Source organism: Schistocerca serialis, chromosome 4 (assembly GCF_023864345.2).
Source record: "Schistocerca serialis cubense isolate TAMUIC-IGC-003099 chromosome 4, iqSchSeri2.2, whole genome shotgun sequence".
In the NCBI taxonomy this organism is placed as follows: Eukaryota; Metazoa; Arthropoda; class Insecta; order Orthoptera; family Acrididae; genus Schistocerca; species Schistocerca serialis.
The window spans coordinates 524,813,220-525,389,935 of NC_064641.1; the positions used below are offsets into that span (position 1 = coordinate 524,813,220).

The window sequence follows — 576,716 nt, forward strand, 5'->3', positions numbered from 1 at the left end:
TCCACAAATAGCCTAGTTTCAAACTTTGAAAAACCACAGTTTAGTCAGTTTTACTGTGTCAAAATTACCCCACATCCAAGTAACCTGTCTGCAGCTAGTGGTCTGACGGGCACATTCTCGCTTCCCGAGCATGGGGTCCCAGGTTCAATTCCCAGTGGAGTCAGGGATTTTCACCTGCCTCAAGATGACTGGGTGTTTGTGTTGTCCTCATCACTTCATGATCAATAATGCATATGGTGAGATTGGACTGAGAAAAGGTTGGGAATTTGTATGGGCACTGATAACCATGCAGTTGAGTGTCCCACAAACCAAACATCATCATCATCATCATCCAATTAACCTAATATATCAACAACAAATAGCAAACATGGTATAAAATTGGAAGTTCCTAGATGTGCATAATGCTAAAAACTTAAAACTGAAAAACCATGTTGTAGACTTGCTTACATATTTAGGTTTGGCTACATTTGGAGCAAGAATAATTGTCAACTTTGGGGATATAGTAGTCACTAACCTAATATATTTTTCATTTTTAATTCTATGATGTGTTGTTGTTGTTGTTGTTGTTGTGGTCTTCAGTCCAGAGACTGGTTTGATGCAGCTCTCCATGCTACTCTATCCTGTACAAGGTTCTTCATCTCCCAGTACCTAATGGTACCTACATCCTTTTGGATCTGTTTAATGTATTCATCTCTTGGTCTCCCTCTACGATTTTTACCCTTCATGCTGCCCTCCAATACTAAATTGGTGATCCCTTGATGCCTCAGAATATGCCCTACCAACTGATTCCTTCTTCTAGTCAAGTTGTGCCACAAATTTCTCCTCTCTCCAATTCTGTTCAATACCTCCTCATTAGTCATGTGATCTACCCATCTAATCTTCAGCATTCTACTGTAGCACCACATTTCGAAAGCTTCTATTCTCTTCTTGTCTAAACTATTTAACATCCACATTTCACTTCCATACATGGCTACACTCCATACAAATACTTTCAGAAAAGACTTCCTGACACTTAAAACTATACTCAATATTAACAAATTTCTCTTCTTCAGAAACGCTTTCCTTGCCATTGCTGGTTTACATTTTATATCCTCTCTACTTCAACCATCATCAGTTATTTTGCTCCCCAAATAGCAAAACTAATTTACTACTTTAAGCATCTCATTTCCTAAACTAATTCCCACAGCATAACCCGATTCAACTCAACTACATTCCATTATCCTCATTTTGATTTTGTTGATGTTTATCTTATATCCTCCTTTCAAGACACTGTCCATTCCATTCAGCTGCACTTCCAGGTCCCTTGCTGTCTTTGACAGAATTACAATGTCATCAGCAAACCTCAAAGTTTTTATTTCTTCTCCTTGTATTTTAATTCCTATTCCAAGTTTTTCTTTTGTTTCCTTTACTGCTTGCTCAATATACAGATTGAATAACATCGGGGTAGGCTATAAACCTGTCTTGCTCCCTTCCCAACCACTGCTTCCTTTTCATGCCCCTTGATTCTTATAACTGTCATCTGGTTTCTGTATAAATTGTAAATAGCCTTTCACTCCCTGTATTTTACCCCTGCCACCCTCAGAATTTGAAAGAGAGTGTTCCAGTCAACATTGTCAAAAGCTTTCTCTAAGTCTACAAATGCTAGAAACATAGGTTTGCCTTCCCTTAATCTATTTTCTATGATAAGTCATAGGGTCATTATTGCCGCATGTGTTCTAACATTTCTATGGAATCCAAACTGATCTTCCCTGAGGTTGGCTTCCACCAGTTTTTCCATTTGTCTGTAAAGAATTCCTGTTAGTATTTTGCAGCCGTGGCTTATTAAACTGATAGTTCGTTAATTTTCACATATGTCAACACCTGATTTCTTTGGGATTGGAATTATTATATTCTTCTTGAAATCTTAGGGTATTTCGCCTGTCTCATACATCTTGCTCACTAGATGGTAGAGTTTTGTTAGGCCTGACTCTCCCAAGGCTGTCTGTAGCTCTAATGGAATGTTGTCTACTCCCGGGGCCTTGTTTTGACTTAGGTCTTTCAGTACTCTGTCAAACTCTTCATGCAGTATCATATCTCCTACTTCATCTTCATCTACATTCTCTTCCATTTCTATAATATTGTCCACAAGAACATCGCCCTTGTATAGACCCTCTATATACTCCTTCCACATTTCTGCTTTCAATACTTTGCTTAGAACTGGGTTTCCATCTGAGCTCTTGATATTCATGCAAGTGCTTCTCTTTTCTCCTAAGGTCTCTTTAATTTTCCTGTAGGCAGTATCTATCTTACCCCTAGTGATATGTGCCTCTACATCCTTACACTTGTCCTGCAGCCATCCCTGCTTAGCCATTTTGCACTTCCTGTTGATCTCATTTTTGAGATGTTTGTATGCCTTTTTGCCTGCTTCATTTACTGCATTTTTATATTTTCTGCTTTCATCAATTAAATTCAGTATCTCTTCTGGTATCCAAGGATTTCTACAGCTATCTGTATCACTGAGGCACACAAGCCTCCACACCAACGGCAATGTCCATGGTTCAAGTGGTTCAAGGAGGGGGGGGGGGGATGTGTTATGGGATAATATTCTAGGCTAAGTCATCACTTAGGAAAAAGTATTTATTGAATAAAGAAAGTGTTGATACATATGTGTGGAGTTCAAACACATACGTCTTTTGGGCGTCTCTTTAAGCTGATGAGAATATTAGTAAGCACATTTATACAGTTATGAAATTTGTTATCAATAACCCATCTGAGTCTGAGAGTAACAGAGATATTCACAATTTCTACATCAGAAGGAAACATTATCTGTTTTACCTCACAGCCACATAGTTCATTTATTCAGTTATGAAATTTGTTATCAACAATCCATCTCAGTTTGACTGTAACAGAGATACTCACAAGAACACCACTAGAAGGAGAAATGTACTGCATTACCCTTTAGTGAGTCTAACTTTGATATGGAAATGAGTAAAATATGCGGCTGTAAAACTCCTTAACACTCTACCCATGGAAGTAAAATGTGTGACAAATAGCAGAAATATTTTAAAATGTAGATTAAACATGTTCCTCCTCAACAACTCCTTTTATATCATAGAGGAATTCAGAACACATATAGTTTGCAGGAAAAATTCTGTAAATAACCAGTATGTAGTCATATATATATTTTTCTTAAAATTTTGTGTAGATATTTGTGTGATTCTTTTTCTGTTTACATGTTCCACATCTTAACATTGGAACAGTTAACCAACTAACTCAACAACAAATTCTGGTGAAGAATTTTTACTACATATCACATGAAGCAATATTTTCCTCTGTGGAGTTAACTGTATACCTATAATGACCCATTTACTTTTTAATTTATTATTTTTCAAAAAAGTACAGAGATGAAGTTTTGATATTTCTCATTTATGTTTCCAGATGCTTAGATATCATCCAAACCACATTTCAGTATTGTTGATTTCCTAATATGAGACTGAAATGATGAGATTTTTGGACCACTAAAGCAATGGTCAAGACTTCTGATATTGATCTCTTGGCTGTATTTGTAAAAATCTTATCACTGGGAGTACTGTAAATTTTCTGATGGATGTTTCAGTCTAAAATGTTATTTTTAGGTTAAATGTTTACAAGAGATACTCCCTATGCTGTTTAGAGCCATTTCCAAAATTATGCTGAATCATCGCATACAACAAAGTGGATGGGAGGGAAGGTGTTGAGGTTGTGAAGGAATTATGATATGGTATCTTCGCCCTGAGTCCAGATTATGAAGACATCACCAATGAACCTGTAACAGACAAGGGGTTGTTAGTTTTGGAAGGCCAGATAGGTTTTGTCTAGATGGGCCATAGACAGGTGCCATCATAGTGGCCATGACTGTGCTGCAGATTTGTTTTCACTCATTCCCTTCAAATGAAAAGTAGCTGTGTGTCAGGGTATAATTAGTAAGGTGCATGAGGTAGTGGGTTTTGGAGTCTGAAGGACAATGGATGAGATAGTGTGATAGCTGCAAGCCCATGGGCATGAGGAATGTTGGAATGTAGGGAGGTGTCATCAACAGTGATGAGTAGGGATCCAGAAAATAAATGGATGGGGATGTGGAGACTTGGTGAAAGAAATGGGTAGTGTCTTCAATGCAGGAGACTAGGTTTTGGGCAATTTGATAGAGGTGTTGCTCAATGAGAGCGGAAATTTTTTTAGTGGAAGCTCAATAGCAAGATACAGTGGGGCATCAAGAATTGTCGGGTTTGAGGATTTTGGGGAGCATTTTGGAGCTGGGGGTGCAGAGTGTTGGGATGAGGTGGGAGATATGTTTAGCAGGGTGATTATGGGAAGGGCCTAGGAACTGGAGGTTATGTTGAGCTTCTGGGGTGGGATCAGTGTGGCAGAGCTTGTAGATGGAGGAGTCACACAGTGGTGGATGCCTTTTGCTAGATAGTCACTGCAGTTTGTCACGATTATGGTGGGGTCTTTGTTGTCACCTCCCAGTCTATGTCCCCACATCACATTGTGAAAGATGGATAGTGTAAATCATTTCCCCTTCTAGGATTGTGTCTATGAATGTTACTTTTGATTTCAAACTGTGATTGATTGTTGACAGCAAACTACCTTGCTTATCATGAGAGTTTTTCTTGATCGCAGGTTTGTTGGGCAACTCTTTTAGTTTGGGCTCTTGTTTTTATTTCTTTGAGGAGTAGTTGATGGTGATGTTCTTGCCGGCTGCTTCTGTGGCACTATTGCTTCTGATTCTACTGATGGAAGAGGAACTGGATTGAGCATTTCACTTATTGACATTTACTCTGCTGATGTTATAGGAACTAGATCAAAGATTTTGCTTTTTCTGTGTATATTTTTCAGAACAGTGTGGATCCACTAGCTCATTGGTGATTGCTTACTTCATTGAAATGCATTCCCTGCTTTGTGTAGTGCCATCTCTCCATCCCCTCTGTGATGAGAAACAAAGTGTTTGTGTTGGACTGACAGAGCTTTTTGATGATTGTGTTCACTTACTATACAGGAGACTGAGTCTTCATTAAAAACTGATACTGATCACTCTGTGATCTGTTATTTTGGCTGCATCATGCTTCACAGTGATTTAATTTCTGGAGAGATCACTTAAAGACTTCACATAGTATTACTTGACCCCTAGCTGCACAGATGGCGTGGTAGCAGAAGAGAGAAGGGTAGTGGTGAGGGCTCCTTTGTCAACAGGACAGTGCAGTACAGGAGGTGTAGTTCGACAGCTTAAGCCTTCACATAAACGCCTGTTTCATAGACCTTCTAAGGTACAGCTAGCGAGCCTTCGAATAAGCATATTAGAAGGTTATGCCATGATGAACAATAATTTGACAAGTCAACCATTTATTGTCAAAAATAAAATGAGTTATAGGATTACGCTGAAATTGTAATAGAAGGGGCAATTTATTTTTGCTTCATTTGTAAATCATTTTTTCTTTGTCTTGTTGATGCAGCCACCATATTCACACCACTTTCCACAGTAGCAGTTGTAAGTGAAATACTGATACTGGTGAGTGCACTCTTTGATTTTGTATTGTGTAAATTATAATGTCAACAAAACTGTGAACATTTGATAATGCTATTGTTCATAAATAAATTGCATGATAAATGTTTTTCCCAAATTTTTGGACAAATGCTTTTCAAATGGTACAATAACTGCAATAATGACAGTAATTTCTTTGATGTTATGCCAAAGTGGTGTACTAAGTAATGATTTAACAAATTATTATTGCTATTCCATTCTAGACTTCCCATTCTTGTTTTCTATTATTATTACTATATTAACAAATTTTATATACAGTATTTTATTGTCATTATTACTGAAATAATAGACATATGAGACACACTACTGAGCTGAGATGGGGTGTGTCTGACTGAGATAAACTAACGCTGCAGTGTTCTTCTTTGGTACATAAGTGTAGAAGCTGCTACAGAAACAGCTAAGGGAAAAATCTGTGCAATTCACACATTTATTGATATATAGCAACCAACTTTGGAATTTTCATTTGTGTGACACCACATGTGCAAGATTTGTGTGTTGATTTGCATATTATACCATTTGTGTTGCTTATGCATAATCTTTCATTGAATGTGTCATATCTGTCTGTATGGGGATATAATCTGCAAACTTATTTGCACTCCTTTAAAAGTTTTGAGAAAAGTAGGCCTGTCCTCATTCAAAACAGTCATTCTCTAGTTTCATTAAATAATTATATGAGAAATAGGTTATTTATGAGAATTTCTGGTCACTTATAAAACTATATTTTAATAAGTTACTGGGGCGAGTGTTTTGGATATCTAATTCATTTTGTAGCAAATCAGTGTTTGTGGTTCACAGTTACTGCCAAAGAATAGATCAACCCTGAATTTCATAGCATATAAATGCAAAAAAACATGTGTTTTTGAGAATTTTCAGAAGTTATTGTTGTTTTGTGTGCGGCATTTGTGATTTAGTTACTGTAGCAGATATTCTAACTAACATATTGTGTTGCATCTAGTTTTCCTTAAGGAGAAGTAGTCCTATATATTATCTACATTTATCATAAATTAACTCTATTTTTGAGATTGCTAATAACTATAATCAACCTCAGAAAGTTTTAGGGAACTAGTAATTTTTACCACAGGTTTTCCTGTTTCCTCAATAGAAATTTTGTTTTGCATATTTGCTTCAATTCTGAAAGGGAATTAGCAACTTTTTAGCTATACATATTATCAGCAGGCTTCATTCAAAGTTATTTGTTCACTGCCCGGTAGTACATTACACTACCCAAAATGCAACCCCACTGTGAATGGTGCTCTCAAACACAGAATGAGTTGGTTGACATTCATAAGCAGCTGGAAATTGCTGTCACTACTGTCGAACAATTGGCAGCTGCTGCAAATCATTGTGTTGGAAGGGATACCAGGAGTCATCAATTGGCAGCTGCTGCAAATCATTGTGTTGGAAGGGATACCAGGAGTCATGTACCTGTGGTACTAGTACCAATGGTACCTACAGTGCTGTCCACTTCTGTGGATCCTAGCTCCTCTGTAGAAAGTTTGGGATCTATCATTACTCATCCACTTCACTGGTAGAGCTGAGAGTACTGTATATGGTGGATGGGGACCAGGGGGACTCAGGGTATCATCCCCATAATCAACAAGTTTGAGGTTCTTTCTTTCACTGAAAGTGAAGCTGAGCCAGTGGCACTCAGTTCACCTGTTTTGGGAAACCTATTTTGTCCGGTGTCAGGAGGAGGACAACACAAAAGAGTAGGGATCTATTAATCATTGGCAGTTCAAATGTAAGGCAAATGATGGTACTCCTTAGAGAAATGGCAGCAAGGGACAGGAAAGGACACCATATTGCCCATTTAGGATCAGATGGATGTAACTACATTTTTGCTGCTTTTGAGTTGTTACTACCATAAGGAACATGGAATCAAGACCTACCTTACAATCAAACAAGTGTAACTCTGTCTTATGTGGTTTCCTTTTTAGTTGTCAACATATCTACATTTTACAAAAAATAGTAAGGATCAGACAGACGGAAGAGCTGATCCATTTTTAGACCACATGACACAGTGTTAATTTTTGAAACAGAACAGCTCTTACATTTCTCTGATCCTAACAGAACTGTTAGAAGTTGCTTTTCCCGCTACTTCTCTTTAGACGTATGGTCACCGTTGCTCTGTGACAGCAATGAAATGCGACTTCCTGGCAAGGAACATAAACATTGTTTTAGTTGTTTACAAGTGAGTCAGATGGCTGTGGAGTCCAGACGAAGAAGGATGGTGAAAATGTGCCTGGAGAAGAATCTTGTAAGTATTGGAACCTGTTCCTTAGTGTATATATTTCATTAGTAAGCACTATAATAATAATTATTATTATTATTGCTATTACTGCTGTTGTCATTGTTATTATTATTATTAGTATTATTGTTTATATTCACAGATGAGGAAGACTGTGATGTGGAGATGCTCAGGACATTCATTGATTCAGATACAGATGATGATTCTTCCTATGAACCGGACAACACTACATATTCTGGTGAGAATCCAGACAGTTACTAGACACTATAGTAGTTCCAGTTAATTTTCTTTTCCCTTACTCTGAGTACCTGTCATGTTATTGATACAGACAGCAGTGTTGAACATGGGAAGTCCCTTGTAAAGAATGTCACAAAAACTACTGAGGATGCAACTAGCGCACAAGTAAATCACACAATCAGAACAAGGAAATTGCAGATGACAATGCTGGTATTGAGAATAGTAACAAACAAGAAAATGATAAAGGGTAGCAGTTAAAGAGGAATGGAAAAGAAATCAAAGAAAAATCAATCAACAGCATGGTAGGGCATATATTTCTACAAAGAATTCCAACGTCCCCACAAGAGATGTGGAGCCAAAAGATTGCTCTAAATGTCCACGAGAGTGCAGCAGTAAGTTTACTGAGCAAGACAGACAAAATACCCAAAGAGCTTACTGGGATCTTGGATCAGTTGAGCTGCAAACACACTACCTAAAAAGTTAGTGGAAGAAAAAGAGAAACAATGTGTGAGGACAAAATCAAATAACTCATAAATGAAGAGGACCAAGAAATTCTATCTAATAAAGGAATCTGATAAGATTCAAGTGTGTAAGCAGTTTTTTCTCAAAACATTTGACTTTTCTGAAATCTTTATAAGAAACACTTGTACAAAAAGAAATTAACATGATGTACTTGAGAAAGAGTGAAGAGGATGCCATGAGACAGGTAGAAAGACCAGAAGAAAGTAAAGAGGCTGTAAGGAAACACATTAAGAGTTTCCCTACCCTTCCTTCTCATTACAAGAGGAAAGAATGTACAGCAGATTATTTACCTGCTGAAATGAGTATTACGATAATGTATGTGTTATATTGGGAACAATTCTATGAGGAACAAAAGACAGTCAAGAAATTATGGCTGTATAGGGAGATATTCACTAAGGAATTTAATATGAAATTCCACAGGCCACGAAAAGATAAGTATGATAAATGTTAAAAATTTTCACATCTTTTGGCTGAAGAGAAGGAAGCCAAAGATTTTAAAAGGGAACAGGAAGAGCATTTGAAAAAGAAAGAAATGGCAAGTGAATTTAAGAACATTAAGCAAGAAAGAGCAAGAAAAGGTGAATCTTTGCTAGCTGAGTTTGACTTAGAAGCTGTGCTCTACTGCCATAAAGTGAACGCAAAGGCAGTATTCTATAAAAGAATGCTCTCTGTGTATGCTCTCACAATTCTTAATGTAGGAGAAAACAAACCCAATTGCTACATGTGGGATGAGACAGCAGCAAAAACAGGAGTCCATAGATGTAGCTCAATGCTTGTGGGGTTTTTTGAAATACCTTGCACAAGGAAAACCGATAACCTTGTTTTCTGATACATGTGGGGGCCAGAACAGGAATGCCAATATGAGCACTATGTATTTACATGCAGTGAATACACTGGGCATTCCAACTATCGACCAATGCTTTTTTGAGCCTGGGCATTCAAAAATGGAAGTAGACTCAGTGCATGCAACCATCGAAAGAAAAAGTAAACATCTGGATGTTTTTTATATCATTGGCTGCTATACAATTGTAATAATGACCTCCAACAAGTACAGAGTGACAGAAATGGATAACATTCAAATGTTAGATTTCAACCAGCTTCAGAAGAAAATAATTCAGAATAGGAAAACTGCTGGAGAAACTGTGAAATGGCTTAAGATTGTTAGGACGCAATACAGGAAAGATCAGCTTGACATGATTTTCTTAAAGTATTCCTATAACGATCATGACTTTAAAGTTTTCACACCAAGAAAAGACCCGGCCTAAAAAATTATTTGAATTCAGGAGCTGAAGACAATGCTCTGTGCCCAGCATATGACAGTCCTCTCTGCATAAGTAAAAAAAAGAAAAAAGATCTTACAGATTTATGTCATGGGGGTATTATATCTTCTAGGTGTCACACATTATATCAAGGAATCAATGCTGCTAACAATTTATAAAATGAGGAAAGCATGGAAGAATCACAGGACTAGACTTCTTGTTTATTTTCTGTTTTTTGTCTCCTTTATTATTGTTGCTAGTTCATTACCTTAGCTATTTCAGGTAAACCACTAATTTTGGCTCATTTAAATGTCTATGTTGTATTATTTTTGAAACAGTAACCCACAAACAGAAAAACAGGTGTGAGGGACCACTACGTTTTGTTAAATTTACTTTTCCTGAGTTCCTTATGTGAAGATTAAAAAACAAGAATATTAATTCTGTTACCTGTAAATTATTTATTGTAAATTCAATGTCACTACAGACAAATAATGCAAAGTGAAAATAATAATAGCTTTTAATCCATTAATCCACGCGCTACATAAAAAGGGAGACAAACAAACTGTCAGTAATTACAGAGGAGTGTCACTTCTGCCAGTGGCATACAAAATATTATCAAAAATTCTCCTCAACAGTGTGGTAGATACTTTAGGCAAACAACTAGGAGAATATCAGGTTGGTTTTCAAAAGGGAAGATCCTGTGCAGAACAAATTTTTAACTTAAAGTCAATAATTTGCCATAAAATGTTAACCAGCAAACCAATACTAGTGTCATTTATAAATTTCAAGAAACCATTTGATTGTATGGACAGAGAAACAATAGATAAGGTCATTAGAGAATTTTGTGTTAAATCAAAACTAACAAACATAATTTGTGAAACACTAACAGGTACAGTATATGAAGTCAAATTTATGGGAGAAGTATCTCAGCCTTTTGAAATAAAAACTGGTGTTAGGCAAGGTGATGGTTTATCACCTTTACTGTTTAACTGTGTTCTAGAAAAAATTGTAAGGATCTGGAATTCGGAGCTAAAAAATCACAAAATTGAACCAATAACTCTGGGAAGGAAAACAAATGAATTAAGGTAAACTGCTTGGCTTTTGCGGATGATTTCGCAATACTTTCAGAAAACCTGACAGAAGCAGTTACTCAAATAAACATTCTGGAAAAATTAGCAAACAGAACTGGTGTCAAAATTTCAGCTGAAAAAACAAAATTCATGACAAATATAAAAAATGCACCAAAATACATAGAAACACAAATAGGTAAAATAGAGTGAGTAAATAAATTTAAATATCTTGGAGAAACTATACAACAGAATGGACTAGAAAAATCTGCAATAGATGTAAGAATTAACAAAATGGAAAGAGCATATGGTTTGACCATAAATATTTACAACAAGAAACGTATATCTAGAAAAACAAAACTAAAACACTACACCACAGTGGTACGACCAGAATGTTTATATGGATCTGAATGCCTAATGATGAACTATAAGATGGACAAACTAGAGGTACTGGAAAGAAGGATTATTAGAAAAATAATGGGTACAATGAAAACTGCAGACGGTAGGAAAATAAGAAGTAATGAGGAGAACCTTTTTTGGACATCTCTACCGAGTGGATGGAAATAAACTAACAAAACAAATACTCCTATTTTTCTTGAAGAAGAAATCGACAATAGCATGGCTTACAGAAGTAAGAAAAGATCTTGAAAGAAACAACATCAGAGAATCATAAATAGCAGAAAGAAACCGTTTTAAAAACAAAATACTAAATTTGGAAGGCTTTCAAGGCAGAAGAAATAAAAAATCAGGAACAACATGGACAGAAGAAAGGAAGAGACTTCATGGGGAGTAAATGAGGGAATACTGGAAAAATAGGAAACAACAACAAAGGAAGAAGAGGAACTGAAGTTGTTAACGTGATCCTAGCTGGTCAATACAATTGGATAAAAAAAACCTTTTATGTATTCTCCATCATACATTGATAGTGAACTTCCTGAGAAACAGTTCTCTTGCTTATAGTACTCTCTGAATAGCACTTACATGCATTCCCATAGCTTTTTTCATGTAATATATATTTATAAAAACATTATTAACACAACTGCAGTAATCTTTAGTGTGATAATATTGCTTAAAGCTGCATATTATTTGTTTGGCACTCATATGTTATACAGCAGCAGCACGTAACTACGTGCATAATTTCATAAAATATTTCATTAGTGTCCACCGACTGACTAGAATATGTAACACCTAGTAGAAAACAACAATCAATGAAGTATACTTTTTATTTACCATATAAAGGTTTGTGAAAAACTATTAGGAAGTACTCAGTCTTTTGGACAAAACCTTTAAATCGAATTATCTCAAAACACTGTTTTCGGAGTTACATTTCTTTAATTCTAAATGGTTCATATGCACTCAGTGTGTATGTCTGGGAGCCTTATTCAACATGTTGAAGAGTCTATTCTCTCAGCCATTGAGGAAACAGGGTGCAACCACCTGCAGATTGTGGTGCATATTGGAACAAATGATGCCTGTCATCCGGGCTCTGAGGTCATACATGAGTCATTCCAGTGATTGGGAGAGAAGGTTGAGAAGACCTGCCTTGTGCTTGGAGTTTCAACAAAGCTCACAATTTGCAGTATTGTTCCCAGAACTGATTGTGGACATTCAGTTCTGAGTTGATTGGAAGGTCTGAACCAGAGACTTCAAAAGTTTCTGTGACAAGCTAGGCTACCACTTCCTGGACTTGCGCCATAGGGTTGAGATCTTTAGGATTTCCTTAAATGGGTCAGGTGCACACTACATATTAGAGGCTGGTACTCAGGCATCTGACTCTGTGTGGGGTGCACACAAGGTTTTTTTTTTTAGATTATGCAACCCTCCATCTAATCCAGATAGTGATAGTTGTAGGAAACCCAGAAGTATCAGTGTAAGATCAAACAAAAGGCCTCCCATAGGTGAGAGTATTAAAATCCTAACGGTTAACTCCAAAGCTTTGCAACAAAGTGCCAGAGTTAGAAGCACTCTTAAAAAAGCAGTGAAGTTCACAGAGTACTAGGTATAGAAAGCTTCTTGAAACCTTAAATTGATAACAGTGGTGTTTGGGGGGAAATATAAGTGTAAATCAAAAAGATAGGCAAGTGGGAAATGGAGGTTATGTATTTGTCGCAGCAGACAAGTAACTCAAATCCACCAAGATAGAAATCAAAGCTGCACGTGAGATGGTTTGGGCAAGATGTCCAGTATCAGAGCTGGCCATAAAATGATGAGTGGATCCTTCTATTGCTCACAAAATGCGTCTCCTGATGTAATTGAAAACTTAGAGAAAATGTCAGTTCAAATGTACGTAAGTTCCCCAGTCATACTGTTATCGTTGGTGGAGATGTTAATCATTCAACAATCAACTGGGAAAACTAGTTTTATTAGTAGTGATTGTAATAAAAGGTCCTGTGAAATATTAATAAATCCTTTGCTGAAAAGTACCTAGAACAGTTAGTTCTGAACCCCACTCATGATGGAAATGTGGTGGATCTAATGGCAACAAACAGATCTGACCTCTTTGAGTATGTCCACATCGAAACTGGTGTCAGTGATCATGATGCAATTGTGACAACAATGATTACTAAAGTACAAAGGACAACTAAAACAAGTAGAAAGATATATATGTTATGCAAACTAGATAGAAAATCAGTAGTGTCTTATCTCAACGAGGAACTTGCAACTTTCGGCACAGGGCATGAGCACATAGAGGAGCTGTGGCTTAAGTTTAAAAGAATAATTTGACATGCACTTGATAGATATGTACTTTATAGAATGGGTCATAATGGGAGGGATCATTCATGGTATGCAGTCACTGTAAAGAAACTTCTAAAGAAACAGAGACTACCAGTACTGAGTAATAGGTGTAAGACAAAACATAGGGCCATAGATAGAGAGATGCTGAATGTAAAATGTCTGTCAAGGGAGCAATGTGGCATTCATGAGTAAGTGGATTGAAACAGCATATCCAGACACTCTGGGATGAAAATGGCATTGAAACAGAGGATGACATGCGTGAAGCTGAAATACTAAACACCTTTTTACAAAGCTGTTTCACAGAGGAAGACCGAACTGCAGTTCCTTCTCTAAACCCTCGCATGAACAAAAAATGGCTGACATCGAAATAAGTGTCCATGGAACAGAAAAGTAACTGAAATCACTCAACAGAGGAAAGTCCACTGGACCTGATGGCATGCCAGTTCGATTCTACACAGAATACGCGAAAGAACTTCCCCCCCTTCTAACAGCCACGTACCGCAAGTCTCTAGAGGAATGGAAAGTTCCAAATGATTGGAAAAGAGCACGAGTAGTTCCAGTTTTCAAGAAGGGTCGTCGAGCAGATGCGCAAAACTATAGGCCTATATTTCTGACATCAATCTGTTGTAGAATTTTAGAACATGTTTTTTGCTCGCATATCATGTCATTTCTGGAAACCCAGAATCTACTCTGTAGGAATCAACATGGATTCCAGAAACAGCGATAGTGTGAGACTAAAACTCACTTTATTTGTTAATGGGACCCAGAAAATATTAGATACAGGCTCCCAGGTAGATGCCATTTTCCTTGACTTCCGGAAGGCATTCGATACAGTTCCATGCTGTCACCTGATAAACAAAGTAAGAGCCTACAGAATATCAGACCAGCTGTGTGGCTGGATTGAAGATTTTTTAGCAAACAGAACACAGCATGTTGTTCTCAATGGAGAGACATCTACAGATGTTAAAGTAACCTCTGGTGTGCCACAGGGGAGTGTTATGGGACCATTGCTTTTCACAATATATATAAATGACCTAGCAGATAGTGTCAGTGGTTCCATGTGGCTTTTCGCGGATGATGCTGTAGTATACAGAGAAGTTGCAGGATTAGAAAATTGCAGCAAAATGCAGGAAGATCTGCAGTGGATAGGCGCTTGGCGCAGGAAGTGGCAACTGACCCTTAACATAGACAAATGTAATGTGTTGCAAATACACAGAAAGAAGGATCCTTTATTGTATGATTATATGATAGCAGAACAAACACTGGTAGCAGTTACTTTCGTAAAATATCTGGCAGTATGCATATGGAACGATTTGCATCTACATCTACATCTATATTTATACTCCGCAAGCCACACAATGGTGTGTGGTGGAGGGCACTTTACGTGCCACTGCATTACCTCCCTTTCCTGTTCCAGTTGCATATGGTTCATAGGAAGAACGACTGCTGGAAGGCCTCTGTGGACACTCAAATCTCTCTAATTTTACATTCGTCATCTCCTCGGGAGGTATAAGTAGGGGGAAGCAATATATACGATATTTGATCCAGAAATGCACCTTCTCAAAACCTGGACAGCAAGCTACACTGCAATGCAGAGTGCCTCTCTTGCAGAGTCTGCCACTTGAGTTTGCTACACATCTCTGTAATGCCATGACACTTACCAAATAACCCTGTGACCAAACATGCCACTCTTCTTTGGATCTTCTCTATCTCCTCTGACAACCCGACCTGGTACGGATCCCACACTGATGAGCAATACTCAAGTATAGATTGAACAAGTGTTTTGTAAGCCACCTCTTTGTTTGTGGACTACATTTTCTATGGACGCTCCAAGTGAATCTCAACCTGGCACCCGCCTTACCAACAATTAATTTTCTATGATCATTCCACTTCAATCTGAAATTTGCCTTCTATTACTCGTGCTAAACAGATAAACCTTCCTCCCTTTTTTATGTTCCTATGGAATGATCATATAAAATTAATTGTTGGTAAGGCGGGTGTCAGATTGAGATTCAATGGGAGAGTCCTTAGAAAATGTAGTCCATCAGCAAAGGTAGTGGCTTACAAAACACTCGTTCGACCTATACTTGAGTTTTGCTCGTGAGTGTGGGATCCGTACCAGGTTGGGTTGACAGGGGAGATAGAGAAGATCCAAAGAAGAGCAGCACGTTTCATGACAGGGTTATTTGGCAAGTGTGACAGTGATATGGAGATGTTTAGCAAACTCAAGTGGCAGACTTTGCAAGAGAGGCAGTCTGCGTCGTGCTATAGCTTGCTGTCCAGGTTTCGAGAGGATGCGTTTCTGGATGAAGTATCGAATATATTGCTTCCCCCTACTTATACCCCCCGAGGAGATCACAAATGTAAAATTAGAGTGATTTGAGCACTAACAGAGGCTTTCCTGCAGTCGTTCTTCCCGCAAACAATATGCGACTGGAACAGGAAACGGAGATAATGACAGTGGCACGTAAAGTGCCCTCTGCCACACACCGTTGGGTGGCTTGCAGAGTATAAATGTAGATGTAGATCTAGATGATACATATATAGAAAAAAAGGGTGGTATCAGATATTTCATATGAATTTTGGGGAAGGCTGCATTGCTATACGGTCTGAATAATGGTCTTTAGGCCCACACCACACCATCCGAACAGCAAATGGCATGGCTCAGCGTTTTCCTTTCATCCACTCGGTTAAGGTTGTAGGACAGCTTATGCAGGCAATATGAGGTGCAAAATTTTTATCTTGATCACCAACAGGACAACCAAAATACAATTTATATGCCTTCTTAACCAAATCAATCATTGGTTTTCTTTGGGCTTTTGGAGTGAATTTCCCACACACATAACAAAAATTCTTGGGCTGGTTTAGACAGAAATGAGATTTACTAGTTGCCATTTTTCTTAGTGTAAGTTTTCAAAATCGAAAGTTTGCACTATCTTTCACAGAAAACTCTCATGGAGCATCTCATTCACACCACTGGTGTAGCACATGAACCATTTACTGACGATTTGTAGATCTTCTAGCCCTCCTCTTCAAATAAAAAACAAACAATTAAATATCAAAACAGAAGAACAGCAAAAAGTGAAATACTGAAAACAAAAATAAAGAACTTTTAAAAACTCAAAAATGGTACATGCTAGAAAATTTTGAAAGGTATATTTGGGTTCTACACACCAAAATACATACTAGTTGATGTATCAGTCACATCCCAAATGCAAAATGGCTGTTGACTAGTATCATGAGACACTAAACCAATAAGCTGAGTTATCTCTAGTCCTACTTTTTTATGAATGGTAATATAGTATCTTCATTATCTCCTGCATCCAAATTATGAAGTCTGAGAAAATCTAAAAATTCTTCTTTCATTGTACAGGTGACATCAGTGTCTACCTTAATATCTCTTATTCCAAGGAACATTTGCTCCTTTTCATTGATGTCACCAGCCTCATCAAACAACAATTTTCTTTTTCATTGAGTATTTTACAATAATTTCTAATGATGGAAAATTCAAGACAGAATGTAACAATATTATGAAAAGGAAAGCTGCTACTCTCCATATAGCGGAGATGCTGAATTGCACACAGGCACAACAAAAAACTGTCACAAATAAAGCTGTCAGTCAGTGAGGCCTTTGTCAGAAATAACCCCCCCCCCCCCCCCCACCACCACACACACACAGACATGCAAATGCAACTCAAACACACATCACTGTAGTCTCAGGCAACTGAGGCCAAACTGCCTCAGTGGGGCCTCAGTTGCCTGAAACTGCAGTCGTGGGTCTGTGTGAGTGTGTGTGTGTGTGTGTGTGTGTGTGTGTGTGTGTGTGTGTGTGTGTCTACTTTTGAAGAAGTCCTTACTGGCTGAAAGCTATATTTGTCACAGTCTTTTTGTTGTGCCAATCTGCAACTCAGCTTCACTGCTATATGGTGAGTAGCAACTTTCCTTTTCATAATATTGTTACAGTCATTTCTAGCGTTGAAGGTTCACAAATGTTGATTAAATCAGTCTGGACTCTGTGATAGGTATACAAGAATTTAGATGTTCATGAGTATGGTATTAGGCACCAATCAAAAGTTTTATTGATGAGTAGTGCAGTGCAACCACTTTGCTGGGGATAATAATTGTCAAACAAAAGTAAATCAAAGTAAAAGTCTTTACGATTGTTGATCTTGAAGTTGGAAGGATGTAACTGAGACTGTTCAAAAAGAATATTGGTGTGAATTTAATTCCTTTTAATTGCTCTGCTGCAGTTGAGTCTTGCTTTAAGGATATAGAGTACTTATAAATGGTGGAAAAATCAAATTTGTTTATGACTTCAGTAAATTCTATAGTCTTTCCTGATTACATTGATACAAGGGCTATCCACAAAGTACATTATATTTTGGAATTAAAAATAAATAAAGTATTGGAAATTTTTTTATTATATACAGATGAAAGCCACACTTAAATACTACTTTTCTACATAGTTGCCATTTAAATTAAGGCACTTATCGTAGCGAAGTACGAGCTTGGAAATCCCTTCGTTGTAAAATTCATCCGCCTGCGCCTTCAACCACGTAATGACTGTCTTTTGGGACAGAAAAGGTGTGATTTTTGTGTATTTCCTGGAGAGAGGCACTACAATAAACTCTCAAAGGTCTTGCCAAACTCTGCACAACCTCAGAAGAGCAATACAAAACAAGCGCAGGGGAAAGTTGGGCTCAAAGATCTTGCTGATTCACGACAATGCCTGGGCCCACACGGCAAATGCCACTCGTGAAGTTGTCAAATCTTTTAAGTGGGAGTTGTTTCCATATCCGCTGTACAGTCCCGACCTGGCACCAAGTGACTTTCACTTATTCCCAGCAATGAAGAAGTGCTTGGCTATGCAGCGTTTTGATGACAATGCACAGCTTCAGGAAGAGATAACCACGTGGTTGAAGGCGCAGGCGGCTGAATTTTACGACGAAGGAATTTCCAAGCTCGTCCATCACTACGATAAGTGCCTTATAAATGGCAACTATGTAGAAAAGTATTATTTAAGTGTGCCTTTCATCTGTCACCATCACCATCTTGGACAGTTTCCAGCCACTGGCTGGGTCTGTCGGGAACACAAGCCTCTCCATCGTGTTCTGTCTTTCCACCATTCCCCCTCTTCCACCTTCGTCCAGTTCTCTCCTCTTCTCGTCACACATTCCTTCACTCCCTTCACCCATCTATCTCTTGGTCTTCCCCTGGGCCTCTTCCCCTCCAGTTGCAGATCAAACATCCTCTTTGGAATTCTTCCCTCATCCATTCTCTTCATGTGTCCATACCACTGCAGTCTTGATTTTTCTATCCTGTCCTGTACTGGTTCCTCCTTTAGTCTTTCCCTCACATACACATTTCGCAATCTGTCTCGTCTTGTTACACTCAACCTGCTCCTCTGGAACTTCATTTCACTAGCTTGTATTCTACTTTTGTCGCTTTTGTGCATTACCCATGTCTCACTTCCGTATGCCAATATGGGGACAAAGTAGGTTCGGTATATAATTCCCTTGGATTTCTGTGGCACCTCCTTGCTCCAAATAAGCCCCCTAATGCATTTGAAGAACTGCCCTGCTTTTCTGCACCTTTCATTTATTTCCATTGCGTTTCCCCCCTTACTTTCAATCATGCTTCCCAGGTACTTTCATCTGTATATAATAAAAAAAATTTCCAATACTTTATTTATTTTTAATTCCAAAACGTAATGTACTTTGTGGATAGCCCTCGTATATACATTATAGGGTTTCAAATTAAAAATGACCTACGTATGCCAAATTTTAAAGTTATGATCATGTATGCCACCACACCCCCTTTATTACTGTTACAGAAACCAGTATTGTTTCGAAAGAACTATGAACTTTCTGTTTCCAGCGATTATACATATGATACGAGGGTGAGTAAAATGAAAACCTTGAATATTTTTTTAATATTATTTGTTGTGCAGAAGTTGTACAAAGGTGTATTACTTTTCAAAATAATCTCCCCCCACATTCAATACAAGTCCTCTAGAACTTACAAAGTGTATAAATTCCATTAGAAAAAAATTCTTTTTGTTGTTCTCACAACCACTCATGCACCGCGTGGCGCACCTCTTCATCAGATGGAACTTTTTTCCTCCCATTGCATCTTTGATTGGTCCAAACATCTCTTGGGGCAAGGTCTGGTGAGTATGGTGGAAGAGGAAGACACTAAAACTGCAGGTCTGTGTTTGTTGCAACTATTGTACGGGCAGTGTGCGGCCTTGCATTGTCATGTTGCAAAGGACACCTGCTGACAGCAATCCACGTTGCTTTGATTTCATTGAGGGCCACAGATGATTTTTTAGGAGATCTGTGTATGATGCACTGGTGTCAGTGGTCCCTCTAGGCATCTAATGCTCCAGAATGATGCCTTTTTCATCCCAAAGGAGAGTCAGCATAACCTGCTGTTGGTTCTGTTCAAAACTTCTTTGGTTTTTGTGATGAGGAATGGCACCATTCCTTGCATGCTCTCTTCATTTCCGGTTGGTGGAAGTGAACCCAGGTTTCATCCCCAGTAGTGATTCTTGCAAGGAAGCCATCACCTTCTCGTTCAAAGTGCCGAAGAAGTTCTTCACAAGCATCAACACGTTGTTCTCTGATTTCAGGAGTCAGCTGCCATGGCACCCATCTTGCAGACAGTTTGTGAAACTGGAGCACATCTTGCAGAATGTGGCATGCTGACCCATGACTAATCTGCAAACATGTTGCAATGTCATTCAGTGTCACTTGGCAGTTTTCCTTCACTATGGCTTCAACTGCTGCAATGTTCTGTGGAGTCACAACTTGTTGTGCCTGACCTGGACAAGGAGCATCTTCCACTGAAGTCACACCATTTGTGAACTTCCTACTCCATTCGTAGACTTGCTGCTGTGACAAACATGCGTCACTATACTGAACCTTCGTTCATCAGTTAATTTCAATAGGTTTCATACCTTCACTACACAAAAACCGAATAACAGAATGCTGTTCTTCCCTGGTGCAAGTGGCAAGTGGGGCAGCCATCTTAATACTGATACTGCGATGGTATGTGTGCATCTACACTATGCTGCCACCTACAGGCCATTCTGTGTGCTGTTTGTATCACGCTTACCAACTTACAATTTAACGGCACGAAATTTCAATTTGTTATTACAAATTTAAGGTTTTCATTTGACTCACCCTCATACATTGTATATGTTGGTAACAGCGCAGGTTTCTAGTGTCTGTAAATGATTATCTTTGCTAGTATTTACTTTTGCTTTACTGAAGGAGTTTGTTCGTGTGTTACTAAATGTTTGTTGCCCAAGAACTACGCTCTGCATCAAGAAATTCAATAAAAGGAAATTCCGTGGTAAACAGTTCACAAACAAAACAAGCCACACTGTTGAAAGTAACCTATGTATCAGTTCTTCAGGGAAGAAACTCCAACATGGCACGCCTCCTGGTGATTCTAGTTTTTGTGTTAACAATGACACTGTTTGTAGTGGATTTGTTGTTGTTGATGTGGACATCTTATCTTCTTTGATAAAGGAAGTGGCAAAATATAAACAATGTGATGGTGTATGCTGTCTGGAAATTACTGAACAACAAAGTAGCAGGAAGAGTTTAACATCAAAATTAGTAGTTGTGCATGGATCCTGCATAAATCCACCTAAAAAATGACTTCGAACATTTTGCATAATTCATATGATGTGAATTTGAAGTCAGTGTATGAAATGTGTGCAATAGGAAAAGAAAGAAAGACTGCTCAAACGTTTTGTGGTTTGATGGACCTTCCTCCTTCTCTCAGTAAGTTCAGCAAGTATATAAAAATACTATTAAGTGCCTTGACAGCTATGTCTAAAGCATCTATGAAACATGCAGCAGAAGAAACTGTAAATATTAGTGGCTCCAGTGACATTGCTGTTGCACTTGATGGGACAGGGCAATGTCAATGACATTGTTCCTTGAATGGTGTTGTAAGTGCTACTTCTCTGAAGAATGGAAAAGTTGTTATGTTGAGTGCTTATGTAAGTACTGCCACACCTGCCATGGTAACACTGAAGGACAAATTGAATATCAGTGTTCTAAGAATTTTGATTGTTACAGTGGAGGTATGGAGTGTGATGGAGCTCTAAAAATATTTTAGACGTCAGTGCCTATTTATAACATTACATAGACAAAGTACCTAGGTGATGGGGACTTAAAGGTTTCAACAAAATTAATGAGTTCAATGCTTATGGTGATAACTTGTCTGGTTGAGGCAGACTGACAGAAACTGAAACACACCTTCTTCGGATTAAATTGGACTGACCATTAGATGAACTGCTCCTCTGAATGATGTTACAGCAATGAAAAAAGCTGTATGGGCCACCTACTTTCATAAGTTGTCCACAGATGACCTCCCTGTTCATGGACTTTGTCTTAAAGGAGCAGACTTTTGGTGTGGTTACTTTAAGGAACCATTTGCACTCAAGCACAGACAATATTTAATTTACTGGACTTAGATTATATGTATCGATTTTTTTTAAGACAAGAGAAAGCAAAACAAAGGAATTAACACCGCTCTCTTGTCGCAGCCAGTAGGCATCAGCACTCTTATGTCATTCGTTGTCCTAGAAGAACGTAATATTTTGCGTGGCTCCACAGTTAGCCATATTGATACTTATTTGCAGAAAAGAGGTGCAGAATTAATAAGTTGCTCTCATTTGTGAATTATCTGCAATTATTTACCTATAATTTTACGTGTCATTCACATCATAATGTATATGTTGAAATGAATACATGTTTTATTTAATCATATGCTTTTCTCTGTTTTAGTAGTTTTAGTCACCCAATTGTTATGATTGAAGCTGAGGTCAGATATCAGACTTTGTCTACAAAAAATATATAATGAGCCCTGGCTACATTCCATACATCTTCAAACGTGCGAAGCTTGATAAATTCACGGCGTAAATTGCATTTACTTTATTGTGTGACCTCAATGCACAATGCTATGTAAGATTTTATGAAACATTAAGAAATTTAAATGCAAAACAAACTTTAATCTGTCAATTATTTATCCAAACAACAACAATTATTATTATTATTATTATTATTACTCTTTATTATTATTTCATTATTTTATTTTTTATTTGTTAAAATACCAAAAAGCAAATAAAAGTGGTCAAATATATCATCATAAGCATTCTCTTCCTGAGCCTGTTATGAATGAAATAAAACCAAATTTTAGAGACCTGAGTGACTCTGTTTTGCTTATAAATGCCTTCACATGGCCACTCTGACTACAAATGAAAGTTTCAACCAGTGCATATGGGAAACATTACACAAGAATGGTTTTGTAGGACTAAATACATTAAAAGTTGGTGTACTAGATGTAGTGATATGTTTCAATGATGGAGTAATAGAAGGTTGGAAGTCCTGAGAAATTTAGGCATAAAATGTGGCTATAATATGGAAGATCAATTGCTTGCATGTGATGGACAGTGGGTGCATGAAGCTGAAAGATTTGCTCTTCAAGTTACTAAAAGAAATGCCAAGAGGAAGCTTGAAGATGAAGAAATGCTGCAGGATGAAGACTATGCTTCAGGAACGGTCTGAGGCACAGTGTAACTGGACTCATAACTTCATTCACTATTTCCTCCAAGTTGTACTTTTCAGAATTTAGGTACGGATATTTCCTAAAGTTTATAAAGCATTGCTCTAATTTTTTTCTGTAACTTGCAATAGTCAATACATATGTAGTAGACCTAAGCTTTATTGCAGAAGCAACTAAATTGTAAAAACATACCTTTTTTAATAGGAAAAAGTAATAAAAATTAAAATGTAAGATGTGATAATTTTTTATCTTTGTAACATACATACTAGGTGAAATTAAAGAGGTCTAGTACCTCAGCCATCATTTCATGCATATCTGATAAAAATTTGGTCTCCCTCAAATGTATAACATTGGATTAAATCATATCTCAGTTTGAGGAAGCATTTTGGAAAAAAGTTGCATCAATTTCTTTATAATTTTTTTAATAATCCTAAGCAGGTTCAAAAATATACAAAATACTTCTAATTTGTTTAGAAAGTGTGCTGCATTACCTGTTACCAACAAAAAATCTGTAAAACATATACATTATAAACAGTGCCTGAAAGTAATAGGTGTTGATTTTTACACAATATTGAGCTGGAAAAGTACTCTGTATCCTTAAGTTTTTAAAGTGATAAAATGCCAGGTAACACCATGGTCCTCTAATACAATGATACATTGAAGAAAGATTCAGGTGCACATAAATTTATTTGATGTTATATTACACAGCACAGCTTAAATTCTCACACTATGCTGGTTTCATTGTACGATTTTTCTTGGATCTTATATACTCCCACTAACAATTTGAACATTTTTGCATACAGTAATGTCATTAATTACAGTCACAGAAGTTGTTCAAACTTACAGAAAATGTTATTATTCAGAGATTACAAATAGAATACATGAAACACTGGTACCCACCTGTTTTTATTTTTTTATTTTTTATAGAAACGTAAGTGAAATGGTTCAGATAAACAATGCAGGTAGCAAGAGGAGAACCACACTGGAAATGGCCACAAAGAAGCCCTCGGATGTTGGCACACCAGGTACATATAGTCTGCAGCCGCGATCTCAGCTCCAGTTCACCACCGGTAATGGAGGGTGAAGCTTTGACAGTGCCAGCCACTCAGGCTGGTGAAATGTCAGTAAAATCATTAGATGAACATCGGCAGAAGAACCTCAGACAGAAGCCAATGGGTAGTTTGTCAACAAGTGGCCACGAAAACATTAACAATTTTGTAATGCTGATTGTATTTTTGTTAATTAAACTCAAATTACATTATCCCAAATATTCACGCCACATTTTCTGCTGGCAATATGAGTACACTATTTTTTTAGTGTAGATGGAATACAGCAAGCAATAAAGAAATTAAAGAATAACAAGGCTTGCGGCAAAGATCAGATACACACTGAGTTATTAAGGAATGGTGGCCCACAACCAGAATTAGAAATACAGGTATTAATAGAAACAAATTGGAAAACGGAAACCATTCCTGTAGATTGGAAAACTGCCATTGTGTGCCCCACATTTAAGATGAATGATCCTTTTGTTTGTGATAGCTACAGAGGAATTGCCTTACTGGATGTCACCTATGAATTCTTATCAAGCTGCCTGTTATGCAGGCTGATTCCAATAACAGAAGAACTGATTGGGGACTACCAATGTGGTTTCCGCAGAAACAGATCCACATTAGATCACTTATTCACCCTTATACAAGTAACTGACAAGGCGTTGGAATTCAATGTAGATGTCCACAAAGTATTTGTGGATTTTAAAAAAGCCTATGATAGCATACCCTGACAGACATTCCTAAATATAATGAAGGAATTTATAATACCATCAAAATTAATCAGATTAGTTAAAATTTTTATTGATGAAACTTTATGTCACATAAAGACACTGGCAGGAGAAACTGAAGATTTGAAGGTGTACACTGGACTGAGACAAGGGGATGCCATTTCACCTATTTTATTTAACCTTGTCCTAGAGAAGACTGACAGAGAATTTTCTAAAACCGGTCCACCAGGGATCCAGCTACAGGATGTGAACATTTCTAGACTTGCCTATCTAGATGATGTAGCACATTGTAGTGTATTCTAGCACATTGGACAGACAGAAGTGGAAGAGGCCCATAGAGTAGGCGTATGATTAATAAGGCCCTTGCCACATTAAACAAAACTAAAAAAGATGGAATTTCAACATACAATCCAGTAACCTAAATAAATTCTTTGTTTACATTGTCAATAGGTTTTGTATTGTGAATTATCATAATTATGAAGTAATTAGGTGCCATTATGTTAAACAATAGTATAGCAAGTTGACAATATGACAAACAGAGTTGTTACAGGTTTCTAACATTATAAAATACAGAATATTTGGTGCCTCTTTTGTTATCCAATTGTTTGTAAATGAAAAGTCCTAATTTGTACTAAGCAAATTAACAATACACATTAGATTATATTAGATTAGATTAGAATAATATTACTTCCATGGATCACGAATACGATATCTCGTACTGATGTGGAATGAGTCAAATTTTCCAATACGTGACATAATTAAGTTAATTTAAAAACATAATTAAGTTAATATAACAACTTTTTTATTTTTATTTTTTCAAAATTTTTTTTTATAATTTTTGTTTGGTTTCTTTCTTTTTTTTTTAATTTATATCTAAAAATTCCTCTATGCAGTAGAAGGAGTTGTCATTCAGAAATTCTTTTAATTTCTTCTTAAATATTTGTTGGTTATCAGTCAGACGTTTGATACTATTTTGTAAGTGACCAAAGACTTTAGTGACAGTATAATTCACCCTTTTCTGTGCCAAAGTTAGATTTAATCTTGAATAGTGAAGATCATCCTTTCTCCTAGTATTGTAGTTACGCACACTGTTATTACTTTTGAATTGGGTTTGGTTGTTAATAACAAATTTCATAAGAGAGTATACATACTGAGAAGCTACTGTGAATATCCCTAGATCCTAAAATAAATGTCTGCAGGATGATCTTGGATGGACTCTAGCTATTATTCTGATTACATGCTTTTGTGCCATAAATACTTCATTCCTCAGTGATGAATTACCCCAAAATATGATGCCATATGCAAGCAATGAGTGAAAATAGGCATAGTAGGCTAATTTACTTAGATGTTTATCACCAAAACTTACAATGACCCTTATTGCATAAGTAGCTGAACTCAAACTTTTCAGCAGATCATCAATGTGTTTCTTCCAATTTAATCTCTCATCAATGGACACACCTAAAAATTTTGAATATTCTACCATAGCTATATGCTTCTGATTAAGGTCTATATTTATTAATGGCATCATACCATTTACTGTATGGAACTGTATGTACTGTGTCTTATCAATTCAGTGAGAGTCCGTTTACAAGGAACCACTTAGTAATTTTGTGAAAGACATTATTGACAATTTCATCACTTAATTCTTGTTTGTCAGGTGTGATTACTATACTTGTATCATCAGCAAAGAGAACTAACTTTGCCATTCCTACCAATGAATGGGAGTAATAGCCTATACTTTGCAATGAAATTGAAAATCACATTGCAGAGTTCAGCAGGCAAAATTACATATACAGGTCCTACCCAATGCCTCAACAATTAATCAAGATATTCAAATTCACTTCAAATTCTAATGAAAAATGACCTGTTACATTTCAGTAAACCCCCCTACCCCCTCAATAAAAGCATTATACATCACAGGTCAAACAAAACTTTTGCATACAATCTAAGAAACAGCTAACAAAGTACAATAATGTATGCATTCACACACATGACAGTAATTGCAGTACAAACAATACTCCCTCTAGAAGTGATCAGTCATGTGAAACAGTAGAACTACATATACAACTAAACTTTTTCAACTTTTCCATACATAATGCATAACCAGTCTGTAAGAATCTGGGTACAGATGAGTTCTATGAGATATGACATGATCCATACATTAGAGTTCACTATTTTACTTACACAATCGATGTACACTGTCATGGATTGTGCTTCCTAATATAACGCATGCCAAATCCAGACTAAATTGGCAGGAAGTCTCTACTAACTGCTGCTTCATAGTTTTGGGAAGTCCCACTCATCAAGCCCACACAGAGCACCCCCCACCCTCTCCCCTCCCTTTTAGTGTGGATGATGGGATGAGGAGAAAGGAGAGGTGAAATGTTAGTGTGGTCATCTTCACACATCTACCACCCATGTCATGGCTGGCTCTGACACAGGGCACAGGTGGACTGTTTCTTGCAGGGTGGAGATGCAAATGCACATGCATGGTCATGCAATAGCTATTATTGGTGTGAAGTGTAATGGGACCAGTTCTTGCAGGGATCATAGGGTATGTGTCACCAGCTCAAGAAATCACAACTGCAACAAGGATGGCACATCACATGCCCTGCACTACAGTTATCACCTGTTGTGGGAGGGATTTGTTTGATACTGGTGAATTGTATGCCACAACTTGGTCATGCAGTTGTTGCAGTCATTCAGGAGGGAACAGATGTTGTAGAGATGGCTTCTTGTGAGTAACAAAGTTGGCCACTAGATGCTGGTAGAATCATGGTATGCTATTGGAGTGTCTTGTTCAGTGCAGTAACATTGTTCTCCAGGCAGCTCAAATGCTGCAGTATGATGCCGTTGAGGGTGTTGTTGTATGTGACAGGTGGGCATCTCAGGTAGGATCAGCAATTCAGCATGCATGAAGTGGGTCACACAACACTGGTGAAGAAGTGTGCACAGCCATTAGCATTTGCATGTGGGACAACTGAAATGACAGAGAACCAGCATATACATGTAGTGAGTGGCTGAAGATTTACTTCTACCACACAAGACGTTGTGGTGTTTTCAATTGGGGGTATGGCATCATGGCTAACTCATGGTGGGGAGTGGCAGTGGCCTCATTGTCGATGGTCCAGTGAGGTTGTGATACCTCAGGCAGCTGGTATGGCATTGTAATGAGGGTGTCATGACTGGTGATGGTCAGTTGGATTTATGTGAGTTTGGATTCATGCCATCGTGAGGCAAGTGGAAGATTGAGTGAGGCAAGATGGCTGCCACTATCGACTGTACAAAATAGTAGGGTGAGAAACAATGTCCAAGACTGTTCAGCTGGTTGAAAGCTGCAATTAATAATTGTGAAAATGTTTACTGTGCAAACACAGCACAGTCAAAACAGTAGCACTGATAAGGGCATACTATCTATCTGGATAGTGTGTGTCTGTTCAGAACTGTAACGATACTTCATACTTGAATTTAAGTCCCAGGGATTGTGTTCAATGCACTATTGTGGAGTACAAAGTATGTCAGTTATATATTTCATGTCTAAATGAGCCACTTAATGCACGCTGATGGAGGGCAAAATACTGTAGATGCACTGGGTGGTTGGTGCACTATACAGTTGTGGTGCTGTTTTGGGTTTTAACACTGTTTGATGTACCACACATAAATGTTCTATGCACAGCATGGCACATAAAATGTGGATGCATGAAAATCACTGTAAGTTCATCCAAAATGCATAGTGGTGGAATGTGATAATGTTGTTGTGGGGTAACCAGCTCAGTAGTAAAGTGGGACATTTTGATGCGAAGCAGTAGTCGGAGTCACCAGTGTAGGAACATGATAAGATATGATATGATAAGATATGATATGATAAGATATGACACAGATTCTTACGTTAGAGTTCACTGCCTTATCTCCATAATTTATATACACAGTTGTAGATTATATGTCCTAATATAATACTGGTTGAGCGCAGACTAACCTGGCAGAGAGTATCTAAGAAGTGCCACTCGATAGACAGAGAGGTTGTGTCGGGGAGTCTCGCTGGTCAGGTCCCCACAATTATTTTTCTTTAACATAGCTCAATTTCAGTGGTAATGGAATGAGTCTGACAGATATCTCCTAGCATTCATATTGAGGCAGGCAATCACAACTCAATCTTAACCTCTCACTTCAAACATAGCACATAGTGATACAGGAAGCACTACAGATCTTTCATAGTAAGTTATCAATACATTATTTCTCTTCATTTACTGTAATCTCAGACAGTCAAACATAAGTATTTTCCCATTTGCTAAAAACACATACAATAAGCTATCAACATTTGACCAACACAGAACATTTATACTCAAATACATCTTTTCTTTCCACACAGAGCACATAACTATAAATTTGCTTCCTTCCTATGACAAGGAACTTCCAGTAAATTATCAGTTCTCTCTTTCGAATATGTACCAAATCATCCATAGTGCATATTCCTTCTAGAATCATTTCAGTATATCATGTCTTAGTCATACAGTGTGTGTAAGTAAACTTGTGTAATAGAAAGGTTTCCACAGTTTATATCACCACATAAGAACTCAAATATCAATTTTATATACACCATAAGTAATGTGAATTAGTAGGTCAACTGAATTAAATTTTATTTGATCCTGTAGAGTCACATGGTGTACAGTGCATGAACATATAATATAGGAAACGTCAAAAATAGGAAACATTGTCACATACTTCTTAACATTTTTTTCTTATATTCTAACATCATTGTTTATAAACAACAATCTAAACTAATATAATATAATAAGTACTCTTCAACACTATAAAGTTCCTTTTCTACCAGACAGTCTTTGAGGTTCTTTGAAAATTTAGTGTGATGTACAAAGTCACACAGCTTATTAGGCAAACGTCTCAGTAATTTGATACCTGAGTACTGGGATCCTTTTCCAAGCATTGTGAGTGAGTGGGACATGCTTCATATGACATTCTTTCTTTGTGTGTTTTGGCTGTGTGCACTAACATTTGTAGTCCTCTCTGCATTATCTTTTGCAGGTTTGTTCTGAAGACTCCATAGTTTACTGAGTACATATGATGCTTGTCTGCATACTGTGACAGCTGACTCATTAAGAATATGATGGAGCTAATTTTCTTACAGACAGAATTAATATGTTGCTTCCATTTCAGCTCACTATCCACAGCAATACCTAATAATCTAATGGGTTCTATTTCTTCTAGTCTTGTTTCAAACACCTCTAAAACCATGAGCATAGTCTTCTCTTTATTTCTGAACTCTGCATACATATTCTATTTTAGGTTTATAATTCAATTTTCCAGAAGCCACTAAATGGTGATATTTGCAGATTTGTAAGCTTTTCTGTCAAGTTTTTCAACCATTCTCATGTCACCTGTGTACAATATTTTCTTTCACTTCTCTTCAACACCAGTGTCATCAACAAACAGCTTAAACAGCAATGGCCACATTACAAATCACTATGGGTTTGGTTTCTGACTCAAGCAAGCAATAACACCCCAACTGTCGCTCAAAGGAAGTTTGCAAATGAGTTCAAGCTGAAGACAACTGGTCCAAATGTGCCAGCAATCAAGAATTTGATTTGCAAGTTTGAGAGAATGGGTAATGTTCGGGATGACAGTGATGGCAATCTCAGTCATCCAGAAAGGGTGAAAATGTCTGAAACCACAGATAAGGCACGCACTGTGTTTCAAACCAGCCACTGGAAATCAATCAGACTAGCTGCACAACAGGTCAGAATCAACTAGGAGATACTGCAACAAATTGTTGTTGAAGAAATACATCTCTACCCATAAAAAGCTCAAAACCATCAGCAATTAACCCCCAGGGCCATGGAACAGTAGTTATGTTTTGCTAACGCTATTGTCCACCGAATTGAAGGGCAGGACTTTGATGCAAATATGGTTTGGTTTAGTGATGAAGCCCACTTCCATTTAGATGGATGCATCAGTAAGCAAAACTGGTACATTTGGGAGACTGAGAATCTACATTTCATGATCAAGAAGTCTCTTCACCCTCAGCTCGTGTCTGTGTGGTGTGCAATGTCCAGTCACAGAATAATCGATGTGATATTCATTGATGGTGCAGTGACTAGCAAATGGTACATGAAGGTTTTAGAAAGATAATTTCATCCCCATTTTCTAAAGTGACCCTGATTTCAACAAGATGTGCTTCATGCAAGATGGAGCTGGACCCTACCAAAGGAAGAGAGTCTTTGATGTTCTGGAGGAGCAGTGTGGGGACCGCATTCTGGCTCTGTGGTACCCAGAGACCACTGGAATGGGCCTCAACTGGCAGCCATATTCTCCGAATCTGAACAATGGGACTCCCTTTTGTAGGGCTATATGAAAGGCAAGGTGTACAACAATAACCTCAAAACCATTTCTGGCCTGGAAACAGCAATTCAGGAAGTCATCGGCAGCATCAATGTTCTGACACTTCAGTGGGTCATCCAGAATTTTGCTATTTGTCTGTGTTACATCACTGCCAATGACGGCCTGTCATAACCTAAATCCAGATATCTGTAGTGACATTTACATGTTGAATAAAATGTGTGCATGCAGTAGTCTGTAACTAACTTATGTTTCTTTTTTTCATATAGCTCAATAATTGTCACCTTGTATGTGAATGCTTGAATTTGAGATTTATGAAATGTTTTTTTGTTGCTGGACACATGAAGTATGCATCAACATTACTGTGTGCATACACTTGGATTTAGGTATGTGATTTGTTGAATTCAGAGTTTCCAATTATAATTGAAATGTGCACTAGTACAACTGGTACAAACACTAATTGAGCAGAACTATGTTCTTGAAACCAATCACAGAAGATGAACTGAGGAGAACTATACAAAAACTGAAGTCCAAGAAATCAGTGGTGATCATGAAATACCCAATCATACCATAAAGCAAGTAAGTGATCAAATAATCTCACCATTGCTGGACATACCAAATAGCTCTTTCAGGGATAGAATTTTTCCAGAAAAACTGAAGACAAGCAGGGAGGTATCAGTGTACAAGAAAGGGGATAGGGATGATCCCCAACAACTACAGGTCAGTTTAATTGATGCTTATGTACAATTGATTAGTTGAGTATCTGGAGAAATGCAACATTCTTATGCCATCACAGCATGGTTTCAGAAAGAATAAATCTATGGAATCAGTGATGCTAGTCAGACAGAATATGTTATACAGTCCTTTGATGTGAAACAAGTTGTATCTACAGTGCTCCTGGATCCATCCAAAGCATTCATCACCACAGACCATGACATTCTGATAAGGAAATTGGAGAACTATGATATTCCAGGGCAAACAGGCAAGTGGATGTAATCATAATCATGCAACAGGAAACATATGTATCAATTGGAAATGCTTTTGAGTCAGAAACCAAAGCCACAGTGATTTGTAATGTGGTCATTACTGTTTAAGCTGTTTGTTGATGATACTGGCATTTAAGAGAAGGGGAAGAAAATATTGTACACAGTTGACATGAGAATGGTTGAACAACTTGAGAGAAAAGCGTACATATCTGCAAACATCACCAGTTAGTGGCTCCTGGAAAATGGAATTATAAACCTAAAAAAGAATATGTATACAGAGTTCAGAAATAAAGAGAAGACTGTGCTCATGGTTTTAGAGGTGTTTGAAAAAAGACGAGAAGTAATAGAACCCATTAGATTCTTAGGTATTGCTGTGGATAGTGAGCTGACATGGAAGCAACATATTAATTCTGTCTGTAAGAAAATCAGCTCCATCATATTCTTAATGAGTCAGCTGTCACAGTATGCAGACAAGCATCATATGTACTCAGTACACTATGGAGTCTTCTAAACAAACCTGCAAAAGATAATGCAGAGTGGACTACACACCCACAACACACAAAGAAAGAATGTCATATGAAGCACATCCCACTCACTCACAATGCTTGGAAAAGGATCCCAGTACTCAGATATAAAATTACTTAGAATTTTGCCTAAAATACTGTGTGACATTTTACATGACACTAAATTTTCAAAGAACCTCAAAGACTGTACTTATGTTTGACTGTTTGAGATTACAGTAAATGAAGAGAAAAAATGTATTGATAACTTACTATGAAAGTTCTGTAGTGCTTCCTGTATCACTATGTGCTATGTTTGAAGTGAGAGATTAAGATTGAGTTGTGCTTGCCTGCCTCAATGTGATTGTCACCCTCATTCAATTACCACTGAAAATGAGCTATGTTAAAGAAAAAGAGTTGTGGGGACTTGACCAGCGAGACTCCCGGACACAACCTCTCAGTCTATCGAGTGGCACTTCGTAGATACTCTCTGCCAGTTTAGTCTGTGCTCAACCTATATTATGTTAGGACATATAGTCCACAACTGCTTATATACATTATGGAAATAAAGCAGTGAACTCTAATGTAAGAATCTGTGTCATATCTTATCATGTATCCAAGTTCCTACGCTGGTGACTCTGACTAATGCTTCGCATCATAATGTCTCACTTTACTACTGAGCTGGTTACCCCACAACAACAACATTATCACACTCTAACATTATGCATTTTGGATGAACTGACAGTGATTGTCATCCATTCACGTTTTATGTGCCATGCTGTGCGTAGAACATTTATGTGTGGTACATCAAACAGTGTTAAAACCCAAAACAACACCACAACTATGTAGTGCACCAACCACCCACTGCATCTACAGTATTTTGCCCTCCATCAGCGTGCAATAAGTGGCTCATTTAGACATGAAATATATAACTGACATATTCTGTACTCCACAATAGTGCATTGAACACTATCCATGGGACTTAAATTCAAGTATGAAGTATCATTACAGTTCTGGACACACACACACTATCCAGATAGTTAGATAGCATGCCCTTATCAGTGCTACTGTTTTGACTGTGCTGTGTTTGCACAGTAAACATTTTCACAATTGCTAATTGCAGCTTTCAACCAGCTGAACAGTCTTGGACATTGTTTCTCACCCTATTATTTTGTACAGTCGATAGTGGCAGCCATCTTGCCTCACTCAATCTTCCACTTGCCTCATGATGGCATGAATCCAAACTCACATAAATTCAGCTGATCATCACCAGTCATGACACCCTCATTACAATGCCATCCCAGCTGGCTGAGGTATCACGACCTCACTGGACCATCGCCAATGAAGCCACTGCCCCTCCCCACCATGACAGTTAGTCATGATGTCATACCCCCAATTGAAAACACAACATCTTCTTGTGTGGCAGAAGTAAATCTTTGGCCACTCACTACATGTCTATGCTGGTTCTCTGTCATTTCAGTTGTCCCACATGCAAATGCTGATGGCTGTGCACACTTCTTCACCAGTGTTGTGTGACCCACTTCATGCATGCTGAATTGCTGATCCTACCTGAGATGCCCACCTATCAGATACAACAACACCCTCAACAGCATTATACTGCAGCATTTGTGCTGCCTGGAGAACAATGTTACTGCACTGAACAAGACGTTCCAACAGCATACCATGATTCTACCAACATCTAGTGGCCAACTTTGTTACTCACAAGAAGCCATCTCCACAACATCTGTTCCCTCCTGAATGACTGCAACAACTGCATGACCAAGTTGTGGCATACAATTCACCAGTATCAAACAAATCCCTCCCACAACAGGTGATAACTGTAGTGCAGGGCATATGATGTGCCATGCCTGTTGCAGTTGTGATTTCTTGGGCTGGTGACACATACACTATGATCCCTGCAAGAACTGGTCCCATTACACTTCACACCAACAATAGCTATTGCCTGACCATGCATGTGCATTTGCATCTCCACCCTGCAAGAAATGGTCCACCTGTGCCCTGCGTCACAGCCAGCCATGACATGGGTGGTAGATGGGTGAAGACGACCACACTAACATTTCACCTCTCCTTTCTCCTCATCCCTTCATCTACACTAAGGTGGAGGGGAGGGGGGGGGGGGATGCTCTGTGTGAACTTGATGAGTGGGACTTCCCAAAACAACATCTGTCACTATGAAGCAGCAGTTAGTAGAGACTCCCTGCCAATATAGTCTGGACTTGACATGTGTTATATTAGGAAGTACAGTCCATGACAGTGTACATCGATTGTGTAAGTAGTGAACTCTAATGTATGGATCGTGTCGTATCTTATAGAGCTCATCTGTACCCACGTTCTTACAGACTGGTTATGCATTATGTATGGAAAAGTTGAAAAAGTTTTGTTGTATATGAGTTCTATTGTTTCACATGACTGATCACTTCTAGAGGGAGTATTGTTTGTACTGCAATTACTGTCGTATGTGTGAGTGCATACATTATTGTACTTTGTTGGCTGTTTCTTGGATTGTATGCAAAAGTTTTGTCTGACATGTGGTTGTATAATGCTTTTTTTGAGGGGGCGCGGGGTTTACTGAAACGTAACAGGTCATTTTCCATAAGATTCTGAAGTTAATTTGAATCTCTTGATTAATTTTTGAGGCATAATGTAGGACGTGTATATGTAATTTTGCCTGCTGAACTCTGCAATGTGATTTTCAATTTCATTGCAAAGTATAGTGTATTACTCCCATTCATTGGTAAGAATGTGTATTGTTAATTTGTTTAGTAGAAATTAGGACTTTTCATTTACAAACAATTGGATGACAAAAGAGGCACCAAATATTCAGTAATTTATAAGGTTAGAGACCTGTAACAACTCTGTTTGTCATATTGTTAACTTGCTATTCTAATGTTTAACACAATGGCACCTAATTACTTCATAATTATGATAATTCACAATACAAAACCTATTGACAATGTAAACAAAGAGATTATTTGGGTTACTGGATTGTATGTTGCAATTCCATATTTTTTAGTTTTGTTTAATGTGGCAAGGGCCTTATTGAATATATGCCAACTCTATGAGCCTCTTCAACTTCTGTCTGTCCAATGTGCTACAATGCACTACAATGTGCTGCATCATCTAGATAGGCAAGTCTAGAAAAGTTCACATCCTGTAGCTGGATCCCTTGTGGACCGGTTTTAGAAAATTCTTTGTCAATCTTCTCTAGGACAAGGTTAAATAAAATAGGTGAAATGGCATCCCCTTGTCTCAGTCCAGTGTACACCTTCAAATCTTCAGTTTCTCCTGCCAGTAACTTTATGCGACATAAAGTTTCATCTATACACATTTTAACTAATCTGATTAATTTTGATGGTGTTTTAAATTCCTTCATTATATTTAGGAGTGTCTGTCAGGGTATGCTATCATAGGCCTTTTTAAAATCCACAAATACTTTGTGGACATCTACATTGAATTCCAACGCCTTGTCAGTTACTTGTATAAGGGTGAATAAGTGATCTAATGTGGATCTGTCTCTGCGGAAACCACATTGGTAGTCCCCAATCAGTTCTTCTGTTATTGGAATCAGCCTGCATAACAGGCAGCTTGATAAAAATTCATAGGTGACATCCAGTAAGGCAATTCCTCTGTAGTTATCACAAACAAGTGGATCATTTTTCTTAAATATGGGGCACACAATGGCAGTTTTCCAATCTACAGGAATGGTTTCCGTTTTCCAATTTGTTTTTATTAATACCTGCATTTCTAATTCTGGTTGTGGTCCACCATTCTTTAATAACTCAGTGTGTATCTGGTCTTTGCCACAAACCTTGTTATTCTTTAATTTCTTTATTGCTTGCTGTATTCCATCTACACTAAAAAAATAGTGTACTCATATTGCCAGCAGAAAATGTGGCGTGAATATTTGGGATAATGTAGTTTGAGTTTAATTAACAAAAATATAATCAGCATTACAAAATTGTTAATGTTTTCGTGGCCACTTGTTGACAAACTACCCATTGGCTTCTGTCTGAGGTTCTTCTGCCGATGTTCATCTAATGATTTTACTGACATTTCGCCTTCCTGAGTGGCTGGCATTGTCAAAGCTTCATCCTCCATTACCGGTGGTGAACTGGAACTGAGACCGCGGCTGCAGACTATATGTACCTGGCGTGCCAACATCCAAGGGCTTCTTTGCGGTCATTTCCAGTGTGGTTCTCCTCTTGCTACCTGCATTGTTTATCTGAACCATTTCACTTACGTTTCCATAAAACATTAAAAAAAAAAAAAACAGGTAGGTACCAGTGTTTCATGTATTCTATTTGTAATCTCTGAATAATAACATTTTCTGTAAGCTTGAACAACTTCTGTGACTGTAATTAATGACATTACTGTATGCAAAAATGTTCAAATTGTTAGTGGGAGTATATAAGAGCCAAGAAAAATCATACAATAAAGCCAGCAGAGTGTGAGAATTTAAGCTGTGCTGTGTAATATAACATCAAATAAATTTATGTGCACCTGAATCTTTCTTCGATGTATAATTGTATTAGAGGACAATGGTGCTACCTGGCATTTTATCACTTTAAAAACTTAAGGATACAGAGTACTTTTCCAGCTCAATATTATGTAAAAATCAACACCTATTACTTTCAGGCACTGTTTATGATGTATATGTTTTACAGATTTTTTGTTGGTATCAGGTAATGCAGCACACTTTCTAAACAAATTAGAAGTATTTCGTATATTTTTGAACCTGCTTAGGGTTATTAAAAAATTATAAAGAAATTGATGCAACATTTTCCAAAATGCTTCCTCAAACTGAGATACGATTTAATCCAATGTTATACATTTGAGGGAGACCAAATTTTTATCAGATATGCATGACATGATGGCTGAGGTACTAGACCTATTTAATTCCACCTAGTATGTATGTGACAAAGATAAAAAATTATCACATCTTACATTTTAATTTTTATTACTTTTTCATATAAAAAAAGGTATGTTTTTACAATTTAGTTGCTTCTGCAATAAAGCTTAGGTCTAAGACATATGTATTGACTATTGCAAGTTACAGAAAAAAATTAGAGCAATGCTTTATAAACTTTAGGAAATATCCGTACCTAATTTCTGAAAAATACAACTTGGAGGAAATGGTTAATGAAGATATGAGTCCAGTTAAACTGTGCCTCAGACCATTCCTGAAGCATAGTCTTCATCCTGCAGCATTTCTTCATCTTCAAGCTTCCTCTTGACATTTCTTTTAGTAACTTGAAGAGCAAATCTTTCAGCTTCATGCACCCACTGTCCGTCACACGCAAGCAATTGATCTTCCATATTATAGCCACATTTTATGCCTAAATTTCTCAGGACTTCCAACTTCCTACCACTCCATCATTGGAACATATCACTGCATCTAGTACACCAACTTTTAATCTATTTAGTCCTACAAAACCATTCTTGGGTAATGATTCCCATATGCAATGGTTGAAACTTTCATTTGTATTCAGAGTGGCCATGTGAAGACATTTATAAGCAAAACAGAGTCACTCAGTTCTCTAAAAATTGGTTTCATTTCATTCATAACAGGCTCAGGAAGAGAATGCTTATGATGATATATTTGACCACTTTATTTTGCTTTTTGGTAACCACACCAAGAATCTGCTCCTTTAGGACAAAGTCCGTGAACAGGGTGGTCATCTATGGACAACTTATGAAAGTAGTTGACCAATACAGCTTGTCTCATTGCTATAACATCAATCAGAGGTGCAGTTCATCTAATGGCCAGTCCATAATAACTCTGAAGAAGGTCTGTTTCACTTTCTGTCAATCTGACTCATCCAGATAGCGATTTACCAACAGATAGGAACTTTTCTTTCATTTCTTTTCATAGTTTCCTCAATCTAGCACCCATCCTCTTTTGCACATGTCCACAACACTCACATTTTGTTACCAATGTATCACCATAAGCATTGAACTCATTAATTTTATTTATACCTTTAGAGTCCCCATCACCTATGTACTTTTTGTATGTGATGTTGTAAATGGACACTGACCTCTAAAATATTTTTAGACCTCCATCATACTCCAAACCTCCACTGTAACCATCAAAATTCTTAGAACACTGATGTTCAATATGTCCTTCAGTGTTACCATGGAAGGTGTGGCAGGACTTACATAAGCACTCAACAAACAACTTTTCCATTCTCCAGGGAAGTAGCACTTACAACACCATTCAAGGAACAATGTCCTTGACGTTGCCCTGTCCCGTCAAATGCAACAGCAATGTCACTGGCTCCACTAATATTTACAGTTTCTCCTGCTGCATGTTTCCTAGATGCTTTAGACACAACCGTCAAGGCACCAGTATTTTTATGTACTTGCTGAACTTACTGGCAGAGGAGGAAGGTCCATCAAACCACAAAACGTTTGAGCAGTCTTTCTTTCTTTTCCTATTGGACACATTGCATACACTGACTTCAAATTCACATCATACGAATTATGCACAATGTTCGAAGTCATTTTTTAGGTGGATTTATGCAGGATCCATGCAGAACTACTAATTTTGATGTTAAACTCTTCCTGCTACTTTGTTGTTCAGTAATTTCCAGACAGCATATACCATAACATTGTTTACATTTTGACACTTCCTTTATCAAAGAAGATAAGATGTCCACATCAATGACAACAAATCCACTACAAACAGCATCATTGTTAACACAAAAATTTGAATCACCAGGAGCTGTGCCATGTTGGAGTTTCTTCCCTGAAGAACTGATAGGTTACTTTCAACACTGTGGCTTGTTTTGTTTGTGCTTTGGTTACCATGGAATTTCTTTTTATTGAATTTCTTGATTCATGGCATAGTTCTTGGGCAACAAACATTTAGTAACATGTGAACAAACTGCTTCAGTGAAGCAAAAGTAAATACTAGCAAAGATAACCGTTTACAGACACTAGAAACCTGCACTGTTATCAACATATACAATATATGAGGGTGAGTCAAAAGGAAACCATAAATTTGTAATAACAAATTAAAGTTTCACGCCATTATCCTGTAAGTTGGTAAGTGTGCTAAAAACTGGGTGCAGAATGGCCTGTGGGTGGCAGCACAGTGCAGATGCACACATACCATCGCAGTATCAGTATTAAGATGGCTGCCCCACTTGCGAGTTGTACCAGGGCAGAACAGTGTTCTTTTTTTCAGTTTTTGTGTAGTGAAGGTATGAAATCTATTGAAATTAATCAACGAATGAAGGTTCAGTACAGTAATGCATGTTTCTTACAGCAGCAAGTCTATGAATGGAGTAGGAAGTTCACAAATGGTGTGACTTCAGTGGAAGATGCTCCTTGTCCAGGTCAGGCACAACAAGTTGTGACTCCACAGAACATTGCAGCAGTTGAAGCCATAGTGAAAGAAAACTGCCAAGTTACACTGAATGACATTACAACATGTTTGCAGATTAGTCATGGGTCAGCACGCCACATTCTGCATTTGTGCTCCAGTTTCACAAACTGTCTACAAGATGGGTGGCATGGCAGCTGATTCCTGAAATGAGAGAATAACGTGTTGATGCTTGTGAAGAACTTCTTCGGCACTTTGGCTTCCTTGCAAGTATCATTACTGGGGTTCACTTCCACCAACCAGAAATGAAGAGAGCGAGCAAGGAATGGCACCGTTCCACATCACCAAAACCAAAGAAGTTTTGAACAGAACAATCAGCAGGTTATGCTGACTCTCTTTTGGGACAAAAAAAAGCATCATGAAGATGCAACATGACAATGCAAGGCCCCACACTGCCCGTACAAGATTTGCAACAATCACAGACCTGCAGTTTTAATGTCTTCCTCATCCACCATACTCACCAGACCTTGCCCCAAGTGATTTCCATATGTTTGGACCACTCAAAGATACAATGGGAGGAAAGAAGTTCCATCTGATGAAGAGGTATGCCACACAGTGTATGAGTGGTTGCACGAACTATGAAAAGAATTTTTTCTAATGGAATTTAAACACTTTGTAAGTGCTGGAGGACTTGCATTGAACGTGGGGGAGATTATGTTTAAAAGTGATACAGCTTTGTACCACTGCTGCACAATAAATAATATTTTTAAAAATATTTAAGGTTTTCATTTGACTCACCCTCGTATCGTATGTATAATTGCTGAAAACAGAAAGTTCACATTTCGTTCGAAATAATACTGGTTTCTGTAACAGAAATAAAGGGGATGTGCTGACATACATGACCGTAACTTTAAAATTTGGTATATATAGGTCATTTTTCATTTGAAACCCTATAATGTTTATATCAATATGATCAGGAAAGACTATAGCATTTACTAAAGTCATAAAAAAATTCGATTTTTCCACCATTTATAAGTACCCTATATCCTTAAAGCAAGATTCAACTGCAGCAGAGCAATTAAAAGGAATTAAATTCACACCAATATTTCTTTTGGACAGTCTCAGTTACATCCTTCCAACTTCAGGATCAACATTTTTAAAGACTTTTATTTTGATTTACTTTTGTTTGACAATTATTATCCCCAGCAAAGTGGTTACACTGCACTACACATCAATAAAACTGTTGATTGGTGCCTAAGACCATACTCATTAACATCTAAATTCTTGTATACCTATCACAGAGTCCAGATTGATTTAATCAACATTTGTGAATCTTCAATGCAAGAAATGACTGCAACAATATTATGAAAGGGAAAGTTGCTACTCACCATATAGCAGTGATGCTGAGTTGCAGATTGGCACAACAAAAAGACTGTCACAAATATAGCTTTCAGCCAGTAAGGACTTCATCAAAAATACACACACACACACACACACACACACACTCACACACACACACACACACACATGACTGCAGTCTCAGGCAACTGAGGCCACACTGAAGCAGTTTGGCCTCAGTTGCCTGAGACTGCAGTGATGTGTGTGGCCTCAGTTGCCTGAGACTGCAGTGATGTGTGTTTGAGTTGCATTTGCATGTGTGTGTGTGTGTGTGTGTGTGTGTGTGTGTGTGTGGGGCGCGTATTTCTGACGAAGGCCTTACTGACTGAAAGCTTTATTTGTGACAAATTTTTGTTGTGCCTGTCTGCAATTCAGCCTCTCCGCTATATGGAGAGTAGCAACTTTCCTTTTCATAATATTGTTACATTCCATCTTGGATTTTCCATTGTTAGAAATTATTGTACAATACTCAATGAAAATGAAAATGGTTGTTTGCAAGCTGAAGAGGCTGGTGACATCAATGAAAAGGAGCAAATGTTTCTTGGAATAAGAGATATTAAGGTAGCCACTGATGTCACCTGTAGAATGATAGAAGAATTTTTAAATTTTATCAGACTTCATAAATTGGATGCAGGAGATAATGAAGATACTATACTGCCGTTCATAGAAAAGTAGTACTAGAGATGACTCGGCTTATTGGTTTAGTGACTGATGATACTAGCCAACAGCAATTTTGCATTTGGGATGTGACTGATACATCTACTAGTATGTATTTTGGTGTGTAGAACCCAAATATACCTTTCAAAATTTTCTAGCATGTACCATTTTTGGGTTTTTAAAGGCTCTTTATTTTTGGTATTCAGTGTTTCACTTTTTGCTGTTCTTCTGTTTTGATATTTAATTGTTTGTTTTTTATTTGCAGAGGACAGCTAGAAGATCTACAAATCGTCAGTAAATGGTTCATGCGGTACACCAGTGGTGTGAATGAGATGCTCAATGAGAGTTTCCTGTGAAAGATAGTGCAAAATTTTGATGTTTAAAACTTACACTAAGAAAAATGGCAATTAGTAAATCTCACTGCTGTCTAAACCAGCCCGACAATTTTTGTTATGTGTGTGGGGAATTCACTCCAAAAGCCCAAAGAAAACCAATGACTCATTTGGTTAAAAAGGCATATGAATTGTATTTTGATTGTCCTGTTGGTGGTCAAGATAAAAATTTTGCACCTCATATTGCCTGCATAAGCTGTACTACAACCTTAACCGAGTGGATTAAAGGAAATCGCTGAGCCCTTCCATTTGCTGTTCTGATGGTGTGGTGTGGGCCTAAAGACTATTATTCAGACTGTATAATGATACAGCCTTCCCCAAAATTCATATGAAATGTCTGATACCATCCTTTTTTTTCTATGTATGCATCATCTAGATCTACATCTACATTTATACTCTGCAAGCCACCATACGGTGTGTGGCAGAGGGCGCTTTATGTGCCACTGTCATTACCTCCCTTTCTTGTTCCGGTCGCGTATGGTTCGCAGGAAGAGCGACTGCCAGAAAGCCTCAGTGCACACTCAAATCTCTCTAATTTTACATTTGTGTTCTCCTCCAGAGGTACTAGTGGGGGAACCAATATATTCGATACCTCATCCAGAAACGCATCCTCTCGAAACCTGGACAGCAAGCTACACTGCAATGCAGAGCACCTCTCTTACAGGGTCTGCCATTTGAGTTTGCTAAAAACCTCCGTAACGCTGTCACGCTTACCAAATGACCCTGTGATGAAACGTATTGCTCTCCTTTGGATCTTCTCTATCTCCTCTGGCAACCCGACCTGGTATGGATCCCACACTGATAAGCAAAGCTCGAGTATAGGTTGAACGAGTGTTTTGTAAGCCACTGATGGACTACATTTTCTAAGGACTCTCCCAATGAATCTCAACCTGGCACCCGCCTTACCAACAATTAATTTTATATGTTAAAAAGTACTACTGACATATATATGCATTTGTGCAGTTTAAGTATGAAGAGGCTCACCTGTTTTATAAAAACAAAGTCCAACTGTACTACAGCCATAGTGGCATGGTCAAATGTTAAATGCAAAATCAGTACAAACATCATTAACTATATGTAAATAGCATCATATGCAGGAGTCTTGTTGTCAGTAGCACTACTGTTCAAAACATGCTGCCATACAGTAGCCACAAGATGTTTGTGTTGTAAGTTCACCAGATGTCACTAATGTAGATATACACTAGTTTTCAATGATTAATTGAACAGCATAAAATAAAGGGGGATACAATAGTTGAAGTCTGTAATGTGCTTATAATGTATAAAAGACATTACAGTAAGAAAAAGTAATGAAAAAGAACACTACAAAAGTCAGATTGTTAAAAAGTGGAAGAGTTAAGAGACAGTAGTTGTCATATGCTCAAGTGCCAATATTCTAGATAATGACATGAGTAATAAACACCTTTGATACTGCACAGAATAAGCACAACATGCACACCCACACCCACACACAAAATAGTACTGGTAAAGATAGAATGAAAACCATTCCTAGGAAATGTGATGGCAAAATGTCCCTTCAGATAGAAAAATGTTTTAAAAAGTCTGATGTCAGTTGTGGCTTTCAGGTTGACAACATCCTAAAACTGCAAATAAAACATAAACTGAAAGGGAAGTACGACAAATTTGATGGCTGTGGAGTATACAGGATTGACTGCAGTAACTGTGACAAATATTATATCAGTCAAACAGGCCGCTCTTTTAAATTAAAGTTTAATGTTTTATGCATGACTTAGTATTTTCTTGTTCATTCTCTGTTCATTTCATATACTGCATTAACTAGACAATGTTGGTCATGCACTGTTACGGAATTTTATCATTCTTTTCTTGAAACAGAGTGCTGCAGGGTATGAGTGGCCCTCTGGCGGTCACGTTCCTCCAACCACTTCTCGCCTATGTGTAATTCTGGTGTTAGCACTAACAGAGGGCACTGTTTACGTGCAGCATAATGTTTTCTTTTATTGTGGCTTCTTTAGCGATTTGTTTTATAGTTTTTTAATATCATTCTGTGCACTATGAAAGGTGTTTTTTACTTATGTCATTATCTAGAATATTGGTGATTGAGCATATGTCAACTACTGTCTCTTAACTCTTCCTCTTTTTAACAATTGGACTTTTGTCATGTTCTGTTTCATCGCTTTTTATTACTGTAATGCGTTTTATATGTTATAAGCTCATTACAGACTTCAACTATTGTATCCCCCCTTTATTGAAAACTAGTGTATGCCTACATCTACATCTACATCTACATCCATACTCTGCAATCCACCTGACGGTGTGTGGTGGAGGGTACCTTGAGTACTTCTATTGGTTCTCCCTTCTATTCCAGTCTTGTGTTGTTCGTGGAAATAAAGATTGTCAGTATGCCTCTGCGTGGGCTCTAATCTCTCTGATTTTATCCTCATGGTCTCTTCACAAGATATATGTAGGAGGGAGCAATATACTGCTTGACTCCTCGGTGAAGGTATGTTCTCAAAACTTCAACAAAAGCCCGTACCGAGCTACTGAGCGTCTCTCTTGCAGAGTCTTCCACTGGAGTTTATCTATCATCTCCATAACACTTTCATTATTACTAAATGATCCTGTAACAAAGTGTGCTGCTCTCCGTTGGATCTTCTCTATCTCTTCTATCAACCCTATCTGGTATGGATCCCACACCGGTGAGCAGTATTCAAGCAGTGGGGAAACAAGTGCACTGCAACCTACTTTCTTTGTTTTCGGACTGCATTTCCTTAGGATTCTTCTGATGAATCTCAGTCTGGCATCTGCTTTACCCGCGATTAATTTTATATGGTCATTCCATTTTAAATCACTCCTAATGCCTGCTCCCAGATAATTTATGGAATTAACTGCTTTCATTTGCTGACCTGCTATATTGTAGCTAAATGATAAAGGATCTTTCTTTCTATGTATTCACAGCACATTACATTTTTCTACATTGAGATTCAGTTGCCATTCCCTGCACCATGTGTCAAATCATTGCAGATCCTCCTGCATTTCAGTTCAATTTTCCATTGTTACAACCTCTCGATATACTACAACATCATCCGCAAAAAGCTTCAGTGAACTTCCAGTGTTATCCACAAGGTCATTAATATATATTGTGAACAGCAATGGTCCTACAACATTCCACTGTGGCACACCTGAAATCACTCTTACTTTGGAAGACTTCTCTCCATTTAGAGTGACATGCTGCGTTATGTTACTTAGGAACTCTTCAATCCAATCACACAATTGGTCTGATAGTCAATACGCTCTTACTTTGTTCATTAAACAACTGTGGAAAACTGTATTAAACACCTCACGGAAGTCAAGAAACGTGGCATCTACCTGGGAACCCGTGTCTATGGCTCTCTGAGTCTCGAGGATGAATAGTATGAGCTGGGTTTCACACGATCATCTTTTTCAAAACCCATGCTGATTCCTACAGAGTAGATTTGTAGTCTCCAGGAAATTCATTAGCGGCATCTGGTGATTTTACAACACAAACATCTTGTGGCTACTGTACAGCAGCTTGTTTTGAATAGTAGTGCTACTGACAACATGACTCGTGCATATGATGTTATTTATATATATTTGATGATGCTGGAGCTGATTTTGCATTTAACATTTGACGATGCCACTATGGCTGCAGTACATTAAGATTTTGTTTTTATAAAACAGGTGTGCCTTTTCATACTTGAAGCACACAAATTCATATATATGTCAGTAGTACTTTTCATTATGGTCTATTTATTGTTTTTAAGCTGTAGACAATCTGCGAGTGTATTTGTATTTTTTTCCCCATTTTTTGCTGCAGATCTGATAATGGTCATTAAAGACCAAAACTGATAATCTGTTAACAAAAAGTTTGTGACCATAGATGTAAATTAGAGGAATCTTGTTGTATATAAGGGTCACTGTTTATTCGCGACAATGTCGCAGTTTGTGATTAATTTCATTTGTCTGATCGCACAGGTGGCACAGATAAAGGAAATAATAAATCAGTAGTTGCATCCTTGTTTTCTTGTACTTTATGACTTCATCCACTGGTCATTAGAAGCTAAGAAATGATGTATCACTGCAAATGAAAAGTGTATATCTCAACAAAGTGAGGCAAGTGGAATCTCACAACTAATGATTCATGTGTCTGACTGTAATTTTATTGCAATATTGTGAAAAGGAAAATTGCTACTCACCATATAGTGGAGATGCTGAGTCACAGATAGGCAAAACAAAAAGACTGTCACTAATATAGCCTTCGGCCAGTAAGGCCTTCATCAGAATTAGACAGCACACACACATGCACACTCACGCAAATGCAACTCACACACACTTTACTGCAGTCTCAGGCTGATGAAGGCCATACTGGTCGAAGGCTATATTTGTGACTATCTTTTTGTTGTACCTGTCTCTGACTCAGCATCTCCACTACATGGGGAGCAGCAACTTTCCTTTTCACAATATGTTACATTCCATCCTAGATTTTCCATTGTAATTTTATTGTAGTTTTTGGAGATGGACAATGCAACAGAACCACAGCAAATAGTGTTTAAAAATGGATGATAAAAGTGATGAGACTGTTGGGAGTGAAGGAAATACCAATGTGCCAGACAATCTAGCTGCAAATATTAATTCTGAAAGTGAACTGGGATTTTGTTAAGTAACAGTAACTTAAACTGTGAGAATAATGAACTTGGGGAATCAGTATCTAGCTCAACAATTGAGATTAGAATGCCAGCAGTTAGCCACAGATAGAAATGGTTGGACTACAACAATTGTTTGTTCAGATTGAGACAATGAGTAATGATCTTGAGCAGCAAAATGATCAGAAAACTGCTGAAATTACTAATTTACATCTACATAAATACTCTGCAAACCACCGTGTAGTGTGTGGAGGAGGATACCTTGTAACACTGCTAGTCATTTCCTCTCCTGTTCCACTCACAAACAGAGAGAGAGAGAGAGAGAGAGAGAGAGAGAGAGAAGAGAGAGAGAGAGAGAGAGAGAGAGAGAGAGAGAGAGAGAAATGACTATCTAATGGCTCCCTAATTTCTTGCAGCTTAACTTCATGGTTCTTATGCTAAATGTACATTGGCGGAAGCAGAATCATTCAGCAGTCAGCCTCAAATGCTGGTTCTCTAAAGTTGTGTGATAGAGCTTTGTGGAAAGAGCATTGTCTTCCCTCCAGAGATTCCCATTAGAGTTCATGAAATATCTCTGTAATATCTGTGCACTAGTCAAAGCCATCATTAAAATACCTAGAAGTCTGGCTCTAAATTGCTTCAGTGTCATCCTTTAACTCAGCTTGGTGGGGACCCAAAACACTCAAACACATTCACATTAACTTACACTTTTTTACATGTAGAGCAAGCTGCCATTCATAATACCAACTAGAATTTTGTCTAACACATCTTGTATATTCCTACAGTCACTCAATGATGACACATTCCCATACACTGCAGTGTCATTAGCAAACAGCTGTAAATTTCTGCTCACCTTGTCTGTCCAGTCATTTGTGTGCATAGAGAAAGAAAGCAGTCCTATCACAAATGTGTGGGGCACTCCTGATGATACTCTTGTCTTTCATAAACTCTCACCACCAAGGACCATGTACTGGGTTCTGTTACTTCAAAAGTCTTTGAGCCACTCACAAATCTGGGAACCTAAACTGTATGCTCAGATCTTCATCAACAATCTGCAGTTCGGCACTGTGTCAATTCCTTTATGGAAATCTAGGAATATGCATTCTGCCGATTGCCCTCCATCCATTGTCTGTAGAATACCATATGAGAAAAGGACAAGCTGAATTTTGCATGAGCGATGCTTCCTAAATCTGTTCTGATTTGTGGACAGCAGTTTTTCTACGTCAAGGACATTCATTATATTTTATCCCAGAAAATATTGAAGAATTCTGCAGTAAACTGGTGTTAAGGATACTGGTCTGTACTTGTGCTGATCAATTCTTTTGCCTTTCTTGAAAACAGGAGTCATTTGCTCTTTTTCCATTTGTTTGTGACTTTTTGCTGGACAAAAGATTTGTGATAAATGCAGGCTAGGTAAGGGGGCAATGCCACACATTAAACTCTGTAAAACTGAATTGGGATTCCATCTAAGAAGGTGACTTACTTGTTTTTAACTCTTTTTGGTTGCTTCTCTATGCTGTGACTGCCAATTTCTATGTCCTCCATGTGATATTCTGAATGACAGTCAAACAATGGTATGTTTATACAGTCCTCTTGCAAGAATGATTTCTTAAACATGGTATTTAAAACTTCAGCTTTCCTTTTGCTGCCTTCTGTTGCAACCCCAGACTGATCAACTGGTGACTGGATAGAAACATTTAACCCACTTAGTGATTTTACATACGACTAGAATTTCCTCTAGTTCTGCTGTATGCTTCACACATTTCTCTTCTTATGGATGGTTGAAGTTCTACTAACTTTCGCCTGTCAACATTCGTGTGCTCTTTTAAGAACCAATAGTGCAACAGACTCTGTTTCTTCACCATTTTTTTAATTATATTAGTAAACCACAGAGGTTCCTTTCCATTCATAATCCACCTACTTGGCACTTGTGTCTCCAGAACAAATTTACATAGTTACTGAAGATTAGATGGGTAGATCATATAACTGATGAGGTGTACTGAATAGGATTGGGGAGAAGAGAAGTTTGTGGCACAACTTGACTAGAAGAAGGGATTGGTTGGTAGGACATGTTCTGAGCCATCAAGGGATCACCAATTTGGTATTGGAGGGCAGCGTGGAGAGTAAAAGTCGTAGAGGGAGACCAAGAGATGAATACACTAAACAGATACAGAAGGATATAGGTTGCAGTAGGTACTGGGAGATGAAGAAGCTTGTACAGGATAGAGTAGCATGGAGAGCTGCATCAAACCAGTCTCAGGACTGAAGACCACAACAACAACAACAACAACAATTATTCTACATCTACCATACTGCAGTTAAATGATGTCCATTCATTATCTAAGTGGGATGTTAATGAGTGCTTTTCTGCTTTTTATAGCATAAACACTCTCTTGACTTTCTTGATGGGTTTATCAACTTTATTTACCATCTCCACTATGATGACATTGTGATCACTAATCCCAGTTTCTACACTGTCTGTGTCAATAATGTCAGGCCTGCTTGTAACTACAAGGTCTAAAATATTTCCATTGCATGTGGCTTACCTAACTAATTGTTCAAGGCAGTTTTTGGAGAACGTATCCCCAAGTATGAGATGAAGTGAATCCATAGACATTCCAGTCTACACTCAGTAGGTTAAAGTTATCATCAACTAACACTGCATGATATAGATATTTCTGTTACACTGATCATAGACTTTGCTTGAATGACTCTATAACTGTCCGAGCAGAATTGTGTGGCTGGTAAAAAAAATAATACAATTAATTTGATTTCTCATAGACCTGTTATATATGCATCCAGGTAACATCACCGTCACTGTCAAATTTGACCTAAGTAGAGACAATATTTTTGTCAACAGCAATGAACATCTGCACCCCCCTTTTCCTACAGTGGCATCTAAACTGTCTTCCCAATACACATTTCATGAATTGAAAAATATCTCAGAGCTTTCTGCTTTGTGTTTCTACCATCTCTCACTGCTGAGAATTATTTGAGCATGTGTAATATCCTGGAGGGCAGTAAATTTAGGAACCTTGTTATGAATACTTCAATAATTTACTGTTAAAATTTTGACAGTCAAAGTGTCTCTACTTTGAATGCAAACTGATTTTGCTCTTTGTGTATCGACTGGTGATTGCCCACCATAGGACCTCAAAGTACCTCCTAGCCTGAGAACCCCATGTGCAATCCACAAGAACTCCACTGCCCAAACATTTGCTTACTTTCTGTAGAGCACACTGGACATATCAAGGGGAGTTGTACAACTCTGCCCCCTATAAATTAGGTCCAGAAATCTTCAGCCCCAACCATCACAGAATTGATGGAGCCTTTGTATGAAACCCTTCACTCTGCTCCAAACCAAAAGACCCCAAACAACTCTTGGTATGTTGGTGCAAATTTTGATCTCTGTTTGAACGCCATGAGTGAGGCCAGCACTCTCACCAATTCTGCCAGCTGCCTTCACAAACTGAGGATGTCCTCAGAACCCAAGTGACATGTGCCACTAGTGCCAACATGAGCAAGAACTTGCAGACTATTGCATCTTGCACTCTTGATAACCAGAGGTAGGGCCTCCTCCACATCTTGGATAAGACTCCCCATCAGACACAATGAGTGCACGTTGTAATTATTTCTGGCCCTGGAAATTATTTCTCCAAGGAGTTCCATAACATGCTTAATATTGGAGCTCTGATGACTAGTAAACCCCTTCCCACATATACCTGCTCAGACCCTGCTTAAGTAGTGGCTACTTGTCCACCCACTGGGTGAATGGGTGAGCCCAGATGGCTACCCTCCACACTGACTCTCTGCCTTGAGTGACATGAACACATGACAAGCCACTAATCACCCTGCACTGATTGCGGATCCAACATACTGGGTATGATAGAAGGTGCCTCAACTGCAGAGCTTGTGGGTGAAACAAGTGATACATAAGGTGTTCCATGCAATGCACCAGGAATCATTCCTTGAAGGATCAGGTCAAAAGGAGTGTATAAGAATTTCAGGAAACATTAGAAAAGTTGCAGAAAGAACTCATCGATATGTTCACAGAAAAGCAAAATGAGTTGTGTAGCAAAGTTATTGCTGAACAGTGAAGGCTCATATTAGAGGCTCAAGAATTAAAACTTAAGCATGAAAAAGATTGTGTCTACTAAATTTGCACTTGATTAGGTGCAAAATAAAATCAATATGGAAATCACAAGAGTAAAGGAGGATTGTTCACAACACAAACAGGCAATGTTTAAAATGGTCATTGGCGAATAGGAACAATGTGCGAGCCTGCCAATCAAGTGGAACACATGCAGCAACCCGCTTCAAATGAGTGTATACTAGAAGAAAAAAGTCAATAACATGATACAAGAGAGATGCAGCATAACCCAGGGTTACAACTCATTAGTTTAACATGAAAGTTTAAACACACTTTCTGAACATCACATTTTGGGAAATAAAAAATAGGTACTTATATGTGCAATTTGAAAGACAGAGCATATATGTTTGGTGTGAAAGTTGCTATAACTACAGTCATTGCTGTGAATTTCAGTTGGCCTTCTTGGATAAACCATCATCTGTCGAACAACAGTGTGCCGGCTAATCAAAATTATTGATGCTGCTACCATATGAAAGCAGTGTTGGTACCATTTGTGAATTTTTGCAGAAGTATTGAGACCATAATATAGTTTTATATGAGTGTGTATATGACATGGAACTCAGAGTTCTTTATACAGTTATTACCAGTGAATGTTCTTGAGAGAATAGTTCTTACAAGATACAAAGACTTTGATAACTCATATTCGATATAGACTGAATTGAAAGTCTGGACACTGAAAAAAGGTGTCATGAGAACAGTTCATATTCTTATGAATGGAACTTTGCAACACTAAATCAGTGTAATGGTCATATCTAATGATGAAGATATGACAGCCACAAACAACCATGTGATAGATGGTAGCGTATCAGAAATAATTGCAGAAGTATGATTATCACAAGACTTAGAAATGATTCCCACAACAGTAAAGAAATTATGGTGCTGTTTCACATCGAAATTTGCAGGGAAACTGAATTTAGTTTCAGATGTGACCCACTCCAAAAATCAATATGCTGACATGTGGTGATCTATCATAAAAGAAACAATGCCAGCAGACAACATACATATCATTATGGAAGTCTTATTCACGAAAGATGAGCTACTTACTGAGGATGCCATCAAATCGATTTTAACAGCCACAGATGAGCAGTTTGATGTTGAGATCTTATTAGATTTTGGCTTAGAGATAAGCACCATAACAGAGAAGTTATTTCATGAACTCATTGATCATGTAGAGATGACTATTCTGCTGGTAAATAGATTCAGAATTGTAATCACAGTTGTAGATTGAAGCAAGCCAATCAGAGAATAAGCTCTGTTGAAATATAGAATTTTGCAAAAAGATTTTGAGCAGACCTGTTTTGTTGATCAATTTTTGAATGATGTAATCATTTTCAGTACAGATTAGGTGACAGAAAGATGCTGCCAACTAGATTTTGTTGAAAGATATATTTACATAAAGAATCAGGTGGTAGAGGCAATGTGCTTTAAAGGAATTGTAGATGAATACTATGAAGTCACTGCAGATGTGAACCTTCATTTTGTTAATGGGAAAGGAGATGTGGGAGTTCTGACTATACAAAATAATTATATGAAGTCTTGGAATGAAGTAAATAATGCTGCTGAAAATATTCAAACAAAATTAAATAGCTTAACAGAACTTACTGAGTGTCAAATGAAAGAGCTGAAAGAGGTTTTGCAGTTACATTGAAGTGTAGTTTTTGGAATAATTAGAAGAGGTGCTGGCAAATTAAAAAAAAGCCTAATGAGTCATATATATATGACGGTAGTATCTGCTCCCGAAAGAACAGTTACCGTGGATGACCATGCAGCTTTGCTAGAAATGAAATGATAATTAAATGGACACCCTAGCTGCAAACAGGCATTGATGTACTTCATTGGGGACATGTTGAAAATGTGTGCCCCGACCGGGACTCAAACCCGGGATCTCCTGCTTACATTTCGAGTCCCGGTCGGGGCACACACTTTCAACATGTCCCCAATGATGTACATCAACGCCTGTTTGCAGCTAGGGTGTTCATTTAATTATCATTTCATTTCTAGCAAAGCTGCATGGTCATCCACGGTAACTGTTCTTTCGGGAACCGATACTACCATCATATATAGTTAAAATATGACTTCCCGGCCATTGACCTTCTTGTGCGAATGCACACGCTATGCCCGAACTCATACGGGACTTGGTAGATTAATCTGCCATGAGTAATGAGTATGATGGGCAAATATCTATTAGGCGCACTACGAATGTAGTGGTGTGGACATGTTGGGAATGTGGATCTCACGGGAAGCGTGCAAGGAATAAGTCCCTGCAGACGCGCAATCCTCTGTGCCCGCGGTGGCTCAGATGGATAGAGCGTCTGCCATGTAAGCAGGAGATCCCAGGTTCGAGTCCCGGTCGGGGCACACATTTTCAACATGTCCCCAATGAAGTACATCAACACCTGTTTGCAGCTAGGGTGTCCATTTAATTATCATTTCATTCCTAATGAGTCATTTCATATAAAATTGTACTCTGTTCATTTAGCCAAGAAAGATGGCATTCACAAAGAGAGTCACAGCATGTTGGATATGGGAATCATCTGGCAGTCAGATAGTGAGCACTGTAGTCTCATACATGCAGTAATGAAGGAAGATGGTACTGTCAATGTGTATTGGGTACCAGAGCAATAACAGGATAATTCTCCCACAAATGGATCAACCTGCGAATATAGAAGAGCTATTACCATGACTTATTGGTAGGCTTAGCATATGTTTGGGATTAGCTCGGACAGTAATTCTATTCTGGTGATGTCCACGGTAGCGTCCAGGGCTGCAAAAATGTCTAGGGTTTGAGAGTTTGATGACTGGTGACGATTTTTTTAAAAAAATTGTAGCCATTTGTTTGACATGGTGTTTTAAAAATTCTCTAATGGCTGTTCATCTCTCAGCTGACCTTGGGGCAAGTGCTGACATTGACGGGAAGCTGTGGCTAGCAGTTCTCCCACAGTCAGTCATTTGGCAACACGAGAGGGGAAATTTGATTATGTTGTTTTCGTGTGTGAAATAACTCATCTACATGGTCTTGATCATTTATGTTTATTAATTTTCTGTCTCATCATTTAGCAGTGGGCAAAAGATAGCACATTTAATGTTAACATGCAAAAAGAAACAAATTTCTTGAAGTGTCTGATGAGATTAACAACGAATTTGTTTATTGCACACTATATACTGAAGAATTTCTGTTATACATAAAAGGAATGGTGATAATAAAGACCACATGGAAAACAGGTGTGGAAAGAGTGATATTAAAGACCACATGAAAATACCTGAACAAAGCATTGCTATTAATGCTACTGCTTCACCATACATAAGACATAGTTTTCCACCAAATGTGGGAATAACATTGCTCTTGAGTGTGTTGCTAAAGAGGCTACATTTTCAGGACACACTGTTAGTCATGAACCCAGTTTCAAAACATCAAACTGCCCATCTAAACTGGTTAAAAGGTTATATGAACCAAAATTTTCATCTGCTAGAACCAAAAGTGAAGCAAATATTATTAACTTTGGCTCACAGCTTACATTTGATAATGTATCCTTTCAAAAACATTAATGATGTAACAGGCTAATGATGGATAGCTCGAATGGATATGAAGTAGAACTTTTTCTGGTTGTTGTAAGATATTTCAGTCTGGAGGTGCAAATTCAAGTTGAAGTTTCAAATTTTGGCTAAGTATCAGGAGGAATGACTCAAATTTTAGCTCACTGTCAGTATAATGTCCAGCCTGTAAAAAAAATACAAACTTGAAGAAAAGTTTGTTTGTTACACTGGTGACAGAAATTATGGGAAACATTTGGATCTGCCAGAAGGGGCAGAAGTTCAGTTCCTTTTTTTTTAAACATTTCCTAAATGCTACTGTTCATTCAGAACTTCCTTGTTGTTTATTTTATTATGTAATGAAAACAAACAAACCATTCCTTAAATATGTCATGTTTACTGAAAACTGGAAATGAATAATTACAGCTTAATGATTCAATGAAAGACTAGTAATTTCAAACAAATATTCTAGGTTGAAACAAAAAAATATGGTAATATGTCCTGCATTGGACTTTAAAAAATATGGCAAGCCAATTTGGTGGTATCAAGTATTTGGTGGAAATTATTCCTCATATGCTCAGGAGCTTCCTATGTGAGTGCAATGTTTATCTCCAAGTAAACAGACTGGTTACTGTAGCTCCTGTGAATGTATAGAATGCTTCAAGCAGGTCCAGTAAGTTCACTATAGAAAGTGTTGTGTTCTTTGTTGCATGCAATTCCTATCCATTTCACATGTGATATGCACCTTGCATGTTCAACATTGTTATAATTCAGCTTTTTGGGATTATTAGCAGAAGCATCAGCTAAAAACACATTATAAACACACACACTTTCTGTGCCTTCCATCTTAAGTTCACAAACTTCTGAACAGAAAGTGATCTTCACAAGTTTTTTTTGTTTATGGACAATCATAGCTTAGTCTTTTGCCAGTTTTGAAAACATGATAAATCAACATAATTTTCCACTATAATTTCAAGCCTACTGGTACTCCCATTACTACCATGGGATTTCTCACACTTTTCAGTCCCTGAGGATTCACTGTCTTTCTCTTTGTTAGCACAAACATTATTGTTTTGTCTTTTAGATTGTCTGTTTTAGCTCATTTGCCTCCACTGTTAGTTTCTTGACTGTTAATGTTTGCACATGTCTCCATTAACACAGTGATATTAAGAACTAAAGAAATTTAACTTTGTTTGAAAGAAATCCCGAAATTACTTCAGGCCAGCACACAGTCAGCTCACTACTAATGCTAGTTGTCTTGCAACACCACAGTTAATGAATGTCAGAGCCTAGATTAAAGCAAAAATAACAGTATAAGAATGATGATTCACTTAGAAATGTTGAAGTTCATAATACTTTTGCAATAATTAATGAGTGAACATGTTAATGTTAAAATAGTAATTGTGTATTAATACTTTTGGTATGACTCCATAAATTTTATTTAAATTTTAATTTTTATGTATCCTGTGAGCAGGAAATAAACGTCCCTAGTTGGAATGTGTAATATAAATCATAGGTTGAGATGGTTTGATACAAGGGGGGAGGGGGGAATCCCTGAAATCTCCACACCCCCATTGCAAATCACACACTGACACACTGAACAAAGTTCCACAAAATGTGCAGTGATTGTGTGTGGATTGCAATAACAGATGAGAAAGCAGTTGTGAATTAATATTTCAAAACTGACTGTCATTAATCACAAAATATAGACCTAAAATATTTTTGCACAACAAAATTGTGTTTATAGATAATGTGACTTGTTAATTAATTATCGAAACTCACAGTAATGTCATTGAATTGCAGATGACATGCTGCCAGTATACAGTAATGTTAAGAGGGTCCTTTCAGTTCCAGATTGAGAACATTTTATGACACAAATGACTTTCCATTTGGTGCCCCCACCCCACCCCAACCCCACCCCATCCCACCTCTCACACACTTTGAATTGAACTGAATTTTATTTGATCCTGTAAGATTACATTGTGTACAGTAAATGTACGTGTAATATAGGACATGTCAAAGTATTAACATTCTTTATCACTTATTTTTCTACACCTTTAGCTTAAATTTCTACATCACTGGTAATGAGTAACAATATATACAAATTTAATGGCATAGGTATTCTGCAACACTGTAAAACTCTTTTTCAATGAGATAGTCTTTAAGTTTCTTTGTAAAGTCATTGTGAAGTACACTATCTTGCAGGGTTTTTGGCAGATTTCTTAGCAGTCTGATACCAGAGTACTGGGGTCCTTTTTCTAGCATTGCCAGTCGATGGGGTATGCTCCGTACTTCATTCTTCCTTCTTGTATTGTGGGTATGTAGACTAGCATTTGTAATCCAGTCCTCACTACCTTTTGTTTTGTATATATACAATGATGAAAAAGTTAAGATACCTAAATTCTTGAAACAGTTTCTGCATGTTTCAGAGGTCTTTCTTCTTTAAATGGTCCTAATTGCTTTTTTTTGTGATGTGAACACTCGTTTTGTCTCTTGTTTGTTTGAGTTTCCCCACACAGTCACTCCACACTGTCAGTATGGTTCAAAAAGTCCATGATACACTGTGCATAGAAGGTTCTTGTCCGAATACTGTGATAGCTGCATCATTAAGAATATGACAGAGCTCAGTTTCTTACAGACATTATTAATATGTTTTCTCCATTTCAGTTCTTTATCCACAAGAATACCTAAGAATCTAGCAGATTCTACTTCTTCCAGCGTTGTTCCATCAACCTCTAAATCCATGTCTACAGCCTTTTCCTTGTTTTTAAACACTGCATATGTAGTCTTTTTTACATTTATAACCAGTTCATTTTCCAACAGCCATTGACCTGTGACATTTGCAGATATGTATGCTCTTCTCTCAAGCTGTTCCATATTTTGGTCACTATTTAGTATTGTCATGTCATCAGCATACAATATTTTCTTTTCTTCCTCCTCAACACTTATATCATTAACAAACACATTAAATAACAATGGCTCCATTACTGAACCCTGTGGCACTCCATATTTGATGGATTTGGTTTCTGATTGATACGAGTTTCCTAATGATACATATTGCTTGCGGTTGCACAAGTATGATTTTATCCACTCACTTAGTTGTCCCCGAATGCCATAGTTGCTTAATTTTTGTATCAGCATTTCATGGTCAATGGTGTCAAATGCCTTTGAAAGATCCAGAAACATTGCAGAGACAACCTTTTTCTCATCTAAGGACTGTAAAATGTATTATGTTAGACTGGCAATTGCTGATTCTGTAGATTTATCCTTTCTGAAACCATGTTGTGAGGGTATGAGAATGTTATGTTTGTCCAAATAGTTAACTAATCTGGTATACATAAGCATTTCTAGGATTTTTGAGAAACCTGATATCACTGAAACTGGTCTGTAGTTGTTGGGATCATTCTTACACCCTTTCTTGTACACTGGCACTACCTTCGTTATCTTCAGTTTTTCTGGAAAAATTGCATCTCTGAAAGAACAGTTTGCTATGTTCAGCAGTGGTGTTATTATCTCCTCACATACCAGCTTTATTACATGATTTGATATTTTATCATCACCAGCTGATTTCTTGGACTTCAGTTTCTGTATAGTTTTCCGCAATTCATCTTCCGTGACTGGTCTTAAGAACATAGTACTGCATGATCTTTTTGGTACCTTAATACCCTTCTGTTTTTGACTATTTCTTTCCAATTTTAAGTTTTCTACTACACTGATATAGTTATTATTCAGTATGTTTGCTATTTCCATACCATCTGTGACCACTGTGTCAATTTTTGTTACTAATTTTGATATAGATTGCTTGAATGCCCTCTCTCTTTTGGGGCCCTAAGCAGCTGCTAATAATTGTCATACATCATCTATGCAAATCCTACAGCAAATTTTATTAGAATGATTTGAGTATTAGTGTTTATGTTTTACAGAACTGAATAATGAATACCTACTGACAATGGCACAAAGATGATGAAACATCTGACCTTAGTGTGTCCGGAGATGAGGACGATAACTATTGTTGTGTTATAAGTTATCTGAAGTGAATTGTGTGCATATCAAAGAAAGGACATTTTCCAGTACTGACTAAGCAGATGAGCCAGTACAGCTGTTAAGACCCTAACCTCGTAATCAAATGTAATGTTCCTCTGCTGCCACTTGGTGAGTAGATTTTTTTATCAATCCATTTACATTATATTATCAGTAATTGATTATTTTTGTTCTTAACCTCATAATGAAGAGGATGGAATTTGCTCTGTTCTGCCATCCTGCTTTCAATTTTCCTAATTTCATTTTAGACAAATGCCAGGATCATTTCTTCATTAAGGCCCTGACTCACCACCTGTTCTATCCTAATGAAAGCATACTTATATATTTAGTGTGTATGTATCTTTTTGAGCTGTTAATTTTCATCATATTATGATGATAAATTCAAAATAACTGCAAGATGATCCCCAAATGTATAAAGGAAGAAATATGTTAGGATTTATAAAAAAAAGACAATTGTTGCATAACAGGTGGACCTGAAATCTAGTAATTTCATCTGTGAACTTGGTCACTGCCACTGCTTCAAAACCAAATGATGAAACATATAGTGTCTAATTTAGTAATTAGAAAGACATTAGTGAAATTAATTTGCTCTCTGTATGATTAAATACTATTGATATGTTGTCTAACTTCAACAAGTATTTAAAATGACTGACGAAGTGGTAACCATGACCAGCTATTTTTAGATCAATGAAATTCACTTTGAAGCATGATTTAAGTTCAGAGCAGTTTCTGTTCACTTGTTATGACTAATGGATGGACTTTTACCATGAATGAACTACTTCCTCAATTCTGCCAGGGAAAGTGACGGAGATGACACAAAGTGTGTTATACCCTCCAACACAACATATTATTACTCCTCTCATGTAGATATTAGTGAGAACAACTTCTGCCATCATCTATACCAGATACCATATGCAACATATTGATCTTCAATTTGTAGTGAATCAATAAGGACTGCATTAGTGCTACCAGACTAGCTTTGGAGTCAGTTCATTAGGAGCTTCTGTAGTTTGTGCACACATTTTCTGTATCACTGCAAAGCAGCAAACTTTACTATTACACACTTGCAGTGTCAGTCATTTTATCCGTATCATCCTTACCTGGGTCCTCTCTACAAATGGTGACCATGTGAAGAATGGAAGCACCTACTATGGATCTCTGTCTATTCTCTGTGACATCTTCTATGTGACAACAATGGAACCATCTTGCAATTTTAGTGCCAAACAGGTATGAATACAAGGTATTGACTTATATTCAATTTAGTGCTTTGTACCAAAAATAACAACTTTTACCTCCTATGAAATGTGAGAGTGCAGTGATGGTGATGCTGACAATGCCCCCCCCCCCCCCCCCTCAATGTATCAGAATAATGTGCACCAACCACTGATATTTGGTTGACTTTGGTAATGAATGCAATACCAAAAAGATGCTGTTTGACAAACAGTCACAGGTGGACACAGTGTAATTTGCTCGATTCTGTTGTGCTTACCACATCACATACAATTTCACCGAGTGGGGCATATCTGGTGAGCCACCCAAAAACACTTTCATGGGATTTCCTTCTGTGTCACAGCCATATCGACAGCTCATCTTTCATTTCTCCCTGACCAGCTGTGATAACATGTGCATACCAGAATTTTTACCGCAGTACTGTTCACCTCAGTCCACAATGCTAACTGCCATCCTCTCATCCTGAGCAACCAGCAAGATGGTTTGCTATCACCAAGTATATTCTGTACAAACAGGACATTTGTGATGATAGCTCCAAGTTTGTCACATTACTGAGCCATCTAGGTAAGCACACCAGCATCATTAGTGACACTGCTTTGTCACCTCTGGCTACCAGCAAATATGACATAGCAAAGACAGCAATCATCCAATGCCTTGCCATAATGCTGGAACAGAAGTTATACCAAGTTCTTTATGTTGAATGTTTAGTCATCAAAATTTCTTCCCAACTCTGGAGAAGCCTTTGAATGTTAAGTGACATCACACTCATGCCAGATCACATCCTGTGGACACTGTAGATAGTGAAATTACACCCTCAGTTAAAATTACCAATGACACTGTATGAACACAAGTCATTAGAAAGGAAACTAATTTTGACAGACACACTTCTAGCTGTGTTTCATCAGTAGAGCATTAATTCAGTGGAAAAGAATGAGCAGCTCTGCCTCAGTCAGGCATCATGCCATGATGGGTAGCAACACACAACTGAGTGGAATTGAGTGTGCACAGACAAAGCTGGGGATGACATCACTAACAGCCACCCTTGCAGTGATGTCCACCCATCAAACAGGTGACATGATGACAACAACAATCTGGGCACCAAAAAGGAAGACATGGTTTTACCTTTGTTAGTTCCATCCACATTTCAATGATAAAGCATAGAAATGTATTACACCTTGTGATTACCCAAATAGAAAAATCTGTATCCACATTACAATTCCATGGAGTGAATGAATCACATCTTGCAGTGTATGGAACCACATCTCAAGCCTTAGACATGGACTTAGACAAGTTTTCATAACAGTTTTTAATGGCTGACATCAAGGACTCACACTGGGGGGCTGTGTTTCTAAGATATTTTCATCTATCTCCTGATTTGGCACATGGAACTCTTCCCCATAACATTAGCAGATGCTCTGTAACTGGGATCATTCACTGATACTCCACACCCATCCACGCAGCCAGGTTCTACAAACTCCAGCACATAAACCCTTCTTTCTGCCAACACACACAAACAGAATCAACAAATACTTCAAGCCTGTCTGGTGTGAATGTTGAAACTGCAACAGCTCACTTATCACCACTTCAACATCAAATAAGCAACAGTTGGCCTGCATGAAGAGCATAACTCTATACATGATGAAATTCGCATATCTACAGATGAGCTCACAGCTCCACCAGCATACTTAGAGTGGTTCATTAGAGAATAACCTCTTCATTCTGACATTATCACCATGAACATGTCAGTGAACTGCCTGCCTGAACCACCTACACCAACATTAACTCTGACAGAGGTCAGTCTAATCTATTTTTCTTCAGGTGCCATTGTACTTACTGTGCTCCCCTCCCCTTTCCCAAGCCTGATAGATTCACATATGTGGTTCAGGCAAGATGTTATCAACACCACACTGAACCATCTAGTCTTGCATAAAGCACATAGATTAGTCCCAGACAAACTTCACACAGACAAGTTGGCTACAGAGAAGTTATTACAGACTGGTATCATCAGACAGTCATCTTGTACCTAAGAAGGATGGTATATATAGACTGTTTGGTGACCATCGAGCTGTCAGTGTCAGCACCATCCAAACCAGTTATCCAGAACTTTACTTACAGTTAGCAGGCACCTCTGTATTCAGTGTGTTGGACTGTAAAAACACTTATTTGCAGGTCCCCATGAACCAATAGGCCATATCAAAGATAGCTATTATAATCCCTTTTGGAGTTTATGAATTCCTTTAAATGAGACATGGATAAAAATGCAGCACAAACTTGGCAAAGGTTCACAGACAATGTTCTTTTGAAGTTTTCCTTTTTCTAGGTGATGTTTTAGTCTTCCCTACTTCTCAGCACAAACACGAAGAGAATCTCAGACTAGTATCTGAAGCCTTGCATAAATTTATGGAAGGCATATGGCCCACATTACAGTGGACTGACATCATTAGTCAATTACCATGGCCATAGCATTTTCAAGAATCATGCAGATTCCTTTGTGTGATAAATTTTTATTGCAAACACCTACCTCATGCAGCAGCCATCAAGGAACCAGTAAGGAATGCATTTGCTGGGAAACACACAGTGATCAAAAGTGACATTCAATGGACTCTGTAGATGAAATGGGAATTCAAGCAAATTAAAGAGTGCCTTTCTCAATCTATGATGCTTGAATGCCCACTACCCACTGCAAGCTAATCCATCACCTAAGGCATGAGTGATTCCATGATTGGAGTAGTTCTCTGAATGTTGTTACTAGGAATACAACAATCACTAAGCTACTTTTCCAAAAAGTTGACTTACTCCCAGCATAAGGGTCAGGTTATAACAGGAAATTTTTGGTGGTGTATGAAGCATTACAGCACTTTATAGACAATATGGAGGGTAGGCATTTCACCATCTACACTGATCATTGGTATTTTGCAGATTCCATTCACAACCTTGTAAAAGATTGCTGCCCATGGTGTTTGTGTCATTTAGATTATACTGCACATTTCACAACAGATGTGTTTCCATGACACAGATTATCTCTCCAGGATCAATGCACTCTAAGTTGATACTGACTGACAAACTAGCAGAAACACAACTACAGGAGAGACAAATATGTGATCTCTTAAACAACACCACAACTGAGTCACACATAGAATACCAAATACTGCACTGTCCTGGCTCCTCAAAATGAGTACTGTGTGTTGTTTCACAAATTGTCCTTGATCACTAGTGCTTCTCAATATGTGGAGACTCATCTTTGATAAACTACACTGGCTGCCCCAGTCAGAGATCTGCCCAAAAATGACATTTTCTCAAACCACTTCATGTGGCCAAATGTCATAAAGGATTCAGAGTGAAATTTTCACTCTGCAGTGAAGTTTGCTCTGATATGAAACTTCCTGGCAGATTAAAACTGTGTGCCAGACCAAGACTTTTACATCTGCATCTACATCCATACTCCACAAGCCACCTGACGGTGTGTGGTGGAGGGTACCTTGAGTACCTCTATCGGTTCTCCCTTCTATTCCAGTCTCGTATTGTTCGTGGAAAGAAGGATTGTTGGTATGCTTCTGTGTGGGGTCTAATCTCCCTGATTTTATCCTCATGGTCTCTTCATGAGATATACGTAGGAGGGAGCAATATACTGCTTGACTCTTCGGTGAAGGTATGTTCTCAAAACTTCAACAAAAGCCCGTACCGAGCTACTGAGCGTCTCTCCTGCAGACTTGAACTCAGGACCTTTGCCCTTCCCAGGCAAGTGCTCTACCATGTGAGCTACCCAAGCATGACTCATGCCCTGTCCCCACAGCTTTACTTCTGCCAGTACCTCATCTCCTATCTACCAAACTTCACAGTAGCTCATAGGAAGTTTCATAAAGGATTGTAAGACATGGATGCAAGCATGTGGCGCCTGCCAGTGATGTAAAATATGATGATGTGTGCAAACACACTATGACCATTATTAAATCCCTAAAGGCTGCTTTCAGCACATTCACCTATACCTCATCAGGCTCCTCCTTGCTTCAGTTAATTTTCATAATATCTTTTCAACAATTGAAGAAGTAACCAGCAAGGTTGACATCATGCCAATATCTGGCATCACCGGAGAAAGTATGGTAAAAGCTTTTGTCAGTTTATGGATTTCCCATTTCTGTTGTCCCATCTTGATTGTGACTGATCAAGGTAGATAATTTGCATGAGCACCTTTTACTGAACTCTGTCACTTGTGCAATGTTCAGCACTTCCAAGCCACAGTGGCACTGGCACTGTATACTAAAAACAGATTTCATGTTGTTGGAAGGGAATAGTCCTGCACGGGTGCTTTTAGGTGTGCATTTGGCCTATAAGCAAGACCTCCATGCATCAGTTGCAGAAATCCTTTATGCAGAAACACCAACTCCATCAGTGAACTTCACAGAGCCATCCCTACTGCCAAGTGGGAAGGAACCTCTTCTGCTCATCCGTAAGGTGAAGTGGCACATAGCTCATTTCAAGCTGCCTTCTACCAAAATCACACAAAATCTTCATCCATTGAGCCATAAAGGGTTCCGACTACATAAGGCTGAAAGATGATACTGTCCACCTTGCATTGCAATCACTGTATTCACCCACAAAGAGTGATTAGGTGGGACAATAACACATTTGACATGTTACTGAAAGGGAAACTGATGACTGTTACTGTCAATAGGATCAAGTCTGCATGGATCCTACAGGATACTTCCGGTGCAATGAAAACTAGCACCAAACTCAAGGACAACAGTATTCACACCAATCCTAATGATGTTATAGTTGTAGCGTGAGTAGACATGCGACAATTTCAACCTGAAGACAGAGTGGTTAGACTCAATGATGACGTTTTCATAGTGGAAGGACAGCATGGCGAAAGGGGGAGCAATGAAGGGACACATCGAGGATTATACCCTTCCCATTACAGCATTCGCAGGATGTCAACCCAGACACTGTCTCCTATTGGCTGTCAGCTGACACATGGAATCCTGATGGTCACAGCTGCTAAGGAATAACCTCAGGCTCAGTATTCATAACCATGGTTTTGGTGCCTCCTTCAGTGAATGCTCCACCCTTCTCCAATGTTGATCAGCAATCCCATTATGAATGACCACACTGAATTCCCCTTGCTTTGCACACTAACATCTCTGCTGACCATAGCAATCACATCAAGCTCCATCCACTTGATGTGCCGAGAAATGGTCTAGATGTGCCTTTCTTAGGCAGCCAGCCATGGCATGGCTGGTAACGCATGCCTGTGTGAAGAGAATGTAAATGGCAGAGCTGTCCATACCCTCCCTCTCCCCCGACAGTGCTCTGCACTAATAGGTGGGGGCTCTGTAGTGGCTCAGCAATGATGGCGTCAACTAACTTGGGAATAAATATGTGGTGAGCAGTGAAGCGATGCTGCAAAAGTGTCTTTGGAGTTAGTTCATTCTGAGCTCCCACAATACGAACACTCATTTGGTGCACTGCTGCCAAGCAATGAGGCTACAATTACATACATGCAGACTCAGTCATTTTATATGGAGCATGTTCATCTGGGTCTTCTCTACAACCTAATTCCACGCCTGAAACAGTTTGAGAAAACAATACGCTGACTACCCACCAATGACACATTCAGTATTGTACCTGTTTAAATAATACCATGTAGCACAGAAAGAGCAAACAATTATTTCACAAAAATGTAACAACTCTTAAAAACTTTCTGATTCTGCATATGAGAGAAAAATGACAGCCAACAAAATGGAGACGAGGGAGCTAGTAACATAAAAATGGTGATATAAGTAAACATCTATGAAATTGTAGCCAGGTACATTATTCTGTGGCTTGATAGCTTAAAGATTTTAGTTTGAGCAAGACTACAAGTTTTAACTAAAGCAATGGAACCACATGATGTTTGTCACTGTGAAGACATAGTAATCACATTTTAAGGTTGTAAAAGTTTGTAGTTATCTCTGATATTAAAAAAACATGTGATTTTTAAACAAATCATAATTTATTTCATACAACAACAGATTTTTCAATACAAACACTGTTTATAGTTTTCCCCTGGAACTGCAGTTTCTGATACTACAAGGCAAGAGACTACAAAAAAACAACTGGACATCAAAATATCAACATTTTTGATAATTAATGGAAAATTGCTCAATTTTATAAACTATATTTTGAGGGAAGGAACAAATGGAGGTGTTACAATATGAAACTGAGATTAAATCAAATTTGCATGGCAAATCTGATCAACTTATATTGTAACATAGCCGTTAAATTGCCTCAGTTAATGAATTCCAATGTGAAAAAGTGCTAAATTCAATTATGTTAACTCTTGGATCCTTTGAAAAATTAAGTAGCATTTGCTGTATCAAAATGAAGGTAATGCATTAGTTTAGCTTGAATAACATTACTAATAGTCCACTAACAAAAATGCAGCGTTTAAAATGGCCATGTCACAGTATTTCTACAAAGCAGTTTGTAAAAGTAAATGGAGGACTTATGCATTTATTCAATGCATTTTCTATCGGGTAAAACAAATCATTACAACTGAAAACATTTATCCATATTTTTGGAAATCATGTACTATTAAATTACATCGTGATTTTTTTAGCTTTACTTAAAAAACCAACAAAATGCATTTTAAATTATACATATGTTAGCGACACTGGTGAAGCCAAAAATCTATCTTTGATGATTGGCAAGGAAGCTCTTCGTACTGGCCCATATTCTCTTATATTTCCTGCAGTGTTGAAATTCAGCCTGGAAATTGAAATAAAAATCACCTTACTTTGTATAGATTCTTTGTAATATATAAATAATTTTTTAGAACATTTCTCATGGACAACAGCAGCTTTTTCTTAGTATTTAAAATGGTGGTGAATGGAGCAGGTGAAACTATGCCTATTAATGAGTTTTTTCCATAAGCCTATTAGTGATATCTGCATTCACATGGTTACTTGTTTCTCATGGGCACCTCCTTCCAATGTCTGTTAACGTTTTCAGAGAGTAGAAAATACATGACATCTACAGTGTTTTGGAGAAAAACAGGAATACTCAGCCACAGATGAAATTAAAATAATTAATGAGGTGAACTGCTAGAATTACTTCTCAATGCCTAAGTTCACTGAAATTTACCTTTTATTAGCTGCTGAGCTTAGAACACCTGTATGCGATGGTTCTCTCGATCGCACACCAGGATGTTGCCGTTGGATGTAACTGCTATACCCTCCAGTCCTTTGAACTCCCCGTCCCCTGATCCCCAACAGCCGAATGCTCTCAGGAATGTGCCGTCTGGGTTGAATATTTGGATGCGGTTGTTGCCTGAGTCCGCCACGAAGATGTAACCCTGGTCGTCCACTGCGACGCCCCTGTTACGAAAAATACAGAATTTGAAAAAACTTTCCTACCATGAATTTACTATAAAGTATTAGGATTTAAAAAGTAATAACCACAGTTATATCCATAATTTACAGACTGATGCACAAACTGAAGTGAAGTACATACAGGGGCAGACAAAAATATGGTAACATAGCAAACACAATTTGTTACCATGGCTAGTTGATTTATGAAACCCATTGGTATTCAAAACAGCTTCCAGTCATCTCATAAGTGATAAATAAAGGTCCTTTTTGGTACCAAGGGAACCTTATACCATTCTTCCTGCAATGTAGTTAGAAGTTCAGGTAACAATGGTGGATGTGGATAGCGATCATGCGACCTTCTCTCCAAAACTGACCACAAAGAATCACTGGAATTGAGATCTGGTGATAGTGGTGGGCAGTAAACATGCAACAATGCACCCTCATCCTCAAACATTCAGTCCTAGATGATGCAAGCTGTGTGAACAGGACCACTGTCATTTTGGAACACATCATCTCCATTGGGAAACAAACACTGTACTATGGGACTAACCTGATCAGCCAAAATGGTAATGTGATCCTTGACACTAATGTGACCTTGCAAAGCAACCATGGAGCCTAAGGAATTTTATGACATGGCTGCCCAAAATATCATTGAATCTCAGCCATGTTTCACTTGGGATGTAAACATGGTCATAAGTTCAAAATGTTGGAAAACAAGGTTCATCTGATCAAGTGGCTTTTTTCCGGTGCTCCACAGTTCACATTTTATGGCATCAGCACCATTTTTTTCACACTACATTCCCAGCTTATGGAGCTCCCCTTTTTTTGTTTTGTTTTGGTGTTGACAGGGTTCATGAGTGCAGCATCCAGTTGTACAGTGACTTTTGCAGCCATAGTCCTCTTTTTTCTTGTCACAATCTTACTCAATGATCATCAACCATGATCACTTAACATACACCTTCATCTGCATTGTGACATAGCTGATGATGATCTTCTGCTTTCCCTGTTTGTGGTATACATCTCCAATATGTTGCCTCTTGATTCATTAAACACTCCAGCTCCCTTGGTTATGAAAGCACCAACCATATGAGCATCAAAAATTTGCCCTTGTTCCAATGCACTTAACTCTAACATAATGCACTCATATGTACAAAAGACAATGTTCTGACCAAACTAACACTTGCAATATGTTGAGGACATGGGACAGGTTGTGTTCACTGTGAAGTATTAAAGTGCACCCTGCAGGCTTAGCTACTAACTGTGCTTAATGTTCAATCATGTATTTCTCCTGATGTTTCCATATTTTTGTTGAAACCCTGTACATAAAGTGGTCTGTCTTATTTTGTAGGGCAGAACTTTTGTCTAATACCAACATGCTGCCTCCATGGTCTACTCGTTGGAATTATTATCTATAGATGTGGAAGCCTCGTTTTCCATTCCCAGTGGCCACTCTGATTGTTCTGTAGTGGATAGGACTGGAATGGTGAAACTGAGTCACAAATGAAATTGGCATCAAATGAAAAAAGATTTCACCAAGCTATGAGCCAGCTGCTTCTAAACTGTTCCATGTTAATAATTGCACACAAATATCAATTCTGCAGTGAAGCATGTTTTGTTTAGATACATGTGGACACTTTTGAAAAACAGTTATTTTTGTAACAACATATTTATTACACTTCATTCTGTGATAAAACAGATTAAAATGATTTCTGGATCCTATCCATTTCATAGATCAGAGTGCTTTCATTCCATAACTTAAGTTGCACACTTACTATGGTGTAGTGTTATCTTCTACTACAGAAAAATGTCATCAAAGGGACTCATGTTTCTACATTCCTTTTTTATTTTCATCCATCATTTTTTTTAGTGAAAGAGCATTTGAGACTTTCAGGAAGGAAGATTAGTGTTTTACATCCTGGCAACAACAAAATCATTAGAGAGGGAAATACAAGCCCAGATTACGAAAGGATGGGGAAGAAAATTGGCCATGCCCTTTAAAAGGAGCCATCCTGCTGTTTACCTAGAGCAATTTAGGAATATCATGGAAATCCAAAATTTAGATGGCTGGATGGGAAACTGAACTGTCCTCTTCCTGAATGTGAGTCTAGTGTGCTGACCACTGTGCCACATCACTTGGTTTTCCAGAGTTTAAGATTGTTGCTTTCTTTGCATTGATATGGAGCTTTGTTTGAGCTATAGCTTTGTCAAGTAAGTTATGGTATTTCATGTATTTATAAGCTATATAAAATATACAAGGCTCTTAACTAAACTGATCAATGAAAAGCTTACACAGTTTAAGGAAATATTTTTCATCTGGAGAAAACACTATTTTTTGGTAAATGCTAGACTATGATTGACTATGTATTAATGACACATTGTTCACAAAAGAGAAAACTTGTTATTTCACACAATAAGTATGAATCCAAGCCATGCAACTTATAAAACACATGAATGTCACATAAAAAGATTCTTTTGATTGTTTTATTAATGTAGGACCTACATTTGAAAAGCTTTTTACAACAAATACAACATTGATGAAATATTTTAAACAAATAATTTCTATTTATTTGAACATAGTCATAAGTTTTAAGTGTGCTGATGGTTTTAGAAATGCCACAGACAACATCAGTTGTAGAATGTAGAAAATGAGCTGTAAGTCATCATAAACCAGTGGAAAAAATCCTTACAAGATCTAGTTGACAATATGAACAGTTGGTAATTAAATACAAGATTTTGGCAACAGATCATTGAAGAAAAAGAAAAAAAAAATAAGAATGTACAATTGGCCAGATTTTTACTATTTGGTAGTAGATTAGGTATGGTGCATAACCTGAACTGTCTAAGAGATTTCATTTGTTCCACAGCTGTATTATTGGGTTACTGTTCAAACTGCTTTGTGACATCAGCTGCTGTTGATTTTATTAGCTTGAGGTTCATCTGATACTGTTCTGCATTCCTGTCACTTGCCAGATATCTTAAACATCTCAGCGTAAGTGTTGCATCCCATGTCACTGAACTTCTTTCCTTCCACCATCTCTTTAACTACAGCTTTCAGCAGTTAATCATGCTGTAATATACATCCAAGTTGTCTTTCTCTTCAATTAATTATGTATTTTATTAGGCACTGTTGGATCAATTCACCTGATCCTTTAAGAGTCTCCTGTAACACATTCGAAAGGTTTCTAACAATTTCATTTCTGTCTTTGCCACTGTCCATCTGCATTTATTTCCATAATGATTTATGCTCCTAAATGGCTTCAACTAATCTTTCTGGTCATATGATTTATATTTTTAGATACTCTTTACAGGTAGCCGTAGTGCAATGTGTAAGCCTTGTTGCTGTGATTTTCATGCATCTACCTTCTTTATTTGTTCTGTGGCTGAGACAGCAAAATCTGTTAACCTCTACTAGAGACTTTTGTCCAAATTTAACTTTCAGTCATCCAGAGCACACCTGATCAGCATGCTTCAACATTAATATCTTTTTTGTGTATGTGTTACAGCCATCAGCTAGAAATGATGAAAGTCGTTAATCATCTGTCTCAATTCCTGTTCATTTGCAGGCACTACAGATTTATCATCATCAGTGAACTATAAGATGCTGGTTTTGTAACCATTATCATCAGGATAGTCCATTACTGTCCTCATTGCCTCTATACAATTTAAATACCCGTGACTGATATTAGCAGCTGTTTCAAATTGTTTTGGCATGCTGGAGTTACCATCAGTGGTTGAACGCTGGCACTGATTCAAAAATAAATGACTTTCCCATCTCTCTGTCAAGTGAAATATTTATCCAGTCTTTTAATATGTAACTGCAAAAATTTATATGCCAGGTGGTACCTGAAATTAATATTTTTTACAATTTGTCAACATACTGATAATTATGTGAATACTCCTACTACCAGTTGACATATACATTGTTCACACTTTCTTCTGAAGTATGGGCTATGGTATTTTGGTTAAACATCTGAATTTACTGCAGCTATGACCAAATCAATGGATTCAGTTTACATGTTAACAAAATTTCAGTACTATTAAAACATACAAAAAAGGACAAAACAAAAGAACAAGAAATAACCAAAAAAAAAAGTGTTTTATAAGACACTTCTTTATGGACACAGAAATATATACACTTCACTAAATGTCTAATTATACATTTTATTTTATTTGACTTTATGTGACAACTGTACTAAATCAACAAAAATTTATTCACTATAAAACTGACCTAGGTGTCCTTCTTCATCGTAAGTTTCTATTTCAGCAAAACTTGGAAATATTTAGGAAGTGGTGTACGTGACTGTTTTGTATACTTATCTTCTGACATTCATTTTTATTTGATGTATTCAAAAATCAGAATCAGAATGCCAATCAGTACCTCAGAATTAGAATGCCATTTAGTACTTGTGGAGGGAAGGAAGAAAGGAAGAATAGGTTTAATGCCCATTGGACAAGGAGATCATTAGATGCAGAATTTTGTTGGCTGGCTGAATCACCTGTGGTACAATAAAGATTCACTAGTGTCAATCATTCTATCTGAGGTCTGTGTATTTCTAGTTTCAGCTCTAATGACTTTGCTATTCATAGGAAATTAAATCCTTCCTTTCTCAGTTTTCCTTTTTGAGGAAATTACTTTAAAAGCCCACTTTTACGGTAAACATTAAGCGCATGTAACTCTTTATTACTGCTGCAACTGTTTAAAATGTCACAGGCTTCATATATATTTCATGAAAGTAAGCTTTTATCTAATATATATGAAACGTAAACATCCAGTAACAAAATGAAACTTACATCAAATAAAGCATTTGGAGGAACTGAGTTACAGTGAGAACTCTATCAATCTAATGGTGAAATAGGACAGGAAAAATTCAGATAAGCAGTGAATTTGAACAGCAGCAACAACAGCCTCCCTTCAAAATTAAATTATTGAATAGTTTCTTTTTTTCAAGCTATGGTGCTTTGGATAATACTGAAACAGTAACTGAGGACAGATATTAAATTTTCAAACTGTGCTCCAGTTTGCAGTTCCTCAGAGTCATTACCTTCAATGTATAATGAGTGACAAATTTTCTTGTTAGATCTGCTATTACTTACTACCAAACAGTTACAATTTAAGAGCACTGGCATTATTATTTGTTATTTCAAATACCACAGTTGAAAATACATGTTAGAGAACAGCCTGCTGATTCTAGAGCCCAAACATAAGAGACTGGCTTTTGGAAGTGTAGTTACACCAATAGGAAAATTGTTAAACACAGGATTGTCAACAAAACTGACACAGGTATTTTATTTTTCTAGTGCATCAAAAATTTCATTGATTCACAAGGAAACTGAAATGTTATCACAACACGTCACATGTAAATCTCAGTACCCATCTAAGATTTATTTCCACAGAAATAGTGTAGTTCCAAAATTAATCAGTAGATAGTTTGGGCATAGTTGTTATGACAAAAATTCTAATCCTGTTCATGGCCCAATAAAATGGTCTTATTAACCAATCACAGTAAAATATGCTGCCCAGTCTTGTTATATGGAAATTAATTTTACCATTATGAACAACAGACAGGGGTATGATGCCAGGAAGAAATTAAAGAATACTACAGCTTACTTTGTTCATCTATATGGTCTTAGTGTCAGAGTCAAATTGTGTTTAAATATCAGCAATTCCAATGAGCTTTGTCCAGAAATGCTACAGTACATATTTTGCATTTTGTATCACATTTATTTCTCTAGAAAATCAGTGTTTACTCTATTACAGCAGGCCTACCTTCTCTCTTTTTATAATTTACTGGCTTCTTCTTTAACTGCATTTATTTATTAAACCTAGGATTTCTGTTTTATTGTAAATGTGACTGGTTCTGGGAAAATTATATTTTCAGTTTTAGGCATAAACATTTGGCACTCAGCTGCTAGGTGCCCTTGCAGACTAGAATATAATTTTTATACAAGATTCTCAGACTTCTTGCTGTGCCAGTTCAGGGTAAAACATCGACTTTCAATCATTGTCTCCAACATCTTCATCAGGAGCAACTTTCTGTCAAAACTACTGCTGTGGTGGCCTTATACAGCCAAAGATGATTTCTGATGGGTAATCATCATGCTGTTGCAGATGACGTCAATATCTTCACTTAAGGCACCACTACTTCCACTCTAGCCTTTCTCTTAATTGAGAGCTCACATCCATGCACTGCTATGATTATATCCACTGGAACAGTTGAAGATTTTCTCACACATTCTTATTTGTACAGCCTCTTTAATTATGGAATCCCAGTAGGTAGCTGAGAAAATCTTAAACTATGACAGCAGATATAATCTTACTAGTGCATGGAAGTGAGCTCTCAATGCAGAGAAGAGCCAGAGATATTCATTGGAATGTTTATGGTATGGCAGGAGTTGTGACACCACATGCACAGATGCTGACACCATTTGTGATGGGATGATGTAATTGCTGACCAATCAGAAGCAGTCTTTGGGCCATATAAGGCCACCGCACCAGCAGTTTTGCCAGTCAGTTGCTCCTGACGAAGATGATGGAAGTAAACTTGGAAAGCTTGAGGTTTTATCCAGAACTGACTCAACAGGAAGAGGACGTCTGAGAATATTTTATACAACAGTGCCATCATGGAAAACATCATTCTCAGGAATACAGTTTTCCTGAAAATGGTAATTACTTGTCAAACATTTGAGTTATGTGGGATATGTAAGAGACATTTATCAAACACATTAATTATGAGTAAAGTAATTTTTTAAGCTGCTGCATGTAAGAGTTTCACAAAATTGCAGTTCCTTGAACGGCTATAGAAATATTGTTACTGATGAACTGAAAGAGAAACTAACCTGTTTCATTTATTGCTCTTAATATTTGTGTTGCATTACAGCTTAGTTTCTTCAGTTTCATATATGCATTAGATTGCTTATCGTAATTTATTGACTTAGCTTTTCTGCTGTTCTCCATGTCTCAAAACAAACTTTCTTTGAGTTTTGTTGTAGAGATGGCTTAACTGTTTAGAGGTTTTTACCTTTGAATTAAGCAATTCTTTACTATTCTCAGATAAATTGTGATGGAAACTTTTATGCAGATTCCAATTATGCTAGAAAAATTTATGTCAAGTAACTTGCAAATGTGTTTTCAATTGCTGAGGAATCATTCCATTAATTTTATCCAGTGGCATTTAATGTACATTCATTTTTTTTATATTGTCGGCTGTTTCTTTGATATTGTCCAGTGCACAGAAGAAATTCAAAAGTGAATCAATAGTTTCCCAAATTTTTAAGTTACAGTTTTTAATTATGCCAATCAGTTAAGGGAAGATTAAACTGTTCAAAATTGTATGAACTCATTGTTCAAAATTCTATTTAAACATTATATCTGCATATCAGATTCATTACCAATAACAATATAGCTTCTGCTTTTACAGAGATATTGCCTGTTGCTCAATGCCTTTGAACACACATAAGGATATGCTGCATATAACACAATAAACATAAAATAATGCATAGAAAAGGCTAAAGTCCTACTGAAGTGTTCAGTGATAGTGTACTTATCAGATGTTACAGAATTATGTGGGGGAACTGCATGGCTAAAACCACAGAAAACATGCATTCACGCCATGCCTGCCTACCTCAGTAGTAGGGTGTACCTGTTTAATGGCAATTGTGGAGGGGGCAGATGTAGAAATTACAGAAGTATTGGAGGTTACAGGTTTAGTGGACTTAGTTGTAATTGCACGGTGACTGTGATGACTGCCTCTTGGCCGAGATGACTTGGCCCTTTTTGCATTCCTGCAATGCATGAAGCACTCATGAAGACTTGTAAATACTGGTATATAGTTGCAGTGCATTTTCTGTGTGATCTATTGATTCATATAATTTCTGATATTGTGTTTAATTGTGTATTGTGGAAAGACTGTTAGACTGCTTTCATAAACTAAGTGCCTTGGCTGGTCTGAGGAGAAGCTTGACTTGTACTTTTGATTTTTTCTGGTAGCAGATGAGAAATACAAATAGGTCATAGTTTCCCGACATTAACATGAGAGAGAGAGAGAGAGAGATACATTTGAATTCTAATCTCAGTTAGTGGTCTCTCTAGTGTAAAAGTTTAGTACATAAGTTAGCCTTGACTCTCTATTTTGTTTGAAATTATTCTCATACAATTCTCATCACGAAGTACAAAAGCAAGCATGTATCACTGCTAGGGGAAATAATAGCTTGGGCATATATACAGTATTTACAACAATATATCAGTAGGCAGGCTATATTAACAGCATGGAATATTTTTTGTTACTATTTGATGATTTAATTCATATATTGCTGTACAAAGCCCTTGCACATTATTAAAGACATACTTTTTCTACAGAATTCAGAGTAATAGCTCATATTGCAATGACCATGCAGTTGTATATACAGTTTTCTACTGCGGTGCTAAATTACATTTTTTTTTCTATTTCTTCTTCCTGTCTGTAAGCAGACACAGCAGTTTTCTTGATGGCACCACATCTTCAGTTAGTCTCTGATGATGTGGTTGCAGTCAAGTAATAATATTGTAATATTTGTAGTTTTCAATAAAGACAAAATGTAAGGCATAAGCAGTTGATAACTCTCTCTGTGGCATGTTCTTTTTCTGTGCATTTATGTGCTTTTATTATGGACCTACTAAGTGAGTTATGGTGTGTGCTCAGAAAGTTTCATGCTTCTCATTAACTATTCCATATTTCTCGGCAGTTGCTATTTTTCCAGAAGTAAATCTGTGTATACTAAATGAATGTGACTATGAAAATATGAGAGAGTACAATTGACATGGGCAGCCAACTGCTCATGTCTTAGATTTAAACAGTCTGTAAAGAACAACTGATTTTTTCTTAATATGAATTTGGTCATTTATGACTACTTAATGTATCTTCATTACCTTGGGAACTTGAACTGTCCATCTTCAGAACCTTCATTTCCAAATGAAGTCACCACTTTTCCATTGACATCAAATATTTGTACACGATGATTGTTTGAATCACTGACAATAACACGATTAGTGTTGGATACAGCAATATAATGTGGATGCTCCAGTTGTCCAGGTTTATTGCCAATAGATCCAAACTTTCCTACAAATGTACCATCTGACTGGAACACCTGCAACAGAGTTCAAAATTTACTGTTTCTAATTGTACATTAGATTAACAATATTAGTATAGCACACAAAATTAACATTATTTCAAAAAATTTGGTTATACTTTTTTGTGTTTCATAAATAAATAGTGGGCAGAGTAAAATCAACCAATTGCTGTATAGTTGAAGTGTTGAGTGGATGACAGGCACCTAAATAACATTCAGAATAATTGCTGAACTTTCGGATGGTGCCTTTGACACACACACACACACACACACACACACACACACACACACACACAAGAGAGAGAGAGCGAGAGCTACAAAGTACTGGCACTGCAGCTGGTTTGTGGATAGTGGATTTGTCAGATGGAGTGGAGTGGGGAATGACCAAGGAAGTGGAGAGGGGTGGACAGAAGAGACGCTGACCCCTCAGAGGCACAGGGAGCAAGGGAATGGACTAGAAGTGTGGTTCCTGTGAACCTGGCTGGTGCTGGCAGTAACAGTTGCATATGGTGCACAGTGAGTTGGAGGAATGAAGTTCTTAGTTTTTGTTTATTTGTTTTGAAGGAGGGAAGGGGTAGACATGGACCTGAGGATTAGGGAGGCTGCAGTGAGGAAAGTGTGAGTTTATATTAACAGAGTGGGAGGGATGGGAAAAGAGGGTGAAGGTGGATGTGAACCATAGGTTGTATTGTCATCACAGTCATCATCCATGTAATTTGATGCAGCTTCCGTGAAATATGCAGATGAGAATATTATGTTCTGCTACATTTATTCAGTTGATCAAAAGAGAACTTATTAAACACACTAATGGCTAATTAAAGAGCAGATGATAATAAATACAGTTTTGTTAACTTCTTTGCTTAGTTAGTGCATTATTTTTGACTTGACGGATAGAGCTACACAGCAATCTATTTTCTTCATAAATGTATAATGGTCTGTCACTTTGAGAAAGAACATTAATGGCTACACTAGTTTCAGTTCCAATAGCCTATTGCAGACATAAATCTGAGCTATTTCAGATTAATGGTTTGGAGTCAGAGTTTAGACCACAGTTTTATCTGACAGAAAGATTTATTACACTTACATTCCACAACAAATTGGAAGACCCATTTGGAGCAACACTGGAAAGCAACACAAACCTGCACACGATGGTTCTCCTTATCACAGACATAGATGAAACCCAGGGCGTCAGTGGTAACTCCCCAAGGATAATTGAAACGGCCATCTGAAGATCCTTGGCTTCCAAAGGCACGAAGGAAACGTCCTGCTGGATCCATCACCTGCAAGAAAATGTAACTTGAAGTGTTAAATTTGTAGCCATAATAGCCACAACTGGATTATTGTACATAAATGTTATTTCACCTAGAAAGAATAAGTATTGTGCTTAGCATGTGAGAAAAAGTTTACTGAAAGATATATTAATTAGGAAAACTTACTGTTACTCTGATGGGATTATTGCTAACATAAATTTCTTATTCATGTTGAATTATTTTAGTTCACTGGATACTAAGAGACATGTACTTAACAGATGGAGAATCTGCTCAGTAATTTTGAAGAATTTCAACTGTCATTCATAGTTAGACTGTTAGTAGACCGACAACTTTTCGATGCTTTATATAACTCAAACCATATACATCTGCACAGAAGAAATGATCATTTTGCCTTCCCACAAAACACCCTAATCATTAGCAACATTTTCTTCTACGCAGTCTTAATAGTTGGAGCAATATGGCATGCACATACCATTAAAAAGGAGTGTCAGCTTTTCTCCAGTAGCTTTACTTGATCAGTTCTTGACTGAGTGTTTCAGAATTAATATCTGGTTTTTAAGGCTTTGTAGCACTTATTACCCCATGTGGAGTTGCTAGTCTCCCATCAGGCACCTCCCCACATGGCGGATTGGGGAACGTTCACTATATATGGTGTACACCGGGGAAATAAAATACCTGGGGTGGACCAAAACTAGCAAAACAACAACTGCAATCTTGCAGTAGGGAGTTGGGTCTCCAAAGGCTAAGGGAAGAAAACCCTGATTTAAAAAATCATCCATTGCCCAATAGGGGTTGGATGCAGGGTTGACAGCCTACTCTGTGAAAAACAACTGTTGCTAAACTGATACAGAGTAAAGCTGGACAGATGAAGGAAGATGGACCTGGCATGGAAAAGGACAATGAGGGTGGAATACAAATAAATGAAAGAGGGAAAATAAGAAAAAAGATAAATATAAGGCATAGATCGGATCTATATGTTGGTACTTGGATTGTGAGATCCCTATATTGCCCGGGAGCACTGAAAGTAATGCTGGATCAAATAATGAATCTGAAGCAAAGTATAATGGCACTGCAAGAAATTAGATGGACTGGGCGTGGAGTTTTAGAAAAGAAAGAAGCGAATATATTCTATAGCTACAGCAAAAGAAATCATGAACTAGAGACAGGATCTCTTGTACATCATCAATTAAAGTATTTTGTAATAGGGTTTACACCCATTAGTGCAAGATTATAAACAGGCAGGATAAAGGGGAAATTCTTTAACTATTCCATAATTAATGCCCATGCACCAACAGAAGAATCTGAAGAAGAAGAGAAGAAGTATTCTACGAATCTTTGGAAAGAGCATATGAGAGTGCCCAGAGCATGATATTAAAATAATAGCCGGAGACCTAAATGCTCAGGTGGGGAAAGAACAGATTTATAGATCAATGATTGGCCCCCACAGCAAACATGTAACAAGTAATGAGAATGGAACAAGGCTTATACTGTTCGCAGCATCTAGAAATATGGTAATAGGATCAACACTGTTCCCACACAAATAAATACGTTGGGGAACATGGACCTCACCGAATGGAAACACGGTAAACCAGATCGACCATTTGTGATAGATGTGAGACAAAAATCGGTCCTACTGGATGTGAGGAGTATCAGAGACCCAAACGTAGATACAGATCACTTTCTGGTATGGGCATGGGTGAGGGCGAGGATATCTAATGCAGCAAAAGGAGTCTGACCCAGGGCACAGAAATATAACAACTTTAGAGTCAGTGAAAGTTAGAGAACAGTATCAGGAGAAAATAACTTGGATTCCGGAAAATGTTGGAGAATATAACAACATCTAAGATCAGTGGGGAGCAATAAAAAAGATGGTGGAGACATCAGCAAAACAGATACTTGGAATTGGGACAAGACAAGTAAGACCATCATGGTTTGATACCGAATGCGAAATAGCAACTAAAGAAAGGAACGAAGCATATAGAAGGTCAATGCGATCACACTGTACGAGAAGGATAGCAGAAGAATACAAAGAAAACTGGAGGATTGAAAAGAGGACTCACCTAAGAAAAAAGAGAGAATGGATGAAAGCAAGTGTCAAAGAAATGGAGCTCATGAGAAGCAAAAACGAAATAAGAAAATTCTATAGAGAGGTGAATGCGACATGGAAGCCTTTTGGTACTAAAACAAGCTTAATAAAAGGTGATACAGGGAATATAATAAGTGAAGAGAAGGGAATATGTGAAAGATGGTGCAGGTATTCTTATAGCCTCCTCAACCATAGAATAACTGTACCAGGGAATCCAATAGAAACGAATGGGGAAGAGGACCTAGACAACAACACTGCCCCACCAAATGTAGAAGAAGTGAAAACTGCCATGAAGAAATTGAAAAACAACAAGTTGGCAGGGGCAGATGGTATTCCAGCAGAACTGTTTAAGCAAGGAGGTAGAGAGCTCGAATGAAGCCTTCTGAAAATGTTCACCAGAATATGGGAAGAGGAAAAAATGCCCCAACAATGGAAAGAGGGTATCATATTTCCCATAGATAAGAAAGGAGATCAGAGGGAGTATGTCAATTACAGAGGGATCACACTACTTAATCTGGGATATAAAATAGTCTCTAATATACTATTTGACAGAATCCTCCCAATCATACAGAGTGAGACAGGGCTGTACCAACACGGATTTCTCCCCAGGAAGTCAACTATAGATCAAATATTCACCTTCAGACAAATCCTGGAAAAAAACAAATGAATACGGTGTTGGCACGCATCACCTCTTTATAGATTTCAGAGCAGCTTATGATAACATAAATAGAGAGCAGTTATATCAAGCCCCAGTTGAACTGGGAATCTTGAGAAAGTTGGTAAGGCTGGTAAGAATTACAATGAGCGAAATACAAGGTAATATAAGAATAGGAGGAATGATGTCCAATACATTAAGTATTAAAAATGAAGTGCGACAAGGGGATGCATTGGCATGTCTTCTCTTTAATGCCACTCTAGATTGGGTGATGAGAAATGCAAATCTTCTGAATAGAGGAATGATCTTCTATAAATCAGTCCAGATACTGACCCATGCAGATGACATAGATATAATAGCAAGAAAACAAAAAGCAATGGAAGAGACATTTGCGGCTCTCGAACAGGCTAGTAGGAACATGGGGTTAATTATTAATTAACAAAAAGCAAAATATATGGCAGCTGGAAAAGCACATAGAGAAAATATGCCAAATGCAATAACAATGGGCAATTATATGTTTGGGAGGGTTGAACATTTCAAGTACCTGGACTCGACAGTTACCCATCTAAATGATACCTCCTATAAAATTAAGCAGAGATTAATACTAGCCAATAGAGCCTATTTTGCCCTAACAAGACTTCTGTCCTCAAGGCTCCTGACTCATACCACTAAATTAACTTTCTACAAATCACTTATATGACCGGTGTTCACATATGATTCTGAAACCTGGACATTAACAACTAAAGATATTGAAATATTGGATGCATTTGAAAGAAAGGTACTTAGACGAATCATCAGCCCAATCTGTGAAAGAGGAGGATGGAGGAGGGGATACAGACATAAGTTGTGTATCATATATAAAGACCAACCCATCAGGAGGATAGTGAAATCATCCAGACTGAGGTGGGCGGGACATGTGGCGCGCATGAATGATACAGAGGTATCAAAAAGAATATTACAAGGAAAGCCAGGAGAGCAGAGAGGACGTGGTCGACCAAGAGCCAGATGGGAAGATGGAGTAATCGAAGATCTTAGGAAGATGGGCTATAGAAACTGGAGAGTACTGGCAAAGGACTGAGAGAAATGGAAGGAAACTGTAGAAGATACCAAGGGTCATCATGAGCTGTAGAGCCAAGAAAGAAGAAGAAGAACATTTATTACGCTCAACTTACAATTATAAATAATACATCAAATGAAAGAGTAACTCAGCTATTGTTTACTTATAAGTGTTTAATCACATGACACACATTGAGTCAATACGAGAGTTCCTCCCAGACCTTGATCAGTACGTCTGTAGTAATTGTTGTAACAACTGCGTAAATTCTGTTTCTTCAGTCAGCTATACTAGCTGGTAGTGGATGTATATACATATGATCCTTTTTGAATATCCAAAAGTAAAAGTACAATAGCGTCAGATCAATTGAATGTGAAGGTCATGCAAAATGAGCTTTCAAACAACCCCTTGCGTCCTATCCAGCAGTTGAGTACAGTGTCATTTAACCAGTGACATACTGAATTATGCTAGTGAGATGGTGCACCATAATGCTGGTAAATAAAGTTTTGTGGCTCAGCTTCTTCCAGTCTAGGAAAAATCCATAGTTCTAGCACACCAAAATAAGAAACATCAATTTCAGTCGTTTCACAGAAAAAGTAATGCCCACTAACTGCGTGCCAGGGTATGGCAACAAAAATATTCAATTTAGGGGAGTCTCGTTGCAATTGTGCCATCTTGCAGGGATTTTTTTGACCGTCAGATGCACACATTATGTATGTTCACATTTCCACTTAGGTGAAAAGTAGACTCTTCACTGTAGATGACAAGCTCTAGAATATCTTCATCATCATGCAACAACAATTTTTTTACAAAGTTGTCACTGAAATGGTAGTCTGCAGGCTTTAGAGCTTTTAACAACTGCAAATGATGACATATTTGCAAGTGTTTCTTTAAAAGTCTCCATACAGACATCACTGGAATTGCTAATTCACGACTAACTTTCCAAACTGATTTCGTGGGGCTACATGTGAGAGACTCCCTCACTCGTTCAACATTTTCTTTGGTCACTCTTAGTCATCGAGTACTCTTTCCTATGTAGAGACAGCCGATGTCTTTAAACTGATGACATCATTGATGGATATTATCACTTGAAGGGTTACAATGGAACTTAATACAAAATGTATTTTGTGTTGTAACAAGAGAGTCAGTCCTTGCAAAGCGTAAAATAAACCAGTCATCATCTTTGCTACTAGCATTTTCTAATGGCAGATACAGGAAACAGTACACATGTATGCACAAGGTGCACAAACAGAACCGAGTTGTTCTTTTATTTAAAGTTTACTCTTATGGTAATTGGAAGCTGAAAGTAAAAAATGCTATAAAGCTTTAAAACTCCCACATTCATTTTGAAACATTCAGTATTGACGGGTATATTCTCGTCATGTAGAACTACCAGTACTTAATAAATATTCGAACACGCACTGAGAATATACTTGAATGGTTTATTGCTTGGAATTACAGAAAAAGAAGCATAGTTGCTATATGGGTAACTTGTAAACAACAAAAACAGTAACCAAGGAACAGAATGAGCATAAAAACAAAAATGATAACTCGAAGGAGTAGGAAACAACATTCTTCAGCCCTCCAAGCGGCGGATTCAAACTTGGCGGTTTTCGCCATTCATTTATTGCCGAGCAGTCACTGAATTTGCGACACAACTGTATCTATGGATGGCGCGAACGGAGGATGCTAAGTTCACCCAACCTGGATATGATGTGACGTCATTATGACGTATATACGCTTTAGTCGATTAACACACCTATCGACTTTTACGAACGTTCGAGATTCTAAACTGTCGTCAGCTAGTGGTTTGTTTTGGCACGTGCGATTCTGATAACAGCTCAGTGTGGCAGCGTATATGTATTTCGCCAAAATAAAAGAGCTGGATATTAATAGAAATATTCCTGACTGTGGCCTTGAAAACACCACAGACAATATGTTTCGTAAAAAAGTGAAGTCTTCTTATGTCCCGACCAGATTTGATTGTGTGATTGTTGTGTTGAACGCTTACGCCGAAAATAATATTTATTTATTATCAATATTTTAGTATGGTTTCATACAATTGGTCTTGTCAGTACATATTACATTGTAGCAGCATACTCTTGCTGACTTTTCTTTCTTAATTTATATAGCTGAAAGAGAACTTGTGCAAGTTTGTTAGCTAAGTAATTTATATGTCCATCTCAAGATACTCTTTTATCAACCATAATTCCAAGTAATTTTACACTCGGACCGCAGAGACAGGTACCTTAGTGTCCAGTAATGACTGGTGTGTAGAATGATTGAATTTCGAACTTAAAAAGAAAAATATGAGGCATTGTTGAAGAAAAATCGTCGACCGAAGATGAAATATGAGGGGAAGTAGATTTCTCAATGTAATCTTAACCAAAGGTTAGTGTCTTGATGCATCTAAAGATTTTGGCTGCTGAGTGCTTCTTCTCACCGAGTACGAATAACCGACGCACTTCAGTTGGGTCAGAAGTACATCAATTTCTGCTTGAGACTCACAATAACCACGCAATTGCCCGTCGTCATCGATGCTGAACTCTTTCAGATTTTCTCTCATTAGTCTCTCGAATGCTGAACACATAATTAGAGACGAGCAAACGAAAAACAACGCACAGGACACAAACACAGTACAATACACGATTTAAACGCAAGGAACGCAAAGCACATTTAAACGAGTGGCGCAGAGCACAGCGCTACCCTGTCACTACCTCTCGAAAGTTCACAAAAGTCGAATAGTCGATATACGGTTTCTATCGTTTTCGATGTAGCGTGTATACGTCATAATGACGTCACATCGTATCCAAGTCCGGTGAACTTAGCATCCTCCGGCGCGAACGGGACTAACGTGGGCGGACACGGTAGTCGACGTGAGTAGCGGTCGCTACAGTATAATGAAATATGACCAGGAACTGCAGTTAGCGTCCCATAAGGACAATTTGCACTGAGTGCAAAATAATAACATTTTCAGTATAGGGCCGATTCACACTAGATGTTGGAACGGAATGGAATGACATGCAATTCCACTGTCAAATGGTGGTGTGTTCACACTAGATTGCTCTTGAACACAACGTAACTTTGCTTAACCCGCTACTTAACGCTCAAAGTGAGGTTATGAAATATCGTTTGCGTTACAAGAAGTCGGAACATAATATCAAAATTAACGAACAAGCATAACAACATTTATTAATAGCCAAAGAAAACTTGGTAATGGATATTATTGAAAAAGTTTGTACGGTAAATTGAATAAAGTTGAAAACAACTATTTTTCTTGATGCATAGACCTTCCTTTTTTCCTAATAAAAAAAGAATATTTAGTGAAATCTATTTCGTCAATTTATGTTCTTATTTAAATATTGTGCAGGCTTTGTATTTGTCCAGTTACTGTAAAACAATATAATTTTTCGTTTTCAGATAGCTGGCTTCTCTGGTGGATGAATCCTCAACGGAAAAAAATCCATGTCATCGTGGAACCATTTACAATGTGTTAGGAAAACAAAGCAAACAATAAAGAGGAATATTCGAAACTAGTCGTCGGTTGTGACCAGTGATATAGGAAACATGCGACCATGGAGATATAATACGTAGAGATGCCGCTATAGACTTACGCTGTTTGTTGTTTTGAAGCCAGCATTGCCATGTTAGACGACCCAAAACTTTAACTGACTACTGTTTATGAATGCTTCTTGATCTTCATTTCTGCCATGTGCAGAAGACAGTTTCTTTTAAACAGAAACTATTACTTTGCTTGAGTGAATGACACAGCGTCGGGAATATATTCTGAGAGGTATTTTTGGTTTGATATGTATACCGAGTTTTATTTTGTTATATGTTTCGAATGACCAATCATTCTTAGAATGATTAGAACACCCATAAATGAAGCGAGCTGATATTTTTGATCTAACTGCTTCCATAAGAAGATAATGTTCGGGACAACTAACGCGACCGATGTCGGCTTCAAGCTTGTGACAGCTCCCCTTATTATACAGTACCTCCTTGCATGTGACAAACATCGTAAGCAACATGGTGATTATATCGTGATATCAGTGATTTTCAAGCTGGCTAAGCTGCAGATCAGTCCGTCAACACCACCACGTGTTTTGCTTTCACCTTCGTTGACTTCGCCATTTCACAACCAGTCTGTCACCTTCCAACCTAACCTAGACTTTGGGCTATGCTACATGGCAGTCTGTCACTACAATAAGGTTTTTTGCTTTCACGTTCGTTTACTTGGTCAGCTAAAAACCAAACTGTGAAAGTACACACCACATTGTGACGCCACAGCAGCCGATGACTTGTATCGAGTATTCCTCTTGTCCTAAACCAAAATAATAAAGATTAAGAAGATTCAAAAACACAACATCCATTCCTGTAATGAGCGTAAGTGCGGCCGAACTAGGTTAACTTCTGATGTTAACAGACGACACCGTTCCGTACACCAACATCTGCGTGAAAACTTTCTTTCTGACAAGGGAACCTCCCCATCGCACCCCCCTCAGATTTAGTTATAAGTTGGCACAGTGGATAGGCCTTGAAAAACTGAACACAGATCAATCGAGAAAACAGGAAGAAGTTGTGTGGAACTATGAAAAAAATAAGCAAAATATACAAACTGAGTAGTCTATGTTCAAGATATGCAACATCAAGGACACTGTGAGCTCAGGAGCGCAGCGGTCCCGTGGTTAGCGTGAGCAGCTGCGGAACGAGAGGTCCTTGGTTAAAGTCTTCCCTCGAGTGAAAAGTTTACTTTCTTTATTTTCGCAAAGTTATGATCTGTCCGTTCGTTCATTGACGTCTCTGTTCACTGTAGTAAGTTTTATGTCTGTGTTTTGCGACCGCACCTCAAAACCGTGCGCGTAGTAGACGAAAGGACGTGCCTCTCCAATGGGAACCGAAAACATTTGATCGGAAGGTCATAGGTCAACCGATTCCTCCACAGGAAAACACGTCTAATATATTCTATACGACACTGGTGACGGCATGTGCGTCACGTGACTGGAATATGTTGTCGACCCACCTAACTTGTACATTTGGCGAATGGGAAAAAAGATTCTTCTACCTTGCCCGATTTAGGTTTTCTTTTGGATGTGATAATCACTCCCAAAAAGTGATGGAAACATAAGAGTTGGTCACATAAACTGCAACAAATGAATGCAACAGTTTCACAGTTGCAGTTTTCCCTGTGCTCTGTCAAAACATATGTTTTAAACGTTTTCAAATTTTTCCGTGTGTAGACCGTCAAATCCTGCATATGTCCAAGCAAGTCTGAACATGTCCTGGAATTTTGGAGAGCAAAGTTGATTATGTGCGAATGCCTGAAGTTTGATAGTTGTCTGAAAATAAAAAAAAATTAAACTTTTCACTCGAGGGAAGACTTGAAACAAGGACCTCTCGTTCCGCAGCTGCTCACGCTAACCACTGGACCATGGTACTCCTAGGCTCAAAGTGTCCTTGATGCTGCCTATCTTGCGCATGGACTACTCAGTTTGTATATTTTGCTTATTTTTTTCATAGTTCGACACAACTTCTTCCTGTTTTCTCGATTGATCTGTGTTTCGTTTTTCAAGGCCTATCCACTGTGCCAACTTATAACTAAATCTGAGGGTGGTGCGATGGGGAGGTTCCCTTGTGAGTAACCTTGATCTGACCTCTCGTTCTGTTCCTTTGACGGCCTGTGTGAATATCGGCATATGAGATGCATTTTGTAATGTTTCGACATTCTGTTCAATTCCGTTCTGTCAAGTGCGAATGGACCTTTAGTCGCGCGAGAATTAGTTTGAAACATCTGCAGAGCTAGAGGCATATTTAACGTTACCTACCTGGATGCGGTGGTTGTATCTGTCAGCGATGATGAACTGGCCGATACGGTTGACAGCGACTCCGGCGAGGCAATCGAATTCGCCCTCACCGCTGCCGTAGCTGCCAAACTCCTTGACGAAGGTGCCATTGGCGTCGAAGACCTGTACGCGGTGGTTGCTCGAGTCTGCTACGACGATACTGTTGTCCGGGCCGACGGCAATGCCGCGAGGCCACGTGAAGTTTCCGGGCTCGCTCCCCCGACTTCCGATCTTAAACAGCTGGCGGCGTTTCTGCAGGTACTGGCTCCTAGGGGAGGTACCTGCCGCCGCTGCGAAACCTGTCGCAACATGCCAACACTGTGCTTAGGGGACTGACTCATAACTGTTAATCTGTTGCTACTATAAAAGTTTCTCGGGATTCATGTCGAAAAAAATAAAGTTACATAATTTGTTTGCATGGACATGTCTGCAGTCCTGGAAGCCTACGCACTGAAATCACCTCGCCGTAGTACTGCATCACGCCACTAGAGGAGCCAAAAGAAAATGGAGCAGTCCATTGTTAGAGTTCTACCACGAGGAACGACGGCAGCCCAGTTATGGGTGCTAACACTCAATGTTCGTAAACGCGACGATTAGTTGTTTGTGGACCTTAGCTAAAAAGGAGACCAGTACGCAGCACACGATCACAGTAAAGGAACTGCCACACAGTATTTGGCAGAACAAAGCTGGGGGATGTAAGGCAGATACAACAAGTTCATCGATAAAATTTAAAATATGGCAAAATCGAGATATTCTTTAGGGGGTCAGATGGAAAGTTCTCGGCCTGGTGGGGAAAATTTGATATTTTTTATATAAAAATACACTAAATTTTAAACATTGTTACATTTAGGTCAACACATTTTACGCAAATTTTTTCTCTTACTGTGAGTTGTTCTCACCTCTGAAACGCGATTCTGGAAGTTATGAAAAAGTACGACTCTGCTGATGTAATAATCATTACATTGGACTCTAATGATTTTCATGACACAAAGTTCTTATGATCGAGAACGTGTGCAAGTCAAAGGTGTCGAGTTTGGTAAATAGCATAGCTGTTCCCACAATATATACTTCAGATGCCACAGCTTTTCCCTTTTTAAAGTACTTTTTTATGTTCTGATATACAGTATTGTGCTATTATTATTTTGCAGTTCTTAATTAGTGCACAGAGTTGCCTCAGAATTTGATACTGGAGATAACAGAGTGAAAGTATGAAAAGTATACAAAACTTCACGTTTCAGTGTCACAGACAGTGGAGATTACTCTTCTATTGAATTTAGCAGCATTCAGTTCCCGTACAAGATCTTGAGTGTGGTACTACCAAGAAAGGTTTGCATTTACCCTCAGTCCTAAGAATTTCAAATGGTCCACTTCATTGACTGGCGGCTTTTGGAAGTTTCGTATTAGCAACTGAATGTCTTGCTTTTAGTTGGAGTTAAGCGTTAAACTATTCTCATTCAGTGGAAGATTTAATACGAATCAAGAAAAGCAACGGACCCAGAACAAAACCCTGTCCCTCCCCATACTTTACATGACTGTTGTCAGATTCAATTGTTGTTGACTCTATTCTACAACCTTCTGCGTCCTACTTTTCAGATAAGATGCGGTCATTGTTAAGCTTTCTGTCAAATCCTACTTCGTTATTGTGCAACATAAAAAAACGCCTCCCGAACAGGCCATGAAGGCCCAACGGTACCGACCGGCCGCCGTGTCATCCTCAGACCATAGGCGTCATTGGATGCGGATATGGAGGGGTATGTTGTCAGCATACAGCTCTCGAGGCCGTATGCCAGTTTCCGAAGTCAGAGCCGCTGCTTCTCAAGCAAGTGGCTCCTCAGTTAGCCTCACAAGGGCTGAGTGCACCCCGCTTGCCAACAGCGCTCGGCGGACCGGATGGTCACCCATCCAAATGCTAGCCCAGCCCGACAGCGCTTAACTTCGGTGATCTGACGGGAATCGGTGTTACCACTGCGGTAAGGTCGTTGGCATTGTGCAACATAATGAAAAGAAATTTCACAGGTATCAACGCCAGGCCAGGAACTTATCGCCCTCGTAAATATTCGGGTATTCCTGGAACGCAGACGTAACTGTAAATTGAATGTCAGAAAGAAAAAAAAAGATAGCAGAAGAGAGGATTTGTTATAGATTTATAACAAACGAAGAGGAATTCTTTAAACTCCGTTTTTAAGCTAAGAAGTTATAAAAATTAAGAGTTCAAGAACTACATGGTTGGAAGTTCATCACTGAGAAAAAGCAACATTAATAAATAGGAGAAAAGAAAACGAGAAGAGAAATATAAGTTTTACGGAATACTAGAGAACGAATATGAAGATAAAGACATGCGGCATGTGGCTTTATAGTATCATTGAACAGTTCGTGATGACCGCTGGAACATTTGTACATAATGTAGTCCGTTGGTGGCCATTTCACTTACCTGCTGCTGTAGGGGAAGTGGGGGAGCCTGCCGGGTTTTTTTGATCGTCGTCAGAGCTTTCAATGCTGGCCGAATTGTGTCGGAGTGGCAGGCCGAGGGAGAGGCGTCGGGACGCCGACGTGGAGGATCCGGCGCCAGAGGCCAGAGAGGATCCGCTGCCGGAGGCGCCATCCTTGCCGTCCTTGCCGCGGTTGCCATACTTGTTCTTCAGGTAGCGCGCCCACGAGCTGAGTGCCGCGCCATCCTTCTCACCGGACCTGTGGCGGGCACAAGTGTCGACACTTATCAGTGGACTACCTCACTACAGAATTAGCACAGTAAGTCCCTCTATCGAGTGGGTACATTCACCAGTATACTGGGTGTGAAATGCTCATTGTGACTAGTAATATCAGTTTCGGTTAGTTTCTTGACTTGCAAATTTTATTAACCCAAAAATCAGCACTCCGAATTAAAAAAAAAAAAAAAAGAAACTGGTCACTCCCAGAAGACATCACACTAACATCATGTACCACCGTCCTTAGACTTTATGATGCCTTCAGTTCGGCAAACAAGATATACTATAACTTAATCCTGATAAGCAATACCCAGTTGAAGTCATTCAATGAATGGATCCCATCGAGGTATCAGATAGTATTGATGTTGATTGCTACGTTACACCAGCCGTTCCAAATAGTCCCAGGCACATCCTCTGTGATTCACTGCGACAGTCCAGATGAGATAGTGTGCCTTTGTGTTCATCAAACCAGGAACGTATGTGTGCTGCACTGTAAATGCAGCTATTTTCATCTTGGAAGAAGGGAATATACACAGCTTACTCGTCGCGAAGATTGAAAAGAAAGGGCAGCACACGGTCACCGGCAATGTTGAGATGAGTTTCCAGGTTTATGTAAACTGTAAACGTAATGGGCCCAAATCACGGTATGAAAAATACCCCCAAAACATTACAGAACCACCTTCGGTGTGAACTACAGATCCACACCCCTCCTCATTGGGCCACTAGCGCACTTGATACGTTACATTACTTGTAAAAAAAACAACACCGCCCCTCTTTGGACCTCGCTACACACCTCTAGTTAGCTAATGTCCAGTTTCTGTGTTGTTTGGCCCACTGAAGTGCAGATTCGTGTGCCGCAGTGATCAATGGGCTTTGTGAGATATCCGATTCCAGATATCCATTGCAAGCTGTTCCCTTCGCAGTTTTCCCTCGGACAGTGGTTGAGACTGAACTACTTCACTGGCAGCAGCATTTCTTGTCATGTTTGCCGAATTGTCATTGACGATATATGAGATCCATCTCTGGTTCCTGTTAAATAGGATCATATTCCCAACACTGTTCTTACGCTATGTCCATGGCTATGAGTAGTACACCATTTCTTATACACACATCGGACAGTCCGCGTTGATACGCCGACAAATCGGGTAATTTCAACCGTCATCAGCACTACCAAACACGATAGACCCTTCTACCAGTCTGTGATGTCTCTACGTCGACCCCGATCTGATTCAGTTCAACAGTGACGCACACAAACTCCACATCGCTGGTATGACTTACATCATCGGTAAAGAATCACACGATCTCATGGTGTCAGTTCTACACAATCTACAGCGATTCAAAGCGACCAGTCGGCTGTTTTGAGAGGGTGACTAATATTTTGTCGTGTAAGCTTACGATTTGCATAATGCTTCAGGATATAATTTTTGACTATTTTTGTAGAAGTATTACTAGTTCCCTTGTTGAGCTACGCCATTAAAACAGAAGACGTAAAATAATTCCGAACAGTATTATGCAAAAGATAGTTGCTACTCACCATACGAGATGCTGAGTCGCACATAGGCACAACAAAAAAGACTGTCAGAAAAAGAGCTTTCGGCCAACAAGGCGTTCATCGGAGAAAGAACGTAAACCCAGCTCACAGACACATGACCACAGTCTCTGGCTGTTGAGACCACAGCAGCCAGAGATTGCGGTCATGTGTGCGTAAGTTGCGTTTGCGTGCGCTTGTGTGTGTGTGTGTGTGTGTGTGTGTGTGTGTGTGTGTGTGTGTGTGTTGTGTGTGTGCGCGTGTGAGTGTGTATCTTATATCTCCGACGAAGGTCTTGTTGGACGAAAGCTCATTTTCTAACAGTCTTTCTGTTGTGCCTATCTGCGACTCACCATCTCCGCTGTATGTTGACCAGCAACTATCTTCTTCACAATATTGTTACATTCCATCCTGGATTTTCCATTGTTAAGATAATTTCTAATTATATATGTAACTATGTACAAGACAAGGGCACATCGCTTTGAACTTGAATGTAACAGTTTAAATGTTCAAATGTGTGTGAAATCTTATGGGACTGCTAAGGTCATCAGTCCCTACGCTTACACACAGCTTACGCACTACTTAATCTAAATTATCGTAAGTACAAATACACACACCCATGCCCGAAGGAGGACTCGAACCTCCGCCGGGATCAAGCGCACAGTCCATTACTGCAGTGCTCTAGACTGCTCGGCTAAGGAATGTAACAGCAACTAACACAATGACATCATGCGTCCATAGTTACTCAGACGCCTGGTGTCACTCGACAAATTCTTGCTCTTTTCTTTCAAAGCGCACCTCCGTAGTCAAGACGGCAAACACGCGGAGCAACAGTAGTCAGTTCGTATCCGGGGGGTGGAATAATTTTCGTCACGAGTATTTGGAAGCCACTTAACAACTCATACTTCGAATCATCGAGCAACAGACTGTGACAACATTTAGACTGTTGTCTACGAGGACCTGTTCTTCGACAAATTTTGTAACATGGGTGCTTCGTCACCTTATGCTTAATTGTATATGGACACTGAATAAAATTTGTCAACAGCATATATATATATATATATATATATATATATATATATATATATATATATAAAGGTTCAAATGGCTCTGAACACTATGGGACTTAACTGCCGTGGTCATCAGTCTCTTAGAACTTAGAACTACTTAAACCTAACTAACCTAAGGACATCACACACATCCATGTCCGAGGCAGGATTCGAACCTGCGACCGTAGTGGTCGCGCGGTTCCAGACTGTAGCGCCTAGAACCGCTCGGCCACCCTGGCCGTCTCAACAGCCTCACAAACAATTTCCTGCACAAGGGGAGGCGCTCTTTCATTAAATTCTCTCTTACAGTGAAACATGGGAGTAACATTTCAACCCTGAGATCAAACACAGCAGTGTAGGGCCACAAATGTCGACTGTTAATTCGACAAAACCGCAGACGTCTGCCGGAGAGGTGCTTATAACAGACATCTGGGACTTAAAACGTGGATTAAAAAAAAGGGTTAAAATGGCTCTGAGCACTATGGGACTTAACTTCTGAGGTCATCAGTCCCCTAGAACTTAGAACTACTTCAACCTAACTAACCTAAGGACATCACACACATCCATGTCCGAGGCAGGATTCGAACCTGCGACCATAGCGGTCGCGCGGTTCCAGACTGTAGCTCCTAGAACCGCTCGGCCACCCCGGCCGGCAAAACGTGGATTACTTTGCGTAATTACAGCCAAATATTATCCCAAATTTCTGTTAAGGTGCTGTGCAAAATGCCCAAAGACAAGTTGGGGAACGGAATTGTTCTCCACAATTTTGCACGTCCTTATTTTGTTTGGCCTTGAGCTGATGGTCGTAGTCATTCCCTCTTAGCGCGGGGCCAATGAGAAATACGGGCCCTGCAACGAACTTGTGACGTCACACTAGTCGGCTTGTCTGTCACACTTCATGAACCTTCGGCTCCGTCCAGGGCACACGGAAAATCAAAATTCAATTGAAAAGTTATGTAGCTGAAAAGTTTTATCGTGAGCTATCGAGAACTTCGAAACACTTAAACACGCAGTCAAGAATTACTAAATTCGTCTGAAATAGTTACTCGCTCCCCGCGTGGTTTCTGCATGAATGGAATCCTTAAATTCCAGTAGTGATACCATCAATGCGAAGACAGTGAATTAGTGATGGAATATTAAAATAATCTTTGCTTATGAATGTATCGACTTCTTTTAGTGAGGTACAAACACGAGTTTAGATCAAGTTAAATATCCTTGTGCATTTAGAAATAGTCTGTGTTCATGTCAGCTACAGTAAGAATAAATAAAAGCAGTTAACATATGATTTTGGTGTGTGACGTCTAAGGTCCAAAGCTGCGACGTTGTCGCGTCAAGCAACGTCTGCAGGCACGCCACTGTGCTCTCTCTTTCTGCGGCGGCAAAAAAAAAAAATGCTTTAAAGCCTATATTTCTTACGTAAGACGTCTGAAATTCACATATAGTATGGATCTCTGTACTATCGCTAATGATATCAGGTATCTATTCTTCATTCTAATTGGGTCCAGTGTTGTAGTATTTTTTTATTTTGCATTTTTTTTTTTACTGTGTGAAATTTTCACGTCCACAAACAGCTTCAGACTTACATCTCGAAAATTACTGAACTGATTGAAATAATTTTTTCTTCGTTGTCTACCAAAGCATCTCGCTCAATAACGGATTTTTTCCAGTTATACTTACCACATTGCATTTGTTACGTGCAAGTTTCTGAAAACAGCGCTATTTCCCTCTTGTGTCAATATCTAATTTATAACAAGTATGAAGTTTAAAAGTACTGTGGCGTTACACATGTAACAGACAAACCTTTATAAATTAGTAACAGTTTAATAAAAAAAAAAAACGGTACAGCAGTGATCGAAGTCTCAGTATAAGGAGCTCGTGGCGACACATTTAGATATATACACATTTTTTTCTGCAATTAAATAATGTATCGACACTAATTCAGTGTAGGACCAAAGTAATTCAAAGCAGATAAACCAATATATATTTTTGTTATTTTTAAATTTAATTCTAACTGCGCAAGATTCCAATTGTATTGAATCTATGATGGCACCACGAGAAACAACTAATTTTAAGTGAAGAAGCTTTTTAGGAACTGTTAATCAAAACGAAAATGTGAAACCATAGAGATTAACTGTTTTGTTATTTGTTAGCGAACTATTTATCTCAACGGCTGGTTTTGATCAACTCGAAACGTTCAGCTTCACATGTTATTTGTTTTGCCCTTGCTGTGATATAAAATGCGACAAACTCTACCTGTTTATAGTTTGAGCATAATAACTGGTCCCTGGGCAACGTCCACCTCGGGCTACGTAAGGCCATCCAGAGGCTGGAGTAGGATCCTTGACTTTGGGGCAACGTATGGGGCAGGTCCTTGTCGGTTTGAGCAAGTGTTTGGCCCCACGTTTCGGGTTGAACACAGAATGCTTTCACCAGCTGTAAGTTTTTGGTGACGAGAGGCGGTTCGGACTCTGAGAATATTTCGTGGGTTTCTCGTGCGCAGTTACGATAACTTATCCAGTGAATGCTGGACAACAATTCATAATTTTTCGAGAGTTAACCACGTTTGCAACCTACATGTATTTTGTGATTTAACGAACTTTTATTTATTTTGAGATTCAGATCTGAGATTGGTAATACTAAAGTGTGACTACTTTCTATGGAGACTCTCAAGTCTGTCTACGGATTTTATCTTTTATTAAGGTCGCTAGGTGCTCGACTTAATGTGGGAAAACTAGAGTTTCGACTCTTTTTACACAAAAGTGTTCCCTATTTCAATGTGGATAAAAATAAGAAAAATGTCTATTAAACATGGGTTCTCGAATGCATACCTTAAGAGCTATGAACACTAGTTCATCTTCGCTTCTGTGAAAGATATCTCTTCTACTGCAAGTTCTTTTCCATTACGAACGACTTACAGAAGGTAGTAAACAACTTATGGCACATTTCTCTGTGATTGTTCATCAATGTAGCATGCAGTACACATATGTTAATGTTGTTACTGTAAACCATATTCAAAGTTGTAGGTAAGAGCAATGTACACATTTGTTCTAATTGAATCAGTCCGTGTTTTGATTTATTGGTTTAATTCTAGAATGAACGTTATCGTTATTCCGTTTGAAATATATGAACATTATTCAAAAATGGTTCAAATGGCTCTAAGCTCTATGGGATTTAACATCTGAGGACATCAGTCCGCTAGACTTAGAACTACCTAAACCTAACTAACCTAAGGACATCAGACACATTCATGCCCGAGACAGGATTCAAACCTGCGACCGTAGCAGCAGCGCGGTTCCGGACTGAAGCGCCTAGGACCGCTCGGCTATAGTGGCCGGCTATGAACATTATTAATTTTGATAGAAATATCATTTGTGGAGGCAGCCAACTGCATATATAATGTCGTAGTTTCTCCCTCGTACAAAACTGAAGTGGAAATTCTGAAATTCGTATATCTGTGGTGCCTCTAAGCACGTAAAAAAGTCAGTTCTTAATTTTACTTATGGCTGGTGTTACGTCTTTTTTTTTCTTGAAACACGAAATTGTATCAGGATAAGTTCGCCATTTGAGAACTCGCCTGCAGAATGCTTGCGCAGTGGAAGTGACATCACAGTGGGAGTCAACAATATCAGGCTCCCAATGGTGTATTGCTGGTGACAAAAAAGTCCAGGCTAATAGCTGTCATGTGCCCGATACTTTTTACACTGAGGTGACAGAAGCCGTGGGATGACGATATGCACACGTACAGGTGGCGGTAGTATGGCGTATACAAGGTATAAAAGGGCTGCGCTTTGGCAGAGCTGACTTCCGCACTCGTGTGATTCATGTGAAAAGGTTTCCGATTTGGTTATAGTCGGACGATAGGAATTAACAGACTCCGAACGCGGAATGAGAGTTGGAGCTACATGCAATGCATGGGACATTCCATTTCGGAAAGGAATTCAATATTCCGAGATCACAATGTCAAGAGCGTGCCGTGAACGCCAAATTTCAGTACCTCTAACTATAGAAACGCAGTGGCTAACTGCCTTCACTTAACGACCGAGAACAGTGGCGTTTGAGAAGAGTTCTCAGTGCTAACAGACTAATAACATTGCATGGAATAACTGCAGAAATCAACGTGAAATGTAAGGCGAACGCATCCGTTAGGATAATGCGGCGAAATTTGGCTTGATCAGAGGACCGACACGAGTGCCTTTGCTAACAGTACGATATCGCCTGCAGCTCCTCTCCTGTGTTCGTGACCATATCGGTTAGTCCTTAGCAAACTGGAAAATCATGGCCTGGTCAGCTGAGTCCTAATTCCGGTTGGCAAGAGCTGATGGTAGGGTTCAAGTGTGGCGCAGACCCCACGAAACCATGGCCCCCGGTTGTCAACAGGGCACTGTGCAAGCTGGAGGTGGCTCCATAATTATATGGCCTGTGTGTACATGGAATGGACTGGATCTCTCGTTCCAAGTGAACCAATCATTGACTAGAAATGGTTATGTTCGGCAGCTTGGAGGCCATTTGGAGCCATCCATGGACTTCATGTTCCAAAACAAAGGTGGAATTTTTGTGGATGACAATGCGACAGCTTTCAAAAATATTCTGGACTGTTCGAGCATGCGACATGAATCCCATAAAACATCTATGGGACATAGTCGAGAGGTGGTTTGTCCTGCAGCGACAACACTTTCGCTGTTACGGGTGACTTAGAGGCAGCACGGCTCAATATTTCTGCAGGGGAACTTCCAAAGACTTGTCCAGTCCATGCCACGTCAAGTTGCTGCACTACACCGCTTCAAAATGGTTCAAATGGCTCTGAGCACTATGGGACTCAACATCTGCCGGCCGGAGTGGCCGAGCGGTTCTAGGCGCTACAGTCTGGAACCACGTGACCGCTACGGTCGCAGGTTCGAAACCTGCCTCGGGCATGGAAGTGTGTGATGTCCTTAGGTTAGTTAGGTTTAAGTAGTTCTAAGTTCTAAGGGACTGATGACCTCAGAAGGTAAGTCCCATAGTGCTCAGAGTCATTTGAACCATTTTTGAACTCAACATCTGAGGTCATCAGTCCCTTAGAACTTAGAGAACTACTTAAACCTAACTAACCTAAGGACATCACACACGTCCATGCCCGAGACAGGATTCGAACCTGCAACCGTAGCGGTCGCGCGGTTCAAGACTGAAACGCCTAGAACCGCTCGGCCACCCTGACCGACCCGTAGAACTTAGAACTACTTAAACCTAACTAACCTAAGAACATCACACACATACATGCCCGAGGCAGGATTCGAACCTGCGACAGTAGCGGTCACGCGGTTCGAGACTGAAGCGCCTAGAACAGCTCGGCCACTTCGGCCGGCTTGGTTCTATGAGATTACAATCAAACGCTTACCCTGAGGCTCCAGAGGCGGAGGCGCTCGGCCGTTCGGGCGAGTTCTCGCGTGACTTGAGCGCGTGGGTGGAACGGCTGCGCGCCAGGTCAGCTGTGGACGAGCCGGCTGCGTAGCGCGATGGCAGGTAGGAGGCGGGCATGCCGGACGACGTCGGCGACGAGGGGCTGTCGTCCTGCTCGTCCTGGTCGTCGCCGCCGAAGTTGTGCGAGCTGCGGCTACGCGCGAGCCGCGACCGCCGGTCCTTGAGCGCGGCGTAGCGCGACCGCCCACTCGGGTACCTGCTGGAGGAATCGTCGGCGCCAGCTGCCGCGGAGGCGGTGCTACTGCTGCTGCCGGCGCCGTACTTGCGCGAGTCGGAGTCCTCCTCGGGCGAGAGCGCCGCCGAGCTCTTGCTCTTGTTGAGGAATCGGCTGGTGTAGCCGCTGCTGCCGTACCGGGAGGACGGCGTGTCGTCTTCTTGCTGCGCGGCCCTGCCGCGGCTCAGATACTTGCTGCCCGTCTCCTCTTTATCCTTGTCCTTGTTGGCGCCGTAACGGTAGCTGGGAGTCGACGACGCGTCGGTACTGTAGCGCCGGTAGCCGGCGGTGGACGAGCCGCCTTCGTCGCGGCTGTCCCTCCTCCTCGACGAAGTAGCGGGGGCGTCCGACGTGTCCCGCGCGTTCGCACTGCGGGCCAGCAGCGGTCCGATGTCTGTGCGGTCGACGGCGCGCGTCGACGACGATGACGTCGACGCCGGTTCCGCTGTTTTCTTCTTCGCCGTCTCGTCCTCCGACTCTTCTTCGGATTCGGTCTCTTCCGAGTCGGAGCTGGTCTCCGTCTCCTCTTCGTCCTCGTCCTCCTCCTTCGTGGAGGAGGCTGCTGCAGCCGCGGCCGCAGCCGCTTGCTGGCGGTTGGCGAGGAAACGGCTCTGGAAACCGCCAGAGGCGCCGCGGCCTCGCGCCGTCGAAGTGCCGCTAGTGTCTGCTGCGGCAGAGGCGGCGGTGCTCGCCGGTGCCGTGGTGCGCACGGGGGAGGCAGCGGCGCTGGAAGACGACTCGGAAGACGTGCTGGATTCCGAACTCGCCGACCGCACCGCCGGCTTCTTAGTACCGGCGTCGGACGTCTTGCGGCCAGCCCCGGTCGCCGTTCCCGTGGAAGTCTTGCGCTGAGCCGACGTGGTCGTTGTGTTGACGCCTGCGGCCGAAGACGTGTCGTCCGATTCTCCGTCGCTGGTCGCAACCTGGTATTCCAGCAAGAGTCACTATCTTCGCTCTTTCTCTCAGTTCTCCTCCTGGGGCCGTCTTTTAATGCATGTCCGACCTACAGCTCCCCGATATGAAAAATCTCGCATACACCACAGAGAGTAATGCGGCTAGTAAAGCCTGTCGTATTTCGGAAAGCTTCAGTAAATTCCTAATCAGGAAATGATTGTCGATCAAGAGCTTCAGGCATGAATTTCCATGCTCTGATGAGTATTCCAGGGAATTTTCAATAATACTGGATATTTTTTCAACAGGAAAAAAACAGATAACTGTTTCCGAGCACGTAACTTCAACAAAGAATCCACGGGAAGTATTCTTTGTCAGGAAATATTAACAAGGGAAACTACACTGTTCGGAGAGAGGTCGCTGTCAGCAATGCCACCGAAGGTCATAATGTGGTATCGTTAGTTATTAGCTGGTCATCTACTACAGGAATGGACTGTAGGGGAAGACAGGATTCACAGGCAAGTAAACACTTCGCTTAGTCATATCATAGCATTTGACACAATGATCGTCAGCCATACAAGCACAGTGTGGAGAAGAATAAGGAAACTACGCACCATAACGAACAGATCTCTGCGATCATTAACGTTATATTGACAAAACGGTATTAGTCTGAAGAACTGTTACTGTACAACAACCTGTAAGTTAACATGGAATTAAAAACAGCCCCAGGAGAAAAAAAACTTTTGAAAAATATTGGACACAGACAAAAATTTAAAAATCAGCTATCAAAAAAATCTAAATATAAAATTGTTACAAAGCTATTAATAATTAATTAGTTTGCTAAGAATTGTAAAGAGTTTTATACACAACAATATATATACAAACTTAAACACTTAAGGGACATGTAGCTCATTTTAGTCATGACAACACACTCCTTTCTGTCAAGCGACGGACTCAGTAATATACTCTAACTGTCCCGCGTTATTACATCATGCGGAAGCATTACGACAGAATGTACGACATATTCTTGTGAGGTGAAATAGTTTGTTAAGGAATGGTAGCTAAGCAATAAAAGTACACGTTTGCATTGCTTCAGCTGTTGTTCTTATCATGTTTCTTACAGGTCCGAAATAGACGCCTAGAAGAAGAGAAATTGAAATTGGGAAGTTCGAAAATTCAATTTAAACTGCATGTTCACGTTTGTTACGTCATCTACTTTCAGCATATTTTCCTATTAGGACTACAGGCTATATAAGGGAATAAAAGAATACTTAGCAGTTTTATAGAGCACAAGCAGTTTTATAGAGCACACTGGCTTTTTCATGAGATGAGAATGTCTGATGTGCCTAGTGTGCAAATTTTTCAAATTAACTGTATCTTCTGGAAATGTAAAAAGGTGTTTGAGGATTTTAAACTTGTTTGTGCTAAACTGGCGTCATTTATGCTCTAGGGTGACGTATTCTTAATTTCTTCCCACTTAGACAAGGTTTAACGCCAGGTTAGAAGAATCACCATTTAGTTCAGTTTGAGTGGATGTGCTAGCATGCTATCATCACACACAACAAAAGTAACTGGTGATACTGTCATTCCGTCTCCTAAGGCTAGAGATCACAGTTCTCTCACTAATTATCGCTTTCTCTTTATCACAGCCAATAGGGGAAAAGTCACACGAATGCGACGTAAGTTAGTAATCCAACAGAAGAATAAATACGCATTTGACAGGCGCAACTTAGTAAATGTACAGTATGTGAACGCTCACAAGCCTAGAAGTTTGGTATCGAAATACGTCCTGTTGTTTGTCTGGTATACTAGTGACGTAGGGAGATCAGTCCTCAGTTCCAAATAAAGTCTTAATGAGGTTGCCCTCGGTCGTGAGGGAAATGTGGAAACCGGCAATTGCTTCCAAACTTTCCGATTGGGATTCCCCTTACGTAGCTGCCTGAAAAGGAGGCAGAATTTTACAGTGCCTCGCACTATCCACTCGATTAGGGATTTAAATGAGGGAAAAGAAAATTTTTCCAATATTTGTAGCACCATAGAGAAATACTTGTCGATTGGAGATCGCAGTTTAGACCTCGTGAGAAAAGTAACCGTTCCTCGAGAGAGGTACGGCTGGTGTGAGACCGGCCACACAGCGAAGCACGCTGAGGCCGGTGTTTGGGGCCTCCCGGCCGCCGAGGCCGAACTATAGCCACCAGTCGGGCTGGCCGTCCTCTGGCAGCTCGGGGCTGCTCACCTCTTGCACGGTGGCGGGCGGCGTCCTGCGCGCCTGCTCGGCCGAGGAGGAATCCTCGCTGCCGGCGTCGGTGCTGCGCTGCTGCTTGAGCGCCGCGACGCGCTCCGACTGCGGCCTCGGCGACGCCGTCGTGGTGGTGGTGGTGGTGGTGTCGGCGGCGGCGGCCGTGGTGGCCGCCGCCTCGCCGCCGCTGCCGGACGCCTTGTTCTGCTTCTTGATCTTGGATATCTCGTCGTCCTCGCTGACCTGCCGCGCGGCGGGCGCCCTCCTGGCAGGCGCGCTGGCCGCCTTTGGCGCCGCCTGCGGCGCGGGCGCCGGCGCCGGCTCCTTGTCGCGCTTCTTGCCGCGCTGCTCGGACTCCTGCAGCCGCTTCATGACGCGCGGCGAGTCGAGCAGGCGCGTGATGCCGCTGAGCGGGCCGCGGGACGCGTCCTCCGTGTCGAGCACGCGCTCCCGCTCCTTCCCGTGGTGCGACGACCCTCCGCCGCCGCCGCCACCGCCGCCCCCGCAGTCGCCGGAGAAGCGCACGGAGCGGCCGCCCACGCCGACGGCATCGTTGTCGGAGTCGCCGTCGCCGCCGCCGAGGTGCCGCGACGCCAGCCGGGAGCGGTAGCGCCGACTGGCGCGCCCCCCGCTGCCGCCGCCCTCGTCGTACTCGTAGTCGCCACCGCCGCCGCCACGGCTGTAGTCGTCGCCGCCACGGCCGTACCTGCAAATAGTTTTATTTTATTTACAATGAATCTGGGTGATGCTCCATACAACGAAGCACAAGATTCAGAAACGTGAGCAAAAACGTGGCTACATTATACACTACTGGCCATTAAAATTGCTACACCACGAAGATAACGTGCTACAGAAGCGAAATTTAACCGACTGCAAGAAGATGCTGTGATATGCAAATGATTAGCTTTTCAGAGCATTCACACAAGGTTAGCGCAAGTGGCGACACCTACAACGTGCTGACATGAGGAAAGCTTCCAACCGATTTCTCATTCACAAACAGCAGTTGACCTGCGTTGCCTGGTGAAATGTTGTTGTGATGCCTCGTGTAAGGAGGAGAAATGCGTACCATCACGTTTCCGACTTTGATAAAGGTCGGATTGTAGCCTATCGCGACTGCGGTTTATCATATCGCGACATTGCTGCTCGCGTTGGACGAGATCCGATGACAGTTTACAGAATATGGAATCGGTGGGTTCAGGACGGTATTACGGAACGCCGTGCTGGATCCCAACGGCCTCGTATCACTAGCAGTCGAGATGACAGGCATCTTATCCGCATAGATGTAACGGATCGTGCAGCCATATCTCGATCCCTGAGTCAACTGATGGGGCCGTTTGCAAGACAACAACCATCTGCACGAACAGTTCGACGACGTTTGCAGCAGCGTGGACTATCAGCTCGGTTACCCTGGAAGCTGCGTCACAGATAGGTACTCAACGACGAACATGGCTGCACAAATGTCAAAACGTCATTTTTGCGGGTGATTCCAGGTTCTGTTTACAGCATCATGATGGTCGCATCCGTGTGTAGCGACATCGCGGTGAGCGCACATTGGAAGCGTGTATTCGTCATCGCCGTACTGGCGTATCACCTGGCATGATGGTATGGGGTGCCATTGGTTACACGTCCCGGTCACCTCTTGTTCGCATTGACGGCACTTTGATCAGTGGACGTTACATTTCAGATGTGTTACGACCCGTGGCTCTACCCTTCATTCGATACCTGCGAAATCCTACATTTCAGCAGGATAATGCACGACCGCATGTTGCAGGTCCTGTACGGGCCTTTCTGTATACAGAAAATGTTCGACTGCTGCCCTGGCCAGCACATGCTACAGATCTCTCACCAATTGAAAACGACTGGCCAATGGTGACCGAACAACTGGCTCGTCACAATGCGCCAGTCACTACTCTTGATGAACTGTGGTATCGTGTTGAAGCTTCATGGGCAGCTGTACCTGTGCACGCCATCCAAGCTCTGACTCAATGCCCAGGCGTATCAAGGCCGTTATTACGGACAGAGGTGGGTGTTCTGGGTACTGATTTCTCAGGATCTATGCACCCAAATTGCGTGAAAATGTAATCACATGTCAGTTGTAGTATAATATATTTGCCCAATGAATACCCGTTTATCATCTGAACTTCTTCTTGGTGAAGCAATTTTAATGGCCAGTAGTGTAGATAAAAAGTTTTAAGGTTACTGTTCTTACACCTCTTCATCTACATACATACTCAGCGAGCGACCGTATGGTGTGTGTCGGAGGATATCCTATACTACTACTAGCCATTTCCTTCTCTGTTTCACTTGCCAACAGAGCGGGGGAGAAACCTTTATCCATGTTCCTCCGTTCGTGCCCTAATCTTTATAATCTTACCATCGTGGTCACTACGCTAAATGTACGTTGGTGGTAATAGAATAGTTCTGCAGTCAGCCTCAAGTTTCCGTTCTCTAAATTTCCTCAGTAATTCTACTCGAAAAGAACGTCGCTTTCCCTCCAGTGATTCCCATTTGAGTCCCCGAAGCATATCCGTAATACATGCTTCTTTTTCGAATCTACCGGTAACGAACCTAGCAGCCATCCTCTGAATTGCTTCGATGTCTTCGTAATACGACTTAGAGCGAATCTCAAACATTCGAGTGGTTCTCGACAAGGGGACACACTAGTGTCCTCTATGCTCACTCCTTTTACCTCATCCGTCTGTCACTAAGTACTCATGAGTCTAGCGAGTGGTAACGTCTGCGAGTTGTGGGTATACGTAAAACTGCCTTTCCAGCTACAACAACGGCTGAGTTTTGTCCTGAGCTTAGAGCCTTGGGCAGTGTTAGTCTCTCGGCAGAATCGTTGGCCAGCTGTCAGAATGAATGTTTGTACGGGTCGATTACGGGACTTACAGATGATTCGCCTGCGGATGATAAGAAAGCTGGCAGCCGAAGTGCTTCAACGTTTAATTAAAGTGCTGATCAGATAGCTCACTTAAAAGCAGTGGTATGTAGTATTGTGTGAAGTGTGATTATAGTGGAGAAAGCTAACAGTAACAATTAGTGACTATTATCGATAGAAAACCTTGCGAGAGACAGGTAAATACAGTTTCTTGATTCATACCATTTCCCGCTTTAGGATACAAGGGAAGGAAGAAATCTACGAGCTGACAACAACGAGAGTGTAATGGATGGGACGTATAAGATGAACAAGGTGAAATTTTTAAAATTAAATTTTATAACATTTTGTCATGAGTATGAAGAAAAAAATCATTGTGTCAATCAAGTTCAGCTTTCTTTAAAATAACTAATGAAGAAACTAACAGGATATTAAGTACAATCTAATGTAAACTGAAGGGGAAGGGGGAGACATGAAAGGAATTAATGATACCAGCTGCATCGTGAATCGCGACTTTGTGCGGAATCAGCGCCGACGAGAAGAAATGGGGGCCGGAGCGGCACTTGAACCTGGGATCTCCTGCTTGCTAGGCAGATGCATTAACCACTGCGCCACCTGCAGTGTCCAGTGCAAATGCGCCAACTATCTCGGCAGGCTCCCCCTCCAACTCACTTTCCCACCTAGCGCCATCTATCTGTTGCACCCGTCCAGTTCCTCCAAGCTTTCTAATTTTCAGAATACCTCTGGACGAAGGACGCAAATGTGCGTCCGCACAGATGATTGTGGATTCATTTCCCGTTGAGGCGAATCAATTATGTGAATATATAGTCTCTGTTTTTTCGGACAAACTGCTTGTCGGAAAGAACAGACAAGCAGTCTGTCCGAAAGAACGGACACCTCACAAGATCTGCAGCTGTTGCATATGTCAGGTAAATTGAAGGGGGACGGGGAAGAAAGGAAAGGAAGAAGTTATATCAACTGCATCGGGACTTTGTGCGGAATTAGTTTGCTGGACTGGGACTTGAACCCAGGATCTCTTGCATTCATGTTAACTTAAAGTGGAATTAAGGAACCATCTTTCGAAGTCTAAGGAATTTACAGACACTTGGAACATTTAATACTTCGAAGAATTTTGACCTGATCAGTGTCAGAAATAATCAATAAGTTTCATCCCTTCACGCAGTGTTTTCTTCCTCTATTTTCTTATATATTACTCATTTCCATAAGAATGTAGTATGTCAGCTCTACAGCAATTGCAGTTTGGAGAGATTATTAATTTTAACAAGTGTTTCGTTCTGTTGGTAGGCAAGTTCAGATGCTTCAAATGGCTCTGAGCACTATGGAACTTAACATCTGAGATCATCTGTCCCCTAGAACGTACAACTACTTCAACCAAACTAACTAAGGACATTACACACATCCATGCCCGAAGCAGGATTCGAACCTGCGGCTGTAGCGGTCGCGCGGTTCCAGACTGAAGTGCCTAGAACCACTCGGCCACACGGCCGGTAGCCAAGTGTCCTGCTCTCAATCTATTAGTGATGGCGGCTTCCTTCCCCTTTAAGAACGGAATTTAGGAACCTTCACTTACCAGGTATGCACTCTGTTTGCGTAGCCCAGTATCAAGTTCCTTTAAATAGTGTCCTCACTACATAACGACGACCATTCTTCTTTTGTATCAACTATAAGCCGTCGATAGTAATCACAGCGGGGAGAGATCTTATAATTGGTGCAAGGCTTTGCATCTTCTTGGAAAGACAGTTACTGAGTCCATTACTTTTGGCATCAATGTAGTTCGGGATCCCACGCCAACCGATTTATGGAGATCTTTCGATCTCATTAGATGTCTTAGGATAGTTGGCAGCTTTTACCGAAGCTGCACTTTCAAGGACAAAAGAGCTCAAAAAATGGCTCAAATGGCTCTGAGCACTACATGACTTAACTGCTGTGGTCATCAGTCACCTAGAACTTAGAACTACTTAAACCTAACTAACCTAAGGACATCACACACATCCACGCCCAAGGCAGGATTCGAACCTGCGACCGAAGCGGTCACGTGTTTCCAGACTGTAGGGCCTAGAACCGCACGGCCACTCCGGCCGGCGACAAAAGAGCGCCGACGGTATCTGTACATACCATTATTCTGTCTACTTTAGCTCTCTTACATATAATATCGTTTGCAAGCATTTGCAAATCTAGGGTTCAGCCGTCGGGAGGTTCACAATTTGTTGCTGCCCTGCTCCCTCCAAATGTAGCTTTCCGTCACCCTCGCTTTCAACAAGCCACGGATTCCTAATATTTTAAAAATATTAACAATATATTATTATTATTTTACAGGGTGATTTCTTTCCACTGTGTACGAACTCTAGGGATTGATCGATGAGAGGATACGGAACAAAAAGGGTCTAATGCACTTACGTCCAGAAATGCATTGTTCCCATCCTAGACACAATTTATTCAGTCAGTGTTGGAACCCGTGAGGCAATGCTGACCCTACGACTTTATCTTAGAAGAAAGATTAAGGAAAGGCAAACCTACGTTTCTAACATTTGTAGACTTAGAGCAAGCTTTTGACAATGTTGACTGGAATACTCTCTTTCAAATTCTAAAGGTGGCAGGGATAAAATACAGGGAGCAATTTACAATTTGTACAGAAACCAGATGGCAGTTATAAGAGTCGAGGGGCATGAAAGGGAAGCAGTGGTTGGGAAGGGAGTAAGACAGGGTTGTAGCCTCTCCCCGATGTTATTCAATCTGTATATTGAGCAAGCAGTGTAGGAAACAAAAGAAAAATTCGGAGTAGGTATTAAAATCCATGGAGAAGAAATAAAAACTTTGAGGTTCACCGATGACATTGTAATTCTGTCAGAGACAGCAAAGGACTTGAAAGAGCAGTTGAACGGAATGGACAGTGTCTTGAAAGGAGGATATAAGATGAACATCAACAAAAGCAAAACGAGGATAATGGAATGTAGTCGAATTAAGTCGGGTGATGCTGAGGAAATTCAATTAGGAAATGAGACACTTAAAGTAGTAAAGGAGTTTTGCTATTTGGGGAGCAAAATAACTGATGACGGTCGAAGTAGAGAGGATATAAAATGTAGACTGGCAATGGGAAGGAAAGCATTTCTGAAGAAGAGAAATTTGTTAACATAGAGTATAGATTTAAGTGTCAGGAAGTCGTTTCTGAAAGTATTTGTATGGAGTGTAGCCATGAATGGAAGTGAAACATGGGCGATAAATAGTTTGGACAAGAAGAGAATAGAAGCTTTCGAAATGTGGTGCTACAGAAGAGTGCTGAAGATTAGATGGGTAGATCACATAACTAATGAGGAGGTATTGAATAGAATTGGGGATAAGAGGAGTTTGAGGCACAACTTGACAAGAAGTAGGGACCGGTTGGTAGGACGTGTTCTGAGGCATCAGGGGATCACAAATTTAGTATTGGAGGGCCGGGTGGAGGGTAAAAATCGTAGAGGGAGACCAAGAGATGAACACACTAAGCATATTCAGAAGGATGTAGGTTGCAGTAAGTATTGGGAGATGAAGAAGCTTGCACAGGATAGGGTAGCATGGAGAGCTGCGTCAGACCAGTCTCAGGACTGAAGACCGCAACAACAACTACATTGTTTGAGAGACTGCACCGTCCAGCCGCAGTTACAGTATGTGTTGAAAATGGTTCTCATGTTCCTCAACGGAAGCGCGTACGTGCCATAGTATGTTCTGCCTCACATGTTCACACTGGCCAGGCTGCATCCAAATACCGTCAAAGACAGTATCAATACGCTGCTCATGTATCTCCAGATCTGGAACGCACTCTGCTTACACGATAGTTTTGATACCACCATAACCAGAAACCGCCCGTGCTGAGGTCCGATGAACGAGCAGGCCACCAACGGGACCCCGGTACATCGGCCAAGGAAGGCACTATTGAGATGCTTCGCGACGTTAACAGCGAAGCGGCCACCTAACCCTTCGAATCATCAATCGCACTTCTTCCAGCGGGAGAGGCAAGGTCACCTGCAAGAAACGCCGAAAATTCCGGCCTGTTACACGACGTGGAAGTAAGAGTGGTCCTAAAATACGGTCGCCAATTATCCCAGCCCATACATTTCCGACTGCACCGACGCTTATGATTCTCTGTTACCATACCATGAGGGTTCTGCACACTATCCCACAGATGACTGTTATGAAAGCTGAACTCCGCGTAAAGGTGGCCTCATGTGTTAATACGATGGATGACACAAATCCAGAAATGGTGGTTGCCTGGTGAAGAAACCAGTGACAAAATTGCTCCCGATGTGGAAAGTCTGTCGCTAGTAAGCTCTGCACACGCTGTAAGTGATAAGAGTAGCAACAACTGTCATGGAGATGTTCCACACGGTCGTCTGGCCTACCCTGTACTGGTAGACCAGCTGACTGGTACTGACGCGGCGGTCACCTTCCAGAGAGTTAATCCCATTTTCCTCCAAGTCTGGTGTCCGAACATTTCGAATATGTCCTTCATGATTCTGGAACGACCCTGTGTCAGACAAACGGCGAAACATTATTGCAGACACTGAGTGTTGTGATTGTTGTCGGCGGGGATAGGTCTCCTGATACAGCCTTACTGTCCGCCGCCCGTTGCCTTTTGCCTTTTCGTAAGTAAACACCATGTCGGCAAGCTCTCGATTCGAATACGGAACAATTGTGTACAACTCTATATGGTATCCACTATAAGGTGAGTCAGCAAGAGAAGCGCATCGGACACAACATCACCAATTACTATGACAGGAGAGGGAGCTATGGCATGACGTAAAAGGAACGGTACCACCTTGTAGAAGGAAGCCACGCATATTGTAGTTGTGGCTGCATGGTAAAGCGCATATTAGATCGCAGTCTCCGTAACAAAGTATGATTGAATAAATAATCTCTAGCATAAAAACCATGCATTTCCGGGCAAAAGTTCATTAGACCTCTTTTGTTCCGTATCCTCTCATCGATCAATCTCTAGAGTTTCTACAAGGTGGAAAAATTCACCCTGTATGCTATATTTTATATAGTTTGATCAACAAATACATTGCTGAAAAATATTTGTCCAAAAATGTGAGAAATTCCTGAGCCATGAAAATGTTTTAAGAACTATAATTGCAGCAAACTTACACAGCTTCGACAACTTGATAATTTATAATTTATACGATATAAAGTCGGACTATGCACTGGCCATTTCAGTATTTCACTTAGCTCTAAGATTGTGAACACAAATCTGCAGGCTACAGCTTCGCAGGCATATAAATGGTTGGAATTCTGTATCTTTCTGTCTCTTCCACCTACGTTTGGGAAATTTAGTCTTTCTGTTAGTTTTCTTTAGTGTAGCATCTTTCCCCCCTCTGTTTTGCGGTTCTTCGGTTTCCGGTAGTTTTCCGGTTCCGGTTGTGGACTCACAGTGTCAGATTTATTGTTGGTAGTCGGACTGATCAGGCTGCGAAAAGGCGCCTTTCTGCGTTTTAATGTTTTCTAAAGCCATTAAGGTTGCAGATAAATGCACATAGCGTAATCTCAAAAACGCTACTGAAAAATATTCGGAGTTAAAAGAAGTTTGTAATTTTTTAAATTAATTTCTATTTTGGAGACTATTAGTTCACACGATACAGTATTCTCCGAGAGAGACCTGAAATTTTTGGAAATTAATATAAATGAAAATATAAATGGTTCTAGTAAAATACTGTTTAGGGGAAGGGGGGGGGGTCATGAGCCTAATGACACCCCTCCCCCCTGCTTTGGATCTGTGCCTGCCTGTAAGGCAGCTAATAACACGGCACGGAGTTTTCTGTGGGTAGCAATAGGATCGGCCCTACATGTATACCTCATCTAGAAAGCTGTTCTCGAGGAGACGCCTAGTGTTTCCGATCCATCTGTAAACACTTTGAGCCAGCCGTTCCAGAAGCAATACACGTGGCGCATTCAAGTCATAACACCTCCGATTTTTTTCTCACAGACATCACACGAAAACTGTGAGCCTTTGCGAAGTAATGTTCATGCAGTTGTATGCATTTTTCGCAACGTTGACGGCATGATTCCATGGCCGCTGCGAACGCTTCGTTAGGAGTCTGGTACGCTAATTGGGTAAAAGCAACCATGTCTCATACATTCTCACAATCGATGGAAAGAAACCCGATCCATACCGCATCACGCGTCAACATTGCCTGGAAACAAGCCACGCACGCAACCATGTGGTCATCCGACAGCCATCATTCGTGGCACCCACCTGGAGGACAATTTTCGCCATATTACGTATCAGAGTCAGTCCTCACGCACGCCTCTGTGTGCTGTACAGTGCTGCCATCTCTGTCACGCGTCCACAACGAGTGCAAGCTTGTTTCAAAACCAGTTGCATCTTTCTGTTTCAAGTCGTGAGAAAATAAATTGGAGGTGATACAACTTGAACGTAATTCGTAGTTAAGACTAGATTGCGACTTTTACCTCGAAGATTCGCCGCCGCCGTAGCCGCGGCTGCTGTAGCGCTCGCCGAACTTGCGACCGCCGAGAGGCGACGCTCGGCCACCTGCCGACGGCCCGCCTCCCTCCCCATCGAAGTAGCCACCGCGCTCCTCCTGGCGGAACTGCGACGCCAGCCGGTGGTCGCTCTTGGACCGCATCAGACCCGGGCCTGCGGCCGGCGGCTGCAACAGCCCGCCTCCGCCGCCGCCACTGCCCCCCACGCCCGGGACGGCCATACTCGGGTAGGGCGACGCGATGGTCAGGTCTCCGTAGTTCGCCACGTGCAGCACCAGCTGGTTCGGGTCCGTCGCCATCGAGAAGCGAACCCTGCGCGTGTAGTCGACGTTCTCGTACTCGAAGTTACGGATGAACTCGACCGTCTTGAGAAAGATCTCCTTGGCGTCCATGAGCTCGCAGTCGTCCCAGTCGACGTTGTCGTTCATGTGCTTGTCGGCGAGCTCGCAGTTGCTCTGGATGTTGGAGAGCTCCTGCTCCAGGTTGTCCTTGAGGGTGCGCAGGTTGCGCTGCTCCGTGCTCTGGTAGCGCTCGATTTCTGACCGCAGCGACTCGGTTCGGTCCTTCAGCGCCTTCATCAGCCGGCGGTAGATCTCATCTATTTCTTCTGTTACCGACGTGCAGTTATTCAGCAATGTGATCTGATTCTTCTCCACGAGGGATAGGGCGTCTTGTAATCGGTGAATCCCTCTCCGCACCTGCACAAAAATGTGTTGGTTATGTAGTCAAAAGTTTACACAGGAGTTGTTCAAAAGTGGTTCAAATGTCTCTGAGCACTATGGGACTCAACTGCTGAGGTCATCAGTCCCCTAAAACTTAGAACTACTTAAACCGAACTAACCTAAGGACATCACACACATCCATGCCCGAGGCAGGATTCGAACCTGCAACCGTAGCGGTCGCGCGGTTCCAGACTGTAGCGCCTAGAACCGCTCGGCCACCCCGGCCGGCCAGGAGTTGTCATAAACTTATAATTGTCAGCTCTAAAACTGAAGTTAGACAATTAATGTTTGTTTCTTTTCAGGTACTAGTGTCCAATGCTGGCACCCTTTGAATTTCACGTGCCACAGTACAGCAACTCGCCACTAGAGCAAAAAAAAAAAAAAAAAATATGGCGTAAAGGCACAGTCCATCTCCACTTTATCACTGGCCACTGCTGAATGAAAATTTTTTTCTGGAGATAGGACAGTAGTTCAAACATGTCTAACACTAAGTGACTAAAAAATCAAAACTAGTTTGCCACATTAGGGGCGGAACATTTGAGAACTCAGGCTATGTAGAGGTACGTCGTTTGGACAGGTAAAGTCAGTTTATATGAAACTGAGCGATATCAGTATGTACCAATATGTACGTATATGTCCAGTAGTTATCTGTACAATATTGTAAGATTCATTATTAATCGTTATTTGAGCATGCTATTCTGTATTCTAACCAATTACTCACATAGCTCATTCCGATATTACTCCATTATAATACGCAACAAGATGTTTACAAACTTTTCGAGGGTAATGTAGGAATATTTCGATATTTTGTACAACTGATGCCTGTCACTATCTGGTTTACTTGTTGCCTGAGTTCTGAAGTGCCATAACCAGTGTTTTAGATTCATTGTGCCTTCATAAACGTATAGCAGCCTATTCTGGAAATTAATACATATTAGGGCAGTGAAGAAGAAATTAAATTGTTGTAGTTCAATTTTTTTGTTTTTAATTTTCATTCTTTACTCCAACCGGCAGAGCCGGCTGTGTGAGTTCCGATCGTTTAAAGAGTTGCGGTTTTTGAGCCTAATGTACACTGGGGGTAGGGCAGGCGGAATACCAGTTGGGAATATTTGGGAAGGGAGTTCCAGCATTCGCATATTAATCGAAGGAAATCTCCCGAAAACTTTGGTCGAGGGTGGTGTGTGTGTGTGTGTGTGTGTGTGTGTGTGTGTGTGTGTGTGTGTGTGTGAGTGTATGTGTGTAAGAGGGAGGGGGGGGCTGTTTAGTCGGATTTCCACGATCATTTGGGCAAATGATGGGCTTGTCCCTAAATTCAACCTCACAGAAAATACGATACACGAATAGAGAGCAACTGTACCCTGCTTGGACTGAACTAGCAACTGCCGGATAATTGTTAAGCATGAGGTACACAATAATATTTGAATGGGAGGAATTGTGTCTGATCCATTAGACACAGTCGTACAAGACGGTGTAAGGCACGGTGATGGGCTGCGTGTTTCTTTTTTAATATTGCCTATGAGAACGTTAAGAAGGATGATGATGTATGGTTTGCAGGGCGCTCAACTGCGCGGTCATCAGCTTCCGTACAAAGTCTCAATTTTTTCACAGTCCAATTTTTTACACTGTCCACTGTAGCCACAGTCATGATTTATGATGATGAGATGATGAGGACAACACAAACACCCAGTCCTCGGGCAGAGAAAATCCCCAACCCTAGTGGGAATCGAACCCAGGACGCCGTGTTCCAGAGGCAGCAACGCTAGCCACTAGACCACGAGCTGCGCACTTCTAAGAAGGATGCAAACTTGCTAATCAGGGGAATGATCTTCTGAAAATCCGTACAGATACTTGCTTGTGCAGATTAAATATATAGATAATTGCAAGAATCTGGAAGGCAATGGAAGCTACATTCATCACACTTCAGCAGGTCAGCAGGAATATGGAATTGAATATGAACTCGCAGAAAACAAAATGTATGGCTAGTGGGAGAGCAAGCAAGGAGAACCTGCCATCCTCAATACCTTTGTGCAATTATACTTTCGAAAGAGTTGATTAACTAAAATATCCAGAATCGACAGTTACCTACACAAATGCTGTATCTTATGAAATAAAACAAAGATTAATAGAAGACAGCAGATCTTATTTTGCACTAAAGAATATGTTGCTGACAATTTTTAACTCACATTCATAAGATAAGTGCTTACATATGCCTAGAAAACTTAGTCATTAATATGAAAAGGTGTTGGAATGCTAGATGCCTTTGGGAAACAGGCACATCAATGAATCGTTGGCCCAGCCTGTGAAAAAGGAAAATGGGGGACGAAATACTATCTTGATTCGTATACTATATAGGAAGAGCCAGCCACCTAATAGAATAATAGCGAAATCAGCTGGATTGAGATGGGTGGGGCACATGGCTCGGGTGAATGATTCGGAAGTAGAGAGAAGAATATTAGATGGAAAGTCTAAGAGGACGGGGTCGACCAAGAACCAAGTGATCGATGGAATCATGGAGAAACTGCGGAAATGGGCTGTAGTGGATGAGAAATTGGACTGTTGGAAATGTTTTGTAGAGACAATGAAGTGTAGGGTCAGAGAAGAGTAAGCGCTTTATTACCGGCACACGGTTCTGTGCGACAGTATTGCTTCTGTCGGGGAGAGTAAGAGTTGGCGTTACCTGGTTGTTGATGCGTGTGATCTCGCGGCGTAGGATATCCATGTGGGCGCCCTTGCAGTCGGCACAGACCTTCTTGTCGCAGTGGACGCAGAGCGAACAGTAGGATTTCTCCGAGCAGACGGAGCAGCGCTCCATGATCTGGCCGCTGGTGGGGTCCGGCAGCTCTCCCGTGATCTCGATGTGCAGCTCCAGGAAGCGCTGCAGGGTGACGTTGGTGGGGTAGCCCTGCACGCCCTGGTACGGGATGCGGTGTTCCGCCCGGCATTCCGGACATTTCACCTGCAATCGTACGAGAATGTTCAGTCAGTTTCAAGAAGGGTGCCATCGGATTATGTCGAAAGAAATTACAACATACGATACTAGCTTCTCACCATCATTAATCATGCATGCTTCTACAGCTCCATCTGGATACGTAATCGGCAATCGTATATCATGTATGCGCAAACGCGAGCTTGGACAGTGTCAACCAAGTTAAAGAATTTCGCTACTGACAAAACTGAAAGCGCTGAAGAACGCCTTCTGACAGACTAAAACAATACTTTACATCAATCGAACTGTAAGCGAAACTAGACTGTCGGAAATAGAAGGTGTACGTCACATAGGACCAGTCTGATGTTTGTCAAACTTTGTGGAGATGTTCGTGACATAGCCGGCATTAATATCTATTCCATTCGAACATCAACATCAGTTGACAAGGGAACAAATACATTTTCAGTACTGAGACTGTTACGCACCTGTTGTCAAACTTGTGATACATTTACTACAACATGTTTCATGACTACATTATCTCCTTATCACATGTTTTACATTCTTGTATTCGTTGTGGCACTGAAGCAAACAGCCTCTGATATTCAAACTGAGAAATTTCTGGCTATTTCCGAAACATATCCTTTGTCAGTTGAAAGAGAGTGCTAGGTGGGGGCTGGTAAGAAGTATACGACTTTCCATCCCAGACATGCTCTATTGTTGATAAATTAGGGGACTGGGCAGGCCAGTCAAGCATTTGGACAGTTTTTAAGGCGTTTGTAGCGTGAACTAGCATTATCCTGCTGAAATCTGTCATTAGTCACCCTGGACATGAAGGTTACGAAAACAGAATTTACCATTCTTGCCATATACTAGCAACCATCCAGCCTTCCTTCAACAATTTCCGGATCAGTCGTTTTGTTATATACAATAGCACCCCACAGCATAATTGCAGAAATTGGAGAGGCGAGGCTCTCGAGAAGCACTGGTCCTCGTGACCTCTTACTAGCCTTTCAAGTGAACACGTTGGCGGCGATCTAACTCTCACAAACAAAAGCGAGACTCATCGCTGAATACCAGAGAATGCCTCTCATTGCCCCAGTTGCCTCTGGCTCTACTCCATGTAAATCTGCGGCATGGTTTCATCGGGTAAAGACGCAACTAGAAACTTCAGCCCAGCTTTTAGTAGTCTGTTGTCGACAAATCGTGCTGACACTCTGCTCCCCGATTTCAGCTTTATCACCTGTCACTTCACCAGAATCAGTCGAACAATCCTACTATCTTCTCGTGGGGTGGTCCTCATCAAAGGAACTGGTGCTGCTCTTCTTGCCACACTTTTATCGATATCGTCCCCTTTGATTTATTCTGCATTCTTTGCACTATGGCCAATGTCTGTGTAATTTTTTGGTACAATGCTCCCATGTCCCTTATACCAATGATTCTATCTTTCTCAAAGTCCGAAAATGGCGATGAGCTACACGTGCACGTCTTTTGGATATGCTTTATTGTGATCTTTACCCGAAAAGTTCCATTAACGTTAGACACACCCAGTAGTCATCATGTAGCCAAACCAGTCTTCATCTGCAGGAATGAGAAGATAAGCATGAATAAGTATGAAATTTTAATCAACATGTAGGACAGGCTTGGGAATACGGAAGTATCATCTTCGTAGCGTTCCCTCATCGTGTTCGTAGTGTAGCACTTTCCACTTCCATCAGTGTCTATGATCAATTGTCGAAGAGATATCAGGGTAGAAAATGGGTGCTCAACATATTACACCGGTTGTGTATGAAAATTAAAGAAACGGTAGTAATCCACTAGAGTCGTGCAAACTATTGAATAATCACTTTTTGTCAATAGTCGACGTGTCAGACCAAAAATTTATTGTACAGTTAAGTATATAGAACTCTTTAAAGCTAGTGGTCCGAGATAATTATACCACTTGAATCTACAAGAAATAAGAAACAATGAAACTGAATCAATTATTAGAGCTCTAGGAAGTAGGGACTTCCTTAGAAATGATGAAAAATGAAAAGGCTTATGAAATGTAGTTCTTCTTGTATTATTTCGGAAATCAGTTTACATAAAAGGATAAAGAGTTACTAAAGACAATTAACGGCCAGTTTCTATGCTACCGGCGTTTTTAACAGTTTTTAGAAAGCAGTGTATAGGAGAGCAATGGCACAATTCAGAACACTTAATTTGTTATCAGACTCGCAGCTTCAGCTCCACGGAACAAGTATCCACAGAAAATACCGTTTATTCTTTTGAGTCTGAGAAAGAAGCCGGGAAAATGATAGGTTGAGAAGAGTAATTGTGTTCTTTGATTTAACAGAAGTATTTGATTGTGTGGTCCATGCAACACTTTTGCATACGTTGGAACATTATGACGTTATGGGACCAGGGAAGAAAACTCAGCCAATCCTCACTTCATATTTTGAAATCAGAAAGCAGAAGGTTTTTCTCTGGGGTTCACAAACAGGGAAGAGATTTGAATCTGAATGAGCTTATGTAAAGTGTGTGGGGGGAGGGGGGAGGTACCACGAGGGGTGCCGTTCTGGGTCCGCTACATTTCTTGATGCATATTAATGATCTGTCAATAAACAAGACAGATGACTCGAAAATTATTTCTCTTTGCAGGTGATACTATACTTATTTTGAACAACGAAGAATGCAATGTAAATAATTTAACTAGTTAGTAACATCAACTAGAGGCATTCAGAGAAGAGATTGACACTGGACTGCAACTAAACGCAAGATACAGTTTGTGACGCGGAGCTCGTGTAAAAGCGAAATCTTTTGTCACAAAGTGCTCAGTCAGTAAGATCGGCCATTATAAATTCTTCGGAATGTGTAAATGGGTAACTTTCTTGGAACCATCGTGTTCAAGATGTTGTGGAAAAATTGAATGCTGCTACCTACACTAGAAGAATAATCTGTACTATCTCTCACTCTGAAAGGCTAAGGCTTATTTACTTTGCTTACATGCGCTGTATTATCGTCTATGGTACCATATTTTGGGACTATTTTGGGGACTTGTCAAGAACACTCCCAGCGAAGGAAATGGTAATTACGAAGTTCATTTTACACTCGCTCAAAATTTTCCCCTTCATTTCATTATTTTCTTTGGATTATACATTTTCTAATTTTAACTATGTAAACTATGTACTGATTCGTTCCATGGCCATATGTCTTTGGTTCAAGTGGTTTCAAGGAAAGTGATAAGTAATAAATAAAATAAATTTGTGCACCGTAAGTCACTGTGCAGTGTGTGGCGTTTCTCTAGCTTTAGCCTTGTGGTCATTACGCAAGATACACTGACGAAAAATTTGCAACTCCAAAAAATAATTAATGTATAGTAACGAAATTTCGAGAATACATTTGCTTAGGTAACACATTTAAGTGATTAACACTGGGAGGTCACAGGTTTATGTAAGCGCGAGATAAGCCATTGCAAATGTGAAATGGTAGTACATTAATAATTGGTGTAACCCCCCAGATTACCGAATACAAGCATGCAAAGGTGCATGCTTTGTGTTTTACGGGTGCTGAATGTCAGTTTGTGGGATGGACTTCCAAGTCTGTTGTACTCGTTCGGTCAATACAGGCAAGGTTAATGCTGTTCATGGATGATAATGAAATTTTTGTCCCACGATGTTCCGTAAGTGCCCGATTGGAGACAGGTTCGGTGATCGAACATGCCAAGGTAACATGTTGATACTTTGTAGAGCATAGTGAATTACAACAGGTGAATATGGGCGATCGTTATCTTGTTGGACAACACTTCAGGGAACGCTGTTCATGAATGGCAGCACAACAGGTCGAATCACCACTCTGACGTACAAATTTGCAGTCAGGGTATGTGGAATGACGGCTAGAATGCTCCTGCTGTCATACAAAATCGCAACCCAGACCATAACTCCAGGTATAGGTCCAGTGTCTCTAGCACGCAGACAGGTTGGTTACAGGCCCTCAACTGGCCTCCTAATCAAAACACGGCCATCACTGGCACCGAGACAGAACGAGTTTCCATCAGAAAACACAACTGGCCTCCAACCTGCCCCCCAATGAGCTCTCGTTTGACACTACTGAAGTCGAAAATGGCGATGGTTTGGGGTCAGTGGAATGCACGCTACCGGGGTTTCTGGCTCTGAGCTGTCCTTGAAGCAACCGATTTATAACAGCTCGTTGTGTTACTGTGATGCCAAATGCTGCTCAAATTGCTGCTGCAGATGCAGTACAAAGCGTGAGAGCCGTACGCCGAACACGATGACCTTCCCTCTCGCTAGTGCCACGTGGGCGTCCAGAGCCCGGTCTTCTTGCTACCATACATTCCAGTGACCAACGCTGCCAGCAATCATGTACAGTGGCTACATTCCTGCCAAGTCTCTCTGCACTATCCCTGATGGAACATCCAGCTTCCTGTAGTCCTATTACACGACCTCGTTCAAACTCAGTAGAATATTGGTAATGGCTCTTTGTTGCCTTAAAGGCATTCTTGACTAACATCGACTCACTACGTCCAGTCTCAAAGTATTTAAAACTGATTTGTATCCTCATATTGGCGCTATTGGCGCTACTGACGCCACTCTCATGCGACTGGCGCGAAATCAGAATAAGTATCATCTTTCAGATGTTGATACACGCATACTAAACTTTCGTTTGTGTCGTACACCCTCTTCTCGGTGCTGCGATTTTTTTCCGTCAGTGTGTCTATTAGAGGAAGCAGGATTTTGTTTGATTCGATTTGGAACATCGGTTCTCAGAATTTCACGAGTAATGCTGTCCATAAAGCACGCCAATTATCTTGTAATGTCTCCCTTTGGAGGACTTTGAGGATCTCTGTGTCACTCTCACGTTGACTAAGCAAATCCGTAAAGAATGGTGCTACTATTCTTTGACTCTTTTCCGCCTCTTCCTTTAATGGAACTACGTAATGGTCGTAGACACACGAACAATACAAGATAATTATAAAGTCCATGAAACATTTAATCTGTACAGTTAAATTGCCAAGAAAAACTTAACAAAAAATGCAATATTTCAAATGCAAACACTCTTAGTTTCTTACAGTATTTATAAATGTTCTATTCGTTCACTCTTCGTCACAGGGCACACATATAATCAGATTCTGACCGTACCCGAACCAGCATATCAGGAGTGACGGTAGGAACAGCTACTGCTGTTGTAAGCCTTAGAGCTTTTGTGGTAGAGGTGCAAAATAAACACTATTCTTGACGTTGTCCCACAAGAAAATATCGCAGGGCGTCAAATCTGGCGGCCGTTGTGACCACCCGAATCGAGTAGTGTCAAGTCAGCGGCCGCAACAACGGATAATTCGGGTACTCTCATATATAAATATAAAAATTTGGAGGACGCCATTTTATTAAAATATGAAATGCTTGCTATCAGTTTCAATCTGTAGCGTTTCAATCTGTTGCATGAGCTACAATTATAGAGATGTCGAGACAGGTGATGCCATTGGCAGTTTCCTCATTGAAGAAGGGTCCATTGACTGTCTTGTTGCATACAGCATAGAACATATTAATTTTCGTGGCATCCTGGACGTATTCGGCAGTTGCTTGTGGATTCTTTGTCGCCATATGTGTGAGTTGTATCGGTTGACCTTTCTCGAAAGACAAAGAGTGGCTTCGTCACTGAAGATTAATCTGATTGCGAAATCGTCGTTTTCGAGTTGGTTCCGCACATCAGCGCAGAACTGCTGGCGGCGCAGTTTGTCGTCTAGGCTTCTTGCTTGCAGAAGCTGCAATTTGTGCGGCTTGACTCTTAATCGCTTACGAAGGATATTCCACACTTTTGGCTGACGAGGGCTTAGTTCTGCGCTTAGTCGATAGGTAGCCTTCGTGGGTCTTCGTAACGTCCCTCACATAATCCACTGTTTATTCCGACACGCCCGGTCGTCTCGAATAGTTTGCATCGCACAGCCAACCGTCCTTCTTAAATTTCGTGTATCACTCCACTACGCTCTTGTAAACTGGTGGTGTCCTGCGAAACTTGCCGCGGAAAGCTCTTTGCAGACTTACTACCGATTAGCAACGGGCAAATTCCGGCACATAAAATTTTTTCTTTGCTTGGTTCATCGTCATTTCCAGCAACTGCGATCGACGGATACCCTCCCGCCCCCCCGTCCCCTCCCCCCTCCCAAAAATAAAACTTTTGATACCTTGTCGTTTATATATGTGTCATTCTTGCATTATATAGAGTCGATATTTTAAACATGTTTCATGCACTTTACAACTATCCTGACTACCTGGAGTGTATAACTGCTTGAGTGAGAGTGTTGTAAGCGAACTCTTTGATCTGTGAAAGACTCGTGCTTAGAATTCTTCCAATAAATCTGAGTCTCGCATGTTCCTTACCCAAGGTTGTACTTGTTGCACATTAAACCTCTCCTTACACACACTTCCAGATACTTGAGGGCCGTTACTGATTTCGGTAACTGATGGCCAATCGCGTGGTCAAACGATACCGAATATTTTCCGTTATTTACGCACATTACATTACATTTGTTTATGTGTGATTTGAGAGACTCAGCAAATATGTTGCATTAACAACCATTGACCATGGTTTCAGCAACTGTAAAATTCTATTCCTCAGAAGTACATATAGATGCAAAATCATATATTGGCGACGACAAATTTCAGAGTCTAGAAGCTCTTGTCAAGTAACGCTGTATCTGTGACCATAAGCAAAATCAAATAAATCCGTTAAAAATCATTTCCCATTGGGGTTGGGCTAAGCTTAAAAGTCTTCACATTATAATGTACATGGAATTAAAAGTCAGTGAAACGTCCCGTATCTGGCTGATGCTATGCGGCTCATGGCCACACAAACTACGTACCAGCCAGTCAACTCGTTGGCTAAGTCTCTCAAATCATTCATTTACATTCACCGTTACTGAACAGCAGCTAAGTTCAAAATTTTAACATTTGTTTATGTTTAGAATCAGCTGACAATATTCCCACCAGGCACTAAACAACTAACTGCTGTCCACGCATTTCGTAACAAGCTTCAGTCGTCGCCGCGTCCCTGTACACAACTCGGTCCTTTGTGAACAAATGGTTCAAATAGCTCTGAGCACTATGGGACTCAACTGCTGAGGTCATTAGTCCCCTAGAACTTAGAACTAGTTAAACCTAACTAACCTAAGGACATCACAAACATCCATGCCCGAGGCAGGATTCGAACCTGCGACCGTAGCGGTCTTGCGGTTCCAGACTGCAGCGCCTTTAACCGCAAGGCCACTTCGGCCGGCCTTTGTGAACAGCAACATAGGACCACAGGCGCTATCTTCCAGATAGTAAGTACATCATCAGGCGTGCTGCCACACTACCTTTGTTTCTCATGATGCCTATCCATTAAGAACGACATATTGAGTCACGTTTCGTGGGAAATCTTCCATCCAGTCGTATATTTTCTTGGATATTACGAACTCTCGCATTTTGTTTGCTAGTTGAAGGTACGGAACTGTATCTAAGGCTTTCAGGAAGTCAGAAAAGCAGCATAAATCAGAGCTCCGACTCCTGGATCCAGGGAATGAACAAAACAAACTGGATTTCACAGCATTAGAGCTTATGGAAAGCATACTGATTCCGGAACAAGAATTCTTCAGTTTCTAGAAAAATCATCATATGCGTTCACAGTATATCCTCCATAATTCTACAACAGATGAACAAGACGCAGGCATGTAGTTCTGCCGACCAATGGCGCTTTTTTCCAGTCACGTGACTTGCTCCCCTATTCCAGCAATCTGCTCTAGACTGGCTCGAGAACAGCAGCCATCTCGTACGTACTCAATACCGAGACCCTAGTAAGTACTACTGAGCAAAGTAGACTGCTTTTAAATACTGTGCTCACTTATTTCCTCAGCTTCCATTTTCGCATCCGTGCGCCGAGAGAACGAAGGAACTAGGTTTTGATTTATTCAGTGTTGTAGTCGCACAGCTAATTCTACAAATCCTGTAGTTCTGTCTGTCCGACTGCATTAGATACCAGTATAGTTATCATTTCTTGGAGCGTGACGTATTCTAGAAATTGGAAGAGAAATTCACAATAACTTACTCGTATCGGACTTTGCTACATACACTATGTGATAAATAGTATCCGGACACCACCAAAATCATGTGTTTTTCATATTACGTCCATTGTGCTGCCACCTGTTGCCACGTACTTCATACCAGCGACCTCAGTAGTCATTAGACATCGTGAGAGAGCAGAATGGGGCGCTCCACGGAACTCACGGATTTCGAACGTGGTCAGGTGATTGGGTGTCACTTGTGTCATACGTCTGTACGAGAGATTTCCACTCTCCCAAACATCCCTCGGTCCACTGTTTCCGATGTGATAGTGAAGAAGAAACGTGAAGGGACACGTACAGCACAAAAGTGTACAGGCCGACCTCATCTGTTGACTGACAGAGACCGCCGACAGTTGAAGAGGGTCGTGATGTGTAATACGCAGAGATCTATCCAGACCATCACACAAGAATTCCAAACTGCATCAGGATCCACTGCAAGTACTATGACAGTTAGGCGGGAGGTGAGAAAAATTGGATTTCATAGTCGAGCGGCAGCTCATAAGCCACACATCACGTCGGTAAATGCCAAACGACACCTCGCGTGGTGTAAGGAGCGTAAACTTTGGACGATTGAACAGTGAAAAATGGTTGTGTGGAGTGATGAAAAATGGTTGTGTGGAGTGACGAACCACGGTATACAATGTGGCGATCTGACGGCAGGGTGGGGGTGTGGTGAATGCCCTGTGAACGTCATCTACCAGCGTGCCAACAGCAACATTCGGAGGCGGTGGTATTTTGGTGTGGTCGTGTTTTTCATGGAGGGGGCTTTCACCCCTTGTTGTTTTGCGTGGCACTGTCACATCACAGATTTAAATGGATGTTTTAAGCACCTTCTAGCTTCCCACTCCTGAGCGGGGATGGCGACTGCATCTTTCAAGACGATCGAGCACGTGTTCATAATGCGCGGCCTGTGGCGGAGTGGTTACATTACAGTAACATCCCTGTAATGGACTGGCCTGTGCAGAGTCCTAACCTGAATCCTATAGAACACTTCTGGGATGTTTTGGAACGCCTACTTCGTGCCAGGCCTCACCGACCGACATCGATACCTCTCCTCAGTCCAGCAGTCAGTGAAGAATGGGCTGCCATTCCCCAAGAAACCTTCCAGACCTGATTGAAAGTATGCCTGCGAGAGTGGAAGCTGTCATCAAGGCTACGGGTGGGCCAATACCATATTTAATTCTAGCATTACCTATGAAGGGCTCCACGAAGTTGTAAGTCGTTTTCAGTCAGGCGTCCGGATACTTATACTTTTGATCACATAGTGTAACAAGGTTCTTCACAATTATTGTTGTATACTTTTACAGTTCGCAGAGGGAATATAAAAGCAGTTTTATATTTGAATGTAACAGTTTTAATAGTGATTATGTCCGAAAGTAATACTCTACCATTTTACACGGAAAGAAAAATCGGCTCACAATTAAGGTCTCGCACTAATGACGACGTCCACTACGTTATGGTGTTCATAGATTCTGAATGATTTCGATCCATTATCCACAAAATCTGTGCTAAACCCTCGACAAACAAGGCTGTTATTCGATTCGACATATCTTTGTATCCTGATGAATACCCGTATCATAGTTACCGCTTTTATTAGACTGCATGAAGGCAGTGGAAAATTCATAATTTAAAGAGGAGAAGTAGATTTTCTATCACCGGAATTCCGGGTACTCAGAAGGAGTTTTCATATTCTTGAACTGCGAAAACTATGAAGGAATTACGATTAATGGAACATGTGTGAGCCGCGTTTTTTACCTGGTGGCAATGTAACTGTGGGACTCTAGTGCAAAGAAACTTCAACAGGAATGTATAAGGGGCAATCAACGAAAACAAGACAGACGGAAGAAACGTAGGGTAACTGTTTACTGTTTCAAAAGTAATAGCCACAACTGTTAATACATTTATCCGTAAATGAACCAACAAATTTACTGTTACCAGTCACAGTTTATTTATCTCCACGACTGGTTTTAAAGGGTTAAACCTCCATCATCAGGTGGATTTATATTTGTTGGTATGACATTTGTGTGTGTATGTTGTGTTACGATTTTTTGGAGGAACTTGTGGCACTGTAATGGGCATAGGCTTCTTTCACTGTCGTTACACATCACATGTATACTGTCATATTTTGCTAACAAATATCCTACTGTGAGGCAGGGCTCAAAAATATGGAAATCATAAATCGCATGGGAAGAGAGCGGCACTTAATGGAGGCTCTGCAAGGGTTTCGCTATGCAACTTCTGCAACGTGCTCGAAACTTCCTTGGCATCATGTGAGGCGTGATGTTGTTGGCAGGTTGTTTCGACTACACTGCAGAAGCTTCGATGGGAAGCCCATACACGTCTTTCATTAAGTTCCGGTTTCTCCTATGAGAATTCGTTATTTTTGGAGCCCCGAAGAAAAACATTCGCGGCCGTCGATTTGTTTCGGACGAGGATGTACACGCCTGGGTACAATCGTGGTTCCATAGGCCACCGCAAACATTTCTTCATGAAGGCACTGATCGGTTTGTTCACAGTGGGACAAATTTATTAACAGTTAAGTCGATTATTTTTGAAATAATAAACAGTTTACTTACTTTTTTCAATATGTCTCGTTTTAACTTGACTGTCTCTCGTAAATTTGTGAATATCACTGAAAGTCAATTGCACTAAGTGGCAAAAAATTAATAACTAAGTCCCATAATAAGTTAATGAGTTATTTGGGGCAGTTGAAGACCGCAGCTAGTTATATAGAAAAATAAATAAACGGAATACTAAATACAGAATGGAAATGTATTTTGCAAACTATATAGAGTCTTGAAAGCCAAGCTCTAGATGTATCCAGAACGGAAGCCTTTCAATCACGTGTATTACTAGCTCTGGCTTATGGCAATGAGATGCGAACTTTTAATGCGAAAGGCAAATCAAAAACTAAGGGTTGTTCAGAGAGCAGTGGAGATATAACGTTCGTAATTACTGGGAGAGACAGGAAAGCAAACGAAGGGACTAGGAAACTGTGTCTGCTGCAGATTCCATAGCTGGATGTAAAATGTAACAAGCCAGACGTAATACTTATGTTGATTGAAATCCACTTCCTCTTAAAGCTTGGTTCTTTAAGGATTTCTTATAGCTTGTGAGTTGATAAAAAGAAGACTACTGTCTGAGTAAGTGAATTAGTAAACTGAAAATTAAGATTATAGTGAAAATGAAATGAAGGTGGGCGAATAGATGGTCAATGTTAAAAGGAAATACTTTGCTGGATTCCAAGAAATGAGAAAACGTGATCTAATGGAAGAAAGGCAGCATGAGCAGTAGGAATACAATTCGTTGAAGACAATAACGGACAAAAATTACAGAGAAGACATTGGTCAGCTGTATATGTCAAATGGCAGATGATGACGGTGGCGATGGCGATGATGATGACGATGACGATGAAGCTGACGACGGCGACAACGACGATAACTACGATGTTCGTTAGACACAACGTAAGGAGCAGTAAGTTCTGATACACACATTACCAGTGCAGTCAGGTATTCCTCCGACTGCAGAGAGGATTGTAAGTGAAATTTCTCACGCATCTACACAAGAAAAAGCAATATAATTCAAAGATTTTGGCGAGAAACCAAGTCATACACCTCCAAATGTCCACTTTTCTCAAACTTGTCTCGACATGGTGTCCTACGGGAACTACATATTGTTCTGACACGTCACAGTGTTGAAATTACGTATCTTCACAAACGCAAATTCAACACGAATGTTCAATGGATCATCTCCCGAGAGATCTATCAGCACGTCTTAGGTACCTCTGGCTAATTTAGTCAGTGAGCATGATATACGACCCAATCCAACAGGCATTGGTGAGAAATTGCAATGTTAGGTGATTGTGTCACGTTAAGCATTATGCGGCTATATTACAAAACAGGATTAACTACTCTGAGAACATGAATCAACAATGCGAGCCAGCCGTAGTGGCCATGCGGTTCTAGGCGCTACAGTCTGGAGCCGAGCGACCGCTACGGTCGCAGGTTCGAATCCTGCCTCGGGCATGGATGTGTGTGATGTCCTTAGGTTAGTTAGGTTTAATTAGTTCTAAGTTCTAGGCGACTGATGACCTCAGAAGTTATGTCGCATAGTGCTCAGAGCCATTTGAACCATTTGAACAATGCGAAACTTAAAAAGTGGGTCGATATTTTCTATGTAACACAGAAACATTTTCTGGCCCAAATTTCCTATGGAACATTACATAGTGTATCTCATCTGCCATCTCTATAGAGCTTACAGAGCTATGTAACATCATGTGCGTATGAGATCTTCGCAGTTTTACCATGGTTGATCTATTTTACTTCCATTCGAAGCCGAATTATGTGATCATTTCGTATTTACTGTTTCAAAAGGATGATGTATCTGTTTCTGAGAGGGCTGATGAGTGCACTCAGTTATCAGGTGAGCGCTCTCACCATGTAAAAAATTGTTGAAATTTTGTACATTGTTTTGACCACAAAATAGATTAAATAACTCTCACTTGCATTCAGCTTACGCCTTCGTCTCGTAATAAAATTCTGTGACATCTGTCTCTCATCTCATGTAGAACGTCAATTTATGGATTTTCTATGAAGTTTTGTAACTGATACATTGTGACTGTATACCTACGAATATTTAGTGATTAGAAAGGTGATTACAGACGATCAGTTTTCATAGACTTGATCTTCCAGAAAAATTTTCTGCGCTCTTTACAAATTTCGAAGTTCTAAGCCAACTGTTCCGTAAGTATGCTGCGACAGTCTCGTATGGAGCAGGCTGAACATAGGGATTTAAACATTCTTACAGACAATGTGCTTGTTCAGTGTAGCTTCATCCTGTGTTCTGTCTTTTCTTCAAATCTCGGTCGGTGTATGACACTTGGAGGAACGAATGTTCAACTACGTCGAACATTTTTGTGCATTGTGCGGTGATTAATACGAAATGTCTTTTAGTCGGTAATATTTCGTTACCACGAATATCTTCACCCGAAGTATTGCATTGCGCACGAGCGTCACGCTTATTCTAGGACTGGCAAAGTTCATAAATCACTCGTGGAACGAACAACTCGTAACGAAGGCTGATAAACTGCCAAGTCCCACCAGAATTAGATTTAACAGCGTGGTTTAGCGACGCCACGAAAAACAGGCACAGCGCTGCCTCGTGTAAGTATTCGAATATCAAAAGAGATCTGAGAAGAGAGGGATATTGACTTAATTCGTACCTAATAATTCTTGAATTAATGATAATGTATAGTTTTTGCGTTGGCATAATGTCACGTTTCCTAGAACTGGAGAACTGATGCGACCTTTTCTTTGGTTTAATTTTTACCTTGTCTTATACTTCGTAGCATTCGAAATAAAGCTAGGTGTAAGACAGAAATTAACTGTAGTTTCGTGGAAATATGTCGTTACATTTTAGTCCTAACTGGAAAATGATCTCTTGTAAAATCTTGAGACAGAAACAGTAGATTACCTGTAGTACTGGTAGCAGGCAGTAAATAGGATGATTCAAAGCGGCGTGCTATGGACGGAGCATGTACCACATATTGGGTTTGAAAATTCTGAGCCAGTAAAAACTCATTGATTTGCTGAATGTAATGCTACGAACATTGTTAGGAGACAATATATACCTGTCAAGAGGGCGTCGACTAGGCCAACTCAAGCAGTAAACGTATTTTTAGCGAGATCGTATTGTGGGGGTGTGTTATACTGCATGTCACTGTTGAACACGAGAAGTTTTTTAGGAGGCGCAGGTTTCGGGCCGCTTTAGTCAGAGCCTCCAAGTAGCACCGTTTGAATAGGGAGCTTAAGAATTTCAAACGTGCAGGCCACGAAGATGCCGCGTACTCTTGTGAGCGTTATCAGCACCTGACATAGCTTGAAAGGGGCCTCGCTGTGGGTCTCTATTTGGTTGACAGATCGAGCAGTGCAGTATTCAGATTTTTTGAGGCACTTGGATGTGACAGTGGCCCGATGATGGGCAATGTAACTTGAGGTCAGGCAGAAGCATCGTCAAGGTTCCATTCGGCAAGTTGACCAACACAAGGGAGGATCGCGGTACTGTGCACCAAACACATAGTAAGCCCTTCACATGTCCAGTCCCGGTAGCTGAGTGGTCAGCGCGACGGAATGTCAATCCTAAGGTCCCGGGTTCGATTCCCGGCTGGGTCGGAGATTTTCCCCGCTCAGGGACTTGGTGTTGTGTTGTCCTAATCTTCATCATTTCATCCTCATCGACGCGCAGGTCGCCTAAGTGGCGTCAACTCGAAAGGCCTGCACAAGGCGAACGGTCTACGTGACGGGAGGCCCTAGCCACACGACATTTCATTTCATTTCAGCCCTTCACATCTATCCCTGCCATCGGAGAACAAGTAATGGACCCCTTGCAATACTCGGTTTCACTGCGACACCATTGGTCGGAGGCTGGCAGCAGCTGCATAAGGAAATCACCATCCCGAACGCAGGCTGCCGTTAACACCACAACAACAACAGCTGTATTTGGAATTGTACCGTGACAGACAAGCATGGGCTGCTGCTGAATGTGCTCAGAGATGAATCATGAGGTCTGCGTTATCTGCCAATCCCCACGAATATCTTAGGCAAGTGTGGCCGCAACCTGGGGAGAATGGCATTCAACAGCAGTGCTCGTTCCCTCATGACACGTACCTCTGTGAACTGCCTACGAGATACTGAGGTACTCCTGTGGACAGCAAGATCCTCAGATCCGTCCCTGGTAAAACATGTGTAGGATCAGGTTGGAAATCAACTTCGCCCCAGTTCCATTGTCAAGAATATCAATGACCAGTTACAACAGTTGTGGACCAGCTGATTTCAGGAGAGGATACAGCGGCTTTATGTCACCCTTCCCAACCGAACCAATGCATTCATTCAGGACAGAGGTAGTGCAAAGTCATATTGATAAGTGGGCTTTCTTCGCCGAATTATTTGTAAATTTGGCTCTGTTTTGTAATCGCTGTAGTAACACCACATACACTTTGAACTCACAAAGTTTCAGTTCGTTTCCTCCTCCATTCTGGAAGGCAGTGTATTTTCACGAACGGTACATATAAGAATAGCGACCAGAGTGTTATCGAAACATACGTAAACACGGAGATGCAGGTATCATATTTCTGCTTTTAAGAGAAACAATTCGGTTTCTAGTTCCTGGATAAACATGAGTGTTTCTGCTCTTGGTTCTTAATAAGGAGCTGGATGATGTGATCACTGTGGTTTTTGACAGTGGACTACTGCAGCGCCTATACACCAAAAATTGTGTAATATGTTTGCATGCTGCCCGTGTCAAATGAGTATACCATTCCATTCCGGAAGGTTATTATTAGTTCACTGAAGCTACACTTTCGCACCTCGACAGGAAACCAGGGGGAAAAGTACGAATACAACACAGCAGTTTCTGTCTTGAAAATAGATACGCCTCTGCAAGTGCTTTATGTCTTAACACATACGTTTCAAGTGAATATTTAGCTTTCTGCCGAATAATATCTTATTTATCACTATTGCGCATCAGTTGTCATAAGTACCTACTACATGGGGCATATTCCTTCAGTGACTTTTGCATCAGTAGACTTCAGATTTGTTAACTTTCAAAAATCGGGATAGCAGAAATGCAGAATTTTACAGATAAATGAGTTGATGGGTAATAGAATACACAAATCTCCACGTTGTAAAGTAACTTCTATTTGGTTTTATCCTTTGGAATTGAGGTACTTCCATTGAAAGTTATGGTCGGTTTGTGAAACGTCGACAAGCATTGTGGAAACTGTGGAATAAATCAGGCCATGACACACAGCGCAACTACGCGCATCATACCTGTGGTGCGAAGCAAGAGAGAACACCGGAAGTATTATCAAAGAGAAGATGAGACGTATGGACGTAATATTTATGTACGAGAGAGGTGTGTACAATGAGACTGGAGCCGGCAATGCAGTCAGCGAAAGTCGTCTCAGCGCGTCATACTACAGACTGTTGAGTATTAAGAGGAACTCATACGTCTGGTGTTTCTTGAGGGAACGTTCAGCAGTGTAGAATATATCCCGAGCAACATGTACCTTATTCTGATGATACTCCTATTACTTCAAGCTGATAAACAAGGACAATGGTAGGGTACACCTTTCCAGGACAATGCCTGCGAAATTCAACGTGCTTTCCAAGGTGGCCACGACAATCTGAACGGCGCCATTGAGAAAGAGTGGGATGTGATTACGGCGTATAGTCCAGTCTGCATTAACAGCAATACTCTTTGACCGATGTCTTACACCTCTGTGGTGAATTATTGGCTCAACTGCAGGCATTCATTGTAGCTAGATCAGAGTCAACAGTAACCAAGATCACTTTTTTGTAGGTTACTGGCGCTAGTATTATGATACTATACCTTGTACGATCCGTTTAATAAGTCATATAGGGTGATTATTATCTAATAGCGTATTTTGGCGTAAAGTTTATAGAACAGCAACTAAGACCATTGCTTCACTTGTTAATAACTAAAGTAATGCTGGGTACTGCTTTTTCCTGGTAATGCAAGATTTAGTAAAGAGGGAATCCGGGATCACGACTGAGTAGAGCACAGCATGCTAACGCCTATGTACAAGAAGTGACGACGATACTCTCACTTCAGTATATCCGCAACTTCGAAATGTTGCATACTGTGTGACTGTTCCTTTCGTATTAACATAATCATCACCATAATGTTCTTCTTACAATGTTCAAACTAAACACGCTGGTCTCCCCAGGTTCCCCTGCGGGTAGGTCGATGTCTCTAAACTTTTATTTCGAATGGTCTCAGCAAGAGCACACACATATACAAGAATTATACAATCACTTCAGCATTATCTATGCTCACAAAAAGTAGTTTTCTCACCACACAGTATACATTTAATTACTGCCATAAGTTTCATTTACTTATGTCCCTTGAAAATCCATTAATGGAGTGAATAAATCCTATTTCAGTGAGCTCTACTCATGAAGCTATTCAATCTAGTCTTTTCTAAATTGTTCATATCAACATGTGTAATAAAAGACGCTCCGGAATAGTCGCGTGCGTTAGCACGCCGCTTCCGATTTCGGGGAGACCCTCAGCGGCTCCGGATTGAATCCGTATGGGGGCTGAACGACAAGGGTGTGCCAACTAGGCTGTGTTTGCTCTTCAGGCAGTATCCCACATGTGAGTAGGTAATTGTCGGGCTGGTATCCACGTTCCACCTCAGTTACACGATTCGCAAGAATTTCGAAAGCCTCACACTTTCACATCGGATACCACTAAACGTAGAGAGAGAGGATACACAAGTTCCGCCTCGGAGAAAGGAGAGGACGGGGATGGGGAGGGTTTAGACGGGGTGGCGGGAAAGGCGTCCAAGGCCACACTCTACCACTATCATTGCCAAATACAGATTGACACGCAGACGTCGTGAAGCTTCGGGATAAGGCCAAGAGGAAAAGAAGAATATGGCCAGCTGCTAATCATCGAAGAGAAAGCCCGTAACAGACAAAAAAATTAAAACCTATAGCACATAAAACTCGTAACATCATATAGTCCCATGAGAATTATTCACGCGTACAGGACGCTATCCTGTCTCAGTCTCACCTAAGCAAATGTTATGGACCTCTGTACCGCTCCCTTTATAGTCCTTGAACAATATGCAGTCGATTTTGTTTCTCACATCCTATCCAAAATACACTATTGGCCATTAAAATTGCTACACCACGAAGATGACGTGCTACAGACGCGAAAATTAACTTTCAAGAAGAAGATGCTGAGATATGCTAATGATTAGCTTTTCAGAGCATTCACGCAAGGTTGGCGCCGATGGCGACACCTACAATGTGCTGATATAAGGAAAGTTTCCAACCGATTTCTCATACACAAACAGCAGTTGACCGGTGTTGCCTGGTGAAACGTTGTTGTGATGCCTCGCGTAAGGAGGAGAAATGCGTACCATCACGTTTCCGACTTTGATAAAGGTCGGATTGTAGCCTATCGCGATTGCGGTTTATCGTATCGCGACATTGCTGCTCGCGTTGGTCGAGATCCAATGACTGTTAGCAGAATATGGAATCGGATGATTCAGGAGGGTAATACGGAACGCCGTGCTGGATCCCAACGGCCTCGTATCACTAGCAGTCGAGATGACAGGCATCTTATCCGCATGGCTGTAACGGATCGTGCAGCCACGTCTCGATCCCTGAGTCAACAGATGGGGCCGTTTGCAAGTCAACAACCAACTGCGCCAACAGTTCGACGACGTTTGCAGCAGAATGGACTATCAGTTTGGAGACTACGGCTGCGGTTACCCTTGACTCTGCATCACAGACAGGAGCGCCTACGATGATGTACTCAACGACGAACCTGGGTGCACGAATGGCAAAACGTCATTTTTTCGGATGAATCCAGGTTCTGTTTACAGCATCATGATGGTCACATCCGTGTTTGGCGACATCGCGGAGAACGCACATTGGAAGCGTGTATTCGTCATCGCCATGATGGTATGGGGTGCCATTGGTTCCACATCTCGGTCACCTCCTGTTCGCATTGACGGCACTTTGAACAGTGGACGTTACATTTCAGATGTGTTACGACTCGTGGCCCTACCCTTCATTCAATCCCTGCGAAACCCTACATTTGAGCAGGATAATGCACGACCGCATGTTGCAGGTCCTGTACGGGTCTTTCTGGATACAGAAAATGTTCGACTGCTGCCCTGGCCAGCACATTCTCCAGATCTCTCACCAAGTGAAAACGTCTGGTCAATGGCGGCCGAGCAACTGACTCGTCACAATACGCCAGTCACTACTCTTGATGAACTGTGGTATCATGTTGAAGTCGCATGGGTAGCTGTACCTGTATACGCCATCCAGGCTCTGTTTGACTCAATGCCCAGGCATATCAAGGCCGTTATTACGGCCAGAGGTGGTTGTTCTGGGTACTAATTTCTCAGGACCTATGCACCCGAATTGCGTGAAAATGTAATCACATGTCAGTTCTAGTATAATATATTTGTCCAATGAATACCCGTTTATCATCTGCATTTATTCTTGGTGTAGCAATTTTAATGGCCAGTAGTGTACCTTCTGGCCAGGCGCATCCTATATCAGCTCCTCACATCAGTTCAAGTACGTGGAATAAATTCGGCTGTATTACATATTTATGAAACTGAATCCCAGCACGTCACTGCTTTCTTCGTCCTTGTTATCGCGCTTCTGTTTGCACATCCCATCTTTCCTCCTTTTCCAGTCTCTTCAATCCTCTCCTTGGGTAATTTTGACAGTCTTCGAGAAGCAGGTCATGACATTATCCTTAAAGTCTACCCATGCTATCAGTCGTAACCTACACTAACTATCCTTTCGTAAATGGGAGCCCAAACCCATCTTTCTCCGCCCTAAACTGAATCGTACACGACTCCATAGTCCCATGTTCGATCTATTAGACTCTCCCCCTTACACATTCAGTCTCATTTTTTATAATATTATCTTCAGTTTTATACTCGTCTAGGTCCATAACCTATAGTAACAGGACAAATCATCACATACACCCACAGTGATTACAGAACCATGCACATAATTAATATCATGACATCACTTTTTCATCAAATAAGTGTTTATGTTTGTCTTTAAAATATATTTCTCGATGACTGAACGGCGTAATCCAAGAGCTGAAAAAAGGTGTCAGGAATGTCCGTTTTTTTCCATTACCACACAGAGAGTAGCTCTTGGAACACTATGAAAAGCTCTATAGAAGTGTCACTACAGCTCTGCAAGATCTTACTATTCTAAATCGTATCTGCTCTTTCATGATTATATCTTTGGTACAAATGGTTCAAATGGCTCTGAGCACTATCGGACTTAACATCGATGATCATCAGTCCCCTAGAACTTAGAACTACTTAAACCTAACTAACCTAAGGACATCACACAACACCCAGTCATCACGAGGCGATTATATCTTTATTACGCTATTCAATCTCTTCTTCATTTAAAAAAAAAATTGCAACATACAATCCATAACCAGTATCTAAAAGACTTAACCTCTATAGTTCACTGGACCTTGTTTATTAAAAACATGTAGCTCAATTGCTTTGTTCAGGCTTTGAGAAACTTTCGAGAGCTACAAAGCATGTTCAACAGGGGCAAAGGTGTACTATAAAGTAGGCATTACCGTACTATAGTTTAAACGTTCCACAGTATCGCATTTGCATAATATTTTGGAAATAAGTGATTCTAAGACTGTGGGCATGCGGTAGCATAATACGGCAACAGCTGAACAGGTTGACTTACCTGCCGCCGGACATAGTCGACCAGGCCGTCCATGCACGGCTCCATGCAGAACGAGTGCTGACATGGCAGTAGTTTCGGGTTACGGTATCGGTCCAGACAAATGGCGCATGTAAGCAGCTGTTCGAACTGCTCCATGCTGAAACAAAGGAAAAATAAGATAGTAATCTTAGGCCAGAAAATATGCAGAAAGTTGTAGATAAAAATTATTGAAACGAGTATCAGGTCGAAATAGGTGCCTATGCCGTACTGTTATAATACCTCCTAGCAAAATGTTAGACCATAAAAATAAGGAAATCATTGTTACTAAATCAGAAATACAATGTCGGTAGGCATGCGACAACATGCGCTACTTAATATATTCCAAAACGCCGCGCACAAAAACAGGATTCTTCCGGAGATGAAACCTCGGGTTCTATTGGTAATAGAAAACTAGGGTAAAGTGTTTTGGGAAGCACTTGGGCTAAGGACCATTCGTATACCCGAAAGAACGATCTTCTTAGTGTCACTATCCTAAGTACAGAGTCAAAATGTGAATATTAACACACTTGCTCCTGCATACGAAAATTGAGCAATTCGACTGTTCCTTTTTTGCAATTCATGTGGTCTACGGTGGGCTGTGAAGGGATTATGGACTCACCATTATTTCACTGGTCGTTCCTTAGAAAACCCCAAAAAAGTACTTTTACCATTTTTTTCGTACCAAAACCGAGGCGGGAATTCCAAGATTTCTATGTCTAGCAAATGGCTGAGATATTTACGATATATTTCTAAGAAACCGACCTCGAACAATTTTGATAATGTCCTTGTCGTCTTTATTCATTACCGAGCTACAGAAGTTCAAATTTACCCTATTTCTATCCCTAAAACACGCATGTAAAATCCGATATGAGACAAAATCTAAATAATAAGTAACCGTAAACAATTGCTCAAATTTTGATGGTGTATTCTCTAGGCATTCATCTACAAGTGTCATTTTCCCGTTTTCAGAAATCCTTATTAACTTGTGGACGGTTCATTAGAAAACCCAAAAAAATGCATTTAACATTTTTTGTTCCAAAACCGAGCCACGGGTTCCAATACCACTATGCACAGCAAATGGCTGAAATTTTTGTGATATATTATTAAGATCACGATCTTGAACAAACTTGAAAGTTTCCTTGATTTTTATCTTTTCCGAAATATGGAGATTTTAAGTTACGCTAGATCTATACTTAAAATCCGGTGCGAGGAGAAAACCTAATTTATAAAGTGACGTATCACGGAGAAATATACTGTAAAGTGTCTTCATTATCATCAGAAGGGTTCTGGAAACCTTATGTTGAAGTACTGAAGCACATACAAACTGTCTGTGCATTTAAAATATGGTCTAAGTTGTAAAGTTAGTTTTGTGTTGGTTAAGTTTGACATAAGTAAACTGTCAAAATTTTACTGACTCATAAAGTTCTTTTCATATGAGCGACATGCCCTGCTGTGGCAAGGAAAAGAAAGTAACTAGTGGAAAAATACTTCTACCAGAGAACAAAAAAGGCGAATAAGCTCCTCTTTAACAGACTCTGTCTAAAAAATAGTGTATCAAGTGCCTCGTTCTACGTTCCTCAGCACCTCTGAAAATTTTCTAAACAATGTTAGCATGTAAACATATTCGCGCTTTCTTATTCTGAGAGAAAAAGAGACAGTGGCAGTAGGACTGGAAGGTAGTTGACAGTGGTTGTGGTGTAGAAAGAGCGAAGGAGACAATGGCAGCATGAGAGAAAGAAAGGGTGACAGTGGCAATGGAACATAGTTGACAGTGACACAACAGTGCTAGGAAAAATGAAGGAGACGGTCCCAGTGGGAGAGGAATAAAGAAACGAAGAAAGTGGAAGTGGGTGAGAGTTGTTGATAATGAGAGACAGAGTCTGTGATAATGTCAACGACGAAGAAAGAGATGGAGACAGTGAGAAGAGACAGCAGCAGTAGGGAGGAATGAATGAGATAGTAGCAGTAAGAGAGAGAGCAAGAAGGAGATAGTGACAGTGAGGAGAGACTATAGTAGAACAGAACGAAGGAGACTGTAGCCATGAAGTAGGAGACAGTGGCAGTTAGAGAGACACAAAGAGATGTTGACAATGAGTTGGGCTGAATGAGTGAGTGTGAATGGGCGAATGGGAGTGGACGGGTATGAGCGACTTACAGCGCTGGAATAATGGGTGTGAGCGAGTTACCGTTAGAGGAGCTTGGGGGAGTGAGAGGTGAGATGCATGTTAAAAAGATTTCGAATATTTCGCACGCTAAAATTTTTGGAAACATTTTTAATGGTGCTGAGGAAGGTAGAATGAGGCAGCTGGTAACCCTCTTTTCAGTCAGAGGCATTTAAACAGGGTCATATTCACCTTTTTTGTGCTCCAGTAGGAGCGTTTTTCCGCTGCCTTATCTTTGAATTTACGCGATATAGCATAAAACTTTTCAGTGTCCTTATTTGCTAAACATGGATATATCAGGCTCTGTAGCGGAACATTCAACACATCAGGTTCCACCCCATACTCTGTCTTAGGCAGTTCACATTGCTTGTCAAAGTAATCATAAAGGGCAAATTGTATTTATCTAATACTACTGTATGCCATACACACAAGTGATGCGATGGCTATAAAATACCCAGAAAATATACTAAATGAACAAAGAAAAGGAAAAGGAAGCATAATCTTAAAACTAAAACCATTTGCAGCATAGAAGTCACGTCTCTACTCTACACGACGTGTTAGCATCAGATACGGTTTAGTCGAGAAGTGAAAGCGAGGAATGAATGCGATAGCCTTGCATATGTTCCATTTTGCATGTTTATGTTTTTATGGTGAATACAATGAGTGTCAACATCAGCACGTGTAAAAGAAAGAAAACGGTAATATGAAAACAAAACAAAAATGGAAGTTAGACGGGAATATTTAGTGCTTAGGTTCTGTTTGGTCACTTCTGAAACACATAAACAAGTGTAAACAATCACCTTATTATATATTAACTACTCGTCTCGGTGGGTTACTTCTCTTTCCTCAAGTGGATTTATTTAAAAAGTAATGTAAAAGTAATAGTTTATATGTACGATTTTTATGGTCAATCATTGGTTCTGTCTTTGATGGCGGGGGCCTACTTTGCTGAACTGTGTTTACATTACAAACTTCGGTTTTCCGGATGTAACTTAAGCAGAGATAGTGCAATAGGAGGTGACAAGGGCAGCAGCTATTACTGTGTGGGAAATGTTGACATGGGATGAAACAGGATCATGTTACGTCTGCTATCATCTCTCACTGGAGAGCTACGTACAAGGGATGCACAAATATATGGAAACATCACAAACGCAACACAGTACCATACCTAAAACAGAGTAAGAAAACCGTTGGCACTCAAAACAGCTTCCAATCATTTCGGAATGGATAAATACAGGCCCTGTATGTTTCTTAAGGGAATCTTATACCATTCTTCCTGCAAAATAATGGCAACTACAGCCAACGGTGATGGAGGTGGATAGAGATCACGCAACCTTCTCTCCAAAGTAGACCACAAATTCTCAATAACAATGGAAATGGAAATGAGCGTTTTGCGTCATCGGCCGGAAGGCCCCTTGCGGGGCAGGTCCGGTCGCCTTGGTCCAGATCTTATTACATTCGACGCCACATTGGGCGACTTGCGCGCCGGATGGGGATGAAATGATGACGAAGACAACACGACACCCAGTCCCTGAGCGGAGAAAATCCCCGACCGAGCCGGGAATCGAACCCGGGCCCGTAGGACGGCAATCCGTCACTCTGAACACTGAGTTATCGGGGCGGACGCCTCAATAACATTGAGATCCTGTGACTGAGGTGGCCACGAGAGATGTCAAAATCCATCGTCGTGCTCACAAAAACCAATCCTCGACGATCTGACCTGTGTGGACAGGGGCCCTGTCATTTTAGAACATAGCATCGCCACTGGGTAACGCACATAGCACCATGGGATAGACCTGATCAGCCAAGATGGTTACATGAGCCCCAGCAGTAATGCGACCTTGCAGAGTGACCTTGGAATCCATGGAATACCGCTATATTAGTGCCTAAATCATCACCGAGCCATCGCCATGTTTCACTCGAATCTGGACGTTGGAAACACTGTGAAACGAGAGTCATTCGACCAAGTAACGTCATGAACAAACTGAACACACACACACGTGTGGTACAAGGGAACTGCATATAAAAGCTCCCTTCCCAAAGAAATAAGATGCCTAACATGTACAATATATGCCCTTACAATTTCGGTACTGGGAACTGAAACATGAATGTTTTAACAATGTATATAACTTTTTTAAGGTGAGTTTGTTTTCTGTTATCGTCATGAAATTACAAGGATAAGCCAACAAGTATCTGCAATCAATTTTTATAGTTTATCACAATAGGGGTTCACAGTTTTTACTGATATATACTGAAATACTTTCTCAACATAGTCAGCTTGCTTTTCGATGCAGTTGGTTTACCGCTGCACAAGGTTTCCTATAAGCTCTGAAAGAAAGACCTTCGATTGCGCAACAAACCATACATGCACAGTTCCTTCCCCTCTTAACCGTAGCTCAGTCTATCGCCTCCTGAATCATCTGTAAGCGGATCATCTCCAGCGACGACTGGTTTCAGAAACGCCTACCTTCATTAGCACTACGGCTCAGCAGGTGACGATATGTTTGGTTTGTAGGGCGCTCAACTGAGCGGTCATCAGGGCCCGTACAAAGTCCCTTTACAGAGTCCAATTTTTACACAATCCAGTCTAGTCACTGTCACGAATGATGATGATGAGGAGGAGGAGGAAATGATGGGGAAAACACAAACACCCAGTCTCCAGGCAGAGAAAACCCCCAACACGGCCGAGAATCGAACACGGTACCTATGATCCAGAGGCGGCAATGCTAGCCACTAGACCACGAGCTGCGGACGGCCCAGTAGGTGTTGACACATCTTCATTTGGTTACTCTTGACTTCTCCATCCAGTATTTTTTGGAACCCATCTAGCACAGACTTTCTGAGCCCCTTATCCATGATTTCACATACAGAATCATGACTAACTGCGTATGATTTGCCACATCATCAACAGTCACTCGTCTGTTATTCAGAATCAAGGCAGGGATTTCTTCAATATTTGGCGCTGGCTGTGGCTGCAGTTGGACGCCTCACTATTTACTCACCGTTCACGCTCGTTTGACCATTTCTGAACGGTTCAATTCACCGGTAAACACCACAAAAATCGGATCGCGAGACACTGTTCTTCTATGGAGCAAACAGATACCGACGCGGCTGTTTTATGTCACAACAGTGCAAAGTGGATTGATGTGATAACGCTGCAACCTACCACAGGCGAAGATAATGGTGCTGTGTAGCGGCTGGTGAGCATACAAAGCAGAAGAGCCCACCTAAAGAGAATATGAACAACATTGCAGATACTTATTGTCTGACGTTAGAATGTGAACTCATTATTTGCGCAAAAAAAAAAAAAAAAAAAAAAAAAAAAAGGTGGAAAGAGCTTTGTCCACGAAAGCCTAGCAACGTCTTCACCTTATCGAGGGAGCTGCCTGACGTTTGATCTCGTTCAGGAGTAACGGTCTCACTTGTAAAGGTATCACCTTACGTGACATCATTCGCACCCCAGAGGGACACGGTATGGAACTTGGGACGTCTCCCTAGACCATACCAGCAGTCTGTGTTATCTAGAGCAGAACGTTGTGAGGCAGGGCTTTCGCAGGAGACTGGGAAAACGTTTACAGTGAGGAGGGGGTCGGTTTACGCGTCACCTGCCAATGCGGCGCCTGGCTCGCGGGCTTCGCCGTTGCGGCAGAACCAGGAGGCGCCGGGGTGCGAAATGGGCCAGCGGCGCCGCCGCCTCTGGACGCCCGCCATGATCCACTTACTGGTCGGCCGCACTCACACTTTTAGACAGCACGCAAATATCCCAAGTTTACAGCCTCAGGTCGAAAGCCGTTCTCCCAGCTCCCTAGTTTTGCAGCAACCAGCTTTGTGATCGGTTGGGTTGGTCAGCGGGAACCGGCTGTCAGCAATAAATCTAGTGTTTTTTTCCCGAACCCATTGTTCCATGTAGGTCTGATTGTTGATCTAGAGACTGTTATAAAATATTGGTTTCTTCGCAGGAATGTGAAACATTGGTCGACTATCAGAAACGCTATTTCTTATATACCATACCACCTTTGAGCTTTCCTGATAATTTGATCTTAATTCTCCTGTATTTGTGTCTAGCAGCGTAGTAACAGATAATCTGTACGTAAGTGATAGGATGTATGGTCGTACCATTTCTATTCTTTGACATTCGTTATTGATTTTCATAATGTGTAGATGCTGACTGAAGCGGCGTATGAAAATTTGTATCACGACTGGGATTCTTACCTGGGTCTCCTACTCTCTAGGCAGACGCTCTAACTCCTACGCCATACTGGGACAGTCTTTACATATATACAGCACAGGAACTTGCGACCTCAAAAGCTCTAGGGAACCACATAGTTTCATTTGGCTAAAGCACCTATGCCTGAGTTTAGGGAAGGATCCCCCGTTTCGTTCGATGCTGAGGTGCCAGTCCAGTACAGTTGGAGATCCTCTCCAATGCTATTGAGTTTAGGGGAATACCAAATGAGCTGAAGCTCGAATAGGCGTTTGGACTGAGGAGGGTGGCGTGCTGGGATAATCCGTGCAGTTGTGCAAAGCCAATGTGCCAGGGTGGCGTACTGGTTAACGCATCTGCCTAGTGAGCAGGAGACCTGGATTTAAATCCCAGCCTTCGTACGAATTTTCACTCGTAACTTCAATGTGCATATATGCATCATAGATCTTTGAGACTTTATAAGGTCTCTGGAACCATTCAGTTCGTTTTGGAACATTAGGAACGATCTGAGGGTGGACTCTCCTCCGGAAACGACCGAGTTCAAAGTTATGAGGCAAAATCGTTCTGACACCTCTGTCAGAGGAATACCCGTACTGGTATTGCTCTTGCTAAGACTGTGGGGTACGCATCTTTCAGAGGTGGTAGTAGGGACCAAAACAAGAAAAAATGTCAAGTATTTGTGGACTCTGAAATGCATATCTTAAAAGCTACGAGCACTTGTTCGCTATTTTGGAATACATTTCGTCTGCTGAACAAGTTTCCATACCTATTAAGGCAAGCATTTTAAAGCCCATATTGACTGAACATATTTTTCGTGTTTTGGTCCATACTGTCTACTCCAGAAATATGGAAACCAAAGAGTTTATAAGACAAGAGATGTGTTTCACAGTGTCAAAGATGAATAAGTGCCCATAATTCTTAAGGCATGCGTTTTAGAGCCCATGTTTACAACATATTTTTCACCTCTGAAAGGTGCATAACCTAAAATCTCACATACAACAGAACCGGTACATGTATTCCAGTGTCAGAGGCGTCAGAAGATTTTTCACTTGTATCGAATCGGTCGTTTCCGCACCAGGGCCCTGGCCTCAAACTGATACAGTTACCCCTCTCCGTCGCCCCTGAAAGTTTGTAGCACCATCACAAAAATCACCTTTTATAGTGTTTCGTGCATGGTACATTGTGCCAATGTTATCCGTGTATATATGCATCTGTACGCGCTCCAATCTCTCTTATATTTTATCTCAAGATCCCTTCGCAAGCTTTACCTTGGTGGCAGCATAATGGTCGCATACCCATCTTCTAATACAGTTTCTCTAAATTTATCCAACAGAGATTCGCGAGAGCCATGGACGTTTTTCCAAGGTTACATTCGTCCACTAGGCGAACTGTGGCAAAGGAAGGTTCAGCTCACTATCAGTCATGTAGTTAAATGTTCGTTCTGCTGTTGTTAAGAGTAGTTGACTACAGTTTCTAACCATAGTTTCAGCATTCAGAAGGTGCTCACAAGGACTGACAAGAATTACCTCGTGTGCTGATGGTTGATATGTACTATTCTACACTTGAAACCGCTGCGTTCTCCTATTTCGGATCTGAACTAAGAAGGTATGTAGCAGCTGGAAGGGTGACAACATCGAATAATATGCACGAAACTGTTCCTAAATTGCTAAATCTGCGAGTCAACTAGCAACGCTTGCACCGCTCACGTTTCGTCTAGGACTCAATGCCAACATTTAAACGACTGCATCCTGGACGTATCCTGACGGATGATTAGTTTGTACCAATTTACATTGACTGTTTTTTCACACACGCCACGTGATTTCGTGAGCTGTAGTTGCTTTTGTGATTTTATCTTGATTTATTGGAAATAATGTATATAAAGGGGCATATTTGTCGACGGATGCAGCGTATTGGGAACTAGGGGACGTGTCGCAGCTCTAGATTCTTGAAGCTGTTGCCTTATGTGCAAGAATGTCTGCAAATTAGATATGATTTGGTTAATCTTCCTTTTCTGTGCGTCTACATCTGCATTCTCGATATGGATTAAGTCGCATCTTATCGAATGAACGGTTTATATTATTATACTGATTATTCAGGAGGGATTAGTGATCAACATTAAAACTTGGAGCACAGTATTTGACACTACAAGTGCGCGCGTTGAGAAGCAAAGAGTGTAGCAGCAGCATGCCTTAGCCCACGCAGCAGGCGGCAGCCGTGACGTCAGCGGGCGTGTGCGGCCAGCGGTTTATCCCAAAATAGTCGCCATGGCTCCGGTTGCGCTACCTGTTGCCATGTTGGGAGGACCCGCCCACCTGTTGCCGTAGGTCTCAACCCACCACCTGCATGGTCCCTGAAACTCTGATCATGCTTTCTTCGGATCGAGACTCACAGCTTTCGAGAACCGTGATAAGGTCAGAGGTTTTCTTAGTGAACCCAGATTGCTGACAGTTACTCACTTAGCTACGTCGAAGGATATCCAGGATCGACTCCTGTTGAGGAGCAACTCTCACCCGCGCTCCCATCTTACTTTTATGTCTTATATTAACTGAAGTGTGAGTCATGGTTTTTTAGGCTATCCGACTACACACCACTGCGATGGCTTGCCTGTCAGGCGTCTCAAATATGGCTGCTTCGACGACATCTGTGGCCTCAGTGCAGTCTTGCTGTCCCATAAAGAGCGGATCACGCATTCGAATCCCACACTGCACGTGAATGTGGCTTTAAGTGTACAGTTGTAGTACATCACTTTGTTATTTGTATACAGATTAAATTAAAACGATATGCAGCAGGGTACATCGTAACAATATTTCCTCGTCACGCCTATGTACTCGCTCTGTTTACTGTTATGGATAACAGGACCAGTTTCCGGTAGCCGCAGGAAAGGGACATTTCACTATAAAGACGATGGGCTGAACTTTCCCTAATCTACCTAAATAGTTGTGGTCTGAGCTTACTAAGCTGGCTTAAGTGCGAATAATTTTCCCATGACTACTAGTGTTTTCCAGCACGTGTTGGAAACAAAATTCTTAAGGACCGAACAGGAATGAGTACTTTCTGAAAAAAAAAACGATTAACAGGAGCAGCGAATGACCTAGGGAAATGCTTGAATTCGGTTCCTGACGTTGACTGGCTGACAGGGCTACATATTGAATATACTCGTGGAACGGTTCGAAGTTAATGAAGTCGAGGTGTTGTGGGGTTGATGATGCACTTCGTGGCCCTACATGGCGGAGCTGGTATTTTAAAGTTTTTAAGTGAAGCCAGAAGCTGACGATCCGTCGTGATCAACAGAGTTACTTTGCAAGCTGGAAGGGCTGCAAGTTCAATTTCATTTGTCATAATCGATGTTCTAAAATTAGCATGTAAAAGACATCCGAAGATCGATTTTTTCCGATTTTCCCATTGCGGTATACAACCTCAAAAAGTCGACTACAGGGCAAGAGAGGCAGAACAACACGCATGCAAATATCACACAAAATTCTTGTGCAAACTTTTGCACCTGACAATAGAATAAATTCTCGAAACGCGTCGTGCTAAGCATAAGAAAAACGCGTAACTGGTGCAGTATTTCATTATTTAAGTTTCCACCCACAGGCGCGGAGTTCTTTTGGGATTTTTTCGGTTTCCTAGACGAGCGTAATGCCTTCTCGTTATAGTTTCACTTTGCGTATATTTTCTTTCTCATTTTCGAAAGTTTTAATACTTATTCAAGGAATTCGTGAACTGAATGTGAGAACAAAACGTAGTAATTTGTGTGGACAATAAGGGACGTTAATCCCTTCAATCCATTGCTCTACGTGTATAATGGTGTAGATAAAGTATGGTACAGATTTTCACTATCTCTAAAGCTTTTTCAAATATTTATTTTACGCGAATGAAAAATCTAAATCGCCAATCTCACGAACCACAGCAGTCGGCCAAGAAACGATTGACGTAACATAGGTTGATAGTATTCAGCTTCAGAATTTGCGCTGAGGAAGAAGTACTTGCGTTCGAGGTGTAACTCAACTGAGAGTATTTTACAGTCTTGAATTATAGAGGGACTAATTTCGCCTTCATTTTGCGGATAATTCAATACCTCATTTCTGTTACAGCATGAAATGTACTCTCACACACATGATTTAGCTTTGAAGTTGAACCAATTGAGGTGGCGCAATTTTTAAGCTCACTGGACTCTCATTTCGAGAGGGTTTCGAATCGCTGTCCCACCATCTACGTTTAGACTTCGGGTCGCGTCCCTACGTCACTCGAGGGTAATGCAGGAATTGTTCCTCTGAACAACTACTCTCCTGTTCTATCCTTGTCCGGTCCAAGATAGTGTTTTTCTTTCAATTAATCGTCGTCAACGGGTTGATACACCATCATCGTCCTTTTCCCCTTTTCGTCAGTTTGAGTAAATAAGAAATAGATACGTCTTATGCATTTCAATCACTTTTTTAAAATTGCATGTAAGATGTGATAACGATGTGTACTCGATTTTCAATCGTGTGAACCATTCTGACAGAACGTCTGATTCCCAAAAGCTGAACATAAACTCTATGTATAATTGATATTAAAGTTAGCAGCATGTAACCAGTGTAAATAAGCAACATTAATAATAGAAAACTGATTGTGTTTGTCTTAGAGCAATTTAATAAAATGTGCTAACTACGTGACTCCAATGCGTTGCGGCACAGTGAGTGAAACATCCTATAATAACACAGTTTGCTAAGTGGCGAAATAAAAATCTTGACAATGAGTTCAAGACGGATATAAAGACCCCACATCGTGACTTGATGAATACTATCGGACGACTGGTTGTGGCAAAGTTTCGCTACTACGACACTACTGGCAAGAATGAATGGAAAATGCATCTGTTTATGAGCTGGTTAGATTGAAGTTGCCAAATGAACTTCAATGACGCCATGAATTCTAAGGTAACGACAAAATTAAATACGATTTGAAATACATGACCTGAACGAGACAGTGCCGCATTCGTCAATATCGGTTTGCAGTTTATGATGGCTAAGTGATTATGATTGTACTACAGCCTACGAATCTCTTCGATGTGCATCATCGACTCAACGATATAAATTTATGGACTGTTATGGAGGCTATTAGGTTGATGTATAAGCTCGTAGTGTTTTTCCATAAGTTTAATGAACACATCAGAAACGTATAATAGAAACTCATAACAGAGACTTCAGGCATCAACAATAAATTCTCCTTGACTATTTATAACTGTCTGCCAACGCTGGGGAACTTTTAAATTCCGCGAGCGTAGAAATCACGTAGTTTTGAGGCGAAGAAAGCATCGAGTCATATTCTGAGCGGATTTTCATCCGGAAAGAGAGTCCCTTGAAGGCTGTTCAATTGACTGCGGAAAAAGTGAAAATCTAAGTGCACAAGGTCACATGAATAAGTAGGTGCGGAGTGACTTCTGCGTCCATCTACCCTACAGTGTTTTTGTCAGTCGAGCAGAATGCGGGCAGACTTTATAGAGGGGTAGCATCACATCAAACAGTATTCCTGGTCGTTGGTCTTGGATTGCGGCTGCAAGACTTCTCAGTTGTTGAGAATAAATTCCAGAAATGATGGTTGCACATCGGGAAGCAATTCGTAGTAACTACGTCCCAGCTGTTCCACCAGGTGTATAACATTGTCTTTTGTGGATGTCCGCCGGTCATTGTACTGGGAGCTGCTGCTTTCGTTGGACCCAACCTTTCCTTTCTTTTCCTAATGTTAGCATAACGACACAATTTTTCGTCGCAAGTAACGATACAGGAAGGAAATAGTCGGTGTTGTTCACAAGCCAGCTGGTGATAAGCAAGCAGAGGGGCTCGTATGCTGATTTCTGTGATTTTGACTTAGAGCGTGCGGTATCCTTACACCCGATTTTTGAACGTTCCTTATTGCACGCAAATGTCGCACGATGTTGGAATAATTACTTGCTAGTTCTCAAGTACACCGACGTGGATGATAATGGATTAATGAATTTAAACGATCTTTATCTAGCCCTGTAGGTCTTCTTGAACTTGGTGAGTCATTAGGTCAAAACGATCCTCCTCAAAATGAGAAAACCATGCTCTGCCTAATAGCGTTATCCTCATACACGACGCAAATGTTTCTGGCTGCCTCCGCTGCAGTCACTCCTCCACTGAACTCAAACGGAAGAGTTTCTCGGAGATGTTCCGATTTCTCCACTTGACACTCCATTTTCTATCGTTCACAACTCCACTCACTATCTCCAAATGACAAAATAATAGTATGTTAACTCAGACAGCAATAGTTAACTGCAAATAAAAAAGACAGTCTATAAATAAACCCATAGCAAATGCAATACAATAAGCAAAACAAAACCGGTACGAACTTATGCAACAACCTAATACTATTGGGTTGATAAAGCTACTCGCAGCCTGGCCTTCACCCAGACTGTGGCTGGAGCACAAGTAGCGAGTACACATAATAGCAAAAATTGCAGCACCTGAAGAAGATGGCTGGGCGGTTGTAGAAATACTGTGCATAAATGGGAACAACAACTCAGCAGAACAGCTGATAGCACACCACTAATCTAGTCACGCCGATAAAACTTGAGAGCTCACTTCATTAACACTTTTGAGACTGGTAGCTATCATTTTACAGTGTGATACATAACTTTTCCAAGTCGGTTACATGGTAGGCAGAGAACTATCTGTCGATGTTAATTACTAAACCAGAAGTCCGACGACGCGTCCAGTATCTGCTTCGTTCAGATATTTTCAACAATGAAACACTTTCTTTACTTGCAAGAACAAAACCGTTTGGTTAGGAATGTAACGGAATAGGATGCCTCAAATTCAGCTTCGCTTTCTCAAATTCCTCTGATCATTATGTGAGCGCTGCATATCCGATTTATGTGAAAATGTGTATCAGATTACTTATCTATTGTTAACTGTTTGCAAAAGAACCACTATTTCATCCGTATTTCCTGATTCGCTTTCTGTTAGTTTCAACCGAAACTTCACAAACTTTCAAATGTCGTTCGATATATGTACGATTTCGGAGAATTGTAGCGTCCAGAGAAATTCGCCGAAGTTAACTTTAATATCTGCAGCTCTGATATTTCAAATTGATGATTGGATTTTCCTTTGTGTCTGGAGACACGGTGAAGCGACGGAACATTTTCGTTCTCTCATGCCTCTGACAGCGACAAGCCAACTGAGTTATTCGGCTTTAATAAGCTTCTGACTGTGAGATTCAAAACTGCTTAGGGTAAGGATAAGAAGAACTTCACTCAGTTAATTGTGAAATCTGATTTTCTTCTTCGATGAACAAAACTTCTTTTGAACAAAACTTCTAAACTAATTAACGGTAGGCGAAAACGTAAAAGCAGTGAAAGAGAAATCAGAAGCACGTCTCGGGCTAGTAATTTGTCGGTGGTGTATAGTGGTAACTCACTAAAGTGGACCGACGAACGAATACACGCTTCGTTTTGAATAAAGCGCAAATTATTTGGACCCCATCGTTAAATGACATTAAGAGTGTAATGATTTTTGTCGATTGCCCTTAATATTGAGAGAAACTCATTTAGGCAGAGAGGCGCGTTTTAGCAGAAGTAATGTTATGCCTGAGAGCAAATTTTTTGTATATATTTCATTTTTTATTTTTGGAATGCAGTGAATTCAGATCATCCAGGAATGTAAATGTCTGATCACTTTACGAAGGAAAAGCGTCTTGTCTTTGTTCCTCGGTCCACCTTGCTCCTGATACACCGTATATAGAACACATTCTGCCGTTGGAATTAAATACTGCATTTTTTTCATTTGCGGGAGAGAGAATAGTGTTTCTTGTGTCTTAATTACAAGGTATGACATCAAAGATATCCAGGCACACTTAGGTAATGCAGAACTGACCACTAGATGTCAGGAGCGGCGGACATGCCAGTATAAAATGTGTGTGTGTCTGGGGGGGGGGATTGGGTCGTCAATAAAAAACAGTGACAAGAAAATGGTTTGGTCGGAAGACTCAGCGACTTCGAACATGGACTTGTCATTGGACGCCACCTAAGTAACAAACCCATCAGGGGCATTTCAATCCTAGAGCCACCTATATCGATCATTGGCGATGTAATTGTAAAGTGGAAACGCCAAGGAACAGGAACAAGTAAAACTAAACCAAGACGGGACAGACATCTTGTACTGACGGACAGAAACCGCCAATCATTGCGGAGGGTAGATGTACAAAATCGCATTAAATCGGCGGAACGATTTAGTCATAAGTTCCAAAATGCTACCAGCAGTCCAGTCAGCACGTTGACTGTGCGTCAGGGATAAACAGATTGGGGAACAGTGGTCGAGTAGTTCTTCATAAATCACACGTTTCTGTAGTCAGTAGTAAGCGACGCTTGAGATAGCGTGAAGAGCGCCGCCATTGGCCCTTTGGTGACTGGAAACGAGTTATTTGGAGCGATGCATCACGCCGTACCCTGCGGCAATCCGACTGTGGGTTTGGGCTTAGGTAATGCCTGGAGAATGCTACCTGCCATCATGTAAGGGTGGTATTCGTGATTACGGTGTGGTCTCCATATTCTGCTTAAGAAAACGCTAAATGCGGAAGGATATGGACATTTTTTAGCATTGTGTAGTGCATAGGTAGCGGGGCAGCTTGGAGATAATAGTGTAACCTGTTATTAAGCAACATTAGTGAGGCGTGGTTTGTGGGCAACAACATTCCCGAAATGGAATGCCCTGCCCCGAGCAGCGACCTAAACCCAATGGAACACCATTTCGAAGAGATAGAACTTAGACGTCATTCCAAACCCCAGTGTCTGTCATCATTATCTTCTCTTATTTCGGCTCTTGGAGAAAAGTGGCTGCCACTACGACATTCACACACCTCATTGAAAGTGTCCCTAGTCGAGTTCAGGCAATCATGAAGGTGAAGTAATCATCACATAGTGAATGTAAATGTCTGCGGCTCTCTATCTAAAAGAGCGACTGGGAAGAATTCCATGGTTGGAAATTCGTTGACAGTTTGCTTGATACTGGACAGCCCAAAATCGATCATCAGTCCCATCATCAGGCATTGGAGATGCAGTGCTACATGTGAAATGACGTAAGCGATGCAAACAGCAGAATAAGCTATTGACAATAGCTCTATGTGACTTTCACGTAAAGGCACAGAGGCAACTACTTTTCAATAATGAAAAAGAAATAATATGTCAAGTTACGTTTCACACCAATACGAGGCACCAAGGACTGGCAGTTAATCATTCTACTGCCAGACAAGGTGAATTTTTCGCTCGATAGAAGTACTAGTGTGAACAATGACAGGACCATCTAATTTGCTGGCTTTAGTGCAGCACTACGTGTAGTGGAATACTTGACTGTAGAGACAAAAAACTTTCTTGTAATTGCAAATGGAAAAAGGAATTCTTCCATACCATTTTTGTCAGAGTCGATTCACAATGCCGACAGTTCTTTTCGATGTATTGTTTCTTCTATTTTTCACTTATTTTACAGACACACTGTAATAGAGAAATGTTTTGGAGTGGATACTCGTCTTATTTTGCTTGTGATTCACGTAGAAATTTTCTAACATATTTCTAGATGAATAACGTAATCACACAATATCCTACAATTCCAAAATTTCCCTAAACACGAGAAAAGTGTCTTAACGCGTACTAGTCTCTTACTTCTAGGTTCTTTTCATGTTGCGAGATCATTAAGGCGATGTACAAAACTTGTTAAAGGGGTTTTTATTGTGGTTTGTATGTCTAGTTCATTATGTTTCCCTTGATTTTTGGCTTTTTCCGTTGTCACTCTACCGAAAAGCACAAGAGGAACAGTACCCAAGTCATCTCTCTCTGCCTCATTCTTCTCCCTGTTCTCACACAAACTGCATGGTGTCGCCATAGAATCTCCATGTCAAATGTTTTTTTTTTTTATATTGATGATAAGTTTTCATCAAGATGATTAATCATAAAGGCTTTATAAAATAAAAGCTTTTATTGTAAACGTACCAAAGAAAAAGACACAATTGAATTGTTTCAAATGAAACTATGCTGTTTTGTGGTTTCGCAGTAGCTGTTCTACTAGAGAAAAAATCAGTGATATAAATATTTCATAGATCTTTAAAAAATTTTCAGAATAAAAATGTATTTGAAATGGAAATTCTTTCAAACATATTTTGTATGTATTCTGCCTTGAGAAAAACGCAATTATCTTATTTTGTTGTGTTTGTGGCAGGATGGATGATAGGCAATGCGGATTATTTTACTAGCCTCAGCGGAAATATGGTTCGCCGAGTCAAGAGATTCTTGATCAGTTTTTTTACTGTGCGGATAATTATGATGAAATATAGAATAGATGCTGACCGGTGAGTTTCAGGTACGAAGTCGGTCCCATGTATTGCTACCAAACCGGGATACCAACCTGTGCAGAGGCCAAACCTCTTAACACGATTAACGAGTTTCGGTGGGACTTAACTGCGCTTTTTCTGAGACCAGTCATCGAAAATGTAACCGATGTCTTTTCACAATCGAATGTGTACTCCTGTAGACAACTGTCCTCTGCCACTGCATTTTCGTGTTTCTGTCCGCGTCTTACGATGAGGAAGTCAGCGCAACGTAGCTAGACACAAAGGTGCCTCTGCTCGATGTATGATATTCTACATTCGCAAGGTATGCTATAGACACCAATTGTACGGAGCCCTAAAATTTCTTCCTAGCTTTTGTTTTTTTTACGGCTGGTCGTAAGAAGCGTTCAGATTCTTTTCTTAGCCCAACTAGTTTTCGGGGAGGCTTCATAAGAATACAGTAGGAAGTACTTTTCTGTTTCTATCACCTACATGTACATCTACATGACTACTCTGCAGTTCGCACTTAACGGCTTGGCAGAGGGTTTATAATACACACGTTCAAACTATTCCTCGACCATTCCACTCTCTGGGAAAAATGAACACCTAAATCTTCCCACGCGACTTCCGGTTTCTCTTATTTTATTACGACAGTCGCTTCTCCCTATGGAGGTCAGACTCAAAAAAATATATTGGTGTGTAAAACTTAAAGGAAGAAGTAATTTTCTCATGGTGTGTCACTGCCCAGTAACATAACTGGATGAAACTTGGGCAGAACACAGAATGAGCTGCTTGAGTACGGTACGGTACAGTACGGAGGGTAACTGCAAGGAATACGCAATGAATTGAATAGAAACGACACTTTTATTCAAAGATAATAATTACACTAAAATAGCCGCGATTTGTGATGTCCCTTGAATATTACAAAAGGCGGGACATGGTTGTTAGGAGGGTGTGAGATCACCACAGGTGGCAATGCGTGCAACGTGCTCCCATGATAACCAAGAAGTTGGCAAGTAGTTCTTATGGTAGGGCTTTCCATTTCTCAACCAACGCGACTCACAATTGCTGGATGATTATTGGTGCATATGGACGTGTTGCAGTGTGTCTTTCCTACGCATCCCATACGTGATCGATAGGATTTAAGTCGAGGGAAGGGGCTGCCAATCCTTTCGCCGAATATCCACTCGTTTCCAAGAGCACTTTCACCTAGGGTGTTCTATGTCGTCTCGTATTGTCATCCATAAAAATGAAGTCAGAGCCGAATGCATTACGGGGAGATGTAGAACAAGTGGAACGTTACAATAAAGTTGACTGTGAGGTTCAGAGATTTTGAGGTCAATACGTCCATGCGACATAATGCCTCCGCACGCCGTATCACATGGACCACGAGACCGATCGTATTCGACAACGTTCCTCGGTGCATTACGCGTTCCCACCTCTCGCCATATTACGGCAAGTCAGTAATTTTTGAACCTGATCATTTTACTGGCCCTGGTGTTATGGTGGGGGAAGACAGAATATCGTATGGGCGAACTGACCTCCAAATCTTAGAACGTACGCTCAACGGTCAACGTTACTGTGGCATTGGCATTTGCCTGTTTTCAGGGGTGCATTCAACCCTCAGTTCATTTTTATACGCGAACGCATTGAACTGCGGGGGTTGAAGAGCCCTTGACAGGAGAGGATATTCTGCGAATGGAATGGAGTGCCCGTTGCCCCGACTTAAATACAGAAGAGCACGGGTGGGTGTGTTTGTGGGAGGTACTGCAGCAAGTGCACATGTACCAACGACCTTAACGTTGTGAGCTGCGCTGGTGACGGAACTGATCGCCCTACCACAAGAACTACTGACCAATCTTGTGGCCAGCGCAGGACCACCTTACAGAGTTTGCCGTCCGTTGTCACTGCGTACCCTATTAAGAACTATATCCTGCCTTTTGTAAAATCCAGGGGAGCATCCTAAATGGCGATGACTTCAGCGTTTCAGCTCAGTGCGTATTTCTTTCAGTTACATTCTGTATCGTACTGTATAAGTTCTTTCTACGCACGGTCCAAGATTCATCTAGCTACTTTACCTGGCAGTGACAATCAAACGAAAGTTACTGTCCTCCTTAAGTTTTGCACACCAGTGTATTTTAGCTTTCGGAGGAGAAAGTTGGAGACGAAAAGACGTTGCAGCAACGGAAATAGGTTTTTCTTTTTGTAATAACTGCTTCCATACCTCGTGTATCATATCACGTTACTACAAAACGAGCTGCCCTTCTTGAACTTTTTCGATGCCCTTCGTCAATCCTGCCTGACAACCATCCCATTCCGCTTAGCAGCACTCCTGAAAACCCGCCACCACTATTTTGCTGTTTACTATTGTCGCAGCGTCTCTAATGGCCTCAGTGGTTCAAATGGCTCTGAGCACTATGGGACTTAACTTCTGAGGTCATCAGTCCCCTAGAACTTAGAACTACTTAAACCTAACTAACTTAAGGACATCACACACATCCATGCCCGAGGCAGGATTCGAACCAGCGACCGTAGTGGTCGTGGGGTTCCAGACTGTAGAACCGCTCGGCCACAACGGCCGGCCTGGCCTCACTGACTTCTTAAAATATTCATTATTGTAGCCGCTGATCTCACTGACTACGACACAATGGCATTTCGCCAGAAGTCGGGGCAGCAGATAAACACCCTGTGAATAGACATAGTCTGCAACCCGAGAAGATTTTATTCCACAAGCACGCCGTGAAAGTCTTTAGATCCACTGCAAATGCTGTGGATTTTTTTGTGACTAAATTTCGTTTCGGTCGTGTTGACAGTACCGAAATTAAACGTAAGCCCTCTCAATATGATGTGATTTTCTAGATTATTTCATGAAACGGACAGGTACAATGGACTGACGTTTAGGCTGGAGCAGCGCCAGAAGCCGTGCACGGAGAGCTAGCAGAACTAGGCGTGATTGCCGGCCAGTTCCTGGTGGCGATGGCCCTTGCCGAGGTATATTTAGGCGTCCCCACCGCGACGGCTCAGCTGGCTGGGCGCCGGACCCGGAGTTCGCAGCCATCCGCGGGTGCGTGGGGGGACCTTCACGTTTGCAGATGGCCGCAGCAGGTTGTCTCCCTCTGAAGTGAACCGATGAGATTTCGAGAGTGTAGCGCAATCTGCCCGCGTATCGACTCAAGAGTCACTAAAGTTCGCGGAGGTATGATTGCACGTGTCACGTAAATTGCATATTGTCGACAATACAGCGCGGCCATACGGACCGTAGACACATGTATGATAACGTTGCCGGCCACTGTTAATCTGTGACGTTCTGGACAAAGCATTTTCTCGCAAGAAGTGTTTACAGGGGCCGCAGAATTGTCACGAAAGAGACAAAAGCGAACTAATAGAAATTTAGTATCAGGAACTTGCGGTGTTTTGTTAGAAGCACTCAATATATTAATTAGGCTTTATGTGGCACCACGTCCGCCTCGGTAGCTGCTTGGACAGCGTGGCTGAATGCCTACCAAAGAGATCCAGGGTCGATTCCTTGCTGAATCGGGATTTTCTCCGCTCAGGGACGGGCTGTCCTGTTGTCCACATTAATTTTCGCCGACACGTTAGTCGCCTAAGTGGCATCAACTAAAAAGACTTGGACCCGTTTGCGAAGTCACCATAAGACAGAGAGAGATTTGAAACAACAATCAAATGTTCGAGTTAATATTTGATGGAGGTTCTCAGGCACAGTGAGAGAACCATTAATTTCATAAATGAAAAGCATCCACGACCCGATTTTTTGTGGAACGTCCAAAGTATGTTACGTATGCAAAGACCGTAACAAAAAAGTGGGACAGTTGGAAAGTTGCAGCCATAAACACGGAAACATGCATGATGAAGCTTACAAAAATTTTGGAAGTCTTAAGAACCTTTGCAGAACAGAATCATTGTTCTCTGGAGCAGATCTTCTAATAAGCCTGTAGCGGTGAACTTACTTTCAGTAGGGTAGTTCTGTTGGTAGATATATACAGTTAAGAAATTCATGGTTATCCACTTCTGTACTCCTGCAGACAAGAAACAAATAGACGGGCATTAACTTTCGAAATGAAGCTCAATAATATAGTTTTTACCACTAATATTACATAACCTGGCAATGCAGTGATGTCGGTATGAGAGGTAGCGAAGGACAGAGAGGTAGCAAAGGGAAGAGTCAGAGGGAAATAGGGAAACATTTACAGACAAGGTTATACGAAACACTATTCACTCCTGATGGACGACGTGGTCAGTACTTCCGCACTCTACATGCTAAGCGTACACATGACGGGGTGGGTGCGCGGCAAGAAGTTGAGACGCTGACGTCAATTCTGTCCACTCATTCAGTAAAATACCGTGATGTCATTGAGTTTCTGAGTGGATGACTATTAACAGCGGAGTTACGCTACAGTTAATCAGTCTATTGATGGGTTCTGAGAGTGTGCTTTCAATTGTTTTCATTAATAAAATAAATCCGAGTGCCTACGGAAAGAGTTAATTTTTCACTTTTCCCACGCGGTATTCGAGGGATGGACGGTCGAGAAGTACTCTAAAATTGGTACTAGGAAACCTCTGCCAAGCGCTTTTATGTGAATTGCAGAGTTGTGATGTAGATAAAAAAATAACTGTTTTCTTTGTTATCGCTTATTCTACCAAACACTGCAGACAACAGCAAAAGTTAGGAATTAAATTTTCCATATTTTCTCAGAACAAACAGATGAAACAAATATTGGGTAAATGTTTGCAAACGTGGCTATTCGTTTTAATTGCAAATGCTTGTGTGTGCTTAGTACATTTTACTGATACAGATTATGAAAGGCATTTGAAAACTGAACTGTTGAATCTTCCTCCGAAACGCAAATTGATGCCTGTCGTTGTTCCAACTCTGTTCGTCTCACCATCTGGAATTGATCTAGGTGGTAGTAATGAGCGTAATAATTCGGGAATAGGTGTCACAAACATCGGATGTGATGTGCTGAACTCATAAACAAAATTTTATTCAGAGCAAAACTTCTTAATACAGGAAAATTTATTTGTTGTTTTAACTAATAAATATTTTCATGTTAATGATACGCAAGAATATGAAAACCCAGAGTTTACTGACAACAGTGTACGAGTTTTCATGTGCCCGCCGAGTGCCTTTGAACTTCTATCCTGTGTGGAGGGCAAGGGGTCAGCAGTGACACATGCTTTCAAAGCACATCTTCTCCTTGTTTAATTTCCCATTTCTCTACCGGATCGGCATTTTTGTATAGACTGTAGCAAATGCCAATGGTAATTGCCTTTCGTGTCACCACCACTCACTCCCTCCTCGAACGGAATGTGTGCACCCCCACCTGTCTACATCCAAGGTAAATCTCACGCGCAAGTGTAAGAAAGTTTTCTGAAAGCTTGTGTAGGGTGTACCCGAGGTGGGACGCAGGTGCCAGCTTTGTTTTTACTTATTCATAATTGAGAAACCGCCTGAAGACCACATTCACTGTTGCCCACCATTCCCCATCGTTAACCTGCGAGGTGGCTCCGATCAAGGGCGAACTCGCCTTCTCGAATGCGGGGACCGCACGTTAACACGTTCGGCTTACAAATGGTTCAAACGGCTCGGAGCACTATGGGACTTAACATCTGAGGTCATCAGTCCCCTAGAACTTAGAACTACTTACACCTAACTAACGCTGGCCGGAGTGCCGTGCGGTTCTAGGCGCTACAGTCTGGAGCCGAGCGACCGCTACGGTCGCAGGTTCGAATCCTGCCTCGGGCATAGATGTGTATGATGTCCTTAGGTTAGTTAGGCTTTATTAGTTCTGAGTTCTAGGCGACTGATGACCTCAGAAGTTAAGTCGCATAGTGCTCAGAGCCATTTGAACCATTGAACCTAACTAACCTAAGGACATCAGACACACCCATGCCCGAGGCAGGATTCGAACCTGCAACCGTAGCGGTCGCGCGGTTCCAGACTGTAGCGCCTAGGACCGCTCGGCCACCCTGGCCGGCGCTCGGCTTACAGTTGGAGTAGTAGATCAGCAGCAGCTACGTACCGTTTATTCTAGTCAGCGTGTCGTTAACGTGCGATGTTGTGCTCTCTTTGCAGGACCGCAATAGTCTTATCACTTTCCTAAGCAATTTCTCTGTTAGATTCACGCAGTCTGCGAAAGAAAACAGCCACACTGAGAAACAAAGCGTATAAGAAAAAAAATTCATAACCGTTATAAAACAGATCGCAATTGTCGTCAGTAGTTGACGGTAACCAGTGCCTCAGGTAGCAGAGTGACATAGGTGTACAAGACATGTGGACCAGGCTCGTTTTCTGATCGCTTATTGCTGTGGTAATTTTTTTTTCTTTATTGCGATTTCATTCCCCTGCCCACTCTTCAGCCAATTGGCTTTACAAAAATAAAGAAGCCTGATTACATAAAAAGGGGGATAAAGAGGGTACATAAAAAACACAGTAAATGGAAATGATGAGAGTTAAAATATATGCTAAAATGGGGACATGCACTGGGGGACAGTTAAAATGTCGATATGAAGTTGAAAGAACACAGGTGGCAAATTTAAGTGCACTTAAAAATCACTGGAGGCAAACACAATTTAAAAGTCGGCCACAGGATAAAAATCACACAGAGCAAGACACTTAAAAAATCACTGGTAATGGCGAGGCATCATGAAGAATTAAAAAACCGCTGGTAGGGACTTGCCCAGGAACTGGAGGCTGGAGAGGAGGAAAAAAGAGGGGAGGAAGTACCAGTGGGGCGCTGGGGGGGGGGGGGGGGGAGGAGGAAGAGGAAAGAAAAAGGGGGCAGAAGGCGCACCAAGAGACAGGAGATGGGCAGGGCGGGAGATGAAGAGGGAAGAAAGGCAGGAGAGAGTGTAAAGACACTGAAGGGAAACACAGGAGAGGGAGGGGGGTGCAGGAGGTGGAAGGCCGCTAAGGAGAAGGGAAGGGGAGGAGAGGAAGCTCTGAGGAGAAGGCAAGAAGAAGGTGGGGTTAGAGTTGGTAGGAGGGTTAGATGTCAGGTCGAAGCTCATCGTCCGGGAGGTGTGGGTGCTGGAAGTTTTGTTGGGAAAGGAGGTGGAGGTTGTGGAGATGAAGAGAGGGCGGGACACAATAGTAAAGGTACGGTAATGGCCTTGGGGTGAAGAGGAAGGGGGATACCAGGCGGGGGGTAATAGAATTGGCAGACAATATACAAGGTGTGGATGTGTTCAAGGAAAAGGAGGAGGTGGGGGAAGGGGATGAGCTCATAGAGGATGTGCTTGGGGGACAGAAGGCAGATACGAAAGGTGAGGTGGAGTGCATGGATTTCTAGGATTTGGAGAGCATTATAGAACCTGGAGGGACAGATATCCAAGCCATGCTGGCATGATAAAGGATGGGGTGGATCAAAGATATGTAGGTGTGAAGGATGGTGGAAGTATGCAGTCCCCACATTCGGCTGGACAGGAGTTTCGGGAGGCAGAGCCTGTTGTGGGCTTTGTGTTGGATTGTAAGGAGATGGGAAGTCCAAGTCCAGGTGAGGTAGCGGGTGAGGGTGAGGCCAAGGTGTTTGAGGGTAGGAGTGAGGCAGACAGGACAGCCATAAATGGTTAGGTAGAAGTCATGGAGACAGAAGGAACCGGTGGTGCGGCACATGATGAGTGCATTGTGGTAGCTGTCCTACGGATAACTATGTGTCAGTGACTTTGTTATTCATATACAGGTATAATGTATCAGGAGTTTCCATCCCATTACTGCGAAGTGAAATATACGTCTTCAGTCCTTTAGGAGAAGGAAAAGAAGAATGTTAAGATCAGTACGTACACTATGTGGTCAAAAGTATCCGTACACCCCCAAAAACATACATGTTTCGCATTAGGTGCATTGTGCTGCCACCTACCGGTAGGTACTCCATATCAGTGACCTCATTAGTCACTACACATTGTGAGAGAGCAGAGTTGGGTGCTCTGTGGAACTCACAGACTTCAAATGTGGTCAGGTCGTTTGGGTGTCACTTGTGTCATACGTCTGTATGTGAGACACATCCCTAGGGCCCCTCTTTCAGATGTGATAGTGAAGTGGAAACGTGAAGGGACATATACAGTACAAAAGCGTAGAGACAGACCTCGTCTGTTGACTGGCAGAGACCGCCGACTTTTGAAGAGGTTCGTAATGTGTAATAGGCAGACGCCTCAGTTGGTGTAATGAGCATAAACATTGGACGATTGAACAGTGGACGAATGTTGTGTGGAGTGACGATTCACGGTACACAATGTGGCGACCCGATGGCAGGGTGTGGGTATGGCAAATGCCCTGTGAACGTCAGCTGCCAGCGTGCCAACAGTAAAATTTGGAGGCAGTGGTGTTATGGTGTGGTCGTGTTTTTCACGGAGGGGGCTTGCACCCCTTGTTGTTTTGCGTGGCACTATCACAGCACAGGCCTACATTGATGTTTTAAGCAGCTTCTTGCTTCGCACTGTTGAAGAGCAATTTGGGGATGGCAGTTGCATCTTTCAATACGATCGAGCACCTGTTCATAATGCACGGCCTGTGGCGATGTTGTTATACGACAATAACATCCCTGTAAATGACTAGCCTGCACAGAGTCCTGACCTGAATCCTACAGAATGCCTTTGGTATGTTTTGCAACGCCGATTTCGTGCCAGGCCTCACCGACCGATATTGATACCTCTCCTCTGTGCAGCACTCCGTGCAAAATGGGCTTCCATTACACAAGAAATCTTTCAGCACCAGGCTGAACGTATGAACCTGACTGAACGTATGCCTGTGAGAGTGGAAGCTGTCATCAAGGCTAAGGGTGGGCCAACACCATACTGAATTCCAACATTACCGATGGAGGTCGCCACGAACTTATAAGTAATTTTCAGCCCAGTGTCCGGATGCTTTTGATCACATAATATATCTGTCAAATAAGGTGTAGAACATGTTTAATATTTAACTTTCACATAATTTTTATGAGAAGTACTCATTTATTTGATGCCTTCACTGAAAATGTATTGAGATTGTCATAAATGATGCTAATTACAGTATACATAGTGAAGTTCAACGAGTTCAGGTTTTGCTTGGAGCAGAGACATATCTTTTTTTTTTTTGCGTTTCGGCTACGAACCCAAACAAGCGCTCAGTGCTACGCTATTGAATACATCATTCTGAGTGCTAATACTCGATGTCTGTTGACGATTGCCAACGAGTGCCACAGAGTTTATGGGGGATGTTCTTTCCGTTGCTGAACTCAGCAGATGATCGCTTCAACTGCTCCTTAAAAGAAAGTGTCCATTCTAAAGTGATTCCAAGGTGTTTCAGATTCACGTTGTGGTGAACCTCGTCTCCCTCAAAGCAGACATCAATGGCTCTGTGTACCAATCTGCTGGACAGGTGAAACCATGCAACTTCTGTTTCATTTGAGTTTGGTTGTAACCTCCATTTACGTAAACACGGAGTACGATAAGTACTCGTTATTTACCATTACACATAGAGCTGTTGCACTCACTCTAGTAGATTTTTAAACTAAATCAAACTGATACAGAATAAATATGAGAACAGATTTTGTCAACTCCACAAGGTTGTTTGTAATGTGACGAGATATGGATTTTCTTGAAGGAAAATGTCGAATTAAAATTCAGCTTATTGTTTGTAGCTAAAAAGGAACAGAGTTCTCACCCGACAAATTTCAGCTGTAGAGAAAATGTTATTTTTGCAAAACGTGGGAAATTCATTGATGCGGCAACTCTCAGTATTCGTTAAACTTTTCTGTCAAATATCTGCATTGTAACAGATGTATTGAGCCATATTAGCGGGCTTATGCATTTAAAATGTGAATGGTAGCAAATGAGACTTTTTGCAAGTAGTTTCAGATAAATTGTTTACATTCCTGAGGGGATGTTGTATAAAAGTTTATTAGATCCTTAATTGTACCTGAAAAGGTTTAGTAATTGTTATATCCGGTTATTAGTGAATGCAGCAAAAACATTATATACTGTCCTCATATTCATCATAGGAATTTTAGACAACTCTAGCATTATGTGTGTGTGTGTGGGGGGGGGGGGGGGGAGGAAGCGGGGGATATCCCCTGTCAGGACGGGGGATAGCCCGACGAAAACAACGTGAGTGTTATCTGCCCACTATCTGAAGCCACAGATGTTGTTGCTATTACTGCTGTTGCTGATAGTATTGGCAGTGAGACCACGTGATACTAAAGATGATTCATTATGAAACTGATTAACAGGGGTGGTGGCAAGGTGGGGGCTATGGGGCCCCCATAGCCCCTCCATCCTCAATGGAGTATCATATTAAACTGGATAAAATGACTTCAGAAATCAGCGAATATATTACTCCAACAGATTCAATAAGTTTTTATAATTATGTAGAAATATAGGTTGCGTGTATTTCAAACACATTTTAACAAAAGAATATAGTTTACTATAGAAACCAATATTATATATTGGATGTATATTAATCTACGAGTACTACTTACAATAATCAAGAAAGCTAAATATGGCGGGTATGCCTACCAATACTTAAATTGCTGACTCCAGACAAAAACTTCGAAATCGCCGGACATCTGGGCCAAATCGTATTATTTTCCCGGGCACACACAATCTGTAGACACGTTTTTACCCTGAACTCCAAAACAGTTACCAAAAACTACTTTAAACAACACCAAAGTTTACCAATTTTTCGGTGAAGGACCCCAACTCTCCGTTTGTTAAGCGATTTTCCATTCCCCCAAACCCCCTCCTCGCCTAAATTCATGCACAGCCCTATCGAGAATTTCAAAGTGACACTGAGTTATTGCATGCATGTTCCATTTATTTCGTCATAGTAATCAGTTTCATTACATACCATAATACAGGGCCGGCCGGAGTGGCCGAGCGGTTCTAGGCGCTACAGTCTGGAACCGCGCGACCGCTACGGCCGCAGGTTCGAATCCTGCCTAGGGCATGGATGTGTGTGATGTCCTTAGGTTAGTTAGGTTTAAGTAGTTCTAAGTTCTAGGGGACTAATGACCACGGCAGTTAAGTCCCATAGTGCTCAGTGCCATTTGAACCATAATACAGGTACGGTAAGGAACAGTTTATAGTGAATTGGAATAAATTTTAGACTGTGCAGTAACTGTGGAAAACAGGTTGCTTGTAGAACACTAGAACGAGCAAATCGTGAATACTACGATTATTGAGGATGACACAGGGGGGAAAGGTACATGCATTGAGAGGTGACAGTATTAGTGATTCTGAAAAAAAAGTAATATTAACATATGAATTGTTATTATTAGTTTCCGAGGAAACTATGAAAACAGTGAGGAATAGGACAAATGCTGGTGATAGAAAATGAAACAGTGTCGAATAACACTTTGTTCAGTTAAGTACATTTTGTTACAAAAAATTTCCAAGAAGTCCACGGTCAGTTTGAATGCATTTTACAGCTCTTGTAGACAGCTGCTGTGTTGCTGATATGAGCTCATTCGTACGGTCCTTACTTGAACACACGCATAAAAATACGACCGAGAAGTTCCTTCTTTGTGTCCAGTCTGCACTTGTAGACTTTGCTCTTAAGCCAGCCCCACAAACAGTAATCTAATTGGGTAAGGTCTGGTGACCTCTGCGGCCAGGAAATGACACCACACCGAGTTCTGTGGTCACGTGTCGCATCGAGATTCGGGCGAAACTAACTTCTCGGGTGACTCTAGCTTCTCTTCTCGATATTTTCTATGACAAGCAACACTGTGTAGCGTAATGTCGCGTTGGTTGCATTCACGTGTGAGTGCAGGTACAGAAGGAAATGCGACTGACGTTGGTGATTTTCAAACAGCTATACGCCGGATATGTTTAAGAAAAGGTCATATGTTCATTTGGATATTTTTGTTCAGATTCACCAATACGATGATCCCTCATAGTATGTACCATTCTTCCTGACTCACCCTGCATAACTAGTCTCTCAAGACTGATCTCGAACGATTCATGCTACCGAACGCGTGGGAGAAAGTGATGGTCAATTTGTTTTGGTTTTCCAGTTCTTAGTGTCTGCTGCTATCGTCAGCGTCGGGAACGAGCGATCTGCCATAATTTTTTGTGTATTAATGATTAAAAATCCTCGTACTCAAAATCACAAAAAAATTTTGTTGTGATTATACAGTTGTATACGAACCATCTTCAGATTTAAAATATAAAATTCTTATGTGCAATTTTATATTTTAAATCGGAAGATGGCTCGTGAATAACTGAAACTAGTAATCGCAATAAAATTTGTTTGCGATGTTGACGTCGAGGATTTTTGATCCTTAATGTAAAAAAAAGTTTTTAGTTCTTCTCGACAATCACGAGTTTCATTTAATTTCACTGTAAGGTACATTTAAGTCGGGTTCAAGCGATAAAAATCCAGAATATTTGCATTTGGTCATGACTTTAGCCATATACAGCCCTTCTTCCCTCTCTTTTCCTATTGACTGAGCAGAGATTACAACGTAAAGACTCTAAGCATCAGGACACCTCAACTACATCTTCCTATGCAAGCTAGCGTTAATAACAGAGAAGGGTGGGCCGAAACACTCTTTGCCACAAACCTTTATACAGCTGCAAAAGTAAAAACATGCATGTACGTGCAGAAAATATTTTTCAACAACCTTGGATTAATACATTTTTGTGACATGGCTATCGTGTGGCGTTTGCTCATCTGAGAATGGTACGTTAAATACCACACAGTGAAAAGGAAAAGTAAGTATAGCTCATATCTGTGTAACAGTTACACAGTTTGTTAATTTAGGTGCCCATTCACCCGGTGATGTTGAGTACGAGGATTACCTAAACTTTTAAGTTAGGCAATTCATTGTAACCGAACACGACGTCATTCGGAACGGAAATGAGAATGAAGAGGTTGAAAAAATCAGCCAACCAGTTGCAAACCAAAAGTTTATTTAGTCCCTGACCTAGGTTTTCGATATTTATAAAAATATCATCTTCAGAAGGAGTGGTCATTGTTACACCTTCTGAAGAAGATATTTTTAAGAAAATCGAAACCTAGGTCAAGGGCTAAATAAACCTTTAGTCTGCAACTGGTTGGCTGATTTTTTTCAACCTCTTCAAATTTATACAGAGCTGTATCGCAGTCATGTTAAGAGTTTGGAAGTTAGAATGTAATGGGGAGCGAGAACGGTGAATTGGATTTAGTCAAAGTGTGAAAGTGAACCTTCTTCCACTAATATCTGAGCATCGATTAATACAGGACCGATACCTTTCTCCTAATCGAAACTGGGAAACATCAAAATAATCTTAGAAGATTGCGTGTATTTATCAGTGGAAACTACGGGGCTCGTTGCCAAAATTGCTATGGCACTAATTCAGATCCACGTCCGGCCATCCGTATTTAGTTTATCCGTGGTTAACTTTAATTATTTAAGGCGAATCTTTGTCGAGATCGAATTTGCGCTCCATCGCCAATGATATCACCGACACCGTAACATTGGTTTCCTGTTCTTCTTTTTGGAGACTTGCTCCATTTGTAGCCTTTGTTTGAACACAACGGTTGCGTACGTCAGAGACCTGTTTCTATACACATGGCTCGTAGGTTGTTCATTGTTGACGGACATCGTGCCACACATCCATCCAACATCACCTCGTAAATGAGTGTCTCACGGCACGTCAGCTACCTTACTCATACAATTCGGGAAGTACAAAAGGTTCTCTTTGTTCCTGTGCTGACATTAAGCGTTCTGGCAGACTGCCGGTGGTGGTGACACTAAATGCTGATGAATGTGTGAGTCATCTTCTCATCGTGCTGCCAAGCGGAACATGCTGGTCTAGGTTCTCCATTCACTGATAATTACTTTTGTAACCATAATATCATACATTAAGTTATACAAGTTCAGTTGTTACCACTGGGCAACATCAGCCATACATAAAGTGAGCTTGACAGTTACAGTTTACTGACTGGTGGTAGGACATGAGTGACGCTGGTCAACAGAATTTTTATTGCAAACAGTGTGGAGGTAGAAATTAATTATGAAACAGTCTAGACCGCAAGGCATGTTCTTAAAAGGCGAGCGGTTTCGATCATCACATGATCATCTTCAGACATTGAAACATATTGATCAACAATTGTTGTATATGGAGCAGGAAACGCTCGGTGATGATAGTCAACTGCAGCTGACTATCGTAATTCAGCGGATCCTGTTCCATGCACAGCCATTGTCCATCGATTTGATTGAGGTCTGAAGATGATCACGTGATGGTCGAAACCGGTTATCTTTTAATAAACGTAGCTTGCTTGCTGTCTAGACTGTTTTATAATTAATTTCAAATACTACGTTGTGGCCGCTGACGTCGTCCAACAGTGTTTTCAAAAATAATGTGAATGGTGTTTTTTGTAGCGTACTGGATGCTCCTTTCGATAATAAAATCGTGCTTTGGCTATCAGGTCAGTTTTTCTTGTGATACACTATATCTACCCACCGAAAATGTGGAATATCGGCTATTTTTCTGTGTCGTAAATTAAATATTCTCCATATTTAAAAGTTGAAAATAATCGAAACATTTGCAAGGAATAACAAAGCATGACCCTCAGTTCAGAAATATAGGTTCAAATGGCTCTGAGCACTATGGGACTTCGCATCTATGGTCATCAGTCCCCTAGAACCTAGAACTACTTAAAGCTAACTAACCTAAGGACAGCACACAACACCCAGTCATCACTAGGCAGAGAAAATCCCTGACCCCGCCGGGAATCGAACCCGGGACAGAAATATAGCTCCATGAAATGAACACGATTTGGAAGCACTGCCCATGTGTCATCCTGGACCAGACAGAATCGCATAGTGTTTATTGTAACTAGCATCTCAACATGGAGTGTTCTGACAATTGTTGGGAGTTATCACTTGTCCTAGCAGGGAAAGAATTGGGTTCCTCACGTATGCTGTTCGTCAAGTGTACTTTGCTATTCCCATCATTTAAAGGAAAACAGCGACACAATGGACTATTATTTTTGTCATACAAAAAAGAATGAATAACCTCCAAAACACGGAAAACATTGATAACATAGCAAAACACTAATGTATCATCTGCTAGCAAGCCGGCATGTCACAATTAAGAATTGCCGATACCAGTGCCTCCTGAGAATGTGACATTGAGTGAAGACGAAGACGCAGGAGGGAAAATGCATGCTGGCCTAACATTTCAAGGCCGCCGTGGATCAAATGAGCCAGACTTTTGTCTCCTTCAGCGATGTTGTTCGTCTTTAAAATTTGTCGTAACAAAAAACTGAGCTATCGTCTTCTCGATTAAAATGATGATATCTCTTCTTCTTCGCTATACGAAATTGAGTGTTAATCGTGAACACCACACGGTTTTTTCTGAGTATGTCTCCAAGGAAGATGACATCGAGTCCGTTATGGAGACTACTGGCCACGATTTCAGTATCAGTGAGTGCCGATTGTCAATGAAAGATAGTTTAGGAGCAGTACTTCTTCACAGTGCGAACAATATTCTTCTTTGTCAAATGTTCATGCAGTTAATCTAGAGGAACGAATCGAACTTTCAATTGCTACACAACTTACACAAATTGAGAAGTACAAATGGCGTATATATGGAGACCTCAGGTAACTGCAGTTATTCTCGGCATGTAGCTCGGGTACATAAAGCACTTCCGCTTTCTGTGCGAGTGAAACAGCAAGACGGAAAAAACGGTTTTCTGTGAAAAGAGGCTCACTCGCAATGAAGTACAGCTTGGACAGAAGGATGTGATCAAAATTCCTCATGTTGATTCTAAAAATGTGTATCTCCGTCCGATGCATATAAATGCGGTCTCCTCAATAACGTGAAAGCAGTGGACGAAGTTTTACTCTGATTATTCTGCTTTCGAGAGCAGATTTCAAGGGTCAGTGGAGCAAAAATAACAGAAGGAATATTTGCAGGATCACAGATTAGGGAATTAGTGTCTGATGAATATTTCCTTAATTTGTGGAGTGAAGTTAAAATAATGGAATGGTTGTTCTCGATGTTCGCCACTAACGGCGCCAAGCTTATCCGGAACTGTTCAAGCAACGTGGCAGTCGGAATAGATTCGTATGTCTCACGGTAGAGCGTCACCTGACCTGGTGAAAGATTCAACGCATAAGTTAATCACCAAGTGAATGCCTTACTCTCTGCTCCGCACTTCATAGTGTTTTGCACAATATGAATCTTCTTGCAGGTCATTACTGCCTAAATAAAAATTATAACTAAGACAAGTTTTATGTGCTGGTATTTTATGTTGCATTGCTTCATAAAAAGGTTGTTGCCGAGGATTTTACGTGACAGATTTCAAAGACATGTGCCATACAGGTATACGGTCACGAAAGTTGATCAACCCGAAATAAATTACAGTGGTAAAAAAATCATTTTTTCTCTTAAGAGAACAGTATGCATCGTTTAACGCAGATAATTTGTCGCTAAATGCATATCTGTTTTCAGTGGCTCTGAGCACTATGGGACTTAACATCTGTGGTCATCAGTCCCCTAGAACTTAGAACTACTTAAACCTAACTAACCTAAGGACATCACACACATCCATGACGGAGGCAGGATTCGAACCTGCGACCGTAGCAGTCGCGCGGTTCCGGACTGAGCGCCTAGAACCGCGAGACCACCGCGGCCGGCTGTTTTCGGTATTTCTGTACTTATTTCAGATGCAATGGAATAAAAGTTCTTGTTAATGCTTGTCGAAGCTTGTTTATTATGTTATCAGGGCTACTACAAATGATTCACTCGTTTTCAAAGCGTTGACAAGGGAGCTATAACAGAATTTCCAGAACTGATATTGAATTGTTTACCCGTGTTTGGTACTGCTTATAGTGTTTGTTGTGTATAGTAAAGTATAGTTTATTGTAACTATAATGTAACATTTAATATCTAACATCCAGCACAGAGAAGTTATGACGTCGTTTTTTATCTCTGACACGCTACAGCGGAAGGTTATGCCCATTCACAGCAGAAAGTGTTTATTAATGAAATGTGAAACGCTTAACTGCTGCGAAAGGCAAAGCCAAGAAATTTAGGAAGCAGGGATACACTTCACCTACGTCCAGGACCAGCTTTTGAGACAAGGGACTGTATACAAGAAGACTGCACAAAATAAGTGTGCTATGCCTTTCGTGTACAGTTTATCTTTGGTGCGAAATGAAAACAGAGGTAGGGCTTCACAATTGCCATGTTATTTCTTAGTTAATCTTTGAATCCAAAGACATTGACATTGTTAATATGCTTTCATATGGTTTAGTAGGTAAAGTGTAAACAATATGTCAGCGCTAGGTTAAAAGACCTGTTGTGCAGCTCGCTGTTTCCCCTAACTCCGTCGCAGTGACGTTGTCGGTTTCTGACACCGTAAGTGAATGTTCAGAAGCTATATACGCTGCGCAGTAATTGTGAGATTTTTGATACGTTAGGATACTTAACGTATGGGAAGAGAACTCTTTGACCTTCTTCTTGATAAAGGAAACTTCTACTGGACATAGTTTACATGTTACTGCCTTCCATTTCAATCGGAGCAAAGAAAGATCTTGTGTTTATATTGCAACAGGTATGACATCACCGTAAATATCTCTTAAAACCTGTCGTCCATTGATTCCAAATGCCTTCTTTGTTAGTTTAATCTTACTGCCATCACAGAGCTCTCTCGGGACCAAATGTGCTAAAATGAAACAAGTTAACAAGTACGAGATATTCTAAGGGCAAAATGACTTACTTATGTTTTGGCAGGCTTTGTCTACTATCCACTAATCTTGCGTTGGTGTGTACACATTCATTAACATTAAAGGTAAAGCAAATTGGTTGGAAGTAGTCTAGTAGTCCTTAACGCATAAAGGCAAGGTGAGAAAAACCGAACTGTAACTAAATAAATGCTGCATACAATCACAATCTTTCAGAGCGGGGTCGATTTGCGTTTTATCTATGCGCACAACATTCCATTTAAACAATCCATTTCAAACAAATTGACTACTGAAAACTGTTTGTGAATAGTATCCTCAAGTGAGCAAGCACTCAACGTCCTACACTTCATACGTATTGTTCTGAGATAGTAGCCTGACGATGTTGAGACACGTTCAGCGTATGGCGAGATGCATTCCAAATTCCAAAATATGCGAACCTACACATCTGCTGAATATTGCAGAAAACGTACTAGCTTAAATGATAATTTTTTATGCTTTGCACAATTAGGACAAGCAGATGGATACTGCAATTCACTTGTATTATCGAAACGATATGTAACTGATGCTGGAATCAAAGATAGAATGCTACAGTCGTTAATTAATTGTCATTTGGAATAGAAATGAACTGAATTATTCTCCGTTGCCGAGGTCACTAACGCACCAAATCCAGTGGTGTTTGACACGTAATTAACTGGTTCGATTCGTAGAGGAAAATTTCATTGCCAATAATTTGTCTAAAAAGACAGTAAAGCATCTCGGCATAAAGTTCTTGATGACTCCACTAATTTCGTGGTTTAAATGCCAACTCTCTCACAGTCCCTCGTAGCGTGAGGGTGTATGTCTACAGTATTCGATCCTAACATTCTCAGTTGGGAACTCCTCTGTCCCAATCTCAGCAAGCCAGGTAATTTGGCTGCAAAATATGTTTTACAACAGCCCGTCCTGCTGTCTTGAGTTGAGAATGAAAGAAGGAACTATTAAGCTCGAGCCGGCCGAAGTGGCCGTGCGGTTAAAGGCGCTGCAGTCTGGAACCGCAGGACCGCTACGGTCGCAGGTTCGAATCCTGCCTCGGGCATGGATGTTTGTGATGTCCTTAGGTTAGTTAGGTTTAACTAGTTCTAAGTTCTAGGGGACTAATGACCTCAGCAGTTGAGTCCCATAGTGCTCAGAGCCATTTTTTATTAAGCTCGAGTACTCCTTTGGTGCTAATTGAGAGTGATGGTACGTGAGGGCAATTTTCAGGCTGGTGGCTCTCTTTTTTATCAATGTAGACAATACAAAATCCTCGTTCTCAGCGGAGAACGCTGGCATACCGGATAACCATCCTTGACTTTCTCGATAACGTACCGGGGGTGGACGAACATACGGAAACACCACAAACACAACACTTTACCATGCCTATTACGGTGCAGGCATTCAAAACAGCTTGCATTCGTCTCGGAAAGGATACATACGAGTCATGTACGGTTTTAAAGAAAGTCTTATACCGTTCTTTCCGCAAAGTAGTAGCAAGTTTAGTTAACGTTGATGAAGACGGATAGCGATCACGCGCCCTTCTCTCCAAAGTAAGCCTCAAAGCCTCATTAATACTGAGATCAACAAGTGCTGGACGACGCGAGCCTTGCGAACAGAGGCCCTGTGTCCTTGGAACAATGGATCACTACTGGGTAACAAACACTGTACCATGGGATTGCCCTGACCGGCTGAAATAAACCTTGGCAGTTGTACGACCTTGTAGAGTAACCATGCAGCCATGGGAAACCACGATGTGGGCGCCCGAATCATCATTGAACCCTCGCCACGTTTTACTCTAAGTTGGAAGTTCGAAATTGTGTGAAACTAGATTCATTCTGCCAAATTACTTTCTTTCATTGCTCCATAGTCCAGGTTTTATGGCTTCGGTACCACGTTTTCCTGTTAAGGGTATTAGCATCACTGATGAATGGTTTTGGACATCCACTCGCCCTACATATCCCTGCTTGCGGAGCTCCTTTCGTGGTGTTTTTGTGCTGACAAGTTTCGCTAGTACGGCATTCAGTTCTGAAGTGATTTTTGGAGCTGACGATCCCTTATCTTTCGTCCCAGTCCTCTTCAATGATCGTCTGCCACGATCATTCAACACACCCTTTCGTCCACATTGTGACATAGCGGATGATGTTGTTCTGTTTTCCCTGTATGCGGTTCAAATCTTCGATATGGTGCCTACTGAAACACCAAACACTTCAGCTCCCTTGTTATGGAAGCACCTGCCATGCGAGCACCAACAATTTTCCCACGTTGGAATTCACTTAACTCTGACATAATGCCCTCACAAGGACACAGAACACTGTTCTGACCACAACTGACACTTGTAACGTGATGAGGACTTCGCACAGGTGGCGTTTGCGGTCAAAAACAACAGCACAACCTGCAGGCATGGCTAGCATCTGCATTTACATTCAAGCTTACATTTCTCATGGTATTTTCATATTTTTGTCCAACTCCTGTATGTAAAAATACTGTATGTATCGATATGGTATTGGCGTAGGGGTTTGGTAACGGAAACTTTGCTGTCCTTGTAGGTAATACTATAGACGATTTCCTAACGCGGAGTATCTGTTCAAGAGTTTTTACTCGCGCTTTCACTGAGCTTCGTGGGACTAGTGCAGTGCCCAGCAGTCATATTTAATTTTAACGTGCGAATGAACGGAGTATATCGATGAAGAATAAGACATTTTTCAGTTGATAAAACGTAGTCCTTCAACAAGCACACTGGTGTTCCACATGCAAGAATGTGGCGATCATAACGTACGCACGGCCTCTATCCTTATCATTTACAGCAGATTCAACACCACCGAGAACAGGTGAAGGTAGACGACTGGGATTTATTCGTTGGCTAACTGCAGATAATAGCTGAGTTCCATTAATACTGTGGCCGGCCGCGGTGATCTTGCGGTTCTAGGCGCTGCAGTCCGGAACCGCGGGACTGCTACGGTCGCAGGTTCGAATCCTGCCTCGGGCATGGATGTGTGTGATGTCCATAGGTTAGTTAGGTTTAAGTAGTTCTAAGTTCTAGGGGACTGATGACCTAAGATGTTAAGCCCCATAGTGCTCAGAGCCATTTGAACCATTGATACTGTTTTGTACTGAAGTCACTTTCACTCAAGACAGTAGGAATAATACTCGGTGGTCCGATGTAAACACACATACTTTTGTGGTGACACATTTTTAAAGAATGTTTCTCTGTGAATGTGTGGTGTGATATGACAGACAATGCTGATTTGAATTCTTGTATTACCACATATTCTTACAGGGCACAGTGATCTCGACTTTCTCGAAAATATGGTTGCAGCATTACTGGAAGAGGTTCCTCTAGCTACAGGCATGGGTCTATTCTTCCAACATGACGAGGCTCCTGCACATTCCAGTCTTCAGCTGATACACGGTCTAAACTTAACATTCCTCAGAAGAGGGATCGTTAGAAATGGTTACGTTTCTTGGCCACCAGGTGCCCCGGACCTTACGCATTAAAGTTTTTACCTGTGATGGTAGTTGAAAGGCAAAGGCTACACATAAAAAGTAGACACAAAAAATGGTTTGATTGTTCGAATTATGAATAGTGCAGTTGTCCATGGAAGTACGCCAATATGACCTCAGAGGAGATACACTTGGTATTTCCAAGAGAAACAGAAAGTGCACTAAAGTCAGATGTGGAATTTATGAAAATCAACTTTTGCATTAATCATTTGCAGTCGCTTAACACCTAGAGTAAGTATTTGTTTGGGTCACATTATAACAGCAGTATCTTTATAATCGTTAAAAACTGGACAAGCGATATGTGGAATATTTGATCCAATTAATCTACCACCTCCAGAAATATTCAGTAATCCTGAGAGAGCCTTCATAGCTGGAAAGGGGAGAACAGGTGGTGGCGTACAGTTCTTGATCACTAGATTTTGCACCAGTGTCTTGAATTAAATTAATAATTTCTTCGCTGTGTTCAATGTGTGAGGGCCGTCCGTTAGAAGTGGATGTCATACTTGTCGGCCCCTGGTGCTGTTTGTCACGAATGAGTGCGGTCACTGGCTTTACGTTTCCCCTCGTCACCGACAACACAAACACGATACTATAACTCTACAAGCACTGACCATCGTCACCTACAACCAATAGATACACTAAGACGTAACTCTCACACTACGCGAAGGAAAATGCCAATGTGCGAGAAGAATTAACACTTCTACAATGAGACAGATTCGAAATTTTCGAGTCAACAATGACCACGACAAAGTAAACACAGCTGTAAACAATCAACTTCACTTAACCGTCACATTTCACGCACGAAAGTAACATCTCGCGATGAAAAATACCCAGAAAGGAAATACAGACTTTCTAAATAGGTACTACCTTTAGAACTTGCAATAACTTGTTTTGCTAGATGCCTATCCGTGTTTTGCGATAATTTTGCGTCAGCGTCTGGGAACATAAAATTCCGGCCATAGACAGCAGCTTCAGATTGTTTTAAAATGACATTTTGATAAGGAATTGAAGTAGAGATGCTAGAATAATGTTTTTAATACAGCAAAATCTCTATCGCGTTACAGCTCCGATAACGCACGTTTCGCTGCTCTCTAATATTCAATACAGTGTCTTCACAAAGTGAAGTGATCAGTCAGAGGTTATAACATCCATAAATGTCTCATTTTCTCACTTTCTTAACCAAAACTGTATTCTTTAAAAAATGAAGTCTGCAGAGCACCGGATATACAAGACTTATCTTGTTTTACTTTCTGTGCACATTATACGTTCCTCAAGCCTTGTGATGAGAAAAACACGATTTTTATTTGACACGAGTGAGGTACAAGTACCACCCGGCCAAAGCTGTTCTAGGTTTTCAATGGTTCCTCTGAGTCGCTTTAGTCTAATTTCGAAATATTCCTTTTGGGAAGATTGTGCCGAATTGCCTATCCCATTCTTGGACTGAGTTAGTGCTTCGCCTCTAAGGATCTTGAGGGTTTCAATATCACTGGATTCTTGTGTGGTCAACGAAGCTCAGCAACAGGTCTTGCGAGCCGGTCCTGTATGATAGGGTAAATACCGGCATTAGCGCCTGAACTTATGTTTAAGCCGGAAAAGAGTAACCACTATGGCCGTTTATCTTTTCGCATCTTCTCTGCTTCCACTTGACACTCCAAAAACACAGTCTCAAACTCGACGGATGTATGTCTCGGGACATTGCTAGAACTGATTCACGACACTCCTCACTTCGCTTCTACAGAGGCAGGCTGATGGCGCACGGAGGATTACGCGGCCAGCCGTCAGCTCAAACGCTTATCTTACCTTGGCTGTTTCTACCGAGTGGTTGCTAATGACAGCTGGGTTGCTGCTGGGTACTGCTGGTTCAGACTTTCTGTCAGGGGAGCCGTACGCACGGACGGGCTAGCTCGCTTGTCGTTGCACCGTTAACGCGCGCTCTGCGCCATGCTTCCCTTAGCACTGACGCCTGCGGCCGCCTCACGGCGTTCAGCTTTTCCAGATTTAGAACGCCACGCCGAGTGTGTGTTGCTCTCTCGCTCTCTCTATCCCCATCTCGCTCCTCAACACACGCACACATGCGCGTGCGCGCATATACACATTCACTCACACGCGCGCATGATAGCCCGAAGGGCTGGCGAACGGAACTAGCGTGGTGGGAGGGGGCGGGGGGAGGTGTCTTCAGGCGAGGGAAATATACTCACTTATTGCCCGTCGTGTTCTGACGCCAAGAAAAAACTATTCATAAAATTAGATCGGCGGCGCGCGCACGTGGCGGTTCGCTCCCAACCAATACCAGAACGCGACCCGCTTGCTCTGGATATCGCTCGGCTCTGCTGCACTGACGGGATGCGGCGTGTGTGACCCATTTACAGCCACACTTGTTGGGCAAGGTCCCGAACGTTGTCCTAAGCATGGTCACACACGCACTCACGTACACACGCACACGCACGCGCACACACACACACACACACACACACACACACATACGTCACACTACCACCACCATCACCACCACCACCACAAGCCGCAGCAGCAGGTGGTGGCTTATAGATAGTTAACTTAGGCTCATTGCTCTGATTCCTTCCCACTGTTTTTATGGATGAAGCTCGGGCCCTGGCATAGAAATTTGGCGTTCTGTGCTTTTCTCTTGTGACCGAGCGACGTTGAACGGTTAAACTTGAGTACCCTGTTCGGGAGAGTTCAGAACCATAGCGTTTTAGGTTTGCGATCATTCCATAAATCACTTCTAGTGAATGGTGGTACTGTGTCTACAACAAGACAGCGAGCGTAGTGGCGCATCTGAGAAGTACGACCATCCAGAAAACGTTAAATAACTTTTTAAAGTCCAGGTTTTCACAAAACGAGTTTCCAGTGCTGTTGCGTTCTCTGTACTCTCTTGCATATTCCTAGACTTGATACAGGTGCCAAACCGTGTAGAAAATCTTTCAAACATGCATTAGTAGATGGCGCATGGCCTTTGGGCCACACTGCGCTTCCTTTTGCAGATCCAGAATTTAAAAATATGACAAGTGGTCTTTGTTGACTGCAACTCCACTTGTTAGAAATGTATTGCTGTGTTTGTGTACTTGCATTATCACAAATAAAACGTATTGTGTCAGTATCAATAGCACTTGGAAAATAAACTTTCTTCGCGTTGTTTTGTCGAAAACTGATATTTTTGAGAGCGTGGCTTTGTAAAAAACACAAGGTGATTCTTGGAAAGAAGAAAACATCAGCCTTTTTTTTTTTTTTTGCTCTGTATTTTCACAAACAGGGTCGCTACCGGCTGTTCGCTTTTATATCACATTCTTTGTTGTTTACATTAGGCGTTGGAAAACAAAGCAAACAACAATAGATGTAATATAAACTTGAACAGCCTTTTGAAGATGAAACAGTCGGTTCGAAACCGACAACGACACTGTTGGCATTTAGCAGTAGATGTTTGCTGTTTTCTTCTTTGGAAGAATCAGCTTGTGGTCCCTAGAACTAGCTAGTTTCCTGACTTGGAATGTTTTTAATAAAGTACATATTTTGTGATGTGTTTCATTTTTGCGGTGATGCGATGAGCTGCACAGTTTTGTGGTCTGAGAATATCTTCTCAGTTTTTCGGATACGTATGAGTTATGTACAAAAAGAGATACATTGTTTTTATTATTCACCTAACAAATGTCAGAATTGGCACTTAGAATATTTTCTGTTTCCACTTTTCAGATGATGTATCTTTAATCGTTTGAAGTATTGGTAAGTATGTGCAAGTATAGGAATAATCTGTTCCGTCATAAGTTTATTTCTTTAATATTAAAACATGGTTCTGATTGAAAATAAACAGCTAGAGGAAAGAGCGTGTGGATTTTCTCGCCTAGAGTGATTAATAGTTCTTGACAACGGAGATTTAAAAAAATACTTTTGCAGCATTTCGTGTGAAGTGTGAAATAGTGACTTAGTGGTGAATGTCCAAACATCTGGCTGTTGATAACTAGTCGGTTTCATGGCTTCCAGTCACTTAATAAGACTTTTAACTCGGGTAATTCATTGTGTAGAAGAGAATTTCTTAACTGGAAGGCGATTCTGTTCTAATGTTGAAGTGAAAGTATTTCACCCAGCCTGTAAATTCATTCACCCCACGTGTCCCGTAGATCCCATCAAGGTGGAGAGTTTTCAGAAATGTAGAACGTGGATGTATACATTAATGTGAGATAAGGACATCACAGAACTCACTGTATTGACGATAAACTATCACTATACTGTGCTGTTTGAGACTTTCACGACTTAATAAATCGTGAAAGTCCCAAACAGCACAATATAGTGATACTGCGTCGTTGGTTACTGGCGTCGCGTCGGATAATGTTGTGGAAGCACCTCAAGATGACGAGCGCCTGTCTCGTCGCGTGCAGTTCCAAAGCATTATCTGACGCGACGCCTATGAACCAATGAAGCTATCACTATACTGTTTAATGCTGTTCACTCATATGTCATCTAAATTCAATCGAGTAAATTAATACGAAAGCTGCTACTGCGAAAGAAGAACCTGCTATCCCGTCAGTTTTTTGTATAGCTGCTGTTTATCTGCTATTCGTAGCTTAATATATACTGTGGTTGTATAATTTTGTTCACCCATAGGAAGACGGTAAGGGAAAACTACTAACTATATAGTCCATTTGCAGTTAATCAATAAGGTGTCTGGATGGTTATAATAAATCTTTCTCTACTTGAGGCATTGTAGAGGGAAATCTATTTACCATATGGGTAACCAAATTTATAAGAATGATGTTTAGACCATGCGCTGCTGGATCTGCGTTGTATCCATTACAGTTGTGGAGAGTCAACATGGATCTGGAAAAGGTGAGCAGCGCTTTACTGGTAAAGCTGTTTTCAAAACAACAGCAATATTGTTACTGCTGTTAGCCAATATCGACGCATTAAAGGAATACGGACAGGTCCTCTTTCCACACAAGGGTTGAAGAAAATAATTCAGAAATTCGAATTAGCTGGCGATTTGGTAACTTCACCTGGGAAAGACCGACGGCCCAATTGCGCCACAAATTGTTGAAGACGGTACTTTTGCCACGGGCGAGGATGCTGGACAGAGTGTGCGATCTTAAAGCAGTGCACGAGCTGAACATTCCATGGTCCTCCGTCACAAAAATACTGCGACAATTATAAATGGTATTTTAGTGCATTTCTAGACTGTCGTGGATCCAGAAGGTCGTCACCTTCAGCAACGTTTGTAACCTAGAACGTAAACATTGTACGCAGTTAACAAATATTACCCTCTTATGTAGAAATTAAAATGTGCTTATTTCAATGGTTTATTTGTTATTTCTCTCCCGAATGCGCTTTCCAGAACGTTTCACTGTCCTACGATCACTCATTTGTCATTAGAATGCTCTCAAGTAGTGAAAGTTTAATTGTAACCACCCTGTACTACTGCCACTGCAAAAACATGCGTTATTACTACCAGCAACATGAAAATGAGAATTTGAATGTTCAGTAACGATAGTGGTAAAAAAGTTTTTAAGATACTTTATTACTACTTGCAGTGAGCTCCACATTATCTTAAGCCGTAGCCCAAAGCGGAATTGCTCCCAGTCATGCATACCTGAGAGCGCTCCGCCCAGACACTTAGCCCGGCATTGTTTCGCGCCCACTGCTGGCTGGCTCTTCACACCTGAGAGGCGTCCAAGAAAACTCGGCACACTCACTGTACATGCCTGTTCGATCCGTCTCGAAACAGAAACAGCTCACACTGAATCGTAGTGGTTCGTAATACCTTGAGAGAGAGAGACATGACACGAATGCTCGCTCTTACCCTCGATACCGACGGAGAACGCCGTTTAGGGTTCGGTATGATAAGAAGAAAAAATGATATATATATATATATATATATATATATATATATATATATATATATATATACAGACTGAAGCGACGAAGGAAAATTTGTACCAAGATCTGGACTGGAATCCGGGTCTCCGGCACACTAGGCAAGTGCGCTAATTACTACGCTATTTTGGCACAGTGGCTTTGGACAACAGCACGTACTACTCTAGTACGCCTCCCTCCGTAGTCCAAGTTCCCATTCATGCCTCAGCCCATTTTGTATTTTGTATATATGCAGACTGAAGTGACAAATGAAAGTCTGTACCAAGGCCGGGATTCGAACCCAGACCTCCTGCTCACTAAGTAGAAGCGCTAACCACAACATTCTGGCATAGCGGCTTTGCACAACCGCGCCAACTACCCTAGCACGCCTCCCTGCTCAATCCAAATTCCCATTCACGCCTCAGCCAACTTGGTATACCCCATAAAGTCGAACAGCAGGCCGGCCGCGGCGGTCTAGCGGTTCAGGCGCTCAGTCCGGAACCGCGCGACTGCTACGGTCGCAGGTTCGAATCCTGCCTCGGGCATGGATGTGTGTGATGTCCTTATGTTAGTTAGGTTTAAGTAGTTCTAAGTTCTAGGGGACTGATGACCACAGATGTTAAGTCCCATAGTGCTCAGAGCCATTTTTTTTTCGAACAGCATTACAGACATTCTCCAACTGTATTGGAATAGCACCTCAGTGTCGAACGAAATGGAGGATCCTGCATAGGTGCTTTAATCAAAGGAAACTTTATTGTTCCAGACACCTTTTGAACTCTCAAACATCTATGACGTATTTGTGCAAACTGAAGCGATGAATGAGGCGTGAAAGACAATCTGGACTGAGGAGGGAGGCATGTTACGGTAGTCCGTGCAGTTGTGTAATAGCACTGTGCCAGGTTGGCGTACTGGTTAGCGTATCTGCCTCGTGGCTTTGCGATCTGGGTGCGAATCCCGGCCTGGGTACAAATATTCATTCGTCAATTCAGTCTGGATATATACATCATAAATGTTTGAGACTTGAAAAAGTCTCTGAAACTATATAGCTTCATTTGTAGGAGAAAATATTTTGAGGCATAGTTCATTACCATTTTCTTAATTATCACCACACATAGATTTTTTCCTCTAGTTCTATTGGATGTTTATTAAATTCATTTTTAGATGCGAACATTGTGCTCAAGATAAATAAATACGAAATGGGGAAAACAAACCAAAATTTAGGTACAAGCTTAAATTCACTTTAAAAAGGAAGAAGAGATAAAAAATGAGATACCTTGGAATAAAGCAAGAAGAAAGAGTGTCGTTAATGCTAAGGTAATTTCACTTACATTGATCTGTGCCAAGTATATATCATCTGTATGCAATTACTCTTCAGTCGCTTCGATCTGTGGTAATGGCTGACTTTCACATAAGAAGGTACTAAAAGAATAGCATGTCTCATGTTAGTTACTTAGTGCTATTCATTTTGAATAAACTATTGGACGGAGAATCCAATATTTTGTAGATAAGCGATTGAGACATATTTAAAAAAATAATTTGACTGCACAGTAAAAGCATTACTTTGCAGCAAAAAAGATGATCATTAGTTGTACCAGAAATGTACAGGCGAAACACGAAACCCAACGCTAAGGGATGAGCTTCAGAAGTGCCATAGCTTCGCAAGTTCCATTCATTTTCTGTAATATCCTCGTAGAAGGCAGTAGGTGAACATTTATTCTCAAAAATCTAAGAAATACGATGCTACTTAAAAAAATATTCCCTCCATAAATGAAATGGAATCGAAATTGCGAATATGGACAACTATCAGCTGTATAACGGAATGAGGACAGCAAAAATTTGCGCCGGAGCGGTACTCGAACCCGGATTTCCTCCTCATGGCGAGCGGTCACCTTACAATTTTTTTTGTTTTTTTGTTAGGTAATATTCGTTGCGTTTGGTCTGGGCGGACGTCGTAGGACTTCCGTTTAAGTTGATCGTTGATTCCCCTACTCAGTTACTCAGTTTTTTTTATTACAGAGGGCCAGCGAGTCTCTGACCGAACACGCTGAGCTACCGTGCCGGCAACCATCTGACTACGCGAGCACGGCTGACAGCCAGATGCATACTTCCGTATGTCATCAACTATGAGTCTACACACTACTCATATTTCTGCACAGACGATACATTTTACTTGAAAGTCGCTTGCCCGGTGTCGGCGGATAAATACGATATTGCAGTGTCTGTGTTATTGCGAATTACGGTGCAACGTTCCTTTGAACATGCATGCATGTCCAAAGGAACATACATCGTAATTCTGAATTACACAAGCGCTGCAATATCGATTCCATTTATGGTCCATTGGTAGATAGGAGACTAAGTGGACCGAATTGTACACATTTCGCATAGACCAAGGGCGAAGAACAAGTATAGATGATATTCGGTTGTAATAAAAAGTATGGCAAGTTGAAGATTCATTGCGACTGGGTCATGGTGTGGTTGGTATTATGAGGTACTAAATACTAAAGAAGTGATGCAGAAAACTCAGTGTGGAAATGAAAGTAATTTCAGAATTTTCAATATTAATTTTCTCTGGAGCCTTAAACTGTCTTAAAGAAAGAGAGATGGCACGAATAAGGCGCTGTTTCTGTTTGACTTCCGATGGAGATGACGCAGTGATTAGCGGGAGCGGGACTCGAACCCGGATTTCCTCCTCATGGCGAGCGGTCACCTTACAATTCGTTCGGGAGAACGAAGCTTCCGATCCCTGTCTGGCCATCCACATTTAAGTTCTCTGTAGCTGCGTGATTCTGTGCTGGGCGTTGTGGTTCTGACCTCCATCGCCGAAGTTTTAAAAGAAGGGGTGAAATCTTGGTAAAAGTTGTGCCAACCTTCCCATTGTGTAACATGTCCATGGTGCCGTTGGGCAGAATTTTGGTGAAATTTGGTCAAATCATTAGCCCACCTTACACCTCAGATTAACTTCTGAGCTCTGGCCTTCGCATGTATCGACACCTCGCTGTTTGAAGTGTCGCTCAGACCAACGGTAACGTCACAGGATGCCACGCTTTTGCATCGTTACATAGGACGGTTGTAGCATCTTTGTGCTAAATTTCAAAGTTCGACGTTACAATGGGAGATAACTTCGGGGTTCTGAAAAAGTTACCTTTAATTGTGTTGCGCATGTAGGTTCATGCGCAATCTACAGTAGGTTCTCACCCGTCGAACTACCGCTGCGAAGGATTCTTAATTGTCCTCTACGGCGGTGCGGACAAGAAGCAGGCATCCCATGTTGTGGTCACATTGAATGGCCCAGTACTCGCCCCACACTGCACAGTACCCCCCATTTCTGTCCAATATTCTACACGCGTTTCATTTATTGTGTTGCGCAATGTATTTGTGTCGACGCTCTATGTTCTCTACAGTAGGCTGCTCTGGTGGCAAGCATGCCATTCCGTCGGCTGCCGTCGCTCAGAAACAACAAATGTCTTGCATTTAAGCGGGCATAAGAACGCTTATGCTGGTGTGCTGAATTATGTCACGTAATGTTTATGGAAAGTACCACGTCAACGTCTCCTACAATTATGGCAGCATTCGTTCTAAAATCTGTCTCAGTGATCGCCCTCTGGCAGCCTACATTGTCAAGCGGCATAGCAGAAAACGCTTGATTAAGGATGCCATTGGACGTAATATACGATTTCAACTCCTGGGTATTGTTGGCAGTCAGAACCGCAACCGCTGCAACAGGAAGGTGTTACGGCTACAGGAATTGTCGTTTCTTCAGTTAGCTTTATATAATATTTGTCAGAGAGGCCGGCACAGCTGCCTAATTGGAAAGGGTTTTCCTATCCTTCACAGAAGTTGGCAACCCCGTTACCGAAGTGTGAGAGTCGTATGTTAAGTGTAACTGGTACGTGGAGATAACTGTAACGGGTGTGTGTGTTTAGTGTGGTGTCATGTTTGCGTTGTATGATGGTTAGAGAAGGGAGGAGGTGAAATCGGTGCTGACACATAGCCCTTTCGTCTAGAATAGCACCAAGGGGGCCTCCGAGCTAGAAGTCCCCATCCGCAAATGGATGGCTCTGAGCACTATGGGACTTAACATCTGAAGTCATCAGTCCCTTAGAACTTAGAACTACTTAAACCTAACTAACCTAAGGACATCACACACATCGATGCCCGAGGCAGGATTCGAATCCGCGAATGGATCACCAACAACAGTATACATACCCTCAGACCATGATACACTGTAGAGAGATTTGCAATTTAATCCACTACACTGGCTCAAAGTCTGGTGACCAGGAGTTTATCCCAACATCCCTCTTCCCCTCTGCCGGGCGATTACCAGTCCTAGTATTCGCCTCGTCCGACACTGCTCAACTTCGTTGATCTGATGGAAACCTGTGTACTTAACAAGACAATTCCATTGGCTATGATTTGTCACTAGGGATTACACAAGCAGTTTTTCGAAGAATGGTAGGCGCTATTGTTTATTGGGTTCCACCTCTGCTGATACGTCACCCGTCCAACCTGTTCTGGATATGGATGATTGACAAGTCACCACAGCCTTTCAAAGTTGTGGTCTTGCGTACTAAATGTGTAGAGAAAGATTTCCCATGTACACAGAGAGGTCCTCGTGGATTCCATACTATGACTTTAGAAGCTCCTCTTGGTGTACGGAAATCATCCACAGATCCGTAATCTTTGTCAGTCTGTATCATAAAGTTCGATTTAGTCGCACGTATGTCTCTTCATGTTGCAGTTTCTACAAACTTCAGTGGGTTTTTGTAAACTAGGTGATTCCGTCAAACGATTCTTTAAGTTCAAGTAAGAAACAAAAATTTATGAGTGAAAGGCATCTGTAATAATGTGACTGTCAAACTGTGAGCCGAAGTGGGAGATATTTTCATTCTACCTGCTTCATCATCTTAGATGCTGGCCTAGAAGTTTTAGTATACCAGTAGGTCTCGTATACCTTTCGAAAAGTTAGAGACTTGCTTGCATACCTGCTCGAATAGCATTCATGATAGAAAGGATGTGGTGTAGAACGAATTAATGAAAACGTGCCTTGAATAATAATCAGAAGCATCACGTAACTCTCACTACAAGGGTTTCATCAAGGTAAAGTTCACAGAAACTGAGTTAGTGGTAACCAGTATTCCGAAATGATGTCAGTCAATTGACTGTATCTCAAAAATTACTTTATGTACTACTTCTTTGTGATTTCCGATCAGAAACTAATATGGATTCGTTGTACTGAGACTGGCGGAAGATGACTACTTCTCTTAAGTTGAGATACATTCCTGTCAGTGGTTGAGGAAAGCTATCCACCACCTACTATTTCGTATTAAGACAGGGAAACATTGGTCTCAGATAATACAGTGTGTGTGAAATATAAAACGTTCAGCTGTGCCAAAAAGAAAAACTGGATCTGAAATTAAACAATTTCCAGAAATATATTGAAATCCATAGGTGAATGAAGATGTTTAGAGATCCTGTGTGCAAAGAAAGGTACCCTCGCAATATTGTAATACGTGATACTGTCACATGTATACAAGTTATACTGAAATGCCGACCGTGGGCGAAGGTGGCGTATTGTCTCTCGGCTGGTAGAATACAAACTGTTAATATGGCATGTGATGCCCTCAAACAGCAATACTGCATGCTCAATGGCTGTTCACGTAGTGCATCGGACCGTCCGTCATGGCATTTGGTTACGACTAGCTTTGCTGTAAGAGCGACCTCCATAGATCAAGCAATGACCAGTGTCAGTGGTATTAGTTCTCTGGTCTAGAGCTTTCCATGCATGTTCAGCAGGACGTAAGCCCAAAGAGCGAGCTGGCTAGTTTTGACCCGTTCACCGGACCAGCGCAATACGACGAACCACTACCATCCACTAGACAGCAGCCACGTCCATATGCACCACGGAAAAGTGGACATAACATTACAAGGTAGCATGTCTGTAGTTCTCAGGACAGCGTCTCAGAAAAGAAATGCGGTAGTGTAAGGGCTCCCTAATACTGCTCCGTTCCGTAATACTGGCGGGTATTTACCGTTTCTTTCCCAGTGGCGCGCAATAGAGAGAATCACTTCAGAGTAACTTCTTGACTTTCTGTCAAGGGATCATTACTTCCACTGATCATCGGTCCAGTCAATATCGATATGACTTTATATTCTCCGAGCCTTTCTGTGACCATAATACATCGAGCAAGTCGCAAAAGCAGACCACGCGCTCTCTGTATGAAGATGGGTGACTCAGAAGAGTCGGTTAAAGGCGCTGTAGTCTGGAACCGCAAGACCGCTACGGTCGCAGGTTCGAATCCTGCCTCGGGCATGGATGTGTGTGATGTCTTTAGGTTAGTTAGGTTTAACTAGTTCTAAGTTCTAGGGGACTAATGACCTCAGCAGTTGAGTCCCATAGTGCTCAGAGCCATTTGAACCATTTGAACTCAGAAGCTGGTTCGAAGTCTTCAGCCAGGATAGGAGCTAAGTTTGACATCTTCCGTTATTTGTGTCAAGATAATAGTCATTTATTAGTTTGCTTACGTCTGGAGAGTTCTGCTGCTCTATAACCGAGTACTGAAGTAATGAATATCCACTCCAGTTGCTAATACACAGATGAGCGAAAATATTATGACCATCGGTTTAATAACGTATTGGTTTAGTTTTCACAGTAAAACAGCGATTCTGCTTGGCATGGATTCTACAAGTCCTTGTTAGTTTTCCAGAAGTATATGGCACCAGATGTCTACTCACAGGTCACTAAATTTCCGCAAATTACGTTGGTTTGTTGACATGCACTTGGCTCCCGACATGTGTTCCATTGGGTATAGATCAGGGACATTTGCTGGGTAAGACATCAGTGTGAGTTCACTATCTTGCTCCTCAAATCATTGCAGCACGATTTTGGCCTTGTGTCGCGGAGAGTTATCCTGCTGAAAGATGTCAGTGCCATCAGAGACATGAAGGGATGCAGGTGTACCGCAATAATATTCACGTGGTTCACAGCTGTGATGGTGTCTTCGAATACTATCATAGGTCCCATAGAAGCCCAACTGAATGTACCCCATTGCATAATTCTGCTCTCACCAGGCTGCATCTGTGGTGCTATGTACATTTTAAGCATCCATTCGACTGGATGGCGACGTGTAAGGACCCAACCATCGACCTGAAGTAACAAGACATGCGGTTCATTTAACAGGCGACATGTTTATATTGATCCACGGTGAAAACTCTGTGAAGCTTTGCCCATTTCAATGGTAACTGACGATGTTGGATCAACACAGAAACACGGAGGGGTCGTTTGATGTGGAGCTCGGTGTTCAGCAATGGCGTTTGAACGGTGTGCTCCGAAACACTTGTGCCTGCGCCAGCATTGTACTCTGTCGTCCGATTTGCCACAGAATGCTACCTATCCTGGATTACACAGAGGGGGTTCCTCTGACCTCTACGTTTTGTGATGAGACTTGGACGTCCAGCAACATACGGCCTACGCCTTATTCCACCATCCTTCAACAACTGTCCATAGGTGCTCACGACAGTAGCAAGCAAAGAGCCGACCAGCTCCGCCGTTTCACAGATTCTCGTTTCTAGCCGCAGCGCCACAACAGTGTTCCCTTTGTCAAAACCACTTATTTCAAAGGATTTACGCACTGGCGGACTGTATCTTCTTTTAGTCCATGACCGGTTTCGGCGTTTATATTGAAGCTATTTTGTAGTGTAACTGAAAATTTTGCCACTCAAATATTTTGTTCGAAAAGCAAACAATGCACGTTCAGAATCAATGTAACCAAAAACTATCTGCAAGGGCAACTACAACAAGCAGCCCGGTGCTATCCTGGTCTGACATTTGTATCACACGGGGTTGCTGTGTCACTCAGCTATCCTACTACTCAACTATTTTGTGGGAAACGCTAACAATGCACAGCGATAAAGAGTTTTCTGGTACTCCTAATTACTTTCGATTCCCTCGGTTTACTCTTGATCCACACTGTGAGTTCATTTGACGATTCATTCCATTCGCAAAGTCCTACCATTCATCTTAATTTTATTTGAAGATAGCAACGTCATCAGCGAATGAATTCATCCAGAATTTTTACCCCACTCTTGAGCTTTTCTCTTATTTTCGCCCTTATTTCTTCGATATATACGTTGATCATTAACTGCGGAAGACTGCGTTTGTGCGTTACACCATTTTTAAGCCGAGCACTATGTTCTTGGTCTTCCAATATGATTGCAGTCTTTTAGTTTTTGTAGGTATACGTTACACATCTTTCTCCTTAGCATACTCCTGTTTTTCTCCAAATTTCGAACATACTGCACCATGTCAGGTTGTTTAACGCTTTTCTATGTCTACAAATTGTATGGTTCAAATGGCTCTGAGCACTATGGGACTTAACTTCTGAGGTCTTCAATCCCCTAGAACTTAGAACTACTTAAACCTAACTAACCTAAGGACATCACACACATCCGTGCCCGAGGCGGGATTCGAACCTGCGACCGTAGCGGTTGCGCGGTTCCAGATTTTAGCGTCTAGAGCCGCTCGGTGACTCCGGCCGGCTACAAATTGTATAAACATATCCTACTTTTTCCTAAATCTTGCTTCCATTACACAGAGCGATTTGAGAACTATATCTCAAGTGCCTTTACCTTTCCGAAAGCCAAACTGATCGTCATGTAATTATTAAGAGAGCTGATGTTGCACCAAGTCTGTCTGACAATTCTGCTGTCTCTGACACTCACGGTAGAGAGCACGAGAATAAGTTACAAGGGGTTAGGATACTTTCTGAGAAAAACGCCTTTTTCCGGCTCCACATGCAAACGGAATAAGACTAAAGTCGTTAAAACTGGTATAAAGTACGTTCCTCAATGTAAATTATGGTGTCTGGGCCAGCATGTACGTAATACGAAGAACTATATTGCAGACGAATAGTCACTGTCTGGTTATTTATGTTATGAGCACTTTTAGCTTTGGGGATTAGGGAGTGCTATGTTGTTCACGACGTTTGTTTTGGCTGAGAGTATTAAGAGTAGTGGGATGACGAGAAGGCGATGTTGATGTTAAGGATCAACTAGTGTATCGAATAACAGAAACGTAAACTATAATTTCCATAGAAGGACCTGCGTTATATTATGCATAACAAAAAGGAGGACTCACAAAAATGCTCTGGAGTCTTGAGTACTTACGTGGCACCAACTAATACAACTCATGGGCACTAAAATAACTGAAAAGAAATGACTCCTTCGAGCGGGTGTTATACAGTAGATTTCGGTGTTGCTTAATTTCCTTGAATTTCGGGCACAGAGCTGTTCGGTCAACGAACCAAACCTACGAAGCGCATTTCTGTTGCAAGCGACGTGTAGTGGACTACGCCAGCTGGCCTACATTCAACAGCAGTTGCGATGCATGTTTTAACATAAAATAGTGAATAGTGGTGTTGCGGAATGAAAACATCGTTTTGAGACACTCATGAGACTTGAAATACTGCAACTGACGAATTTCGGCAGCATAAACAATTTCTTTTCGTTACTGACAGAAGCTCCAACAGTAAGCAGTTCAACAAATAAAGATAACAAAAACAGAAGGAAAACTGGAGTGGAATTCACCTTATGCTAGACACTGTTTTATAGTTATGTTTTTACCCAGACATGTTTCAGTATTTTATATAATATCTTCAGTAGGGTTAATTTCTTTATTTTCTTTATCACAGAGTGCTATTACTTTGCTATACTGGTTGCTTTGAATCTGCCTTACACTCTAGACCTTTTCGCGGTTTTTGAAGTTATTTCGTTGTTTCTTCGTTGTTGTCGTTACACACGCAATTTGAGTAGTATATCTGCCCCCATTTTACCTGTTGCTATGGCTATGTCTGGGTAAAAACAAAACTATAGAACGGTGTCTTCCATTAGGTCCAATTCCTCTCCAGTTTCTCTTAGCAAGCACGGAAATAGAGCTAAAACGTCCAAAAGACGATTGGAAATGAAACACTGCGCAGCTGATCCGAGAAATACTTACAGTAACAGGAGCTCATGGTAAGTACGCGGTTAGAAAGAGGCCAGTCGAGGGCCTGAAAACAGTCGGTCTGTGAGAAACTTAAACCTGCGGTGTGATGTGGTAGGGCAGCAGGAGCTGGCTATCCCACACACAATGACTGCAAATTTTTACGTCAGTCTATGAATCGACCTATTACACTGCCATTAATGAACAACATTCAACAGAGGATGTTTTTAACAGGATAACGCTCGCCTACGTACTGCTATTGTATCCAACTTGCTCTACAGAGTATCGAACTGTTGCCTTGGCCTGCTTGATCACCAGATCTGTCTCAAATCGCGCACAAATTAGACGTCATAAGACGGCAACTTTAAAGTCATCCATAAACAGCATAAACCGTCGCTGCATTGACTGATCAAGTGCAGCAGCCATGGAACTCCATCCCATAAACCGACAACCAGCATCTGTACAATACAACGCATGCTTGTTTCCATGCTTGTGTTCAAAATTCTGGTGGTTACATCGGTTATGAAGGTACCAGAATTTCACATTTGCAACGGATTATCTAGCGCTTATATTAACCTGTGATCTTGCAATGTTAATCGCTTACATAGGGTACCTAGACAAATGTATTCCCGAAATTTCATTACTCTACATTAATTATTTTTTGGTGTTGAGATTTTTTTCCATTGTGTATACGAGATAGAGGGCATTAAGAACATTTTTCTAAGGTTACTTGAGACGAGTAAAAGTCCGTTAAAATTTACCCTTACTGCCAACTGTACAACTGTAGTTAAATTATGATTTTCTGTGCAGTACGACGTCTAGTGTTACACGGGAGCCTCGGTTCGATTTTATGCTTTACGCTCTTACGTATTTCTTAAAAGAAAAGTAACATTGCATTGTGCGTATACCCTCTTTGTCTATGAAAGAGAGAGAGAGAGAGAGAGAGAGACAGACAGACAGAAAGAGGTGAGAAGGCGAGAGGGGAGGGTCAAGAAACGGGGGAGGGGTAAGTTCGAAGAACGGCACTGAAGGATTTGAAATAATTAAGGAATTTTTGTTGTTAGTACATAATGTATCCAAGGGAATGAGTTATCAGAATGAGATTTTCACTCTGCAGCGGAGTGTGCGCTGATATGAAACTTCCTGGCAGATTAAAACTGTGTGCCCGATCGAGACTCGAACTCGGGACCTTTGCCTTTCGCGGGCAAGTGCTCTACCAACTGAGCTACCGAAGCACGACTCACGCCCGGTACTCACAGCTGTACTTCTGCCAGTACCTCGTCTCCTACCTTCCAAACTTTACAGAAGCTCTCCTGCGAAACTTTTCGCAGGAGAGCTTCTGTAAAGTTTGGAAGATAGGAGACGAGGTACTGGCAGAAGTAAAGCTGTGAGTACCGGGCGTGAGTCGTGCTTCGGTAGCTCAGTTGGTAGAGCACTTGCCCGCGAAAGGCAAAGGTCCCGAGTTCGAGTCTCGGTCGGGCACACAGTTTTAATCTGCCAGGAAGGAATGAGTTATGTTTGCCATTTATGTCACAGCTGCGTTGCAAGACTGCACATATGAGCCGAATAAGTGGACCCATCAGAAGGGCAGATACGTCATTGCCAACAAGAATTTAAAATCAGTAGGCGCATGAAGTTCAGTGAGGAATGCGGTTGCCGAATACACGTACTCAATCAGCCGTCGAGTTGTACAGTTAAATCTGTTGAACGTATGATAAAGTACGCCAACGTTGCGGCGATGCGAGTCGCGGTCATGAAGTGGGCAACAACGTGCTCCACTAGGAACGCAGTGGACGGCGGCCACTGGTGACAGACGAATTTATCCATGATGTGCAAGAGATTGAAGGAAAAGTCACGATTGTCCATGAGAACTCTTTGCACTGATTGAAACTACTTCAGCCAGACTGAGAGCTCTTAAATTGCGAACCTGCTGGACATAATATAATACAAAGCAACGTGCACAAGGTGCTCTACGGTCCTGCCACGACACTTTTAAAAGGAAAGTGAATTTCTGAATCACATTACCATTGGGTATGAGGCCTTACAATTGGATGAGACTCCACAAGTGTTGAAACTTTTCCACAGTGTGGTGAAATGTGCTGCGCGCAGATGCAGTCTTCATCTGTACATGGAACAGAAATTCGATCGTGCAGCTGAATACCTATTTTGAAAAGTGGTTTCTGAGCAGTTTGATTTGATTTTAGTTCATCCAAAAACTAGACAAAAGGTAAGTTCGTTATTAAGTAAATAACAGGAAAAGAGATCGTCAGAAGTTAACAAGTGTAAACAATTTAGAAATATCGTCATTTTACAAGGAGTATAAAAATGCCAAGTCAGAGCTGTGACCTAAGCGATAATCATTAAAACTCAACAGTGGACGTTTGTGACGCTTTTCACGCTTGTCTGTGGGACATACTTTGACTTGGCCTATTACTCTCCTTGTGCAATCGCAAATGAATTTCGTAAGGTTTTTATGAATGTTAAATTCTGTAAGTTTTTATTATTATTTTACGTTTTCGCGTAATATCTTACACTTACTCAGGGGCACTTCCAGACGTAACCTTGCCATAGTCACCCTCAACGGCGCATTTACGTACTTCTAAATATGAATTTATATATTTCTTACAAGGGGAGGCCGCCAATTGTGAAATTCAGATTCGATTCATACTGCGCATAATAAAAGCTCATGGCCAGAGGTGTAATGTGGCAAAGCACTAAGATGCACTTCTCAGCCGTTGTCGAGAAAACCGACAGTTAAAGAGAAACCGTTGCGGTGAAATACTCTCTCCGATTTACACTTTTCTACAGCGTTGCGGCGCAGCGGTAAACGCTCGGGTTTGTAATCCGGAAGTCGCCGGATCGAATCTCGCGCCATGCAACTTTTTTTTCTAGTATTTGTTTTTTGTAATTCAAATGTGTATATATATACACACACACAGTTGCAAGAATTATGCATATAATAAGATGTTGAAAGTCGTTTGTCGTGGAAAAACTGGCGACTTCGAACATCATTATGTTTTCCGCAAAGTTGTTTTTCACAAATGTTATTAATTGTCTCCATAATGTTTACCACGTATAGTTAATGGAAGACGTAGAAACGATATTCCGAAACGAATAAGTATAGCAGCATTGGAGGGCAGCGTGGAGGGTAAAAATCGTAGAGGGAGACCAAGAGATCAATACACTAAGCAGATTCAGATGGAAGTAGGTTGCAGTAAGTACTGGGAGATGAAGAAGCTTGCACAGGATAGAGTGGCATGGAGAGCTGCATCAAACCAGTCTCAGGAATGAAGACCACAACAACTAACAAGTCAAACGTTCGAATTACACTCCTGGAAATGGAAAAAAGAACACATTGACACCGGTGTGTCAGACCCACCATACTTGCTCCGGACACTGCGAGAGGGCTGTACAAGCAATGATCACACGCACGGCACAGCGGACACACCAGGAACCGCGGTGTTGGCCGTCGAATGGCGCTAGCTGCGCAGCATTTGTGCACCGCCGCCGTCAGTGTCAGGCAGTTTGCCGTGGCATACGGAGCTCCATCGCAGTCTTTAACACTGGTAGCATGCCGCGACAGCGTGAACGTGAACCGTATGTGCAGTTGACGGACTTTGAGCGAGGGCGTATAGTGGGCATGCGGGAGGCCAGGTGGACGTACCGCCGAATTGCTCAACACGTGGGGCGTGAGGTCTCCACAGTACATCGATGTTGTCGCCAGTGGTCGGCGGAAGGTGCACGTGCCCGTCGACCTGGGACCGGACCGCAGCGACGCACGGATGCACGCCAAGACCGTAGGATCCTACGCAGTGCCGTAGGGGACCGCACCGCTACTTCCCAGCAAATTAGGGACACTGTTGCTCCTGGGGTATCGGCGAGGACCATTCGCAACCGTCTCCATGAAGCTGGGCTACGGTCCCGCACACCGTTAGGCCGTCTTCCGCTCACGCCCCAACATCGTGCAGCCCGCCTCCAGTGGTGTCGCGACAGGCGTGAATGGAGTGACGAATGGAGACGTGTCGTCTTCAGCGATGAGAGTCGCTTCTGCCTTGGTGCCAATGATGGTCGTATGCGTGTTTGGCGCCGTGCAGGTGAGCGCCACAATCAGGACTGCATACGACCGAGGCACACAGGGCCAACACCCGGCATCATGGTGTGGGGAGCGATCTCCTACACTGGCCGTACACCACTGGTGATCGTCGAGGGGACACTGAATAGTGCACGGTACATCCAAACCGTCATCGAACCCATCGTTCTAACATTCCTAGACGGGCAAGGGAACTTGCTGTTCCAACAGGACAATGCACGTCTGCATGTATCCCGTGCCACCCAACGTGCTCTAGAAGGTGTAAGTCAACTACCCTGGCCAGCAAGATCTCCGGATCTGTCCCCCATTGAGCATGTTTGGGACTGGATGAAGCGTCGTCTCACGCGGTCTGCACGTCCAGCACGAACGCTGGTCCAACTGAGGCGCCAGGTGGAAATGGCATGGCAAGCCGTTCCTCAGGACTAATCCAGCATCTCTACGATCGTCTCCATGGGAGAATAGCAGCCTGCTTTGCTGCGAATGGTGGATATACACTGTACTAGTGCCGACATTGTGCATGCTCTGTTGCCTGTGTCTATGTGCCTGTGGTTCTGTCAGTGTGATCATGTGATGTATCTGACCCCAGGAATGTGTCAATAAAGTTTCCCCTTCCTGGGACAATGAATTCACGGTGTTCTTATTTCAATTTCCAGGAGTGTAGAATAGAGACCCCACGAACACAAATTTGCTGTGGCAGGTATGAAATATAAATTCCGTTACTCGCTCGTTCCACTTGAAGAACAGATGTTGAATGGGCCGAAACGAGCCGCCGCATAACAGCGTAGTTGCCTGCTAACTTCGAAAGAAGATAGATGCGGTCCTTAGCGCAACTTATAACATCGTCGAAAATCAGTGCGGGCGTGAGAGATTTGGTATACCCTGTTAAACAAACGGAAAAATGGAGGCGGTACAGTTGGAGAGCTATCTGCCTTCACCAACATGCATAAGCAATTCATTAATTCGCGGCATGCAACTTTTTTTATTATATATATATATATATATATATATATATATATATATATATATACACTCCTGGAAATTGAAATACGAACACCGTGAATTCATGGTCCCAGGAAGGGGAAACTTTATTGACATATTCCTGGGGTCAGATACATCACATGATCACACTGACAGAACCACAGGCACATAGACACAGGCAACAGAGCATGCACAATGTCGGCACTAGTACAGTGTATATCCACCTTTCGCAGCAATGCAGGCTGCTATTCTCCCATGGAGACGATCGTAGAGATGCTGGATGTAGTCCTGTGGAACGGTTTGCCATGCCATTTCCACCTGGCGCCTCAGTTGGACCAGCGTTCGTGCTGGACGTGCAGACCGCGTGAGACGACGCTTCATCCAGTCCCAAACATGCTCAATGGGGGACAGATCCGGAGATCTTGCTGGCCAGGGTAGTTGACTTACACCTTCTAGAGCACGTTGGGTGGCACGGGATACATGCGGACGTGCATTGTCCTGTTGGAACAGCAAGTTCCCTTGCCGGTCTAGGAATGGTAGAACGATGGGTTCGATGACGGTTTGGATGTACCGTGCACTATTCAGTGTCCCCTCGACGATCACCAGTGGTGTACGGCCAGTGTAGGAGATCGCTCCCCACACCATGATGCCGGGTGTTGGCCCTGTGTGCCTCGGTCGTATGCAGTCCTGATTGTGGCGCTCACCTGCACGGCGCCAAACACGCATACGACCATCATTGGCACCAAGGCAGAAGCGACTCTCATCGCTGAAGACGACACGTCCCCATTCGTCCCTCTATTCACGCCTGTCGCGACACCACTGGAGGCGGGCTGCACGATGTTGGGGCGTGAGCGGAAGACGGCCTAACGGTGTGCGGGACCGTAGCCCAGCTTCATGGAGACGGTTGCGAACGGTCCTCGCCGATACCCCAGGTGCAACAGTGTCCCTAATTTGCTGGGAAGTGGCGGTGCGATCCCCTACGGCACTGCGTAGGATCCTACGGTCTTGGCGTGCATCCGTGCGTCGCTGCGGTCCGGTCCCAGGTCGACGGGCACGTGCACCTTCCGCCGACCACTGGCGACAACATCGATGTACTGTGGAGACCTCACGCCCCACGTGTTGAGCAATTCGGCGGTACGTCCACCCGGCCTCCCGCATGCCCACTATACGCCCTCGCTCAAAGTCCGTCAACTGCACATACGGTTCACGTCCACGCTGTCGCGGCATGCTACCAGTGTTAAAGACTGCGATGGAGCTCCGTATGCCACGGCAAACTGCCTGACACTGACGGCGGCGGTGAACAAATGCTGCGCAGCTAGCGCCATTCGACGGCCAACACCGCGGTTCCTGGTGTGTCCGCTGTGCCGTGCGTGTGATCATTGCTTGTACAGCCCTCTCGCAGTGTCCGGAGCAAGTATGGTGGGTCTGACACACCGGTGTCAATGTGTTCTTTTTTCCATTTCCAGGAGTATATATATATATATATATATATATATATATATATATATATATATATATATATATATATATATATATGAATTACAAAAAACTAACAATACAAAAAGTTGCATGCCGCGGGATTCGATCCGGCGACCTTCGGATTACGAACCCAAGCGCTTACCGCTGCGCAACGACGCTATAGAAAATTATTAGCCGTAGAGAGTATTTCACCGCAACGGTTTCTTTTAACTGTCGATTTTCTCGACAATGGCTGAGAAGTGCATCTTGGTGCTTTGCCACGTTACACCTCTGGCCATGAGCTTTTATTATGCGCAGTATGAATCGAATCTGAATTTCACAATTGGCGGCCTCCCCTTGTTAGATATTATAGGATAGTAATGAACTGAAATATTTCTAAAATTGTAATACACATCTGAAAAGACTATCTATAGCATAAGTTCTCTGCCTTGACACGTTGCTATTCAGGAACAATTCTTTAGTAATAATAATTACAAACAGAAAATTAGTTCTAGTCCTGTAACAGCTTGCATAGAAGTTCCCCAAGTATTCACTATTTTTCTGAGAACACAAGGCGAAGTTAATGTATTTGGTGGATTTTATTGGTTCATAACATTGGCGAAAGTCTCTCTACTTGAGTAGAAGGGAGGGTAGGAATAAAGCGACGTTCTTCACTATCTTAAGAACCAGTCTTCAAATTTTAATGATGTAATAATGTTGCGCAAACAAGTTTTGATTCTGCTTTTCCGATCAGTCATATAGTTCGTTCCTGGGATTTACTCACTCTGTGAACCATAATTTGACATACACAGATTTGTAAATCGCTCTGGCTCTGAGTACTATGGGACTTAACATCTGAGGTCATCAGTCCCCTAGAACTTAGAACTACTTAAACCTAACTAACCTAAGGACATCACTCACATCCATGCCCGAGGCAGGATTCGAACCTGCGACCGTAGCGGTCTCTCGGTTCCAGACAGAAGCGCCTAGAACAGCTCGGCCACAAGGGCCGCCCGCCTAATCAGGAGTCAGCACTAACGATTTTCTGGACGGGATACGACTCCCGTTGCCATACGTAATTCTCCAGTTGAAGTGTGTAGTTATTTACGAGAGATTCTACACGCTGATTCCAAGATCACATGGGTCCTAGTGACTAGCTACTAGCATAAAACCAACAAGGCCACCATGCATCTGCGTACCCTGCATAATCCCTTACATTACAGTAACGTGTTCTAAAATTTACTAGCTATGTGATTTCTAGTATAAAACTAAATGGAATTTTCCGTCATTTTGCACTACATCGTAAGCCCGAGGTTGTCTTGATCACAGGTAAAAGACTTTCAATGAAAGATAATGACTGAGTCTACATGTTTTGGTCACGGAAAAGAATATTAGCATTGAACAATGTAGACGGCTGACTGTGATATTTATTTACCAAGATTTCCGCCATTAAGCATTTAGTTTTGAAAATTCAACTCTCATTTTCTAATATTACATGGATCATCTATTGTGAAGTCGTTGTCTAAAAACATTAAAACCGTTCCTGTAGAGTAACGTCTAAGATGAACATGTAATTCTTTTGTCGTAATGGCTTTTATTGTTTGTCTTTTATTCTAGAGGCATAAAAACAAGTGATAACTCTCAATCCGCTTATATCCTAGAAAAATGGTTTTTGACTGTGTTGAGAAAATATACGTGAATGTTCCAAAACTTAGTCAGCACATAGCTATCTTCCAAATAATAACGCCAGTCAGCTCTTCTAATAAAACAAGGTAATGTCGCGTGCAGCGGTTCTGACTTGTTACACTTATCTATAGTCTGTTTTCACCTGACGAATAGCCACAAGGGCCTCTTAAAATAGCGATCAGTTTGCTTTCACAGTCTCGTTAATCACAGCGAATGGGTGCGGTGGGGCGATGCTAAGCACAGTACGGTAGTTTACGGAGTATAAATGTAGAACTAGATCAATGAAGAGTAGCTGATCAAGTTTGTTGTGAGGTGCATCAGAATTAACTCACAGAACTTTCTGTCAAATTTTTGTTAATTTGTCAATAAGCTTTAAGTAAAGAAAAGTTTGCAAATAAGTAATTGATTGACACAGTAGTATTTGTAAGAACGCAATCAAAATACGTAGAAACAGTCGTAGAAGCTTATACAAAACCGTAACCTGAGAGACGTTAACCATTTCCCGGTTACACTGGAAACCGCTCCTGAAACCTACATTAGCAGACGTCCCCAGTAGCTGAATGCTCAAGTAGCTAACACTCCATACCATGTGCTAGTAAGCTGCACGAAGTACGCAGAACAGCTGTGATGTATAAAATTTCTAGAAAATATCCCGTCCAAAGACAGTAGTTTCCACTGTATTGCAGCTTAACTGAGCATAACTATTAGAAGATGACAAACGTTTTGTACTGCAAGATAAAATTAATATCCTAGCGTGGGGTCACTATAATGTTTGACTGGCTTTGATAGTGGAGAGCTGACAGCATAGCTACCCTTGTTTCTTACCTATACGAATATATTTTACTAGTGTACTGTAATGTTTAGCATTATCAGCAGAAGATAGCAACCGTTTTGTACTGCACGTTAAAGTTAATACCCTAGTATGCAGTCACTATAACGTTTTTTGAAGAATTCAGACGTGGGAATAACACAGTTTACTTTTGTAATTCTCACTCATATGTGCACATTAAGCAATACGTTAGATCAGCAGTAGTGCCCATGTATGTTCTGAAATGCAGCATGCGTGTCATATTATGCTAAGACCAGAGAAAAACGCATTGGCTATCAGTGAGATAAGATGTGTGGAACAAGCGAAATGATCAGTCAGCGAATTCAATCTTGCTGCTGCCTGCCTGCCTACTTTGTGGCACTTGATAAGCATCATAAAACAATTTAGATGTATAAAATAATGAATTTGAGGTCCTATTGTGCCTTACACCACCTATGGTATAGAAATCGAACCTCAAACGCACTTAAGTGCTGCTTCACCTAAATTTTGGAGAAATACTTTCGAATGTGGTGCAAAAAATTCAGATCTTTCGGATACTTTCGAGCATGATCAGGACAGTTACCTTTCGATAGGCTGTTTCATTTTAATTAACTGTAGAATACTAGGCCATAATTGGAAGAGAGTGGTGAAGGGGAGTAGAGGGGGAGGTGTTACAGCCACAACTGGGTTAGTTACGCCATATTGGACTTTTCAATTTTTTAAAATTTCCACCAGCTCGAATTCATAAATTTTCCTCCACCTATCTTCTTGATGATGCCATGCCATTCAGAGTCATCGGTGTCGTCCTTGCCCCTGTCATGTAGCCAAGCCCATGACCCTGTGCTTAGGCAACCCAAAAGGCAAGGGTTAAAGGGAGCAGGCACTAAGTTAGTTGTTCATTCATACTGTTTTTCCTGGGATAATTCTGCTTTTTTCCAATATTTCCCACTCCCCCACAAGTTTTTTTGGGGATACTAAAACGCCCTATAAGGAGGGCAAGGTAGGGAGGGCAGAAACAAAAGATGTTCAGAGACAGGCCGAAAATGACATTCACATTGACAAAACAGGCAGTCAGAATACAAATTTTAATGTGTACAATTCATGCAAACAGTCTCTGATTGAAACTAGAGATATTCAAAGATTGACATAAAAATTATGTTCATACAGTTGTAATTCAACCAGTGCACAAAATCAGTTATCCTTATTGCATCAGAATATCCGAGGACTGAGGGGTAATCGTAATGAGTTGATTATTTGTGTTGAAGAATTGTTGTTGTTGTTGTGGTTTTCAGTCCTGAGACTGGTTTGATGCAGCTCTCCATGCTACTCTATCCTCTATCTCTCAGTACTTACTGCAACCACTTCCTTCTGAATCTGCTTAGTGTATTCATCTCTTGGTCTCCCTCTATGATTTTTACCCTCCACGCTGCCCTCCAATACAAAATTGGTGATCCATTGATGGCTCAGAACATGTCCTACCAACCGGTCCCTTCTTTTTGTCAAGTTTTGCCACAAACTCCTCTTCTCCCCAATTCTATTCAGTACCTCCTCATTAGTTATGTGATCTACCCATCTAATCTTCAGCATACTTCTGTAGCACCACATTTCGAAAGCTTCTATTCTCTTCTTGTCCATACTAGTTATCGTCCATGTTTCACTTCCATACATGGCTACATTCCATACAAATACTTTCAGAAACGACTTCCTGACACTTAAATCTATACTCGATGTTAACAAATTTCTCTTCTTCAGAAACGCTTTCCTTGCCATTGCCAGTCTACATTTTATATCATCTCTACTTCGACCATCATCAGTTATTTTACTCCCTAAATAGCAAACCTCCTTTACTACTTTAAGTGTCTCATTTCCTAATCTAATTCCCTCAGCATCACCCGATTTAATTTGACTACATTCCATTATCCTCGTTTTGCTTTTGTTGATGTTCATCTTATATCCTCCTTTCAAGACACTGTCCATTCCGTTCAACTGATCTTCCAAGTCCTTTGCTGTCTCTGATAGAATGACAATGTCATCGGCGAACGTCAAAGTTTTTATTTCTTCTCCATGAATTTTAATACCTACTCCAAATTTTTCTTTTGTTTCCTTTACTGCTTGCTCCCTTATCAGCTGAAGTTAAGTCTCTTTACAAGAAGAGGGATAAAGAGATACCATCAAACTATCGATCAATTTCACTTGCTCAATATACAGATTGAATAACATCGGGGAGAGGCTACAACCCTGTCTCACTCCCTTCCCAACCACGCTTCCCTTTCATGCCCCTCGACTGAAGAATTAGAGTTGAGCAAACTAGTTGATATAATCTGCCTCTCTGAACATCATATGACACTGTTAAGGATATGTTAAATGTTACAGAATTCAAGTTACCTTCTTACTTCCGTAGAGAAAATATGGAGAAAGGAGGAGTCACCACATTTGTCAGAAACTATTTTGATTTCAAGAATACTGATATTAATAGATCTTGCTAAGAGCAGCACATAGAAGCTTGTCCAACAGAAGTAGTATTTCCTGTATAATAGTAATTATATACAGAGCACCTTCAGGTAACTTTAACCACTCTGTAAAAAATCCGGAAGCTCTGTCGTCCCATTTCATGGTAAAAAAATAGTGGTTACTGGTGATTTTAATGCGGATTTATTGAAAATCTCTGTCAGTAAACAATTATTGAAGTCAGTAACACTATCATTCAATTTAGTTCCTACTGTGAACTTTGCAATTAAAATATGTAAATGTTCTGAGACTGCTATTGATACTATCTTCCTAGACAAATCTAGGAAAAACGTCATATCACAAAACCAGTAGTAAATAGGCCATGTGATCATAACATGAAGTATCTTGTGTTAAACGCTGATACTTATCAGGATAAAAAATATATTAAATCTGAGTACAAGAGGGCAATAAATCAGTGAAAAATTGAGAGTTTTAGGAGACTGCTCAAAGATATTGCTTCTGACTCAAATTGGAAATGCAAAGCACTCATTAATAAATGTACTTACGCTTTTGAAAATTGTTTTTTCCTGAAGGTAACTGACATCAAACAGAAGTCAGAAAGCAAACCATGGATTACACAAGGAATAAAGATATTATATGGGACTGTATCTACTATCTCGGAACAGGTCTGATGTTAGCATTGTAATGCATTACAAAATACAAGAAAATATTGAAGTAATACAGAAATCAAAACACCTTTGTTATGAGAAAAAGATAATTACACTGGGCAAAAACTTTATGTGGTATACTGAAGACAGAAACAGGTGTGGCCACAAAGGAAGAGGAACAGATAGCTCTAAAAATAAATGAGACATTGGTAACAAGTGCATATAATGTTGCAAACCTCTTAAGCAAGTAATTTGTTTCTATTACTGACAGCTTGGCGTTACCAGGTTCAGAGAACAGTGCAATGGAGTGTCTGAGACCAGTCATTAAAAATAACTTCAGTAAAATGGAAATGACACTCATGTCTCGCAGAGAAGAAGCATCCGTCATAAAATCCTTAAAATCTAAGTACCGTAGTGGGTATGATAACATGTCAACAAAGTTAATCAAAGAGTTCTCATGTGATTTGAATTCTATCTTAAGTTATTTGTGTAATCAATCCCTTATCAGCTGAAGTTAAGTCTCTTTACAAGAAGAGGGATAAAGAGATACCATCAAACTATCGATCAATTTCACTTTTGTTGGCTTTTTCAAAAATATTTGAAAAGGTTGTATTCAAGCATCTCCTTCAGCATCCGACTACAAATAATATACTGTTCAAGTCACAGTCTGGGTTTTTTAAGAGTTCTGATATAGAGAAAGCTATTTAAACTTACAGTGAGAATGTACTTAATTCATTAGATAATAAATTGTAGGCTACTGGTATTTTCTGTGACCTGTTTAAGTCTTTGACTGCGTGATTCATGGAATTCCCTTAAGTAAATTAAAATATTATGGTGTCACCGACAATGCTGCGAAATGGTTTGAGTCTTATCCAACTAACTGGAAACAAAGCGTGTCGTTGCGAAATACCAGTGCAGTAAGCAGTCTGTCTTCGTCTGATTAGGAATTAATTAAATGTGGTGTCCTCAAGTTTCCATCTTGGGGCCGTTGATTTTTCTTGTGTTGTTACATTGCCAGATACTAAGTTTCTTTTGTTTGCAGATGATAAAAACACTGCAATAAGTAGCAAGTCAAGTACAGATTTATAAACAGCTGCTAATCAAATTTTCATTGACATTAATAAATGGTTAATTCACTGTCAATAAACTTCGAAAAGACCCACCGAACACGGTTCAGTATGAGATTTCCTTCCAGCATGTATATAACACATGAAGACATGCAGATCGAAATGGTTGAAAGTGTTAAATTTCTGGGATTACAACTCGACAATAAATTCATTTGGGGAGGGCATACCACAGCATTGCTGAAGCGCCTAAACAAGTCTGTATTTGCAGTGAGAAACACGTTAGATGTAGTATGCATAAATACAAAAAAAAAACTGCATGCTTTGCGTACTTTCGTTGTGTTATGTCATATGGGATCATATTCTGGGGTAACCCATCAAACTGAGCAAAAGTTTTTAGCGTGCAAAAGCGTGTAATGAATATCATTTGTGGTGTAAATTCAAGAACATAATGTAGAAACCTGTTCAAGGAACTTTGTATTCTAACCACTGCTTCTGAGAATATTTATTCTCAATGGAATTTGTTGCAAGTAACATATCTCTGTTTCCAACAAGTAGCTCAATACATAATATCAATACTAGGAATAAGAACATTCTACATAAAGACATAAAATCACTTGCCTTGGTCCGAAAAGGGGTCCGGTATTCAGGGATACACGTTTTCAATAAACTGCCATCAACCATTAAAAACTTGGTTTCAGATAAAGTGCGGTGTAAACAGAGTGTGAAAGACTTTTTGGTAGGCAACTCCTTCTAATCTATAGACGAATATCTTAATAGGGACTATTAGACAAGCGTAAGTAAAAATGTCTCTTAAATTTCAGTTTTGATAGAACTTGGTCACAACAGTCAAGGTTAGATATTTTGTGTACGATAAAGAGATTAAATATGAATAACAAAGTTTCATTATGACATTGTATTAATTCTGTGGGTATTAGCAATTCCAGTTTACTGTAATTTATTCACCTATTCTGACAATATCCTGACAAATGTTCAAGGTAGTAAGTATGATATTCAGGTGTTTTATGTTTTTTATGTTGTACTTTCTGACGTGTTCCAAACCCACGAGAATTATCTAATTTTTAGTTCTATAGAAAAAACTGAATCTAATATGATCTACTCTAAACTGCTTTTTATCATCCTCCTTCGGTAAAGCATTTTATCGTGTAGGACGTTTTATTTTCAATTTACTGCACAAGTATAAGAGACAATCAAAAAGTTTCCGTTTGAGCGCATTGGTGCACCGTATATGCAACGTAATAGAGCTCCAATGCCCGTATAAATGCACCAACATGTAGGCAAGGGATTACTATGGCATTCGTGTCTTTATAACGTATGTGAGGTAAATGCGGATACGTAACTGTGGCGACGTTATTAACAAATGTGTCCAAAGGGGACCAACATGGTGTTATTCTTTTCTTGGCTGCCCAAGAACAAACACCAGCGGATATCCACTGGAGAATGAAGAATGTGTATCGGGCAGCACGTCTGTCGAAAACCACCGTGTGGAATGATGCAACAGGGTATGCACGTCCTCATATCGAAAATGTGATCATGCAGAAGTTACACCATCTTAAGTGGAAGACAGTTGAGCAGCCGCACTACAGTCCTGATCCCTGTGATTATCACGCCTTTGTTCCCTTAAAAAGGGCCTTGAAAGGTCTATGGTTCCTGTCGAACGAGGATAGTTACGGGCTTCTCCACGCAACAGGACACTGTGTTTTACCAAACTGGTATTTTCAGTCAGGTGCGTAGTGTGTTGGTTAACTCGGTGTTCACGGCGATTTTGTCTCACTGTTATACCGATTCGGGACTTTAAACCCTTGGAACAAAATCTTTTTGTTCGCCGTTACATATTCGCTAAGAAGCGCCACTTGTACAAATACTCTACAGTCTTTGTTTATTTATTTTTTCTCACTCTTGGTAACATCGATCAAATTAAATTGTAGTGTACAACCACTGCTTCATAATGCACAAACGAAAATGTAATTTTAAGCCAAATATAAAAGGTGAATTTCTTTTTATCACTGGTAGAGGAAAAATATGGTTCATTTTGGTGGATTTTTGTCTGGCAAACACTGAGTCGAATGCTGCTGTTGGAACGTGTGTTTTTCTCATTTAATTCTTTGTGGCCAACTGAAAAGAACAGAAAGAAAGTTGAAAGAATGAAGGCCTTATTCATTGTCAAAACTTTATTTAATTGAGTATTATGTGCTGACGTTCATGACAAAATGTCTAAAGAAAATCCACCTCTTGATAAAATGCATAAAAGTGAAAAGTATGCTGAGAATATTACAGAATAGCTGTCAAAATTGTTGTAGGATCTTCTGAGTCCATGATGCAAAGATAACCTTCTATGTCTGCTAAATTTTATCAATACAGCTTGTGACCCCCTTCCTAACTTAGTGTTTTTAGATTTTTTCTAAACTTTTTAAAAGTCCCCTTTTTTTATGAAAGTTAAATGGTCTTCTTGTATCAAGTAGATATAGTACTTCCTTCGACTCGCCTCTAGAATAACAGAATAATATTTTAAACAGGCAAACTCTTACCTTTTAGCGTACATACGAAGTGGTTATCCACAGTTTTGTGTTAGTGAATACCTGTTGAAGAGTAGATAAAAAATAAACTTAATTCTGCTTTAAAAAAACTGGGTACGAACACGTAGGTTACATCTATGAAATTAAGGAGGATCAAGTCATTCAAAACGGATCCCAAGTTGATATAGAGGCAGAAAAGACGGTGTTTCATGGCGTGTGCCTTTATCGATACTAGTGAACCATAGAAAAGCTGAATTTGGATGGGTGGACAGTGGATTTGAACCTCATTCGTTCCAAATGTAAACCAAATGTCGTAAATACTGCACCGCAACCTCTCTTAGTTTCATTTTATCAGCTCCCTGCGCTTATTCGTCTATGTGAAGGTAAATTATAATTTCTTTAATAACTTTCGAGTGCACATTAAGAAATTAAATTTTGTCAAAATTTTCTGTGTATGTCCAATACAGCCTCTCTACATTTTTAACATTTACAAATTGATAGTAGAAGTATCATGCAGAGCAAGCAGTGTTTGGTTCTGTAGTTTCTGTGGACAACAATAGAAATGCCATCTCGACCGATTTTCTTATTAATTTGAAATGTGGTGGGAAAATTTGTATGCCTGTTTCATTTTTTTCTGCCATCTATTCCATAATTTAGAGAAGGAGAACGATTGGAATTGCTATGAATATATTTATTGAGGAGAATGTACCATAGTGATTGGTAGTATGGTGCCTTACGTAAATATTCTTTCCTCTGACATGATGAAGGTCTCAGTCATTTTGAATATTTTTGGTATTGTATGACGACATGGTGCAATGAAGCAGAAACTGGGGAAGCACGACTTGTTGCCGAGAGCGTCATTGTGTGAGGAGAACGTACGGTCAGGCGGCGAATTCGTCGTCCTGGAGCTGACGAAGCGCCCCAGGAGTCCGCTAGGTACTGTCTGAGTTTAAAACCTCTGGGTGTGCGTGGAATGCGGAGGGCGGGGCGCTACGAGAAGCAGGGCCCTTTTCCGCACGTATTTGCAGAGCGACTTTGGCGGTAGTCGTCGTCCGCTTTCGCAAGTACGAGGCTCACAAAATAATGGACTCGCCTCGCAAGCAGCATTTGTTAGTGCCATGGACGTGAAGGCGTGGGATTGGAATGCTTGAATGTGGCCTCGCGAACACGAAGTGCGGTTTTTAGTGGTAGGGGAGGGTTAACGTTGTGTGACTTGATTCGCGTCTGAAGACGACGGGATGTTTTCGGATGGACTCTGTTCTGGAGGGAAACCTCGCTATTGGCCCGCATTGCTTTTGCAGTTTTTTTGTCGATAAAAGACACTGCTCGACGGGAGACAGAGCGCAGGCCAGAGAGGGAAAGAGACATTTTAAAAAGATTCGGTCATTGACAGAAGGCGCGAATGGTCAGACGCTCGGACCCGGATCGGGCGGTGAGGAGCGAGAGATTCAATTGTAGACTTCAGTTGACCTGAGGAGCAGCGTTACTAGGGAGGCGAGCAGAGGATGCAGTTGCAGCTATCATGACCTGCCCTCGTCTTCTCTGCAGACTCACATCCACGTCGGCGCCGTTCATCAGGTCGTACGAGAATTCACGGCGAGCATAGCAGGTACGACCGGCGAGATATGTCAGTTTGTCCTGCACTCGAGGGATTCGATGCGACTGCCAGTCTCAGAACCAGAAAACGTGTGTTGAGTGCATGATTTTTGTTAGCAGCCATGAAGCATCCAGTCACGGTTTCTGACAGGAATTCGTGGAGTGAATGGAAAATTGAGATTGCGTTTGAGTTTCTATCTGGGAGACACAAGAATAGTTCCGTTATATATAAAAAAGACAGTAATTATTAGCTTCACACGGATAGCATTAGTCATTGTGCATGTATTTCTTACAGTAAGGTTCATAATCATTGTTTTGTTGGAACCAACATGTCTAATTAAACGAAAAATTAATTTGCTAGAAATTTTCATGTCATGTTTTTTAAAATGCAACCCCGCACCCTCTCCTAGGGTCTATGTCTAGGGTCTTAAAAATTGCGTTACCCACCTACAATTGTGTGCATGAGAATCAATAGCGTAAATATTAAAGTGTGGCCTTCCCACAATTAGCTTTTTGGGCAGAGAACATAAAACCATGAAAAGGGCATTTCGCAAATCGTGTAAGTTTGTTCCCGTCGAATGCCTTCTTTTGAATGGATGGGGTCAGCCAGTAATACAATATGATAAGTGTCATGCTTAGAAATGCACATCTCCAGTCTTTTCACATTCCTTTATTGAATTCAGTCAGCGTCGATAGATGTATTTATATCTGTAGATAACCCATTATGATTAAAGCAGTAATGGAATGGAAGCCAATAGAATAGACTAGCTGTGACAACATACTACAATGTGATAACCACTCGTAACAAATCTATTTCTTGCCTATTGTGTGCAGTTAGTATCGATATTAGCAGGTTGTGACAGTGCGAGGGACTTTGTGCATAATAATTGCGCAATAAGTCAATGGGCTATACAAAATCCTAAAACTTCAAAGACTCATTAAGACTATTTATTAACAATTACACTCTGTTTTGGCAATTGTTTTTCTTGTTTGTGTATGTGTGTGGTTTAGGATCTTATGGGCGCCCAATGGCGAGGTTATCTGCGCCCTGACATTGATTAAAACAAACGAATGTGCATAAGAACGAAAACTGTCACACGAACGACCACACAATTGCTCTAATACGCAGGCACTCTGACGTGCCCTAAAACCAATGAGGGGGAAAGATAGCTAATCAAGAAATTAAAGCAGAGGGAAAACAAAACACAGAAGAGCTAAAAGAACAGTACAGGGAAATGTGACTGGCTGTCCACTTACAAAAAAATTGGGTGAGCCAGCCACAATGTTAACACATTAAAAACATCTCCCCAAAAACCTGTTAAAAACGTGGGACAGTTCACAAAACTTTAAAACGCGAACCACATTCGTTTGATCATTGCATAAAATAGACTGCACATCCGCCGGCAAATCCGCTGCAGTGCGTTTGTCAGAAAATAAAATGCTGTCCAATAAAATGTGGTGCACCGTGATCTGCACGCACAGGCACCAAACCTCGGAGGGTCCTCTCGCCGGAGTAAAAAGCCATGCGTCGTAGGGCTGTGGCCGATGCGAAGACGAGTGAGGAGGAGCTCGTCCCGTCGACGTGGCTGGAAGCAAGTAGTCCACGGCCGAGTACTGTCGGCTTGACGGCACGGATCTCACTGTCGGTCACTTTAAGCCACTCATGTTCCCACCGACCCAGGACTTTATAGCTCAACAGCGAGGTCAGGGCATGCCCTGTTCACATCAGCTTGTGATTTAAAATATTAGGAATAAATATCAATCTGCACGTATTTGTGGTCCCTTTTTCCTATTCTTTTTTCCAGTGTCACAGTCCACTATCATCTTGTTACTCATTTATGGAGCGACTGCCTACCTCTTATTAGCTGCAGGTGTGAATCATACATTCTATTGGGGCCATGAAAATCTCACGGTTCTTTTAATCAATGACAGACAATGGATTTCCTGTTTTTGCAAAGCACAAAATTGTGAGAAATGGAATTTTTACAATTTTCTAGATATAACATATAGGTTAGAATACAGTTAACTAAACCAATATTCGTGTAGATCAATATCGCGACGAAAAATTGGTGGTGACAAGTACCACGAGAGATGCTTGTTTTAGTTCACACGAGGAACAGAGTTCAAATAGATATCAGGCCATCTCAACTTACATCCCTTGCGGCTTCCTCAAATCGTTTTGTGCAAATGGCAACGCGATTCTTTCAAAAAGGTTACAGCTAAGTCCCCCCACCCCCCTCTATTCTTGGCTTATTTCTAGATGACGTCTATCTCGACGAGACCTTAAATTCTCTTCCTGCTTCGCGGGATGAAACGCAGTGAATTTTTGTTCGTGAGGCTACATCAGATTATGTAAAACGTAAACTTGAAAATTTATGCAATGGAGATGGAACAGCAACTTTTCGCTCATTAGCGCGAGGACTCGTAAGTTATACGAGTCCGGAAATTTTGCTGTCGAGCACAGATTGACACGGCATTTGAAAAGTTTTCTCAGGCGACACCGGTTCTTCCCAACTACGTCAATTTGTGAAGTATGAAATGTTGAACTTGTGACCTAGGTAAGACCTCATTTCAGCAATACCTCTACCTAATGGCCAGGCGTCAATGATCATGCAGAATAACGGAACGACAAATTAAGATGCACAAGGTTAGAGGGTTCTTCTCAACTACGCTTACAAATATTTAGAAAATGAATAAAAATACGTGATTATATGACCAAGAGTTTAGTGTAAGGAGTCAGTACCTCGAAGACCTACCACGAAAATAGTCATTACGGGATTTCTATTGAGGTTAACGATTGGACTGACCGCTAACACCCCGAACACAGCTTGCTATTTTGGCAGACACACACTCTCATACACAGCTGATTTTTTAGTGTAGCACAGATAATTGTAATTGTACAATTTGTAACTTAAGAGTTAGATCTTATTTCAGAATTTTGAGCACAAAACACAGCTATGAAGAAGTGTTTTCGATTAAAATGTAACGATATCCAATAAGACGTAGAAAAAAATCAGAACAGTGAAAAGATGTAGGAAAGAAATGAACTTCACTAAAGGATAAAAAAAATAGCATCCCAAGTTTACCGCTAATGGATCAAAACTGTAGTCAGTCATATACAGGCTGTCCCAGGCGGAACGATGAATAAGCGAGGATGTGACAGGAACGATTTCTAAAAGCAAAAAGCATAGTAAATATCGGGTTGCCATAATTATTTTCCGTGAAACAGGGATAAACGAATATTTTGAATGAAATGTAGTGCACTGTCGATGAAGTTAGTAATACACTGCACATCTGGCATAGTTTGAATGTGAAATTCTCTACTATACATTGCAATCCACATTTTATTATGCCAACTGTAGTTTTGTGATAACTATACAGAGTCAAGGTATTTCAATATTTTGTCAGTGGAAATTTACGTATAGAATTCGAAACAACAAACATTTACCACATTATACTGGATATCAAGAATTCGCTAACTGATGCCAAATTTAACTTTTCTTCAGTACAGCAAGTGTTCATTACTGAGAACTTTCTCTACATTAGCATCGTCGCCAGGGAAAATAAAAGTAAAAATGGACTATTTTCGGCAGTTCGGAACATTCCTCTTTGACACATAGATTTTGAAGAACAGTAACCACTCTTTGTTAGCTAACAAACACTAAACTTTGCAGCATTTGCTGTATTTTCTATCATATAAGTCTTTAATTTTATGACCTGATCAAACTAAATACTCTCATTTCAGTTTACAGTTATTACGATCACCTAGGCATCTGGAAGAAAATTCTATCTGACCCCACGTTACTGTCATATAGAGACGTAATCAATCTAAATATTGCAGTTGTGACAGAGACAGATTCCATTTCATCAGACAGTCAATAGTTGATTCATAAAATGAAATTCATTTCCCCTGAAACTTCAGATATTGTGATTTTGGCACATCAGCTAGCAAATCGATCGCTTTTGTACTAATTTTGGTCGCGTCCTTCAACCTGCTACTAGGCATTTATAACTATGTAACTCATCGTACTATCAGGCTGACATGACCCATTAATTCCTAGAACACAACGAGCGTTGACAGACTTACACGATTAATTACTAATTACTTTCTTCTTCCAGTAAATACTTGCCGGGCCATAACACATTTGTACAATGCTTTCATTATTCTAACAGTAGTTGCTGTCGTTTTGCTGTACCTTGACTCGTCTTTATACTGCTGCCAGAGGAGATAGAAAATGGCACTCGTTGGAATAACCATACCTTCGCCAACCAATGGCATACCATCCCAAATATTGGTAAACGAATTAAAGTCATTCTGTCGAAGCATCTTTATTAGCTCATGTGCATAGATTATACGTTTCCTGTGGGGATTTCCATGTGGAAGAGAGTTTATCGGACTTATTCGTTTTGATTGTGAGCGGTCCCAATATGGAGTAGCTACGAATCCTCAAACGTATACGTTCTCAGAGTTCACACCGGAGATACTTGTTCTGCTGTTCATGCATTTACAGTAACGCTTTTGTTCTTAGTAATAGGCATGCACTTCAGCTGAAGGATGTTACCCTTGGCTGCGAAGCTACTATTCACTGCTTTACATATGTTGTATGCATCATCTCTCGTAATGATGATAGCACGAAGTGATATTTTTAATTATAACCTTTATGAATGTCTGAGCGGAGACTGTCAGAAAAGACGAGAGTCAGCTTCAGGAACACTAGTACATAATTTATCAGTACTGGATTTAGCTTTGGGCCATTATAAAATCTAACTACGATGTTTCTCCACGCAATGTTCTGGCTGAATTCTCATTTGGCTGAATGCAAAGTCAACAATGATATGTCTGTAGTCTGCCTAACGCCCATATTTCAAAGTCTGGAATACGAAGGACTGAAGATTATTTAATATATCGTTACCATCGATTCTCTCAGAGACTGAGCTCGCTTGTTTAGGTTGGAGAAAGATGAAGGAATGGAGCGGATTATTTGAAGAACCATCCCAGGATTCACCATAGACGGTTTAAGGAAGCAGGATAGCGTTAATCGAAAATTGTATCCCTTTACTACCGAATACAAGTTCAAGTCCTATATTACCTTTCTTCCATGTTTGGTCGAAACATCGGCTCATATCACGAAATTCATGAAATGCTTCCCCCCGTTGTCAAGTGACATTTAGTATTAAGTAAGACAGACTTTGTGGACGACTTAACTACGGTTGTCGTAATGAAAGTAAAACTGTAGTGTTTGTTCTGACGATACAGGACACGGTTAATTTACCTTTTATATCTTATTTATGGAAATGTATAAACCAACAATAAGTTTAGTTTTTGTGGTAGCCCTAAGGAAACTTGTAAAACCTCCATTCGTGTCAACAACTGCATCTCGACCGAGAAAGCGGTATGGAGGATTTGGCAGAGAGTACTTTTATTGTACCATGTATTAGGGATTGTTCCCAATACACACAAATGGAGCATTAGAATAATTATTCTTTGTGTAACAATGTGATTCTGTGCATGATGTTGTTAGTCTGCGACTGTACGGGAAAGACACGTGATAAGTTAAGAATTATTTGCAAATTCCATCTTGAAACTCGATTACAGAAATATAGTCATGAGTATATGAGATCACTTGGTCCACATGGATAGCTTCGGGGTCATTTTGGATAATGGGGATGAAATTATCTCTTTGTTGTTTGTAAGGGTCGCTTTTGCCTTGTCCTGTACCGAGCTGCACTGCTGCCACATCGTAAGACACTGCCACCTGATGTTTTCCACATAGTAATTTGCATAGTGATGCGACTAGTCATGTTGGCTGTGAAAATTTTGCATCATCTATCGGGCCCATTTTTATTAACTTTTAGCGTCCGCTCACTATAAAATACTTTCATTTTATCTGCAGACAAATTTTAAAGAATGGATTACATCTTCTTTACCTTTCGCACACAATAGTATTGACGATATTCTGTGAATAGTAAATTTTGACTAGGAGCGATGGGTATGCCTATGATCTTTTAGCGTTGTGAACATATTTTAGACAGTCCTTTATTAGTTTTAATATCCACAAAATGTGGTGACACTGTACTTTGCTTTTCGCCTTGTAGCTTGCACTTGATGATGCGGCTTTAAGCTGCGAAACCGATTGTATTTTAATAAACAACAATTTTACCAGTTGTAAGTGGAGTTCTTCCTAACATCAAGTCTTTCAACAGCTGCGGTTGCCCGAAACGTAGAATAGTTTTTTTATTTCATATAGGTTTTCACATGACAGTTTCTTAGATTGCATTTGAGGCTTCTCAGTACTTTTGTTAGACTGTGCCAAGAGGCAAACATGCCTGTAGCCGTTCGCACTATAGCTCTTTGTGTTCAGTCCATGTCGCCGGTTAGGACAATATTATGCGGATCCGACACGCTTGAGCAGTATTCCACTGTCAACTGTGAAGCCGTTACGTGAGCAATATATTTACCAGAAAATTGTAATTTTGCCTTGTCTACAAAGAAATCGAACCCTCCGACTGCAGTATTTACAGGGTGACAATTATTGAACTCTATGAAAAAACGTAAATTAGGTACAAACTACCGCGTGCACACCCTTTATTCAACATGTAAACGTCACTACAGATTTTCGGATTTAGGTTATGGCTTATTCAATATGTCTGCCATCATTGGCGTTGATGTGGCGCAGACGAATAGCGAAATTCAGCATGACTCGCTGAAGTGTCGGAACATCAATGCTGTCGATGTTGTTTTCCGTTCAGCAATGGTTTTGGCGTTGTTGTTGTACACCTTGTCTTTTGTACAGTCCCACAAAAACGAGTCGCATGTGTTCAAATTCGGAGAATACGGCTGTCAATCTAGGTCCGTCCAGTGGCCTCTGGGTACTCCAGAGCCAGAATGCGGTCCCCAGAGTGCTGCTCCAGAACATCACACAATTTCCTGTTTCGATGGGGCCGAGCTCCGTCTTGCATGAACCACATCTTGTCGAAATGGGGGTCATTTTGGATAATGGGGATGAAATCTTCTTCCAAAACCTTCAGGTACCGTTCGGTAGTCACTGTGTCATCAAGGAATGTCGCATGGATTATTCCGTGACTCGATGTTGCACACCACACAATCACCTGTTCAGAGTGAAGAAATTTCTTGACCGCGAAATGCGGATTCTTGGTTCCCCAAATACACCAATTTTGCTTATTGACGAACCCATCCAAATGAAACCATGAATGCCTACACTAATTCCCATCAGGCCCTGCGACCAACCTTGCAGTGTGAACGTCTTAATGCAAACTGTTCAGAAATTATGACTATTTTATTTCATATAGGTCAATAATTGTCACCCTGTAAATTGGGCGTACCATAAACAGAAATGATCTCAGGTATTTGTAAAACATGAATGACACTATTTCGTGACTTGCTGATCTTGTAGTCATAAATAACGGTTTATGAAGTGCACTACTTAATACATGTCTGCTTTAAGTATTCGCCGTTGAACTACCCTGAATCACAAGCTGCATCAGTTGGGTGGTGTAGGAAAGTAAGAAGGAGAGAAGTGTGAACATGAAGATGGTTGCGAAACTCACAGTTGCCATGCAGCGTGTCCGACACCTGCCAAAGAGTGAGCGCACACTTATTTCGGACCACCGCTTGCGCCGTACAGTCTGCGGATTTTCGAACTCTGAGTAGGGCGAGCGGGCAGTTGCTTCTTGTCTCCCTTCTTGACACTGTGGTAATAATTTATGTTCAGAACTGATCTGATTAAGTTGCTAGAGACCTTTGACGTACTTTGTGCTTTGCGCCTTTGTTTTACGCTCCAAGAAAGACTTATTTAATCAAAATTTTGAAAAATAGTTGAGGTTCTCTAATGTGTGATGTAATTACAGAATAATATAATCTTGATTTGATAGATACCAATTAAATCCCTTCTATTTGCATCCATCTGTTCTTTGGGTTACGCATCAAAACTGTTAAGGGGCTCCGGAAAGGCTCAAAATCATGAAAAGTTCAATTTTTACTTTTTTGCGTTTTCTGAATCTGCAGACTGTTACCTTTTAATAGATATATAATTTATTCAATTCTGAAGACTACAACTATTTTTAAATTTTTTTTGAAATGTGTTCTACATGGGCGTGACCCACTGTGGCGCTGTTAAACTGCTGTCAAATGGTGTTATTATTAACCTCCGTGTTCATCAGGTACATTTTAGTGATGTGAGATAAAGTATGTGTTGTGGCTAACCTGTGATGGTTCAATATATATCGCTGGTGTGATTGTCGATTGTTTCATGTTTAATTACTCTGTCGTTATCTCGAAAATATTCGTAATTAATTCTGTTTCTTGAGTCTCTGTTTTGTTGAAGTATAATAATGAGTAAAAGTAAAGTTATTAGAAATCCTCTGAAGGCTTTTAAGAAAAGGAGAAATGTTGGAAAGCCAAAGGTATGTTTTATTACTGTAAACAATAAAGACGATAACCAAGTGAGTGAACCTAACCTCTCAAGTACACCTGCCCATAGCAGTCAAAGTGGGAAAGAAAATACTTCACAGAAGAAGCTTGGATCAATGAGTGAAAACTATGAATGTTTTATGGGCGAATCGGATGTGAATGAAATATTTGATATGTCGGTTCTCAAAGGAATTTTTTCAAACTGTGTAAGATGTATTCATTGTAGTGAAGTTGGTCTGGAACTCTCCATAATAAAGCAAGTAGGACTTGCTAGTGAAATACAACTGAAATGTGATAAGTGTTCATACATGACCACCTTTTGGAACAGTGTTGCAGTAACTGCAGCTGAAGAAAATGGTAGCAAAATCTACGAACACAACAACGAGCGATGTTTGCTTTACACAAGGAACGCCTTCGGGCTGCAGACAGGGCTGTAAAGAGTCTAGAAATACAAGCAAGAGCAAACAGGAGGAGGAACAAGAGGAAGCTGGAGGAGGAGTTTGCAGAGGATGAAGATAATCCATCCTATGGACCTGGAATGCACTAAAAAGTTAATCCAATCTTTGTCGCTCGATTCCCAAAACTTTTATTTTCTCATACTAATTACATGTTTTCTAAGGATCTTCCAAACATATTTGTTTCAAACTTTCAGTAAATGTTACACAGTACTTTCTGCATAATTTAACACAGCCTTTTTCCAAAAAACTGTATATTTTTGAATATATAAATAAAAAATTGCAAAAAAATGTTGTGAATTTTCATTACAGTTGAAAAAAAAACATCTTTAATAACTGAACTAAAATTTTGTAAAATCCCTGTGTTAAGTTGTAGCCCATATTCAATAAATAATCTGTAAAAAGTTCAACTTCCTACCTCAAATACTTTGTGAGGAAAGATGTAATTTATAAGCGTTATTTTAACATTGCAAGTATAGGGCGTTCCGTAGCCCCTTAAGCACATGTGACGTAATTCCTAAAATAACTACTTTGTTACTATACCAGAAATACAGTTTCGTTAAAGACACTGTTTACAATATCGACCACACTGACCGCAACTTGCGCGAAATGCACGATAGACCGTCAGATACGTAAGTATATATGTAAGAATATATGCGCACATATTCAGGTGCTACATCTACCCGGGTGAACAAGTCACAGAAGTATTTGGAGGGAGAAGAAGATGAGAGCGTTAAGGCCCATCGGTAGTGAATCATTAGAACTACGTATCTAACATGTACAATGAAATCTGCAGTTGTACTGTTTAGGAGCGCTTTCCGCCGATTGTTTCAAGTAATTTAGGAAAACAAGAGTAAGATAAAATCAAAATTACTTGAAGTATTTTCGTATCTTCTTCACAATTTTGATCAGTTTGACAAATGGAGTCTATAAAATGAAGCTGTTCATACACCCATAAATGAAAATGGTTTGTCCAACCGTAAAGCTTTGCGTGGAACATACATATCCACATCAATCACTATTTGCGAAAACTGAGCAGCAGAAAAGCCTCAAGCAGGCGCAGGAAAACACATTTAAGAGGTTTATCTCACAACAAGAATTCTCTTTTTATTAGAGAACCCGAACTACTTACGTAGTGTTTTCTATGTGGTACAGATCAAAAGAAAGTTATCGAAATGTAGCATGCAGTATTCAGTTTCACTTAAATGAATTTCAGCAGTATCTAACATGATTCATTACCATAAGCATAGCCACTGATAAAATATGAGAAATATACTGCAAGCACTTTCGTCGATTTTTGTCATCGTCTGGCAGACTTTACAATTCAAAATGATTTCATAACGATTTTGATCCTGCGAAAGCTAGTTTTTAGCAGTTTATTCCCGAGGGTGTTTCATTTGTGTCCTTAAAAATCTATTTCTGCTTAAGTTAACCTATATAGTACACATCTGATAAAACACACAATCTGATCAAAAGAATCCGAATAGGTATTAGTGGACATTAACGTGGGGTGCTTCGACCTTTCGCCTTTAAAGTGGCGTGACCTCCGCTGGGGCACTTTCAGTGAGGTGTCCGAATGCCCGTGGAGGAATGACAAGCCATTCTTTCCCTGGAATAGTAACCAAAGAAGGTAGTGATGTTGGAAACTGTGGTCTAGAGCGATGTCGACGTTCTAACTCGCCCAGAGTTGTTTCATTGGGTCCAGGTCGGAACTCTGTGCGGGTAATTCCATTTCAGGAATGCTAGCACTCTTTCTTCAGGCCACGAGTGGCCTACCAGGGTCATCGACCGCCGTGTCATCCTCGGTGGAGGATGCGCATAGGAGGAGCTTGGGGTCAGCACACCGGTCTCCCGGTCGTAACATGGTATTCTTGACCGAAGCCGCTACTATTCGGTTGAGTAGCTCCTCAACTGGCGTCACGAGGCTGAGTGCACCCCGAAAAATGGCAACAGCGCATGGCGGCCTGGATGGTCACCCATCCAAGTGCCGACAGCGCTTAACTTCGGTGATCTCACGGGAACCGGTGTAACCATTGCGGCAAGGCCGTTGCCATTTCAGGAATGTTACAGTCCAAAAACCATTGCCTCACAGCTGCTGCTTTAAGACAGGGTGCATTGTCGTGCTGATCAATCATCGTCTCTGAACTGTTCCTGTGCTGCATACAGCACATAATTTTCTTAAGCGAAGTGAGGAGACCACACCCTAACAACGAAAAACACCCCCATGCCTTGACACCACTTTCTCTGTACCTCACTGGCGCTACATATAAGGTTCTCTAGGCTGTTGCCAAACTCAGATGCTTCCAACGGACTGCCCCAGGGTACAGCGTGATTCATCACTACCAGTCACTCGTTTCGAGCCGTCCATTGTCCGACCGCGTCGCTCTTTACACCACCTCAAAAAGCGCGGGTTGCCACTGACTTCAAGAATGTCTGACTTAAAAAGAACTGCTCTAGAATTGTACCCTAATCTTTTTAAGTCCCTAAGCACTATCGTTGCTCTAGCTGGACAACTGGCGATATTTTGGAACTCACAAATGATTCGTTTTGCTGATTTCGTGCTATTTTTACAACCGCCCTTCGCAATGCCCGATGGTCCATGTCCGTCTGAATGGTCTGGTTCCCTTCTCGTTTGCATTTCACAGTCATCATAGGCAGCTTTAGAAGGGTTGAAATGTCCCTGATGTTTTTTTACTTAAATGACGTTCAGTGACGTGTCCACGTTCGAGTCACTGACTTCTCCTGACCGACCCATTCTGCTGTTACTGTATCTCTACTGACAAATTAGTCCTCCCTGCTTCCCTTTATACTGGCGGGTCCACCTGTCGTGACACATAATGATCAATTCCGCATTACGTAGGGACGTTAGGGTACTTTTGATGAGATACTGTGTTCTTGTAGAAGATGATAATTTGGCACTAGGAAAAGTGAAACTATTCCTAAGCTCTCTTTTTTCCTTTTGCGATTTCAGTTTTTAGTCAACAGTGGGGGTAATGAAAAAGGAACTTTAGGTTAATTAGAAACTGTTGGTAGCCGGACCCGCCATGTATTCTCCAAATAAAACTTCTAAGGAAGTAATGGGAAACTTATACGAGAACAAGTCAGTATAAATCAAAACTGATTTTTTCCAGTTCTCTGCTTTTAAAATTAAACTGTATGGAAAAGACCGTCAGATATCTGAATTTGCTATGATTTTTTATACTGAAAAGGAATATATTTAACAATAGTTTAGAAACAGAAGTGCAGCTTTTTTACGCAAGAGCATGAACAAAAGTTAGAAAATTCAGTGCATGCTGGATGTTTACTCGGAAATATCTCGTTCACAGTTCGTAATTAATCCTCAGAATGTCACTTTCCCCTAAGCTTGACTACGTGGAAGTTAGTTGAAGAAAGAGACACAGAACTAGGAATTGGTAGAGACGCTGTCCCAGGAAAAAAAACCGCGAACGATGCTGAGTAATACTTTGATGAATGGACGAGGAAGCAGTGTCTGCCGTAGCAACGTCTGCCAGTTTTTATGGCGACGCGGTCTCACGTTTCGCAGCAACTGCGCAATGGCGACTGGTGCTGTCCAGTTGCTTCATTGCTTGCCTAGTGCCTTATATTTAGCACTATGTAGACGTACGATTTCCAAACTCAGTGAATAAGCAGGCTTTCTTTCTGCATTTATGACCATCTGCCAGCCTTTCTTGGAAGTACCTGCCAGCCGTTCTTGGAAGTACCTGTGAAAGTACGTTCCATTGTCTTGAAAGTACGTATGAAACCCACAGTGTTTTCTCCATATTCTTCAACAACAGTCTCTACAGTAGTGCAGAAACATACTCTGTTCAACTTTCCATTTCGATACTAAATTAGCTGCCCAGCTAAACAAAATGATCGTTAGAACATTTTATTACGATGCGTAGGGTCCTCTCGCATTCTACATCTACATTTATACTCCGCTAGCTACCTTACTGTGTGTGACGAAGCTACGTTGTGTATCGCTGTACCTGTTACTCCACCTTCTGACCCCTACCCCCATTTGCTCCCTCCTCCCCACTCCAACAAATGTGGTCCATTGGCAAGTGGTGAGAGAGTGTTGGTAAGTCTCTGTATACAAGCTCAGTTTCCTCTGATTCTACAGTGCCGATCATTTTGTGAGATAGACATGAGAAAGGGTAATATTTTTCTTGATTTTCCTTCGGACTTGGGCTCTTCGAATTTTAACAGTAATACCCGCCGTGAAGCACGGCAGCTCTTGTAACATCTTCTTTTGGAATCCGACGAGCGATACTGCACGCTATCTGAACGATCCCGTGACCTAACACGTCTCTTTCCTTAGAATGATTTCTGCCTACTAAATTTTTTTTACTTAATAAGTGTCCCAGAGTGCCCAGCAATACCCAAGACAATCAAATGAGGGGAATTACTTTCTTCAGGGATGAAATTTATTTCCTCTGTCTACATCTACATGGATACTGTGCTAATCACATTTAAGCGTCTGCCAGAGGCTTCATCGAACCATCTTTAAAATAATTCTCTATCACTCCAATCTCGTACAGCGCGTGGAGAAAACGAACTCCTACGTCTTTTGGTGCGAGCTCTGATTTCCTTTATTTTATTATGATGATCGTTTATCCCTATGTAGGTCGGCGTCAAAAAAATATTTTCACATCCGGAGGAGAAAGTTGGTGGTCGAAATTTTGTGAGAAGATTCCGCTGCAACGGAAAACGCCTTTGCTTTAATGATGTGCAGTCCAAATCCTGTATCATTTCAGTGACACTCACTCCCCCTGCACTATTTCGCAATAATACGAAACGTGCTGCCCTTCTTTGAACTTTCTTAATGTACTCCATCAATCCTATCTGGTAAGGATCCCACACCGCACAGCAGTATTGTAAAGGAGGACGGACAAGCGTAGTGTAGTCAGTCTCCTTAGTACATTTTATCTTATAATTTTTCCGGCTAATCTCAGTCTGGTATCTTCTTTACGTTCACCTACTCTTATGTGGTCTTTCCAACTTAACCACTCTGGATGTATGATGTCACTGTTTAATGTTTTGGCTACTTTCAGTGATTCATCGCCCACGGAGTAACCAAACAATAATTAGTCTTTCCGCCTATTTAAACCCACTACGTAACAATTATTTCATTGTTGTCTCACTCTAGCAAGAGAAAGAAACATCAGGAGAACTATGGTCCTATCTTTAACAAGGTTTCAGTGTAATGGTATAAACGATATTGTTTATTCTAATAACTGAACATATAACCTCGCCATTCATACCTACGAAGGTTCTGTGAAAATATGTATAAAAGGAAGTATTTAAAAAAACTGTTACAGAATTGCAGGAGAAGCTTCTTAATCGCAGAAGCAGTACACTCCTTTAAGCGATAAGTATTTAGGGTGTCGTCCATCTCATGGAGTTAGACACTACGAATAGTGGACTCGAAAGAGTGGCAATAACCTTAGATCTCGTTGACCTCGTGCTCAGATGGCAATTTAGATGCCTAGTGAAATAATCCTTTACAAAAACAGCTGTAAATACCATCTATTATAAGGAACAAATACAGTTAATGTGGCCAATGTTCACCTTGTACATTAACATACGAATATGGCATCGATCTAATATAAAGGGAGAAGAAAAACTGGTCGTTTATAAGTGACATGGAAATCCTCCAAGAGTATTTTAGTCACTAGAGCTCGGACGGCTGCTTGTGCAGTGGCCGAGGCCATCGTGCCTTCCAATGCAACTAACATCCGTTTAACGTTAACAATCCTCTGATTACTTCTGACCATTCCTCAATTCCCTTTTGTCCTCTCTTTCCCCTTTCCCCTTTCCTTCTACCTCTCTATAATTACTATGATACATATATACTGGTGGTTTCCCTGTACTATCGTTTTGACTTTTCACGCGTCTGTCCTTTCCGCTAAAGTTCAGACAGTGCTTCTGTAAACACCAATTTAACCTGACTCGTTTCGGCGTTACACATTTACAATTCAGTAGATTATACACTGAGGGAACAAAACTCATGGGATACCTCTTAATATTGTATCGGACTTCCTTTTGCCCGGCGTAATGCATCCACTCGACGTGGCATGGGCTCAACAAGTCGTTGGAGGTCCCGTGCAGAAATATGGAGCCATGCTGCCTCTATAGCTGTCCATAATTGCGAAAGTGTTGTCTGTGCAAAATTTTGTGCACGAACTGACCTCTCGATTAGGTCTCAAAATGTTCGATGACATGCATGTCGGGCGATCCGAATGGATAAATCATTCGCTCGAATTGTTCGCAATGTTCTTGAATCCAATCACGAACAATTTTCTCTTGGTGACATGGCGCATTATCATCCATAAAAATTTCTTTGTTGCTCGGAAACATGAAGTCCATGAATATCCACAAATCGTCTCCAAGAGGTTCAGCTGTACCAGAGGACCCAGTCCATTCCTTGGAAACACCGGCCATACCATTCTGGAGCTACCACCAGCTCGCACAGTGCCCTGTTGATAACTTGGGGTCATGGCTTCGAGAAGTCTGCACCACCGTTGAACCCTCTTACGCTGCAATCGGGACTCGCCTGGGTTTGCAATCGGCTAGGGTCCAACCGATATGGTCACAAGTCCAGGAGAGGCGCTGCTGGCGATGTTGTATTGTTAGGAAATGCACTCGCGTCAGTCGTCTGGTGCAATAGCCCATTAACGCCAAATTTATCGCATTATCCAAATGGTTACGTCCTTCGTACGTACCTTATTGATTTCTGCACTTATTTCATGCACTGTTGCTTGCCTGTTAACACTGACAACTCTAGGCGAACGCCGCTGTTCGCGGTCATTAAGTGAAGGCCATCAGCCACCGTATTGTCTGTGGTGAGAAGTACTGCTTGAAATTTGGCATCCTCACCACGCTCTTGACATTACGGATCTCAGCAGATTGAGTTCCATAACGATTTACGAAATGGAATGTCCAATGCATCTAGCTCCAACTACGATTCGGCTTCCAGAGTCTGTCAATTACCGTCGAGTGTCCGTAATCACGTCGGAAACCTTTTCGCATGACTCATCTGAGTAGAAGTGACAGCTCCACCAATGCACTGCCCTTTTATATCGTGGGTACGCGATACCACTGCCAACTGTATATGTGCATATCGCTATCCCATGAGTTTTGTCACAGCAGTGTATATTACACCGAGACTACAATATTAAAAGTGATTTCCAACAACCCTTCCCAGCCATTCTACTTGTCCGGTGTCTGCAAATCTGTACCTAGAAAAAGCTTTTATTGAGTTTAGTTTTCTTGAACTCTGTCGCTCTGATTGTGTTTTCCTCGTTTGATTTCCCTTGTTAACACGATTTCACTTAAGGTGACAGCCAATGTCCTTGCCTCGTTGAATTCAACTTTTCCCGTCAGATTCCCGAAGTTGGGTGGGTAATCGCCAGGATATGTCGAGTGATGTTGGCAATTTTCCTTTTGTCTTTCCTGCAAATGGGAGGAAGGATGGTGGCGTAAATTTCTCGATCAGCAGTGTTTGGGCCGTTGTCCTGAATTACATTCAAATCTCTCCGCAGTGTCTCATGGAGTGATGGCGTGTGACATTGCTGATGGTGATCCGTCCGTCAGCGACCACCTTGATGCTACTCTAGAGACGTAGGCTATATGCCGGCTCCGGCTTTCACCCTCTCTCTTCTCACATCATCATACAAAGCAAACATGACACCACATCACACACACACACACACACACACACACACACACACATACACATTACAGACATTTTCACTTAACGCACAAGTCACATTTCGCAAAGGAAAGGTGCCAGTGTGCGCGAAGGATAGTTAAAACTTCTCCAATTAGGTCGCTGAACCCGTCCCACGGGGTCTGCTAGCCGATTATACCATGCGGCCTCTCTCGCATTTGATAAGTAATAACTAATTATTGCTATCAGCTCTGTTACTTTAGATTTTCCTTTCCTTGCGTACGTTGTTGAAAATGAACTCACGAAAAAGCGATTTTGAAATTCATTTTAGTTCGTACCGTAATTTTAGTTTCATCTCAAAAAAATCATTTCTAACTCTTCGGCTTGCACCTTTACCGGTACTTTCCTCTCTTTGTAGCTTCATCAGCTTACAAGTCAAACTGGAATTTATTTCGTTGTTGGGTGTATTTAAATTTATCTCTTCCATCAAGATTTAAAAAGTCTTGTTTTGCATCCTATTCTGGTAATCATTACCGACAGCTTCTTATTCATAATTTTTTCCCCTTTCTGATCACTGCTATTGTCCAGGTGCAGACATACAACCATGTCATGGGTTTTTCTGTTCTGCGGTCTATCACAATACGGATCTTCCCGGGAGTCGGGCCCCAAATCTGCAGTTCGCTAATACGTATTTTTACATACAGGGTAGAGGGTATGAATCGGAAAATACGTATGAAACAACACTGCCCTTTACTTGACGGTAAAATACAAACGGGGACAAGAACGGAAAACAAATGATTTTAGAAACTTGCGTAGTATTAAAACACATAAACATGACGCAGTCGGTACAACTATCTGAGAAACACAATGAAATTAGACTAAAAAGCGCAATACTTAAGCACCGTTGAATTCGTACCGAACATAATGTACTAAATTAAGCTGAGACGTTTTGCTGAGCATAAAGACAATCAACTGCTTTTGTTAGGCAGTTATTTAGTCAATCTGTGAACGTCATGAGAGCGTTGAAAGCTTTCATGTGTGGCTACGAATAGAAAAGGATTTTTCTTTTGTGTGGCAAAATGTTTACTGGCAGCATTTCAAAGAGGGATTTTCAAGGAGGATTTCGGAATCATTTGGCTTCTTTCCAGGTGGAATATCGAGGAGAGGAAATTAGGTAGCTTACTGGATGGCCGTCTGTTAAATGAATTGAGAATGAAACTGAAATTGCGGGTACTGTAGAGCCTAGGACAAGCACTGAATGTGACTGGTGAGTTTACGACATGCATAAAAAGTTTAAGGTTCAGTTGTAACTTTCAGTGGCAGAAAGCCTCTCAGCTGTCAAGTAAGCTATTGTGAACCGATAGTAAAATAATATTTTTTAATTTTTTTTTCTTTCTGAGCGTTACGTTAACTTAATAAAGTCATGATGTGGAAGGTTATTTAACAATGTGCGATCTCTACTTATTCCATTGCGATAAACGCTTATGAAATGGTAGTTAAAATGGTAAAGTTAGAAGGAAATAGTAAACGAAAATAGCTAAAAATCTTAGACAAGGGTGTAATTTAAGTTTATGATTAGGTTCTCCGTTTAAAACAAACATCGGCACATTTCACTTGTGCGTAGATTAACAGTAACTTTTTTCTGTGAAAGGTAATTTTTATGCGACCTCTTTAGTTTTATAGCATACCATAAAAAATAAAAAATAAAATAAAAACTTAACTGCAGAACGGTTTTAGAAAATTTTTACGAATAATTGTGGCTAACACTCGCGTGAGGAAACCTGTGAAGCTTTTTTAAGTTGCTAGATATCACGAACGTGAGATAAATATCAAATAGGAAATATGAGGTCACGTTAAAACAAATAACACGAAGACAAACATAAAACTATAGCTTTATCTGTTATGACGTACGGAAGAGAAACTTGGTAAATCAAAAAATGAAAATAACAGTACACAAAAGGCATAAAATACATGTATAAGGTGAGGTAAAAAGACAAAAATAAAAAAAAAATTATTACTTATAAATGAGATAATCGTACGTTTGTTTGAGACGAAAGATACTGGTAAATTACTTTTGAAAACGATTTAATTGTAAGAGTTGTATTTAGTGACTAATGTGGTGTTTCTCAACGTTAAGTCTTATGACTTGAGTGTAATCTTCTGCAATATATTCTCTCCTAAAGCTCTCATCCTTTTGTTTTTAAAGGGTTTTACGCTAAGATTAAATCAGATTATTCTGATCTCATCATAATAAATTTTGTACGCAAGGAACTCGAAGTATCGCGTGAAATCTAGAAGCGAGGAAGGGAGATTGGTTATCGGCAGAAATAAATGGAAGTTTTCTACTTACTTAATTAAATTACATATTATCAACATACGTAATATGAATGAACCTAACGTCCGTTCGCGTAACATTAGTGTGAAGTAGGTGGAAAAGTGTCACTTTATCTTTATTAACAAAGACTTTCAATTCATTGGTGCTACGTTGCAAACTTGACAGCCGGCAGCAAATTATCTTCGTCGACAGCCTTCTGGTTTATCACAGAATAAGGGACGCACGTTAGAAATTAATAACCCGACCACTTCCATGTCATTAACGACAGGGCTATCTCAGTCCAAACCCCCGTGCACACAATACATCATTCACGATTTACAGCTCACCAACAATGTCATTTGTTTCTTTAATTTCTTTGATTTAGTTCGCTGAGCTCCGTTCACATAATTTTTCTCCTGGCACTGTGACCTGATTGGCACTGTATTATTATAACTGTTCGACGATGCCAACCTAATTTTGTTTATATCTGTCGACGATGTCTCTCGCTCAATCACATTCGAATAAGGCAAGACTTCGTCTCTTGTAACCAGATCTGAAGATGAGCATCATGGACAGAAATCCATAGCCTGAAGACAGTTTTTATGATCATTGACTGGAATTAAAGAAACAATTCTGTAATTCCTGGATCGCTGTTTTTATTCACCACTGTGTCGTACCTTGTAAAATAATGCGTTTTTCCACCCCAAAGATTTAGTTAAGAAATAAGGAGTGGAGAGTAACAACAGTTTCTTTCGTTTCCGCATGCTTAGTGACTTTGTCACACCCAAAGTAAAAAACTCAGAATAAATATAAATATTAACAGCAAGACGTTCAGAATCACGATTCTTTCTCTCTTGCATCACTAAGTCTTATTTTAGGTCAAAGTGAGACAGCCTTAATATAAGAAAAGTGATTTCAACTGAAGAACTCTCATTTTTGGGACTGGGACCACCCCGTTACTAGATATTAATATTCTTGTCAACACTAAAGGCTAGTAGTCTACTTCATTTGGTAACAACTGAAACATCTGTAGCATTCCGAAATTCACATACTTGTTAAGAACACACTTTAGTTTCTTAGCAATAGTAACACAATATATGTTTAACTGAGGTGAAGCATTTCGGAAAGTATATTTCCTTAGCTACTTTCAACATAGAGTTTCTTTTATAGAGGGGCATTAACTTGGAGCCCAATACTGGATTAAAGCAAACTAGTATCGTATTTCCTAAGCGGACACTCTGAGCGGTCTGGGAATGATTTGCGGACATCCTGGATGAGATTCAGGAAGAAGAAGTATGTAGCCACCTCTAAACTGCACCGTGACAAAAATTCGTTCCTAGTCAAAACAGACACTACTGCAGATTTGATTAACTTACAGTCATGTAAAAGTTGTTCACGATTCCTCAGGATAGGCAAAGAACCACTTACAGAATACAGAAAAGTCTAATCCACCTGACGCCCGAGGAAGAAAGGTATAAAAGATTAATCCGAGCACAGGAAACGGCGTATATCGGAAAACAGGATGCAATGAATTCAGTTTAGTTAGTTTCATTTTCCACGGATCATTTGCATGATAAACCACAATGAAGCATAGTGAGTCATTTTACATACATATCACAAATTAGTTTTAAATATGGCTACATGCTGAACAGCTAAAGGTTTTTTTCAATTTACAGATGCGGATTAGTAATCCCTACTAACGATATTTTACACATTACAATATACAAATTCTACTTTCTTCTACAAAATAGGAGAAGTTGCAAAGCAGAAACTTTTTCAGTCCGTTTTCAAATTTTATTTTTGTGTCTGTCAGATATTTTATGTCACCGAGTAAATGATCAAAAATTCTAGTCGCAGAATTATGCACCCCTCCTCGTACCAAAGACAGTCTTAACGTGGAATACTGAATGTCATTTTTTCTTCTGATGCTGCAGTTATGTACATCATTATTCTTCCTGAAGTGCAGTGGATTCTTTAAAACAAAATTCATGAGAGAATAAATATACTGTGAACAGTAGCCAAAACGCCCAACTCGTTAAACAGATATGTACAGGATGATCGTTGATGATCACCGCATATTATTCTTACAACACGTTTTTGAACAATGAAGACTTTCTATCTTAAAGAGGAGTTACCCCAGAGCATTACTCCGTATGACATTAATGAATGAACATAAGCAAAATATGGCAATTTAGTGATTTGTCGCTCCCAAGATATGAAATGATTCTAAGTACAAATGTGTCTGGATTAAGTTATTTTAGGAGTCTCAAAATATGATTTTTCAGTTTAAATTCTCATTAATATCGACACCTAAAATTTTTGAAGATTCCTCCCTGTTTATTATTTCCTCGCTATGGTTTACGCCTATCACTAATGTTGTACCTGTAGGTGTGTAGAACCGAATGTGTTGTGTCTTTTTAAAGCTGGAAGTAACACCATTCGCGGAAAAACCGTCAATGTCTTTTCCAAGAACATTGTTTACTATTTCTTCTGTTGCTGTATGGATGCTTGGATTGATGACAATACAAGTGTTATCCGCAAAAGGAACTAATTCTGATAGTTGTATATCATATGGAATATCTTTTACGCATATGAGTAACAATAGCAGACCTAAGATTGACCCTTGGGACGCCTATACATGATATCCCCCTAACAGAAGAATCTCCACTGACTACATTGATGGAGTTACTAAGTACAGCTCTCTGTATTCTTTTGGCTAGATATGACATTATTGATTGGCTATGCTACCACTTCCATAAAACCTCAGTTAATCTAGAAGAACACTTGATGCACGGAGTCAAATGCCTTACACAGGTCGCAGAAAATACTAGCCGGTGTTGTTTTGTTATTTAACGCTTATACTGTTTTGTGAGTAAATGTATAAATGTCATTATTTGTAGAGCAACTGTTCAGAAATCCAAACTGTAATTTAGTGAGGATGTTATTGTTGCTCAGGTGGGTACTGATTTAGAATATATCACCCTCATAAAAATTTAGAAAAATGATGCCAGTCGTGAAACTGATCGGTAATTATCGACATTTCTCCTATCACCTTTCTAACAGAGGTGTCTAACAAAGACTGTCGCAGAAAGCTAACGATTTTGCAGGAAAGCTGTAAAACGTATCACTGCTGATTGGAAGAGTTTTCACCAATAGAATTCCGACACTGAAAATTTTTTCTAAAGGGAATTTAAAAACGGAGAACTATTATTCAGAAAAAAAGCTGTTGCTTATTAAATAATAATACATGAAACTGGCACAAAGACACTTCTACCGAATGCACACCAGTGTCATATGTGTTCAACTCAGAAAAGACACTTCGTCTGTTTCATGAAGTTTCAAACCATTGCTGTGAATGCAGATACAACTAAGTAAAGTAAGGAAAAATAATAACTTAGTTTTTATGTTTTCACAGTATCTTTACATGGAATAAAAGTTAGTACACTTAATATCAAAAGTGTACTGCACAAAGACGGCAACGTCAAATCTCACAAAACAGAAGGGAGGACGGGGAAGGTAGGTACATACAGAAGGGTATGCAGAATGGAAGAAGAAAGCTCCGGCCAACGCATAGAAAACTGCGGTAACGAAGAGCGGGAAGGGTGGGGGAGGAAGGGATACAGCGAGAGAACAAGCTCCCCCTAGCTGAAGCAGTGTTGATGCTGAAGGTGCACTGTGTGCTCCATGCTGGGCATCAGCACGAGAAACAAAACAACAAGTGTAAATAACAGAACTGCCATAATTTCCTTCAAGTGCTTGGCGACACTTTCCGTATCCATTCTCAAAATCACCATTCTTTGATACTGTTAATTGTATTCTGATACGTCAATCAGTTGTTCTCACCATGAGCCGACAATTGCAGCTTTGGTGGTGACCGGACACTCACGCACGCACACAAACACATTCACGCACACACGCACACATTCACGCACACACACACACACACACACACACACACACACACACACACACACACACAAAGCAGCTGGAGGCCTTCAAACACTATTGACATCCCAATTTGGGAAGACCAGCAATTATACAGTTTCGACAAGTAACAGACATTCACATTCCTTCCAAAACTTCTGAGACCCACTTTATTCCCAGCGAGCAATCTTCGTTTGTACAGTAACTAACGTGGTAGCTTGAGCTAACAATCGTTAATAACAGATGTGCATTCGACCAGTCAGTTGTGAGCAGAAAGCGTTCAGTAGTGGATGTGCGGCCACAGTGTGCCAACGTTGTTGTGCCACAAATCTCAATGGAGCAACATGTCTAAATCAATTGTTCAAGATGTTCGCCAGAATGCTTTAAAGGAGAGAAAGGTGTGCACAAAATTCATCCCGCACATCTTCACTCCCGAACAAAACCGACGACGCGTGTACGCCTGCCGCGACTTGATTGAAATGCTAGCGCAGACAATTATTTTCTGGAAAAAATTATCCCGGATAACGTGACTTGGTGCTAGCAATTCGAACCAACAAAACGACAAATTGCATAAATTCACATGGAGGGTCTACACTTTGACAACATAACCGACATTCAACCAATTGTGAAGCGCGAGGTGAACAACATACAATAGAAGTACTTAGTGTTAATTTCACAAAGTCGTATGAACGTTCTGTGCGGTATAATCAAGTGGAGGGAGACTATGTAGAACACCTGAAGCATTTAAACCACTATCTTGAAATTTATCTAATTTCTTTTCTTTTTTTAAATAATCCAGTCTCTACATTTTTAACTTGTGCACGCTTAATAGTTGGAGTAGTAATTCTGTCATCGCCTAATACAGAGAGATAGCAGTGATGTTTCGTGAAACTGTAAGAATATACCCCCTCAGCTGCCCCACTTTCCTTCCTGCTTGTATCATTTTAACTACTCATGCACGGCGACATGTATATGTGTGAGCACAAAGTGCAGCCAAACAGAACGTGCCTGCTGACATTGCGGGCAGGAGAATGTCATGTTGTTTTTGTTAGATGTGAGATACAGGGCACTGTTCGGGTACTCATCACAGCTGTATAATGGACTGTAACACTAACCCTTCAACAGTATGTACTATTCGTCTTTATGAAGGAAAATATGTGTGAGGAAATATTTAATGCAATAAATTATTCACAATGAAGGATTGTGAAGAATTTTAACAGTTGCTGCTGCAGCCATGTTTAAAATCTTGCAATAAATTATGACAAAACAATTAATATACAACAATATTGAAACGAATTGTTTCGTGTTGTTTCACACCTTGTTCAGTTACATGCACACAATTCTCACTGCACAAGTACCAGAAACACTACTCGCAGGGCGGCAACACTTAGTTCGAGTATGTCCCGGTTTGCCTACCGTGAGTGGTCACTATGATTTTCTCTTATTGAAGCCGTCACGATATATAAGGTCTGAGGTTTTTCTGTAAAGCATCCAGTTTCCTCATTCACTGACCTGATGTCACGGGGACCTCAAAATCACTCAGACTACAAAATTTCGACTCTTTTTCCAAACTTGTACGCGCAACTGTCACCATCCGTCAGCGATGTCGCTGGAGGACGACACTGCGTCCACGCAGGAATACTAATTGCATTACACTTTCACTTCGTTCCTGTTGTGGTCTTTAGTGTTTTTTATTGACAGAGGAAACTGTGACTGGAAAAACATGTCTGTAGCAGTGTTTCCAATCAAAAGCAAACAATATCTCTGGAACAGGTCAGGGGAAGTAGGAAGTAACGTTTCAGTCTACTGAAGGTAAAATGAATAAAATTATGAAAGTCTGACGATCCCCGTGACATGGACACGAAGAAATATGGAAGTAACATGCAACTTATTTTCCGATAGCAACTTCACAACACAAGATTTGTCATCAACTTACCGATAGAGTGCTGAAGCTCTCTAGATTTCAGGGAGCAGTGGACGCTGAAGATGAAGTGGTCGGCGCGTTTCGAGCGACTGAACTGTGGTCGGACTATTTTCACGGTGGCGTCCGACGGTAATGGGGTCCAGGTAACTAGGCCGGTACGTCGCCTCGCTTTCCCGTCCCAGCGCGAAATGGGTGCACGCAGGGGCCGGCTGGCAGCATCCACCGTGGCCTTCCCTTGCGCTATGTCGGCTAGATGTGTCCCCGCTCTGGCCTTGACATACATACGCACTGCGGATGTTGGCTTCGCTCCCCATCAACACTACAGTTTTCGCCACGTGCTCAGCGTGCTTCTTTGTAAGCGACCGCTGAGAAAACAGTTCGACCTGCGGTCGCGAAACGACGTCGAGAGCGAGATTGCAGGCAGATGGGGACAGGTTGGGGGGGGGGGGGGGGGAGACACCTAGTTAAACTTTGAGCACCTCAGTCACTTGGTATCTAGTACACTACCACGTCACAGTGTGGTTTTTAGGACATTCCTCTTTCAGATATATGGAGTACTGGTTTACTATTGCAAATACACGACAGAAAAACAGGTAAAATATGGATACAAAGAGAAAGTAAAGTAAACGAATCCCAAAGAGTGGCCATGATTTTCACCAGGGCCGACTTAAGAGGAGCCCTTGTGGTCTTTTCGCAGACAGCTGAATGCACGTAATGTGTCGATAGTGCAGATCTGAGTATCGGACAGTATCGGCTGGAGCTCAGTGATGTTGAGTGTGCTCTTCGTTATACAACACAGGAGTATAGGAGAAGTGTAGGCAAATTTCGTCCATATAAATCATTTAGTACATCATTTGTTACAAAGAACTTTCTAAACAAAACATGGAAACGCAGTTTACCCAAGAATTTAATAAAATATGTACTAAGTAAAATTTTTGTAGTTAGGTGATAACTGGGTCTATGGTCTTCGTGAAATCTGTAATGAAATTTTTCCGATTTTGGTTGTAGAACATTATTTATTGAGACTGCAATTTCGGCATTTGGTCATTTTAAAATATTGTAGGATTTAGTAACCCACTCTGTAATATAAAACTGTGGTACGCTGTGTAAGAGCAATTCAATGGGGTCTTGTGAATTCATCTGCTGTTCCGTATACCATACACGTTACAAAGCTGATGAAATAATGATGTCAACACTGAAGTTTAAATTTCATGTAGTAGTGGTGGTAACTGGATCACAAAAGCGCATGTGATCACGTGGTTGAATATTTGTGCAACTTTTCACACAGCAGAATGCACATACTCAAGGTTTTCTCCTGACCCTTGACACCCGTTTGAACATATTGCGTTTTGCAGCACTAGCTATGCCGTAGTTTATGTTGTGTTATTTTTTTCTAAGTTTTGTTGGCTGTACATTTTGTTACATCATTTCCATAATAGTTCGGTGTTACTGCAGCCTTCATTTCTATTTTCCCGCCTTCATTACTGAAGATGTTCTGTTACAAAGAAATCACACCGAAATTGCTCCAAAATTTTTCTTGTTTTCTTTAGTTCAGTTTTTAGTTAGTCAAAATCGAAAGCACATCGGTGAATTTATGCCGTTACTCACATGTGCGATCAACAGTGTTGGTGCTATAATCTTCATCCATGATGGGATATAAAATACACATAAAGATAGCAAAAGGTTTCCAAGCTATTGGTCTATAGACTTACGGGTAAATCTTATGAGTGATGTCGATGTTGATGATATGTCAGACGTAAAATAACGATATTGTCATTACATCGGAGTTTTGATACATCAAAAAGGGTGACTCTTATTTGAAAAAAAATCGTTACGTTTGAAAGAAGATATGAGTTATTTAAATTTGTTCGGTGAAAGAAGTCTATCATTGTTCATTTACTCATACGTGTGGTCAAAGAATTTACTTAAGTTTTATAAATAACATTTTCATAGATTTTAATGTAAATCAGAGCTGGTCAGTTATTTAAACCTAAGAGGGATTGCAGAAACAACGACTTTTCGGCTACATCGATTTTTTTCTACGCCAGATTAACATGTCTGCAAAAACCGCTCAAAATAACCGGTTTGTGAAGTAACCGATTTTCGTATTTTTATTTTGGTTTAATAAACGTAGAAATCAAAAAAGACTGAGAAATTTTGGCTCCATCAGTTTTAACATACATAGAATCAAATTATTAAATTAAAGAGACAAATAAAACAAAACTTAGTCCGTTCACCGTTCGCAGCTTTTCTAGAAAAGTGATAAGTGGTTGAATACTACAGAAAATCACGAGTATTCTCGTACTTACTCTAAGTTTTTGAAAGCTGAAGACTCAGGTCGAGGAACTATTTTTCACGCTAATTTGTCCGTTTCAAAGGCTGCACGCAAATAAAGTCATATTTATGTAGACACAGGTAACAGATCAGTTACTTTCTATTTTTACTGTAATCTATGAATGAACCGTTAAGTTTTAAGTTTCATCCTTATATTAAGTCACACGTCGGTTGTGGCTCCTCCAATTCTTAATCCTTTAAAGCAAGTGGGACATTGTACTTCGTTAATACAGCTCTTCGTAAAATGCTTCCAGGTTAGGCGTGGTGACGTTTTGTAATACAACTAACGCTTGACGACAACAGCGAGAAATTACCCTACCATGTAAACCAGATGGGGCAAGTCACGACGCGCTCTATGTACATACGTACCATCCGATAGGCCACACCACACGGTAACAGGTGCAGTATTGTCTCAGCGTGATGTATCAGTTCTTATCCCATGTGTTTGTTGCTCGTTTCTGTCGGCATTGTTGTTAAAATACTGCTGATCGTTTTACCCATTTTTATAATAATGCAATATTTCAAAGCAATAGAAATTTCTCGAATGGCAATTTGTTTAAAAACCAAAAACTTCGGCACTGCTGCCATGGGTAACTGATATTTCGGTTTCTTACTCGGTTATTAAGAAAACATGAAAAATCACCTGTTACAGCAGAGTTTAAACAGATACCGAAAAATACTGCTTCTTCAGAACTAAAATACAGGTTTCGGTTTCAACCAGTCGGATTTCCATCCCTAACACCTAACGTAAATCAGTACAGATATGTTAGACAATAGTTCTTCCAAATTGAAAATGGTGTTTGGAAGTCAGCAGCATTAAAATTCTATAAAATTATACTTAGTATTTCAGTTCAGTGTTGGCTAAAATGACTGCTATTCTGAAGTGGTGTCCATTTAAATTAAATACTAACAAAAAATCATCAAGTCAAGAAGCTCCGTCTTAAGAATTTAAGGTGTGCTAAAAACCGCTCACTTGTAAAACTGACCAAAATAATTTACTTCTGTTTCCACAAAAAGCCATTTTGCTCTGCTGTAAAAGAGAAGACTGCACCGTTGTTTGAGTGTATCATGATTGCAGTAACACTTGAAATTTGATTACTTCCAATTTTCCGAGGCAGTGCTGTCAAAAATGGAGACAGCCTACAAAGCTATCTCTTATTTTCAGTGACGATGTTGCCAACTTTTCAAAAACAGTTTCTCGGCAGGGACAAAAGGGTGTACAACACTGAAATACAGTACTGTCTTACTAACTTGTTGGCATCAGGTACATATACATGAGTTTTTCCGAAGTCTATCAAGGATAAACTCAGGGATTGGTAACTATAGGTTTTGACAAGTACAAGTATGTTTCCATTCGTTTCGTAACGCGGGATGTAGGAGCTCGAATTTTTGAAATTATGTTCAGTGCGAGTGATGTGTGAAGTGAGAAACATCTGAAGGGTCTGTTCCCTAAAGTTTTAATGTAACAGCAGATATGACGCTTAGCAACAATGCTAGGCACATCACTTTTAGGATGAATGAATTGTGAAGATGAACTTAAAGAAACTGTAATGATATCAGCAATAACTTTTAAAAAAGCTAAATATGCAATTTAATGAATAAATGGATACAAATTGTAAGGTATCGCTCAGTGCCTGGGCGTCAGAGACCGAAAAGTCGGATTTTTCCTAGGAGCAGAAATTTTGCGCCGCGTAGTATGTGATGCGCCCGACGGACTACGTCGTCCCTCGACAGGGACAAAACAGTGACGCAGTGACGGTACTTTCCAACAGAGCATAATGCGCAGTCAGGTGTGACAGGCCAGTTGGTTCTGAATGAATCTAATGTGTTGTATGCTGCGTTCTAGAAAGGCAATTGCGACAAGTTAAGTACAGTTCATCAGAAACGCAAAGAGTGCAATAGTGATATCAAGTACCGCAATTTCATTTTCCACATACACACATACCCGTCAAATTCGTGCCTAAAACATGATTATGAGCTCTAAACTAAGTACTCCAATGTTATTTCCATGCCTTAATTGCTACAAATAAAATGATAAACTAACAGTTGGTATTACAGGTTAAGCATAAAATACTGATATCGTAAAGCTAACATGACAAGGCTTATAAACGCAGACAATACGTGTTAGCTAGAATACTACGCTAAGAAGGCAAGCATGTAAACAAATAGGTAGTCTGATTTACTGGAAGAATGTAATTAATTAGACCCACTCTTGGTGTAATTTGCAATATACCGTCAAATTTCATATTTCCACAACTAAACTCTTCTCAAGCATCATATTAGGAGGTACAAAGATAATACATCAATACATCATGTTTTATGCCAGGGAAATGTAATCGATGACACCAATTGACAGTTACTGCTTTTACACTCCTGGAAATGGAAAAAAGAACACATTGAAACCTGTGTGTCAGACCCACCATACTTGCTCCGGACACTGCGAGAGGGCTGTACAAGCAATGATCACACGCACGGCACAGCGGACACACCAGGAACCGCGGTGTTGGCCGTCGAATGGCGCTAGCTGCGCAGCATTTGTGCACCGCCGCCGTCAGTGTCAGCCAGTTTGCCGTGGCATACGGAGCTCCATCGCAGTCTTTAACACTGGTAGCATGCCGCGACAGCGTGGACGTGAACCGTATGTGCAGTTGACGGACTTTGAGCGAGGGCGTATAGTGGGCATGCGGGAGGCCGGGTGGACGTACCGCCGAATTGCTCAACACATGGGGCGTGAGGTCTCCACAGTACATCGATGTTGTCGCCAGTGGTCGGCGGAAGGTGCACGTGCCCGTCGACCTGGGACCGGACCGCAGCGACGCACGGATGCACGCCAAGACCGTAGGATCCTACGCAGTGCCGTAGGGGACCGCACCGCCACTTCCCAGCAAATTAGGGACACTGTTGCTCCTGGGGTATCGGCGAGGACCATTCGCAACCGTCTCCATGAAGCTGGGCTACGGTCCGGCACACCGTTAGGCCGTCTTCCGCTCACGCCCCAACATCGTGCAGCCCGCCTCCAGTGGTGTCGCGACAGACGTGAATGGAGTGACGAATGGAGACGTGTCGTCTTCAGCGATGAGAGTCGCTTCTGCCTTGGTGCCAATGATGGTCGTATGCGTGTTTGGTGCCGTGCAGGTGAGCGCCACAATCAGGACTGCATACGACCGAGGCACACAGGGCCAACACCCGGCATCATGGTGTGGGGAGCGATCTCCTACACTGGCCATACACCACTGGTGATCGTCGAGGGGACACTGAATAGTGCACGGTACATCCAAACCGTCATCGAACCCATCGTTCTACCATTCCTAGACCGGCAAGGGAACTTGCTGTTCCAACAGGACAATATACGTCCGCATGTATCCCGTGCCACCCAACGTGCTCTAGAAGGTGTAAGTCAACTACCCTGGCCAGCAAGATCTCCGGATCTGTCCCCCATTGAGCATGTTTGGGACTGGATGAAGCGTCGTCTCACGCGGTCTGCACGTTCAGCACGAACGCTGGGCCAACTGAGGCGCCAGGTGGAAATGGCATGGCAAACCGTTCCACAGGACTACATCCAGCATCTCTACGATCGTCTCCATGGGAGAATAGCAGCCTGCATTGCTGCGAAAGGTGGATATACACTGTACTAGTGCCGACATTGTGCATGCTCTGTTGCCTGTGTCTATGTGCCTGTGGTTCTGTCAGTGTGATCATGTGATGTATCTGACCCCAGGAATGTGTCAATAAAGTTTCCCCTTCCTGGGACAATGAATTCACGGTGTTCTTATTTCAATTTCCAGGAGTGTATTACGACTGGCCCAAGCTTACTAGAGGCTATGTACAACAACATCGGAGAAGATTGTAATAACCTATGGTGCTATGGCTCTCTTATAATCAACTATTAAATAACGCAAACATCTAATGTAAATATGCGATATGAAAAGACACACTCACACACAAAACATAATCAAAAGACAAGCAAACTGAGAGAACACCATATTAGGAAAGAAGGAAGGAAGAAGGTGTTTCGGCGATTTTCCTTATGTCTTCCAGTTACTTTGTGTACTGTATTGTAGCAGTTATTTCTAAGTGTGGTCGAAGTTTCAGCGAGCTATGTTACTTGATAGTGAAACCACATACGAAAGTTCGTACTTTCGTGGCCGATCGTCATGGCAGTACAGCACCTTCTATTTTGGGGAGTATGACTCTGTAACCACCACCGCCGAACGTAGGCTTTTCGTGATTTCCCAAAACAGTTTAATAAGCTTTAACGCAAATACCTAAATGGTTCCTTTGAAAATTCATTGCTTATAATATTTCTCATCGTTGTCTTACCAAAGTTCGTGCTCTGCCTCAAATTACTTCATCAGCAGTGGGACTTTTACCTTCAGTCTTCCTTACTTCGTTTTGAGATGCAACCCCCACATTAGACGAACGAACAAAGTAATTTGTGTGATGAAAAACAACAGATCTTTCCTTTTAAGAGGAATAACCAGTTCTTCTGGATGGAACTGTTTACAATTCCATACGGCTTGATTACGAAAAGGCTCTTGGGATACTGATTATTTGTTATCCTTAGGCTCCTTAGTTTTCGAATTTGGATTCTTTGTCTTAAACGTCGTTAGTTGCTCAGAAATACCTTTCTTATTCAACGTCACAAGACCGCACGGACAACAGAAGAAAACGAGCAAAATTACTAGAAATGAAACGAAGCAAAACTTCTGCCAGTAGAATCGCAAGCCATTAGACCATGGACGTTGTTATTTAATTCTGAGTTATAAAATAGTGCAGCGTCAAATTTTGCAATGAATACTCGTAATATACTCATTACGAGTAAACAAAATCTCAAATACAAAAATACATTGGTTCAGTAGGGTTAAATGGGCAAGTTCAAGCGGAATTTTTTCCTGATTAACTGTTTTAATCTACACTCCTGGAAATTGAAATAAGAACACCGTGAATTCATTGTCCCAGGAAGGGGAAACTTTATTGACACATTCCTGGGGTCAGATACATCACATGATCACACTGACAGAACCACAGGCACATAGACACAGGCAACAGAGCATGCACAATGTCGGCACTAGTACAGTGTATATCCACCTTTCGCAGCAATGCAGGCTGCTATTCTCCCATGGAGACGATCGTAGAGATGCTGGATGTAGTCCTGTGGAACGGCTTGCCATGCCATTTCCACCTGGCGCCTCAGTTGGACCAGCGTTCGTGCTGGACGTGCAGACCGCGTGAGACGACGCTTCATCCAGTCCCAAACATGCTCAATGGGGGACAGATCCGGAGATCTTGCTGGCCAGGGTAGTTGACTTACACCTTCTAGAGCACGTTGGGTGGCACGGGATACATGCAGACGTGCATTGTCCTGTTGGAACAGCAAGTTCCCTTTCCGGTCTAGGAATGGTAGAACGATGGGTTCGATGACGGTTTGGATGTACCGTGCACTATTCAGTGTCCCCTCGATGATCCCCAGTGGTGTATGGCCAGTGTAGGAGATCGATCCCCACACCATGATGCCAGGTGTTGGCCCTGTGTGCCTTGGTCGTATGCAGTCCTGATTGTGGCGCTCACCTGCACGACGCCAAACACGCATACGACCATCATTGGCACCAAGGCAGAAGCGACTCTCATCGCTGAAGACGACACGTCTCCATTCGTCCCTCCATTCACGCCTGTCGCGACACCACTGGAGGCGGGCTGCACGATGTTGGGGCGTGAGCGGAAGAAAGCCTAACGGTGTGCGGGACCGTAGCCCAGCTTCATGGAGACGGTTGCGAATGGTCCTCGCCGACACCCCAGGAGCAACAGTGTCCCTAATTTGCTGGGAAGTGGCGGTGCGGTCCCCTACGGCACTGGGTAGGATCCTACGGTCTTGGCGTGCATCCGTGCGTCGCTGCGGTCCGGTCCCAGGTCGACGGGCACGTGCACCTTCCGCCGACCACTGGCGACAACATCGATGTACTGTGGAGACCTCACGCCCCACGTGTTGAGCAATTCGGCGGTACGTCCACCCGGCCTCCCGCATGCCCACTATACACCCTCGCTCAAAGTCCGTCAACTGCACATACGGTTCACGTCCACGCTGTCGCGGCATGCTACCAGTGTTAAAGACTGCGATGGAGCTCCGTATGCCACGGCAAACTGGCTGACACTGACGGCGGCGGTGCACAAATGCTGCGCAGCTAGCGCCATTCGACGGCCAACACCGCGGTTCCTGGTGTGTCCGCTGTGCCGTGCGTGTGATCATTGCTTGTACAGCCCTCTCGCAGTGTCCGGAGCAAGTATGGTGGGTCTGACACACCGGTGTCAATGTGTTCTTTTTTCCATTTCCAGGAGTGTATGATTAGTCAACTACAATTAACGTATTTTGAGAATCTCTTATCTAATATAAATGTCATATGATGTTCAGTTTTAATTTATAATAGTGAAAGCATACTTTTCCGCTCTGGCGACGCTCGTTTTTGCTCCTGGTTTTGTGGTTGGGATGTTCCAAGCAGTGAAAGTTCCATTTTCTCTTTACTTACGCAGCTCGAAGTACACTTGACTATTATGTATTGAAACGCACAATCTGATCGATGTTAACAATCTTGCAGATGAAATAATAATGTAAATTTTTAAATATGAAACCACATGTCCTCAGTAATGTAGTCACCAATTATTGTAAAGAAGACATAACAAGACTAAGGAAAACGGGCATGTAGGTAGCCGACATTTAGGATGTATTCCCATTTCTTCATTACCTGCAGAGGCACAGAGCTACATGCACTCGGGGGTCACGTGCCTCAATAGTTAATCCATAGTAATATCTAAAAATCAGTATTTGGAAATAGTTAAACGACATGTTACTTAACCAAGATGTGCTGTATAATAACAGTTTTAACTGAGAAAGTGAGAGTGAAGTCTTCTAACAGTCAACATCAATGGGACGTCGATCATTAACCTGCCTTCCATTTTACAGGTAAAAGGCCTGCCAGTATTTTTAACAAGTTTTTTTTGGAAAAATGATCGCTTCTCCAATTGGAAACGAAAAATAACGCCTCAATGGTGGCAACCAATAAATTTTCCGTTACCCCAACCTGTCACTGTGTACAGTAAAGGTACATTCACAATGAACTTGAGAAATTTAATGTTATAAGTAAACAACGTATCTCATATGTTATATTAACATACAGGATATTTTAAATCCTGACTGCAATGTACGGAACAAATGACATGAGACCCATTACACATGCTCTTCTCCTATCTTCCCAGCAAATAACCGAGAGTCGTTACCTTTTCATGAGATTTTTATGGCTCTGTGCACGATCTGTGCATCCATCTCAACGGCTCTTTGCTAGATTCGGCACGAAATCTCCTTATATCCCGACGGGGAAGCGCTTGACCTAGCCCGTGAAATATCTTTCGGTTTCTCCAAAAGTCTGCTGCGAGAACTTTAACCCTCTGTGTATTCCTTTACTTCATCTCTTCGCGTTCAGTTTGTCGTACAATCCACATACTGCAGGAGCTTGAACCCTTTGTGTATTCCTTTATTTCATCTCTCGGGTTCAGTTGGTCGTACAATCCACATACAGTGGAAAATACATATAATAATCTATACTATGTCTTCAGTTGATACTTCACGTGGCTCGGTGATACTACTAGCGGATTCGATACTAGCTTTTTACACTTTTTTAATTTGAGCAGAATATCATATAGAGTCACTACAATTTTTATGAATACAAGCAAATGATATTACGCACATACCTAAAGAGTAACGGTTCTACACCAGAAAATATTTCAGACATCAACTCCCAGCTTCATTGCTGAGATCTCTTTTGCCTCTCGTGTTTCGTCTCTGTTGTACGATATTAAGTTCTGTTATAGATGGGAACTGCTAACAAATAGTTCCCCGTATTCTAAAAATTCGGAAGGGCTACAACGTTAAAATCTGTATTCGAGAGGAGACGGGTTTCAGTATCATTCTAACCATCCGGAATAAGGTTTTCCACCGTTTCCTTCAACAGTTGGTGCTAATGTGAGAATGCTTGCTTTAGTAAGGCTAATTCCTTTTCCTACCCTTTCTGAAAGTGAGTTACTGTTGTGCACGGAGTTAATGCAGCGTTGGCGAAATTTTGAATCCTAACATGTAATAAAAATCCGTAACGTCATAATTTGTGTTTTCTCATTCTGCTGCTGGCAGCGATAGTTTCAGAAACTAAATACTGAAACTAACAATTTGCTTTAGTCACATTCTTGCTATCATTAGCTTCCTACACATGTTCGTATGTAGAAAATTGCTGCATTCTTTCCATACTTTGAGCTGGAAAGAAATATGACCAGAATTTGGGTTTTTAGCAGCGTTAATATCACTGTCATTACATGCAGGCTTACAACAGTCGTATGAAACAATATGAGGTAGTAAAATGGTTAAAACTGTGGCCTTGCATTCGAGTTCAATTATGTGTGCCGCCATCCTCATTTAAGTTTTCTATAGTGATCCCGCAGTACTTCAGCAAATCGTGGAAGGTTTCTTCACTCTTGCCACGTCCAGTATTTCATTTCGTCGTTTTACATCTGAATCAGTGATTCGTCACCACTGATCCCGACGACGATATTACTTTTAAATAATTTACGACAGCTTCGCATGGCAGCTCGCCTGCTCGAGAGCATTGTTAGGCATGTGTTCTGTCTTCCACGTGATGATTCTTTGAGAAGAAGGTAGATTACGTTTCACTTTCTCGTCAGTGTCGTAGGTATTGCTGGCGCTGAAGACCTCGCCGTTTAGCGCCCTAAAAAGCATGAGATTAACGTTACTTTTCTCGGAGCAAATATTCCCCCTTGCACTGGCCAATGATGTATGTTCTGGTGGGCGTCTTGATGTCTACAGGATTTAGGATGTTATGTTGTTCGATACATGGAGAACTTAAGAATCAAGTCAAGGACAGTCTTATACTTCTGGTCCGATTACTGACTGGTTTCGACCTCTATCAAGCTCTTCTCAGGCTCATAAACTCGATTGGGAACATGAATGCAAATGTCGAGAATACGGTTCCCCAGAACACATCATTTTCCTCTGTCAGGTCATGGACCACCCAAGAAAGCAGGACTTGAGAAAGGAATATGTTGGACAATCTCCACGAGACTGCAGAAAATGAACGGAACTGAATACTGTTGCGGCCACGACATATCTAGAACACTATACACAGGGTACTGACAAAGTCAACGATATAGACAGACACGATAACGCCCAATGGCTCACGGAAAATGCAGGGAAAATACTTTAACTGAGAATACAGCTGACGTAATAAACGAAAACGAACAATTTATGCAACAAATAATGAAAGAATGAGTAAATCTGACAATGCGAATACACGCAGAATTACCATACAACGAAAACCAGTGTAAGTAATACACACACGTGAATCCTTGAACACAGAGTCAACACAAAATAAAACTGGAAATAAAACTCGTGTCCAGGTGTTGTACACGGAAAGGACACGCAAAAATGTGTTCTCTGAAATAATTATGATAGAATCGTGCTAGATTGTTGATATCTAAAGGACATGTAAAACGCGTATTGACTTGGGAGTAGGCAGCAGTGACTAGGGACTCCAGTATGTCTGCACAGTATGATACTTTAGACTAATCTAGTCCATAGACAGTACATGTCGTCCAGGGAGACGGGACTTGGTGTTTCTCGGAGGCATCTGTAGCTTTACAGCGTTGGTGACATGACATAACACTTTCTGACTTTAGCACCGTCTTCATTTATCATCTTGAAATCAGTCACCATTTTTAATGTAGCACTTTTCCTACGTCTCACGGATTATAAATTTTAGAGTTTTCACTAAAATCCGTAAACGCAAAATGCCTAGTTATACGTGTAAAATGAAATTGTGAAGTTAGTTGTGCTTTATACAAAATACTTCTCTATTCTTTATGTTAAATTATCTTACTTTAAGTTGTTGGTGTATAGCGGAGAGTGGTAGAATGCTCGCTCGATTGTGCAGATAACGGTTGGTGTGGATGAAATTGCGAAAAAATGCAGTTAAACTCGTCTCCGACTGCCGGCTCTTGATATCACCACACTGTTAGCTGCCAGTACGAACGATGCCACAAACTTTTTATCCCGAAATGAAAAAAAAAAAAATAATCTTACAATACGAAATGCGGGCGCTGCAATACAGGATTACCACCACATCAGCATAAGCCATTTATTGTATCTTCGATTCAAATCCAGAAATCACGATGTAAGTTTTGAATAATAGAGATGGCAATCTCTTAGTCCAATTTTACACCACACATAACTTCTATTACAACCGATACACTCTCAGCATTTCATTTCCTTACAAGAGAATCGATGGTAACAAACGACTGGCAGCAGTGAGCACAAAACGCACTTGGCGCTACATATCATTACTAAAAGATAATAAGAGCTGTGATGAATAGAAAACACGTATCTTGTAATACAGAATGATATGCTATATTCAGAACATATCTGTAAAATATCGTAATTGTCCTAAAGTTACGTGACATGTCAAAGGATTTATGGCAACAATAGTAATATTAATAATAATGATAATAATAATAGCTCATCATCTCGCACTGCCGTCCTGTTTAAGGTCCGACTGGAAGGGGTTTGCCAATGCCATTATTCGACTTGTTACGAAGTGCCACATGTGTGTATCATTTAGATAACTTTAGGCTTTGTATTGCATGGGGACGGAATAAAAGCAAGGGAGAGGTTGGAACCAAGTGTTGACATGCTTATTGGATTGCAGCAACGTGACTGCCGAGCTGAACGTCTCCATAAGACAGAGTAACGTTGCAATATGAACCTTACAACGTACGATGGTGAGTAGATATTTGCGATTCGACTCAGGGTGTTAAGTCTATGGCTAGTGGGCCGGTACTATAAATGGATATTCTGCTTCGTCTTTAGATGGCAAGTAAAGTTTCTTCCGCTGCCAGGATTGGAATTGGCTACGTGCGAGCCAAGTGCTACCACAGTAGCGTGTGTAAGCGATACAACCTACAAATGTGGATACTTTTTGAGTGCCTTACAGCCGTTGTTGTTGTTGTGGTCTTCAGTCAGAGACTGGTTTGATGGAGCTCTCCATGCTACTCTATCCTGTGCAGGCTTCTTGACCTTCCATTACCTACTGCAACCTAAATCCTTCTGAATCTGTTTAGTGTATTCATCTCTTGGTCTCCCTCTACGATTTTTACCCTCCACGCTGACCTCTAATACCAAATTAATGATCCTTTGATGCCTGAGAATATGCCCCACCAACCGATCCCTTCTTCTAGTCAAGTTGTGCCACAAATTTCTCTCCTCTCCAATGCTATTCAATACTTCCTCATTAGTTATGTGATCTACCCAACTAATCTTCAGCATTCTTCTGTAGCACCACATTTCGAAAGCTTCTATTCTCTTCTTGTCTAAACTATTTATCGTCCACGTTTCACTTTCATACACGGCTACACTCCATGCAAATACTTTCAGAAACGACATCCTGACACTTAAATCTATACTCGATGTTAACAAATTTCTCTTCTTCACAATCCCTTTCCTTGCCATTGCCAGTCTACATTTTATATCCTCTCTACTTCGACCATCATCAGTTATTTTGCTCCCCAAATAGCAAAACTCGTTTACTACTTTAAGCGTCTCATTTTTTAATCTAATTCCCGCAGCGTCACACAATTTAATTCGACTACATTCCATTATCCTCGTTTGCTTTTGTTGATGTTCATCTTATGTACTCCTTTCAAGACAATGTCTATTCCGTTCAACTTCTCTTCCAGGTCCTTTGCTGACAGAATTACAATGTCTTTGGCGAACCTCAAAGTTTTTATTTCTTCTCCATGGGTTTTAATTCCTACTCCGAATTTTTCTTTTGTTTCCTTTACTGCTTGCTCAATATACAGATTGAAAATCATTGCGGAGAGGCTACAACCTTGTCTCACTCCCTTCCCAACCACTGCTTTCATGTCCCTCGACTCTTATAACTGCCATCCGGTTTCTGTACAAATTGTAAATAGCCTTTAGCTCCCTGTATTTTACCCCTGCCACCTTCAGAATTTGAAAGAGAGTATTCCATGGATAGAAATAACTTAAATTTTCCAGATTGAAACTAAAAGTTCAATAAGTAATGCAACGGATTTTTCCTCAGCCAGTTTCGCTTGAAAAATGCGGAATTCGTTGTGGGACATTGTGGAATAGACCAGCTTCAGCCCCTATAGTTTCATGGGGTTCCGATAGATGGCGGCGCTATACATAGCCGTCAAAACGGCGTCTGTAACGGAGATGTGTACTAAGCACAGAGTCACTGAGTTAAATCCAGAGCATCGCAGATATTCATAGGTGCTTAAGGCACGTGTACAGAGACCTTGGAATGAACAAATACTGTGAGTTACTGGACGAGGCGTCTGTCATCATCGCGGAAAGTTCGCGCAAATCTCTAGCGTACCTGCCATACGCAGCTGTGACTCCTGCAATGTTCTCCTCCGAAGAGAAAGTTCAAAGCTACATCCTCAGCCAGGAAAGTAATAGCGAAGGTCTCGCTCTCGACTCTGAAATGGTTATCCTGTTTGATGCCCTTCCTCATGGTGTAACCTTCGACTCGGAAGTGTGTTGTGCTATCCTCAAGAAACTGAAGAAACGACATACATCAGCGTGTTCGTCACCATAAAAATGCAAAGGTACTTCTAAGAACCTTCAACATCGCAGTGCGTCAGCAATCGTTGGTTAATATATTAAAAAACTAGAAACCGCCTCGATTGGGAAAAAAGCACCTAGTGTTAACCTAAGTTTCGGCGTAGATAAGTACACCTTCTTCAGAACAATAAAACCCACAAGTGCCTAAGAAGACCTTTGTCAGTGATTAGAAGAACACCATAGCTATACATTTATAAACGAAAAAAAGGAAAACACAAACAGTACACATGTACAAAGTCAAAACCACTGCTTAAATTAATGGTGTATGCTCCAGGTACTTGTGGGTTTTATTGTTCTGAAGAAGGTGTAGTTATCTACGCCGAAACCTAGGTTAACACTAGGTGCTTTTTTCGCAATCGAGGCGGGTTTCTAGTTTTTTAATATAAACGAACTTCTCCTTCCTTTTGACAACAGAAGGCCTTAGACAAGTCTCCCCGCCCGACTGGAGCTCACAGAAGTTGGACTTTTCTTCCTCATTCACCCTACACCCCGGATCTACCTACCGAATTCCATCTGTTTGGCACAATGCAAGGATGCTCTCCGAGGGAAGCAGTACGTGGATGATGCGAAGGTTACTGATGCAGCAAGGCTTTGGCTCCTCGTCAACCAGTAGATTGGTACTGTGCGGGCATACAGGCTCTCCCAGTAAGCTGGCCAAAGACCGTCACATTGATGGGAGATTATTTTGAAGAAAAAGGGTTTTGTAGGCAAAACAGTGGAGAATAATACGGTGTATTGAATTCTGATTGAAACCAAACTGCTTTCAGGAAAAAAAAACCGGTTACAGTACTTATTGAACGCCCCTAGCACTTTCAGCAGTGTCCTTTGCTGGTGTGGATAGTTTATGTGAAGAAAGCAGCTGGAGAGGGCAGACTGGGCCGGGCGAATGCCGGAGGAGCCGCGCGGAGTGGACGGTGAGCTGCGTTGGGTGGGGGGGGGGGGGGGGGCAGCGGGTGGTCAGCGCAGCGCGGCGCGGCGCGTGCCGGCGCGGCGGTCCGGCGATGCCAAGGCGGCCGCCGCGCCAGAATAAGCCGCGATCGCGTGTCGGCCACGAGAATAGCACCAGCGGCCATCTCTGGACCTGGGCCCTGCCGGAAACACGTCACCGGACGGCGTCACCGCTGCCCACGTCACGTGCGCCAGCCGTGGGCCGCCCAACGTTGCGCACTCCACCGCGTGGGCACCTGCCGCGCTGGTCGCCTCCGAGGACCGTCGGTTACACCGCTCTCACAAGCGTCGTGGAAGCGAACGTGGATGTGGAGCTGGACGAGATTTGTGATGTCGCAACGTTGCGATGCGTTCACAAGCATGAAAGACACCGTCTGACACGTCAGATTTTTGCAGCGTGCGTATGAACGCGGCCAATGAGTTGCAAGATCGCTTTCTGCGTCACAAGCCGAACTTACGAGAGCCCGCACTAGACTACGTCGGCTGCAGTTCGAGACCGCATTTGGTGATTTTTATATTATATCTTACCCATTACGGGTATAAGCTTTTTCGAAGCACTGGCACATTGAACGTCTTTTGAAAATGCGTCTCTTTTGGTACGATTTATTATAATAAAAGGACGGGAAATGACGTAGGTCTGATTAGGCGCTTTTCGTATTTGGTGCTTTTCGTGTTCTAACTTGCGTCCTACGAAAATATACCGTTTCAGATTCCCCGTGCGATTTGCTATAATCAAATGTCATGTAATGACATTCGGCGCTTTCAGTCTTCAGAACGTAGTAAAATCAAAGACCGTACTGAAATAATGTGTCGAGTGTAGTGTAATGAATAAGGATTCAAACTGTGAGCTGAAGGGTTGCTGGTTAGCAAACTGCTTCCTGCAAATGCTGCGTTCTTTATTTTCGTGTTTTCTAAAAGATTCGAGGGCTTTCATGTTATTTCAATACAAGTATGTTTTGGAATATTCAGTATTATAAATACAAATATTCAGTATTATAAATAGGAGGAATAACCGTGCTTGTTTGATTGTGTGAACTTGTCAGGGAACATGATCGAATGATTTTCAGAATTTCTGGTTACGTCTCTGGCTAAATCCCTCCCTCTTCAGTGCAGTGGGAACCACAGACAGAACAACACGGCTAGCATATATAAAAGGGAGTGAATGTGAGTTTTAATAGACGCAGTGAACGAAGAGCGGTGTTTGCATAATATTAAATGTAACAATTACCACAATGCACCCTGCCCAGTATCGGCGACTTTCCCACGTATTAAAAAAAATCATTAGGTAACAAATTTTTTAATATGCGGAACATGTTTAAATTTGAAATATAGAATCGGCAACTGTCGCTGGTGAGATCTGCGATTTCAACTCACGTTGAGAGCACGTTCTATGTGCTCGTTGCTGAGCTTGCACCAACCGCGTTGGAAACCACGTCGGGCCTATTTCTCGTTGAGAAACATGTCTCATGTCGATGACGGCTCTAGTTTCTGTCATTATTTCCGCCAAAGTCGCGGGTCTGATCTCGATTTCTTCGCCGCGTGGGATTAGACGAGCGGTCTAAGGCGCTGCAGTCATGGACTGTGCGGCTGGTCCCGGCGGAGGTTCGAGTCCTCCCTCGGGCATCGGTGTGTGTGTGTTTGTCCTTAGGATAATTTAGGTTAAGTAGTGTGTAAGCTCAGGGACTGATGACCTTAGCAGTTAAGTCCCATAAGATTTCACACACATTTGAACACATTTTTTTCGATTTCTTCTGCGGTGGAGAAATGGCGAACGGTCACCTCTCACACCACCGTTACGAGGCCAAATGAGTTGCCGTTACCTTATAAACGTAAAGAAATCGAAATCCAAACTTCCTTAGCTCCCCAATTTGAAACGCTAGCACCGTGGTGGGAGACACAAGAGCATTTTATTCACTTCCTGTATTAGGCGTCTACCGGTTGGCATTATGTATTTCAGGCTTGTTCTGGGACCGACATTATCCACTAACCGATGACTACTGGGAATACTATTGCACAGCGTGAACAAGAACTTCACCATCAAAATATGAAACTAGTTCCGTGATCTTTCTTGTCTAGTATGATATAAGGGACCAACCGTCTCCAGTGACTCACTACCGAGTAATAACGTGTTTCAAAAATGTTCAAATGTGTGTGAAATCTTATGGGACTTAACTGATAAGGTCGTCAGTCCCTAAGCTCACACACTACGTAACATAAATTATCATAAGGACAAACACACACATCCATGCCTGAGGGAGGACTCGAACCTCCGCCGGGATCAGCCGCACAGCCCATGACTGCAGCACCTCAGACCGCTCGGCTAATCCCGCCCGGCAAAACGGCAAAACGTATTTATGATTATTCAGTTTGTTACGCGCAGTTACCTTTGTATCTATGGTAAAAATAGCTTCACAACAAGGAAAAATTTGTACTACGCAATAACCAAAACGTACAACACGAAACGCAGAGGATGCCACAACTCACGGGCGGTACAAAAGTGTGGTTGCCGTCACTGCGCAACAGACCAGTAAGACCTCCTAGGTGCACTTCCACTGCGTATACATGTTGCTCTTCGGCAAGCTATTCATCAGGCTACCCAATCACGATGTTATTGCACTTGGTTTCCGTTGATCACTGTCGAAAACACGTGGTGGCTTTACAGAAAATAAAAAATATTCATATTTGCGACAGTCGTATATAGTGTGGAAGTTCGAATAGCATCACGGTGAATTTGTCTGGTTGTTAAAACAACAGAGCACATTATGATGGCCTTGAAGCACAAAAGTAAACACGCGAGCCAACCGAAGCGCCCTCACTCCCAGGTGCTGTAACCTAACGCTACGGCTGTTCTTTCACTGCTAACATAAAACTAACACTGCCGGGAAAACAAACCTGTGCAGTACTGTATGCATGCTGGAATGCGAAGGGCACTGTGACCAGCATGCACAGTGAGTGAATGAAACAAGTTTGTTTCCAGACAAGACAAATAGCACATGCCACTGACATTGGCATTGTTGTGTAGAGTGGCCGAGCGGTTCTAGGTGCTTCAGCCTGGAACCGCTCGACCGCTACTGTCGCAGGTTCGAATCCTGCCTCGGGCATGGATGTGTCTGATGTCCTTAGGTTAGTTTGGTTTAAGTACTTCTAAGTTCTAGGGGACTGATGACCTCGGATGTTAAGTCCCAAAGTGCTCAGAACCATTTGAACCATTTTTGTTGTGTAGATATTTTCAGTGCAGTATAGAAGCGAAGATAAATGGGAATAAGAAATCAGAGGAAATGCTATCACTCTGTGACTAACCACCAGAGACCACGGGTCTCTGATATCAGGAAATACCCCTGAACAACCTCCAAATCTTGCTTTGGAGTTTTCGGTTTCACTCTGTTCAGTTTAATTCTAAATCTACATTTCTGTGTTACACCGTTATCTTCTGTTGGCGTCAGGACTAATGAGATAGTTTCCTGTTCATGATTCAGATCACAAACTGTTCTATACACTTAAGGCCGACCGGTGTGGCCGAGCGGTTCTAGGCCCTTCAGTCTGGAACCGCGCGACCGCTATGGTAGCAGGTTCGCATCCTGCCTCGGGCATGGATGTGTGTGATGTCCTTAGGTTAGTTACGTTTAAGTAGTTCTAAGATCTAGGGGACTGATGACCTTAGATGTTAAGTCCCATACTGCTCAGAGCCATTTGAACCATTTTTTTGAATACACTTAAGCATCGTTGTATCTGCTACACAAAATTCTTAGCCAATGATCTGGCTAAATGGCCGGCGCAGTTAACACGCCGATTCGACTTCTGGAGCAAACTAGTATTGTACGAGATACTGTCCTTAGTATCTACATCAGTATGAGAAGTATAATGACGAGACTAGCGAAAGAAAAAAATTGTCTACACCGAGGACAAAATTTCGAATTTTAACATTGACCTTCCCGCGACAATATGGTTTTTAAACAGCATCCCCTTGCAGGGTAAAATGGTCTCTCTGACTACAGGAGCTAGTCCTGTGTGCAAAACAATGATGTATTTGGAGGCCGTGTGGACGGGCTGGAGTCAGGACGGCGCTCTCCCAGCCGTTGTCGGCTTTCTTAACTTTGGAGCCGCTACTTCTCATTCAAGTAGCTCCTCAGTTGGCATTACGAGGCAGAGTGCATAACGTTCCTACCCTTCCACCATGGAAAAATCCCTAGCTGTACCGGGAATCAAAACTGGGTCATGCGCATGACAGTCAGCCGAGCTGACCACTCAGCTGCAGAAACGTTACTGAGATGTGACTTTTTTTCCATTTTATAAATTCTTCGTGGTTTCTGTTATTCAGCGTTTCGACTAGTTGATCCTGTAACATATTAAGAATCGAGTTCACCTACTGTTGAGCACTGTAGTTACGAGTCATAACTAATGAAGCCAATCTCTGCTTTGAGACACGAGTAATTTTACAAGAAAGGAAGAACCAGAAAGGCTAAGGGACATCACTTTGACCTTCATAACAGCACGGGCCGCATTATCCTGGAGCAATAAAATGCACTGAGGTGACAAAAGTAAAGAGTACCTCCTAATACTGTGTCGGAATTCCTTTTGCCCACCATAGTGCCGCAACGTGATATGGTATGGACTCAGTTAGTCTTTGGAAGTCCCTCCGAGAAATACTGAGCCTAGCTGCCTCTGCAGATGTCCATAACTGCGGAAGTGTTGCTGGATCAGAATTTTGTGCACAAACTGACCTTTCGATTAAGTCTGATAAATTTCCGATGTGATTCGTGCAGGGCGATCTGGATGGCCAAATCAGTATCTGGGTGGGCAAATAACTTGTTTGAATTGTCCAGAACGCTCTTCAGACCAGTCGCGAACAGCTGGGGCCAGGTGACAGCGCGCATTGTCACCCATAAAAATTCCATCGTTGTTTGTGAACGTGAAGTCCGCGATTGCCTGCAAATGGTCTGCAAGTAGTCGAACATAACCATTTCCATTCAATGATCGGTTCAATTGAACCAGAGGACCCAGTCCATTCCATGTGAGCTCATGCCATTACGGAGCCACCACAAGCTTACACAGTGTCTTGTTGACAACTTGGGTCCATGGCTTTTGCGCAACAGCCGAACCCTGCCATCAGCTCTTACCAGCTGAAATCGGGACTCGTCTGACCAGACAAAGGTGTTCCAGTCGACTAGCATCCAACCAATATGGTCACGAGCCCAGAAGAGGCGCTGCAGGCGATGTCATGCTGGTAGCAAAGGCACTGGCGTCGGTCGTCTGCTGCCATGGCCTAATCGTCGAACGTCCCACATTGATTCGTGCGGTCATCTCACGCAGCTTGTCTGTTGGCGCTGACAATTAAAATTAAACGCCGCTGCTCTCGGTCGTTAAGTGACCCTCATTGGCCACTGCGTTGTCGTCTGTGAGAGTTAATGCCTGAGATTTGGTGTTTTCGGCAATCTCTTGATACTGTGGATCTCGGAATATTGAATTTCCTAACGATTTCCGAAATGGAATGTACCAAACGTCTAGCTCTAACTACCATCCGCCGTTCAAAGTCTGTAAATTCCCTTCGTGAGGCCATATTCACGTCGGAAATCTTTGCACATGAATCATCTGAGCACAAGTGACAGCTCCGCCAATGCACTGCCCTTTTGTACCTTGTGTACACGATACTACCGCTATCTGTATACGTGCATATCGCTATGCTATGAGCAACTCTGTGTAACTTCAAACTCTGAATAGTGCTCAAACACAGTAAATAATTTTCCATACTTATTGAGTCGGTGTTTTCTCAATAGCTCTTTAACTGCTTGTTGTTAACTGTTCAGATTTAGAAGGAAATGTGTATCGGGAATAAGTGGTATATTAATGTGAGTGGCGATCAATTGGCGGCTCTCGGCCGCGACTAAGGGAAACGACGTAACCACAGCCGTTAATTTACTCAAGAGCCTTCGCGCAGCAGTTTGGGTCGCTCTGGGAGGCTGGTGTCATGCCGTCCACGCTGCTGTGACGCCAGCCGCTTGCAGAAGAGTCAGAGAAGACGTGTGGCTACCACTGCCGCCGCCCACGCTGGCCAGATACTCTGCTATCGCCAGGCATCCGGGATCTAATTCTGTCGTGTGCAGGATGTAGTGGCCGTCTCGCACAAGTTTCCTTCACTCGCCCCTGTCTCTCCGTACACATCCGTTTGCATTGCTCGCTGTTGACAGGGGATCTTCTAAATAGTGCACCCAGTGAATGGCATTTCTAAGTTTGCAATATCTGGATAGCCGTGAAAACCTAGAATTTATGTTTATTTTATTTACTTGTTCATATTTTTACCCTGGCCAAGCTAGGGCTTGCTCGTTTTTTCCTATACTAGATCGGTCTTCTTACTGTTTATGGTGTAGACAAACATATGAGTACTGCATTGCAGATATTGCGGAAATGTAAAGTGCAATTGATGTAAGATTTTCACTGAATGAATTAGTAGTCAGGGGCTCATACTGTGAGTCAATAAACAGAAAATAGTAATACTTAGAAAGTGCATTTTTCGTGTAAACATACACTCCTCTAAATGGAACAATGTCTATTGTTATTAAAAAGCTAACAGTAGGGGAAACTGGAATCTCAGCGGTGTTTGTTTCAGGATTCTAATACGAGTAGTTTATGAGATATTGTATTTTGATAATTTTCACACTGAAACCTGTGTGTGCTATTTCTAGGTGCGATGTTGTTATGTTTGCTTACATCGTGATGACTGGGTGTTGTGTGATGTCCTTAGGTTAGTTAGGTTTAAGTAGTTCTAAGTTCTAGGGGACTGATGACCATAGATGTTAAGTCCCATAGTGCTCAGAGCCATTTTTTTTTGTTTGCTTATAGTGTGCTTGTTTGCATTGTGACCTGCTAATCATTCAGGGTGTGACAGTCCAAGCAGCAGCTCATGATTGGACGATGTGATTTACCAGTGCGAAAAGGACAACATGCTCATTGTGTATGGAGAGTATGGGAAGAATGCAGTTCGTGCTTGTACGGTGTATACGGCAAGATTCCCAATAGACATCAACCATCTCGGCAATTATTTATCAACTTTTTCAACCAGTTTATGTACTGGGTAGTTGTAATTAAACATTCACTACTTGCGAGGGCCCTGATGAAAAGTAAGTGATGGTAGAACAATGAAAATTTCTGGAAACATTTGTAATGACATGCGGAAGAGAAATAACGAATGAACCATTGAAAGAAACAAATTTTAATTTCCACATGTGCGAATTAGATTTGTTAATTGCATGCCGGCCGGAGTGGCCGAGCGGTTCTAGGCGCTTCAGTATGGAACCGCGTGACCGCTACGGTCGCAGGTTCGAATCCTGCCTCAGGCATGGATGTGTGTGATGTCCCAAGGTTAGTTATTTAAATTGTTCTAAGTTCTAGGGGACTGTTGACCTCAGAAGTTAAGTCCCATAGTACCCAGAGCCATTTGAACTATTTTTTTTTTTGTTAATTGCATACCATGTTTACATTCCAGGATACCAACGTTGCTGCATCCAAGACAGCCTGGAACCGCACTACAAATATTATTTCACAACTGTTCACAGCACTTTTCGAATGGTGGACCATGGAATTTTCGGCTTTCATGACATAGCTGGTGCACTGCTTGAAGACCGCACACTGCGTCCAGCATTCTCACCCGTGGCAACAGTACCATCTTCGGCAATTTGTGGCGCAACTGGCAGTTGGCATGTTCCAGGAGCAACTCCCAAATCGCCTGTTAATTCTAACTTCCGAATCAGGTTCTTCAACCACGGTGGAAAGAGGACCTTTCCGTATTCCTTTAATGCGTCGATACTCGCGAAGAGCAGCAGCAATATTGCCGTGGTTTTGATATAACAGCTTTGCGAATGTAGTCCTGCTCACCTTGTCCATACCCATGTTGACTGTCTAAAGGTAATGCACTCTGATGCTTGTGTTTCTACCCTATGCCATTGCACCAGTAACGGCGCCTAACGACAAGTCATGAAAATAACACTTCTAACAACGCAAATCCTGCAGCGCACAATGTGAACATCATTCCCATGGAGGAACGATGTCACGTACGTGACACGAATTACACAAACAAGAACAAACACCTACATAAGTAGGAGCAAAGTCACAAACACGTGACAGTATACTTGGAAGGAAACAGACGCAGGCACAAACACAGAAACTGTTACGTCTGCCACAGACGGCCCCTGCCAAGCACACTACACTCAATACACCCCTGTGTACCATATAACATACACAAGCACTTGCAGGCGCAACCGAGAGGAAAACAATTCTTCCAAACAAACAGAACTTGCTAGACACTAATGCGAACCTTTTTCTGCAGAGGTCGCCTCACAGATACAGGGAAAGTTGGAGTACTCCGCCGGCTTTATAAGGCCAGCGCAGCAGCAGTACAGCCAGTTCGTCGCCGAGCTAGGACCAGCTCCGACGGACCTCACCGACGCTCTTGATGAATGGTCGTCTACAAGTTATTTTTTGTGTGTGTATAATGATTGTTCGAGAAGTGTAGTTCAGTTTAAATAAACGACATTATACTGAGTGTTCTACAATACTGTGTATTCTTCAGAAACAGTTTCAGATGTTGAAACAGATGCAAACAGTGAGATTAATATACACACCTAGATATAAGATAAGACTAAATTAAGGAACACAGAAATTGATCAACTGTCATTTAAATACATGTAGAAACGAATTGAGTAAGAAGCGTAATTTAAATGATATAACTGTTTATTAATCTTAGGGGAAATAATATGTGAAATGGAAATGATGTATATAAGAGTAATACAACGCATCTTTGTACACATACATTATCAAATGAGAATTAGAGATATATTTTACATCCTACCTCGAATGTGACAAGCTCGATGATCTGCCGAGGCCCCATATGCGAGGTAGCTACGTGAGGAGGATCTCTAACGCAAATCTATGTATTTTACTGCTGTATTTTACCCCTCCATCTTAAAAGCAAGATTCTTCTTATTTGAGAATTTTTTTCCAAATTCATAATATGTCATAAACTGATAATATGTCATAACCTCTTTCCATCTTCTTAAATTTAAATCTTATATTCATAGCTCTTTGGTTTTAAGATTTTCATTTCTTAACCTCTTCTAAGTCTATAAGTATTTAAAGCTGCAGTATTATTAATCCCTATAACAAATAAGAAATATCAAATAAGTTTCACATTCTGTACATGTACAATTTCATATTGTGAAAACACCGTCGGTCTTAGTAACTAGGTGGCAGGTCATTTGTAATTGGTAGCAGCAAATTCATAATAAATGAAACCCACATAGAAAATAAGTTTTCCGACTACACTGACTCATATAGCGAAAGCTTAAAACTAGCCTGTGCGTGAAAGGAAAGCAAGAGTAAGATGGGGAAGTATCTATTCCCAAAGTTATTCAGTCTGTACATCTACATCATGGTGGTATTACAAGGGGACATGGCGGTGCAGACCTACGCTGTACGTTGCTTTGCAGCCAGCGCCGTAATGTTAGATGTTTCAAAACATTTGGAGACTACTGCTTACGATTCCTCCTCGTTCTTAATAGCAGTCGTGTGCACGCAGCAGTCGTCTTAAGTACTAAGTGTGCTTTCGTGAATCACACGGTGTCAGGAAAGCATTTAAGTCGTTTTCATAGTCTGAAACACATACTTTATCCAGCAATAAGACACATTGTGCCTCATTGATGAAACTTTTTGTTTTTCGAATAACCAAGAAGTGATGAATGTGATGTGGAAGATAGCTTCCGTAATCCATCCTTTTCCTTAATACGGACCAACGAAACTGAAGCTGATTTGTTTTGCTATGACAGGTCGGTTTCCAGCCTTTCCTTCTCACAGCGTTTACTCAGAGAGCTTTTCGAGTTGGGTCGATCGGAAATCTAAAGTAATATGACGGAAATAGAACCAATGCAGTAAAAGTAAACAGCCCAACAGAAATTAATAAATATGAAAGCAAATCTCACTTGATCGATTCCACTAACGAATGAAATGTGATTACCGTAACTTCAGGCTATCATGAGAACAATTGGCACATTCGTAAATAACGCAAGCTGGCATGTTTGGTCAAGACAGTCAAATCACCATAAGCTAATGTTTGGGCAACTGGCATGGCTAAAGTCGGCTGCAAGTTTGTGATGTCATGAAAACTCCTGTTACTATTCCACCAAGACTTAAATCTATGTTTACTTCTACATCAACACTCTGCAATTCACATCCAACAGTTTGACAGAGAACAGAACAGCTTTCAAACTATTTCTTGACCATGGCACTGTCGAACTGCTCGTGAAACATACGAACATCTAAATGTTTCCGCGAGAGCTCCGATTTCTCTTATTTTAATTCGATAGCAGTTACTTCCTTTGTACGTGGGAGTCAAGAAAATGTTTTTGTATTCTGAGACGAAAGATGGTGATTGTACTTTTGTTAAAGATTTCGCCGCAAAGGAAAACGCCATTGTTTTAATGATTGCCACCCCAATCGCTTTTAAGATCCGTGATACTTTCTGCCCTATTTCGGGATAATACAAAACGAGCTGCCCTTCTTTGAACGTTTACGATATCCTCCGTAAGAATACCACACCGCGCAGCAATACTCTAGCAGGGAACGGACAAGCGTAGTGTAGGCAAGCTCTCTAGTGGATTTGTTGCATCTTCCAGGTGTTCTGCCGATAAAGCGCTGTCTGTCGTTCGCCTTTCCCACGACGTGTATGTGATGGTTCCAATTCAAGTTTCCATAATTTTAACCCGGACATATTTAGTTGAGTCGACGACCTTTAAACTTGTATTATTTAGCGTGTAACCGAAATTTAACGGGTTTCAATTCCATATCACGTGGAGGACATCACACTTGTTATTGTTCAGTGTAAATGGCAACATTTCACCCCATACAGAAATTTTGTCTAAATCACTTTGTAATTCGTATTAATTTCCTTACTTGGGTAATGCCAGATGTCACTTCTGTTTCAGTCGATGACTTCCCATCTGTCACTACGAACTGTGACCGGTCTAGCAGAAAACCGGGAATCAGGCACACTAATGAGACGATTCTCATTAGGCACGGAAGCCTCGTGACTAAACCGCTATCTATGAAAGACCGAATTTAAAAATTTACAGTGCTGTCATTATCTACTGATGAAGAGGTACAATCTTATGCCAGATGTTTGACACAATAAGACAAGTATTACTTTTAGAAACTGTGTGTTAGTCTTGAGGCTGCGTTGTTCATATGAATAAGGTGTCAGTTGTGTTCCATAAGAACTATATTTGCTGAATCTGCGCTATGTGTCAATATGTCGTTTTCCATGAAGTATTTCATAATGTTCGAAAACAGTGTATGTTCCTAAATCTTACTGGAATCAAAAAAGTTTATGTTCCAAAATCTTACTCGAAACTGTTGTCGTGACGTAGATCTATAATTCAGCGGATTACTTTTACTTCCTTTCGTGTGTACTGGTGTCACTTGTGCATCTTTACAGTCCTAAGGTACGGATCTTGCGTCGAGTAAGCCTTTCTATACGAATGCCAAATATGGAGCTATTTCGTTAGCATACTCAGAAAGTATCGTAACTGGCATACAGTATGGACCAGAAGACTTCCCTTTCTTAAGTGACTTAAGCTGCATCTATAGACAGGAGGTATCTGCTTATAAGGCACTCATGCTGATAGCTGTTGATGATATGAATTCTGGAATATTTACTACATCATCTTTGATGAAGCACACAACAAAAGAAACAAAGTACAGATTTGGAAAGCGCCTTAACCTTCATGGAGATGAAATAAAAATTTGGGGTTTGCTAATAACATTGATATAATGTCAGTGGCGGTAAGGAACTTGGAATATTAGTTGAATGGAATGTGTAGTTTCGTGAAAAGAGGTTATAAGATGAATTTCAACGAATGTAAGACACGAGAAAGGAATGTAGTTGAATTAAATTGTAAATAAAATTTTTTAAATTTTTTTATTTTTTGCTACCCTGTGCAGTCTACCCGATGAAGAGTGAACGGAGAAAAATTTTTACTTCAAGATGTGACCCGGTAATCTGTTCTTGGAACTGGGGAAATATGCAACTTTTCTGGTGCTAGGGCGCAAATTATTCTCTAATCGCTTGCTTACATAACGGATTTACATAAGGATTGTGGCAAGGGGTATCTTGTGAATGTTGCTGTAGGAATACTATATGAAAGGATGGTTGATTCGGGCTGTGCTAATGAAGAGTTTGGTAGAGGTCTCAACGTTGTGATCACCCTTTAACACTATAACTAATCAGAATAGTTCTTAGTAGGGAGGGCAATGTTAGTATACAGCGGGGTGTTGGTATTTGTCTAAAAACGGGAATGTAGAATGAAGTACAAGCACAGGAAGTAGTAGTAGCTTTATTCGTCTGTAGATCTCTTTTTACAAGGATATAGGACATGTCAAAGTATTTACTAGTTTAGATCGATTTAAAATAAGCTAATTCGTACACACGTGCATTTACAGACTTCTAGTTAGAGACAGTCATTAAATTTACTGCTGGTATACAATATTTCTTTTACAAATAACTTATTAAATAATGTAATGCCACGCTGTTCACTCACGCCCCGTCCTCACAACTTTACTTCCGCCAGTATCTCGTCTCCTACCTTCCAAACTTTACAGAAGCTCTCCTGCGAACCTTGCAGAACTAGCAATCCTGAAAGAAAGGATATTGCAGAGACATGGCTTAGCCACAGCCTGGAAGATGTTTCCAGAACGAGATTTTCACTCTGCAGCGGAGTGTGGGCTGATATGAAACTTCCTAGCAGATTAAAACTGTGTGCCGGACCGAGACTCGAATTCGGGACCTTTTCTGAAAGGTTCGCAGGTGAGCTTCTGTAAAGTCTGGAGGGTAGGAGACGAGTTACTGGCGGAAGTAAAGCTGTGAGGATGGGGCGTGAGTCGTGCTTGGGTAGCTCAGTTGGTAGAGCACTTGCCCACGAAAGGCAAAGGTCCCGAGTTCGAGTCTCGGTCCGGCAAACAGTTTTAATCTGCCAGGAAATTTCATATCAGCGCACACGCCGCTGCAGAGTGAAGATCTTATTCTGTTGTTGGGATAATGGAGCGTAGAGAGCGATGGAGTAGGCCGGTCGGCTCCCTGGGTGCAAATGATACAACATTAGTGGAGCATGAATTTATTACAAAAAAAATTGCAGTCGTGTATTCTTCACTGTATCGGCGCTCAGCCTACCAGCAGTGCAGCACACAGTTTCGGAACATGCTGACGCTGTCTCAGTCCGCAGCTCGTGGTCGTGCGGTAGCGTTCTCGCTTCCCGCGCCCGGGTTCCCGGGTTCGATTCTCTGCGGGGTCAGGGATTTTCTCTGCCTCGTGATGACTGGGTGTTGTGTGATGTCCTTAGGTTAGTTAGGTTTAAGTAGTTCTGAGTTCTAGGGGACTGATGACCATAGCTGTTAAGTCCCATAGTGCTCAGAGCCATTTGAACCATTTGAACGCTGGTTCAACAATCTGCGGAGGTTGTCGCCCTGCAGTGTACGGCTCGCGTAATATTGGTGATGGGTGCACTGCAGGACTCGATGGCGTTGGCGCCTAGCGTAGCCCGATACAACAGGCGTTGCTGCCCAGTATGGTGACTGCGTATTACCAGAGCACTCATGTACTCATCGAAGGAGTGTGCTCAGGTAATCTCTTAGCAACTCTGCACTCTTTGGAGATGAACAACAGTATAGCCCTTCCACCGAGGAAGGCTGGAGTGTCTATGACAGCTTTCAGCTACTAACTGAGGACAGCAGCGGTTAGCATACTACCAGAATACTGTGACACACGGACAGTGTGGCAAACACGATCACTTCAACCTAGCAAGCTGCAGGTATGAAGTCTCCAAGTCTTCCCATCAGCGCCTGCAAGATCGGCAGCTCAAAACGACAGGACAGGTAGCAGCATCGGAGACGAAAGTCATCTTGGGAAAAGGTAGCAGCGCAGCAAAGGCTCGTCGTTGTAGCTGGTGTTCTGTAATGTAAAGACGCCAAGGCTCGGGAGCCTGAGTGTTTGTTACTGCTTGTCTATGACAATGACGTTATGCCTGACTAACGATGACTGGATGTGGCCTACATTTCTGGCTGAAAATTGGTCTTCAGCACCTCTCTGTTTTGCAAGAAAGGATTTCAGGGCTTCACCTTGTTGCCTTTCCGCTATATCAGCAGGCTGATAGGTGTCCTTGTGAAACTTTAACTCTTTCTTACGAAATCAAGCTGTGCTGTTAGACTGATGTGATGTCTTCTCGTTGCTGAAGTCATGTTGCTGAGTTTATGATTCCGGCCTGCTCGTGCAGTTTTTTTTTCATATCTTCGTATCTTGAATTACCATTACTCGTGATTTCTTGTGTTTTGGCTGAGGCCAACGACCTTCAAAGACATTCTTTCATCTCTGATGTGGACTTAAGTGTGGTCGCCTGCTATTGTTTTCTAGGCGGTATTCAGTTTTGGCCACGTGAGTCACACTGGAGAGGGGACAAATTTATGCTGCATAGTGTCGTTGGAGACATAATCACATAGCAAAACGCCCAATTTCCTCCGGGGCACAGGCATTATGACATTTGAACATGGTCGTAGCTTCAATATTTAAATGAAATCTTTGAGTTTGACTAATCGCATCATGTTGTAAAATGGGCCAAAGTTTGAGTAACCATTACTACTAGCCCTCGTCAGGATGGTGGTTTGATTTAAGTCCATATTACGACAAAACCTAGCCACAATCCTCGAAGGATTTTACCGATAGAGGTTACAGCTGCAGAAGATTATTCAATCATCTGAATAATGTGTTGCGTTATTCGGCGTTTGGCATTATCATACATTAAGTGGCCGTCCTGATTTTAAGCTCTTCAGGATGCATGAACACCTTGCTAGAGAGACGTGACTGGCAATGTAATTGAATCGTATCGACAGGATTCTTATCAGTAAGTGGGTACGGAGAACAGTTCAGATTTACACTCCTGGAAATTGAAATAAGAACACCGTGAATTCATTGTCCCAGGAAGGGGAAACTTTATTGACACATTCCTGTTGTCAGATACATCACATGATCACACTGACAGAACCACAGGCACATAGACACAGGCAATAGAGCATGCACAATGTCGGCACTAGTACAGTGTATATCCACCTTTCGCAGCAATGCAGGCTGCTATTCTCCCATGGAGACGATCGTAGAGATGCTGGATGTAGTCCTGTGGAATGGCTTGCCATGCTATTTCCACCTGGCGCCTCAGTTGGACCAGCGTTCGTGCTGGACGTGCAGACCGCGTGAGACGACGCTTCATCCAGTCCCAAACATGCTCAATGGGGGACAGATCCGGAGATCTTGCTGACCAGGGTAGTTGACTTACACCTTCTAGAGCACGTTGGGTGGCACGGGATACATGCGGACGTGCATTGTCCTGTTGGAACAGCAAGTTCCCTTGCCGGTCTAGGAATGGTAGAACGATGGTTTCGATGACGGTTTGGACGTACTGTGCACTATTCAGTGTCCCCTCGACGATCACCAGTGGTGTACGGCCAGTGTAGGAGATCGCTCCCCACACCATGATGCCGGGTGTTGGCCCTGTGTGCCTCGGTCGTATGCAGTCCTGATTGTGGCGCTCACCTGCACGGCGCCAAACACGCATACGACCATCATTGGCACCAAGGCAGAAGCGACTCTCATCACTGAAGACGACACGTCTCCATTCGTCCCTCCATTCACGCCTGTCGCGACACCACTGGAGGCGGGCTGCACGATGTTGGGGCGTGAGCGGAAGACGGCCTAACGGTGTGCGGGACCGTAGCCCAGCTTCATGGAGACGGTTGCGAATGGTCCTCGCCGATACCCCAGGACCAACAGTGTCCCTAATTTGCTGGGAAGTGGCGGTGCGGTCCCCTACGGCACTGCGTAGGATCCTACGGTCTTGGCGTGCATCCGTGCGTCGCTGCGGTCCGGTCTCAGGTCGACGGGCACGTGCACCTTCCACCGACCACTGGCGCCAACATCTATGTACTGTGGAGACCTCACGCCCCACGTGTTGAGCAATTCGACGGTACGTCCACCTGGCCTCCCGCATGCCCACTATACGCCCTCGCTCAAAGTCCGTCAACTGCACATACGGTTCACGTCCACGCTGTCGCGGCATGCTACCAGTGTTAAAGACTGCGATGGAGCTCCGTATGCCACGGCAAACTGGCTGACACTGACGGCGGCGGTGCACAAATGCTGCGCAGTTAGCGCCATTCGACGGCCAACACCGCGGTTCCTGGTGTGTCCGCTGTGCCGTGCGTGTGATCATTGCTTGTACAGCCCTCTCGCAGTGTCCGGAGCAAGTATGGTGGGTCTGACGCACCGGTGTCAATGTGTTCTTTTTTCCATTTCCAGGAGTGTAGTTTGGCCGTCTGGGTTCAGTACGTAGGACCAAAACTGAAGTGAACCTAAACAATTGTTTTGATCACCGATTTGCGCGGGAAACCCACAATTGCAAAGCGCCCGTGCTTAGATTTACAGATTCTCTGTCATCTTGAAACCAACCGAAAGTTTATTGTCAGAACGTTTCATATATACGTTACAGTTGCTGTTATCAGAATAAGATAATAATCGAATATATTTGGCAAAGGCAGCTAAAAGGTGAACGTTATTTAACCGGAATCTAAATTTTCCACACACAATAATAATCTTTATACGTGTCCACAATTATGATGTGAACCATAGCAATCTGGCTATTTTGTATCGATTTTATTATTATAGTGTAACAACACTGTAGACCCGGTTCAGGAAAAGGATGCTGAATTTCAGTCGTTATTTTTGGAACCACATTCTTCGAACAGCAGTTATTGCCCATACATAAATAATATTTATCAGTCTATAGATTCATGAAATGATGTTTTAGACAATATCTTTTACTTCCGTTATACTTACCATATACACTCATCCATTTTCTATTTTTTTGAAAAGCATTTGGTTTAAGAAAAAGCTTAGGCTGCAAAGAATATGAGGTACATTTTGGAATTCCGCAATTCTACTGATTACGCTTTTTAATACCCCCGTTATTCGAAGTTGTTTGGTAAAAACTAATGGCGATATGCTCATATCATCTAAGGTTAAATGTGTGACTCATAGACTGCGGATATTTGTGGTGTGAGCATACTGCCAAGTGGCCAACATCAAACATAAATTGTCATTCCACACTGGTGTGACACTGTTGTTTACATTTTATGCTAAAGTAAGACTTAAAACTCATTGTTGAAAGAAGCACTCTGCTTTCACTTATGTTGCTGAATTGTTGCTGCTACAGATGCAATTTTAAATTCATTAAATGAGAAAAAGTTTTTTCTCATAGGTGTGTACCACAGAGGTCTAATTATGGTTATCATACTAGAAAGAGGCGCGTTGTATGTGTTGATTAATATCGAGATTCAGTGGAACGAAGGGGTAAAATCGTAGAATTAATTTGTGTGACTGAATGGTCAACTATTTACTAGAAAGATGACAGATAAATTCGGTAGTGTGCTGCCAGAAATCCATTGAACGTACATTTCGAACAATTTTCACTCGCAGATAAAATTTACGTATGCCAGTCTGAGTCATTACCATCGTATTACACACCAGTTCGAACCACTGTGCTTATTTTAAAGTATTCGCAATAGGAAACAATAGATCTAGTAATTATGATTTTGTGAATGAATACGTGAGATTAATATTTCAGTTTCCATAATAAATATTAAAATTAAAAAGGGAAAATTTCGTCACTAAAAATATTTCAAAGTATTAAAACTGCTGATTTGCCACACGTCGTAACTTCAAATTCGATATTTTTCGTGATACTTTTACTTTGTAGTGTTGGGAAACTAGTTGGCAATGCCAACGTACCATAATTCATAAAAAAGACAGACACAGCAGTACGATTAAGTGCAGTACCAAACCTAAAAACAGCGATGGCGGTCCCTTCTTTATCCATAACGAAAAAATAGCGATGTCTGAGCTCTGACACTTCTCGCAAACAAGTTAAATGCCTGCATTTATCTCTCGAAAGCTTTAAGCCAAAACTCGTTTCAGATATGGAATGCAATTATGAAGATGGCTGTAAAACGAATGTGCAAAATGCATATTAGTTTTGTGCGCCATACCATAGGAACGTAGATGCTGGAGTCGATGTATGCTGTTGAAATTCCGTTCTGCGCATGTGAGTGCTCATTGCATATATATTTCCACTCTATAGTATAACTGAAAGACTATTACTACGAAATATGTGTGAGGAACAAACGGAAAGCAACTTCATTGCGACTGTTTTACTCCTTGCCAATTTCTTAGTTCTGATAGATACTCTTTTTTCCAGTACATTAGAATACTGAAATCCCTAGTTTTAGTTCGATAATCATTACTAATTTAAATGCCTAGTTTGGTATCACTTTAAAGGGCTGTATTTCATTATACAATGTTGTTTCAAATATTATTGGATGTTATTTCTCAAAACTAGACGAAACGAAGGAACAATCTAAGAAGAACTCCTTGATACCATTAGCGCTTTTAAAGGTATTTTACCTACACTGCAGATCAGTAGCAGAACATGAGAGGGATAGGAAATCGTTATTAGCCAAGGCCACCCTTGCGATAGTTTGTCGGGAGGCGGGAAGGTGTCTAGATCTGGGGGTATGGTGTATTTTTAATAATTTGTAAGCTGAATGATGGTCTGTAGTTAGCCATAGAAGATTTTTAGAGCCGACCATGTTAAAAATCTGTGTAACACTGCCTTTTCTTGAAAGAAAAATTCCTGAACACTTTATACATATGTTTCCCTTTCCCTGAGAGCAGGGAGAGGGGTGGGGGGGGGGGGGGGCTTGACCGTAGATGTGCGAGTCCTTCTATTTAGCATGGTTAGTAGCCTTCATCAGTTCTGAGACGCAGAACGAAAGCGTTCAGTCGATTTTAATTTTTCTGCTTAACTGTGTTAATAAATAAAACAAAGCACTAATATTAATTTGGGCACATTTGTCGTCCTAAGACAGAAGATGAGAACAGATACCTGATTATTAGCGAAAACGTAAAAAATGTACGTCGTGTTAGTTCCAAACCAGTAAAGTCACTTTGATGTGTGCTTTGGGACGATGTGTTACTTTTTCAGACTGGGAACTGAACCACTTGTATGAGGTGCACGAATGGAGAGTGTTACACTCAACTAATAGAAAATTATATCTTTAGATATGTTGTCCATTCATCAATTAGAGTTCAATAATTAACGCATTGTATTTAAAATGCATGCGTACTAGGAAACAGACTTTGATGCCATCTGTAAGGAACTCAGGGAACCAGCGCGAGGCAGTCCTGCCATCTAGTGGGGAACTGCCGAACAGAGTCGCCCAGCTGCTTCAGATTCCTTGCTTTCTTTGTGCCAAGTTAACCAGCACTCTCCCTCTCCCTCCTCTCCATCACCCTTCCCCCTCCCCCTCGCACTCCCTCTCTGTCTCACACACACGCAAACACATACACATTAAAGATGGGCACAAATTCGAAGTGAAAGAAAGACAGTCGACTGAAACTTTTTCAACTCTGTCACGTGATGTATGACGTTAAATACAGGGCACGTTAGACATTGTCCGAGTAGAGGAGCTACGTATTCCGCCTATGCGTATTAATTTTTGCAATCATTTAGCGATACATTTAAAAAGTGATGAGTTCATGGACGTCTATAGGAATTTTGAGTGACCACGAATGCTTACTGTTAGAATAAAAATCATTCGCCACAAAAACTGAGTTATTTATCTTTCCAGGCTCAACTCAGCCGTTATTGCTATTGTCATTCAGTAGTTGCGTGTTGTTTCTGCTCCTGCGAGTGCTTAACTTGTTAGCTGTGTGGCTTACAGACTGATCTTGGAGCTAATTTCTTGGAATCTATAATCGTGTGGTGCGAAAAAAATTTAGCAGCATTTCCTCATGAATGATGTCAAATTGTGGCAGAGATGATCAACAATAATAATGTTTGTTTATGCCGTTTATCAGGGAAATAACTAGGCTGGTGCAAACTGGGCATTTCTCCGGATCCGACGAGGTTGACGGTTCCCTGTCGCCCGAGAGAAATAAACGAAAAGACACAACCACGGAAAAATTAAATAATAAAACTAGTAAAATCGATCAGTGAAGAGAAGGCTTTCCCTATATTATAATAATCAGTGTTGGTTTCGAAAATAATTGTGACATAAAGAAATGCGAATCACTTAGTCAACGCTATCTAGAAGACTAATGCGTCTGTGGATTCGTACAGGAAAGCAAACGCAACACATGGAGTTAAACAACACAGAAATGTTATGAGTTATTGAATTTAAAATGGTTTAAATTTATCAATACATTCAACGCAGACGCTCTGTGTGTGCAGTCTTGAAAGTTAACATTGGTAATGAGTGGAGACTAATAAATATCAGCCGAAATCATACACATTCTTCCGGCTTTTATCGAAACGTATCCTTCCAGCTAATGATTCGATAGTCGTCTTACAGTGAACTGTTAGTTCTTACTGTCAAACCAGTGGATATATAATGGCGCAAGAACCCATGTGCAAAGGATACTTACTTATCACCGAAATGAAACAGACCATTAAACAACGATGAATCTTAAGTTAGACCTATTGAGGTTAGCATAGTTTGCTCGCCAAAGTTCTCAGCGAGAGGATCAACATATTAGCAGCTCTTCTTACATCGACATCTACCGATTCAGTACGAGGGAGGCGAGAAGCCAAGGAAATGTGAAAGCACTGTTCTGGATTTGAGAATACGAACTGTACTGAGACAAAGACTATGAAGCTGATACACCTTATTTAATGGCATGCAAGCATAAACAGTAGTTTCAAATTGCAGTCTATTCTGTTTATTTATAATGCTTAGAAACTCTGATAAAATGTAATTTTTCGGTAATTTCCAATAACTGTTCAGCTTCGTGACTGGGACGTAACAGACTTCTCGGCAGAAACTGTAGTAGTCGTAGACAGCGTTCGTGGACAAATGTGTTTCAGAAGCTGTCTCTTGTAGCGTGTAGTCTCTTATCCAACAACAAACTAAAATGATATCTTCTCAATGGATAACTTGGAACTGTCATGTGTTCTGCCTTACAGGTTTTCTCTTGTGACACAGGGCACTGTACAACTGCAAAGGAATACCAGCATCCGCACCTTTTTTGCGAAGTTTCATAGAGTTGAGTTCATGACATTCTGCACTGTTCCTGCTATCCTCATTTTGAAGCAATCCGAAGTCCTCACTTCAGTCCAAGAATTAGATTTCGCCATGCGAGACTATCGGCGCTCGAAACTGTAATGTTTCACACAGTGCTATTCACAACCCAAAGCGATAAACTGTGTACCCCTGGAAACGCACTAAACAGGCACCATAATTCGTGGCAGCAGAGTCGTGTGGTACACATCGAGTCCGACGTTCGATACACATCGTTAGAGGCAGTCGTTCTAGGGAATTACCATTTTTTCTTACGATACGTGCTTGTAAAATGTGTTTCAACACAGCAAGTGGATACACTCGACTTGTCAGACAACATCTTTATGAGCGAATCTTTAGAACGGAAACTTCATAAAAGAATGTATAGTATATAATATTCCGATTTACCTGTAATTAAAAGATTTGTAAAATTATGATTCTGCAATACGAACTGCTTGAGACAAACCGTGATAAACAGTCTCGAGGACTGGTTTTTAAAGTCAAGTAACTGAATATAACAGCAGTGTCTAAGATCTCCTTCATCATTAATTGTCTGTATCTGTGAGAACATAAGTTGTGCGTCCACAGAGAGATGCGATCGGTTTAGCGCCTCTGTTTTGCATGCGACGAACTGGCATAACTAAGGTTTGTTGATGGCTTACCTTATGCCTTTTGCGGTTGTTCGGCACTATTACTGCAATTCATGGGTTGCTGAAGATTTTTCTGAGTTGGGACGGAAACTTTCATGTTACGCTCCGTATCGTCTCAGACTGATGCTAAGTAACGGCGTGGGCGGCTGTAGAGACCCGTGCATTGTTGAGAATTGCATCACGTCGCGTTATAAGAGAATACGCGAAAAATAATTACCACATAATTAAAGGACCTACCCATTGATGTTAGTAGACAAATAAATATGCTGGGACAACTGAGGATAAGGTACTTCTGTAAAGAAAAAAAGGGAAAAAAATGAGGGAAAGTTAAACCAAGAAAGAAAATTGGGAAAATTATTAACATCGATCAGCCAAGAGAAGTCATTCGCTAAGTTAAAATAGTGAATTGGCTTGGGAATCATACTGACATAAATATATGCGAATCATTTACCTCCTTTGCTCCATAAAAGCTTGATCTGCATTAGAACCCGAACATCAGATAATTGAATACATAGAACGAAAGGTACTAGGTGTGAGGAAGTGTTTCGGCGAAGGCTATGATGAAGCATCCGCCATGAGTGGCACGCTAAAAAGAATCGAATCACAATTTAAATTTTGTCATTAAGGTCTCAGTAGTAAAAAGAGTTTCAGCAAGTAACAGTCCTGTATTTCAAAACAGTTGAGAACATCTACAAATTTTTTGGTCACAGCTTGCTACGGTGGTAGAATCTGAAAGCTTGTTCCCTGAGAACTTCTAACATAACGCTACAGGCACCAAACCCAATGCGCTGGGCCGGGAAATAAGACGTTCTTAAGACTCCGACAAACATAATTCGTAAGTGTAAGAAACGTAACGCAGTGTAACAATAGATCTTAAAAGATTATATTATCTTTTTCAGATTTAGAATAAATCTCTAGAGAAAATTAACACACCGCCTAATGCCTTGCAGCCTCAGAGCATGGGCGCTGCAGTTCCATATGACTTTTTAGCAATAGCTCTGGCAAGAAGATAGTTGCATGATTAGGATTTAACGTCCAGTAGAGGCCGAGGTCACTGGAGCACAGTCTGGGGTAGGGGAGGATCGGTAATGAGTTCGGCCGTATCCTTTTCAGAGGAACCATTGCGATATGTGCCTTACGCAGTTTGGAAGGAAATAACGGAAAACCTTAATGTGGATGGGCGGTCGGGGATTTGAATCGCCGTCGTCCTGAATACAAATCCATTGTCTCACCACTGCAACACACCATTCCTTTGCTCTCAGATATAGCGAGCATCAAAGCATTGTGCGACAAACTACTTGGCAAAACGTTCACACCTCTGAATGATGAGTCATTGATCGTAAATTGCCTGACAAACGGATTAAAGCGGTAGAGAAGCACTTTGACTAATTTCGAAAGTACGGGAGATTAGCCGAGCCCTTAACTGGACTTAAAGTCCATCTTCATCCAGTGATTGATTGTAAAAACTGAGCGGTATTTTTCCTTGATAAACATGATTAAAAGAACACTTTGTACAATGTGTCAGGCATGGTTATTCAGTTCGGCAGTACTGTGAAGAGGGGAAGGCTGGTGCTGATGGTTACATGCTTTATTGCTGATGAAAGAGGGTAACACGAATGATAAAAAAAATCATAACTGTAAGAACTCGAATCGAGACGCGGTACATATCTTTCTAGAACGTGCTTGGATATCTCAAAGTGCCATATTTCAGCGGAGAAACCACGAATGTTCTTCAGGCTTCTAGGTAAAGTCCCGTAGAGATGGTGTAGATGAAATTAGGACTGCATAATGTCGGAACAGGAGTCATTCTTCACATACTCATTGGCGAATGGAACAGCTCCAATAAGAAGAGTCCTCTGCCATGCAGAGTCAAGTTGGATATAGAGGTTTATGAATTAATGTAAAAAATGAAAGAACACGAAATACTGATTTTTGTAAAATAACTGACTATTTTCATCGGCCGGAGTGGCCGAGCGGTTCTAGGCATTACAGTCTGGAACCGCGCGACTGCTTCGGTCGCAGGTTCGAATCGTGCCTCGGGCATGGATGTGTGTGAGGTTAGTTAGGTTTAAGCAGTTCTAAGTACTAGGGGACTGATGACCTCAGAAGTTAAGTTCTATAGTGCTCAGAGCCATTTGAATTTGAACTGACCATTTTCGCACAAAAGAACGAGGAAAACTCATTAAGGTGATTTTTTTTTACGAGAATCAGGCCATGGGCCAAGGCATGTTTCGGTGTCCAACGTTTCGTCTTCTAATGCTGGACCCATCACCAGAGACCATAAAGATTCTGACAGCAGTTTCATACTTAATAAAGCTCCGAAAACCGAACTGTTTAACCTCGTCGGATTGTGGCAAAACTCAGATGGCTGCCTAAGATCGCAGAGTTCACGGATATGTGTTACAGAGCTTGTCGCGGGCAAGTGTTGGCGCTGTTTTCTTTATTTAACAGCAAGTTCCACAACATGTTTAATGTAAATCGTTCAAAAGCACCAATGCGGCTTGAACAGAAAAGAATCCTTTAACAGAAAAAGTCTTTCCAAAGCACTGAAACAACTTTGGCAGAAAAGGAGGAGGACTGAAATCACATTTGTGGGTCTTAGTGATAAAAATATCGAACAGCGTCTTCTCTTCTCCAGTACAAGTTCCGTAAAACATGTCGGTGCGACTCGGCGATGAAGTCGCGTACACACCTGGCGAAATAGTCGCAGAATACGACTCGCGGAAACCAAGTTTCAGTGCTACTGCGCGGCATTTTTCCCGCGATTCGGGGCTGCCGCAATTTAACAGTCGCTAATCGCAGATTCCGCGTCAATACCGCGAACATTTGACAACGCTGTGTAACTTATAGTGCTCAGAACGCTTGCTTGTCAAGGAGACAATACTGGAAATAAATGAAGTTTTTCAGCCCCTCCTTTGTCTTTGGGATGTGACTGTAAAAACAGAAGCAAAAGGAAGGCTGTTATGGAGTCTTTGGACCATAAATTCGAAATGCTCCAAAATAAAAGGAAAAAATAGAAATCACAATTCACGAGAGAACACAAGAAGCTGTAATAGTCAAAGAAAAATGTTTCTTCTCTGATAAAGTAAACAGCGGCAGTTCGGGGTAGAAATGACGTTACAGGTTACCACGAGTGTGTTGCGAAAAAAGTAAGAAACAGCGGAAGAACCAGCATAGAAATTTCAGTAGCCCAGCGAGAAATTGATCGTGCTATTAGAAACGGGATATTATGGAAGGATGGGGAATTCAAATATGCAGAGTACCACATCAATTCCGGAAGTAATGCCTTCAGTCTCTTCCCGCCAACAACACTACATAGAACAAATAGGAATCACTCATTCTCTTCCGACTCTTCTTTTCTTTATACATCGTAAAATTATGAAATTCCCGTTCAAAATTCAGACACCACCCATAACAAATCTGCAGAAGTATTGTTAGAAAAATTTAAGTAATAAACATTCATTAGCAGGGAGAGTTATATTCTTTAAAAAAATTATAAAATAAAATACACTCTCAAGAAAAACAGTACATCATTTCTTACCCTTACAAAGCCATTCAGCGACTTAATTATGGCTTCACAGATTTCTGAGACGACACGTGAGATCATTTGTTTTTACATTCTAAATGTATACATCAGGCTGGTGGAACATTCGCCACTGGCAAGAAACCGGAGTGTGACAGCTAGCCTGACCGAGGCTGGAATGGTTTCCTGCATTCAGTGGAACCTCTAGAAATTTTTTCTCCAACTATCTGCAGAAGGATTTTGGGATTTCGAAATCTTCAGAGCGCATTCATCAAAAGTGTCTGAAGCCCATACCATCTCCTAGTTTTTATTTTTAGAGAAGATTTGTAGCAACGGTAATACACCCCGAAAATCGAATTCTTCTCCAGTAACATTTACGTTTGTAATTACATTAAATTAGTTCGGTGCAAATAAAACGCTCAGAGAGCAATTTCTTGGGATATCGTCTTCTGATTTCTGTAGTGCAACTGGCTCCGTAGGTGAAGACGTACGTCTTTGCATAACGACTGTCGCGATATATGTATTGCGACTATAGGCCTATGCATTAAACGTCGCGCGACTTTGTTGTTAGGTGTGTACGTGCCTTTTGGCAGTTGCCTGATGACGTCACCATTTGATCGTTGCAGGAGTACGTATATACAGTTTGGTTTGCTCAGATAGTTTGTTAGAAATAGTTATCTGAGTCTTTATAGCCTTGATAATGTCTCCAACAGCTACATAAAGACGATTCGGAGATCGGTCCAATACCCGTGAAACATAAAATCACCAAGGATACTAACAGATAATAGATAAGAAATGAACAAGTCATACATCAATTGTGTACTGCATGCGTCTCACGTACTTTGTTTTAAATCTTACAAGCCTTTTCATAGCTATAAAAATTCACAACTACAAATTGTAAGAACTATTTGTATATGGTTAGCAATCTGTACAGGACTGGGAGAAATAATTTTATACATTTTAGTCCGATTTTAGAAACGCGTTACAGTAAAAAACTTATTTTTCTTTAAATAATTATTTTCTGCATTTTAGTCTTGTGTGTGTGAAGTGTTTCAATCGATTACAAACATCTTGACGAGATTACGAGACATGTGGTAAATTTCAGGTTTATTTCAATTTCTCTTCACCTGAGTAGATCAATATATTGCTTCCATCTACATGTATCTCGCAAAAAGACTGTGAAGGTAAAATTTAGAGGGATACCAGCCCGCAGAGAGGCTTACCAGTAATCGTCCTTCCCGCGAACCATTCACGACTGGAACAAGAGAAAGGGGAAGTGGCAGTGATACGTGAAGTAAATTTGCATTGTCATGCAGTCCTGAGCCATGTTGAAAGTTTCAAGTCTCTAGCTCATCGGTAAGTTTGTTTAAAATGTATTGTAAAATTTATACCGTAGCAGCAGACTGACAAGAGAGCGAGTTCATAAAAACGTATCAAAATGAGTCATGTATAAAGAAAATGTGGTTGAAATTGCTCCAGGCGCCCCTGAATTACTGTATCTCCTCTTTTCGCCCCCACCCCAGCTGTGCTGGTACTAGGGGGATCTTACAGCCACAGCCTTTTATCTTCCGTGTGCGCAGTTTGGAAGGAATTGCTTTAACTGTTACAGGGGTGCATCTATAAATCGAATGAGTTTTCGCAGTCTCTTTACGCAGCAGATAATTACGCACGTTTGACATTTAGTGGCTGTGACGCAATCTGCTAAGCCCAGCTATCGAGCAGTCACTCTAATTGGACAGGCGGTACTCAGCGCCATGTTTTCTTGTTACCGGTTTTTCATCCCCACCACTACCGCATTGTCAACCAGTTCTCGGCTATAATCAAAATTTCAGGAGGAAGTTAGTTTAAAATCAAATGCAATGTTTGAACCGAATCGGCAAAGAGACAAAGAGGCAAGCAACCTTATAAAAATGTTTACGTTCTTCTGGGCCCGCAGCGAGATATAAGTCTTGTTAGGACATTGTACATAATATATATAAGAATCCAAGTCCGCTGTTTCTTTATTGCTAGAAGCGTTTTGACTCTAGATATTGGGAGTGCGTTAGAGATTACGAGGGTAATGTTTCTACTTCTTTCAAACACTTGAACCGTGAAGCAGAACGTATAGAACAAGAAATCAAAATCCTGCACATAATACCAAAGGACTTAGCGATGAATGTTCTTGAAGAAATGGAAATATATATAAACACATTTAAACGATCACATGACTTACTAAACGAACAAACATCCTTTAAACTTAATAGTTAATATAAAATTTTTTATTGATAACTTACAACAACGGATAAACAATGACAAAACAGAAATATTTCAGAACCAAAGATAAAATCAGCAGGAAAGATTAAACTATTAATCAGCTAGCTTCATAAACTATATAAAGCATCTTTGTATACCTTTAGTCTATGAAGTTAAAGCGTCTTTTTAACCATATAGAGACATTCTTGCAACTGTCAGAAATTCGTTAATATATGAATATAAACTAAAGGACATATGGACAGCATCCAGTTTTGCCATAAATGGCCAACAAGATGTCACAAATGGGCTAAAATACAAGATACAGCACCAAATCATAGACAGCAGTGTAATAAGCGACGGTACGTGCCGATGTGATACGGAAGTCAAGAATAACTAGACGTAAGTACCAACGTATACACGTACCATGTAGCCGTAACGTGTAAATATAAGGAAACAATGACATAATTCTATCTACGTATTTTGCACGGATAGCTTGACAATGGCAATTGTAGCCGAAATAGGCCTATCACAATAAATAAATAAATAAATATGTATATAAAATAGACGGTTTGTTAGATATCTTACCTATTTAATTTTTTAAGTTAAACAACGAGTGAGCAGCTAGAGAATGGTGTAACGTAGTGTGTGTGTGCGCACGCGCGCGCGCACGCTCGCGCTCGCGCACGATCGTGTGTGTGTGTGTTTGTTTTAGTGAAGGGAGACCTGGTGGCTGATGGCTGGCAGCTGGCGTCTGGCTTTGAGCGACGATGTGCGGACGATGTTCTGTTGAGTTGGGAATGGAACGGGATGGGGTAGGCATGCAGAAAGGGGTCGGGCTCACTTTATGTTCTTGCCTGGGAGTCCCCGTGTCTGTACTTACGCCCCTGCCATTTGCCTTTCTGTACGTGGAACTCTAGAGTGGAAGAAAGATTCTCCATTTAACGCGGCCCTCGATGTTGAGCGCCCATAAACCCCAACACACACATTTAACGCGGAAATTATCTGTTGTTCTATGTACGTAATGTTTAGGAGATTAACTATAAAATAACTTAAACATATAGCCGTTTCCATATGAAGCACATTTAACCAAAGAGTAGAGCTATACGCCCTCACTCAGTAACTGAATGGTAAATTATCACTTCACGTTGTGTCTATTCAATATCAAACAATTAGTTCCTCTTACTTCCAGAAATTGCTGGTGGATTGTCAGTATGAGTAATCAGTATGAAGTAAATAGCAATTTACAACTTTAATGTGGCGTCGATGTCACCAGAGACAGAACTATGTGAGGTGACTAGAATTGTTAGGGAAGACTAAAATTCCAGAAACGACAAAAATTCGTCCTAGTATCGAAGCCTATTGTTTAGCAAGCTAAAATGTGTAAACCGCTGATGACATCGTTGTTTAGCGCCCGAGATTTACCATCACCACAGTGGGTAAACTTCTTTCTTTTCTCTGCTGTGATCACGCTGTTGCCACATGCAAAACAATTGATTCTTGCGCACCAGTATGCTACTATATCATCAACATTCCCATGGTTATACGGTTTTAATGAATTTTATGTGGTTGGCATAGTCAGAAAAAATATAAGTCTTCTTACTTTTGAGATCAGTCTCTGTTTCTTATAGACAGACTACGATATCCGATATCACAAAACACACACACACACACACACATTTTCCCTTTTTGTGCAGCAATGCAGCTTTCTATAATCAGTGTTAGCTTATAGTCCAGGGACATAATTGATTACCGCGAAAAGCGGAGGTCGTATCAGCTGCGCAGAAATTTCATGTGTCACCTGCTTGGCAAACGACTGCCTGTTTCGTCTGTGATTTTCCGGCTACGTGCTGCGCAGTGTTGAAGACAATGACCGTTCCTCGAGGATATTAATGCTGAGACGTTTCGATTCTTGCACTGCTTAGCCTTTTTTGACAAACTCGATTTTTCATCCTTCTCCAAATTAAATGTAGAGATTTTATGTACGACAAGCTTTTTTGCTACAAATATCTGTTAATCCAAGAAATAGATTTACACGTCATTTGTCAGATTCTACTCAATATAACTGACGCGTGCAGGGGAAAACTTCGGTAAAGCAATCCTTGTACCACATCTTTCTATTTACGCTGTGGCTCTGATGCCACAGTCTGTGAAAAATTTCGAGCAATGTTTTGTTTGTTCTTGGTAGTGAAGGGTTCTCCTAGTTAAGAAAGAAGTCAAAGAAAGGAGCGGTTTCTTAAGGAAATAAGCACGCAATTTTGATCGTTAAAATTTCACTAAAAGTCATGTTCAATTCAGATCTCTCACGCATAAAGATAACAAAGAGCTATGTTAGCGACATGTGCACTGAGTGTATTTTTTGAGCTGCAATACTTTGCAGTGCTACGTGTCCATAGATTATAAAGAACTGAAATACTGTACGTAACAACCTACAGCTGTGTGCTCGTAAAGGGCACTCTGCCATAGAGAATAGCGCTGAAACAGTTGCTTACCTAATCACGCCTGAAGGGATAAGTTATAATTTACCTCACACCTCTTCCCGTCTACTTGTGAACAGTACTAAGGCCCTTCCACGAAGATGTCAGACTGGCATCTGTGGGTGAAAGGAGAAGTCTGCGGCAACCTGAAGTTGCGAGACGGTGACAGCGGCGTGGCGGTTATAGTCACTGCTAGCGAAATGGTTAAATATTCTGCTCTGATTTCCAATGGAACACAAATTCTCGACATGCTTTCTGTAACACCAGTCTGTATGATGCCAGATGACTGAAAATAAACGTGCCTATAAATAACTTTTTTATTTTAATTTCAAAATTGATCTTAGTTTTGTTTTCTCACGCATAGCTTCATCATAATGAAATAAAGTTTATTTTATTTATAGTTAATGGAATACTGAATGCAATGTGAGCTGGGTCGACGAAAACGCGCTGCTCATCATGTGACTAGGGTAACTGGGCAAAGCACAAGTATTATAGTGTAAAGGTTTGAGCAAATCGGCGACATTGTGTATCTGGGACTAAAGAACCACTTGTAGACTACATAAAATACTACATTTACCACTATATATCAAATTGGGCCTAATGAAGCAGTTTGTAATACCTCTTCCACAAGATGCATCCTGCTTTATGTACCCTTGAATGAAACTTCCTTTTATCTGTCAAGAAAAACTGAATCCTGATAAAGGTTCACAAATTTGAGAACAAACTGAGTACTAACAGAAAAGATGCATGGTGCCTTGAAGTCTATTGGTTAAAAATTTCCAGGACATGAGAAAACATGCAGCTTACAATAGCTTTATTAAAAACATGTTGGAAAATTTCAAGAAGTTAACTTGTAAAATTTCACTTAATACAGTCACATATTGACTGCTGTCCAGGAACCTGGGGACGTTATAGTGAAAACAACGTGAAAGGGTCCACCAGGAAATTAAGGACGTGGCCACGTACCGAGAAACATGACAAAAGTGTGATTGCCGACTTTTGTTAGATCTAGAAGAGGGATAGTAAATAAAGAAAATTTTTTAAAAATGAGAAAATTTGAATATTGCATACAATAGAGCAATCATAATTCTGCTTTCTAATATTTTTAGCGTATGCCTAAATAATAAAACTCTAATTATAAAAATTCGAACACTGATTAAAATTTTCATTTTAATATTTGCTCTCCGATCACATAAATCTTTAAAATATGAGATCTTATTTTATAAAGAAATCTAACGTCATGGAAAGAAAAAGTAAGTTTAGAATCAGCATTTCATATTGATCAACGAGGTGACAAAAGTCGTGGGATACTTCCTAACATCTTGTGGATCTCCTTTTGCCCGATGTAGTGCAGCAATTCGACGTCGCATGGACTCAACAAGTCGCTATAGCCGTCCATATTGCGAAAGTGTTGCCAATGCAAGGTTTAGTTCACGAACTGGCCTCTCGATAATGTCCTGAAAATTTTCGTTGGGATTCATGTCGAGCGATCTGGGTGACAAAATCATACGCTAGAACTGTCGAGAATCTTCTGTATACTAATCATGAACGACTGTGGGTCGGTGACATGGCGCATTGTCATCCATAAAAATCCCATCGTTCTCTGAGAACTCGAAGTCCGTGAGTGGCTGAAAATGATCTCCAAGTAGCCGAACAAAACCAATTACAGTCAACGATCGGTTCAGTTGGATCAGAGGACCCAGTCCATTCCATGCAAACACAGCCGACACCACCATGAAGCCGCCACCAGGCTGCACAGTGCCTTGTTGAAAACTTGGGTCCATGTCTACGTGGGTTCTGCGCCATACTTGAACACCAACATCAGCTCTTACCAACTGAAATCTGGACTCAACTGATCAGGCCACAGTTTTCCAAGTCGTCTAGCGTCCAGTCTACAGGGTGTTACAAATAGGTACGGCCAAACTTTCAGGAAACATTCCTCACGCACAAAGAAAGAAAATATGTTATGTGGACATGTGTCCCGAAACGCTTACTTTTCATGTTAGAGCTCATTTTATTACTTCTCTTCAAATCACATTAATCATGGAATGGAAACACACAGCAACAGAACGTACCAGCGTGACTGCAAACACTTTGTTACAGGAAATGTTCAAAATGTCCTCCGTCAGCGAGGATACATGCATCCACCCTCCATCGCATGGAATCCTTGATGCGCTGATGCAGCCCTGGAGAGTGGCGTATTGTATCACAGACGTCCACAATACGAGCACGAAGAGTCTCTACATTTGGTACCGGGGTTGCGTAGACAAGAGCTTTCAAATGCCCCCATAAATGAAAGTGAAGAGGGTTGAGGTCAGGAGAGCGTGGAGGCCATGGAATTGGTCCGCCTCTACCAATCTTTCGGTCACCGAATCTGTTGTTGAGAAGCGTACGAACACTTCGACTGAAATGTGCAGGAGCTCCATCGTGCATGAATCACAGGTTGTGTCGTACTAGTAAAGGCAAATGTTCTAGCAGCACAGGTAGAGTATCCCGTATGAAATCATGATAACGTGCTCCATTGAGCGTAGGTGGAAGAACATGGGGCCCAATCAAGACATCACCAACAATGTCTGCCCAAACGTTCGCAGAAAATCTGTGTTGATGACGTGATCACACAATTGCCTGCGGTTTCTCGTCAGCCCACACATGTTGACTGTGAAAATTTACAATTTGATTACGTTGTACAGTACATACTGACGAAACTAAAATGAGCTCTAACATGGAAATTAAGCGTTTCCGGACACATGTCCACATAACATCTTTTGTTTATTTGTGTGTGAGGAATGTTTCCTGAAAGTTTGGCCGTACCTTTTTGTAACACCCTGTATATGGTCATGAGCACAGGACAGGCGTTGCAGGCGATGTCGCTCTGTTAGCAAAGGTTGTCGTAACCCATTAACGCCAAATTTTGCCGCACTGTTCTAACCGATACGTTCGGCGTACATCCCACATTGATTTATACGGTTAATTCACGCAGTGTTGCTTGTCTACTAGCACTGACAAATCTACACAATCGCCACTGCTCTCTGTCGTTAACTGAAGGCCGTCGGCCACAGCGCTATCCGTGGTGAGACGTAATGCTTGAAATTTAGTATTCTCGGCATACTATTGACAATGTGGATCTCGGAATATTGAATTTGCAAACTGTTTCCGAAATGGAATGCCGTGCGTATAGTTCCAGCTACCATTCCGCTTTCAGTCTATTAATTCCTGTTGTGTGGCAAGAATCACGTTGGCCGGCCGAAGTGGCCGTGCGGTTCTAGGCGCTGCAGTCTGGAACCGCGAGACCGCTACGGTCGCAGGTTCGAATCCTGCCTCGGGCATGGATGTGTGTGATGTCCTTAGGTTAGTTAGGTTTAACTAGTTCTAAGTTCTAGGGGACTAATGACCTCAGAAGTTGAGTCCCATAGCGCTCAGAGCCATTTGAATCATTTCTGAATAATCACGTTGGAAACCTTTTAACATGAATCACTGAAGTACAAATGACAGCACTGCCAATGTACTGCCCCTTTATTTTCAGTATACGCATTACTACCGCTGCTGTATTTGTGCATATCGCTATCCCGTTACTTTTGTGACTTGTATGTAGATCAATCACGATAGAAAAGAATTACATTCGAAATCTAAAATTCGTGCAGATAAATTTTTCTAATGTACGAATCTGTTTAAGACCTTACATGATATGTTTTTCATAATATCGAAGACAGTGCTCTAGGTATGTATTCAGGCCTCATGCTTAGTAGACTTTTGTTTCTTATTTTGGTCCATGCTACATCCTCTGAACGTTGCCTAACCTTCAGTCATAACAACAACGTACTGGTACATGTAGTCCATTGTCAGAGTTATCAGAATGATTTTCGGTTATTTGTGTCACGGGATTATCCTATATAAATGGAAATGATAACCAAATTTTAAGGCTTCAGGTTTATTTACAATAAAATTATTTTACTCTATTTGTAATCTGCGTACCTCTATAGGGGAAGCAGACTTAAATGAAAACCGAGCCCACAGTTTGACATATTACTGTAGATTTAGTCTGGGTTGAATACCAAACAAAAGCTGTGTCTCGTCAATGATAGTCACATGAGCGTCGCAAAGAAACCACAATTTCGAAAAACTTCAAGAAGATCTTTTACTAGGTAAACGAAAGGCATGGCGCACAGGAAAAGATGTTATCGGCAAGCTCATTATGTGCAGAGACTGGAGATTTTATAACTGAATAAAACACTTTATTAGTTAAGAGAGATGCTCATTTAACTTCACAACGTAGGAAAAGGAACAATGAAGGGCAAGAAATCATTAAGGGTGGAAGGGTGATTAGAATTTTATGTCCCATCGACAACTTGATCATCAGAGACGGAGAAAAAGCTCGGATTGTTTCAAGGGTGAGGAAGGAAATAGTCCGTTCCCTTTTAACGGAACGTCGAGGCATTTGCTAGTGCGATTTAAGGAAATCAAGGGAAACCTATATCTGCACTGCCGTACGCGGATTTGAACCGTCGTCCTCTCGAATGAAGAGTCTAGTTTGCTAGCCACTGTGCCAACTCACTCGGCGACAGGCGTTTAGTAAGTCCTTCGTTGTGTTGCCGGCAGTTCCAGGGATACAGAAAATTGACTTCACAGTTAGCTTTTGCATTCATATTTTCAGGTTTTACTTTGCACTGACGACGGTCTTATTTTTATGTTTTTCTTCTGTGGCAGTGCCAGTTTTGACTGTGGTTGATTCTAGTTAATTGAAAAACAGCAGACTCGAGAATCCTTTCTTGAATTTTAAGGACACGATTATAAATTATCTCTGAGTTTCTCATAGCTCTGCCATTATTTGCAGGAGTGACACCCACCGTTCACTCCGAAATGGTGTTTCGACTGATTCTTTGTTGAGCACCGTTTCTGTGTTTAATTTTATACCCGTTATCACACATTACTGTCCACTTAAACTGTTCTCAATGACCTTTCTCGTCTCCCCTACTACCTGCAAATAGCTATACAAAGATTCCTGTAAAAATAGTTGCAAAGTGTTTCGGATTCTTTTTGCAGTTTTGGTAACTGTTCCCATATACTTCAGTTACACAATACTCTCCATATTAAGCACGGATTTTGCGGATAACATAAACAACAATTTAGAAACATCCGCCGAACCTAAAAGGGCAACTCTAAAGAAGTGAAATTTAGCGCATGGTGAAGCAAGAACCTGACAAATTATTTAGTAAAGAAGGGGAATTTCATAGAAACGACTTGTATGTTTTGACACTTTTCCTTAGGATACATCTACCATTCTGCTAAGCATATGGCTTACATCATTTTTATGAACTTTTTACATTTTATGAACGTTATTTTTCCATTGATTTTTTTTTCGCTGGATTTCATCACTTGTATCATATCACGTATTCATTCAAATCACAGTCAGTAACTATATTAAGTATTGGCAGCATTAACAAATCTCGCTGGTGACGTTGCTTGGGAGTGTCACTCAGCATATAATACACATATACATTGCTACTTGCGTAGCACATGAACACAGATAATATCTACAGAGTTCATGTCTGATTACTTCTTCTACGGCAATGGTTTCGTTGTGGCGTGATGCCGACGTAGACTGTTTTGCTGTTTGTATTTGTAAATTACATGATAGCGACTTTGGCAGCAACATTTATGTATGTGGCGAAACGCTATATATTATTTTGAATGCTTTTTATCCCATACAGGTAGCTAATGAGTAACACTTGAACATTTTGCAGCACTATAAAGAAGTTGTTTGAATACAAAAGTTAAATTACGAAAATTAAGTTAATATAGAGCACTCCTCCTCCATCTTTTCCTGCCTATTCAAGAGCAACGAAGTAAACTCTGTCACTGAGTTGCTTAGAGCCTCAGGCGAATGACAATACACAGAAAGCTATAATGTACCCTTAAGACCAAAGATACGCCTTCTGGTAGTCTTCTTTTCTTGGTTATCGTCATTTTTGAATGCCTAGTGGTACTGTAGTTTATTTTTATTTCGTAGGCGTGTATGAAGATTCCTATTCTAGCTCAGTGTCTGGCCTTGCAGCTGTTACCCAACCTAACTTCAGTAAACTTCAGTAAACTATCGAACCTAGCAGTGCTTCGTAATTGCTAAGTATGCATGGGAACTGCTTATAAATCTTAAATTCCTTACCCCCCTCCCTCTCTGCTCACTATCCCATCCCTCCCTCTCTCTCCGCACATCTCCTAGTCCCTCCATCTCTCTGTGCATAACCTCCTCCCCCACCACCCTCTGTCCATCTCCTCCTCGCCCCTCTCTATATGCATTTCCGCCTCAATGTTCAATAAATCATCGTGTCAAAATTTGAAGTAAATCTGCCAAGATATTTTCGAGGTTTTTGGTAACAACATATCCCACTTTATATGTTACATTTGTTGTTTATATATGTAATGTTACAAATATTTACGCCTTCTGTCAGTTCGAACTTTCATTAGTATCACGGAAAAATCTGTAGTAAATCCGTCAAGAACTCTTAGAGATTTTCGGTAACATATTTATATATTGTAAAACTGTACTGTAAAACTGATTTTTTTATTATATAAACATGCGACAGCAGAACTGTGAAACTGAAGGCATTTTTTTAAAATTTTCTGTTTCATACCAAAAATACCATTACTATCCACAATTACGAAAAAAAAAATCAACCACATCGATCGAGCCATTCTCAACTGATGATCTTTCAAAATTGATTTTAATTTCCAACTTTGCTGGTGGATTTTACAAAAATTTCCTTTAATACAAACGTTGCCCTGACACTTAAGAACAAAACAAAGACAAAAATCAACCAAATTTGTCGAGTTGAAACGTTCTTAATTGATGATATCTCATACATGCTGCAGCTCATGTTAATATCTGACTTCTCCGTTGAATTTTCAAAAAAATTTCTTACATACAAACCTTGTCCTGACAATAACGCACACAAAAGAAATCAACCAAATCGATCAAGCCCTTCTGAGGATTATAACAGTTTTTACGATCTAACAATGATAAAAATTGAACTTACGGTCATCATTGACGAAATGAAAGAAGAAGGATGGGTAAAATACGTAAACAGATTTTTCGTTAAGTATTGATGCATGGAATGTCTGTGATATTTCACAAAAAGGGATAAATAACTTCGACCAGAAGATGCTTGATGAAAAAACACGCAGAAGAAGACTCAATTACCGTTCGTGACTGTTGGAGGTCCACATAAAAAATGATATAGAATTGAAGTCGAAACGAAGTACAACATTTTTTAAGAAATTGACAACTGATACAGTGCATAAACAATGATTCAATACTGTTTTAATGTTTTCAAACATATTGTCCCGATTAATACAATAAAAAAGGCCCGATGTTACTGCTTTAGTTAAGCAGCTAGAAAAATCGTATCGTTTCGATTGTTAAATGTGTCCATGGGAATACTTATTGTTAGAGAAATACCGAGCTATTTGGCACAATTAACATATTGGATTCGTATTCCAAAGGAAAAAAATATAAAAGTTCCCGTCTTGGTGACTAAAAGTGAAACTTTTCGTATCATCCTTATGTCACATCGAATGTCAGAAACGTTTCTTCAGTAAAACCCCTTGTAGAGTAACTCGTCTATCACTGATCTGATGCAAGATACTGCTTGTGAAAGCTTTCTCCATTCGGAAAGAAGTCAGATGAAAAAGGAACACAAATCATTTTTGGTTCGTAGTTCGTTTTCTAATGTCTGGTTTAGAGTATTATAAGGGTTCCTCGGTGACGTATTCGAGTAAACGTATTTAGTGGGTTAAGGGAAGTGTTCGAGTCACATTTTAATGAAACATCACGTGTTTGCCGAAACGTATTTAACTCTACGTATTTTTAAGTAGCTTAGATGAGACGAATGTGACGTAAGTATATATTTTCGATGAAATTGCAGCCCTGTTCTTAAGAGAACGGTGCGAAGCGATGGTCTAGTTTCAAAGGATACCTAGTGGTTAAATGCGTGACTAGCTTGTAATGACAGACCATTTATTGGCGTATCGCAAAGATAGTAAATGCATTATGGTAAAACGTATTGGCAACTGTTTAGTCATTACCAAACTGATGAGAATTTTCGTAGCAGTGGAACGTTGAAGTACGATAAAAGCCACAGTTTGTCTGATATGGCACGCAGGTTAATTACCGAATCTAAAAGTCTGTGGGAAGAGAAAGTGAATCTCACATTAGCACTTCCGGTATCATTGGAAACCAAAGTCCCTCGAGGAGAAGAGCTCTCAGAGCTACTCATAAATGTATCGCGATTCCCTTGGGACTCTTCACTGTGCACATCACACATTAATGCGTTGAGGGAGGCCGTATTGTGCTTGCCGCAGCTACCAGGGAATCCCAGAAAGTGTGTTTCCAACGCGTTTCTTGGGTTCCGAGACAGAACAGTCGACAAAGCATCTTCATTTCCGTAGACAGAAAGACTGTTTATCCTTATTTTGTAAATGCTCTCAACTCCCATTATATATGTAAACGGTACGATTTGCTGGAAAGAATAATAATTGCCAGCCTATCCTGTAAAAAAATTACAATTGATGTAAGATCAAAAGTTTTTATTTTGTTGCTTTCTGTTAAAATCAACTAAATGCAGAATGTAACTTGCCCGCTTATATTATGAGTCGCTAACAATGCGGAGACTAAATTTTTCTAAGTAGTTCCATCAGTATTTTAGTGGTAATTTTTCTTATTGTTAACGACCAAATAATTTTGAAATATTTCCTTTAATTTTCTGTCAACGTTTTAAACGTCGGCTACCATTTGATTATAGAGCTATATTGAGAATAAGACTGGCAATATGGTACAAACTTAACGACATGGCTTCTACGGAGTGAGCAGGTAACTTTTTTCAGTGACAACTCTGAGAAGAAAGTTTGGTACAGGTAGTGTTAAACTTCGCTGAACAAATAAACAACTGATATCACGTATTTATTACTTACATTAGACGATAACTAAGAAAAAGAATTTACAATTGCCAACCTTTGAAATACCTAGATCAGATAGACAACCAACTGTTCGTGTTGAATTAATATGTACTTGTAAAAGTCATTTATCCCTCTGTTATTTGTTTATATCAGTGTTACTTACCTGTGCTCTTATCCATGGTGACACAGACCGTTGAAATTTACTCCTGTATATACTTGCAGAAAGAAAGCAGTAGCTATTCTAGTTTTCTGTAGGTGAGAATCAGTGATTATATAATGTTCCATTACAACTTAAAATCGTCGATGGAGCAGTTTCGTCGAGCATTTTCTATGATGTATATTGCAGAGGTAATAGCTAACCGTTGCATTTTGGAGCTCAGTAAGAAAAAAATGGTTCAAATGGCTCTGAGCACTATGGGACTTAACATCTGTGGTCATCAGTCCCCTAGAACTTAGAACTACTTAAACCTAACTAACCGAAGGACACCACACACATCCATGCCCGAGGCAGGATTCGAACCTGCGACCGTAGCAGTCGCGCGGTTCGGGACTGAGCGCCTTAACCGCTAGACCACCGCGGCCGGCAGCTCAGTAAGAGAGCAATAATTATCACACGCAGAAATATAAGGCGAATTTGTGGTTTCTAAAATTAATGTAGGTACTTGTCGGCCAGATAACGGAATACATAATTTCATCGTCTTATAATTGTCAACGTCGGTTTAATATAGCTAAGAGTGCTGCTAAAATTAGACATGAATGAATCGGTCACTAGGAACTGATTTAGTTATAGTACTGTCCAGTATACGTATGAAAGAGTGACATGAAACATCCCACGAGGTGTTAGTCACTGTTAAAACTGCGATATGCGGTGTAGAAAATGATCATCTATCTGGTGTAATTTATGGTGTGATCCGTGGCAATGGCATCACTGGTGGCAATGCGTGATTGATGATGTAGCGTTTTACGCGCCAGGCGAAGCTTAAGAAAGAGAGACCTCAGCGATTCCACTGGTAGTGTCAGTTGAGTACTTTTTATCGGAAACCAGAGTTAAACCGTTGATAATATGACGTGACGTTTTGCATGAAATATAATGTCTGAGAGTCTTAGAATTCGTCGAGTAACTAATTTTGACCTAAGTGGAGAAAATTTATTGAGTAGCTTTAGTGGCACCGTTATTTTGTGTGGCATAGTAATTTACGTTAAGATTCGTTCTTCATTTACTGTCCAGTTGCCTTTTAAATAGGAACACTGTTCTTCTGCTGATCAGGCACTTGGTGCCTGGCTGATTTGGTCAGTATCACTTCAGAATATTTTAAGATTCGGTGGGACAATAATCATTTATTTTGCTAATAGAATTTTAACTGACTTCAGTATTATATATAATGTGAGGGATATGATCCGCTGCTTTTGAATCATCGAATCTTTTATAATCTTCTACCTTCTTTTAATGACTCAATATTTTATCTGTTAGGTGAAGCAATTTTTAAAAACATTTATGCAGGCAACACGTCTAATAAATATGCAGTGCCAAAACTAAATGCAGATTATCATGGCTAACGGGAATTAATAATTAAGGCGACCATAAACAATGACTCTACCACTTGGAGTATATCTGCCATCAAACCCTTTGGCTTGAAAACACTACCTCAACAGTATCAACAAATTTCCTTGTTTCATTAACAGCCTTTGGGAAACGGGGCTATCGTTGTGTACAGATATACCGCAACAGATCGCGTATTATTCGCTTTATTGACTAGTTTCGCTAATGAGACTCAAACATCCTCATGTACGTGGAAACTACAGTAATCTCATGAAATGTTATATATTAAAAAAATCTACCGGTGTTCTGTTAACACTTCATTTACACAGCTAGCAGTAGCTGTTCGTGAAATATTTCAGTTTACCCTCAAACACATAGATAATTACTAAAATCCCTCTTACAACAAGGTAATTTACATCCATTGCCATGGTCGCAATTTGAGGTACCACTCGGCACCAAAAAGTGATGTGAGTTGAATCTGCAAAGTATACTGTAAGCTCATTGCCCGGTTATATGATCTAAAGCACAGCCAGGAAAGTTATCACATCTCGCAGAAAATGTAAGAGCCATGTCGACATATACAAAGAGGGAAGTTGTTACATCACAAGGACCGCGTTCACACTGAAGAAAAGAATTTGAGAAAGAAACCGTGAAATGTTTTGTGACATGGTTTGCCTACAGCTGAGAAATGAAAATGATTAGAGAAAAAAATGGTTCAAATGGCTCTGAGCACTATGGGACTCAACTGCTGTGGTCATTAGTCCCCTAGAACTTAGAACTACTTAAACCTAACTAACCTAAGGACATCACACACACCCATTCCCGAGGCAGGATTCGAACCTGCGACCGTAGCAGCAGCGCGGCTCCGGACCGGAGTGCCTAGAACCGCACGGCCACCGCTGATTAGAGAAACATTTGACATGTCTTCGAATGATGCTGAGGCGCTCATAAGTTAGTGATGTAAAGGGACGACGTCAAGAGACCACTGAATAAAATTCCGCAAGACGAAGATACTCTAGTACTCTTTCAAGTTCTTGGAATATAAGTTAAACATTGAAATTTGATCCTCCATCAGCACCTCAATTACTGTGAATGATGCCGAACATAATTCAAAGTTCCGTCAAATGTTTGTCTAATTTATTTTAATTCTTTCGTTTAGACAAATCATTTCACAAAACATTGGACCATTTTTTTTCAAACTTTTAACTTCCGTAGTTCGTTCAGAATAACTGAAATACCATATGTTAAAAATCGACCAAAGTTCTATTATTATGAAGATCGTGTGGATCAAGAAAAATAGAGAAGTTTTACTATTCATCAATCATTTACAGCAGCTATTCGTGAAATATTTCAGTTAACCGTCAAAACACAAATTAAGTTTTTCTTAACTCCCCTGATTACTTTCAAGCAATTAAACGTTGCTTTGCCAAACTAGATCTCACACAGATCGATTTGATATCCCTTTTGTCCTTGTCTCACTTTTCGTCTGGCTATGAAAATTTGGACAAAAATTCGTTGCGTAATTTGTAGGGAGCCTTGTTTCCGCTCCGTTCTAAAATGTATCTGTAGAAGCTAGCACGATCATATTAAAAAAAAGAAACACGCAACACACATTACAGTCTCGTGCCTATCCCAGTTGCAGTTTTTGTGAAAGTCTTTGGGTAGTTAGTTTTATTCTAATTCCATAGTTGTTTCTGTGGGAAAGTGACTAATAGAAGTACCCTACTATGTGTACTCTTGTCTGATAAAAATATGGTAAAATATTAAACTGTGGCAGGAGGAACCGTATAGTTTCGTGGTCAAATATCGCTTCGTATGTAAAAATAGATCAAAAGCATTATGATCATCGCTTATAAAGACGTTAACTTGTATTATTCGACGTTACAGTTATATTAGATATGTGAATGCTCCTAAGATTTAAGTAAGGTGTCTAAAATATACCGAAGCACACTAACAAAAGATGTAAGTGGATCGATAAGAGCTTATAACGACTGTTGATAGTTGTATTAGCTTGAATACGTACATACTTAGTCGAGCGTGAACATGGTTCAAGGAATGTAACAACTTCCGTCTTTGTTTATGTCGACACGGCTCTTACTTATCCAGTGAGATGTAATTTTTCGGCAGGCAGCTGTGGTCGAACTGTTCTAGGCGCTTCAGTCAGAAACCGCGCGACTGATAAGGTCGCAGGTTCGAATCCTGCCTCGGGCATGGATGTGGGTGATGTCCTTAGGTTACTTAGTTTTACGTAGTTCTAGGGGACTGATGACCTCCGATGTTAAGTCCCATAGTGCTCAGAGCCATTTGAACCATTTTGTAATTTCTCCAGGTGTGATCCGTGCTCGTGCATACGGCCAATGAGCTTACAAGTAAACTTTGCAGATCCATCTCACAATACTTTTTGTTGGCAGTGGTGTCAAGTGATTATTTAAATATCTAACGTGTTGCCACCAGGGCGTTGAATATAAGATACCGTGGCGTAAGTAGAGTTTTCATGTATAACTTTATCCAATACTGTGTTTATATACTGCAATTTCCACAGATCTCTCACGTCTGGTGGACGAAACTACGCAATAAATTAAAGCTAGATTGACTATCGATATTATTCTTAATCTTGTTCTGCTCCAGTTCCCGTACCAGAAAACTTAAGGCCAGAGACGACGTTTTACCTCTTATTACCGAAGTAAACACAGCGTCTGAATGTGTAAAAAAAGTGTGGCGGACCGCGACTCATTCTCGGCTTGCTGCCTTTCAGAAGAAATATGCTACCAACTGCGCTTCCTGAGGAAGCTCGACGCCCACACGTAAATATTCAAATTGATGGTTGTTCCTCTCCGCGCCATCCAAATCAGTATCCACTGCTTTGTCGTAAATAACCACCACAAGCTGCTAAAAGATTTTCTTTTATTATTCTGTAACTAGAATTAGACTCCAACTATAATCCGAAAGCGTGCTTAAAAGAAATTCGCGAACCAGCAGTAAGTGCTACGGTCGCAGATTCGAATCCTGCCTCGGGCATGGATGTGTATGATGTCCTTAGGTTAATTAGGTTTAAGTAGTTCTAAGTTCTAGGGGACTGATGACCTCAGATGTTAAGTCCCATAGTGCTCAGAGCCATTTGATTTGAACCAGCAGTAAGTGCGGAATCTAGAAATATACAACAACTGTCAAAGTATCCCTTCCGTAGGGACTGTGAATACAGGACATTTAAGCACTCTCTTTTCCCGGGCTCCAAACGAGAATGGAATGGGAAGAAGCTATAACAGGAAGCACCCTCTGCCATGCACCTCACTGTAGTTTGTAGCGTACAGGCATAGCTACAGATGTGGACACAGATGAAGAAAAGAAATCTTGATTATCCCTCCTTTAGTTGAGAATAGGTGTCATCAGGCGAAATAATGCGTCCGGTGCTACAGATGTAGAATAGGGTACGAAAACGTGGACTACGCGAACTAGAATTAGCCGCTCGATTTGTTAACTAATCTGAGTGCTCTATTGTGGTGAAAGCGAGCGTACAGTTCCAGAGCGATGCTGGTTGGCAAACGGTATTCTACGGGTAACAGAATGGTCTGTAAATGTCGGGTACAACGAATTTATGCTCCTCGCTTGCAAAAGAAGCAGCAACAACAGCAGTAACTCTTTTGCATGTAAGAACCGGTTGCAACTTATGTGTCTGGCAAAACTACAGACGCAGTTGTTGTCGGCTTCTTAACATTAGGTGCTGTTGATAAGTGGAGCTGGGTATGCAGCCTTATTTAAATCTTGGTAAAGCTTTTGTGACTGTACCAGAATAAATCTTATAAAACTCTATCAACCCCAAAACAAATGAAAGAGAGGGAGAGAGAGAGAGAGACAGATAGAGAGAAAGAGAGAGAGAGAGAGAGAGTAAAAATGATTGGGAAAATATTATTTTTTACTGAGATAGTGCGCAGAAATTGACAGTGGAAAATCTCTATTAAGAGTAACTTGATATACCTTTGGATTTTCCGGCGCGATTTCCCAATGGGTCTAGTGTCTTCCAGGCTCGCCGCTCCGGGAATTGACTAGCAGATGGACGTCTAGAATGATCCCTGGTCTTACTCGTTCTGTTGTCGACGCTATATGAAGAGCGCTGGGGGCATGGGGGAAATTTTCTCTGGACTTGTGTCTCACTAAGGGTGGGGAGGGAGGGTGTTCCTGACATCCCAACACTAACTGAGATCTTATAAATTAATGCAAAGAGTGCGTATTTATGTTGGGCAAAGACAAAGTGCACCTGACGATGATATCTTAGGGAGTAAATACTAGCTCAGCTTGTTCAGATATTCAGCTGAGTCATTTTGAAAACGGACAGAAGACTGTATGTATTAACGTTATCCAAAGTGGAGACGCATTTCTCTTTGCTTCATGTCTTGTTTTATCAGTGAACGACACCTCTCTTCAGAAACGTGTTTATATTTAAACCTATATAATAATGGCTGAGGCGCTGTTTAGGCTAGGATTTGGGGAGAATCGATGGTAAGGGTGATCTGATTTATCATCCAAATGCATGTCAGTTAGAGCTTGCGTGAAGAAAAAGAAATTGTTGGTAGTACTGTATTTTCTTGTGTTTACTCATTCTCACTTTTGTTGATGCGCCTGTAACTTCTCTTAATGTAATAGTTAGTTCTCATCTTTCATCTCTTTTGATGATTTTGCAAATATTTTTTATGCACTGCAGAGCAATGGATTTGTATGAGACTACAAATTTTCGTTACTGTTTAACATAAGACTCACATGATCTGAATTTGATGCAGATCGACAATTCTTTCTTGCTCTGCCATTTCCTCATAGAAGTGTCATTAATCAAATGGCGAGCTTTCTTCTACGTATAAAACTAAAGCAAAACGCGGTACTTAAGTTCTTTAAACTCGCGCCACCGATGAAGCTGTATGTTCGGAAACAACTACTTTTCTTATATCAGGCAAAACTTGATATGCTGTCTACCATATATTCGATATTTTCGTCTTGTGTAGTAGTATACGTAGTCTCCGATTGTTCGATACGACCTGAGCTGTAAAACGTTTCCACTTGTTTTTCCACAATCTCTTGTTTGATGTTGTTGTTGCGGTCTTCAGTACGAAGACTGATTTGATGCAGCTTTCCAGGCTAGTCTGCCCTGAGAAAATCTTTTCACCCTCGAATAACTACTTCATCGAAACTTCCTGTCAGACTAAAACTGTGTGCCGGACGGAGACTCGAACTCGGGACCTTTGCCTTTCGCGGGCAAGTGCTCTACCAACTGAGCTACCCAGGCACGACTCACGCCCCCTCCTCACAGCTTTACTTCCGCCAGTACCTCGTTTCCTACTTTCCAAACTTTAAAGCTGTGAGGACGGGGCGTAGTCGTGCATGGGTAGCTTAGTTGGTAGAGCACTTGCCCGCGAAAGGCAAAGGTCCCGAGTTCCAGTCTCGGTCAGGAACACAGTTTTAATCTGCCAGGAAGTTTCATATCAGTGCACACTCCGCTGCAGAGTGAAAAATCTCATTCTGGGAACTACTGCATCCTATATCCGTTTGAAGCTCCTTACTGTCTTCGTCCCTAGGTCTTCCTGTGCTGTTTTATACCTTTCACACTTCCCTCCACTACCAAACTGAAAATTTTTTGATGTTTCACGATATGTTTCGCCAGTTCATTTTAGCAACTTCTGATTAGGTATCTGATCTACCCGTCTAACCTTCAGCATCCTTCTGTAGCAATTTATTTCAAAATGTTCTGCTCTCATTTTGTCTGAACTGCATTTATTTTTTCAGTTCTCTAACGGAGCTAGATGTGGGGCTCTCATATCAAGTCAATCGTATTTTGAATTAGGGTATTATCAGAAATACCGGAAAAACACAGATTACCGTATAAATAGTAGGAGAGGCGCAAATAAGAAAAGGAAAAAACTGGGCATAAGTCTATAACATTTTCGGTAACAGAGGATTAATTGCAGTTTAAGACGAACACAGGTAAGCGTTAAGTAATTGCTGTTATTTCTCCGAAGAGTTTCGGATTTCGCGTGTTCTTGAAAGTGAAAAAAGTGGAGGCAGTTACACACAGTGGACGGCCTCCAACATAGAGGAGAGGAAGCGATCTTCAGTGATTTGTGTACGCTACTGATGTGGTAATGATACATGTAGGGACAGATGTGAGCGGTTGTATTAAGTGAGGAGACGGAGGGACATGAACAGTAAACGAAAATTCCACCTTCAGTCTGCGGATAACCAGAGTGATAACCAGGTACTCTATAACGAAGGGGAATATTTTCATGCCAAGAAACTCACGTATCACATTTTTTCTGGAGATGAACACCATGAACTACGAACGTTAGCATTATTATTCCAAATGAGCTTAAATGAATCTCAGCGTGATCCATATGAAGATAATTAAGCTCTCTCCCTGTAATTATGTTACTGTTTTCGGAATGGTAAACGACATCCGCATACGCGCCTTTGTGTAAAGTTGTTTGTGAACTCTCTTATTGTCTTCTGCAAGGACGAAAATAAGACTTTATTGCATGTATTGACGAAACAGAATGGCTAAATATGTCACGTTACAACCTGTCAATGAAGATTTTACCATACCGAAAGCTAGAAACTTCACTGTTTGTAATCCCCGACAAAATCAAGCGACGTTATTTGCACGTCTCTCGAAATCAAACAGCTGTGCACTGGCTATAAACTCAACCCTCCTCTTCATTTTATTTTCTGTTTTAGCCTATATCATTTTCATCCTTTGTTTGATATACGATTGTTACAGTGTCATCTAAGCGAAGTTAAGACACGCTACTTGGCAGAAATGCGAAACATGTTACCCCGCAGCAAGGATCCATCGTCTTACCACTCTGCTAACTTGTTTCATCACGCGTGAAACTTCGCCGCGCTATATTGTCCCAGGAACCGACAGCTGCCGATTTTTTGCACGTGCCTCTCACATCCATTAGGGAAGGTCAACGGAAAAATCATCTACGAGATCTGTCTTGCTCTTGTGTTAACGATGGTAGTGTCATTGTTTTTATGTGTGGAGTTTCTGATATATTTTCTTCTGTAAAACTGCGCCGTAGAATTTCTTTCAGCAATTGGAAGTTGTGTTTTTTGTTGACATGACGTGTTTTTCTACGACTAGCTGCCCTTTCGACTTAAGACTACTCAACCGTTTGGCGTGGAATAACCGTTTATAGTTTGGTGATACATTTAAATTTACTGATACATGAAATTTATAGGTAAGTCTAAGGGCGTAGTAGGAAATTTTCTACATGTACTTGAAAGTCAACGTAACATGAAATCAAGAAACAAGATCTGAAATGCTTTTTAAAATACCTCTAAAATTAAGCAGAGCTGCACTTTTCTTCCTCCTTCTTTTCTGTATCTATCACATCTCTCCTCTTTATCTGGTTTCCTTGACTGGATCCTGAATAAAAATTCCTGATCACTGAAAATTTATAATGCAAGAAGCATCTAACACCTTCAGGATGGGCGCTGATTGCACAAGAATCAAACTTAAGCCTATTAATAGCTTCTATTCTTTCCTTGATACCATCACTGAACTCCAGGCAAACATGAAACAACATGAAAACAACAATTTTAATGTCGTTACAAACAGCAAATAATGTTAGGGCATGTCTTCAGATCGACTAATTGTAACCTTCCATCGTTTACCTTGTTTTCGTTGAGTGCATATCTATTATAGGCCAGCTTTAGTCACCATTTGTTAGTATATAGCTTTTCCATATGTGGCACTTGCACAAGAGGCACTCATTATACACTCAGTATTTTTCAGTCCATCAACCGCCAGTACTCAATGGTTTGTTAACTGTAGTATGACTTCCAAATTTCTTCTCGATACATTGGTATGGTTTTCAGATGTACGTTCAGTTGGTTCTGAAACGTATGTATGTTAACAGATGGGGATATTCAGCCACCAAACATTTGTTAAAATTCATGGTGAAACCTTCAGCTGTCCATTATTTTGCACAACTTGCTACCAGTTTCGGTCATTGACCATTATCAAGCTCAGCTGGCATGAATGGCAGGAAAGTTATACCATAATTTGAACAAAAGTAATTTTCTCTTTTGAGCCCACTATAGTTCGTAAAAAAATTTTCACAATTTTTCGGCATTGCACACAGTTATTATTGTGAAATTTTTTTACGTACTATGGTGGCCTCAAAAGAGCAAATTACTTGTGTTCAAATTATAGTATAATTTTCCTGCTGTTTCTGCCAGCTAAGCTTGATAACGGTCATTGACCGAAACTAGTAACGAATTGTGCAAAATAATAGGACAGCTGAAGGTTTAACCATTAATTTTTATGATTATGAAACGCATTTGTTTCATTTCTTAGACGGAAATTATTTCCTACACTGAATTATTTTTCACTTTATAAAACCCATTAGAATTTCTTTAGTTTACTGAATGCTAACAAACAATCACTAATTGAAAACCGAATTAAGTAAGTCAACTGACATCAAAGGCAAATCACAAACAGCTTTGCTGTATACAAGGGAAACTCAACAAATTCCCGACCCTAGCTATTTGACAAGAGCATTCAGAAAATATGCCTAAGTCATGGACAGCACGTCACTTCCTGGATTCGGGGAGACCCGTCAGCCTCAGATCAAATCCGCTCGGCGTATTAACGACGGGGCACGGTGTGTCGGCCAGGCTGGATGCGGTTTTTAGGCGTTTTCTCACATCCGACTACGTGAATACCGGGTTGATACCACGTCCCTCACAGTTATATGATTTGCAATCATCTCGAAAATATTCTCACACTTTCAAATGGAACAGCACTTAACGCGGACAGACGACAGTTGGGGTACACAGATTATGTCCTAGAGTGGGAAAGGGGGGGGGGGAGGCAAGGATTGGCCACTAACAATGCCAAATCCAGAATAATATGCCGACCCCGTAAGACAGGGATAAGGCAAAAAAAAAAAAAAAATAAACACTAAGTTTACAAAATATCGTTACACAAATAACAGAAATAATCTACTGTATACCGTATTTTCGATCCAAAGCAAAATCACTGCCTCGTTCCGCGTCGAAGACAACAATGAAATACTGGGTAGCGAAGAAAACGTAAATACAAAATTTTGGATCACCGTAGCTCATGTCAGTTTTAATACCGGACGGTACTACAAACACCGCTGTCAAACCATCTGCCTCCCTTCTCTCTGTGAGTGTGACGTGGAAGGAGATGGTTGTTCACGAAGGTCCCAAGAGACAACACGGTAACTACAATGGCTGGTAGCAGCCCATATACTTTACTCACGTATGAGAAAAACGTGCTGAAGCCTAATCACCTCTGAATATATTCTTAGTTGTATCAGTTCTCAAAGGGAGGACCAATTAAAGTGTTTAGTTCAGTACTCTGATTCAGCAACTTGGGACCGTAAGTTAAACAATTTACTTTACATTACATACTAGAAATCCTGACTGGCGAGGCAAGAGTGCGGGGTCATTTTTGTACGTCGTTCTCGAATAACTCGAATCATATCCTACAACGGAATTGTATCGTTAATTTTTTGTGTAGTACTAATAGTTTACGGGCAGCGAGGGAAAGAACATGAACATCTTCCACGTGGTTTTTGAAGGTCAGATTTAATGTTGCGGGTGGCATAAAACGACGTTGGTAGAGGCAGCTGAATCACTTTTCCACCTGAGGTCTGAACGTGTATTAAAGTATCACGCAAAAATTGAAATAAATCGGTCAAAAACTTTTGCTAACAACATTTTGTCTTTCTATGGGAATCTCGAAATGACAGATTAACTTCACGTTACTCTAAAGAAAACCTGGACAAAGAGAAAATATATAGCTTATGTCCTTACGAATATTTATTAAGTATTGCGTAAAAAATTGAAGTAAGTCAGCCAAGTACTTTTCGAGGTTTGGTAACACGTTAAAAAGAGATGGGTCTTTATATGCCAGTGTAAATTACACTGTTAAATGTTAATAATCATTTATGCAACTGGTAAATGTTAGTTATCACATGATTTTCCCACCAGTTATGGCATATGTACGAAATTGTAATGGCCTTTTGGCTCATGCGGACGACCATTTTCAGTAAAGAAACGAAAAGTGATGAAAACAATTGAGGCATATGACAACGAGATCGCCAGACTGGGGTGCGTCCACAGATTTGTCAGAAAAATATTCGATCACGTAACTATAAGAATATGTTCCAAGGACGTCAAATTGATTTATGAACTTACATCTTAAAATAACATCATTTGCCTTATTAACATCAACAGAGGAAACATCATCTGCCGACGATATTGCAGTTGTGAGATACGTACTTAATAATGGCTTCAATGTAAGAGGTAAAAAGAAAAATGAATTAAGGATGTGTTTACACGTAGTAATTATTAGTGTTTCATGTGTGTAAGTTGGCGTACTTGATTCTTAGAACCCTAAAAATGATATATTTACATCGTTTTTAAATAAGTAAATGTAATTGTCCGTAATGAATGGTCGAATGAAACGAAAAAGTGATTAATCTGCAGTTTACGAAGAATATTAACTTACGTGCGAAAAAGGGAGCGCGCATTTCTACACACATCAAAACAGTTTTACATCACCTCGGTTCCGGGAGTTCCGGAACCTGTACAGAAAATTGGAAGGGAGATCAACATAAACATCATTTCCACCCTTTTTATTGCTCATAAAAGTCAAACATTGCATGTTGTACCACCATACAGCTAGAACTTCAGAGGTGGTGGTCCAGATTGCTGTACACACCGATACTTCTGATACTCGCTAGCAAGTCCTCTTGCACTGATGCATGCCTGTGTTCGTCGTGATATACTGTCCACAAGTTCATCAAGGCACTGTTGGTCCAGATTGTCCCACTCCTCAACGGCAATTCGTCGTCGATCCCTCAGAGTGCTCGCTGGGTCACTTCGTCCACAAACAGCCCTTTTCAGTCTATCACAAGCATGTTCGATAGGGTTCATGTCTGGAGAACATACTGGCCACTCTAGTCGAGCGATGTCCTCATCCTGAATGAATTCATTCACAAGATGTGCACGATGGGGGCGCGAATTGTAGTCCATGAAGACGAATGCCTCTCCAATACGCTGCCGATATGGTTGCACTATCGATCGGGGGTGGCATTCACGTGTCGTACATCCGTTACGGCGCCTCCCATAACCAACAGCGGCGTATGTCGGCCCCACATAATGCCACTCCAAAACATCAGGGAGCCTCCACCTTGCTGCACCCGTTGGACAGTGTGTCTAAGGCGTTCAGCCTGACTAGGTTGCCTCCAAACACGTCACCAACGATTGTCTGGTTGAAGGCATATGCGACACTCCTCGGAGAAGAGAAGGTGATGTCACTCGCGAGCGGTCCATTCGGCATGTTGTTGGGCCCATCTACATCACGCTGCGTGGTGTCGTTGTGGCAAAGATGGAGCTTGCCATGGACGTCGGGAGTGAAGTTGCGCATCATGCAGCTTGTTGCCCATCGTTTGAGTCGTAACGCGACGTCCTGTGGCTGCACGAAAAGCATTATCCAACATAGTAAACATAGTGGAGTTGCTGTCAGGGTTCCTTCGAGCCATAATCCGTAGGTAGCGGTCAGCCACTGTAGTAGTAGCCCTTGGGCGGCAGGAGCGAGGCATATCATCGACAGTTCGTCTCTCTGTGTATGCTTCATAGCTTTGGTTCACTACAAGCTATAAACACCTCTGAGATGTGCAGGGCATTTGTTTCCCGCCCTCTACTTCCCTCATTAAGTGCCCTTCCTAGAACCAAGTGCCGGACGCGGTGGCCGTGCGGTTCTAGGCGTTTCAGTCCGGAACCGCGAGACTGCTACGGTCGCAGGTTCGAATCCTGCCTCGGGCATGGATGTGTGTGATGTCCTTAGGTTAGTTAGGTTTAAGTGGTTCTAAGTTCTAGGGGACTGATAACCTCAGATGTTAAGTCCCATAGTGCTCAGAGCCATTTCAACCATTTTGAACCTATAACAAAGTAACAAGGCGGAAGCGGTCGAACCTCGTTATTGACCGTCTAAGCATGGTTGAACTACAGACAACACGAGCCGTGTACCTCCTTCCTGGGGGAATGACTAGAACTGATCGGCTGTCGTACTCCCTCTGTCTAATAGGCGCTGCTCATGCATGGGTGTTTATATCTTTGGGCGGGTTTAGTGACATCTCTGAACAGTCAAAGGGACTGTGTCTGTGATACAATATCCACAGTCAACGTCTGTCTTCAGGAGTTCTGAGAACCGGCATGATGCAAAACTTTTTTGATGTGTGTATTTAGAAGCTTATCTGTCATATTGTCCTTATATTATTCCTGTATTTGCGGAGTTACAAAAATCTTCAGAACCGAAATCAAAATTTAGAGAACTACTACCGTCGAGATAAGTTTCTCTCGAGAAGACAGGAATGATATAGAAGATATAAAGGCTATGGAAAGATGTAGAACATTATATGTCGTTTATAATTCCAAGCTCTTAAAAAATGGATGCCGTTCATAATTTTGATCATTTTCAGCACACAAGATGTGTCTAAGTTTACATTACAAGAAATACACTATGTATCGTTGATAAATGATGAACCAATTCAGGCAAAGGAAGAACAGTCCTTCTCGCGTTGTCCTGTCCAACGATTTTTGCCTTGCTTATTTATTGCAGCATAGGCCCTTCCTGTTTCCCCCTATGTTTTGAGCCACTGCAAAAGAATCAGCAAATCATCACAATTTCCAAACTCTTAAGTAACACTTAAACCATTTAGTCGTACTTAGGAATGATGATGAAAGCAAACAACTGCATTCATCACGTTGTAATTTACACCTCACTTGCAGAGTTTCAGAATAAACGTAGCCATATACGTTATCAGAGTTATAATATTGGTGGGACTGCGCTTGTTCAACATACGTCATGAGATTAGATTAACGTCCCGTCGACAACGAGATTATTAGAGGCATAAGGTGTATCAGGGCATTTGTTTCCCGTCCTATGTTAATTAAGATTATTTGTTTCCTTGTTGCTTGCCTCTTTCGTTTGTGCCTGTGGCAGTCAAAAAGTAAGATAGTCAAACAGCCTGCTTTTATCGTGCCAAGTTTCTTACGTCACAACGCAAATTCCAAGTCAGGTATCGTTGCGTGACTACATTGGTACGTGTAGGAAGTGGTAGCCGGAGGACAGCACGGCTTACGTAGACACACGCGAAGTCGATTCTATTTTCGTTTCAGGCAGTCTCTCCTGAGTAAACGACGTCTCGAAATGATGTCCTAACACCAATGGCCTAAAGCCTGTGTAATTAGTTTGGAGCAAAGGTAATATGCCAATAAAATATATTTGTATTGTGAATGAATAATCGCATGTCGCAGCTTATAAATTAGCATTTTTTTAATAAAGGGACATCAGATATGGTTAGGTCGGACTTGAACATTATATATGGATATTATCTAATCAGTCTGGAAACTGATGAGATGCTGCGATATATTCTGAAACAGTAAGATATGAATTCCCGTAACCAGTAAATTATTTTATTTTATTCAGTTCCTAGTCTCGACAGCATCATCAGCATCTGGTCTAACGTAACCGAGTGCCAATGTCTACCTATGGTGAGCCATTGCTCTCATATACCATGGCTCGTAAGCTGTGACATAACTATGTTCCTGCAGATGATGGTAATACTATCAAAATTAGTTGTTGACTTAAACAGTCATATACTTGTAAGTGATAGAGGACCTTGTACAAAAATAAAGCGCCATAATGGTGTCTATTATATGTACAAACAAAACGGAATGATGGATGACAATGAAACAAGCAGATAATCCTAATAATCAAATGGTTTCCCCAAGACAACGTATTCCGACTGCGTACAACTCCTTACAGCAGAGTCTCCAAGAATCGAAAGTAGATGTATGTACTACAAGACAAACACATTACAGCAGGTGCTCGACATGGCCGCCGTTCATGTGACGGCAGATTTTAGCATGTCTCTTCACCGATGTCTGTGCCCGTTAAAAACTCCCAGGCATTTTTCAAATTTATTGACAACCACGCACAACGCGTTCTCGGAGACTGTCACCCATATCAACAGCGATGGTATGCACCACAGGTTTTAAATACACACGAAAGAAAAACAAAGGGACCTGGGTCCTATGACATTGTCGAGGCATGGCCGAGACACTTATTGTTGAAACGCTGTTTAGTAGCACTTAGGAATGATGATTAAAGCAAACAACAGCAATTTATCACTTGCAGTGATTCTAAATAAACGTAGCCCTATATATTAACAGTGTTGTAACATTGATGGGACTGCATTTGTTCAACATACGTCGTGAGACTAGATGTACGTCCCGTCGACAATGAGGTCATTAGAGGCAGAAGGCGTATCAGGGCATGTTTCCCGACCTATGTTTATCAAGATTATTTATTTGTTTCGTTGTCCTTTGCTTGCCGCTTTCGTTGTGTCTATGATAGTCAAACAGTATGATAGTCAAACGGCCTGCATTGTCGTGCCAGGTATCTTACGTTACAACGCAGATTCCAAGTCGGGTTTCGTTACGTGACTACACTGGTATGTGTAGGAAGTGGTAACCGGGGGCCAACTAGGCTTACGTAGACACACGTGAAGTTGATTCTATTTTCGTTTCAGGCGGTCTCTCCTGAGTAAACGTCGTCTCGAAATAACGCAGTAACGTAGGTTCGTCATTGCCTCAAAGGAGGGCAGATGTTTATTGCTGAAAGCGGTGCGCGTAGGTGTGCTTACCTTGCGGTTGCCCGCTAGGGGATGTCCGAGGCCCCGAGGGAAGTAGACGCTACCTCCCGGGCCACGGCGCCATCTTGGGGGCCTGTAACACAAACAAAACAAGTCATCACTGCAAATCTGACTGTGGGGTGAGATTCAGTTTCCTTGTATAGCAACTTCAGTATCAGAATTTGGCCCCTTAGTACGCGATAAAATTCTGCAGGAAAAAAAAGGTCAAAACTCATGTCACTCTAGAACACTGAGGAGATGGCAGCACATGTCAGAAGTGTTTATAGCTTCGTGTAGAATCTGCATCTCGCGGCACTGGCGCTGAAGAATAGTTAACCTTCCATTTATTGGCGTCGCATTGTATGATGCGAAATCGCGACATTCGGCATTGAGGGGTTAAAGGAAATGATACAAAGTTGTCTTTGAGAGATGAAGAGTAAGATTACAAGTATAAATGTCACGGCCTGACATCGAGACGCTTTTATTTTGCCTCAACTTCTCTGCCAGTTCTGATGCGGACCGCCACGACTATCTTCCTATTTAAATAGTCAGAAATGGAATTTAAACAAGTACGAAAATTATGAAACACGGAAATGGAACGTTCTGCGGAAGTCAAGTTTATAGCAGGACGTGTAATCTGCACATGCTGCCCATGCCAAATGCTGCAATTTAAACCTGTGTACAAGAACGAATCTGTAACATTATTCCCATTTAAACGACCAATAATGGAATTTTAACGTATGACGAACATTTGATAAACAAAAATAATACATTGAGCAGTTGTAAGGGTAAGGGCAAAATGCACAGTGTACACGTATATAACACGTTAAAAACTAATTTATCCACGCCAACAAATGTAAAAGGTGATATCTGGTTTCATAAACAACATACTTACGATGAGCTATTTTGGTAGATTAGTTCCTTGTGCCTCCGTATTCAGAAGGACTTACGCAAAGAGAAGGTTCAAAAATTTAAGGAACGCGGGAAAAAAATTCTCATTGTGAAATAAAATTTCCCTTGTAAAACAGATTTAAAGCTTTGTGATAAGATGAAGTTGTTTAAAATTGGTATGTTCTTCACTTTGTACTGTTTTATTATCGTCGTTCCTTAATCAGAAAAACCAACATGTGAAAACTAGAATCACATAAATTAAAATAATGTTTGACATTACTTGGATACAAGTTTACTTGACTTAATTTTAGCAGAAATGTGTAAAGAAGCTAGAAGTACATAATTGTCAGTTTTACACTACACTTAATTTTAGGATTTTCTTCCACTGATGACCTGTAGAAACATAATGAATGTTTTATTACAATATGATACCACTTGTCATTTCCTAAAGTCCTACCTACAATTTCACACATCTCTAGAAAGATTTTAATCACTTTTTCTGGAAGCCATTTTTTATTTCTCTTACGGAGATTCTCTCGCTTCAGTCTTCTTTCAGTCGGATTTTTCTCAGCCTCAGATTTAGTTGGATTATTTAAATAATGTGGTAGAATGGGGAAAATTCTTAGATTCACACGTAATGTTGGTCGAGGTCGTGGGTACCTCTGTTGATTTCCTTGCAAATCTTTAAAAGTATCAATTGTTATTATGTCCTCTTCCTCAAAATGCTTCGCATAGACCACGGATCGCTTGGAAAGTATTTAACCCTTCCTCGGAATTGTTATGGGTATCCGTTGAGAACCATATTACCGTCGTGTAGCGCTTATCGCCACTATAACTACAACTGCTTGCGCATTGTGGGACAGTATTTGTCTGGCATCTGAATAATATTATTTTATTAATAACTAGATGTACCAGGCTATGCTTTGCTGCGGCTCAGTCTGCTTAAATGAGAAAGAAAGAAACGAGAAAGCACACGGTTGTGATATGTATGAGAACTGGATATGTTCGTCCTAATTTCCGTCTCTCCCCTGTCTCTGCCTATCTCCCCCTTCCCCTTTCTTTGTCCATTCCCTCCTCCTTCCTTTCTCTCTCTACACCTTCTCCCCCTTCCTCTCTCTCTCTCCATCTCTCAGACCGTCACCTCCTGCTCCCTTCCTCTGTCCATCTTCTCCTCCCTCCCTCTTTCTACATCTTCTCCTGCCGTCCTCTCTCTGTTCATCTCTTCCTTCCAGTTTTCTGAGTCATTACCTCCCATATCACTCTCTAGCTTCTCTTCCCCCTCTTTCTGACTTTGAGCGTTGTTTATTGTCATTGTAAATTCCGATTCCGTAGTAGTATTCTAATCATAAACCAATGACCCATAAATACAAATTTTCTGTTTTTGCTAACAATGTTTCGCTATCGTGTATTTTATATGTATTAAAATGTATGTATTTTGTATGTGTCTAAAACTTTATTACAGTAACGTGTAAAAACTTGAAGTAAATCAGAAACGTACGTCCAGAGATTTTTGGTAACAATGTACATATATATTTAATATATACCAGATAGCGCTCTAGTAGGTATATAAAAACACTTGAGTGTTCGAATGCTGCGTTGTGTCAAATTTTCAAAGCAATTCATGAAGAACTTTCGGAGATTTGAGATTTTGAAGAAACGGACATCTATATTAATTTGTAAGTACATAGAAAGCGTAGATGTTCATAATCGCAATTCACCGAAAGCTTTTGACCGATTGCTTTGAAATTTTGATACAATGTTGCACTGCAAATAGCGCATGTTTTAATTAACCTATTTTCTAAATATATATAGTACACAAATATATATTAATTCAATAATAGGGAAACGTTGTTACAAAAAGTCTAAAAATTGCATATGCATGTATTATACATCTTATATTAAAGAATTAGGTACCTAAAAACACGTCTGTATTAGAATTCAAAATGTCAGAATTTCAAGGCAATCGGTCAAGAACTTTCGGAGTTACATGATTCTGAACAAAGTAACATTTACATTTTTTTATATACATTACACGCATTTAGCTCGGCATTATTGGTCTCTAGCTCAGGGGCTCAGTGCACAAGTGAGTAGAAAGGGAGAGAGGGAGAGCAGAAACTACCTCGTTAAAAAATCAGGCCCAGTTGGCGGGGTGAGAGCGAAGACCATAACGGTGATGAAGACAGAGACAATGGCTCTCGGTGCCGTGTAACTATCAGAAGAGTCATCTCATTTAACAAAATCCACTTTGCATCTGACTTGGATCAAGTGGCCGTGTGGTCAGTGTCTGTTCGCCAGTGGTGCGGCGATAACTTAAAATTCTGGAACTATCACCTACTTATTATCTACTGCGTATGCTTTTACGATGTCAACCCTACAATTCCATGTACAACAGGTGAGCGTAACAGTAGACACAAAACGACCTCAGGACGTAAAAAATTCTCCACCGTCAGTGGCGCAACTGGTATATCAGAGTCTAGGGAGATTAGGCTGACGTGAGACATATATTCCAAATCACAGGAAATCAGTCCTCTAGCCAGTTCAACCCAAAATCAAAAATTTCTTTGGCTCAATTAACATAAACTCACTCCTAAAGCCAGAAAAGTGCTATAAACTAGGAGAAACTCTTTTTTTTTAAAAAAAAAAAAAACTTCAGCCATCATGAAACAAACTTGGCAGATGAGAATACACTGAATTTTGGAAATTACATTTTGTTGAAAAGTAAGGTAAACAAAAGAATCTTTAAAAATACAGCCACTCTGAGGGTTGTATTCGCAATCTCACAAGACATGGTTAGTTATCTAATTGAAATAGTCTTTGAAACCAAATACAAATTCTTTGAATTATCCAAATACAATATAACAGTAATTAAAGCAAACACGTTGATCAGTCACGAAAATAGAACCAACCCAGAAAAATTAAGTAAGACGTAGGAGGTGTTAGAAAATACAATCTCTTTAATTTGACATCATTCAATAGGAATGAGTCGTGAGAGCCTGCAACGGTAAAAACAATTCGTTTGTTTGTAAAATAAATTTTTCTGCTATCGGTCACAATTTTATTTCATTTATAATTTTCATGACGCATTTGGGAAAATTATTTCTATTTTCAAGTGCATTTTTCGTGTACTTGGCCATTTATTCGTGATGTTTTCAAAGTGTGAGGTGATGCTTTGTTCTGTTGAACTGTAATTTCTAAAACGGTGCCCAATTTTTTTGAGCATTAATTGATATTTACAAAGAGTTAATGACGAATTTGCAATGATTAACTACTTGTGGTGCATATATTTACACATATTAAATATCACACACAATTTGCTGTGCACATCACACGATGAAAGTAGCAGACACAAAAACGGAACAGTTAAAAAGATATTTTTAACTATCGTTAGCAGAGGTAGCGCGATAGATAGACCCTCTAGCATGATCAATTATCCTCTCATACAGAGGATACTTGTCTTAATGATGTGGGTTATTTGGTTTAATATATTTACGAAGGGACTCATTTCTATGTATCACTGTTTCCACTGATTCATTTTCCTCCTTTCATTTAAAATTTTGTCTTCTTTTTTGTTTGATGTGAATATATCAACAGTTCTTCCATCAAATCCATTTTGTAACCTTCATTTAACAGGGGGAGTACTTTGACAGTTTACTCTATAGCGTCCTGTAATGTGTAAGTATGTGGGTGGCTATTGTTGCTAGTGTTTGTTAATCAAACTAATAAAAAATATAGTAGATAAAGAAAAATTCCTAGAAACTACAAAATAGTATCACATAAACGAGGGAATATACGCTTCCTAACCATCGAACACTGTACTATGCCAAGGCAGTTATTTACACACACGTAAGTTATTTCTTCTTACACAGACACTAGAAAACACTACCCATAACCCTATCGCAGATGAAACCGACCTCGCCTTTTTTGGTGCAGCCCCAAAGGCTGCAAATAACCCAGCACTTTCGGTGCTGTTTCATTTCTGGCGTGAACTAGTGGACCCTTGTCTCCCACATCTCAACCACAGTAGCAAATCGCCTCACAGAATCATTTGGATTCCTTTCATAACCATCCAGAAACGGCTCGGAAACAGTTTTCGAATAGACTGTGAACCTCATTCAACAAATGCGGTATGCATCTTACATAAATCTTTCTCGTAGTTTATTAATAAGTGTTTGGTGTGACTTAAATTACCGATTGCGCTATACCATATTCTACACATTCTCGATGTTTGCACTCTGGTTGTTTTACTTTTAAGACGTACTTCGTGACGACCTTCAAGAGTAGCTCCATCGAGTTTGAATTCAAAAAAATGGTTCTGAGCACTATGGGACTTATCTGCTGAGATCATCAGTCCCCTAGAACTTAGAACTACTTACACCCAACTAACCTAAGGACATCACACACACCCATGCCCGAGGCAGGATTCGAACCTGCGAAAGTAGCGGTCGCGCGGTTCCAGGCTGTAACGCCTAGAACCGCTCGGCCACCTTTGCTGGCAGTTTGAATTCAGTTGTCCATTTTGTGACTGTTGACTCAAAAGCTCTAACATATTTCTGGACGAATATCTATTTCCGGCTTACAATTCAAATTTTATAACGATACAGTATCGCTGTTTACATATTAGGACGAAACATACGCGGCACGACTATATATATATATACAGGGTGTTTCAAAAATGACCGGTATATTTGAAACGGCAATACAAACTAAACGAGCAGCGATAGAAATACACCGTTTGTTGCAATATGCTTGGGACAACAGTACATTTTCAGGCAGACAAGCTTTCGAAATTACAGTAGTTACAATTGTCAACAACAGATGGCGCTGCGGTCTGGAAAACTCTAAAGTACAATATTTTCCACATATCCACCATGCGTAGCAATAATATGGCGTAGTCTCTGAATGAAATTACCCGAAACCTTTGACAACGTGTCTGGCGGAATGGCTTCACATGCAGATGAGATGTACTGCTTCAGCTGTTCAATTGTTTCTGGATTCTGGCGGTACACCTGGTCTTTCAAGTGTCCCCACAGAAAGAAGTCACAGGGGTTCATGTCTGGCGAATAGGGAGGCCAATCCACGCCGCCTGCTGTATGTTTCGGATAGCCCAAAGCAATCACACGATCATCGAAATATTCATTCAGGAAATTAAAGACATCGGCCGTGCGATGTGGCCGGGCACCATCTTGCATAAACCACGAGGTGTTTGCTGTGTCGTCTAAGGCAGTTTGTACCGCCACAAATTCATGAAGAATGTCCAGATAGCGTGATGCAGTAATCGTTTCGGATCTGAAAAATGGGCCAATGATTCCTTTGGAAGAAATGGCGGCCCAGACCAGTACTTTTTGAGGATGCAGGGACGATGGGTCTGCAACATGGGGCTTTTCGGTTCCCCATATGCGCCAGTTCTGTTTATTGACGAAGCCGTCCAGGTAAAAATAAGCTTCGTCAGTAAACCAAATGCTGCCCACATGCATATCGCCGTCATCAATCCTGTGCACTATATCGTTAGCGAATGTCTCTCGTGCAGCAATGGTAGCGGCGCTGAGGGGTTGCCGCGTTTGAATTTTGTATGGATAGAGGTGTAAACTCTGGCGCATGAGACGATACGTGGACGTTGGCATCATTTGGACCGCAGCTGCAACACGGCGAACGGAAACCCGAGGCCGCTGTTGGATCACCTGCTGCACTAGCTGCGCGTTGCCCTCTGTGGTTGCCGTACGCGGTCGCCCTACCTTTCCAGCACGTTCATCCGTCACGTTCCCAGTCCGTTGAAATTTTTCAAACAGATCCTTTATTGTATCGCTTTTCGGTCCTTTGGTTACATTAAACCTCCGTTGAAAACTTCGTCTTGTTGCAACAACACTGTGTTCTAGGCGGTGGAATTCCAACACCAGAAAAATCCTCTGTTCTAAGGAATAAACCATGTTGTCCACAGCACACTTGCACGTTGTGAACAGCACACGCTTACAGCAGAAAGACGACGTACAGAATGGCGCACCCACAGACTGCGTTGTCTTCTATATCTTTCACATCACTTGCAGCGCCATCTGTTGTTGAAAATTGTAACTACTGTAATTTCGAAAGTTTTTCCGCCTGAAAATGTACTGTTGTCCCAAGCATATTGCAACAAACGGTGTATTTCTATCGCTGCTCGTTTAGTTTTTATTGCCGTTTCAAATATACCGGTCATTTTTGAAACACCCTATATACCCTGACGAATCTTTACTGCCGCGTAAACAGACGACACTTAACTTTTGTAGATTCTCAGAGCGTCTATACCGTAGGAAAAAAAAATTCGTTGATATGAACGCCCTCTCGATACCAGAACAGACAAAGCTCTGTTTTCCTTCCTTTCGTGAAACACGGGAAGCCAGCAGTACTTTAGAAACACTAACGTTTGAACGGAAAACTAATTCACAAAAGAACGTAAAACAAATAGCAATGTAGAGTGTTTCAATGGGTACGCCTACACTGCTAACCCAAAGCATTATGGCCATTGTCCACTGCGTCGCTGGATTCCGCCTGGTGGCGTTGCGGTCATGTGACGCGGTAGCAAACATAGATAAGCGGAGCAGACCCTGATGGGGGATCGCCCTGCAGGATATGGGATGCTAATGGGAAAATCCATTCAGATAAACGACTTGGACAAACGACGTATTATTGTCACGCTGAGCCTGTGAACGAGTACTTCGAAAACGGCGAAGTTGGTCGAATGTTCACGTGATATTGTGAGAATCTACAGGATGTGGTAGAAGAATGTGAAACTACCACTAGGCGCGAAATGGTTGGATGTCCACGATCTTTACAGAACGTATGGTTCAGAGCTTTGTCTGTTCTGTAAAGTAGGATACATGGTGATCTGCTGAAAGAGCGCAATGCTGGTGCACACCGTTCATCGTACATTGTTGGACATGGAGCTCCGCAGCAGACCACCCCTACGTGTTCACAATTTGACGCAACGACATCTTGAATTACGATTACAGTGGCCACGGGAACATCGGGATTCGACCGTAGATCAGTGCGAACGTGTCGGAGATTCGGCTGAATCACATTTTTGCTACAGTGGGTCGATGGTTGTCTTCACAAACGCCTTCATCGAGGTGAACGGTGGCTAGAAATGTGCAGCGTGCAACGAACACAGGCTGGCGGGAGCAGAATTGTGCTATGAGACATTCTCCTGTACGTACATGTGATCTGTGTTAGTAATCGAAGACATGTTGACAGCTGCGAACCACCTGCATCCCTTCATCGTAGATGTCTTCCCCGACGGCGATGTCATATTTCTACAGTATAATTGTCCGTATTTCGGAGCCAGAACCGTACTACAGTGGTCTGAGGGACATTATAGTGAACTCATGCTGAAGTCTCGGCGACCAAATTTATCTGATGTAAATCCTATGGAACCCACTAGGGTCGTTATCATCGGACACGCCAATGAGTGGCTCGTTATGTACGCGAATAACAAGACCTGTGCTTAGACGTCTAATGCCACATACCTTCACAAAGTTCCCAAAAAACTGTAGGATCTCCGATATGCAGAATGAGTGATGTATTTCGTTCCAAAGATGGAGAGAGAAGCTATTAAGGAAGTTGTCACAATGTTTTGGCTCATCATTGTATGGTGTCGTGAGATTCAGTAATATTATGACACACTGCATGTGGAGCAAAACTAATAACGGATATTTTGCAGAGCTGTGGTTTTACAGGCTAGGAAAGACTATATAAACATGCAGATATAGTGTGTTAAACAGAGTTCTGAGACAACGAAACGTGGAGAGGATTCCAAAAGTTTGTTCCCATTTACAAATTTCACAACATTTACAACAAGTTTAGTTATTCAATGCATTGCATCATAATTCGATGCAGAATCATTCCTTTATTACATTACTCGACATATTTGAGTTTGAGAGTGTGTAGAAATGGTAATACTTTGTTGAGATCTTGAAGTTAAGAATTTACATACGAAATCACTGGAAGTGCAACGTGTCCGCAAGTCTTCGGCTAACAAAGGGTATGGTAATTACAAGATGAACATCAGCATTGTACGTATGAATCTTCCTTATAATATGAAGAGCCAAAGAAAGTAGACAGAGTATTATTTTCACTTTCTCTGCGATGTGTGAAAGCAGCAGAGTTACATCAGCGGTCTATTGCCTCCCGTTTACTAACTCTTCTGCGAGTTAAAAACCATACTTGGAGATGTAGATTCGCATGGCAAGAACAGCTGCTAACAGAGATTCATTGGATTGCTACGAGGGAGTGCTGAAAAGCAGTGCCTCCTAAATTTTTGTGTGAAAATTCTTAAATATTTTGAAAGTCTACACCTTTAATCTTCAAGTATATATCTTCGCAGTTTGTCGTTAGAAGACACCGAATTGTGGCTTGTAGCATGGCGGCGTGAAATGTACACTACCGGCCAGTAAAATTGCTACACCACCGTGCAGTTCTAGGCGCTACAGTCTGGAGCCGAACGACCGCTACGGCCGCAGGTTCGGATCCTGCCTCGGGCATGGATGTGTGTGATGTCCTTAGGTTAGTTAGGTTTAATTAGTTCTAAGTTCTAGGCGACTGATGACCTCAGAAGTTAAGACGCACAGTGCTCAGAGCCATTTTTACCATTGCTACACCACGAAGATGACGTGCTACAGACACGATATTTAACCGACATGAAGAAGATGCTGTGATATGCAAATGATTAGCTTTTCAGAGCAATCACACAAGGTTGGCGCCGGTGGCGACACCTACGACCTGCCGACATTAGGAAATTTTCCAAACGATTTCTCATACACAAACAGCAGTTGACCGGCGTTGCCTGGTGAAATGTTGTTGTGATGCCTTATGTAAGGAAGAGAAATGCGTACCATCACGTTTCCGACTTTGACAAAGGTCGGATTGTTAGCCAATCGCGATTGCGGTTTATCGTATCGCGACTTTGCTGCTCGCGTTGGTCGAGATCCAATGACTGTTAGCAGAGTATGGAATCGGTGGGTTCAGGAGGATAATACGGAACGCCGTGCTGGATCCCAACGGCCTCGTTTCACTAGCAGTCGAGATGACAGGCATCTTATCCGGATGGCTGTAACGGATCGTGCAGCCACGTCTCGATCCCTGAGTCAACAGATGGGGACGTCTGCAAGACAACAACCATCTGCACGAACAATTCGACAACGTTTGCAGCAGCATGGTCTATGAGCTCGGAGACCATGGCTGCGGATACCCTTGACGTTGCATCACAGACAGGAGCGCCTGCGATGGTGTACTCAACGACGCATCTGGGTGCACGAATGGCAAAACTTAATTTTTCCCGATGAATCCAGGTTCTGTTTACAGCATCATGATGGTCGCATCCGTGTTTGGCGACATCGCGGTGAACGCACATTGGAAGCGTGTATTCGTCATCGCCATACTGGCGTATCACTCGGCGTGATGGTATGGGGTGCCATTGGTTACATGTCTCGGTCACCTCTTGTTCGCATTGACGGCACTTTGAACAGTGGACGTTACATTTCAGATGTGTTACGACCCGTGGCTCTAAACTTCATTCGATTTCTGCGAAATCCTACATTTCAGCAGGTTAATGCACGACCGCATGTTGCAGGTCCTGTACGGGCCTTTCTGGATAGAGAAAATGTTCGACTGCTGCCCTGGCCAGCACATTCTCCAGATCTCTCACCAACTGAAAACGTCTGGTCAATGGTGGCCAAGCAACTGGCTCGTAACAACATGCCAGTCACTACTCTTGATGAACGGTGGTATCGTGTTGAAGCTGCATGGGCAGCTGTACCTGTGCACGCCATCCAAGCTCTGACTCAATGCCCAGGCGTATCAAGGCCGTTATTACGGCCAGAGGTGGTTGTTCTGGGTAGTGATTTTTCAGGATCTATGCACCCAAATTGCGTGAAAATGTAATCACTTATCAGTTCTAGTATAATATATTTGTCCAATGAATACCCGTTTATAATCTGCATTTCTTCTTGGTGTAGCAATTTTAATGGCCAGTAGTGTAATATTTTGTTGACTTCTTGAAGTTAAGAAGTTACATCTTCACCGTGAGGTCACTGGAGGTGCAATGTGTCCGCAAGTCTTCGGCTTACAAAGGGTATGGTAATTACAAGGTGAAACATCAGTATTGTACGTACGAATCTTCCGTATTATATGAAGAACCAAAGAAAGGAGACAGAGTATTATTTGCACTTTCTCTGCGATGTGTGAAAGCTGCAGAGTTACATCTGCGATCTATTGCCTCGCGTTTACTAACTCTTCTGCAAGTTGAAAATCATACTTGGAGATGTAAATTCACATAGCAGAAACAGCTGCTAACAGAGATTCTCGGATTGCTACGAGGCAGTGCTGAAAAGCAGTGCCTCCTAAATTTTTGTGTGAAAATCTTTTCAAAGTCTACACATTTATTCTTCAAGTAAATATGTTTGCAGCCATCTGTCGTTAGAAGACAACGAATTGTGGCTTGTAACATGGCGGCGTGTAATGTAACTATGTTGGTACGTAGGAAGCAGTGTGGTGTAATCGAGTTTCGAATACGAAGAGTTCTTTCACACATGGAGCACCCTCTCCTTCAGCATGACAATGCCAGGCCTCACAAGAGCGCTGTGACATCTGCAACAATCCGATGATTTGGGATGACTGTAATCGATCATCCTTCCATACAGTCCCTACTTGGCCCCATCCGACGTTTATCTGTTTCCAAAACTTAAAGAACACATTCGAGAAATTTTCTTCGATAGTGCTGAAGCGGTACAAGCAGAGTTGACCGAGGTTGTTGCTCCGTCAACGAAATCAAACATTCTGCGGTGACATTACCAACCAGCTGGTCTCTCTTTGAGAGAAATGTGTTCGCGGCCACCATGACTATGTTCAGAAATTACGAAGAATAAGGAAGTAGAATGTTAATAACGTTTGTTTTAATTAAAAGCTTTATGAGTTTTCACATAAAAAATTCGGAGACATTACATTTGAACACGCCGTCGGACGTAAGTGGAGAGCATAACACAGATGAAAAATTACTGACACGTAGAGCAAAAAAAAAAAAAAAAAAGTAAGTGGTCGCTTATCATAGATACACTTACCATACGCTAAATACGGGGCATCGGCATCAACTTCGTTTTTTTTTTCACATTGAACTATAGCAATATCTGTTGCTAATATTGTAGATATCAGTGGGACAAATTCAGCCGAGTTTCACTCTCCAAAACCAGGTACTTACTTTGATAGAAAGTGTAATACTAAAAATTTGACATTTATGTATTTTTATCATCAAACCGATAGCTGCCTTATGCTGAAGTTCGTGTTTTTTAATGCGAAACTGCAGCATCCAACTGATGGGGCACTCCAGCTTGACGTGGCTGAGGAATTTCAAATTCGTAATAACTGAGAGAAATTTAGTTTAAAACTGAAAATAAGCGCACTTGGTTCGACTAAAATACCGGTGGAAAAGTAAAAGGTGTGACATCTGTAGATCGTTCACCAGCTAACTACGGCCATATTTGTGCTCTTGTTCTTCTCAGACCGTCTAAAGAAAGGTAAAAGACAAAAAGTGAACGTATTTGTGAAATAGGAAAATGGGGTGTGAATATAGGTAGATATCAACTTTGCATGAAAAAAATTAACATGAGTTTAATTTCAAGACACTTGCTTAAAGCGCCAAGTAACGGCAGTAGCAGCAGCAACGAAAAGGAAATGTCAAACGAAATTGATCATAAACACTTCCATACAAAATAACTGATGTCATAAAATGTACACTTTCTTCTACAATTCAGATAGGCAGTTGTTGGTACCAGGACTGAGTATTCTGAACAGAATGCTTAGATATCGTTACACATGCTGCAACAACGCAACGCCGCGATTCTTTTCAATCTCTTGGGTCTGCAGAACTTGCGCATGGACTTCAACTGTTTGCTTACTCGAGGGAAAAATACGTTTAGTGTCGCCAAGTCAGTTGAATGTGCAGGCCAACTGATAACATCATGCCCTAGCCACTGAGCAAGAAAGAGCTTTGTGAACGCTTTCCTCGCCAAATGCCAAGCACCCATGATGATGATAGCACTTGCATTAGCTGTACGTAGGCAATGGAAAAAACATTTTCTCTTGGAGAACCAGCCAGAAGTACTTTGGTAAGTAATCGTACATATCTCTAACGTATGCAGGTTTCTTCATTGAAGTAAGGACGAGTAACTCTCTCCTCCCGAACAGGCCATGAAGGCCCAACGGTACCGACCTGCCGCCGTGTCATCCTCAACCACAGGCGTCACTGGATGCGGATATGGTGGGGCATGTGGTCAGCATACCTCTCTCCCGGCCGCATGTCAATTTATGAGCCCGGACCCGCTACCCCTCAATCAAGTAGCTACTCAGTTTGCCTCACAAGGGCTGAGTGCATCCCCTTGCCAACAAAGCTAGGCAGACCGGATGGTCACCCATCCAAGTACTAGCCTAGCCCGACAGCGCTTGTCTTCAGTGATCTGCCGGGAACTGGTGTTACCACTGCGGCAAGGTCGTTGGCCTAATGACGAGTAAGGCTGTTCTTAATAATCCTAAAATTATTCAGACTCGACTGCCTCTTATGTCTAACTTGCCTCAGTCAATGCAGTATCTCTGCTATCCAATAATACACATTTTTTACAATTACCTTTCCATAATATTTATTGGTTTCTTTATCGGTAAAGAGAATATTTTGGAGAAAGAGCCCATTGTCCCGATATCGCATCAGAATCGAATGACAGAATTCCATAAGTATTTCGCAAAAATCTTTGTTAATCGGCTGGTAAAGCTATACACGATCCGGGTGGAAGCTGTTTGTGTGCAAAATGCGAATTACGCTGGACTGGCATATTCTATAGTGACACGCAGTTTTTGTATACGGAACATGTGGATTATCAGTTGCAGCTGCCGAAAAACTGTTCACGCATCTCGTTGTAAGCTTAACCTCTAACCTCTACAGTGCATTCCAGCGTCCTTTAAATATCAAATTTTTTTGCCGATCCCTTCAGGCTACTTTTGAGCCTACAACTCAACTTTTATGTTCACATTCCTTTTACATTGCCCGTAAAAAAACTGAATATGTAGCTTAGTTTGTGAAAGTCATTTTTTCAAGGTAACTAGCTCACGATACATCGGAATTAAATCGACGGAATAGGAAGCTACTTTTCCCCTGTGCTCTTTTTATCGTGGTCGCGATGGTGCTACGCTGTTTGCTCCCTATCAGATGTGGCGCAATTCGTTAGTTGGGCATGACCTCCCTAACTTCCCCGAAAGTCAGCAATGGATTCGATGTTAAAAATGCCTGATTCGTAAGTTCTAAATGCTGTAATATTTATACACCTACTTATCGTGTTTCATAGAATCAATTGCTATTGAATTTACGTCTTAGATGTTTACTACAGGTGACCGGAGTGGCCGAGCAGTTCTAGGCGCTACAGTCTGGAACCGCGCGACCGCTACGGTCGCAGATTCGAATTCTGCCTCGGACTTGGATGTGTGTGAGGTCTTTAGGTTAGGTAGGTTTAAGTATTTCTAAATTCTAGGGGACTGATGACCTCAGAAGTTAAGTCCCATAGTGCTCAGAGCCATTTTGTTTACTATAGTAGTAGAAGAAATGAACATATTTCCAGACAGAAAAACCGAGTTGATACTGATGCCTCTGTGATTAATATAGCTATCACAAGAGACTACAAATTGTTTAGTGAGGAACTGCTTGCATTTCATCTGGGTGGAAAGAGAGTTACGATACCTTCAACGGTTCCAGAAGTAAGTGAATACTTTTAGTGAATCACCCTGTAACAAGAAACAGTGCAACATATACGATTCATAAATTGCCCCAATAAAATGTAAATGTAATGTGACTAGGGCTTCGCATCGGATAGACCGTTTGCCGGGTGCAAGTCTTTCGATTTGACACCACTTAGGTGACTTGCGCGTCGATGAGGATGAAATGATGATGATTGGGAAAACACAACACCCAGTCCCTAAGCGGATAAAATCTCCGACCGTCCCGGGAATCGAACCAGGGCCCTTAGGATTGCCATTCTGTTGCACTGACTACTCTTTTTTTTTTTTTTTTTTTTGATTGTTCTGATTGGTCTTTGAGGACGTCACTTGACATCCGTCCCAGTTCGTTGTTGATCCTTTCACTCAGTTTTTGTATTACAGAGGCCAACCATCTCTCTGGCCGAACACGCTGAGCTACTGTGCCGGCATCACTTAGCTACCGGAGATGAACAATTGCCGCAGTGACTTTGCCAAGAAGTGTTTCTTGAATCTGCTGTTCAGCCAAACTACTCTGCAGTGTTTCGTGCAATGACGGAATGCAGATGGCGCTGTTGATGGTGGTCCGTTATGTGATCTACCCATCTAATCTTCAGCATTCTTCTGTAGCAACACATTTCGAAAGCTTCTATTCTCTTCTTGTCCAAACTCTTTATCGTCCATGTTTCACTTCCATACATGGCTACACTCCATACAAATTCTTTCAGAAACGACTTCGTGACACTTAAATCTATACTCGATGTTAACAAATTTCTCTTCTTCAGAAACGCTTTCCTTGCCATTGCCAGTCTACATTTTATATCCTCTGTACTTCGACCATCATCAGTTGTTTTGCTCCCCAAATAGCAAAACTCCTTTACTACTTTAAGTGTCTCATTTCCTAATCTAAATCCCTTAGCATCACACGATTTAATTCGACTACATTCCATTATCCTCGTTTTGCTTTTGTTGATGTTCATCTTATATCCACCTTTCAAGACACTGTCCATTCCGTTGAACTGCTCTTCCAAGTCCTTTGGTGTCTCTGACAGAATTACAATGTCATCGGCGAACCTCAAAGTTTTTTTTTCTTCTCCATGGACTTTAATACCTACTACGAATTTTTTTTTTTTTTTTAGTGTTATGTACGAAAAATATAGGATCTAGTTTGTAGCGGCATTATGTGTGATTATACGTGACATAAAGTAGAAAAAAGAATGAGGAAATTTTTATTTTCTTAAATATAAAAGAAAGACGTTTCATGACCTAATTATAAGCCATCGAAAGAATTCCAACTTTATACGTATCACAACGATAGAGAAAATGGTAAAAAATAGAAACATTTAAATGATATTCCACTTGACTTGCATTTGTTGTTCGTCATCGGATTTATCCATGTAAATTCTGGAATTGAAAACTGTACCGTTCCCTAGAAGCGAATTATTGCTTTCTTGCAATGTCTGTGGACGTCAAAAACACTGACTCACGTAGTTCTTAAAAACCTGCATAACAGTCTCGTGAAGTTTAATTTGAGTGCGTGCGGTGTCTAGTGAAGGTGTTGAAACTTCTATTTATCTTCTTCAAACCATAGCCTTGCGGATCTGTGTGTATTGGCCCAGTGCCGCTGTTAAGCATCGTACGGTTGTCAGGGATCAACATCTGTGCCAAAGTGTGCACCTGTTCATCCGTTCAGCCACTTGTAATAATCCATTATATGTCGCTGACAGCAGGAATAGCATAACAGCAATGTTTAACGCTGGCGTAAGTCATCACATATCTACTTTAAGGTGATGAATGTGGATTCAGGAAGTGGAAGGTTCCAAATTCTTGACCTAAATAAACCTGAAGAGTTTTAAAGTAATATTCATCATATAACATTTTTCATAGTTACTAACAAGTATATTGGGAACACATTTTGCAGACAGCATAGGTACATACCACAAAATTTACCTAAAAAATAATATCATTGTGCGACACATACGTCAGGAGCCATGACGTGATAAGCATTGCGATGCGTGGAAAACTTGCCTTTCTTAAAACATTACTGTTTTCTACGGCATGGGAGTTCAATTTTTCAAAGAATCGGCGAGGAGTTTCCACCTTTGCTTAATTCACACGCAGCCTCCAGCAAGCTGGTGAGGGGTAAGGGGGTAAGGAATAAGACTCGCTCTCTCTCGGTACACAAGATGAATCATCGATCGGCTAGCGCGTTTAATAACAAACTTACTTATACACACGTGCATGAGAGATGCTGCAAAAACTCGTACAAGGAAACGGTGAGGAAGGATATTGACGGTGCACCTATCAAAGGAAATACCCAAGTTTTTATCTTTAGGAAAACCACAGAAGACCTGAATCTGGATGACAAGACACCTGTTACTGGACACTAATATGTACACAGTCAGCTCTACTGAGGACGCTTTCTTTCAGGTGTCAGAATATTTGTGGAGGAATGGCAGCCCATTCTTTCTCAAGAGCCGAAACGAGAGAAGGCACTGATGTTGGACATAGAGGTCTGAACATTTCCTTTTTTTACACTTGCTGTAGGTTATGGGGCCAGAAAGGGCGGGGTCGGATCTGGAGGTCTAGCCATGGTGTTCTCTGCACTGCTGGGACTGACTCTGAGAACGAAGGAAAAGTAAAACGTATTGCAAATACAGAGAAAGAATATTTCCTTTTATTTCAAACGTGAAGAGCTAAATAAGTCGACGTTGAAAAGCAAAGAATAAGAAATAATCAATGAAAGTCTCCCAATTTGGGGGTGGGAGGGTGGGGAGAGGTGAGAAGGCTGCGGCTCTAAGCGATTTCTGCTGCACAGTGCATCCAACGCTGGACCTATCATGTATATTTTCATTGAAAGATGTATCACTTCCCCAGAGCGTGGTTCTCCTTGGGCGGAGTCAGTTCGTGGACGGCCGTCGTCTCCTACCAGGGAGTTCCCAGCTCCACGGAGGGTAGCGGAAAGCACTGCTTAATTAATATGAAGAGAACTGCTAATACTTTTGGCAGCGAATAATTTTGGTACGCCTTTCTTGCAAGTAATTCCAGAAGTCCGAAACGTCTTTGGTAGTATTCCGAAACAGGTTTTCTTGCAAGATTAGTGGGTATGATTTAACTCGTGACTGTGGCCAGGCCAATTCATTTCAGGAATGTATATGTGTAAACTGAAGCGGCGAACGAAAATTTGTACCAATGGCAGGGTTCGAACCTGGCTCGCCTGCTCACTAGCTAACCACTAAGTTACTGTGGCACAGTGGCTTTGCATTAATGCGTCGACTACCCTAGCTCAATGCAAATTCCCATTCAAGCTGTACCCGACTGCTATTCCCCCTAAACTCAAGCACCTTTGTACAGGCTCTCCAAATATATTGGAATAGCACCACAGCACATACTCCTGAAACCCAGGAGTATCAAACAGTTTCATCTGATTAAAGCACCAGCCAGGGTGGAGTAGTGTTTAGCACATCTGTCCGTCGAGCAGGACACCGTGGTTCGAATCACAGCCTTTGAGCAGCTTTTCGCTTCAGTCTGCATATTTAGGCTGAAAAACCACAAACTGCATGGACAGATTCCTGACTGTAACTGGAGGGAAAAAGGTCTTATGAACATGTATCCGGAAATGCGTCGTTGCTTAGATATCGCTGGAGAATGAAAGTTCCTCTCACAAAGTGCCGTGCGTTCCTTGTGCGTTGCAGCTGTGTGATTGATACAACGTTATGTAAGCAAAAGAACGGTCTGGTATTCGTATCGGCAACAAGCCCAAATGGTGGTTGTGTACGGCCAAGCACATGAAAACTGTAGAGAGGCAGCACAGCTACAGCAAAACAAGTACCCTCACACGCACCAACCGCATCACAAAACATTTCAAGCCCTTTTTGGGAGACTGTGAGATCATGTGACCTTTCAGACAGACGAACGTCGGTGGAGGCGGCGGACTGTACGTACATCAGATTTGGAGGATCGAGTGCTACAGAATACTGAGACAAGTCCCAGGAAAGTGGCCCGCCAACATGATGTAAGCCAGAATGAGATTATGTGTTTCCTGCATGACAATCACTACTATCTCTGTTACCTGCAAAGTGTGTAAGGGTTATCAGCAGTGAATTTCCCTCTATGGGAAGGGTTTTGTCGAAGGTTTTTGCACCAGACCATCGCAATTATGGGATTCATGTCATTCGTCTCTTTACCGACAAAGCAACCTTTACCAGAACTGGAATCATCAGTTTGCATAATTGTCATCTGTGGGAATGGCTGAGACGTCTAATCAGCATCAGTTCAGCATCAATGCGTGGGCAGGGATTCTTGGCGACCACATACTTGGACAGTTATTCTTCCACCGTGCTTCGACGGAGGAACGAACCTGGACTACATGAGAAATACTCTGCCTGTGACTCTTGAGAATGTGCCTTTGGTACTACGACAGGTTATGTGATTTCTGCATGACGGAGCGACGCACCACTCCTGCATCACAGTTCGCCGACACTTCAACAACATCATCCCCGGATGTTGGATAGGAGGTGGAGGCCCTGTAGCATGGCCTGCTGGGTCACCGCACTTATACCCGCTGGATTTTTACCTCTGGAGATATCTGAAAACTGTTGTGTATGCTGAACCAGTTCCTGATGTGCAGATCCTTCAACGGGGTGTTCACGACGCCTGTGACGCTATTCAGAGAGAGGCTGAAACGTGCGAAAGAGTATGGCATTCCACGATGCGACGCGTGAACGCCTCGATTGCATCCTATGGAGACCACTCTGAACATCTGTTTTGAGGTGGATTCGATGCAACTTTCTACTGTGTTGTTGTTGCACGCACACCGTCCATTTCCGGGCACATGTTCATAGGACATTTTTTTTCTCCATTTTCAGACAAGAATCCATCCCTGCAGTTTGCCGATTTTATTAATGTTAACCCTGTATCCAAGGCCTATTCGGAAAGTGAGATCCAATTGATTGCGAAATGGATAGCACCGTGAAAATCAAATATGTTTTATTTGCCACAATTGGCTACAACCTCCAAACACTTCGTCGCCTCTCTAACAGAGACATTTATCGTAGTGTTGTACCAACTATCCTATATCCTCGTCTTAGAAACTAGCCACTTGTGCTTTCCGCCACTTTTTAGGCTAGTCTGCAGTTCGTTGTCTGTGCCAAAATGTTGTCTTCATAGCCAGCGATGCATTTAAGGCGGGATGAACAGGGAGTCAAGTTCGGGCTTTATGGTGGGTGTTCAAACACTTTCCATCGAAGATGCTGTGGGGCGTTCTCATTGCCTGCCCCTGCAGTGTGTGGCCGCGAATTTTCATGAAGAAGGAAATGCATGACAGAAACCTTACGTGGTGTTGCATTAAATCGGGCGAAACCTTTCAGTGGGGATCCATACTTGGCGGGAGACGCTATTGTTCTAAGCATTTTCATGTGCTCACTTTGTGCTCAGAACTGAAGCGATCGCGGGCATACTCCAGACACTGCCCTACACATCTATGCACAACTTCATCAGATTTTAACTGTCATTTCCATTTCACAACCTATCAGATCTTATTTCTGAAGACTCTCGCCCATCATAGATGTTTGAAACTTCAAAAGGTCTGATTTGATCATTTCAAGAATATTGACTCACGCTTGCCAGACTAACCTTTTTGTTATATTACTTAAGGTTCCAAAGTTATAGCTCGGAATCTGACAGTGACTCCGTATAGTTCCTCTGTGGAGTTCCTTGCTGAGCCTGTTACACTTTCTCACAGGGTTTCACTGCCACGATGTCGCATAATCTCTCCGCTATTTCCCATTAATTTATTTAACCTTCGCTTGTTTCTCTGACACTTCGTTTTTACATAACAATGTAGCCTGTGATTTGTTACCGATATTTTCGATCTACACGCGAATGTTACGGAAATGCTGCGTGAACTCAAGTGGGAATCCCTGGGGGCGGGCGACTTTCCTCTCGTGAAACACTTTTGAGACAATTTAGAGAACCGTCTCGTGAGGATGACTACAGAACGATTCTACTGCTGTCAACGTACATTTCGCGTAAGGACGGGGAAGACAAAATGAGAGAAACAGTGTCTTTTACGAAGTCGTATCGACACTCTTTTTCCCTCGCTCCATTTGCGAGTGGAACCAAAAAGAAGCGGTACAATGTTCCATCCAACATGCACCATATATCGTCTTATGGAGCTATACGGGGTGTTCCACCTAAGAGACGTCAGACGCATTTTCTCTAGTGTTTTGATAGATACTTGCAATTTATCTTTTGTAATGTGTAGCTGGAGTCAGCCCAAACAAATACTGCTCATCAAGTCTTATATGCGACTCCTATTGTGTACAGATAGCATCTGTTTGTTTTCTGCTACAAACAAAATGATTTTTAAAGCGTAATTTTACGTGCCCATTCGATAGAGCGATCTCTTGCGATATTTGCTTTATCGATATTTATTAGCAGGGAAATCAGAACATGGACGATAACCAGAACTTCATCAGTACCTCCCTCGATCGCGCAGAGTGGTACCGCTATGCAACAGACCTACTCGGTTGCTACTGGAGTGCTGAATATTCTTCGTGTTTTACTTCCCTTGTTAATATACATCGATAAAATTAACATCACACAATTTGAGACAGCTCTACCGAATAGACATCTAAAATTCAACTTCAAAAATAATTTGGTTTTTAACGGGAAACAAGCCGATGCTTTTATCTGTCGACTCACCATTTTTCTGTGTTTTTTTTTCCGTTTACTTCCTCATGCATTTTGGAATAATCTGTCTTGTGTCAACGACCGACCTACCGTGATAACTCTGCCTCTCTCGTGCTTTCCAAACCAAACACAAGCTCTGACCGATGAAATGGAACAGTGGTCTGGCTGCAGCATAGCTCTTGTTTCCACGATGAGTTGCTCACTTTACAACGGAGTGTGCGCTGCTTTGAAACTTTCTGAGAGATTGCAACTTTGTACCATGAAAAGTCCTTCTGGCATCAAAATGCAAGGGGAGGTGTGGAAGAAAAGGGTGAGGAATTTCCTCTCTGTAAGGAAAGTGGAAGTCTATTTCCGTAACGGAAAGGATCAGCAAATGTGACTGCCAGAATTATTATGATGTTATTTCATTTGTGGAAGTACTGCAGTTGAATCTACGCTGTCTTTTGAGAGATAGACGTGTTAGTGGCTCGCGTTTCATATCCAATGCTCCTTTTAGATGTTCCCGACTGTATCAGTCTTAGATCTCTAATATCTGAATGAAAGTAATCAAGATCTCTAGAACACAGCGAACTGCCATTTTCTGTGGGGATGAAATACTCGTACGATTACTCTCAACCTCAATGCTTACTAATTTTTTTCCTATGGGAGATTTTTAGGAGGCTGAAGCTTGAATTTTTAATAGGTTACTGGTGACTGTCCAGACGTCTGCATAGCTTCTTGGTAATCGAAACATGCAATGACACTTGTGTTCCATAGACCCTCACAACCACTTCAGAAGGATGAGTTCATGGGAAATTTTGGTTTGTGACTAAAGAAAATATATAAAACTGACCACACTCACCAGAAATATCACTCGTCGAACGCGAATGACTCTCAGGTTATAACAATCTAGCTAGGGGAAGAACTGACCATAGAAAACACGACAGTTTAGGAACTTTACAGAGCACACAAGAGATAACGGTTTTAGTTAGACTGGCAAATAAAGTAATAGCAGTCATTTTTGCAAACTAATGGATCGATATCGCTCAGACCTCCTAAGATTATCTACTACCCTCAGGTCCGCCTATCATTTGCGTCTACAATTACATCGAATAATTCGTCTTCATATTTGAAGTAACTGATATTCCTTAGTGCCGTGACCATTAAATCATATTGTGGCAGAAAATTTCATCGTCCGAATTTTCTCTGACAGAGGAGGGAAAACGAAGTACTTAAACACCAGATTTCGTACAAAAACCTTAGGTTAGATGCAAAACCTCTTGTTACTGTGTCTTGAAGAAAGGATATGTGACGCGTTTAGGGACGATTCGTTCTTCGGATAGAGAAATTAAGCTTGATGTTATTCGAGAGGAGAAAACTGTGTCCCAATTACGGGATTCGCCCTCTACTGTCATGTCACTTTCGTAATCCATAACAACACAAACAATGCAATACGGTGTGCAAGTATCCATCGCAATCCTTTTTTGTATTCCACCAAAAAAATGGTAAAATATTTATTAAGCTGCAATTAATTTCCACAATTTGTCATCATTTGGCAGATCTGGACATAAAACACACCCTTCTGAAGAAAAATATCTGTGTACTACTATAATCGTATTAAATCATTAACAAGATGTTTTAGCCGCCACTGTGTCCATATGCCACTGGTATACGAAGTACAAACAAAGAGAAATCAATACTGTGGTATGAATGATGGTATTAATGCTTCAGTTTTTATGCATCGGTTTCCCCCACTTGAGTAAAATGCACAGAACATACATATATTAAAGTGAAACTGTAATAAAAGACGTTCTTTGGGATTTTGCTGATCTTGCACGTCATATTGTCTTGTATGTTGGTTATGTCGTCAACGTACTGACCCTTCTTATTATTGTCCGCAGCTCGTGGTTTCATGGCCGCGTTCTCGCTTCCCAAGCATAGGGTCCCGGGTTTGATTCCCCGCCGGGTCATGGATTATCACCTGCCTCCAGATGACTGGGTATTTGCGTTGTTCTCTCCATTTCATCGTCGTTCGTGAAACTATCGAGACTGGGCTGAGAAAAGGTAGAGAATTTGTACAGGCGCTGATAACGCGCAGTTGAGCGCCCTACAATCAAATCATCATCACCTTCATATTATTTTCCACAGTCTGTCGTTTTGTGGTAGCTTTGTGTTGATAACAGCAGGTCTCGTCATCTACGATGATTATTTTCCAGAAAAGCGTTATCTGGGTTTATAATTTCAATCACGTCGCTGTAGGCGTCCATTCATTGTCGTTCTTGTTCAGGAGTAAAGGTATGCGGGAGAAGCTTAGCACACGATTTTTTCTTCAAAACATTCTGGACAGATTGGTGAACGCTTGATTTACATTTTGCCCTGTTGTGGTTTGTGACACAACAACGTTGACACACTGTGGCCACTCACAGCTGACTGATCTAAAGCATATTTGTTGTTTACAGCTGTTAGTACAAGTTGCCGCGGTAGTGACTATGTTGATGTCGCTTATATTGCAAGGGGAAAAAAGTCACAGGTCATATGATGTACGTTTCACAGACTGCTCTGAGATAAGTGAAGAACTTACCTAAGTAATTCGGTATCTCCACGAGCAAGCGTAAAGTGGGCCACAATGCTGGGTTATAAACTAATATCTAAAAACATTCGTGGTTTACGCGAATAAAGCAGCGCCAATGAATTTCGAGAACTTTTTGGCTTACTATGTACAGTATGACAACCATCTGTTATATCGCAATTTTCGGAAAAAAAGTTGTTAGTGGAATTAATTGAACAGTTTGATACAAAAACAGATTGTGACAATATATCTTAGCGCTCTCAAATTACTGTACATGTGCATAAACAAAAGCCTGGGAAAATGACAATGTGCTCGTAAGCGGGTGCCACCGTTGTAAACAAGAGAAAATCCCCCATTTAACACCTGTGAAGTTTCGGCTTACGTTCATTTTTTAATTGTACTTTAATCAGGGATTTGGTTTCGAGCTCGCACGATCGATTAACAGGATTCTAGCGGTAATTGGATACAGAACTGCTGGCTTTGTAAAATTGAGTCAGTGATTGTCTGTAACATAAATTACATCTTGCACGTCCCTGTGTGAGTGTAATACTTTTTAATTCGCGATCGTATTTAATGAAAAACCCTGTGTGATTCACAAAAGGAAAAAGGAAGAGCACTTTTTCTACTATGGTAGACTTTTTATTTCACTGAAACTAGTGGAAAACGATCTTTATTTCGATTCATATTTCCAGCCTTTGTGTTATAGGGGACGAGTGTGATTACTTTAGTGCGGAACAAAACACTAAGCAAGGTGAACTCGCCGCAGCATGATAACATACATCGCACGTTAGCGCTTAATTATTTCCTTGTTACTTAAACTTTCACATTCGGATTCCGCTGTACATTATGACCTGTAGTTTGGAAATACATACACTGATGAGATATATCATAACCACGTGCTTAATTTGTGTTGGTCCATCTTTGAAATCCACTACAGCAGAGATTCTGCGTGGCATGCATTCGAAAAGTCCTTTGTAGGTTTCCGGAGGTATGCGCCACAAGATGCCAACGCACAGGTCACACAATTCTCACAATTACGAGCTGGTGGTTTGTGGACGCGGAGGTGGCGCCCATTGGCGTGCTGGATGTCTTTCAAGGTATTCAGCTCAGGCGAAGTAGCCAAAACATTAACATGAGTTGCTGATCATGCTCCTCAAACCAATGTAACACGTTGTTGGCCTTGTGACACGGACGGTTGTCATGTTGGAATATGCCATCGCCGTCTGGTGAAACAGTGTAGGTGATTCGCATTAATATTCATGTAGTTTAGAGCTGTCATGGTGCGTTCGGTTGCTACTACAGGTCGCATGAGAGCCACCCGTAACACGATACTGTCGCCACCGGGCTATGTCCGTGGTGCAGTGTTTGTACTGAGTATACGTTCGCCCGGATGACTGAATATATGGACACTATCATCAGCCTGGTGTAACAAGAAATGTGATTCATCTGACCAGGCGGCACTTTTGCACTGAACCAAGGTACAGTCTCGATGATGAGACGCCCACTGCAATCGTAACTGACGCTGCAACCGTAACTGAAGCTCTCCTAGGGTCAACAGGGGAGGAACATAGGAGTCATGTACCACAAAGCCCATTTTTAACAACGTCCGCTGAACGGTGAACACACAGGGAACGTGAAACACATATGCCTGCACCGGCATTGTGTCTGTCGTCGGATCTACCCCAGATGGTTGGCTGTCCTGGCTTACAGAGTGGTCATACTTCCATCTCCAGGTTTTTACGGCGAGACGTGGGCGTCCAACACGTTGACTCCTAATCGATGTTTCACCGTCCTTCAGCCAATTTCTGTAAACTTGAAGAAATTAGATAGCAGCTGATTTCTGTAGACTTCTTCTCGTTAGGAGTGAACTCTTCACATCACTAACTGCCGTCAGTGTGAATTTTCCACGTCCACAAAGAGGAAGTGTACGGAAACCAGTTGGCTGTAGTGGTCTACAATAGCTTATCTGCTTAAATTAGGGCCTGACGGTAGTGCCATAGAGGCAATGAAACTGCTAGCAGAAATTAAGGTTGTTATTATTATTTTCTTCAAGTCCCATTCCATTCAAACAGAACAGAGTTACAGAAACTTTTGTGGATGCTTACGACAGCAGCACTGGAACAGCCTACCACCTTTGCTCTTTCCGCTTTACTGGTTCCCACGTGCTGGGGCATAATGATATAATCTTTGTCAAAGTCGCTTATGCCAGTAGAATTTTCCATTTGCGGCTCTCTCCATTTGTCTCTGCTCTGTTATATACACTATGTGATCAAAGGTATCCGGACACCCCCAAACTATATGTTTCTCGTATTAGGTGCATTGTGCTGCCACCTACTGCCAGGTACTCCATATCAGCGACCTCAGTAGTCATTAGACATCTTGAGAGAGCAGAATGGAGGGCTTCGCGGAACTCAAGGACTTCGAAAGAGGTCAGGGGATCGGGTGTCACTCGTGTCATACGTCTGTACGCGATATTTCCACACTCGTAAACATCCCTAGGTACACTGTTTCCTATGTGACAGTGAAGTGGAAACGTGAAGGCACACGTACAGCCAAAAGCGTACAGACAGACCTCGTCTCTTGACTGACAGAGACCACCGACAGTCGAAGAGGTTCGCAATGAATAATAGGCAGACATCTATCCAGACCATCACACAGGAATTGCCGGCCGTTTTGACCGAGCGGTTCTAGGCGCTTCAGTCCGGAACCACGCGGCTGCTACGGTCGTAGGTTCGAATCCTGCCTTGGGCATGGATGTGTGTGATGTCCTTAGGTTAGTTAGGTTTAAGTAGTTATAAGTTTAGGGGAGTGATGACCTCAGATGTTAAGTCCCATAGTGTTTGGAGCTATTTGAACCATTTTTGAACACAGGAATTCCAAACTGCATCAGGATCCACTGCAAGTACTGTGACAGTTAAGCGGAGGTGAGAAAACTTGGATTTCATGGTCGAGCGGCTGTTCATAAGCCACATATCACGCCTGTAAATACTAAACGACGCTTCGCTTGGTGTAAGGAGCGTAAACATTGGACGATTGAATAGTGGAGAAACGTTGTGTGGAGTGACGAATCACGGTACACAACGTGGCGATGCGATGGCTGGGTGTGGGTATGGCGAATGCCCAGTGAACGTCATCTGCCAGCGTGTGTAGTGCCAAAAGTAAAATTCGGAAGCGGTGGTGTTATGGTGAGGTCGTGTTTTTCATGGACGGGGCTTGCACCCCTTGTTGTTTTGCGTGGCACTACCACAGCACAGGCATACATTGATGTTTTAAACAGCCGGCCGTGGTGGCCGAGCGGTTCTAGGCGCTTCAGTCCGGAACCGCGCGACTGATACGGTCGCAGGTTCGAATCCTGTCTCGGGCACGGATGTGTGTGATGTCCTTAGTATAGTTATGTTTAAGTAGTTTTAAGTTCTAGGGGACTGATGACCTCAGATGTTAAGTCCCATAGTGCTCAGAGACATTTTTTGATGTTTTAAACACATTTATGCTTACCACTGTTGAAGAGCAATTCTGGGATGGCGACTGCGTCTTTCAGCACGATCGAGCACCTGTTCATAACGCACGGCCTGCGGCGGAGTGGTTACACGACAATAACATCCCTGAAATGGACTGGTCTGCGCAGAATCGTGACCTGAATCCTACAGAACACCTGTGGGATGTTTTGGTACGCTGACTTCGTGCCAGGCCTCACCGACCGACATCGACACCTCCCCTCAGTGCAGCACCTCGTGAATAATGTGCTGTCATTCCCCAAGAAACCTGCCAGCACTTAACTGAACGTATACCTGCAAGAGTGAAAGCTGTCATTAAGCCTAAGGGTTGGTCAACACCACATTGAATGCCGGCATTACCCATGGATAGCGCCACGAACTTGCAAGTCATTTTCAGCCAGGTGTCCGGTTACTTTTGAACCCATGGTGTATTTTCGTTACCGTGTCGCGTTACCAAAGTGCCACCACGCGGTATTTAGTCTTGTGGTGAGCAGCGGTCGTAATGCTGTGGTACATCAGTGTCTACACGATTAATGAGTCATACATTTTTCTGCTCTTCTTTCCGTCTGTGACCGCGTCTTAGGTTTGCACATTGATGAGATTTACAAACACCAGAGAGGCCCAGTTGTCTGCCTCTACACCAATAATTTTTGTATATGAATTTTTGGAAAGCAGATATATTCTATCTCATCACGTTTCACCGTGTACAGTCGTAGGAATATAACGGAACCCTTCTGTGTAAAAATTCTTTACAAATATTCCTTCTCTCATTAATAGATTTCAACTATTGTCGTTAATCAATATCAATAGTGAAATTTTCGTAGAATGATACAGCGTTCGGCTTCATTATGGGCCATTAAAAGTCAGAACATTTACTATCGAAGGACATCCTACATCCTAGTCAGTTTTTTAAGAATAGATAATTTTTGGTAAATAAATCGGATTAGGACTTTAGTTTATCAGTCCTTTTCAACTCAGTTAAACTGATTTATAGTTTGTTTTCCTTAAAAGTTTGTAATTTATTTCTAATAATCGGTAATAATAATATTTTTAAACTATAATTGTACACACTACGCCAGACATTGGAATTTCCTATTTCCATGAAACTCTCATTAAATATGCGAAATAGTTTTGTTAATTACTTCTTCCGTAGATCATATTCACAACACGCGTCATGATATGGAACGGGTAAACAGAAGAAACATACTAGGGACGTTCAGTAAGCAACGCTACACATTTTTTCTCGGCCAATTTAGTTAGAAAAAATGCGGAATTTATTGTTGGGCCTAGTGCAATATTCTCGTTGCAGTCCCTATAGTTTCATGAAGTTCCGATAGGTGGCGGTACTATACATAACCTTCAAAATGGTGTTTGTTAATAGAGGTGCGTTCTAAGCACAGAGCTGTCCTTGGGTTTCTTATGGTGGAAAGCCAGGGCATGGCAGATATTCATAGGCGTGTGCAGAATGTCTACGGAGACCTGGCCGTAAACAAAAGCACGAAGAGTTGTTGGGCGAGTCTTTCGTTATAATGGCAAAAGTTCGCTCATATCTATTAGATCTCCCATTTGTCGGCCGGCCGCAGACAGTTGTGAATTCTTCTATGTAGGATTGTGCTGACACTCTCATTCGAAATGAAGCAAATGAACTTCTCCTTTATAACAACAGTGTCTCACACAAGTCTGCGCACCGAAGAGGAGCTCACGAAAGTTGGACTGTTCTTCTTCATCTACTCTAAAGTCCGGATCTCGCAGCGTCCGACTCTCAACGGTTTCGTACAGTGAAGGATGAACTCCGTGGGAAGCAGTACGTGGACGTGCGGTTCTAGGTGCTTCAGTCTGGAACCGCGTGACTGCTACGGTCGCAGGTTCGACTACTGCCTCGGGCATGGATGTGTGTGATGTCCTTAGGTTAGTTAGGTTTAATTAGTTCTAAGTTCTAGGCGATTGATGACCTCAGAAGTTAAATCGCATAGTGCTCAGAGCCACTTGAACCATTTGAACCAGTACGTGGATGACAGGGAGGTTATTGATGCACCAAGACGTTGGCTCCGACGTCGATCAGTAGAGTGGTACCGTACTGGCATAGGGGTCCTCCCAGTAGGGTGGCGTAAGGCCATCGAATTGAACGGAGATTATACTGAAAAAATATTATTTGTAGCCGACGGAGTGGGCAATAATAAGTTGTACTGGAATCTTGAATAAAACCTATCTGCTTGCAGAAAAAAATCAGACGTCTCTCACAACACATATACGGGGTACCGAGCGAAGTGGCGCAGTTGTTAGTACACTGACCTCACATTCGGAAGGAGGACGGTTCAAATTCGCGTCCGGTCAGCCTGATTTGGGTTTCTTGTGAATTCGCTAAATCGCTCCAGGAAAATACCGGGATGGTTTCTTTGATAGGGCGCTGCCGATTTCCTTCCCCATTTCTAAAACCTCCATGTCGAGGGGGTTGTTAAATCCTGATCTCCATTCCTTTATGTACACAGGGTGTTTCACTCTTATGGGTACAGACGACAGGAAACGAGAGAATAATCCTAATAAATATAGGTCCGCAAACCAATGGTTTCCCCGATACAACGTATGCACAAGTGCAGTCTTGCCAATGATACATCACTGTTAATGTCTAGGGCAATAGACCATCTAGATGATGTTCCTTAAGGTAACAAGCTGCGTACATGATATATGCATGATGCTGCATCGACGCACTTTGATGTGAGCGGGAATACGTAGCAAATACCTAGCACATATTTTCGACAAGTGTATCGGTCTTTGTTCACCAATATATGGCCTAGCAGCAAGTCCACAGACTTGAACCCGTTGAAGTTTTTTTATGCAGGGATGTTGAAAAACTTCCTTTTGTTCTGTCCCTGTTGATGGATGTGTATATGTAGACTGAAGCGTCGAATGACAGTTTGTTCTAAAACCATTGCTAGAACCCGGGACTCCTGCTCACTAGGCAGAAGCACTTAGCACTACTCCACCTTGGCACAATGGGTTTACACAACTGCACGGAGTACTGTAACACGACTCCCTTGTTTCCTTCGATGCTAAGGTGCTATTACAGTACTGCTGGAGAGCCTCTGAAAAGCTCCGGAGTTTAGGGGCAATAACAAGTAGGCTGAGGCGTGAATGGGAATTTGGACTGAGGAGGGTGGCGTGCTGGGATAGTGCGAGCAGTTGTGCAAAGTCACTGTGCCAAGATGGCGTTGTGGTTAGCGCATCTGCCTAGTGAGCAGGAGGCCTAGACTTGAATACGTCTTGGGCAGATTTTTATTCGTCTCTTAAGTCGGCATATATACGTCACAGATGTTCGAGACTTGAAAACGTCTCTCAAATCATATAGTTTCACCTGTCGATACAGTTTATGAATTCCAGGAACGCGATATGGATGGTCATTCATCCATGCGGAACACTCTGGATTTTCTGAACGTTTAAGGTCATCGATGACGACATAGGCTACGTGTTTGTCCTCAAGTGATTATCTACGCTTTCGAGCCTTGGGAACTCAGTTATGTGGTGTTCATGTACTCTGTTGTAATTAGTCGTACCGGGAAAACCAAAGGTCTTCGGGCCTATCTTTATTAAGGTGACTTGCTTATTTCATCATCCTCTACTCGCCCCTTTTGTACCTATAATAGTCAGACATACTGTCCGCCTAAAAAAACTATTTGGCTACAAGACGGCCATTTGCAATTTCTTTTTTTAAGAGTGATTAACTATTTTTATTTAACAATTAATATATGGCATAGAAGGAAGGCCACGCGAGTATCGAAATTAGTAGACATGACTAAAAAATATGTATCACCAACCAGGTGACTATTTGTGCTACGTTACGGGTATACAAAATCTTGCTCATTTCATTTTCAGAACGATGAAGTAAATGAAGCTGAAAAGGGGAGACAGCGTGTCCTACATAGGGGGTACCACAGTTTGTATTACTAATTTCCATAGATTTTAGCGAGAACTAAACGGGTGAAATTTACAAGCTGCCATTACAGGCAACAAGCATATTTTAGTAGAGGCGATGAAAGAAATTTAGCTTCAGCACTTCTGCAATTCAAGTTATAAACCAGAAGGAAAATCTCAGTATGATGACGGGCCGCATATTTTACAATTGTCCTCAAAGACCATTTCGCCGCCAGCCGGGATGGCCCAGCGGTTCTAGGCGCTACAGTCTGAAACCGTACGACCGCTACGGTCGCAGGTTCGAATCCTGCCTCGGGCATGGATGTGTGTAATGTCCTTATGTTAGTTAGGTTTAAGTAGTTCTAAGTTGTAGGGGACCGATGACCTCAGAAGTTAAGTCCCATAGTGCTCAGAGCTATTTTTGAACCATTTCGCTACAGTATTCGGCAATACGTGTATTGGCTGAAGCGACTCACATGATGAACCACCTAGCTCTCGAAATGTTGCTTCTTGATTTTTTTCCTTAGAGGTTTTCGTTGGAAAACTAGGTTATGATATACCTGCACATTCGTAGGGAAGAAATGCTTCTACCGGTTATCCTTGCAAAGGAAAAATTATATGCACATTTACGTTTTTACGTATTTTATCACAACTTACAAAGTAGATGAAATTTTGTGAAGGGCAGATGGTGAAGGTCACGACAAGCAACTACGCAAGAAGAAAAAATGTTCAAATGTGTGTGAATTCCTAAGGGACCAAATTTCTTAGGTCATCAGTCTCTAGACTTACACACTACTTAAACTTATGCGAAGAACAAGACACACATCCATGCCCGAGGAAAGACTCGAACCTCCGGCGGGAGGGTCCGCGCAGTCAGTGCCATGGCGCCTCAAACCGCGCGGCCACTCCACGTGGTTACGCAAGAAGATCTGTATTAGAGCAAGAGTTAAAAATGTGAGTGTATTTAGTTTTCCTCCAGTTCTTAAATATCTGTCGTAGAAAGGTAAACCACTGTGTTCCATCGACTCCGTGTCGTGAGTTGTACTATTTCTGCGTATCATCTGAGTGATACCCAGATATCAGGTGGAAATAATATTGGCACTGGCATTTTGAGCCAGAATCTGAGGCGTACTCTGTTGTCACAACATAAACCGGTTGGTAGCATACATTCTTTTCTATGTAAACCTTTATTAAATTCTCTCTGTAAGCTCTACATACAAGAATTGTGGAAAAGCAAGAATTGTTATTGTCGCAGATAACCTATACAAATATACGTAAATGATTTCATATTAGTTGTAAAATGCATGTCTTATTCGTCTTTCTTTCCCTGGCCTGATCCCGTGTTGATCTGGACTTGGAAAGTTAGTGGGGGTAACCGTATGCCCTAAAACGACTTTGTGAATACTTAAGTCAAAAAAGTAGATTTTATGTAAATGTTTTGACTGAAAACGTCCATTTTGTAGACGTTCCAACTTCCTTGTGTGACAATATACCGTCAGATTTGGATCGGTAATGACTACGAGCCTAAACATGCGTATACGAAGCTTGAACCCGCAACAGATAGATCATGTCGGCAAGTGTTTCTCGCGCAGTATTTGCTTTGGCTGTGACTTCGTCGTACGATTGCATGCACATGTGCGGGACTGTGACGAACTATTGTTTCCAGTCTGGAGAGCGATGTTCTGCAGCTCTCAATACTGCTCTACACTGTCAAAGCTCTTCATCTGCGAATGACTACTGCAACTAACATCCATTTGAACATGATTATTGTGTTCATTTCTTGGTATCCCTTTACAACTTGTACCTCCCCATCCCCACATACCGCTCCACTACTAAACTGACGAACATCTGATGTCTCAGAATGTGTCCTCTTCAAACGTTCCCTTCTTTAAGCCAAGTTGTGCCACAAAGTTCTTTCTCCTCATTTCTATTCAGTACCTCTTCATTAGTTACGTGATCTACCCATGAAATCCTCAGCAGTCTTGTCAGCACCACATTTCAAATGCTTTATGTAAAACTATAAACTGGTACTCCACGGTAAAGCGTTTAGCTAGGACATCGATTTGGGTGTCATTTTCAAGATCTGGCGCAGCGCTACTAGGACCCAAAGTGAAACAATAAAAATATTCGTACGAATGTAAGTGAAAATCGGCATTAAATTGAAAATTACAAAATAATGAAACATATAGTCTCATACGAATCGCAACTCTGCTGGGAGTTTTAGAGAAAAACACAAGTCAGAGGAAAGCTCGCTACGAAAGAAATGCTTTTTTTTTCTTTTTTTTTTTTGGTCATCAGTCTACTGACTGGTTTGATGCGGCCCGCCACGAATTCCTTTCCTGTACCTCTTCATCTCAGAGTAGCACTTGAAACCTACGTCCTCAATTATTTGCTTGAAGTATTCCAATCTCTGTCTCTTCATCTCAGATTAGCACTTGCAACCTACGTCCTCAATTATTTGCTTGACGTGTTCCAATCTCTGTCTTCCTCTACAGTTTTTGCCCTCTACAGCTCCCTCTAGTACCTTGGAAGTCATTCCCTCATGTCTTAGCAGATGTCCTATCATCCTGTCCCTTCTCCTTATCAGTGTTTTCCACATATTTCTTTCCTCTCCGATTCTGCGTAGAACCTCCTCATTCGTTACCTTATCAGTCCACCTAATTTCCAACATTCGTCTATAGCACCACATCTCAAATGCTTCGATTCTCTTCTGATGCGGTTTTCCCACAGTCCATGTTTCACTACCATACAATGCTGTAATCCAGACGTACATCCTCAGAAATTTCTTCCTCAAATTAAGGCCGGTATTTGATATTAGTAGACTTCTCTTGGCCAGAAATGCCTTTTTTGCCATAGCGAGTCTGCTTTTGATGTCCTCCTTGCTCCGTCCGTCATTGGTTATTTTACTGCCTAGGCAGCAGAATTCCTTAACTTCATTGACTTCGTGACCATCAACCCTGATGTTAAGTTTCTCGCTGTTCTCATTTCTACTACTTCTCATTACCTTCGTCTTTCTCCGATTTACTCTCAAACCATACTGTGTACTCATTAGACTGTTCATTCCATTCAGTAGATCACTTAATTCTTCACTTTCACTCAGGATAGTAATGTCATCAGCGAATCGTATCATTGATATCCTTTCACCTTGTATTTTAATTCCACTCCTGAACCTTTCTTTTATTTCCATCATTGCTTCCTCGATGTACAGATTGAAGAGTAGGGGCGAAAGGCTACAGCCTTGTATTACACCCTTCTTAATACGAGCACTTCGTTCTTGATGGTCCACTCTTATTATTCCCTCTTGGTTGTTGTACATATTGTATATGACCCATCTCTCCCTATAGCTTACCCCTACTTTTTTCAGAATCTCGAACAGCTTGCACCATTTTATATTGTCGAACGCTTTTTCCGGTCGACAAATCCTATGAAAGTGTCTTGACTTTTGTTTAGCCTTGCTTCTATAATTAGCCGTAACGTCAGAATTGCCTCTCTCGTCCCTTTACTTTTCCTAAAGCCAAACTGATCGTCACCCAGCGCATTCTCAATTTTCTTTTCCATTCTTCTGTATATTATTCATGTAAGCAGCTTCGATGCATGAGCTCTTAAGCTGATTGTGCAATAATTCTCGCACTTGTCAGCTCTTGCCGTCTTCGGAATTGTGTGGATGATGCTTTTCCGAAAGTCAGATGGTATATCGCCAGACTCATATATTCTACACACCAACGTGAATAGTCGTTTTGTTGCCACTTCCCCCAATGATTTTAGAAATTCTGATGGAATGTTATCTTTCCCTTCTTCCTTATTTGACCGTAAGTCCTCCAAAGCTCTTTTAAATTCCGATTCCAATACTGGATCCCCTATCTCTTCTAAATCAACTCCTTTTTCTTCTTCTATCACATCAGACAAATCTTCACCCTCATAGAGGCTTTCAGTGTATTCTTTCCACCTATCTGCTCTCTCCTCTGCATTTAACAGTGGAATTCCCGTTGCACTCTTAATGTTACCGCCGTTGCTTTTAATGTCACCAAAGGTTGTTTCGACTTTTCTGTATGCTGAGTCTGTCCTTCCGACAATCATATCTTTTTCGATGTCGTCACATTTTTCCTGCAGCCATTTCGTCTTAGCTTCCCTGCACTTCCTATTTATTTCATTCCTCAGAGACTTGTATTTCTGTATTCCTGATTTTCCCGGGACATGTTTGTACTTGCTCCTTTCATCAATCAGCTGAAGTATTTCTTCTGTTATCCATGGTTTCTTCGCAGCTACCTTCTTTGTACCTATGTTTTCCTTCCCAACTTCTGTGATGGCCCTTTTTAGAGATGTCCATTCCTCTTCAACTGTACTGCCTACTGCGCTATTCCTTATTGCTGTATCTATAGCGTTAGAGAACTTCAAACGTATCTCGTCATTCCTTAGTACTTCCGTATCCCACTTCTTTGCGTATTGATTCTTCCTGACTAATGTCTTGAACTTCAGCCTACTCTTCATCACTACTATATTGTGATCTGAGTCTGTATCTGCTCCTGGGTACGCCTTACAACCCAGTATCTTATTTCGGAATCTCTGTCTGACCATGATGTAATCTAATTGAAATCTTCTCGTGTCTCCCGGCCTTTTCCAAGTATACCTCCTCCTCTTGTGATTCTTGAACAGGGTATTCGCTATTACTAGCTGAAACTTGTTGCAGAACGCAATTAGTCTTTCTCCTCTTTCATTCCTAGTCCCAAGCCCATATTCTCCTGTAACCTTTTCTTCTACTCCTTCCCCTACAACTGCATTCCAGTCGCCCATGACTATTAGATTTTTGTCCCCCTTTACATACTGCATTACCCTTTCAATATCCTCATACATTTTCTCTATGTGTTCATCTTCAGCTTGCGACGTCGGCATGTATACCTGAACTATCGTTGTCGGTGTTGGTCTGCTGTCGATTCTGATTAGAACAACCCGGTCACTGAACTGTTCACAGTAACACACCCTCTGCCCTACCTTCCTATTCATAACGAATCCTACACCTGTTGTACCATTTTCTGCTGCTGTTGATATTACCCGATATTCATCTCACCAGAAATCCTTGTCTTCCTTCCACTTCACTTCACTGACTCCTACTATATCTAGATTGAGCCTTTGCATTTCCTTTTTCAGATTTTCTAGTTTTCTTACCACGTTCAAGCTTCTGACATTCCGCGCCCCGACTCGTAGAACGTTATCCTTTCGTTGATTATTCAATCTTTTTCTCGTGGTAACCTCCCCCTTGGCAGTCCCCTCCCGGAGATCCGAATGGGGGACTATTCCGGAATCTTTTGCCAATGGAGAGATCATCATGACACTTCTTCAAATACAGGCCACATGTCCTGTGGATACACGTTACGTGTATTTAATGCAGTGGTTTCCATTGCCTTCTGCATCCTCATGTCGTTGATCATTACTGATTCTTCCGCCTTTAGAGGCAATTTCCCGCCCCTAGGACAAGAGAGTGCCCTGAACCTCTATCCGCTCCTCCGCCCTCTTTGACAAGGCCGTTGGCAGAATGAGGCTGACTTCTTATGCCGGAAGTCTTCGGCCGCCAATGCTGATTATTTGTCAAAATTTAGGCAGTGGCGGGGATCGAACCAGGAATGCTAAAAGCCTGAAAAGTCTGGTGCCTAGCGAATGCGAGAGCAGCCTTGAAAAGGGAATTAAAAAACGGTGCAAAATGATTACGTGGCATATACCGCACAGAGTTTTATAGAGCTCACCGAAGCGCACGTCATGTACGTCTGCCGTCTGCTTCAGAAGGTTGTCCGTTTGTTGAAGGACGTCACCGCTCATCTTGCTGACTCATCGATGGTATACTACGTATACCAAAGTCCCACAACCACCTGTGAGACTTAATGAGGCCGCAGAACCTTGAGCATGAGATACACTTCTGATTTATGTATTCTGTAAAGTTTACACAACTGTGTGTGACCACTCTATTGAAGAGAATGATAAATAAATCACATATTAACTCGAAATACTTGTTATGATTTTATCCCAACGTTTTCACGAAAAATCTATGGCGCAGACCCCGAACTGCGCACGTCTACACATTCATGATGCCTACGCTCTGAACACTTCCGTGTTCCAAGGTTACAACAGTTGAGTTCACATGTCTGAAAACATAGGAGGGAGCATTGAAAAATAGTGTCCCCTAATTTTTATATGGAAACTCATAAAGCTTTTAAAATAAAAAGAATGTCGTTAGCATTTTGCTTGTTTATGATTTATGTCTACCTATTTATTTCTCAACATAGACACCCTGGCGACAAACACATTTCTCCCAGAGATAGACCAATTTGTTTATACTGTCGCTGTAGAATGCTTGACTTTGTCGACGGAACCACAACCTCTCCTCTGTTTGGTCCGCATCATCGCTATCGGAATAAAATCTTGGAAGGTGTTCTTTGGAAACAGATGAAAATCGGTTGGGGCCAAATCCGGAGAGTATGGAGGATGACCGATGACAGTGAATTCAAGGTATCGGATTGTTGCAGATACCATAGCGCTTGTGTGTGGCCCAGCATTGTCTTTCTGGGAGAGGATACTCCATGTATGGCTATCTCTCGAAATTCGAAACACATTACAGCACGCTGTTTCGCACACACCGAAATAGTTACATTGCACACCGCCATGTTACACACAACAATTCGGAGTCCTTTAGCGACAGACGGCTGCAAATATGTAGATGCCAGGAACGAAGTTGTAGAACGTTAATACCTTTTTTTATTTAAAAAGCTTTAAGAATTTTCACGTTAAAAATTCGGAGACATTATTTTTCAGTTCGCCCTCGTATGTTCTTGGTTTTACGAACACTCAGGGACCCCATTGTATCCCCACCGGTTCACTGAATCTGACGGTCTTAATCCCAAGTTGATATTTGGAACTATCTGGAACAGCAGATGAAAGATCTGTATCTTCAAATAATTAAAGTACAAGACAGAAGAAGGTGAATTATTTCTGCAATATAAAGCGCGTTTTCTGAAGCCAAATGAGTTGCCTTTTGTGTTTAAGTGTTGAACCAGAACTAAAAAGGATTTGAAAAGAGGGCCATGTGGTCTGGCATGTAGACTATCATCCAACATCAAGTGATAACAGTTACACGGTTAATGGAAGTAGTAATATAATATAGTTACGAAATAAAGTACATAAATTGACAATTACTGGAGTATGTAACAAATGTCGGTAGACCTCATAACACCTTGAAAATACATCAAAAAAAGTTTTTCATCACCTCGTTTCCGGGAGTTTCGGAACCTATATTGAAAATTGGAATAGAGATCAATATAAACATCATTTCCGTCCTTTTTACTGCTCATGGACACCACGCATTGCATGTTGTACCACCATACAGCGAGATCTTCAGAAGTGTTGTCCCAGATTTCTGCACACACCAGTACCTCTGATACCCAGTAGAACGTCCTCCTGCATGGATGCATGGCTGTATTCGTCGTGACGTACAAGTTCATCAAGGCACTGTTGGTCCAGATTGTCCCACTCCTCAACGACGATTCGACGTAGATCCCTCAGAGTGGTTGCTGGGTCACCACGTCATCCATAAACAGCCCTTTACAATCTATACCAGGCATGTTCGATAAGGTTAATGTCTGGAGAACATGGTGCTCACCGTAGTCGAGCGATGTCGCTACCCTGAAGGAAGTCATTCACAAGATGTGCAGGATGGGGGCACGAATTATCGTCCATGTCGATGTGGTTGCACTATCGGTCGGAGGATGGCAATCACGTTTCGTACAGCCGTTACCCCGACTTCCATGACCACCAGTGGCGTACGTCGGTCCCACATAATGCCACCCCAAAACAGCAGGGATCGTCCATTTGCTGCGCTCGCTGTACAGTGTGTCTAAGGCGTTCAGCCTGACCGGGTTGTGTCCAAACACGTCTCCGACGATTGTCTTGTTGAAAGAACATGTGACACTCATCGGTGAAGAGAACGTGATGCCACTCCTGAGCGTTCCATTCGGTATGTTGTTGGGCCCATCTGTGCCGCGCTGCATGGTGTCGTGGTTTCTCCTTGCCATAATCCGTTGGTAGCGGTCAAGCCGGCCGCTGCGGTCGAGCGGTTCTAGGCGCTTCAGTACGGAACCGTGCTGCAGTAACGGTCGCAGGTTCGAATTCTGCATCGGGCATGGTTGTTTATGATGTCCTTATGTTATTTAGGTTTAAGTTGTTCTAAGTCTAAGGGACTGATGACTTCAGATATTAAGCCCCATAGTGCTTAGAGCCATTGGAACCATTTGATAGAGGTCATCCACTGCAGTAGCCCTTGGGCGGCCGAGGCATGTTTCGACAGTTCCTGTCTCTCTGTATCTCCTCCATATCCGAACAACATCGCTTTGGTTCACTCCGAGACGCCTGGACACTTACCTTGTTGAGAGCCCTTCCTGGCACACAGTAATATTGCGGACGCGATCAAGCCGCGGTTTTAACCGTCTAGGCATGGTTGAACTACAGACAACACGAGCCGTGTACCTCCTTCCTGGTGGAATGACTGGAAGTGATCGACTGTCGGACTCCCTCCATCTAATAGGCGCTACTCGTACATGGTTGCTTACATCTTTGAGCGGGTTTAGTATCGTCTCTGAACAGTCAAAGGGGCTGTATCTGTGATACAATATCCACAGTCAACGTCTGTCGTCACGAGTTCTGGGAAAACGAGGTGTTGCAAAACGATTTTTGAAGTGTGTAACTCGTTGCAGAAGTCCTCCATTTGTCTTGATGCGCTGCTGAATGCGTCAGCGAAAGGCTTCCTAACACGCCACAATATGACGTGCGGAATGGTGCTTATTTGACAGCGAATGAGAGTATTAAGTTAATCAACTGTCTGCAAATGACTGGTGAAGATCATTTGCAACCAGAGTTGAAGGAATACAAAGCTGTTAAATTTTGGGAATGCGGCGGTCACATCATTGAAGCGAGGCATAACACAGATGTTTGTTAGAGTATGACCTTACTTTGGCACTCGGTGTGAATCGTTGGACCAGTTTGTCGAAACCATATGTTATTAGCAACGCTCTTCCCTGCAATTCCAGAGTAAGAAAATTCTGCAGCATTTCGCAGTAGCGGCTGACATTCGCTGTTGCGAACGTCCTGCGTCATAGTGCGAGACGGATAATCTACTATGTTCAAACTTTACACTATGCCACAGCTTTTGAAGTCGCCTGGGGTACTTAATGCAAACGTTGTAAATTTTTCTGAGAGCAGTACCTGAAGTTATGCGTATTGACATATCCAGTCACGAATAAGTTTGCTTCACCGGAGATCATCAATTGTTAGAGAGACGATGGTTGATCGTTGTTATTGCAGGTATGCCTGTCTTGCCTCTGAGCTCCTGGACCACCTGCAATTTATATGGGTGAAACTTCAAATAATCTAGCAGACGGCGCAACAATGAACTTCGTGACAGTTGTAATGTTTGTGCATGTAGCCATACAGAACGTGATACACTCACCCATGCCATGAGCTCACGGTTGGAACGCTACTTCCCCGGTCTGGTGATGACCGCTCACAGTGTCGCCTACCCGAGAATACTGTACCTCTCGGGTACAGTCAAATGGCGATCATTAGTGTACCTCCTTGACAAAACCAGTTCGGCTTAAGTCTTCCACCACCGCAGTTAGCACCTGCACAGACCACTGCTCCTTGCCATATTAATTACCTCATTCCGTCTTTCTCAGCTGTGTATGCATCCTCAGTATTCAACGCGCATTTGACTAGTACATACAATGAGATGACAGGGGTCATAAGATACCTCCTAATAAGGCGTTGGGCATTCTTTTGCCCGGCATAGGGCAGTAACTCGACGTGGCACAGACTCAACAAGTCGTTGGAAGCCCCCTGCAGAAATACTGAGCCATGCTGTCTATATAGCCGTTCATCATTGCGAAAGTGATTCCGATGTAGGATTCTGTGCTCGAAATGACCTCTCAATTATGTCCTATAAATGTTCCATGGGATTCGTATTGGACGATCATTCGCTCGTATTGCCCAGAATGTTGTTCAAACCAGTCGGAACAATTGTGACCTGGTGACATGGTGCGTTGTCATCCATTAGAATTGCATCGCTGTTTGGTAACATTAAGTGCATGAAGGGCTGCAAATGGTCTCGAAGTAGCCGAACATATTTCCAGTCAATGATCCATCTAAACACAGCTCACACCATTGTGGAGCCACCACGGCTTGAACAGCGCGTTGTTGACGACTTGGCCCCATGGATCCGTGGAGTCTGACCCAGACTCGAACCCTACCATAAACTCTTACCAAATGAAATCGGGACTCATCTGACCAGGTAGCGGTTTTCCAACCGTCTAGCGTCCAACCGATATGGTCACTAGCCCGTAAGAAGCGCTGCAGACTATGTCGTGCTGTTACCACAGCGTCGGTCGTCTGCTGTCATAGCTTATCAACGACAAATTCCGCCGCACTGTCCTAACGGACACTTTCGTCGTGCGTCCCACTTTGATTTCTGCGGTTATTTCACGCAGTATATCATGTCTGTTAGCACTGTCACCAATACGCAAACGCCGCTGCTCTCGATAGTTAAGTGAAGACCGTCGGCCATTGCCTTCTCAGTGGTGAGAGGTATTGCGTGAAATGTGTTATTCTTGAGGCACTCTTGACGCTGTGGATCTCGGAATACTGCATTCCCTAACGATTTCCGAAATGTAATGTCTCATGCGTCTATCTCCGTTACCATTCCGCGTTCAAAGTCTGTTAATTCCCGTCGCGCGGCCATAATCACTTGGGAAACCTTTCCACATGTATCATTTCCGCCAATGCACTGCTCTTTTATACCTTTCGTACGCGGTACTACCACCATAAGTACACATGACCGAGCGAGGTGGCGCAGTGGCTAGCACACTGGACCCGCATTTTGGAGGACGACAGTTCAAACCCGCGTCCGGCCATCCAGATTTTTCTGAATCGCTCCAGGCGGGACGTTCCCTTTGAAAGGACACGGCCAATTTTCTTCCCCATCCTTGACAAAATCTGAGCTTGTTCTCTGTCTCTAACAACCTCAATGTTGACGGGTCGTTAAACCTAGTTTTCCGTCTTTCCTTTTCTTCTTACTGTATGTATGCATACAGTGTGACTAGTGTCACCTCAGTATACGATACGCGTGACTATGTGTTTCAAAACCGCCAGGAACTGCTGGTAAACAATTAATAGCTATGAATTTCGCTCTTCTGGTCATCTTCAGACGGTAACTAATTTGATGATATCGGTAGGTTATAAGAAGATTGAAGCCGGTAGTAAGTAAATAATTATGTATGAGGACCTCTTGGCTGTCCTGAAATATGAGAAATATTTTATGACTGAATTGGAAACAGGTGCGAATGAAAGTCGCGAAATGGTATTCCGGTTTGCGAGGCAGACGACCGCTACTGTGCGGCGGGCAGGTCGAGCCGCAGCCACTCTTAGTCAAGTGGACGCAAATAGCCCGGGCCGCAGCTGCTGCCAGGCCACTGATTCAGTGGCACCCTGGCGCGGGGCAGCGCGCCGGAACTTTCCCCGCCGGCGCACAGTCTCAGGCTGTGCCCTTCTGTTACTGCGAACCAAATGATACGGGCACGTGAGTTTCCCGATTTCTCACGTGACAAGAGTGTTGTAGACTTGGCTGGTGTTTTCCGACTGAAAAACAGCCGTTACTACACGAACAGTGTCGCTAATTTGGTGTGAGTAGTACGGTCCAATACGCGAAAGGCGTGTGATGGTGATGGGGGGTGGGGGGAGGAGGGGGGAGGAGGGGTCTCGCACAGCTTCTACTCAAATGTACGACTGAATTTTCTCGTTTTGAGAAGACAGAACAGACTTTCCTGTCATCTCCAGGTCTTAAAAACATCTTGTTGTTGTGAAACGTGTTTATACGTGAGGTCGAAATTTGTGTGAGGTTCAACTTAAAATAAACGCGTTTCATAACGAAAATATTTTTTAAGGTCAAGATGACAGCAAAGTTTGTCTTAACCGGTTATATTAAATAAAGAGACATTAGTGCGATCTTGCCTTTAGAATGTTTTTTATCAACTGGACGAAAATTTAGAACAACGCAAAAAAAAACCAACTTCGGGTAACAAACGATAGCTTACGAGTAAATCCATACAAATAATAAAACTGTAAAACTATTGTGTCGGTGCAGTGAAAATATTTGCCAAAAACTTCAGGTGATGCATAGTGTAAAAAAAAAAAAAAAATTAAGACTATTTTTTAACCTTTGTCTAAACGCGCTAATGCTCAAAACAACTAGTCAAATTTTCATGGGATTTTTATGGGTATCTTGAGCTCATCTTGGGTCAACATGTTCTTATAGGCTGTATGTCACTAAAATCGGATCAAGAAGAAAAAGCTATCTAATTTAAAGTTTCACGAGTCTTCACAGCTTAGTAGTTCGGATGTTTACCTCAGTGATCCGATCATCACGGAGTAGTACACGAAAAAACCAACAGATGGCACTAGTTTCGTAGTACAACAAAGCACCTATAGGGGGCAGTGTAACTTTTCTTTTTTACCTCGGCGGCAGAAGTATTTTTGAAAGTTTACGTTAGTGACAGAAATAAGTGCCGTATTCTTACCTTGACGAATACAAACTAACGCTGAATTGACTTGGCAAGGATATACGGATTTATTGACTTCGCTTTGTGTATTAAAAACGAAATTGCTTTGCTTTATTCGATACGTATTCCTTATATCTGACTTCTGGCATAGGAAAAACGCGTTTATTGAGTTTGAATTGTAATTTGGGTGCCTACTTATTAATTTTGATTTAGTTTTGTTTATGAATAAAAATGCCTAGAAACTGGTCGAGTCTTGATAGTAGACCTACCTGTGCGAAGCCGGGGCGGCTCGCTAGTGAAAAATATTTGGCATCAGTTAGAGGAAAAACAAATGACTGCTTCGGAATGCTATGCCGTTGACTTCGCAACATCGATTGAATGTCTAAGTGTAATGCTGTGAGGTGATATAAAGTAGAAACGACTTATGGTATGCTGACAAAATGGGCAATTCAGACTTGGTGAAATAAATCTGAGGTACGAAACTTCGGAGTAGATTAAAGATGTGTGCCGGAACTTGAATCGAACCCAGGAGTGTGCCTTTCGTTGGGAATGTAGTTGCCAATTGAGCTAGCCAGGCACGACTCTCGACACACGATCACAGCTTCAGTTCTATTAGCTCATCTCATGTCTGATTGGGTCGAATGCGTTGTCATTAGAGGAAGGAATGAGCCAAAGCTTTTCATAAGGTGTTGACCGGAAAATGATTTAGCCTTACCCCAGAAAAATCCCATGGCTTGTCGCCCCTCTTCCCAAATTTCACCTATAAAATGACCTCGATGTCAACGGTTCGCTGCTCTGTAACCTGAGTTATAAAGTGGACTGCGTTGTCATTAGAGACCGAGCACTAGCCCCATTTCACATGAATCCCGCAACTCTTACGTGCTCAACGTCCGAAGTCGACAAATTACCCACAACTTCCGTTACTGCCAGTACCCGAACTGCATAAGTATCAACAGGCTTGTGATTTCCTGTTGGCCACTCACCGCAACAGGTCAGTAAGCCATGTTGTTGGAGTATAACGATTTTGAGCTAAAGAGTTGTATTACATTTTATTACAAAATTTTAAAGCAGATAAATTATTATCTCAACACTCTAACTAACAAAAGTATGACGAAAAAGAGCTGAAAGAAAAGAAAGTATGTTATCAACAACTTTTACTAAGTACATTTGTTGAAAAGATATTTCTAAACTACTGACATTGAGTGCAATATGTTTATTCGACCATTATGTCGTTCTACCATCTTGTTCTGAGTGAACACTTGTCTTCATTTGGCTTTCTTGTCAGTTTTTTTATATGGAACCAGAACTGACGTTATTTAACTGAATCTAAGAGTCTGTCTGAGCTCTTCTTAAATTGCTCACAATTCACTGAAACAGCTAAAACGAGAATGAAAACTTCCATAGTTATTTCTCCGAAGTGCAGGATACCCACCTGTTTCAAATAGAGGTAGGTGTTGTTTAAACTGAAGAGCAAATCGTGGAATTCAGGTAGCGGGAATATTGGATCCTTCCTCTATCTTTTATTAATTACGGAATTCTTGTCTGCTCACTAGCTGCACTGAAGAAGTAATGCACCGTAAGTTTTTCGAAGGAACCGCTTTTAGCTTGATATAATTTCAGTATACCGCAAGAACCACAAGTCTGGATAGCAAGATGATGGCGCTGAATCCCTCTTCCCGAATCTCGTGTGTTGTGATGTGGATATTGACAGACTGCTAAACTGTATCCTGTCTTTCTACGAGACCATGGCTAAGCTACGCCAGCACGTTCGGTAGTAGTGCTCAATTTTTGTGATCCTCGATCATGAGCGTTAAAGATAAAGATCGAATGAATCCGAAGACGTGCTGTCAGGTTTTAAGCCGGTCGATCTTGAAAGTGAAGGAGTATTTCGGAGATGATAACAATTATAAAGGCTCACCGCTCACGATGGACTGCTGACGATTGCGCTACGTACAGTCGTGGACAAAACGAGCGAGACCCCTCGCCTTTGCGTTATGCTGATCCACACAGCTTTGAAGTCTGCTACACAGCATAACAGGCAAGGCGACGAAGTGCTACCAACATACTATGCACAGGCGTGAAATTGAAAAACTAACCGAACTTTGTCAGACTGTTTTTAATCACATGTAAGACTATATTAACGCTGATTAGTGTGTTGAAACTGAAATACACTCCTGGAAATGGAAAAAAGAACACATTGACACCGGTGTGTCAGACCCACCATACTTGCTCCGGACACTGCGAGAGGGCTGTACAAGCAATGATCACACGCACGGCACAGCGGACACACCAGGAACCGCGGTGTTGGCAGTCGAATGGCGCTAACTGCGCAGCATTTGTGCACCGCCGCCGTCAGTGTCAGCCAGTTTGCCGTGGCATACGGAGCTCCATCGCAGTCTTTAACACTGGTAGCATGCCGCGACAGCGTGGACGTGAACCGTATGTGCAGTTGACGGACTTTGAGCGAGGGCGTATAGTGGGCATGCGGGAGGCCGGGTGGACGTACCGCCGAATTGCTCAACACGTGGGGCGTGAGGTCTCCACAGTACATCGATGTTGTCGCCAGTGGTCGGCGGAAGGTGCACGTGCCCGTCGACCTGGGACCGGACCGCAGCGACGCACGGATGCACGCCAAGACCGTAGGATCCTACGCAGTGCCGTAGGGGACCGCACCGCCACTTCCCAGCAAATTAGGGACACTGTTGCTCCTGGGGTATCGGCGAGGACCATTTGCAACCGTCTCCATGAAGCTGGGCTACGGTCCCGCACACCGTTAGGCCGTCTTCCGCTCACGCCCCAACATCGTGCAGCCCGCCTCCAGTGGTGTCGCGACAGGCGTGAATGGAGGGACGAATGGAGACGTGTCGTCTTCAGCGATGAGAGTCGCTTCTGCCTTGGTGCCAATGATGGTCGTATGCGTGTTTGGCGCCGTGCAGGTGAGCGCCACAGTCAGGACTGCATACGACCGAGGCACACAGGGCCAACACCCGGCATCATGGTGTGGGGAGCGATCTCCTACACTGGCCGTACACCACTGGTGATCGTCGAGGGGACACTGAATAGTGCACGGTACATCCAAACCGTCATCGAACCCATCATTCTACCATTCCTAGACCGGCAAGGGAACTTGCTGTTCCAACAGGACAATGCACGTCCGCATGTATCCCGTGCCACCCAACGTGCTCTAGAAGGTGTAAGTCAACTACCCTGGCCAGCAAGATCTCCGGATCTGTCCCCCATTGAGCATTTTTGGGGCTGGATGAAGCGTCGTCTCACGCGGTCTGCACGTCCAGCACGAACGCTGGTCCAACTGAGGCGCCAGGTGGAAATGGCATGGCAAGCCGTTCCACAGGACTACATCCAGCATCTCTACGATCGTCTCCATGGGAGAATAGCAGCCTGCATTGCTGCGAAAGGTGGATATACACTGTACTAGTGCCGACATTGTGCATGCTCTGTTGCCTGTGTCTATGTGCCTGTGGTTCTGTCAGTGTGATCATGTGATGTATCTGACCCCAGGAATGTGTCAATAAAGTTTCCCCTTCCTGGGACAATGAATTCACGGTGTTCTTATTTCAATTTCCAGGAGTGTATAAGATATAAATGAAAGACAAAACTCAAATTAGTATGAAGTGTACTAATAAAAATGAATTTCAGCTTATCGAGGTAAGACAACTGTTTTAGTAAGACGAAGTACCTCGCATCGTTACGAATTAGCAAAATATTACGCGCATTCGGCCACGAAACGGTCTGTGTCATCGTTCGGACCAGTCACACTGAATTACCGTTGTTGAACTACCATGAAAGTGCGCAAATTTAGCAAAGCGTGAAGATTCATAACGAAATTCTGTTAAAAATCAGTCGTTGTCACACTTAAGTCAATTCAGTTATTGACAGGGGCGGAAAAAGTAGGCAGTAACAAGTATGAAATTCTACTAGAGTTTCATACTACTAACATCCACACAAGACGCCGGTTCAGAATAAAGGTAGCAATAAAACGCATTGGGGGCGCGAGAATTTCTTAAAATGGCTTTACTGATAGTCTATCGGCCTCCATCAAGATTAGAACCGAAAACAAACCAGACCTCCCTTGCAGTAGCTAACACCTTTCACTACACTAGCAGACAACCCAGGCAAACAGCCCTCTATTATTACCCCAGACATGAATAAGCCGGCAATTTCGGAATGAAAATGGCAAAATGATCTGAAGTTTCTGTTTTATAGAGATTTCTGGACTCAAAAAAATGATTTTTCTACCTTTATGTCATCGCTTATGTGACGATCATTCGGGATGTTTATCGAAATAACAAAATACTGTAATTATCGAATAAATTTAGTAGGATAATTCTGCACCACCCCAGGAAATAAACGGCGACATAGCTGCCAAACATATTCTACAATGTTTCGAATTCTCCATTAGACTCACCACAGCCAGAAAACGTTCATTAGTCGAAGGGTTTCTTAAGCTAGCTAGCAATGGGAATGCTCTCACTTCTAAAACGCGGTTGCATTAATACTGAGATCTGAATTACCACGGGTATAGGCAAATGGATTTTATTTGCATTCCTGTAAACGTGATTTGGATCGAAAGTGTAGTACGATTAACATGCTGATGTATCAACTGCAACTATAACATTTCGAATAAAGAGTAGGGTTAGTTATTCATTCGTTGTTAGGATTTCGTCACCTAAATCGGTGAAAATGGAACCCTACTAGTCTCACTTTCTTGACCGTCTATCTGTCTACCCAACCCTTGAAACCCGTTTACCTCGAGTATGGGCAGACGTAATAAGCGGAAATGTGTCGCACTTCCTGCGATATACGGTCTCTTGGTGGTGTAAAAAAGTGAGCTTCTATGTCAACGCAATCTAAAGATACGGTCGTTTATGTAAAGAAAATTAACGCGAAAGGTCAAAAAATGGCTCTAAGAACTACGCGACCAAACTGCTTAGGTCATCAATCCCCTAGACCTAGAAATACTTAAACCTACCTAAGCTAAGGGCCTCACACACATCCATGCCCGAGGTAGGATGCCAACCTGTGACTGAAGAAGCCGCGCTGTTCGTGACTGAAGCGCCTAGAACCGCTAGGCCACCGCGCCCGCTGAAACCCTTTTCACCATTAACAGAATTTCGTTATGAATCTTCAAGCACTGCTAAATTTGTACACTTTCATGGTATGTCAGCAACGGTAACCTAGTGTGACTGGTCTGAAAGATGACACAGACCGTTTCGTGGCCGAATGCGCGTAATATTTTGCTAATTCGTAACGATGTGGGGTACTTTGACTTACTAAAACAGTTATGTTATCTCGATAAGCTGGAATTCATTTTTATTAGTACAGTTCACTAGTTAGCGTTTCTTCTTTCATTTATATTTTATATTTATGTGTTGTGTTTAACACACTATTTAGCGTTAATATAGTCTTACACATGACTGAAAACAGTCTGACAAAGTTCGGATAGTTTTTCAATTCCAAGCCTGTGCATAGTATGTTGGTAGCATTTCGTCGCCGTGCCTGTTTGCTGTGTAGCAGACTTCAAAGCTGTGCGGATCAGCATAACGAAAAGGCGAGGGGTCTCACTCGTTTTGTCCACGACTGTACATCTGTAGAACATATTCTAAAACAAAGATATACATACTGGCAACTACGGAGCCATATAGTAATTCATTACGCTATCCGAAAGAGACTTCGTAGGACAAAGCCCGACGGGAAACGATGCGAAGGATCCTAATGATGCACTTTACCGTGGTTTGCAAAGTGTACTTGAAGTTAAAGGCCAAATCCATAGTGTGGGAAACAAAGTGCCGTTACATTATTATTGTTACCGAGTTCATGATGTCTTTTACGAAGGATGTACAAGTGTATGACATAATTTGTCAACGAAGCTTACAAGCGTAGTTTGTAAATTTGTGGTAAGGTCTTATGGGACCAAACTGCTGAGGTCATCGGTCCCTAAGCTTACACACCTCTTAATATAACTTAAACTAACTTGCGCTAAGGACGACACGCACACCCATGCCCGAGGGAGGACTCGAACCTCCTACGGGGGTTTACAAGTGTAAAGATACAACAATCCCATTTGTTTTCTTTCAACCGACTATACATTGACTGTGGTATCAGAGAACCCTCCATAAAATCTTGCATATGTATATGGATTTGTGGAACAACCAAAAACTTCTCTTCGACGAACTAGTACCCGGTGTAACCAGTCCATGGAAAGATACTTTCTGGGAGAGCTCCAGTTGTAAAACCAAGAGAACGGGTAATCGTTTATGCGATGGTTTTCATAATAAGAGAATTTTCATGTCTTGGGCATAGTAAGACGTAAAGTTGGTGCAAAACAACGAGACATTTTGGCGAAATTTCGTAATTCAAGAAGCATCTATCACATACCAATGACGGCGATGAAAACAACAGCAAACACTATTCGTAATTCACTCAGTTTGGTGTGAAGCACTGCAGCTGTGATTAAATGTTGGCATGAACATCGCAAGCTCAAAAGCAGAGGTGTCCAACCCGCGGCTCAAACCAAATGTAAACGTCCGACAAGTCCCCCTTTACTTTTGCTCATCGATTATTGTTGGTGTTCAGAATATTGTATATGGCCTCTAAAATACTTTTCAAGCAATGTGGCCCAGATTAGCTAAAAGATTGGACCACTCTACTCTAAAGGAACTCTGTAGTATCAAAGGAATTGTGGTATAAACCTTAGTGTAACCCGAAGTTGCGATGAAAACGGAAACTCGTAATACGGTGAACTCGCCATTTTTCTCGGAGAATACGAGCATCTAGAATGGATAACTACTTGTACTCAGTTCAGCGAAAAATTATTGAATAAGATACTTTCAGAAAGATGCTTACGAGTTTGTTACATGTGGTATAGACACTGTCTTCACGTTCGATTTCACCCTTTTCTGTGACCGAAACTATTAAACGAATATCTTAAATCTTTTAGTTATGAAGAGTAATGAGAGGTTTCTGATGAATGTTTAACAGCAAATGAAACAGCGTAACTAACAAGAATAATAGCTGGGAATTACTAGAGCTCAATGTTTAAGAAAGAATTTCTGTGTCATGTTGTTACAGTACCACATTTTTGGTGGAACAGACTAGTTCTTTGCTTTATTATGACTTATTTTTATAATTGACGATTGGAAATATACTGGATCAGAACGCATCACCGCAGTAATTTGCAGTGAATCATGTTTTCACATCATGCCACACTCGATCGATAACCGTTTACTCTTGGACTGAAACTGAGTTTGAACCATTTCTTGTGAACGCTGTAGTCCATGATTCACGTCTTCTATAACTGTTTATTTCGCGTCCACCTACATAAATATTATGGCAGCTAAACATAAACGTGTACTTTTGTTATTATTTCACGTTCACGTCATATAAATATCCCAGGCAGATAAACATAAAGACACACATTTACATTCAGATAGTTAATTAATTTTGGTTTCTGAACAAATGCAGCATATCGTGCGTTAGTATGTGACATAATGTGCATAAGTGGTAAGCACAAGTAATAGAAAACTGTTAACAAAATAATTACATACTAGGACAAAGTGGAACATGTGTTTGTGTCTTTTACATTTCAAGATGAATTAGTAGCATCTGTGAACTAACAGTAAGAGGGGAGAGAGAAACATGGTCGTGTTCAGCTGTTCTTGTCATAAATGATTAACGTTACAGACGATCCAAACCAGTAACTGGCCGTCGACAGTAGTGGCTATTAATGTAATTTGCAACTTGAAGAGCTCGCGTGACAAAGCGGGAGCGACAGAGCAGCTTTCTGTGCGGCACGCGTGCGTAGGAGGCACATAAATTGGAGCGAACAGCTGTCCTAATTGGCCGCTTCCTCTGGTGGGGCAGTTTGTCGCTTTACGATCAGCGATAGCGGCCGCTCCAAAGAAAACACTGGTGAGGGAGGGCGGGCCGCCGCCCACGCACTAGCAGCGCTGCCCTAAGTATGCCTAGCAGTGAACCACACACACACAAACACAACACAAACAGCGCACTGTACGCGGGGACTTACACTCGCCAGGAAACCACAACGTCCAGCGGCCGCTAGCTGTTCTGACGCACAGTTCAAGTAACTACGAGATACCTCCTCCGTGAACTGATTCTCGGACGGCGGAATGGAAAAGGGAGACGACGTGATCGCCAGTCTGTGAAGTTCACAAAAGCACACAAACACTGTAGCGCTGTGGCCACTACATGGTCGAGACGCGTCGAGTTCGGGGTCCTGCGAGATAAGTGGCGAGGATGCGTTCCTGGCCGCTGCGGTAGGCCGCGGAGCTGCTGGGGTGGGGGGTCGACCGCCGAGCTTGGGGGGGGGGGGGGGGGGGGGGGGCGAGTGGACGCGCGCGGATCAAACGGGCGCTGCCTTTGGCAGGAGCGCCTGCTACCTGGCTGGCTGACACACATTCCCGCTCCATTTCAAGGCGAGTACCTGCTCCCGCCGAGGGCGCGTGATTCTTTTGATGCCACGACGAGGCTCGACGCGGCCTGCTTTTCTTCATTTCCTCGCCACTCCGCTTTGGTCTGGCAGTATTCAATTACGCCACAGCTTTAATTACTGGCAAGTCAGCTCTAACGCAGTATTACCTTTCTATCTTTTCCATGTTCGTGTTGCACTGAATTTCAAATCCCCGTAAGCGGCTGCAGATCGACACCAGGCAACTATATGTTCTTGTCGATGTTTCAGGAAGGTCGGTACTAACCGCTGTAAAGCTATACTGAGTATTCACTGTCACGGTCCCAAAGTGATGTCAATCATCTGTCCTTTTAAGCGGACTGTTCGGAAAGTAAGGTCCGATTGGTCAGGAAATGGAAACCACAGTGAAAATCAAAAATGTTTTATTTGAAACAGTTCGATACGCCTTCCTGCTACTTCTCTACATACTCAGAACCCCGACTTAGACATCTGTCGTAACGCTGTACCAACTTTCCAACACCCTCTTCATAATAGGTAGCCGCCAGTGCTTTCCGCCACTTCTCTATGCCGGTTTACAGTTCATTATCTGTGTCAAAATGTTGTCTTCACAGTCAGCAGTTCATACGAGGAGACATGAACGTCAAAGGAGCCAAGTCCGGGCTGTAAGTTGGTTGATCAGATATTTCCCATCGAAAACGTTGTGCCGGCCGGAGTGGCCGAGCGGTTCTAAGCGCTACAGTCTGGAACCGCGCGACCGCTACGGTCGCAGGTTCGAATCCTGCCTCGGGCATGGATGTGTGTGATGTCCTTAGGTTAGTTAGGTTTAAGTAGTTCTAAGTTCTAGGGGACTGATGACCTCAGAAGTTGAGTCCCATAGTGCTCAGAGGTCCGCAGCTCGTGGTCGTGCGGTAGCGTTCTCGCTTCCCGCGCCCGGGTGATTCCCGGCGGGGTCAGGGATTTTCTCTGCCTCGTGATGACTGGGTGTTGTGTGATGTCCTTAGGTTAGTTAGATTTAAGTAGTTCTAAGTTCTAGGAGACTGATGACCACAGATGTTGAGTCCCATAGGGCTCAGAGCCATTTGAACCATTTGAAAACGTTGTAACGGCGTCCTCTTTGCCTCCCTCTGCAGTGTGCGCTTGAAAAGTGTCATGAAGAAGGAACTGCATGACAGGTAAGTTATGTGGGGTTGCATGAAATCAGGCTCAACCTCACTGCGGGCACTCATACTTCGCAGGTGATACTTTTGGTCTAGGCATCTTTATGTGCTCATTACTAGCCCAATGTCACGCGATCGACAGGCATACTAGACACACTGCCCAATACATGTGCACAAAGTTTTATCGGATTTTCACTCTCGTTTCTTTTCGCGGCCTATCGGGCCTTAGTTACCAAATGGCCCTCGTACCTGAGTATGTGCAAACTACTGACAGCTGCATGCATTTCAAACGGTACTTCGCATTCTATGGCATAATGATAATAATTATAATTATAATAAGCGTCCAGTTATATTCAGGAATGTCGGCATATCTTGAGGAAATTTGGCCACGAATAACGCTAGAAATTCACGAATCCGTCATGAAAGTCAATAACAACGAAGCAATTGGTGAGGACTACAAACGAATTACTGAAAAGGGCAGAACCAAGCATTTTAAGACATTTACCTACCTACACGTGCTTTTTGGGACATTTGGAAAACAGAGAATACCAGAAGCTTGCAAAATACCATTACTCCACCTGCTTCATAAGAAAGGGAGACAAACAAAATGCCAACGATTTCAGAAGAGTGTTAGTTCTGCTAGTTAAATACAAAATATTATCAAAAAATCTTCTGGACCGAGTTGACACAGCTTTAGATAAATCGCTGGAAGAATAACGGTGTGGTTTTCAGAAAGGAAATCCTACACAGAACAGTTTTTAAAGCATAATCAACAATTCACCACAGAATCTTACAGGGGAAAATTATAAAAGTATAATTAACTGAATTCTAGAAAGCATTAGATTCTGTAGAGAGAGTAACAAGAAACGAAATCATTAAAAAAGTACCGTTAAAGAAAAATTAGCAAACATAATTAATGGCGTTCTATAGAACACTGTTTCTAAAATGCAATTTGTAAGAGAAATATCATAGTCCATTTGAAACAAACGTTAGTGTTAGTGTTTCATTGTGTATCAGAACAGAACGGCGAGGATTTGGAATTTGGAGCAGCAATTTGCCTCGCTTTGCAGACGACTTAGCACTACTTCCAGAAAATCTCACAATAGCAGTTACTCAAGTTGTGGTCTCAGCTTTTTCAAGTGAAAAACAATATTCATTATGAATATAGAAATGCATCATAATACACTCCTGGAAATGGAAAAAAGAACACATTGACACCGGTGTGTCAGACCCACCATACTTGCTCCGGACACTGCGAGAGAGCTGTACAAGCAATGATCACACGCACGGCACAGCGGACACACCAGGAACTGCGGTGTTGGCCGTCGAATGGCGCTAGCTGCGCAGCATTTATGCACCGCCGCCGTCAGTGTCAGCCAGTTTGCCGTGGCATACGGAGCTCCATCGCAGTCTTTAACACTGGTAGCATGCCGCGACAGCGTGGACGTGAACCGTATGTGCAGTTGACGGACTTTGAGCGAGGGCGTATAGTGGGCATGCGGGAGGCCGGGTGGACGTACCGCCGAATTGCTCAACACGTGGGGCGTGAGGTCTCCACAGTACATCGATGTTGTCGCCAGTGGTCGGCGGAAGGTGCACGTGCCCGTCGACCTGGGACCAGACCGCAGCGACGCACGGATGCACGCCAAGACCGTAGGATCCTACGCAGTGCCGTAGGGGGCCGCACCGCCACTTCCCAGCAAATTAGGGACACTGTTGCTCCTGGGGTATCGGCGAGGACCATTCGCAACCGTCTCCATGAAGCTGGGCTACGGTCCCGCACACCGTTAGGCCGTCTTCCGCTCCCGCCCCAACATCGTGCAGCCCGCCTCCAGTGGTGTCGCGACAGGCGTGAATGGAGGGACGAATGGAGACGTGTCGTCTTCAGCGATGAGAGTTGCTTCTGCCTTGGTGCCAATGATGGTCGTATGCGTGTTTGGCGCCGTGCAGGTGAGCGCCACAATCAGGAGTGCATACGACCGAGGCACACAGGGCCAACATCCGGCATCATGGTGTGGGGAGCGATCTCCTACACTGGCCGTACACCACTGGTGATCGTCGAGGGGACACTGAATAGTGCACGGTACATCCAAACCGTCATCGAACCCATCGTTATACCATTCCTAGACCGGCAAGGGAACTTGCTGTTCCAACAGGACAATGCACCTCCGCATGTATCCCGTGCCACCCAACGTGGTCTAGAAGGTGTAAGTCAACTACCCTGGCCAGCAAGATCTCCAGGTCTGTCCCCCATTGAGCATGTTTGGGACTGGATGAAGCGTCGTCTCACGCGGTCTGCACGTCCAGCACGAACGCTGGTCCAACTGAGGCGCCAGGTGGAAATGGCATGGCTAGCCGTTCCACAGGACTACATCCAGCATCTCTACGATCGTCTCCATGGGAGAATAGCAGCCTGCATTGCTGCGAAAGGTGGATATACACTGTACTAGTGCCGACATTGTGCATGCTCTGTTGCCTGTGTCTATGTGCCTGTGGTTCTGTCAGTGTGATCATGTGATGTATCTGACCCCAGGAATGTGTCAATAAAGTTTCCCCTTCCTGGGCCAATGAATTCACGGTGTTCTTATTTCAATTTCCAGGAGTGTACATAGAAACAAAAATACGTAAAATAGAGCGGGTCAGCAGATTAAGTATTTTGGAGAAAACTTTTAGCAGAATGGACTAAAATATTCGCTTGGATGTAAGAGTTAATAAAATAGGAAGAGCATTAGGTCTGACAAAAATGTCTAAATAAAGAAATGGCTATCTAGAAACATAACACTAAAATACTGGACCACAGCGGTAAACCAAAAATGGTTATATGCATCTGAACGCTTATTGATGAACTAGAAGTTATATGGACAGCATACAGTTACCTGAAAGACAGATTATTAGAAAAATAATGGGTTCAGTACAAACTACAGATGGTTAAAACGTGACAAGTAATGAGGAGATCAACCAAAACATACACAAAATATCATAAATAATGGCAGAGTGAAGGTTAATCTTCTTTGGACACGTCTACCGAATGAGTGCAAACAGGCTAACGAGGTAAATATTCCTATATTTCTGCAGAAAGAAATCAACAACACTGTAGATTACATAAATAAGAAAAGAATGAGGAAGGAACCTCACGGTAAATGAAACAATAAAAAGAAACCTTTTAAGAATAAAGCACAAAATTTAGAAGGTTTTCAAGGCAGGGGAAATAGAAAATCGGAACAAAAATGGACAGAGGCAGAAAACGACAATATGGAGAGAAGAAGGGGTAACAATAGTGGAATAATAGAAAACAACAAAGGAAGATGAGGAACAGTAGGTGTTCAACATGAAGATTAAAAAAAAATAGTTATAAAAACTGTAATAGCGAATACCCTGAATGTTGTAAAAATGTCTGTCTTACTAACAATATGTTAAGAAATTTCCGCATTCCGTTCTTGTCGAATTTGCCTAATGACATCTACAGAAATTTTTTCAAATGGTTGAAATGGCTCTGAGCACTATGGGACTTAACTTCTGAGGTCATCAGTCCCCTAGAACTTAGAATATTCAAACCTAACTAACCTAAGGACATCACACACATCCATGCCCCAGGCAGGATTCGAACCTGCGACCGTAGCAGTCACCCGGTTCCGGACTGAAGTGCCTAGAACCGCACGGCCACCGCGGCCGGTAAAATTTTTCAAAGAAAATTCTTCACTGGCTGTATGAATGATTTTTATTAAATCTGCAACCGCTTTCGCACCACTTATCGGTGCGCTACTTATAACATGGTAACGTTGAACATTGTCCCATAGTCACTCCCCACCATTCACGTCCAATATACCGTCATCTGGTAAAAGTAGTACTTAAAAATTAAAAATATTTTTAAACAAATTTTTAAATGATGGGAGCAGCAATGACCGTGCAAGTTTAGAGGAGCCATAGATAAGAAGAATACGTCTAATGCATCCACACTATTGACCACAACATACAATTTAACCTCCAGTGGATCCAAACGTCTGAACATTGCTATAGAGGTGCATCATGTCCAAGCTGTAATGGAGATTGAAAATGTATCCAAGTGTGTTAAAGTGCCAATTTCCAAGTTCGACTGGGATAAGATGTACGGTGCAGAGCGCTACATCAGTCAGCAGATGACCACCGAATATTATTCAACTCAATCCCCCCCCCCCAGACATTCGTCATACTGATGAGACACTTCGTATTACTACCGTTTACGATGAATGTGCCTGATGCGTGAAATCAGGTGACAACTGCGTCTATCTGAAACATCTGTCAGTTGCGAAGTTATACGATCTAGACTATGCCATACGTCGTGCGCTGGAGAGACTGAATCGTTGGTTGCCTAGCATAGAGGCCGCATACAGTGAAGTTGTAAACTCCCTACATGTGAATAGTATACATACTGACGATCTTAAGCACCACCTTCGTTCGCACATGACCGCTAAATCAAAAAACAAGCAGATGAAATGCGTGTGTCAAAAATCGGAGTACTGCGAGTCATCTATTGGCTGGACTGAGATAAGTGCTGAATTTATTGCCAACCAAAAAGCATTATTTAGAAGATAATGTACAGGTTCTAAGAAGATACATACCAATTGTAGTGATAGCCCTGAAATACTACATCGAATGTACGATTTTTACATGAATAATTTTTCTCTAATCGAAAACCTTGTTGCTCTTTTATTTCTTACCACTTTCCTATTATAATAAAACTATTACAATTTTTTTTCAATGCTATACCAGTTACTGAGATATGATCACGTTACTCTTCATGAGTAAAATATATGCTTGATTTCTTCATGTAGTCAATATAGCTCAATCGGTTAAGTGATGGAATTATACTGGTTACACACATACTATTATTATTATCCTTTCACGTGAATTTTCTGTATATACAGGGTGGTCCATTGATAGTGACTGGGCCAAATTTCTCACGAAAAAAACTACAAAGAACGAAAATCGTCTAGCTTGGAAGGGGGAAACCAGATGGAACTATGGTTGGCCCGCTAGATGGCGCTGCCATAGGTCAAACGGAATCAACTGCGTTTTTTTAAATAGGAACCCCCATTTTTATTACATACTCGTGTAGTACGTAAAGAAATATGAATGTTTTAGTTGGACCACTTTTTTCACTTTGTGACAGATGGCACTGTAATAGTCACAAACGTATAAGTACGTGGTATCACGTAACATTCCGCCAGTGCGGACGGTATTTGCTTCGTGATACATTACCCGTGTTAGAATAGACCGTTTACCAATTGCGGAAAAGGTCGATATCGTGTTGATGTCTGGCTATTGTGATCAAAATGCTCAATGGGCGTGTGCTATGGATGCTGCTCGGTATCCTGGTCGACATCATCCAAGTGTCCGGACCTTTCGTCGGATAGTTACACTATTTAAGGAAACAGGAAGTGTTCAGCCACATGTGAAACGTCAAGCAACAAATGATGATGCCCAAGTAGGTGTTTTAGCTACTGTCGCGACTAATCCGCAATCAGTAGCAGAGAAATTGCGCGAGAATCGGGCATCTCAAAAACGTCGGTGTGAAAATGCTACATCAACATCGATTGCACCCGTACCAAATTTCTATGCACCAGGAATTGCATGGCGACGACTTTGAACGTTGTGTACTGTTCTGCCACTAGGCAGAAGAGAAATTATGGGCCGATGACAATTTTTTGCACGCTTTCTATTTAGCGACGAAGCTTTATTCACCAACAGTGGAATCGTAAGTAGTGGAATAAGGGGGGGGGGGGTGTCACCCCACATTCCATTGTTGCCAAATTTATTCAAGATGGCGGTGATGACGTCATCCAAGATGGCGGCATGTAGAGTTGGCAACAGCACATGACGTCGTCCAAGACTGCGGTTTTTGGCGGGAAAATAGGCCAATTGGGCTACGTCCACTAACCTAACACTCGAGGAAAGATGGCAGGAAGTTCCAATTTTGGCGGGAAAATAGGTCCACTAACCTAAACCTCCAGAAGAAAAAATGGCTGGAAGTTCGAATTCCAGCAGGATAATTGCAGGCTTCTCTTTATTATTTATTATCATTTATTATTAATTTCTATCATTTATAATTATTTATTATCATTTATAATTATTATTATTATTTATATTAGGTACATGTCCAATTGGGTTATTTCATATCTCCACCGCCATTACATGATTAAAGATGGCGGGAAAATCGGCCAATTGGGCCTCATCCACTTACCTAAGTCCACGAAGTTTGAATTTACGTCGTCACTTATGATTCCACCGCTGCATTATTGGAATCGTGTCACTTGTACTAAGCTAAGTCACAAGGTGGGAAAAGGACTCTTTATTTCAGTTATTACAGTCATGCAGGTGTGCCCCAACTGACTTAATACACATCCTCGAGATCGCAGCAACACCCTGTGCACTCGGCATGAGGTCCAAGCTCCAACTGACTTAGTTCATATCGTCACCTGTAGAGGAGGCTGCCCCGATCACCATTAGCCAGTAGCTGCTCCCGGGCAGCTGGGGTCCGGTCGCCGGGCCGGTGCGAGCTCCAGCGGCCAGTGCGCTGGGGGCAGCCAGCGCTAGCAGCGGGCCCAGCGATCACTCCCACGTTGTAAACATGTTTTTGCTGGACATGCTGGAACTTGCCGAGTTTGACGTCACAGCGGTCCCTTGTCCGTTCAACATGTGTATTCGTCGCCTCCGCACGCTTCCCGCAAAATTTGTTTGCCTCGGAGCTGAATCACACAACAGTCGGCCGTTTCACAAAGAACGCCCTGCCACACTTTTGGCGCGAAAGTTGTTTACATGGGCACGTTCAGACCTGTCGATGCCGACCGTTCACCGTCCACCACATGTCTTTGTGCGACCGAGAATGCTGTGCTACACTTTTGGCGCCAAAGTTTGCTCGACAGTGGTATCCGCCACGACTGTATTAACAGCACGTTTGGTAGCCGCGAGAATGCTTGATAATTGACTCTCTCTCGCGCTCGCGTTATAGCTGGACACTCGCCGCGCCGTCGCCCCGCTGATGTCAGACCACTTACGTCACACACCCTCCATACACATGACGGACATAGTCTTCTGTAAATATGCTAACTCCCACATCGCTCATCTAACCTATAAATTACCTAAGTATTTAATTCCATTTCAATTTTAATCGTATTAAATAATTCAATTTACAATTTCATATACGTATGCGAAGGTGTTCAACAACCTAATTTCAACTACTTTTCGAGGATCACACAGGACGTCCGTCCAGGACCGCGATCCGCCACAACCCCGGGCCGCGACCACCGAACGCGGCTGAAAGTCAACTTTATATCAACGTAGCATAATTCCAAAGCGCAGCCTCCATACGCTAGACACATCATAGCAGCACATGTATTTACCTCCTATGACACAATAGCACACTGCGCATTGCTCCTGACACGACGTTACACGGCCCTTTAACTAAACGTAACTACACATCCCTGCTCTCGCCTCGTCGCGTGACCAGCCATCTAAAATCATGTTTAGGGGAGGCCGAGCAGAGACTTTTGGTTGTTTTGGCAACTGGGGGTGTTTAGGCGCGTCTGTTGCACTATTTTGCGATCATGTCTGTGCACTATGCTGTGCTTTATTTGGAGAGTTTAAGAGTACAGAGCTCGTCTGCGGATATTGTGTACTGCATTATTTAAGAGCAGTTTGCTATAGTGTGGTGAAATTAGGAGTTGTTTACGTGTTTGTGGCCTGTGTCAGATGACCACAGTTGGATCAGTGTGGGTGTTTTGCGGCAAATATACTCTGTGACTAAATAAAAGGGCTCAAAATAAATAGAGTGCAGTCCTTCCTTACTTCCCCGAGCAGCACATCGCAGTCTGAGCGGTTTTTGCGCAAACCTTCTCAATATTATTCTTACTTTACAACATTTTTTTAAAAAATAAGATCTAATTTACTCCTCCCACCGCAACTAACCTCACACCCGTCCCACCATCAACATACGCAAACGTCCTCAACTCTATCTTGACGCTCATATATCACCCCACAAACCACGTTCATCAATCAATTTACCATTCTCATCCCCTCTTTTTGAATTACAAACGTAGCCTCTATTGAACACCAATCAACTCATCTTTGTCGCACTTTCAACAGTAAAATTAATTTACACACACCCCCAAATACCAAATGCAATTAAAGAGTCAAACTTTTATACAGAACATCAAGCACATACGACACTCACACCAATATTCAAAGCCTGGTCCATATTTACTACCTCCAACTTGAATTAAATATTATTACCATTGCCGCAACATTCTGCCAGCGCTCGATTTGGACCTATTTTTTCACTCTTAACTGTTGTCACTAGCGGTCGAATATAACTATCTATAGATTTCCACATAAAAAAGGTCTCGCGCCGCCGTTTAGAGACTCCGATATCCGAACACATAACATCATTCAACAACTATCACTTGCTCTTATCTAATAACTTATCCATCTGGTCTGGGGGCAAGGTCACCCCTTTGTTTCTTTCAGCAGCGGGGTCTTTCTACACTGAGCAGGTGCAGAAAAGCTCAGAACCAGATGTTTTTCTCGTGGAGAGAGTCGTAAGACGACGGGGAAATAAGGCACTAGTGAAATGGCTTGGTTTTCCTGATACGCCGGCCGAGGTGGCCGAGCGGTTCTAGGCGCTACAGTCTGGAACCGCGCGTCCGCTGCGGTCGCAGGTTTGAATCCTGCCTCGGGCATGGATGTGTGTGATGTCCTTAGGTTAGTTAGGTTTAAGTTCTAAGTCCTAGGGGACTGATGACCTCAGGAGTTCAGTCCCATAGTGCTCAGAGCCATTTGAACCATTTTTTTCTGCTACACAAGACAGTTAGATTGATGCCGGCGATTTGATATATAATGAGCGTGCAGTGTCCACAACCCACACAGTAGCGTAAAACGCGCGCTAGGAGACACATTAGAGGATGTGGTGGTGGTGTATACAAACTACCTGTGGAATTACACTTCCCTGGATATAACTACTGTGGGCCTGGGACAAAGCTTCAGAAACGCTTGGCGCTAGGGGATATGGGGGTCAATCTGATCGACGACGCGTCTATGGAGCACGACATTGCATACGCAGCAAGTGAAGATCTATCAAGTCGTCACATTGCAGATAGAATTGTAGCTGATAAGGCTAAGGCCATACGGGGAAGAAAGGATATTGGTATAGGTCAACGCGTCGCAGCATTCGAACAAGAAGAAGAGGATTGGTTAAAGCTCCTCATGTTCTGCCAATACCCAAGACATCCGGCGGTTTTATTTCTTTTCTCATCCCGGCCCTCTGCGCGCTCTCGGCGGTAGGGTCCCTCGCCGGTGGTGCCGCAGCAATTGCTCGAATGGTCAAGAACGGGCAAAACTCCCACGCGCAGTTACAAGAGGCGACAAGACATAACCGCATGATTAAAGCCACAGCCATCGGTAAAGGACTATACTTGAAGCCGTACAAGAAGGGTCTTGGTCTATTCATAAATTTAAAAAAAAAGTCCATTAGCGGTCCTACCAGATCGACCACTCACAGATACAGATCTTTTTAAGTTTGTTAGAGATAAATTCAAGATACCAAGGTTCCGTGGTGTGTTTATGCGGGATACATTGTCGAAGACTATGTGGAAAACTGGTGAATGCGGTATTGTGAATTTAGATGTTGCTGGAGGTCCCGGGACCCACTAGGTGGCATATGTTATGAGAGACGCGGATACCATCTACTATTTCGACTCATTTGGTGACCTGCATCCACCAGAAGAATTACAACAATAGTTCACTCACAGAAAACATGTGCTCTACAATTATCGACGCTATCAGCACTTTAATACACACCTCTGCGGACATCTATGCATCGTGTTTCTCTTGACGATTACAAAGAAGAATAAGAAGAAGCACGCTATATAAGGAGGATGTTTAAACATTCATTCATCAGTTGAGGTTCAGATGCAATGTCGTACACTTTGACGCTGACAGGACCATCATCTGGACTGCGTGCAAATAACTTCTCGCCAATTGATGTGAGCGCTAGTCAATGGAGTATTGCATTGATTGGACTGGAGACGTGCAACAACATCCCGAATATCACCGAGACTAACAATAAACTGCATCTCGATATTAATGGTGAAAAAGATATTCTGGAGGTAGAACCTGGTGCATACGATATCGACGATTTAAACGACGTCTTAAAACAGTCCGGAAAAGGTATTGAACTACCTGCAAACATCAGTACACTTAAATATGAAATAAGAACTGTAAATGCAACAATTGACTTTACCCAGAAAGATTCAATAGGACGTGGTGAGGAAATCATTGTACGATTACACCTAAGACAGGATGGGCGTGCGGTAAAAAACAAGTGCACTCAATCCACAGAGCGCCACTTCGCTACAAAACAGCAAAGTGATGTTGTTGTTGTTGTTGTTGTGGTCTTCAGTCCAGAGCCTGGTTTGATGCAGCTCTCCATGCTACTCTATCCAGCGCAAGTTTCTCATCTCCCAGTACCTTCTGCAACCTACATCCTTCTGAATCTGCTAAGTCTATTCGTCTCTTGGTCTCCCTCTACGATTTTTACCCACCACGCTGCCCTCCAATACTAAATTGGTGATCCCTTGATGCCTCAGATCATGTCCTACCAACCGGTCCCTTATTTTTGTCAAGTTGTGCCACAAACTACTCCCCAATTCTATTCAATAAATCCTCATTGGTTATGTGATCTACCTACCTAAACTTCAACAATCTTCTGTAGCACCGCATTTCGAAAGCTTCTATTCTCTTCTTGTCCAAACTATTCATCGTCCATGTCTATTCATCGTCTCATCCATACATGGCTACACTCCATCCAAATACACTACAGGCCATTAAAATTGTTACACCAAGAAGAAATGCATATGATAAATCGGTATTCATTGGACAAATATATTATACTAGAACTAACATGTGATTACATTTTCAAGCAATTTCGGTGCATAGATCCTGAGAAATCAGTACCGAGAACAATTACCTCTGACCGTAGTAACGGCCTTGATACGCCTGGGCATTGAGTCAAACAGAGCTTGGAGGGCGTGTACAGGTACAGCTGCCCATGCAGCTTCAACACGATACCACAGTTCATCATGAGTAGTGACTGGCGTATTGTGACGAGCCAGTTCCTCGGCCACCATCGACCAGACGTTTTCAGTTGGTGAGAGGTCTCGGGAATGTGCTGGCCAGGGCAGCAGTCGAACATTTTCTCTATCCAGAAAAGCCCTTGCAGGACATGCAACAAGCGGTTGAGCATTATCCTGGTGAAATGTAGGGTTTCGCAGGGATCGAATGAAGGGTAGAGCCAAGGGTCGTAACACATCTGAAATGGAACGTCCACTGTTCAAAGTGCCGTCAATGCGAAGAAGAGGTGACCGAGACGTGTAACCAATGGCACCCCATACCATCACACCAGTTGATACACCAGTATGGCGATGACGAATACACGCTTCCAATGTGCGTTCACCGCTATGTCGCCAACACGTATGCGACCATCACGATGCTCTAAACAGAACCTGGATTCATCCGAAAAAATGCGTTTTTGCCATTCGGGCACCCAGGTTCGTCGTTGAGTACACCATCGCAGGCGCTCCTGTCTGTGATGCAGCGTCAAGGGTAACCGCAGCCATGGTCTCCGAGCTGACAGTCCATGCCGCTGCAAAATTCGTCGAACTGTTCGTGCAGATGGTTGTTGTCTTGCAAACGTTCCCATCTTTTGACTCAGGGATCTAGACGTGGCTGCACGATCCGTTACAGCCATGCTGATAAGATGCCTGTCATCTCGACTGCTAGTGATACGAGGCCGATGGGGTCCAGCACGGCGTTCCGTATTATCCTCCTGAACCCACCGATTCCATATTCTGCTAACAGTCATTGGATCTCGACCAACGCGAGCAGCAATGTCGCGATACGATAAACCGCAATCGCGATAGGCTACAATCTGACCTTTATCAAAGTCTGAAACGTGATGTTACGCATTTCTACTCCTTACGCGAGGCATCACATCAACGTTTCCAGGCAACGTCGGTGAACTGCTGTTTGTGTATGAGAAATCGGTTGGAATCTTTCCTCATGTCAGCACGTTGTAGGCGTCGCCACCGGCGCCAACCATCTGTGAATGCTCTGAAAAGCTGATCATTTGCATATCACAGCATCTTCTTCCTGTCTGTTAAATTTCGCTTCTGTAGCACGTCATCTTCGTGGTGTAGCAATTTTAATGGCCAGTACTGTACTTTCATAAACGACTTCCTGACACTTAAATCTATACTAGATGTTAGCAAATTTCTCTTCTTCAGAAACGCTTTCCTTGCCATTGCCAGTCTACATTTTATATCCTCTCTACTTCGACCATCATCAGTTATTTTGCTCCCAAAATAGCAAAACTCCTTTACTACTTTAAGTGTCTCATTTCCTAATGGAATTGCCTCAGCATCACCCAACTTAATTCGACTAGATTCCATTATCCTCGTTTTGCTTTTGTCAATGTTCATCTTATATCCTTCTTTCAAGACACTGTCCATTCCGTTCAACTGCTCTACCAGGTCCTTTGCTGTCTACGACAGAATTAGAATGTCATCGGCGAACCTAAAAGTTTTTATTTCTTCCCCATGGATTTTAATACCTATTCTGAATTCTTCTTTTGTTTCCTTTACTGCTTGCTCAATATACAGATTGAATAACATCGAAGGGAAAGGCTACAACCCTGTCTCTTTCCCATCCCAACATTTGCTTCCATTTCATGCCCCTCGACTCTTATAACTGCCATCAAATTTCCGGACAAATTGTAAATAGCCTTTCACTCCCTATATTTTACCCCTGCCATCTTCTAAATTTGAAAGAGAGTATTCCAGTTAAAATTCTCAAAAGCTTCATCTAAGTCTACAAATGCTAGAAAGGTAGGTTTGCCATTCATTAATCTTTCTTCTAAGATAAGCCGTAAGATCAGTATTGCCTCTCATGTTCCAATATTTCTACAGAATCCACACTGATCTTCCCCGAGGTCGGCTTCTACCTGTTTTTCCATTCGTCTGTAAAGAATTCGTGTTAGTATTTTGCAGCTGTGACTTATTAAACTGATAGTTCGGTAATTTTCACATCTGTCAACACCTTCTTTCTTTGGGATTGGAATTATTATATTCTTTTTGAAGTCTGAGCGTATTTCGCCTGTCTCATACATCTTGCTCACCAGATGGTAGTTTTTTTGTGAGGAATTTCTCTCCCAAGGTTGTCAGTAGTTCTAATGGAATGTTGTCTACTCCCGGGGCATTGTTTCGACTCAGGTCTTTCTGTGCTCTGTCAAACTCTTGACGTAGTATCTTATCTCCCATTTCATCTTCAGCTACATCCTCTTCCATTTCCATAATACTGTCCTAAAGTACATCGCCCTTGTTTAGACCCTCTATATACACCCTCCAGCTTTCTGCTTTCTCTTCTTTGCTTAGAACTGGGTTTCCATCTGAGCTCTTGATATTCATACAAGTGATAGGCTTGTCTCCAAAGGTCTCTTTAATTTCCCTGTAGGCAGTACCTATCTTACCCCTAGTGAGATAAGCCGCTACATCCTTACATTTGTCCTCTAGCCATCCCTGCTTAGCCATTTTGCACTTCCTGTCGAACTCATTTTTGAGACGTTTGTATCACTTTTTGCCTGCTTTATTTACTGCATTTTTATATTTTCTCCTTTATCAACTAAATTCAATATTTCTTCTGTTACCCAAAGAGTTCTAGTAGCCGTCGTCTTTTTACCTACTTGATCCTCTGCTGCCTTCACTACTTCATCCCTCAAAGCTACCCATTCTTCTTCTTCTACTGTAACCCTTTCCCCTATTCCTTTCAATTTTTCACTTATGCTCTCCCGGAAACTCTGTACAACCTCTGGTTCTGTCGGTTTATCCAGGTCCCATCTCCTTAAATTCCCACGTTTTTGCAGTTTTTTTCAGTTTTAGTCTACATTTCATAACCAATAGATTGTGGTTAGAGTCCACATCTGACCCTGGAAATGTCTTACAATTTAAAACCTGGTTCTTAATCTCTGTCTTACCGTTATATAATCTATCTGATACCTTCTAGCATCTCCAGGCTTCTTCCATGTATACAACCTTCTGTTATGATTCTTGAACCTAGTGTTAGCTATGATTAAGTTATGCTCTGTGCAAAATTCTACAAGGCGGCTTCCTGTTTCATTTCTTATCCCCAATCCATATTCACCTTCTATGTTTCCTTCTCTGCCTTTTCGTACTATCGAACTCTAGTCACCCATGACAATTAAATATTGGTGTCCCTTCACTACCTGAATAATTTCTTTTATCTCATCATACATTTCATCAATTTCTTCATCATCTGCAGAGCTAGTTGGCATATAAACTTGTACTACTGTAGTAGGCGTGGGCTTCGTGTCTATCTCGGCCACAATAATGCGTACACTATGCTGTTTGTAGTTGCTAACCCGCACTCCTATTTTTTTATTCATTATTTTATTCATTATGCATTATTCCTATTGGATTTTGTATTTGTAGCCCTGTATTCACCTGATCAAAAGTCTTGTTCCTCCTGCCACCGAACTTCACTAGTTCCCAAAATGTTCAAATGTGTGTGAAATCTTATGGGACTTAACTGCTAAGGTCATCAGTCCCTAAGCTTACACACTATTTAACCTAAATTATCCTAAGGACAATCACACACACCCATGCCCGTGGGAGGACTCGAACCTCCGCCGGTACCAGCCGCACAGTCCATGACTGCAGCGCCCTAGATCGCTCGGCTAATCCCGCGCGGCTACTAGTTCCCACTATATCTAACTTGAACCTATTCATTTCCCTTTATAAATTTTCTAACCTACCTGCCCGATTAAAGGATCTGACATTCCACGCTCCGACCCGTAGAACGCCAGTTTTCTTTCTTCTGATAACAACTTTCTTCATATCAGGAGATAGAGAAGGAAAGCAAAGTAATAACACCTGAAAACTACGAGTTTCTTAAATCAGTTGGTCTGAAGCCACACAATGACGTCATCACTCAATATAACCAGTCCAGTTGAGTATGATGAGAGAATTATGCGTCAGGAATACTCCTCTCATAAACCTTAGGCTTCAACCACATTTAACAAGAATGATGAAATCCACATTGTCATACAGCACCGGGACGCCCTCACACTTCTGTGCAAGAGTTTCCTACATATCGAGGGGTCATTCAAGAAAACTGACGGCAGCGATACAGTGGGATCCAAGCTGACACGGAACGCATTAGTATTCCTCTTCCAAGAGATATGCTATGAACTGAATGGCTCTGATATCGACCGTACACGGCGTGTTGGCATAACATCGACCCTTAAAAGTAAGTCTCCGCATCACCAGCAGATTTGCATAGTTTAGAAAATGCAGGATGGTTCATAGACGAGCCAGAGGATAGAGCAGCTCAAGAGTACAAGCGATTTACTGCATGCATACGTTTAAAATGCTTATGGGATACTTCGAGTATATTAGGAAGATTATTATGAACTCTAAACAAGAACTCATTCTAGTGCTGAGTCCGACGGAAAATAACTCATACATTCAAGGAGCTCAAGATAAGAATATGATCACAATCAACAAGATAATATGGAAAATGCCTCCCATCAGTGCATCCAACGAGTAGCGTTTGAAGCTTTTAAAAGTCCTGAATTCAGGTACATTTCTGTCACTGACATTATGCTCATGGGAGATATTCGAGTACCCTGTGTTACCGACCGCGAGCAGACAAACATGGGCTTTTAAGACCTCCAGCTATCTAGAGGCAACCAGATTCATCATACTTGCGTTTCAGACTGATAGAAGAGGACCGGCCGCGGTGGCCGTGCGGTTCTGGCGCTGCAGTCCGGAACCACGAGGCTGCTACGGTCGCAGGTTCGAATCCTGCCTCGGGCATGGGTGTGTGTGATGTCCTTAGGTTAGTTAGGTTTAAGTAGTTCTAAGTTCTAGGGGACTTATGACCTAAGATGTTGAGTCCCATAGTGCCCAGAGCCATTTGAACCATTTTTTTGATAGAAGAGGAAATACAGCAAATGATTCCACTGTGTTCGATAACTGCAAGTTAACTCATGCCACAGTCTACCTCAATTCAGAATTCTACCCATATGACAAACTAAATCTGCAATGGAATCAAGATGTATACAGCCTTGCATATGACATGTATGCAAGGTTTCGTCCTTCTTACTAGAAACTGCTGAAGGAGAGGGAGGGGGGTGTCTACTAGGTCCACGTAAGTTCAAAGAGCTTTCACCGATCATTGTAATAGACTGCTGTAAACAGAATGAGATGATTAAGTCTGGACCCATAGACGTGTGAATTGAATTTGAATCATCCACAATTTTCCCAGTACACACTGCCGCGTATGCTTCAGTTCTACATGATCGTGTACTCAACTACTGTCCGCTCACAGGTGCTGTGCAGCGAGCTGTATAAATGAAGAAGTACTGCCTGGTACATAGTTCATTTGACGATGGTGTGTCACGCAGTGAAGACCACTGCAGACGTTCAAGGATTCTGTGACTGCGAGCGTCGACAGTTCACATTTAAAGACCTTGTGTTTGTTGCGTACAAACAAAACGCTGGAATAATTGAGACTTTCGCTGCAAATATTGAATCACCAAGATCCTTCGAGCAAGTAATATGCTCTGAAACTTGGAAGAACGCAAAGTGGTTAACTCATTTCTATCATGCAAGTCATTGGGATAATCCTGGGATACCCTATAAAGATATGGTGACTGCACTTAAATTATTCGATCACATGGACACCATAGTTTACGTGAAGGGAAAATGACAAAATCTCTTGGATGCGATGAATATTTAAATTTGCTTCTATTCAAGACCTGGAATTCTATGGCTGTCCGTCTATCCATCAACTCAAGAACATTTATCAAAAAAGTGCTATTATATCTGCATATGATAACGCAAAATTACTTTTCAGTTGGATGAGAAATAAATAATTCTATTGTTCAATAACAATGCTTGTTTTCTTCCTTTCTGAGAGACCAACGTCCGTAGCAAGTAAGTTTATTGGTTATACTGTACCTGAGACACATTCCACTGGAACTGTCTAAGGCACATACCTCCGCCTTTGAGCGTGGTTTCACCTAATGAGTAAGGTTACTGCCTCATTAATAGATGAGCTTTCACCTCACCTGCGTGGAAGCCACTCAAAGTGACGGCTCAGATGCCATGCGTCATGTACCAGCCGCGTGCGTGTGGCCACCGGACTTGAAAGTGACAGCTCAGGGGTGCTGCGTGCACGGGATCGTCGTTGCCAGATGCAGTCCACGGCGACTCATTCAGAAGTCATTGTTTTAAAGCAGCACACCTGATAGGTATGTGGATGTACAGAAATACAGTTATCAAGTTTTAATAAAAATAAGGTTGATATAATAAATTCGAAATTTTTACAGTAAAATAAGTTAATTTATTATTGAATTCAGAATTTTTTAACAGTCTTTGCGAAATATCAGTTTACACCTACATGATACAGTTTTCACATTATAACAGTTTACGGATACATGATTGAGATTTACATTTTTTGATGAAAAATATGAATGTTCTGATATTTGCAGATACGTGTTTGAGATTTTACATTATTCAGAAATATGAGCATTCTGTGCAGATAAATGATTCGCATTTACAATATATGTAAGTAAGTTTAAACCTAATGCAGAAGTACTACAAGCTAATTACACTATCTTACACAGTAAATACTATGACTAGTGAAGTTCCACCCAAAAAAGAAAAGAATTTTAAGTAAACGCGAATGTATTTCTTTGAAGTTGTTGGCTATATACATTTTCCACTACCACAAGCAATTGAACACATATATTTCTTTGAAGTTAGTGACTGTAAACATTTTCCACTACAACAAGCAAGTGAACACACAAACACACACACACACATACACACACACACACACATACACACACACACACACACACACACACATATATATATATATATATATATATATATATATATATATATATATATATATATATAGGATTTAATTCGGTGGAACTCATATACTTAAGACTACTTCCGACTCGATCTCGATGGCTAGACAAACTAAAATTTAATCTATAACCACTCACAGGCAGGCACATATGAAGTGCGAAAACTTGCTTTTTGTTCATATATTGACTAGTAATAGCAATGATAAATATTTACAGACACAGAGACCATTTTAGTTTAAAATTTTTTTTCGTTTTTATGATTTTCTTTAGCAAAATAATGAATATATATATTTACACAGACATACACTTAACACAGGCTCGCACACTCATTAGCACATTCAGGCATACATGAAATCACCGAAACTGTTGCACACCACACACAACACTCTCATCCATTCTCACTCTTACATCTAATCATGAGCTACCTGGACTTCTCGCAATGTCTTGTCATATGGCCAAAACAATGGCACATAAGCCAAATAACTGCCACAGATTTGGCACAAGAGGCAGAATGACCAAGTAAATTACACTTTGAGCATCGCTTGGCTTCTAACCACTAATAGCTACAATTACCCCTAAACTGGAGATATCTACTGGTCTTTCCAGCCTGCAGTTATGATGAGCCTTAAGCTCGACGCCATGACTGTCACCAAAACACAAACAACGGATTCACCCAACCCACAATGAAGATACTGCGGGTTCAGATGGCACATAGCATAGGGTGGTGCACCCTCTGCTGTCCACTAATGGCGACATCAGCTATTCCTACACCACTCTATAGGGCATGGGTTTATGTGGGTGGAGTGACCGCCTATGGGGCCAGTGACACACTTGTGGTGAAGAAAAACATTTCATTAACCTTCAGGTACACATTTCGTCTTTGTCATTGAGAGGTAGACAGGCCCTGATCCAGTGGAGTTGAGTGGCGATGGTTGAAAGATGGCTGGCTTCCACCAAAGTGGGATGGGACTCTCGTAGGCGTCCTCCTGGCTGACGTTAGACCAGGCAGTGGCTGGAGGTGCTTCAGCGGGCCAAGGAGGGCAGACGCAGCCAATGTGATTCAGGCACATTCGTGCCTTCTGGGATGGTGAGGGAAGATTGCCATGCAAGGGACATGACCTGCTTCACCTGGCAGGAGACAGGTGATGGCGCGTACACGTGGCAAGCCTCTGCACAGAGGCACCAGGTCCCACAATGCCCAGTTCTGGGCTCGAACCCATGGCTGCATCTGGTGTCACCCAGTCGCCTCATCGTCCAGCGGGCTCTGTGCATTGTGGAAGTACCACTGGGATCAGAAAAAGTCTGTGTCAAAACTCACAGTTATTTATACTGTTGTGGGGTGCATTTGTTGCACTGTTATGTGGCACTTGGTCACGTAGCTCGTAAGATGGTACTTGCCAAAGTATGGTAACACCATCCAGCCCTTTCTGGCTCTTACCGTTGCGAGGTGCTGGTTTTGCAGAGCATGTATAGGACATCTCACGATCCTTTTGTCTATATGTTGCTATAACCTACATGTTGCCATACTGCGCTTACCAGCCAGCGGTATCTAACACAGCACTCCACGGCGGCTTTCTTGCCTTGGCCCACTGAAGCACCTCCAGCAACTGCCTGGCCTAAAGTCAGCAACGCAGGACGCCTATACGAGTTCCGTCCCGCTTTGTTCGAAGGCAGCCATCTGTTAACCAAGACCAGCCCGCTCCACTGAATTGGGGCCTGTCTGCCTCACATTGACAACGACGAAATGTGTAACTGAAGATTAATAAAGTGTTTTTCTTCATCACCAGTCTTTCACTGGCCCCCATCGGCCGTCATTCCGCCCACATAACCCCAGGCCATACACAGTGGTGTTAGGATAGCTGATGTCGCCATTAGTGGACAGCAGACGGTGCACCACCCCCTGCAGTACGATATCTTAACCGGAACCAGTGGTACCTTCATTGTGGGGTGAGTGAATCCGTTTTTTGTGTTCTGGTGACAGTCATGCCGTCGAGCTTAAGGGTCATCATAACTGCAAAGTTACTTTTGTGAGGCCAGAAGGACCAGTAGATGTCTCCCAGTTCAGGGATAACCGTAGCGATTAATGGTTAGAACCCCTGCGAAGTGCACAGTGTAATTTACTTGCTTATTATGCCTCTTGTGCCAAATATTTGGCAATTGTTTGGCTTATGTGCCATTGTTTTGGCCATACGACAAGACATTACGAGGAGTCCAGGTGGCTCATGATTAGACGTAAGAAATAAGTGTGGTTGTGTTATTGACTAAGGAGTGTCCTTTTCTGGTTATAGTTTTGATTTTAGTGTCGAGTTCGTAAAATATGTGCGACCATAGTGCACTGATGCAATCTGAGACACAAGGTGGCACGGGTCCAATAACTGTGCTATCTTTAGTTAATGAAATAGCACGATTGAGAGCGGAAAATATATTTGCAAGTGATGAGCTGGCAGCGAAAAATAAGGGTGGGATTATAAAATGATAGATTCTAGTGGTAGACCCAGCAGTTTCTGGCCTTGTTACTCCCTTTTCCAGTAGGTCATCCGAGGATGTGTTGTCGTTTGTGGCGGATCTCTTGTCATTGGCTGAGATGGGAAGGAGGGGGGGGGGGGTTGTCAGGAAAGCAGAGTTGTTGCAAACAGTGAGTCTGCACTTTCGGGACAAAGCCGTATACCCGGCGTGTTTATACCAACTTCAATAATTCGTGCGCATGACAGGAGTTTCATTTACGTTTTCTGACCCATACAGCGCCATTCACTGATCAATTTTCACACTATTTATTGATCAATTTTCAATTTTTTTTTCTTCTCCCATACGTGTTCACCCTTCTCAGATAATATTCCGCTGCAATTTGACGCCATTGTGACCAGTGGCGTTATTTCTACATCGTTTTGAAAGTTTAATTAAAATCACCCTGTATATGGATGTTGTGACTAGAGTTTAAGTTGTACTAGTTGAGGTAATGTCAAGATGTAAATAAAATATAATTTTTGTGTATATTTTGTCAAACAGAAAGAAAAATATGGCGTTTACAGTTAACAAATATTCCAAGATAAAGTGAAACTTGAGTGTTGTTCTTTACCATGCGAACACCTCAAAACACACGCAGAGCAGATTGTGATGTCCGCTATTCATGGGGGTTGCACTTTAACCGCACAAAAAAAAAAAAAGGGTACCACATGTACCACTAAGGGGTTTACACTGCTTGATCTTTAATCTCTGAGGAGGTATTAATGATAAACTGATCCAATTGTGATTACGTGGTGCTTTCATGACTGGTGTATGTAGCCGTTCATTGTCTTCCTTCAGTCATTTTTGAATGCAATTATCGACATTCAAATAAAAAGATGGCTGGAAACTTGTCCTTGGAGCAAAAAAAGTGGATTTTAAAGTGTGACTGGAAATTTGAAATTATGAAGGGAGTACAGAGACGATTGCACCACCGTTACGTTTAACAATAACAAAACTACGATACAAACTTGAGATGAAACGAAGTGTGCGTTATCTGAAGCAGAGACAGTGAGACAGGAAGAAATCAGCAGCAGTCAAAAGAGGGGTGGACGTTATCTCTCAAAACGTCCACAAAGAAGTTCACGTGTAAGATTTTTTTCTAGTCATCAGTCTTCTGATGGTTTGATGCAACACTCCACGAATTCCTCTTGTGTCCAGCCTCTTCATCTCAGAGTAGCACCCCAGGCTGTGGCTAAGCCATGTCTCCGCAGTATCCTTTCTTTCAGGAGTGCTAGTTCTGCAAGGTTCGCAGGAGAGCTTCTGTAAAGTTTGGAAGGTAGGAGACGAGGTACTGGCAAAAGTGAAGCTGTGAGGACGGGGCGTGAGTCGTGCTTGGGTAGCTCAGTTGGTAGAGCATTTGCCAGCGAAAGGCAAAGGTCCTGAGTTCGAGTCTCGGTCCGGCACACAGTTTTAATCTTCCAGGAAGTTTCATATCAGCGCACACTCCACTGCAGATTGAAAAACTCATTCTAGAACCTGGATTCATCCGAAAAAATGATGTTTTGCCATTCGTGCACCCAGGTTCGTCGTTGAGTACACCATCGCAGGCGCTCCTGTCTGTGATGCAGCATCAAGGGTAACAGCAGCCATGGTCTCCGAGCTGATAGTCCATGCTGCTGCAAACGTCGTCGAACTGTTCGTGCAGATGGTTGTTGTCTTGCAAACGTCCCCATCTGTTGACTCAGGGATTGAGACGTGGCTGCGCAATCCGTTACAGCCACGCGGAAAAGATATCTGCCATCTCGACTGCTAGTGATACGAGACCGTTGGGATCCAGGACGGCGTTCCGTATTACGCTCCTGAACCCACCGATTCCATATTCTGCTAACAGTCATTGGATCTCGACCAACGCGAGCAGCAATGTCGCGATACGATAAACCGCAATCGCGATAGGCTGCACTCCGACCTTTATCAAAGTCGGAAACGTGATGGTACGCATTTCTCCTCCTTACATGAGGCATCACAACAACGTTTCACCAGGCAACGCCGGTTAACTGCTGTACGAGAAATTGGTTGGAAACTTTCCTCATGTCAGCACGTTGTAGGTGTCGCCACCGGCGCCAACCTTGTGTGAATGCTCTGAAAAGCTAATCATTCGCATATCACAGTATCTTCTTCCTGTCAAATTTCGCTTCTGTTGCACTTCGTCTTTGTCGTGTAGCAATTTTAATGGCCGGTAGTGTATAACTGCCCTATTGTTGTCGGTGTTTGCTTGTTGTCGATGAGAACAACCCTATCACTGGACCGTTTACAGTAACACACACTCTATCCTACCCCACTATTCATAATGAATTCTACTCCAGTTGTACCATTTTCTGCTGCTGTTGATATGACCCTACACTCATCTGAGCAGAAATTCTGGTATTCATCCCGTTTCACTTCGCTGACACATACTATATCCAGACGGAGCATTTGCATTTCCCTTTTCAGATTTTCTATATTCCTTACCACGCTCAAGTTTCTAACATTCCGTGCCGCGCTCGTAGAGCATTATCCTTTCGTTCGTTATTCAATCTTGTTCTTGTTGTTAACTCCTCTTTGGCAGTCTCCTCCTGGAGATCCGAATGGGGTAATATTCCGGAGTCTGTTGTCATTGGAGGGATCATCATGACACATTTTCAATTACAGGTCACATGTTTTGTGGATAAACGTTACATGTCTTCAATGCAGTGGTTTCCGTTGCCTTCACCATCCTCAAGCCGTTGATCGTTGCTGATTCTTCCGCCTTTAGGGACAGTTTCCCACCCTGCTTCTCCACCCTCTTTGAATAGGCCGTTGGCAGAATGTGGGTGACGTCTTATGCCGCAAATCGTCGGCCGCGAACGTTGGTTTGTAACCAAAATTTGAGTACTGGCGGGTTTTGAAACCGGGACCGACGACATTTTGGTTGCTAAACCGAGACGTCTCCCCCTGACCACAGGTACAAAAGAAATAACTGCTGCTTTTTAAAGCAATCAAAGGAGAAATCCTACCTTCGTAGGGTGCTTCACGCTACGACCTGGACAGGCGCCTCCAATTTTCTGAATGGAATTACGATAATGAACAGTTAACTGGTGTTAATGTTAGGTCTGGTGAGGCGATGACAAAACTAAGTTAACAATGAATCATGATAACTGTTTGTACTGGACAAGAGATAACCAAGATGTAATGGAAGAATGAAAGAAAGAACTGTTAATCTTCCTGGGTTACCATTGTGTCAGGTCATTTTTTTCATCAAGACGATGCACTGTCTTATTTTCATCTTGACGTGCGGCATTTCCTGTCTGAAACATAACGTCGTTACACCTCTTTCGGTAGGGAAATGTGAAGGACGTCGTTAACGCCACAAAGCCACGTTCGCTGGTTGACCTGAGAGAGGCAGTAGGACTGACAAGGGGAGGCCGCCAATTGTGAAATTCAGATTCGATTCATACTGCGCATAATAAAAGCTCATGGTCAGAGGTGTAATGTGGCAAAGCATTAAGATGCACTTCTCAGCCGTTGTCGAGAAAATCGACAGTTAAAAGAAACCGTTGCGGTGAAATACTCTCTACGGTTAATAATGTTTTACAGTGTCGTGGCGCAGCGGTAAGCGCTCGGGTTCGTAATCCGAAGGTCGCAGGATCGAATCCTGCGGCATGCAACTTCTTTTTATTATTGGTTTTTACTATTAATGAATTGCTTATGCATGTTGGTGAAGGCGGATCGCTCTCCAATTGTACCGCCTCCATTTTTCCGTTTGTTTAACAGGGTGTACCAAAGCTCTCACGCCCGCACTGATTTTCGACGATGTTATAAGTTGCGCTAGGGACCGCATCTACCTTCTTTCGAAGTTAGCAGGCAACTACGCTGTTATGTGGTGGCTCGTTTCGGCCCATTCAACATCTGTCAATCAAGTGTAACGAGCGAGTAACGGAGTTTATATTTCATACCTGCCACAGCAAATTTGTGTTCGTGGGGTCTCTATTGTAATTCGAACGTTTGACTTACGCTTTACGTATTCGTTTCGAAATATCGTTTTTACGTCTTCCGTTAACTATACGTGGTAAACATTATGAAGACAATTAATAACATTTGTGAAATACAACTTTGTTTGCGGAAAACATAATGATGTTCAAAGTCGCCAGTTTTTCCACGACAAACGACTTTCAACAACTTATTATATGCATAATTGTTGCAACTGATTGCCGGGAATTATATATATGTGTGTGTGTGTGTATATATACACATTTAAATTACAAAAAACAAATACTAAAAAAAAAGTTGCATGGCGCGATATTCTATCCGGCGACTTTCGGATTACAAACCCGAGCATTTACCGCTGCGCCACAACGCTGTAGAAAATTGTAAATCGTAGAGAGTATTTCACCGCAACGGTTTCTTTTTAACTGTCGGTTTTCTCGACAACGGCTGAGAAGTGCATCTTAGTGCTTTGCCACATTACACCTCTGGCCATGAGCTTTTATTATGCGCAGTATGAATCGAATCTGAATTTCAGAATTGGCGGCCTCCCCTTGTGAGTGTGAATCCATTCCAGTGGCAACCGTTATCTATGTGTCGATTTGTTGCCCAGGATTGTGACGTTGTACAGTAAAACATCGTACCTCAAAAATTATAAGTTTCTGTTAATTTCGATCAGGCAATGCAAACACTTCTGTGGGAAACGTTGGATATTTGAGTATGAAAACTTAATTAACATACGAAATGTTACATACATGGACTCAAATATGGTTCAAAGAGGCAGCATGCATTGTAAACAAGTAAAAGACACACCACACGAGTAGTACTGAACGGTTTACATCTGAAATATTGACGAATGACAAAGATTAGGCAAGTGTGAATTCACGAAATTTTATGGAAATATTTTTGTTTCCAAGGGTTGTCGAACGGCACTGCAAACATTGGCTTCAAAATAATGAACCCTGTCATCGCAGCGGAAAACGCCTTAAATATCTAGTCTAGTCAGTTTCACATATCCAAACCTGCCACTTCTACTTGACAGTAGATTTCAAAGAAGCTCAGATGAATGTAATTCTTGTCTCCAGGATTTGTTCACTGCGCAAGGACGCTGATTTATGAAATATCTGAATGTAGAAAAGCATTATCAACAGTTATCGAGGAAATTTTGGAACTATTGAGCTGTGAGAAGGTGTGGAAAACTAGACAGAGAATTATGGAGCAGCTGTTGCGTTGTAGCCTAATAACCGTCAGTCATTAAAGCCAATTAGCTAAAAAGCGTCCGACGGCCACGCTAGTCACGGTCTAATTTAGTTCCGCTCTGTTGCAGATCCCAGATCCGTGCCAAAATTTGCGCAATACAAGATAAATATTTACGCCGGACGTTAGCGGCCTCGACAGACGACGTTCTTGGCAGGGGATGGCTCTGTTACTGTACATCTTTTTCGTGCAGATGATTCACTCCGTTAAGGTAACATAACATTGAGACTTATGGTTTCAATGAAATTTCGCTGTACGGAGTAATATGCTACAGAAATTCTCACAATCCAATTGTTGTAAACGTCCATGATCTTTTTTCGACGATACTTCTGAGTGCTATCATTTATTTATCATTCAAGATATCAAAGCAGTATCTGTTTCGTTATGCGGTTTAAACATTAAAAGCATTTATGCTTATATTAATTAGGTGAATTTAGTGAGATCATCTTGGAAACATAATGCTCGATCCTGCTTAGAGATGAGAATCAGGCAGACATTTAGTACACTGATTTAGGTCAACAGAAATGGTCATACCATAATTAGAAGACCCAAGGCGCAGAAAATCTATCTATATACTTCAGATGAATTGTTCATTCAAGATTTACGGTTATTTAAGAAAATAAATTCAGACTGCCAGAAAAAAATGATTCAAAAGGCTCTGAGCACTTGGCACTTAACTTCTGACGTCATTAGTACCCTAGAACTTAGAACTACTTCAACCTAACTAACCTAAGGACACATCCATGCTTGAGGCAGGATTCGAACCTGCCACCGTAGCAGTCACGTGGTTCCAGACTGTAGCGCCTACAACCGCTGCTGGCCTGCTAGAAAAGTTGTGGCCAGACTTTGAGGAAATATTCCTCAAATTTAGAAAAATAAAATGTGTCATGAGCACAAGCTCCCCCATGAACCTTGGACCTTGCCGCTGGTGGGCAGGCTTGCGTGCCTCAGCGATACAGATAGCCGTAACGTAGGTGCAACCACAACGGAGGGGAATCTTTTGAGAGGCCAGACAAACGTGTGGTTCCTAAAGAGGGGCAGCAGCTTCAGTGGTTGCAGCGGCAGCAGTCTGGATGATTGACTGATCTGGCCTTGTAACACTATCCAAAACGGATTTTCTGCGCGATACTTTGAACGGCTGAAAGCAATAGGAAACTACGGCCGTAATTTTTCCCGAGGGCATACAGCTTTACTGTATTGTTAAATGATGATGGCGTCCTCTTGGGTAAGATATTCCGGAGGTAAAATAGTCCCCCATTCGGATCTCCGGGCGGGGACTACTCGGGAGGACGTCGTTATCAGGAGAGAGAAAACTGGCGTTCTACGGATCGGGGCCTGGAATGTCAGATCCCTTAATCGGGCAGGAAGGTTAGAAAATTTGAAAAGGGAAATGGATAGGTTAAAGTTAGATATAGTGAGAATTAGTGAAGTTCGGTGGCAGGAGGAACAAGACTTCTGGTCAGGTGAATACAGAGTTATAAATACAAAATAAAATAGGGTTAATGCAGGAGTAGATTTAATAAGGAATAAAAAATAGGAGTGCGGTTAAGTTACTATAAAAAGCGTAGTGAACGCATTATTGTGGCCAAGATAGACACGAAGCCCACGCCTACCTCAATAGTACAAGTTTATATGCCAACTAGCTGTGCAGATGACGAAGAGATTGATGAAATATATGATGAGATAAAAGAAATTATTCAGACAGTGGAGGGAGACGAAAATTTAATAGTCATGGGTGACTGGAATTCGATAGTAAGAAAAGAAAGAGAAGGAAACGTAGTAGGTGAATAAGGAATGGGGGTAAGAAATGAAAGAGGAATCCACCTGGTATAATTTTGCACAGAGCATAGCTTAATCATAGCTAACACTTGGTTGAAGAGTCATGGAAGAAGGTTGTATAAATGGAAGAGGATTGGAGATACTAGAAGGATTCAGATAGATTATATAATGCTAATACAGTGATTTAGGAACCAAGTTTTAAATTGTAAGACATTTCCAGGGGCAGATGTTGACTCTGACCACAATCTGTTGGTTATGAACTGTAGACTAAAACTTAAGAAACTGCAAAAAGATGGGAATTTAAGGAGATGGGGCCTGCATAAACCGATAGAACCAGGGGTTGTAGAGAGTTTCAGGGAGAGCGTTGGGGAACGATTGACAGGAAAGAGGGAAAGAAATACAGTAGAAGAAGAATGGAAAACTTTGAGGGATGAAACAGTGAAGGCAGCAGAGGATCAAGTAGGTAAAAAACCAAGGCTAGTAGAAATCCTTGGGTAACAGAAGATATATTGAATTTAATTGATGAAAAGATAAAATATAAATATACAGTAAATGAAGCAGGCAAAAAGGAATACAAACGTCTCAAAAATGAGATCGACTGAAAGCGCAAAACGACTTAGCAGGGATGACTAGAGGACATATATAAGGATATAGCATATGTTACTAGGGGTGAGATAGATACTGCCTACGGGAAAGCCGGCCAGTGTGAGCGAGCGGTTTTAGGCGCTTCGGTCTGGAACCACACGACCGCTGCGGTCGCAGGTTGGAATCCTGCCTCGGGCACGGATGTGTGTGATGTCCTTAGGTTAGTTAGGTTTAAGTAGTTCTAAGTTCTAGGGAACTGATGACCTCAGATGTTAAGTACCATAGTGCTCAGAGCCATTTGAACCTACAGAAAAATTAAAGAGACCTTTCGAGAAAAGAGAACCACTTGTATGAATATCAAGAGCTCAGATGGAAACACAATTCTAAGCAAAGAAGGGAAAGCAGAAAGTTGGAAGGAGTATACAGAGGGTCTATAAAAGGGCGATGTACTTAAGGACAATATTATAGAAATGGAAGAGGATGTATATGAAGATGAAATGGGAGATACGATTCTGCGTGAAGAGTTTGACAGAGCACAGAAAGACCTAAGTCGAAACAAGGGCCCGGTAGTAGACAACATTCCATTAGAACTAGTGACAGCCTTTGGAGACCCTGCCCTGACAAGTTTCTACCATCTGGTGAGAAAGATGTAAGAGACAGGCGAGATGCCCTCAGAGTTCATGAAGAATATAATAATTCCAATCTCAAAGAAAACAGGCGTTGACAGATGTGAAAATTACCGAACTATCAGTTTAATAAGTCACGGCTGCAAAATACTGACGCGAATTCTTTGCCGACGAATGGAAAAACTTGTAGAAGCCGACCTCGGGGAAGATCAGTTTGGATTCCGTAAAAATGTCGGAACACGTGAGACACTACTCACCCTACGACTTATCTTAGAAGATAGATTAAGGAAAGGTAAACCTACGTTTCTAGCATTTGTAGACTTAGAGAAAGCTTATGCCAATGTTGACTGAAATGTTCTCTTTCAAATTCTGAAGGTGGCAGGGGTAAAATACAGGGAGCGGAAGGCTACTTAAAATTTGTACAGGAACCAGATGGCAATTATAAGAGTCGAGGGGCATGTAAGGGAAGCAGTGGTTGGGAAGGGAGTGAGACAAGGTTGTAGCCTATCCCCGATGTTGTTCAATCTGTATATTGAGCAAGCAATAAAGGAAACAAAAGAAAAATTCGGCGTCGGAATAGATATCCATTGAGAAGAAATAAAAACTTTTAGGTTCGCCGATGACATCGTAAATCTGTCAGAGACAGCAAAGGACCTGGAAGAGCAGTTGAACGGAATGGACAGTGTCTTGAAGGGAGGATATAAGATGAGCATCAACAAAAGCAAAAAAAGGATAATGGAATATAGTCGAATTAAATCGTGTGATGCTGAGGGAAGTAGTTTAGGAAATGAGACACTTAAAGTAGTAAAGGAGTTTGGTATTTGGGTAGCAAAATAACTGATGATGGTCGAAGCAGAAAGAACATAAAATGTAGACTGGAAATGGCAAGGAAAGCGTTTTTGAAGAAGAGAAATTTGTTAACATCGAGTATAGATTTAAGTGTCAGGAATTCGTTTCTGAAAGTATTTGTGTGGAGTGTAGCGATGTATGGTAGTGAAAAATGGACGATAAATAGTTTAGACAAGGAGAGAATAGAAGGTCTCGAAATGTGATGCCACAGAAGAATGCTGAAGATTACATGGATAGGTCACATAACTAATGAGGAGGTATTGAACAGAATTGGGGAGAAGAGAAATTTGTGGCACAACTTGACTAGAAGAAGGGAGCGGTTGATAGGACATGTTGTGAGGTATCACCAATTTAGTATTAGAGGGCAGCGTGGAGCGTAGAGAGTGACCAAGAGATGAATACACTAAACAGATTCAGAAGGATGTAGGTTGCAATAGGTACTGAGAGATGAAGAAGCTTGCACAGGATAGAGTACCATGGGGAGCTGCATCAAACCAGTCTCTGGACTGAAGACTACAACGACAACAATGCGGACAATGGGCCGGAAACGCTTTATTTCCATTTTGGAGCTCAGTTTCTACAACTCTTCATAGTAAAATGAAATATGCTTAACACACTGGGGCAAAACGTACCAGCTTACATGAACCGTTTTCTTACATGAAATGTTCAAAATATCCTCTTCATTATATTTGGTTAGAATGTACAGTACGTTGTAATTTTGAAGTTCACCACCAGAGTTCGTTGTTGCAATTGAACGAAGATGATGTTGAAATACGACTACCTTTATTGCCAGTCCTGATATACGATTAACTTCGTAAGTGATGTTGCGTGGAGGATGCGTGCAACTTTAATTAAATATGCGAAAATATCCCAGTTTGTCTGACAAAATCCTTACTCACCAAAATGATGATGAAAGAATTCGTTATCTATGATATTAGACAACAATCAAAACAGTTTGTTTCATAAAAACTCATGATAAATAGTTTGATCAACGTGGACGAGGTATCAGAATAAAACAATTTTATTTGCGGAAGTCGAAGGGTTAGTTTCTGAGGACAGAAAGCGCTACGGAAGGGTATGATTTTGCATCTATTGTTAGAGTTGAAAGCATATTGAAGCGTTAGCAGCAGGCAAGTCTGCAGAATGAAGCTTGAAATTACTCAGAATAAATTACTCAACTTTCGCTTCAGTTTGTCTCACTGTTGTGGCTATATCTCACTATGTTATTCTACAATTTGTAGACAGATGTGGCTACAGAATCCACCACTGGTTTCGCTCCAACAAATTGTGTTAACTTCTAAGTTTACGTCAGCCGGCAATGTGTTCAAGTCTCCTGCTCATCAAGTCTTCCCCAAGAGGCTCCTGGCTGCAGAGACATTCGGCTGTAGAGACGCTCAGCTGTAGAGCAATTTTGAGTCCTCTGCTTCCTGCAAGGAAGGATTGTGTCTCTGAGTCTTTCAGTCGTCACACAAAGTTGACGGGCTGAACGATAGGTGAGAAATTGTCGTAAAAGGTGCTGAGCTCCTCCCATTCCTCATTTCAGACGGTTACCCTTTAACTTGCTTCGTAGCACAGGATGCTGAAAACGTGTGTCCTGTTACCTTGTCTGTCTGTGGACAATGGAAATGGACCTCTTTAAGCACGGCCGTGTTTCTCCCTCCCACATCTAAATTATTTATTTTATCCAATCGTTTTCATTTTATGTCAAACATTTTGTCTCAGTGGGCTCAACGCCGGTGGTCGCATCCCACATTCTTCAAATGCACTATAACTGTGCTCTTGCATAGTCGACTCTCAAGTGTTCGTGTATTTGAACGAATTCATTGCTTTGTCCACAACGGCGTTCTCCCAGGCCTCTGACTGGTATGGCACATACCCACGTATCACACACAGCTCATTAAAAAGGGGTTCCGTTGTCCCGACATAACTTAGAGGTACCATCTATATTGTGACTTTTAACATAGGGCAAACAGAGTGGCCCCTCAAAGAATGGCCAGTTAGACCACATGGTATTGACTCCTGTAAGTACCAGAGTCCCTGTCCCCGATTCTCCTGCGACAGACCCACTTCCAGCTATTATGTCCCACTACGCATCCTCTCACTCACGGCCCAGTGTAAGATGCTTTCATGTAGGCCTCTTATTTAGATGAACATGCAGTTCAATATGAAAACGTAATTTATGTTTGGTAACTACTTGCGATCACTGGTAATGAAATGTACTTCATATTAGTGGAGATTAATTATTCCAATTTGATTTGTCATTTTATTTCTCATTTTGTATCTGTTAGATGACAGTTTGGGAAGACAGTCGCATAACATCACCCATTCCTACTATTTTTAAATTTTTGTAGATGCAGTTGTGCTCAGAACTTATTACAGCGCAAGATCATCAAAGGAATTTGTGTTAATGTGGTATTGGGCTTATATGCTCATTGGAGGCACTGTTTGTTTGGATTGGCTAAGGGTACACATAACATTTATTATATTCTTCTCTAATGTAACAAGTCATTACATACTCACTCTCTTATTTTGCTGCTGTAGGGTTATCTTTGTTTTTCAGACATTACAGATTTATCTAATCTACCAGCTCATAACTCAGTCACTTTTTTCTTTTACAACTGATATTGCAAATTCTGCTCTTAGCTTGGCCCACGTATGTTCCTTGTCCATTCTATCACTGATGGCTTAGGCACACTCATACTAAACATCGTTTAATTACTCATTTTTATTTCAAACAATTTTCCTAATTTAACTCACACTTTGCAAAATATATCGATTAAATCACAGTAACATAGTAAAAACTCTTGTAAATATATCGTCACACAATAATATACAAAGCACAAGGTACACAAAAAAATGAAGACATGTACAGTAACATAATCGACCTGAAGCAATGTATAATACGAAAAGTATACTTAGTATAACACATGCACTAAATCAAGATTCATACATCAACATACTTGGCACAAAACAGGCTAACTCCAAGCGTATACGAAAATACCAAATTCCTTTTTCTATAGTCAAATCACACTTGTGGCACTGAGCGTGGAATGGTGTATGCATCTGCAACTAATGCTTCACTTGATGTGATCAACATTCAGTGAATAATAATAGAAAACTGATGCAGTAAAAAATTACAACATTACAACATAGATGTTTTCTCCATGTAAGATCACATTTAACCAGCACAATAACAAGGAGGGGGGGGGATTACTTTGTGCCCCACTTTGAAAACAGTCAGTTACTTTATACTTTAAAATTCTAAAAAAATTGTTTTTCACGAATTATTCTGAGATTTCATAAATATTTTAAATTTGTCAGCTAAAATTAGCCCAAAAATTTAAGTTTTAGGAGCAAATGTCTCCTTCCCAATGAATATCATATTCAGTAATTTCCGGTTCAGGACTTTACTCGCAGTTCAATATTTCTTTAAAAAGTATGTCGGGAGCAAAAGTCAACAACGGTTACGAAACTTGCATTTGAAATAATTTTTTTGGTCGCGACGAAGTAACATCTTACTCCTCCGCCCCCCCCCCCCCCCCCCGCCCCCCACCTGCTGTTACATGTTACTGAAACTGCATTGACATTGCTAAGATGCTTCTAAAAATTATTTTCTTGTTCTGGACCTTACACATCAGCATACCTTTAAAAAAAAGTATGTTGTTAGGATAAGTCAACAACAAATAACGAATTTTGAGTTATCTGTTAAGTTTTTTAGGATGGGCACAAGGTATCCCCCTCCCCCTCCTTGTTAATTTGCGTAATGGGAAATGCGTTGGTATCGCTAGGGTTAAACAAGTTTACAGACATGGTAATAGAGTTCATACCAAGATCTACAGATCATTCTCTGTTATGTAAAAAAATAAATAAAGCACAGAAAAGTGTCGTCAGATTGGGGCACAAAACAAGTTCGTCACATGATATTGGCCAAGTCACTGACTTGGTACGAGAAGTACGGGATTAGTTTCTGCGTTCAAGATTCATAGAAGGATGTCTAGTTTGTTGTGGCACATTGACCTTGGTCCGACAAGAAGGCAAACAGTCTGCGATGAAAGATTGTTCTCATCATAAAGTTTCCCCCTATTGTCTTTGCTGCACACAATACATGAAGTCATAAATTGAGACGTTCACATCGCTGTTGGCCGTAATCTTTCTTACAAAAGATGAAGTCTCTTATCTGATAATAGCCGTCCATACTCATCTTTAAGTGCATATGTAGGAACAAGGCAGAAACAGTTTCTCTTCCTTCTTAAATAAAGTCTCGAGATACGTCTAAATTAAGTGTACAGTATCCTTTCATTCGTTCAGCATTGTGAACTGTGATTAATGTTCGCATGAGAAGCGGTCAGCGACGTCCTCTCACTCAACAAGAATGTCTCACTGTTCATCTGAACGCCTGCTCACAGCGAGGCGACTGTGGGTTTCGACAAAATCTCTTGGGTCAGCCACTCGTGTGGTGAACCCATTCACCAACAAGCAGGTAAGCGCTTAGCGTATTGTCCTTACAGAAGTTTGTCTCGGCTGACTGGCATTGACTGCTGGCATGTGTCTCAGCTGGTCAAATTGCTGGCCTAGTTTCTTGTGCCATGTGTGTGTGTGTGTTTGTAGGAGCGGCTGGTCCATAGCACAACTTCCTGCTCTCTCTCATTTCGTCTGCCCTCTGCAGCTCTCTCATGCCTCCTTCCAACATGTGACTGATGTACCTCAAATAGTTAACAAAACATGTATTAGTAATACAGTCCTCACAATATACAAAGACATTCCACTTTTTTTATTTCTTTCTCATTCAAAAATTACACTTAATAAAACGTTTATTATTCCTGTCTCATTTACCAGTAAATCCCATGAATCTGCTTAATTGTTTGATAATTTTCGTTATCATTCATTTAGTTAACGCTTAGTGGTTTCTTACTCCTTCAAAGATTTTATCTTTATATATTTAATTTAAATCACTTCTTCCACTCTTATTAATTCTTAATTCCGTGCAGTGTTCATATTTACATATAATTTGATTAATGATAGTTAATTTTACTACTGAAAGTTTACGGTGACAGCTTTCTTGATGTTCTTTCGGTTGGGAGCTCAGTTGAGGTTCATATTAGTGATTAATTTTCATACAGTTATTTATTATTTACATGCACTGCTTGTTAACCCTGAGAGATTTACCAGTACACTGTAGACGCCTCACATTAAGCACCCACTTGTCATAATTAACCTGTCTCCGAAGTTTAAGTAGCCACTCTACACACATTACCTTCTCACCTTGTCGCTACGTTTCCGCCAATAAACTAAATCTTCCATACATCCATCACCTTCCATCTCATGAATTCGTTTTCTTAATTATAGTGTGGGTTCTTTAAATCGTGGCAATCGCTGATCTGGAACACAGACGCAAGCATAATTCGGTTCTCGATTTACAGACGAAAATTTACAACACAAATATTTACCTTATTTTATGTGTCTTTTACTTCAGTTTTTCCTTACCTTGTTATCTCTTTCGCTGGACTGTTATCTTTATTCCCATTTGCAATGGTTCATGATCTGTCTTTCCTTTAATGTAGATCCCTAATTGATTTGTTCCTTGCTTTAACCTAGAATGTGTTCAGTTTAATCTTTACAATCCCTTTTGCTTTCGCTTTCGTCAGTGTTACTTTCAAAATTCCACTGTCTGTCCTGCCAACATCATATAATTATCTCCTAAAGTTCCACTGTTTGTCCTGTCAACAATACATGGAGACACAATACTTATCACTTCATACTTTTATCAATTATCAAATACTCATATAAATCGCTGTATGTATTCTGATCAATTATCCACATACTGCACCATTCCTTCACGTCTGCAGAAACGTCACTGTGCAGCTCTTCTCAAAGTCTAAGTAAATCCTCACAATGCAGCATTAATTCACATCTGCTGTAAAATTATCTAGCTCCAAGGGTTCTTGCTCAGTGGTCCATCACATCTGACGAATCTATAAAAAAAGGCCTCTGCCAATGTGCATGTCTTCACGAGGAAAACTACAGCCGATTATCTGTTCCATGCTTCTCTTCTCAGCACCTCCTGGACCATCTTCCTGACTCCTTCTGATGACAACTGAACTTGTTTCATGTGAAAGTATCTTTTATGACCTCATCTCTCCATCACTTTTTTATAGGATCACTTCATATTATTACTGCTACTGCTGCTTATGACATTCCTGAGACCGGATGTCTTCTCTCTGCTTATTTGTTTAAAGCTCCTCAATCTCTAAATATGTTTTCATATAAAATGTGATGGTTTCCAATCTCCTTGAGACTTTGTAGAGCTTTTAATTCTGTGATAGTGTTGTGAAACATTTTCCTCACACAGGGCCATAAACACGTAAAACAATTTCCTGTTTAAGTATCGACTCTTCTTCGATCGCTTCCTTGATTGTAACAAAACTTTGCAGCCCACAGTAAGTGTCATCTCCCATATCGGTAACAGGTGGATCATCTACAATTTTTCTTTCTGACATTCCGCTACACAATATTTTTGGCTTAGGGTGACCTAAATAAATTTCTTCGCCTTCCTGAGATTCCCAATGCATATTTTCTGTCTAGTTCTTTTACTCGTATAGACCACTCCACAGATTGCCTCCACAATCACTGTCAGATACCACAGTGCTTCTTTCTGTTCTCTTTCTTCCGTATTCTGACCGGCAGTGACCCGAACATTTTCTGTTGTCTGAAACATCCTTCTCATCGCTTGTATCCTCCTTCTCTTCTGGTGTGTTTAACAGATTGTCAAAATATTCTCTCAAGTTAAACCTGGAAAGAGTTCTTCTATTCTGTTGCATCCTATGTACTCTGTCTCTTCATCTTCTGATCCACTGGCCGACATGTATTCCCAGCCTTTGTGGTCACTGACATGTTCTCAATAATTTATTTACTTCAAAACTTTTGTGGACGAAATCATCCGTTTGTGCCTCTTCACTATCTTTCATTGAATGTGGCTAATTTCGCCTACTGCTCCTTCCACTCGTTCTTCTTCGTGCTCTACCGTCATTTCTCACGGGTAATGAGTTACTTCCTTGTGCTATGTTTTTGCTTCGTCTACGATTTTTAGTTCAATTCTCTCAACATTCAAATCTATGAGCACAAACCTCTTCTTCAAATGTAATACGATGTGGTAATGTTCATGAAAATCGAATCCAAGAACAGCTTTCACCGTCAAATTATTAACGATCAAAAAGGTTGCACTAAGTACATGTGACTGGCACTCAAAATCGGCCCTCACTTGTTCGTTAACTTCTGCACATTTCCCACTTACTGCACCTCCTGTTCTCATTTTCTGAACCTTAAGAAATGGCCGTTTCCTCTCGCTGTCACATCCCATCAAAGCCTCTAGAAATTTTCCAGTCCAAATATTCTGGTGTAGTCGGTTCCCTGCATCCATAAATAATGAATACTTTACACAGCAGCAAACTGTTTCCTGATTTCTTCTTCATGTACCTGACACGATAAAGTTGCTAGATTGCGGTGGTGAATAGCAGCGGAATTGAATGTGACGGTACTGCTCGATTGTGGTATAATCTGTCGGTAACCTCTCTTATTTCTTTCTCTCTACTCCTTTCGTCTTCGCTTTGGGTCGTGACACTTTCTCTTCAATTACAACCCCAATTTCTGTTACTCTCCTTCAATTTCATAAGACTGTCTAACGTGCCTCGATTCCTTTGGAGCATGTGGCTTGTGTATCCTTAAACCGTGCCAAATCTCTGACCAACTCATTTTGTCACAGGCTTACTAGCCCTGTTCTGTCAGATGAGGTTTCGTTATTTGTCGACAACTGGTGAACGGCGGTGGTTAACACTTCAAAATTCCTTGCGTTTGTGTCAGTATCTTCCTTTAATCCGTCTGTCGTCCCCTTAAATCTGTATCCACGTGGATACTCTGCAAATCACACTGAAGTGCCTGGCCGAGAGTTCATCGAACCACCTTCACGGTAGTTACCTATTATTCCTTTCTCAAAGAGCGCGCGGAAAAAACGACCATCTATACCTGCCCGTGCGAGCTCTGATTTCCCTTATTTTATTACGATAGTCGTTTCTCCCTATGTAGGTGGGAATAAGAAAAATATTTTGGATTCGGAGGAGAAAGCTGGTGATTGAAATCGTCAGAAGATTTCACCCCAACGAAAAAAGCCTTTGTTTTAAGGACGTCCAACCCAAATCCCACATCAAGTCAATGACACTCTCTTGCCTATTTTGGGTTACTACAAAACGTGCTGCTCATCTTTGAACTTGTTCGATGTACTCCGTCAATCCTACCCGGGGATGGACCCCGCACCACGCTGCAGCACTCCGAAGGAGGACGGATAAGCGCCGTATAGGCAGTCTCTTTCGTAGATCTGTTGCAACTTCCATGTGTTCTGGAAATAAAATGCAGTCTTTGGTTTGCCTTCCCCACAACATTTTCTATCGGTTCTTTTCAATTTAAGTTGTTTGCAATCGTAATTCCTAGGTATTTAGTTGATTTTACGGACTTTAGAATTAACTGACTTATTATGTTACCGAAGTTTAACGGATTTCTTTTGGCCTTCTTGTGGATGACCTCACGCTTTCATTATCTATTCTCAGTTGCTCAGATTGTCTCCTAAATCGCATGTAATGATAAGGAACAGCAGAGGGCCTGTAACACTACCTTGGGGAGCGCCAGAAATCACTTCTGTTTTACTTGATGGTTTTCCATTAGTTGCTACGAACTGTGACCCCTCTGACAGGAAATCACGAATCCAGTCACACTACTAAACGATAGTACATAATCACGCAATTTCACCACAAGCCGCTTGTGACGTACAGTGTAAAAAGCCTTCTGGAAATCTAGAAGTACGGAATCAATTGGAAGTTCCTTGTCAGTTGCATTCAACACTTCGTGTGAGTAAAGAGCGAGCAGTGTTGCTGTGTTTCACAATAACGATGTTTTCTAAATCTGTGTTGATTGTGTGACAACAGACCGTTTTCTTTGAGGTAATTCATAATGTTAGCAAAATGCTGCTGCATATCGACGTTAATGGTATGGACCTGTAACTTAGTGGATTACTTGAACATCGGTGTGATCTGTGCAACTTTCTAGTCTTTGGGTACGGATCTTCCGTCGAGTGAGCGGTTTTATATGATTGTTAAGTATGGAGCTATTGCGTCGGCTTACTCTGAAAGGAACATAATTGGCATACAATCTGGACCGGAAGACTTGCTTTTATTAAGTGGTTTTCGTTGTTTAACTACTCCAAGTATATCTAACTACTAAGTTACTTATGGTGGCAGCTGTTCTTAGTTAGAATTCTGGAATATTTACTTTGTTTTCTTTGGAGAAGCATTTCGAAAGGCTGTGTTTAGTAACTCTGCTTTGGTAGCACTGCTATCGCGCAGAGAATGCATTGACTGTGTCTCGCCGCTAACATGTCTTACATACTAGCAGAATCCCTTTGTATTTTCTACCAGGTTTTGGGACAAAGTTTTGTGGCGGAAAGTATTATAATCATCTCGCATTAAAGTCCAGGCTAAATTTCGAGCTTCTGCAAAAGATCGCCAGTCTTGGAGATTTTGCAGTCGTTTACATTTGGCATGCTTTTTTCGTTGTTTCTGCGACAGCGTTCTGACCAGTTTTGTGTACCAAGGGGGATCAGCTCCGTCGTTTGTTAACATATCTGGCACAAATCTCTCAATTGTTGTCGATACTATTTCTCTGAATTGAAGCCACATCTGGTCTACACCTACATTGTCAATTTTAAAGGTGTAGAGATTATCCCTCAGGAAGGCGTCAAATGAGATTTTATCCATATTTTTGAGTAAGTATATTTTTCGTTTATTTTTGGACGATTCTGGAGTTACAATATTCAGTCTCCCTACGACAATCCTATGTTCACAAATCCCTGTAACCGTTTTGATGCTCGTTATTAGCTCAGGATTATTTGTTGCTAAGACGTCCAGTGTGTTTTTGCAACCGTTTTCTATTGGAATAGGCTTATGAACTAACTTCTCGAAATAGTTTTCAGTGAATGCCTTTAGCACAGTTTGGGACGATGTTTAATGCGTACCTCCAGATTTAAACATGTATTTTGGCTAAAATATCGAGGATAAATTGAAGTCACCACCAACTATAGATGTATGAGTCTCGTACATGCTTGACATTAGACTCAAGTTTTCTTTGAACCTATCAGAACCTATCACCCGAGTTGGGAGATCGATAAAAGGATCCAATTACTATTTTATTCCGGTTGCCAAGAATGACCTCTACCAACACTAACTAACAGGAACTATCTTCGTACTTCAGTTTCACTACAACATAAACTACTTCTAATTTCTAGTCTACCCTTTCTGCACAGCGTTAGGTCCTTCGCAAAAATTTCAGCTTAACTTATCTCCGGCTTTAGCCAGCTTTCAGTGCCTATAACGATTTGAGCGTCAGTGGTTTCTATTAGCGCTCGGAGATCTGGTACTTTCCCAGCACAGCTACGACCATTTACAGCTGTTATACCGATGGTTGCTGGATCTACGTTCTTCCTGTGTTCGACCTGCACCCTTTGAGAGTGAAATCATTTTTGAGTTTCTCCCAGAGCCTTAGTATTTTGCGATGATATATCTACTATTGTTTAGAAGTTTTGTTCCAGTTCGTCCCCTTCCCTCATGGTCTCTTTATTTATCTCGTTAACTTGGCTTTCAATTCCCTTGTGCAGCGTTTTTGATCTGCTCGTCGCGTTTCTCCGTACGATGACCTACCTTCTGATTCACAGCCCATATTTTTTCATCTGTCTTTCTGCTTAAATTTTTAAACTGCCTCTTGTTCTCTTGAAAATCGCCTTACTTAGAAGTTTCGTCTCTTTCTTTAGTAAATTTTAGCTTTTTTCGAACCATTCATCAAAGTTTTTGAATTGCTCGTTACGTTTTTCTTTGCTTTTCTTAAACTGTGCAATCAGAAAGCTCTGCAAGTCGAATTCTGCAGGTGGCTGACTTGCGAGCTAGTAATTGGCATCACTCTATGCTATATTTTAATGGCCTATTATTTCTGAACTCTCCGCTACATGTGGAATTTCTCTCTCGCCCTTCTTTCCTAAACGCAACTTCGGACACATCATCAGAAACCTGTTCTTTCCCCACATTAGTTCCATTTTGTGATGCTGTTTCCCACAACTCGCTAAAATCGATATTCTGTACAATCTTATTCGGCACCTCCATCCCACAAAAACTCACTCGCTAATTTGCTGCTTCTTGTTAAACTTGTAGCTCGCGACCTCGTGAATTTTGTCATGCCCTAACAGAAACTCTAAACTTGGGAGCACATAATGTTGAAGTAAATATATTCACCCCGCAATAAAATTTCTCAAATCTTGTGTACATGCTGTAATTGAATCCACTTCTAGCAAAAAACACGCAAAGTACTCAGAAAACGAGTAAAATCCCCTCTAAAATCTCAACTATGATTTTTCAGCAGGACAGTAATGGACATATTTCAATCTCACTTTGCTGAAGAAGAACATAAAATAGATACAGCCCGAAACGTCTCAACATTCCTATTTTGGTTAATTTAATGATTTCTGTGGCGGCAAACGCGAATCCTTCTTTAGAATTTTAGTTTAAAGTGGACAGTTTTACAGACCTAACTGCGGCATCAGAAGTTTGCAATTAAAAGAACCCTGATCAGAGTCAGAAAACCGTAGGCAGTCGTGGTTGCAGAATGTTCGTAGTGTTAATCGTATATGTGAAAGGGGCTCTTTCTTTCTGATTTAATTAAATCGTTGCCATGCAAAGTAATGGTAATGGAATTCGTAAGCTACAAAATTAAACAAGAATCACAGTTAACTCTATTATTACATTAAAAACATGATAAAAGGTTTGAAAAATGTTGACAATGATAAGCTAATTCCGTGGCAAGCCTGGACAAGGGATCTGGTATGTGACGCAAATGAATTTGTATCAGAATAGAACAATTATGTTTGTGGCGGTCGTACTGAGGTAACCAAATTGTTATTGTTTAAATACAGAAAGCGCCACAAAAGGATACACGTTTGTATCTACTGCCTGAGTTGCAAGCATATTGAACCTTTAGCTACAGTACTAAATCCTAGTGACTCGAATTTCCTTATATTTCATATTACTGTTGTGGTTACATCTCACCATGTTAATCTGCGGGTAGAGGCTGTAGTGGTTGAAAAATCAGTCATTGGTTTCATACCAACAACTTCAGTTGGCATTTAAGTTTAAGTCAGTCAGCAAAGTTCCTAAGTCGCCTGCTCATCAAGGTTGCTCGAAGAGGCGCCTGATTGTGGAGACACTCAACTGAAGAGATGGCTCAAATGGTTCAAATGGCTCTGAGCACTATGGGACTCAATTGCTGTGGTCCTAAGTCCCCTAGAACTTAGAACTACTTAAACCTAACTAACTTAAGGACATCACACACATCCATGACCGAGGCAGGATTCGAACCTGCGACCGTAGCGGTCGTGCGGTTCCAGACTGCAGCGCCTTTAACCGCTCGGCCACTCCGGCCGGCTCAACTGAAGAGACACAGGCTATAGAGATGCTCGGTTTTAGAGCAGTTTTGTGCCGTCTGCTTCTCACAAGGAAGACTTGTGACTCAGCGTTTTTCTGTCCTCAGTATTCATTACATTGGCTGAAGGATAAATATTCTGAACGTCGACCAGTAAGAAGTTGTCTTGTAGGACAATAGCGTCCATCACTCACTCTCATTTCAGGTGGTTAGCCAGCAACGAGCTTCATAATACATGGCGCTGAAACACTGTGTTCTATGCCCAGTAGAGCTGGACCGCCGTGAATACAGCCGTGTTTCTCTCTCCCACTTCCAAATTATTTATGTTTCCTAATTATAGTGGTTTTTATGTTGAGTTGAACATTTTGTCTCTCAGGGTCTGAGTCTGGTGGAGTGTCCCACTTACTTCAAAAACGGTATCATGAACTGCGCTATTCTGTTTTCCACTCTCAAATGTTATCTATAACAGTCCTTGTATTTCGTCGAATTCATTGCTTTCTACCATTTTGTCCGCAATAGCGTTCTACGAGATCTCTGCCAAAAATGGCACGAAACCCGCCCCCCCCCCCTTTCCTCACACAGCTCGTTAATAGCAGACTTTGTCGTCCTTACATAACCTGCAGATACCATCTGTATTGTGACCTTTAACATCCCTAGCCTAGCCTTCAAAGTAATGCCAGTGTGTCCACAGGGCGTTGACACTTGCAGGTAACAAAGTCCCTTCCGCAAATTCTCCTGGGCCGCCCGCGTGCCAGCTTTTACGGCCAACTGCACATCCGATCACTTACTGCGCAGTGCAAGATGCTTTCATTTTTCTTCTGAGTCATCAGTCTTCCGACTGATTTGATGCGGCGCACCACAAATTTTTCTCCTGTGCCAACCACTTCATCTCAGAGTAGCACTTGCAACATAAGTCTTCAATTATTTGTTGGATGTATTCCAACCACTGTCTTCTGCTGCAGTTTTTGTCCTCTACACCTCCCTCTAGTACCATGGAAGTCATTACCTTGTGTCTTAACAGATGTCCTATCATCCTGTTCCTTCTCCTTGTCAGTATTTTCCACTTAACCCTTTCCTCTCCGACTCTGCGCAGAATCTCCTCGTTCCTTTCTTTATCAGTCCACCTGATTTTCAACATTCGCCTGTACCACCTCATCTCAATTGCTTCGATTCTCTTCTGTTTCGGTTTACCCACAGTCCATGTTTTACCACCATACAATGCTGTGCTCCAAACGTACGTTCTGAGAAATTTCTTCCTTAAAGTAAGGCCTGTTTTTGATACTTCTCTTGGCCAGGAATGCCCTTTTTGCCAGTGCTAGTTTGCTTCTGGTGTCCTCCTTGCTCCGTCCGTCATTGGTTATTTTCCTACCAAGATCGCAGAATTCCTTAACTTCATCAGCATCGTCGCCATCAGTCCTGATGTTAAGTTTCTCGCTGTTCTCATTTTTGTTCTCATTACTTTTATCTTCTTCGATTTACTCTCTATCCATATTCTGTACTCATTACACTGTTCGTAGATCGCGAAATTCTTCTTCACTTTCACTCAGGATTGCAATGTCATCAACGAATAGTATCGTTGATATCATTTCACCTTGAATTTTAATTCCACTCTTGCAGTTTCCTTTTATTTCCATCACTGTTTCTTCGATGTACAGACTGAACTGTAGATTGGAAAGACTAAATCCCCTCCGTACATCCTTTTCAATCCGAACACTTCGTTCTCGGTCGTGCACTCTTATAATTCCCTCTTGGTTCTTGTACATATTGTATATTACCCGTCCCTTCCTATAGTTTGCCCCTATTGTTCTTGGAATTTCGAACATCCTGCACCATTTTACATTGTAGAACGCTTTTTCCAAATCGAGAAATCCTATGAAAGTGTCTTGATTTTTTTTAGTATTGGTTCCATTATCAACCGCAACGTCAGAAACGTCTGTCTGGTATCTTTACTTTTCCTAAAGCCAAACTGATCGCCATCTAACACCTCTGCTCTGACAGGAGGACATTTGAAGCAACCAATTGTTGTGTTTGGGGGCATGGGACAAAATGGTTCAAATGGCTCTGAGCACTATGGGACTCAACTGCTGAGGTCATAAGTCCCCTAGAACTTAGAACTACTTAAACGTAACTAACCTAAGGACAACACACACATCCATGCCCGAGGCAGGATTCGAACCTGCGACCGTAGCGGTCGCGCGGTTCCAGACTGTAGCGCCAGAACCGCTCGGCCACCAGCGGCCGGCGGCATGGGACATTTAAGTCTATTTCTTGTGACCCGGGGGGGGGGGGGGGGCAGTCGAGGGATGAAGTCACATTAATTGAAGTATAAATGCTTCTCCAGCTATATTAGAGGCTGCTGGTGCTCAGAGTACGCGAACTCGCAGCACAACATAAAACGTAAGGCGAGTGTTGGACGCTGGATACCGGATGTGGACATTGTATGTTTATTGCTTGAGAATAATGACGTAATCGAGTTTAAGACATCGTGTTGAGTAATATTGAATGAGCAGGTAACAGCGAGAAAACAAATACTGTAGTGGTTCGCCGGCCGCAGTGGCCGAGCGGTTCTAGGCGCTGCAGTCTGGAATCGCGCGACCACTACGGTCGCAGGTTCCAATCGTGCCTCGGGCATGGATGTGTGTTATCCTTAGGTTAGTTAGGTTTAAGTAGTTCTAAGTTCTAAGGGTCTGATGACCTCAGATGTTAAGTCCCATAGGGCTCAGAGCCATTTCAACCATTTCTTTTTCTTTTTTTTGTTTTGTAGTGGTTCTCGCCTATTTTCTACTGCAACACCAAATGAACGTCTGTACAAAAAACTAGATCAGTACTACAAGAGAATTATAAGGAAACTCTACGGATCTGTTAGACTGTCAACACCTGGTTCATCTGAATTCTTAACTACCTTCCAGCATAAGTCTCCTAGTGTTCGCCGTGCGGTGTGGCCGCGTGGTTTGAGGCGCTATGTCATGTACTGCGCGACCCCTCCCGCCAGAGATTAAAGTCCTCCCTCGGGGACGTGGGTGTGTTTTGTTCTTAGCATAAGTTAGTTTAAGTGGTGTATAAGTCTAGGGACCGATGACCTCAGCAGTTTGGCCCCTTAGGAATTCACACACATTAGAACATCTCCTGGTGTTCATGGTGTCTCTTTCAAACACAATAGCCTACAGTAATTTACCTTTTACTCGCCGTCTTCTTCGTTAACAACAATAAACATTTATTGAGAGGAACTGCACCGAAAAACTTCGGTACCTAAGAGTATTATTTCCTGTTATCTGTCTCGGAAATATATAAAAAACGGTTTGCACATTTTTGAGCACATTACTTGGTAAGCGAAACATCACATTTCTATTTAAGTGACTTTCGACTCTATGATTATATTGAAATATTCACACCTTTGGGTGCCAAAGTAAACAGTTCACACTCAGTACTCACTCCGCTAGTATCGTACAGAACGTTAATATGAGGTCTGATGACTTCGCAGGCGATCCTATTCGATAACATTAACAGAGCGATTTCCGCGGGAGTGCCAGATGGAGACCCACACTCCAGGCTAAATCGTGACTCATTTGTAAACAGACGTACAGAACATAGGTGATATCTTTCCCGACTCACATTGCCTTCGGTTGCTACTAAAATGTTAGTCATTCAGCCACATGTAATGTCTACTAATGTGCTCTATGTGGCTTACTAACTCTCCGTTTTCCCAACACGCGTAACCCTCAAACACAAACATTATAACCAAAGTCCCTATACACAGACTGTCGCTGACACGGTAGGTAGCCCCAAGTGTGTGATGAGGTCTCGTGTTGTTCCCCGCATCTTGATTTTGTTGGAAGGGCCAAATGTAACAACCTTGAATGTCTTTTGGCATTTGAGGAATTCTTAGTCTTTCCGATGAAAACCTATGAAGTAGTCATTTTGATTATAACAGAGATCCTTTTCAGAACCGAAACAATTATCGTGGCCATGGTAACTGTCGAAGACGATGGTTTCGGACAACGGTATTTGATGAGTGGAGCAAATTCCTGAATTTGATGTGCAGTATTTTTTTAGATGAGAGGGTAAATTACTATTGGAGTTTATTAACTAAAGAAAGTAAGAAAGCAAATTTAAGTGTACAAACTAACTACGAAAGGGACATTTGTTGGCCCCAAGAAACAAATATTGTGAGCAGTCGGATTAACGTATCAGTCGCACATGGCGTTTAAGGAAACCACAATGAAAATTCAGAAATGATGAATCGCATAAATGATAAACATAGGCTTCTTAAGCGATAGTAAATTAGTTATGAGCATGAGTTGTATGTAGGGTTCATAGAGCAAAACTAAGTGATTTTGTTGTCCAAGGCTGTAAACAACTACGCCTGGAAGGTCTCTCTAAAGGCTTGGCAGCAGAACACGATCTGTTGGCAGATGCATTGTGTACTGTGACCGATGGGCCTCGCTAACCGCATACAAAATCTGCTCTTTAAAAGAAGAAAGGTCTATGAATCTGACACATCCCCTTCAAAGTTTGCCGTTGAGTTCTTTTTAATCCAAGACACAACTTACAGAACTGCTGCGACTTGTCACTGATTTCAACTATTTTTCGTTTAACAATAATTTTTGCATTCAGAAAAATGTGCTGGCTATGGGATCGGGCATTTCTGGCAATTCCGGATGTTTTTGTTAACAATTTAGAAGACAGCATTCGAAAATCTGGTAGTACTTTAATGAAAAATTTACGTGTGTTATAAAATCTGTATTTATGGTATGGTGTCGCCAGTAGATGTAGCTATGGACGACATAGCTAAAATCGTAAATTTAATCGGTTTCACGAGAGAATTGACTTAACTGTAAAACTAGCATGTAATAAACGCATTCAGGTTGTAGACCTTTAGGGAATGAGGTAAGGCAAATTCCATGCCTTTAAGATATCTAGAAAGGAAACGGTTACAGATGTTGAGATTCCTAGCCAGTCACGCCGTCTGTGAAATAATACAGAAGCTGCGTTTAGAAGTTCAGTGCACAGCGCCAATAGTGTTCCAAAGAGTGCAGCAGATAGACTAAACGATGTCTGACCACGGCGTGCCAAACATCATTGCGCTCCGGATGTGCGAGCAGCGACTCGGTCGGTCTCGGGTATCCACGTTCCTTGTTGCAAGTGCTCCTACAGCGCGATGTCTTACGCTTAGTTGTGTAAATTGAAGGGGAGTAGGGGGGAAAGGAAAGGGAATGCTATTAGCTTCATCAGTAGTTTGTGAGGAACCAGCGACGACAAGTGAAAATGCATGCCGGACCGGGACTTGTACCTGGGATCTCCGGCTACTAGACAGTTGCGTTAACTATTGCACCACCCAGACATAGTGTTGATTACAAATGGGCTCAGTTTCTCGGTATGCGCTCATTGAATATGTCCGAAGGATCAGAGACCACACAGGATTTGCAACTGAGATACACGTCATAAATTGAAAGGGAAGAGGGAAGAAAGCTGATGTGATATCAGTTTCTGGTATGATTTTTAGTAATTTAATTGAAAGCTTTGTTGCTTTGGTAAAAATAAAATTGTTCTTTTTGTCGTGACAGAATAAATTACTATTAATCACACCAGATTTGTCGGAGAACAGCAGCAACATGTGTAATTGATCCAGCTTTAAGAAATTCTATTACCTTTTAGCGGAAAATTCGTGCGGTACTCTCCGACGTTAGAAAAGTCGTAGTGTTCCGTTCGGAGCAGGAGGCGGCTGTCTTTTCTCCTTCGCGATATCGAAAATTACTAAAAAAAAAAAATGAACAGAAATTTTTCTTCGGAGGAAGATCGCGCGGAGAAAACAGACAGAAGTTACATGAAAGAAACCTAAGGGACCAACTAATTGGATTTGTACGAACATATAAACGGAACTGAAAGAACTTGGAATAAATACTATAACGATGTCACGACAGCCTCCTGTTCCGACAGAACACACGCTGGATCATAAGCTGCATAAATCTTTTAAACAGAAAAGATTATCACAAGTATAATTAATGAAAATAAGGTTGAGAGATTTTCTTTGAAATTAAATAAACTTCAAGGCTTCAAGTATTATATTATGAAACGGAAACTTACATTAACATGGCCACCCATTGTGGCGGTGGAGAGAATTTTTCACGATATACGTTCTGGGTGGTTGTGGCTACATATATTTTCAATCACTTAAACTCTTAACTTTACAATAAAATGATTATATCAGTATGGAGCACAATACTTTTGCGTCCGACTCGCAACACATTCACAGAACAGCTAGAGAGCGGCGCGGCTCCCTGCAAAAGTAAAAATTGGCAATTGTTATTTTGAAACATAGGTGCATCGTTTTTTTACTGATCGATAGCAGCGTATAACAGTTTATAGCTATCGTGATATTCTGCGCTTTTCAGGAGCGCGGCAAAGATACCTGGTTACAACATTCATTGGTATATGTTAAAAGTTCGCACATACTGACGCGAATACAGAAAAAAACTTTTACATGTTAAAAATCGCAGTGATAAAGGCTGTAATGTCACAATGCCTCCCATGTGTGGCATGATGATTCCGGAAGGATCATCAGGACTCACATGTAGTTTCAAGACATTACTGTGTTATATCATCTGATTACTTTCGTTCTAACATAAAATTGGAATGAGTTTGTCATCTAGTTATTTTATGCTTCCAGTACAGTTATGAAAACAAATAGTATTTCAGTGTCTTTTGTGCACTTTGGCTCTTCTATCAGTTCATTGTAAGGTGTCCTTGCACTGTTATCTTAATTGCTGTTACTGTGAAACAAAATATGACAAAAAACAATCTTAAGTCTAACACACACAAAGATAAATGAATAATACTCTATATAGAAAACAAAACATGTCAGTAGACAAACATACACAGATACATTGAAATAATTACCTAAACAGTCCTCTAAAATTGTCTGTGACCTGTTTGGTCTCGTAATGTTTTTTTTTATCCGTTTCATTAGATTCTTTTAGAATGTCGTTGTTAATCAGGACGTTTCACTTGACACTTCACTGTACACTTTTATTTGTCACACGCTCACTTAACCGGAGTCTGCAACGTCTATTCTCGTTCGGTGAGCGGCGTCGTCCGAGAGGTCACGACCCTGGGTAGCGTCTTTTTTGTGTTCGCTCGTGTTGCCTATCTAGTGTCTCGCATCAAGCGTCATGTCGTTTACATGCAAATAAACAGAAAGAAACCTGTGTTAGGTTCGTGCTATAATGTAGACTTACAGGTAAAGGTTTTATAGGATTCTGGACAGGATTGATAACCTTCCCCTCCAGTTAACGTTTCAGTGTTCGGTAATGCCTTGTCTTTATTTAACTATCTATCGCAAAATATCCGACGTGACTGATTAAATGGAAATTAATTTGAAGCTAAGAGTTCTCTTTTTACAGAATAAATAAAGTTCATAATTAAGTTTCACTGTGATAGCTTTAGCAATGTCTCTTGCGCAGTTGTGAGACGGAAAACATTCTAAGGTCAATGACACGCCTCCACAGCGCGCGCGTCGGTTGTGTTTCAAATGTTAATTGTTGAGTCCAACTGCACGCAGCTCCGCGCTGTTGCCGGTTACTAGTCCAGTGCAAGACGCGCTCGTGTATGCTCGTATGAAGTTTAATGTGTGTCACTCGCGCTCTGCTAAAATGAGAACACGCGGAAAACACACGTCTAGTGTCCTTTCTCCATCGTCGATCGGCGTATCGAAAACTTGGGTAGAAAATACCACCGTCTGTTTCGAGGATTTCACACGACAGTCCCTGCGACCTGCCATGCTGCTTACACACAGGTAAGTGAAGCCAGCGTTTTACATATAGTTTGCAAAATGCTTTGCTGTGATCGCTGTCACTACCTGCACTTGCGTGTACACATGTCACTGCACACGTATTTTGTACACTTTATCACTCGCATTTTGTTTAGAACGTCTTAGAGTGTCTGCAAATTCACATCCCCCATCTCACATTGTGATTTCAAAGTTCACAGTTCAAGTTACTCACAGGTAAATACATTACAAGATTAAACAATGTCCATAAATTACATACATACATACATTTCTTAAGTTTGCTTACAGTCACAAAATTCTGTTAACCTTTTCAGTCACGCCACGCCGGATTAGCGTATTGAATACCACTACTTGTGCATCAAGGCACGATTATTTCGGTTATTCTCTCTCCCTTTTACAAAGGTAATTTTTTTTTTAAACAAATCTTTTAAGCAGCTTGTTATTTCGTTTCTCTTCAAAATTTAGTGTCACTGTTTATGTAGAGCACAGATTGAACAAATTCTGTCTCTACTGGTCGAGCATACTCATGCATTTCTCTCCGGAAGATTCATGCTTCATAAAGTTCCTGGGTGCAAGTACTACTCGCGGAATGTATTATAATCTCTCAACATTGCTATTCGCGATACGCGATTAGAACAAAACTTTCGCTAACGGATCTCTCCCACAAATTTCGTTTCCACTTCAACCGTCTAAAGAGCACTCAGATGAGCCTGTCAAATTCTAATCCTCACTTTTTTTTAATGGGATAGGATGGGGAAGTGGAAGAGGAGAGGATCAAATATGAACATAAATACACTATATACATATACAAATTCTAGCACAGCTACACTAGGATATTTTTGTGACCTTAGATGCATGACATGCGTCACGTGTGCCTTCAAGTGGTTATTCTTTAATCTAATATCAGATCTTAGTTTTATTATTATAATGTGAGTCATATCTGGTGACAGCTTTCTAGTTTCTCACGCTTCCTTCTGGGCGATTGTCGGGCTTGGCTGTGAAATAGCTAATTACTTTAGTGCATCTTACATGTTTAAAGAAGAAACGTTTACCATCAGGAATACTTCAGACTTGTCAGTACGACGCATATGTTTCCATGTAGTGGCACTCTCGACTACATGACCTAACAGCTGTTGTAAAACAGAATAAAGGAAATGCTTTGTTGCTTAGCTATTAAATCTTTATGAGGCTTACTGTTCGTAGAGGATACTTTGAATCTGAGATTGAATCTCCTGAAAACTATCAAATACTACGTGATACTCTCACTCTCTGTTATTTACTGCTTTTGACAGTTCAAACACTTGGCTACACAAATCTGTTTAATTCTGAAGATCGCGCTAACAAAAGGTATAGTTCATGGCGGTGTTACAATAACGCACAGTTTACACGCAATAGGCTATACTCTGTACACTTTAAGACTAACATTCCACCTTGAGGGCTGAAAAAGAAATTGCTTAACCTAATATTTCACATACATATATATTCATTGGAGTTGGAACGTGGCAATCTGCTACTTCCTTCCGTATCTCCTTTCACCAATAACGGCATTCCTCAATGCCGACAGCCAACTTGGACTGCTTACACCTATGACTAACTTAAAACTAACTGAGAATCTGTCATCTCAAATGGAATGTGCTTTCCTTTTCGTACGCCATAATAAATCAAATCTTCAATTACCTCCATAGTTTTTCGCCAAAGTGTGAGTACTCGTATTGGTGTGTTTGAATACCGAAGTGTTTCACAGGTTAAACCTTAGGCTAATGTTCCTTTGCTTGTTACTTTGCCTCGTTATACTTCTTGAGATCCTGGTGGTGATACAATCCTTTAATTCTGCCAGATGCTGGATCCGCTATTAGATAACATCCTGTATGTGGTTTTCTAATTACTACAAATGGTCCGTCGTACAATAGCCTCCATTTCCGATTTCTTTTCAACAACTTCGATGGCTTAAAATGTGTCCGTAAAAGCACCTTTTCATTAATATCATATGTAAGAGCCTTAGATACTTTCTTGTCATAAGACTTCTTGCGTAGATTCGCCTGTACAGCTAAGGATACCAATGCTTGCCTAAGTTTTGCATCTAAATCTAATTCTGGTTCTACAATTTTAGGTATGGGATCTAACCATTCATTTCTTTCCCGATGACTCGTCATTAATTCCGCAGCATCCCCAAGGAGGCGAAAAGGTGCCGCCTTTAGTTTTCCGCTTTCTTGTGATGCGACTGATTTGATTCTTCTGTCACATCACTTGACCATTCTCGCTGGTTTTTTACCCATTGTGTGTGTTGATTTGTATCAAACCCTTGTTGGTACTGCACTTGATTACCAGGCTGAAAAATCGGTACATTACTTGCCTGCGTAAAATATACCGGTGGATTGTATTGTTTTCTTGGTTTATTGTTATTGTATCTAAAGTCCTGTTGTGGTGGCGTGTACTGTTGTTGTTGTTGCATGAATGGTTATTGCTGAGGCGTGTATTGCTGTTGTTGCTGATGTTGTGGCTGCCCATAGGGTTGTGGTGGAGGTAGCTGACCTCTGCAATTTTGATTGTTGCAACATTTACCCTTGTATTTGTTCCCATTCTGGTAGAAGTTACTACCGTTATTGTTTGATTGGTATGGGGCATTCCCGTAATACTGTTGTTGCGTGTTGTATATTGGATTGTACCGTTGGTTGCCGTAATGCTTGTTTTTGTGTTTACCATTACGGTAACCATTGTTTCGGCCTCTATTTGTTTCCGTATTGTGTTTCGTGTGAACCATTTCCATTACTACCGTTTCCATTCGAATACGTGCTTGCGTTGTTGTTCTTACGGTTAGCATTCGCACGCGCGTCTTCGTGTATAAGATCGAGCGAATCAAGGACGGATAAAAATGCGTCCTGATCTTCCTCTGACACGTTCACTAATTTTTCGCGTATGGAAATGGGTAGTTTTGACTTAAGAATCATAATAACATCTTTTGTTGTTATGGGAGTGTCCCAATATTGTATCTTTCTCAAGTACTTTTCAAAGTACCGGCGAAGTCCGCCACTGTTCGAATGGAAAGGTTCGGCGTTGTAGACCTCTTTGCGTAGGCGTTGCTGAACACCTGCGCTCCAAAATTTGCTTAAAAAGTTCTTCTCAAACTCGCTAAATGTTTTGCACTTATCAACCATCTCGGTTCCCCATATAGCACTTTCTCCTTGTATATATCCGGTAATGAATTGTATTCTCTGTTTGTCATTCCAGGCAGCTGGAAAGACTCCTGAAAAGTTCTTTAGGAAAACGACTGGATGAATATTTCGCTTTTCCGGTTGTAATGGTTGAAAAACTCTGTGTTTCAATACACTCTCCTCTTTCATGAGGGTTGTGAGTGTCAATTGTTCAGTGTTGTTGTTGTGTGGATCGTTAAATTCATTTTTCGGTCGCGGAATGTACGGTGGTGTGTTGTGTTGTTGTGTTGTCTGGTATTGATGTTCATCTGGCTCAGAAGGTAGTGAGTGTTTCCCGTCACTCTGGTTATCATACTGTAGTGTTTGAATTTGCTGTTTCAGGTCGGATATCTCATCTGTTACTTGCTTCCGCCATTCCGGCAAATCCCGGGTAAACACTCGTCTAATTTGGCCTAGTTCAGTACAAACAGTGTCTCCTGAACTGCCGGGTGCAGATAATATGTCTAAGGTTGCGGATTTAACAACATCTTTCAAGTCACGTGTAACCTTCTCCTCAACAAGCTTCTCTTGTACATCAATCCATTCTTTGTAATGTTCGGTAAGTGCTTTAGTGTGCGAAGCAACACTACTGTTAACTCTTTCCTCAATAGTTCGGTCCGAAATGTCATTCGCCATTGCACTTACTTTTGATTCTACAGTGGCTACCGCTGTCGCTAACTCGTCTACCTGTCGTGCAACTGTTTTATACGCAAGTTTTACCGAATCGGTTTCTTTGCGACACGCTTATATTTGAGTTGTGAGATTCTGACCAATGTTATCAATTTTGTTATTCAGAGTGCTTATCTGTGTTGTCAAAGTGGTTACTTGTGCCGTGACGTCACCCTTAACCGAATCTATCTGTGCTGTGAGAGAGCCTACTTGCGTAGTGAGGGTACCTATTTTCGCTGTGAGAGAGCCTACTTTCGCATCAATGGTGGTATTTACGTCATTCCTAACTGAGTCAATCTGTGTTCTCATATCCGTTTTCAACTCTGATAAAAACTTGTCTCTGTCTTTCTCACGTTGTTCCCTCTCCTGTCTGTCTAGTATCAATTCCTGTAACATTTTGACAATGTCAATTGATACCGTTATCGGGGAGGTGGGTGTTTCCTGCTGAGTGTCGTCCACGTTAGCTATCTCTTGTCCGTCGTCTGTCCTGGCCGTCGTTCCGCGTGAGCGGAGTCGGTAATGTTTGTTAACAGTGCCGTCGCTTTCGTCTGCAGAGTTCGCGCTCGATTGTCCGTCCGCCATAATGAAATTCAACTATTGCCAACTTAAAATGGGTACTGCCAACTGAAATTCTGACTGTCAATTATTCTTGCCGCGCAAGTTAAAGTCGCGGCGCGTTCGTCAAATGTCTAATGTTACGTGGGTAATAACTGACACACGTCTGTAGCAAAAAGACAAGATAGAGTCAACGCCATTGAAACAATTGATTGCCAACGCTGTTACACAGAAAAGACTGAAATGGCATCCATCTTGAACTTACACAAATAGTCCAAGCAAAAGATTACAGAAAATGTTCAAATATTTACGTAGGAAAAAAAGTGGTTTTTTACGTTAAGCTACAGAAAGGATAGAGTGAGGTCGAATTTGAAGGTCAAATGGGCTACTCTTTAGACAGAACTATGGCAAACGAAAATTTGGTACTCACTCGGCGTTGTCTTCAAAACTGCAAATCTGCGTCTTATTAAATCCCAAGATTTTTGTGTAAATACCGCGTCCTTCAATATTGCGTATATTTATTGTTCATCCGTAATTTTATGCAGCATTGGGTTCCAAAGAGCGATACATGAAATAAGACAATCATATATTAGTACCATGACACTTTCAATATTTTTAGTCAAGTCCCTGTCCGGGCGCCAGATCTGGTATGATTTTTAGTAATTTAATTGAAAGCTTTGTTGCTTTGGTAAAAATAAAATTGTTCTTTTTGTCGTGACAGAATAAATTACTATTAATCACACCAGATTTGTCGGAGAACAGCAGCAACATGTGTAATTGATCCAGCCTTAAGAAATTCTATTACCTTTTAGCGGAAAATTCGTGCGGTACTCTCCGACGTTAGAAAAGTCGTGGTGTTCCGTTCGGAGCAGGAGGCGGCTGTCTTTTCTCCTTCGCGATATCGAAAATTACTAAAAAAAAAATGAACAGAAATTTTTCTTCGGAGGAAGATCGCGCGGAGAAAACAGACAGAAGTTACATGAAAGAAACCTAAGGGACCAACTAATTGGATTTGTACGAACATATAAACGGAACTGAAAGAACTTGGAATAAATACTATAACGATGTCGTCACGACAGCCTCCTGTTCCGACAGAACACACGCTGGATCATAAGCTGCATAAATCTTTTAAACAGAAAAGATTATCACAAGTATAATTAATGAAAATAAGGTTGAGAGATTTTCTTTGAAATTAAATAAACTTCAAGGCTTCAAGTATTATATTATGAAACGGAAACTTACATTAACATGGCCACCCATTGTGGCGGTGGAGCGAATTTTTCACGATATACGTTCTCGCTTGTTTGTGGCTACATATATTTTTAATCACTTAAACTCTTAACTTTACAATAAAATGATTATATCAGTATGGAGCACAATACTTTTGCGTCCGACTCGCAACACATTCACAGAACAGCTAGAGAGCGGCGCGGCTCCCTGCAGAAGTAAAAATTGGCAATTGTTATTTTGAAACATAGGTGCATCGTTTTTTTTACTGATCGATAGCAGCGTATAACAGTTTATAGCTATCGTGATATTCTGCGCTTTTCAGGAGCGCGGCAAAGATATCTGGTTACAACATTCATTGGTATATGTTAAAAGTTCGCACATACTGACGCGAACACAGAAAAAAAACTTTTACATGTTAAAAATCGCAGTGATAAAGACTGTAATGTCACAAGTTGCATCGGGACTTTATGCGGGACAAGTGAAAACGTTTACTGGATGGAGACTCGAACTCAGGATGTCCTGATTACTAGGCAATCACGTTAACCACTCCATCGCACAGAGACAGTGTTTATTACACTTCCACGTACTATCTCGGCATGTTCCCAGGCCGACACACAGTCTCACCTAGCGCCACCTATCTACAGTCTCCAGCCATGTCCTCCACTCTCGCTAATTTTAGATTTATGCTGGAGATCGAATGTAAACGTCCGTCAGCACTGGAGGTTGTTGATTCATTGTCCATCGAGACAAATCAGTTATACGAATGTGTGATGTCTGTTCTTTCAGACCCGTATGAAGGGATAGACATTTGCTGGTATTTTGTTTCTTCATGATGACTTAAACATTTGTGGAATACTACAAACGGCTGGTGGTTCATTGCAGTCAGTTCGAACTGCATACTTGTTAACACAGCTAGCAAATGTATGGGAAGGCAGCTGGTTTAACATGAAGCAGGGGTGACCGGTGTTACCACTACAAGAATGGAGCACTTTGGTGAATGGGTCATAGTGTGAAGAAGCGAAACTAAGGATCATGTGCTGCTGATTTTAAAATAACACAAACTTCTTTATAACTGAATATAATATGATGTCACTCCATTTATTTTTATTAAGTGTGTGTGTTTGTATGTGTGTGTGTGTGTGTGTGTGTGTGTGTGTGTGTGTGTGTGTGTGAGTTGGTTGTTATTCAGGGTGAATTGTAGAAAGGTCAATATGAATGTAACAGCTGTCAGAAAATGGTTGAAAGTTTTGGTGTTCAGCTGATTTGAGTTTTGGTTTAAATGTTTTGTGGAGGCTTTTATGGATAAGTGAGTCGAAAAGGGGTGAGTGGTGTTATTGTTATTATTATTATTGTTTTGATAATAATCCTCTTTTGGCGTGTTACTCTATTATTTTATCTATTAGTTAGATGATGAGATGTTCATCATGTGTAGTTGATCGATCAATAGGATTTTCTTTTCGGCTTTGGTTTACTATATATCGCTAATTATTTCCATGTTTTCTACTCTATATGTTGGTTTGTGAATGTGTTATCTTAGGTGTTCTGCAAATGTGGAGTGGTGTGTCCCATACTTCCAACCTCTCATGCGTTATCTGTATTTCACATCAAATGTTCTGGCTATGTGCCCAATGTATCTGGTCTCACAAGTGTTGCACTCTAATTGATATATATCTGCTTTCTGGTATAAGTCAATGTCTTTGTCAGTTTTCGATGTATTTTTGGATAAAATTATCGGCTGTGCATGCTTTTTTTGTGGCCTGTCCTTTGAATATGTTTGTGTTTTAAGTGTCAGTTTTTATGTCATTGTGTCCCTCTTGTGATTTCTCTTTTTTCTGATTAATCTGTGTAGTGCTTATAGTACTGAGTGTTTGTGATTGTGTTTGGTTGTGCTGTGTTGTTGCTCATCGTTCTATGTTCTCTACAACTGAAAGAAAAACAGCCCTCGGTCACTATTTTTAACGAACTAACCGCGTTTCAACACTGCTAGGAGTGTCTTCCTCAGAATTTAAATCAAAGAATGGTCTATATTCTATAACATGGTCACAGAATTATGTCTAAAAACGTATGATAGAGTATTAGTACGGAGTCATCGTGAAAGAGTGGCAGTACTTATATGTCATTTATAAAATAATAAATATGGCAAACGGGCATTAGTCACAAAGATATTTAAGAAAAAGAAAACTGTGATGGCGAGCCATTAAGGGCTGCTCGTTACTTGTGTGGTGCAGGTTGCAAAACGGACGCTGTTTCGAGTCCTCTGTGTGAATCCCTACAACAGTCGAGAAGCGTACTCGTAGGTGAAAGGTGCATGGAAACAGAAGACCCACTCAATGGCAGCGAAGCTTCTACAAGAGGATCTGTCTTCGATGCACATCATAATGAAGAGATTCTAATAACACGACTAGAAATAGAGGATCTGTCAGCGACGCCATACCGACGACCATTGGTCAGATCAATTTCCAGAGCGCTGTACTCGAGTGCCAAGAGAACTTCTGAAACAGTGGGTCGCTGTTTCGCAAGAAGAGAGAGCAGTGCCACAAACTGTGGTCCATGCCCTGTGGCTGGTGGCTGTGGGTCGTCAGTTCATACCCAACCACCAGCAGTTATCTGTTATTTCGTTTTTATCATTTCTGGAAAGTTTTTGAAATATTTTCCTTGTAGTGATAATATATTCTGGAATATTCGATGTTTGTATACGTACCAGCACTCTAAATATTTGGGCATTCTATAAAAATCTGCGCTGTCTGGCCAGAAGTTTAGTTCTGTTCTGGCTGTACGTTGCTGTTTGGAATAAAAGAGCTTTCAGTGATAAGTGTTGTTTTCATTGACGACTCTTTCGGATTTCGTCCTGAGTATGTTTGCGACGTGACAATATTGTAATAGCTGGTGAAAATAAAAGTAGCTAAAGGGATGTGTAAATTATTAGTCATTGAGTTATATGTATTTTCCAATGTGTTTAGGGAAGAAGTTAATTTTCAGTCACATTTACTGTGGAAATTATGATGAACTGGCTATAAATTTTAAAAAGCGCCTTTTAGTTGTGAGAATTACTAAATATTAGAAAGGAACTCTCTGGATTTAAAATAATTCGCTGCGATACGTATACTTGCAAAAGAGTATTTCACTATTTCAGAGAAAGGAACGAGCTGTTGACAGAATGTGAATAAAAGATATTTATTCTGATTACCGGAAGAAACAGTAAGATAAATCAAGTTGGAAAACTTTAAATCTCAAATAAGACAGGCAGCACAAATGCGGTTCACATATTTTAGATGAGGGCCGGATAAAAATATCATCGTTGACTGTCTCAGCAACGAAGAGACTCAACAACTTTAGTACGATGGCGTCTAGTAGAGACTGTATAGAAAAAGTATTTTTGTATCTGAACTTATTCTTCTTTGAATGAGACGAATCTGCAAAATTTTTCGGAATTAAGGATATAAAAGCAGAAGAAATGAAATATGGCTCAAATGGCTCTGAGCACTATGGGACTCAACTGCTGAGGTCATTAGTCCCCTAGAACTTAGAACTAGTTAAACCTAACTAACCTAAGGACATCACAAACATCCATGCCCGAGGCAGGATTCGAACCTGCGACCGTAGCGGTCTCGCGGTTCCAGACTGCAGCGCCTTTAACCGCACGGCCACTTCGGCCGGCCCAGAAATGAAATATATGGAGAAGTTGTGGTGGAGATACACCGTCATTTCACAACCTAAATACGTCTAAGAGGGGCACGTTGCACCTCAAGCTGCACGTCCACGTCCCCCGCGCATGCTGTGCTGCGGTCTCCAACTGTAAAGTTCCATTACCATTAAATAAACACAACAGCCATCGCATTCTCACATCATTATTCACCTGTGAGAATGGCTGTTATCTGTACTGAAAACACTGGCAATTAGCTCACCGAAGGATGAAATTTTAACCAACATATCCCACAAGTATGAAAGTACTGGAGTATCACTGTGGCAACATCAGGAGAAGGTGTTCATGGTGTAACACTTTCCACTTTCGGTAATGCATATATTGTCTTTGAACTACTGAGAATCAATATAAAAGTAAGCTTCCACGGATATTGTCGCATTCAATAAAATTTTTATGGGTTTGTCACCTTATTGTCAATATATAAAACCTCCAACGCTTTGGTCCCTTCAGGGCAGAAGGTCACTTTCAACATGGACCGAAACGTCGGTAGTTTTATATATTGACAATGCGGTCACAAAAAGGGACCTTCGATAGCAAACCGAACCTCTGAAGGTGAACCTGTGCTTTATAATGTACACTGGCGAATAATATACACTAACGAAGAGACAGTAGACAGACTGTATTATTAAGTTATTTATGTTGACTATGCTACAAATATAGCACCATTCTTATCCGTCATCTATCAGAGATCATTGGAACGGCGGAAAGTTCCACGGGACTGGAAGAAGGCCCAGGTCATAACAATCTATAAAAAGGGTAGAAAATCGGATGCACATAATTACCGGCCAATTTCACTGACATCGATTTGTTGTAAAATCATGGAACATATTTTGTGTTCAGACATAATGACGTTTTTAGACTCTGAGAAGCTCATCTGCAGAAACCAGCACGGTTTTAGGAAACAGCGGTCATGCGAGACACAGCTGGCCCTCTTTGTGCATAATATACAACAGGCTCTAGATACCGGCTCCCAGGTTGATGCCATATTTCTCGACTTTCGAAAGGCGTTCGACTGAGTTCCGCACTGTCGCTTGCTACAAAAAGTGCACGCTTACGGTCTATCCAGTGACATATGTGGTTGGATAGAAAGTTTTCTAACAGACAGGGAGCAGTATGTCGTCCTGAACGGGGTAACTTCAACAGAAACAAGAGTAACTTCAGGTGTGCCCCAGGGCAGCGTAATAGGTCCGCTGCTTTTTACGATTTACATAAACGATCTGGTTGATGGTACTGAGAGCAGCATTAGACTGTTTGCCAATGATGCTGTAGTCTACAGGAAAGTAGTATCACACGAAAGTTGTGAACAAATCTATGAGGATTTGCAGAAAATAAATGCGTGGTGTAATGACTGGCAGTTATGTCTCAATATTAGTAAGTGCAACCTACTGCGTATAACAAGGCGAAAATCCCCATAATGTATGAGTACAAAATAAATGATCAGTCTTTGGAAGCGGTAACATCAGTCAAGTATCTGTGGTGTGACTATTCGAAATGATTTCAAATGGAATGATCAGATTACACAAGTAACGGGGAAGGCGAACTCTAAATTGCGGTTTATTGGTAGAATCCTGAAGCGATGCAGTCCTTCAACAAAGGAAATAACTTACATTAAGTTAGTTCGACCAGTCTTATTGTTCGTCTGTATGGGACCCTTACCAGTTGGGTCTGATGCAAGAAATTAAGAAGGTCCAAAGAATTATTACCACCAACTTTCAAATCGCGTAATGATCGTCATTCAAAGGTAAGGGAAATAAGAGCTCGTACTGAGGCGTTCGGACAGTCGTTTTCCATCGCGCGATCCGCGAGTGGAACAGAGGGAGAGGGGGGGGGGGGGTTGGCGGGGATGGGAAATATGACTTTGGAGCGAATTGTGCCCTCCGCCACACACCGCTTGGTGGCTAGCGGAGTATACATGTAGATGTAGAAGTTTTAGAATAATGCATGCATTTGTAAATAAGCTTTACGTGTCACCATCTCTATGTCCCACTCAACTCCAAGGGCGTGTTATTCCTATACTACGTTTTTCTGCAGACGGTAAATCATATGTGCGCTATGTTTGGTTCAAGTTCCTACTGAAGTTCCAGACAACCCTGCATGCTACTACATTTCTATCTCCACCTTCAGAAAAAAGCGATGCTAGAGATTCACGAGGTAACTATCACCCGGTAGTAAGTCACAGGGGTGTTGTGACAGGAAGGGCATTCGGCCACGGTCTACCACTAACATTGCCAAATCCGGAATAACATGCCGACTCCGTGAAGCCACGGGGTAAAGACTGGTAAAGAAAACGGAAACGAAGAAGAAGAGTAAGTCATAGGTGTACGAATTCTGGTTGAAATCACTGCTCGGCACTTAAAGTGCGACATAAAGTCGCCCAGCCAGCCGCGGTGGTCTAGCGGTTCTAGGCGCTCAGTCCGGAACCGCGCGACTGCTACGGTCGCAGGTTCGAATCCTGCCTCGGGCATGGATGTGTGTGATGTCCTTAGGTTAGTTAGCTTTAAGTAGTTCTAAGTTCTAGGGGACTGATGACCACAGATGTTTAGTCCCATAGTGGTCAGAGCCATTTGAACCATTTTTGAAGTCTCCCAAGAGGCCTGCGACGATGACATAAATTTGAGATTTCTGCTACTGCTGAATGGGTCGCTAGAAAAACTGGTCACTTGCTGCTCAATCACTCGTATTTATTCTGACGCTGACGGTTGATAAATGTGACTCCATACTCCGTACGAAGACTTTTGTCTCTATTCTGAAGGAGGGATGCGCCTGAAACCCGTCAATAAAACAGAATTTTTGAGTGGCAAGTAGTCAGTTATTCTAACGAAGTATTCAGCTGTGGCATTGGTAAAAAATTACTGCAGGGCTTTCAGAGCTATGCTGGAACACGCACACACACACGCACACGCACACACGCACGCACACGAGCACACGCACACGCACAAGCGCACACGCCCACACGCGTGCGCGCGCACACACACACACACACACACACACACACACACACACACACATTTAAGAGTTGTTAATTAATTTATACATTGAGGTAAAGCCAGTCTTTGTAAACTGCGTACACAGTACGGCATATGACTATAACGAGCAACTTTCATTGTCAGTCATGTGTAAGCATTGAAACATTTACCTTATATACAAACTCAAAATCACTGGAGAATCTGCTTTGATGCCCCAAAGTACTTCCTTAATCAATTAAATTTTCGGCCACGGTATTCGACTAAGTATGCAAAAAAAAAAAAAAAAAAAAAAAAAAAAAAAAAAAAAAAAAAAAAAAAAGACCGTGCCTAGTAAGTAAATGGTGCAAAGGAAGGCATGCTGGAGGATGCACGTTTTCACAGAGCGAAATTTAATAACCTAAAATTCAGCCGAAGTGGTAGTATGGGAGGCAATTATGCTGTATCACTCTGTTATGACTTTGACCCGAGACCCGTGCTCCATCACTGTCACATTCTTCATTTGCCCATGCAAATCCCACCGTCTCCCTTTCCTCTTCCTGACGTTATAAAGCATGGACAAGAGGGCGACTCTACATGTAGATCAAGTATGAACGGCACCGTCATTGCTCTGCTAGTTTTATTTCTAACACGTAAAGTTGAATTTATCCCAGAAAATAAAAATTCGGAATTTATATTGCTGAAACGATTTGTGTATTGGATAATGGGCAACAATACGACTGATCTCTTTCTTTAGGGGTACGTCAAAGTAAAAGAAATAACAAAACATCTACAACTGCGTCTATACTCCGCAAGTCATGTTACGAGGTGTGGCGAAAGGTACTTGGTGCTCCAAGCAGAAGGGACATTCAATCAGAATTCTTAAAGCCATTAGGTAAAGTGGCAACAAAACGACTATTGAAATTGTGTGGAATGTATGAGTCTGGTGGCATGCCATCTGACTTTCGGAAAAAGACCATCTTCACAATCCAGAAGAGTACAAGAGCATACAACTGCTAGAAGTATCACTCAAACAGCTTAACAGCTCATCCATCAAAGTTACTTACAAGAATAATATGCTGAGAAATGGAAAAGAAAATTGAGAATATGTTGGATGACGATGAATGTGGCTTTAGGAAAGGTAAATGCACCAGAGAGACAATACTGGCGTTGCGATTGATAATGGAAGCCAGACAAAAGGACTAAAGAAAATCCAAGACACTTTCATAGGATTTGGTGACCTGGAAAAAAGCATTCGACAACGTGAAATGATGCAAAATGTTTCAAACATTGAGGAAAACAGGGGTAAGCTAGAGGGAGAGATGTGTAATATATAACATATGAATGAGCCAACAGAGAGTAATAAGAGTGGAAGACCAACAACCAAGTGCTCTTTATGAATGATGTAAGACAGGGATCTAGTCTTTGGCCCCTACAGTTCAATCCATACATCGAAGAACCAGTGATGTAAAAAAAAGAAAGGTTCAGGAGTGAAGCTAAAACTCAAGGTGAAAGGACATCAGTGACACCATTCGCTGATGACACTGCTCTCCTCAGCGAAAGTGAAGAAAAATTAGATGGTCTTCTGAATGGAATGAACAGTCTAATGACTCAAGAAGACTGACTGAAAGTAAATCAGAGGGAGACACTGAGAAATAGCAGAACTGAGAGCAGAGAGAAATCATCAAGATTGATGGTCACGAAGTAGATCAAGTTAAAGAATTCTACTACCTAGGCAGCAAAGTAACCAATGATGGACGGAGCAAGGAGGACATCAAAAGCAGACTAACACTGGCCAAAAAGGCATTCATGGACAAGGGAAGTCTACTAGTATCAAACATAGGCCTTAATTTGAGGAACAAATTTCTGAGAATGTACGTCTGGTGCACATAATTGTATGGTAGTTAAACATGGTCTATGAGAAAACCGGAACAGAAGAGAACAGAAGGATATGAGATGTGGTGCTACGGAAGAATGTTGAAAATTAGGTGGACTGATGAGGTGAGGCATTATGAGGTTCTCTGCAGAATCGGAAAGGCCTGTGTGGAAAATATACATCGAAGAAGCAATGATATAAATAAAAGAAATATTCAAGAGTGGAATTAAAATTCAAGTTGAAAGGATATCAATGATATCAGTGGTGATACTCGGATGACGATGCTGTCCTTGGTGAAAGTGAAGAAGAATTACGGGATCTATTGAATGGAAGGAAGAGTCTAATGAGTACAGAATATGGATTGACAGTAAATCGAAGAATGACTAAAGTAGCAGAAATGAGAACAGCGAGAAAGTTAACATCAGGACTGACAGCCATGAAGTAGATGAAGTTAGAGAATTAAGTAATATGTGGCAGACGGAGCAAGAAGGACATCAAAAGCAGATTAACACTGGAAAAAAGGGCATTCCTGGCCAAGGGAATTCTACCGGTGTCAAACATTGGCCTCAATTTGAGGAAGAAATTTCGGAGAATACAGCATTATATGGTAGTGAAACACCGACTGTGGGAAAACCGGAACAGAAGAGAATCGAAAAATTTGAGATGTGGTTCTAAAGACGAATGTTCAAAATTAGATGGAGTGATAAGGTAAGGAATAAGGAAGTTCCGTGCAGAATCAGAGAGGAAAGGAATATTCGGGAAACACTGACAAGAAGATGGGACTGGATGATAGGATTTAGGTAAGACTGGGGGAATAGTTTGGATGGTAGAAGAGGGAGCTGTAGAAGGTAAAAACTGCAGGGAAAGACAGAGATTGGAATACATCTAAGAAATAACTGAGGACGCAGGTTGCAAATGCTGCTCTCGGATGAAGAGGTTGGCATGGGGGAAGAATTCGTGGCGGGCATCGAAACACTTGTCACAAGATTGATGACCCAGAAAAAGTAATCTAATTGCACTGATTTTAAGCATAACACACTGTGAGAAAAAAAAAATGCTTTCCACCACCGGAACCATGGTGCTCTCACCTCACAGTCTCACATCATGCACTTTCCTATGTTGTGGACATGCACGCAACAACAAAACAACGCGCTTCTGGAACTATGAAGTATGTTGTTCCATAGAATGAGTATCTGACGGATGGCTACTGATATTAAGCTTAAGGGTTATAGTGACAGTTTGTTTTCGTGTCTACTGCCGACCTGAGAGAACACTTAGATAAAGGACTGTACAAGTGTAAAGAAGAAACTCAGGAAAAAAAATTATCTTTATATTTATTGTAATAGTTAATATCAAATGTAAATAGGGTGTGCTGCAGTTGCACAGTGCCTATATGTGAGCCACCACTGTCCCATAGCAAACTTTCGGATAAATGCCTTCTCCTGAGTGGATGTTTCTGTTAAAACCCCAAACGGTCACTGTAAAAAATTGTTCAAATGGCTCTGAGCACTATGGGACTCAACATCTTAGGTCATACGTCCCCTAGAACTTAGAACTACTTAAACCTAACTAACCTAAGGACATCACACACACCCATGCCCGAGGCAGGATTCGAACCTGCGACCGTAGCAGCCTCGCAGTTCCGGACTGCAGCGCCAGAACCGCACGGCCAAAGCGGCCTGCCGGTCACTGTATACGAACCCTCTTTCTTAACATTTAATGAAGCAGTAGCAACGGCTACTACAGAACTCATTTTGCATTTTGGTTGTCTAGCTACAACTCTGAACTGAGTAAACGGTTTCGAAATTGAGACTCAGCATTTCATTAAAACTACACTTGGTCCCGACGGTTTCTATATTTAGAAGCCTTTTCAGAACTTTATTTTCTGTTCATAGATTTGCCGTGATCGAAGTAACATTTTGCAATACTGAACAAAATCTTCAGAATGATAGTTTCCCTCTTCTGTGAAAAATTTTACAGGTGCGTTAGCCGACAAACTATTGTTACTACAAGTATCTAAGTAGATGGGGTCGGCACATTCCTGTAAAATATTTATTTTTTTGTCTTATCACCTGAAAAATCTTTACTTGGCAATGTGGAGTTATTATTTACATTTTTGTTTATTTTAACTTCTCTGCCAGACAAGGTACCTGTCTGTGTCTGTGTACTGTTGCTGAGTAAAACTGACACTTCGTTCAAACCTGTAATTTCTGTTTTAAATTATCTTTCCCCTGTTGACTTTCATTTACATTACTGAACTTCACCTCATTCTCTCCTCTCTCTTCGTAGAAGTGTCTCCTCATCAAGCTTATTTCTCTTCTCATTCGTTTTCCTGCATCAGTCATTCTTCGCAACGCGTTCTCCATTTTTGTAATAAAACTATCAACTTCCAGTTGTAGATCATGCACTGAGTTCACTCTTGATGTCATTGCGCTTATTATATTTACCTTTGTTTGTCCTACTGAGTTTACTAAATGTGTTACGTGGTCATGTATGTTACCTCGATCTCTTTCAACCAACATAAAAATCCAACTTATTTCTTTGCTGTCCTTTCTGGATCCATTTTAAACTCTGTCAATTGGAGCCCAGGAGTTTGGTATTGTTCACAGCATTGTTTCACGTGCATCAACAGGGTTCGGAACCACAGACACTGCTGCCCAGAGAAGAAGAGGTGGTCGACCAAGGTCTTATACAGCAGCAGATGTCCGCTACATTGTGCGGCAAGCAATTTCAACCTCATTTAATGGGAATGCAAGAGACGCACTCTTACGCTCCATAGTGAGGGTTGTCTCTCTGCCCGACGACCAGTTAGTTGTGTTCCGGTGACCCCCACACATCGGTGGAACCTTTTGCGATGGTGACAGGATCATAGGCAGTGGATTCCATGCTCTTCTCGGATGAAATCAGATGTGGTCTGAGTAATGGTTCTAGAGATACCCTCGTACAGTGAGATATGGAAACATGTAATTTACCCAGGAAAATTATCAGACATGATTATTTCGGTGCTCCAGTTGTTGTGGTGTTGGAGGCATAATATCGAATGGGTGTACTGACCTCTTTTAACAGATACGAAAGAAGCTTAACAAAGACTAAGTTCAGCCTGAAATATCATAAGCGACAATAACAGCAATAGTAACAAGTAAATCCAAACTACATGAAAATGAAGATCAATGTTTGTAACAGCGACATTAAAATAGTTAAAACAATATATGAAAGCATGTGTCTGAAGGAAGAGATAAAAATGTAGTACAAAAAGAAGCATGTGTACACTCTACAAATGCAGCTTGAAAATTGCTCTTCCAGGCTACAGTCCTTCTAAATATTACAATACAGTGTAGACCTCATTGAAGAAAACACCCGAATATATTGTTTAGGCATAACAAAAAACGTGAAGCTAAAAAATGATTAAAAGTAGTTTAACAGCCAAAGTTCGAATGACAAAATTTCCTGAAAAAGTTATATAGTTATCTAACATCAGTTTTACCTTCGTAAACAAGTGCATAAAGTCCATTGCAGAGCCAAATCTTAATAGCAACGACTTGAAGAGGCTTATTGCATACAATATTACATATAATGCTGCAAAATTAAATTCTATGGAAAGTATTGCATTAGACTTCAAAGCCAACAAAATAATCAGATGCCTAGCAAAAAATATTAAATCACATAAAAACACACTAAATAGTATCAGTTCCATGTTTTTTAACAGTAAAGCTCCAATTCTTAATGCTGATAAAGGTAATAGTGGAGTCATAATGTATGAAGATGATTATGCTGACAAAATCACGGAATTTTTCAACAGTGCTAACATGTAACAACAAGACTTTATTCCTACTTCCAAATTCCAGGCCAAAGTTAAGACAACAATTGAGAATTGTAATTATCTCCTAACTAGAAACTGCATCACTATGAACACTACTGTACCTTGCCTCCAGTGACAACCTAAAGTACATAAACAGAATTTTCCCATCAGGCATCTCATTAATTCATATGGATTAAGTAACAAACTGTAACCTCTTCCTAACATTCATTACACCTTTGAAACGAAGTTCTCCATTAAGAAAGTATATGAATTCATTGACAAAACCTAAGATGTGCGCATTCCACTGGCAGCCAGAGTTTTGCCACTCGATATCATAAACCATTATACTGTAATTACTGCAAAGAACAAGGTAAACGTAATAAGGAATAATCTACTTAAACAAAGCAGCTGAGCATGGCAGAGCCCTATGAACTCATTGTGTTACTTACATAATAACTTACTTAATAACAAAATATAGAAATACAAACTCAAACAGGCAATGGATAGGTGCCTGGTGGTTATGTTAGTAGTTATTTACATAAACCTCTCAAAGAAAACATTATTTAAAGCTGTCACATCAACAGCAAAACAATCTGCTATAAAAGATATATAGACGATACAATTATTCCTTTTAATGACATCCATGATGATACTGACACTTTAGCAACAATGCTGATCACAATGCACAAAAACCTAGAATTTACTGCTGAGCATGAGACCAATAAAAGCATCAACGTCTTAGACCTGAAAATCCTTAGCAAAAGCCATGAACATCATTTTGAAATTGATAGAAAATAAACAGCCACTGACATGTGTATCAGCATTCATCTTTCCATCCAAACCAGCATTAAACTAACATATTTTAGGTCAACATTAAACCACCTACATAACTTTTTACTTAAACAAATTGAACAACTTAATGAAATTAACATTAGAACCAGGTCTTGAAATAATGTCTATAGTCTTAATTTGATAGCTAAAGTATCATAAAAATGAAAAAAAAAATCAGACAGCAATAGCTGAAGACCAGACATGTATGCAGTTAACACAAAAGACAATAGAAAGCAAATGGAAATATGTTACACCCTTTTTGGGAAGCAATTCCTACAAAATAAGGAATTTGTTTAAAAGTATAAACAAAAGCTTTAACACAAAAACATTCTTCAGTAGTTAGCCATCATAAGGAATGACAACTCCCATACAAATGGGCAGGTATACACAAACTCTGTCGTCAAACTACCACTCCTACTGTACATAATAAACCTAAGATGCTTCTAGGATCGGCTGAAAGAACATTTTGATGACATCGTTTGAATAACGTATGAAAATATACGTTTGCAATGCAAGAAAATCTCAAAAGACAGGAATTAAAAACCACATCCAGATGTTCGCTTATGCTGAGAAAGGTAGCCTCATGAGTCTACTCTAGAAGGTGCATATATATGTCCATAGAGGCAAATCGCCATGTGACATATCATTTTTTAAATTCACTACTGTTTAATGCAATTTTCTCCACATAAACTACACAATGTGCCGCGGCTCCTTTTAAATTTATACCCTACTGCTCACATAACTAATTAATTATTGACATATATAAGGAATGTTCCTGATGTGACACATAACAGCATCGGTCGTGCTAACAGCTCTGTCCAATTGCATTATACCCACTCATGATGCAAATGTTTAGGGTCGTTTGTCACTTTTCGCACCACACACGTATCGTATCTAAATCATTTTTCGATTCATTATTAATCTTCTGATTATTTTACGAGGTGTAAATGACGGTATCACCTCCAAACAATCTATCATGGCTGCCCACGTTGTTTTGCAAATTGTTTATACACATCAGGAACGGCAGAGGTCCTACAACACTTCCTTGGGGATATCACTTCCGTTTAGCTCGTTGACTTTCAGTTACCATGAACTGTGTGATCTTTATGACAGGAACTCACGAATCTAGTCGCACAACTGAGGTGGTACCCTTAGACATCCAATTTGATTGGAAGTTGCGTGTGAGGAATGATATCAAAAACGTTCTATAGATGCAGAAATATGAAATCAATGTGCGATCACATGTCGATAGCACTAATTTATTTGTGAGGATAAAGCGGTAGGTGTGTTCCACAAGAACGCTATTTTCTGAAGCCTTGCTGACTAGGTCAGAAGTTTATTTTCTTCGAGTTAATTCATAACGCTCGAACACAGTATCAGTTCCAAAATCATGCTGCAAATCGACTTCACTGTTATGGGTCTGTAATTCATAGGCCTTTCCTTTATTTAATGATTTAAGCTGTAAGTTATTCATGTTGGCAGCAGTTCTTTATTCGGATTCTGGGATATTTACTCGTCTTCTGTGGTGAAGGAATTTCGGAAAACCTTCTTTAGTAACTCCACATTAGTCGCATTATCATCGCTAACATTATCATGCTGTCTCGTAGTGAAGGTATTGATTGTGTTTTCCTACTAGAGTACTTCACATATGACCAGACACTCTTTGGTTTTTCTGTCAGGTTTAGAAACACAGTTTCGTTGTGGAAACTATTAAAAGGATCTTGCATTGACATTCGCACTAAATTTTGAGCCTGTGTAAAACTTCGCCAACCTTCATGAATTTGCGTCCTTTTAAATTTGGCATACTTGTTTGACCTTTTTTTGCGGACGGCTGGAGGAGGAGGAGGGGGGTGGGCAGATCCGTTCTTTATTAATTTACGTGGTATACATCTCTCCACTGCTGACGATACTATTTCTTTGACTGTAAGCAACATCTGGGCTACGCTTCCATTTTCATTTCGGAAGGAATGGAGGCAATCTGTTAGGAAGCGAATTTTCATCTTACATTTTAAATAGATATATTTTGCCTTAATTTTAGGTGAGTTTGGATGTTATGGTGTATAGTCTAGGTATAACGTCCTTCTGGTCGCTAATCCCTGAATCCGTCATTATGCTCACTTTTTCCTCGGGAATGTTTGTTGCTAAGAGGTCGAGCAATTTTAGTAACCATTTACACTTCGAGTGGGCTCCGTAACTACTTGTTCGAAATAATTTTCAGACAAAGCATTTAGAACTAATTAACACGATGTTTTGTGCGAACCACCGACTTTAAAAATGTATTTTCTCCAACATATTGAGGATAGATTGAAGTCACCACCATGTATAATTGTGTGAGTGGAGTACCTATTTGAAATGAGACTGAAGTCTTCACAGAACTATTCTGTCAACAATATCCTCTGAGACTGGACGTGAGTAAACGAACCAGTTATTAATTTATCCCAGTTGTCAAATATAATCTCTACCCATACTAACTCACTGAAACCTTCAACTTCATTTTTGGTACAGGATATGATACTTCTAACAGCAACAAACGCGCTAGCACCAACTCTGTTTAATCTGTCTTCTCTGTATAACGTTATGTCTTTGTCAGTGCTTTCCATGAGGCCTGGATGATTCTTTCTTTTCAACACAGCTATGAAATTTACTACTACAATACCTATGATTCCTAGGCCAACCCTTGTCCTGAGTTTGACCTGTACTCTTTGTGAATGAAACTCTGTTTGTTCTGAAAAAAAAAAGAAAAAAACAGCCCAATTGACTCCACGCAGCCACCATTACCTATGTGGTGGACTCCCGACCTATTAAGCGGTGTAAATTGAGTAATCCTCAGCCTACAAGGACACAGAGGCGTCTGAGCCTCTGATTCAGACCCTACACTCGGCTCTATACCAAAAGTTCCGCAATCGGGCCTGTCGATCATGCTACAGAAGGTGAGCTCTGCCTTCATTTCATAATTAAAACTGGCAGCTTTTACCAATTTAGCTAGCAATAATATTGGCGATATCGTCACCTTTGTACACATTTCTCCATGTGACAAAATTTTGTGTGTGTGTGTGTGTGTGTGTGTGTGTGTGTGTATGTGTGTGTGTGTGTGTTTGTGTGTGTGTGTGTGTGTGTGTTCCTAGACAACATCTCTCATGAAGATAAAGCGTATACTTTGTGAAGGGAAAAAACTGTTAAAATTATACATTTGACACTCATTCCTGTCTCGTAAGAAAGATGATTTTATTCCACAAAGACAAATTTAAAATGTTGTTCTCATTAGGGACTAAGTATCTTGTAAGTTTTGTCGAGGAACAGCTTATGTTGAATGATGAATAGAAAACGGTACATCTAATAGCTGACATGGTATGAAACGAACTGCCATAATTTTAATTCTGTTTTTCTAGTGGCCTACGAGACTGAAAAAAAACTTTTCACGCCCACACTGCACGCGTCTCAGTTGTAATTTCCAAAGAATCAACATCTACATCTGCGTCTGTACTCCGCAAGTCACGTTACGAGGTATGGCGAAAGGTACTTGGTGTTCCACGCTCACTTGTCCTTCTGTTCCAGTCGCGTATGTTTCGCGAGAGGAACGATTGCTGGTAAGCTTCCAGTCTCTCTAATTCTTATCTTCATGGTATTATCGCGAGATATACGTAAGAGAAGTGATGTATTGATTGGCACTTCTAGGAACGGAACAATGTCCCTCTTGGCAGCGTCTACCACTAGAGTTGACTGTGTATCTCAGTGGGCTTTCACGCTTAATAAACGAACCTGTAACGGAACGTGCTGTTATTCTTTGGACCTTCTCTGTTCCCACTCTCAATGCCATCTGGTGTGGATCCCAGACTGACGATCAATATTCATGTCTTTGCGGAACCTGTTCTGTAAGCTGCTTTCTTAGTTGATGGACTATTTATCTTGAGGATTCTTCAGTGAATCCCAGTCTGACATCTGCCTTACCCTCGATTAACTTAATATGCTCGTTCCACTTCAAATCTCGCCGTGTGCGTACTCCTAGATGTTTTACGGAAGTGACTGCTTCCAATGATTGTTCTGCAGATGTGTACTCTTACAGTAAGAAGTCCTTTTGTCTGTGTGTTTGCAATCGTTGCATTTGTTTATGCTGAGTGTCAGCTGCCACGATGTGTATATCCTCTGTAGTTTTTTCTACATTTGCTACGGTTTTATAGCGGTACGACTTCGCTGTATACAACAGCGTCATTCACGAAAAGCCTCATGGACATTCCAGCCTTATCTGGTATGTTATTTATGTATATTATGTAAAGTACCGGTCCCTATAACACTCCTTTGGGCACGCCCGAAGTTAATTTTACGTCTGAAGACTTACCTCCGTTCAGTATTATGCACTGTGTTCTATCCAATAACATAACTGTTCCGACATTCCGTACGCTCGTGTTTTACTCATCAGACAGCAGTGCGGAACTGTACCTAACGTTTTCGGGAAGTTGAGGAACACGGAATCTATCTGGCCACCTATATTTACTGCTTTCTGGGTCTCATGGATGAACACAGTGCGCTGAGTTTAGTTGTTTTCGGAATCCATGTTGCCTCCTACAGAGGACATATTCGGCTCTATAAATAATACACGAGCCTAAAACATGTTCCATAATTCTACAACTGATCGACGTCAGAGATAGAGGCCCACACTTCAGTGCATCAGTTCGATGACCTTTCTTGAAAACGAGAATGTTCTGCGCTTTTTTTCTATACACTAGGAACGCTTCGCTCCTCCAGTCACTTACGGTACATTGTTGCTGGAGGAGGGGCAAGTTATTTCGAATTCTATGTGTAGAATCGAACTGGTATCCCACCTTTCCTCTGCTGAGCGATTTCAGTCGCTTTTCCATCCGTTGACTACTTTTTTCGATATCGGTCATTTTGACGTTCTTGCGACGAGTTATAGGAGTCACTACAGTACGACAATCCTCTGTGAAACAGTTATGGGAACAGGTGTTTAGTATTTCGGCCTTTTCTGTGTCATCTGTTTCATTGCCAGGAGTGTCGGAGCAGAAGGCTTCGATCCGTTTACTGATTGAACATCAGAGCAAAATTTCTTAGGATTTTCTGTCAAGACGGTAGACAGAATTTTACTTTGAATTCGTTGAACGTTTAACACGTTGCCCACCTTACTTTGATTTAGGCTACGTTTGCTTATTGTTTGTTTGTGAATCTTTGGCTATGTTTATATCTGCAGTAATGCTCTCTTTGCTTTGGTAAAGGTTTTCTAACACGTTTGTCGAAACACAGTAGCTCTTTTCCATCACTCACAATTTTGCCTAGCAACTACCTGTCTCTAAAGTACTATACGATGCCCTTCATCTTTGTCCATAGACGTTTGACATTGTCTGTGCCGGCGATGGAATTTTCATGTTGGCGCGTCAGGCAAATAGAAAGCTGCTTCCTGTCGCTCTTGTTAAACGTAAAGATCTTCTTACCTCTCTTTTTATTTCTATTTACAGTCATATTCAGTGATTCTGTAACGGCCTTATGATCACTGATTCCCTGTTCCACGATAACTCAGTCGAAAAGTTCGGCTCTGTTTGACACCCACGTTGAACATGTTTTCCAAAATACCTTCCCATAAGAATTTAGAATTTTGCTGCTATTGACACTTGGTTTCAGCCAGCTTTTTGTCCCTTGTTACCGTTTATAAGCGAGACTAGTTCTGGGAATTTTAGATAGGCGCTCCTGCAGTTAGTTGATATTATATTCACATTTTCTTCTTCTGAGCTGCTGTTGTAAATGCTACCCAATCTGGACAAAGAACACGTCTTTTCGGGCCTGTGAAGGGATTTCTCTATCCTAAAAAACACACATGTGCACCCCGCATGTGATTCGCTACCCTGGTACCCACTTCTTGCGTTTTGAGTACGCGTGACCTATTAGGAAGGCTTCCACATTTCTCTCCAGCCGACAGCGGAGGTCGAGAAATCCCATCCACGTTCGTCATAGAATCGATTGAGGGATGCGAAATTTCACTGAATTTGCAAACCATGATCCAATAACTTTGACCATTAACTCTGACGATTCACTTCTATCCATTGACTTCGAAATTTTCCCTGCGAATCTTGAGGTGTTGACTTTAATGTTTGATGGATAAGCTTTTGTTCATTGGTATTCTCATTTTACTTATAAACTCCTGGATGTAGACTGACAATTTGTCGATTGTTCTGTACCTCTAAACTGCAGCTAAAAAAAAGTAACATGAGAAACGAAAGGTTTCAAACCTGAAAAAGCTAGGTATATATAGTAGGTCGTGGAAAAAAAAGACGGAAAAAGTTATATAAGTTTAGTATAATGTCAGACCCAATGAAGTGGTTTTGGGAGTAAAGAATGTGTGACTTACATAGCAAATTTCAGTTGTACCATAAACCATGAAAACAAATGATTGTTATACAAATAACGAAAAAGATACAAACAGTTAATAAAAATAGTACAGAATGAATGCTAGAGGGAAATGTTAGAATGGACAATCAATAGTCTGAGACGAACAATTAGTAACAAGTTTACCAAAAATCCCAATGTTACGGAATACAACTTTTCAACACAACATTCAAAAACTGGATTTACTATAACTTGGCCAGCGTTTTCAGACACAGAAATCAGCACGCTGCCTTCGGTGGAGAGTTAATCCCGATTAGACAAGGAAGGGAGTATAAATGGTGACAGCCTCACTTGACTGGCCAGAAACTAAGAGAAATGTTGGGAGATCTCAGCTGGCAAGCACATGAAGAAATATGGAATCTCCAAAAACTAGTTTCGGGGAATAGTCTATGAAAATTGCTAAACATCCTACCTATACAGGGTGGTCCATTGATCGTGACCGGGCCAAATATCTTACAAAATAAGCGTCAAACGAAAAAACTACAAAGAACTAAACTCGTCTAGCTTGAAGGGGGAAACCAGATGGTGCTATGATTGGCCCCTCTAGATGGCGCTGCCATAGTTCAAACGGATATCAACTGCGTTTTTTAAAATAGGAACTCTCCTTTTTTATTACATATTCGTGTAGTACGTAAAGAAATATGAATGTTTCAGTTGGACCACTTTCTTCGCTATGTGATAGATGGCGCTGTAACAGTCACAAACATATGGCTCACAATTTTAGACGAACCCTTGGTAACAGGTAGGTTTTTTAAATTAAAATACAGAACGTAGGTACGTTTGAACATTTTATTTCGATTGTTCCAACCTGATACATGTACCTTTGTGAACTTATCGTTTCTGACAACGCATTCTGTTACCGTGTGATTACCTGTAAATATCACATTAATGCAATAAAGGCTCAAAATGATGTCCGTCAACCTTAATGCATTTGGCAATACGTGTAACGACATGTTCGCACATGCATTGGCAATGAGCTGATGCATGTTATCAGGCGTTGTCGGTGGATCACGATAGCAAATATCCTTAAAATTTTCCCACAGAAAGAAATCCGGGAACGGCAGATCCAGTGAACGTGCGAGCCATGGTATGGTGCTTCGACGACCAATCCACCTGTCATGAAATATGCTATGCAACACCGCTTCAACCGCACGAGAGCTATGTGCCGGACATCCGTCATGTTGGAAGTACATTGTCATTCTGTCATGCAGTGAAACATGTTGTAGTAACATCGGTAGATCATTACGTAGGAAATCAGCATAGATTGCACCATTTAGATTGTCATCGAGAAAATGGGGGCCAATCATCCTTCCTGCCATAATGCCGCACGATACGTTAATCCGCCAAGGTCACTGATGTTCCACTTGTCAAAGCCATCGTGGATTTTCCGTTGCCCAGTAGTGCACATTATGCCGATTTACGTTACCGCTGTTGGTGAATGATCATCGCGTGCAAAAAATCTGTCATCGTCCCGTAATTTCTCTTTTGCCCAGTGGCAGAACTGTACACGACGTTCAAAGTCGTCGCCATGCAATTCATGGTGCATAGAAATATGGTACGAGTGCAATCGATGTTGATGTAGCATTCTCAACACCGACGTTTTTGAGCTTCCAGATTCTCGCGCAATTTGTCTGCTACTGATGTGCGGATTAGCCGCGACAGCAACTAAAGCACCTACTTGGCCATCATCATTTGTTGCAGGTCGTGGTTGACGTTTCACATGTGGCTGAACACTTCCTGTTTCCTTAAATATCGTAACTATCCGGCGAACGGTCCGGACACTTGGATGATGTCGTTAAGGGTACCAAGCAGTATACATAGCACACGCCCGTTGGGCATTTTGATCACAATAGCCATACGTCAACACGATGTCGACCTTTCCCGCAATTGGTAAACGGTCCATTTTAACACGGGTAATGTATCACGAAGCAAATACCTTCCGCACTGGCGGAATGTTACGTGATACCACGTACTTATACGTTTGGGACTATTACAATGCCATCTGTCAAGAACGCGAAAAAAATGGTCCAACTAAAACATTCATATTTCTTTACGTACTACACGAACATGTAATAAAAAATAGGGGATCGTATGTAAAAAAAAAACACAGTTGATATCCGTTCGAGCTATGGCAGCGCCATATAGCGGGCCAACCATAGCGCCATCTGGTTTCCCCCTTGAAGCTAGACGAGTTTCGTTCTTTATAGTTTTCTCGTTTGATGCTTATTTCGTGAGATATTTGGCCCGGTCACTATCAATGGACTACCCTGTATACTGTTCAGTCGCATTAAGCTGACCATCTGTCAAAAGCCTGAATAATTACCTCTTGCAGCGCGTATCGTTGCAATACATGCAGGAACAGGGTCACTGAGGTTCTGGAAGGTAGCGACAGCGATGTGGAGCCATACCGACTGCAGTGCCGTGGCCAGCTGCGCTAGGTTTACCGGTTGAAGAGCTGTGGCGGGAACAGCTCTATCGAGGTTATCGCACAGATTCTCGACTGGGCTTCTGGGCTTAAACCCGAGGACTTTGCTGGCCAGGGAAGTACGGAAAAGTCATCCTTGTGCTTTTCGAACCACGAACGTAAATTACGAGCCGTATGAGACGTTGCATTGTCCTGCTGGTAGACGCCATCCTGATGAGGAATAGCAAGCTGTATTTAGGGGTAGAAGGTTGCCACGCATAGATGCATACTTGTGTTGATCCACCGTGAATTCCCCAATGACGAGATCACCCAGAGAATATTACAAAAACATCCTCCAGACCACAAAGCTCCGACGATTGTCGCACGGTGTTTGTTTTCAGGCGTTTCCCGCCGTAAGCGGCAACGGCCATCTGTCTGATGGAGCATAAAACATGATTAATCTGTTAAAGGGCACCCAGTGGACGTCCAGTTGCAGCATTGGTGAGCAAATTCCAGCCTTCATCGCCAATTATCAGTAGTCAGCATTGGTGCATGAAACAAGACGCCCACACGCAGTACTGTTTGTTCAACGGTCGTTGAGGAAACACTGTTGATAGTCCCTTAGTTCATCAATGTGGTCAGTTTATCGACAGTTGCACTTCTGTTCGCCGGTAGGAGTCTCACGGCCGTCGTTCAGCTCTGTCATCTATGGCTGATGATGCACCACAGTTGCTTCGACACCAGTTTTGGATGCTACCAAATAAAGAAAAGAAGAGAATAGCACCACTTTTTCAGTCTGGAACAGCGCGACCGCTACGGTCGCAGGTTCGAATCCTGCCTCGGGAATGGATGTGTGTGATGTCCTTAGGTTAGTTAGGTTTAAGTATTTCTGAGTTCTAGGGGACTGATGACCTCAGATGTCAAGTCCCGTAGTGCTCAGAGCCATTTGAACCGAAGCACCACTTTGCCACGCGCAGCGTACTCCAAGGACGGCAGCACGCGAACTGTTTACAAATTTAGCGCTTTCGAAAATGCTTCTACCCTTGACCCGAAATCCAATGATCATGCCCTTTTGTACGTCAGGTAAATCGCTCCGTTTCCGCTTTACGACAACGACTGCACTGTCTTCCGCATCCCCCACATACTTTATATACCCTCCACTGCTAGTGCTGCCACTTGCCGTCTGCAAGTAGTTATTGTATGCTGACGTCGAACATAGGTGATAGTCACATTAATGGGACTGGACCGTGTAGCTTCCACAAAACATCATGATGTATATATATGAGATCGTTCTTTCAAAGCTCCAACTGTGAATCAAATGGAAAGAAATTTTAATTTTTAACATATTCGTGTAATTTATAGCAGATCGTGGAAAACAAAAGAAGATGTCGACTACTATAGCAGTGACTGTAACGCAGACAAAAGATTAATTGCGAAGAAGACATACAAAGATTTATTGTCTGCAATAACTACATAGTTTGGATAAGTGGGGTAGACGAGATATAGAGCTATTTGCGACCTACCAAAGAAGTCTCGCTCAAGACACCGAGGAATGGAATTGCTGTATTTTCTCTTGAAATTCTCCGGTTTGACCTTTTGACATTTCCAGCCTTTCAAGAGGCGTGCTTAATCAAGATGATGGGGCGTGAGGCTGATTATGTACTGTTTCCGTAGCGAGGTGTGTGCACACGTGACGCCAGTGTGCAGGGGGCGTATAATGGCAACCGTACAAATCCAGGCCCAGCGTCGGGCACAATTAAAAATGCATAAGTGAATCATAATGTGGTGTCGCGCTCGCAGGTAATCCGATTAGCGTCGTCCCAGCTAATACATTGTTTTCACGACTGTCCAGTAATGATATTTAGTTCAGCGTTCGAGTTGCTCTCGAATAAAAGATGAGAGCAGGTCAGCCACTCGACGTTTTTCACGGTTTGATTAGAAAAATAAAACTTATACACACATTAAAGTTGTTATTAACGTAGCAGGAGAACAGTCTATGCAACGCCCAAACAGAACAACCACCAGTGCGTAATCTAACAGGGAAATCTCACAGATTATCCGTCGTCGATTTTGTTCATACATACAGAATTTCAAACTCAGTGCCTGGACATGTGGCCCCAAGAAAAACGACAAAATTTCGGAAATTGCTAAAAAAAAAGAAAGGCTTTGATGATTAGAAGATTTTTGAGTGCTGTTAAGTACAAAACCTTCTGTAGCTAGTTAACATGCTCACCACTATCTGAGTGAGTACGCACAAGTTTTGCTATCGCAAGGTCATTTGTAGTACCTTTTTTCTTATTTTCTTAAAAAGTTTCTATATTTTTATAAAATGTAAATGTCGGTTAACAAATAGCGAATCGTAACTAAGTAGTAAAAATAATAACTTTTAATTTTTAATTACTGGTTACATGAAAACAAATTAACATTTGATGCAGATCTGTGCAACGTCTTTTCGTTGAATGAAAATAATGATAAACATCAAAATATGGTCTGGTAATGAGGAAGTATTTTATTTCCTGTTTGGTATTTCCTATATCTATAACATATTATTATTTCTTGTGAATATTAGCATAATAATGCAGTTACTAACTCAAAGTTAATGGATGTTATTTTAATAAAAATTTTGATTCAATATTTGTTAATTAAGATTTCTTCTCAGTGATAAGCCTAGAATTTATATAAAAGTATAAAAAATTTTCAACTGCACAACTGAACTGATGTACTGCTACCGTACATACCATGAGCGATAAGAAACTTCAGTTCAGTGGACGTCAATATTTTGGTTATAATGGCACTTGCTAGGTGTTACCAGTGTTTTCAAAGAAGTATAGGTAAGATAAAAAAGAAAAGAATGTACTGCAGTGGAGATGCTGTTAGATAAGAGAGAGGTGAGTCTCACTACTGTTTTTTTCTCGATTTTTTTTCCATGTCGGCAGAATTAGAGGAGTCTGTGGTGTGTCTTGATAAAGATCTTATCGCTCCTCCTATTGTAACAGTTTTGTTAACAATATTGGATTTTGAGTTAATATAAATAACGTCAAGTAAAATACAGTGCTCGTCTATTTGTTTGAAAACAGTTCATCACACCACATCGAAATATGGGTTTCTTTCATTAGATGACACAGTCAATAAATAGCAACTTCTAAAGCGGCTGTATTCTAGAAGACCATCGCAGCAGAATGAAGAGGTGAAGTTCCTCACTGAGAAGAAAATACAACTAAGAACATTTACTAGTAAATTTCGTAGAAAGTTTACTTTGGATATGTTTAATGGTGAATGTTCGGCAACTGGCAACAGAAGCATATCATTAACTTCCATGTATGACTTCGTAGTTAAAAGTCATAAAACATTTCCAATCCAAAAACCTAATTCATTAACTAGCCAGTAGTAAAAATAGGAATATAATATAACGTTTCCTGATGCCATACCACGAGTCACACAGGGTAGTGTAACACTGAAACTGGTTGCGGAAGATTAAAACGAGTGAATACAGCTGATGGTGCTATCCTTACTACATATAAGAAACAGTAACATCTGCTGTCCCAAAGTCCTCCTAAAAATGACTACATAGCGATTACAGCTGAAGTGGATACGAACCTTTGTAGAACAGAGCCGAAATAAATTCTTACCCTTTTCTCTGCGGCATCCTCACGCAGTTCTGAAGCAGATGGAGAAAGGACGATCCCAAACACTGACACTTCCACACACTGACTCCGGTGGTAGTTCGTAGCACGTCATAAACATGTCTACAGTATTTCTGCCCGAATTCTCTAGGGAAGAACATGGCCACAAGACCAACCTACTTCATATATGGACCCAAATGCATCAAAGGAGAAGAAAAGAAGAAAGTGTGAAATTTTAAGTTCGAAAAAAATGTCCTCTCAAGGAATTTGGACGTTCTTAAATTCTGTAGAATGAAACATGAAGTGACATGCGACCGTAGAGTCCTACAGTCGAGTAGATACGGCTATATGATAATGTCTTAGCACCAAATTATTGCCGGCCGCGGTGGTCTAGCGGTTCTGGCGCTGCAGTGGGGAACCGCGGGACTGCTACGGTCGCAGGTTCGAATCCTGCCTCGGGCATGGGTGTGTGTGATGTCCTTAGGTTAGTTAGGTTTAAGTAGTTCTAAGTTCTAGGGGACTTATGACCTAAGATGTTGAGTCCCATAGTGCTCAGAGCCATTTGAACCATTTTTTTGAACCAAATTATTAAAAATCGATTCAATTGGCCAGTTTGTTGCAGGATGGTTTTGGCAGCTACTTCGAACTGTTCTAGTCAGATGGTGGCCCTGGATTACAATTTACCAGACGACTCAAAAACGGAGCTTTCAAACATAATTTGGTTCAACTTTAACTATGCCACTGAATATCAAATAACAGAAAACATGAAAACAATATAAGAAATTCATTAACATTTCCACTGTGAACTTGTCTTTTTCTGCTATCTAACAGGATTTTATCAATAAAATTTTCTGTTTCGGATTTTTACCTTTGATTGTAAACCCAACATATTATCTGTATATGAATACAGTTTTTTCTCTGAAGAGCTCGTTTGATACCCAAGATTTAATAGCGAGCGTGTAGTAAGGTAGCATTCTGACTTAAACTGTCAATTTAAAAGGATCAACTTCGCGAATTATGTAACAGAAAATATAAAAATAATGTAAGAAATAAATTAACATTTTCGCTGTGAATTTGACGTTTTCTGCTACCTAGCACGATTTTGTCACTCAAATTTTCTGTTTCGGATTTTTTAATTTCATTGTAAGCCCAACATTATTTGTTTATGAATACAGTTTTTTCTGCAGAACTCGTTTAACAGCGAGTGTGTAATTTCAAATCACTGAAATATAAAGGTAGCATTCAGACCTATACATACTATTTGAAAGGATGAACTTTGCATACTCTAATTATATATGCTTACCATTCAGGTATTAAAGTGAATATGAGGAGCATTCCTTCAAAAGTCAATAAATACAAAAAAGTAAATTTTCGAGGAAAAGCATTTTAAGCATCATTCCGAAATATTAATTAGACAAATGAGATCATTTACCATTTACACCACTTTTTAAGCACAATTCGTATTTTTTGTTTGACTTTTCTAAAATTTCTATATTCTGTATCAGAGGAAAGTGATGGAGTTTATGAGTTTTTTCAAAAGTCAATAAATCAATTCAAAATACTGGCTACAACCGCACTAAATTGAAAATCTATGGATCACTTTAAACAAATTTCTTATAAAACACTTCTACTCCTTCTGATACCCTGAAATACCTCATCAGTTTTAAGAAATCCTTTCTTTTCTTTGCTGAATATCTTGTTATTTTCCAAGGTTGCTGTTTTCCTCACTTCGTGGCCCTGCAATTTTAGCATTTTCGTACCTCAACGCCTACAAGACTTCCATTATTAGCGTCCGATACTTACAACGATACCTTCTTTTAATAATTGTAATAAACCGACAGAAAATGGCCAGTTATTTCGAAGGTATCTTAGATTGTAGGGGATGCGGAACACTGCACTTGAGATCCTTTCCCTCAAAATATTTATTTAGTATCTTTACGATGCCCATTGTTTCAGTACTTTACAGCGTAAAGTCGGTGCCTGAGTGTCTTCCTTTTTCGGTAGCCTTTTTGCGTTCTACCAAACAGTATCAGCATATATATACCTGTGATCACGAATAGGGGAATAATGTACCAACTTAATAAATTTCCTGTTTCCTTCCGTGAAGGTAATTAGTGTGCATATCATTATTGTATTTTTGTTTTGAATGGTACAGTAGCCAGAAAATAATTGAATTTCATATGGACCATTTTCTGGCTGGGATCCCTAAGGATATCTGAGAAAATCCAAAAGAACAGGGGCTACTAGGCTGCATCTTTCGATCCTTCTGTCTCAAGCCAAGTATAAAAAGCTATCGTTTCCTTTACCTGTGTTCTGGAATAACTCAAGTGCGTAAATGGTATATCTGTTCCTGTCTTCAATAGAGTACTTCACCTACAGTGAGCTTTAGTATTGGCTGATTCTGTTGTATATCGAAACGTCCTTTTTCATTATTGCACAGCACTTTTACGCACGAAGTTTGTTGAAACCAGTGGTTTGTACAAATTGATAATTTTCTATACATCTTTTCCTTTCTAATTTCTGTAAAGCAATCTTGAATGTTGAGCGTTTATCTGTAAAGGAAGTTTAAATGACGAATTAGGGCAGCGATATAAAATACTATTCTACATCAATAAAGAGCAATAGGAAGGCCTGCTCTTTCCTTGTTTTACAGAAATGTTTCCAAATTTTGATTTCTTCAGTTCGGATGGTAAATAGCCTCTTTTGGATTTGTTTGTGTGAATAGTGGCTCTGTATACACCTGTATGTTTTGATATCATTCTTTATACTTTGTGTAATTTTACCATCTTTAGAAGCGTTACAGTCTCCCGCCAGGATTTGTCAGTAACTTTCCAGTTACATGAAATTTATCTGCCAAATTTGTGAATATGCCTCGCGACAACCCTCACATTGTTCGAAATCTTGTGGCTCATGCAGGTATTATCATTTTTTCTCTTCATGCTGTACTTTACCGAAATAGGATTCTTCTTCTTTCTTTTTCTTTCTTGATACTCTTGCTGCACCGTATTCCTTCCTTCCTAAGGCTTTTGGGTTGACTGGTATGTCTGGTGGCTCATGTGAACAGGCAACTGCTGGCATTTTTGTTTTCTTGTTGGACTTGTTGTAAGCTTTCACTCTCGACCTGGAGTTCCTGCCACCTAAGCTCTGAGTTACATGTATACCATTTACTGAAGCACTTGTATTAACTTTAATTTTATAGTTTAACAACCTAATCTTGTACTGCAAACTTCTTTCTGACAAAGCTAGCATGAACTGAGCAATAGTCAAACATTGACAGTCAAGTCCTACATTGCTATTGACCTCCTACATTGTTATTGACGACCTACACTCTTATTCTCCTTCCAGGTCTCTCAGAAGCAAGTGACTTTTACTTTGGCTGAGAGAAAATACCGAGTTTGGAAAAAATTTTCCAAACCCTATAGCAACCGCAAAAACCAGATTTTGAGCAAACCCTTTCAACAGGTCATGCACGACAAGAAGCTTGCTTTGTAACTACAAAACCCGAATTTTGAAAAATTGAGCATATACCAACATTTGAAAAAACGTTCCTGATATACGTTAAAAACGTTCGGTGGATACCTGTCAATCGTATGAAACAGAGTAAATGTTGTGAATTAACTGTCAAATTTAGTTCTTGGGAGCTAGATAACTTCTATAACTCACGAGATTAGTTGTGTAAAAATGCCAATTTTAGAACCTATACCTCTCTCGCGTAAATTTCTGGTGGATGACCATAGGTAAAGCGTAGCAATCAGACGATAGAACAAGCACAGGGTGACTAAGGAAAGCCGAGACTAATGCAGCGGAACAGACAAAAGCTTCTGAGACGAGAATGATGATGAAGATGGTGGTGAGTCTCATGGCAAGAACTAATGTTCTTTAGGAAAGAAATTCATTTCACTTTATGGTTAACTTATCTTGAAGAATAAATTAAAATGCAGTGCACGACCAGTCTCTCTTTGTACGCATGCCAGAGAAGAGATAGATAGATAGATAGATAGATAGAGGAGAGAGATAGCGCTTGTTTGTTGAACGGCTTTTTCGGCGTCAGTGCGGTGCGGAAAGTGGGTCCTTAGAAAATTTTCCGGTGAAATGCTTGCATCGTCACGACGACGTTTGTCTCCTGATACCACTACTTACACTTTGACCACCTCTGGGTGCATGCAGAGAAGAAAAACAAGCTCGAACTTGTCTCTGCAGTGTCACTCTGTCACAACACCCGAGAAATATACACTACGCAACAGCAGGGGCATGTCTCAAGTTTACGTCATGACTTTCTGGCGTCAGTCAGCAAGGCACCAGACGGAAGTTATTGTTTCCCAAGCCATCTCACTCCGCTGATACTGTAGACGAAACGACCTACCTGCTGTGGAAGAAACACCTTGGCTACTGCTTGGGACAACGTCGGTGGTGTATATTGTTTTCCCAGTGTGGGGAAGGAATTCATCTAGATCTCCTGTCTTCCAAAAATAATCCATTTTCCCTTGACATCAGCTCGCTGGCATTGGTTAAGCCCAGGGCTGGCGTAAAGCGAAAATTAGGCATCTAGTTACAAATTGAAAACTTAATCTTTTTACAGCGAGTAATAAAAACTGCCAATAATTGCATTTACCAGGAGATGCAAATAAATTACAGTCCGAAGACGAGATGGGGAAGTTCTTACCCACTTACCATCCGCAATTATTTCCACTGCTTATTGTTACCTTGAATACTTCATCCTATTAGAGAGGTGGAAATTAATGAAGAAACAGATGTAAAAAAATGTGTTTCTTACGTTACATTCAGAAAGCCAATTTATCTGTTGATAGATGTAGGTGTAGCATCTTGGAAAGGTAATCAAAACTTCCCGTTCCCTGGTGCGAATCGCAACCGCTTAAATTTTGGATAAAAAGGATCAGCATTGGTGGCTGAAGACTTCCAGCATAAGGTATCACCCTCATCCTGCCAACGGCCTTGTCAAAGAGTCCGGAGGAGCGGGCAGAGGCTAAGAGCACTCTCTTGTCCTTGGGGTGGCAAATTTCCCCTAAACGCGGAAGAATCAGCAGTGATCAACGGCATTAGGATGCAGAAGGCAATGAAAACCACTGCATTAAAGACAAATAACGTGTATCCATAGGACATGTGCGTGTAATTGGAAAAATAGTGTCATGATGGTCTCTCCATTAGCAAGAGATTCATGAATAGTATCCCATTCCGATCGCCAGGAGGGGACTGCCAAGGGGGGGGGGGGGGAGGTAACCGTCAGAAAAAGATTGAATAGCAAACGAAAGGTCAACGTTCTACGAGTCGGGGCCTGGAATTTCAGGAGCTTGAATGTGGTAAGGAAGCCAGTAAATATGAAAAGGGAAATGCAAAGTCTCTGTCTAGATACAGTAAGTGTCAGCGAATTCAAATGGAAAGAAGACAAGGATTTAAGGTCAGATGAGCACAGGGTAACGTCAACAGTAACAGAAAATGGTGCAGCAGGAGTAGGATTCATTATGAGTAGGAAGGTAACGCAGAGCGTGTGCTACTGTGAACAGTTCGGTGATAGAGTTGTTATCATCATAATGGACAGCAAACCAGCACCGACAACGATAGTAGAGGTATACATACCGACGTCGCAAGATGAAGATGAAGACATAGAGAAACTATATGAGTGTAATCAATGGGGAAATGCAGTAAGTAATAAAGCAGAAGGGACATTCCATCAGAATTCCTAAAGCCAATAGGTGAAGTGGCAACATAACGACTACTGAAATTGTGTGGAATGTATGAGTCTGGTGGCATGCCATCTGACTTTCGGAAAAAGACCATCTTCACAATCCACAAGAGTACAAGAGCATACAACTGCTAGAAGTATCACTCAAACAGCTTAACAGCTCATCCATCAAAGTTACTTACAAGAATAATATGCTGAGAAATGGAAAAGAAAATTGAGAATATGTTGGATGACGATGAATGTGGCTTTAGGAAAGGTAAATGCACCAGAGAGACAATACTGGCGTTGCGATTGATAATGGAAGCCAGACAAAAGGACTAAAGAAAATCCAAGACACTTTCATAGGATTTGGTGACCTGGAAAAAAGCATTCGACAACGTGAAATGATGCAAAATGTTTCAAACATTGAGGAAAACAGGGGTAAGCTAGAGGGAGAGATGTGTAATATATAACATATGAATGAGCCAACAGAGAGTAATAAGAGTGGAAGACCAACAACCAAGTGCTCGGGTTATGAATGATGTAAGACAGGGATCTAGTCTTTGGCCCCTACAGTTCAATCCATACATCGGATAACCAGTGATGTAAACAAAAGAAAGGTTCAGGAGTGAAGCTAAAACTCAAGGTGAAAGGACATCAGTGACACCATTCGCTGATGACACTGCTCTCCTCAGCGAAAGAGAAGAAAAATTAGATGGTCTTCTGAATGGAATGAACAGTCTAATGACTCAAGAAGAGTGACTGAAGGTAAATCAGAGGGAGACACTGAGAAATAGCAGAAATGAGAGCAGAGAGAAATCATCAAGATTGATGGTCACGAAGTAGATCAAGTTAAAGAATTCTACTACCTAGGCAGCATAGTAACCAATGATGGACGGAGCAAGGAGGACATCAAAAGCAGACTATCACTGGCCAAAAAGGCATTCATGGACAAGGGAAGTCTACTAGTATCAAACATAGGCCTTAATTTGAGGAACAAATTTCTGAGAATGTACGTCTGGTGCACATAATTGTATGGTAGTTAAACATGGACTATGGAAAAACCGGAACAGAAGAGAACAGAAGGATATGAGATGTGGTGCTACGGAAGAATGTTGAAAATTAGGTGGACTGATGAAGTGAGGCATTATGAGGTTCTCTGCAGAATCGGAAAGGCCTGTGTGGAAAATATACATCGAAGAAGCAATGATATAAACAAAAGAAATATTCAAGAGTGGAATTAAAATTCAAGTTGAAAGGATATCAGTGATATCAATGGTGATACTCGGATGACGATGCTGTCCTTGGTGAAAGTTAAGAAGAATTACGGGATCTATTGAATGGAATGAAGAGTCTAATGAGTACAGAATATGGATTGACAGTAAATCGAAGAAAGACTAAAGTAGCAGAAATGAGAACAGCGAGAAAGTTAACATCAGGACTGACAGCCATGAAGTAGATGAAGTTAGAGAATTAAGTAATCTGTGGCAGACGGAGCAAGAAAGACATCAAAAGCAGATTAACACTGGAAAAAAGGGCATTCCTGGCCAAGGGAAGTCTACCGGTATCAAACATTGGAGGAAGAAATTTCGGAGAACACAGCATTATATGGTAGTGAAAGACCGACTGTGGAAAAACCGGAACAGAAGAGAATCGAAAAATTTGAGATGTGGTTCTAGAGACGAATGTTCAAAATTAGATGGAGTGATAAGGTAAGGAATAAGGAAGTTCCGAGCAGAATCAGAGAGGAAAGGAATATTCGTGAAACACTGACAAGAAGATGGGACTGGATGATAGGATTTAGGTAAGACTGGGGGAATAGTTTGGATGGTAGAAGAGGGAGCTGTAGAAGGTAAAAACTGCAGGGAAAGACAGAGATTGGAATTCATCTAGGAAATAACTGAGGACGCAGGTTGAAAATGCTGCTCTCGGATGAAGAGGTTGGCATGGAGGAAGAATTCGTGGCGGGCATCAAAACACTTGTCACAAGATTGATGACCCAAAAAAAGTAATCTAATTGCACTGATTTTAAGCATAACACACTGTGAGAAAAAAAAATGCTTTCCACCACCGGATCCATGGTGCTCTCACCTCACAGTCTCACATCATGCACTTTCCTATGTTGTGGACATGCACGCAACAACAAAACAACGCGCTTCTGGAACTATGAAGTATGTTGTTCCATAGAATGAGTATGTGACGGATGGCTACTGACATTAAGCTTAAGGGTTATAGTGACAGTTTGTTTTCGTGTCTACTGCCGACCTGAGAGAACACTTAGATAAAGGACTGTACAAGTGTAAAGAAGAAACTCAGGAAAAAAATTATCTTTATATTAATTGTAATAGTTAATATCAAATGTAAATAGGGTGTGCTGCAGTTGCACAGTGCCTATATGTGAGCCACCACTGTCCCATAGCAAACTTTCGGGTAAATGCCTTCTCCTGAGTGGATGCTTCTGTTAAAACCCCAAACGGTCACTGTAAAAAATGGTTCAAATGGCTCTGAGCACTATGGGACTCAACATCTTACGTCATAAGTCCCCTAGAACTTAGAACTACTTAAACCTAACTAACCTAAGGACATCACACACACCCATGCCCGAGGCAGGATTCGAACCTGCGACCATAGCAGCCTCGCAGTTCCGGACTGCAGCGCCAGAACCGCACGACCAACGCGGCCGGCCGGTCACTGTATACGAACCCTCTTTCTTAACATTTAATGAAGCAGTAGCAACGGCTACTACAGAACTCATTTTGCATTTTGGTTGTCTAGCTACAACTCTGAACTGAGTAAACGGTTTCGAAATTGAGAATCAGCATTTCATTAAAACAACACTTGGTCCCGACGGTTTCTACATTTAGAAGCCTTTTCAGAACTTTATTTTCTGTTCATAGATTTGCCGTGATCGAAGTAACATTTTGCAATACTGAACAAAATCTTCAGAATGATAGTTTCCCTCTTCTGTGAAAAATTTTACAGGTGCATTAGCCGACAAACTACTGTGATTACAAGTATCTAAGTAGATGGGGTCGGCACATTCCTGTAAAATATTTGTTTTTTTGTCTTATCACCTGAAAAATCTTTACTTGGCGATGTGGAGTTATTAATGACATTTTTTGTTTATCCTATCTTCTCTGCCAGACAAGGTACCTGTCTGTGTCTGTGTACTGTTGCTGAGTGAAACTGACACTTCGTTCAAACCTGTAATTTCTGTTTTAATTTATCTTTCCCCTGTTGACTTTCATTTACATTACTGAACTTCAACTCATTCTCTCCCCTCTCTTCGTAGAAGTGTCTCCTCATCAAGCTTATTTCTCTTCTCATTCGTTTTCCTGCATCAGTCATTCTTCACAACGCGTTCTCCATTTTTGTAATAAAACTATCAACTTCCAGTTGTAGATCATGCACTGAGTTCACTCTTGATGTCATTGCGCTTATTATATTTACCTTTGTTTGTCCTACTGAGTTTACTAAATGTGTTACGTGGTCATGTATGTTACCTCGATCTCTTTCAACCAACATAAAAATCCAACTTATTTCTTTGCTGTCCTTTCTGGATCCATTTTAAACTCTGTCAATTGGAGCCCAGGAGTTTGGTATTGTTCACAGCATTGTTTCACGTGCATCAACAGGGTTCGGAACCACAGACACTGCTGCCCAGAGAAGAAGAGGTGGTCGACCAAGGTCTTATACAGCAGCAGATGTCCGCTACATTGTGCGGCAAGCAATTTCAACCTCATTTAATGGGAATGCAAGAGACGCACTCTTACGCTCCATAGTGAGGGTGGTCTCTCTGCCCGACGACCAGTTAGTTGTGTTCCGGTGACACCCACACATCGGTGGAACCTTTTGCGATGGTGACAGGATCATAGGCAGTGGATTCCATGCTCTTCTCGGATGAAATCAGATGTGGTCTGAGTAATGGTTCTAGAGATACCCTCGTACAGTGAGATATGGAAACATGTAATTTACCCAGGAAAATTATCAGACATGATTATTTCGGTGCTCCAGTTGTTGTGGTGTTGGAGGCATAATATCGAATGGGTGTACTGACCTCTTTTAACAGATACGAAAGAAGCTTAACAAAGACTAAGTTCAGCCCGAAATATCATAAGCGACAATAACAGCAATAGTAACAAGTAAATCCAAACTACATGAAAATGAAGATCAATGTTTGTAACAGCGACATTAAAATAGTTAAAACAATATATGAAATCATGTGTCTGAAGGAAGAGATAAAAATGTAGTACAAAAAGAAGCATGTGTACACTCTACAAATGCAACTTGAAAATTGCCTTTCCAGGCTACAGTCCTTCTAAATATTACCATACAGTGTAGACCTCATTGAAGAAAACACCCGAATATATTGTTTAGGCATAACAAAAAACGTGAAGCTAAAAAAATGATTAAAACTAGTTTCACAGCCAAAGTTCGAATGACAAAATTTCCTGAAAAAGTTATATAGTTATCTAACATCAGTTTTACCTTAGCATTAGACTTCAAAGCCAACAAAATAATCAGATGCCTAGCAAAAAATAATAATTCACATAAAAACACACTAAATAGTATCAGTTCCATGTTTTTTAACAGTAAAGCTCCAATTCTTAATGCTGATAAAGGTAATAGTGGACTCATAATGTATGAAGATGATTATGCTGACAAAATCACGGAATTTTTCAACAGTGCTAACATATTACAACAAGACTTTATTCCTACTTCCAAATTCCAGGCCAAAGATAAGATAACAATTGAGAATTGTAATTATCTCCTAACTAGAAATTGCATCACTATGAACACTACTGTACCTTGCCTCCAGTGACAGCCTAAAGTACATAAACAGAATTTTCCCATCAGGCATCTCATTAATTCATATGGATTAAATAACAAACTGTAACCTCTTCCTAACATTCATTACACCTTTGAAACGAAGTTCTCCATTAAGAAAGTATATGAATTCATTGACAAAACCTAAGATGTGCGCATTCCACTAGCAGCCAGAGTTTTGCCACTCGATATCATAAACCATTATACTGTAGTTACTGCAAAGAACAAGGAAAACGTAATGAGGAATAATCTACTTAAACAAAGCAGCTGAGCATGGCAGAGCTCTATGAACTCATTGTGTTACTTACATAATAACTTACTTAATAACAAAATATAGAAATACAAACTCAAACAGGCAATGGATAGGTGCCTGGTGGTTATGTTAGTAGTTATTTACATAAACCTCTCAAAAAAAACATTATTTAAAGCTGTCACATTAACAGCAAAACAATCTGCTATAAAAGATATATAGACGATACAATTATTCCTTTTAATGACATCTATGATGATACTGACACTTTAGCAACAATGCTGATCACAATGCACAAAAATCTAGAATTTACTACTGAGCATGAGACCAATAAAAGCATCAACGTCTTAGACCTGAAAATCCTTAGCAAAGGCCGTGAACATCATTTTGAAATTGATAGAAAATAAACAGCCACTGACATGTGTATCAGCATTCATCTTGCCATCCAAACCAGCATTAAACTAACATATTTTAAGTCGACATTAAATCACCTACATAACATTTTACTTAAACAAATTGAACAACTTAATGAAATTAACATTAGAACCAGGTCTTGAAATAATGTCTATAGTCTTAATTTGATAGTTAAAGTATCATAAAAATGAAAAAAAATCAGACAGCAATAGCGGAAGACCAGACATATATGCAGTTAACACAAAAGACAATAGAAAGCAAATGAAAACATGTTACACCCTTTTTAGGAAGCAATTCCTACAAAATAAGCAATTTGTTTAAAAGTATAAACAAAAGCTTTAACACAAAAACATTCTTCAGTAGTTAGCCATCATAAGGAATGACAACTCCCATACAAATGGGCAGGTATACACAAACTCTGTCGTCAAAGCTACCACTCCTACTGTACATAATAAACCTAAGATGCTTCTAGGATCGGTTGAAAGATCATTTTGATGACATCGTTTGAATAACGTATGAAAATATACGTTTGCAATGCAAGAAACTCTCAAAAGACAGGAATTAAAAACCACATCCAGATGTTCGCTCATACTGAGAAAGGTAGCCTCATGAGTCTACTCTAGAAGGTGCATATATATGTCCATAGAGGCAAATCACCATGTGACGTACCATTTTTTAAATTCACTACTGTTTAATGCAATTTTCTCCACATAAACTACACAATGTGCCGCGGCTCCTTTTAAATTTATACCCTACTGCTCACATAACTAACTAATTATTGACATATATAAGGAATGTTCCTGATGTGACACATAACAGCATCGGTCGTGCTAACAGCTCTGTCCAATTGCATTACACCCACTCATGATGCAAATGTTTAGGGTTGAATGTCACTTTTCGCACCACACACGTATCGTATCTAAATCATTTTTCAATTCATTATTAATCTTCTGATTATTTTACGAGGTGTAAATGACGGTATCGCCTCCAAACAATCTATCATGGCTGCCCACGTTGTTTCGCAACTGGTTTATACACATCAGGAACGGCAGAGGTCCTACAACACTTCCTTGGGACATCACTTCCGTTTAGCTCGTTGACTTTCAGTTACCATGAACTGTGTGATCTTTATGACAGGAACTCACGAATCTAGTCGCACAACTGAGGTGGTACCCTTAGACATCCAATTTGATTAGAAGTTGCGTGTGAGAAATGATATCAAAAACGTTCTGGAAATGTAGAAATATGAAATCAATGTGCGATCACATGTCGATAGCACTAATTTATTTGTGAGGATAAGGAGGTAGGTGTGTTCCACAAGAACGCTATTTTCTGAAGCCTTGCTGACTAGGTCAGAAGTTTATTTTCTTCGAGTTAATTCATAACGCTCGAACAAAGTATAAGTTCCAAAATCATGCTGCAAATCGACTTCACTGTTATGGGTCTGTAATTCATAGGCCTTTCCTTTATTTAATGATTTAAGCTGTAAGTTATTCATGTTGGCAGCAGTTCTTTATTCGGATTCTGGGATATTTACTCGTCTTCTGTGGTGAAGGAATTTCGGAAAACCTTCTTTAGTAACTCCTCATTAGTCGCATTATCATCGCTAACATTATCATGCTGTCTCGTAGTGAAGGTATTGATTGTGTTTACCTACTACAGTACTTCACATATGACCAGACACTCTTTGGTTTTTCTGTCAGGTTTAGAAAAACAATTTCGTTGTGGAAACTATTAAAAGGATCTTGCATTGACATTCGCACTAAATTTTGAGCCTGTGTAAAACTTCGCCAACCTTCATGATTTTGCGTCCTTTTAAATTTGGCATACTTGTTTTACCTATTTTGCGTACAGCTGGAGGAGGAGGAAGGGGGTGGGCAGATCCGTTCCTTATTAATTTACTTGGTATACATCTCTCCACTGCTGACGATACTATTTCTTTGGCTGTAAGCAACATCTGGGCTACGCTTCCATTTTCATTTCGGAAGGAATGGAGGCAATCTGTTAGGAAGCGAATTTTCATCTTACATTTTAAATAGATATATTTTGTGTGGTGTCACCGCCAGACACCACACTTGCTAGGTGGTAGCTTAAATCGGCCGCGGTCCATTTAGTACATGTCGGACCCGCGTGTCGCCACTGTGTAATCGCAGACCTAGCGCCACCACCAAGGCAGGTCTCGTGATACGAGAGAGCACTCGCCCCAGTTGTACGAGAACCTAGCTACCGACCAGATGTACGAAGCCTTTTCTCTCTCATTAGCCGAGAGACAGAATAGCCATCAGCTAAGTTAATGGCTACGAACTAGCAAGGCGCCATTAGCCATACAGTGATTGTAATTAAAGTCTCCTGTGTATCGTCAAGATCGATGTACCACAATGATATTAAAGATAAGTATTAATACAGCTACGTACTTTTCTTAATAACATTAATTACGTAGCCTGTTCCAGTACTTCACGCCCGTCTGCGTTAGTCTAGCGTGCATTTTCAGCCATCTCAACTTCAAGGTGTCGGCCCAGCTGCCGACACAACATTGGCGACGATTTAAAGTGTTCTTTCTGATTGCTTACATTTAATTGTGTCATGGCTTCGCCACATTCTCCAGATGTACTGTCCGAATTTTATCGCTTGCAGAATCAGCAGACGGAGGCGTTATTGGATGCCCTTGGACAGCTCGTCCAGGGTCAACGTGCGCTGCACACCGATGCGGCCGCCGCCGCTTCTTCGCTACCGCTGCCACTAAACGCTGTTGCACCTCCCTTTCGACCATACGTGGCCGCCGATGAGACCTGGCACGAGTGGTCTCGCCAGTTCAACTTTCATCTAGCGGCCTACAGAATTCAAGGTAAAGAGCGGCAGCCGTTTTTGCTTTCTTGTGTCGGTGTGTCCACATACCGTGTGATAGTGAAATTGTTTCCCCGACGAGACGTAGCAACTCTGTCCTACGAGGAAATTTTGTCTGCATTAGATGCCTATTTCAAAGAAAGAGTTAATGTGGTTGCAAAACGGTATACGTTCTTTCGTACAAAACGTACGGCCGGTCAAACTAATAGGGAGTGGGTAGCAACATTGCAAGGACTTACTAGGGACTGTGCCTTTGAATGTGACTGTGGTCTTTCTTATTCAGATACAATGGTGCGTGATGCAATTGCACAGAACGTTTCTGATGTTCGCATACGGGAGCAAATTTTGAAACTAGTTAATCCCTCCCTTCAACAAGTGATAGACATATTGGATAGGCAGGACACACTTGACTTTGCTCAGGAATCTTTTGAAACTTCGCCAGCCGTGTGTAACATTAACCGGCCCGCTGGACGCGCTGCGCGGCCCGGTAACCGGGCCTTGCGCACGTCGACACAGCGGCCGCCGCGTGCTACGCCAGGTGTGCCGCGCCAGGACACAAATGCAGTGAAATCATGCCCGCGGTGTGCTACTAGACATTCGCGTGAACATTGCCCGTCACGCCAAGCTATTTGCTTTTTCTGCAATAAGAAAGGACATGTTCAAAGTGTTTGCCAGAAAAAGCTCAGATCAGACAATCACAATCATTCCAGGCCCTTTGCTTCGCGCCGGAATCGAACCAAGGACACTCAGGCTCGTGGACCTTCGCCTATGGACATTCATGTCGTTAATTCCGCTTCGTCCAGTGACACTTTCTCTAACAGTAACTGTGTTCGTCCCACAAAAACTGTGCGTCGACGTCGCCGGAAATCACGTCAATTAGCAAGTGATTCTGTACCAGTGTCTGTTCCAATTGCACAAAACAGTCGCTCTTGTCGTCAGCAGAACAATAAACTTTTTGTGGACTTAGACTTTGCAGGCAAAGTGATACCATTCCAGCTCGATACCGGAGCTGCAGTTTCATTGCTCAATCATGACACGTACAAACAACTGGGCAAACCTCCGTTGCGTTCCGCAAATGTTAAGCTAACTACATATTCCGGACAGAAAATTCCTGTGTTAGGACAGGGCAGCCTTCTTGCAACATACAAGGGACAAACAAAACTTGTGTCATTTTACGTTCTTCGTTCTTCTTCTGCAGTGAACTTGTTTGGTCTAGATTCATTTCAGTTGTTTAACATGTCTATTGTAAATCAGGTGCTATCAGTGAATCAAACTGTGCCTTCAGACAGTGTTTCTAGTGTATGTGAAGAATTTGCAGACATTTTTGCACCGGGCTTAGGTTGCGCTAAAAACAATGAAGCACATTTAGACCTGAAGGAAACGCGCAACCGAAATTTTTCAGAGCGCGCAATGTTCCCCACGCATTGCGTCAGGAGGTCGCAAGAACATTGCACAATGTAGAATCACAAGGTGTGAGTGAATGTGCGCAATGCCTCTTCTCTTTCAGCTCCGCTTCATCGCTTACGCCGTAAAGGTGTTCCGTTCTCTGGACGACGGAATGCGAACGCGCCTTTCGCCAGTTGAAATCGGCGTTGCTTTCTAATACTTGCCTTACGCCATTCGATCCCCAGAAACCCCTTTTGTTGATGGTAGATGCCTCGGATTTCGGGATCGGTGCTGTGCTTGCGCACAAAGTTGGCTCCCATGATCGCCCTATTGCCTTTGCGTCCAAATTGCTCTCATCTGCGCAAAGAAATTATTCACAGATAGCGAAAGAAGCTTTGGCTCTCGTGTTTGGTGTTACTAAGTTCCATGATTTCTTGTATGGTCGTCACTTTACCATCATCACAGACCACAAACCTTTGACATCGCTTTTTCATCCGACCAAGCCTGTACCTCCACGTACAGCGCAGAAATTCATTCGCTGGTCTATTTTCCTCTCGCAGTACCGCTACGATATCTTGTATCGGTCCACTGCTAAGCACGGAAACGCCGATGCGTTGTCCCGTTTGCCTGTTGCTGAGGATAAAGCATTCGATTCTTCCGAACTTGCTTGCATGTTCATTGATTCGGAAACCGATGAAGTGGTCGAATCGTTTCCGATTGATTTTCGTCGTGTCGCTACAGCCACAGCTGCTGACCCTGTCCTTGCTACTGTTTTACGTTTTGTTGCTACGCAATGGCCTTTGTCAAAGTCTCGGATCGAGGATCCGTTGGTTCGCCGATTTTTTGCTCACAAGGAGAGACTTTTTGTTCGACGTGGTGTTTTGTTGTTGCGTTCTGATACTGATCAGTCCAGAGTCGTGGTCCCACGTTCGTTACAGTCCTCTGTTTTACGGCTTCTTCACCAAGGACATTGGGGTATAGTGCGAACGAAACAACTTGCTCGTCAGCACTGTACTTGGTTCGGAATCGATGCTGCGATTACGAATATGTGTTCTTCGTGCCCGGCGTGTGCCGAACAACAGTCCGCACCGCCGCGGAAAGTCTTTGCGTGGCCAAAAGCCACTTCCCCTTGGCAACGCTTGCACATTGATTTTGCTGGTCCATTCTGGAATGCTCGATGGTTGGTTCTGGTCGACGCCTTCAGTAATTTTCCTTTTGTTGTCCGGATGTCTTCCACGACGTCCTCCGCCACCATCCAAGCGTTGTCTGCTATCTTTTGCATTGAAGGTCTTCCGCAGACTATTGTTTCCGACAATGGCCCACAATTCATGTCCGCAGAATTTCAGTCATTCTGCCAGGCCAATGGTATTCAACATCTGACATCCGCGCCGTTTTCGCCTCAGTCCAACGGTGCCGCTGAACGATTGGTCCGGACTTTCAAGTCACAGATGTTGAAATTGAAAGAGTCGCATTCTCGGGAGGACGCATTGTTGCTCTTTTTGTCTTCGTATCGCTCTCAGCCCCGAGATGGTCGCTCGCCGGCTGAGTTGCTCCACGGTCGTCCTCATCGCACCTTGATGTCTTTGCTGCATCCGCCGCATCAGGTTCCTGTGCAGCGGCAGACTCCTGCTTTTGCTCCAGGCGACGTTGTATTTTATCGCAACTATCGAGGTTCACGGCGTTGGCTCGCAGGGGCATTCTTCGCTGCCTCGGCCGCGCGATGTATTTGGTTTTGGGGGCCTCTGGTGAGGTGCGTCGGCATCTCAATCAGCTGCGCCTCTGTCGTCGCTCGGGTTCTGCCGCTCCCCGTCTGCTTTCAGCGACGGTGCCGTCCGGTCAGCGCCCTGGGGACCCATCTACTGGCTCGCCTCATCCCCAGGTGTTACCGACGGTGCCTTCCATTTTGCCCCATGGCGACGCGCCGCCGCCGCCGCAGCAGCAGCAGCCGCCGCCGCCGCCGCTTGTTCTCCCGCCGGCGCCGCCCGCATTCGACGCTTCGTTGCAGCCGCCAAGCGCCTCCCAGGGTCACGCGCCGCCGATCGCTTCCCGTGACCAGCTGTCATCCGCCAGGGAACTCCCGCCCGCTCCGGACCACATGACGTCATCGCGCGTCGGCTACCCCGACGCAATGGAGGTTGATCCTTCGGTCCCTCCTGTCTCATTACGGGCGCATACGCCGCATGTTGAAGTGCACCCTGGACTAGTTTTTCAGGCGTTTCCTAGCTCCCCTCGGACCGAATGGCCGGGTGCGGGTGGCACAGCCTCGCCTGTTGTTAGGCTCCCCACCTCTTCGCATACGTCAACATGTGGTCCTCCCCACGGCGGGCGGAAGCCTTATCACATGACCGTTCGCCGATTTGCGGGGGAGGAATGTGGTGTCACCGCCAGACACCACACTTGCTAGGTGGTAGCTTAAATCGGCCGCGGTCCATTTAGTACATGTCGGACCCGCGTGTCGCCACTGTGTAATCGCAGACCTAGCGCCACCACCAAGGCAGGTCTCGTGATACGAGAGAGCACTCGCCCCAGTTGTACGAGAACCTAGCTACCGACCAGATGTACGAAGCCTTTTCTCTCTCATTAGCCGAGAGACAGAATAGCCATCAGCTAAGTTAATGGCTACGAACTAGCAAGGCGCCATTAGCCATACAGTGATTGTAATTAAAGTCTCCTGTGTATCGTCAAGATCGATGTACCACAATGATATTAAAGATAAGTATTAATACAGCTACGTACTTTTCTTAATAACATTAATTACGTAGCCTGTTCCAGTACTTCACGCCCGTCTGCGTTAGTCTAGCGTGCATTTTCAGCCATCTCAACTTCAAGGTGTCGGCCCAGCTGCCGACACAACATTTTGCCTTAATTTTAGGTGAGTTTGGATGTTATGGTGTATAGTCTAGGTATAACGTCCTTCTGGTCGCTAATCCCTGAATCCGTCATTATGCTCACTTTTTCCTCGGGAATGTTTGTTGCTAAGAGGTCGAGCAATTTTAGTAACCATTTACACTTCGAGTGGGCTCCGTAACTACTTGTTCGAAATAATTTTCGGACAAAGCATTTAGAACTAATTAACACGATGTTTTGTGCGAACCACCGACTTTAAAAATGTATTTTCTCCAACATATTGAGGATAGATTGAAGTCACCACCATGTATAATTGTGTGAGTGGAGTACCTATTTGAAATGAGACTGAAGTCTTCACAGAACTATTCTGTCAACAATATCCTCTGAGACTGGACGTGAGTAAACGAACCAGTTATTAATTTATCCCAGTTGTCAAACATAATCTCTACCCATACTAACTCACTGAAACCTTCAATTTTGGTACAGGATATGATACTTCTAACAGCAACAAACGCGCTAGCACCAACTCTGTTTAATCTGTCTTCTCTGTATAACGTTATGTCTTTGTCAGTGCTTTCCATGAGGCCTGGATGATTCTTTCTTTTCAACACAGCTATGAAATTTACTACTACAATACCAATGATTCCTAGGCCAACCCTTGTCCTGAGTTTGACCTATACTCTTTGTGAATGAAACTCTGTTTGTTCTGTAAAAATAAAACAGCCCAATTGACTCCACGCAGCCACCATTACCTATGTGGTGGACTCCCGACCTATTAAGCGGTGTAAATTGAGTAATCCTCAGCCTACACGGACACAGAGGCGTCTGAGCCTCTGATTCAGACCCTCCACTCGGCTCTATACCAAAAGTTCCGCAATCGGGCCTGTCGATCATGCTACAGAAGGTGAGCTCTGCCTTCATTTCATAATTAAAACTGGCAGCTTTTACCAATTTAGCTAGCAATAATATTGGCGATATCGTCACCTTTGTACACATTTCTCCATGTGACAAAATTTTTTGTGTGTGTGTGAGAGTGTGTACGCGCGCTTGTGGGGATTTATATACATCAAATAAGTGTTTTTTAAACACAACTAAACAACATAGCAACATAATGAGGAGGGGTCTTCGACGTATGTAAACTATAACGACAACAACACGTTGTTAAATCGTTATTGGCGATAGTACGTATACCAGGGCGATAGTACGTGTACCAGGTCGTTTTTAACATAGACTTTTTGCTGTAGGCCACCACCACCCCAACGAAATTTCACCACAAGGTCGAATAAAGAATCAATAACTAATGTAATCATCAACAAATGCGTATTTTAAAGCGAACAGCCGTCTGAAGATGAATCTGTTAATTCGAAACATGTGACGACAATGTTTGTTTAAGTAAATAGCATTATCAGTGATGTGTGGTTACTTTTTCCTTCTTGTCGAGAATCAGCCAGTGCTAGTATTAAATTCCATGCAGAATTTGATAACACGATAACACCTAATCCAGTTATCGGCAAAGTGTTGGAAATAACAGCACGGTCAAAATAGCTGTAAATTCCACTATCTAAGGTAAATACCAACACGCCATTGAAGGCAAAAGACCCCACCATAAGCAGCCGTGCGTAGTTCAGTTATTTATCAAAAAGGAATCAGCTTCCGCCAAGAATCTAGCGGGACACTTGCTTTGTCTCGTTACTTTGTGGTTTGTCGTGGGCAACGGTACCGAACGTACGTAATACGGACATCTTGGTAGTTTCTGTAGAAAAAACTGTTAATTCAGTGTGGCGAATCGGATATAGCATTTTATAAACAATTTAATTGATTTCTTTAACGTTCACCAGAACCATAGCAGTTTATGTACATATTCTTTGCGAAGCAGAGGTGTAGCCTGATCCATATTATACAGGGTGTATCATGAGCAATAGCGAAAAGTGCGGCACGTGAAAGCACACACTAAAATAAACAAAATATGCCATTAAACACTGGTCTCCTGCAAGATTACCTTACCTCAGTACTCTGGATTTTTTAAATCTGAGAACATATCAAAAGTGAAGTGTACACCACTCTCGTTGATATGGATGAGCACCTGGAGCAGTGAAATGTACAGTTTTGTTAAGATTTACGATATAATACGCAGCTCTCACAACAGAAGCAGTATTGCATTCAAACGCAAGAGCAGGTCCTAAAACTTGCGAGTGTACATTAAACTGAAACGTGTAACGTGGTGAAGAAGTATTGTATTTATTGTTCAGTTAGGCGATGGGTGAAACCTGAGCCAAATTACAAGGGGACTTTCCGAAAAGTTTACCTTTATAATGTATTTATTCCGACTAGGAAAAGAGTTCATACTGAGGTCAGCGTTGACTCGAGATCAAAATTTCCAACTACCTCACAAATGGCTAATATATTGACATATATGTACCGTTTGCATATTATAGTACAAGGCGTCCGACAAAACCTCATATATTCCGAAATGAAAAAAAAAAGGAATAACAATAATAATGGCGCGTGGCGAGGGCCTCCCGTCGGGTAGACCACCCGCCTGGTGCAAGTCTTTCGATTTGACGCCACTTCGGCGACTTGCGCATCGATGGGGATGAAATGATGATCATTAGGACAACACGACACCCAGTCCCTGAGCTGAGAAAATCTCCGATCCAGCCGGGAATCGAACCCGGGCCCTTAGGGTTGACAGTCTGTCGCGCTGACCACTCAACTACGGGGGGCGGACGAAAAGGGAAAAATTCAATAGGTCAGCGATGCATCTACGCCGTATCAGGGGCTCACACAATGGGTAGGAAAGCAGAATCCCTACAAGTAAAAAAATATCACTTTAAAGAAAAGTTAATTTAAAAAAAAATGGCACGTGTATGTTTTTCCTACCGAAAAGAAAACTAGAAATGCAATTAGTGGTGACAGACGTGGTTTCACTGCCTACTGGAATACTTATACTTGAAACAATGGGAACGGTGCCACACTTGCTCCTGTAATGCAGTTACACCGTAATGCGGATTGCCTGCACTGTCGTGAAGCTTGCGGTAAACAACCCTTGCACTGTGCATTACGACAGAAACAGTGGCGCCGCTGCCATGCCTTGAAGTCTGCGTATTTCTGAAGGGATGAGATTTAGGACAATGAATAAAAGCCTTCCGTCGCTAATTGTAATTCTGGTTTTCATTTTCGTAGAAAGACCTTGCATGTGCCATTTAAAACAAACGGAACTGGATGTGAAAAGTGAAGTTTTACGGTTTGTGCATTCCTACCCATACTATTAGCCCCTGACATAGGGCGATCACTTGCCAATTGCATTTCTAACATTTTGTTCCACTTCGAAAATATATGAGATGGGAGAGGTAGGTAGGAGTTACTGTATGCTTTGAAGTGTTTCAGGTTTTGCTGTTGATTATTATATACCCTGTATTTTCGATCATGAGTTTTAGACTGCTGTTTGCGTAATGATGGCCCCAATCACAAATAAACTAACGCCTCTAGGACACGCACCACACCCAAATCAGGACCGCGGACTATTGCTGAGGTCATTTCTCCCGCTAGCAAGTCTGCCACGACTGCTGCATCGTTGGAATGTTGCCACAGAATTCATTGCTCCCATCGCCGTTCTGGCATTCCGGTGCTAATTTCTTGGCAAGACATGAGGGCATTATCCTCGCCAACGCTGCTGATTTAACAATTTATTTTCTCGTTACTGAAGCAGTTTGCAGTGTCACACTGCTAGACGCCTACTTTCATGTTGTCCCAGCAACTCTTAGCGAACTTCGCTGGTACCTATTGCTGGTAGTGGGCTATAATTTTTGACATTATTCGGTAATGTGTCACTACGATAATGTAAATACTTGTAAATACTGTTAAATAAAAATTCTTATTTCATATTGGTTAGCAGGTGCGACGCAATTGAAGAAAATACATTTCGCCAGATGGAAGTGTCCACTCAGTACAGAATTTCGACGACATATCAAGACTGAATTTTCTCTTTATGAAAATATTGAACGGCGATCTGTTTAAACTGTCAAAAACTATTCAAAAGCCAAGATCGCATAAAATATTTTTTAATTTTTTTTCATTTATATTATACTCTGTTAAGTTATTGTACATGATGATACTTTCCTGGGAGATGGATCAGACACACATAGAACATCATGACTGAAATTATAAGTATCTATACATCACATTTTGTTCCATTCTGAACTTGTTATAGACATATATAGACTTTGTCCAAACATTAAGATTTAATGGGCAACCACAGCGACAGCCTACAACACATAAGAAAATGGAATACTAATGTCTGATGTAGGAAAGGGCACAAACTGCTGGTGCTAATGGGAAGTTTTAGTGTACATTATCAAACAATTTGAAGAAATATTTATCTGCAAATTACAACTGCTCATTAAGAACAGAATTTGCTTGTATTTTTTATTGGTACAGATTTGCAATTCTTCAAGAATCTATTTTTTTCACATTAAAAATTTTCACATTAAAATTTTCACATTATGCTGTATATTATCTATACTGTGTTTATATTCTCTAACGTGACCACTGAAAGTGGTAATATTATGGTTTCCGGTATGCTCCCTAAACATGTTAAGAAATGAACAGCCTGTGTGAATAATATCAAACCTTTGCATTTACCACATTCTAATTCATAAACGTCTATGCAGTTGTATTTATTCTCATGGTCTTCTATTTATGCCTCAGTATGAATCCTAATTTGCTAGAGGTACTGAACGCAAATGCGATATCTTGTGCGTGAGGCCATCGTAAAATGAACGTAATTTTACTCCAAAAAAATTTTTAAGACGTGAAGAGGACAGCTAAGACTGTTGAAACCGGTTGTCTTGAATAAAAAAATATTTTCTGCGATGTTGGCCTTTGAATGGTTTTTAACAATATATCAAGGCGCCCTTACGTGGTATCACAGGGTATGGCTTCTGCCTCAAACTTCTTCAAGAAAATTGTTGAATGCTATTTCTCTGTAAAGGCTAGATGACTGATAGTAGTGGCGTTTTCCTCGGTTCTACTCAATGGTGTTGGTCTTAATCATGGGAAACAATTCAATAACAAATTAAATACTGATAAGTTTTGATCGAAAGACTGATTAGTATTTTAATTATCTATCAGATCCACGTTTACTTCCAGCAGTGTTTTCAAAACTTATTAAATCAATAACAGTGTACTGGAAGGACGAGTTTAGTTCAGCAACTCCTGTGGCCAGTTAATAGATCCGACATGAGAGAGGGTCTCAGCACTTAAACTCATCAAGTTCAGTAAATAAAAATAATACTGTTACGGTGCTGAAACCCGAGGATATTTTAAGCTCCTCCTGTAAAGGTCCCAAGCTTGAGTCCCAGACCAGAACACAGTTTTAATCTGCCAGGAGGTTTCATTGTCGTTATATCACTACTGTTTCTATTACGATATTTGACGACATTGCCTAGAACTGAAGATGGCCCATTGTAAAGTAAAACGTGCGTAATATATACGTACATCTACGAACGTCCAACTAGAACACGATAGAGTTTATATCATTCACCTTTCATTGGCACATAGACTGCAACATTTCACTGCCCATAATGTAACAGAATTCAGAATTACGTACTACAAACTCATAAATACATTATCGTACATTCTGAAAGTCCTTCAATGAAAGTAACTATTTGCACTTCTTATTTAATACCAGTTAATCGTACGTGTCTGGCCAAAGGTAATTAATGGTTCATCGTTATTCTGAGTAAGTTAAATAATTCTGTGGCCTAGTACCGCAATAAATTTTATAAGTACTGGCGTCGTACTGTCGGCTAATTTAGGAACACAGTTCACTTTAGTAAGCTTACTGAAGTTTTTCGTGAAACTCAAAAGTACCTCCATAATAATCTACGGTCGCATGTGCATAAACATTGTGAACAAGCAACACATTGCATTCACTATTGAAATACAATATACTAATGTAAAACGCTTTCGTCTGATTCTTCATAGTATTCAGACCAGATGGTAATAAAGCACTAATTTACATTTTATTACCACTTTCTGCTTAAAGTGATTTTGATTACGACACGACACTCATAGTTATTCAAGCGGATCCCGACACACACTGAATGCCTAGTGCCCGAGCTGGTGACAATGACAATCACACGCACCTGCGAAAACACCTCAAATCAAATTAGAAGCGCCAGCATGCTATTTAAATGTTTAAATATTGAGTAACGGGGAATGATAGAAAGCTCACAATATGTCGGTTCTGTGGGAGTATAGATTGCTCGAAGTCACCTGTTGGTTAGTAATGGATGACTTTTGTCGTTCGGTAATGTGATTGACTGTAATATGAAAATTTTATTTGTAGTTTAATCACACAACGCCTCTAAACAGTAACCGGTACCGACCTACTCCATCCATTCTCTGAACTAAAAAAGAGACAGAGATAAAGCAAATGAATATATATTATCTTTTCTCATTTCTACACTCCTGGAAATTGAAATAAGAACACCGTGAATTCATTGTCCCAGGAAGGGGAAACTTTATTGACACATTCCTGGGGTCAGATACATCACATGATCACACTGACAGAACCACAGGCACATAGACACAGGCAACAGAGCATGCACAATGTCGGCACTAGTACAGTGTATATCCACCTTTCGCAGCAATGCAAGCTGCTATTCTCCCATGGAGACGATCGTAGAGATGCTGGATGTAGTCCTGTGGAACGGCTTGCCATGCCATTTCCACCTGGCGCCTCAGTTGGACCAGCGTTCGTGCTGGACGTGCAGACCGCGTGAGACGACGCTTCATCCAGTCCCAAACATGCTCAATGGGGGACAGATCCGGAGATCTTGCTGGCCAGGGTAGTTGACTTACAACTTCTAGAGCACGTTGGGTGGCACAGGATACATGCGGACGTGCATTGTCCTGTTGGAACAGCAAGTTCCCTTGCCGGTCTAGGAATGGTAAAACGATGGGTTCGATGACAGTTTGTATGTACCGTTCACTATTCAGTGTCCCCTCGACGATCACCAGTGGTGTACGGTCAGTGTAGGAGATCGCTCCCCACACCATCATGCCGGTGTTGGCCCTGTGTGCCTCGGTCGTATGCAGTCCTGATTGTGGCGCTCACCTGCACGGCGCCAAACACGCATACGACCATCATTGGCACCAAGGCAGAAGCGACTCTCATCGCTGAAGACGACACGTCTCCATTCGTCCCTCCATTCACGCCTGTCGCGACACCACTGGAGGTGGGCTGCACGATGTTGGGGCGTGAGCGGAAGACGGCCTAACGGTGTGCGGGACCGTAGCCCAGCTTCATGGAGACGGTTGCGAATGGTCCTCGCCGATACCCCAGGAGCAACAGTGTCCCTAATTTGCTGGGAAGTGGCGGTGCGGTCCCCTACGGCACTGCGTAGGATCCTACGGTCTTGGCGTGCATCCGTGCGTCGCTGCGGTCCGTTCCCAGGTCGACGGGCACGTGCACCTTCCGCCGACCACTGGCGACAACATCGATGTACTGTGGAGTCCTCACGCCCCACGTGTTGAGCAGTTCGGCGGTACGTCCACCCGGCCTCCGGCATGCCCACTATACGCCCTCGCTCAAAGTCCGTCAACTGCACATACGGCTCACGTCCACGCTGTCGCGGCATGCTACCAGTGTTAAAGACTGCGATGGAGCTCCGTATGCCACGGCAAACTGGCTGACACTGATGGCGGCGGTGCACAAATGCTGCGCAGCTAGCGCCATTCGACGGCCAACACCGCGGTTCCTGGTGTGTCCGCTGTGCCGTGCGTGTGATCATTGCTTGTACAGCCCTCTCGCAGTGTCCGGAGCAAGTATGGTGGGTCTGACACACCGGTGTCAATGTGTTCTTTTTTCCATTTCCAGGAGTGTAAGTGTATGTAAAAATTATAAAAATGTGTGTATGTATGTATATATGTTCCATACCTTCTCCTAAACGATTTCAGCCAAACTTGGTAAACTTTTTTATTACTGTCCGGACAGAAACGCTGTGTATGTAAGAAGCACATATCTATCAAAGTAGTAAGGGTGAAATAGCAGTACACCACACGACGCATGAATTCTCAGATTCTACTCCTGTGAGAACGAGAGCAGTTAGTGACTTGCAACAAACTGTATTCATAATTTCAAATCTTCACGAACCCTCACAAAATGAAACGAAAAAACTTTAGCGCTCATTGTATTTTGGTTGTTGATGCTGTAAATCCGCCGCATCAGGCATGACGTCATAATTTATTACTTCTTTACTACGAACAGTATTTAAGACACATTTTGGAAACAGTATTCACATGCACCACTGAATGTACCTGCAAAATTATGTCATTCTACGACATATTGTTCAGGAGATATGGTGTTATAAACACTGAGATGCGTGGAAAACTGCTGCATCATACATGACGTTTTAATTTGTTACTCCTTTATTATTTAAACACGTTTGGGAGCCAGTATCCATATATATCGCTGGATGTGCCTTCAAAATAATATCCTAGTACGCTATATAGTTCAGGAGACATGGCGACATGAACACTGATCTGCGTCAAGAGGAAACTGAAGTGCGAAATTCGCCAGAGATACAGATGAAGTATGTATAGAAGTACGTGTGAAATATACGTGATATGTGCATATACAAGTAAACCCAATGATAGAAACCTCCACCTAAACCCCTCGGATCGCTTTCCACCAAATTACTTACTATCTGGAAAGAATTGCTGAGGTGTTATGAACTAGCAACCTCCTACTAGGATGGGGTGATAACGTGGAAAGAGAAGGGGCGATAAGGAGATGGACAGATGAAGAGGGCGAGGGGAAACTGACAGAGAAAGGGAAATGGAGCAGATGGGAGGCGAGAGAGAGAGGAGAGGTGGAGATGGACAGAGGAGGTGATGGGCCGAGAGAGGGGGAGGAGGAGATGAACAGAGAGGGAGGGGGAGGAGATGGACAGAGAGTAAAATGAAGCCAGAAAATGGGGCTTATACAACGCATAATGCTTTCGCACAGTGGACAGAGCATAAAGATAAAGGCGTTACAATGTGCCGTCTTCACTCTAACTCTTGGCGTGGCTGCGCAAGTCTTCTATGTGCACAGCGGCTAAATGAGCAGTATTAACTATTTAATTTAAAAAATTGCCTTAATTAAAAATGGTTTTCAAATGGGGCGAAATAGCTTATTAGAGGAATGCAAAATAAATACTGTGTTAAGAAACGTGATTACTTCCCAGAGATGAGAAATGATTCACAATAAACAAATTTTTATAAGAAACGAAACACGTTCTTGCACAGAAAAATGGAATTTGCGGTTATAAATTTGTGATGCGAAAGTGGCAGGATAAATTGCCGGTTGACCGGTAGACAGTGCTCGTGTCCCAGCCACACTGCGTCCTAACTGACAGCGACACGATCTTACCTTTCACTAAACGATCTGCCTGTCTGGTCGTCATTAGGGGGTGTCCTAGAAAGATATATCCGATAGGACAGCCCTTCTACAAGAATAAAAATAGAAACATGGGGTACACTTCACTTCGGAACAGGACAGGAAAAGTTTTATTTTAAGGGGGGTAGGACGTCAAACGGGCCGAGTTGGAGCAGGAGAGGCATCACAGGACATTTTAATTTCCACTGTCTATACTTTTACAAATAAATTCATAAAACTTTGTCAGCATGACCAGGAAGGATTCAGAATTCGCACTCATAGCAGTGGAAGTTCGAAAACATAACGAAATAATTTTTTTTACATGTGAAATTTCATTATTTTTTCACTTACTAATGATTGCATTTGTTGCTATAGGTACTCTTTCCTTCATAAGTAAGAGAGATTGTTCGATGAATTTTGCACAGCATACAAACCATACTTAAAGGTGTATGAAACTCTAGGATTTTCAAAATCTATTGAAAACTGTGGTAACAATTGAGGTAATTAACTATAAAATTTGTGTTTTTTCTAAACATGAAGTTTAAAATAGAACAGCTCATTCGTTTTTTCATAAATTAAATAAATTCTAGAGTTTCATACACCTGTTAGTATGGTACATATGCTGTGCAAAATACATCGAAGAATCTCTTTAAATCATGAAGAAAAGGGTACCTATAGCAACAAATGCTGCCATTAGCAAGTGAAAAAGATGATGAAATTTCACACGTAAAAAATTTTATTTCGTTATGTTTTCGAACTTCCACTGCAATGTGTGTGAATCCTGAATCTTTCCTGGTGATAATGACAAAGTTTTATGAATTTATTTGTAAAAGTATAGACACAGGTTATTAAAATGTCCTGTGATGCCTCTCCTGCTCCAAGTCGGCCCATTTGACGTTCTACCCCCCTTAAAAGGAACCACCGAATTTGCAAGTGAACGTCTTTTACAAGAATGCGCATATAACTTTCGCCTACTGTTTTACAACTACGATTACAATCAAACTTTTTATTTACCTTTCACAGTTGTTGAAAGTGTCCTTCACCGGATGCAGGGTAACATCCAGTTGAGTCAAACTCATTCTGTATTTTTACTAGGTGAGTTTACTGCTTTCACTGCTCCTGCTATGATGCATCGCTGCTAACCCAAAGAGGTTGGAAGGGGAGGCACATAGACGCAGTCTTCCACAAAAGCCCCATAAAAATACTTCACATCAGATAGGGTGACGTTGGAGGCCAATGGTGCAACGTGAGATTCCGTACGCCACTTACGGCTGGTACCTCGCTGAAATAGCTCGTTGTTACTAAAAGCTTTTACGTGCGGGCAACGGTGCGCTGGTGCGCCATAATGTTTAAAAATGGAATTTTTGGGGACTTATCGCAACTGTGCGATCGAGACCTCCAACATGTCTAGGTACACGGTTTCCATAACTGATTTTTTCACAAAAAAGAACGTGTTGTAAATTTTTATCTTGGGAAACGGCACAAAACACATGAATCACTCTTCTCTTGGACTATGGTACGTGGGAGCTGTGTTACCAATGTTATTACACTGACGCGGTACACTTCGTTTAAACATACGACAGCCTGCTCACCAAGCAGTAACGTGATTGGTATTTGTTCTTGCATACCAGTTTATAGATTTACGATTTTTCAGATTTAGCTATTATACACGGAATATAATGACGAAACTGAGATTTGACATTATCTGTTGTACTAAAGGCGATATTAATTCCCTTCTTCTGGAAAATACATTCACTGTTATGTGACTGGTTACCACTGCCTTTTTAGGGATCTAAATAAAATATATGAAAAAAAGTTATCTACGTACAATCAAAAACTATAAAAAAACAGCGCGACTTTCTTCACGAAATAAAAATTATCGTGACTTTTTCACCAATGGACATTGAAATTTATATACGAACAAACCACTTGGGGAAATGCTTATATTATGAAATCGAATACTATCCGAGACAGGCATATCAGTCATTGACACACTATAACATCTTCGTGTGCAACAACTACTGCTACAGACAATGGGTACTTGTTTCGTGGATTTTTTATCAGTCACGTAGAGACAGCACCTTCCGAGCCAATAATGACATTCTGGCTACTGTATGCAATACATTGATGATGTCAGTATTCTTCATAAAGGGAATAAAACACAGGAGGAGCTATCTGCAAAACGATAGTGTAGTGTGCCCATAAACTAAATTTACTTCGAAAATGAATTGAAACATAAATATTTCTTGAGTTTAATAATTTGTAATAAAAAAAACAGTCTGGATGATTGACTGATCTGGCCTTGTAACACTAACAAAAATGGCCTTGCTGTGCTGGTACAGCGAACGGCTGAGAGCAAGGGGAAACTACAGCCGTAATTTTTCCCGAGGGCATGCAGCTTTACTGTATAGTTAAATGATGATGGTGTCCTCTTGGGTAAAATATTCCGGAGGAAAAACAGTCCCCCATTCGGATCTCCGGGCGAGACCTATTCAAGAGGACGTCGTTACCAGGAAAAAGAAAACTGGCGTTATACGGATCGGAGCGTGGAATGTCAGATCCCTTAATCGGGCAGATAGGTTAGAAAATTTAAAAAGGGAAATGGATAGGTTAAAGATAGATATAGTGGGAATTAGTGAAGTTCGGTGGCAGGAGGAACAAGACTTTGGTCAAGTGAATACAGGGTTATAAATACAAAATCAAATAGGGGTAAGGCAGGAGTAGGTTTAATAATGAATAAAAAAATAAGAGTGCGGGTAAGCTACTACCAACAGCATAGTTAACGCATTATTGTGGCCAAGACAGACACGAAGCCCATGCCTACTACAGTAGTACAAGTAGTGAAGGGAGACGAAAATTTGATAGTCATGGGTGACTGGAATTCGAGAATAGGACATGGGAGAGAAGGAAACATAGTAGGTGAATATTGATCGGGGGTGAGAAATGAAAGAGGAAGCCATCTGGTAGAATTTTACACAGAGCATAACTTAATCATAGCTACCACTTGGTTTTAGACTCATAAAAGAAAGATTATGTAATGGTAAGACAGAGATTTAAGAACCAGGTTTTAAACTGTAAGACATTTCCAGGGGCAGGTGTCGACTCTGACCACAATCTATTGGTTATGAAGTTGAGATTAAAACTGAAGAAACTGCAAAAAGGTGGGAATTTAAGGAGATGGGACCTGGATAAACTGACTAAAGCAGAGGTTGTACAGAGTTTCAGGTGGGGCATAATGGAACAATTGACATTAATGTGGGAAAGAAATACAGTAGAAGAAGAATGGGTAGCTCTGAGGGATGAAGTAGTGAAGGCAGCAGAGGATAAAATAGGTAAAAAGACGAGGGCTACTAGAAATCCTTGAGTAACACAAGAAATACTGAATGTAATTGATGAAAGGAGTAAATATAAAAATGCAGTAAATGGAGCAGGCAAAAAGGAATACAAACGTCTCAAAAATGAGATCGACAGGAAGTGCATAATGGCTAAGCAGGGATGGCTAGAGGACAAATGTAAGGATGTAGAGGCTTATCTCACTAGGGATAAGATACTGACTAAAGGAAAATTAAAGAGACCTTGGAGAAAAGAGTGCCACTTGTATGAATATCAAGAGCTCAGATGGAAAACCAGTTCTAAGCAAAGAAGGGAAAGCAGAAAGATGGAAGGAGTATATAGAGGGTCTATACAAGGGCGATGTTCTTTTGGACAATATTATAGAAATGGAAGAGAATGTAGATGAAGATGAAATGGGAGATACGATACTGCGTGAGGAGTTTGACAGAGCACTGAAAGATCTGAGGCGAAACAAGGCTCCAGGAATAGACAACATTCCATTAGAACTACTGACAGCCTTGGGAGAGCCAGTTCTGACAAACTCTACCATCTGGTGAGTAAGATGTACGAGATTAGCGAAATACCCTCAGATTTCAAGAAGAATATAATAATTCCAATCCCCAAGAAAGCAGGGGTTGACAGATGTTACAATTACCGAACTATCAGTTTAATAAGTCACAGCTGCAAAATACTAACGCGAATTCTTTACAGACGAATGGAAAAACTTGTAGAAGCGGACCTCGGGGAAGATCAGTTTGGATTCCGCAGTAATGTTGGAACACGTGAAGCAATACTGACCGTAAGACTTACCTTAGAAGAATGATTAAGGAAAGCCAACCTACGTTTCTAGCATTTGTAGACTTAGAGAAAGCTTTTGAAATGTTGACTGGAATACTCTCTTTCAAATTCTAAAGGTGGCAGGGGTAATATACATGGAGCGAAAGGCTATTTACAATTTGTGCAGAAACCAGATGGCAGTTATAAGGGTCGAGGGGCATGAAAGGGAAGCAGTGGTTGGGAAGGGAGTGAGACAGGGTTGTAGCCTCTCCCCGGTGTTATTCAATCCGTATATTTAGCAAGCAGTAAAGGAAACAAAATAAAAAATCGGAGTATGTATTAAAATCCATCGAGAAGAAATAAAAACTTTGAGGTTCGCCGATGACATTGAAATTCTATCAGAGACAGCAAAGGACTGAGAAGAGCAGTTGGAATGGACAGTGTCTTTAAAGGAGGATATAAGATGAACATCAACAAAAGCAAAACGAGGATAATGGAATGTAGTCGAATTAATTAGGGTGATGCTGAGGGAATTAGATTAGGAAATGAGGCAATTAAAGTAGTAAAGGAGTTTTGCTATTTGGGGAGTAAAATAACTGATGATGGTCGAAGTAGAGAGGATATAAAATGTAGGCCGAAATGGCAAGGAAAGCGTTTCGGAAGAAGAGAAATTTTTTATCATCGAATATAGATTTAAGTGTCAGGAAGTCATTTCTGAAAGTATTTGTATGGAGTGTAACCATGTATGGAAGTGAAACATGGACGATAAATAGTTTGCACAAGAAGAGAATAGAAGCTTTCGAAATGTGGTGCTACAGAAGAATGCTGAAGATTAGATGGGTAGATCATATAACTAATGAGGAGGTATTGAATAGTATTGGGGAGAAGAGAAGCTTGTGACACAACTTGACTAAAAGAAGGGATCGGTTGGTAGGACATGTTCTGAGGCATCAAGGGATCACAAATTTAGCACTGGAGGGCAGCGTGGAGGGTAAAAATCGTAGAGGGAGACCAAGAGATGAATACACTAAGCAGATTCAGAAGGAAGTAGGTTGCAGTAAGTACTGGGAGATGAAGAAGCTTGCACAGGATAGAGTAGCACGGAGAGCTGCAGCAAACCAGTCTCTGGACTGTGGACCACAACAACAACAACAACCACAACAACAACAAGAAAAAGTAACACACTTTGCCAATATTCAGAAAGGCGACCTGCAGTGGCATCCTGGTTAATAGTCATTGTAAGCTCCCCTTGCGGTACAAACACGCAGACTTTTCCTTTTTGACTCATTGAATCCTAAGACACGTATGAAGTCCACCAGAAAAACTAAAGGAAATGAAAATTTACTCAAAGTCACTGTTTGTAAGGACGTTGCCCCAAAAACAGAGGATTATATATTTATTAAAATTTACAACCGAAGAAAGGCAAAGAAACAGATTAACTTTGTCGCCACGAGAGACACGGGTAACACGTCATACAAGACTGAATATATGTCCTTCAAAAAAGGAGTGAATACCTCCTTTAGAGTAACGTATAAATTAAGACCTCAGATTCTTCATACCGTTTCTTGCGGAACAAATTAGTCTGAAAAATCTAAAGTCTATAAAATATCATGCTAAATCTGCCACAAAACATTTGAAAAGCATTCCTACGCCAGCTACAGAATGACACTAGATCTAAAAACAGTAACGAATGGACAAAGTGCCTCCACTTTGCTGATGTCTTGGTGCACCTAATGTGGCGGCGCCGGATTCTAAGCAACGTACAACATAAGACTCTAGCTCCATCTCCTCTTATTAGACCTCTATGCTTTCTACAGAAATACACAGCCCTCACGAAACCAGAATATCGAGGCACTTGGACATAAAATGCAGTTCCAAGCATCAACGACGTACCCAGATCTGCTGCTTGGCAACGGTTATTTGGACTAGAAGACACCACATATATTGGATCAGTAAGAAACAAGAAAAGCAACAAGGTCGAAGGAATACCCGCAAGATTTGAACTACTTAAAACAGCAGCGAATGAAGATCCGACGATGGTCCGTCACTCTCTTGTGTGTACTGTGCTGATGACTTCTCGTCTTGATTCGCTATAGCATTATCACGATATTTGTATTACGGACAAGTACCTCTATTTCCTGTATTTCGACATGGACCCGACAGTTTTGTGCTTCTGTGTGCCGGAGTAGATGGGCACTCGGCGTTAACCTGTTTCCCTGTGCCTTAGAAAACGTTATTGACTGATATATAAAAACGGAGAGGTACACATGGAACAGGCCGGGTGATGCAGGAAGATTTCAGATCGATTACACCATGATCAGATAGAGATTTCGAAATCAGATACTGGACTCTAAGCCGTACACAGGAGCAGATATAGACTCAGATCACAATGTAGTAGTGACGAAGAGTAGGCTGAAGCTTAAGAGATTAGTCAGCAAACAAATGGCATACGGAAGTACTAGGAAAAGACGAGATACGCTTGAAGTTCACTAAGGCTATGGATACGGCAATAAGGATCTTCAATAAGTAGTATAGTTGAAGAGGTATGGACATCTGTTACGATCGCAGTTTCAAATCCTGCCTCGGGCATGGGTGTATATGATGTCCTTAGGTTAGTTAGGTTTAAGTAGTTCAATGTCCTAGGGGACTGATGACCTCAGATGTTAAGTCCCATAGTGCTCAGAGCCATTTGAAACATTTGATTTGAATGGACATCTTTAAAAACGGAAATCACTGAAGTTGGAAAGAAAACATAGGTACAAAGAAGGTGACTACGGAGAAACCATGGGCAACAGAAGAAATACTTCAGCTGATCGATGAAAGAAGGAAGTACAAATATGTTCATGGAAATTCAGCAATACATAAATACAAATCGCTGAGGAATGAAATAAATAGGAGGTGCAGCGAAGCTAAGACAAAATGGCTGCATGAAGAATGTGAAGAAATCGAAAAAGAAATGATTGTCGGAAGGACTGACTCAGCATATAGGAAAATCAAACTGACCTTCGGTGGAATTAAAAGCAAGCGTGGTAACATTAAGAGTGCAACCGGAATTCCACTGTTAAATGCAGAAGAGGGAGTGGATAGGTGGAAAGAATACGTTGAAAGCCTCTATGAGGGGAAAGATTTGTCTTATGTGGTAGAAGAAGAAACAGGAGTCGATTTAGAAGAGATAGGGAATCAAGTATTAGAATCAGAATTTAAAAGACCTTTGGAGGACTGAAGATCAAATAAGTCAGAAGCGATCGATAACATTCCACCAGAATTTCTAAAGTCATTGGAGGAGGCAAGAAGCAACAAAATGACTATTCACGTTGATGTGTAGCAATGTATCAGTCTGGGGACATACCATGTGACTACCGGAACCCACACAATTCCGAAGACTGCAAGAGCTGACAAGTGAGAATTATCGCACAATCAGTTTAACGGCTCACGCATCCAAACTGCTAACAAGAATAATATACAGAAGAATGGAAAAGAAAATCGAGGATGTCTTAGACGAGGATCAGTTTGGCTTTAGAAAAGGTAAAGGCAGCAGAGAGGCAATTCTGACGTTGAGGTTTTGTAATGGAAGCAAGACTAAAGAAAAATCAAGACGCGTTCATAGGATCTGTCGACCTGGAAGAAGAGTCCGACATTTTAAAATGGTGCAAGATGTTCGAAATTCTGAGAAAAATAGATGTAAGCAATAGGAAAGAAGGGTAATATACAATATGTTCAAGAGCCAATATGCAATATGTGCAATAGTCAAGAGGGAATAATAAGAGTAGACGATCAAGAAAGAAGTACTCGGATTAAAAAGGATGTGAAACAGGGACGTATTCTTTGAGCCCTACTGTTCAACCTGTACTTCGACGAAGCAACGATGGAGAAAAAAGTAAGGTTCAGGAGTGGAATTAAAATTGAAGGTAAATAAATAAATCTCGTCTGACTAGTGTCTCCCATCAAGTGGACCGTTCGACGGATGCAAGTCTTTCGATTTGACGTCACTTCGGCGACTTGTGCGTCGATGGGTATGAAGTGATGATGATTAGGACAACACAAGTACCAGTCCTCAAGCAGAAAAGATCTCCACCCCAGCCTGGAATCGATCCCGGGCCCTTAGGATTGACATTCTGTCGCGCTGACCACTCAGCTGCCAGGAGCCGGACAGAATTCAAGGTGAAAGGATATCAATGATATGATTCGAAAATGACACTGCTATCCTCAGTGAAAGTGGAGAAAAATTAGATGGTCTGCTGAATGGAATGAACAGTCTAATGACTAACGAATACGGACTGAGAGTAAATCGGAGGAAGACAAAAGTAATGAGAAGTAGCAGAAATGAGAACAGCGAGAAACCTAGCATCAGGACTGATAGTCACGAAGTAGCTGAAGTTAAGTAATTCTGCTACCTATGTAGCAAAATAACCCGTGATGGACGGAGCAAGGAGGATGTAAAAGCGGACTAGCAATGGCAAAAAGGGCATTGCTGCCCAAGAGAAGCCTACTAGTATCAAACATAGGCTTTAATTTGAGGAAGAAATTTCTGAAAATGTACGTTTGGTGCATAGCATTCTATGGTAGTAAAATATGGACTGTGGGAAACCGGAACAGAAGAAAATCGAAGTATTTGAAATGTGGTGCTACAGAAGAATGTTTATAATTAGGCGGACTGACAAGGTAGGGAATGAGGTTGTTCTGCGCAGAATTGGGGAGGAAAGGAATATGTGGAAAACACTGAGACGGAGAACGGACATGATGTAAGACATCTGTTAAGACATAAATTTATGCCTTCCGTGGTACTAGATGGAGCTGTAGAGAGCAAAAACTCGAGAGAGAACAGAGATGGGAATACATTTAGCAAATAATTGAGGACGTATGTTGCAAGTGCTACTCCGAGATGAACTGATTGTCACAGGAGAGGAATTAGTGGTGGACCGCATCAAACCAGTCAGAAGACAGATGACTGAAAAAAATAATAATAAAAAATGAAATGAAAATTGTCAGAAATGCCGTAGACTTTCAGCATACGGTGTCACCCTTGTTTTGTCAATCACCTTGTCAAAAAGGGAGAGAAACAGTCTGAGGTTAGGGCATGCATTAGCCCTTGACATGGGAAACTGCCTCCAAAAGCCAGAAGAATCAGCTGTGATGAATGGTATGAGGACGAATAACTCAATGAACACCACTACAATGACGGCATTTCACGTGCAGCCACGGAATGTGTGGCCAGAAGTTAAACAGTATACAGATGTTGTTTCCATTGGCGAGAGAATCCGAATTAGTCGCCCATTCAGATATCCGGGAGCGTAGTGCCAAGAAGGATGTAACCACGAGAAAAAAGTGGAATGAATGACAACAGGATAACATTGTAAGAGCCGCAGCGTGGAATGTCTGAAGCCTGAAGAAAATTTGAAAACGGAAACAGAAAAGCACAATCTAGATATAGTGGGGTCAGTGAAATGATGCGGAAAGGAATTGAGAATTTTTGGTCAGATCAGTACTGGGTGTTATCAATAACAGAAGAAAATTGTGTATCGGGAATCTGAATCGTTTTGAATAGGAAGGTAGGTCAGTGAGTGAGATACTTTGAACAGTTCAGGAGAATCGACGAAAAGCGAATAACAACAATAGTTTAGGTATATATGCGAACGTTACAAGTCGAAGATGATATACTGAGTATATGATGGCACTGCGCCGTATGTAAATGGAGGCGATATTCCAATAATCATCGGGGTTCGAACGCTGTCTTAAAGGATGGAATTGAGAATACAAGAGAATATGGGATAGGTTGTAGGAATGAGAGAGGGGAAATATTAATTGAGTTTTGTAGTAAACTTCGGTTGGTAATACTGAATACACTCTTTCAAAATCACAATACAGAAGGTACACTTGGAAAAGGCTGGGAGACGGGAAGATTCGGGAGAGATTGCTTCATGCTGAGACAGAGATTCTGACATTAGATATTGGACTGCAAGTCATACACAGGAGCAGATATAAATTCAGATCACAATTTAGTAGTGATGACGAGTGGACCGACATTTAAGAAAGTCGTCAGGAGGAATGAACATAGAAAGACTGAAGTACTGAAGAATTGTGATGAGCCGGCCGCTGTGGCCGAGTGGTTCTAGGCGATTCAATTCCGGAACCGCGCAGATGCTACGGTCGCAGGTTCTAATCCTGCCTCGGGTATGGATGTGTGTGATGTCCTTAGGTTAGGTTCAAATGATTCAAATGGCTCTGAGCACTATGGGACTCAATTGCTGAGGTCATTAGTCCCCTAGAACTTAGAACTAGTTAAACCTAACTAACCTAAGGACATCACAAACATCCATGACCGAGGCAGGATTCGAACCTGCGACCGTAGCGGTCTTGCGGTTCTAGACTGCAGCGCCTTTAACCGCACGGCCACTTCGGCCGGCCCCTTAGGTTAGGTTTAAGTAGTTCTAAGTGTAAGGGACTGATGATCTCAGATGTTAAGTCCCATAGTGCTCGCAGCCATTTGAATCGTTTTTGAGAACTGTGATGTACCTTTGAGTTTCTGAAAACCTTTAGATACGGCGATAGTGAAAATCTCTGTAGGCAATTCAGTTGAAGAGGAATGGACGTCTCTAAAAACGGCAGTCTTAGAAATTGGACAGACAAATATAGGTACAAGGAAGGTATTTGGTTCAAATGGCTCTGAACACTATGGGACTTAACTTCTGACGTCATCAGTCCCCTAGAACTTAGAACTACTTAAACGTAACTAACCTAAGGATATCACACACATCCATGCCCGAGGCAGGATTCGAACCTGCGACCGTAGCGGTCGCGCGGTTCCAGACTGTAGCGCCTAGAACCGCTCGGCCACTCCGGCCGACCCGAAGGTATTTGCGAAGGAACCTTGAATAGATAATAGAAGGAAAATACGAGAATATAAGATTATAGGTCACTTGGGAATGAAATAAATAGGAAGCGCAGGAAAATTAGGGCGAAAAGGCTACAGGAGAACGGTGAAAAACAGAAGAAGAGCTGGTCGTCGGAAGGACAAATTCAGCCTGTAGGAAAATCAGAACAGCCTTCGGTAAAATGTCAACAAAGATAAAAAGTCAGTCGTCGCTGTTGAAGAAAACTTACCTTTAGTTCACTTTTCGAGTTTCAACAGTTTAAACTGTCACTTTCAGAAGTCGGTAAGCCAACGTCGAAATATCAATCTGACGCAATTTTCCTGCAAAGGACTGGTAAAAAACACACATTTAAACCAAGTATGCTAAAAGCAATGTACAAACATTGAACAGCAAAAGTAAAACAAGTTTGTTAAAACAAATGTAAAATGGTTAAGCTTGAGACAAAAGTCATGGGATACCTCCTATTCGGCCGCAGGTTCGAATCCTGCTTCGGACATGGATGTGTGTGATGTCCTCAGGTTAGTTAGGTTTCAGTAGTTCTAAGTTCTAGGCGAGTGATGACCTCAGAAATTAAGTCGCACAGTGCTCAGAGCCATTTTTGAACCTGGCGGAAAATGACTTACCAGTTCGTGGCGTTATCCATCGGTAATACTGGAATTCAGTGTGGTGTTGACCAATCCTTAGCCTAAATGACAGCTTCCACTCTAGCTTCCACTCTCGCAGGCATACGTTGAATCAAGTGTTGGAAGGTTTCTTGGAGAATGGCAGCCCATTATTCACGGACTGCTGCACTGAGGAGAGGTATCGATGTCGGTCGCTGAGGCCTGGCAGGAAGTAAGCGTACCAAAACATCCCACAGGTGTTCTGTAGGATTGAGATCACGATTCTGCGCAGACCAGTCCATTACAGGGATGTTATTGTCGTGAAACCACTCCGCCGCAGGCCGTGCGTTATGAACAGGCGCTCGATCGTGTTGAAAGACGCAGTCGCCATCCCATAATTGTTCCGCTGCAGGAATATTGAGTCATATTGTCTCTATAGCCCCCCTAATTGTGTATGTGTTGCCGGTGCAGGGTTTTGTGCATGATCTGACCTCTCAATTATGTCCCCTAAATGTTCAATGGGATCCATGTCGGGTGAGACGGGTGGATATATCATTCGCTCAGACTGTCCAGAATGTTCTTCAAACCGATTGCGAAAAGTTGTGGCTCGGTGACACGGGACATTGTCATCCATAACAATTCTATTCATTGTTCAAATGGCTCTGAGCGCAATGGGACGTAACTTCTGAGGTCATAAGTCCCCTAGAACTTGGAACTACTTAAACCTAACTAACCTAAGGACATCACACACATCCATGCCCGAGGCAGGATTCGAACCTGCGACCGTAGCGGTTGCGCGGTTCCAGACTAAAGCGCCTAGAACCGCTTGGCCACCCCGGCCGGAATTTCTATCATTGTTTGAGAACATGAAGTCCCTCAGTGGCTTAAAATGGTCTCCAAGTAGCCGAACTTAGCCTTCTCCAGTCAGTGATCGGTCCCACTTCGTTCAAACACAACCCACACCATTATGGAACCACAACCAATTTGCATAGTGCCTTGTTGACAACTTGGGTCCATGGCTCGAATCTTTCCATCAACTCTTACCAGCTGAAATCGTGACTGATCTGACCAGGCCACGGTTTTCAAGTCGCGTAAGGCCCAACGGATATGTTCTCGACCTCAGTAAAGGCGCTTCAGGCGATGCTGTGTTGTTAGCAAAGGCACTCACGTTGGTCGTCTGTTGCCATACTCCACTGAAGTCAAATTTCGCCGCACTGTCCTAACGGAAAAGTTCGTCGTACTTCTAACATTGATTTCTGCGGTTATTTCAAGCATTGTTGTTTGTCTGTTACCACTGACGACTCTCCGCAAATGTCGCTGCTCTCAGTTGTTAAGTGAAAGCCGTCGACCAATGCGTTGTCCGTGATGACAGGTAATACTTGAAGTTTGATATTTCCGGCACACTCTTGCCACTGTGGATCTCAGAATATTGAATTTCCTAACGATTTCGGAAACAGAATGTTCCGCACGTCTAGCTCCAACTACTACTCTCCATCCAGAGTCGTCGTGCGCCCATAGTCACATCGTAAACCTTTTGATATGAATCACCTGAGTTCAAATGACAGATCCACCAATGCACTGCCCTTTTATATCTTGTGTACACAATACTACAGACATCTGTACGTGTGCATATCGCTATTCCATGACTTTTTGTCGCCTCAGTATATGAACCGTAAGCAGTCTGCATCAGTTCTTAAGCAAGTAGGCACTAACCGTATAAAATCATGTACCATATCAGTGAACTATGGACTAATTATAAAGCAAACAGGCGTACAATACAATTGCTACGTACAGGGAACTAATCAAGAGAAGGCAAATTGTCACCCTTTGGCCAGAAATCGACATATTTTCATGCTATGATTGATGCTTGACGTCCCTCTTGCTTCCTCTGCTGCTGCCACAAAGGTAAACAACCGAAGTACAATTCTGTCAGCCACAGGTATCTGGCTAGTCTTCTGCAAAAAGTATAAAAGGCTAAAATTAGTAAACACACCAATTCTTGTTTACTTAATAAAATGGTGTCACTGGGTAAAACTATTTTACAATTCCTTTCCTAGGAAACAATCATGCCGGACTACGAAATTGTTAAGAACATATAACCTCACTGTGGTGTTCACCGTTAATAAACTCACTAAACAGCTTTTATATGTAATGAGGGGCCTTCAACGGACAAGTATCTCAAATCTGGGATGTATGAAATTCAGTGCTATGTGTACCCGAGCTTTTAAATAGCACAAACAGACAGGGCTTTATAAACCAGTTTTCTGTAGCACATACTCCACGAAGATGGTGAGAATACTTATAAGTCAACTTTTGTGGAACAGCTTAGAAGTGTAAAACTCACTTACCCTCCCTCTAACTTTACTCGACACGGAAATTTTGCATACAGCCGACAAAGAGTCCAAAACCCATCGTTTAGAAGAAGTTGATGTTTATAAACATTCCCGCCGTAACTCGAAAAATTTGATGGATGATCAATTCGCTCTGAAAAACAGTCGGTTTTTTGATTGTAAGGCTTCTCTGTTAAAGATTTACAGTGACCTACTTCATGTCAAACTGTTGTTCTGCCTGAGTGCACATTCTAAGTTGGCTTGCTCACGGATTTTAAAGTAATTTTATTTTATCGTTTCTCTACAAATATGTGCTAATAATTTTTATGTTACATCGTTTTTTTACCAAGTCTTCTTGGAACAGCCATGAACTACTACTTATTTTTTATGTATTTTCTTAGCTTACACTCAGTAAGTTTTGCTTAGCACCTAGATAAGCTACAAGACGGTTCCACACACCAAGTCAACTTGTAAGCACATGATGGGATCCCCGCACGCCTTCGGGCGAGCGGCGTCCACTCCCTGCTATCGATACCCGACTGCACTCACTTACGCCTGTTTCCTGCTAAATCACGTCCAGCGGCCGACCTCGACTCCAGGATGCTGAACAGTTCAACGTATTGGCGCAGTGCCAGTGGCCTATGCATCACCATAAACCGATAGTAAAATCCGAACATTTTACCTTCCTTTGTCTAGCTCCCTTTACATAGCAATGATTTTGTTTTACTTCTGCTGTTCAATCTTTGTATATGCTTTTAACATACTTCCTTTATACATATATTGTTTGCCCATCCTTTGTAGGACAGTACCGTCCGATTCTTGTTTTGACGTTTGCTTGCCAATGATTTGAGCCTATTTCACTTTTGAAGATGACAGTTTAAACTTTTGAAAGTAGCAGATTTCCTTCTGCAGCTGACAACTTAATTTTTATCTTTGTTGAAATACTCTGCAGCTGCAGAATTACAGCTATGAAGAAAATCATTCGGTGAAATTAACAGCAAAAGTGCCAAGATCAAGACTACAAGAGGAGTCCCACTTTAAAACGTAGAGGAGACAGTGGGTAGGTGAAAAAAGTACATCGTAGGAGGGGGGAGCTGTCCGATGACGTGAAGGAAGAAGAAAAAAGAGTCAGTATGGAGGTCATACCCGATTAACTGTTACAGTCAGATTTGCAGGGAAGTTTGACGAACAAATAAGGCAGAAGGTGTAGATAACACGCCCCTCGAATTTCAGAAATCGTTGGGGAAAGTGACAACCAAACGCCTGCTCAGTATGGAGTGTAGAACCTATGAGACTCGAGACATAGCATCGGACTTTCGAATTATCTCATCCACACAGATCGGAAGATAACAGGAGTACATTGCTTTGATAACTATCGGAGCTCATGTATACAAACTACTTACGAGAATAATATACAGAAGAACGCAAAGTAAACCTAAGGGAGGGCAAAGGCACCAGAAACGTAGTCCTGACATAGCGCTTGGTACTGGAAGTAAGAATAAAGCAATATAAAACACATTAATAGGACCTGACGATGTAGAAAAAAAGTTAAACACTGTAAAATGGTAAAAAATGGACGAAATTCTCAGGGAAAAAGGTTTAAGCTATAGGGTAAGTCGGGTAATATACTTTTTAAAAACCAGGAAGAAATAACAACAATGGAAGACCAAGAACGCAAAGTAAACCTAAGGGAGGGCAAAGGCACCAGAAACGTAGTCCTGACATAGCGCTTGGTACTGGAAGTAAGAATAAAGCAATATAAAACACATTAATAGGACCTGACGATCTAGAAAAAAAGTTAAACACTGTAAAATGGTAAAAAATGGACGAAATTCTCAGGGAAAAAGGTTTAAGCTATAGGGTAAGTCGGGTAATATACTTTTTAAAAACCAGGAAGAAATAACAACAATGAAAGACCAAGAACTAAGTGCTCGGATTACGAAAGGTTTGAGAAAAGGATGCAGCATTACTCCATTATTGTTCATTCTGCACATCGAAGAAGCAATAAAGGAAATGAAAGGTGGGTCCAGGAATGGAATTGAATTTCAGGGTGATAAAATATCAATGATACGATTCGATGATGACATTACTATCCTTAGTGATAGAGAGGAGGAATTACAGGACGTACTGTAAGGAATGAATAGTCTACTGAGCACAGACTGAGCTTAGTGATGAAGTTAATATAAGAATTGGAAACCATTAAGTACATGAGGAGAAGACACTCTGCTACCTTACAAGCAAGACGATGTACGAGGGTATTAGAAAAGTAAGATCCGATACGGCAAGAGATGTAAACGACGATGAAAATCTGATGAAAGTCTGCATAGACGTGTTGTGCAGTGTCTCTGTATGCCTGTTCATCATGTCATTTCGTTCTTTTTAGTTCTGACCACACTGTGAGCACATAAAGATGCCTAGAAAATAGTGTCTCCCGCCAAGTATGGGTGGTTGCCACGAGGTTATGAATCGTTTCATCCAACTCCACATAACGCACCCGTCATGCATTTCCTTCTTTATGATAATTCTCGGCCGCACACTACAGGGGCAATGAGGAAGTCCATGTAGCGTTTTCCATGGGGTGTTGGATCACCCGCTATACAGCCCGTACTTGGCTCCCTCTGATGTTCATCTGTGCTGTCGAGAACCGCTGGCTATGAAGATAACATTTTGGTACAGACAAAGGACTGTAGATCAGCGTAAGGAAGTGGCGGTAAGCACAGACGGAGACGAAGGTATTGGAAAGTTTGTACAACGCTCCGCCAAATGTCCAAGTCTGAATGGCAGTTCTGCAGAGAAGTAGATGGAAGTTGTAGCAAACTGTTGCAAATAAAACATTTTTGATTTTCATTGTGATTTCCATTTCGCAACCGATCAGACCTCACATTCCGAATAGCTCTTGTACAAAGGACGAAGCACGGAAAACACAAAAAGCCCAATAGCACACGTAAAGAGAGCATTACTGGGAGAAGAAATCTACTAGCACCTAACATTCGCCTTAAATTGAGGAAGAAATTTCTGGAGTAGAGAATTGTATGGAAGTTAATCTTGGACTGTGGTGAAACTGGCAAAGAGGAGAACTGAAACGCTTTAGGTATGATGTTGTATAAGGATATTGAAGGTAGAGGGATAAGATAAGAAAAGAGATTCTCCAAAGAAACAGCAAGAAAGGAAATATGTGGTGAACAATGACAAGAAGAAGGTACAGGACATGTGTTAAGACATCGGGGATCAATGTCGATGGTACTAGAGAGAGTTATAGGTGGTAAAAATTATAGGGGAAGATAGAGATTGGAATATATCCAACAGGCAGGTCGTTGTGTGTAAGGGAAACTCTGAGATGAAGTTAGCATGTGTTGGACCACACTTGATTCCAACAAAAAACTGAATTCTGTGTTTGATACAAGAAAAGATGCAGCGTCCGCTTCTTTACAAATGCATTTGGAACGCTGTCGAGTCATCTAGTATTTCCAAGCTTCGGATAACAGCGGAGATACACCAGTTTTGTTCATAGTTGGATAGCGGGCGACAAAGGATATGGATGACACGAAGTGAACGTAGAACCAGTTCATAAAGTAGAAACCAAGTAGTCTGAAGCTGTAAACATGTAGAGCCGGTTTGGACCATCACCAAGTTAAGGCTTCATATTCGTAACAGCAGCCAGTGTCGAACAATCGAAGAGCCTTCCCTTTGTGTCCAGCACGTCACTGCCACCTTCATCCCCAACTGCTACCTCTTTGCTCGCCAGTCGCTAAAGCGTCGTAAGGCTCCGACTCGTAGACCAGTACTGTCTTCCATATCTCCTTTAAACATTTATTAACACTGTCCATAATGTACCATCTGATATGACCTTTAGGCACGCCACGACTGTCGTTGGCTGTAAGAGATATAGCACTGTCACGCTCTGATATGGCGCGTTCTGGATGCATGGAGGAGTTGGCAAATACACTGTACTGTGTGTGGAGCCGGGGTACGTGCGTAGTACTTAGTGGAGCTCATACTACGATCCTGTAGTCTGACGATAGTTCACCCCTCGTCCGTCCGTGTACAGTCGCAGTTGTCATCCCAAAGTGCTATTTTTCTACAGTTGTGATGTCTCTGGAGGTTAAGACAATCAGCAGCAGCGGTTTGTCATGGTGAACACCATAATACTTACTTTTAAGATGGAAATCAACACTCATAAATAACTGAGTATGACATGAATTATGGGAAACAATTGTAGTTCGAGTAGAAAAATAGTTGCAGATTCAAACTGAGGGCAGTGGATACAATGGACGTAAAAGACTGGATGGGACGCATAGAGGAAGAGGAAGAGAAACGTGAAAGATCAAAATAAACAAAAGTAATAAAGAATGGGTTGGGGGGGGGGGGGTGAGAGGGGCACTGACGGAGAAAAAAAGGGAAAGAAATACAACTGGAGAACGATGGAAGCATTTACTTTAATATATAGCAGAGAAATGGTCAAAATGTGTCAGCTTTGTAAGGAACTGCTATAAGGTTGACAAAAGGAGGTGCTTCAGCTTTTTCTAAAATGTAGCAGCGCATTTCATTACGCGCAAAGTGCAGGTTAACTTGCTCCAGCGTCGGACTGCAGCAACAGAGCAGGAGTTTACGAAAGGTTTTGTTTTGTGACTGGGCATACCTAGGATACTAGGATAAGTGAGATTTTGTGGTTTTGACAAAATAAGGTGACGTAGTGGGAGGCATGCACGCCGAGGCTCCGATGAAGTAGTATTGGTTATGGTAGCTACTTCGCTTGTCTGGTTGCACCAGCCAACGATGTATATATTTTATGCTTGTTTCTTTTTTTTTTCATTCGTTTCAATCAAATGGCGGAATATTTCCTTCAGAGAGGGCACAGACATTTCCTTACGTTGCCTGTAATGACCATGAGTTTGACGAGGCATAAAGCACTGGCCAGTCATCGTTTCTGTTCAATAATGTACCTTTTTCTAGTATTACTTTCTTCATCTGCTTCTAACTGAATTGTTTTGTCACTTTTACTGTGTTTCCTAATTTTCTCTATGTATCTTTGTTGAAATTTTGAACTCACATTAAATGCTAAGTGTAGGGCTGTCCAGACGTCGGGACATGGCTAAATGCCACGAAGATGTTAAGAGACTGGAACGGGATGGGAACAAAGGGGGTAAGCGGTAACATTTTGGGTGAACTGTGAGAAGTGTCCACCATTCTGGTATCCGACATATTGGATTCAGCTCACATTTCTTCAATGGTAGGAGGTCACGAAATAGATGTTTTAATGATAGAATTTGAAGAGAGTCATTCTGGTGAAGGCAGTTTTGCAAAATCTTTGATAGGTAAAAAGTTACGCATCATCTGTTATAACATGTGTAATTCGTCATGAATCACGACACGAATGGCATGTAACACTTAACAAAAGAAAGTACGCGCTGTCCGTGTACCTCAAGATATTTCAGTATCCATTGGAGGAAGTATGCATGGACACGGACAACAAAGCACGTGACAGTATTACAGGCCTCGGTAATCTGCTGTTCTAGGTACTGCATATCCAGAATCTTCATGGAATTCAGCATGGACTTCAGGTATCTTTAGGTATCACTACAGGTACAAATATAGTGGGTTTGATCAGGTGAACGTGGCAGCCAGTCCACGAGACCACGACGCCCGATCCAACGACTGGGAAAATTCGTGTGAAGCCACTCCAGTAAGCAGACACCATCCTGCTTAAATAATGAAGTAAATATCCCATCTTCTTCGAAAACTACGGACATGTCCACCTAATCCAGGATCTGCAGAAACGTATTAGCACTGAGGGTTTCCGTCAGAAAGGTGGGGTCAATGCAGCACCATACCATCACTTTGACACATACTTCCTACAGAGAGACGTCTGCCTCGGGTTGTTCGATGACTAGTATCACAAGTTGTGCTTGTTGACCTGCTAATTGACGTAAAAATTCGGTTCATAGCTAAGAGTGTGTTGGAACCAATATCGTGGTTGGTGGCGTGTTGTGCTAGCACCCACTCACTGCATCATCCTACAGGGTCGTCTTCCGCTAGATGTTGTTTGTGTTTTGAATGGCTGCCATTTCCGTCGCTGTGGGATTCGTTGGGTACTGCTCTGAGGAATGCCATGCCTTTGAGCGAGTAACCTAATACCCTGGACGGGACTCGTGGCCACTGCTGCCAACATTGTCACGATCGTAGACTTGTCAGTTGCTGCACAGAGAAGGCAGGTATGAGGCTTATCTGCCAACGACGCCGTTTCTTGAAACTTTGTGATCAATTTCCAGACGGCACTTTCTGTGATGGATTCCCTGCTAGGGTGGCGCTGGTTGAAGTCCCTGGTAATTGCCGTGGAACTCCAGAAACCAGCTAGCGGTATAATTTGGATCCTCTCTTTTTTTATCAGTGCCATGTTGTCCTTCACATTAACGACACACCTGTAACGACAGGAACAAACCATTATCAGGTTTGAGCATGCCGCATGATGAATTACACTTGTTGCAACAAATGATGCATGATTTTTTATCTATCAAAGATATTGCAAAATGGACTTATCCCCGTCTTACTCGTCAAATTCTGCGCCGAAAGATCTGTCACATGGCCCTCTCCCATTGAAGAAATGTGAGTTGAATCCAATATGGCGGATACCAAGACTGCGGATAGCACACGCAGGTCATCAAAAAGGTTTCCCTCAGCCTGTTTGCTTGTATCCATATCCGACGAGTCCCTGCCTCTTACTATTTTCGATGTTTAGCCTGGTTCAGAATAATCATGCCATTCGAAGGCCAACGGCCTTGCCGCAGTGCTAACACCGGTTCCAGTCAGATCACCGAAGTTAAGCGCTGTCGGGCTGGGATAGCACTTGGATGGGTTACCATCCTGTCTGTCAAGCGCTGTTGGCAAGCGGGGCGCACTCAGCCCTTGTGAGGCGAACTGAGGAGCTACTTGATTGAGAAGTGGCGGCTCCGGTCTCGGAAACTGACATAGGGGCGGGAGAGCGGTGTGCTGACCACACGCCCCTCCATATCCGCATCCAGTGACGCCTATGAGCTGAGGATGACACGGCGGCCTGTCGGTACCGTGGCCTGTTCGGGAGGAGTTTAGTTCTTATGCCATTCGAAAGGTTTCTCACATCTTTATTACTTTGAAGCAGGCGGATAATGTTGGCAGACAAGCTTTGTACCGTTAAGTGTGATCCTTAAAACATAGCGCAGTGAAAGAGTAGAATCGATGTCACTGGTACGTAGCAGTTTAAGAAGAAGTACACTCTAAGATAAAACAAAACGATGCACTAGTAAGGAGTTACCTGATATGGACGGAAATCGGTTGATATGACGTACATGTACAGACAAACAAATGATTACAACTTCAGAAAAAATGGATGATTTATTCAGTTTTTTCTGTGTTAGAAAGTGCTTTTGTCCCCAGTTACTTGCATCTTGTCAACTCTGGTAACGACAGCGACTCTATCTTGGTAAGAAGCGCAACATTTTTTCTGTTTGCATTACGACGTCTGTTGTTAGGGGCGGCTTGCCCTAACTTGGAGCCAGTGCGGAGGGACGTCGGTCGGCCGCCTAGAGATCCGCTAAGCCGCGGAACATTAGCGCTGGCTTAGGGCCCGTCCTGATTAAAGGCAGCAGAAGAAGGCGGAGGTAGCGCGCCGGTTATGAGCGAGTGTCCTCCGCGTTCCAAAGAAAATTAATTTGCGGGGAACTGGTGCGGCCCAGCGAGGGGGCCCCATTCGTTTGAAGAATAAAGTGGGATGACTTTCATGCCGCTGCTAATGTGCTCGTGAGAGGAAAGGAGAGGAGCAATCTCATTTGGATGCAAATTTAGGAGGCGTTTATTTAGTTCGCTTTTTTTGTTCGCCTCTTCGGAAATGCGACAGAGAGGTTCTCGAGATAATTTAAACTGCCGCGAGATTGTTTGAAACCCCGTAAATTGTGCGGATGTAGTGAAAGCAGCCGAGTGACGATAATTTTATTTTTTTTTGCAGATGAACAGAAGATATTATTTGCTGGTATCTCAGTTACTACACCAAAAAATAATTAATGCAGAGCAGTACAATTTCGGGAATACATATGTGAAGGTAATATATTTGAGTGATCAATATTGCAAGGGCGAGATAATCCACTGCAAATTTAAAATGCTGGCACATTAATGTCCGCCGTAACCGCCAGAATACTGAATACAAGCATGCAAACGCGCAGGCATTGTGTTGTACAGGTGCCGGATGTGAGTTTTTGGGATGGAGTTCCATGTCCGTTGCACATGGTCTGTCAATACAGGAACGTTTAATGCTGTATGAGAATGACTCTGGAGGTGCCGTCTAATGATGTCCCATGTGTGCTCGATTGGAGGCAGATCTGATGGTCGAGCAGGCCAAGACGACATGTCGACACTCTGTAGAGCACGATGGGTGACAACAGCGGTGTGTGGCCGTGTGTTATGCTTTTGGAAAACATGAGTTGTAGCACAACAAGTCGAACCACCAGACTGACGTACATATTTGCAGTGAGGGTGCGTGGGATAACCACGAGAGCGCTCCGGGTGTCTTAAGAAATCTCACCCTAAACCATAACAGCAGGAGTGGTTCCAGTATGTCCAGCACACAAACAGGTTGATTTCCCTCCCTCGACTGGCTTCCTATTAGCCAATAAACGGCCAACACTGGCACCGAGGCAGAAGCAGCTTTCACCAGAAAACACAAAATACAACAGACCTCCACTCTGTTCTTTAAATGGCTCTGAGCACTATGGGACTTAATATCTCAGGTCATCAGTCCCCTAGAACTTAGATCTACTTAAACCTGACAAAGCTAAGGACATCACACACATCCATGCCCCAGGCAGGAGTCGAACCTGAGACCGTAGCAGTCGCGCGGTCCCGGACTGAAGCGCCTAGAACCGCTCGGCCACCACGGCCGGCAGACTCTGGTCTCCAATGAGCACTAGCTTGGCACTACGGAAGTCGCAAATGGCGGTGGTTTGGGGATGTGGAATGCACACTAAAGGGCCTTTGTGTCGGGGCTGTCCTTGAAGTAACCAATTTGTAGCAGTTCGTTATATCACTGCTCAAATTGCTGCTGCAGATTCAGTACGATGCGCCAATGCCATAAGTCAAGCACAATGGCCTTCCCTCTCGGTAGTGCCACGTGCCCGTGTGGAACCTGGTTCTCTCGCGACCGTACGTTCCCGTGACCACCACTGCCAGCAATCATATGCATTGGGCACATTCCTGTCAAGCCGTTCTGCAGTATCGTAGAAGCAACATCCAACTTCTCGTAGCGCTATTATACAACCTCGTTCACACTCGGTGAGGCGTTGTTAATGGCGTCTTTATCGCCTTAAAAGTATTGTTCACTGGCATCAACTCATAATATCTAGTCTCAAAGGTAACAGACGCTGACGACCAATACAATGCGTGTTTAAAGCAAAACCTGATTTGTAGACTCATAGTGGCGCTAGTAGCGCCTCTCTTAGGTGAGTGAGGTAAAATTTGAATAGACATCATCTTTCAGACGTAGAATCACGTCTACCAACTTACGTTTCTACATCTACATCTACATCTATACTCCGCGAGCCACCTTACGGTGTGTGGCGGAGGGTACTTATTGTACCACTATCTGATACCCCCTTCCCTGTTCCATTCACGAATTGTGCGTGGAAAGAACGACTGCTTGTAAGTCTCCGTATTTGCTCTAATTTCTCGGATCTTTTCGTTGTGATCATTACGCGAGATATATGTGGGCGGTAGTAATATGTTGCCCATCTCTTCCCGGAATGTGCTCTCTCGTAATTTCGATAATAAACCTCTCCGTATTGCGTAACGCCTTTCTTGAAGTGTCCACCACTGGAGCTTGTTCAGCATCTCCGTAACGCTCTCGCGCTGACTAAATGTCCCCATGACGAATCGCGCTGCTTTTCGCTGGATCATGTCTATCTCTTCTATTAATCCAACCTGGTAAGGGTCCCATACTGATGAGCAATACTCAAGAATCGGACGAACAAGCGTTTTGTAAGCTACTTCTTTCGTCGATGAGTCACATTTTCTTAGAATTCTTCCTATGAATCTCAACCTGGCGCCTGCTTTTCCCACTATTTGTTTTATGTGATCATTCCACTTCAGATCGCTCCGGATAGTAACTCCTAAGTATTTTACGGTCGTTACCGCTTCCAATGATTTACCACCTATGGCATAATCGTACTGGAATGGATTTCTGACCCTATGTATGCGCATTATATTACGTTTATGTCGCACAACTCCTTCTTGGTGTTGCGATTTTTCTTTCGTCGATGTATGATCAACTACAGCGTTACACTGACAGACGTGTAGAGGTGACACTATTAGGTTAATGATGACATACCAAACCACATGCGAAACGCGTCATCACGTCTCTGCTATAAGATCTAGAAGTTAAAATCCGCTGTTTCAGCCACCTTCACGTCCATGCTAAACTGCTGCTGAACTTAACCAGCACACAGACTTTTTCTTTTTTCCTTACTTTTTGTTTTTCTTCTTCTCTTTAACAGACAAATCATTTCACCATATCTACCACGCAAGAGTGGCAGACGGTATCCAGAACAGATAATGAAAGTGAAAGATTCGCCAACGTACCAACATGAGATTCGTCTTGGCACGCCTTAATTGGGTCTTTAAGTGTGGACCGGCCAACTAGAGAAGCAATCGTCCAAACCTCTCACGCACACGATAGAAAAGAAAAGTCGTTTTTGAAATCTCGGATCATGTTGAAAAAGAGACCGCCTCCTCCTTGTCTACTTCTCTCTAACTTTCCAGTGAAATTTATGAGATAATGGATAAAAAGGCACAAATCATCTTATGAATGTTGCAGCTCTTCTTATTTCCGTTCTTGCTAAGAAAACTAGAGAGAAATTCCGCCTTACGCGAGACACCTTTGTAATTTGGTTTCCATCCAGCCACATTTCAGCACTTTTTGTACTATCTTCAGTGGGTTTATTTACTTTCCTTCTGAAAAATTGTTACATTTTAACCTTTAAAGAAACTTTTCGTACAAAATATTTATACTTCTAAAATTAGTGATTATAGTCAAATGTTTATACATTGGTTTTGCATACAGTACGGATTTGAGACATGTATCACTGAGTTGAGGCATTCTCTGTTGTTTATTTACGATATATCCAAAGTTTCTAGTTCTATAGCACATTTGGAAATGAAGTGGATGTATGCATTTGTTTACAGACCTCTATGGTAGCAGCTATGGGCCAGCTACGCAGTCTTCAGCTTGACATCTGCAAACAGCAAAACGTTATTTTATTTCCCTCTTTATTAAGAATTTCCGACCGAGATCGCTATGTATCGTATTGTTTGGCGCGTTACTTACAGTTCTGCTAATGTTGTAATGTTTTTACTTATTTCCTTCAATCCCTGTATTCCAAAAAACAAGCATTGAACATTGGACTATACAGATTCCATGTAGAACCAGCAAGCCATATAAAGAATCCACCATTTTTTGATGCATTAATGCGCAGTCTGAGAACATATACAGACACTATAACGAAAAGAAAATAGATAATCCAACAAAAGAAAGTTGCCAATATGATAAAACACACAAACATCCAGAAAATTACAACATCAATACGGCAAATACTCCTATCAGAAAAGAGTGATTAATCTAACAGATTTAAATTTACCTGAACACGAAAACAGCTTGTTTGAATACGGCCCCAAACATGAGATAAACACAGTGGTCTCACACGGAACAACAGATAATATTATAACAGCAGCTGAATACATCATAAAGCAACAAGAAAGGTGGAGTACACCTGAATTCAATAGAAACTTAACAAGAGAACTAGTCGCTGAGGAAATAAAACACACAATGAGAGAGAACAAAACCAGCAAAATACAATGATAACTGAAGAAAAAAACTTACAGAAACCTACAGAAGGGCTTGACACATAAAATGCCATAATCACAAAATATGACAAGGGCAATTCGATTTGACTCACGAAAGAAAGGGAATACATTGAAAAACATTAGATTTCATCCAAAGTAACGAGATCACACAATTAACAAGCGATCGAGCAAACCGATACCAAAAAAACTTACAAAAACTCCTGAGAAACAGAACAATTTTCACTGACACTCGGATTTAATGGATGATACAGAAAAATCACAAGGCATCCATTGCAAAATCATTGCCTGAAATTCACAAACCAGGTACTCCTTTAAGCCCACTACTTAGCCAAGCTACTACTTAGCCAAGCAAACACACTCACTGCTACAGCCAATGTACAAACCCACCGCAAACAGAAGTCTGAAGAACTCAGGTGATTTAATAGGAAAAATAAAAAAATGAAAACAAAGCCATCAACGGCATATAAAAAATCTCCAACTGCAGCGGGATGTACCCATAGCAAACATACAAGAAATATGAGTTGTATTCCGGCTCGTACAGAGCAAAACTGCTTCATACTGAACGACAAATTTTACTCTCTACAACAAGAACTACCCCAATCACTGGCCTCCCAGTTGACATTTTCATCTGTCTGATAGAAAATCCGATCTTTGACAAAATAGTAAAACCAAAGCAGTCCAAAATAAAATGTTGGTACTGTTACTTAGACGATATAATTTGCCTGATAGATGAACGACAATCTCATACAAAAGAACTTCATGAGGACATAAACACCATTCACCCACAAATACAGTGCATCACTGAAACAAAAACACATGAAAAATCGATTTCTTAGATCTCAATATGCACAAGAGAAACAACGAACATGAGTTCCCATCTTGTAGGAAACCTACAATCATTACCACCATCATTCATATCCAATCCAGTCCACCCATAACTCATGAAGAACCCAGCTTCAGATATTTGCTACACAGATTGATCAAAACACCCACAAACAAATATGATTATACAGAAGAACTGAACGCAATAAAACAAACTGCACAAGAGATTGGGTATCATACGACTGTAGATAAAATAAACAACAAAATAAAAACCGACATTACATAATAGCACATAATGACTTACAATAACAAAGTCAAACACAAGGTGGCCAGTATACCAAAGAGACAAGAGGTCAATATAGCATACAGAACCAATAACAAAATACATTATACACTTGAAAGAAACACCACCAGTCTTGAACGTATCAATTAACTTGCAACTGCTGTCGATCTGCATATGTGGGTCAAATATATTCGAATTTTAGAACCAGGTATGCAGAACATTTCAGATCACTGAAAAGCAAAAGCTCACGCTCAACATTTGGAGATATCCTAACAGCAAACAGCAAAGAATCACCACCCAACCGACATAGAAACTGACTTAAAAATCCTTAAAATTAGTAAAAGCTTATACCAAAAATTAACAATAAAAGAGAACTATCACTTCCAAAAGTAAATAGCCGAGGGAAACGGAGTAGTGAACGAATACAAATCGCTGTGCAATAAGGCCCTTTTTGGCACAATAGATGAAGTATATAAATAGCATCTACCTCAAAACTGCATGTGATCAGCTTCTAAAATTAAATTCCTGTCTTCCACACTGCACACCAGTCAGTCCTATTCACAACCCTCTCCCCCTCCCTCCCACCCCCCTCTCTATCTCTCTCTCTCTCTCTCTCTCTGTGTGTGTGTGTGTGTGTGTGTGTGTGTGTCTAGGATAGGCGCGCGCGCGCCCGCGCCCACACACACACACACACACACACACACACACACACGAACACACACACACACACACACACACACACACGCGCGCGCGCGCAAACTAAACCACAAACTTCAACGGTACTTCATATCCGTGCGCCACATCCCGCACAAACATGCCACGAAACAAATGAACACTATATAGTAACCACAACTCACAATGGCGGCAACAACTCTGTGATTGGCAAGAAATCCTACAAAATGAAAGTGTATCGATAAAAAAACAAAAGAAATAAGCATGTTATCTCGATACAAAAAGGCTAAAAACACCACAGCATCAAAAAGACTGTTACACGCCAAACAAAATGATACGTGGTAATCCTCGGTCGGAAATGAACAATAAACAGAAAAATAAAATAATATTTTGCTGTTTGCAGAGGACAAGCTGTAGATTGAGTAGTAGACCTAGTGCTTTTAGCATAAATATACAATAGCTCTGCGTGAGGTATGTAAGCATACACTTCATTTCCAATGTACTATAAAACCAGAAACATTAGGTATATCGTAAAGAAAGAACACAGGGTGCCGCAGCTCACTGATACATGTCTCAAATCGGTACTGTATGCAAACCAATGTAAAAACATCTGACAGTATTTGGTCATTTTAGAAATGTAAATATTTTGTCCCAATAGTTTCTTTATAGGCTAAAATGTAATAATTTCGCAGAGAAAAATAAATAAACCAATCGAAGATAGCATTAAAAGTACTGAAACATGTCTGGAGAAAACAATTCTACAAAGGTGTCTTGTATAAGGCAGAAGTCCTGTCCAAGTCGTAAAACATATAAAGTAAGAAATTTTAATGCAAAATCTACGTCGCCGAAGCTCTAGCATTTGTTACGATCAAGGACGAAACTACGTATTGTACGTAACAGGGAAGTTACATAAAATAGAGTCGTAAGCACTTCTCCAGGTACCGTTTGAGCAAACCTATAACGTGGATAAAACTTCGCCATTGTAGCTGGAAACGTCCATTTGAAATGGGGCGCGGAGGATTTCACATTCACTATCATTCAAATGCCTAATCACCATACCTGGATTCGATCTTAGGCTCAGCTTAGGAAGAACAAAAATTGGTTTGCAGTACCAGTTCCATCAAAAATTTTCCATGTTCGTTTTCTGCTCTTAGGCCATCTCAAGCGTACACAGCTAAACAACAGGAACCCTTCTGTCAGCTGAAGCGCACCAGAAGCAAATGGTGCTGAAAGTGGCGTAAGGGCCGAAACCGGTTATGGTGCAATTGAAGGTAGGAGTCAACAATTGCGGATGCCATAAGAGCTGGGGATGACCTGTGTGTACAGAAAAAAGCTGTAAATAATATTAAAGAAGTCTTCATGCTGATGTGGAATCACAATAACTGGAAAGTGAAATTCTGACATACCTGGATAGTTATGACCGCAACTGTATACGCATCAGAAACCACATCTATTACTCTAAGTTGTAGATACTGAAATGCTACAACATTAAAATCATAACAAAATATGTGCTCCCACAATAGATAACTCTGTCGTTATAAAGAGGAGAATCGATCTAAAACGTTCTTATAGGGAATTAATTGGAAATTAAACTTCTAAATCATATATTTACACTACGAGCCGACTTTTCAAACAAAATACAAACGGAGCCCCTTTCAAAGTAAATTCACGTCTGCGCTTGGCATTTATACACTATGTGATTAAAAGTATCCGGACACATCGCTGAAAATGACTTACAAGTTCGTGGCGCCCTCCATTGGTAATGTTGGAATTCAATATGGCCTTGATGACAGCCTCCACTCTAGCAGGCATTCGTTCAATCAGGTGCTGAAAGGTTTATTGCGAATGGCAGACATTCTTCACGGAGGTGTCGATGTCGGTCGGTGAGGCCTGGCACGAAGTTAACGTTCCAAAACATCTCAAAAATGTCAGATCACTACTCTGTGCAGGCCAGTCAAATCCAGGCATGTTATTGTCGTCTAGCCACTCCGCCACAGATCGTGCATTATGAACAGGTACTCGATCGTGCTAAAAGATGATCCGGCCGTTGTGACCGAGCGGTTCTAGGCACTTCAGTCTGGAACCGCGTTACTGTTAGGGTCGCAGGTTCGAATCCTGCCTCGGGCATGGATATGTGTGATGTCCTTAGGTTATGTTTAAGTAGTTCTAAGTTTAGGGGACTGATGTTAAGTCCCATAGTGCTCAGAGCCATTTGACTATTTGTTAAAAGGAGCAATCGACATCCTCGAATTGCTCTTCAACAGTGGGAAGCAAAAAGGTCCTTAAAACCTCAATGTAGGCCTGTACTGTGATAATGCCACGCAAAACAACATGGGGTGCAAGCCGCTCCATTAAAAACCCGACTACACCATATCACCACCGCCTCCGAATTTTGTTGTTGGCACTACACACGATGGCAGATGACGTTCACCGGGCATTCGCCACACCCACACCCTACCATCGGGTGGCCACATTGTTCACCATGATTCGCCACTCCACACAACGTTTTTCCTCTGTTCAACTGCCCAGTGTTTACGCTCCTAGAACCATGCGAGGTGTCGTTTGGCATTTACCGGCGTGATGTGTGGCTTATGAGCAGGCGTTCGACCATGAAATCCAAGTGTTCTCACTTCCCGCCTAACTGTCATAGTACTTGCAGTGGATCCTGATGCAGTTAGGAATTTCTGTGTGACGGTGTGGATAGATGTCTGCCTCTTACACATTACGACCCTCTTCAACTGTCTCCGGTCCCTGTCAGTCAACAGGCGAGGTCAGCCTGTACGTTTTTGTGCTTCCACTTCACTATCACATCGGAAATAACAGACCTAGGGCTGTTTTGGAGTGTGGAAATGTCGAATACAGAAGTATGACACAAGTGACACCCAATCACCTGACCACGTTCGAAGTCCGTGAGTTCCGCGGAGCGCGCCCATTCTGCTCTCTCACGATATATAATGATTACTGAGGTTGTTGACATGGAGTACCTGGCAGTAGGTGGCAGCACAGTGCACCTAATATGAAAAACGTATGTTTTTGGGGATGTCCGGATACTTTTGATCACATTGTGTATATGCAGAAGGAGGATATTCGGACATTCAGCATTTCACGGATGGTTATGAATATGTGAGCTTTCCCCTGCGACATTTTCAAGAACATGTGTGACGTTTAGAAACTGCTGTTGACGAAACTACGAAAGTCATTTTTGATTAATGTCGGGGGACAGTAAAAAATACGTATAAAAGATCAGAACAGGATTTCGATCTTACTTAAAGGACTCTTAAAAGAACGAAAACCGGATTTTGTGAATGAGCTTATTCATAAGGGTCTTGAGGAAAATTTCGATAATGAGCTTATTGATAATGGCCGTGGACGCAGTTCGCACGTTGATTCTGAGTATGAACTTAGAGATGACATAATAGTAAGAAGTTCAAATGACAAAATAGATTTAGACGTGAGTTACGTTGGTTCATGGCCAACTGCAGGTTTCGGCAGCGTTATTGATTTGTGCGTAGGATACATTGTCGATTTTGATATTGTAGCAAGTGTTGTCCACTTGTCCACTTGCGTGGCTACAGTAACTGAATTATGAAAGATTCACTGGAATTTAATTTTTTGAGTGAAGGGTATGCCAATCAATGTTCCATGAACCATTCGGGATCCTCTGGTGCAATGGATCCCACGATTGCTGAAAATATACGCAAACAATTCGAAAGTTATGGGTTTGGATATGCCAAAGCTTTTAATCAATTGATCTCACTGAATATTTGTGGAGATAATCATGAAATACAAAAGGAAGAATTTGTGAATCACGTTGCAAAAATATGTTGTATGTTAGTATATTTACACATAGTCTCTCGTGTATGTAGCTATGTACACATATATAATTCACAATTATTTCATTTTATATATTTATGTCACAAAATTCGGACATGATATATTTACAGCCCACACTCTTGCCGGGTCCATGCAGGTATAACACAAATTATGAAAGGAAAAGAAGCAGAGAAGTTACGTAGGGTGACAAGCGTCACGGGCAACTGAAGGATTCTACGATAAAAAACTTTAAATAGTACAGAAAACAAATATAAAGAAATAAAGATGATGTAAAGGTATTTATAAATATGCTTCTCGATATGATTGATTTTACAACTAACAGAATATGAAAGATGCAATATATGCTTCAATTTAGCATTGGCTTCTACTGACAAATTCCTCAACGTTCCCTCTGCTTAAAAGAGAGTCATCATGGTGTTTTTATCAGTCTGCATTGGAAAAAGAAACTGAGCCATGATCTCATGCTTCTAATACAAACATCAATAAACCAATATTGTCTGGATAAAATACTACCTCTTTATATTCGCTTGACTGATGTACCACTACTAACACGATGTGCTCGATGTCTAACGCAAAATGCTAACGAGAATTTACTCAGCATTATATGCAATAGATGTCCGAAAGAGACGTATGTTTCTGCAATTAGAGTAAAAGTAGTGGCATCTATCAGTGTTTGTGAATATAATGTTGGCTCTCATAGAGTTATTTCAGAAATAATGACAAAATTAGGACTCACATATGCTCATCGAACAGCACAAGCATCGGCAAAAAAGGACAAAATGGCATTTCAGCTAGGTAAACCACAAAAAAAAAAAAAAAATACAAAGCAGTTCGTCGAAAAATTGGTTTTGCCAAACATCTAAGAGAAGAAGCTGTTTTAGAACATTGTGGTGTAACCCACGGTGCCGTATTGTTTTGATGTAACTGCGTATTATTCACATATATGCTGTGCGCATGTGGTGTAATATGTAAATTGATCATGAAACATACAATTTTCAAAGGTATCAAATCGTATTTTATTTATTTTTCCTTCGTACTGGGCCAAACTTTCTGTAATGTCTTAGTGACCCTAATTTACACTAAATTCTTGTCACATATTTTAAAACAAAATTTTCATAGTTTATCTACACTTTTCGTATATATATAATGTAAAAAATTTTACGATACTTCCTTTTCTTTGAAAAAATCAGAAAGGTCAAAAACAAACAAAAAATTCTACTCCTTAAGCGATTTTTAACATTTTTGGCTCAAATACTTTTTGTGAGTACATCCCGTGATAACCAAAAGTGTTTGAAAAAATATTGATTTTTTTTTCAAAACGGAGACATCCAAAGCTATGAAAAAAAATTGTTTAGAAAATTAGATTGACCCACTTAAATCAGCGAGCGAAGATATGTTATGAAAAAAATTTTCAGCCCCTGCAGTTGTTTAACCACCGGATTGAAATTTCACCCGTACCTCGTCTGGATTTCTACAGTAAAGTAAAAACTGAAACCAACCGCTGTTAACAATACAATTTATTTGGTATAAATAGCGCTGTTACCCGTTTCGAACCTGCAGGTTCATCATTAGATGGCTGTTCACATTTCAAATTACGTTATGATTTACCTATGGTGTTCTTTGACTGTGACGAAATTTTCTTCGGGGACTTACTCTTACGTAGCACAAAATTGATTAGATCCTATTTTAGGAAGTTGCTTACGTAATTATTTCATTGTTAGGTCCATTTACAATTAAATAGCCGTTTTTTCCTACATAGTTTTTGCTATAGGGCACCCCCACCCCAACGAACTTTTGCGACAAACAGCAAACATCACATGCACAGTATAATGTAAAATGTGAATAATAAGCTTCCGATGAACTTGTCGGATCGAGAGTGGTAACCGCGACATTTATCTCTAATAAACAGCATTACTACTGTTTTTACCTTTTTGTAAAAATTAACGTATATTTCCATTACCCTCTGTCTCACCATGTCTGTTTTCGCAAAAAAGTACAAGTAGCTTCTCTCACACTGCCGGCGTTTGCCGCTTGGCTTGACTCTCTGGAAGAATAACGCAACCGGACCTCGGGTGATGCTCCGTTATTTGCGTCAATGTGGTAATCTAAGTGTGTGGAAAGCGGCTGGGCATGCCTGCCAGGACACGACATCCACCAGACGTCTTCCCGCACTTGCCAGAAATATGCCGGGAGCACTTGGTTGCTCTCTTGAGGCCGCACAGCTCAGTTTAAACAGCACGCCACATCTTCCGTTTTTCAATGAGAGAGTGTACACCAGTCAATTTAAAGGGCCGTTCATGTATCAGCTATTCGCCAACAGGTATTGCTACAACGCCAACTTCGACTATTGTGCAAGACATTTCGTCATCCCTTACGTCGATCTGGGGATTCATTTGGCTGACGACCTTGTCCTATGGCCACCGAGAAACAGAAAACGAATGGAATCAGAACGAGGACACGAAAATATACGTGTTAATAGATTACTGTAGGGTACAATAAAACCTCCTGGATATTTCGTAATGAGACAGAGGCGTGAATCACTGACCCAAGGGTCAGACATTGCGGTAACCCATATCTGACAAAGATACACTTTGCGTCTTTACGTCGCATCTGCGATGCCTTCCAGTGTATTTTAAACTTCTTATTTAGTTTCCTTCGTCAAATCAATTTACTGAATGCGATTTTGGCATCTTCCACGCAAAAATGTGACAGATGTGACACAGAAAGTACCAGCAATAGTGATCAGTGCATTTAGAAAGGTTTCCAAACTGAGAACGTAAGGGGAGGGGGGGATGTAGGGCTACTACCGGGAAATTAAATTTGGCCGGTCGGTGTGGCCGGGCGGCTTTAGGCGCTTCAATCTGGAACCGCGCGACCGCTATGGTCGCAGGTTCGATACCTGCCTCTGGGATGGGTGTGTGTGATGTCCTTAGGTTAGTTAGATTTAGGTAGTTCTAATTTCTTGGGTACTGATGACCTCAGATGTTAATTCCCATAGTGCTCAGAGCCATTTGAACGAAATTAAATTTTTAGCTCAGGGAAATGAATCGGCTGTATTAACACTATTTTGCGAGACTCTAAAATTTGTTACATAAGTAACCAATAATTTTCTGATTATGTCGAATTTACATCGAGGTGGCATAGGTCATGAGGTACGCCTACCTCTTAATATCGTGTCGCGCCTTGCTTTTCCTGACGTAATACAGTAGCTCGTCCTGGCCTGGATTCAAGTCGTTGGACGTCCCCTGTGGAAGTATTGAGCCACGCTGGCTCTTTAGCAGTCAGTAATTGCGACAGTGTTTCCGTTGCAGGATTTTGTGCACAAACTGATCTCTCTTTCATGTCCCATTAATGCCCAGTGGAATTCATGCCGGCCGATCTGGGTAGCTAAATCACTCGCTCGAACCGGCCAGAATAATCTTCAAAACAATGACGATCAATTGTAGCCCAGAGACATTGCGCGTTGTCATTCACAAAAATTGCAGCACAGCGAAAATGTCATCCATGAATAACTGCAAATGGTCTCCAATTAACGGAATATAACCATTTCCAGTCAGTTATCGGTTCAGTTGAACCAGAGGGACCAAAGGCACAGTCCATTCCACGTAAACACAGTCCACACCATTATGGAGTCATCACTAGCATGCACAATGCCTTACTGACAACTTGGGTCCACGGTTTTGTGGGGTCTACGTCACTCTCGAACCCTAACACCAGCTCTTAACAAATGAAATCGGGACTCATCTGAGCAGGCCATGTTCTCGAGTTGTCTATGTTCCAACCGATATGAAGAAGAAGAAGAGGCGTTGGACGCGATGCCGCGCTGTTAGCAAATGCGCTCGCGTCGGTCATCAATTGCCACAGCCTATTAACGCCAAATTTCGCCTCACTGTTATGACGTACACCTTAGTCGTACGTTGTCACTGTTTTCAGAGGTTCTTTCACGCAGCGTTGTTTGTCTGTTAGCAATGACAGTTCTATGTAAACGTCGCTGCTGTCGGTCATTAAGTGATGTCTGTCGGCCACTGCGTTGTTCGTGGTGAGAGGTATTGCCTGAAATTTGGTTTTCTTGGCACATTCTTGGCACTGTATTTCGCGGGGTACAGAATTAGATAACGATTCCCGTAGTGGAATGTCCCATGCGTCTGGCTCGAACTATCAGTCCCCATTCAGAGTCTATTAATTCCCGTCGTGCGGCCATAATCACGCCGGAAACCTTTTCACATGAATCACGTGAGTACAAAGGACAGCTCAGACAATGCAGTGCCCTTTTATACCTTGTGTACGCGACACTATCGTCATCTGTAAATGTGATTATCAGTATCGCATGACCTTTGTTACCTCATAGTATACTTTCACATAGTGCGTCAGTGTATACTTGTCACGCAGTGCGGCGGAAGTAAAAAAAAAAAAGAAATGGGAAGTGAATACTTGAACAACGGTTTCACAAATTAAGGCGCATTATTGAAGGTCCCAAATGGTTAGTAGCTTGGTACAAGGTGTTTAATGATTTCGTCGAACGTCACCGCCAAAGTCGAAGTGACGTACCTCCAAGTATTGTTTTGGACAAATCCATATGCTTAATCTCCGACTGCAAGGACATACGGTGAATAAATTTAATAGATAAAGTGAGGTAGCCTATTTTCTTCGCAAACTGGACCTATACCAACGCAGGGCTGAAGTTCCGGACGCTTCCGTGCCGCGCTGGGCACAGCACCGTTCCGTTGGCGCCCTCGTCGCATTTGAAACTCCCAGCGTCTGCGTCGAGCGACACCACCGAATCGTACGCAGGGCACTGCTGAGACTGCTCCAACTGAAGACCGTGCAGTCGAATTAGCCGGAGCGAGACGGTACGAAGTCGACCAGACTGCAGGGCCGGTAATTGCGGCTGGATGGGAGGACTGTCGTTACGTGCTGATCAAGTTGGAAGTTTGCTCAACGAGGTGGGCACTGACGCCACAGCTAAGCCACTAGCTGGCGTGAAACAGCAACTAACTAACTGCGAGGTGTTTTTTGAAGCAGTTTTCGTATCAGGACAAGTTGATGAAGTTAACCTGTAAGTTGGTTAAGGGTATCCTTGTATCACTTATAATATGACATTTGTTTTTCATTGTTTTGATTTAAATTTTTTAATTGGCCGTGACATCTGACTCTATTGTGTTTTAGCTGGCATGTGATGCCCGATAATTGTAGCAGCTTTTTAAAAATAAATATTGTGAAAGATGACGCACAAAGTCAACCCTGTCCCACAACTAATCAATCGCTCCGCTACGGTTTCGATGTTCCCAGATCAGACTCATGAACAACGAAAACCATGAAAAATGATCCATTGCGAAAGAAACATATTTACTTGCCATCAGCAGTTAATTTAATTGTTTCCCATATCTGTAAAATCTAAGACCATAGTCAGTCAACGAAAAAAATATTGCACGTAGTGAAATTCGAGAAAAATTCCACTGGCTTAGACTTCACGAAGACTTGCATGAAACAGAACTGTCAATAAATTTGAAATTCAAAAGGAAAAACACTTTTTAATATTGACACCTTTCAATCGAAATTTACAGGAGTAAAACAATGCCTTCAGTTATGGTAGCAATGAAAACGATATCGAGGAAACAACAGGGAAGATGACTTATGAAATAAAGATGTGATTTAATTAGGGTGTAATGATTTTAGAAAGTTTAGGATCCCCTAACAGAATAAAGTGTCACATTCACATTGTAACTGAGGTTGTTTTCGTTGATAACGGGAGAGAAAAGAATAGCCTTTTCCTCATAAATAGTACCAAATACTCCGCCGAACTTTACATCTGCCCCAGAAACAGGTACAGCAGACTTTGTCTAACATCCTGATTCCACGACGTATTACACAGAGATTAGGAATTTAGTGCAAAACACTCTTGCAAATTCTGGTGGTCGAGACATTTACGTGACCACGTTTCCTTCGGTTACCTACAAAACACTTGCCGAGAAAATGTAGTTCACCGTCATAAGTCGAAGGATGCCTTAATCGTCCTTGCTACGGAGATAGTGCATGTAATCATGCTAAATATTTTACTGCAGGTGGAAAGATAATGTAAGATGGAAAGCCGGCCGAAGTGGCCGTGCGGTTAGAGGCGTTACAGTCTGGAACCGCAAGACCGCTACGGTCGCAGGTTCGAATCCTGCCTCGGGCATGGATGTTTGTGATGTCCTTAGGTTAGTTAGGTTTAACTAGTTCTAAGTTCTAGGGGACTAATGACCTCAGCAGTTGAGTCCCATAGTGCTCAGAGCCATTTGAACCATTTTGTAAGATGGAAACTGAACAACTGCAAGTCTATGGAGAGGACTCGGTCGCTCTTTTTGACACAATCACCGTACTCACTTTTTTTGCTTATTGTATACCTTGGACTAACTCTGATACTTAATTGTGTTACTTCGAGACACCACGCTGGTTACCCTGGAGTAATGATATAACTATTCTAGTTTTCTCGTCGATGGCTGCGAAAAATTTAGATGAAAATATTGTAGTCCAATTGCAAATACTACCACTAAAGTAATAAAAAGAATTGTCACACTAAATAAATGTGTTAAATTGCGAAATTCATTGAGAATTTCATAAACGAAGTAAATGATAGACCTATTAAATATTGTTTCACAATAACCAAGGACGTGACTGAAAAATAAGGAAAGAGCCGGTAAAACAAAGGAAAAAAAAATCGTGAACTACACGTATAAGTCATAACCTTGCTCGTCTGCAGAACGTCTTGTCACATTTACTGATATGCAGCTTATTTTTTCCCATATTTAATTGGGTCATTAGTGCCAGTGAAACTTGAGTTGTATGTCATTGTATTATTCACCTGTGACGACAACTCAGAATCTGAGCCGTGCGGGGTAGCGCGCGGTCTGAAGCGTCTTGTCACGGTCCACGGGGCTTAGCCTGTCGGAGGTTCGAATCCTCCCTCGGGCATGCGTGTGTTTGTCATCCTTAGCGTATGTTAGTTTAAGTTAGATTAAATAGTGTGTAAGCTTAGTGACCGATGACCTCAGCAGTTTGGTCCCATAAGACCTTACCACAAATTTCCAAAAAATTTCAAAATCTATTATGGGCTAGGATGCGAATCCAGATTACCAGCTTATCGGGAGATTTCGCCTTAACTAATTTTGCGGATCTTTCTCGTCAGTTATTTCGGACGTTACAATCAGAGGTTCCCAGTAGGGTGTGAATGGTTAAATGGCTCTGAGCACTATGGGACTTAATATCTGAGGTCATTAGTCCCCTAGACCTCAGAACTACTTAAACCTAAATAACCTAAGGACATCGCACACATTCATGCCCGAGGCAGGATTCGAACCGGCGACAGTAGCAGTCGCGCGGCTCCAGACTGAAGCGCCTAGAATCGCTCGGCCACACCGGCCGGCTGTAGGGTGTCATAGCATTACCGAGGAGTTGAATTTGGTGGAGAAGCCGGACTGAAAGATATTCATGTCAATACACACTTTACAGCGAAGGAAATAAAATTAAGTAATGTTATGGAAACACTGGAGTAGGTGTAAGTTTGAATCGGTAGATAGGAGATCGCTTTTGGAACAGATTTCGGCTTTCACGACGGATAAATAATATCATGGTAATTGCGTAAGTTAACTGATTTAATTTAGGTGTTTGTTTTCAGTGTTCACCTTGACTGAACAACCAAAATGATTACGAGCAGAACGAAGTATAGTTTTGAAGCTGTAACTCTTCTTAGACCTGATGTTTTAGCTTACAACGAACGGCGGAAGGAATATTTCGATCTGGAAGTTGGCTCACTATGTTGCGAAGTGCCATCAAAATAACAAAATAGCCTCCGCTTATAGATGAACTTTTGGACGTAATGTCACGGTTCGTTAGTGGAAAAATAATTTTTTTTTTTTTTGGTCATCAGTCTACTGACTGGTTTGATGCGGCCCGCCACGAATTCCTTTCCTCAATTATTTGCTTGACGTATTCCAATCTCTGTCTTCCTCTAGAGTTTTTGCCCTCTACAGCTCCCTCTAGTACCATGGAAATTCCCTCATGTCTTAGCAGATGTCCTATCATCCTATCCCCTTATCAGTGTTTTCCACATATTCCTTTCCTCTCCGATTCTGCGTAGAACCTCCTTATTCCTTACCTTATCAGTCCACCTAATTTTCAACATTCGTCTATAGCACCACATCTCAAATGCTTCGATTCTCTTCTGTTCCGGTTTTCCCACAGTCCATGTTTCACTACCATACAATGCTGTACTCCAGACGTACACCCTCAGAAATTTCTTCCTCAAATTAAGGCCGGTATTTGATGTTAGTAGACTTCTCTTGGCCAGAAATGCATTTTTTGCCATAGCGAGTCTGCTTTTGATGTCCTACTTGCTCCGACCGTCATTGGTTATTTTACTGCCTAGGTAGCAGAATTCCTTAACTTCATTGACTTCGTGACCATCAATCCTGATGTTAAGTTTCTCGCTGTTCTCATTTCTACTACTTCTCATTACCTTCGTCTTTCTCCGATTTACTCTCAAACAATACTGTGTACTCATTAGACTGTTCATTCCGTTCAGCAGATCATTTAATTCTTCTTCACTTTCACTCAGGATAGCAATGTCATCAGCGAATCGTATCATTGATATCCTTTCACCTTGTATTTTAATTCCACTCCAGAATCTTTCTTTTATTTCCATCATTCCTTCCTCGATGTACAGATTGAAGAGTAGGGGTGAAAGGCTACAGCCTTGTCTTACACCCTTCTTAATACGAGCACTTCGTTCGTGATCGTCCACTCTTATTATTCCCTCTTGGTTGTTGTACATATTGTATATGACCCGCCTCTCCCTATAGCTTACCCCTACTTTTTTCAGAATCTCGAACAGCTTGCACCATTTTATATTGTCGAACGCTTTTTCCAGGTCGACAAATCCTATGAAAGTGTCTTGATTTTTCTTTAGCCTTGCTTCCATTATTAGCCGTAACGTCAGAATTGCCTCTCTCGTCCCTTTACTTTTCCTAAAGCCAAACTGATCGTCACCTAGCGCATTCTCAATTTTCTTTTCCATTCTTCTGTATATTATTCTTGTAAACAGCTTCGATGCATGAGCTGTTAAGCTGATTGTGTGATAATTCTCGCACTTGTCAGCTCTTGCCGTCTTCGGAATTGTGTGGATGATGCTTTTCCGAAAGTCAGATGATATATCGTCAGACTCATATATTCTACACACCAACGTGAATAGTCGCTTTGTTGCCGCTTCCCCCAATCATTTTAGAAATCAAAAATAATAGAATATTTTTAAAAGCTAGGGTCTTCAGTTGTTTCTACATCTGTCTCAATACTCCGCAAGTCACCTGACCGTCACCCTCTTCTCTGTTCCATTTGCGAATTGTGCGTGGGACGAATGACAATTGGTAAACTTCTGTATTAGCGCCAAGTTCTCGACTCATCTTGTTGTGGTCATTTCGCGGGACATGTGTGAGAGGAAGTAATGTATTGTCCGACTCTCCCGGAAAGTACTCTACCAAAAGCTCAGCAGTAAACGTCTCCGTTATGCACAACGCCTCTCTTACAACTTCTGCCACTGGAGATTGTTGAGCATCTCTGTAACGCTCTCCCGGCGACTAACCAATCCCGCGACGAACGCGCTGCTCTTCTTTGGATTTTCTCTATCTTTTCTAACAATCCTACCTGGTGTTCCCACTTGTGTTAAAAGTCTGAAAAAACTTCCGAGAGTGATTTTAGTCATGGACTATAAGCGACATCAGTGCAGTAACTGCTGTGACAGCTGGAAGCAACAACACTATACAATAGATGTGCATTCCACCAACCAGTTGTGGGCAGGCACAGTTAAAGAGTGTATCAACGTTTTAGTGTCACATATCGCAATGGAGAAACATCTTTAAAACAAGCATTCTCCAGACTGTTGTGAAAAAGAGAAAAGTAACTGCAAAATTTCGCACACCTTGAGTTCCTTCTCGCTTTAAATGGTCGCACTCACTCAGTGAAATAACTTCTAAGAGAAGTGCTCTCAGAAGTTGACGATTGTTATTCGTAACAGAGCTCGTAATACCAACTCAGGCTGAGACTCCACTCGACTACCCTGCTGCTGACCTAGTAGTGCTCACAGCCGTCTCTGTTGCTGCCTTGCTTTCCTTCCGTCGTAACTCTCAGCAGACTCTCTCCTGCTCTGGTCTCTCCTCCAGCTTCCAGTTCCCACTATATCAACAGACACCCTTGTTCCATACACATATACTGGTTACCTGCATCAGCCACAGTCGTCTTATCAGGCGCCAGTACCGGAGTATGTAGCTTTGCTGACGCCTGACAAACTGCCAGATCAACAAATAACGTCGGCCGACCCATGATCCTTGTATACAGGACTTCTTATGTGTGATGTCAGATTACGCCTCTATTCGTCCCTGCAGGCATCCAGTCAGAGATAGGGCTGTATAACTGCTCACTAGGCTACTCCACGAACCAACCACTCCGGGACATAAACAACGCCAGACGCCGCACTTGGCATTCGCTGATGATCGTCGCCGCTGGTGGCACTGCGCTCTGCTACTTGGAAGTTTTACCTGCTCTCTGTCGTGGCGGGAATTACACCACTATCGGTGGCGCCAAACGCCAAGTGCCTTCAGCCACTAAGTCACAGCACGTTGTTTATATAGCTATCATTGAACTGCAACGTTCACGTCAGCACATCAAGTGCATGGTATTTTACGAGTGATAATTGTCTCAGATATCAGTATACGCATGCTTTACATACAGGGGTGGACAAAAATAAGGAAACATCCTGAGAAATACATGACAGGACGGAAACGCAAAGCTAGCCAATCTTGCAGGTTGCGCCGTTGCGTTTGACCACGAACGGCCTCTGTGAAATGTCCTCGATACGTTCCAAGTGTCAGTCGTAGTCGATATAAAATGCATTATGTCGGAACTAAGCGAATTCGAATGTGAGAAAATTGTTCGTGCTTGTATGGTAGAAGCTTTCGTTATCAAGTGAGGCGCCGGCCGCAGTGGCCGTGCGGTTCTAGGCGCTACAGTCTGGAGCCGAGCGACCGTTACGGTCGCAGGTTCGAATCCTGCCTCGGGCATGGATGTGTGTGATGTCCTTAGGTTAGTTAGGTTTAATTAGTTCTAAGTTCTAGGCGACTGATGACCTCAGAAGTTAAGTCGCATAGTGCTCAGAGCCATTTTATCAAGTGAGGCGAAGTGTATTCTGTTACCATATCGATGATTTATACAGCATACAGAGAAAGTGGAAAAACATCATCCGCTAAGTTCCGGCGAGGTTGAAAATATGTGGTGCGTGATCTCGACAGAAGGTCATAGAAAGAAGACTGTCATGAAAAGTAACGGGATGACAGCTCAAAAAGTCACAGCAGAATTGAATGTCGCACTTATGGATATTTTCATTTCTAAAACAACATGAAGGGTGTTCCATAAACTAGGAAATTCCGAAATTAATCATCAATGATTTAAATGCATGTAACAGAAAAACATGGTGGCAAATCCATAATACCCAGGGTATGAAGCAACGGAGAACGTCACTTGGTCGAATGAGTCTTGTTGCACACTATTTCCAACTTCTGATCGAGTTTACATTCAAACAATGAAACACGGCAGGGGTTCGGTGACGATTTAAGCAGTCGTGGGTACCATGACTACTCTGCTTGGTCGCATTACTGGAAAGGTTATGGAAGGTTACGTTCATTCCATGGTACGAGGTGTGATCCCTAGTGGTGATACTGTGTTCCAAGATGGCAAGGCCCCTGTTCACGCAGCTAACATCGTCCGGAACTGGTTTTATGAGCACGAAAGTATATTGTCGCATCTCCCCTGGTCTTGAGTCACCAGATCTGTATACTACTGCTCAGCTTTGGGGAGACGGTGCATGATCGCTATCCACCTCCATCACCGTTACCTAAGCTTGGCACTATTTTGCAGACACAATAGTTAAAAATACCATTGAAAACCATCACTCGTAGAAGGCTGGAAGCTATTTTGAAAACCAACTAGTTTCCTACACAGCATTAGGCATGGTAATGTTTTGTGGTTCTAGTGTTTCCATATTTTTGTCAAACCCCTGAATCTGGATCTCTGTTTTCAATTTACATTTAGGATTCTTGACCCTGTTACAGTCGTGTTTTAGAGGTGTTGTTTCATTTGATTGTGCAAGCCACTTAAGGCTTACTATATGACGTATCAGTTACGACTGAATGTACATGTACTTATGTATGTAGGTATTACCTATTTTGGATTCACATTCAGGAATTCGCTTGCTTGTTCATTTTTCTTTAAGGTACATACATCGATTAAATTCGTCCGACTGAGCGGGATAGCGCAGCGATTAGCTCAGTGGACTCGCATTCGGAAGTAAGATGGTTCAAACCGATGTTCAGGCACCGTCATTAAGGTTTTCCCCAATTCCCGTAAATCGGTTAAGGCAAATGCCGGGATGGTTCCTTCGAAAGGGCACGGGCGTTTTCCTTCTGCATCGTTCCCTAATCCAAGCATGTTTTCCGCCTCTAATGACCTCGTTCTCGTCGGACATTAAACATTTATCTCCTCCTCCCTCGACGTTCGTCCTTTTGTGAGTATAAATTTAGTAATCACATATATCGACTCCATGTACTAACATCGTTTTGTACTCTCAACTCTGTGTGTGTTAATATCTTTGTCATATGATCGCTATTGTGATCCCATTCCCACGTTGGCTACACTAGCGTTATTCTTAGGAAGCGCAACTAGCAACAGGGCGTGTGCTCACATGGTGTGTGGAGCAGACGGCAGACTTATACTACGATGTGCATTTGTTTTCAGATATCTGGGAGTTATGTTCCAGCATGATGTAATACTGTTGAGTGAGTTTTAACATCCTGCACTAGACGCCTACGTTTTCAATTTTAAATGTCCGTCAGTAAGTATAATGAGGCTGTGGACCAGTCCTCATCGAAGTTGTAGTTTGTGTCTTTTTTTTTGCCTCACGATCTGGCATCATTTTTGCCCAGTTTGTTATTGTTTTGCGTTCAAAAAGTGATACATGAAAATTCAATAAGTGTTTATTGTGTCGAAGCATGCAAAAACAGAGTTTTGCGTAGAATGTCGGCATGCATTCAGATGAAAATTTCACCATATACCGGCTTCCAAGGGTACCACGATAGTGAACTAGTAAAGAAATTTCTAGAGACTGCATCCGCATTAGACAAAGAGGACATTTAATCTAGAATGAAGTAGACGAGTTAGGAGCAGTCCTGAAAAGTAATAGACGAAAATTTTTCTCTAGATGCAGCAGATGAGGATTTTGGGAACGCCAGAGCCAATGTTATGCGAGTCCGCGTACCCCGATAGTTGCTGCCACTCTTCACCAGTAGGGAAGAACATTTATGGGTCAGCCTCCCCACCATCCAGAGACAGCAAGAGCCAGTTACAGTACTGACGTCATGGAACAGAATCTGGCTTAGTCAGTCCACTGTTACTTTATAAGATTACAGTGTGAGATACTAAAACACCAAGCTAACGCAAAGATGGAGCAACAACTTTCACAGAATTATTTCCAATCCGCTCCTTACTCGTCGAGCTCTGCCAAAACCAATATAGCACAATACAGAGTGCGAGAAACGATCCACAGCGAATGCAGCAATCGGAGCCTGACTCCCCAGTGTTGCTCCCCGGGTAACGGCGCATATAGCGCTTCTATGAACCATGGACCTTGCCGTTGGTGGGGAGGCTTGCGTGCCTCAGCGATACAGATAGCCGTACCGTAGGTGCAACCACAACGGAGGGGTATCTGTTGAGAGGCCAGACAAACGTGTGGTTCCTGAAGAGGGGCAGCAGCCTTTTCAGTAGTTGCAAGGGCAACAGTCTGGATGATTGACTGATCTGGCCTTGTAACAATAACCAAAACGGCCTTGCTGTGCTGGTACTGCGAACGGCTGAAAGCAAGGGGAAACTACAGCCGTAATTTTTCCCGAGGGCATGCAGCTTTACTGTATGATTACATGATGATGGCGTCCTCTTGGGTAAAATATTCCGGAGGTAAAATAGTCCCCCATTCGGATCTCCGGGCGGGGACTACTCAGGAGGATGTCGTTATCAGGAGAAAGAAAACTGGCGTTCTACGGATCGGAGCGTGGAATGTCGGATCCCTTAATCGGGCAGGTAGGTTAGAAAATTTAAAAAGGGAAATGGATAGGTTGAAGTTAGATATAGTGGGAATTAGTGAAGTTCGGTGGCAGGAGGAACAAGACTTCTGGTCAGGTGACTACAGGGTTATAAACACAAAATCAAATAGGGGTAATGCAGGACTAGGTTTAATAATGAATAGGAAAATAGGAATGCGGGTAAGCTACTACAAACAGCATAGTGAACGCATTATTGTGGCCAAGATAGATACGAAGCCCACGCCTACTACAGTAGTACAAGTTTATATGCCAACTAGCTCTGTAGATGACGAAGAAATTGAAGAAATGTATGATGAAATAAAAGAAATTATTCAGATTGTGAAGGGAGACGAAAATTTAATAGTCATGGGTGACTGGAATTCGAGTGTAGGAAAAGGGAGAGAAGGAAACATAGTAGGTGAATATGGATTGGGGGACAGAAATGAAAGAGGAAGCCGCCTGGTCGAATTTTGCACAGAGCACAACATAATCATAACTAACACTTGGTTTAAGAATCATGAAAGAAGGTTGTATACATGGAAGAACCCTGGAGATACTAAAAGGTTTCAGATAGATTATATAATGGTAAGACAGAGATTTAGGAACCAGGTTTTAAATTGTAAGACATTTCCAGGGGCAGATGTGGACTCTGACCACAATCTATTGGTTATGACCTGTAGATTAAAACTGAAGAAACTGCAAAAAGGTGGGAATTTAAGGAGATGGGACCTGGATAAACTAAAAGAACCAGAGGTTGTACAGAGATTCAGGGAGAGCATAAGGGAGCAATTGACAGGAATGGGGGAAATAAATACAGTAGAAGAAGAATGGGTAGCTTCGAGGGATGAAGTAGTGAAGGCAGCAGAGGATCAAGTAGGTAAAAAGACGAGGGCTAGTAGAAATCCTTGGGTAACAGAAGAAATATTGAATTTAATTGATGAAAGGAGAAAATATAAAAATGCAGTAAGTGAAACAGGCAAAAAGGAATACAAACGTCTCAAAAATGAGATCGACAGGAAGTGCAAAATGGCTAAGCAGGGATGGTTAGAGGACAAATGTAAGGATGTAGAGGCCTATCTCACTAGGGGTAAGATAGATACCGCCTACAGGAAAATTAAAGAGACCTTTGGCGATAAGAGAACCACTTGCATGAATATCAAGAGCTCAGATGGAAACCCAGTTCTAAGCAAAGAAGGGAAAGCAGAAAGGTGGAAGGAGTATATAGAGGGTCTATACAAGGGCTATGTACTTGAGGACAATATTATGGAAATGGAAGAGGATGTAGATGAAGATGAAATGGGAGATATGATACTGCGTGAAGAGTTTGACAGAGCACTGAAAGACCTGAGTCGAAACAAGGCCCCCGGAGTAGACAATATTCCATTGGAACTACTGACGGCCGTGGGAGAGCCAGTCCTGACAAAACTCTACCATCTGGTGAGCAAGATGTATGAAACAGGCGAAATACCCTCAGACTTCAAGAAGAATATAATAATTCCAATCCCAAAGAAAGCAGGTGTTGACAGATGTGAAAATTACCGAACTATCAGCTTAATAAGTCACAGCTGCAAAATACTAACACGAATTCTTTACAGACGAATGGAAAAACTAGTAGAAGCCAACCTCGGGGAAGATCAGTTTGGATTCCGTAGAAACACTGGAACACGTGAGGCAATACTGACCTTACGACTTATCTTAGAAGAAAGATTAAGGAAAGGCAAACCTACGTTTCTAGCATTTGTAGACTTAGAGAAAGCTTTTGACAATGTTGACTGGAATACTCTCTTTCAAATTCTAAAGGTGGCAGGGGTAAAATACAGGGAGCGAAAGGCTATTTACAATTTGTACAGAAACCAGATGGCAGTTATAAGAGTCGTGGGACATGAAAGGGAAGCAGTGGTTGGGAAGGGAGTAAGACAGGGTTGTAGCCTCTCCCCGATGTTGTTCAATCTGTATATTGAGCAAGCAGTAAAGGAAACAAAAGAAAAATTCGGAGTAGGTATTAAAATTCGTGGAGAAGAAATAAAAACTTTGAGGTTCGCTGATGACATTGTAATTCTGTCAGAGACAGCAAAGGACTTGGAAGAGCAGTTGAATGGAATGGACAGTGTCTTGAAAGGAGGATATAAGATGAACATCAACAAAAGCAAAACAAGGATAATGGAATGTAGTCTAATTAAGTCGGGTGATGCTGAGGGAATTAGATTAGGAAATGAGGCACTTAAAGTAGTAAAGGAGTTTTGCTATTTGGGGAGCAAAATAACTGATGATGGTCGAAGTAGAGAGGACATAAAATGTAGGCTGGCAATGGCAAGGAAAGCGTTTCTGAAGAAGAGAAATTTGTTAACATCCAGTATTGATTTAAGTGTCAGGAAGTCATTTCTGAAAGTATTCGTATGGAGTGTAGCCATGTATGGAAGTGAAACTTGGACGATAAATAGTTTGGGCAAGAAGAGAGTAGAAGCTTTCGAAATGTGGTGCTACAGAAGAATGCTGACGATTAGATGGGTAGATCACATAACTAATGAGGAAGTATTGAATAGGATTGGGGAGAAGAGAAGTTTGTCGCACAACTTGACCAGAAGAAGGGATCGGTTGGTAGGACATGTTCTGAGGCATCAAGGGATCACCAATTTAGTATTGGAGGGCAGCGTGGAGGGTAAAAATCGTGGAGGGAGACCAAGAGATGAATACACTAAGCAGATTCAGAAGGATGTAGGTTGCAGTAGGTACTGGGAGATGAAAAAGCTTGCACAGGATAGAGTAGCATGGAGAGCTGCATCAAACCAGTCTCAGGACTGAAGACCACAACAACAACAACAACATCGTACGTGAGGCAGCCTGTATAACAAGTGCGTTAATTTAAGAAACACAGTATTCATAACACATAATCAAAATACATTTTCCCACAAACATATTTTTTTCTGTCTTTACAAAACTATATTAATAACGCTTACCGGACAAAACATTAGTCACCCCTCGAGAAATCATTACAAGCATCATTTATGACCGTGTAATTCCGTTCCTGTGCTAGTTCGGTTAAAAAGTGAGTCTACAAGGTTGTACATGTACATCACGTCTATGTTGAGCCACTCACAGAGGATCTGATCGCACTCTTCCATTAAATTTCTGGGGTGCTTATGTTGACGTTTTCCCCGCTGCTTCTAGATGTGCCACATTTTCTCTAGGATTCATGTCAGATGATCTTTCATGCCAATCGAGACGACTGTGCTCTCTATACCGTCATTTTGAGAACGTATTTAAGAGTATTAAGCTATATTTGACTTTAACAGAGTACTTATATAGCAAAGCATAGCTGCGTAGAAGTTTTTCGAGTTTCCCTTTCATTTTACGGGCAACATCAAGCAACCGCAATTTTAACACAAATAATATACTGTAACCCATTGTTGGTAATTGGTGAAAAATCATACTGTGACGTAAAGTACCCTTTTTTCTCACTGTTTCATTAATTATTTATAGTTTGCTCATAGCCTAACTAGGTTTCGGGTAATATACCAATTTTCAAGTGTTAATGTTATTTCCAGTAAAAACAGAAATGTACTAGTAACACGAAACCTTGATGGGGTATGTAAAAGTGTGTTTTTTTTCTTCGTTACAAAGAATGAAACATTTCCAGTACGAATGTAGATAACTCACTGCCTTGCGAGGAAAGCAAGCCGGCCGGAGTGGCCGAGCGGTTCTAGGCGCTACAGTCTGGAACCGCGCGACCGCTACGGTCGCAGGTTCGAATCCTGCCTCGGGCATGGATGTGTGTGATGTCCTTAGGTTTGTTAGGTTTAAGTAGTTCTAAGTCTAGGGGACTGATGACCTCAGATGTTAAGTACCATAGTGCTTAGAGCCATTTGAACCACTTGAGGAAAGCAGTATTGGCTGACGTAGTTACATCCACACCGTCTGAAATGGCTCATTGTGTAGGTGGTGTGGTTTACCACAACGACTATATAAATGTCACCATAGTTTGTGACGCGATGGATTGATAAATAAGAAAAAGGCCAATGACTGCGGAGAGAAAACACTGAAGTACGCAATTTCAGGCTCAGACTGGCAGCGAGGTGACGACTGAGACACTGAATGCACAGCTGTCCTTTAGATTTGGAACGTTGTTTTTATTCGAATTACAAAATGTGTTCTGAAAACTCAACGGACATTCGTATCTTCTCGCTCCTCATATTCCTCTTTTCCCGTTTACGCTTAACGTTCTGACACTAGTTACTCCATAGCACGTATATAGTTACGTCGCTAGCTCACGTCATTTGTGGAAATTTATTGCCCACGCAAAGACTATCGTGTTGAGGAGCACGGAGGCTGGACATTGGGTTCAGGGAGGGAGGTGCAGACGTCTGCGTTCTTCTCCGCCGCTGACCAGAATAGCGTCTGTCTATTCCCGTTCCTAGCGGCGAGCTGTTGCCGGCGTGGTCCGTTTGCGGTCGTCGATATGTCACTTACTCCCCGACAGCCACTCAGCTTCGAAAATACCGTTAGCAGAGAAAAACTCGTCATAAATATGAGGGATGGGTTCCAAAAGGTTTGCTTAGAGTCAACGGATAGTCTCGCCTATTATTTTACTGAACATCATACACAAGATGTCTTTGTAGCACTAAAGGAAAGATGTCACCCTGACGCGACTGTGTAATAATAGACTTACATGATTAAGTACCACCAGAATCTTCAATATTTGAAACCTTGATTGCACAAATAGAAAACATCGCTCGTGCAGAAATCAGCGTGATCTTTCTTACACGATATCCTGCAAAGCATGGATGATGGGCAACGGGCGGAATCCATATTTCTACGCCTTCAGAAAGCGTTTGATACAGTGCAACACTGAAGACTGTTAAAAGGTCTGAGTATACGGAACAGGTTGTAAGCTTTTAGGGATGGCGGGTGTCCATCGCCAAGAATGCCCCGCTGAAAGGTACCTATTCCATGTATATGACAATACCTCAAAGGGTACATTACACATGTTTTATTATTGAATGCTTACTTAACTTCGAAGTGACACATATACACGGATCTATTTTTCAATATACTCTCAATTCGAACATAATAAACTTTCTTGAGACTGAGGAGCTTATGTCCATGAATCAGCATGGTTTTAGAAAGTGCCAGCCGGTGTGACCGAGCTGTTACAGGCGCGTCAGTCTGGAACCGCGCGACCGCTACGGTCGCAGGTTCGAATTCTGCCTCGGACATGGATGTGTGTGATGTCCTTAGGTTAGTTAGGTTTAAGTAGTTCTAAGTTCTAGGGGACTGATGACCTCAGATGTTAAGTCCCATAGTGCTCAGTGCCATTTGAACCATTTTTGAACCATTCTAGAAAGCATCGTTTGTGTGAAACTCGGCTTGCCTTTTTCTCACATGATATAATGCGAACTATGGACGAAGGGCAACAGGGAGATTTTATATTCCTACATTTCTGGGAAGTTGCCCCATTGCAGGATGGTAACGAAGGTACGAATATGTGGAACAAGTTCACAGATATGTGAGTCGCTCGAAGACCCCTTAAGTAACAGAACCCAGTATATTGTCCTCAACCGCGAATGTTCATCAGAGACAAGGGCATCGTCAGGAGTGTGACAGGACTGCTGTTGTTCCCTATAGCCGGCCGTGGTGGCCGAGCTGTTATAGGCGCTACAGTCTGCAACAGCGCGACCGCTACGGTCGCAGGTTCGAATCCTGCCTCGGACATGGATGTGTGTGATGTCCTTAGGTTAGTTAGGTTTAAGTAGTTCTAAGTCTAGGGGACTGATGACCTCAGCAGTTAAGTCCCATAATGCTCAGAGCCATTTTTTTGTTCTCTATATGCATAAAACATTTGGCGAACAGAGTGAGCACAAATCTATGGTTTATGCTGATGAAGCTTTGATGTACGATTAGGTGTCGCAGTTGAGTGACTGTAGGAAGATGTAAGAAGAGTTAGGAGAAATTTCTAGTTGGTGTGACGAATGGCAGCTAGCTCTAATTGTGGAAAAATGTAAGTTAATGCGGATGAGTAGCAAGAACAATCTGTAATGTTCGCTTACAGTATTATTAGTGTCCTGCTTGACACAGTCAAGTCGCTTAAATATCTGGGAGTAACGCTGCAAAGCGATATGAAGGAGAACGGACGTGTGAGAACTGTGGCACGTAAGGCGTATGGTGGACTTCGGTTAATTGGGAGAATTTTAGGAAAGGGTGGTTCACCTCTAAAGGCGACCGCATACAGGACGCTGTTGCACCGTGTTCGTGAGTACTGCTAGAGTCGGATTTAAGAAGACATCGAATTAATAAAGAGGCGGGCTGTCAGATTTGTTACCGACAGGTTCGAACAACATGTATGTGTTATGAAGATGCTTCAGGAACTCCAATGGGAACCCCTGGAGGGAAGGCGACGTTCTTTTCGAGAAACACTATTGGGAAAAGTTAGAGAACCAGCATTTGAAGCTGGCTGTTGAACGATTCTACTGTCGCCAACATACATTACGCATAAGGACCACGAAGATGAGATTCGAGAAATTAGGGCTCATACAGGGACATAAAGATAGTCGTTTTTCCCTTTCTCCATTTACGAGTGGAACAGGAAAGTAAATGACGTGTAGTGACACAGGGTACCTTCCGCCACACATCGTGCAGTGGCTTGCGGAGTATCTACGCAGACACAGATGTAGATGTAGAACTCTGTATAAACAGCGGTCAGAGGATTGTACCCATCGTCGAATTTCTCGATGACAGAAATCCACTATCTGGTCACGGAACCATTCAAGAATCGCTGTGTGAACCTCGTCACAGCTGCAAAATCTGTTTCACAGCGGATGTTCTTCCAGCTTTCCGAAAACATGTAAGTCACACGGTGCAAGTTCTGGACTCCATGGCGGATGCTCCCAAATCTCCCATCGACATCGCAGAATCATAACTTGTGTTAGGCGAGCAGTGTGAGATGTGACATTCTCGTGCAGAAGAATATTGTCTTGCTTAGTTTTCCAGTCCGCTTGATCTTAATGATGGTATGCAATTTTGTCAATACTGAACAGTACAAATCTGAATTAATGACTGTACTCTTGGCCACAATCTGCGCGTACACAACTCCTTCACAGTCGAATAAAACGATGGCCGTGATCTTCCCTGCTGATGGCGCAATTCTGCATTTATTTCGCAGAGGTGGAGGTGTTGTGTTCCATTCCACAGACGCTCTCTTCGTTTCAGATGTGGGAAGGTGGTCGCAAGTCTCATAAACCATAATGGTGCGATTTAGGAAATCCGTAATGATGGCGGTAAGGAAATCTTTCCTTCCTACGGAATATCGCTCAAGAAAGTCTACGGATCCCATTAACCTTGCGAATTCGTGTGTGACTGGCAGCGGTCTAGGAGCCCAGCATGAGCACAGTTTCCGATATTGCAGACGATCTCGGAATGAGCACTACCTATTGATATGTGCTTCTGATGAGCGATGTTCGCAATAGTCGCTTTGCGATTGCTGTGAGTAAGTTCCTCCACTAGCTGGACATTGCGGCCCTTGCTCGATGTCGATGGCCTTCCTTCCTGATCATCATGACTCACGTCTTTGTAGTCTGGGTCAGATTCTAGGCATCATTTCACTACGGACGGATGCACCTTGCATTAGGCCCATATAGCACCAGAATCTCAAGATGAACCTGTTTACCGAAAAAGTATATTTTTTAGCCTATAGTCACAATTAATTTACTTTGCCGAGTGACTACCGATTTCAGTGCACAGTACTATCTTCAGGATATCATATTAAAAATAAAGGTCCATTACTTAGTCTGAAGAGTACTGCAAGGGCAATTTACAAACGTCTCATACTCTATGACAGCAGACGTGTGGTATAGAGAGAATCTTAAAAAATATAAGTAGCCTGTTACACCTAAGAAGCAGTCGTCACACTTGCTTCACTAGAAGAAGTGTAAAATACTAGAATAAGATGTCAATGGCGTGAAACCGACGTAAATTGCAATCAGCAGCGATAAGAGAGCCGCCTATGTACAGAGCTTTTTTCCTATTTTTTGCGTTTAAAAAAGGTCATAGCGTAAACGATATCTAAAATTATCGCTTTGAAATTAAGAAACTACATAACAAAACAGATCTCACTGTAATAAATATTAAAACCAAAATCGCAGCCGTGTTCAGCTAGTTTAGCAAAATACCGTTCATACAGTTTTATGTCACTACACAACATCGATTTCACCATGAATCTTTACTGAAGCAAGTGTCGTTGTTGTAATAGCACATATTAAAACCTGATTTAGGTTTTCCGTTATTTCCCTAAATGCCTCAGGCTAATGTCGGGGTGGTTCCTTTGAAAGGATACTTCCGACTTCTTTCCCCATCCTTCCCCATCCGATGAGACCGATGACCTCGTAGTTTGGTCTCCTCGCCCCCAAATCAACCCAACCCAAAATTATAAAAATACAAAGTTATTTTTATTGAAAAGAAATCAAGCGTTCAGAGAGAATAGTGACACACTGTGGCTACGCATTACTTTACAATCATCAGTTGACGATCTATCGCCGCATTTCCAGTTTCATCTTTACCCCAGCGTACACGTGGACACTGGCTCTGTCGCAGGTCAATAGTGCCACTGGCGCTGAAAACCGTAGAGTGTTTACCGCACATCTGGACTGCCCCAGCAAAGCTAATCGTGGCACTGCTGCAGTACACACGCTACCAGTCGTACCCTCTGGTGCGACCGGCACGGAGGGCAAGAGATGTTAGCCGCAAAATTTCATTTTCATGACACACTACAAAAAATTCAGTTGCCTGGAAAGAGAGGGGACGGAATTAGACGAGGAGCCTCTGGTTGTCAGGTCAGAGAAGTAAAAGCGACATAACCACGTGAACTGAGGAAACTCAGGATATTTAGATGTAGACGAAATTTTGGATAATGTCTAGGGAAATAAAACTTAGTGGTTTCATAAATCATACTCGGGAAGACATAAAACTGACACTGAATTATTGTATATTGTTAAACAGTAGTAAAACAATCGGACAGAAATTAACAATGCTTAAATCTATTTATCCAATCTATAAGCAGCAGATAACTAAGCGTTTGAACTAAGGCGGAGTCTGATGTTATCAAACTGAGTTATGACGGGAGCATAATCGAACTTGGCCCAGTAGCGTTTAAATTTGTTTACGAGACGAAATGTGATTTTGCTGTGTCGAGGAGGATTAAATCCAGTAAGAAATGGGCATGTAATTAAAAGTCACTCGTGTGTTGTTCCTATAGGTCATATATAATTTTAATCACTGTTTCGGTATTCTGAATGTTTGCTACAGCGCGTCACTTTTGTGTGGTAGATCACCAACAGCGTACCCTCATTGCAATGATTGGTAATCTGATGTCATAGAATATCGTGTGTAGAAGGTTTGATAAAAGCTGAATGTTTCCCACGCAAGCAGCGACCCCATTCTAGAGCTCAGTACATTCTTAGTGCAGGGAGAATTTGATGTGGCCATATGAATTTGTACGTTGGATTGCGTATCAGAGGAAGACATTTCTCTTGGAGCGACGATAGACTTTCTTCATTTGAGAGAACCAGTTTAACCGATATGAGATCCACCAAAGGGAGGAATGTGGTCTAAGAAGTCTCTCTAATCGTGTAACGAAGAAGCATGGCCAAACTTTAAGAATGTACAGTATTCCTCGCAAAGAAAAGAAGAGAATGTGTCATATGGACACGAGTCAGGAATTGCTTTATTTCCATGCAGGAAGTTATTTTCTACCAATAAAGCAATCATGGGAAACACGCGGGAACACAACGTACCAACATACCAGGCCGAAAAAAACTCACTTACATTGCTTTCTCCGAGAATATCTGATCTGCTAGACGATAAACAGACTGGAAATAAATGGTTAAAAGGAATTCCATCGCAAGTTGCACTTATTTATTGATGGTGACTAATTTAGGAGATTATTCTCAAACAATCGGTCTTTGTAACTAATTGATATGCAGTCAATTAATACAGTATTTATTTTAATTACCTATGAAGACGGATGGTTTGAGAATGGACGCAGTGTCCGAAACCAACCACTACCAATAAATAAAGGATACTTCTTAATGCAACTTACAACAGAATGCCAGACACTTATATCAGTAAAGAAACTTGCTGCCCTGTTTCACCTTCAACATGTTAGAGATCCGTAAAGAAACATGAACTTTTGTGCAATGGCGTCCCTCTTCATTTCAGAATCTTGGCTTTTAAATAGCAGAGTCTGTGACAGATGGATGGGTAAAGTTGGACCAATTCCCTACCGTCTACGTTTCTCGAATCCAAACCCATCAGACTTTCATTTGTGGGGGAATTTGAAAAAAACTTCTGTGTCTAATCATGAGATGTAGTGTAAGCGACCGATTATCGAGTACGCGAGTAAAGTCGATTGCAACATCTTGCCGCTGACTCTTTGATTCAAGTCTAACATGATACTACGTACATTCTCTTTTTGTTATACACAAGACACATTTCTAACGTCAACACAACGTTGCTGACTGTTTGCTGATTCCGTAGATATCAAACAAACCTTCTGAAATTGTATTTTCAGATCTCTGTAAGAAATCCATTTTTCTTATGTTATAACCAGATAAATCCATTATCCCAATTTTTCTATAATTAACTGAGCATCTACAACAACTAAAGTTCGCCATAGGATAATAGGTTTCCTGGGCGTCCCACTCGTTTGACAAATTACAAAGTTGCATCACGTATGAACAAAGCAATCCACCGTGCAATATCAAAACCCAATTAAACAATGTTTTCAAATATGTCACTGAACTAATGTTACAGGACAAAAGATTACGTTTTGCACCTACAACTGGACCGCCAATTAATTAATATTAACAAAATATTTATATATATATTAAACTCAATGTTTTGTTATCCATAATCTTGGAAACATGGCTGGATGGCTGGCTGTCACGTGAACTATGAGACTTGTTTTGAAATCAGCACAATAAGTGCTTCAAGTTGAGACACTTTGCAAAACATTTCAAAGTAATTCAGAATTTCATAAAAATTACATTTATTTTATCTTGCTAAGTTGGTAGAACGATTTGCACATAGAGTCAAAATAATACCGGGAGACTTCAACGCTGAACCCGGAAAAGAAAGGGAATACTGACATACCTCAGGAAAACATACTCCACACAAGGACACAAAGAAAAATGGAAAACACCTGATAGATTTTTGCAAAAGCCACGACCTCGTCACTATTCAACAAAATTCAAGAAACTAACACGGAAACTAACCACATGGAAATTCCCCAGCGAAAAGCAAGAACTACAAATCGACCACGTAATAGTCCAGAAAGACTCACAAAAAGAAATTTTGAACATAATACGCATGTAAAGGCTACTTCGACTCAGACCACCACCTACTACAGATAGGATTCGTCTATTGCCCAAGAAAAAGATTCAGACGAACAAAATTGTTAGACCAGATCCATAGTACCTTTCCTTAAACCAGACACAAATATTAGACAAAATTAAAATGGAGAAAACGACAGACTGGACACAACTTTCAGGAAGACTCCGAGAGGCCATGAGACTAGCACAAGCACCACGCACAAGGAAACACCATTGGTGGAGCCACACATGTGACCAAGCTACTGACCAACGAATCAGTGCATGGAAAAAATTTAGGAGCCATAAATATCCAGAGAATTGGATGAACTTCCTGAAAACAGAGAAACAATCAAGCAAAATCATTCGCAAAGGAAAACGACAGTATGATAAACGGCGACTGACGGCGATCGAATCGGACTTCACGAAGAACAATACAATAAACATCTACAGAACGTTCAGAGAAAATATGACTGGATATCAAACACCCAACTTGTGCTTAAGAAGACCGGATGGAACCCTAGAAACCAATACCAAAAACAAATGTGACATTCTGGCAAAGTACTTTGAAAAACTCCTCAACACGGACCCCCCCCTCACCCCCCTCACCCCCCCCCCCCCCCCAATGGAAGAACTGATGACAGAAAGGGGCAAGTACAATCCAGATAGTGAACCTCCAACTCTAGAAGTTAAAGAAATAATGAAGTCACTCAAGATTCATAGAGCACCAGGAAAAGACGGCATCATCACGGAACTCTTAGGAGTTACAAGACCCAGAACTCACCAAAGACACCCACTGGATCTTGGAAGATATCTGGGAGATCATGAAAATTGATGACGACTGGAAAACTGCCCTGATACACCCACTAATCAAAATAGGTTACAAGACTGACCCGAACAACTACAGAGGAATATCCCTACTACCGGTCACGTGCAAGATCGTCTCTAAAGCTTTAGTAAACAGACTAGACTGCCAGACCGACCACTCGATTGGGGAATACTAAGGAGGCTTCCGTAAAGGGCGGTCTTGTGCGGAACAAATTTGGAACCTGAAAATGATTTTACAACACAAACAGAACCTGCTCATTACCTTTGTCGACTTCAAAAAGGCGTACGACTCTACCGACCGAAAAACTGTCTTCAAAATTCTAGCTGAATGCAAAGTATACAACATAACACGGACTATCATAGAGCAAACCTTGACCAACACGACCTCCAAAGTAAAGTTCTGGGGGGAACTATCAGAGCCCTTTGAAATTCGCAAGTGTGCCCGACAAGGCGATGGCCTCTCACTTGTCCTTTTCAATCTAGTGTTAGATAAGATAATAAAAGAATGGGAACTATCACAACTAGGAATAACCTACAGATTAAGTGCCTGGCTTTGCGGACGGTTTGGAAATTGTCACGGAAGGTATAAACGAAACAAAAGGAGCTATTGAAAAACTACACGAAATCGCTTCCAAAACTGGACTACAGATCTCTTACGAAAAGACACTTTATGAGCACAAAGAAACTCTCATCCCTGAGCACAAAGTACGGCACGATTTACCAAACGGCAAACTTCAAACACCTCGTTGAAACACTACAACTGAGCGGACATAACAGAGACTCAAATAAAGAATGAAAAACTGAACTGGACAAGGCATACAAAGTAGTGTGGAATCATTAAAACAAGAAGTCTAGCTCACAAAAACGCAAATTACGCCACTACGACACGGTGGTGCTCCCCGAAGCACTGTATGAAGCAGGAACCACACTAATCCTAGGACATACAGGACATACACGTATCAGACAACTGGAAAAAGTAGAAAGGAAAATACTCAGGAAAATATTTGGTGCAACTAACAGCAATGGAGTATGGATCAAGGAACCTACAGAGGAACTACACAAACCTACGGAGACAATCACAGAAAAGATTAGAAAACGCAGACTACAATTCTATGGACACCTATACAGAATCCCATCACACAGACTGACCAAACAGATCTTTGACTGGGTAACCATTAGAAACAATAAATGGGTGGAAGAGGTAAAAACGGTCTGAACCAACTCAACATCGCACCAGACACAATAAACAACAGAATAAAATTCAGAAACATCATTAAGAAAAGTAAACTACATCAGATACACTGTGACAAACAAACACGCGTATAATTAACAGAAGAACGCAAACAAGATTACAGCCGGAAGATGAAAGAAATATGGGCAACAAAAAGGCAACCAAAATGAAACCGAAGACACGAAGAAGGCAAGAAGCATAGACAGAGGAACGGAAACAGAAACACAGCGAGCGAATGAGGGAAGTTTGGGCAGAAAGGAAGACAGCAAAACGAAATTGCCATGTAGTTTAGTCCAACTGCGCTCTTTAAGGGTAAAACACCGATAATATATATATATATATATATATATATATATATATATATATATATATATATATATATACTCTGCCACCTCAAATATCTCTGCAACAACAACAGATATTCAAAATCGGTTTTCAGCGGCATGAACGTTCGGCAGATGCTTAGGAAGCCAAATACTTTGAGAAATTTTAAAACTTAAACAAATACTGTTTTCAACACAAACTTGTGTATTTTTAAATGGACATCCCCTATTATTTCGTATGCAATCAATAGAATGAAAAATCACAAAAATAATGGCGTTCGTTGCATCGAAATACGTCAATTACATCCCAAGAAATTGCGAAGCGAAGTTGCCGCTTGAAATAAATGAAGTGCACAGCTAGCTCACGTCCTGAGACTCAAGCGTGAACCTCACGCTGGCGGCAATCGTGATGTGATTGACGTACTACGTCAGTGGAGAGTTGATTAATGGTGTGGTATTGTATGACAACACACCATTGGCCCATATTCATTGATGGCACTCCAAAAGGGGGATAGTTTAGCCCCATCTTGAGCTGTACCTTACTTGAACCTGTCCATCACTTATAATGTGTAAAATAATGCGGTATCAGAATGGTGGATGTCCTGCGCATAATGTTTATTGTTGCGAAATGACAACTAGAAGAACAGTTAGTGGTAACACACTTGGTTTCACGTTTCTAAACCTCATAAGTTCAGAAATATGTGGCTTGTAAAGGATAGGAACGGCACCACAGTTTCTGACCTAATGCATCATATGTAGGACTGTACTCGGAGCAGGGGTTACCTGCACTGACTACTGTAACCTGTCATAAACATACTAATATCACCACGGCACGCTCTACATTCAGTGTACAAGTGTCTCCTAATCTGTTCAGCTGAACTGCTCTCATACTGTAACGTAATTCACATATGTTGCCACATTGAAACCTGTTTTCTTGTGGCTTGTTATATTTGTCGTCATCTAGTCGATGTGCTGGCCTTCAGTAATGAAGAAAAACTAGATATTAATTTAATTTATGGCGGAAGTCACAGAAATTCAACCGCAGCAGTGACGCTGTATGCTGAACGCTACCCAGATCGGCGGTGTCCGTCACGTTGAACCATTGGCAACATATGCAAGACACGAAAACAGGAAGCTGGGCTCCCACAAAACGTCGACGCACAACGCCAGCGACTGCCAATGGAAACGAAATTGCTGTTCCGGATGCTGTAGCGCACAATCCTCCGGCGGGTGTACGAGAAATTGCACGAGGTATAGGAATAAGCCACAGCAGTGTTTGTGCAGGATCCTGCATCGGCATCGGTTTCATCCGTTTCATATCTCACTTCACCAAGAACTGTACGGAAATGACTTTGAATCCCGCATTGCATTCTGTCGTTTTGCACTTCAGCAGTTGCAAGGTAATCCAGTATTCCTAAACAATGGGTTGTTTACGGACGAGGCTTCATTTAGAAATCGTGGTAATGTGAATCTGCAGAACATGCACTACTGGCCGTGCTAAATCCCCAGTGGATTCACCAAGCTGCTCATCAACAACAGTGGAGTGTCAATGTTTGGTGCGGCATCATTGCTAACTGTATTGTAGGTCCCTATTTTTACCGTGGGACATTGAATGGACAGCGATATGCAACATTTCTTCAACACGCACTAGCGGTCCTCATGGAGGATCTAGGATTGGAAACTCGTCTGTCAGTGTGGTTCCAACATGATGGGTGTCCCGCACACAATGCAAAAGTTGCCAGAGACGTTCTAAATGCGACATTTCAAATAGGTGGTTGGGGCGGGGATGTACTGTACTATGGCCATCAGGGTCCCCCGACTAGACGCCATTAGACTTCTTCCTCTGAAGCGCAGTGAGGGACAGAGTGTATCAAGAACCCCCAACGACAATGGTGGATATGCAACATCGTATTACTGCCGGTGCGTAAGGCAATATCTGTAGAAACTCTACAATCTGTGCAACACTCTCTCATTACCCGCCTGCAAACGTGTATTGATGCAAACGGAAGGCACTTCGGACATATGTTGACGTGAGACGGTTTCATTGGCCAAGATGCGGGTGTATTTTCTATGCTGGATGTAATGCTCAACAATACAGTTTATGTGGGTGCCAGGGCACAAGTAAATATGTTTAGCAAATTGAATTCAAGTGTGTTATCTCTAATTGTAGCTCTAGTTATCATTTCGCTAGAATAAACATACGTGTTACTTGTTTATTTTTGTGGATTGTGCATACCCTCCCACTGTGTGAGCCCCTGACACAGTCAGCATGAGGTGCACACTTGAGTATCAGGACGTGCGCTAGCTATGCACGTCATTTATTTCAAGCCTCAACTTCGCTTCGCAATTTCTCATGATGTAGTTGACGTTTTGCGATGCAATCAACGCCATTATTTTTGTGATTTTTCATGCTATTGATTGCATACGAAATAATAGGAGGTGTCCATTTAAAAATACACATGTTTATGTTGAAAATAGTATTAGTTTACGTTTTAAAATGTCGCATAGAATTTGATTTCCTAAGTTCCTGCCGTACGTTTATGCTGGTGAAAACCGTTTATGAATATCTGTTGTCGTTCCAGAGATATTTGAGGTGGCAGAGTTACGTGGGACACCATATATATATATATATATATATATATATATATATATATATATATATATATATATATATATATATATATCATTCAGGTAGGTCGAGTGATTTATCTTTTGTATAGCTTATGTTGGTAGCTCTTAAACAACATGTCCGACACCTTGATATTGTGATTTTTGTGAGCAGTGCTCACCAATAAACCACATATTATGAACCGAAGTTTCTATTTATTTGTTAATACTAGGAACGTAGCACCTTTAGCACAAGTGATTTTTTCAATGAAATGCGGTATTGCCCGCTTAAACCTACCTTTATACAGAATGGTCAGAAACTGAAAAGCTTTAACAGTGTTGCTGGGTACACTGCGCTGAGAAACAATTGTGAAGAAAAAACCTGTACTTGTGCTGTTCCCGGGTTAATTAGCATTGAAGCGAACCAATGAGGCCATTGTTCCAGCAAATTCAAGCGGCTTATCACAGGCGGTGTCACCAAACGTGTCCTTCGTTTGCTTTCCTGAAACCGAACTAGAGAGCGATATAAAAATTGGATATGGAACGGTAGTATGACTCGAAACCGAGTGAAAGGCTGAGCAGTCTCGTGTGCTATCATCTATGCTATCATCTACGCTATGAGGACCACTGACACTATCTAATGTAATAAAATGGAGCACCTACAGCAGTCCTTATGCTCTTATTTATCAAATTGCTATCAGTTCCGATGCTTCAGTGCACCATCTTCAGGCCTTAACTGGCGCTGAGGGGGTTATCTCCAATCGTATACACGATTCATCAGTGGACAACATCCATGAACTGAAGTTGACAGTTGATGGTTGGAGATACAACATCGTTGTTACAGGTAGTCTGTGAAAACCAGTTCATAGACTTCATAGACGTTGGACCCTGATGAATCGTATATACGGTTGGAGTAGGTCTACTCAGCGTTAGTCAAGTCCCGGAGATAGCACACAGAAGTACCGAAACTCGTAGTTATATAATAAATAACATAATTAGGACGGCTACAGGTGTTCCATTTTATTGCGTAAGTGAACGACCGTAGTCCCTGAAACCTCCAATTAGAGGGACAGACATACTAAAACTAATTGTATCCGGCGGGCCGCTTGAATCTGCGCGCACAACTGTGTGTGAAATCTTATGGGACTTAACTACTAAGGTCATCAGTCCCTAATCTTACACACTACTTAACCTAAATTATCCTAAGGACAAACAAACACACCCATGCCCGACGGAGGACTCGAACCTCCGCCGGGACCAGCAGCACAGTCCACGACTGCAGCGACTTAGACCGCTCGGCTAATACCGCGCGGCCGCGCACAACTGTGTGATTGATTAAGTTCAATGCTAATTGACTCGGAAACGGCGCAACGTACTGTAATTTTTCTCAACAATTATTTCTCAGCATGACTTATCATGCAACACCCTTACAAGCTTTCCAGACTTTCTGAGCACCCACCATAGTCTTGAAGTGATTTTTCAGTATTTTTATGATAGTTGTCTCTGCTACCAGAATACACGAATCGAGCGAGTTGGTGTAGTGCTTAGAGTACTGCTCTTTCCGGAGGACGGCGGTTCAGATCCCCGCCCTGCTATTCAGATTTGCGTTTTACAAAATCACACAGAGTAAAGAGCGGAACTGACTCTTTGAGAAAGTCACTGCAGTATTTCTTCTCCATGCTACCTGAGTCCTGGTTTGTGCTCCGTCTCTCCTGTCTTCATCGTCCACAGAACATTGAATTTTGTTTCTTCCTTCCCCGGTGATTTTCATGTTTCTGATTTTTCTACCTGCCGCATCATACAGAAAAATATATAAGTTCTTTATAATACTCCCTTCCGTTGCTTTTTATGTCTACGTTTACGTACGCGTCTCTAGGAGAACTAACGTCATAATAAACATTTCATAAGCTATACGAGTGAGAAACTGTCTCAGTTTTGTTAATTATACATGTATAACTTTTAAGAGGAAAGAATTTACTAAAAGCGTCCACATCTCTCCTCTCGTAACTCGCAATCCGAAAGTAACTAGGTATAATTCAGGAGCACGAGACTGCCATTTGGAAGCCATCCGACCGGTTAAACACGAACCGTGTCTGTTCTTGGCGCGGCGCGACTGCCCGCCGGAATTTTTGGCAGAGCGTGGAAGCAGGGGCTCTCCTGGGACTGCTGTGGAAGACATGAGGCAGTTACAGCTGTCTGCGGCCAGAGATGCTAACACGGTCACGCAACAGCTCTCGTTCACAGGCATGCATGCGTAAGGAACGACTGGTTGTTCCCGGGCGCAAGTGGTTTCTGGCGTCACAAGCGTAATGCCGGTGAACACCACTCTAAGAAAAGCTGTCAGAGCCTGTTCTCCAAAGGGTGGCCGATGAAATGTGCGTCTCCAACGTGCAAAACGTAAAAGGAAGGAAATTTCGCCTTTGCCAAGTAATATAGCTCTACGAAATTTGGACCATACATAGAAGGAACAGATACAGTACAGACAGCCGGTAACTGAAAGTAATACGCCACGAGAAGAATAGGAATGACACTTTTATTCAAAGCAAACGATTACACTGTAATCACCGCCATACATGCTGGCCCCTGGGCATTACAAAAGGTGGAGTATGGTTCTTAATAGGGCGTATGATCACCGCGAACGGCAATGGATGCTCTGCACTGCGCTTACATGTTGGCCACAAGGTTGCTAAGGAGTTGTTGTGGTCGGGCGTTCCGTTCCTCCTCGAGCGCGATTGCCATCTACTGAATGGACGCGGGAACACTCAGATATGCTGCAATACATCTCCCCAAAGCATTCCGTACGTACTCGAGAGAATGTAAGTCTGGGGAACGAGCAGCCCAGTCCATTTGCCGAATATCCTCTCGTTCCAAGAGCTCCTCCATCTGTGCTCTTCGATGCTTTCGCACATTGCCACCCATATAAATGAAATCAGGTCCGGATGCACCCGTGAAAAGACGCACATGGGGAAGGAGTACACTACAGTAACATTGGTCTGTGACTGTACCGTTTTGAAAGACTTAAAGGTCAGTACTCGGTTTTCCAACTTTCCTTTGGTGAGATTTAGTATATTGATTGTTAAAGGTAGGAAAAAACACTGTTTGAAAATAAAGTATTATTTATTTTTCTTAATTATTTGGTTTAAAAATATATTATTTGTTGGTTTTATGCAATACTTCAAATAATTGTCACTGTCAAACAGCTTCAAAGCAGCTTAGAAACACAGAGTCCTATTCTATGCGTCACGCAGAATCACGCTCTCTTCCTCGGCATTCGGCCTTAGGTTATGCATTTGTGAGTTCTGCTTCCCAATCGTGCCAGAGAAGCAAGCTGTTCCCTCTGCCATAATCGATTCGGTTTTTCTACTTCCAGTAGTGCTGTATTAGACCCTTAGCCAGTTAATCAAACTTTTGGGTCTGATGGTACATAACGTTTGTTTTCGCGTCACCCACTAACCGTAGTCTAGCCATAATGAAAGTCGTTTGTCCGACCATTTTCTCAATCTGGCAGCCGTTTTTACGTCACCAATAAAAACAGATACATTCTCGCTTGCTTTTTCCGAAAATAACGATACGAGGTTAGCTTCTGCAGGATCGATGGAATCAAAAAACACGCTCAACATGGTTTTATTTTCTCCTGAATGAAGGAGTCCTTGGGCCTCCCACGGCTTCCCATTATCTATTCTCCTAAGCAATGCTTCGTTGTCTTTCCCCTGTTGCGTTGTAATTTGCAACAATACGGCTATTTGTCTCTACAAAGCTTCCACCGTTTACTTCAGAGATGCTGCTCGTATGTTTGACATTGTTACTCCGTATCATAACACGACGAAGTTCTGTGCACTATTGTGCTTCATGATCAACCCTTCTGTACGTACTACAGGTACTTGACACAGCTTGAAAACATGTCTATGTAAAGTACAGTACAGTCACCTCGCTGGATGCAAGTGAAATTATCTAGTCAACATTTTCATTATCATTTTCTTTGGTCCTTTGTCCCATGCCAACGCGGGGTCGGCCTTGTTACTATGGAATTTGGCGATGATAGTACCAGAGGGCTGCCAGGTGCCGTTCCTGTCGCTACCCCAAACACCACAGCTCGGAATTACCCCAGCTGTCTGTGTGTAGAATAAGCCATGAAACAGTGCGAACGTTTTCAAATGTCTTCGAATCGTGTAACTGTGCCCAGTATTCACCTAGTGGGATGTGGAAAACCACCTAAAAACCACATCCAGGCTGGTTGGCACACTGGCTTTCACCATTAATCCACTGGGCGGATTCTATCCTATGCCGACGCCCCTACCCAAGTCCAGGAAGCAGAGCATTAGCGCTCTCGGCTAACCCTGCGGTCTAAGTGAACTTATCTAGTATTCCCAAGGAATTGAAACATGTCTGTAGGCTCTTACAGTAAAAAACGACGCTTGTAACATACCGTGAAGTTTCCTATGTCTCATTGTGGCTATACGAAAATACAGAACAAAAAAGCAAACAAATAACACTCTCACGACACTCCATTGTTACGGACTTCAGCTTGTAGCTGTTGACCTCACATTACAGATGCGTTGTTGGTTGGCTGCTGTTATCCTAGGTGTCTGAGTGTGGCACCAGGTATAAACGTCTCTACCACTGGCACCCATTTAGTTACACCAGATACAGGAGTCCAATCTCAGACTACTACAGTCGTCTAGAGAGAGCCAGGCAGGATGTGGCGGTGAGGACCTAGTACCTTCGAGAGCACCAAGAAAACATCATTTATCAGGCAGTTACACAGGATTGTCTTCCAAAGCACTGCTTCTCAGTCGGGCAGTTGGCAGAGCAGTACCTCATCAACAGTGGAATGCCAGCATGTTCCTTACTTACAGCACTGACAGTGCATTGAAGCATGGGGTACCATCGTCCCGTGAACTACGCCTGTCTCCACCTCAGTGCATCGATCTCCAAAGTGCAATCGTTGACGACGAAGATTTGCACTTAGGAGCCATGCTGCAGGTCCACCTCAAGTACACGCTGGCTCACAGTGGATGGCTCTCAGCTCCAGTTTAGGAGAAAGGAGCTGGTAGAAGAACGGGATGAGCAGTAACTGTGCCGTCCCTCATGAAGGCGGTTGAACGGATGTCACAAAGCCAAGCATCCTGCATGTCTCCAGGGACCCGGTGGCCCTCCGCACTTCTGTAGCGTTGCCTCGGAAGTTGGTATAGCAGCTGGAAGCAGCAGCGTCTTTCTCGACGGAGTCATCGTTCCATAGTCTTTTGAAGACAGCTTGGTGTGCCGAGGTTCAAATGTTTCAAACGGCTCTAAGCACTAAGCTACATAGTATCTGAAGTCATCAGTCCCCTAGACCTAGAATTACTTAAACCTAACTGACCTATGGACATCACACACATCCATTCCCGAGGCAGGATTCAAACCTGCGACCGTAGCAGCAGCGCGGTGACGGACTGAAGTGCCTTAGATTCGCTCGGCCACAGCGGCCGGTGGTGTGCCGAGGGTCGACCTCTATAGCCTCCCCTGTCACTGGATAGCTGCAACTGATACAAGGGCAGAGACTATGCACTGGGCAGTAAGCAATCACCAACGAGACATTTTTAAAGAAGTATAGGATTTTAAGTTGGCGCTTTCAGTGCGCTCTGCAGCGGTGGTGAAGGCTATGAAATCACGTGTCCTGGTTTTCCTTCGCTGTCAGCTCTCCTACTGACTTCAGACTTTCGGAACTTCACTTTTCAGTAGCTCTTTTCCACTGGTTTGGCACCTGAATACTTACTGTGGCGATGTACTTAGCCTTCCTTACGACACTCTGATATGTAACTAGTGTGACAGGATCTCTCGTTTTCCTTGATATTATTATTACCTTGCAGACTTTGGGGCTAGGTGGTTCCCCCGTACGTCGATAGCTTCCGCGTTTGTCGTAACTCACTCAGCGTTTCCCTCTAGCTGGCAGTCTACTGCTTACTGACACAGGCGGTTCCGCTTATGGGTTATTAAATATTTGTGACCAGTATGTACAATGACATTCCTGGAAAACCTTCAGAAGTATACAGGGTGAGTCACCTAACGTTACCGCTGGATATATTTCGTAAACCACATCAAATACTGACGAACCATTTCCACAGACAGAACGTGAGGAGAGGGGCTAGTGTAATTGTTTAATACAAGCCATTCAAAAATGCACGGAAGCATGTTTTTTAACACAAACCTAGGTTTTTTAAAATGGAACCACATTAGTTTTGTTAGCAAATCTGAACATATAAATAAATACGTAATCAGTGCCGTTTGTTGCATTGTAAAGTGTTAATTACAGCCGGAGATATTGTAACCTAAAGTTGACGCTTGAGACCTCCGACGTTCAGTTGCGTGTTGTAACAAACACGGGCCACGGTCGGCGAGCAGCATCTGCAGGGACATGTTTACGGTGACGACCGTGTTTACGAGTGTGGCTGTAGTGCACTGTTGTGGTTTGGTTTAGCTGTCGCAGTGTCCGCATGTAGCGCTTGCTGCTGTTGTTATTCTGCATTCGTCTCCGCACGCAGACCAACTGTAGTGCACCGTGCTACCAGACGTCTGTGATAGTGTAGTGTTGTAGGAACTGTGACCATGATGTATTTGAACTCTGAAAAGGCGGAGATGATACTCATCTATGGCGAGTGTCGACGAAATGCAGCTGAAGCCTGCAGGGTGTATGCAGAACGGTACCCGGACAGAGAGCATCCAACGTGCCGCACATTGCAAAAACCGTCTACCGCCAACTGTATGCAACAGGTATGGTCGTAGCACGCAAACGGGTCCGTAACAGGCCCGTCACAGGAGAAGCGGGTGCAGTTGGTGTGTTAGCTGCTGTTGCCATGAACCCACACATGAGTACACGGGGCAATGCGAGAGCCGGTGGACTGAGTCAAAGTAGCGTCATGCGCATATTGCATCGTCACCGCTTTCACCCGTTTCATGTCTCGCTACATCAGCAATTACATGGTGATGATTTTAATCGTCGAGTGCAATTCTGTCAATGGGCATTAACAGAGAATGCGTTGCAGTTCTACCTGTTTACCGATGAAGCGGGTTTCACAAACCACGGGGCAGTGAATCTACGGAACATGCATTACTGGTCCGTGGACAATCCTCGCTGGCTCAGACAGGTAGAGCGACAGTGACCGTGGACTGTAAATGTATGGTGCGGAATCATTGGCGACCACCTCATTGGTCCTCACTTCATTGCAGGGGCCCAAACAGCTGCAACATACATCGCGTTTCTACAGAATGATCTGCCAACGTTGCTCGCAAATGTCCCGCTGGAAACGCGTCGACGTATGTGGTATTAACATGGTGGTGCACCTGCACATTCCGCAATTAACACTAGGCTGACCCTTGACAGGATGTTCGACGGGCGTTTCATAGGACGTGGAGGACGCATAAATTGGCCGGCCCGTTCTCCTGATCTTTCACCTCTGGACTCCTTTCTGTGGGGTACGTTAAGGGAGAATGTGTACCGTGATGTGCCTACAACCCCAGAGGATATGAAACAACGTATTGTGGCAGCCTGCGGCGACATTACACCAGATGTACTGCGGCGTGTACGACATTCATTACGCCAGAGATTGCAATTGTGTGCAGCAAATGATGGCTACCACATTGAACATCTATTGGCCTGACATGTCGGGACACACTCTATTCCATTTCGTAATTGAAAACGGAAACTACGTGTGTACATGTACCTGACTCCTCATGGTAATGTACATGTGCGTCAGTGAAAAAGCCCAATAAAAAGGTGTTAACATGTGGACGTAATGTGCTGTTCCAGTCTCTTCTGTATCTAAGGTCCATCACCGTGCCCTTTGGATCCCTACGTAATTCGGTGCTCTCCGATACACACGATCGAACAGCGGAGGAGTGGTACTCAAGCGTCAACTTTAGGTTACAATATCTCCGGATGTAGTTAACATTTTACAATGCACCAAACGGCAATGATTACGTATTTGTTTATATGTTCAGATGTGGTAACAAAACTAACGGGGTTCATTTAAAAAAACGTAGGTTTGTGTTAAAAAACATACTTCCGTGAATATTTTTATGGTTTGTATTAACCCCTCTCCTCACGTTCGGTCTGTGGAATCGATTCGCCAGTATTTGATGTGGTTTACGAAATATATCCAGCGGTAATGTTAGGTGACTCACCCTGTATATTTTATTGCACAATTTGTTTAATAATGCAGTTCTCCATAACGATATATTTTATTGCACAATTTGTTTAATAATGCAGTTCTCCATAACGATATTTCAGTTATCCTAAGTTTTTGCTGCTTCTAATTTGCAAATATGTTAACACATTGTTCAAAATAATCGTTTTTTAAATCCTTATTGGTTAGTGTAAATAAACAGTTTATTCCACTGAAATCAAAATATCTATCTATGTACTCTAAAGCTTTGTAAACAAATAATAAGAACATTCTGTGATTCAAGCGAAGACATCTTAATTTTTTTGCCTGTATGTCTTCTGTAGAAGAGATGTATGCCTTTTGTAGAAGAGAACTTAGAACTACTTAAACCTAGCTAACCTAAGGACATCACACACAGCAATGCCCGAGGCAGGATACGAACCTGCGACCGCAGTGGTCGCGCGGTTCCAGACTGTAGCGCCTAGGGCCGCTCGGCCACCACGGCCAGCTACAGTTTTATTTAACAAATTTAAAATATGGCTACGAAAGCGTAAGTAAATTTTGATCAAGTCAGTGTTAGTGTTAAGTAACAATAAGTTTAGCAGGATCATTTGCCGGTTTTCTCGTAAGTTTACAAAATAGCTTCATTTTATTAATATACCTATACAGTGTAATGGAGAGCCATCTCGTTCCCATATGACGTTTCATTTCGTGAAAGTTTCTGTCTAATTATTCTATAATTTCTCTGATCTCTACTCTTTTTACAGAAAAATGAGCACAAGTTTTCAAAATTACAGTCTCTAACTCATCCAATAAAAAAATTATATCATTTCTAATGCAGTTACACACTATGTTTGCATGAAAATTCCCCTTTGTCAAATTTGTAACATATCTCTCATATCTGTTAATACAGAATAATTAACTTCAAAATTAGGAGCTTTGCTGCCAGCACATAGCCCAGATACGTTATGAAAAGATAACCAACATGGGTTCATTACCATTTCCAAAATAAATGTTAATTTACTTTGTAGCTGTAAGACATTCTACTACCGACAGAAACAGTTTTATGCTCTACTTGTTGGGAGCATCAGTTTGAAAGCAGTAAAATAAACTGTATGTATTTATATAATCAAATATATTTTAAATGGCACATGACCCCGACACCTCTGTGATTAGAACTCCGATATTGGTTCTACCCAGACGAATACATGAAACTTTACTTAAATTGAAGTAAGTGTGTTTATTCGGTTTCCAGAATGAGATTTTCACTCTGTAGCGGAGTGTGCGCTGATATGAAATTTCCTGGCAGATTAAAACTGTGTGCCGGACCGAGAGTCGAACTCGGGACCTTTGCCTTTCGCGGGCAAGTGCTCTGCCAACTGAGCTACCCAAGCATGACTCACGCCCCGTCGTCACAGCTTTACTTCTGCCAGTGTTTCGCCTCCTACCTTCCAAACTTTACAGAAGCTCTCCTGCGAACCTTGCAGGTGTTAAAATACAATCCATACTGTTGTAGGACAAATAATGTTTTACCGTGTGGATCATTGCAAGATGAGCTTCTAGATGTGGAAGCAGAAGCAGAATCCACAAATTTCTCTCGTAGTTCAGATATTCTTTTTCATTTGTGATTGAGATTTATGATGGTTTGTTTCCGGGTGTTGCTTAACCTAAAAATAACAACCACAAGTCCAGCCAACCATCACAACCATAACAAAACGTACGTTCATACCTAGCACATTCTAACAAGAATGATTATTCCGGCCACTTGTTCTTTCCAGCTGAAACAACTGTAATTGTATGCGCTATTGTACATGAAGTACTCAGTCTACTAAAGAAGCCTTTATCCACGATTCAGTCTTAAATAAATCTATAGAACGAAAATCTAACTTTCTTGTTCCCAATGTGGCTCACAGAAAACAAAATGAACGACGCAAGGAAAAGTTTTGCCACGCTAAAATAGTGTCACAACTTTTAGATCGCTGAGGTTGGCAGCAGTCACCTCGTAAATATAGGAAATGTTGCGACTAGTGCTTATATGTAACGAGTAGTTTTTTGGAGGTCGCCAGGTAAGTCTTCGTGAAATAAATAATCCACACAGATATGTTGATTTACTTTACACACTCTAGAAGCCTCATATGCGGTATTTACTAGTTGGAAGAAATATGAATTTCACGTGTTCTCCCCCGTTCTCAGTTGAAACTTAGTCAGAAGTACTGAGTTGACAATACTCGCGTGAAACTATATGAAATAAAGTACTTTTGCGACCTGTGTTGTTGTCATACAGTACAGAAAAACAACTGCCTTAAATAACGTACAATACTTCATTCTTAAGTACAAGTGACAGTCCTTGTTAATATGCGCATGCCTCCCCACACCATAACCCCTGGAACACCAAAGCGATCATGTTCGACAGTGCGGGACGTATTCCCATATGGCGAGAGGTGGGAACACGGAATGCAGCCAGGAACATTGTCAGTGTGGCGGACCAGGGCTCGAACCCGACACCTTGGCCGTTTCTGCTCCGTGGTTCGAGTCTCTGTCCGGCAGCCATCTTCAATCTGCTAGGACGTTTCATATTAGCACATGCTCCGCTGCAGAGTGAAAATTCATTCTGGAAACAATGTCCACAACCTGTGTCCAAGCTATGTATCCCCAATTTCCTTTCCTCTAAAAGTGCTAGTCCCACAAGCTTCGTAGGACAACTGCTATGGAATTTGGAAGGTAGAGGGTGAGGTACTGGCGAAAGGAAAGTTGTAAGGACGGATCGTGAACCGTGCTCGGATAGCTCATGTGGCAGAGCACTTGTCTGTGAAAGGTAAAGGACCAGGTTTCGATGCCTGGTCCAGCACACAGGTTCAGTTTGTCAGGAAGTTTCTAAGTTTCCCTCACCTGACTGGAGCTTCAACTAGCATCTCTGTGACGCTTATTAAACGAACCTGTGACGAGACGCGCTACACTTCTTACTATCTTCTCTAAGTCTTCTATCAACCCCATCTGATGTAGGTCACAAAATTTGAGCAAAAGGCAAATAGCGGTCCAACGTGAGTTATAAGCTAACCTCTTCGTGATACAACGAAACCTCTTGCTGATTCTATCAATGAAAGTTTAGTTCTTCCTTTCCACGGATTAGATTTATGTAATAGCTTCACTTTAAATCGCTCAGTAATCATACTGCCATACATTTAATCGATGTGACTACTTTCAGCCCGTTTTCTTCAACTGTGCAGTCATACTACACTCATAGAATGAGAGTTTCACTCTGCAGCGGAGTGTGCGCTGATATGATACTTCCTGGCAGATTAATACTGTGTGCCGGACCGAGACTCGAACTCGGGACCTTTGCGTTTCGCGGGCAAGTGCTCTACCAACTGAGCTTCCGAAGCACGGCTCATGGCCCGTAGAGAACTTCCCCGCGAAAGGCGAAGGTCCCGAGTTCGAATCTCGGTCCGGCACACAGTTTTAATCTGCCAGGAAGTTTCATATCAGCGCACACTCCGCTGCAGAGTGAAAATCTCATTCTGGAAACATTCCCCAGGCTGTGGCTAAGCCATGTCTCCGCAATATCCTTTCTTTCAAGAGTGCTAGTTCTGCGAAGTTCGCAGGAGAGCTTCTGTAAAGTTTGGAAGGTAGGAGGCGAGGTACTGGCGGGAGTAGAGCTGTGAGGACGGGCCGTGAGTCGTGCTTGGGTAGCTCAGTTGGTAGAGCACTTGCCCGCGAAAGGGAAAGGTCGCGAGTTCGAGTCTCAGTCCGGCACACAATTTTAATCTGTCAGGAAGATTCAAACTACGCTCATGCTCATAAATTAAGGATAACTGCAGAATGTGGAGCCACGTTGGAGCCACACAACGTGGCACTACACAAAACTGGCGCTAATAGCGTAGGTATAGCGTAGGTACGTAGGGAACCCTACCCCCATGAACCATGGACCTTGCCGTTGGTGGGGAGGCTTGCGTGCCTCAGCGATACAGATGGCCGTACCGTAGGTGCCACCACAACGGAGGGGTATCTGTTGAGAGGCCAGACAAATGTGTGGTTCCTGAAGAGGGACAGCAGCCTTTTCAGTAGCTGCAGGGGCAACAGTCTGGATGATTGACTGATCTGGCCTTGCAACACTAACCTAAACGGCCTTGCTGTGCTGGTACTGCGAACGGCTGAAAGCAAGGGGAAACTACAGCCGTAATTTTGCCCGAGGGCATGCAGCTTTACTGTGTGGTTAAATGATGATGGCATCCTCTTGGGTAAAATATTCCGGAGGTAAAATAGTCCCCCATTCGCATTTCCGGGAGGGGACTACTCAAGAAGACGTCGTTATCAGGGGAAAGAATACTGGCGTTCTACGGATCGGAGCGTGGAATGTCAGATCCCTTAATCGGGCAGGTAGGTTAGAAAATTTAAAAAGGGAAATGGATAGGTTGAAGTTAGATATGGTGGGAATTAGTGAAGTTCCGTGGCAGGAGGAACAAGACTTTTGGTCAGGTGAATACAGGGTTATAAATACAAAATCAAATAGGGGTAAGGCAGGAGTAGGTCTAATAATGAATAAAAAAATAAGAGTGCGGGTAAGCTACTACCAACAGCATAGTGAACGCATTATTGTGGCCAAGATAGACACGAAGGCCATGCCTACTACAGTAGTACAAGTTTATATGCCAACTAGCTCTGCAGATGATGAAGAAATTGATGAAATGTATAATGAGATAAAAGAAATTATACAGGTAGTGAAGGGAGACGAAAATTTAATAGTCATGGGTGACTGGAATTCGAGAGTAGGAAAAGGGAGAGAAGGAAACACAGTGGGTGAATATGGATTGGGGGACAGAAATGAAAGAGGAAGCAGTCTGGTAGAATTTTGCACAGAGCATAAATTAATCATAGCTAACACTTGGTTCAAGAATCATGAAATAAGACTGTATACATGGAAGAATCCTGGAGACACTAGAAGGTATCAGATACATTATATAATGGTAAGACAGAGATTTAAGAACCAGGTTTTAAATTGTAAGACATTGCCAGGTGCAGATGTGGACTCTGACCACAATCTATTGGTTATGAACTGTAGATTAAAACTGAAGAAACTGCAAAAAGGTGGGAATTTAAGGAAATGGGACCTGGATAAACCGTAAGAACCAGAGGTTGTACAGTGTTTCAGGAAGAGCATAAGGGAACAATTGACAGGAATGGAGGAAAGAAATACAGTAGAAGAAGAATGGGTAGCTTTGAGGGACGAAGTAGCGACGGCAGCAGAGGATCAAGTAGGTAAAAAGACGAGGGCTAGTAGAAATCCTTGGGTAACAGAAGAAATATTGAATTTAATTGATGAAAGGAGAAAATATAAAAACGCAGTAAATGAAGCAGGCAAAAAGGAATACAAACGTCTCAAAAATCAGATTGACAGGAAGTGCTAAATGGCAAAGGACCTGGTAGAGCAGTTGAACGGAATGGACAGTGTCTTGAAAGGAGGATATAAGATGAACATCAACAAAAGCAAATCGAGGATAATGGTATGTAGTCTAATTAAGTCGGGTGATGCTGAGGGAATTAGATTAGGAAATGAGACACTTAAAATAGTAAAGGAGTTTTGCTATTTGGGGAACAAAATAACTGACGATGGTCGAAGTAGAGAGGATATAAAATGTAGACTGGCAATGGCATGAAAGCGTTTCTGTAGAAGAGAAATTTGTTAACATCGAGCATAGATTTAAGTGTCAGTAAGTCGTTTCTGAAAGTATTTGTATGGAGTGTAGCCATGTATGGAGCTGAAACATGGACGATAAATAGTTTGGACAAGAAGAGAATAGAAGCTTTCGAAATGTGGTGCTACAGAAGAATGCTGAAGGTTGGATGGGTATATCGCAAACTAATGAGGTGGTATTGAATAGAATTGGGGAGAAGAGGAGTTTGTGGCACAACTTGACAAGAAGAAGGGACCGGTTGGTAGGACATGTTCTGAGGCATCAAGGGATCACAAATTTAGCATTGGAGGGCAGCGTGGAGGGTAAAAATCGTAGAGTGAGACCAAGAGATGAATACACTAAGCAGATTCAGAAGGATGTAGGTTGCAGTAAGCACGGAGAGATGAAGAAGCTTGCACAGGATAGAGTAGCATGGAGAGCTGCATCAAACCAGTCTCAGGACTGAAGACAACAGCAACAACAACAACATAGGGAACACACACGACACGGATCTGTAAGGCCACGGTATTGGTGGTAAGTTGAGAAAACCGTCCCAAAACACTTGTGCTACAAAGCGCCACTGTTTCCTGTGCATGTGCCCCGACATCAATATGGGATATGATCACCATGCACACGTACACAGGCCGCATAACAGATTGGCGTAGTCTGGATCAGGCGGTCGAGTAGCTGCTGTGGTAAAGCCTCCCATTCTTGCACCAGTGCCTGTCGGAGATCCTGAGGTGTCGCAGGGTTTTGACGACGTGCAGGGATACGTCGATCGAGAGCATCATTGACGTACTCGATGTGGTTTAGGTCCGGAGAACAGTCAGGCCACTTTATTTGTCTAATATCTTCTGTTTCAAGGTACTCATCTAGAATGGCTGCTCGGTTGGGCTTGGAGACCTGTGTGCTTGGAGACAACTGTTTCAGTGGCTGCGGTAAAGTTCCGAGCAAGGCTACCTGCAGTACTGCGTGGCCGTCTGTGGACAATGATAGTGAGATATCGGTCTTCTTGTGGTGTTGTACACTGTGGACGTCCAGTACTGTAGCTCCTGGACACGTTTCCTGCCTGCTGGAATCGTTGCCATAATCTTTGTGGCGCACGGAGGGCCCGTGCTACGACCTGCTGGGTTTGACCAGCCTCCAGTCTCCCTAGTATTCTGCCCCTCATAACGTCATCAATATGTGTTCTTTGAGCCACTTTCAACACACAGCCACCATTAGCATGTCTGGAAACGTCTGCACACTTGCACCTTGCAAGGTTCACAGGAGAGCTTATGTAAAGTTTGGAACGTAAGAGAGGAGGTACTGGCAGAAGTAAAGCTGTGAGTACCGGTCGTGAGTCGTGCTTCGGTAGCTCAGTTGGTAGAGCACTTACCCGCGAAAGGCGAAGGTTTCGAGTTCGAGTCTCGGTCGGGCACAGAGTTTTAATCTGCCAGGAAGTTTCATATCAGCGCACACTCCGCTGCAGAGTGAAAATCTCATTCTGGTATTGATTTGGTACATTATACCTTTTTCATTATGCAAATGTTTGTTAGAACATCATAAGTCATCACAATGACACAAACACGGCAGTTGGATGCAGTATGAATACCTCATATCTTATCATGCTTGTGTAGTTATTTAATGCATATTTTACTATTTCAATAGTAACATGAAATAGTATGATGAAATAAAAGAAATTATTAAGATTGTGAAGGGAGACGAAAATTTAATAGTCATGGGTGACTGGAATTCGAGTGTAGGAAAAGTGAGAGAAGGAAACATAGTAGGTGAATATGGATTGGGGCTAAGAAATGAAAGAGGAAGCCGCCTGGTAGAATTTTGCACAGAGCACAACATAATCATTTCCAGGGGCAGATGTGGACTCTGACCACAATCTATTGGTTATGACCTGTAGATTAAAACTGAAGAAACTGCAAAAAGGTGGGAATTTAAGGAGATGGGACCTGGATAAACTGAAAGAACCAGAGGTTATACAGAGTTTCAGGGAGAGCATAAGGGAACAATTGATAGGAATGGGGGAAAGAAATACAGTAGAAGAAGAATGGGTAGCTTTGAGGGACAAAGTAGCGACGGCAGCAGAGGATCAAGTAGGTAAAAAGACGAGGGCTAGTAGAAATCCTTGGGTAACAGAAGAAATATTGAATTTAATTGATGAAAGAAGAAAATACAAAAACGCAGTAAATGAAGCAGGCAAAAAGGAATACAAACGTCTCAAAAATGAGATCGACAGGAAGTGCAAAAGTAAGGATGTAGAGGCCTATCTCACTAGGGGTAAGATAGATACTGCCTACAAGAAAATTAAAGAGACCTTAGGAGAAAAGAGAACGACTTGTATGAATATCAAGAGCTCAGATGGAGACCCAGTTCTAAGCAAAGAAGGGAAAGCAGAAAGGTGGAAGGAGTATATAGAGGGTCTATACAAGGGCGATGTGATTGAGGACAATATTATGGAAATGGAAGAGGATGTAGATGAAGATGAAATGGGAGATATGATACTGCGTGAAGAGTTTGACAGAGCACTGAAAGACCTGAGTCGAAACAAGGCCCCCGGAGTAGACAACATTCCATTGGAACTACTGACGGCCTTGGGAGAGCCAGTCCTGACAAAACTCTACCATCTGGTGAGCAAGATGTATGAAACAGGCGAAATACCCTCAGACTTCAAGAAGAATATAATAATTCCAATCCCAAAGAAAGCAGGTGTTGACAGATGTGAAAATTACCGAACTATCAGTTTAATAAGTCACAGCTGCAAAATACTAACACGAATTCTTTACAGACGAATGGAAAAACTAGTAGAAGCCAACCTCGGGGAAGATCAGTTTGGATTCCGTAGAAACACTGGAACACGTGAGGCAATACTGACCTTACGACTTATCTTAGAAGAAAGATTAAGGAAAGGCAAACCTACGTTTCTAGCATTTGTAGACTTAGAGAAAGCTTTTGACAATGTTGACTGGAATACTCTCTTTCAAATTCTAAAGGTGCCAGGGGTAAAATACAGGGAGCGAAAGGCTATTTACAATTTGTACAGAAACCAGATGGCAGTTATAAGAGTCGAGGGACATGAAAGGGAAGCAGTGGTTGGGAAGGGAGTAAGACAGGGTTGTAGCCTCTCCCCGATGTTGTTCAATCTGTATATTGAGCAAGCAGTAAAGGAAAGAAAAGAAAAATTCGGAGTCGGTGTTAAAATTCATGGAGAAGAAATAAAAACTTTGAGGTTCGCCGATGACATTGTAATTCTGTCAGAGACAGCAAAGGACTTGGAAGAGCAGTTGAATGGAATGGACAGTGTCTTGAAAGGAGGATATAAGATGAACATCAACAAAAGCAAAACAAGGATAATGGAATGTAGTGTAATTAAGTCGGATGATGCTGAGGGAACTAGATTAGGAAATGAGGCACTTAAAGTAGTAAAGGAGTTTTGCTATTTGGGGAGCAAAATAACTGATGATGGTCGAAGTAGAGAGGATATTAAATGTAGGCTGGAAATGGCAAGGAAAGCGTTTCTGAAGAAGAGAAATTTGTTAACATCCAGTATTGATTTAAGTGTCAGGAAGTCATTTCTGAAAGTATTTGTATGGAGTGTAGCCATGTATGGAAGTGAAAAATGGACGATAAATAGTTTGGACAAGAAGAGAATAGAAGCTTTCGAAATGTGGTGCTACAGAAGAATGCTGAAGATTAGATAACTAATGAGGAAGTATTGAATAGGATTGGGGAGAAGAGAAGTTTGTGGCACAACTTGACCAGAAGAAGGGATCGGTTGGTAGGACATGTTCTGAGTCATCAAGGGATCACCAATTTAGTATTGGAGAGCAGCGTGGAGGGTAAAAATCGTAGAGGGAGACCAAGAGATAAATACACTAAGCAGATTCAGAAGGATGTAGGCTGCAGTAGGTACTGGGAGATGAAAAAGCTTGCACAGGATAGAGTGGCATGGAGAGCTGCATCAAACCAGTCTCAGGACTGAAGACCACAACAACAACATAGTAACATATAAAATAAATTTCAAAATCCTGTCTTCTTTGTTTATGAACAAACCTTTTTTCGTAATTATAAATGGTTCAAAATGTTCAAATGTGTGTGAAACCTTATGGGACTTAACTACTAAGGTCATCAGTCCCTAAGCTTACACACTACTTAACCTAAATTATCTTAAGGACAAACACACACACCCATGCCCGAAGGAGGGCTCGAACCTCCGCCGGGACCAGCTACACAGTCCATGACTGCGGCGCCTGAGACCGCTCGGCTAATCCCGCGCGCAAATTATAAATGGTCTTCGATAGAATAGTTACAACATTTCTTTATTTAATTATTGTTACAATACACTAAATAGTGCATAAATTGGTCAAGCTGAGTTTCTATAGAAAATAAGAACGAAGTATTTTTGATGGGGATAGCCTTCGGCAAATGAGAAGTTGGCTGCGGCCAAACACCACTGCGGGTCAAGTAGAGACAGACACTTCTTGAGTTGTGTGATCAAGGGAGCTATTCTGGACACACGTTATGGTGGTATCTCGTGGAACGCAGACCTGTCTATGGTAACGGGGCTATTCAGTGATGTTGGTGATAGATTGTGGATAGTGAACAGCCACTAAATTACTTAAAATTTCTATGGGACTCTTAACTTTTGTGCGGTCTGAACGTGCTCCAGTGCAGAACTTGCATTACGGAACTGAGTGTAGGAGGAGTGCGAGTTCATACTCGATATCTGTCATGTGTTTTGGTGTAAACTGTTGTAATGAACTCTGAATTAACTATTGTACTGAGCTCTGAATTATTTTGAGCTATAGAATATTTCGTGATTTGAAAACTTAGTTTCTCGCGTGTCTTTGATGACTATTCGACTTAGGGATTCTGCTACTATTCTCGTAAATCTCTGAACACAGCTTCACATGTTTCAAAAGGTTATCATTCTGAGTATAATATAATTGGTTATTGTAGGAACACTTTCAGTTTACCTGGGATATAGTTTATTGGCTTACCATTATTCAACAGAATTCGTTTACAACAATTTGAGATGTTACAGTATATTCCTTTCTATTAACTATTCATTTATCTTTTATTTAATGTTTCTGTTCATTTTGTAAATTCACAATTCTAGCCAGTGCACAGACTGTTTGACTATAGGCTCACTGCTGCAGGTTTGTATTTGCAGCGAGTTAGTTATGGGGCATGAAAGACGTGTGCGGCGCGACCCTACGATATTATAGAGCCATTCTTTCTAAAACAGCGGCACATAGTCCAATTACGTAATGTGTGAGAAGCGTGAGGTAAAGTCGAAACTGGTTTGTTCGTATGGAATGCTGGTTAGAAAAGATACTACTTAGCTGAGTACTCATTAGGTAATGTCACAACTGCGATGGGAATACCTGAGTCAGCGAGTCGTTGTTTCGCGAGGAGACAGAGCAATGCCGAGGGCTGTGGTTAATTCAGTGTGACGTAGAGGATAGCGTCGGTGGCTGACGTACTGCACGTCGCCAATTCAAAGCTGATCGCCAAGTTATTTGTTACTTGGTATTTATCATTTTTGTGAGATTCTCGAAATTTATCATGTTTGTGCGTTCTGCAATATACGAGGTTTTATGTAAGTAGTAGCACTCTTCGTCCAGGAGATATGCTCTGCCTGGTGGTAGTTGGCGTCCTCTGTACACGTCCTGTCAGTGCTAAGTGTTGCACTTCACAGACGACGCCGCTTTCGGATTTTTCATTGAGTGTGGTGCCAACGTGACGCTACTATGTGTAAATATTTCCAATTCCGTGTAATACTTCAAGATCTTGTGCTAGTTCCGTAAATTAATGTCCATAATCGCTAATGTAGGTGGCTGCGCTGATATACAGAAATTGTTATGCTCATCATATCTTACATTAAAATTCTTCCCTAGCTCTCAGTGTAGAGACAGGGGTTAGTAGCCTTGATGTCATCATAGTGACGATGGCAACTGAAGTTAATAAATCCATCAAGAAGCCCAGGAGAGTACTGTTGTTAGAAACAGCAGATAAACGGTTATGAGTATCCCTCTTTGAGAATGAGTAGATATCATTTAGTTCTAGCATGATGGACAGAGAGGAATTGTGAACAAAGTTTAAACAGATTGTAAATCGCGCAATGGTGAGTGAATTAAAAACAGAAAAGACCCATCGAGTTTTAATGACAAAATTCGGAAAGTGCTGAAGATGCAAAGATTGTTGCACTCTCAATCGAAAAGGGAACGCGCAAATAACGACGGCTGAAATTTGTAGATATTCTACAGTCTGTAAAAAGATCAATTTGCGAACCATACAAGAACTACCTTAGCAAAAGATCTCGCCGAGAAACTCTGATCCTATGTCAAATCACTAAGCGGGCCGGAGGCCAGTCTGTTGTCGTAATAAAAGACAGCAAAACGAAATGTGAAATTTAGAACTTCGCATTAAAAAAAATACCGAGGCAGAAGGATCGTACAGACATACCATCGTTTGACCGTCGTGTTCTAAGGTGTGGAAGACACAAAAATGGGTATCCCTGGCGTTGAAAGAAATGAAAACAAATAGGTCGCCGAATCGTATGGTGTCCAAAATTCGGTTTCACAGCATGCATTTATCACGAACATCTCAACCAGAGCGAGGTCCCAAGCGACCTGCAAGAAGCTCAAATAACACCGGTAAAAAAGAAACGTTAAAGATCGGCAAAATTTGAGACCAATGTCTTTAACACATGTTTGTTACCGAATTCTGGAGCATACTCTTAGTTCTAACGTAATAAATTTCCTTGAGATAGGAAACCTTCTGCCCGCAGATCAATGTGGATTTAGAAAGCAACGCTCATGCCATACTTTGCTTGCTTTTCCTTGCACGATATTCTGCGAATCGTGAATGTAAGACAAGAGGCAGAGTCCATATTCCTAGATTTCCGGAAAGCGTTTAACACAGTGCGTAAAGAACGGGTTCCCAGATAATTGATAGAGACCAGTATGTAACTCTCGACTGTGAACGTTTGTCGGAGACAGTGTATGGTCAAGAGTACCTCAGGGAAGTGTGATAGGACCGCTCTTGTTCTCACTACACATAAACAGTCTGACGTTTAGGGTGAACAACCATCTGTGACTGCCTGCTGATGACGCTCTAGTGTATTGGAAAGTGTCATGGTCAAGTGACTGATGATGAACAGCAGCTTGCTTTAAATATAGAAATATGTGAATTAAAACAGGAAAACAGTCCTGTAATGTTCGAGTACAGTAATAGCAGTGTGCTGCTTGACATAGTCGCGTTGATTAAAGACCTAGGGGTCACGTTACAACGCCACATGGGACGGAACCACCACGTAAGGCCGGCAGTAGGGATGGCGGATGCTCGACTTTGTTTTATTGAGAGCATTGTGAGACTGTGTGGCTCATCTGTAAGCGATACCGCATGTAGAGCACTATAGAGACCCATTTTTGCATTCTGATCGAGTGTTTGGGACACTCTCCACGTGCAAATAAAAGAAGACGTTCAAACTGTTAGATTTGTTACGGTTCGAAGAAAACGCGAGTATTATGAACATCCTTTGTAAACTCAAGTGGGAATTCCTGGAGCGAAGACGACGTTCTTTCTACAAAATTATATTTAGAAAATTTAAAGAACCGATTTTTGTAACTCACTGTAGAACGATTCTATTACAACCAATGTACAATTTGTACACTACTGGCAATTAAAATTGCTACAACACGAAGACGGTGTGCTACACACGCGAAATTTAACCGAAAGGAAGAAGATGCTGAGATATTCAAATGATTAGCTTTTCAAAGCATTCACACAACGTTGGCGCCGATGGCGACACCTACAACGTGCTGTCATGAGGAAAGTTTCTAACCGATTTCTCATGCACAAACAGCAGTTGACCGGCGTTGCCTGGTGAAACGTTGTAGTGATGCCTCGTCTAAAGAGGAGAAATGCGTACCACCACGTTTCCGACTTTGATAAAGGTCGGATTGTAACCTATCACGACTGCGGTTTATCGTATATCGCGACATTGCTACTCGCGTTGGTCAAGATCCAATGATTGTTAGCAGAACATGTAATCGGTGGGTTCAGGAGGATAATACGAAACGCCCTGCTGGATCCCAACGGCCTCGTATCGCTAGCAGTCGAGATGACAAGCATCTGATCCTCGTGGATGTAACGGATCGTGCAGCCACGTCTCGATCCCTGAGTCAACAGGCGGGGACGTTTGCAAGACAACAATCATCTACGCGAACAGTTCGACGACGTTTGCAGCAGCATGGACTATCAGCTCGGAGACCATGGCTGCGGTTACCCTTGATGCTGCATCACAGACAGGAGCGCCTGCGATGGTCTACTCAAGGACGAACCTGGGTGCACGAATGACAAAACGTCATTTTTTCGGATGAATCCAGGTTCTGTTTACAGCATCATAATGCTCGCATCCGTGCCTGGCGACGTCGCGGTAAACGCACATTGGAAGTGTGTATTCGTCATTGCCAAACTGGCGTATCACCCGCCGTGATGGTATGGGGTGCCATTGGTTACACGTCTCGGTCACCTCTTGTTCACATTGACGGCACTTTGAACAGTGGATGTTACATTTCATTTGTGTTACGACCCGTGGCTCTACCCTTCATTCGATCCCTGCGAAACGCTGCATTTCAGCAGATAATGCATGACCGCATGTTGCAGGTCGTGTACGGGCCTTTCTGGATACAGAAAATGTTCGACTGCTGCCCTGGCCAGCACATTCTCCAGACCTCTCACCAATTGAAAACGTCTGGTCAATGGTGGCCGAGCAACTGGTTCTCACAATACGTCAGTCACTACTCTTGGTGAACTGTGGTATCGTGTTGAAGCTGCATGGGCAGCTGTACCTGTACACGCCATCCAAGCTCTGTTCGACGCAATGCCCAGGCGTATCAAGGCCGTTATTACGGCCAGAGGTGGTTGTTCTGGGTACTGATTTCTCAGGATCTATGCACCCAAATTGCGTGAAAATGTAATCACATGTCAGTTCTAGTATAATATATTTGTCCAATGAATACCCGTTTATCATTTGCATTTCTTCTTGGTGTAGCAATTTTAATGGCCAGTAGTGTACAAGGACCGCAAAGAAAGGAGAAATTAGAGTTAGTAAGGAGGCATATGAGCAGTTGGTTTCTTTCATTCCATTTGAGATTGGAAAAGGACAGGGGTGACTGGTAACTGTTCGCCACGCGCCGTACGGTTCTTAGCGTATTATGTATTTAGATGTAAATGTACACTTTATCTTGTGCACTCCCAACATCTCGTAATTATTACAGTTTCTTCCTGGTTGGGTGACACACTTTGATTCCCAACAAGCGTTTTTGCTTTAAAGGCATCTCTAATATTACACACGGTTCTTGGAAAATAGCCCAACAATAAAGTGTGCCGTGATAACATAATTCGCGGCACGTCTTGTTTCCTGCACCGCCGAGGCAACCTCGATAGCGCTTCTCCCACACTAGCGCTTTTAGCTAAGGGGCGGGTCAGCGGCGTTTGTTGAGCTGCTGGCACCGCTCCAAGCCTGGATGGGGCAGCGCAAGACGGGAGGAGCGAGTCTTGCGCTGACCAGCACTCAAGCCGGAGCTATGAATTGACTCGAGGGCCAGTGGAAGGTTAGATCAATCAGGCCGTGGGCTGCGAGCGGTGTCACTCGGTGGTCTTCATTCCGTTGGTGGGAACGGACGGCAGCACGGCCTGTCTTGCGGACTGCAGGGTCTGTTCCTGAAGCCTTCCACGCCTTAAGCTCGCCTGTCAGTAGCTGCCATTGGGGCAAAAGTGGCCATAAATCGTTGGAGACCGAGGACGGCGATGCATTTTCCGAGCTGGTACGCCAAAAACCTGTCTACGAGGCTTCACTAATCATCTGCGCTTCGGCGTAGCGACTGTGTGGACTCAGTAACCCAGTGGGGCACTTGGTGTTTTTCCCCGAGCGGGAAGACGGCGATTCCAGTGGAAACACAGTCAAGTTTACGAGAGCACTAACTGGGTGCTTTTGTGGCTGATAGCAATGTTTTGGTCGGTTCAGTAATGCAGAGCTTTCTACATTAAAAAGTACAGACTGTGTATGGAATGTATCAGGTTTTCTGTAATATTACGTATGGAATGTCATGTGTACAGTAGTACTTGTGGTTGATGCGTGGTGGCATTTTGGGCGTCTGGATGTTTCCTCTAAGGGCGACAACCGAATTCTTTTTGTTATTAATGCTGCGTGAGCATTATCGACTTCTTTATCTGCTCTTACGTGGAAGGTGATCTTGTTATTACTACGCTGAGGTGATAAAGTCATTTGAAATCTCCTAATATCTTGTCGGACACCTTTTGCCATGAGTAGTACATCAACAGCATGTCGTTGGAAGTCCCCTACAGAAATACTGAACCATGCTACCTCTATAGCCGTCACGAATTGCAAATGTGTTGCCGGTGCAGGATTTGAGCACGAAATGACCACTGGATTATGTCCCATAAATGTTCGGTGGGTGACCAAGTCATTCATTCAATTTGTCCAGAACGTTCATCAGACAAATCGCGAGCAGTTGTGGTCCGGTGACACGGTTCATTGCAGCCCATAAAAATTCCATCGTTGTTTGGGAACATGAAGTCTACGAAAGGCTGCAATTGGTCTCCAAGTAGCCGAACATAATAATTTCCAGTCAGTTATCGTTTAAGTTGGAGCAGAGGATCCAGTCCAGTCCACGTAAACACAGCCCACACCGCTACGGGGTCACCACCAGTTCGCACAGTACCTTGTTGACAATTTGGGTCCATGGTTTCGTGTGGTCTGCGCCATACTCGAACCTAGGCATAAGCTCTTACCAATTGAAATCGGCACTCATCTGATCAGACCACAGTTTTCCAGTTGACTCTGCACACACTTGACTCTGTGGATCGCAGAAAATTGAATTCTCTAACGATTTCTGAAATGGCATCTCTCATGTCTGTACACCAACTGACAGACCACGTTTTAAGTGTGTAAGTTCTCATCGTGAGGCCATAATCACGTTGGAAATACTTTCGCATGAATCACCTGAGTACAAATGACAGCTCCGCCAACAACGTGCCCTTTTATTGTGCGGACACTACATCCTGACATCTTTAAGTGGGAGTGTTTTGATGAGGTTGCGTAAGATACCGGTAGAGGTCGTGCCTGCCAACTGCAGCATGCAATTACGCTGTAGCTGCTACCAAATGCTTTGTGTACTGCAGTTTGCTTTGTGTTGTGGATTGCTTTTCTTGAGTGAGTGGAGAGACTAATCCTTTTGCATAAAGTGATTAGAATACGGCTTTGACCACAACAAAAGGAATCAGCGATCCCTATGACCGTTATCTCAGTTCTGCTTTCTTGCAGCTCAGGACATGGACCTAGGATGGAAGCCCTTTGAGATGGAGGAGGGGTTTATTTCCCCCACCGTTCCTGTCCCTAAGGCTGTGTTAAGTTCTCGTTAGTTTATGATCCCGTCCGAGTGCCACGATATATTGTATGCGTAATACACTTTGTGTATGCGATACTACCGCCATTTGCATATGCACATGTCGCTATCCTATTACATTCCCACCTCAGTGTGCGTGGGGAGCGTGACTAATTTTGTTTACGTCTTTTTACTGAAAATTATATTGTTACTTTACACTGTGAGAGTGATGTATCTGAATGTCATATTCTACAGAAAATATTCTTGATAAAGTTTCTTGACAGTAGCTTGCTCTAGTAACTAGTTGTTGATGGAAGTAGTCGTAGAACTAAGTTTAGTTGTGTGCTAATGTAAATAGCATTAATCACATCAGAGGTTTGGTTCAAATGGCTCTGAGTACTATGGGACTTTACATCTGAGGTCATCAGTCCCCTAGACTTAGAACTACTTAAACCTAACTAACCTAAGGACATCACACACACCCATGCCCGAGGGAGGATTCAAACCTGCGACCGCAGCAGCAGCGCGGTTCCGTACTGAAGCGCCTAGAACCGCTCGGCCACAACGGCCGGCCAGATCAAAGTTTGTCTTCAAGTTAACTGCTAAAGTCAAATTTAATTATTTTTGTTCCTGTGGCCAGGGTGGCACTTTCTAAACTGCTACTATTGATGGCCGAGTTCTATTGCTGGGACGAATCCCGTTTGATTTGTGTTTTCGTTGAGCAAAGGGTATATATAAGTTGTTGTGCTCTAATAGAGCCCGCCTCTGTAGCTGAGTGGTTAGCACGACTGACTGCCAAGTGGAGGACCCCTGATTGATTACCGGTACTGCCAGGGATTTCTCCTTGGTGGGAGGACTGGAAAGTGGAATATTCATCCTGGTGATGCCAAGAATTGTGGAGCTACGTGACCGAGCAGTAGCGGCTCTAGGTCACGAAAACAACTGCCGGGAGGGCGGTGCTGCGACTCCACGCCAGTTCATACTCCTCCCCTAGTAATGCTTGGCATGGCAGTCGGTCAGTTGCAGTGGGCACGCCAGGACCTGTGGATGGAGCTTGCTCTAGCTGAGACATGCTATCGAGAACTGTATCGGGCTGTAAGATACGTTTGGTTTTGGTTTTACTTCTTTATTTTTAATGAGAGTATTTTATGTTTAATAAGTTTTTTGCTAAATTGAGCCTACGACTGCACAGTCCCTTGATAGAAAGCCAGTTCACCCAAATACTGCGCATCAGTGGTAATGTAAGAGGGTTAATGTTACCAATTTCTTCCGCTATCTGTATGTCGCTGTCTTCTGGAACAGCCATTCCAACTTATTATCACGGCAACCCTCTGCTCTGGATACGGCTTTTACTATGACTAGTTCCACCTAGCTGCTATCCTTGGACACTGGATCCGTAAGTGTCCTGTCCACTCTGTTTCTTTTCCGACACTTGTGTTACAGGAATCGCTAGGAACGACCGTGTTCGTAGCGTTCTGTTTCCTATACACACTGAAAACAAGTTCCGCGTTCTGTCTGTTGATGTTTAAAGTCAGGAAAGTAGACTCCCTTTATTTGGCTGTTCCACTGTAAAGGTTATTCTCCCGTGCAAATTAACGAATTTTTCACAACGTTGTGTTGGAGACATTTACATCTCCATACAGAAACAAGAATGTGTCGTCCACGAGCCTTTTCTACCGGGAGGGCCAGCCTTCTCCATGATTTTTCCTTCAAGATAATTAATACAGATGTCTGCAATAGTTCCAGAGATACAGACAGAAGACCACTGACGATGCCTTGTCTTGAGTATTTCTGCAAAGTCTTCTCTGAAGTGGGTAAGAGGTACCGCACAAAATAAGATGGTTTAAATAAACCTTTTTATTTTCGTCTCCGTCCCTGCACAGAGTGTTGACTTTCTTCCTGTATAGAACTGAACTGGGGGTCTGTGCCATACTCTGTCCGTATGTCCACGTTGTTATTAGGACTGACGTGTGGCTAGCCTGGCCAGGATGAGTTTTAAACAGCCTGGTGCTTGAACGATGTGACAATAACAACGCCCTCTGGTGCAATGCCAAGTCTAGACACTGCAAGGGCGTGCTGCAAAGTGACCCCTTCGAATATTTTATGTGAGAAATGTTAAAGATTTGCAAATAAAACAATATTATTAACATTATACATCTTTAGTCTTCATGGCTACAGATTTATTTCTTAACATATTCAACCTGGCGACGAACACATTTTTCCCAGTGAGAGACCGATTTGTTGATACCGTCATTGTAGAATGTTTGACTTTATTGACGGTGTCACAATCGCACCTCTGCTTTCACCGCTTCATCGCTATCAAAGTAAATTGCTCGGTGGTGTTCATTAAGGTTATGAAACAGATGAAAATCGGAAACGTCCAATTCGGGACTGTATGGAGGATGATCGATGATAGTGAAAGCAATGCGTCGGATAGTTGCATATGTCGGAGCGCTCGTCTTTGGTCAGGTATGGTGGTGCTGAAGGAAGGAGGTTCCATGTGCAGACGAACTCCGAAAGCCTATTGCAGCAAGCTGTCTCTCACGCGCCGACATAGTTACGTTACACACCGCCATGTTACACGTTGTAGTTCGGAGCCTGTGGCGCAGAGGGCTGCAATAAAGATGTACAGTGTTGTATAAAAAGCTTGAAGAGTTTTGACATTAAAAAAAAATCGGAGGAATTACTTTTCAACACCCTCTCGTATTCTTGCTCATATGGCCAATACAAGCTCGCACGACATTACTCTCAGGAACGATGCTGAAGCGCTACACTGAGTTTACAGGAACACGATATGAGATCCATGATTTCACAACTGAAGTCGACATTCCTTTCATTTCTGTTTACATTTACTTACAGCTTTCTTCGCGTTTCTGTTCGGAAGTGTTGTCTCAAAGATACGAAAATAACCCTTAACTAATAAATGTGCTGTTGGTATTGTGGGGAACAAATGACTTTATTATTGTTGTTCTATGGTTGTTTGTGAAATTAATTTTTTTTCACCTTATCGGCATACGATTTCTTTGATACTGTCCCGCTTGCCACTCCGTCTTATCATTTTCACATAGACTTATGCACCACAGTCAACTAGTTCTATTACCTGCTTCACAAGTTGTAGTGCTTGCCTACCTTTACATATTTCCTTTCTACTGCTCGATACAGCGGTAAATTTACAACTGCTGGACAACAAAGCAGGTGTCTCACTAGCTTCTTCACCACTTTGTTCATGATTCCTTATGAACTTCTTTCCTCTTTTTAGTTCTTCTTCTCTACGCATCCTACCTATCAACTTGATTTTAACGTTGATACGCAGAGGCACATTCCAAAATCTTTTACTTTCTTCTTCTCCGAATTTCCGGTGGAGTAGGTCTCATTTTCATACAATTGCGTGCCCGAGATGCACAGTTCTTAGAGACTTTTTCTTCAACTTCGTCTCTCCGCCAGTCCATCACTGATATTTTCCTTGCTTTGGCCGTATTCTTTATGGGGTGGAATAGGAGTGATATCTTTGTGGAGACACATTTATGCGCAGCCTGGTGCTGGTGCTGCAAAACCATAGAAGAAACTTGATTTTGGTGACAGACTCGTCTGTAGCTTAGCCCTAAGTAGGATTATATTGGAATGTAACGGTTTGGTTGTGAGCTGGGGAGGACAACGAATGAAGAACAAACACTACCTGAAGTCTCTCGGATTCCGCAGAAATGTCAACCCATTCCATATCCGCACGAGTGTCACTCCTGACAACACTCACATTTCGTGTTCTTTCCTCTTGTTTTCTAGATAGGAATATTCTTTCATTCATTTGTTGTACTATACTTGGATCAAAATAACAATGTGACTGACAGCTAGCTGTTTACAGGACAACTACGATAGCAACACCAATCAGAGCACGAATTTGATAACATTTTTTGTCCTGTGCTCGCTTCTCATATCGCCGTACTACCTCAGCTGCCGGTCATCAGCTACAGCACTTTAATGAGGAACGTGTGAACGTACTTAGCATGGAAATTCACAGCTGATGTTGCCGGAGCCATATTGCCCTTGCGCGAAACGACGAACCAACAACATTTCTCCCTTCCACGCTGTACTTTAATTCACTTTGTTATTCTCGTTTAATTTTTTTATACAGTGTCGCATTACATATTTTGTCGTAAAATAAATCACCAATGTCTACTGGTCGTCAACACCCCTCTCTTTGGTTTACTTTTCCTTAGGCGACATCTAGCTGCCCATTCTATTCTAAACTCTAGTAAGACTGCTTACAAGAGCCTGCCACATGTAAAACTTACCTTCGGTGCCTGTTCAACTTGGACTTCCAACTTTTCCCAAATTTTCTTTCACTCCCTTCATTTTTTCTACATACAAATGGAACGACAGTGCTAGAGAGTGATAATGAACTGCAAGTCAGCCTTACGCTTAATTAAAATCTGAGTGGTCTGCTTGTCATTCGTTTGGATTACATACTACCCCCCCCCCCCCCCCCCCCGCCTTACACACAATTATATTTTTGTAGGCACTGTAGAGTACACATCTATCACTGTACTTTATCCCCAGTCATTACAGGCTTTTGATCTTATTCTGCCTTGTGTAGTTGAAGGCTTTCTCCAGAGTCAGAAGTACTACGATGGTATACTGAATTATCTTTGTTTTTTCCTCCATTACTAACTGCTTTAATATTATTGAAAAGCTGATGTTTGTCCATTATTTCTTCAGACTCTCCTTCTTTTCTTCTGCGTACTGTGCTCATCGGTTTCTAGGCGATATTTGTCAGACCGACCTCACCGCAGTTTACGTGTTTCCGCTCTGCAATTTGAGACAGAAATGTGATGATGCTTCATGTTGCGTAGACTATCAAAACTGGTAATTTCCACACTTCCAAGTGGTTTACTTAACCTCCAAATCGTGTAGGACTAGTGTTTTGTATGAGATAATATTATTCAGTAGTCTAACTTTCACCGCATGACTGGATAAATAGTTTCTTCCATGTCAACTTCCACTTCCTGACACGTTTCGTAACAGCTCTTTTATGTCGTATAGAGCTTCTAATTGTGCAAGAAATCAATCTGATGTTTATTCTGCGCTTTAAAAATGTTTTACGTTGATACGCCGCTGGTTAATAGGTTTACATTTTATAAATAATAATCTGCTTGTACATTGCAGAACTTTTTTACTAGATTCTGTTTTTGCGTCTTCTTAAAATGCCTCTTTTGTTATGTTTCCTTCTGCTTTTCTTTAATTTCGCATCTAAGTAAACTAAAGTGTTATTCCGTGATGCTGTTAGAAACATCTAGGAATGATAGGAAGGGTAAATGTGTCACTCCGAAAACAACCGACTCGAAAGCTATAAAAAAGTGCAGTAAACATTGGCTCTGAAGTGCAAACCTTGAGAGCTATGAGCACTTGTTCAGTAGAAGAGCTTTCTTTCTTTTTTTCCCTTTTTTTATTTGTTTATTTATTTATTTATTTTTTTACCGTAGGAAAAATGAACAAGTGCTCGTAGCTCTTACGCTATCCGATTTAGAGCCCATGTTTACTACAAAATTTTTTCTTGTTTTGGTCCCGACTACCCTCCTCCCAAAATACGGAAAGCAAAGACGTTACAACAGAAGAGGTCCGCTATCAGTGGTATCAGAACGATTTTCGCTTATAACTTTCTACTAGGATCTACCTACCTCCAAACTGACACATTTACCATTCACCATTCATGCAGATATATGTATTTGACGATGTGTTGGAATTTTTCCTGGGTTGTCCACAGCTTTTTCGCCTCTGATTTTGCTGTAAAAGTACATATGGTGGCTTGCCCTGCTGCATTTCCTTCTTTTTTGCAATGATTTGCTCATGCTCTTGTATTGGAATGCTGTTGATGTCGCCTTGAAACTAATTTTACAAAGGCATGTTTGGTCGATTTGTTCGGTTAGTTCCATAGAACTGGAAGGAACTTGAGTGCTGTTAACAGAGAAGCCAAACCTCTCAGTCACGTTCGTTAACTAATTATTTATCTTTTGAATTGTCGAGAGTATTAAGAACATTAATCGTAAAACTTGAAGAACTCTGATTTAGTGGTTATCGGAAAATAAAGTCTGTTCGAAACAGTGGTGTTGAATCCTAGGCTAGCCTTCAGCGATATTAATGACTGTCAGTTCACATTCGTAGTACGTAGTTTTTAACACAGCATCGAGTTTTACTGACTTGATTTTCTAAAAAGAGGTATACGTAGCATGTGGCTGATGGGTCACACATTGCTGTGTTCTAAACAGCATGCATATACGTGACACACGAAAACTGTACAACCACGTACACAAATTCAAATAATGGCTGTTCATAGCAATTCGCAAAGTTGATGTGAATTAGGAAGGTTTTTAATTTTACGTCAAGCAGGCGAGATTCCAAGCTCACTTATAACACAAGACTACGGGCTACTTCAGCGACGTAGCACGTAACTCACCTAAGAACTTGGAAGTTTAGTAGTCAGGCACATGTATCACTTGTAACAACCTAACATCATATAGTATGACACCATGTAATTACAATAATCACACAAATCATCATTACGTATGCCAAAATACAGTATAACAATTACATATACCTAAAATTGACCTGTTATCGTGATACAAAATTTTTGAACTTTACTTTAACAAGAATTAATAATTCCCCTTACAATAATTAAACCAACACGAGAAGTCTTTTTGCTATGAAAGTTCCTCCGTACTTAGGAGGTTAATAATGGATAAACGTTGTTAGCATTGACCAGAGCTCTTACATGGCGTGCTGTATTTAATATTTCCGTATATTTGTAATCATCATCACCTTCACTTTCTCGTACTGGAAGATGGTACCTCCTCCGCCTTCGTGTGTCTTCCAAGTGATTTTTTCTAAGTGGTGAATATTTATTCGTTTGTAGAGGTAATCGTCGCTCTGACACTCATTTCACATGGTGTTTCCATTTATCTCTATACTCATCAGTCGGTGTTTTATCAGTCCTAGAAAAGTACAGGGATTCCCGAAGTTTCGTAAATTTATGTTTCTTTCCTAACTTGTTTCAAATTTCTGTTCACAGTGCCGCAAATATATTTAAATTTTCTGAGTTTTTTAACTACACCTTTATCTTATAGAGTCATGAATGACAATATTGGATCTTATACACTCGACTCCGCTAAATGACATTATTTCTGACTTATCATTAGAGATCTTAATATAATATTCTTAGCACAGTAAGAACATATTGCAAAGGTAGGCTTCCGGGGCGTTGTCACAGTCAATAAAATTCTTCTTAGTTTGGGACCGCATTGTCAACTCTAAAATTCCCAACGTTTCAGCGACTGTTAAAAGACGCCTTCCTCACGGTGTATTGCTAATTTATTAGCAATTTCATACGTGACAATTCAGTCCCAAACCCAGAAGAATTTTGTTGACTGCAAGAACATATTGTTGGCAGCGATTTTTAGATTTGTAATTAGCGAAAGAAAAAGTATTTATTTGTGTTTTATACTTGAGACCAGGGTGACCTTTGTCACAAGACAGTCAATATACACAGGAGTTGGACAAAAATATCGCAACAGGGCGAGAAATGCATGCTTGAACATAAATACTGATGCTAGCGTAGTCTGCAGATTGCGCTGTTGTAAATGACCACGAACGGCACCAATGCAATGTCCTTAATACGTTACAAGTGTCAGTCGTGGTCATTGTTTTCTATGTAGCTTTGTGTACATTATGTCGAAACTATGTGATTTCGAATGAGAGAAAAGTATTAGTGCTCTTGTGGTAGGGGCTTCCGGAACCAAGGTAGACGAAGTGTTTGGTGTTTCAAGGCAATGTATCGGAGGTTTGTATTGCGCACGGGGAAAGCGGAAAAACATCTTTCACCAAGGCACAACGCAGACGAAGTGTGTACTGAGTGATCGTGACGTACGGTCATTTAAGAGGATAGTGACGAAAAAATAAGAGCACGACAGCTGCAAAAGCCACAGCAGAAATGAACGTCGTACTCGCGAACCTTGTCAGCATAAAAACAGCACGAAGAGAGCTCTATAAGCTGGAAATTTTAGGAAGGGCTGGAAATACCACCCACCGCTAATGCAAACATCCGTAACAGGAAAACGTGGTGCCGAAACCCTAAAACCTGGAATATGAAGCAATGGAAGAATTTCATTTGGTCCGATGAGTCCTGTTTGTATAACTTCCGTCCGAACAACGAACCACGGCGGGGGTTCGGTGATGATCTCTGCACCCAAATCATGGTTTTCAGTGTGTTCCACGGTTACTTCACCAGTTCACTTTACTGCCAAGGATTATATATCCATTTTAGCTGACCAGGTCCATCCAATTATAAAATATTTACTCCCTCATGGTGATGCTGTGTTCAAAGATGACAAGGACTCTGTTCACACAGCTCGTATCGTCGAGGATTTGTTTTGTCAGCACGAGGTTCAAATGGCACTAAGCACTATGGGGCTTAACATCTGAGGTCATCAGTCCCTAGACGTAGAACTACTTAAACCTAACATAAGGACATCACACACATCCATGCCCGAGGCAGAATTCTAACCTGCGACCACAGCAGCAGCGCGGTTCCTGACTGAAGCGCTTAGAACCGCTCGGCCACATCGGCCGGCTCAGCAGGAGGATAAATCGTCGCAATTCCCATGGCGACCACAGTAACCAGATCTCAATATTGTTCTGCCTTTATATTCTACTTTGGAGAGGCGGTGGGTGTTCGCTATTTAGCTCTATCATCGTTACCCGAAGTTGCTACTACTTTTCCAGAATGGTATAAAATTCCCTTGGAAACCATACACGACCTGTATTTATTTATTGCGCGACGATTAGAGGCTGTTTTCAATGCTAACTTTAGGGCTACATCGGGGTAGGCATTGTAATGCGTTATGTTTATGATCTATCCAAATTGTTCTACCCCTGTATATTAAAAACTGCGCGAGACAGACTTAACTCTTGCCTGACTCTGATTTTTATATTTTAAGCCAGTTTTTACCTTTATTCTTTTTTATGTACACCACCTGTTCAAAATTTCCGGCCACCACAATGTAATGCAGAATTCACCACTAGATGTCGCGAGATGTGGAGCCTCGAATACGCTGTCGGAAAAAAGTACTAGCACACTCTTTTAGAGGATACCAATTCACTCCAGATTTATGGTTACAACAGTTCACGTGGAGTGGATGAAATGATTACAGACAATAGCACAAGAGGTTCTGAGGCACGAGGTATCAACCCATGCTGAAACACCCGTATTAGTATGTCATGTTGCCTCCACGGGCGGCAGTGCAGGCGCTGACTCGGGCATCCAGTCGATCGTACAGGTGGAGACTACTGTCCTGGTATGCGTTATGCCGCGCCCGCTTGTCCTGTTCACCTAGTCCTGTAAGGGTTGTTGGATAACGAGTCTCACGAGTCACTTCTCGTTCCATCATTTCCCACATATGCTCAAATGTGCTGGCCAGGGAAGTTGCTGCATTTCTTGCAGAGCACGTTGAGTTTCATGGACAGTTTGTGGGCGATCATTATCGTGTTGGAACAACACATCACCTTACTGTTGCAAGAACGTCAAAAGCGGAAGTCTAGCAAAATCATGCACGTACTGAGTGCTGGTTGCGTTGCCTCCGGAAACACCAAAGGGAACAACAGTTGTAGCTGGGCCGTGGCCAGTGCGTCTTGAACGAATGTGCTCCTAGCGAAAGCGCTCGTCAGGGATGTGTCGTAGGCGCAAAGGACCATCACTTGGGTGCAGGCACAATCTGCTTTCATCACTGAAGAACACGGCGCGTCAATCCATCTTCCAAATGGTGTTCTAACACAAACAGACGAGCCGTGCACGTCGGTGCTGTGGTGTTAATGGAAGATGGGCTAGATGTGTGCATGCCCATAGTCTCACCGCTAATAACCGGTCCGCAACAGTTCGTCTTCGCTCGCAGCCTTCTTATCTGTGCTGTGGTAACTGTGGCATCTGACTTGTTGCCCTTACGGTACGACGATCCTGGCGGCCGTCTGTGCTCCTTGGACGTTCAGAATCTCGTCTAAATGCGTGACATTGTTCACATGACCACTGATAACAGCATCATTGCACAGCTGATGCAGCACGTCCAACTTGCATTTCAATTCTCCAAATGGACCATCCCACCACTCGAAAGGCCACAATCTGACTCCATCCAAAATCGCTCAGTTGGCTGCAGGAAGCACGAGTGAGGGTCCGTGGCATGGTTGCCTGCTTCATTCACACCTTGTGACTGTCGGCACTCTCTGTTATATGGGAGACGCAGATAGTGCTCTGGTAGCTACGACATTGCGCTATTAGATTAGATTAGATTAACTATCAATCCAGTTGATCCATAGTGATGAGGCCCTTCAGGATGTAGAACTTGTCATAAAAACAAAAATGCACAACAAACACAACTAAAACAAATAAGCCAATGTACCTTCCACAGATCCCAAGTGGGATGATCCTCCTTGTTTTTTTAATCAACACTGTATGAAAGGAAAATTTTACAACACTCTTTCACTAACATCGCATTACTGCGCTGAACTTAAAATCTAAAAAAATTTTTTTTTTTATTTGCACGTTAATAAACATATAATACAACTACTACAATACTTATTTACAATGCACATTTTACCGCAGTGAAATGGTGCAGAAGCTAGATTGTACTTTATATATTTGGTATATATATATACAACACGCGGCCCCCCCCCCCCCCCCCTGCACACACACAAATTCAGTTTGTTCTACTGAGAAATTCATCAGTGGAATAGAAGGAGTTGGCCACCAATGAATCCTTTAGGCTCCTCTTAAACTGAATTTCATTGGTTCTTAAGCTTTTTATGGCTGCTGGCAAGTTATTGACAATGTGTGTTCCTGAATAATGCATACCTTTTTGTACAAGAGTAAGTTACTTTAAATCCCCATGAAGATTATTCTTATTTCTAGTATTGATTCCATGAACTGAGCTCTTGGTTTTAAAAAAGTGATATATTTTTAATGACAAATTTCAAAACGAATAAAAATATTGGGGAGCAGTAGTTAGTATCCCTAGTTCCCTAAACAGGCCTGTGCAGGACGTTTTTGAGGTCACACCACATATAACTCTTATTGCTCGTTTTTGTGCCAAGAAAACTTTAGCTTGACTTTATGAATTACCCCAAAATATTATCCCATATGTTATAATGGAGTGAAAGTAAGCATAATATGCCAGCTTTCGTATTTTTATATCTCCTATGTCTGACAGATATCTCGTTGCAAACAGAGATTTGTTTAGACGCTTCAGCAGTATGTGGTATGCTCCTCCAAGGTGAATTTATTATCAAGTTGCAATCCCAAGAATTTAACACTGTCCACTTCTTCTATCTGCTTGTCATCATATGTTAGGCATATACTCGTGGGACACCCTTACAAGTTCTGAACTGCATTTACTGAGTTTTTTCAAAGTTTAGTGAAAAACAATTGGCTAGGAACCAATGATTAATGTCCACAAATATTATATTAGCCCATCTTTCTAAGACTGCACTTGATCTGCTATTTATTGCAATGTCTGTATACAAAACAAACTTGGCATCGGGTAATGTTATTGATGAAAGATCATTGATATACACCAATCAAAGTAAGGGCCCTAAGATGGAGTATTGTAGTACCCCACATGTAATTAGTCCCCAGGATCATGCCTGATAATTTATTACGTGTCTCTTTCCTAATAACACCCTTTGATTCCTGCCTGAGATATAAGATTTGAATCATTTTGCAGCATTTCCTGCTACTCCATAATATTCTAATTTACTTGAAGGGATATTGTAATTTATACAATCAAATGCCTTTAACAAATCAAAAAATATGCCACTTGCCTGCAATATTTTGTCTGACGAACTAAGTACATTTTCACTGTAAGTGTAGATAGCCTTCTCAATATCAGAACCCTTTAGAAATCCGAACTGCAACTTTGACAGTATGTTATTTGTGATAAGATGGTAATAAAGCCTATTGTACATCACTTTTTCTAAAATTTCTGAGAATGCACACAAAAGTGAAATTGGACGGAATTTTGATGCTTTTTCTTTTTCTCCCTTCTTAAATAGTGGCTTAACTTCAGCATATTTCAACCATCAAGGGAATATTCCACTGATAACCGTCTGGTTACACAGATAGGTTAATATGTTACTTAACCCAAAATCACATTCTTTAATTAACTTTGTTGTTATTTCATCATACTCACTAGATATTCTTGATTTTAAAGATTTTATGATGGACATTACTTCTGCTGGGGTAGTTAGAGTCAAATTCATGTTATGGAAGTTACTTGAAACGTCTCGTCTGAGGTATCCCATGGCGGCATCTACAGAACCTGACAACCCCATCTTTTCAGTAACAGTTATAAAATGTTTGTTTAAAAGTTCTGCAACTCTATCCACACCTGTCACCAAAGCATCATTTACTCTTAATGCTGTTTGCCCCTCGACATATATGGTTCTACCAGTCTCCTCCTTCACTATATCCCATAATGTCTTTATTTTGTTATCTGATATGACTATTTTTTCCTTCTAATGTATTTGCTTTGATGTCCATATTACTGTGTTTAATATTTTGCAGTATTTCTTCTAAAGTGCTATAGCATCAACATCAAAACTGTTTCGGATTGATAGACACAGTTTTCTTTTTGTTTTACAAGATACCTCTATTCCTTGAGTAATCCATGGCTTCTTTGTAGACTTTGCTCTAATTTTGGTTACTTTTGGGGGAAAACAGTATTCAAATAAGGTAAGCTTTTTATTAGAAAAAGTGTTATATTTTTCATTCATGCCATGAGCACTGTAAACATCACTCCAGTGAATGTCTTTGAGAACTGTCATAAAATAATCAATTTTTGGCTTATTGATTACCCTCTTGAGTTCAGATTTAACAGATTTTATATCCTGTTCAGTATTAACATTTAACAGAAGGAACTGCATGTCATGGTCTGAGAGGCAATTGGCTATTGGTTTTGTAATATAATTTTCTTCACTGTACTTTTCTATAAAGATATTATCAATGGCTGTTTGTGGGCAATTGGCTAACCTAGTTGGGAACTTTAGAGTGGGAATGAAGTTGAATGATAGTGTTACTAATTCAAATAAGTTCTTATTGGGAGAGTCTTCAAGGAAATCTACACTGAAGTCACTAGAAACCACTATTTCTTTGTTTTTGGTTGTTAAATTGGCAATTACACCTTCAAGATGGCTTATGAACAGATTAAACTTATGCAGGTGCTCGATATACACTTAATATTATGAAGTATATTTTGTGAAATTCCACTTCTGTTGCACATGCTTCCATATGCTGTTCTAGGCAAAATATATGAATGTCAATGTGTGAATGTGGCAACTCCTCCTTTCTCCGTTTCTGCTCTACAAAAGTGAGATGATATCCTAAATCCTGTAACATTTAAAAGTTCTATACCAGTGGTCACATGATGTTCAGAGAGTCAGATTATGTCAGCTGGGTTTGAGGACTCTAATACATCTATGCAGATAATAAATTCATTAATTTTATTTCTCAGTCCTCAAATATTTTAATGCAGTAAAGATAGGTGACATTTCACACTGACTGAGTTAAAATTAGATAGAGATGAAATTTCTGTTGATCATTGAAAATTCTTAACCAACAGCTGTTTATCATGATGTAACAAGCTAGAATTATGTTTTTTGGTTTCTCTCCCAAACCGAATGTTTGTCTCGATCCTAATCTCTCTTAAAACTTGGTTTCTTTCTGTCCTCCCTACTCTGAATCCTATAACCACTGGTATTTTGTCACACATGACAGTGCTCCCCCCCCCCCCCCCCCACCGCCTTTTAAAATACCTGATATTTTCCTTTTCCCAATCAACTGCTTGAGGCTCACCAGCGTGTAACTGAAGCAACAGGTCAAATCTATTTTCCACATTCACCACGAAGCTGTCAGACAAAGTTCTAGGCCTGTTCCTCCTGTTGCCTGTTGCCACTTCCCACCTCTACCCTCCTCAACCTGTCAAGGTCTCTACTGGTCTTGTCTAACTCAGCCTGAAGGGCGGAAATTTTCCCCTCCTGTTCTAGTACCTTCCTATCTCTACTAAATAACCTACAAAACCACTGATGAGTCTCATTTACTTCCCCTACTCCCGAGCCACTACAGTCACCCACATGGAAAAAATTACAGCACCCGTCACACCAACACACCAAAGCAAACACACCTAACAATTTTAAGGCAAGTCAAGCACTTTTCATTTTCACACATGATAAACGTAACAGATTATTAAGAAATGGTTTAAATAACTGTGAGCACTATGGGACTTAATATCTGAGGTCATCAGTCCCCTAGAACTTAGAACTACTTAAACCTAACTAACCTAAGCACGTCACACACATCCATGCCCAAGGCAGGATTCGAACCTGCGACATTAGCGGTCGCGCTGTTCCAGACTGAAGCGCCTAGAACCGCTCAGCCACACCGGCCAGCTGTTTATTAAGAATAAGTCTGTTAAATTACAGATAAATACGAAAACATGATTCCACAAATTTGGCCTATACGCAAATGTATGTAAACAAAAACAACAGTGGAAAGTTTCTGAAACAACAACTTAAACTTTACGCTGCTTCCGGAAATGTGAGCTAAATAATGAAGAGGTACGCTGTAATTAAATTGCTGGAGAGAGCAAAGAACAGTTAAATGAAGTTCTATAGATTTCCGGCAAAAAGTAAACGGGAAATACGACGGTAATCCGACTTTACGATCTTTTCGCGTTTTCTGTTATATAACGTAAAGAAAATTGAAACCTTTATTTGTACCCTTAAAAAGCACACTAATACACATATTTACCACGTAATCACTACTAAACTAAATGTTATTATAATTTAAAAGGATTTATTTTCACGAGGGCACCAAAACTTGCGACAGTCGCCTGGCTGCAGGCGTGCCAACTGTTGAAGCCATAATCAGCACATCTGCTGTCCCCCAGGTGGCATATCCCATAATAGGATCAAAATCAACATCGTCTTCACAGTTGGACTAGTTTTGTTTCGGCAGTGTATAAAAGGATGCGGTAAGTAGTGTTCTGTCAGTACGGAAGAAGTTACAGCAGAATGGGTTGACCAGGAGAGATCATTGACTTTGAACGTAACAAGTCACTGCATGTCATTTCAAAGTTTCTAAGTCTGCCCCAGTCGGATGTTGATGCTGTGATTGTGAAGCCGAAAGGCGAAGGAACAACCACATCTAATCCTAGAACTGGGAGACTTTGTACTGAGGGACAGGGATGACTCGCCTTAATAAGACCGAGAATATTTGATACAACCTGAAGAAATAGTTTTCGCTACTCTTACAGACTCGTCAGCATTACACCCATTACGAAAAACAGGGATATTCGCTATACAAAAGTGCCTGTAGTTCTTTTTGGGCCACTACTTCCCTTGGTGTCGTGATAAATGTGATTGTTCGTATGGTTTTGCGAAATCGAAGTTCTGTCCACATAAATCAATTGCTCTCGAGATGGCAACGTCCCTTCGTTCCAGAAGAAAATTGCGTCTATCGTCACATTTTCTGACTAAAGCAGATGTCGTTTACAAGGAGAGGAACATATCTTTCCGAGACCGCATACTCAGTTTTGTATCGTAGTTAGGCAGTATCACTCGTAACTTTACGTAAAGAATACCGTGTTCGCGGAATAAAGCGAAACCAAACACGTAGAAGTAGTGAATTGTGACGACAGATCGGCTGGTACCTAATTCGGCGACACTGCAAGCTCGGAGTGGGATGAGGCATGAGAGGCGACCTTGAGCCTTATACTTTTGTAAGTACAGCGGTTTGAAAACTGTCTCTCAACATCAGAAGACATAGACCCTGACGCGTTTTTTGCTCCAGAACTTGAATAAAGTGATTAAATTGGTAAAAAATTTATTTGTGAAATGAATTTAATTTCTTTCTCATTAATAATGGAACAACGGTCATTGTTGATGGTGGCGCGCTTTCTTCCTACTGCATCTCATACGCATCTTAAGAGAAAACAATGGTTTCAGAATAAAACAGGCTCCTAAGGATCTTACCATTTACGACCCGTTGTAATGTAACGCTATCATCACTTCAATGGGGCCTGTATCTGGCATAAGCGAGAGCAGCAGATTCATAGTTCGAACACACTGGCCACATCATACGCTGTGACAGATTTGAAATTTTTGCGCCCCTAAGCAAACCTAATATATTCGCTCCTCTAAAACTATGTTTTAAATCATAACTACACATTTTTTAAATCACAAGGAATGTGCTCTAAGTTGCTAATAAAAGATAATATTATTACGACGAATTTTTAAAACTAATATGAAAAAATAAACAAAACTCCACAGTCGGCAAACTTTGTGTCTGGCTCTGACGGCAGCAATTGCATTAATCGTATCTTCATAGTTGAGACGGTCATCAGTTAGGTTGGCAGTTTCGATGTGAACAGACGAGGCGTTCAGTCTCTCCTCATACAAGGTAGAACGAAGGTATGATTTCAGCCTTTTAAGAGCCGAAAAGGAGCGTTCTGTTAAGCAATTTGTAAGTGCCGTACATAGAAACATTCTACGAGCGATGTCAGCATTCCGAAACATGTACTGTAACCGCTCTATTCATAGAAATTTATTCATTTGGACTGGTACGTCACTAATCTCACAAGATTTAAAAAGTGCCGCGAAGTGCATCATGTACTTGAGAGGCAAGATCAGTTTCATACTTCGGCTTCGAGTTTTGCAGCGCCTTTCAGTAATAACGTCTGGTGAACTATCCCCTCAGTTTACGAAAATTATGAAGGATTCTAACAATCGCGTATTGGGGAAAATGTTTCGACTCTAAATTTCTGCTAGTCAGCGTTCCTTCTGCTTCAAAATGAAGTGCACAAAAATATCACCGATACTACAGTAGAAAACTAAGTAATCACGCAAAGTTGATTCGCCACTCAAAAGTTGACGATGAAAGGAATTTTTGGTTTTACCGCCTACTGACCTCCATGAATTATAGAAATCACCATTACAATTTCGATTAATGAAACGGTGTAAAAGAATGTCGATTGATGAGTCATTGACACACAGTTTCGCAGGATGACCACTAATGAGGTTGTAACGACAACTGTACATATAATAATTTTTTTCTTTATGAATTTAGATAAATTAATGTAAGCAATGTTTTGAACTTTTTTTTCGGTTCGTATCGTTATGTTAAAGAGACTGTGAGCAACTTTTGAAATGAATATTATTATTTATATTAGATTTCAAATAATGTGGTAATCAAAGGAAAGTGTATTTAATGTTAAAACTATTGTAAGATGTGAAAATTGTAATTTATACACTTGGTCCATACGTAGGTAATGCATTAGGATATGTGTAGTAGAAAACCTGTGGTGAATACCCTAACTGTAGGGGAGCGGGAAAAGGTGGAGGCAGGCGAGGCGGGAAAACGCACACTGGCGCGGTTCGGCACAACGGGCACAGTATAACAGTCGGAGACGAGCAACAGTCGGAAGTACACGTACTGTACCGAGGAGGCTACCCAGGAAAAGTGGATTCCACTGAGCCTCGGATGAACCGATTCCTACGACTACTTGGCATGGCTATATTCTGAGGCACAAAATTGGAAAGATTACGACGCTAAGAAGATGGAAAGTGCCGATGTTGTGTGAGCCTTAGCCGTGCTTGTATGTGTGCCGTGCTGCCCGCTATCTCGCTGCCCGCCAACCGCCGCACCGACTTGCACAGGTCAAACATTTATTTCATCTTTAGAAGTGTATCTGTGTGGACCAGTGTCGAAAATGTTTCTGACTGTTCAATAATAACGTGACTTTTACCAGAATTGCATTAGCCATGACTTATCCTGATCACTGACCTAGACAGGATCCTTACCTCGTATTGTGCAACCCGAGTATGCTGAACAGAAAGTTTAATGTCAGTATTAATGAAAATTATCGGCAGATTAATCTATGCTATAAAGAAGTTTAAAAATCCTATGTGTTATTGCAAATGTTGAGAAAGAACAAAAGTATGACTAAATTGGAAGAGAGTTTTTTGAATTGAGTTAGCGATGTTATTTAATTAATTTGAGACAGAAATAAAGACAGTTAAATTATTCAGAAGTAAGACAAAAGAGTAGTTATCCATAGATTGATAATTTTGAGTGTTAATTTGCCTTCAGTACTCAATAGTTTCAGTATAACGACCATAACAGTTTCAGGCCCCCCCCCCCTTCTCTTGTCCATTCTTTCAAACCTTGAAATGTGTTGATCAGATTTGACCAGTAAAGCTAAATTCTATATTAATCCTAAGTGTATTAGTGTTTTTCCATCATTAATAGTGATATTGTGTGTGTACTTTCAAGATTGTCAATGCTAGGGCAATCTATGCCCGATTTCAGTCTGCCCAACATACAAAATGCAGTTCGTAGTAATCATTACTGTGTGGTGTTGTGTAAATTTAGCTCGCCCAAATTAGTACAAAAAGAGAAAACTTTAGTTCAGTGGATTTTTCCGGTTTCAAACTTTGCCATATAACGCATCATTACTACGTGTTACTATGCTTGTACATGCACCCACTTGTACAAGGAAAAACTCACTCATTGCCTAAGTAGGCTGGCGACCGAATTATTAATTATAGGTGACATCTACTGTGTGTACTTCTTGTCCATGCGAAAGAGTAATTATACTTTACATTTGCTTGACTGCATCACTGTAGTTATTGACTGAGTATAAGTCCGATCTTGCTTCTATTAGGTACACGCGGTCAACTTATGTACTAAAATCCTTGTTTATAAGGTGAAGCCCGTGAACTTATTACAGTACAAGCTTTATAGAGCTAACGTACGTCCGAGCAGGGCGGAAGCGTTACAAGTGGCTTCCCGGTGACAGGACATCCAGCTGTTGTCGGTTACAAATTAATGTAAACACCGAACAGTGGATGTTCAGTGGCACGAATAGCAATAAAGTTCAGTAAAAATAAACTGCAGTGTGAGTCAAGTACGGTAGTGTGGTGTAGCGTACATTCAGTATGGACGGGAAAGTAGACGGGGTAAACGTGCCGAGCGAAATGGAAGAGGCGCATGGCAGTAGCAGGAGTTTACACGGCCAGATAACAGATGGCGTTAGCGAAAGACAGTTGGCGTACATACAATACCGCGAACATGTCAATGAACAGATTGAAAGGTTGAGATCGCCTCGGACATAGCAAGGAATAAAACAGGAAGTAGAAGGTGACTTTGTAGATGATAGTGGTTATGTGAATGAATCCACTGACATGTTTAATTCTCCACAAGTAAAGAAAGAACCGAAAGAAACTTATGAAGTAGAACCGGAACACACGGATTCCGTAGAACAAAACAGTGTAAAAATTTTAAGCATGAACGACTTATTTGAACAATTAACTAAACAAATTGCAGGACAGAATGAACAGCTTAAAACGCACGTAGATGAGCAGCTCAAAACGCAGGGCCATCAGCTCAAAACACAAAATGAGCAACTTCAAAAACAAGTCGGCAATCAGGTTAATCAGCTTAAAATGCACGTTGACGAGCAGCTCAAAACACAGAATGGACAGCTCAAAACACACGTTAACGAGCAACTTAAAACACAGGTGGATCAAATTAAAGCACAGGTCGAAGGACAGGGAATTAAAATTAGTAAACAAATAGAACAGGTAGAACAAAAAGTGGGTAATTTAAGTTCTGTGGTATATACACTGAAACTTGAAATTGATACCATTAACCAAAATATGGATACTATGCAGGAGGAAATTGGAAACATTAATAGTAGATTCGATGTTGAAATTCTCAACATCCAAGAGAAAGTAGAACCTCTGGTTGAAACTAAGGTAGACGAAAAAGTTTTCGGTCTCAAAACTGAGATCGTAAACGAATGTCAGCACGGGATATCGCAATTGGAAAAGGTAGTTTTAGACACTGAAAGGGATTTAAATAAAAAAGTAACCGGATGTGTTCAAAACTGTGAACAAAATACTACGAAAATTCAAGGCAGAATTTTCGATCTGGAGAGCAAAATAAAAGATAGGCCTGGTGTTATCTGTAATGGCACACCAATTACGAAGCTGTTAGAAGGCGAGGAACGCTTCGAGCCAGCCAAGAAACATAACGGGTGGCATCCGTTAGATTTTATCAAAAATTGCGAGAGAGTATTTCCTGAGCACTTGTCTGATCAGGAAAAGATAAATGTAGTGATTAGCGCCTTAGCGGGTGATGCTAAGCGCTGGGGAATAAATTTAAATACCGAACGAATGACGTTCGAAGAATTTAGGCAGAGATTTACGGAAGAATATTGGTCTGAACAAAAGCAGGACCATTTATGGTGGGAGTTCATCATGGCCAAACAGCATGATAACAGGGGCAGGAATTCTTTGAAAGATTTCTGCGAGCATTGGTACCGGAAATTGACGCATTTAAAAGGCCAAAGATCAGATTCAGAAATTATCTGGGAGTTATATAAAAAGCTTCCAGAAGATTCAAAGAGGTATGTAGGAAGCAATCATCGCAGCTTCCAAGCATTTCTCGAAAGAGTCGAAGACGAAGATCATTGGCGCGAAAGTCGTGCCAATTATCAAAGTTTTGGTAACCATAATAACCGACGCAATGACGAACGAAATGACGGCGATGGATTTCGTGTCAATGTAATACAGAGAGGAAGAGGCAGAGGAAGAGGCAGAGGAAATTATCCAGGTCGCGGTCGAGAGTATACCGCGCAATATACACTCCTGAAAATTGAAATAAGAACACCGTGAATTCATTGTCCCAGGAAGGGGAAACTTTATTGACACATTCCTGGGGTCAGATACATCACATGATCACAATGACAGAACCACAGGCACATAGACACAGGCAACAGAGCATGCACAATGTCGGCACTAGTACAGTCTATATCCACCTTTCGCAGCAATGCTGGCTGCTATTCTCTCATGGAGACGATCGTAGAGATGCTGGATGTAGTCCTGTGGAACGGCTTGCCATGCCATTTCCACCTGGCGCCTCAGTTGGACCAGCGTTCGTGCTGGACGCGCAGATCGCGTGAGACGACGCTTCATCCAGTCCCAAACATGCTCAATGGGGGACAGATCCAGAGATCTTGCTGGCCAGGGTAGTTGACTTACACCTTCTAGAGCACGTTGGGTGGCACGGGATATATGCGGACGTGCATTGTCCTGTTGGAACAGCAAGTTCCCTTGCCGGTCTAGGAATGGTAGAACGATGGGTTCGATGACGGTTTGGATGTACCATGCACTATTCAGTGTCCCCTCGACGATCACCAGTGGTGTACGGCCAGTGTAGGAGATCGCTCCCCACACCATGATGCCGGGTGTTGGCCCTGTGTGCCTCGGTCGTATGCAGTCCTGATTGTGGCGCTCACCTGCACGGCGCCAAACACGCATGCGACCATCATTGGCACCAAGGCAGAAGCGACTCTCATCGCTGAAGACAACACGTCTCCATTCGTCCCTCCATGCACGCCTGTCGCGACACCACTGGAGGCGGGCTGCACGATGTTGGGGCGTGAGCGGAAGACGGCCTAGCGGTGTGCGGGACCGTAGCCCAGCTTCTTGGAGACGGTTGCGAATGGTCCTCGCCGATACCCCAGGAGCAACAGTGTCCCTAATTTGCAGGGAAGTGGCGGTGCGGTCCCCTACAGCACTGCATAGGATCCTACGGTCTTGGCGTGGATCCGTGCGTCGCTGCGGTCCGGTCCCAGGTCGACGGGCAAGTGCACCTTCCGCCGACCACTGGCGACAACATCGATGTACTGTGGAGACCTCACGCCCCACGTGTTGAGCAATTCGGCGGTACGTCCACCCGGCCTCCCTCATGCCCACTATACGCCCTTGCTCAAAGTCCGTCAATTGCACATACGGTTCACGTCCACGCTGTCGTGGCATGCTACCAGTGTTAAAGACTGCGATGGAGCTCAGTATGCCACGGCAAACTGGCTGACACTGACGGAGGCGGTGCACAAATGCTGCGCAGCTAGCGCCAGTCGACGACCAACACCGCGGTTCCTGGTGTGTCTGCTGTGCCGTGCGTGTGATCATTGCTTGTACAGCCCTCTCGCAGTGTCCGGAGCAAGTATGGTGAGTCTGACACACCGGTGTCAATGTGTTCCTTTTTCCATTTCCAGGAGTGTAATAATGACGCGGGAAACTAATTTCCGCGAACGTTGCGGGCCAAACGGAAGCGGACAATACATACCGGCCCCGATTTAAGAAAAGATACCGCACCGACCGTAATGTAATGAGACAGGATAGGGACAGTCATGGAACGCCGCGACGTGGTGTGGCGAAACAAGCGTCAGGTGCGAGCCAGAATGAGTCATCTCTGCCGCACAGAGCGCTTCATGTTAACAGGCGAGTGGAGCATCAGAGGGCAACGGCCCAGCCTAGCAGAACACCTGTTCGGAAAGAAGCCGCTAGCAATACGGCAGCAGTAGATACTTACTAAACAACACCCACACACATATATTCAGAAAATTAACTACACATATTTGCTGCCTATTATGCGGAGTTGGGCAGTCCTTTTTACTTCATATTGTCACATCTCCTGGATCACATTTACAATTTTCCATCGATTATTTATCTGCCCTCATTGGTATTTGGCAGTCCTTCATATTATGGTTCATACACTGCCCATTTTCATTTTTGACAGTCCCATCTTTTATCTGGCTGAAAGCATTTTCCTTTCTTTTCAGTCCTTTTCTCCATACATTTTTACAGTTACAGTACAATTGGTACTGAGGAAAATTTTACGAGTGATAATTCCGTGGCAAAGGAAACAATAAATAAAACTGTGAATACACAGAGAGGTGCAGTTAGCAGTGTTTGCAATGAGATAAAAGGCGAGGATGAATTAGCAAAAGTAACTGATTGGCGTGTGCAGATCGATGATCTGTACAAGGGCCTAAAGCAATGTGAGTGGGAGGATTTTAAAAGGGGGTACGAGGCGAAGAAATTAGTTGGTGGAAAGAGAGATAGTAGGGACGTCCATAAAGTGACGTGGCCCAAATTTGAAGAGGGAAGAATAAATAGCGCCACGCAAAGTACGCGTGCTGCCGATAGGAGGAAGGTTAATGATAGGAAGGAGTTGGAGGATGAAATCCTCAGCATTGACGAAGAAATAACTTCTGCTAACAGTCCGCCAATAGTACAAGCTGCTACCGAGAGGCACCGTGGAGAAGGGGTAGATGATTACCTGAAAGTAATTAAAGTCCACGAGGATTACACTAAATATGAAGTCACAGTAGATGTAAATAAAGCTGATGATGAGGCCGTTTTGCCAAAAGAGGAGATTGAATTAAAATCCAAGCCTGACGACAATACAGAGGAAGAACTTAGTGCCTGTCTCAGAAAAGCTTTTATGTTAGAACCTGAAAGCGATCCGGAATTGCCGGATTCCGACGATAATTCAGATGATGAAAGGTACGCAAATGCATACAAAATTGAATATTCTAACTCTCCCTATTCTGCAAAAGTAGCGTACTTAAGTGAATCTGATGTAGAGGAAGAGAGTAGTGATGACTCTAGTGAAGATGAATTTTCAGGTGTAAAGGAAAATGAATATACTTTTACTGAAAGGGGGTATGAGAAAATCAGTGAAAATAAAGGGGATGCAGTTAATTGCGATATTGTACCTAACGGTGACGACGTATCAAAACAAAATCCAGACGTTGAAACAGAACAAAGAAAGAAAGAACCACCAGACGACTCAGGGTTTATTTCGCAAAGAGTTCAGGTAATTAATAACTTTGAACTTCCGGAACCCAAGAAACCGCCAGATATATGTGAAGTGAATGTGAAAAGCATATCTTGGGACGATGTTATTGTCGACCCGGATTTGCTCAAGGAAGACCACGGTAATGAAAAACATTCGACGGTTAAACAAACTATAATACCAGTGGAATTCATAACGTGCAATTGCAAGTACTTCTTGATACTGGGTCTGAGATAAGTGCAATTTCTCAGTCATTTTTCGAACACATTTGTGATAAGCCTGGGCCAGTAATTATGTCAGTGACAGGTGTAAAAATTGTTGGTGCAACTGGTAAGGCTAGTAAGCCGGTAAAGAACCAGATTTTGGTTGAATTTAGTATAAAAGGACAAAACTTTGAACACGATATTTTGGTTGTGCCAGACTTGAGTACTGAAATGATTTTGGGGATAGATTGGTTGGATAAGAAAAGGTTATTATTGATTGTAGCCAGGGAGTGATCAAAATAAATAGTACATTTAGGAATTTGGAATTAAATTTTGAGGAAAGTGGGAAAGTGTTTGATTCAGAAATCGATTCTTTGTTGTTGGAGATCGACCAAGGGAATGATGGGTTGACAAACAAGTATGAGGTGTACCATGTCCAGAGAATATTAAATGAGAGGGACGAGCAGGGGCAGGAATTTAAGGGAATGGTGGAAAATTTAGAGGGAATATCTCCCGAACAGAAAGCAGAATTGCTTGAAATTTTAGATGGTAACAACCCCATATTTTCGGACAAACCTGGCCTAGTTAAGAATTTTGAATACCAGATTGAGACCATAGAGCATAAACCTTTCTTCGTAAGACCGTTTTCGATACCCATATCAAAGAGGCAGGCTGTTCAAGGGGAAATAGATAAAATGATAGAGTGGGGGGTAATCGAACGAAGTAGCAGCGAGTATAATAGTCCCCTTATCATAGTGAACAAAAGGGATGGGGGAGTGAGTGTAGTTATCGACGCCAGGACTTTGAACAAAATTGTAAAGAAGGAAATAGACAGACCTGAAAATCTGGACGAAATGCTCCAAAAATTTTATAACGTGAAGTATTTAACCAGTCTGGATATGACAGCCGGATACTGGCAAATCCCATTAAGTAAAGAATCCCGCAAATATACCGCTTTTCTATTCGCCGGGAAATGCTATCAGTATAAAGTAGTGCCGTTTGGGCTTAGCACTTCTGTGGCAGTATTTATTAGGGCACTGGACTTTGTGTTAGGGAGAGAACTGAGTTCCCGGCTAACCATTTATGTAGACGATTTACTAATTGCTACAGAAGCATGGCAGGAGCATTGCGAGTTATTGCGGAAAGTTTTTGTTGCTCTACAAGCAGGGGGCATGACACTTAAGTGGAAGAAATGTGAATTTGTGAAATCGGAAATAAAGTTTCTGGGGCACATTATTACTACAAACGGCATTGGCAAGGATCCGGAAAAGTTAAGTGCAATATCATGATGTCCAGCTCCTAGAAATAGAAAACAGTTGAAAGCCTTTTTAGGTTTATGTGGGTTCTATAGAAAGTTCGTCAAGGGGCAAGTTTTT

At 41.6% G+C, this 576,716-nt stretch overlaps 1 protein-coding gene, 1 non-coding gene and 2 pseudogenes across 5 annotated transcripts; 2 read left to right on the plus strand and 2 right to left on the minus strand.

Moving 5' to 3' along the window:
• Window positions 1-66,173: 66,173 nt before the first annotated feature.
• On the minus strand, window positions 66,174-354,235 carry LOC126475246 (RING finger protein nhl-1). Of its 4 annotated transcripts, none has more exons than XM_050102941.1 (14): window positions 354,007-354,235; window positions 302,095-302,176; window positions 135,047-135,182; window positions 114,422-114,700; window positions 110,990-111,720; window positions 101,647-102,355; window positions 98,223-99,442; window positions 89,998-90,254; window positions 87,549-87,865; window positions 77,797-77,937; window positions 76,458-76,675; window positions 75,193-75,334; window positions 67,326-67,558; window positions 66,174-66,950 (listed from the first exon to the last, which is right to left on the minus strand). In XM_050102941.1, exons 3-14 carry the CDS (start codon window positions 135,179-135,181, stop codon window positions 66,836-66,838), a joined length of 4,497 nt encoding a protein of 1,498 aa, XP_049958898.1. In that variant the 5' UTR covers window position 135,182; window positions 302,095-302,176; window positions 354,007-354,235; the 3' UTR covers window positions 66,174-66,835. The 4 variants fall into 4 exon arrangements, with proteins under 4 accessions (XP_049958898.1, XP_049958896.1, XP_049958899.1 ...); XM_050102939.1 differs by having other exon boundaries at window positions 75,175-75,334; XM_050102942.1 differs by lacking the exon at window positions 75,193-75,334.
• On the minus strand, window positions 89,433-89,550 carry LOC126476002 (5S ribosomal RNA; annotated as a pseudogene).
• On the plus strand, window positions 259,724-259,798 carry Trnas-cga (transfer RNA serine (anticodon CGA)). The gene has a single exon. It is a non-coding gene; the product is annotated as a tRNA-Ser (tRNA).
• Window positions 354,236-484,952: 130,717 nt separating the features above from the next.
• LOC126475631 (5S ribosomal RNA) lies at window positions 484,953-485,070 on the plus strand (annotated as a pseudogene).
• The last annotated feature ends 91,646 nt before the right edge of the window (window positions 485,071-576,716 follow it).

Coding starts and splice junctions, on each gene's coding strand:
- LOC126475246 (XM_050102939.1), bottom strand. CDS start 135,181: ATGGAGCAGTTCGAACAGCTGCTTACATGCGCCATTTGTCTGGACCGA. Junction 114,701..135,046: donor TCGACTATGTCCGGCGGCAG/GTAAGTCAACCT, acceptor GTACGATTGCAG/GTGAAATGTCCGGAATGCCG. Junction 87,866..89,997: donor CACTTCCCCTACAGCAGCAG/GTAAGTGAAATG, acceptor ATGTTGCGACAG/GTTTCGCAGCGGCGGCAGGT.